This window comes from Balaenoptera borealis (assembly GCF_965194805.1).
Source record: "Balaenoptera borealis genome assembly, chromosome: 18".
NCBI lineage: Eukaryota > Metazoa > Chordata > Mammalia > Artiodactyla > Balaenopteridae > Balaenoptera > Balaenoptera borealis.
Genome location: NC_138877.1, coordinates 37,345,189 through 37,921,904, shown reverse-complemented (window position 1 = coordinate 37,921,904; position 576,716 = coordinate 37,345,189). Strand labels below are relative to the sequence as shown.

The 576,716-nt window shown below is 35.1% G+C and overlaps 1 long non-coding RNA gene and 3 pseudogenes across 5 annotated transcripts; 2 read left to right on the top strand and 2 right to left on the bottom strand.

Moving 5' to 3' along the window:
* Positions 1-146,048: 146,048 nt before the first annotated feature.
* On the top strand, positions 146,049-424,242 carry LOC309615959. 2 transcript variants are annotated; one of them, XR_014237177.1, is made up of 3 exons: positions 146,049-146,794; positions 385,437-385,868; positions 423,800-424,242. It is a non-coding gene; the product is annotated as an uncharacterized lncRNA (long non-coding RNA). The 2 variants fall into 2 exon arrangements; XR_014237178.1 differs by lacking the exon at positions 423,800-424,242 and having other exon boundaries at positions 385,437-389,239.
* Positions 301,838-303,389, bottom strand: LOC309615790 (nucleoporin p54 pseudogene; annotated as a pseudogene). The gene has a single exon. The product of its transcript is annotated as a nucleoporin p54 pseudogene (transcript).
* Positions 351,308-362,339, bottom strand: LOC309615789 (serine/threonine-protein phosphatase 2A 56 kDa regulatory subunit epsilon isoform pseudogene; annotated as a pseudogene). The gene is made up of 2 exons: positions 362,277-362,339; positions 351,308-362,182 (listed from the first exon to the last, which is right to left on the bottom strand). The product of its transcript is annotated as a serine/threonine-protein phosphatase 2A 56 kDa regulatory subunit epsilon isoform pseudogene (transcript).
* A 45,567-nt stretch (positions 424,243-469,809) lies between the features above and the next one.
* LOC309615788 (WD repeat domain phosphoinositide-interacting protein 3 pseudogene) lies at positions 469,810-473,236 on the top strand (annotated as a pseudogene). The gene is made up of 2 exons: positions 469,810-469,836; positions 472,170-473,236. The product of its transcript is annotated as a WD repeat domain phosphoinositide-interacting protein 3 pseudogene (transcript).
* The last annotated feature ends 103,480 nt before the right edge of the window (positions 473,237-576,716 follow it).

The window sequence follows — 576,716 nt, the reverse complement described above, 5'->3', positions numbered from 1 at the left end:
TGTTGCAATATTTTGTTTTAGTCTAAAGTAGCAGAAGCGAAGGAGATCTTCGGAGTGCACCTGAATATTGATTTTCACTTAAAAGGTAAATATAACCAACTTCTCTAAGTAGATGGTAAGCACATTGAAAACACAAAGTATGATTTTTCTATGGGGCTGAAGGGAGGCTGTAGAAGTGGTCTTTAGGAAAAAAAAATACATGTAAGACTATAAGGAACTATTGTTTTTTTCTGGGGAGGGGGGTGCATGCCACATGTTATTCAGGATCTTAGTTCCTCGACCAGGGAATGGGGATCAAACCCGTATCCCCTGCAGTGGAAGCATGGGGTCATAACCACCGGACTGCCCAATAATTCCCTAAAAGGAACTATTCTATAAAGAGTAGTGGACTCCTGAACTTTTAGTGGGAATTTCTATGGAAAATTTTTAAATTTTATGGAGTATACCAATGTTATGTTTTGGGGTACAACAAGACAAGATCCACTACAGATTGTTGTCAGCGTCTGGTTTAATATCTATGTCTTCTAACTGTCTAATCTTTGTTAAGTTGATCACACTAACTCAAAGAATTGGTGTATGTTTTTCTAATATATTCTAGTTTATATTTGCAGTCTACCATCTTGTTCAGTCATTAACTAGGTGACCACGAGTTGTACATAAGAAGAAACTGGTCTCTTAGATATCAAAGAATCCTGAATCATCTTTGTTCTTCATCAGGAAATTTCACTGGATAGAAGAGAAGTTGGGGAGAAATGTGATTGCTTCCCACTTCATATCCAAAACCTAGAATTCATTTAAATACACCACACATTTATTGTGTCCCTCCTTTTATACAAAAACATTGCATTTCTACAAGATGCAGGGAATACTAAGATGAAAAAAGATAAGGTCCATGCCCTTTAGCTGGATCGCTTAGAAAGCAGGATTAGAAGAAAGAACTTTCCAATAGTGGGGATTTCTCTTGTAAGAAAAGGTGGCAATAACAGCAGGAGAGAATACCAAAAAGCTGTTGAAGGATGAGGTGAAATAAGGAAGCCACAGGTATTTGAGCAGAAGGTGATCCTAGTACAACACAAAACAATTTCACATAGTCAAGGCTGTTTGGAAAGTAAAAGCAGCAGACAGACCACCCTGTGTGTGATCATCTGAGATGCACTGGCTTAATTTCAGCAAAACTGTCATGCAGCCTCAAGGACAGATCCACAAAAGAGAAAGCTGAAATTGGGCAATAGCTTATAGTTTCGTATACCTGTTTGGGGAGAGAAGAGGCTTGGAAAAAGGCCATACATCAGCATGCATGAAAGGGCAACCAATATGTTTCCATCAAATTCCTAATAAAAAGGATAATGTCAACACCTGCTAAGAAAAGCAAAGACTAAATCTGTTCTCTACGTGAAAAGTGTCAGGCATTGGCTTTCAGCTTCCTCAAAGTTTGTCAGCAGATCGTGCTACTGAATATACCCTGGTTTTTGAATGTTGAGGAAGTGTTCTGAATCCATAGTGGGATTTCTTATTTCAGTATTTGACATCTGAGAAAGAAAACGGCCACAACTTGAAATTATGTGTTTCACAGAATATATGTGTGTGTATATATATATATATGCACACACACATGCACATAGATATAAGTGATTATAAATTTCCACATAAATAAAAGAAACTAACTTTAAAACTAAAAGCATGAGCCTCATGAGATAAAACATTTCTGTATTTGGAGTCTTTTGTTTCCAAATAATATAAATTCTATTAAATTTTATTTAAAAAAAAGACATTGAACAGAAGGAAGAAGAGGAGTAGGAGGGAGGAAAGGAAGGAAGGGAGAGAGAAAGGAGGAAAAGTGAAATGTATTATTAAAATATAGAAATAAATTACAGTTCACTGAGATTAGTTCAAATTCCTGAGACTACACTAGAAACTGGAAAGCTACTGAATCCCAAGGCAGATGTAATGCAGTCCTCTTTCTAGTCCTGAGTGGCAGCCTGTTGTAGCTCCTCTCTAGGCATATGCTCTGTTCTTCTCTTTTACTTCTCCAATTTTCCCTGTGCAGGGCTGACTACGGGAGTCCCACAAATCAAGCATTAGGAGAGAACCACGAATATTTCACAATCCCAAGTACAAATTCAGAAGACAATGATTCTCACTGGCCCAGTTTGGATCAGGTGCCTCACCCTCCTCCTTTCAGGTATGGCTAAGGATAGAGTCATGGTTGTCAGGGGTCACATCTCAAGGTGGGAAATGTTCTCAGAGAAATGGAAGTGGATTTTGCTCTACAAAAACAATTTAAGCATAATTTTAATAATTCCATTCTCATATATGAAATTAGTGAGATCTCACATGTATATATGAATAGTGTATTATAATGAGAAATATTCTTTGAGAGCATTCCTCCAAACTTAACAACATAGCCTCAATTAAGCCACTAACATTATTAAAACCTTTATTGAGGAATATTTGATATGTGATTAAATTATGCTTAGAGTAAAAAGATTCATAAATTTTCATATTAGATTTTCACATGAAAGCACATCAAAACTAAGACAATGAATATATATATATACATTATGTATATATATATATATATATAATATATATTTATTTGCCAAAACTTTCCTCATGCCTCTTTATAATTTTCCAAATTGCCCCTTCCCAAACACTCCCTCCATCCTAGGCAACCACTGACATACTTTCTGTCGTTAAGAAACAGATTTTTATTTTTTAGAAATGTATATGAATGGAATGATAAAGAATCTATTCTTTTGTGTCTTCTTTCTCTCAACATACTTTTTAAGATAATTTATATTGTTGCATATATTCAGTATTTCATTTCTTTAATTGCTGAGTAGTATCCTCTAGTATTGATAGTCCAAAATTTGTTTCTTCATTCTCCTATTGATGGACTTTTGGGTTATTTCTAGTTTTGGGATTTTACACACAAACAGGTTATGAACATTTTTGTACATGTCTTTGTGTGGGCATATATTTTTATTTATCTGAGGTAAATACCTAGACACAAAATTCCACTATATGTTTTCTAAAGCAATAGTTTTAATTTGTATTCCGTCAGCAGTGCACGAGAATTCTAATATTCCTTAGCTTGTCTGCGTTTGGTATGATCAATCATTTTAAATTTAGTCATTCAAGTATATGTGTAGTATAAACTAATTGTGGTTTTAATTTACAATTATCTTTTGACTAGTGATGTTGTCATAGCCATTTGTGATTATTTTCAAAAATATATTTTTCTTGGTAATTCAAATCTTTTTCCCATTTTAAAAATTTGGTTGTTTGTTTTCTGATTATTGAGTTATAAGAATTTCTTATATATTCTACATACAAACTTTTTGTTAAAAATATATATTTTGGGGCTTCCCTGGTGGCGCAGTGGTTGAGAATCTGCCTGCCAATGCAGGAGACACGGGTTCGAGCCCTGGTCTGGGAGGATCCCACATGCCGTGGAGCAACTGGGCCCGTGAGCCACAACTACTGAGCCTGCGCATCTGGAGCCTGTGCTCCCCAACAAGAGAGGACGCAACAGTGAGAGGCCCGCACACCACGATGAAGAGTGGCCCCCGCTCGCTGCAACTGGAGAAAGCCCTCACACAGAAATGAAGATCCTACACAGCCAAATAAATAAATAAAATAAATTTAAAAAAAATATATATATATATATTTTGCAAACTGGACACAGTTTGCCTCTTACTTTTTATGATATCCAATTTATTGACGTTTTCTGTTATCATTCATATGTTTTAAATCATATTTTAAAATTATTTGTGAAAGCCAAGGTTATCACAATTTTCTACTAAATCTTTGCCTAGATATTTAAAATTTTCCTTCTTACATTTATAGTATGATACATTTATAGTTAATTTTTGAATATAATATAAGGTAAGTACTAAAGTCTTTTTAAATATTGCATATGGCTATCCAGTTGTTCCAACATCATTTGTTGAAAAACTTATTTTGAAATTGAATTTCCCTGGCATGTTTGTCAAAAATTAATTTGCCATATACATATATGCAGGACTATTGTGTTCCACTGATTTATGTGTCCATTTTTAGTACAATATCACATTGACTGTATCACAGTAGCTATATTAAGAAGGGTTGAGGTCAGATATTGTAAGTTCTAAAACTTTATTGTTCTCTTCAACATTCTTTAAACTATTCTAGGTACATCACATCAAGTCTAATTTCTCTCAGCAATGTTTTGTAGTAGTCAATGGAAAAGCTTTACATGTCAAATATATACCTACTTATTTGTTAAATATTCCCAAGTTTTTTTGTTTTGTTTTGTTTTGTTTTTTTATTTAGACTCCAGAGTTTTATTTATTTGTTTAATTGTTGTGTTTTTTTTAAATCAGTCATCACTTTTATACACATCACTTTATACACGTCAATCCCAATCGCCCAATTCAGCACACCACCATCTCCACCCCACCGCAGTTTTCCCCCCTTGGTGTCCATACGTTTGTTCTCTACATCTGTGTCTCAACTTCTGCCCTGCAACCCGGTTAATCTGTGCTCTTTTTCTAGGTTCCACATACATACGTTAATATACAATATTTGTTTTTCTCTTTCTAACTTACTTCACTCTGTATGACAGTCTCTAGATCCATCCACGTCTCAACAAATGACTCAATTTTGTTCCTTTTTATGGCTGAGTAATATTCCACTGTATATATGTACCACATCTTCTTTATCCATTCGTCTGTTGATGGGCATTTAGGTTGCTTCCATGACCTGGCTATTGTAAATAGTGCTGCAATGAACATTTGAGTGCATGTGTCTTTTTGAATTATGGTTTTCTCTGCGTATGTGCCCAGTAGTGAGAATGTTGGGTCATATGGTAGTTCTATTTTTAGTTTTTTAAGGAACCTCCATATTGTTCTCTATAGTGGCTGTATCAATTTACATTCCCACCAACAGTGCAAGAGGGTTCCCTTTTCTCCACACCCTCCCCAGCATTTGTTGTTTGTAGATTTTCTGATGATGCCCATTCTAACTGGTGTGAGGTGATACCTCATTGTAGTTTTGATTTGCATTTCTCTAATAATTAGTGACATTGAGCATCTTTTCATATGCTTCATGGACGTCTGTATGTCTTCTTTGGAGAAATGTCTATTTAGCTCTTCTGCCCATTTTTGGATTGGGGTGTTTGTTTCTTTAATATTGAGCTGAATGAGCTGTTTATATATTTTGGAGATTAATCCTTTGTCCGTTGATTCCTTTGCAAATATTTTCTCCCATTCTGAGGGTTGTCTTTTCGTCTTGTTTATGGTTTCCTTTGCTGGACAAAAGCTTTGAAGTTTCATTAGGTCCCATTTGTTTATTTTTGTTTTTATTTCCATTACTCTAGGAGGTGGATCAAAAAAGATCTTGCTGTGATTGATGTCAAAGAGTGTTCTTCCTATGTTTTCCTCTAAGAGTTTTATAGTGTCCAGTCTTACGTTTAGGTCTCAAATCCATTTTGAGTTTATTTTTGTGTATGGTGTTAGGGAGTATTCTAATTTCATTCTTTTACATGTAACTGTCCAGTTTTCCCAGCACCACTTATTGAAGAGACTGTATTTTCTCCATCGTATCTTTGTCTCCTTTGTCATAGATTAGTTGACCATAGGTGCGTGGGTTTATCTCTGGGCTTTCTATCTTGTTCCATTGATCTATGTTTCTGTTTTTGTGCCAGTACCATATTGTCTTGATTACTGTAGCTTTGTAGTATAGTCTGAAGTCAGGGAGTCTGATTCCTCCAGCTCCGTTTTTTTCCCTCAAGACTGCTTGGGCTATTCGGGGTCTTTTGTGACTCCACACAAATTTTAAGATGATTTCTTCTAGCTGTGTAAAAAATGCCATTGGTAATTTGATAGGGATTGCATTGAATCTGTAGATTGCTTTGGGTAGTATAGTCATTTTCACAATGTTGATTCTTCCAATCCAAGAACATGGTATATCTCTCCATCTGTTGGTATCATCTTTAATTTCTTTCATCAGTGTCTTATAGTTTTCTGCATACAGGTCTTTTGTCTCCCTAGGTAGATATATTCCTAGGTATTTTATTCTTTTTGTTGCAATGATAAATGGGAGTGTTTCCATAATTTCTCTTTCAGATTTTTCATCATTAGTGTATAAGAATGCAAGAGATTTCTGTGCATTAATTTTGTATCCTGCAACTTTACCAAATTCATTAATTAGCTCTAGCAGTTTTCTGGTGGCGGTTTTAGGATTCTCTATGTATAGTATCATGTCATCCACAAACAGTGACAGTTTTACTTCTTCTTTTCCAATTTGTATTCCTTTTATTTCTTTTTCTTCTCTGATTGCCTTGCCTAAGACTTCCAGAACTATGTTGAATAGTAGAGGTGAGAGTGGACATCCTTGTCTCGTTCCTGATCTTAGAGGAAATGCTTTCAGTTTTTCACCATTGAGAATGATGTTTGCTGTGGGTTTGTCATATATGGCCTTTGTTATGTTGAGGTAGTTTCCCTCTATGCCCACTTTCTGGAGAGTTTTTATCATAAATTGGTGTTGAATTTTGTCAAAAGCTTTTTCTGCATCTATTTAGATGATCATATGGTTTTTATTCTTCAATTTGTTAATATGGTGTATCACATTGATTGATTTGCATATATTGAAGAATCCTTGCATCCCTGGCATAAATCCCACTTGATCGTGGTGTATGATCCTTTTAATGTGTTGTTGGATTCTGTTTGCTAGTATTTTGTTCAGGATTTTTGCATCTATATTCATCAGTGATATTGGTCTGTAATTTTGTTTTTTTGTAGTGTCTTTGTCTGGTTTTGGTATCAGGGTGATGGTGGTCTCATAGAATGAGTTTAGGAGTGTTCCTTCCTCTGCAATTTTTTGGAAGAGTTTGAGAAGGATAGGTGTTAGCTCTTCTCTAAATATTTGTTAGAATTCGCCTGTGAATCCATCTGGTCCTGGACTTTTGTTTGTTGGAAGATTTTTAATCACAGTTTCAATTTCATTACTTGTGATTGGTCTGTTCATATTTTCTGTTTCTTCCTGGTTCAGTCTTGGAAGGTTATACCTTTCTAAGAATTTGTCCGTTTCTTCCAGGTTGTCCATTTTATTGGCATAGAGTTGCTTATAGTAGTCTCTTAGGATGCTTTGTATTTCTGCCGTGTTTGTTGTAACTTCTCCTTTTTCATTTCTGATTTTATTGATTTGACTCCTCTCCCTCTTTTTCTTGATGAGTCTGGCTAATGGCTTATCAATTTTGTTTATCTTCTCAAAGAACCAGCTTTTAGTTTTATTGATCTTTGCTATTGTTTTCTTTTTTTCTATTTCATTTATTTCCGCTCTGATCTTTATGATTTCTTTCCTTCTGCTAACTTTGGGTTTTGTTTGTTCTTCTTTCTCTAGTCTCTTAAGGTGTAAGGTTAGATTGTTTACTTGAGATTTTTCTTGTTTCTTTAGGTAGGTTTGTATAGCTATAAACTTCCCTCTTAGAACTGCTTTTGCTGCATCCCATAGGTTTTGGGTCGTTGTGTTTTCATCGTCATTTGTCTCTAGGTATTTTTTGATTTCCTCTTTGATTTCTTCAGTGATCTCTTGGTTATTTAGTAATGTATTGTTTAGCCTCCATGTGTTTGTGTTTTTTACGTTTTTTTCCCTGTAATTCATTTCTAATCTCATAGCATTGTGGTAAGAAAAGATGCTTGATATGATTTCAATTTTCTTATATTTACTGAGGCTTGATTTGTGACGCAAGATGTGATCTATCCTGGAGAATGTTCCGTGCGCACTTGAGAAGAAAGTGTAATCTGCTGCTTTTGGATGGAGCGTCCTAGAAATATCAATTAAATCTGTCTGGTCTATTGTGTCATTTAAAGCTTCTGTTTCCTTATTTATTTTCATTTTGGATGATCTGTCCATTGGTGTAAGTGAGGTGTTAAAGTCCCCCACTATTATTGTTTTACTGTCGATTTCCTCTTTTATAGCTGTTAGCAGTTGCCTTATGTATTGAGGTGCTTCTATGTTGGGTGCATATACATTTATAATTGTTATATCTTCTCTTGGATTGATCCCTGGATCATTATGTAGTGTCCTTCCTTGTCTCTTGTAACATTCTTTATTTTAACGTCTATTTTATATTATATGAGTATAGCTACTCCAACTTTCTTTTGATTTCCATTTGCATGGAATATCTTTTTTCATCCCCTCACTTTCAGTCTGTATGTGTCCCTAGGTCTGTAGTGGGTCTCTTGTAGACAGCATGTATATGGGTCTTGTTTTTGTATCCATTCAGCAAGCCTGTGTCTTTCGGTTGGAGCATTTAATCCATTCACGTGTAAGGTAATTATTGATATGTATGTTCCTATGACCATTTTCTTAATTGTTTTGGGTTTGTTTTTTAGGTCCTTTTCTTCTCTTGTGTTTCCCATTTAGAAAAGTGCCTTTAGCATTTGTTGTAGAACTGGTTTGGTGGTGCTGAATTCTCTTAGCTTTTGCTTGTCTGTAAAGCTTTTGATTTCTCCATCAAATCTGAATGAAATCCTTGCCGGGAAGAGTAATCTTGTTTGTACGTTCTTCCTTTCATCACTTTAAGTATATCATGCCACTCTGTTCTGGCTTGTAGAGTTTCTGCTGAGAAATCAGCTGTTAACCTTATGGGAGTTCCCTTGTATGTTATTTGTCATTTTTCCCTTGCTGCTTTCAATAATTTTTCTTTGTCTTTAATTTTTGGCAGTTTGGTTACTATGTTTCCCGGCGTGTTTCTCCTTGGGTTTATCCTGTATGGGACTTGCTGTTCTCCCTGGAATTGGGTGACTATTTCCTTTCCCATGTTAGGGAAATTTTTGACTATAATCTCTTCAAATATTTTCTCTGGTCCTTTCTCTCTCTCTTCTCCTTCTGGGACCCCTATAATGCAAATGCTGTTTCATTTAATGTTGTCCCAGAGGTCTCTTAGGCTGTCTTCATTTCTTTTCATTCTTTTTTCTTTAGTCTGTTCTGCAGCAGTGAATTCCACCATTCTGTCTTCCAGGTCACTTATCCGTTCTTCTGCCTCAGTTATTCTGCTATTGATTCCTTCTAGTGTAGTTTTCATTTCAGTTATTGTATTGTTCATCTCTGTTTGCTCTTTAATTCTTCTAGGTCTTTTTTAATAATTTCTTGCATCTTCTCCATCTTTGCCTCCATTTTTATTCCGAGGTCCTGGATCATCTTCACTATCATTATTCTGAAATATTTTTCTGGAAGGTTGCCTATGTCCACTTCATTTAGTTGTTTTTCTGGGTTTTTTTCTTGTTCCTTCATCTGGTGTATAGCCCTCTGCCTTTTCATATTGTCTATCTTTCTGTAAATGTGGTTTTTGTTCCACTGGCTGCAGGATTGTAGTTTTTCTTGCTTCTGCTGTCTGCGCTCTGGTGGTTGAGGCTATCTAAGAGGCTTGATGGGAGGGACTGGTAGTGGGTAGAGCTGACTGTTGCTGTGGTGGTCAGAGCTCAGTAAAACTTTAATCCACTTGACTGTTGATGGGTGGGGCTGGGTTCCCTCCCTGTTGGTTGTTTGGCCTGAGGCAACCCAACACTGGAACTTACCTGGGCTCTTTGTTGGGGCTAATGACAGACTGTGGGAGGGCTCATGCCAAGGAGTACTTCCCAGAACTTCTGCTGCCAATGTCCTTATCCCTATGGTGAAACAGAGCCACCCCCCGCCTCTGCAGGAGACCCTCCAACACTAGCAGGTAGGTCTGGTTCGGTCTCCCCCAGGGTCACTGCTCCTTCCCCTGGGTCCCGATGCACACACTATTCCATGTGCGCCCTCCAAGAGTGGGGTCTCTGTTTCCCCCAGTCCTGTCAAAGTCCTGCGATCAATTCCCACTAGGCTTCAAAGTCTGTTTCTCTATGAATTCCTCCTCCCATTGCCGGACCCCCAGGTTGGGAAGCCTGACATGGGGCTCAGAACCTTCACTCCAGTGGGTGGACTTCTGTGGTATAAGTGTTCACAAGTCTGTGAGTCACCCACCCAGGAGTTATAGGATTTGATTTTACTCTGATTGCGCCCCTCCTACCATCTCACTGTGGCTTCTCCTCTGTCCTTGGATGTGGGGTATCCTCCTTGGTGAAGTCCAGTGTCTTCCTGTCGATGATTGTCCAGCAGCCAGTTGTGATTCTGGTGTTCTCGCAAGAGGGAGTGAGAGCACGTCCTTCTACTCCGCCATCTTGGTTAATCTCCTCTATTCCCAAGTTTTATTGAATCTCACTATCTCTGTCTTTTAGTTGGGGATTTGAGACCATTTATGTTTGATTTAATTATCCATATAGTTAGATTTAAATCTAACATCTTTTTATTTACCCCATCTCTTTTTTCCCCCTTTTCCCTCTTTACTAATTTCTTTTGGAGTAATTAGATATTTTTTTCATGATGCCATATTCCTCCTTTGTTCACCATTTAGCTAAAACTGTTTTGCTTTTCTAGTGATTCCTTAAGTTTTATAGTATACATCTTTAAATTAATACATTCTAACTTCAATAAATATTATATCACTTCACAAATAGTATTAAACACCTGTAACAATACTTTCATCCGCTGTTGGCTTTTGTGCCATTTGTTCTCAGATGTTTTACCGCCATTTTTTTTATTAATCTCACATATATTTTTTAATGTAAGCAGTCAATTATATTTTAAAGAGATATTTTAAAATAATATTTTGTATGTATCCACAGAATTCCACTTCTGATGTTCTTAATTCCTTTCTATAGACAAAGATTTCCATCTGGTTTAATTTGTCCTTTATCTGTAAGAATTTAACACTCTTTTAGTTCAGGTATGCTGATAATAAATTATTTCAGCATTTGTATTTCTCAAAATATATTAATTTATCTTTGTTTTTGAAAGATATTTTTTGGGATATAGAATTTTCAGTTCAAAGTTTTTACTTTTTAAAGCATTAAACATTTTGTTCCACTATCTTCTGTGCTGTGATTTTTCCAACAGGACGTTTGTTGTAATTTTTACATTAGTCAATGTTTTCTCTCCTTGCTGCTTTTAATATTTTCTCTTTATCACTGGTTTTAACAGTTGTATTATACTGTACTTTAACATAGTTTTACTCAAAATTTTTTGATTGTGTTTCATTGAGCTTCTTGAATACATAGATTTTTAGTTTTCATCAACATTTTCAAAGGCAATTATAAATTTAAATGTTTTAAATTACTTTTTATTGGAGTATAGTTGCCTTACAATGTTGTGTTAGTTTCTACTGTACAACAAAGTGAATCAGCTATACATAAATGTATATCTCTTCTTTGTTTGGATTTCCTTCCCATTTAGGTCACCACAGAGCATTAAAGAGTTCCCTGAGCCATACAGTAGGTTCTCATTAGTTATTTATTTTATACATAGTGTCAATAGTGTATACGTCAATCCAAATCTCCGAATTCATCCCACCCCCACTTTCCCCCTTGGTGTCCATATGTTTGTTCTCTATATGTGTGTCTCTATTTCTGCTTTGCAAATAAGATCACTCATACCATTTTTCTAGAGTCTATATATATGCATTAATATACGCTATTTGTTTTTCTGTTTCAACTTACTTCACTCTGTATGACAGTCTCTAAGTCCATCCATGTCTCTACAAATGACCCAATTTTGTTCGTTTTTATGGCTGAGTAATAATCCATTGTATATATGTACCACACCTTCTTTATCCATTCTTTTGTTGATGGACATTTAGGTGGCTTCCATGTCCTGGCTATTGTAAATAGTTCTGCAATGAACATTGGGGTGCATGTGTCTTTTTGAATTATGGTTTTCTATGGGTATATGTCCAATAGTGGGATTGCTGGGTCCTACAGTAGTTTTAGTTTTAGTTTTCTAAGGAACCTCCATGCTGTTCTCCATAATGGCTGTATCAATTTACATTCCCACCATTTTTTCTGTTTCTTTTTTTTTTTTCCTCATCTCTTTATTCTCCTTTGGGAGCACTAGACAAATGTACAGTAGGCTTTACATTTTCCCCAAAGTCACAGATGTAATTCTTTAATTTTTTTTTTTTTTACTCTGCAAGTTTCATTTTGGATACCATTGATATGCATTGAAATTCACAAATCCTTTTCCTGCAATGTCTAATCCAAAATTAACTCTCCCAGTTTTCGTGTGTCTTAGACATTGAATTTTTTATTTTGAAAATTCTGATTTTCTTCTAAACATACATATTATTTTTTCCTCCACCTCAGTGGCCATATAGAATGAGTTATAAATGCTATTTTCATGTCCTTAACTATTAATTCTACTTTTTATATCATTTCTGATTTTGTTTCTAGTAATTAACTTTTCTCCTTATTTGGACTGATATATTCCTGCTTTATAGCATACTTGTTAATTTTGCCATACATTTTTAGTTTTACCTTGCTGGGTGCCGGATGCTTTATGAATTATGAGTTTTCTTACTCAGGCTTAAATTAATATAAACTATTTTTGATCCCTTGTGAGCTGTAAACATTTGTCTCTGCTCCTTTTGTGCTGTTCTTTTCTTGGTGTTGGGTAATTTCTTTGCATGCATGAGCAGCTCAAGACTTAGTTGTAGATTGAAGGTGGTCCATCACAGTAGTTTGGAGTTCTTATTCGTTTTGTAACTCATTTCCAGTTGGTACTCTGCCCTCTTCCCTCTGGCCATCTTGGCCTCTATGAACTCCTATTTTCATCTCCTTAATGCAAGAATACTGCCAGGCTCTACCAGTGTTCCTCTTCTTTGTGTCCTCAGCCTGGAAACTCTCTTAGTAAGATGGCAAATTACAGGGTTCATCTTACTGAGTTCTTCTTTCTAAAGAATCAGTGTCCCATAATGCCCAATATTCAATGTCTGAAAAACATTTATTCATATATTTAGTCCACAATTTAGTCATTTCATGTAAGAAGGTAAATCTGTTCCCTCTTACACCATCTTGTTCAGAGATACATATAAATTCGAATCTCTACAATTGATTTTATGCTTTCTACTTTAGAATTATGTTGTCTATCCAAAGGTAAAGATTGTTTATTATTCAGATAAATAATAAGCAAAAGTAAAGATTAAAATACTTCAGGTTTAACCATTCTTGATTCTTCAACCTAAATATCATAGTATTTATGGATTCTGGATAGTACATATTTAAGCTAAAGAATCAATCAGAGGTTGGAAACAAGATGGCAGAGTAGAAGGACTTGAGCTCACCACCTCTCATGAAAGCAACAAAATCACAACTAACTTCTGAACAATCATCAACAAAAAGACTGGAACCTACAAAAATGATATCCTACATCCAAAGACAAAGAAGAAGCCACAACAAGAGCGAAGGAGGGGTACATTCCTGATACAATCAAATCCGATGTCCACTGGATGGGCAACCGTCAAACTGGAAACTAATTATATTACAGAGTTTTTCCCAGAGGAGTAGGAATTCTGAGCCCCACATCAGGCTCCCCAGTCTGGGGTCTGGCATCAGTCAGGAGGAGGAGCCCACAGAGCATTTGTCTTTGAAGGCCAGCAGGGCTTTATCAGAGGAACTCTGCAGGACTGGCTGAAACAAGATACACTCTTGGAAGGTGTACACAAGGTCTCTTGCACACTGAGACCCAGAAAAAACAAAGTGACTCACTCCATCCCCCATAAGAATGGTGTCCACAGGATAGACGTCAAGTTCAACAGGAGCCACGTGTTTGGAAATCCCTTCAAAGAGCGAGTTGGAGAACCCAGACAAGCCAGGAACCCTGCCCTGGTGTCCCCCTATGGCTCAGGGTTCGAGGGGGGCACCACAAGTAACACACTGCCTCTGCCTCTTGTCTCTGGGAAAGTGGATGATGGCTGTGGCTCTCTCTGGGGATGAGCACACTAGTGGTGGAGGTACCAGGGGACACTCATTGCTGTGAGCTCTCCTGGAGGCCACCATTTTGACACCAAGAGATGGCCTCACCCAACAGCCTGTAGGCTCCAGTCCTGGGACTCCTGAGGCCCAACAACCAACAGGAGAGGAACACAGCCCCACCAATCAACTAATTGAAGTCTTTCTGAGCCCACAGCTGCCTCTAAACACACCACTTGACATGGCTCTGCCCACAAGAGGAACAAGACCAAGTTCCACCCACCAGGGGGCAGGCATCAGCCCCTCCCATCAGGAAGCATGCACAAGCTTCAACACTTAAACCATCATCACTCACTAGGGGGCAGATATCAGAAGCAAATGTAGAAACAGTCCTGTAGCCTGTGAAACTGAGAATACAAACACAGAAATTTAGACAAAATGAGATGACAGAGAAATATGTTCCAGACGAAGGAACAAGATAAAACATGAGAACAATTAAATGAAGTGGAGAAAGGCAATCTACCTGAAAATGAATTCACAGTAATGATAGTAAATATGATCCCAGATATCAGAAAAAAAAAAATGGAGACACAAACCAAGAAGATACAAGACATATTTAACAAAGAGTTTGAAGATATAAAGATATAAAAAAACAACAGAGTTGCACAATAAGATAACTGAAATTAAAAATATACTAGAAGGAATCAATGACAGAATAAATGAGGCAGAAGAATAGATAAGTGGCCTGGAAGTGAGAATATTGGAAATCACTGCCTCAGAAAAGAATAAAGAACACAGAATAAAAAGAAATGAGGACAGTTTATGAGACATCAGAGACAGCACTAAGTGCACAAAAATTTGCATTATAGGGGTCCCAGAAGGAGAAGAGAGAGAGAAAGAGCCTGAGAAATTATTGGAAGAGACAATAGCTGAAAACTTCATTAATATGGAAAAGGAAAGTGTCACCCAAGGTCAGGAAATTCAGAGAGTTCCATACAGGAAAAACCCAAAGAGAAACATGCCAAGACACGTATTAATCAAATTGACAAAAATTATAGACAAAGAGAAAATATTAAAAGCAACAGGGGAAAAGCAACAAATAACATACAAGAGAATCCCCATTATGTTATCAGCTGATTTTTCAGCAGAAACTTTGCAGGCCAGAAGAGAGTGGCACAATATATTTAAAGTGATGAAAGGGAAAAACCCACAACCAAGAATATTCTTCCCAGCATGGCTCTTTTTCAGATTTGACGGGGAAATCAAAAACTTTACAGACAAGCAAAAGCTAAAAGAATTCAGCACCACCAAACCAGCTTTAGAAAAAATGATAAAAAGAACTTCTTTAGGCAGAAAAGAAAAGCCCACAAATAGAAGCAAGAAAATTACAAATGGGAAAACTCAGCAGTAAAGGCAAACATAAAATAAAGGTAAAAAATCATCCACGCACAAATATGGTATCAAAACCAGCAATGCAGGATATTGGAAGTGCATTTGAAAATAAGAGACCAGCAACTTAAAACAATCTTGTATTTATAAAGAGTGCTTTATCAAAACCTCATGGTAATTGAAAAACAAAAATCTATGCTAGTTATATGTACAAAAAAGAAAAAGGAATTCAAACACAACACTAAAGATAGTCATCAAATCACAACAGAAGAGGACAAAAGACGAAGGGAAGAAAAAAGAAAAACCTACAAAAGCAAATCCAAAACAAGTAACAAAATGGCAAAAAAAAAAAACCATACATAGCAGTAATTACCTTAAACATAAAGGGATTAAATGCTCCAACCAAAAGACATAGACTGGCTGAATTAACACAAAAACAAGACTCATATATATGCCCTTTACAAGAGACCCACTTCAGATCTAGGGACACAAACAGACTGAAACTGAGGGGGTGAAAAAAGAGATTCCAAGCAAATAGAAGTCAAAAGAAAGCTGGAGTAGCAATGCTCATATCAGAAAAAAATAGACTTTAAGTTAAAGACTGTTACAAAAGACAAGGAAGGACACTACATAATGATCAAGGGATCAAATAAAGAAGAAGATATACTAATAAGAACCTCCTGTATAAAAAAATAAATTAATTCAATTAAATTAAAAGAAAAAGAAGATATAATAATTGTAAACATATATGCACCCAACATAGGAGCACCTCAATAAATACAGGACATGTTAACAGCCATGAAAAGAGAAATTGACAGAAACATAATAATAGTGGGGGAATTTAACACTCCACTTACTCCAATGGACAGATCATCCAGACAGAAAATCAATAAGGACACACAGGCCTTAAATGACACATTAGATCAGATGGAATTTATTGATGTTTATACAGCATTGCATATGAAAGCAGCAGTATGCACATTTTTCTCAAGTGCACATGGAGCATGCTCCAGGATAGATCACATGCTGGGCCATAAAGCAAGCCTCACTAAACTTAAGAAAATTGAAATCATACCAAGCATCTTTTCCAACCACAAAACTATGAGATTAGAAATCAACTACAAGAAAAAAATTGTAAAAAAACACAAACACACTGAGACTAAATAATATGCTAATAAAAAACAAGGGATCACTGAAGAAATCAAAGAGGAAATAATATGTAGAAAAAAATGAAAATGAAAGCACAATGATCCAAAACCTATGGGATGTAGCAAAAGCAGTGCTAAGAGGGAAGTTCATAGCAATACAACCTTACTTCAGGAGACAAGAAAAGTCTCAAATAAACAACCTCAACTTACACCTAAAGCATCTAGAGAAAGAAGAATAAGCAAAACCCAAAGTTAGTAGGAGGAAAGAAATCATAACAATCAGTGCAGACATAAATGATATAGAAACTAACAATAGAAAAGATCAATGAAACTTACAGCTGGTTTTTTTGAAAAGATAAACAAAATTGATAAATCTTTAACCAGACTCATCAAGAAAAAAGGGAGAGGACTCAAATCAATAAAATTAGAAATGAAAAAGGAGAAGTTACAACAGACACTGCAGAAATATGAAGGATCATAAGAGATTACTACAAACAACTGTACGCCAATAAAATGGACAACCTGGAAGAAATGGACAAATTCTTAGCAAGGTACTATCTCCCAAGACGGAACCAGGAAGAAATAGAAAATATGAACAGAACAATCACAAGTACTAAAATTTTAAATGTGAATAAAAACTCCCAAAAAGCAAAAGTTTAGAATCAGATGGCTTCAGAGACAAATTCTATCAAACGTTTAGAGAAGAGTTAATACCTATCCTTCTGAAACCCTTCCAAAAATTTGCAGAGGAAGGAACACTCCCAAACTCATTATATGAGGCCACCATCACCCTGATACCAAAACCAAACAAGATACACAGGAAAAGAAAATTACAGGCCAGTATCTCTGATGAACATAGACACAAATATCCTCAACAAAATACTAGCAATCTGAATCCACCAATACATTAAAAGGATCATACACCATGATCAAGTGAGATTTATCCCAGGGATTCAAGGATTTTTCAATATCCGTAGATCAATCAGTGTGATATACCACAGTAACAAAGGGAAGATTAAAAACCACATGATCATCTCAATAGATGCAGAAAGAGCTTTTGACAAAACTCAACTCCCATTTATTTAAAAAACTGTCCAGAAAGTGGGCATAAAGGGAACCTGCCTCAACATAATAAAGGCCATATATGACAAATCCACAGCAAATATCATTCTCAATGCTGAAAAACTGAAAGCATTTCCTCCAAAATCAGGAGCAAGACAAGGATGTCCATTCTCGCCACTACTATTAAACAGTTTTAGAAGTTCAAAACATGGCAATCAGAGAAGAAAAAGAAAAAAAAGTAATACAAATTTGAAAAAGAAGTTAAATTGTCACTGTTTGAAGATGACCTGATACTGTACATAGAAAATCCTAAAGAGGCTACGAGAAAACTACTAGAGCTCATTAATGAATTTGGCAATGGTGCATGATACAAAATTAATACACAGAAATGTCTTGCATTTCTATACACTAACAATAAAAGGTAAGAATGAGAAATTCAGAAAACAATAACATTTACAATCACATCAAAAAGAATAAAATACTTATGAATAAGCCTACCTCAGTTGGCAAAAGACCTTGACTCGAAACTATAAGATGTTGATGAATGAAATCAAAGATGACACAAACAGATGGAAAGATATACCATGTTCTTGGACTGGAAGAATCAATATTGTCAAAATAACTATATCACCCAAGGCAATCTACAGATTCACTGCAACCTATCAAATTACCAGTGGCATTTTTTTCCAGATCTGGAACAAAAAAACTTAAAATTTGTATGAAAACACAAATACCCTGAATAACCAAAGCTACCTTGAGAAAGAATAATGGAGCTGGAGGTTCAGGCTGCCTGAGTTAAGACTATACTATAAAACTATAGGAATAAAAGCAGCATGTAACAGGCACAAAATCTTATAGATCAATGGAACAGGATAAAAAGCCCAGAAATAAACCCACACATCTGTGGTCAATTAATCTATGACAAAGGAGACAAGAATATAAAATGGAGAAAAGACAGCCTTTTCAAGAAGTGGTGCTGGGAAAACTGGACAGCCACATGTAAAAGAAGTTAGAACATTCTCTAACATCATACACAAAAATAAACTCAAAATAGATTAAGCACCTAAATGTAAGGCTGGATACTATAAAACTCTCAGAGGAAAACATAGGCAGAACACTCTGACATCAGTCTCAGCAATATCTTTGTGAATCCACCTCCTCAAATAATGAAAAACAAATGTATATATATATATATAAACAAATGGGACCTAATTAAACTTAAAAGCTTTTGTATGACAAAGGAAACTGTATTTGTTGTAAAGCTTCTTTGGTGGTCCTCAATTCTCCTAGCTCTTGCTTGTCTGTAAAGCTTTTGATTTCTCCATTGAATCTGAATGGTATCCTTGGTGGGTAGAGTATTCCTGGTTGTAGGTTTTTCCCTTTCATCACGTTAAATATATACTGCCATCCCTTCTGGCCTGCAGAATTTCTGGTGAAAAATCAGCTGATAATGTTCTGTGGATTCCCATGCATGTTATTTGTTGCTTTTCCCTTGCTGTTTTCAATATTTTTTAAGTTTAATTTTCGTTAGTTTGATTAATTTGTGTCCTAGTGTGTTTCTCCTCGTGTTTATGTTGTATGGAACTCTCTGTACTTCCTGGTCTTGGGTGGATATTTCCTTTTCCATGTTAGGGAATTTTTCCAGTATAATCTCTTCAAATATTTTTTAAGACCCTTTCTTTTTCTCTTCTTCTTGTGCAGACCCTATAATTCAAATGTTGGTGCATTTAATGTTGTCCCAGAGGTCTCTGAAACTGTCCTCAATTCTTTTCATTCTTCTTTCTTTATTCTGCTCCTTGGCAGTTATTTCCATCATTCTATCTTCCAGCTCACTTATTCACTATTCTGCCTTGGTTATTCTACTATTGATTCCTTCTAGTGTATTTTTCATTTCAGTTATTGTGTTGTTCATCACTGTTTGTTTGTTCTTTAGTTCTTCTGGTCTTTGTTAAAGATTTCTTCTACTTTCTCGATCTGTCCCTTCTTTCTATTTCCGAGATTTTAGATCATCATTACTCTGAATTCTTTTTCAGATAGATTGCTTATTTCATTTTCAGTTATTTGTCTTGTAGGTTTTTACCTTGCTCCCTCATCTGTAACATATATATATATTTTTTTGGTTCAGAATTTCTTTTTTTTTTTTAACATCTTTATTGGAGTATAATAACTTTTCAATGGAGTGTTACTTTCTGCTTTATAACAAAGTGAATCAGTTATACATATACATATGTTTCCACATCTCTTCCCTCTTGTGTGACCCTCCCTCCCACCCTCCTTATCAGACCCCTCTAGGTGGTCACAATGCACCAAGCTGATCTCCCTGTGCTATGTGGCTGCTTCCCACTAGCTATCTATTTTACGTTTGGTAGTGTATATATGTCCATGCCACTCTCTCACTTTCTCCCAGCTTACCCTTCCCCTTCCCCGTATCATCAACTCCATTCTTTAGTACATCTGCGTCTTCACTCCTGTCTTGCCCCTAGGTTCTTAATGACCTTTTTTTTTTTTTTAGATTCCACATATATGTGTTAGCATACAGTATTTGTTTTTCTCTTTCTGACTTACTTCACTCTGTATGACAGACTCTAAGTCCATCCACCTCACTACACAAAACTCAATTTCATTTATTTTTATGGCTGAGTAATATTCCATTCTATATATGTGCCACATCTTCTTTATCCATTCATCCGAGGATGGACACTTAGGTTGCTTCCATGTCCTGGCTATTGTAAATAGAGCTACAATGAACATTTTGGTACATGACTCTTTTTGGATTATGGTTTCCTCAGGGTATATGCCCAGTAGTGGGATTGCTGGGTCGTATGGTACTTCTATTTTTAGTTTTGTAAGGAACTTCCATACTGTTCTCCATAGTGGCTGTATCAATTTACATTCCCACCAACAGTGCAAGAGTGTTCCCTTTTCTCCACACCCTCTCCAGCATTTATTGTTTCTAGATTTTTTGATGATGGCCATTCTGACCGCAGTGAGATGATATCTCATTGTAGTTTTGATTTGCATTTCTCTAATGATTAATGATGTTGAGCATTCTTTCATGTGTTTGTTGGCAATCTGTATATCTTCTTTGGAGAAATGTCTATTTAGATCTACTGCCCATTTTTGGATTGGTTTGTTTGTTTTTTTTGATATTGAGCTGCATGAGCTGCTTGTAAATTTTGGAGATCAATCCTTTGTCAGTTGCTTCATTTGCAAATATTTTCTCCCATTCTGAGGGTTCTCTTTTCGTCTTGTTTATGGTTTCCTTTGTTGTGCAAAAGTTTCTAAGTTTCATTAGGTCCCATTTGTACATTTCTGTTTTTATTTCCATTCCTCTAGGATGTGGGTCAAAAAGGATCTTGCTGTGATTTATGTCATAGAGTGTTCTGCCGATATTTTCCTCTAAGAGTTTGACAGTGTCTGGCCTTATATTTAGGTCTTTAATCCATTTTGAGTTTACTTTTGTGTATGGTGTTAGGGAGTGTTCTAATTTCACTCTTTTACATGTAGCTGTCCAGTTTTCCCAACACCACTTATTTAAGAAGCTGTCTTTTCTCCACTGTATATTCTTGCCTCATTTATCAAAGATAAGGTGATCATATGTGCATGGGTTTATCTCTGGGCTTTCTATCCTGTTCCATTGATCTATATTTCTGTTTTGGTGCCAGTACCATACTGTCTTGATTACTGTATCTTTGTAGCATATTCTGAAGTCAGGGAGCCTGATTCCTCCAGCTCCGTTTTTCTTTCTCAAGATTGCTTTGGCTCTTCGGGGTCTTTTGTGTTTCCATACAAATTGTGAAATATTTTGTTCTAGTTCTGTGAAAAATGCCAGTGGTAGTTTCATACGGATTGCATTGACTCTGTAGATTGCTTTGCGTGTAAAGTCATTTTCACAATGTTGATTCTTCCAGTCCAAGAACATGGTATATCTCTCCATCTATTTGTATCATCTTTAATTTATTTCATCAGTGTCTTATAGTTTTCTGCATACAGGTTTTTTATCTCCTTAGGTAGGTTTATTCCTAGATATTTTATTCTTTTTGTTGCAATAGTAAATGGGAGTGTTTCTTAATTTCTATTTCAGATTTTTCATCATTAGTGTGTAGGAATGCAAGAGATTTCTGTGCATTAATTTTGTATCCTGTTACTTTACCAAATTCATTGATTAGCTCTAGTAGTTTTCTGGTAGCATCTTTAAGATTCTCCATGTATAGTATCATGTCATCTGCATACAGTGACAGCTTTACTTCTTCTTTTCCAATTTGGATTTCTTTTATTTCTTTTTCTTCTCTGATTGCTGTGGCTAAAACTTCGAAAACTATGTTGAATAATAGTGGTGAGAGTGGGCAACATTTTCTTCTTCCTGATCTTATTGGAAATAGTTTCAGTGTTTCACCATTGAGGATGATGTTGGCTGTGGGTTTGTCATATATGGCCGTTATTATGTTGAAGAAAGTTCCCTCTTTGCCTACTTTCTGGAGGGTTTTTATCATAAATCAGTGTTGAATTTTGTTGAAAGCTTTCTCTGCATCTGTTGAGATAATATATGGTTTTTCTCCTTCAGTTTGTTAATATGGTGTATCATGTTGATTGATTTGCATATATTGAAGAATCCTTGCATTCCTGGAATAAACCCCACTTGATCATGGTGTATGATCCTTTTAATGTGCTGTTGGATTCTGTTTGCTAGTATTTTGTTGAGGATTTTTGCATCTATGTTCATCAGTGATATTGGCCTGTAGTTTTCTTTCTTTGTGACATCTTTGTCTGGTTTTGGTATCAGGGTGATGGTGGCCTCGTAGAATGAGTGGGGAGTGTTCCTCCCTCTGCAATATTTTGGAAGAGTTTGAGAAGGATAGGTGTTAGCTCTTCTCTAAATGTTTGATAGAAGTTGACTGTGAAGCCATCTGGTCCTGGGCTTTTGTTTGTTGGAAGATTTTGAATCACAGTTTCAATTTCAGTGCTTGTGATTGGTCTGTTCTTATTTTCTATTACTTCCAGGTTCAGTCTTGGCAGGTTGTGCATTTCTAAGAATTTGTCCATTTCTTCCAAGTTGTCCATTTTATTGGCATAGAGTTGCTTGTAGTAATCTCCCATGATCCTTTGTATTTCTGCAGTGTCAGTTGTTATTTCTCCTTTTTCATTTCTAATTCTATTGATTTGAGTCTTCTCCCTTTTTTTCTTGATGAGTCTGGCTAATGGTTTATCAATTTTGTTTATCTTCTCAAAGAACCAACTTTTAGTTTTATTGATTTTTGCTCTCGTTTCCTTCATATCTTTTTCATTTATTTCTGATCCGATCTTTATGATTTCTTTCCTTCTGCTAACTTTGAGGTTTCTTTGTTCTTTTTCCCCTAAATGCTTTAGGTGTAAAGTTGGGTTGCTTATTTGAGATGTTTCTTGTTTCTTAAGGTAGGATTTTATTGCTATAATGTTCCCTCTTAGAACTGCTTTTGCTGCATCCCATAGGTCTTGGGTCATCATGTTTTCATTGTCATTTGTTTCTAGTTATTTTTTTATTTCTTCAGTGATCTCTTGGTTATTAAGTAGTATATTCTTTAGCCTCCATGTATTTTTATTTTTTACCAATTTTTTTCCTGTAATTGATATCTAGTCTCATAGCATTGTGCTCTGAAAAGATACTTGATAAGATTTCAATTTTCTTTAATTTACCAAGGCTTCATTTCTGACCCAAGATGTGATCTATCCTAGCGAATGATCCATGAGCACTTGAGAAGAATATTTATTCTGTTGTTTTTGGATGGAATGTCCTATTAATATCAATTAAGGCCATCTTGTTTAATGTATCATTTAAAGCTTGTGTTTCCTTATTTATTTTCATTTTGGATGATCTGTCCATTGGTGAAAGTGGGGTGTTAAAGTCCCCTACTATGATTGTGTTACTGTCGATTTCCCCTTTTATGGCTGTTAGTATTTGCCTTATGTATTGAGGTGCTTCTATGTTGGGTGCATAAATATTTACAATTGCTATATCTTCTTCTTGGATTGATCCCGTGATCATTATGCAGTGTCCTTCTTTGTCCCTTGTAATAGTCTTTGTTTTAAAGCCTATTTTTTCTGTTATAAGAATTGCTACTCCAGCTTTCTTTTGATTTCCATTTTCATGGAATATCTTTTTCCATCCCCTCACTTTCAGTCTGTATGTGTCCTAGGTCTGAAGTGTGTCTCTTGTAGACAGCATATATATGGGTCTTGGTTTTGTATCCATTCAGCCAGTCCATGTCTTTTGGTTGGAACATGTAATCCATTTACATTTAAGGAAGTTATCGATATGCATGTTCCTATTACCATTTTCTTAATTGTTTTGGGTTTGATATTGTAGGTCTTTTCCCTGTCTTGTGTTTCCTGCCTAGAGAAGTTCTTTTAGCATTTGTTGTAAAGCTGGTTTGGTGGTGCTGAATTCTCTTAGCTTTTGCTTCTCTGTAAAGGTTTTAATTTCTCTGTGAAATCTGAATGAGATCCTAGCTGGGTAGAGTCATCTTGGCTGTAGGTTTTTCTCCTTCAGCACTTTAAATATGTCCTGCCACTCCCTTCTGGCCTGCAGAGTTTCTGCTGAAAGATCAGCTGTTAACCTTATGGGGATTCCCTTGTGTGTTATTTGTTGTTTTTCCCTTGCTGCTTTTAATATTTTTTCTTTGTATTTAATTTTTGATAGTTTGATTAATATGTGTCTTCGCGTGTTTCTCCTTGTATTTACCCTGTATAGGACTCTCTGTGCTTCCTGGACTTGATTAAGTATTTCTTTTCCCATATTAAGGAAGTTTTCAACTATAATCTCTTCAAATATTTTCTCAGTCCCTTTCTTTTTCTCTTCTTCTTCTGGGACCCCTTTAATTCGAATGTTGGTGCTGTTAATGTTGTCCCAGAGGTCTCTGAGACTGTCCTCAGTTGTTTTCATTCTTTTTTCTTTATTCTGCTCTGTAGTAGTTATTTCCACTATTTTATTTTCCAGGTCACTTATCCGTTCTTCTGCTCAGTTATTCTGCTATTGATCCCTTCTAGAGTATTTTTAATTTCATTTATTGTGTTGTTCATCTGTGTTTGTTTGCTCTTTAGTTCTTCTAGGTCCTTGTTAAACGTTTCTTGTATTTTCTCCATTCTAGTTCCAAGATTTTGGATCATCTTTACTATCATTATTCTGAATTCTTATTCAGGTAGACTGCGTATTTATTCTTCATTTGTTAGTTCTGGTGGGTTTTTGCCTTGCTCCCTCATCTGCTGTGTGTTTTTCTGTCTTCTCATTTTTCTTAACTTACTGTGTTTGGGGTCTCCTTTTCTCAGGCTGAAGCTTTGTCGTTCCCATTGTTTTTGGTGTCTGTCCCCAGTGGCTAAGTTTGGTTCAGTGGGTTGTGTAGGCTCCTGGTGGAGGGGACTAGTGCCTGTGTACTGGTGGATGAGGCTGGATCTTGTATTTCTGGTGGGCAGGGCGGCATCCAGTGGTGTTTTTTGGGGTGTCTGTGGCCTTATTATGATTTTAGGTAGAGTCTCTGCTAATGGATGGGGTTGTGTTCCTGTCTTGCTTGTTGTTTGGCATAGGGTGTCCAGCACTGTACCTTGCTGGTCATTGCATGGAGCTGGGTCTTGGCATTGAGATGGAGATCTCTGGGAGATTTTCACTGTTTGATATTACATGGAGCTGAGAGGTCTTTTTTGGACCAGTGTCCTGAACTTGGCTCTCCCACCTCATAGGCACAGCCGTGATGCCTGGCTGGAGCACCAAGAGACTGTCATCCACACGGCTCAGAATAAAAGGGAGAAAAAAAAGGAAAGAAAGAAAGAAAATTAACTAAAATAAAATAGTTATTAAAATAAAAAATACTTATTTACAAAAATTTTTTAAAAATTAAAAAAAGAAAGACAATGGACAGACAGTACCCTGAGACAAATGGTAAAAGCAAAGCTATACAGACAAAATCACAGACAGAAGCATACACATACACACTCACAAAAAGAGAAAAAGGGAAAAAAATATATATATCGTTGCTCCCAAAGTCCACCTCCTCAATTTGGGATGATTTGTTTTCTATTCAGGTATTCCACAGATGCAGGGTACATCAAGTTGATTGTGGAGATTTAATCCACTGCTCCTGAGGCTGCTGGGAGAGATTTCCCTTTCTCTTCCTTGTTCGCACAGCTCCTGGGGTTCAGCTTTGGATTTGGCCCTGCCTCTGCGTGTAAGTTGCCTGAGGGCGTCTGTTCTTTGCTCAGACAGGACGGGGATAAAGGCGTAGCTGATTCGGGGGCTCTGGCTCACTCAGGCTGGGGGGAGGGAAGGGTACCAAGTGTGGGACAAGCCTGCAGCAGCAGAGGCCAGCATGAAGTTGCACCAGCCTGAGACACGCCATGTTTTCCTGAGGAATTTGTCCCTGGATGACGGGACTCTGGCAGTGGCAGGCTGCACAGGTTCCTGGGAGGGGAGGTGTAGATAGTGACCTGTGCTTGCACGCAGGCTTCTTGGTGTCTGCAGCAGCAGCCTTAGCGTCTCATGTCTGTTTCTGGGGTCCGTGCTGATAGCCGTGGCTCATACACATCTCTGGAACTCCTTTAAGAGGTGCTCTTAACCCCCTCTCCTCGTGCACCAGGAAACAAAGAGGAAACAAAAAGTCTCTTGCCTCTTCGGCAGCTCCAGACTTTTTCCCAGACTCCCTCCCGACTAGCTATAGTGCACTAGCCCCTTCAGGCTGTGTTCACACAGCCAACCCCAGTCCTCTCCCTGGTATCTGACCTCCGAAGCCAGAGCCTCAGGTCCCAGCCCCCACCCGCCCCAGTGGGTGAGCAGACAAGTCCCTCAGGCTGGTGAGTGCTGGTCGGCACTGAACCTCTGTGCAGGAATCTCTCCACTTTGCTCTCTGCACCCATGTTGCTGCGCTGTCCTCTGTGGCTCCGAAGCTTCCCCCCTCCGCCACCCGCAGTCTCTGCCCATGAAGGGCCTTCCTAGTGTGTGGAAACCTTTCCTCCTTCACAGCTCCCTCCCCACTGGTGCATGTCCCATCCTTATTCTTTTGTCTCTGTTTTTTTCTTTTTTCTTTTGCCTTACCCAGGTTCGTGGGGAGTTTCTTGCCTTTGAGGAGGTCTGAGTTCTTTTGTCATCATTCAGTAGGTGTTCTGTAGGAGTTGTTCCACATGTAGATGTATTTCTGATGTATTTGTGGGGAGGAAGGTGATCTCCACGTCTTACTCTTCCGCCATCTTGAAGCTCCTCTTGTAACATATTTTTTATCATCTCATTTTTTTGAATGGTGGGTCTGTGTTCTTGTCTTATTGGTTGTTGGGCCTGAGGCGTACAGCACTTGAGTTTGCAGGCAGTTGGGTAGAGCTGGGTCTTGGTGCCAGATGAGAACCTCTGTGAGACCTCACTCCAATCAATATTCCCTGGGGTCTGAGGTTCTCTCTTAGTCCAGCCGTTTGGACTTGGTACTCCCACCACATGAGGTCAGGCCTGATCCCTGACCTGGGAACGAAGATCCTGCAAGCTGCACAGCATGGCAAAAGAAAAGAGAAGAAAAAAAAAAGGAGTAGAAAAATAAGAAAGAATAAAAAATAAAATTAGAAAAATAAAAAAAAATTAGGAAAAATAAAAATATATATTAGGAAAAATAAAAATATAAGTGAAACAACTACAACAAGTTAAAACAGAACCACAACAGAAAAGAGGGGAAAAAAGTAAAAGGAACAAGCCAAAAGGAGCAGAGCAATAACAAAGTATAAAGAATAAAATAAAATTAGAAAAATTAAAAATTTATTAGAAAAATAAAAATATAAATATATCAACAACAAGGTAAAACAGAACCACAGCCTGAAAAAAAAAGGCCGGAAAAGAGTTTGGCTCTGGGGGGGCGGAGCCTAGGTGGGGGATAGAACTCAGGTAGAGGTGGGGATTAGTGTGGGGTAGGAGCCTAGGTGGGAGGATGTTTAAGCATGGCGCATGACCTAGGCTCAGGACCTGTGTGGCAGGTAAGGCAACATGTCCTGAGGGGGGCCTTGGAGTGAGGAGTTCAGGAGTTTGTAGGTAAGGCCCTAGGTAGGGGTGTGGAGGTGGAGCTTAGGCTCAGCCTGGCTGGATGGAGCCTCCAAGAGTGGAGGATTAGACCTGGCACTCCAGCAGGCTCTTTGGGGCCCAAGTGGGCAAGGGAAATGCTGGACACACTCCCTCCCATTCCTGTACTCTTCTGAGGGTCTCCCCCATCTCCTTTGATCCCCTAACTGTGGGTGAGCCACACTGGGTGTGGGAACCCTCCACTCCCCCCAGCCACCCCCCAGGGACACTGGGCCCTTCTGTCTGGCCTTTACTTTTCCTCCCCACCCTCTTTCCCTCAGGATTCACATGTCTGGAGGGTGCCTCAGTGGGCAGAGGTTCAGGCCCAGGACCGCAGCAGGCTCCCTAGATCCCAAGTGGGCAGGGGAAATGCTGGCCACTTTTCCTTCTAATGTTCTGCCCTCCTGATGGTCTCTCCCATTCCCCCTCTGGTGTGGGAACCCTTCCCCTCCCCAAGCAGCCCCTCAGGGGTGCCAGTCTCATCCTTCCTCCACTTCTCTTCCCCCCTCACTTTCCCACATGTCCTACCCTATCACTGGCGGGTTCCTCCCATCCCCTTAGGTGTCTGTGGTCCCCCACCAGTGCCTGGTAGTTGCCTTAGTTGTGTGGAGATATGAGCTCTGTGTCTTCCTAGTTCACCATCTTGACTCTGCCCCCAGTCTGTATACTTTAAAGTGTTGATTTTAAAATAGAATCAAGGAATTGTACCTTTGGTAAGTATGGACTAACTTGTGATAGGTAAAGTTAACATTTCCCCAGAAAGGCTGGATAAAATATCCAAACAAGAAAAATCTGCTTGAAGGGATCAGAGTGCTGCCAAGGCAGTTGGACCTAGAGGAGCCAAGATTACAGGCAGAAAGAGAGTTCATCATGTGAGCCCATCATTCACACAGTTATTTGCTTCTCTGCACCTCTGCTTACTTTTGGCATTTGGTTAGGCTCCAGGGACAACTGAGAAGCCAGACAAAGGGTGGCAGAAAGGAAAGGTGAAGGCTGCAAAGCTTTTGGCAATATCACATAGCTAAAGAGGTGAAAATTGAAGTTGCAGGTTGCAAGGGCAGCCAGAATTTGAGAGATCATGGTCCCTGAGAAAAGACAGGTAGAGAGGATGACATTGCATTTCTTACCTTCAAATGGGTTGGTGAATTTGTACACTGCTCAGTGCAAGAGGCTAAGAAGATAAGCAGAGTCAAGTTAAAAACAGAGTGGAGTTCAAGGAGGAGTGACAGTACTTACCATTTAGAGTGGCAATGAAAGCTTTCAATTCCATTTTGGGTGAAGGAAAGGGAAATGTTGGAAATGTGTTGTGATTAAGTATTTAATCTTAGAAAATCATCAGAGTTTACTTTCCTAAACATTATTTTAGATACGTATTGTTACTTTATTTTTATTTTTTATTTTTACTTTTTTCTGTGGCACATCTGTGTACATATATATACACACACATATATGTATATATTTACTATTAATCTATATTAATATTTTCTTCTCAATTAACACATTCTTATAAATAAGTTAGATATATAATTACCTATTTATCTAGCAGATATATAAGCAGATTTTTTTCAATATTTTAGTTAGGTATTTTGTACATGGAAATCACAAGGTTAGCTAAAGTTTCTATTGTTGAAATTGACTATTAAAAATAGATGACAATTAAAAAAATAGATGACAAAAGTATTTTGTCATTACACATCACTTGGAGACTGCTATATTGACAATAATCAAGGAATGCAGAATTATTATTCGGAAATAAAATAAAACAATTTAAAACATATTTAAGACATATATACACACATTTTGTTTCTTATGTCACAAAGTAGAAATACCATGGCCTGAGTAGTAACAACTACATTTGTTCATAGAAAAGCAATCTTAATTTTATAAGTTGTAGATTACTGTAAGGAATAATTACTTAATAAAAAATTGAAAACTTTAATCAAAGCTCAAGAAACACTGACCAAATCTTTCTATAATTCTTTTGTTTTTTGTTCAAATAAAGCTTATCTTTCTATTTTTTTCCCATTTACTTGAACTTGCAGATGAATCTAGAATAATGCACATAATTTGGATCATTTAAATGTTATAATAGTCATACTTAAAGATAGATTTAAAATGATATTATTTTTAGGATACAAATTAAAATGGAACCTTAATATATCAAGTGTATAAAATTGATCAAATTAATAAACACTATATGTAATTAACCACATGTTATCATAACCCTAGTAGCTGAAATATTAATTTTGAGAAAGAAAATTTCATATTTATGATTATATTGCTAGATTTGTTATATATGTCTAATTTAAACTACTCTTATCAAAACAATGCCATAGAAGAACCCAAGGACTTGGGTCAAGAGACTTCAATTTTATACCAATCTTTGTCATCATAAGCTTTTTGGTTTTGGAGAATTAAATTTCACCTTTCTGGACATAAGTTAACTGGTCTGGAAAAGGAGAGTTTGACAACCTTTAAGATTTTATACTACTCAAACAGTTCATACTTGCATCTTCTGAGGTCACCATGTTCAGTTGATCGTGTTGGTGTTTGCTCAACTTTGAAAGCTGATGCTCAAAACTTAGATTAAATTTAACATAAATAAATCTCGCAATGATTAAGAAAAAAATTAGAGGGATTTACAAAAGGAATTTGAGCATCTCAAGTTGAACACAAAAGCTATCCATTATTTGAAGTTTATTTTATTTTGTATTCAACCACTATGAGTGCATTATCCCTCTAAATTTTTTTTAAAACATGGTGTATGTCCAGCAGATTTTAAATCAAACATAATTACTGATATGTGCTTTGTGAGAAAGTGGAGGAAAAATTACAGAATACCATATTCAGTTTCAGTTTTTATTGGTTGAGTATATATTCAGACACCTACAGATACACAAACATATGCATGCATAATATTGTGTGCATTGTATTACAGGTAAACATGCATACATATAATATAATCACTATTGTACCACTTCATTATAAAAAGTTGTGGAAAAATATTACTTTATAAAATATTTTATTATTTAAAATGCTTTTAAAATTAGAATTAAAACTCAATTTTCTCAAGGAATTGGAAACTTTAAACTCTTTGTAAAAAAGTTTGTGTGTGCCATTTGAAGCATATATTGATGAGGCAGATATCTATTATTCCATTTTTCATTCCTCTTTTCCTTACAGGCTCTATTCTTACATGAGATGAATCAGTGTTTCAAACAAAGTGTTGGAATAATTAAGTTATGGATGTTTTTGTTTGTATAATGTAATCACCTAATATATTAGGGATTTTGTTATTTACATGTTGTTTATAATTCCCTAGAACTATCTTTTCTGATAAGATCACAACTTCAACCTTGCAAAGCATCTATCAGTTACTTTATTTATTGCTTAAAAAGAAACTGACCTGTGATATTTTTGTTGTGAAAAAACAAAATTATGATTTAATGATGTCACAATATCACATCAAGTACTTTTTCCTTAATTTTGTGTGTTGAATGAGAGTGTTATCAAAAGGATATGATCATTAGCAGTCAGCAAATACCTTAATGATCTTATTCGAAACCATTGAAAAACACTCTAGAGTAATCAGAGTCTACTGAGTGATAGTCATAAGAAGTTTCTGTTTTTCAAATATTGGGGGTGGGAGAAAATACTATGCAGCAAATATATTTTACATCTTAAACTTATAATAAATATTTATAGTTTATTCGAAAAAAGATTAGATCACTCACCTGTGCATGTAAGAAATATATCATACAAAAAGCAATTATTTGTGCCACATTTTGAAGAATAGCATTTGAGAGGCAAAGAAAAAGAAGAGCATCTCATGTCATGACTCTGGAATGATAAATGGTAAAGCATGTGCAGTATACACTGATTTATATTTTTATCTAAGTATCTTGATTTGGATCAGTCTCCTTGGAGTAAACAGCTTTTGTAAGGAAATAATCGGTGATAAACCTGGAAAGCAGGACTGGAACTAGATTGTAAACACTTTGAAAATCATGTTTCTCTCATTCTATTGAAAATACCTTCACTGAGATCACTTATCAATAAATTGTATGCTCCTTTTCTGTCCTTTACTTAGCTTCATGGAGTCACTTTAGGTGGTTGATTGGTCTACATTCCTTTTTCCTTCTGTCTTAATATGCTTGGGCTGCTATAACAAAATACCATAGACTGGATGGTTTATAAACAACAGAAATTTCTCACAGTTCTGGAGGCTAGGAAGTCCAAGATCAAGGTGCCAGCTGATTGGGTGTCTAGAAAGGGTCTGCTTCCTGATTTGCAGATGGCCATATTCTCTTTATATCCTCACATGGCAAAGAGCAGGGAGAGCACTTTGGGGTCTCTTTTATAAGGCACTAATCCCATTCATGAGGACTTCACCCTCATGACCTAATTATCTACCAAATGCCCTATCTCCTACTACCGTCACATTGAGAGTCAGGATGGCAACATATGAATAATATGGGAACACAAACATTTAGTCTACAGCAGATTCCATAATGCTCCATCTCCAGTCATTTTTTGTTTGTTTTCTTCCTAAATTTGCATCTCATTCTTCCTAGTTTCCTTTGCATCTTATTTTTCTTTCTGTGCCCTAAATGTTGATGTAATGTATATTTTCCTACACCATTTTTTCTCATTCTGCACATATTCCCTAGACAATATCACTCTTTCCCATAATTTTAATTTTTAGATGTGATTCAGTAAAATGGTTTGTTGATGTTATTTTATTTCTATATCTGAACTCTTCTAGAGCTTCAACACTTTACAGAAAATTACAATATGTAGATAATCTGAATAAATTTATTATTTGAGATGGCTATACATATGCATATCAAAGCTTATGTCATTCAGTTCCAACCCAGTGACTGCCTCATCACCAGTCTGATTACTTAAGCGAGAAACACAAGAAATCATTGGTATCTACCTCATACCTCACAGTCATATCTAATGCATCACTATTGTAGAATAAGATTTATACATTCTTTTAAACTATTCATTCTTTGATTGTCTATTCCTTATTGACTTTGTTTTCATCATGTTTTTTTTTAAATAAATTTATTTTTTATTCATTTATTTTTGGATGCATTGGGTCTTCGTTGCTGTGTGTGGGCTTTCTCTAGTTGCCGCGAGCAGAAGCTACTCTTCATTGTGGTGTGCAGGCTTCTCACTGCGGTGGCTTCTCTTGTTGTGGAGCACGGGCTCTAGGTGTACAGGCTTCAGTAGTTGTGGTTTGTGGGCTCTAGAGCACAGGCCCAATAGTTGTGGGACACGGGATTAGCTGCTCTGCACCATGTGGGATATTCCCGGACCAGGGCTTGAACCCGTGTCCCCTGCTCTAGCAGGCGGGTTCTTAACCACTGCGCCACCATGGAAACCCTTCATCATGTTTTGACAGGATAAATTCAGTACTTGTTTGTTTTTTAGAGATGAGCCTTCAAGCTTGTCTACATCTTATTTTTACTCAACTTTTTCAAACCCAGTTTCGTTTTCTAGAATATTTTTCCCCTGTGTTTACAATCTTTTTAGAGTCTTGGAAATGGAGACAGTATACATGGATATTTTAATCTATATGGGATTCATCATTTGTGGAGAAAATATTTACTAAGCTTTTCCAATAAACTCTGGAGATTCATTTACAAACCAAGACTCTTCCAAAGGTCTCCGGTGAAACTTCTTGGTTGGAATATACATACTAGAAGATTGTTGTATAAGCAATAAGCAGAATGCCTTGAAAGCTATCATAACTTGTAAACTTTAGTTCCTGGATTGTAATAGCATATTCAGAGTAGTAAAAATTTTTGGAATTTGTAACTATGTTAAACAAAATTGGTCATATGTTTGAGAGAACTGTCACTGTCTCACAGGGCTTCCTTTGTATATCACAAAGGAGGTGTACAATATATTATGAAGGGGAAAAATAGTTTACATACACCAGAAAAACTGCTTTCCCCACCCAGGCTTTGTAATTCAACCTCCATATAATTGGCAATTTTCCTTTGATCATTTCTTTGACTGCTTGGAGGTTTCTGTAATACCACACTAATAAGATTTTTAACTTAACGTCTTACAATTAACTCTGAACATGTAAGTCAGCTTGCCCTTGAATTCTTGAGACCAGGCATTTCTTGTCCATGAGATAAACTCACAGAATGAAGAGTGCTACTAAAATAAATCTCTCTCATCTATATAGAAAACATTTATTGATACAGCCTTATTCATCAATAAGGTTTTATAAATAAGACAATTACATACAATTGCTTTAATGTCAACTATGTTGCCACTTTGTTGTGATGGAGCATGAAACAATTCTTGAATCTGTTGAACCATGTAAAGCTTGCTTTTAATATCACCTTCTTTCCTGACTCATAACTCTTCTTCACAACCTCCGTCATCAGCTTCTCAAGAAAATTCACCACCTTTAGCTAGATCAATAAGTAAAGAAAGATGTTACTATCACTCTCATTCTTTATCTAATTTACTAGCTATTTCACAAATTTTTCTATCAATATTTTTTCTGTATTATGCATTCTACTATCAAATACTATAAACATAACTTCCTATTTACTCTTTATTAGGAGTTCATTGTTCTTACCCATATTATGCACTGTGGTAATTGGCATATTCAGCACACAATGTTAGAGTTTTGCAACATGTTCCTTTATCAAAAGACTATCATATTATCATTTTCATTTATTCAATGCATCTTCTCAATGTTTATGAGTTCAAATATGATCCAAGAAAGGTAAAAACAAGGTGAATAATAAAGCATTCAACAAACACATTCAGAAAAATGCAAAATGCCAGCCAATAACACTCAGGGCGACTCTGAGTTTCCTCTCTTAGTGGTAGCAACATCTCAGATGTCATCTTGTTGACACCCTGCATGATTTTCAAAGGATACATAGTTCTGGAGTTTTAACATTTTATTTTCAACAGAACTCATGGATATGTCCATATATTGCCTTTTTTTGTTGTTGTTCAGGGAGGGTATACTTTTTTTTTAAATCCCCTAATACTGAGATAAAATTACTCAGTTAAAGGAGCATATAGTAAAATGTATATATTCTATAGGGCATTAAGAAGTGAGCTTTCTAACATTTTGAAGAAAATGGCTGGGTTGTCAGGGCTTGCTGATAGTTAAAGACTGTACCTTCTCACCTGGACATAACCAAAGGACAAGAACCAAAAATTATTTTTAAATTGAATTTGTTAATCTTATTGTTAATGATGATATTGAATGATTAATATGTATATTATGTATAATTAAGTGTATACATGAATATATATGAATACATAAATTTATATATATATACAAATTCATGTATATATACATGAATTTTTGTATCCATATTGAAAATCAGCTACAACCAAAAAAACCCTCATTGGTCATAACTGATGTTGCTTAGCATCAACTAATTATTCTGAAATTGTGAAATAAAAGTAAAAAAAGACTTTTATAAAGGAAAAATGAGGTGCATCTCCCTCTCACTGTCCCTATCCCACCCCTCTAGGTGGTCACAAAGCACTGAGTTGATCTCCCTGTGCTACGTGGCTGCTTCCCACTACCTATCTATTTTACATTTGGTAATGTATAAATGTCCATGCCACTCTCTCACTTCCTCCCAGCTTACCCTCCCCCCGCCGTGTCCTCAAGTCCATTCTCTACGTCTGCATCTTTATTCCTGTTCTGCCCCTAGGTTCTTCAAAACCATTTTTTTCCCTTTTTTTTTAAGATTCCATATATATGTGTTAGCATACAGTAATTGTTTTTCTCTTTCTGACTTATTTCACTCTGTGTGACTGACTCTAGGTCCATCCACCTCACTACAAATTACTCAATTTCGTTTCCTTTTATGGCTGAGTAATATTCCATTGTGTATATGTGCCACATCTTCTTTATCCATTCAACTGTCGATGGACACTTAGCTAGCTTCCATGTCCTGGCTATTGTAAATAGAGCTGCAATGAACATTGAGGTACATGACTCTTTTTGAATAATGGTTTCCTCAGGGTATATGCCCAGTAGTGGGTTTGCTGGGTCGTATGGTAGTTCTATTTTTAGTGTTTTAAGGAACTTCCATACTGTTCTCCATAGTGGCTGTATCAATTTACATTCCCACCAACAGTGCAAGAGGGTTCCTTTTTCTCCATACCCTCTCCAGCTCTGATTGCAGATTTTTTGATGATGGCCATTTTGACTGGTGTGAGGTGATACCTCATTCTAGTTTTGATTTACATTTCTCTAATGATTAGTGATGTTCTGCATCCTTTCATGTGTTTGTTGAAAATCTGTATATCTTCTTTGGGGAAATGTCTGTTTATGTCTTCCACCCATTTTTGGATTGGGTTATTTGTTTTTTGATATTGAGCTGCACGAGCTACTTATATATTTTGGAGATTAATCCTTTGTCAGTGGCTTCATTTGCAAATATTTTCTTTCATTGTGAGGGTTGTCTTTTCATCTTGTTTATTGTTTCCTTTGCTTTACAAAAGCTTTTAAGTTTCATTAGGTCCCATTTGTTTATTTTTGTTTTTATTTCCATAACTCTAGGAGGAGGTTGAAAAAGGATCTTTCTGTGATTTATGTCATAGAGTGTTCTGCCTATGTTTTCCTCTAAGAGTTCTAAGTGTCTGGCCTTACATCTAGGTCTTTAATCTATTTTGAGTTTATTTTTGCGTATGGTGTTAGGAGTGTTCTATTTTCATTCTTTTACATGTAGCTATCCAGTTTTCCCAGCAGCACTTATTGAAGAGACTATCTTTTTTCCATTGTATATTCTTGCCTACTTTATCAAATATAAGGTGACCATATGTGCATGGGTTAATCTCTGGGTTTTCTATCATTTTCCATTGATCCATATTTCTGTTTTTGTGCAAGTACCATACTGTTTCGATTACTGTAGCTTTGTAATATATACTGAAGTCAGGGAGCCTGATTCCTTCAGCTCCATTTTTCTTTCTCAAGACTGCTTTGGCTCTTCAGGGTCTTTCATGTTTCCATACAACTTGTGAAATATTTTGTTCTACTTCTGTGAAAAATGCCATTGGTAATTTGATAGGGATTGCATTGAATCTGTAGATTCCTTTTGGTAGTATAGTCATTTTCACAATATTGATTCTTCCAATCCAAGAACATGGTATATATCTCCATTTGTTTGTATCATCTTTAATTTCTTTCATCAGTGTCTTACGGTTTTCTGCATACAGGTCTTGTTTCTCCTTAGGTAGCTTTATTCGTAGGTATTTTATTCTATTTGTTGCAATGGTAAATGGGAGTGTTTCCTTAATTTCTCTTTCAGATTTTTCATCATTATTGAATAGGTATGCATGAGATTTCTGTGCATTAATTTTTTTATCCTGCTACTTTACCAGATTCATTTATTAGCACTAGTAGTTTTCTGATAGCATCTTTAGGATTCCCTATCTATAGTATCATGTCATGTGCAAACAGTGATAGCTTTATTCTTCTTATCTGATTTGGATTCATTTTATTTCTTTTTCTTCTCTGATTGCTAAAACTTCCAAAACTATGTTGAATGATAGCAGTAAGAGTGGACAGCTTGTCTTGTTCCTGAATTTAGAGGAAATGGTTTCAGTGTTTCACCATTGAGAACGATGCTGGCTGTGGTTTTGTCATATATGGCCTTTATTATGTTGAGGTAGGTTTCCTCTATGCCCACTTTCTGGAGAGTATTTATCATAAATGGGTGTTGAATTTTGTCAAAAGTTTTTCTGCATCTATTGAGACGATCATGTGGTTTTTTTCTTCTTCAGTTTGTTAATATGGTGTATCACATTGATTGGTTTGCGTATATTGAAGAATCCTTGCATTCTTGGGATAAACCCCACTTGTTCAATGTGTATGATCCTTTTAATGTGCTGTTGGATTCTGTTTGCTAGTATTTTGTGGAGAATTTTTGCATCTATATTCATCCGTGTTATTGGCCTGTAGATTTCTTTTCTTGTAACATCTTCGTCTGGTTTTGGTATCAGGGTTTTAGTGGGCTCGTAGAATGAGCTTGGGAGTGTTCCTTACTCTGCTATATTTTGGAAGAGTTTGAGAAATATAGGTGTTAGCTCTTCTCTAAATGTTTGATAGAACTCAACTCTGAAGTCATGTGGTCCTGGGCTTTTGTTTGTTAGAAGATTTTTAATCATAGTTTCAATTTCAATGCTTGTGATTGTTCTGTTCATATTTTCTATTTCTTCTTGTTCAGTCTTGGAAGGTTGTACTTTTCTAAGAATTTGTCCATTTCTTCTAGGTGGTCCATTTTATTGGCATAGAGTTACATGTAGTAGTCTCTCACGATCCTTTGTATTTCTGCAGGATCAGTTGTTACTTCTCTATTTTCTTTTCTAATTCTGTTGATTTGAGTCTTCTCCTTTATTTTCTTGATGAGTCTGTCCAATGGTTTACCAATTTTGCTTATCTTCTAAAAGAACCAGCTTTTAGTTTTATTTATCCTTGTCATTCTTTCCTTCATTTCTTTTTCATTTATTTCTAATCTGATCTTTATGATTTCTTTCCTTCGCTAACTTTGGGGAGGTTTAGTTGCTGTTCTTCTTTTTCCTCTAATTGCTTTAGGTGTAAGGTTAGGTTGTTTATTTGAGATTTTTCTTGTTTCTTGAGGTAGGAATGTATTGCTATAAACTTCCCTCTTAGAACTACTTTTGCTGCATCTCATAGGTTTTGGGTCATTGTGTTTTCATTGTCATTTGTTTCTAGGTACTTTTGATTTCCTCTTTGATTTCTTTAAAGATCTCTTTGTTGTTTAGTAGCATATTGTTTAGCCTCCACGTGTTTGTATTTTTGAGAGTTTTTTTCCCCTGTAATTGATATCTAGTCTCATAGTGTTGCTGTTGGAAAACAACTTGATGCCATTTCAATTTTCTTATATTTACCGAGGCTTGATTTGTGACCCAAGATATTATCTATCCTGGAGAATATTCAATGTGCACTTGAGAAAAAAGTGTATTCTGTTGTTTTTGTTTGGAATGTCCTATAAATATCAATTAAGTCCATCTGGTCTAATGTGTCATTTAAACCTTGTGTTTCCATATTTATTTTCGTTTTGGATGATCTGTCCATTGGTGAAAGTGGAGTGTTAAATTTCCTTACGTGTTATTTCATCTCTGTAAATATATCCTGCCACTCCCTTCTGGCTTGCAGAGTTTCTGCTGAAAGATAATCTGTTAACCTTATGGGAATTCCCATGTATGTTACTTGTTGCTTTTCCTTTTCCCTTGCTGATATTAATATTTTTCTTTGTATTTTTGACAGTTTGTTTAATATGTGTCTTGTCATATTTCTCCTTGGGTTTATCCTGTATGGGACTCTCTGCACTTCCTGGACTTGATTGACTATTTCCTTTCCCATGTTAGGGAAATTTTCAACTCTAATTTCTTCAAATATTTTCTCAGACACTTTCTTTTTCTCTCCTTCTTCTGGGACCCCTATAATTCTAATGTTGGTGCATTTTATGTTGTCCCAGAAGTCTCTGAGACTGTCCTCAATTCTTTCCATTCTTTTATCTTTATTCTGCTTTTTGGCAGTTATTTTCACTATTCTATCTTCTAAGTCATTTATCTCTTCTTCTGTCTCAGTTATTCTGCTATTGATTCCTTCTATAATATTTTTAATTTCATTGATTGTGTTGTTCATCATTGTTTGTTTGCTCTTTAGTTCTTCCAGTTCCTTGTTAAATGTTTCTTGTATTTTCTCCAGTCTATTTCCGAGATTTTGGTTCATCTTTACTATTATCACTCTGAATTCTTTTTCAGGTAGACTGCCTATTTCCTCTTCTTTTGTTTGTTCTGGTGGTTTTTTACCTTGTTCCTTCATCTGCTGCATATTTCTCTGTCTTCTTATTTTGTTTAACTTACTGTGTTTGGGGTCTCTTTTCATAAGCTGCAGGTTTGTAGTTCCTCTTATTTCTGGTGTCTGCCCCCAGTGGGTGAGGTTGGTTCAGTGGCTTGTGTAGGCTTCCTGGTTGGGGGTACTGATGCCTGTATTCTGGTGGTTGAGGCTGGATATTGTCCTTCTGGTGGGCAAGGCCGTGTCCTTTGGTGTGTTTTGTGGTGTCTGTAAACTTAGTATGACTTTAGGCAGCCTCTCTGCTAATGGGTGGTGTTGTGTTCCTGTCTTGCTGGTTGTTTGGTATGGGGCATCCAACATTAGAGCTTGATGACCATTGGGAGGAGCTGGGTCTTAATGTTGAGATGGAGATCTCTGAGAGAGCTCTCATTGATTAATATTACATTGAGCCAGGAAGTCTCTGGTGGTCCAACATCCTGGGCTCCGCTCTCCCAGCTTAGAGGCTTAGGACTGACACCTGGCTGGAGCACCAAGACCCTGCCAGCTGCATGGCTTGAAAGAAAAGGAAGAAGAAGAAAAAAACAAACAGACAGAACCCCAAGACAAATGGTAAAACAAAATTAAACAGACAAAATCACACAAACAAGCATACACACACACACTCACAAAAAGAGAAAAAAAAAAAAAAAAGGAAGAGAACAACCAAACCAATAAACAAACCCACAAATGAAAACAATAACTAAAAACTAAAGTAAGATAAACATAAAACCAAAAACCAAAAAAAAGGAGAAAGCAAACCCCAAGTCCACCATTGCCCCAAAGTCCACTGCTCCAATTTTGGTAATATTCATTGTCTATTCAGGTGTTCCACATATGTAAGGTTTACCAAGCCGATTGTGGGAATTTAATCCACTGCTTCTGAGGCTGCATGAGAAATTTCCCTTTCTCTTCTTTGTTCACACAGCTCCTGGGGTTCAGCTTTGGTTTTGGCCCCGCCTCTGCATGTAGGCCACCCTCAGGCATCTGTCTCTGCCCAGACAGAAGGGGGTTAAAACAGCGGCTGATTAGGTTTCTCTTGCTCACTCAGGCCAGGGAGTGAGAGGGGTACAGTAGTCACTATTGGAATGTGGGGCTTGCTTGCAGAGGCAGAGGCTGACGTTACGTTGCTACAGCTTGAGGCATGCCGTGTGTTCTCCCGGGGAAGTTGGTCATGGGACACTGGCAGTGACATGCCTCACAGGCTCCCAGGAGGGTGTAGGTAGTGACCTGCGCTTGCACAGAGGATCATTGGTGGCAGCGGCAGCAGTGGTATTGGTCCACAGTGCCCAACTCTGTGGTCTGAGATGATAGCCATGGCTCACACCTATCTTTGGAGCTCACTTAGGCCATGCTCTGTCATCTGTGGGCACATGGAGCAGGAAACCCCTCTCCTTGCACACCCCAAGAAAATGGTCTCTTGCTTCTCTGGCAGGTCCAGTCTTTTTCCCATCTCTCCCAGCTAGCTGTGGTGCACTAGTGCCCTTCAGGCTGTCTTCACATAGCCAACCTCAGTCTTCTCCCTGTGGTCTGACCTCTGAAGCCCAAGCCTCAGCTCCCAGCCCCCACCTGCCCCGGTGGTTTAGCAGACAAGTATCTCAGGCTGGTGAGTTCTGGTCAGCACCAATACTCTGTGTGGGAATCTCCCTGCTTTGCCCTCTGCACCCCTGTTGCTGTGCTCTCCTCTGTGGCTCCAAAGCTCCCCCCCCATCCCCACCAGTGAGGCAGCTTCTTAATGTGTGGAAACTTTTCTTCCTTCACAGCTCCTCCCAGAGGTGCAGATCCAGTCCCTGTTCTTTTGTTCTGTTTTTTTCTTTTTTCTTTTGCTCTACCCAGGTATGTAGGGATTTTCTTGCCTTTTGAGAAGTCTGAGTTCTTCTGCCAGCGTTCAGTAGGTGTTCTGTAGGAGTTGTTCAACGTGTAGATGTATTTTTGATGTATTTGTGGGGAGGAAGTTGATCTTCACATCTTACTCCTCTGCCATCTTGAAGGTCTCCCCACATTGTACATTTTAAATATCTTACAATTTTATTTGTCTGTAAAATAAAGCTGAAAAAAGAAAGTTATGAAAGTGATAATTAACTTGATTGTGATAATTATTTCACAATGTATAAGTATATCAAATCTGTTGAATGCAATAAATACAATTTTATTTTTAGTTGTACTTCAATAAATCTGGGAAAAAATCATAAATTGGAAAAAAAGAGAGAAAGAGAGGCCAAGGTCATGATTGTGGAACATTATACAGCAGCAGGACAACCTGAATTCCCTGGAGAAAATGTCCCTATAGAGATAATTTGAATACAAGTTGGTTAAAACAGGATAGAGCACATTAAAAAGGGCAGTAGGTGCCATGTCCTTATTAATTCCTGTTAGTAGTCAAAGCATATTCGAAGGGAAAAGGAAGTATCATAATTTAGGTGAGTAAAAGATGAATAACAAAGGACACTATTGTGACTTAACGTGAATTTGTTTTATCCATCCAGGTATTCTTAGATCGTAAGCTCTTGGGGAAGTTGAGGAATATCTCTAAACAGATGATGCTTAAAACATTCTCTTGCACCACCCAGAATAAATACACAAACGTTATCTATTATACATTTCCATATTCATTAAGCCTTTTCATGATACTGTGGATATATCCCTAGCTCAGGTAACAGTCATGACTAAAATAACTAAAGGAGTTAAAATTTCATTTATTTATAACAAAATACTGAATTGTTGCTTCAGATGGTAGGCTCAAAAATACTAATAGGTATAAGAAGGATGATGTGAGAATGTAGATGTAGAGCTGGAAAATCAACATACTGTGAAAGGTGAGTCAATAATTCATCTTAAATTTGAAGAACTGCACATCATTTTATTTTATTTTATTTTATTTTTAATATAATTTTTTTATTGGGGTATAGTTGTTTTACAGTGTTGTGTTAGTTTCTACTGTACAGTGAAGTGTAGTAGAGTTAGTTCCCTGTGCTATACAGCAGGTTCTTATTAGTCATCTATTTTATACTTATTAGTGTATATATGTCAATCCCAATCCCAGTCATTTTTGACATGCTCACTTGACATATTTGCTTCAAACCACAAGACCCGTGATCTTTACAAGAAGACTGACCACTTGTACCTTCACTTTGAGAGCTGAATTGAGCCATTACAATGAAGGTCTGTCATCTAATGGACTCCAATGAACATAATGACTCCAGTTCATTGGGTTAATGATCTATGAATAGAAAATTGTCTGAGTAAAATTTGAGAAGATAGATTCAGTGAATCATTTCCTTTTAAAAGTATATTTTTCTTTAGAAGATAAAAAGCTGAAAAACGCTTTTAAAATTCTTGCTCACACTATAATTAATGGATAAGCAGTATGAAACAAATAATTACTCACTTTACTAAAAGTCACTAGGTAATAGTAGTCTGATGTTAAAAATTAATTTTGAGGTGTTGCAGTATACCAAATTATTAATTTCTTAGGAAGAGATAAGAATATAACATGCTTGCCTACAAGTAAATAAAAGGACCTTGTTAGCACTGGTGTACTGCACCAGCCTGGGGCTCCTGCACTGAGAAGACAGACTCCCAGAAAATCTCACTTTGAAAATCAGCAAGAGCCTTAAAGGGAATGCGCAAAATCTCTCTACATCTCAGCTTAGAGGTAGTAGTTTGAAAGAAGTCTGGGTCAGACCACGTGCTCATCATGGAGAGCCTAGTGGAGAGGCAGGTGGCAAAAAGGACTTGTCTGTGGATTGAGATGCTAGCATAAACTACTTTTTGGAGATTGTTTTGACACAATAACGCCAGTGCTAACAAGTGCCATTTCTGTATACTCCTTCTAGTCTATTAGCACTGGGACACTCTCTGTCCATCAGTGGGCCCCCAGCAGCTAAGAGCCTCCAGGCAACACAGCCACCCATAAGGGGCATGTCCCTGCCCATCAGTGGGCCACAAGTAGCTACGCAGGAAGTGGTGCGCAATGCCAGTGGGTCCACATCTATCAAAACGAGGCAATGGGGCTGGGTGCCAGCTCTGTCTACCAGTGCACACAGAGTTGTTGGCCCTGCCACAACAGAAAGGTGCGTGCAGCCCACATAGGGGTCAGTCATAGAGTATATAGTTTTGGTGACCAGAGGAGAGCATCCTCCAGGGCCTAATAGGACATCTCCAATGTAAGCTTACTTCTCCAAGATAAGAAGATATAATCAACCTATATAATATATAGAAATAAACACAGAAAATTAGGAAAGTTGATGAGACAGAGGAATATGTTTGAAATGAAGGAATAAGACAAAATTTCAGAAAAAGTCTAAAAAAAGCAGAGATAAAAAAATTGATCTGGTAAACAGTCCAAGGTAATAGTTATAAAGATGCTCACTGAAATTGAGAGAAGAATGCATGAGCATAGTGAGACATTCAATAAGGTGTAAGATATTTAAAAAGAATTGAACAGAGCTAAAGGATATAAAATCTGAAATAAAAATACACTGAAAGGAATCATCAGTAGATCAGGTGATATAGAGGACTAAATCAGAAATCTGGAAGACAGAGTAGTGGAAATCACCTAAGCAAAACAGAAAGAAAAGAATAATATTTAAAAATAAGGATAGTTTAAGAGATCTGTGGGAAAACATCAAGTATACTGACATTCACATTAAAGGTGTCCCAGAAGCTGAAGAGAGAGAGAAAGGGGTGAGAACTTCTTTGAAGAAATAATACCTGAACATTTCCCTAAACTCAGGAAGGAAACTGATATCCTGTCCAGGAAGGACAGAGTCCTAACCAAGATGAATCCAGAGAGACATGCACCAAGATACATTATAATTCAAAAGGCAAAAATTAAAGATGAGTAAATATTAAAAACAGCAAGTGAAAATTAACCAGTTATGTAAAAGGGAACTTGCATAAGACTATCAGCTGACATTTCAGCAGAAATTTTGCAGGCCAGAAGGGAGTGGCATGATATATTTAAAGTGCAGAAAAAACATAACCTACAAATAAGAATACTCTACCTGGCAGGTTATCATTTAGATTTAAAAAAGATTTTATAGGCAAGAGTTTTACAGACAAGCAAAAGCTAAAATAGCTCAGCACCACTAAAATGGCTTTACAAGAAATGTTAAAGAGACTTCTCTAAGCAAAAAGAGGCCACAACTAGAAATATGAAAGTTAAAAAAGGAAAAATCTTACTGGTAATGGGAAAGATATAGTAAAGTTAGTGGAACAACCACGTATAAAACTAGTATAAAAATTAAAAACACAAAAGTAGTATAATCAAATAAAATTATAATAGGTTGTTAAGGGATGCACAAAATAAAAGATGTAAAATATTATGTCAAAATATAAAACATGGGTGGGAGTAAAAATGTAGAGTTGTTAAAATGTGTTTGAACTTAAGAGATTATCCACTTAAAATAATAACATGAATATATATATATAGGTTGTCATATACCTGACATACCTGTAACCTACATACTACATGCCTGTAGTAACCACAAAGCAAAAACATATAATAGAAAAATGCACACAAAAAGAGAGAGAAATCCAAACACAGCACTAAAGACAGTCCTCAAGTAAAAAAGAAGAGAGCAAAAGAAGATGAGAGGAACAGAAGGAATGACAAAAACAATCAGAATAATTACATATCCATCACCAATTACTTTAAATATAAAAGGACTAAATGCTCCAATAAAAGACATACAGGAGCCAAATGGATAAAAATATAAGAACCGTATATACGCTACCCTTAAGAGAGACAATTCAGATCTAAGGGCACAGACAAAGTGAGAGGATAGAAAAAGTTATTCCATGCAAATGGAAATGGAAAAAAAAAAAAAAGCTGGAGGAGCAAAAGTTAGAGAAGACAAAATGGACAATTTAAACAAAGACTGTCATTTTCACAACATTGATTCTTCCAATCCAAGAACATGGTATAACTCTCCAACTGTTTGTATCATCTTTAATTTCTTTCATCAGTGTCTTATAGTTTTCTGCATACAGGTCTTTTGTCTCCTTAGGTAGGTTTATTCCTAGGTATTTTATTCTTTTTGTTGCAATGGTAAATGGGAGTGTTTCCTTAATTTCTCTTCTAACTTAAATACTAATAAAGTGCTAAGGTTTATGTAATTCTAGACTAATTAAGGACAGTTCCAATGCAGCCAAAAGTAAATAAGTAAATAATAATAATAAATATAATCATTTTGCAGTACAGCGACTATGATTCTTAGAATTACAACATAGAAACTGTTTTGTGTAAAACTCAATAAATTTTCTTTTACAACACTATTGCAATCTTGGAGAATAATTTGACAATATTTACCAAAAAACCCACTGTTAAGATTTGACCCTAAATAAGGCAAAGTATTTTCCATTTGCAAATTTAACTGCAAGAATATATATATGATTGTTTTAAGTTGTTGTTCTCTTAATTTCAAATGCATTTCAAATATCCTGCATTTTTACTCTCCTCTTCTCATGATTACAGATTTACACAACACATTTGTGTGTGAATGATTTCCTACCTTTACTGTATGTTTGCCTTTACTATTGAGCTTTTCCATTAATAATTTTCTTTTTCCTAGATGTGGCCTTTTCTTTTCCACCTAGAGAAGATCCTTTAGCATTTATGTGAAGTGGGTTTGGTGGTGCTGAAATCTTTTAGCTTTTTCTTGACTGCAAATCTTTTGATTTCCTCATCAAATCTGAATAAGAATATTGTTGGGTAGAGTATTGTTGGTTGTAGGTTTTTCCTTTTATCACTTTAAATATATTGTGCCACTCCCTTATGACCTGCAGACTTTCTGCTGAAAAAACAGCTGATAACCTTATAGGGATTCTCTTGTATGTTATTTGTTGCTTTTTCCTTGTTGCTTTTAATATTTTCTTTCTCTTTAATTGTTTTTCAATTTGATTACTGTGTGTCTTGGCCTGTTCCTCTTTGGTGAATCCTGTGTGGGACTCTCTGCCCTTCCTGGACTTGGGTGACTATGTCCTTTCCCATGTTAGGGAAGTTTTCAGACATTATCTCTTCCGATGTTTTCTCAGGCCCTTTCTCTCTCTCTTCTGGGGCCCGTATAATGCAAGTGGCACATTTGAAATTGTCCCAGAAGTCTCTTAAGCTGTCCTCATTTCTTTTCATCCCTTTTTCTTTTTTCTGTTCTGTGGCAGTGACTTCCACCACTCTGTCTTCCACACACTTATCTGTTTTTCGGCCTCATTTATTCTGCTATTGATTCCTCCCAGTATATTTTTATTTCAGTTATTGTATTCTTTCACTCTGTTTGATTGTTCTTTATATTTTCTAACTCTTGTTTAAAAACTTCTTGTAACTTCCTGCTCTGTCATCCAATCTTTTCCGAGTTCTTGGATCATCTTTATGATCATTACTCTGAACTCTTTCTTAGATAGATTGCCTATCTCCACATCACTTATTTGTTCTTCTCAGGTTTTATCTTGTTGCTTTTTCTGGAACATGTTCCCCTGCCATCTCACTTTTTCTAAATTTTTATTTGTATTTTTATGTATGTGGAATGTTAACTAAGTTTCTTGACCTTGGAGAATCAGCTCTCTCTAGGGGATGTCCTATGTGTTCCAGCAGTGCACTCCCCTATCTTCACCCAAGGGCCAGGGACCAGCTGGTCCCATGGTAGATTCTGACCTGTTTGTGGACTTTGGTCCCCTGGGTGCCAGATCACTGATTTCTTGCTTCTGGTGTCTTCCCCCTGGTGGGTGAGGCTGCTCTAGAGGTTTGTGAATGTTTCCTGGTGGGAGGTACAGTGCCATCCCACTAGTGCTTGGAGCTGGGTCTTGGCCCTCTGGTAGGCAGGGCCATGTCAAGTGTCACATATAGAGTGGTTATGGGCTCAGGACCACTTTAGGGAGACTGTCTGTTGACAGGTGTGTCTGTTCCAATCCTGTTAGTTGTTTTGCCTTAGGCTTCCCAGCACTGGAACTTACAGGCTGTTGGGTGGGGCCAGATCTTGGTGCTAATTACCCATGCAAGATGTCTGCCTCCAGCAAGAGTTCAAGTAGAGGAACACACCCTGATATTTCCACCACCAGTTTTTCTGACCACCAGAGAGAGCACAGCTGCCCCATATCTCCACAGGAAACCCTCCAAGACCAGCAGGTATGTCTAGTCCAGGCTTCTATGAGGTCACTGCTTTTGCCCTGGGTCCCAGTGCACACAAGACCTTGTGTTCACCCTCAAAGAGTGGAATCTCTGTTTCCCCCAGTCCTGTGGATCTCCTGCACTCAAGCTCCACTGGCCTTTGAAGACAAATGCTCTGGGGTCTCCACCCAATGCCAGACCCCTAGGCTGGGGAGCCTGATGTGAGGCTCAGAACTCTCACTCCTGTGGGAGAACTTCTGCTATATAATTCTTCTCCAGTTTGTGGGTCACCCAGCTGGGTGGTATGAGATTTGATTATATTGTGAGTGTGCCCCTCTTACCATCCTGTAGGGTTTCTTCTTTTTGCTTTTGGATATAGAATATATTTTTGGTAGTTTCCAGTCTTTTTATCAATTGTTCAGCAGTTAATTGTGATTTTAGTGTGCTTATGAGAGGAGGTAAGATCAAGGTCTGTCAAGTGTGCCATCTTGTCTCCAATTCTCCTCTTTTTTAAATTTTTTAACCTTTCTGGTTTTCTTTTGTTAAGGCTTCCTTTTGTTCTTAAACTAAATGCATAGGTTACAAAATATTTAACCTATAAATATCTTCAGTATTTTAAGGTACACCTTGTAAGGTTGTTTTTATTTAAAGGAATATTCAGTCTTCCATGCTTTGGGGATTTATCCTTTGAAATTTCCATCATGAATACTACTCATTGTTAAAGTTCTATCTTCAGGTTCACTCTCCCCAATTTTTTATAAAGCTATATAACTTTTAGTTTCCAGATATTATCACTATACAATTTGATGATTTTTTATTTGGCATTTCTTTCAGTCTAGTCTGTGTTAAATGTTTTACTCACTCCATATAAATAAAAATGTTCCCATGAAGAATTCAATACAGGAAAAGATTGTAATACTTTATTGTCATCTTTTATGATAAAAAATGATTCAGAGTTTTAATTTTGATGAAACCCACACTTTTTAAAAAACAGAAATATTTTAATAGTAGCATTGTTTTAAAACTTGAATTTTACATGAAAGCCTAGTGAAAATTAATTGTGTCCTCATTAAGCATACAAAAAGTATGATAACTCATTAATTAGAAAGAAGAAAAAAGTTTGAAGACCTAAGTATGTATTATATAATTTTCCCTCTATTTTCCATTTAACCACTTTAACATTGAACAGTCTTCAATGTTAAAGTTGATTATCATATGAATATTATATATGTAATATATTTCTTAGTGAGAAAGCAAATATTATTTGTGCAATTTTAGATAATTATTAATCTTAAGTAACAGGTCACCAGTTTATATATATATGACTTATTAGGTTTCCCATAAGAATTATCAATATAATTCTGACTTATTTGAATTTCTATAGGCTGACATAAACTTGATGTAATAATTTACAATGAAAGGAGTAAAGATTGCAAAAGATCACTGGGGATGCGTCCAGTGATAGACAACAAATCTCACAAATAATAATCTCTGTTAACACTGTGCTCTGCTCCAAAAATTAATGTCAATATTTTTGGAATGTATACTCAACACCCTTGAATTTTCAGGATGTTATGTTGTATAAAATTATTAAGAATTGAATCCTGTTAATTGAATTTAGATGCCAAAGATTTGATGTGGTGATGATGCAGTTTAGAAACAGCAAATTTTATGGTTTTTTCCTAAGAAAATATACTTGAGAAATAACCAAAATGGTCTACCATAAACAGGAAGAAAATATGAATTGTAACCAATATAATAACAAGCAAACCCTTACTATGTTGTTAAAATATTTTAGTGAGAAATTATTATATGCCAAGCACCATTCTAAGTAATAATTTAATTCTCTGTAAAGTTGTATTCTTAGCCCAATTATTCAGAAGAGAAAACTGAATCACAAAGAAATTAACTTAAGCAATGAACATCCTTTGAGTTACAACTTCTAAATTACAGAACATTACTTAGCATCCAGGTAATCTTCAAACAGAAGCTGTTTTCTTAATTTAATCAGTATTTTAGACTTCATTTTAAAGAAAACATGGCCAGCATAAAATTTAATTAGTAACTCTTTAATAATGTTAGTAAAATTACAGTAGAATATCACTCAGTTGTACGTGATTTCAATTCTATATTTCTTTTTCATGTACTGTGTCATTTAGCAATTTCATTAAGTGGGTGCTCATATTGTCTTTGTTTCCCAGCTAAGCAAACTGAGGCACAGATTAAATCAATTGCCAAATATCACACAGTTAGGCGTGGACTGTATAATTTTTTTTTCTCTTAGTCGAATATTGAGACTCAGTGTGTCAGTTTAGCAAATTCTGGTTATCCTATAAATGGTAGTTATAGTAGATATCTTTCACGTGGATTGTGTATGATGCCCTCCTTTCATCTGAGAAAGAATCGTAGAACTCTTTCACCTGAGAAATATTCCTTCCCTGATTCCAATTATGTGATGATAATTGGGAAATTCAAGTTCTTATCATCTCTTGTTGTCTAGTCAGATTAGTCTAGTGGTTGACATTAGTTTCTAAATAATGCAGTTAATGCAGTCCTGTCTCCTAGACCTAGTTGATTGCTCCAGTAATAGGCATGTGGCCTGAATGAAAATAATTGGATTTCTTCAATGTTTTTCTCCCTAAATTGGAACTGTAACAAAAAAGACAATATTTTAGATGTGAAAACTGAGAATGTTGACTAACATATTATCTTCCACGTATTGAAGGATGATCTGAAATAGGGGATACTGGAAGAGATACGCAGAATGAAGCAGAACCAAAAAAACCCTGATGTTATTTTCATATTTGTTTCCAATCATTTCTGTAGCTCAAACATATTATGGATATTTCCATAGATATTTGAGACTTCCAAAAGTTTTTTTTTTTCCATTGATTCAGTTACTTAGGAGTCTTTTCATTACAAATAAAGGATTATAATAAAAGCAATAATTATTTTCAGAGAGTACCTGAATGACAGGAGTGGTATAGGTTAGCCCTAGGTTTTAGTCACATGTAATCTACATCAGCTTACCAGGCTTACCCAACTAACAAAGAATTTATACTATTGTTTAATATGGAAAATTAATTTTTATTATCATCTGTAGTGTGCACAAAAACAGCTTTAGAAAAACAATTTTCTACAATTTTAATTAATCTGCAACTGTCAATGTAAGTAGTGCTTGTAATTAAAATTCTACTTTAAGACATATCCTTAAGATTCCAAACTGTCATACATACTATAGCTTGAATTCCCTCATACATAGAATTTCTAAGTCTTCCTTTGTCAAAGAATGTTAACCAGAAATGGGAATCTGAAAAACAAGTAGAGATGATTACCTGAGTTCTCTCTGGTGTGAGTGTTCACAGGACAAAATATTTGTCTACTATCTCTTTTTGGCAAAAAAGAAATTGAAGATTTACTCATACTGAAAACTCAGTAGATAACTTACAAAAGAACTTTCAATTTTAAGAAAAAAAAAAAAAAAAAAAAGACTGGTATTTTATTTCTGGTGATGTTAAAGGGTCCCAGATAAAGATGTCATCTACCACTGAGGCAACATATTTAAAGAGGGAAATTAACATGATCTTGAAAAGAAACTGACTTTAAAAATCTGCTTTCTTTTTTTATTGAAATATAATTAGCATATTATATTAGTTTCAGTTGTACACATAATAATTATATGTTTGTATATATTGTAACATAATTACCAGAATAACTTTTGTTAGCATCGATCACCACACATAATTACAAGTTTTGTGTGTGTGGTGAGAACTAAGATCAACTTTCTCATGTATAAACAGTATTATTAACTATAATCACTATGGTGTACATGACATCTCCACAACTTATTTTATAACTGGAAGTTTGTACCTTTTGACGACTTTCACCCATTTAACCTACCCCCCAATCCCCACTTCTGACAACCACCAATCTGTTCTCTAACTCTAAGAACTCATTTAAAAATTAATTTTAGATTCCTCATATAATTGAGATCATATGTATTTGCCAAAAAGGATCTGCTTTTTAAAGGGGAAACAATTTTTTTAAACTTAGAATTTCAGAGGAAAAATGGTACAAATATTCAGAGGAGTTGGTGAGTGCAGAGTCTATATGGATGACTTGAAGGTAAGAGTTTCTTCTTCAAGCAATAATAAAGCAGAATCCATTGTTTATGAGACTGTTGTAGACCAATAATAGGGCAGTATTTTTTTTTTGTTTGTTTGTTTTTTGTTTAATGGAGAGAAATGGGTAGCAAGCCTACATGAACAGAAGGGCAATCATTCTGGGTTAGATAGATTCCTGAGGAAAACTTGCAGGCAAAAGTTGTTCTTTTGTTGACTAGTCAGTGAAATTGGTCTATATATACAAAGCTTACAGTTTGTTTATATCTTACCTCATTACAGAAAATAATTTGAGATAAATGCTTGAAGCTGATAGCGTTGCTCAGGAACTAGTCTTTGAATATTCCAATTAGGATTTCTCAGCTCTATAATAAACCCTCATATCATCTAATATGGATCAATAAAATGTGTAGCTCTCTTTCCTATATTCCTTATTGAAAATAGCAGTATGTATAGACAAAATTGTTGTTCAAATTAGTAATGGGGTAAAAATATAAGAGATGGCCTATAGGAGTAACAGGAAATGCTCACTTTCAAAATATATCTCCCAGTGGTTTGGTAAATACAAAATTTTTAAGAAATGTTAGAAATTCACCCCCTTGATTTGTATTAATTTAGCATTCAGATTTTCCTTGTATATAAAAATGGATAAAGTTGGAAATTTTACCATATTAAGCTTTATTCATCAGGCATTAATAGTACATATTCTTGTCCAACAATAGGGTTCTGAAATATTGAGGCAGGTGCAAACTTAAAGAACAGTTGTGGGAAGTGGAGAAGGATGTGCAGTATTGGAATAGAGAGAAAAGAAAACTGTTTCTTTGGAAATATTTTTTTCTCTAGGCTTCTCTGACACTATATTATTTTCTTTATCCCCCTTTCTTCCTACATTCTCTTTGCCTATTTCTTGGTTTCAAATATTATCCAGTAAGAAGGGCTCGCAGAACTTATCTTTATTCTTGACCTCTCTGCTGAATAGTAGCCTTTCACAACTGCTTTCTAGATAAATATACTCATTAACATAGCATTTTTTTTCTTTCTGAGTATATCACTTTCCTCGCAAACCTATGCATTCTGTGACAAAATTTTACTTCTGTGAGACATAATAACTGAAATATTTATTCTTCCACCTTCTTGCCACACAAATATTACCAAATATTACTAGGAATGCCACCTGCTAACTCTCTCTTTTTTAACCTCTGCTTTCTAAAAGAGACAGCTAGCACTGTGCTCCACTATGAGTGATGTGACCTGAATCTGAATGTCATGGATGCCATGGGTAAGTCACGTGAGCTTGTAATATTCCTTAGTGGCTAATACTACACCATACATTAAATGCCAAATGGATATTTATTGACTCAAAAAATAAACAATTTAACTTCTCTCTTCCGTATTATTTGTTTGTATAATATTCTTTGCCTACATAACTTGTTATTGGCAATAAACAAAATATAAAGCACTAGGCAATACCATTTCACATTCATCAAACTGATAATACTTTTAAAATAACAATATTAGGGTAGCAGGGACAGGTGAGATTGGGGAACATTATGGACTTTGATATTCTCTCGATTAGAGTGTAAATGTGTATAATTATTTTGGAAAAGAGTTTACAATATCTAGTAAGTTTACAACACAGTGATTTAACCTTAGTGAAACTCTCAAATCACATAAGTTTATTCTATTAGTCAGGGTTCTCCAGAAACAGAGCCATCAGATGAGACACAGAGAGAGAGAGAGTTTTTTTTTTTTAAGGAATTGGCTTATGCGATGGTTAGGGATGGCAAGTCTGAAACCCACAGGACAAGGCAGCAGGCTGGAAATTCAGTTAAGAGTTGAGGCTTATCTTCACAGTCTGCAGGACAAGCTAGCATGCTAAAACCTCAGGCAGGTTTCCCTGCTGATGTCTTGAGACAGAATTTCTTCTTCAAGAAATCTCATTCTTTCTTCTCAAGACCTTCAACTGACTGGATAAGGCTCACACATTGTAGGTGCTTTACTGAAAGTCAACTGTAAACAAACTTTCATAGCAACCTCTAGTCTAGTGTTTGACCAAACAACTAGGCACCATAGCATAACTAAATTGACACATAAACATTAAATATCACAAGTCATATTTTAAAAAGTTAAATATTTCATCCAAAAATTAATTTATTGAATTACTACATTTGGGGGCTTTAATAGTTTGCCAAGACATCAGACATTGCATATAATAAGCCTAACAGAATGCCCCTCTTAATAAAAGTTAATTATACTATTATTTCTGAGGCTAAATAAAATATGCAGCTTAAAAGATTAAGGAATTAAGGTAGTTTCCAGTATAGCATAATTTATAAACTACATGTGTTTTATGCCTTTGGGGAATTTGTTTGGAGGTCGTTTAAATATATTTATTTTGTTCTAAAGATAAAGGTCTACTGTTTGCACCTTCTTAAATGTTGTGCCATTATTTTAGCTACAATTTACCTTTCATCATCATCAATTGGTTTCTTGTTACATAGCTTGAAAACACCAAAGACAGTCCTATAGTTGTAGATGATACTCTTGATGAGAACTGACAAATACTTACTGCGATGTGATAATGTTCTGGTCAAATTTGCAAAGGCTAATTCTTTGAACCTACCAAATAATTCAAACTAAATGTTAATTTTTTTTTCTTCTAAATTTATCTTGCATGTCTCATCCTTGAATGGAAGTCTATTTCAAATGTAAGGTCAAGATAACCCCAGTGCTAATATTGATCTAAAATGTGTTGATATTTAATTAACAAAAGTTATCTGGGTGAGGGGGATAACCACTATTGAGAACAAAAAGGAATATGCATATATGGATAGATCTATTTTAGATTAATTTTAATGAAATAACTGATTTATATCCACGCTTTGGGCCTATGGACAATTTTTATTTTTTGCCTCAGCACCAATTCACTATTTATAATTCTATTTCATTTGTTAGAAAACAAAGCTAATACTATTGCATTACAGTGAATTACTGCCTTTCTATTTTGTTTTCATATACAAGTAGCTAACACAAAGAATAAAAATATTTTAAAAAATAAGAATAATTTAGATACTCTGAATAATTTACAACCTTTTATAACACTCATTCCATGTAAGAGTAAACCCTGATATAAAAGAATTTGGTGGCATATTGGTGGAGACAGGTTTTACAATTGTCATGACTCACTGTTTTCTAGTAAATGCGGAAATAGCTCTGAGGTTAATCTTCCATATCAAAATAAAATGAGCAGCCACCTGCTCTAATGACTTCTCATTGTTCTGAAGTGGCTGTTGAGCCAGACAGTAGCTGGAGAAGGAAATGCGTTATGATGCCAGTGGTTTGTTTACCTAATTCTACTTTAACTCATTTTACTTGATTTTTCAAATGGTATTTATGGTTTTCTTCTGATTATAAAAGTAATGTATTTCCATTGAGAATACACAGAAAATTTACCTCCATTTTAAACACTTAGAAATTTAGTAATTAATTTTCTTAATATTTTCAGTGCATATGTAATTTTAAATTAAAAAGGAAAGATATCATATGTACAATTTTCTACCCACCATATTTCATTTAATAAACTATTGTGACTGTTTTATAATATTAAAATATTTTAAAAACATACTTTACTGATGTTGTAATATTTTTGCCTTTATCAATATGGTAATTTATCTAACCAGCCTACCACTGTTCAAAATTTAAGTTGTTTCAATTTCTGGATAATATAAATGAATAGAACTTTAAATAGGACTTTAACCTATAGGTTAAGTTTTTTTACATAAAGACTTTTGAAAAATTCAAAGGTTTGCAATGAACATTGCCAGCTTGCTTTCTAGAAATTTTAATCAACTTACATGACCAGCAACACTGAATGAAACAGGCCATTCAGATGTATCATTGTTACTTATAAATTAACTACTAAATTCTACCTTTTCCAAGTTAATACATAGAAAATCATATCGCTTTGTTATGGTTTGCCAGTCTTTGACATTTATGTGTGGTTGTCACATAATTTTTTTTAAATTTGTATTTCATAATTTGGGAATTGCCTATCCTTTTTTTCTGACATTTTTTAAAAAGGAGTACCTCATATTACTAAAATCAAACCAAAACAAAACAAAATTAAAAATTTTATATGTATTAAGAATGTCTACACTTTTCTGTCATGTATGTTCTAAATCTAAGTTCTAAGGTTATAATAAATTTTCAATACCACATATATTATTTTTGGTGTCAAATTACTTTATTATAATTTAAACCATTAATTTTCTCTCCATGGTCTTTTCATTTATTATATTTATAAATAGCACTAGAAAATATATGCATAGTACTGTTTAATATTTTAATATCACAATACATGTATGTTTCAGATTTTTAAAATTAAGATCTCGACATATATATATATATGCATATACATAAGATCATAGCAAATATATATAAATTATCTATCCAACTAATTTCATTTAATAAAATAAAGTGTTACAATTTTATGATAGTAAATATTTTGGAAATTAATTCTTATGTTCTCTCTCTTTGTCTCGTACTATTTCTTCCATAACTCACTTCTCTTTTCCTTGATTTTTGTCTTTGTTTTTGAGTTTAGTTTTTTTTCTGGTACATCAAAAAGTTTTTAAGGATATGCTTTATTATTATTTTATCTGAGACATATAAATTTTTTCTCAAATATTAAATGTGCATTTCACATTGTGAATGGATGTTCCCAAAATATGTTCTCAAATATTGTATTTATTTTAGTGATTTTTTCTTTATTTTTAAAATAGTGATTTTTCTTTCTTAGGACACCTATGATTCTTTAAGTTGAGTTCAACATTATCTGTCTTCCTTTTCACTCTATGATTCTTTACCCTTCATTTTAAGGGGTATATTCAAGTCTTTCAATCACATTGACATCAGTTATTCTCACCAAAGCATTTCTCCTCTAATTTTTTTTCTATTTTTCTATTAATTTTTAGTTTCCTTGTAATATTTCTGTATTTCATACATCTAACTTTCACTTCATCTTTTTTCTTTTATCTTCATATATGGCTTTATTTTTTGTTTCAATTGCTATTCTGTAGAAGCTAAACATTCTTTCATATTATTGGTGTTAATAATCTTTACAAATCTTTCTTCCATTATGTTTTATATATAGTTTTCCTATTTGATTTTCTTCTGAGAATCAATAAGAAGCTTTCCTTTCCTTTTTCTATATGAATTTTTATATGTAAATTGTATTCTCTTTTAAATCATTCTTGGTAAAATGAGATTTACCCAGATTCTCTACTTGTTGGTAGCTCCAATGAGTCTCTGCATGACATTTCAACTTTCTTTGGAAATGCCATATAGTTTAGGAAAGATGCAATATCTGGTGCCATCTTGCTTATACAGGCAGCTCACCAGACATTAGCCATTTATTAACTCTCTGACACTTGATATAGTGTTAAACTCTGATCCTCAGTAGTCTGGAGAATCAAGCTATGAATATTTTGTGAGGACTATACACAATATAGATGTAAAATATCTGACATATTATCTGGTTCAAATTAGGCAAATAAATAACTGGAGTTATTACAATTCTATGGTGTTCAGCCATGTTCTGGGTTACAGTCTTGATTTTTTCTGTGCTGTTCAGTTTCTAGGTAGTTTTAAAATTCTTGATGGGTGTGACTCTTCTAGTAACATGATCAGTTAAATTTCATGAATTTACTCATTAAAATTTTTCTTTCATGACAGAAGAGGTGCTGAACCTAAATAGCAAGTCTATTTGATAACCAAAAGTGGTTGTAGTGATTTAAGTGCAAAGGAGTCATAAGAAGGCTTTATGGAAGAATATGGAGGGAGGAATAAATATTTTGATGAATTAAATTCTTATAACCATGCATGTGGACATAGTTTGTATTACATAATCCTCAATTTTCTAAAAGTGTGTTTAAAAAGTTTTTGAAAAGTCAGAGGTTATGAGAATTAGAATGTACTTTACATTTAGAAAAATTTTGAATATTTGTACTGCTTTTATTATATGATAATATAATAATGCTAACATATTAATAAATATTTATAAAGTGTATATTAGATAATAAAATGGCAATATAATATTTTATTTTAATTATTAGCATTTTAAAAGCTTCTTTGGAGCATAGGTAAAACATTCTCTGACATGAATCGTACCAATGTTTTCTTAGGTCTCCCAAGGCAATAGAAATAAAAACAAAAATAAACAAATGGGACCTAATCAAACTTAACAAGCTTTTGCACAACAAAGGAAACCAAACAACAACAACAACAGCAACAAAAACCCCAAAAGACAACCTACGGAATGGGAGAAAATATTTGCAAATGATGTGACAGACAAGGGCTTAATCTCCAAAATATACAAACAACTCAACAACAACAACAGCAAAACAAATAACCCAATCAAAATATGGGCAGAAGAACTTAATAGACATTTCTCCAAAGAAGACATACAGATGGCCAGTAAGCTCATGAAAAGATGCTCAACATCACTAATTATTAGAGAAATACAAGTCAAAACTACAATGAGGTACCACCTCACACTGGTCAGGATGGCCATCATTAAAATGGGTACAAATAACAAATCCTGGAGAGGATTTGGATAAAAAGGAACCCTACTACACCACTGGTGGGAATGTAAGTTGGTACAGCCACTATGGAAAACAGTATGGAGGTTTCTCAGAAAACTAAAAATAGAATTACAATATGATCCAGCAATCCCACTCTTGGGAATATATCCAGACAAAGCTATAATTCAAAAAGATACAGGCACTCCTATGTTCATAGCAGCACTGTTCACAGTAGCCAAAAAACATGGACACAACTTAAATGTCTGTCAACAGATGAATGGATAAAGACATGTGGTACATATATACAATGGAATACTACTCAGTCATTAAAAAAGAACAAAATAATGCTATTTAAAGCAACATGGATGCAACTAGAGATTATCATACTAAGTGAAATAAGTCCGAAAGATAAAAACAAATATCATATGCTATCACTTATATGTGGAATCTAAACTACGGTGCAAATGAACCTATCTACAAAACAGAAACAGACTCATAGACATAGAGAACAGACTTGTGATTGCCAAGGGGGAGGGGGGGAGGGAGAGGAATGGACTGGGAGTTTGGGGTTGATAGATGCAAACTATTACATTTAGAATGGATAAACAAGGTCTCAATGTATAGCACAGGGAACTATTGAATATCCTGTGATAAACCATAATGGAAAAGAATATAAAAACAGAATGTATATATGTGTATAACTGAGTCACTTTGCTGTACAGCAGAGATTGCCACAACATTGTAACTCAACTATATTTCAATTAAAAAATTTAAAAAGTTAATGAATAAATAAAAGCTTCATTGGTATGGGAATTATATTTATTAAAATTGTTGGTCTAAGTTTTTTTTTCTCTTATTCCATAAATCAAGATATTGATCAAATGCCCTTTCTCCAATGCTGAAAATTCATTGAAACTAAAATAATTCTTAGGACTATCCTATCTTCAAATTTTTAAAATTTTATTTACCAGTTTTCTGCTTTGAACTGTTATCTATGACTTTGAAAGCATGCAGACACTGTCATAGATTAGATAGAACTTCAAGCTATAGGTACAGATAAAATTTGTCTGTACATATTGAAATAAATTTCTAGACACAAGACAGAGCCACTCCTGCCCAGAATACCACATCAGCAAACCAAGCTTTCTTGTTTCTGTAAATTATGTGTTTGACCATAAATGAAGTATATGCAGTCGCCAATCACCAAATACCAAGTCATCTCTGGACTATATACTTGTTTCATTGTTCCTTGATCTTTCTAAATAAGGTCAGATTTGTAACCCCGGGCAATTTTGCCCTGTTTTTATGTGCTGCTTCTAACACTCTGTAAAACTCACTCACGCCCAAAATCGTTCAGAAAGAGTGCTCTGTTGCTTGTAAAGCACTGTACTTCCTCAGTCCGTGGATTGTTTTCCCTTGAACGGAGGCCTTCACGTTCTTTATTAAATTGTTTTACTTTTGATGTTTGACTGTTTTGGTGACAAGAGGGAACCTGAAGACAACTGCTGAGCATTCCAAGACAGCTCCCAAACACAGGCAAAGGTACCCACAGAGCCCTTTGGCCTGCTGCCTCTTCAGCCACTCTCTGAGATCTCCAGTAAGGTTCTCTTGGATTGAATTCCACTTATTTTGCATTCTGAGCTCTTCAAGTTTGTTTCTGTTAATGCCCCTGCGTGGAAAATTGCAGTGTGATAGACTCCAGACTTTTTACAGTGAGACCTAGTGGACCTCAACATTTGGGTTTGTGGCCAACTTCATCTACCAGGTAAATGCCTTCAAGAGGTCCTAAATAGGTCTCAGTAGCTGCATACAGGCAGTCAGAAACATTACATCTGTTTGAATTGGGTAGGATTTCTTCAAAAAGGGAAAGTAATGGGTACCTCTCAATCTAAAGAAAGCAAGATGACAGCCACTGGAGGACTCAGAAAAGCTTTGAGGTAAATCCACAGCATAAACTGGTAGAGGACTGAGGGAAATAAATTAAGACAAGCGATTTGGACCATTTTGACCAATGGAGCATCAAAATATAAGTAGGCACAAGTTAGACTATTAAAAGCCTTTAGCGCATCTGCCACTATAAAGAAATCTTCTCATTAAAGGCATAATATATCTGTTGTCAATGGGAATCTCAGAAGCCAAAGCCACAAAATTGGTGGACACACATCAAGCACTTGAGAATTATTAGAACCCTCACCACCTAAATCTAAGACTCCTTTCCTAGGATAAGTTGGTCACAGAATGGGTTAGGTTGACACTAGGTCACTTGCCAACATCAAGAAAGTTTTCATTCAATAAGAAACACTGTAAAATACCACAAAATTCCTAATCCAGCAGCACATCCATTAATTTGGCTCTGAGGGACCCAAGGTTTAGCTATAGAAATGGGATCCTCAAGTTTAAAGAATTGAGTGTGTCCCATTCCAGCATACCTGCTTATTTTATGTCTAAAAACTGTGCTCCTGGAAGATGTAGATATCTACAAAAATGGCAAAATCTTACAAAGATAACCTAGAATTAAAATGGTCATTATGGGAAATGTTCCAATTAGACAAGGTCAGTCATTTAAGAAGTGCACTTGAAAGCAGAGTCTCCCAAATCAAACAAACAGAATGGGATATCTTTTATAATTGGCATGCAGAAGCCTTCAAAAGCCTTTTTTTAAATTAATTTTTATTGGAGTATATTTGCTTTACAACGTTGTGTTAGTTTCTGCTGTACAACAAAGTGAATCAGCTATATGTATACATATACCCCCTATTTTTTGGATTCCCTTCCCATTTACGTCACCACAGAGATTTGAGTAGAGTTCTCTGAACTATACAGTAGGTTCTCACTGGTTATCTATGTATATTTTACACATAGTACTGTATACGTGTCAATCCCAATCTCCCAATCCATTCCACCCCTTCGTTCCCCCCTTGGTATCGATATGTCCGTTCTATACGTCTGTGTCTCTATTTCTTCTTTGCAAATAAGTTCATCTGTATCATTTTTCTAGATTCCACATATAAGCAATATTACACAATATTTGTTTTTCTCTTTCTGACTTACTGCACTCTGTATGACAGACTCTGGGTCCATCCACCTCACTATAAATAACTCAATTTCATTTCTTTTGATGGCTGAGTAATATTCCACTGTATCTATGTGCCACATCTTCTTTATTCATTCATCTGTTGAGGGACATTTAGATTGCTTCCATGTCCTGGCTACTGTAAATAGTGCTGCAATGAACATTGGGGTACTTGTATCTTTTTGAATTATAGTTTTCTCTAGGTATATGCCCAGGAGTGGGATTTCTGGGTCATATGGTAGTTCTATTTTTAGTTTTTGAGGGAACCACCATACTGTTCTCCATAGTGGCTGTATCAATTTACATTCCCACCAACAGGGTAAGAAGGTTCCCTTTTCTCCACATCCTCTCCAGAATTGATTGTTTGTAGATATTTTGCTGATGAACGTTCTGACCAGTGAGAGGCGATATGTCATTGTAGTTTTGATATGCATTTCTCTAATACTTAGTGATGTTGAGCAGCTTTTCATATGTTTGTGGGCCATCTGTATGTTTTCTTTGGTGAAATGTCTATTTAGGTCTTCAGCCCATTTTTTGATTGTATTGTTTGTTTTTTTGATATTGAGCTGCATGTTCTGCTTGTAAATTTTGGAGATTAATCCTTTGTCAGTTGCTTCATTTGCAAATATTTTCTCCCATTCTGAGGGTTGTCTTTTGGTTTTGTTTATGGTTTCCTGTGCTGTGCACAAGCTTTTAAGTTTCATTAGGTCCCATTTGTTTATTTTTGTTTTTTTTCCATTTCTCTAGGAGGTGGGTCAAAAAGGATCCTGCTGTGATTTATGTCATACAGTGTTCTGCCTATGGTTTCCTCTAAGAGTTTGATAGTGTCTGGCCTTACATTTAGGACTTTAATCATTTTGAGTTTATTTTTGGGTATGGTGTTAGGGAGTGTTCTAATTCCATACTTTTACATGTACCTGTCCAGTTTTCCCAGCACCACTTATTGAAGAGGCTGTCTTTTCCCCACTGTATATTCTTGCCTCATTTATCAAAGATAAGGTGACCATATGTGTGTGGGTTTATCTCTGGGCATTCTATCCTGTTCCATTGATCTATGTTTCTGTTTTCATGACGGAACCATACTGTCTTGATTACTGTAGCTTTGTAGTATAGTCTGAAGTCAGGGAGCCTGATTCTTCCAGCTCCATTTTTTGTTCTCAAGATTGCTTTGGCTATTTCGGGTCTTTTGTAATTCCATACAAATTGTGAAATTTTTTGATCTAGTTCTGTGAAATATGCCAGTAGTAGTTTGGTAGGGATTACATTGACTCTGTAGATTGCTTTGGGTAGTAGTCAATTTCACAATGTTGATTCTTCCAATCCAAGAACATGGTATATCTCTCCATCTATTTGTATCATCTTTAATTTCTTTCATCAGTGTCCTATAATTTTCTGCATACAGGTCTTTTGCCTCCTTAGGTAGGTTTATTGCTAGATATTTTATTCTTTTTCTTGCAAAGTTAAATGGGAGTGTTTTCTTAATTTCACTTTCAGATTTTTCATCATTAGTGTATAGGAATGCAAGAGATTTCTGTGCATTAATTTTGTATCCTGCTACTTTACCAAATTCATTGATTAGCTCTAGTAGTTTTCTGGTAGCATTTTTAGGATTCTCCATGTACAGTATCATGTCGTCTGCAAACAGTGACAGCTTTACTTCTTCTTTTCCGATTTGGATTCCTTTTATTTCTTTTTCTTCTCTGATTGCTGTGGCTACCACTTCCAAAACTATGTTGAATAATAGTGGTGAGAGTGGGCAACCTTGTCTTGTTCCTGATCTTAGTGGAAATGGTTTCCGTTTTTCACCATTGAGGACAATGTTGGCTGTGGGTTTGTCATATATAGCTTTTCTTATGCTGATGAAAGTTCCCTCTATGCCTACTTTCTGCAGGGCTTTTATCATAAATGGGTGTTGAATTTTGTCAAAAGCTTTCTCTGCATCTATTGAGATGATCATATGGTATTTCTCCTTCAGTTTGTTAATATGGTGTATCACGTTGATTGATTTGCATATATTGAAGAATCCTTGCATACCTGGAATAAACCCCACTTGATCATGGTGTATGATCCTTTTAATGTGCTGTTGGATTCTGTTTGCTAGTATTTTGTTGAGGATTTTTGCATCTATGTTCATCAGTGATATTGGCCTGTAGTTTTCTTTTTTGTGACATCTTTGTCTGGTTTTGGTATCAGGGTGATGGTGGCCTCTTAGAATGAGTTTGGGAGTGTTCCTCCCTCTGCAATATTTTGGAAGAGTTTGAGAAGGATAGATATTAGCTCTTCTCTAAATGTTTGATAGAATTCTCCTGTGAAGCCATCTGGTCCTGGGCTTTTGTTTGTTGGAAGATTTTAAATCACAGTTTGAATTTCAGTGCTTGTGATTGGTCTGTTCATATTTTCTATTTCTTCCAGGTTCAGTCTTGGCAGGTTGTGCATTTCTAAGAATTTGTCCATTTCTTCCATGTTGTCCATTTTATTGGCATAGAGTTGCTTGTAGTAATCTCTCATGATCCTTTGTATTTCTGCAGTGTCAGTGGTTACTTCTCCTTTTTCATTTCTAATTCTATTGATTTGAGTCTTCTCCCTTTTTTTCTTGATGAATCTGGCTAATGGTTTATCAATTTTGTTTATTTTCTCAAAGAACCAGCTTTTAGTTTTATTGATCTTTGCTATTGTTTCCTTCATTTCTTTTTCATTTATTTCTGATCTGATCTTTATGATTTCTTTCCTTCTGCTAGCTTTGGGGTTTTTTTGTTCTTCTTTCTCTAATTGCTTTTGGTGTAAGGTTAGGTTGTTTATTGAGATGTTTCCTGTTTCTTGAGGTAGGCTTGTATTGCTATAAACTTCCCTCTTAGAACTGCTTTTGCTGCATCCCATAGATTTTGGGTCGTTGTGTCTCCATTGTCATTTGTTTCTAGGTATTTTTTGATTTCCTCTTTGATTTCTTCAGTGATCACTTCGTTATTAAGTAGTGTATTGTGTAGCCTCCATGTGTTTGTATTTTTTACAGATCTTTTCCTGCAATTGATATCTAGTCTCATAGAGTTGTGGTCGGAAAAGATACTTGATACGATTTCAACTTTCTTAAATTTACCAAGGCTTGATTTGTGACCCAAGATATGATCTATCCTGGAGAATGTTCCATGAACACTTGAGAAAAATGTGTATTCTGTTGTTTTTGGGTGGAATGTCCTATAAATATCAATTAAGTCCATCTTGTTTAGTGTATCATTTAAAGCTTGTGTTTCTTTATTTATTTTCATTTTGGATGATCTGTCCATTGGTGAAAGTGGGGTGTTAAAGTCCCCTAGTATGATTGTGTTATGGTCGATTTCCCCTTTTATGTCTGTTAGTATTTGCCTTATGTATTGAGGTGCTTCTATGTTGGGTGCATAAATATTTACAATTGTTATATCTTCTTCTTGAATTGATCCCTTGATCATTATACAGTGTCCTTCTTTGTCTCTTGTAATAGTCTTTATTTTAAAGTCTATTTTATCTGACGTGAGAATTGCTCCTCCAGCTTTCTTTTGATTTCCATTTGCATGGAATATCTTTTTCCATCCCCTCACTTTCAGTCTGTATGTGTCCCTAGGTCTGAAGTGGGTCTCTTGTAGACAGCATATATATGGGTCTTGTTTTTGTATCCATTCAGCCAGTCTGTGTCTTTTGGTGGGAACATTTAATTCATTTACATTTAAGGTAGTTATCAGTATGTATGTTCTTATTCCCATTTTCTTAAATGTTTTGGGTTTGTTATTGTAGGCGTGTTCCTTCTCTTGTGTTTCTTGCCTAGAGAAGTTCTTTGAGCTTTTGTTGTAAAGCTGGTTTGGTGGTGCTGAACTCTCTCAGCTTTTGCTTGTCTGTAAAGGTTTTAATTTCTCCATCAAATCTGAAAGTGATCCTTGTTGGGTAGAGTAATCTTGGTTGTAGATTTTTCTCCTTCATCACTTTAAATATGTTCTGCCACTCCCTTCTGGCTTGCAGAGTTTCTGCTGAAAGATCAGCTGTTAACCTTATGGGGATTCCCTTGTGTGTTATTTGTTGTTTTTCCCTTGCTGCTTTTAATATGTTTTCTTTATATTTAATTTTTGCTAGTTTGATTAATATGTGTCTTGGCTTGTTTCTCCTTTGATCTATCCTGTATTGGATTCTCTGTGCTTCCTGGACTTGATTAACTATTTCCTTTCCTATATTAGGGAAGTTTTCAACTAAAATCTCTTCAAATATTCTCTCAGTCCCTTTCTTTTTCTCTTCTTCTTCTGGGACCCCTATAATTGGAATGTTGGTGTGTTTTATGTTGTCCCAGCGGTCTCTGAGACTGTCCTGCATTCTTTTAATTCTTTTTTCTTTATTCTGCTCTGCAGTAGTTATTTCCACTATTTTATCTTCCAGGTCACTTATCCGTTCTTCTGCCTCAGTTATTCTGCTTTTGATCCCATCTAGAATATTTTTAATTTCATTTATTGTGTTTTTCATCGTTGCTTGTTTCCTCCTTAGTTCTTCTAGGTTCTTGTTAAATGTTTTTTGCATTTTGTCTATTCTATTTCCAAGATTTTGGATCATCTTTACTATCATTATTCTGAACTCTTTTCCAGGTAGACTGCTTATTTCCTCTTCATTTGTTAGGTCTGCTGTGTTTTTACCTTGCTCCTTCATCTGCTGTGTGTTTTTTTGTCTTCTCATTTTGCTTATCTTACTGTGTTTGGGGTCTCCTTTTCACAGGCTGCAGGTTCGTAGTTCCCGTTGGTTTTGGTGTCTGTCCCCAGTGGCTAAGGTTGGTTCAGTGGGTTGTGTAGGCTTCCTAGTGGAGGGGACTAGTGCCTGTGTTCTGGTGGATGAGGCTGGATCTTGTCTTTCTGGTGGGCACGTCCACATCTGGTGGTGTGTTTTTGGGGTGTCTGTGGCCGTGTTATGATTTTAGGCAGACTCTTTGCTAATGGATGGGGCTATGTTCCTGTCTTGCTCGTTGTTTGGTATATGGTGTGCAGCACAATAGCTTGCTGGTCGTTGAGTGAAGCTGGGTCTTTGTGTTGAGATGGAGATCTCTGGGAGATTTTTGTCGTTTGATATTACGTGGAGCTTGGAGGTCTTTTGTGGACCAGTGTCCTGAAGTTGCCTCTCCCACCTCAGAGGCACAGCCCTGATGCCTGGCTGGAGCACCAAGAGCCTTTTGTCCACACGGCTCAGAATAAAGGGGAGAAAAAATAGAAAGAAAAAAAAAGAAAGAGGATAAAATAAAATAAGATAAAATAAAGTTATTAAAATTAAAAAAATAATTATTAAGAAAAAAAGAAAAAATATATTTTTTAAAGTTAAAAAAAAGGACACACAGAACCCTAGGACAAATGGTGAAAGCAAAGCTATACAGACAAAATCTCACACAGAAGCATACACATACACACTCACACAAAGAGGAAAAGGGGAAAAAATAATATATCTTGCTCCCAAAGTCTACCTCCTCAATTTGGGATGATTCGTTGTCTATTCAGGTATTCCACAGATGCAGGTACATCAAGTTGTTTGTGGCACTTTAATCTGCTGCTTCTGAGGCTGCTGGGAGAAATTTCCCTTTCTCTTCTTTGTTCGCACAGCTCCTGGGTTTCAGCTTTGGTTTGGACCTGCCTCTGCATGTAGGTTGCCTGAGGGCGTCTGTTCTTCGCTCAGACAGGAAGGGGTTAAAGGAACAGCTGATTCGGGGCTCTGGCTCTCTCTGGCCTGGGGAGGGAGGGGTACGGATGCGGGGCGAGCCTGCGGCAGCAGAGGCTGGCATGACGTTGCACCAGCCTGCGGCGCACCGTGCTTTCTCCAGGGGAAGTTGTCCCTGGGTCACGGCACCCTGGCAGTGGCAGGCTGCACAGGCTCCCGGGAGGGGCGGTGTGGATAGTGACCTCTGCTTGCACACAGGCTTCTTGTGGGAGCAGCAGCAGCCTTAGCGTTTCATGCCCGTCTCTGGGGTCAGCGCTGATAGTCGCGGCTCGCGCCTGTCTCTGGAACTCGTTTAGGCGGCGCTCTGAATCCCCTCTCCTCACGCACCAGGAAACAAAGAGGCAAGAAAAAGTCTCTTGTCTCTTCGGCAGCTCCAGACCTTTTCCCGGACTCCCTCCCGGCTAGCTGTGGTGCGCTAACCCCTTCAGGCTGTGTTCACGCCGCCAACCCCAGTACTCTCCCTGCAATCCGACCGAAGCCTTTGCCTCAGCTCCCAGCCCCCGCCCACCCCGGCAGGTGAGCAGACAAGCCTCTCAGGCTGGTGAGTGCTGGTCGGCACTGCTCCTCTGTGCGGGAATCTCTCTGCTTTGCCCTCCACACCCCTGTCACTGCGCTCTCCTCCGTGGCTCTGAAGCTTCCCCTCTCTGCCACTCACAGTCTCCACCTGCGAAGGGGCTTCCTAGTGTTTGGAAACCTTTCCTCCTTCACAGCTCCCTCCCACTGGTGCAGGTCCCATCCCTATTCTTTTGGCTCTGTTGTTTCTTTTTTCTTTTACCCTACCCAGGTACGTGGGGAGTTTCTTGCCTTTTGGGTGGTCTGACATCTTCTGTCAGCGTTCAGTGGGTGTTCTATAGGAGCAGTTCCACGTGTAGATGTATTTCTGATGTATCTGTGGTGAGAAAGGTGATCTCTGCGTCTTACTCTTCTGCCAACTTCTCCTAGCTCCTCTCCTCAGATGTGTCTCATCTTTTATCCTGGGAACTTTGCTTTCCTTTCTGCCTGTCCGAGGCACATGGATTGTTGGTTCTCGCTTATACAGGCAGCTCACCTCTCAGGTTGGTGTCCCCAAAATAAGGCCAACAGAAATGTGGGTTGCACTCCATTTGTAGCTAGGGGGTCTACTAACTGTTGCCAACTCTCAAAGGAATCCTCTAAGTCTTTCTTTTGGCTATCTTTGGAAGTGGCTGTTGATCTTGAGAGAGTAATATCTTTTGTATCCTCTTTGGGGATGCCTCTTGCATCCCTGGTGTTGTTCAATACTGCCTGGAATATTTACTGTTTGTTCCAGCTGAAATTTGACAAGATATTTAAAATGAATGTTTTTTAAGTAGCTCTATGGTCAGAAGTTGGCCAAATTGGAATCTGACATTCAGAACATGGTAATAATTTTTTTAAAGGCCTTCTTCCCTAAGCCAAAATGATACTATGTACCCAGAGGTGGGAAAATATTCGAAGAACAACACCTCTAAATCTAGAACACTGGAATCTTCTTTTTCTATTTTTTTTTTTTTTTGCATTATCATATCCATCTTGTGGCTAAAATTTTAAAACAGAAGCTATGAGATCTCTGTTTGCATCCATGTGTATCTTTATGTATATCTATAAATGTATGTTATAGATGTGTGATTTGTCTACCTTAAATTGTATTGCCAAAATTAATTTGTAAATTTATTTAATTTACTTAAAGAAAATCAGACATTTACATAAATCAAGTATACTCTCAGACATATGCAAGGTAACCCAAATGTATTTCAAGTTCACGTGGTCTAAGATAAACTTCAGTAAATCTAGTTTAAGTTGTTGGTTTAATTAAAACAGGCATGTCTTTAGATTTATCAGCATTATATACATCTTTTATTCTACCTAGGTTTACTAAAAATCAAATGAGCTCATGTTATCTCTGTCACAGAATTTGTCGGCAAGAAAGATAACTTAAGATGGAAGATGGTGGCTTGCTCTTCAATGTCTCATTTGTGAAGAGCAAAATTTTTGAAATTTTCATGAGAACTCTAAACATTATCGTTAAGAACAAGTAAATTAAATAGATGTAAGATAAAAATTTTCAACAATAATTTTGCTTTTGGTACATCTACTTAATAGTTTCCAAAATATTTTTGGTATCTTGAAACATTCAAGTTATACTGAGGTAAGTTAAATGATGGATATTCATTGAATATCAAGATCATTTCCAAATAAGATAATACATTAATTACTGATCCTTGGTTTATCCACTTTTGGCTTCCCTATATAGAGGAACTAAATATATTTGAGCCTATTAGTACACATGTTTTGTGAACATTGAAGATTTTACTGTGAGGGAGAATATACTTGTAGAAATTATAAAATGTATTTCTAAATTTTCCAGTCCACAGAATGCTACTGTGACAGTCCACAGTTGCTTCCTTCTTAACTTTCACTGGGAATAAAGGATTATATGGGTTAAGCTTTATAGTCAATATATGTAATTAAAATTACTTTAAATAATAAGGGTGAAAGGAAATAATCTGTATGAAAGCCAAATAACTAGTTGCCCTAGAATGGGGAAAAAATAATAAAGCAGGACAAAACTTGAATGAATATACAATGTTGTAGAAGGTTTGTAGAAAGAGAATCTTGGGAAAGGAATTTTATGTGTGATTAAGCTATGGTCAAACTTTCTCTTTCCAAATCGCTTGGGAAGAATGCTCTACTGCTTGTGTGGCACTGCCCTCTCCCAATCCATGGATTGTTTTCCCTTGAATAAAGGACATCAAACATATCATGATTGTTTTAATTGTGTCACTTGATATACTACATGTGTTATTTCAATAATTTAAGCTTTTTCAGTAATTTAAGCTTTTAATACTTAGAGCCAGTCAATATATTATAAAAATCTTGACATAAAAACTGAATGATTAGTATTTAAAAAGTGACCATAGAAACTATTTCAACTATAATATTTTCAAATAGTTTACATTCTGATTTTAATAATAATCTTTGTGTAGCACAATAAGAATTTGCACACATCTACATTATACTGATATATACCTGTCAGATGTATATGTTTACATTAGTTATGTTCTAAGCACATTTATTGAAATTTATGATACGGTGATGATACATGCCATCTAGAAATAAATATCTAGAGTATAAAACTACTATGTTAAAAGTACGTATAAGGTTTTTCAGGGAAAGAAGATAGCAATTAATTGTCACAAAGGATATCATCATTTCACAAAGTTTGGATCTTGACAGAAAAATGGCATTCTCCTAGAGTTAGATGTGGTGATGAGCATGAAGAGCATTTCAGGGAGGAGGGTAAAAATAAAGAGGCTAAAAGTAAAGTGGCAATGAATGTGGATGTGTTTTGGAAATGGTTTATAATTTACTGTGCCCAGAACATAGGGAGAGAATCAGAGGAGGGGCAGGAATGGAAATTTAATCTAGGAAGGTAAATTGGAGCATATTATGAAGAGGTTTAAATACCAAACTAAAAACTTCAAATGCTGTTCTCCAAACCAAAGGAAACTCTTAATTATAGTGATTCTGTGATTGGGTTTGACAAAGAAAATTCTGACTGAAATACAAAAGACACACTTAAAGGCAAATAAAAGAAGTAGCCAGTGAAGAGATTTAGAAAATTATTACATTATTTTATACAAAAAATAAAGCAAGGGCCTTTAAAATGAAATCTATATGATTACCATTGGTGTAGATGGAATTCTGTGAAAAACATTTCATAAGCTTTATCAGTGAGAATTGTGGAAAAAGTGTAGTTAAGGTGTATATATAATTATTTTGCTCTCATGCATACACATTTTCATAATTGTCAAGAGTATTTAAATAGTACGCTTGGTACACTAGTTGTTCTATGGAATTTCAGACATCACCCAAATGTTGAGAAGAAAATCTGAGCAGATAGGAAGATTGAATTCTCCTCATTATTCCATCTGTGTTTCCCTTAGTGCTATATATACACATATAATACATACACAGATTCAAACACATATTTACATATTCATATATTGACATCATATGCTTATAGTATGCATTTTATTAAATAATCTTAATGTAGCCCATTGGGAAATGCCTTTTCTTTAAATCTCTGCTGCTTATTGAATTGCAACACTTCTCATAGAGATTAACCATTCTATTATTCATTTTTAATTTTGTGTGTGTTTTATTTTTCCACAAGTACATATAACCTTCTATATGTCACTTTGTTGAAAATTGCTATTGTAGTTAGTGAGAGAAATAGAATACTCTCAATGATGAGAGAAATGCAGAATTAAGTGGCAGAGTTTCTCAAATGGTAGAGTTTCACCAAATCTTAGGGAATGGGATAAATTTAAAAAGCCAGAGAGCACAAAAATATTTCTGGTTCAGAGAATAGTAACTATACTAATTTTAAATGTATATTTCACTGTGGATATTTACAAATTATAACTCAAGTATATCAGAATCATATATTAATATTGTGTTTATTATAAATGCAAATAGTAACATTAATAGAATTTGTGGAGATAAAACTGAAAAGAAATAATACACCAATCCTAAGACTCATACACAACTATAGCTGCTAACTCTATTGTTCTTTTCATAGTTATGATTTTACAAAATGAACCAAGTTACGTTCAGCTTTTTAACATCACATTATAAAAAAACATAAAAATGGCACAATGTATTTCCAGATTCCCTTTACAGTAATTTTCTTCAAGATTCATATTCATGTACCAATAACTTGGATTTGGGGGCATTTTAAATTGTTTTCCTTCATAACTTTGATATGTACCTGTTATTGCCTTGAATTATTTTACAGACTTGTTGAAATCCTACTCATCTTCAAAGTCCTCACTCACATTATATGCTCTAAACATAGCTTTCTGAAATACCAACCAATAGGAAACAATCTTTTCTTATTCTAAGTAGATTATTATGCTTTCCAAATGTACTGACTCTAATTTCTAACCCGCTCAGGCACAGGGTCATGGTCTGATTCTGAAAAAATATTTTATACTTTGGATATTCTCAATATGTCCTTTTGTCATTCCCTTAATATAATGCAATTGACAGGTGCAAGATACACACTTTAAATATTCCATATATAAATTTACATACACACAGGAACACATTTACATACCACAATACCTGAAATACAATATCTAAAACAAATTATCACAGTTTATAAACTACTTGATAAAACTAAAATCCTCATCTTAAATATTTACATTGAAAAGAATAAATATAAGTTTAGAATTGGTTTCCTACTGGGTGGAAATGGCACTACTGGTTGTGTGGCAAACCAGAGCATCATTATTAATACTATTAGTCTTACCCAGTTAATTTATTAGGTTGGATAATCCTAGTATCAGAGTTAAAGTAACATTTGGGGATTTTTTAAATTGTTGTTGTTGTTGTTTTATGCTTTTGAGAAGGAGTCTTACAAAACTGGAGGCTTTGTGGAATTTTACCTTGTATTCTTTTATTCATCCTACATGAGCTTTGTCAACCTTTTACTTGCAAAAAGTATTTTACCCTCCAAAATGATTTTGTTACCTTAAAATACTACATAATAGAACATCAATAAATGTATAATAATATTGCATTTTTTGGTCAAAATATATCAACATTGTTTTAATATTTTCTGAATATATTGTCTTGCCTTAATTTGAAACAAGTGTAGGATATTTGTGATTGTCTCATTGTTCTGAATTACCTGGATGGAGAGATGTTATAAGTAGAAAGTAAGAGATAACAAGTGTATGTTTTGAGTAAATATACCACTTAATGTAATCTACGTTGACAGCAAAACAAGGTACAATGATTACATAAGACATTCTTAAAATACCTATACTCTTATTTCTTGGGTAATGGTTTAAGACTTTTATAGTAAAAAGAAAGGAAAGGTGAATAAACAAAAATTGCTATATTCTAGCAATATAAAATATTGCTATGCTTCATAGGCACCGAGTGAGTAAATATTGTCAGTTTTTCACTTTTTCACATTAAAAGGAATAAATCTGGATGGAGGCTAAAAATGAAAATATAAAAAACTCTCCAGAAAAAAATATAGATGTTGTCATGATTTTATTGCTATAGGTGCAACATAAATCTTGAAGAATCCATTTTGGTCCCAAACACTTATGGCAAGACACCATTATTAGTGCATGTCATAAAATAAAACTGGACTAGAGCAAAGCACTTTGAAATGACTTTGGAAGAGAAATTATCCTAATATGAATTGAAGTCAACATTCTAATATAGCAGGGTTTTTAAAACTATTATTCCTTGTATTTTTCACAATACATTTTACATTAATTACCACAAAATATAGTTTTAATTAATTGCTATTATATTATTCAAGTGTAATATTATATTATTCAAGATGTAACTAATAAAATGCAAAGATCATAAGAAAAAAATGTGAGTAAACTAAAAGCACATTCACCATGTGTTATTTATGCCTGTCACATAGTAAATGATCAATAATTGTTTGAAAACTGATTAAGTTAAGCTTTTAAGAATCTTAGAAACAGCTGCATGCTTTAATTATTTTTTGTTATTTTTGTTATTTTTACAGTTGTTAATTTTAGATATATATTTTTCATTATACATGTGTGCATATAAATTGTATATAAATATTAAAATATAAATGAGATGAGGTATATATTTCTATATATACATTTAAAACATGTCTAAGTAATCCCAGATGTGCAAATTTTACCATTTAACAACATATTATTTTTTAAAAATGTACCCTGTTTACTAATATTATTCTTCAACATCTTTTTTTTTTATTTTAACTTTTTATTTGTAGATTGTTTTAAATTTTTAGGTTTTTTTAGAATTTTTATATTATTTGGAGCATAGTTGATTAACAATGTTGTGCTAGCTTCAGGTGTACAGCAAAGTGATTCAATTATACATATACATATATCTATTCTTTTTCAAATTCTTTTCACATTTAGGTTATTACAAAATATTGAGTGGCATTCCCTGGACTATACAGTAGGTCCTTGTTGGTTATCTATTTTAAATCAAGCAGTGTACATGTCAATCCCAATCTCCCACTCAATTATTCCCCACCACCCTCCTTCCCGGTAACCATAAGTTTGTTCTCTAACTCTGTGAGTCGGTTTCTGTTTTTTAAGTTAATTTGTATTATTTTTTTTAGATTCCACATATAAGCAATATGATATGATATTTGTCTTTCTCTGTCTGACTTCCTTCATTTAGTATGATAATTTCCAGGTCCATCCATGTTTCTGTAAATGACATTATTTCATTATTTTTTATGGCTGAGTAATATACCATTGTGTATATGTACTACATCTTCTTTACCCATTCATCTGTCGATGGACATTTAGGTTGCATTCATGTCTTCGCTATTGTAAATACTTCTGCAGTGAACACTGGGATGCATGTAGCCTTTTGAACCATGATTTTCTCCAGGTATGGGCCCAGGAGCGGAATGGATGGATCATATAGTAGCTGAATTTTTTGTTTCTTAATGAACCTCCATAACTGTTCTCTATAGTGGATGTAACAAGTTACATTCCTATGAAAAGTTCAGAAAGGTTCCCTTTTCTCCATGCTCTATTCAGCATTTATTGTTTGTAGATTTTTTCATGATGTCCATTCTGACTGGTGTGAGGTAATATCTCATTGTAGTTTTGATTTATATTTCTCTAATAATTACTCATGTTGAACATCTTTTAATGTTCCTCTTGGCCATCTGGATGTCTTCTTGGGAGAAATATCTATTTAGGTCTTCTGTCCATTTTTTGATTGGGTAGTTTGTTTGTTTGTTTTGACATTGAGCCACATGGGCTGTTTGTAAACTTTAGAGCTTAATCCCTTGTCGGTTACATCATTTGAAAGTATTTTCTCTCATTCTGTGGATTGTGTTTTCGTTTTGTTTATGGTTTCCTTTGCTGTGCATAAGCGTTTGAGTTTCATTAGGTCTCATTTGTTTATTTTTCTTTTAATTTCAACTACCTGATGATTCAGAAAAGATCTTGGTGCAATTTATGTCAGAGTGTTCTGTCTATGTCTTCCTCTAAGAGTTTTGTAGTATACGATCTTACATTGGGTCTTTAATCCATTTTGAGTTTATTTTTATGTATGGCATTAGAGAATGTTCTAATTTCATTCTTTCACATATGGCTGTCCAATTTTGCCAGCAGCACTTATTGGAGGGACTGTCTTTCCTCCACTGTATGATCTTGCCTCTTTTGTTGCAGATTAATTGTACATAGGTGCATGGGTTTATTTCTGTGTTTTCTATCCTGTTCCATTGATCTATATTTCTGTTTTTTGTGCCAGTACCATACTATTTTGATGACTAGTTTTGTAGTATAGTTTGAAGTTAGGGAGCCTGATTCCTCCAGCTCCGTTTTTCTTCTCAAGATTGCTTTGTGTATTCGAGGTCTTTGTGTCTCCATACAAATATTAAGATTCTTTTGTTCTAGTTCTGTGCAAGATGCCATTGGTAATTTGGCAGGGCTTGCATTGAATCTGTAGATTGCCTTGGGTAACATAATCATGTTGACAATATTGATTCTTCCAATCCAAGAACATGGTATATCCCTCTATCTGTGTCGTCTTCAATTTCTTTCCTAGCATATTATAATTTTCAGACTTCAGGTCTTTTGTCTCCTTAGGTAAGTTTATTTCTAGGTGTTTTATTCTTTTGAATGCAATGGTAAATGAGATTGTTTCTTTAATTTCTCTTTCTGATCCTTCATTTTTATTTATAGAAATGCAACAGATTTCTGTGTATTAATTTTGTATCTTGCAAATTTACCAAATTTATTGATGAGCTCTATGTATAGTATCATGTCATCTGTAACAGTGAGAGTTTTACTTCTTTTTGAATTTGGATTCCTTTTATTTATTTTTCTTCTATGATTGCTGTGGCTAGGACTGCAAACTATGTTGAATAAATGACAGGAGTGGACATCCTTGTCTCGTTCCTGTTCTTAGAGGAAATGCTGTCAGTTTTTCATCATTGAGTATGATAGCTGTAGGTTTGTCATATATGGCCCTTATTATGTTGAGGTATATTTTCTCTATGCCCACTTTCTGGAGAGATTTTCATAAATGGGTTTTGAATTTTGTCAAAAGCTTTTTCTGCATCTATTGAGATGATTGTATGGTTTTAATTATTCAATTTTTTGATGTGGTGAATCACAATGATTGATTTGGGATGTTGAAAAATACTTTCATCGGTAGGATAAACCCCACTTGATCATGGTATTTGATGCTTTTAATCTATTGTTGCATTTGAATTGCTAGTATTGTGTTGAGAAATTTTGTATCTATGTTTATTATTGATATTAGCCTATAATTTTCTTTTTTGTGGTATCATTGTCTGGTTTTGGCATCAGGGTGATGGTGGCCTTATAGAATGAGTTTGGGAGTATTCCTTCCTCTGCAATTTTTGGAGTAGTTTCAGAAGTATAGGTGTTAACTCTTCTCTAAATGTTTGATAGAATTTACATGTGAAGTCATCTGGTCCTGGACTTTTGTTTTTTGGAAGTTTTTTAAATGACAGTTTCAATTTCAGTACTTGTGATTGATCTGTTCTTATTTTCTATTTATTCTTGGTTCAGTCTTGGGAGACTACACCTTTCTAAGAATTTGTCCATTTCTTCCAGGTTGTCCATTTTATTGGCATATAGTTGCTTGCAGTACTCTCTTAAGATCGTTTGCATTTCTGTGGTGTTTGTTGTAAATTCTCCTTTTTCATTTCTAATCTTATTGATTTGAACCCTCTTATTTTTTCTTGATGAGTCTGGCTAAAGGTTCATCAATTTTGTTTATCTTTTCAAAGAATTAGCTTTTAGTTTCATTGATCATTTCTATTGTTTTTTTTGTTTCTATTTCATTTATTTCTGCCCTGGTCTTTATGATTTCTTTCTGTCTACTAATTTTGGGTTTTGTTTGTTCTTTTTTCTCTAGTTGCTTTCATTGTAAGGTTAAGTTGTATATTTGTGATTTTTTTTGTTTCCTGAGGTAAGATTATATTACTATAAACTTCCCCCTTAGAACTGCTTCTCCTGCATCCCATAGGTTTTTTATTGTCATGCTTTCATTTTCATTTGTCTCTAGGTATTTTTTGATTTCCTCTTGATTTTTTCAGTGATCAATTTGTTGTTTAGAAGCATAATGTTTAGCCTCCATGTGTTTTTGCCTTTTCCAGTTATTTTCTTGTAAATGATATCTGATCTTATAGCATTGTGGTTGGAAAAGATGCCAGGCATGATTTTAATTGTCTTAAATGTACCGAGCCTTGCTTTGTGGCCCAACATGTAATCAATCCTGGAGAATTCTCCATGTGTTCTTGAGAAGAATGTGTAATCTGCTGCATTTGGATAAAATGCTCTATAAGTATCAATTAAGTCTAATTGATCTAATATTTCATTTAAGCCCTCTGTTTCCTTATTGATTTTCTGTCTGGATGATCTGTCCATTGATGTAAGTCAAGTACTATAGTTCCCCACTATTATTGTGTTACTGTCAATTTCTCCTTTTATGGCTGTTAGCATTTGCCATATTTACTGAGGTGCTACTATGTTGGGTGCATATATATTTACAATTGCTATATCTTCTTCTCGGTTTGATCCTTTGATCATTATGTAGTGTTCTTCTTTGTCTCTTACTATAGTCTTTAATTTAAAGTCTATTTTTTTCTGATACGAGTGTTGCTATTCCAGCTTTCTTTTGATTTCCATTTGCATGGAATAGCTTTTCCATCCCCTCACTTTCAGTGTGTATGTGTCCCTAGATCTGAAGTGGGTTTCTTGTAGACAGCATATTTATGGGATTTTTTTGTGTGTATCCATCCAACCATCTCTGTCTTTTGGTTGGAGGATTTAATCCATTTTATGTTTAAAGCAATTATTCATATGTGTGTTCCTGTTGCCATTTTCTTAATTTTTTTTTTTTTTTGTAGCTCTTTTTTCTTCCCTTCCTCTTTTGTTCTCTTCTGTTGTGGTTTGATGACTAGCTTTAATGTTATGTTTGGAGTCCTTTTTCTTTTTTGTGTGTGTACCTATTGTAGATTTTCCATTTGCGGTTCCCATGAGGTTTTGAAATAGCAGTCTATATATAAACAAGATTGTTTTAAGTTGCTGGTATTTTAATTTCAAATACATTTCCAATATCCTTCATTTTGTGCTCCTCTTCTCACAACTTCTGGTTTTGATATCATATTTGTGTGAAGATAATTTCCTATCTTTACTTTATGTTTGCCTTTACTTGGGAGCTTTTCCATTCATAATTTTCTTGTATCTAGTAGGGTCTTTTCTTTTCCACCTACAGAATTTCCTTTAGCATTTCTTATAAAGCTGATCTGGTGATGCTGAATTCTCTTAGTTTTTCTTGTCTGTAAAACTTTTGATTTCTCCATTGAATCTGAATGAGAGCTTTGCTGGGTAGAGTATTCTTGGTTTTAGGTTCTTCCCTACATCACCTCAGACTTTCTGCTGAAAAATCAGCTGATAACCTTATGGGGAGTCACTTGTAGATTGTTACTTTTCCCTTCTTGCTTTTATATTTTTTCTTTGTCTTTATTTTTTGTTGGTTTGATTACTAGCGTCCCAGTGTGTTCCTCCTTGTGTTTATCCTTCCTGAAACTCTCTGTGCTTCCTGGCCTTTGGTGACTGTTTCCTTTCTCAGGTTAAGAAAGTTTTCAGCTATTATCTATTCAAATATTTTCTCAGATTCTTTCTCTCTCTCTTCTCCTTCTTGGTCCCCTATAATGCTCTTTTGGTGCATTTAATTTGTCCCAGAGGTTTCATAGACTGTCTTCATTTCTTTTCATTATTTTTTTCTTTATTCTGTTCTGTGGCACTGATTTCTACCATTCTGTCTTCAGGCTCTCTTATTCGGTCTTCTGTCTCAGTTACTCTGCTATTGATTCCTTCTAGTATATTTTTTATTTCAGTTACTATAGTGTTCATTTCTCTTTGTTCTTTAGTTCTTCTAGTTCTTTATTAAACATTTCTTGCATCTTCTCAATATGTGCCTTCATTATTTTTCTGAGATCTTGGATCATCTTCACTATCATTACTCTGAATCTGGTAGATTTTCTCTCTCCACTTCACTTAGCTGTTCTTTTTGTGTCTTATCTTGTTCCTTCATCTGGGACATATTCCTCTGCCATCTCGTTTTGTCTAACTTTCTGTGATTGTGGTTTCTGTTCCACATGCTGCAGGTTTGTAGTTCTTCTTGCTTCTGCAGTCTACCTTCTGGAAGATTAGGCTGTCTAAGAAGCTTGGATAGGCTTCCTGGTGAGAGGGTCTTGTTCATGCCCACTTGTGTGTGGAGCTGGGTCTTGTTCCATGGGGGTCCATGCTCAGGAAGACTTTAATCAGCTTTTCTGCTGATGGGTGGGGCTGTGTTCCCACCCTGTTGGTTGTTTGGCCTGAGGAATCCCAGCACTGAAACCTACAGTCTGTTAGGTCAAGCTAGCTCTTGGTGAGGAAATGGTGGTCTCCAGGAGGGCTCATGCAAATGAGTACTCACCAGAACTGTCACTACCAGTGTCTTTGTCCCCACAGTGAGCCAAAGCTGCCTCGCATCTCCACAACAGATCCTCCAATAATAGCAGGTAGTCCTGGCCCTGTCTCTTATGAGGTCACTGCTTTACTCCCTGGGACCTGGTTCACACGGATAATGTGTGCACCCTCCAAGAGTGGAGTTTCTGTTTTCCTCAGTCCTCTGGAATTCCTGTGATTAAACCCCACTGACTTTCAAAACCAGATTCTCTGGGGGCTCCTCTTCCCATTGCCAGACAACCAAGCTGGGAAGCCTGACATGGGGCTCAGGACCTTCAATCCTGTGGGAGAACTTCTGTGGTATAATTAGTTTCCAGTTTGTGGGTCACCCACCTGGCAGGTGTGGGATTTGATTTTGTCATGATTGTGCCCCTTCTACCTTTCTGTATAGAAAGGGATGTCTACTCAACACTCTGTAATAACGCCTCTGTTGTGGCTTCTTCTCTGTCTTTGGATGTAGGGTATCTTTTTTGGTAGGTTCCAGTGGGGTTTTTTGATGGTCGTTCAGCAGTTAGTTGTGATTTTTTAGTGTTTTTGTAATATGGGGTGAGCTTACATCCTTTTACTCCAGCATCTTTCCAGCCAATTGCTTTAATTATTTTTTAATATCAAACAGCAATCTTACTATTAATATCTCCAAAGAATAACTCTTGTTTCTCACACTACCACTTGTCCCTCATTTCAGTAAATGGCATGATCATCTTCTCATCCACAAACTTAAGTCAAAAACCAAAACAAACAAAGCTAAAGTCACTCTTTCTTACTTTCTTTGTCTTATATCTCTCAGCCAATTCTCTCAGTTTTATCTAAAAATATGCTCAAAAGCCTACAGCTCTCTCTACATTCAGTACCACCACCTTTGACAAAGCACCATAATTTTTTTATGCTGGACCACATTTATAAACTCCAACACTGACCATTTTTTTGGACTCTACTCTCTAGTTTGCAAACAATGACTTAATACTGATTAAATAATAAATAAATTAAGCTATTGACTCCCTTACTTAAAACTATTTGTGGCTTTACATGTCCTTCAGAAACTGCGTGACTAATTAACACTTGTTATTTTGTTCTTACTGCAGAAGTGTCTCTTGTGATGCCTTCTCTAACTATATACTCTAAGGTAGGCCACAGATACTCTCTATCATAGTTCTCAAATTTATTTTATGTATAAGATATAACAATCAGATATTTGTTTTTGTTTATTTATTACCCAATACCCCACTACATACAAACTCCACAAAACAGATAATAACTCTTGTTTTATAATTTTGTAGACTGTCTGAAACACAGAAAGGAGTTAGAAAGTGAATATTTAATGAACAAGTGAGTTTTAAATTCCCATGGTAAGATAGAAGATGGACAGTAATTATTAAAAGTCAGACCATTACACCTTTGAAAGCTGGTGCAATATTCTGAATTTTTTTTAATGTTTGATTGTTGATAAATCTCAAGTGCCAGTTCTTCCTTTCTTGTCCCACATCTGGGGAAGCTAATAAGAAAGCCTGTCCCCACCCCCCTACCCAGTGCTACAAGACGTTCTAGTAACACAAGCCCTGCATACTTTAGAACCTTCACCCCACTCCCACCCAGAATAAAGACCAGAGCCATTCACCTCTTTATTCTCTCAAGTCACTCCAGCCAATTTTGTACCACCTTAAGCACTACTCTGTTCTTTTCAGAAAGTCCCATAATGTAAAAAATTTTCTTACCTTCTCAGTGTGTGTTTAAGTTATGAGTGTGGGCATCTGGCCTATTTATTGGGAGGAGATCTATACAATCACCTTATGGTGACTACAGAGCTGTTCTTCTCTTATAGAGAATCCTAACATCAAAATCATATTGTACCATACATATTTTGCTTTATTCCCACAGGGTAATGTGGATATATTAAAATTATTTCTATGCATAATTTGAGCAATGTTGAAAAATTTTTTTATGTTTAGTTTTTTCAATTAAGTTATGCAGCTCACATTCAAATCAAATCAGAGTTAATATTGTATTTGTAACATTAATGTGAAGTTATCAAGATATATTTTCATATTATGGCTCTCTATAGTGTATGTACTTATTGTTAAAATTAACAGTTTAGGTGAAATGAAGTTGTACCCATTATTAAACTGTGTAGTCTAAACATTTGGTAAGAAATTACCAAATAAGTATTTTTTACAAACTAAAGTGTGCTTAAGAAGATGTCATGTGAACATAGTAATATTCAGGGATTTACTGTGAGAATAAGAAAACGTTGCCAAGATGGGGTTTGAAATTTCAATGTAATCACATTTTAAAAATTATACCTGATGATTGCAAACTTTCTTACAATAATTTCAGCTCAATAATACAACCATAAAGTCAAGAAAAAGTCACTCATCTTTATCTATGGCCACTAAAATATTTCAGGGTTCCTATACAAGGAAATCACTCAAGGTTAACTTTTAAAAGACTGGCTTTAGTTCAAATTGTGTTGATTAAAAGTGATTACTGAGGTTGATAAAACAGATTTTACTTTATACATATGTTGCATCAAAAAAATGAAAATTTTGCTGCAGGGTCCCAGTTTCCATTTCTCTAGGAAGGAATGAGTTTTTTAGTAGGAAGAGAAGTGTACCTAAAGAATCTGTCTGTGCATTACTGAAAAGTTGTAGGAAGTGTGACTCTTTTCAGTGTTGAATGTGTTTAGCTTCTGTTAAATTAATGGATAATTTAACTAGGATTAAGGCAAATATTGTTTAGTCTGTGTCCTGTAAATGTGGTCTAGACTTAATATACTTTATATATTATATTATGTATTGCAATTATGTACTAAAATATTTTTATTCTGATTCAGTGTTGTCCCATTCAGGCATAATATTTTTTTTAATTTATCAGGCATTCATTTAACAGACATTTATTGAGAGCCAACTATGTGTTAGGCACTGTGTAATGTTATTGCTGCCATGATTAAACATTTCTATGCTTCCAACTTTTGATAGGTAAATATTTTATTTTAGTGATTATCTGAGTGAAATTTTTACATAAACTTTTGAAGTGCTTCAGTTGCTTTTACTCTTCTTTAGATTAATGTTTCCTTGACTTTGGTCTGGGTATTTTGGCTGAGCTGTTGACTGAAAAATCAACTTGGAATCCTGTTTAAAAATCAGAGTACAATCTCCACACCCCAGAAATTCAATAGTTTTATAGAGACTGTCAGGAGTCAATATTTTCCTGCCAACTTGGCTAGATATTTTTTAGGATACAATATTTGAGAATTGGAAGGTCATCTTTAATTACACAATAATCAAGGATTTTAAAACTAAACAGAATATATCCCCATAATTTCTAAAATGCCTCCATGCCAATCTGCTAGCTAAACAAAGGGATTCTTTGTTTACTAATCTCTAATATTTAATTTTAATTGATAACTATATGGAATATTTTAATTTATTTTCTCTAAGTTTTATTTTATATTGGAGTGTAGTTCATTTACAATGCTGTGTTAGTTTCAGGTGATTCAGTCATACATATACATATATCCTTTCTTTTTCAGATTTGTTTCCCATATAGGTTATTAAAAAATATTGAATAGAGTTCCCTGTGCTATACAGCAGGTTCTTGTTGATTATCTATTATATGGATAGTAGTGTGTATCTGTTAATCCTAAACTCCTAACTTACCTCTCCCCAAACTTTCCCCATTGGTAACCATAAGGTTGCTTTCAAAGTCTGTAAGTCTGTTTCTGTTTTGGAACTAAGTTCATTTGTATCATTTTTTTTTTTTTTTAGATTCCACATATAAGTGATATCATATGATATTTGTCTTTGTCTGACTTCCTTCACTTAGTATAATAATCTCTAGGTCCATCCATGTCACTGCAAATGGCATTATTTCATTCTTTTTATGGCTGAGTAATATTTCATTGTACATATGTACCACATCTTCTTTATCCATTCATCTGTCAATGGACATTTACGTTGCTTCCATGTCTTGGTGATTAGAAATAGTGCTTCAGGGCTTCCCTGGTGGCGCAGTGGTTGAGAATCTGCCTGCCAACGCAGGGGACACGGGTTCGAGCCCTGGTCCGGGAAGATCCCACATGCCGCGGAGCAACTGGGCCCGTGAGCCACAACTACTGAGCCTGCGCGTCTGGAGCCTGTGCTCTGCAACAAGAGAGGCCACGATAGTGAGAGGCCCGCGCACCGCGATGAAGAGTGGCCCCCACTTGCCGCAACTAGAGAAAGCCTTCGCACAGAAACGAAGACCCAACACAGACAAAAATAAAAAAAAAAAAAAAAAAAAAAAAGAAATAGTGCTTCAGTGAACATTGGGGTGCATGTATCTTTTCCAATTATTGTTTCGTCTGGCTATATGACCACAAGTGGGATTGATGGATCATTTGGTAGTTATATTTTTAATTTTTTAAGGAACCTTCATACTGTTCTCCATAGTGGTTGTACCAATTTACATTCCCACCAAAAGTATAAGAGGGTTCTCTTTTCACCACACCCTCTCTAGAATTTACTTTTTGTAGACTTTTTTTTATGATAGCCATTCTAAACAGTGTGAGGTGATATCTCATTGTAGTTTCGATTTTCAATTCTCTTATAATTATTGATGTTGGGCATTTTTTCATGTGCCTCTTGGCCTTCTGGATACCTTCTTTGGAGAAATGTCTATTTAGGTCTTCTGCCAATATTTTTATTGTGTTTTGTTTGCTATTGAGTTGCAAGAGCTATTTGTAAATTTTAGAGATCAATCCCTTGTCAGCTACATCATTTGAAAATATTTTCTCCCATTTCGGGTGCTGTATTTTCATTTTGCTTATGGTTTCCTTTGCTGTGCAAAAGCTTTTGAGTTTAATTAGGTCCAATTTGTTTGTTTTTGTTTTAATTTCCATTACTCTAGAAGAAGACTCAGAAAAGATCTTGCTCTGATTTATCTGAGAGAATGTTCTGCCTATGTTTCCCTCCAAAAGTTTTATAATGTCACTCCTACATTTAGGTTTTTAAACCATTTTGAGTTTTTTTTTTTTTTTTTATGGCATTAGAGAATGGTATAATTTCATTCTTTTACATGTGGCTGTCCAGTTTTCCCAGCAACACTTATTGAAGAGGTTGTCTTTCTTCCATTGTATATTCTTGTCTCCTTTGTCATAGATTAATTGACCATAGGTGTGTGGGTTTATTTCTGGGTTGTCTATCCTCTTACATTGATCCGTATGTCTGTCTTTATTTTGAATACTATAGCTTTGTAATATACTGTTTTGATTACTCTAGCCTCATAAAATGAGTTTGGGAGTGTTCCTTCCTCTGCAGTTTTTTGGCATAATCTTAGGCAGATAGTTTTGGTTTGTTCATATTTTGTATTTCTTTCTTGTTCAGTCTTGGAAGAGTGTACTCTTCTGAGAATGTGTCCATTTCTTCTAGGTTGTTCATTTTATTGGCATTTAGTTGCTTGTAGCATCCTTATGACCCATTTTATTTCTGTGGTTTCAGTTTTAACTTCTTTTTCATTTCTAATTTTATCGATCTGGGCCCTCTCCCTTTTTTTTTTTTTTTTTTTTTGATGAGTCTGGTTAAAGTTTTATCAATTTTGTTTATCTTTTCAAAGAACCAGCTTTTCGTTTCATTGATCTTTTCTATTGTTTTCTTTGTTTCTATTTCATTTGTTTCTGCTCTGATATTTAGGATTTCTCTTCTACTAACTTTGGGTTTTGTTTGTTCTTCTTTATCTAGTTGCTTTAATTGTAAGGTTAGGTTGTTTATTTATGATTTTTTATTTGTTTGTTTCCTCAGGTAAGAGTCACTGCTATAAACTTCCCTCTTAGAACTGCTTTTGCTGTGTCCCATAGGTTTTGGATTGTTGTGATTTCATTTTCATTTGTCTCTAGGTATTTTTTGATTTCCTCTTTGGTTTCTTCAGTGATCCATTGGTTGTTTAGAAGCATATTGTTTAGCTTCCACGTGTTTGTATCTTTTCTAGTTTTTTTCCTTGTAGCTGATTTCTAATCTCATAGTGTTGTGGTTGGAAAAGATAGTTGATATGATTTCAATTTTCTTAAGTTTACTGAGGCTTTCTTTGTGGCCCAGTGTGTTATCTATCCTGGAGACTGTTCCATGTGCACTTGAGATGAATGTGTATCCTGCTGCTTTTAGATGGAATGCTCTATAAACATCAATTAATTTCATCTGGACTAATGTGTCATTTTAGGCCTGTGTTTCTGTAATGATTTTCTTTCTGGGTGATCTGTCTATTAATGAAAGTGGGGTGTTAAAGTCCCCCACTATTATTGTGTTACTGTCAATTTCTTCTTTGTTGGCTGTTAGCATTTGCCTTATATATAGGGGTGCTCCTATGTTGGGTACATATATATTTACAATTGTTATCTCTTCTTCTTGGATTGATCCCTTGATCATTATGTAGTGTCCTTCTTTGTCTCTTGCCAGTCTTTAAAGTCTATTTGTCTGATATGTGTATTGCTACTCCAGCTTTCTTTTGATTTCCATCTGCATGGAATAGCTTTTTCCATTCCCTCACTTTCAGTTTGTATGTGTCCCTATATCTGAAGTGAGTCTCTTGTAGACAGCATATATATGAGTCTTTTTTTTTTTTCTTTTTTTTTTCTATTCAGCTAGTCTATGCCTTTTGGTTGGGACATTTAACCCATTTACCTTTAAGGTAAGTATCAATATGTATGTTCTTATTGCCATTTTCTTAATTGTTTTGGATTTGTTTTTGTAAGTCATTTTTCTTCTCTATCTCTTTGATGTCATGATTTGATGACAAATCAAATAATTTAATGTCTCTCATGATTTGATGTCTATCTTTAGTGTTGTGTTTGGATTGCTTTTTTTATTTTTAATGTATGTATCTATTGTGGATTTTTGCTTTGTGGTTACCATGTGTTTTTCATATACCCTACTTTCATATGTATATATGTATATATGTGCGTGTATGTGTGTATGTGTGTGTGTGTGTGTGTGTTATTGTTTTAAGTTGCTGGTCTCTTTTTTTCAAATACATTTCCAATATCCTGCATTTATACTCTACACCTCTCATGATGATTGGTTTTGATATCATATTTTTGTGTGGATGATTTCCTACTTTAACTATATGTTTGCCTTTACTGATGAGTTTTCCCATTCACAATTTTCTTGTTTCTTGGTGAGGGCTTTACTTTTCTACCTAAAGAAGTTCCTTTAGAATTTATTGTAATGCTGGTTTGTTAGTGCTGATTCTCTTACCTTTTGTTTGTCTGTAAAGCTTTTGATTTCTCTGTTTAATCTGAACAAGAGCCATGCTGGGTGGATTATTCTTTGTTGTAGGTTCTTCCCTACATGACTTCAAATATATTGTGTTACTCCTTCTTTCTTGCAGTGTTTCTGCAGACAGATCAGCTGGAAACCATATGGGGATTCCCTTGTATGTTATTTCTTGATTCTCTTGTTGCTTTTAATATTCTCTCTTTGTCTTTAATTTTTGTCAATTTGATTACTGTGTGTCTCGGTGTGTTCCTCCTTGGATTTATCCTGTATGGGACTCTGTGCCTCCTGGACTTGAGTTAGTGTTTCCTTTCTTATGTAAGGGAAGTTTTCAGCTATTATTTCTTTAAATATTTTCTCAAGCCCTTTCTATCTATTTTCTCCTTCTGAGACCCCACATAATGCAAATGTTGGTGCATTTAATGTCCCAGAAGTCACTTGGACGTTTCTCATTTTTTTAAAATTCTTTTTTTCATTATCTGTTCTGTGGCAGTGATTTCTACCACTTTGTCTTCCAGCTCACTTATTTGTTCTTCTGCCTCATTTATTTTGCTATTGATTCCTTCTAATGTGTTTTTCATTTCATTCATTGTATTGTTCATCTCTGTTTGTTCTTTAAATCTTCTAACTCTTTTTTAAACATTGCTTGCATCTTTTTGGTCTGGGCCTCCATTCTTTTTCTGAGAACTTGCACATCTTTACTATCATTATTCTGAGTTACTTTTCTGGTAGATTGCCTATGTCCACTTCACTTAGTTGTTCTTCTGGGGTTTTATCTTGTTCCTTCATCTGGAGCATATTTTTTGCCCTCTAATTTTGTCTAACTTTCTGTGTTGTCAGTCTCCGTTCCACAGGCTGCAGGATTCTAGTTCTTACTTCTGGTGTCTGCATCTTGGTAGCAGAGGTTTGTCCAGGGGTTTTAGCAGGCTTCCTGGTGAGAGGTACTGGTGTCTGTCCACTGGTGTGTGAAGTTTGATTTTGTTACTCTGGTGGGCAATGTCCTGTCAAGGGGCACATCTGTATGAGGCTGTGGGCTCAGGGTAACGTTAAGCAGCTTGTCTGTTTATGGTTGTGTCTGTGTTCCCATCCTGTTGGTTTTTTGGCCTGAGTTGTCCCAGCACTGGAGTCTGCAGGCTGTTGGTTGAGGCCAGGTCTTTCTGCCAAAATGGCAATTTCCAGGAGAGCTCACACTGAAGAATATTCACTAGGGGTCTCTGCCACCAGTGTCCTTGCTACTGCATTGGGCCACAGTTGACCTCTGCCTCCCCAGGACACCCTGCAATACCTGCAGGTAGGTCTTCCTCAGGTTCCTATGGAGTCACTCTTTTGCCCTGCATGCCAGTGCATGTGAAACATTTTGTGCACTCTCCAAGAGTGGAGTCTCTGTTTGCCCCAGTCATGTGGAGCTCCTGCACTCAAGCCCCTCTGGCCTTTAAAGCCAAATGCTCTTGGGGATCCTCCTCCCAGTGCCAGACTCCCAGGCTGGGGAGCCTGACATGAGGCTCAGAACTCTTATTCCTGTGGGAGAATCTTTGAGATATAATTATTTTCCAGCTTGTGGGTCACCCACTCAGAAAGTATGGGATTTGATTATTTTGTGAAATCACCCCTCTTCCCATCTTGCTGTGGTTTTTCCTTTGTCTTTGGATGTAGAATATCTTTTTGGTAAGTTCCAGTCATTTTTGTTGATGGATGTTTACACAGGTTGGAAAATATCTGCATATGTATCACTCAGCTAGCTACTTTTTATTGCCAGTTGTTTAGTTTGACAAAGTGAATAAAGGCTTTTCTAGCATACTCTATCAATTTTTGCCAAATGAAGAAAAACACTGATTAAGTATTTCACACAAGCCCAGAGCATCATATATGTTTTAAAGATATTAGAAATTATATAACCACAGGATTGTTTTCTTTCCTTCCTGATATTTTTATATGGTGTATTTAACGAGAGCATAATATTTATCAAAGTTTCTAGTAAACATTATGAAAAGGAATAGCCCATAGGAAAACATACCAAGCATCATGTGACAAATAGGGTGACATATTAGTTCTTTATGACACAGCAAGTGCATAACATTACCTAAAAATACTGTTACAAACCTTCATAGCCAATACTTATTCTATTCCATAAAGGAAATTGTCCTCCAGGGGTATATACTGAAAGCATGTACAAAAGAAATGAAGTTAGTTTTTTTAATTTACTTTCTTCACAACTGAATAGCCATAGCTTTATTCTTTCATTCCCCTTGGCACTACTTTGTTTCTTTCTTTAATAATAGTAAATGTGAAAAATCAGGATTTGTTTAATTCAGTTTTATTTCACTGGGAGTGCTGTGGGGAGATAAGGTTTGAAACTGTTCACCATAATGTAGAGGACATCTGGATTCACATTACTAATGATGCAGCATCACTGTAAATAACTCACTTTGGGATGTGTGGCTTTATTAGAGAATTAAATCTTGAACTCCTGACTGTCCTTGAACGACATCAGTAATTGCTTAGGAAAAAAAGTGCTGAGATCTGTAAGTGGTATTCCTTTTTTCAATGGTCTGTTGTCAGTGCAAACAATGTTGTTAGCAAACACAGTTATAGATAAGAAAAGTTAAACATTTGGAAAAACATGTCTATCATTTGTAAATATAAGCTTTCCTTCAGAAAATCTAGTTCACATGATAACAGGAATCCCTACATGGAACCTTTCAATCTGGAGCACCCCACTTCTTCAAAAAGAATAAAGTGATGAAGAAATGTCAAGATATTTATTGACATGCCACTTACAGTGTAACAATAAACAAAAATGTGATACATATATATGTGTATGTATAAAAATTAATGTTCATATACATTTTATATTGTTGTGAATTGTTCCTTTTGCTTGTACTATGAAAAAATGTATAAGTTTGCTTACAAAATGTATTTAGATACTTAAAATAATGTATTTATAAAATAAACATAATCTCTTTGAAAATATTAGCATATTACAGATAAGATTAAAGTCTTCTTTGACCACTCCTCCAATCTAGGTATCTGCTTCTTTTTCAGATATTATCCACTTAACCATTTTACCAGGTGTATTTTATACATAAATATTCACAAACATGTGCTTTAAAGTACAGAAAATGTGCAGTAATATTTTAGATTTAAAATATATATTTATCTTACAGTAAACTTTTTTCTAGCAAAGTGATTTTGTTATCATATCAGATCTTCACAATGTTAAATACATAATGTTATTTAGTTAAAACACATTAGGCATACCAAGAAAACAGGAGCATGAAATTGAAAATAAGAAGGGGAAAAAAGGCAATAGAAAAGGATTCACAATGACCCAGATATTTAAGTGAGCTGATAAAGATTTTATTATAACATGTGGTTAATATGTTACAGAACACAGATAAAAAAGTAAATACAATAGATGAAAAAATCCACAATTTTACAATAGAATTAGAATATATTAACCAATTTTGATTCTAGAATACAGAATATAAAATCTAAATTGAAAACTCATGGGAATTAAGGGTAGGTAATACACACTTAAAGGCAGGATTATAAAGCTGGAAAATAGTCAATAAAAAATTTTTAAAACAAATTACTGAAAGGGATAATAAGAATTTAAATACAGAAAAGTGCAATAGAGACACATGGATATTAGCAAAATGTTTAATATTTATATAATTGCATCCCAGAAGGAGAGGAGACAAATGAAGTAAAGAATATTTTAAAAGATGTTAGCTATTAAAACAAAGACTATTCAAAAACAATATTTAAAGTGATATGGTCATTTTATTTTTCCAAAACTGATGAAACACATCAACTTAGATACAAAAACCTTGGTGAAATACAAACAGAATATGGTAGGATTGCTGAAAAGTAGATTTTTAGAGAAAACTTGAAAGCAAAAAAGAAAATAAATAATTTCAAGAAACGGTATTAAAAACAGCCAACTGCTCAACAAAAGACTGGTATTTGAAAGAAAACTGAGTGATTTATCTAAAGTGTCAAATATTAATCTACCTGGAATTCAACAACTAGCAAAAATATCTCTCAGAAATGAAGTGAAGAAAATAAGTTTTCAACCAAGTAAAAATAAAATGAATTTGTCATTAGAAAATTTTATCTAAAAGAAAAACTAAGGAAAATATTCTCAGAATGAAATATAGTTGTAGGATGGCATAGGGGAAATGGAAAATGCAAATATGTGCATAATTAAAGAACACTTTTTGAATCTTGACTTTTTAAAACAATAATAATAAAAATTGGTAGGATTTAAAATACATGTAAAAATTGAAATTCATTGAAAATATAACAGAACAAGGCAAATGGTATTGCCATGCCTTTTAGTTCTAGCATTATCAGAGAAGTGGTGGAATGTGTAATATTTGTTAAATTGTATGAGGTTAAAAGTGATAGCAAATAATTGTGAAAGCAAATTTAAGTAGCAATGCAGTACACTACAGACCCACAAGAGTGACTAATTGAAAACGATTGAAAATATCAAGTGTTAAAGACTTTCTTTACAACTCTGGTTGTATTGCCAGTTTAGAAAACTCTTTGGCATGTTATAGCATATGAATACTCTATGAAACAGAATTTCTATTCCTAGGAATACAGCCATAAGCATGCATACATTTTTATCATAATTAGTCATAAAAACCAAACATTGGGATAATAAAGCAGATAGATTTATAAAATGGGACACTAAACAATAATGGACATTAATGAACTACAATTGTTCCCAACAAGGATAATGCTTACAAATCTACATTTGATCAAAATAAGCCAGAAACAAATTTTACATATTTTATGACACTGTTCATGTAAAGTTTCAAAATGAACAATACCAATTCATGATTTTGGAAGTCAACATACTGGATACATTTTTTTTTTTTTTTAGAGTATTTAGCTACTGGAGGTAGCTTTCTGGGATTCTAAGCTTTCTGGGTTTCTGATAACATGGTTATGCGTTTTTTTAAAATTTATTGATGTTTTCCACTTGTATGCTGTAATTTCATATATACAATTCCGTTTTTTTATTGGAGTATAATTGCTTTACAATGTTGTGTTAGTTTTCGCTGTACAACAAAGTGAATCAGCTATATGTATACATATATCCCCTCCTTTTTGGACCTTCCTCCCAGCCCCCCATCCCACCCATCTAGGTCATCAGAGAGGACTAAGCTGAGCTCCCCGTGCTATATAGCAGGTTCACACTAGCTATCTATTTTACACATGGTACTGTATATATGTCAATCCTAATCTCCCAGTTTGTTCCACCCTCCATTTTTCATTGTGTCCACATGTCTGTTCTCTATGTCTAGGTCTCCATTCGTGCTCTGGAAATAGGTTCATCTGTACCATTTTTCTAGATTGCACATATATGCATTAATATACAATATATGTTTTTCCCTTTCTGACTTACTTCACTCTGTATGACAGACTCTAGGTCCATCCACATCTCTACAAATGACCCAATTTCATTCTTTGTTATAGCTGAGTAATAGTCCATTGTATATATGTACCACATCTTCTTTATCCATTCATCTGTTGTTGAACATTTAGGTTGTTTCCATGTCCTGGCTATTGTAAATAGTGCTGCAATGGACATTGGAGTACGTGTGTCATTTTGAATTATGGTTTTCTCAGGGTATATGCCCAGTAGTGGGATTGCTGGGTCATATGGTAGTTACATTTTTAGTTTTTTAAGGAACCTCCATACTGTCCTCCATAGTGGCTGTATCAATTTACATTCCCACCAACAGTGCAAGAGGGTTCCCTTTTCTCCACACCCTCTCCAGCATTTATTGTTTGTAGATATTTTGATGATGGCCATTCTGACCGGTGTGAGGTGATAACTCACTGTAGTGTTGATTTGCATTTCTCTAATAATTAGTGATGTTGAGCATCTTTTCATGTGCCTCTTGGCCATCTGCATGTCTCCTTCAGAGAAATGTTTATTTAGGTATTCCACCCATTTTTTTGACTGGGTTTTTTTTTTTTTTTTTGATATTGAGTTCCATGGGTATTCCACCCATTTTTTTAACTGGGTTTTTTTTGTTTTTTGTTTTTTTGATATTGAGTTCCGTGAGCTGTTTGTATACTTTGGAGATTAATCCTTTTTCTGTTGCTTCATTTACAAAAAGACCCTGAATAGCCAAAACAATCTTGATAGAGAAAAACAGAGCTGGAGGAATCAGGTTCCCCAACTTCAGACTATACTACAAAGCTACAATAACCAAGTCAGTGTGGTACTGGCACAAAAACAGAAATATAGATCAATGGAACAGGATAGACAGCCCAGAGATAAACGTTCACCTTTATGGTCACCTAATCTATGACAAAGCAGACAAGAATATACAATGGTGAAAGATATCCTCTTCAATAAGTGGTGCTGGGAAAATTGGACAGCTACATGTAAAAGAATTAAATTAGAACACTTCTTAACACCATGCACAAAAATAAACTCAAAATGGATTAAAGACATAAATGAAAGACTGGACACTATAAAACTCTTAGAGGAAAACATAGGAAGAATATTCTTTGACATAAATCACAGCAAGATCTTTTTTACCCACCTCCTAGAGTAATGAAAATAAAAAAAAAATAAACAAATGCGACCTAATGAAACTTAAAAGCTTTTGCACAGTAAAGGAAACCATAAAGAAGACGAAAAGTCAGCCCCCTGAATAGGAGAAAATATTTGCAAACAAAGTAACAGACAAAGGATTAATTTCATATATACAATTTTAAAGAAATAATTGTACACAAATGTTCCATGTCCTTCTCAATAAGAAATGTTCACATCTGTTTCAGGTTAGAGTTGTTCATTTTGTTTGTTGTAAGTGACAAATATTGGTTAAATTATAGCAAAGTTTTTTACTCACTATTGAAATTATATTAATTTTCTTGTTTAATTTAATTTCTCCACTATATTTTTCATAATATAGTGAAAAAAATAATAATATTTTTTGCTAAAAAGCCCTCTATTTTTATAAATTACTATATTTGACTTGCTTATATTTAATATTTTTATGTGCCTGTTCTAGTCCTTTGGTAACCAAATTTACACTAGACACCTAATGTATATATATAATACGTCTTTAAATCATTTTTTTTTTTGTCACCAGAATGTATTGAGTAAAATTACAAATCATCACTTCTTTGAAGTCTGGTAGAATTTGTATTGTAAAGTCACTCATTCTGTTGTCTTTTGGTGAGAGGGATTTTGTCTACGCTTTCAAAATTTTCTATTCTAAATGGTTAGTAAATTTTTCATTCTTCTTAGATAAACAGTTGTTTCTAAATATTATGTAAATTTAATTTAATTTCTTAAGCATATGATTTTAAAAGTTTGTGGCTTTCTGAATGTTTGGATAATCTTGAATACTAACTTTATATTATTGAGACCAAATTTATTAAATATGTGTTATGAGATTATGTTGTTAACTTTCTAAACTTTTTCTAGAGTTTTTTCCCCATTGTTACTTTTCATGCTCCATATTTATTTAAAAAGCATGTGTATTCTCTTTTTTGGGTGACATTTATATATTTTTTTTTACTAAAGGTCTCTTGTGATTAACCTAAAACTACTTTTTACAATTTTCTTGAATTATAGTTTAGCTGAATGCAAAATATTGGTTTGAGGATTATTTTCTCTCACAGAATTTCCCACTATATTCTGTCTTCTATATTTTTAAATAAACAGTCTACTGAGATCAAATTTTTTTCTTATGAAAATAATGTATCTTTAAATTCTGGCTTTTTAAAGTATTTGTGTGTATTTGATGCTCTGAAGTTTTATTAAAGTATATGTAGTCGATATCTTTTTGTATAGCTTTCTCATCATTTATAGTGTTTTCCAAATATGCACATTGAAATCTGTTGACAATCCTGAAAAATCTAAGCCATTATATTTTCAAATATTGCCTTTCTTCTATTCTTTATATTTTCTCATCTTAGGACTTCTATTCCCATTACATACATTATGTCTTCTTATTCTGCTCTCCATGTCTGTTAAATTTTCTCATAATTATTTAATTGTCTCTCCAACTTACTTCTGAGAAACTTTTTCAGATTATCATCTAGTTGACTGACTATTTCTTCTTCTATCTATTTTATGTATCCAGTCAGTTTTGTTTCAATAATTCAATTTTCATGTCTAAAAAATATGTTTTCCCCTTCAAATATTCTTGGTTTTTTGATAATTTCTTATATTTATTTATAATACTTTGTGGGTTTTTTTTTTTTTTCATTTTTATTTTATTTTCTGGTTTTGAGACAGAAAATTATAGTATGCAAAATCTTCAGGCTTCTATTATTGCTGTTTTTTTTTTTTTTCTGATTTAACTCATGTTGCGTCTATTCTTTATCTCTGTATTTATTTTTTTTATTGTTGATTTGTATTTGGCTTAACTTCTTAAGTGGGAATCCTTAGGGCTCTTTGCCTTATCTATAGTTTATTAGCTTGAGTTTTCTGGATCACAAAAGAGAATTTTATAGTTTTCTGGATCACAGAGGAGGAGTTTTCTGGATCACAAAGGAGGATTTCACACATTTTTTTTTCATGAGAATGAGATTGGCAATTCTTTTTGTTTTTTAAATATTTTTAAATCATTTTTGCACTTGTCATAATAATTAATTAATCAATTAATGATTGACTTACCTTTTTTAGTCTAAGCCATTGTTTTCAGGTTTCTCATTTATTCAATAAATATGATGCTTAATAAGTGCTAAGGAACACATTACATTATTAAATATTTACTGCATTTCTAATATGAAAAAAACCTATCAATGTTTTTGGTCCTGGGAATATGGTAATGAACAATACAGTAATGGTCTCAGATCTAATACTGTTGGTGACTGGGATACATGCTAAACAAATAACTGATGATTTTTATTGATAATAACCATAATACTTAGTACAAAAGTGAAGTACAAGGATGCAGTAGTAGAGCAACTGGATCTAGGAGAGGGAAGAGTCTGATCAGAAATTATTTTCTTAGTGCAAAGAAAATGAAGGTCAAATTTAGGGAGTAAAAGAAACATTCAAAACTGAAGCTAAAGCATTTCTAAAAACTTTTAGTGTAATATGTTTGAAGATAAGAAAGACGGCCATTGTGGATGCAATGCTAGGAATGAATAGCTACAGAATGAATGAGGTAGGGACTGGTTCAAGATGAAACACTGGAGGCAGCCTTTTGGACTATACTAAGACTACACGTTATTGTTACTCTTAAATACACAAGTCAAAGTGTTTATATATAGAACTAATACAGTCATATATGTGTTTTAAAATATCCCTTATTTTACTATGAAAAATTATATATTTTTGTATATGTAATTTTATGTATTATTTATTATATATGCATACATATATTTTTGAATGTGATAAGTACAATATTACTTCTAATTTCAAGAAGCTCCCTATGTGTAGTGGATGAAATATTCAGTGGCTGTTTCTGCAAATTCAAGTGTCAAGATGAAATTTTAAAAGTATAACTGTGAGAATTTGTATTCATATGTGTGTGTGTGTGTGCATGTGTGTGTGTGTGTGTGTGTGTCTGTGAACGCATTTTGGGTGGGTCAAGAACAAGTTGAGAAAAGGCTGAATACACAAATTAGCTGACTTAGTTTTAACATGTTAGTCTTTGTTGATAACACAAAATGATATTAAGTAAACTTCGATTTCAATAATACAAAGCTCAAATGAATCAACATTAACTTCTGTCTTTGTGTTGGTTGATAGCTGAGAAATCCAATCAATTTTGTAACTATATTTTGGAATATCCAGATATTGACTATAGTGCATGAATTGTTTGGATGTTTTCACAGCTATTTCTATTTTTACTTTTTATTTTTCCTTTGGTGATTATAATCTAAAGCCTGTTTTAAGGGTTGTGCATTTCTCTGGTATTTTGACATATAGACGTAGATTCACTTTTTTCTATGAAAATGAATATTCAAAATATTATCTCAACTCTGGCATTCATTCATTTCTTCCAAGCTTAACTTTCCCTTATGTTCTTCTTTCATGCATTGAAATTTAAATCATACAGACCCTGATTTCATTAAATTTCTCTTAATTAATATCTATGTAACATAGGGCATGTTATATATCCAATCAACAATTTAGTTATTTTTATCTATGAGTTAGTATTATCAACTTCCTCAGAGTGATGTTTCAAGCAATAATACCTTCTCTTTTTTCTTCTGTTTCTTTCAAGTCAGCATTTATCAAAGCTACCATACTACTTTCTGAAAGGTAGCAAATATTTATAAGCATTTTCATACATTTGCACATGATAAGCAAATGCTTAAAAGTACAACATTTTTCAGTTGAATACATCTTAAGCAGTTTTAAGAGTATAGGAAACCTAAATAAAAACAGAGATTAAAAAGTACAGTTGGTAAATTTTTGAAAACTGATTAAATTCTAGCCATTTTCAGCAATGGAGAAATAAAAGAGAGAGCAGAATGTAGCCAAATCCAAGCTCAATTGTTGTATTTGTGCTAATTTTTATTCCCATATGTAGTAATATAAAAATAATATAAATTATATTTTTAAATTATCTTACAATGATCACTCTCTAATTTAGTTTATAATGACTATTCTCTTAAATTTCATGATGTGGTTAAATGATATTAAATATATTCCAATGTCTTGTGCCTTAATATTATGTTTTAATGTCAAATAAACCAACCACAACTTATTTTTCAGATTATCAACATCTCTCAAAATTAACATTTACCTGAAATCAGGATTGGTCAATCATTAAATTATAATAATAATAAACAAGCTGCAGAGATCTAACTTCAAATGTCCTTATAAAGAATTCAGAGTACAGTTACTCAAGTAAACTTTAACATTTATGGATATGAGCAAGAAAGCACTAACATATTTTTATCTCTGCCCATGATGTTAGGTAAGCAAATTAATGATTTTGCTTTATGAGAAAATTGAAAAACTATTTTCTCAATAAATTACTTTCAGTGAAACTAAAATCTAGAAAAATCTGCTTCATAAAGAAAATTTCAAGACATTTTACTTTGATTTTAGGACCTCATGTGCCAATATTTCTTACTTAAGATAATTTTTGTCACACAGGAAATATACAGGTATTGTCTTTCCAACAATCTATATAGTTCTATAGAATTCGTTCTTTATTTTCTTATAGAATCCTCAGCAGATATACCTCAGACCCATTTAACTAGACAAGGAACTAAAAAATCCCACAAGGTATAAGTTGAAGTATGATAATTACTTTTGCTTCTTATACTTTGTAAAAGAAAGCTCACTGTAGTTTAAAATTACATAGATAATACTTATCAATGATTTCCAAGAATGTAACTTTTCTTTATAAAAACAGGCTCCTTGAATAGTAAAAAATTGCCTTGTTTGTCAGTCATAATTGTAAATGAAGTATATTAATATAGGAATACAGATTTTTGATTCTGACCTCTTTATTGTTACCAAGGGTCTAAGACGGGACCAGTTTCAATACGCTGCCACTGGGTAATGGAAATTACCACCAGACCACCATGTAGTAGCATTTCAGTATCCATAATTTCCTGCCAGGAGTCAGAATCACTTCTATTGTTATGGTTATTTCTCAAAAAGGATACCACATTGTGCATGGTTGCCAAATATGAAGATGAACCACATATATCAAGGGCCACTTCCTATATCAGAATGAGTCTATAAAGTACTGCTCTTCAGCAAGTACTACTTTCAGACTAACCTTATCCACTTAGAACAACCAGAAAACCTAGATAAAATATTTACAAAGCACTTTAAGTCCCTTTGAAAACTACCAAGGAAGATAAGGAGGATTTATGGGGCTAAGCTCTTATCTGGTAGAGAAACTATGTTCAGAGAGGTGAGTCAACATTTGGAATGTGTTTCTCTTGAAACACAAGTAATACCTAAGATGAAGTGACATGAGCATAGATTTATGCAGACTCACTGAGCTGGTAAAACAAAAATTGAACTTTAGAGTCTTTATAGACTTTTAGTCTATACTTCAAAATTCTACACCTTAGATGTAATGATGAATGGGAAATAAACCATGTCTCACAGAGACTGAAACTCATCTTCAAATCTTATCAATTTCCTATGGACTAAATTTTATCTAGAATTGCTCATGCCACTAGATTGATCACTAGAAACAAAACTAAATTTCTTCTGGAGTAAGATAAAATTGTTCAGTCTCAAATTATCTCTAAGTTTCCCCAAATGTAATGACTTGTACTCAATCAAAAATAACCAAGCAATTATAAGAAAACTAGATGAGTGAAAACAGAGAAAAAGGAAAAAAATACCCTAAAACTATAGGTACATACACAACACTTCCAAATAATGGAATTATCCTATGTGAACTTTGTAATATTTTTCATTAATAAATTCAAGGAATTAAAAACAAGGTAGAAAATTTCAGCAGAAATGGAACGTATAAATGGAACTTATGCAAAAGGAAATTCTAGTGCCTAAAATACAAAAACATAAATTTAAGTACTAAATGCCTGAGTACAATAGCAAATTAGAAATACATGCAAAGAGAATAATTAAATATAAAACTAGATCAGAGTTAAATATTTATACTAAAGGTAAAATAATTCTAAGTAGAGAAAATGATGTAAGGGATATTACAGACATAGTGAAAGTTATAATAAGCATGTAATTGAAGTCCCAGAATTACAATAGAGAAAATAGAGAAAATAAATCTGAACCAATGAAGAAAGTAAATAAATGGCTAAGAACATCCCAAACTCATGATAGACTCTAAGATACAAACACAAAAACACTAAGAACTCCAATCTGGACAAAAACAGAAAATACCACAGCTAAGCACGTTGTAGTTTCTGTTATACGTCACAACTAGATCCCAGTATCCAGGCCAATACAAAGATTTACACACTACTGTGAGTAGTAGTTGCCATTTGCTGAAAACTACCCATTTCAGATAATTGCTCTTAGATAAAAGGGAGCCACCTCACTCAGGAGATTGACCTGCCCCCAAGTACAGACTTTCATGCAATTACTGACTAACAAAGGTCAAAAGGATAGGAAAGGCTGGACTTCAAATTCTTTCCTTGGGTAGGTCCAACTCAGTAGGGTAATTCATACTGCAGAGCTTCCTGGAACATCAGGTCAAAGCTAAATTTCAGCTGATATCACATTTCAATTAGCTTTTTATCATATCCCCCACCTTGCTTTGCTCACTATCCTTTTCTTGAGAACACTTCCACAGTAAGTTCCACAAGAATCACTCTCTCAAGTTTTGCTTCAAGAGAATACATCCTAAGACACACACCATCTCATGTATTTTGAAAACTAAACACAAGGAGAAAAAATTTTTAAAGAACTGAAGAAAAAACACATATCCTTCAAAGGAGCATTGAGAAAAATAACAGTGATTCCTCAATAGAAACACTGAAAACTAGATTTCAAGAAGGTAAGCTCTTTCAAGTCCTGGAAGAAAATATGAAGTTGAACAACATGCAGTTTTAGAATGATAACAATTCTCAGAAACAAAATTTTCAATATTAAAAGTCAAGATTACTCTGAAGAGAGAGGTGGTTTATGTTAATTTTTTTTTTTTTTAATGTGGAAGAACTGTACCACATTCATGCTGAACTCTGACTTTAAAAAAATAAATAAAGTTTCATGTTCACTAATGTTTTGTAAATAGAAAAGTTTAGTTAGGGTTTTCTAGGTCTGTAGTCACATACCAAACACGATCAATGGTGTGGCATTTGGCTTCTATTACAAGACGGGACCTGTGTGTACTCACTTCCCCATAAATATCGGTATTTGGAACAAGGATCCCTTTGTTAAAATCTGAAACTACGTGGATGAAAAAAAATTTCTGTAGGTTTTGCTTTAGGCCAGGTGTTACTATTTTAATACCTTAAGTGAAGAAAGATGAATTAATTCTTAAGGAAAATAACACTGAACTTGCACCAAATTCAACTATTTTGATTCATCCAGCCATGACAGTTATAAACAAGAACATCATTTAAAAAGGTATCTATGCTTCTGAGAAAGGAATATCACAGCATGCCATCAGATAGAATCTAGTAGTTGTACAATCCCTAAGACAAGAAAATACTGAATCATAAACCCTAACAATGACTTATATTTATTAGAGCAAAAAATTGAGGTACATAAATATATTTTCAGACAAACATAAACTGATATAATTTGTCTCTAGTAGACAAAGTATAATATTAATAGGTATTTTATAGGAAGAAATTAAGTGATACTAGATGGAAGCTCAGAAGTTTAGGAAAGAAGAGCAAGAGAAAGTATAAATTTATGGCTAAATTTAATGTGTATTGACTGTGTAAGAGAATACAATAATCTCATATTTTGTTAGGTCCTCTGAGAAACCAAAACCAAGACAGGATTAAATATGCAAGTTATTCATTAGAACTATTAGGGAAAATAACAAGGGTGTTGAAGAGCCTGGGAAGGATTGTCAGATTTCAATGCAGGTCTGACCTCAAGTGAAGGAGAGAAGAAAGGAAGATTAGGTGAAAGTGTTAGGCTGCCCCATATATCCAAGGAAAATTTGGCAAGACAGAGGTCCTCAAGCCAAATTCTACTCTTAAAGGATTTCTGTACCCCTTGGGAATGGGCTTGTGTCAGTAACATTTTAATGATCAATTATTAGCTGGAAGTAACTCATGGAAACCCTGACCTTGTGTGAAAACAGTGATCAGTTTCAGAGTTAAGCAGCTGGTCTGCTCAATAAAATAAACTCCCTGTACTTGAAGATGTGATAATCACATTATCATGGTATATACCTAGGAGTGGAAATGCTAGGCTATATAGAAGTTATATGTTAACATTTAAAAATCTGCTAAACTCTTTCTCAAAGTGACTGCAATATTTTACACTCCCATCAAAAGTCTATCAGAGTTCTAGTTTATTCATCTCCCTGCCAACACATTGTATGGCCATCGTTTTTAAATATTAATCCATCTAATAAATGTATAATGGTATCTCATTACATTTTAAAATTAATATTTATGCTAAGCGTCTTTTTATATGCTTATTTGCCATTTTATATATTTTTGATGAATTGTCCAAACTTTTGTGCATTTTTTTTTTAATTCAAGTATAGTTGTCTTACAATATAATGTTAATTTCAGGTATATAACATAGTGATTTGATAGTTTATAGGTATACTCCATATTAATTTAATATAAAATATTAGTTATATTCCCTGTGCTGTATATTACATTCTTGTAACATTTATTTCATATCTAGTAGTTTGTACTACCTAATCCCTACACTTATTTTGTCCTCCCAACCTTCAGCCCTCTGTTTTGTTATATTTATTTGTTTTAATTTTTAGATTCCACATATAAGTAGACGCATTTGTCTTTTTCTGTCTGAGTTATTTCAGTGAGCATAATAACTTCCAGGTCATCCATGTTGTCACAAAAGATAAAATTTCATTCTTTTTTATTGCTGAGTTTGTGCAGCTTGAAATTGGATTGTTTGCCTTATTAAGTGTTAGAGTTGTTTTATACATATTCTTGGATACAACTCTTTCATCATATATATTATTGCCAAGAATTTACCAGTCTGAGATATACCTATTAATTTCCTTAATAATGTATTTTGAAAAGCAAACTTTTCTATTAAATTTTGAGGGAGTCCAATTAATCACTTTTTATCCTTTTATGGGTCATGCTTTTGTTGTTGTATCTAATCTTTGTACAACCTAAAGTTGCAAAGAGATTCTACTTTGTTTCTTCCAGAAATTTTATAGACATAGCTTTAATTTATGTCTCAGATCTATTTTGAGTTATATTTTTGTATGAGTGAAATAAGGATCTAAGTTCATTTATTTTTATATAGATATTCACAACCAGCATTGTGTTACAAAAAAATATGCTTTTTCATGAATAACCCTGACACCGTTGTTGAAAACTTAATTGATCATATATGCATGGATCTATTTTTAGATCATATGTCAATTTAAATTATTTGTGAGTTATGACATCAATACCACACTATCTCAATTATTGTAGCTTTATATTAAGTACTGGAATCAAGTACTGTAAGACTGACAAATTTGATTTATATCAAACCTGTTTATAACAAGAAGAAATCCTCTATATTCATTATAAGAGAAATCTGTTTAACCTTACCTTCTGAAAAGCTTCCACTCCAATCACCTAAAATACACTTAGCCTCAACAATATGTAGAAAAATAAATGACTAAGTGTATCAAACTTGGGTATGATTTCCTTTCACTGAAAGAAGACTGCCAAGAAAAATTCTTGTGATGGCTGTATAAAAAGGTTTTTTGGTTACTGTGTGAAATTCTCCATTTTATGCGGGTTGAAAATGTCTTCACCTTTATTTTCAGTTAGAAGCCTGCATGGAGAAAATGCTCAAATAAGCCTATAGAAATACTAGCGTTACATGTTTTTTTAAATAATACTCTATCAGCTTCAGCCAGTTGGGGTAAGTTCCTTATACTGAAAGAGGACTGTGCATCAAATTTCTTTCATCTAGATGGTAAAAAAACACATATATCTAGTATACAGGAAGATGTGCTTGCATGCCTTCTGAACAATATTCACGGATGTTTGCCTTGAAAGCACAGACTTTAGTGCAGCTTTAAAGTAAACCTTAGAAAGTGTAGGTGTGCAGGTCTCAAGTATTTCAGTTCATGCTCAAACTTTTGGGTGCAATTTCCATATACTGAAAGAACACTGCATAAGTTTTCTTTCATTTGGATAGTGAAACACACACACATTTAAACTCTGGGAAACAAGTCTTTCTAGACAGTCTGAAAGGCTCTCAATTCTATTTGTCTTTGGAACATAGACCTAAGCGTACCTTAAACTACCTCTACAAAGAGCACTATTAACTTTCTCTTAAATTGTACACTACATACATCACACTTCTAATATTTCTTCCACTCATTGCAAGAATATAGTGCTTAGTTCACTTTGTAAGAAGCATGTTCCTCTATGTTCCTTATTTGATAATCCTGTTTAACTATGCCTTCTGAAAGGCTTTTCTTCCTTAAGCACACTTAGTTAACTTCAACATCACTCAGGAATATAGAAAAGCTAGGCTTACAAGTATCAAAAATAAATATTAAATATATCAAAACTAACTATAATTCCTATTACTGAAAGGACATTGCCAAGAAAACATCTTGGAGGTAGCTTTGTAAAAATGTCCTCTGAATACTGTTGGAACTTCTTTGTTCTATGTGGGTAGAAAAGGCACTGGATTCTATTACCAAGTAACTGTGTTGAGGAAAAACTCAAAGAGCTTAGACTTTTATTTGTTAAATAGTCACTACTTGCTTCAGCCAGTTTGGGTAAGTTTTCTATACTGAAGAAAACAGTACATAATTTCTTTCATCTAGCTTGTAAAAAAATATATATTTGGGAAACAAGTCCTTCCATGTCTTCTGAATGGTTTTCACTGATATACATCTTGAGAGCGCAGAACTTAGTGTGGCTTTAAAGTAAATCTTAGGAAGTATAGCTATGCAGGTTTCTCAAGTCTTTCAGTACATGCTTATGCTTTTGGGTTTTGGGTACAAGTTATATGTACTGAGAGAACACTCTGCATAAAATTTCTTTCAACTAGCTTGTGAAAAATACATATATTTCCACTATGGGAAATAAGCTTAACCAGAGAGTTTGAAGGGTTCTCACTATTATTCACATTTGGAACATAAACCTAAGTGCAGTTTAAATTACCTCTAGAAAGAGCTACATTAAAGTTCTCTAAAAGTACACACTACATACATCACACTTCTAGTATATCTTTCATGAAATGAAAGAACATAGTGCATAGTACTTAGTTCACACAGAAAGAAGCAGTCTGCTACATTCCTTAAAAGATAATCTTGTTTAACTATGCCTTCTGAAAGGCTTTTCTTCGATTGTACTTAAGCACACTCAGTTAACTTCAGCATCACATAGGAATACAGCAATGTTAGGCTTACAGGTATCAGAAAAAAATCGCTAAATATATCAAACATGGGTAATTTTTCCTATTATTGAAACAACACTGGCAGAAAATCTACTTGGGATTAGCTTTGTATAAGATCCTCTGAATACTGAGGGAAATTTTACCTACTATGTGGGTTGAAAAGGCCTTTGATTCTATTTTCATTAGGTAACTGCATTGAGGAAAGTCTCAAAGAGACTATAGAAACCATAGAATTACATTTATTTTATATAACATATGACCTGTTTCATGAAACTGGGTTAAGTTCACAATACTGAAAGAACACTGTGCATCAAATTTCTTTCTTCAAGATTTAAAAATTACATATATTTGGTATATGAGAAACAGGTCCCTCCATGACTTTAGGACAGTTTTCACTGATATTGCCTTGAGAGCACAGAGCTTAAATGAAGTTTTCAAGAAAGCTTAGAATTTGCATTTAGGTCTTTAATCCATTTTGAGCTTATTTTTGTGTATGGTGTTAGAGAATGTTCTAATTTCATTTTTTACAGGTAGCTGTCCAGTTTTCCCAGCACCACTTAGTGAAGAGACTGTCTTTTCTCCATTGTATATCCTTGCCTCCTTTGTCATAGATTAGTTAACCATAGATATGTGGGTTTATCTCTGGGCTTTCTGAGTTTTTGTGCCAGTACCATATTGTCTTGATTACTGTAGCTTTGTAGTATAGGCTGAAGTCAGGGAGTATGATTTCTTCACCTCCGTTTTTTCCCTCAAGATTGCTTTGGTTATTTGGGGTCTTTTGCTTTGGCTATTTGGGGTCTTTTGCATCTCCATATAAATTTTAAGATTTTTGTTCTAGTTCTGTAAAAAATGCCATTGGTAATTTGATAGGGATTGCACTGAATCTGTAGATTGTTTTGGGTAGAATAGTCATTTTCACAATATTGATTCTTCCAATCCAAGAACATGGTATATCTCTCCAACTGTTTGTGTCATCTTTGATTTCTTTCATCAGTGTTTTATAGTTTTCTGAGTACAGGTCTTTTACGTCTGTAGGTAGGTTTATTCCTAGGTATTTTATTCTTTTTGTTGCAATGGTGAATAGGACTGTTTCCTTAATTTCTCTTTCTGATCATTCATTGTTAGTGTATAGGAATGCAAGAGATTTCTGTGCATTAATTTTGTATCCTGCAAATTTACCAAATTCATTGATGAGTTCTAGTAGTTTTCTGGTGGCATCTTTAGGATTTTCTATGTATAGTATCATGTCATCTGCAAGCAGTGACAGTTTTACTTCTTTTCCAATCTGTATTCCTTTTATTTCTTTTTCTTCTCTGATGGCTGAGACTAGGACGTCCAAAACTCTGTAGAATAATAGTGGTGAGAGTGGACATCCTTGTCTTGTTCCTGATCTTAGAGGAAATGCTTTCAGTTTCTCACCATTGAGAATAATGTTTGCTGTGGGTTTCTGGACACTATAAAACTCTTAGAGGAAAACATAGGAAGAGCATTCTTTGACATAAACCACAACAAGATCTTTTTTGACCCACCTTCTAGAGTAGTGGAAATAAAAACAAAAACAAAAATAAACAAATGGGGCCTAATGAACCTTAAAAGCTTTTGCACAACAAAGGAAACTATAAACAAGACAAAAAGACAACCCTCAGAATGGGAAAAATATTTGCAAACGAATCAATGGACAAAGGATTACTCTCCAAATATATAAACAGCTCAATATTGAAAAAGCAAACAGCTCAATCAAAAAATGGGCAGAAGACCTAAATAGACATTTCTCCAAAGAAGACATACAGATGGCCAAGAGGCACATGAAATCTGCTCAATATCGCTAATTATTAGAGAAATGTAAAGCAAAACTACAATGAGGTATCACTCATACCGGTTAGAATGGGCATCATCAGAAAATCTACAAACAAAAATGCTGAAGATGGTGTGGAGAAAAGGGAACCCTCTTGCACTCCTGGTGGGAATGTAGATTGGTACAGCCACTATGAAAAACAGTATGGAGGTTCCTTAAAACACTAAAAATAGAATTACCATATGACCCAGCAATCCCACTACTGGGCATATACCATGAGAAAACCATAATTCAAAAAGAGTCATGCACCACAATGTTCATTGCAGCACTACTTACAATAGCCAGGTCATGGTAGCAATCTAAATGCCCATTGACAGATGAATGGATAAAGAAGATGTGGTACATATATAGAATAGAATATTATTCAACCATATAAAGGAACAAAACTGGGTCATTTATACAGACATGTATGTACCTAAAGACTGTCATACAGAGTGAAGTAAGTCAGAAAGAGAAAAACAAATATCGTATATTAATGCATATATGTGGAATCTAGAAAAATGGTACAGATGAACCAGTTTACAAGGCAGAAATAGAGACACAGATGTAGAGAACGTATGGACACCAAGGATGGAAAGTGGGGGATGAGGGTGGTGGGATGAATCAGGATATTGGGATTTATACATATACACTAATATGCATAAAATGGATAACTAATAAGAACCTGCTGTATAAAAAATTAAATTAAATGAAAAAATAAACGTTAGCATTTGTAGGTGTGCAAGACTCTCAACTCTTTGAGTATAGGCTGACACTTTTAGGTACATGTTTCTTATACTGAGAGAACACGCTGCAAAAAAGATTTGTACTGCTAGCTTGTGAAAAATATTATACATTACACTATGGGGATCAAGCCCTTCCAGGCAGTTTGAAAGTTGTATGTTCCTATTCACCTTTGGAACATACTCCTAAGAGTAGCTTCAGATACTTCCACAAAGTGTAGTATTAAGGTTCTCTTAAACTATACACTCCATACATCACACTTCCTGTTCCTCTTCCACTCAATGAAAGAACACAGTGACCAGTACTGAGTTTGCATCGCAAGAAGCAGACCACTACATTCCTTATACAAGAATCCTGTTTAACTATGCTTTCTGAATGGCTTTTCTTCCATTGGCCTTAGGCCCACTCAGTTAACTGTAACTCTCACAACGCTAGGCTTACAAGTATCAGATAATAATCAGTCACTGTATCAAACCTGGGTAAAATTTCTTATTGCTGCAAGAACACTGCCAGGAAAACTTCTCTCAGGTGTAGCTTCGTCAAGTGGTCAAGTACCTCCAGGTACTTCTTTGTTCTATGAGGGGTGAAAAGCCCTTTGATTCTATTCTTGTTTAAGTAAATGCATTGAGGCAAGGCTTAAAGAATCCAGTACAAACAACAGGGGTACAGGTCTTTTGAATAATACACTACCTGCTTCAGCCAGTTGGGTAAGTTGTCTATGCTGAAAGAATACTGGGCATCAAATTTCTTTTATCTAAGAGTCTCATGCAAAAAAACCCCTATGTGTTAATATAAGGGATTCAAGTCCTTCCATGTCTTCTGAATAGTTTTCACAGATGTTCACCTTGAGAGCACAGACTTTAGTGCAGCATTAAAGAAATCCTGTGAAAATGTAAGCATGCGGGTATCTCAAGTCTTTCAATCTTTTCATAACTTTTTGGGGAACAAGTTCCCTATACTGATAGAACACTACATAAAGTCTCTTTCATCCAGTATGTAAAAAACACATACATTTACACAATGCAAAACAAGCCTTTCCAGACAGTCTGAAAGACCCTCACATTTATTCTCCTTTGGTATATAGACCAAGCAATTCTTCAATTACCTCTGGAAAGTGCAGGACTAAAGTTCTCTTAAACTATACACAACATACCTCACATTTCTAGTATCTCTTTCTACCAAAGGAAAGAACACATTGGGTAGTAATTAGATTACATAGCAAGAAGAAACCACTACATTCCTAATATGAGTATCCTGTTTAACTATGCGTTTTGAAAGACTTTTCTTCCATTGACCTTAAGCACACTTAACTAACCTCAACAGCACATAGAAATATAACAATGCTAGGCTTACAAGTATCAGATAATAATCACTAACTCTATCCAAACCAGGCATCATTTCCTATTACCAAAGCAATACTGCCAGGAAAATACCTAGGGGGTAGCTTTCTAAATGGGTCCTCTGAATACCTTGGGAACTTATTCCTTCTTTGTGGATTGAAATAGCCTTTGATTCTATTCTCAGGTATGTTACTGCATTGAGGAAGGCTCATAGAAGCCTATAGAAACATTAGTGTTCCACGTCTTTTAAATAATACACCAACGGATTTTGAACAGAAGGTGGCAGAATAGGAGGATGTGGAATTTGTTGCTCCTCACAAATATATCAAGAATTCATCTACAAATAAAACAATTCCCACAGAGCACCTGCTGAACATTAGTGGAAGACTTTGGACATCTAAAAGAATGAAAGAAGACAAAAATAAAATAAAAGAGGAGTCAAAAAAGGGTTACCCTGGCAGGAAGCTGAAGGTAAAAGGAGGTCCCCACACCCAGATAAACTCCCTCATAGTGGAGAAATCAGCTGGGACAGAAAAGGACCTTTGGGGGATCAAAGGAGAATGCAGCAGATGGTCTGTGGAAGGCAGGACAAAGTAAGAACTGCTCGCATGTTCTACACCGCAGCTCTGCACATTCCAGCCTGAATCATGAGTCACCTGTTGTGAAAGGGGTTTGGGTGCTCGAAAGTGGGGTTTGGAGTGTGGACCCAGAGAGGAGACAGCTGTTGGCTGTGAAAAGAGAGTCAGAAGGAACAGGAGTAAGGAGCTCCACAGCTGGGAAAATCTGCAGAAAAAACCTGAGATACCATAAAAGCAAGGCATCGTTGAGTGGCATGCAAGGGGCAGAGCCATCATTATAACCCATTTCCCCAACTAGTAGCTTCTTCAATCTCTGTGGGCATGGGGAGGAGCCCTCATCTGAGCTGCCCCACTCCTCCCTTGGGCTGAAGTCTCCTCCACCCATGAGGGCTCTGCGAGCCTGAGTGCCACACATCCCAAAACTTCCTTGGGAATCAGCCATGGGCACCCCTGCCTGGAATGGGAGCTCACTTATGCTGGTGGGGGCTGAGTGCTGAAACATGGGGTTGGGAAAATGGATCAGGGAGAAAGCTGTTGGCTGCGTGGATATAGCAGAGGGGATGGGAGTGAGGGAATGCACATCCAGGAATGCCCCTAGAGAAAGCATGGTCTGCCTGAAAATTGAGGCACTATTGTTGAGAGACACTCAGGGGACAGGGCTACCACCTTGCCCATATGCTAGTTCTGGCCTCCATGGACACTGGGAGGGAGGCCCACAAGAGCGAGTGTGCCACCATCTGTTCCAACTGCCTGCCAGTCCCCCTGCCACAGGCAATTTGCAGACACTCCAATTGTGGCTGCTGTGCCACTGCCCTGACATGAGTGAGTGAGTGTGCTTCAAGCAGCCGCTGCTTTTGCTCCCTCTCACCTGGGCAAGGAACAGATGCCTGAGGGCACTGCACACTCACAGGTGGGGTTAAAACCAAAGCTGAGCCTCAGGGGTGGTGTGACTAAGGAAGACGAACAGAAATCTTTCTGTGAATCTGAACAAGCTGTCGATTAAATCCCTGAGATTGGCTGGGTAAATACTGTGTCCATGGAATACCTGAATAGACAAGTGTTTCAACAACTGAGAGCAGTCTAGCCTTCCCCACACTGGACTCAGGGAACAAGTACACGTGGGAATTGGGCCAGGTCAAAGTCTGAACTGGCTCCACAGCACCCACAGCAGATACAAGATCTATCTAGAGGTGATTGGCTCTGGCTCACTATGAGAGCAAAGACATGGACACAGTATGCCCCGGGAAAATATTCATATTACAATTATTCTTGTTTTGTTTGTTTCATTTTACTCAGTTGTTGGTGTTGTTGCTTTTATCATTTTTTTTATCTTTTTAAATATATATAATTTTAATTTTTCTATTTTTACTTTACTTTTTTGTTGCTTTGTGTTTTTTCTTGTTTCTGTTCCTTGTTTGTTTATTTCTTTTCTTTCATTGTTTTTATGTGTAGATTTTATGTTTTCTTCACCTTTTTATTGTTTGTTTGTTTTTTGTTTTTGTTTTATATTTCAATTTTTTTTTTTTTTTAGTTTAGTCCTTATTGACTGATCTCATATTAGAATTCTTTTGTTTGTTTGTTTGTTTTTGGTTCTTTTGTTTGCTTTTTTTGTGTTTGTGTGTGTGTGTGTGTGTTGTTTTCTCTGTGTGTGGGTGTGTTGTGTGTGTTGTGTTGTTCTTGCTGCTGATTGCTTGCTGTTGTTTTCGCTATTTGTCTTGGGTTTTGTTTGTCTGTTTCTTTTCTTTTCTTTTCTTTTCTTTTGTCTCAGGCCAAACTGTGTGGCTTGTGCCCTTTTTGTTCCTGGCCAGGGGTCAGGCCTGGGCCTCTGGAGTGAGAGCATAGAGACCAGGACACTGGCCCAGCAGAGAATTCCCAGGTCCAGGGGATATTAATTGACATGTGCACTCCTGGAAGTATCCATATCAACACCAAGGCCCAGCCGCTCACAACTGCCTGCAGGCTCCTGTGCTAGGTACCTCATGCCAAACAACAAGCAAGACAGGAACACAGCTCCACCCATCAGTAGACAGGCTGCTTAAAGTTGTACTAAGGTCACAAACACTCTAAAACACACCACCAGGTGAGGTCCTGCCATACAGAGGGAAAAGACTCAACTACACCCACCAGAGTGTAGGCATCAGGCCCTCCCACCAGGAAGCCTACACAAGCCCCTGGACCTACTGCACTCACCAGGGGCCAGAAAACAGAAGCAAGAGGAGCTACTACCCTGCAGCCTGTGGAAAGAAGACAATAAATACAGTACTTTATACAAAATGAGATGACAGAGAAATATGTTGCAGATGAAGGAGCAAGGTAAAATCCCTAAAGAACAAATAAATGAAGAGAAAATAGGCAATCGACCCAAAAAAGAATTCAGGGTAATGGTAGTAAAGATGATCCAAAATCTCAGAAATAAAATTGAGGTACAGATCGAGAAGATTCAAGAAATGTTTAACAAGGACCTAGAAAAATAAAGAACAAACAATAAGTGATGAACAACACAATAACTGAAATGAAAAATACACTAGAAAGAATCAATAACAGAATAACTGAAGCAAAAGAATGGATAAGTGGGCTGGAAGATAGAATAGTGGAAAAAAATGCCAAGGAGCAGAATAAAGGAAAAAGAATAAAAAGAATTGAGGACTGTCACAGAGACCTCTGAGACAACATTAAACACACCAACATTCAAATAGTAGGGGTCACAGAAGAAGAGAAAAGGAAAGGTTCTGAGAAGATATTTGAAGAGATTATAGTTGAAAACTTCCCTAACATGGGAAAGAAAATAGTCAATCAATTCCAGGAAGCATAGAGTGCCATACAGGGTAAACCCAAGGAGAAAAACACTAAGACACATATTAATCAAACTAACAAAAATTAAATACAAATAAAAATATTAAAAGCAGAAAGGGAAAAGCAACACATTACTTACAAAAGAATCCCCATAAGTTATCAGCTGATTTGTCAGGAGAAACTCTGCAGGCCAGAAGGGAACGGCAGAATATATTTACAGTGATGAAAGGATCTCATTCAGATTTGATGGAGAAATCAAAAGCTTTACAGATCAGCAAAAGCTAAGAGAATTCTGCACAACCAAACAAACCTTACAACAAATGTTAAAGAAATTTCTCTAAGTGGGAAACACAAGAAAAGAAAAAGAAAGACCTACAAAAACAAACCCAAAACAATTAAGAAAATGGTAACAAGAACATACATATCTATAATTACCTTAAATGTAAGTGAAATAAATGCTCCAAACAAAACACACAGACTAGCTGAATGGATATACAAACAAGACATGTATATATGCTGCCTACAAGAGAACCACTTCAGAACTAGGGACACATACACACTGAAAGTGAGGGGATGGAAAAAATTATTCCATGCAAATGGGAAATAAAAGAAAGCTGGAGTAGCAATACTCATATCAGACAAGATAGACGTTAAAATAAAGACTATTACAAGAGACAAGGAAGGACACTACATGATGGTCAAGGGGTCAATCCAAGAAGAAGATAAAACAATTGTGAATATATATGTACCAACATAGGAGCACCTCAGTACATTAGACAAATGCTAACATCCATAAAAGGAGAAATAAACAGTAACACAATAATAGTGGGGATTGTAACACCTGACTTACACAAATGGAGAGATCATCCAGACAGAAAATTAATAAGAAAACACAAGCTTTAAATGACATAATAGACCAAATAGACTTAACTGATATTTATAGGACATTCCGCCTGAAAGCAGCAGAATAAGCTTTCTCCTCAAGTGCTTGAGGAATATTCTCCAGGATAGGTCACATCTTGCATCACAAATCAAGCATCTATAAATTTAAGAAAATTGAAATCGTATCAAGCATCTTTTCTGACCACAATGCTATGTGATTGGAAATCAGTTATAGAAAAAAATTGTAAAAAATGCAAACGTATGGAGGCTAAACAATACGCTACTAAATAGAGATCACTGAAGAAATCAAAGAAGAAGTAAAAATATACCTAGAAACAATTGAAAATGAAAACACGACGACCCAAAACCTATGGGATGCAACGAAAGCAGTTCTAAGAGGGAAGTTTATAGCAATACAATCCTACCTCAGGAAACAAGAAAAATCTCAAACAACCTAACATTACACCTAAAGCAACTAGAGAAAGAACAAACAAAACCCAAAGTTAGTAGAAGGAAAGAAATCATAAATATCAGAGCAGAAATAAATAAAACAGTAATGAAGAAAGTAATAGAAAAGATCAATAAAACTAAAAGCTGGTTCCTTGAGAAGCTCAACAAAATGATAAACCTTTAGACAGACTCATCAGGAAGAAAAGGTAGAGCACTCTTCTCAATAAAATTAGAAATGAAAAAGGAGAAGTTACAATGGACACCACAGAAATACAAAAAAATAAAAATAAAAAAGAGAGAGAGAGACTACTACAAGCAACTATATGCCAATAAAAGGACAACATAGAAGAAATGGACAAATTCTTAGAAAAGCACAACCTTCCAAGACTGAACCAAGAAGAAATAGAAAATGTGATCAGACCCATCACAAGTAATGAAAATGAAACTATGACCAAAAATCTTCCAGCAAACCAAAGTCCAGGACCAGAAGGCTTCACAGGTGAATTCTGTCAAACATTTACAGAAAAGCTAAAACCTATGCATCTCAAACTCTCCCAAATAATTGCAGAGGATGGAGCACTCCCAAATTCATTCTAAGAGCCCACCATCACCCTTTTACCAAAACCAGACAAAGATATCACAAAAAGAGAAAATTACTGACCAAAATCACTGGTGAATATAGATGCAAAAATCCTCAACAAAATACTAGCAAACAGATTCCAACAACACATTAAAAGGATCATATACCATGATCAAGTAGGATTTATCCCAGGGATACAAGGATTCTTCTTCAATATACACAAAACAATCAATATGATACACCATATTAACAAATTGAAGAATAAAAAGCACATGATTATCTCAATAGATACAGAAAAAGCTTTTGACAAAATTCAGCACCCATTAATGATAAAAAAATCTCCAGAAAGTGGTCATAGAGAGAACCTACCTCAACATACTAAAGGCCATGTATAACAAACCCACAGCAAGCATTATTCTCAATGGTGAAAAACTAAAAATATTTCCTCCAAGATCAGGAACAAGGCAAGGGTGCTCACTCTCACCATTATTATTCAACAAAGATTTAGAAGTCCTAGCCACAACAATCAGAGAAGAAAAAGCAATAAAAGGAATGCAAATTGGAAAAGAAGGAAAACTGTCACTGTTTGCAAATGACATGACTCTATAAATAGAAAATCGTAAAGATGCCACCAGAAAACTACTAGAGCTAGTCAATGTATTTAGTAAATTTGCAGGATACAAAATTAATACACAGCAATATCTTGTATTCCTATACACTAAAAACAAAATAGCAGAAAAAGAAATTAAGGAAACAATCCCATTTATCATATGAACAGAAAGAATAAAATACCTAGGAATAAAACTACCTAAGGAGGAAAAGACCTGTACACAGAAAACTATATGATTCTGATGAAAGAAATCAAAGATGATACCAACAGATGGAGAGATAGACCATGTTCTTGGATTGGAAGAATCAACATTGGCAAAATGACTATACTACACAAAGCAATTTACAGATTCAATGCAATCCCTATCAAATTACCCAGGGCATTTTTCACAGAACTAGAACAAAAAATTGTACACATTGTACAGAAACACAAAAGACCCCGAATAGCAAAAGCAATCTTGAGAAAGAAGAACGGAGCTGGTGGAATCAGGTTCCCTGATTTCAGACTATACTACAAAGCTACAGTAACCAAGAAAGTATGGTACTGGCACAAAAACAGGAATATAGATCAATGAAACAGGAATGAAAGCCCAGAGATAAATCCATGCACCCATGGCACTTAAGCTATCACAAAGGAGACCAGAATATACAATCAAGCAAAGACAGCCTTTTCAATAAATGGTGCTGGGAAAACTGGACAACTACATGTAAAGGAAAGAAATTAGAATACTCGCTAATACCATACACATAAATAAACCCAAAATTGATTAAAAATCTAGATGTAAGGCCAGACACTATAAAACTCTTAGAAGAAAACATAAAACAATCTTTGACATAGATCACAGCAAGATCTTTTTTGACCCACCTCTTAGAGTAATGAAAATAAAAAGAAAAATAAACAAATGGGGCCTAATTAAAGTTAAAATCTTTTGCACAGCAAAGGAAACCATAAGCAAGATGAAAAGACAACCCTCAGAATGGGAGAAAATATTTGCAAACAATGCAAATGACAAAGATTCATCTGCAAACTCTACAAGCAGCTTATGCAGCTCAATATCAAAAAAACAAACCACCCAGGCAAAAAAATGGGTGGAAGACCTAAATAGACATTTCTCCTGAGAAGACATCCAGATGGCAACAAACACATGAAAAGCTGCTCAATATCACTAATTATTAGAGAAATGCAAATCAAAACTGCAATGAGGTATCACCTCACAGTGGTTAGAATGGCCATCATCAAAAAATCTACAAACAATAAATGCTGAAGAGAGTGTGGAGAAAAGGCAACCCTCTTGCACTGTTGGTGGGAATGTAAATTGATACAGCCACTGTGGAGAACAGTATGGAGGTTCCTTAAAAAACTAAAAAAAGAATTACCATATGACCCAGTGATCCCACTGTTAGGTATATACCCAGAAAAAAACATAATTCAAAAAGACACATGCACCCCCAATGTTCATAGCATCACTATTTACAACAGCCAGAACATGGAAACAACCTAAATGTCCATCCACAGAGGAATGGATAAAGAAGATGTGGTACAACATCTCGAATAAACAACCTAACCTTGCACCTAAAGCAATTAGAGAAAGAAGAACAAAAAAACCCCAAAGCTAGCAGAAGGAAAGAAATTATAAAGATCAGGTCAGAAATAAATGAAAAAGAAATGAAGGAAACAATAGCAAAAATCAATGAAACTAAAAGCTGGTTCTTTGAGAAGATAAACAAAATTGATAAACCATTAGCCAGACTCATCAAGAGAAAAAGGGAGAAGACTCACATCAATAGAATTAGAAATGAAAAAGGAGAAGTAACCACTGACACTGCAGAAATACAAAAGATAATGAGAGATTACTACAAGCAACTCTATGCCAATAAAATGGACAACCTGGAAGAAATGGACAGATTCTTGGAAATGCACAAACTGCCGAGATTGAACCAGGAAGAAATAGAAAATATGAACAGACCAATCACAAGCACTGAAATTGAAACTGTGATTAAAAACCTTCCAACAAACAAAAGCCCAGGACCAGATGGCTTCACAGGTGAATTCTATCAAACATTTAGAGAAGAGCTAACGCCTATCCTTCTCAAACTCTTCCAAAATATTGCAGAGGGAGGAACACTCCCAAACTCATTCTACGAGGCCACCATCACCCTGATACCAAAACCAGACAAAGATGTCACAAAGAAAGAAAACTATAGGCCAATATCACTAATGAACATAGATGCAAAAATCCTCAACAAAATACTAGCAAACAGAATCCAACAGCACATTAAAAGGATCATACACCATGATCAAGTGGGGTTTATCCCAGGAATGCAAGGATTCTTCAATATATGCAAATCAATCAATGTGATACACCATATTAACAAATTGAAGGAGAAAAACCATATGATCATCTCAATAGATGCAGAGAAAGCTTTCGACAAAATTCAACACCCATTTATGATAAAAGCCCTGCAGAAAGTAGGCATAGAGGGAATTTTCCTTAACATAATAAAGGCCATATATGACAAATCCACAGCCAACATTGTCCTCAATGGTGAAAAACTGAAACCATTTCCACTAAGATCAGGAACAAGACAAGGTTGCCCACTCTCACCACTATTATTCAACATAGTTTTGGAAGTGTTAGCCACAGCAATCAGAGAAGACAAAGAAATAAAAGGAATCCAAATCGGAAAAGAAGTAAAGCTGTCACTATTTGCAGATGACATGATACTATACATAGAGAATCCTAAAGATGCTACCAGAAAACTCCTAGAGCTAATCAATGAATTTGGTAAAGTAGCAGGATACAAAATTAATGCACAGAAATCTCTTGCATTTATATACACTAATGACGAAAAATCTGAAAGTGAAATTAAGAAAACACTCCCGTTTACCATTGCAACAAAAAGAATAAAATATCTAGGAATAAACCTACCTAAGGAGACAAAAGACCTGTATGCAGAAAATTATAAGACACTGATGAAAGAAATTAAAGATGATACAAATAGATGGACAGATATACCATGTTCCTGGATTGGAAGAATCAACATTGTGAAAATGACTCTACTACCCAAAGCAATCTACAGATTCAATGCAATCCCTATCAAACTACCACTGGCATTTTTCACAGAACTAGAACAAAAAATTTCACAATTTGTATGGAAACACAAAAGACCCCGAATAGCCAACGCAATCTTGAGAACGAAAAATGGAGCTGGGGGAATCAGGCTCCCTGACTTCAGACTATATTACAAAGCTTCAGTAATCAAGACAGTTTGGTACTGGCACAAAAACAGAAATATAGATCAATGGAACAGGATAGAAAGCCCAGAGATAAACCCACACACATATGGTCACCTTATCTTTGATAAAGGAGGCAAGCATATACAGTGGAGAAAAGACAGCCTCTTCAATAAGTGGTGCTGGGAAAATTGGACAGGTACATGTAAAAGTATGAAATTAGAACACTCCCTGACACCATGCACAAAAATAAACTCAAAATGGATTAAAGACCTAAGTGTAAGGCCAGACACTATCAAACTCTTAGAGGAAAACATAGGCAGAACACTCTATGACATACATCACAGCAAGATTCTTTTTGACCCAGCTCCCAGAGAAATGGAAATAAGAACACAAATAAACAAATGGGACCTAATGAAACTTAAAAGCTTTTGCACAGCAAAGGAAACCATAAACAAGACCAAAAGACAACCATCAGAATGGGAGAAAATATTTGCAAATGAAGCAACTGACAAAGGATTAATCTCCAAGATTTACAAGCAGCTCATGCAGCTCAATAACAAAAAAACGAACAACCCAATCCAAAAATGGGCAGAAGACCTAAATAGACATTTCTCCAAAGAAGATATACAGATGGCCTACAGACACATGAAAGAATGCTCAACATCATTAATCATTAGAGAAATGCAAATCAAAACTACAATGAGATATCATCTCACACCGGTCAGAATGGCCATCATCAAAAATTCTAGAAACAATAAATCCTGGAGAGGGTGTGGAGGAAAGGGAACACTCTTGCACTGTTGGTGGGAATGTAAATTGATACAGCCACTATGGAGAACAGTATGGAGGTTCCTTAAAAAACTACAAATAGAACTACCATACGACCCAGCAATCCCACTACTGGGCATATACCCTGAGAAAACCATAGGTCAAAAAGTGTCATGTACCACAATGTTCATTGCAGCTCTATTTACAATAGCCAGGACATGGAAGCAACCTAAATGTCCATCGACAGATGAATGGATAAAGAAGATGTGGCACATATATACAATGGAATATTACTCAGCCATAAAAAGAAATGAAATGGAGGTATTTGTAATGAGGTGGATGGAGTTAGAGTCTGTCATACAGAGTGAAGTAAGTCAGAAAGAGAAAAACAAATACAGTATGCTAACACATATATACGGAATCTAAGGAAAAAAAAAAAAAGGCCATGAAGAACCTAGTGGCAAGACGGGAATAAAGACACAGACCTACTAGAGAATGGACTTGAGGATATGGGGAGGGGGTGGGGTGAGATGTGACAGGGTAAGAGAGTGTCATGGACATATATACACTACCAAATGTAAAATAGCTAGTGGGAAGCAGCCGCATAGCACAGGAAGATCAGCTCGGTGCTTTGTGACCACCTAGAGGGGTGGGATGGGGAGGGTGGAAGGGAGGGAGATGCAAGAGGGAAGAGAAATGGGAACATATTGTATATGTATAACTGATTCACTTTGTTATAAAGCAGAAGCTAACAAAAAAAAAAAAAAAAAGATGTGGTACATATATACAATGGAATATTACTCAGCCATAAAAAGGAACAAAATTGGCTCATTTGTAGAGAGGTAGATGGACTTAGAGAGTGTTATACAGAGTGAAGTTAGTCAGAAACAGAAAACAAATATTGTATATTAATGCATATATTTGGAATTTAGAAAAATGTTATAGTTGATCTTACTTGCAAAGAAGAATTAGAGACACAGACATAGAGAACAAATGTATGGATACCAAGGGCAAAAGGAGTGGGGTGGCAGGAATTGGGAGATTGGGCTCGACACATATATACTATTGATACTATGTATAAAATAGACAACTGAGGGGAACATAATGTATAGAACAGGGAACTCTACTTAATGCACTGTGGTGTCCTAAATGGGAGGGAAATTCTAAAGGGAGGGGATATATTTACATGTATGGCTTATTCATTTTTGTGTGCAGTAGAAGCTAACACAACATTGTAAAGCAGCTCTACTCCAATAAAAATTAATTAAGAAAATAAAAAATGAAAAAAATATAAATAATACACCACCTTCTGCAGCCATTTGGAGTAAGCTCCAAAGAATGGTTTTCACTGATTTTCTCCTTGAGAGTACAGAGCTTACTGTAGCTTCAAAGCAAACCTTAGAAAGTGTAGGCATGCAACCTGTCATGTATTTCAGTACATGCTGACAATTTTTGGTAAGAGTTTCTTATGCTGAAAGAACACTCTGTATCATATTCCTTTCATTTATCTTGTGAAAAATGCATACATTTACATTATGGGAAACAAGTCTTACCAAATAATCCGAAATGTTCTTTTCTATTTGCCTTTAGTACATAGACCTAAGTGCAGCTTAAATTACGTCTAGAAAGAATAGTATTATAAGTCTTTTAAATTATAAACTACATACATCACACTTCTAGTATCTCTTTCACTCAATGAAAGAACACCATGCAGAGTACTTCCTTCCCATAGCAAGAAGCTATTCTCTACATTCTTATATGATAAAGATGCTTAACTAAGCCTTCTGAAAATCTTCCCCTCCATTAGCCTTATAACCTTGGTTAACCAAACATCACTTAGGAATATAGAACACTAGACTTACAAAGTTCAAAAAGAAATCACTAACTGTATGAAACCTGGATATAATTTCCTTTCTATGAAAGAATATTCTCAGGAAAACTTGAGGGTAGCTTTGTGAAAAGATTTTCTGGGTACTATGGGAAATTATTTATTCTACCCTGTTTAAAAACTCCTTTGCTTCTTTTCTGTTAGGTACCTGTATTGATAAAAGTCTCAGAGTAACCTATAGAAACACTAGTGTTACATGTCTGTTAATAAAACACTACATGCTTCAGTAACTTGGTAAGGCGGGGTTTGGCTACTCTAGGTTCTTTAAACTTTCATTTAAATTTTAAGATCACCTATCATTTTCTTAAAAAAAAGAAAAACCTGCTGGAAGGAGCAGAATCTTTGAGAGGAATTATATTGAAGTGATTGGTAATTTGGTTGATATTTAACATATAAATATATTGAGCCTTCCCATCCATGAACATGATATAATCATCCTCCATATATGTAGTGCATTTGTTCCAGGACCCTGTTGATACCAAATGTGCCTCATATAAAATGATGCATTTGTACAAAACCTACACACATCCTCCTGTGTACTTTAAATCATGTATAGATTACATATAATACCTAATACAATGTAAATACTATATCAGTAATTGCCAGTGCAAGGCAAAGTCAATTTTTGCTTTCTGGAACTTTCTAAATTTTTTTAAGAAAATATTTTAATGGATACTAAAGACCAACTCTATTTTTAAAATTTATCTGCACATTCTTTAATTTTTCCTAGAAATGTTTTGTACTTTTCATTTTAAAGGCTTACACTCCTTTAGTTAAATGTATTGTTTTGAAGTTTTTTTTGTTGTTACTGTATATAAAATTGTTTTCTTAATTTTATTGCTGGAATGTTTTCCTCTAGTTTTTTTGTATAAATGCATTAAAGATCCCTGTATATTGGCCCTTATGTTATTCATTACATATTTACAGCAGGCCAATACTGCTAGCTCAAAAACTCTGTCATCAACCTCAAATTTTCATGCAACCAGCTGTTTTAAATATGGCCAAAATAAATATACTTTTAGCCATTTAGAGCCTGCCTGCCTGCCATGCATACCCTTTAAAACTGCACCCCACAAATGCTAGCTATTTTAGGATAAACCCTGAGGCAATAAAAAATCTCTAGTTCCTGCTGCCCTTTGGAGCTCTCTTTTCCAGAGATGCTCTGGTATGCTGGTAAGCAAAATGACATCACTTAAACACATAAGCCCCCTCTCTGATTTTTATTTCCCTAGGAGTTTTGTGGCCTCCTACCTTTCTAAGTAATGGTCCCATACAACCTTCCTGGAAGGTCTTCCACTGTGAAGGAACTCCCCTCCTATGCAACATGTGAAAGTACTATTATAAATAATGTGTGCAGTTGTCACATTTTGATCATGACATTTTCATTCATCAGTTCTGAAAATCTTGAACTCACAAAGTATTGAAATACAATTGATTTTTTTGTATTGATTTTATATCCTGTGACTTTACTTCGCTTATTTTTAAAATCAGATTTTACAAATTTTATTGAATGTGAATTTACCAAAACAAAATCTGCTTTCACCTGTTAGTAGGAACTATTTCTTGGAAAGAATTTGGTAAGATGTGGTGCAAAACCACATTATGTCTTATAAGCTAAGTAATTTCTTAAATTCTTCAAGTACTATATGTGTGTGTGTGTGTGTGTGTGTGTGCCTGTGTGTGTGTAAGTGTGTAAAGTATGTGTACATTCTTTGTGATTTTCTATATGAAGGAAAATATTATCTGCTATTAAGGATAGTTTTACTTCTTATTTTCTAATCTGTATGATTTTAATTTATTTTTCTTGCCAAATTTAACTGGCTACAACCTCCAATAAAATTTAAATAATTGAGGTTTTCCTCTTTTTCATTTTGTCTTGTTGGACCCTACCTTATATGGTCAAAGGCACAAACCAGGCACAAAGCACTAGTACAAGTGTGTGATGTGTGTTATTTTGATTATTTGCTCTTAGAGATTAGTTATGCCCTTTTGTTTCAATTGGTATGGGATAGTTAAAAATTTTACCACACAGGGTGACATAAAGCAAGCTCCATCTTGGAATTAAACAGAACAGTGATAGCAAAATATAATTAGAAAATCCTCATAGATATTGAAATTCAATGATGTACTTTTAAATTAGTCACAGATCAACAATGAAATAGCATTGCAAATTACAAGTCAACAAAGGAAAGCTAAAAACCTATTCACAATAATTTGCAGGAGGTATGAGCAGGTCCTGGATAAAAGATATCTTAATAACCAAAGGAAATCCTGGTCTTTCCAACTCAGGAGGAAAAAATTTAATGAAAATGTTAGATAATATTTTGTATATATATTATTACATTTTCAGGTGGTATTAATGCAGTCTATAATATTGGCATTATTACAGACCTTACACTACTATTTCAGCATTATACACATTTCAAGGTTTTCTCTGTGTAGTTAACATTGTAATAGTATCATGGGATTGATAACTTTCTTTGTTCTTTTCATTTTTCCCAAACCAAGTGAGACCTCTAAGATTGATTTTTTAAAACGTAGAACTATGAACACATCATACCTCTCCTTTTTACTGGTTTTATGACTAAAATATGAGTATTCAAATAAAGTGCTATAGTAAACTTGGGTTTGTGTTTAAAGACACATATGAAGATTCTCCTTATTTGCAAAATTGTAGGGTAGTGTCAGGTTGTGAGAAGGAACAAAATCAACCACGATGATGGGGATTGCCAGTGAATTTAAATCCTGCTTGTTCTTAAAAATTCATATTCATGGGTGGAGTCAAGATGGCAGAATAGGAGGGCATGGAGTTTACCTCCTCACAAGTACATCAAGAATACATCTGCAAATGGAACAAATCTCACGGAGCACCTGCTGAACACTAGCAGAGGACTTTGGACAACTAAAAGGATAAGAAAAATCCCCACTCAACTGGGTAAGATGAAAGAAAGAAAAAAAGAAAAGAGGAAATAGGAAGGGACCAACACCCCTGGGGGGGGAGCTGAAGGAGAGGAGAGGTTCCCACACTCAGAGAAGCCCCGTCACAGCAAGAAGTCAGCTGGGACAGAGAGGGAGACCCAGGGGATTAGAGGGGAACACAGCAACCAGTCTGTGGAAGGCAGGAGAAAGTGAGATCTGCACGTATGGTCTCTGCCACAGCCCTGCACACCCCAGCCTGAGTTGTATGTCTCCTGGTGCTGAGTGGGAAGGGTGCTGGAAAGTGGGGTTTGGAGAGTGGATCTAGAGAGGGGACAAGTTTCAGCTGTAAAGAGACAGCCCAAAGGGTTGGGAGTAAGGAATTCCACAACCACGAATGTTTGTGGAAAAAGCCTAGGCAACCATAGAAATAAGGTGCTGTTGTTGAGTGGCATGCAAGGGGCGGGGCCGCCATTGCAGCCCCCTTCCGCACCTACTGGCCCCTGCTTCCACAGCCACTGGGTGGGGCATCCATCTGAGCAGGCTCACCCACTCCCCAATCCAAGGCCTCCTCCTCCCATGCAGGCTCTGGAGGCCCACACAATGGCCCTGCCAGAGCCTCCCTGGGAGTCAGCGTTGGATACCACAGCCTGAGACTGGTGTCTGACAAAGCTGGTGGGGGCTGGGTGTTAAAGCATGGGGTTAGGAGAGTGGACACAGGGAGACGACTGCTGTTGGCTGCTTGGAGATGGCCTGAAGGGAGAGGAGTGAGGAGCTCTACAGCCGGGAATGCTCCTGGAGGAAGTGGAGTCTGCCTTGGAAAACAAGACACCATCGCTGAGTGATGTGCAAGGGGTGGGGTCACCATTGTGGACTTTCTCCCCACATACCAGTCCCTGCCTCCATGGCACTAGGAAGAACTCCCACCAGAGTGAGTGTGCTACAGTTTATCGTAGCTTCCTGCCAGCCCTTGCCTCCGTGGGCATTAGAGGGGGATCCCATTGGAGCAAGCACACACACCCCAATTGTGACCACCTTATTCCTCTCCTGTCTGAGCAAACAAATGTATCTCACTCCGTCGCTGCCATCACCCCCTCTTGCTTGGGTGGGGAACAGACTACTGAGGGTGGCCCACACACAGAGGTGGGGCCAAAACCAAATGAACCTCAGGGGCTGTGAGAAAAAGGAAGAGGAACTGAAAGTTCACTGTGCAACTCCACAAGTCATGGATTAAACCTCTGTGATCGTCTTGGTAAATCTTGCATCTGTGGAATACCTGAATGGACAATGAGTGTCCCCACAACTGAGACCATTCTAGCTTTAGCATCTGTTAACTTTTGGGGGCAATTACATGTAGGAGTTGGGCAAGGTCAGAGTCTGAGCTGCCCCCACCATGCCTACAGTGGGTCCAGAGACGTACCTAGAGGTCTTTGAGGGCCTCCTGCGGAGGTGGGGGTTGGCTGTGTCTCACAGTGAGGGAAACAACACTGATATTAGAGGCCCCAGATAAGAAAGAAATTTTTGTTTGTTGTTTATTTTTCAATTTTTTATTTCCTTTTTAAAAATTTTAAATATATTTTTATTTATCATTTTTATTTTACTTTTCTGTTTTTTTTTTGGTTTTCTTCTGTCTTTGGGTTTCTTTGTTGTTATTTTTAAAAATTTTTTCTTTTTGTTTTTCTAATTTTGTCATTTTTCTTTGTTTGTTTTCTTTGCTTTTGCACCTTTTATAGGTGCACCTCAATATAAAAGGCAAATACTAACACCCATAAAAAAGAAATCAACAATAACGCAATAATAGTGAGGGACTTTAACACCTCACTTACACAAATGAATAGATCATCCAGACAGAAAATTAATAAGGAAACACAAGGCTTAAGACACATTATACCAGATACACTTAACTGATATTTATAGAACATTCCATCTGAAAACAGCAGAAGACAATTTCTGCTCAAGTTCACACAGAACATTCTCCAGCATAGATCACATATTGTGTCACAAATGAAGCCTTGGTAAGTTTAAGAAAATTGAAATCATTTCAAACATCTTTTCCGACCACAATGCTATGAGATTAGAAATCAATTACAGGAAAAAAACTGTAAAAAACACAAGCACATGGTAGCTAAACAATATGTTACTAAATAATCAACGAATCACTGAAGAAATCAAAGAGGAAATCAAAAAATACCCAGAGACAAATGATAACACAAACAGGATGACCCAGAACCTATGGGACACAGCAAAAACACTTTTAAGAGAGAAGTTTATAACAATACAATCCTACCTTAAGAAACAAGAAAAATCTCAAATAAACAATCTATCCTTATACCTAAAGCAATTAGAGAAATAAGAACAAACAAAACCCAAAGTTAGTAAAAGGAAAGAAATAATAAAGGTCAGAGCAAAAATAAATGAAATAGAGATAAAGAAAACAATAGCAGAACTCAATGAAATTAAAAGCTGGTTCTTTGAGAAGATAAATAAAATCGATAAACCTTTAGCCAGACTCATCAAGAAAAAAAGGGAGATGATTCAAATCAATAAAATTAGAAATGAAAATGTAGAAGTTAAAATGGACACCACAGAAATAAAAAAGGATCATAAGAGACTACTATGAGTAACTATATGCCAATAAAATGGACAACCTAGAAGAAATGGATAAATTCTTAGACAGATGCAACCTTCCAAGACTGAACCAGAAAGAAATAGAAAACATGAACAGATCAATCACAAGTACTGAAATTGAAACTGTGATTAAAAATCTTCCAAGAAAGAAAAGTCCAGGGCCAGATGGCTTCACAGGCCAATTCTATCAAACATCTAGAGAAGAGTTAACATCTACACTTTTTGAAAATCTTCCAAAAAAATTGCAGAGGAAGGAACACTCCCAAGCTTATTCTGTGAGGCCCCCATCACCCTGATACCAAAACCAGACAAAAATATCACACAAAAAAAGGAAATTACAGGCCAATTTCACTGATGAACATAGCCACAAATATTCTCAACAAAATACTAGCAAACTGAATCCAACAACACATTGAAAAGATCATACACCCTGATTAAGTGGGATTTATACCAGGGATGCAAGGAGTCTTCAATATACACAAATCAGTCAATGTGATATATCATTAACAAACTGAATAATAAAAACCATATGACCATCTTAACAGATGCAGAATAAGCTTTTGACAAAGTTCAACACACATTTATGATAAATACTGTCTAGGAAGTTGGCATAGAGGGAACCTACTTCAGCATATACAATATACCATATAAGATAAACCTAAACCTAACATCATACTCAGTGGTGAAAAGCTGAAAACCCTTCCTCTAAAATGAGGAGCATGACTGGATGTCCACTCTTCCCACATTTATTCAACATAATTTTGGAAGTCCTAGCCACGACTATCAGAGAAGAAAAGAAATAAAAGGAATCCAAATTAGAGAAGAAGAAGTAAAACTCTCACTGTTGGCAGATGACATGATACTATACTATAGAAAATCCTGAAGAGGCTAATAGAAAACTACTAGAGTTAATCAATGAATTTAATAAAGTTGCAGGATAAAAATTGATATGCAGAAACCTCTTGTATTCCTATACACTGACAAAGAAAGATAAGAAAGAAAGATTAAGGAAACAATCTCATTTACTATCACATCACAAAGAATAAAATACCTAGAAATAAGTGTAACTAAGAGGCAAAAACCTCTACTCAGAAAACTATATGATACTGATGAAATAAATCAAAGATGGTACAAACAGATGGAGATATAGACCATGTTCTTGGATTGGAAAAATCAACATTGTCAAAATGACTATACTACCCAAAGCAAATTACAGATTCAATGCGATCCCTATCAAATTACCAAGGGCATTTTTCACAGAACTAGAACAAAAAATTTTACACTTTGTATGGAAACACAAAAGACCCCGAATAGCAAAAGCAATCTTGAGAAAGAAGAACAGAGCTGGAGGAATCAGGCTCCCTGACTTCAGACTATACTACAAAGCTACAGTAATCAAGAAAGTATGGTACTGGCACAAAAAGAGGAATATAGATCAATGGAACAGGATAGAAAGCCCAGAGATAAATCCACACACCTGTAGTCACCTAATCTACCACAAAGGAGACCAGAATATACAATGGAGCAAAGACAGCCTCTTCAATAAGTGGTGCTGGGAAAACTGGACAGCTACATGTAAAAGAATGAAATTAGAACACTCCCTAACACCATACAAAAAAAAAATAAACTCAAAATGGATTAAAGACTTAAATGTAAGGCTGGATACTATAAAACTATTAGAGGAAAATATAGGCAGAACACGCTTTGACATAAATCACAGCAAGATCTGTTATGACCCACTGCTTACAGTAATGAAAATTAAAACAAAATAAACAAATGGGACTTAATTAAACTTAAAAACTTTTGCACAGCAATGAAAACCATAAACAAGAGGAAAAGACCCTCAGAATGGGAAAAAATATTTGCAAACAAAGCGACTAACAAAGGATTAATCTCCAAAATATAAAAACAGCTCATGGAGCTCAATTAAAAAACAAAAAACAAACAAAAAAGACCCAATGAAAAAATGGGTGGAAGACCTAAATAGACATTTCTCCAAAGAAGACATACAGATGGCCAAAAAACACATGAAAAGTTGCTCAAAAACACTAATTATTAGAGAAATGCAAATCAAAACTACAGTGAAGCATCACCTCACACCAGTCAGAATGGCCATCATTTAAAAAATCTACAAACAATAAATGCTGGAGAGGGTGTGGTGAAAAGGGAACACTTATACAGTGTTGGTGGGAATGTAAATTGATGCAGTCACTATGGAAAACAGTATGGAGGTTCCTTAAAAAACTAAAAATAGAACTACCATATGACCCAGCAATCCCACTACTGGGCATATACCAAGAGAAAACCGTAATTCAAAAAGATCCACGGACCCTAGTATTCACTGCAGCACTATTTACAATAGCAAGGATGTGGAAGCAACCTTATTTACAACAGCCAGGATGTGGAAGAAACCTAAATGTCCATCCACAGAGGAATGGATAAAGAAGATGTGGTATATATGTACAATGAAATATTACTCAGACATAAAAAGGAAAAAAATATAGTGCCATTTGCAGAGATGTGGATAGATCTAGAGACTGTCATACTGAGTGAAGTAAGTCAGAAAGAAAAAAACAAATATTGTATAATATCGCTTATATGAGGAATCTAGGTAAACGTTACAGATAAACTTATTTGCAAAGCAGAAATAGAGACTCAGATGTAGAGAATAAACTTATGGATACTAAAGGTGAAAGGGGGTGGGTTGAATTGGGAGACTGGGATTGACATATATACACTACTATGTATAAAATAAAAAACAAATGAGAACCTACTATATAGCACAGGGAACTCTACTCAATGCTCTGTGGTGACCTAAATGGGAAGGAAATCTACAAAAGAGGGGATATATATATTTATATATATATATATATATATATATATATATATATATATATATATATATATATAAACTGATTCACTTTGCTGTACAGCAGAAACTAACATAACATTGTAAAGCAACCATGCTCCAATAAAAATTTTTTTAAAAAAGTGGTGAGATTGGGCATCCTTGTCATTCCAACTTTTAGTGGGAAGGCTTTCAGCTTTTCACCACTGAGTATTATATTGGCTGTGGTTTTGTCATAAATAGCTTTTATTATATTGAGATATGTTTTCTCTTTACCCACTTTGGTAAGAGTTTTTATCATAAATGATGCTGAATTTTGTCAGTTGCGTTTTCTGCATCTATTGAGATGATCATGTGTTTTTTGTCTTTCCTTTTGTTCATGTGGTGTATCAAATTGTTTGATTTGTGTATGTTGAATCATCCTTGTGAACTGGGGATGAATCCCCCTTGGTCATGTTGTATGATCTTTTTTATGTGTTGTTCGATTAGGTTTGCTGGTACTTGGTGAGAATTTTTGCATCTATATTCATCAAAGATATTGGATTGTAATTTTCTTTCTTGCTGGATCTTTGTCTGGTTTTGGTATTAGGGTGATGGTGGTTTCATAGAATGATTTTAGGATTGTTCCCTCCTCTTCAATCTTTTGGAAGAGTTTGAGAAGTATTGGTAAAAGTTCTTCTTTGTATGTTTGGTAGAATTTGCCTGGACTTTTGTTTGCAGAGACTTTAAAATTACAGATTCTATTTCACTTCTAGTGAGCAGTCTATTCAGATTAGCTATTTATTCTTGATTCAATTTTGGTGGGCTGTATGTTTCTAGAAAGATGTCCATTTCTTCTAGGTTGTTGAATTTGTTGGCCTATAATTGTTCATAGTATTCTCTTATTTTTCTTGTATTTTTGCAGTATTGGTTGATATTTTTCCTTTTTCATTTCTTATTTTGTTTATTTGGGTTCTCTCTCTTTTCTTCTTGGTGAGTCTGGCCAGAGGTTTGTCAATTTTGTTCACCCTTTTCAAATAACCAACTCTTGCTTTTGTTGATTTTTTCTATTTTTTTAATCTCAATTTAATTTATTTCCCTTCTGATCTTTATTATTTCCTCCTTCTGCTGACTTTATATTTTGTTTGTTCTTCATTCTAACTCTTTTAGTTGGTAGGTTATGTTGTTTATTTTTCTTGTTTTTTGAGGAAGGCCTGTATTGTTATGAACTTCCCTCTAAGAACTGCTTTTGTTGCATCTCATAGATTTTGTATGATTGTGTTTTCACTGTCATTTGTTCTAAGGTATTTCTGATTTCCTCATTGACCCATTGGTTTTTTAGTAACATGTTGTTTAACCTCCATGTAATCATTTTATTCTTACTTCTTTTCCTGTGGTTGATTTCTAGTTTCATGCTGTTGTGGTCAGAGAAGTTGTTTGAAATAATTTCCATATGCTTAAATTTCTTGAGGTTTGTTTTGTGCCCTAATATGTGGTGAATCCTAGAGAATATTCCATATGGATTTGAAATGAATGTGTATTCTGGGTTCTTTTTTAATGTATTATCCTGAAAGTATCAATTAAGTTGAACTGTTCTATTGTACCAGACCCAAAATATCTCTAGTTCTCACATTCTTATTTTGATATTTCTGCCATGCTCTTTTCCCTTCACCCTGAATAAAGCCAAGTGCATATGAACCCACAACTTGATCTACATTTTTTTCTCATTTCCATAATCTCTGCTGAAAAAAGGGAGTAAAATTCCAATTTTCCTTCTCCTTTTAAGAGGTGATTAACACTACTTTATATTTTCTTTCTTTAAGAGGCAATAAACTTCATAATCCTTGTTTAATACAAGAAAGAATATCCTCTTTACCTTATTAGAACATCTCTGTGATCTGTGTCTCTCAAGCATGGTACTTAATATGAAAGTTATAGGAATACTGATAAGTAGGAATTACCAAGACAGAAGTTATTAATTATCATTCAAAAACATTAACTGAATATCATTCAAAAAGGGAATTATCAGAATACTATTTTAATTCCTTAGATATTTAGAATCAAGACAAATTTTCTTTTCATTCTACTTTGATTTTCTTCCTCAAATCTGATTAATGAACATTTTTTTTGCCCTATAATCAATCCATAATATTGTATGCCACATCCTGCAGTGAAGTTCCTGATCTTTAATTTTTACAGCCTAGTATTATTTTAAGCATGCTTATGAAGGCAAATGTAACACACAAGAAAATGGACACTTTTTAAACTATCTGGAATTTATTAATATTTGACCTGTATGTCCATACAGAAAATGATCACCAAATTAAGGTAGTCTTATCCATAACCGCAAAGGTTTCCTTGTACCCCTTATAATTCCTCACCTGACCCTCAAGATAACTCTCCCTCTTATTGTTCCCTCCCTAGACAACCACTGACTTTCTGCTGTTACACATTCACCTGCAATTTTCTAGAGTTTTATAAAAGTAGAATTGTAAAATTATTTACTCTGCAATCTTTCATGTTTGGCTTCTTTCATTCTCTGTACTTTTTCAAAATTCAACCATGGTTTTACATGTATCAATAGTTGATTCCTTTTTTTTTTTGTAGGGTAGTATTCCATTGTATGGATTCACTATGACTTGTTGATATGTTTACCTGTTAATTGATATTTGGCTTATTCCCTCATTCTATTCTATTCTATTCTATTCTATTCTATTCTATTCTTATAAATAAAGATGCAGTGGACATCCATTATGTTGTAGGTGTGTAATATAGATTTTTAAATGGATGAATGGAGAAATCTGGGGGTCATGTCTTTTTTCCAAATCCCTGAAGATTCTAACCTAGACTGCCTCAATTTTTGACAGAATTGTGAATTTTTATATTCTCATAATAGGTGGTAAAATTATCAGAGCTTAATATTTTTACTGGAAAATTTTCATGTTTGAAGTGTGATGTTTGATTTATAACACCTCTTACAATAAACATATGATGCTTAATTTATTTGGAAACTAAACATAGCATGGTGGGTGAAGTAATACACAAAAATGAAATTTCTTACTGACATTTTTGCTGTGTAAATAAGTATCTGAAAAATTATCAGAGATTTAAAGAAAGAGGAATAACTGCTCAAAATATTTAAATATTAAATAATGTTAGTTTACCATTAAAATAATAGTAATATTACATTTGCATTGTGGTTCATAATTTACTGGCTGTTTTTATGTGTATTATTTCATATAATCCTAATTAAAATCTATGATTAAATATAGGACATTGCCTTTGTACCCTTCCAGGGTTTAGAGTAAGAATACATAGGCAGGTACCTAGGACTTTAATGCTCCTCCAGTGGAAAGATTAGGATTGGTGAATGTTCTCTAGGGCTTCTTATAATTACCTTACAGATATATTATTCAACAGAGGTCTGTGGTAGACCACAGTGTGATAAAATTTATATCTTGCCCTTAGTAATACATCCAGAGAGACTTCTCATTGAAAGATAAATACATGTTACTTCCTAGAATACAAGATACCTAGGTCTTTGCTAAGTTATGTTATTTAAAATGAGGATATGAAAGGATATCAACAAAATGGCAAAATAAAAATCTCCAACTCTCATTTTGCAACAGAAACAACAATTTGGCACCTATTCACAGACAATAGTGCCATTGTGGGAGCTTTGGAATACAGGAGGGATGTTGTAAAGCCCTTGTGGAGCCTCAGATAAAGGAGGGCCTCTTTGAGAAAACAGGCTCATGTCCCAGTGACAGGAATGCCAACTGTGGTCCCGGCTGTAGACCTAGAAGTAGTTCAATAGAGGATTCAGCTCTGATCTTGCCTGTCCACAGTACAACAACCAGCCCTTTCTGCCAAAAAATCTGTGAGATGTACTCCAGTCTTTGCCCTAGTAACAGTCCTGCTGATGGCAGACCCAACAGCAGATACAGAAGTAGCACTGTGACCTCGCTTTAGGTCCAGCCTACTGTGGCTTGGAAGCATTCCTGCCTGCTCAGGGACATGATGGAAGGCACAATCTTTCCTGCCTCCAGTTAGAAGCCCTCCAACCAGACCTGAAAGTAGTCTTCAACATGGTTCCAGTCCTAACTGACCACAACACTGGAGGCAGTCCTACTCACACAAGTGTCTGCTCAGGGACCTGGTAGGAGCCATCAGGGAACTGGCTGGTACTGTATCTGTCCATTTCCCTTGTAACTGGTCTGTCATCTGCAGACCTGGCTGTGAACCAAGAAGTGGTCTCATGACCCAGTTCCACCCCTGCTTGACTATGGTCCCAGAGACAGTCTCGTTCACTCAGGAATATGATCAGCATCCAGGCAGGAGCCCTTTCAGGAACTAGGCAGGAGGTACATCTATTCATGCCTGTACTAACAGGCTCACACTCTATGGACACAACTGTGGACCCAGAAGTGGTACCATGATCCAGCTCAAATCCTGTTCAAACATAATCTTAAAGGTAGTCCCATTGGACAAGAACCTGCCTAGATATCTTTATCTGCCTAAACTAGGTACATGGCTACAGAAATCAATAAGAATCAAGCAAATGACACAACCAAAGGAAGTTAACAAAGTTCCAATAACTGACCTTAAAGAAACAAATATCCTATTACTATTTGATAAAAATTTTAAAATAATTATCTTAAAGATGTTCAGTGAGCTGCAAGAGAACACAAACATTAAATGAAATCAAGAAGACAATACATTAACAAAATGAGAAATTTAACACAGAAATAGAAGAGTTTCAATGTCAAACTTGATCAGGCAGAAGATAGAATCAGCAAGTCATTTGACACTATCTAGTTAGAGTGAAGAAAGCATATGTGTCCTATGGAACATCATTGAAAGAAATAAAATATATGTTATGGGAGTCTCAGAAGAAGAGAGAGAAAGCAATAGAAAATTCATTTAAACAAATAATGCTGAGAACTTCCCAAATCTAGAGTGGGAAACAGATATCTCAATTCATAAACTCCAAAAGACTCCAAATAGGTAGAACCCAAAGAGATCAACATCAAGACACGTAACTGAATTATCAAAAGTCAATGACAAAGAGAGAATGTTAAAGGCAACAAGAGAAAGATGACATCACAAAAAAGGGAACCCTCATAAGATTATCAGATTTCTCAGCAGAAATTTTGTAGGCCCGGAGAGAGTTGGACAATATGTTTAAAGTACTGAAAGAAAAAAAACCTGCTAACCAAGAATACTTTAGCTGATAAAACTGTCCTTTAAAGATGGAGAGAGCTAAAGACTTTCCAAGACATACAAAACTGAAGAGGTTTGTCTCCACTAGAATTGCCTTACAAGAAATGCTAAATAAAATTCTTCAAGTTGAAATGAACAGATGTTAAACAGCAACATGGAAGTGTATAGAGGATAAATATTATTGATGAAGGTGATTATAAAGACAAACACAGAATACTGTAATAATGTAATTGTGACACATATAGGACAAAAAGCAGTAAGAATAACTATAACCACAGGGAGTCAAGATGGAGGAGGAGTAGGAGGACTTCTAGTTCAACTTTCCCCACAAATGCATCAAGAATACATCTACAAATGGAACAAGTCTCACAGAGCAACTGCTGAACACTAACAGAGGACCCCAGACACCTAAAAGGACAAGAAAGATCCCTGTGTAAATGGATAGGCTGAAAGAAAGAAAAAGGAGAAAGAAAGGAGAGGAAGCAGGATGGAACCTGTCCCCCTTGTGGGGAGCTGAAGGAGAGGAGAGGTTCTTGCATCCAGAGAAACCCCCTCACCAGTGGAGAGATCAGCTGGGACAGAAGGGGAGCAATGGAAGCTTGGAGAAGAGTGCAACAACCAGTCTGTGGCAGGCAGGACAGAGTGAGACCTACACAGAGGGTCCTAGCCACAGCCCTGCATGTCCTGTCCTAAGATATGTTTTAGCTGGTGTGGACAGAGGCTGGGTGCTGGAATGTGGGGTTTGGAGAGCAGACTCAGGGTGAGGAGAGCTGTTGGCTATGAGGAGACAGCCTGAAGGGATGGGAGAGAGGAGCTCCACAACTGAGAATGCTACTAGAGGAAGCCCAGACCATTATAGAAGTGAAGCACTATTGTTGAGTGATGTGCAAAGGGTGGGATGGCCCTTGCAACCTCTCTCCCAACACGCTGGCCCTTGTCTTCTGGGGCACTAGGAAAGGCTCCCTCCAGGACTGGCTCTCTCACACCCACAGACGTCAGCTCACCAACACAACCTGCCTCCACCAGGGCAGGGTTGTGTGCTCCAGTGCAGCCTTAGGAGCAGATGCCTGTGGGTGGACCACACGCAGAGGTGGATCTGAAACCACAGCTGAGTCCCAGGGGCCATGAAACTAAAGAAGAAGAGCTGACATCTCTCTTCGTTGCTGCACAAACCATGGAATTACACCCCAATGACTGGATTTATAAACTCAGCACCTTTGGAACATCTGAATGGTCAATAAATGCTCCTGCAGCCAAGATGGGTCTAGTTAACAGCTGTGGACTTTGTAGGCATGTACACATGGGGGATGGGCCAGGCCAGAGTCTGAGCTGCTCCCATAGTGCTCATATTGGCTCCAGATCCATAATTACTGCAATCACGGGACCTGACTTCAGTGGATCTATGCTGATGGCCTGCTGAAAAAAAATGCCTAATGGACACCAGGGCCAATTGCTGGCATACTCACCATTAAGGTGGGGCTGAGAGGAGTGCCAAAAACAGTGTAATCTGAAAGCTCATACAATGGGTGAAAGGTGACACAACAGAACAGTCATAGGTGAACATCTCCAGAGGAGGAATACTTGATGGCTTCTTTCCCAGTAGGAGTGTTCCAATTCCACCTACCTCATACTGAGATCAGAAACACAGCTAAGAAACAGGTCTGGATACCTCTACACCAACTAATAGGGAGCAGACCCCACCCCTGACAGGGCAGTGACAACCACAGAGAAAACGGAAGGCCCTGATCAATATCCAGGGCAGGCTGTGGTCAAACACCAGGCAACACAGTTGTCAAGGGGAGAATGGCCAGTGTACACTGAAGAAAGAGATGGCAGACATCTATACTGTAAACAGTCCTAGCACAAATACGTGTGTTTATATATATATATATTAGACCCATAGACCCATGCAGGTTACTCAGGGAGGTTCACACATAAAAATAACCCTCCAAGACAGAGGGTCTGGCATTGAGAGGAAGAACTCCCAGAGGACTTAGCTTTGAAAGCCAGGGGAGCTTGAGAGCAGGAGATCCACAGTTTGGGGGAAACAAAGACTCCACTCTTGGAAAGTGTACACAAGGTCTCACATGCACTAGGACCCACAAAACAGTACCTACAAAGGAACTTGGGGTAGACCTACCAATGGGTCTTGGAGGATCTCCTGGGGAGCTGGGAGTTGCCTGTAGCTCACTGTGAAGGCAAGGACACTGAGAGTGGAGGCCCCAGGGAATATTATTTGGCTTGAGCTCTCCTGGAGGTCCCCACTTTGGCATCAAGACGTGACCCCACTCAACAGCCTGCAGGCTCCACTGTTGGAATGTCTCAGGCCAAACAACCAGCAAAACAGGAACATAGCCCCATCCATCAGCAGACAGGCTGCCTCAGGTCATACTAATTTCACAGACACCCCAGAAAACACCCCTTGACATGGGCCTGCCTGCCAGAGGGACAAGACCCAACCCCACTCACCAGAAGGTATGCTCCTGTCCCCCCCACCAGAAAGCCTGCATAAGTCTTTGGACCAACCTCACCCACCAGGTGGCAGACACCAGAAGCAAGAGAAAATATGATTCTGCAACCTGCAGAAAGGAGTCCACAAACACAGTAAGTTAGATAAAATGAGAAGACAGAGAATTATGTTGCAAAAGAAGGAGCAAGATAAAAACCTACAAGAACAACTAAATGAAGAGCAGATAGGCAATCTACCTGAAAAATAATTCAGAGTAATGACAGTGAAGATGACCCAATATCTCAGAAAAAGAATGATGGCACAGATTGAAAAGATACAAGAAATGTATAACAAAGGGATAGAAAATTTAAAGAACAAACAGAGATGAGCAACACAATAAATGAAACGAAAAATACACCAGAGGAAATCAATAGCAGAATAACTGAGGCACAAGAACGAATAAGTGATCTGGAAGACAGAGTAGTGGAAATCACTGTCATGTAACAGAATAAAGAAAAAAGAATGAAAATAAATGAGGACAGTCTCTGAGACTTCTAGGACAATATTAAATGCACCAAGATTCGCATTTAGGGGTTCCAGAAGAAGAAGAGAAAAAAAAAGGGCCTGAAAAAATATTTAAAGAGATTATAGTCAAAAACTTCCCTAATATAGGAAAAGAAATAGTAACCCAACTGCAGGAAAAACAGAGAATCCCATACAATACAAACTCAAGGAGAAACATGCCAAGACACATATTAATCAAACTAACAAAAATTAAATACAAAGAATAAATATTAAAAGCAACAAGGGAAAAGAAACAAATAACATACAGGGTAATCTCCATAAGTTTATCAACTGATTTTTCAGCAGAAACTCTGCAGACCAGGAGTGGCACAATATATTTAAAGTGATGAAAGAGAACAATCTACAATCAAGAATATTCTACCCAGCAAGGCTCTCATTCAGATTTGAAGGAGAAATCAAAAGCATTACAGACAAGCAAAAGCAAAGAAAATTCAGCACAAGCAAACCAGCTTTACAACAAACGCTAAAAGAACTTCTCTAGGGAGAAAAGAAAAGCCCACAACTAGAAATAAGAAAATCACAAATGGGAAAGCTCACTGGTAAAGGCAAACATATTGTAAAATCAGTAAATCATCCACACACAAATATGATATCAAAACAAGCAACCATGAGAAGAAGAGAGTACAAATGCAGGAAATGGGAATTGCATTTGAAATTAAGAGACCAACAACTTAAAACAACTTTGTATATATATAGGCTGCTATATCCAAACCTCATGGGAAATGCAAACCAAAAACCTACAATAGATACACACACACAAAAGAAAAAGCTATCCAAAGACAACATTAAAGATGGTCATCAAGCCACAAGAGAAGAGAACAAAGGAGGAAGTGAAGTAAAAAGACCTACAAAAACAAACCCAAACAATTTTTAAAAATGGCAATAAGAACACACATATTGATAATTACCTTAAACATAAATGGATTACATGCTCCAACCAAAAGACACAGACTGGCTGAATGGATACAAAAAGAAGATCTGTATATATGCTGTCTACAAGAGACTCATTTCAGACCTGGAGACACATACAGATTGAAAGTGTTGGGATGGAAAAAGATATTCCATGCAAATGCAAATCAAAAGAAAGCTGGAGTAGCAGTACTCATATCAGACAAAATAGATCTTAAAATAAAACTCTTACAAGAGACAAGGAAGGATACTACATGATAATCAAGGGATCAATCCAAGGAGAAGATATGACAATTGTAAATATATATGCAACTAACATGGGAGCACATCAATACATAAGGCAAATGTTAAGAGCCATAAAGGGGAAAAGGACAGTAACATAATAATAGTGGAGGACTTTAACATCCCACTTACACCAATGGACATATCATCCAGGGAGAAAATTAATAAGGAAACGCAGGCCTTAAATGACACATTAGACCAGATAGACCTAATTGATATTTATAGAACATTTCATCTGAAAGCAGAAGAATACAGTTTCTTCTAAACTGCACTTGGAACATTCTCCAGGATAGATCACATCTTCAGTCACAAATCAAGCCTTGGTAAGTTTAAGAAAACTGAAATCATATCAAGCATCTTTTGTGACCACAATGCTATCAGAGTAGAAATCAATTACAGGACAAAAACTGTAAAAATCACAAACATAAAGAGGCTAAACAATATGTTACTAAACAAGAAACATTTCTTTGAAAAATTCAAAGAGGAAACTAAAAAATATCTAGAGACAAATGAAAATGAAAGCATGGTGATCCAAACCTATGTGACACAGCAAAACTGTTCTAAGAGGGAAGTTTATAGCAATACAGTGTTACCACAAGAAACAAGAAAAATCTCAAATAAACTACCTAAACATACGACAAAAGCTACAAGAGAAAGAAGAATAAGCAAAACTCAAAGTTAGTAGAAGGAAAGAAATCATAATGGTCAGAGCAGAAATAAATGAAATAGAGACAAATAAAACAATAGCAAAAATCAATAAAACTAAAAGATGGTTCTTTGAGAAGATAAAATTGATAAACCATTAGGCATACTCACAAAGAAAAAGAAAAGGAGAGAACTCAAATCAATAAAATTAGACATGAAAAAGGAAAAGTTACAACAAACATCACAGAAATACAAAGGACCATAAGAGGTTACTACAAGCAACTATATGCCAATAAAATGGGCAACCTGGAAGAAATGGACTAATTCCTAGAAAGGTACAACCTTCCAAAAATGAATCAGGAAAAAATGGAAAATATGAACAGACCAGCCATAAGTATTGAAATTGAAAATGTGAATAAAAACTCCCAACAAACAAAAGTCCAGGACCAGATGACTCCACAGGCAAATTCTATGAAATATTTAGACTTAAAAACCTATCCTTCTGAAACTCTCCCAAAAATATTGCAGAAGATTGAACACTCCTATGCTCATTCTATGAGGCCACCATCACCCTGATACCAAACCAGAGAAAGATACCACAAAAAAGTAAAGTACAGGCCAATATCACTGATGAACATAGATGTAAAAATCCTCAAGCAAACTGAATCTAACAACACATTGAAAGGATCATACACCCTAATAAAGTGGGATTTATCCCAGGGATGCAAGGATTCTTCAGTATATGCAAAGCAATCAATATGATACACCACATTAACAAACTGAAGAATAAAATCCATATAATCATCTCAGTAGATGACCCATTTATGATAAAAACTCTCCAGAGAGTGTTCATAGAGGAAGCCAACCTCAACATAATAAAGGCCATATACAAAAAAGCCACAGCAAACATCATTCTCAATGGTGAAAAACTGAAAACATTTCCTCTAAGATCAGGGACAAGACAAGGGTGTCCACTCTTGCCACTTTTATTCAACATAATTTCACAAGTTTTAACCACATGATCAGGGAAGAAAAAGAAGTAAAAGTAATGGAAAAGAATTAAAACTATCACTTTTTTCCAGTTGACATGATACTATACATAGAAAATCCTAAAGAGGCTAACAGAAAACTACTAGTGCTCATCAATGAATTTGGTAATGTAGCAAGTTACAAAATTAATACACAGAAATTTCTTGCATGACTATACACTAACAATGAAAGATCAAAAAGAGAAATTAAGGAAACAGTTCCATTTACCATTGCTTAGGAATAAACCTACCTAAAGAGGCAAAAGAACTGTAGGCAGAAAACTATAAGATACTGATGAAAGAAATCAAAGATGATACAAACAGATGGAGAGATATACCATGTCCTTTGATTGGAAGAATCAATATTGTCAAATGACTATACTACCCAAAGCAGTCTACAGATTCAATGCAATCCCTATCAAATTACCAATGGTATTTTTCATAGAATTAGAACAAAAAAATTTTAATTTTTATGGAAACACAAAAGACCTCAAATAGGCAAAGCAATCTTGAGAAAGAGAAATGGAACTGGAAGAATCAGACTCCCTGACTTCAGAGTATACTACAAAGCTACAGTAATCAAAACAATATGGTACTGGCACAAAAACATGAATATAGGTCAATGGAACAGGACAGAAAGTCATATAAACCCAAACAAAGTCAAATAAACCTAAGCACATACAGTTAACTAATGTATGACAAAGGAGCAAGATTATACAATGGAGAGAAGACAGTCTCTTCAATAAGTGGTCTTGGGAAAACTGGACAGCTACATGTAAAATAATTAAATTAGAACATCTTCTAATGTCATGCACAAAACTAAACTCAAAATTGATTAAAGACCTAAATGTAAGGCAGATTACTAAAAATCTCTAGAGTAAAACACAGGCAGAACACTCTCTGACATAATTCGCAGCAAGATCTTTTGATCCATCTTTTAGAGTACTGAAAATAAAAACAAAAATAAACAAATGGGATCTAATGAAACTTAAAATCTTTTGCACAGCAAAGGAAACCATAAACAAAATGAAAAGACAACCCAAAGAATGGGAGAAAATATTTGCAAATGAAGCAACCAACAAGGGATTAATCTCCAAAATATACAAACAGCTCATGCAGCTCAATATCAAAAACAGAAGCAACCCAATCAAAAAATGGGTGGGAGATCTAAACCAACATTTCTCCAAAGAAGACATATAGATGGCCAAAGAGTGCATGAAAAATTGCTCCACATCACTAATTATTACAGAAATGAAAATCAAAACTACAATGAGGTATTACCTCACACTGTTCAGAATGGCCATCATCAAAATATCTACAAATTATAAGTGCTGGAGAGGGTATGGAAGAAATCTATCCCTCTTACACTCTTGGTGTGAATGTAAATTGATACAGCCACTACAGTATGGAGGTTCCTTAAAAAACTAAAAATAGAGCTACCATATGATCCTTCAATCCCACTCCCAGGCATATATCCAGAGAAAACCATAATGCAAAATGATACATGCACCTCAATGTTCACCGCAGCACTATCCATAAGAGCCAGGACATGGAAGCAACTTAAATGTCCATCAACAGTGCAATGGATAAAGATGTGGTATGTATATACAAAGGAATATTACTCAACCATAAAAAGAAACACAATAATGTCATTTGCAGCAACATGGATGGACCTAGAGATTGTCATACTGAGTGAAGAAAGTCAGACAGAGAAAGACAAATGTCATATAATATCATTTACATGTGGAATCTAAAAATATATATATAAATGAACTTATTTTCAAAACTGAAATCGAGTCATAGATGTATAAAACAAATTTATGGTTACCAGGGGGGATTGGAGTAGGGATAAATTTGGAGACTGTGATTGACATACACACATTACTATATATAAAATAGATAACTAATGAGGACTTACTGTATAGCACAGGAAACACTTCTCAATACTCTGTAATGATCTATATTGGAAAATATTCTTTAAAAAGTGGATATATGTATATGTATAACTGATTCACTTTGCAGCAGAAACTAACACAACATTTAAAATCAACTATACTCCAATAAATATTATAAAAAAGAATAACTATAGCAACAGAAATTTGTCAGTATTTCATAATATAGAAAGAAGTATAATCTAACTTCAATTAGATAAACTTGTGTGTGTGACTGTGTGAGTTGTCAATATTTGTGTGCAATTCAAGTTAAGTTGTTATCAGCTTTAAAGAGATTTCTATAACTGTAAAACACTTGATGTGAGCCCCATGTTAACCATACAAAAAAAGAACGTATGCAGTAGACACAGAAAATTAAAAAAAAAAAAGAATGAAAGCATACCACTATAAAATAAATAATCAAACCACAGAGAAAATAACAGAAGAAGAGAGAAACAAGAGAACTACAAAACAGATGGAAAATAATTAACCAAATGTCAATGGTAGGTCCTTACCTATCAAGTTGGTCTAAACTTCCCAATTGACTCTTCGAGTGGCTGAATGGATAAAGAAATAAAATAAAAAAAGATACAGCTATATGTGGTCTATAAGAGATTCTCCTTTAGATTTAAGGACATACAGAGGCTGGAAAAGAAGTGGAAAAGATATTCCATGCAAATAATAACTAATAGAGAATAGAGGTGGCTATTCTTAAAGTCAAAGAAAATAGACTGTAAGTTAAAAACTCTCACAAGAGACAAAGAAGGTTGTTTGGAAATGATAAAATTGTCGATAGGGAGGTATAACAAATATATACAGGGAGGTATTGTAAATACATACACACTTAAAATCAGAGCATATAAATTTATAAAGAAAACATTGAGAGAGAAATATATAGCAATACAATTATTCAATAGACTTCAATACCTCACTTTATAATAAATCATCCAGAGAGAAAATTAATAAGAAAACAGCAGAACTGAACAACACTATAGAGCAAATACAAATACAGTCATATACAGAGTTTTCTACTCAATAGCAGAAGAATACACATCCATCTCAAGTGCACACAGAATATTTTCCAAGATAGATCACATGTTAGGAAGCAAAACAAGTATTAACAAATTAATATGATTGAAATAAATCCTAAGTATGTTTTCTGATGAAAGTGGAATGAAAATAGAAATCAATAACAGTAAGAAAACACAGAAAACACACAAATACATGGAAACTAAAAAATACACCCTTAAACAAGCATTGGATTAAAAAAAAATTAAAAGGGAATTAAAAAAATATCTTGATACAAATGAAAACAAAAACATAACATTCAAAATTTATGGGATACAGCAAAAGCAGTATTAAAAGTTTTTATAGCATTAAATGCTTATTTCTAAAAAGAAGAGGGAGAGAGGAGAAGATGGTGGAAGAGTAAAACGCAGAGATCACCTTCCTCCCCACAGATACATCAGAAATACATCTACACGTGGAACTGCTCCTATAGAACACCCACTGAACGCTGGCAGAAGATGTCAGACCTCCCAAAAGGCAAGAAACTCCCCATGTACCTGGGTAGGGTAAAAGAAAAAAGAAACAACAGAGACAAAAGAATAGGGACGGGACCTGCACAAGCGGGAGGGAGCTGTGAAGGAGGAAAGGTTTCCAAACACTAGGAAGCCCCTTTGCGGGTGGAGACTGTGAGTGGCAGAGGAGGGAAGCTTCGGAGCCACGGAGGGGAGCGCAGCGACAGGGGTGTGGAGGGCAAAGTGGAGAGATTCCCGCACAGAGGATCGGTGCCGACCAGCACTCACCAGCCCGAGAAGCTTGTCTGCTCACCCGCTGGGACGAGGTGGGGGCTGGGAGCTGAGGCTCGGGCTTCTGTCAGATCCCAGGGAGAGGACTGGGGTTGGCTGTGTGAACACAGCCTGAAGGGGGCTTGTGCGCCACAGCTATCCGGGAGGGAGTCTGGGAAAAAGTTTGGAGCTGCTGAAGAGACAAGAGACTTTTTCTTGTCTCTTTGTTTCCTGGTGCGTGAGGAGAGGGGATTCAGAGCGCTGCCTAAACGAGTTCCAGAGACAGGCGCGAGCCGCGGCTATCAGGGCAGACTCCAGAGACAGGCAGGAAATGTTAAGGCTGCTGCTGCCACCACCAAGAAGCCTGTGTGCGAGCACAGGTCACTATCCACAACGCCCCTCCTGGGAGCCTGTGCAGCCTGCCACTGCCAGGGTCCCGTGATCCAGGGACAACTTCCCCGGGAGAACGCATGGCGCGCCTCAGGCTGTTGCAGTGTCACGCAGGCCTCTGCTGCCGCAGGCTTGCCCGGCATTCCATACCCCTCCCTCCCCCCGGCCTGAGCGAGCAAGAGTCCCCAAATCAGCTGCTCCTTTAACCCTGTCCTGTCTGAGCGACCTCCACGCAGAGGCAGATACAAATCCAAAGCTGAAACCCGGGAGCTGTGCGAACAAAGAAGAGAAAGGGAAATTTCTCCCAGCAGCCTCAGAAGCAGCAGATTAAAGCTCCACAAACAACTTGATGTACCTGCATCTGTGGAATACCTGAATAGACAGTGAATCATCCCAAATTGAGGAGGTGGACTTTGGGAGCAAGATATATTATTTTTTCCCCTTTTCCTCTCTTTGTGAGTGTGTATGTATATGCTTCTGTGTGAGATTTTTTTCTGTATAGCTTTGCTTTCACCATTTATCCTAGGGTTCTGTCTGTCCATTTTTTTTTTTTTTTTTACTTAAACTTTTTTTTTCTTTTTTTCTTAATAATTATTTTTTATTTTATATTGTAATAAATTTATTTTATTTTACGTTACTTTATTATATTTTATCCCCTTTCTTTTTTTTTCTTTCTATTTTTTCTCCCTTTTATTCTGAGCCGTGTGGATGAAAGGCTCTTGGTGTTCCAGCCAGGCATGAGGTCTGTGAATCTGAAGTGGGAGAGAAAACTTCAGGACACTGGTCCACAAGAGACCTCCCAGCTCCATGTAATACCAAATGATGAAAATCTCCCAGAGATCTCCATCTCAACATCAAGACCCAGCTTCACTCAACGACCAGCAAGCTATAGTGCTGGACACACTATGCCAAACAACTAGCAAGACAGGAACACAACCCCATCCATTAGTAGAGAGGCTGCCTAAAATCATAGTAAGGCCACAGACACCCCAAAACACACCACCAGATGTGGACCTGCCCACCAGAAAGACAAGATCCAGCCTCATTCACCAGAACACAGGCACTAGTCCCCTCCACCAGGAAGCCTTCACAACCCATTGAACCAACCTTAGCCACTGGGGACAGACACCAAAACCAATGGGAACTACGAACCTGCAGCCTGTGAAAAGGAGACCCCAAACACAGTAAGATAAGCAAAATGAGAAGACAGAAAAACACACAGCAGATGAAAGAGCAAGGTAAAAACCTAACAGACCTAACAAATGAAGACGACATAAGCAGTCTACCTGAAAAAGAATTCAGAATAATAATAGTAAGATGATCCAAAATCTTGGAAATAGAATAGACAAAATGCAAGAAACATTTAACAAGGACCTAGAAGAACTAAAGAGGAACCAAGCAATGAAGAAAAACACAATAAATGAAATTAAAAATACTTTAGACAGGATCAATAGCAGAATAACTGAGGCAGAAGAACGGATAAGTGACCTGGAAGATAAAATAGTGGAAATAACTACTGCAGAGCAGAATAAAGAAAAAAGAATGAAAAGAACGAGGACAGTCTCAGCGGCCTCTGGGACAACATAAAATGCACCAACATTTGAATTATAGGGGTCCCAGAAGAAGAAGAGAAAAAGAAAAGGACTGAGAAAATATTTGAAGAGATTATAGTTGAAAACTTCCCTAATATGGGAAAGGAAATAGCTAATCAAGTCCTGGAAGCACAGAGAGTCCCACACAGGATAAATCCAAGGAGAAACACGCCAAGACACATATTAATCAAACTATCAGAAATTAAATATAAAGAAAACATATTAAAAGCAGCAAGGGGAAAACAACAAATAACACACAAGGGAATCCCCATAAGGTTAACAGCTGACTTTTCAGCAGAAACTCTGCAAGCCAGAAGGGAGTGACATGACATATTTAAAGTGATGAAGGAGAAAAACCTACAACCAAGATTACTCTACCCAGCAAGTATCTCATTCAGATTTGATGGAGAAATTAGAACCTTTACAGGCAAGCAAAAGCTGAGAGAGTTCAGCACCACAAAACCAGCTTTACAGCAAATGCTAAAGGAACTTCTCTAGGCAAGAAACACAAGAGAAGGAAAACACTGACAATAACAAACACAAAACATTTAAGAAAATAGGGAATAGGAACATACATATCGATAATTACCTTAAATATAAATGGATTAAATGTTCCTACCAAAAGACACAGACTGGCTGAATGGATACAAAAACAAAACCCATATATATGCTGTCTACAAGAGATACACTTCAGACTTAGGGACACATACAGACTGAAAGTTAGGGGATGGAAAAAGATATTCCATGCAAATGGAAATCAAAAGAAAGCTGGAGTAGCAATTCTCATATCAGACAAAATAGATTTAAAATAAATACTATTAGAAGAGCCAAAAAAGGACACTATATAATGATCAAGGGATCGATCCAAGAAGAAGATATAACAATTGTAAATACTTATGCACCCAACATAGGAGCACCTCAATACATAAGGCAAATACTAACAGCCATGAAAGGGGAAATCAACAATGACACAATCATAGTAGGGGACTTTAACACCCCACTTTCACCAATGGACAGATCCTCAAAAATGAAAATAAATAGGGAAACACAAGCTTTAAATGATACATTAAACAAGATGGACTTAATTGGTATTTGTAAGACATTCCACCCAAAAACAACAGAACACACATTTTTCTCAAGTCCTCATGGAACATTCTCTAAGATAGATCATATCCTGGGTCACAAATCAAGCCTTGGTAAATTTAAGAAAATTGAAATCGTATCAAGTATATTTTCCAACCACAGCGCTATGAGACTAGATATCAATTACAGGAAAGATCTGTAAAAAATACAAACACATGGAGGCTACACAATACACTACCTAATAACAAAGTGATCACTGAAGAAATCAAAGGAGAAAACAAAAAACACCTAGAAACAAATGACAGTGGAGACACGACGACCCAAAACCTATGGGATGCAGCAAAAGTAGTTCTCAGAGGGAAATTTATAGCAATACAACCCTACCTCAAGAAACAGGAAATATCTCGAATAAACAACCTAACCTTGCACCTAAAGCAATTAGAGAAAGAAGAACAAAAAAAACCCCAAAGTTAGCAGAAGGAAAGAAATCATAAAGAGCAGGTCAGAAATAAAAGAAAAAGAAATGAAGGAAACAGTAGCAACGATCAACAAAACTAAAAGCTGGTTCTTTGAGAAGATAAACAAAATTGATAAACCATTAGCCAGACTCATCAAGAGAAAAAGGGAGAAGACTCAAATCAATAGAATTAGAAATGAAAAAGGAGAAGTAACCACTGACACTGCAGAAATACAAAAGATCATGAGAGATTACTACAAGCAACTCTATGCCAATAAAATGGACAACCTGGAAGAAATGGACAGATTGTTAGAAATGCACAACCTGCCGAGACTGAACCTGGAAGAAACAGAAACTATGAACAGACCAATCACAAGCACTGAAATTGAAACTGTGATTAAAATCTTCCAACAAACAAAAGCCCAGGACCAGATCGCTTCACAGGTGAATTCTATCAAACATTTAGAGAAGAGCTAACACCTATCCTTCTCAAACTCTTCCAAAATATTGCAGAGAGAGGAACACTCCCCAACTCATTCTACGAGACCACCATCACCCTGATACCAAAACCAGACAAAGATGTCACAAAGAAAGAAAACTACAAGCCAATATCACTGATGAACATAGATGCAAAAATCCTCAACAAAATACTAGCAAACAGAATCCAACAGGACATTAAAAGGATCATACACCATTATCAAGTGGGGTTTAATCCAGGAATGCAAGGATTCTTCAATATACACAAAGCAATCCATGTGATACACCATGTTCACAAATTGAAGGAGAAAAACCATATGATCATCTCAATAGATGCAGAGAAAGCTTTCGACAAAATTCAACACCGATTTATGATAAAAGCCCTGCAGAAAGTAGGCATAGAGGGAACTTTCCTCAACATAATAAAGGCTATATATGACAAACCCACAGCCATAATCGTGCTCAATGGTGAAAAACGGAAACCATTTCCACTAAGATCAGGAACAAGACAAGGTTGCCCACTCTCACCACTATTATTCAACATAGTTTTGGAAGTGTTAGCCACAGCAGTCAGAGAAGAAAAAGAAATAAAAGGAATCCAAATCGGAAAAGAAGAAATAAAGCTGTCACTGTTTGCAGATGACATGATAGTATACATAAAGAATCCTAAAGATGCTACCAGAAAATTACTAGATCTATGAATCTATGAATCATAGTCATCAGTGATGAATCTATAATCTATGAATTTGGTAAAGTAGCAGGATACAAAATTAATGCACAGAAATCTCTTGCATTCCTATACACTAATGATGAAAAATCTGAAAGTAAAATTAAGAAAACACTCCCATTTACCACTGCAACAAAGAGAATAAAATATCTAGGAATAAACCTACCTAAGGAGACAAAAGACCTGTATGCAGAAAATTATAAGACACTGATGAAAGACATTAAAGATTATGCAAATGGATGGAGAGATATGCCATGTTCTTGGATTGGAAGAATCAACATTGTGAAAATGACTCTGTTCCCCAAAGCAATCTACAGATTCAATGCAATCCCTATCAAACTACCACTTGTATTTTTCACAGAACTAGAACAAAAAATTTCACAATTTGTATGGAAACAAAAAAGACACCGAATAGCCAAAGGAATCTTGAGAACGAAAAATGCAGCTGGAAGAAACAGGCTCCCTGACTTCAGACTATACTACAAAGCTACAGTATCAAGACAGTATGGTACTGGCACAAAAAAAGAAACATAGATCAATTGAAGAGGATAGAAAGCCCAGAGATAAACCCACGGACATATGGTCACCTTAATTTTCATAAAGGAGGCAAGCATATACAGTGGAGAAAAGACAGCCTCTTCAATATGTTGTGCTGGGAAAACTGGACAGGTACATGTAAAAGTATGATATTAGAACACTCCCTAACACCATACACAAAAATAAACTCCAAATGGATTAAAGACCTAAATGTAAGGCCAGACACTATCAAACCCTTAGAGGAAAACATAGACAGAAAACTGTATGACATAAATCACAGCAAGATCCTTTTTGACCCACCTCCTAGAGAAATGGAAATAAAAACAAAAATAAACAAATGGTTCCCAATGAAACTTAAAAGCTTTTGCACAGCAAAGGAAACCATAAACAAGACCAAAAGGCAACCCTCAGAATGGAGGAAATATTTGCAAATCGAGCAACTTACAAAGGATTAATCTCCAAGATGTACAAGCAGCTCATGCAGCTCAATAGCAATAAAAAAACAAACAACCCAATCCAAAAATGGGCAGAAGACCTAAATAGACATTTCTCCAAAGAAGATATATAGATTGCCAACAAACACATGAAAGAATGCTCAACATCATTAATCATTACAGAAATGCAAATCAAAACTACAATGAGATATCATCTCACACCGGTTAGAATGGGCATCATCAAAAAATCTAGAAACCAGAAATGCTGGAAAGGGTGTGGAGAAAAGGAAACACTCTTGCACTGTTGGTGGGAATATATGTTGATACAGCCACTATGGAGAACAGTATGGAGGTTCCTTACAAAACTAAAAATAGAACTACCATACGACCCAGCAATCCCACTACTGGGCATATACCCTGAGAAAACCATCATTCAAAAAGAGTCATGTACCAAAATGTTCATTGCAGCTCTATTTACAATAGCCAGGACATGGAAGCAACCTAAATGTCCATCATCAGATGAATAGATAAAGAAGATGTGGCACATATATACAATGGAATATTACTCAGCCATAAAAAGAAACGAAATGGAGTTATTTTTAGTGAGGTGGATGGAGTTAGAGTCTGTCACACAAAGTGAAGTAAGCCAGAAAGAGAAAAACAAATACAGTATGCTAACACATATATATGGAATCTAAGGGATAAAATAAAATGTCATGAAGAACCTATTGGCAAGACAGGAATAAAGACACAGACCTACTAGAGAATGGACTTGAGGATATGGGGAGGGGCAAGGGTTAGGTGTGACAAAGTGAGAGAGTGGCATGGACATATATACACTACCAAACGTAAAATAGCTAGTGGGAAGCAACTGCATAGCACAGGGAGATCAGCTCTGTGCTTTGTGACCACCTAGAGGGGTGAGATAGGGAGGGTGGGAGGGAGAGAGATGCAAGAGGGAAGAGATATGGGAACATATGTATATGTATAACTGATTCACTTTGTTATAAAGCAGAAACTAACACACCAGTGTATAGCAATTATACTCCAATAAAAAGGTTATTAAAAAAAAAAGAAGAAATCTCAAGCATACATAATAACTCTATATCTTAAGGAACTATAAAAAGAACAAACTAAACTCAATGTTAGCAGGAAGGAGTTAATAAAATGAGAACAGAAATAAAATAAAAACAGTAGAAAATCAGCAAAACACAGAGTTGTATGTTTTTTAAACATAAAAAAGTTGGAAATCCTGCCTCTTGTGACAATATGGATGGAGTTTGAGGGCATTATGAAATAAGTGAGATAGAGAATGATAAGTATTGTATGTTCTCACATATATGTGGAATCTAAAATAGTTGAACTCATAGAAGCAAAAACTAGAACAGTGGTTGCAGGGCCTGCAGGGTGAGGGAAATAGAAAGATGCTGGTCAAAGGATACAAAGTTTCATTTCTGCAAGGCGAATAAGTTCTGGAGATCTAATGTATAGTGTGGTAACTATAGTTAATGATACTGAATTTATTATTGAAATTTGCTAGAAGTATAGGTCTTGATTATTCTTATCACACACACACACACACATACACACAAACGGTAATTATTGAAGGGATGGATATTGTTTATTAGCTTGATTGTAGTAATCATTTCACAATGGATACATATATCAAAACATCATTATGTACTCCTTAAACATATACAATATTTGTTAATTATACCTCAATGAAGAAAAATAAAGTTTTGAAACTTTTTAATGGAACCTATGTCAATAATTCCAATGATTTCCTGCTGATAGTTTATAATGTCTAGTAGCTTATCCTTGTGTTATTTTCAGGACTGGCAAATATTAGATCTCAATTAATAGAAGCTAATAAATTAGTAAAAACTAATTAGTAAGACAAGCTAATGATAGCTATTGAATTACAGATATTATTTTTATTTTATTTCCAGGTACTATTGGTGCCATTTAGAAATTAATTAAAAGTAACCGAGACAGCATAAGGGAAGTTGCTATAGGTCACACAGCTGATAAGAGGCAAATCAGTTATTAAACTCAGTCAGGCTGCATAAGAACATACATTCAAAAACACTATTCTATGCTTCCCTAGAAAGGTAACTTACCACACTGAGCTATGTAGAGTTCTGTGAATCACCTGGACATACTGTCTGAGCAGCTTTGAATCTGCTGGGCTTTTAACAGTTTTTACAATATGAAAAAGTGGCCAAGTTAATAAATGTGAACTGGACTTTCTAGTCACTTTAACATGTATGATGTCACCCGAGATTTAACTGGCAGTATAGTTAAAGCTCTAGAACCAAACTACCTGAGTTTGAACCTCAGATTCTTCATTTTTTAGCTATTTCATTTTGATCAATTTGCTTAAACTCTCTGTGACCAGTTGTCTCAGCTTTATTGGAGACAATAAGAGTAGCAAACTCAGATCTCATAGAATTATACTAAGCATTTAATTTATAGTCAATACAGTTAAAACAGTGCTGGCAACCTAGTAAGCATCAATTTATGAAGGCTATTTACAGTTTATACTCTAGACATAAAAATCATCCTAAAATCTTAGTCTCTAAAGCAAGTATTATTCAGTCTTTGCAGAACGTCTTTAGAAACTAGTCCATCTCATCTTAGATTGCATGTTTTTCTGCACAATTTTTAACCTATGAGAAGATTCACAGTGATTTTGGAGGTCCTTTCCATTAATAGCTTTGATCGTATAGTTATAGTTATTCCCTGCCTTCCTCTCACCATGATCAAGTCCACTCTCATATATATACATATATATGCATCCAAGCCTAATCCTAATTCTTTAGTACTCTCTACATCAGTGTAACCTTTGTCTCATAACACCCTAACCCCCTTCATCACTTACTTTTTCTCTATGTTGTTTATCAGTTTCTTATATAATCTATATTTATGTTGCTTTTTACTTGACTCACTCCACTGGAATATAAGCCACATGAGGTAAAAACAAAATGTAATGGAGCAAAGAATAGGGAGAAGATAAATTTCTTATAGTAGAATTCACTGTTTACTTATTATTTCTCATACGTTTCTCCGTTATTACTTGAAATAATTCCTTAGTTTTTATTGTATGGATCACACTTTTTCAGAATTTCTACACTTTCTCATAGCAACAGACCAGAAAAGAATGAGAACTAATTAATATTATAATCTGAGATTCTATATTTGTGTGTGTTCTGTATAGCATTTCAAAAGGTGAATCCATTTTAAAACTACATGCAGGTTTTTAAATACTTAATCAGCAGCACAAAATATTACTATAGAGACTTTGTCATATATGCTGTGGAATCATGCAGCACTTGAGAGTAAGCATACAATAGTCACTGAACTTGGTCCTGTAAATCTATCATCCTCAGCAATGCCCCTCTATGTACTATGATTTTCTTTTTAAATGGCCTAGGGGATATTAATATTACCATTGTAAGTTAGAAATGAAGGGACTGAGACTTATTAAAGTTGAATAACATTTATATTTGGATGATAAAAAACAGAAGTTGTAAAGTGTCTAAATTTTTTTCTTTTTCTTGTGGAAAGCTGTTCACTGAACTTTACTGTAGGTACATACCATTGTGATGACTACAGAAGAATTATTAAGCTATCTTTTTGAACTTAAAAAATTAGTTGTGCTGATGAAGCATCCAGGAATGTTATGGCAAAAACAAACAAACAAACAAAAAACAACTCAATAGTATAAAGTAAGTATTAAGTGGTTTTAACAATGCCATAGGAATTTTAAAAAAATATTCAAGTACCAATGGGAGCTACGGACAGGCATCATATGTAAGGGAAAGTAATATTTGAAGAATTTTGGTTTGTTTTTTATTATTTTTAAGGGTTGTATGGTCAGGCCACCTTAGATGGCTGTTCTCTTATTCTCTGTGCCTCCCCTGCTTGACCAGTGCCTACTTCACCTACACCCTACTCACATGACTGACCTTGTCACATACTTGCCCCCAGCCCCAGCTAGTGATTGTTCTAATTTTTAGATCAGAACACCTCCACCATGATAGCTTATCAAAGGGGTAGTGAGGGGCATGTCTCTCTGCTGGTTTCCGTGGTAACTGATAAACCAACCTGATGTCAATTCCCCTTATAACCGGAAACCTCCCCCTCCCCCAGGAGCAAAGACGGCTGCTATGTCCTGCCCACCATCTGCCGCACATGGTGCGGTATCACTCCAGGACCTTTCTTCAGACATGTAAGATCCCTCTATCCAGTATATCACTGATGTCTTTTTTGCTGACTTTGGGCTCTTTCTTTGGTCTTGAAGCTGGGTAAGTACAGGGCTTGTAGGCCTAGAGTGTACAGCCCAATATAGGTGGAAAACAAAAACTACTCCAAGTATTTAAATGGAAAAAAAAATAACACAGGTATTGACACAAAAAGCGATAGAATATGAGGAAACCACAGAAGGTACTGTTGGACAACCCGGAGATTAAAAACAGCATGAACTGCTAATCACCCCAAAGTCGGAATTAATGAAATCAGCTGTATTGTTAAAGTTCAAGGCCTGCAGTTACTTTGTAGAATGTGGGTGCACTGGAGGGAGCTGGAGACACAGAGGAAATGCAGTAGCATCTACCTATGGCAGAGAAAAAAATAGAACATGCATGCCTTCTTCTTTCTGTTGTCAGTGACTCCCATTGTCTAAACCCAGTTGATGTAACTTGATACAGGAGCCTGGGAAACAGATACTGTAGAAATCAGGCTCTGTGATATAGAGCTGGCAAAGTCAAAGAGGTAAATAGGGGTAAAGACTTAGTAGTACATATAAATACTGGAGATCAACATAGGCATCTGAAGGTTGAAGCTGAGCTTTCCTGTTGCATGGGAAGTTGGAATTCATCTCCTAGGCAACATGAAGCAAAAAGGGAAAGAAATAAAGAAAAAAATAAGAAGGAAGAAAGAAAGGAAAAAGAAAAGGGAATGGAGGAAGGGAACTGATGGGCAGTGGTGGAAGGACCAGTTAATAATCTCTTGTTAAATTATGAGGGTTGAGAATCACATTGGTGGCAGCAGTGAGAATAATATGGGAGATGTAAAACATATTTTATAGACATAGAGTGTATGGTTACTAATTGTGTATAGGGAATAAATTACAAGATAATTAGGCAATTTCAAGCCTGAGAGATAAATACCTTGTTTCCGTAATAGATAAATAAATTGGGTGGAGCATCTCCTTTGTTCCAATGTGTTCAAATATGGTTATCATATAATATTAAAGATCATGAATTCCAGAGACACAGTTCCTATGCCACTTACTAGATTTGTGACTTTGGCTAAGTTGCTTAATCATTCTAAGCTTTAATTTCTTAATCTGTAAAATTAAAATAATAATATTATCACCTAATGTGATTTTTATGAGAATTAAATGAGTTCATACTTATAAAGCCTCCCTAACACCTAAATGTTGTTAAATTGAGGTAGCATCTCTGTGGAGATATTCTATAGGCAATTAAAAATTGTGCTTTGAAGAAAGATTACACAGTGAGATATATATTTGGAAGTCAGAAGAAAGGTGTTGGAAAAATCTGTAAGAAAGACTTGATCTTAAAGAGAAAAATTCTGGAGAACCTTTACTAACAGTGTGGCAATACTACTTACTGAGTAAAAATATAAGGAAATAAAGAAAGGGGGGCAATTTGAAAGATTGAAGGAAAAATTAGGAAAATAAACACAAAAGTCACAAAAGTATAACATTTGAAGAATGATGGAGTCATGCAAATAGTCAAGTATTACAAGAAATGAGAACTGACACAAGGTGATAGCTTTTGCTAAAAGAGGATTTTTTTTAAAAATAATAATTTAGAGTCCCAGTTCAGTACAGGGATAGAGAATGACTGAAGACCACCTGAAGCAGGGAATAAACATCCTTTATCAGTAATGCATGATAAGATTAGTAGGATAAGAAGTAAGAAATAAGTTATCCACTTGAATATAAATGCATCTTAAAGTGATAAGCAAATCACTTTAGATGAATGTTGATTCTAACATGCAAATTTAAAATTAAAATGTGATTGGAACAAGTTTTCTACTTCCTCCAGCAGATTTAAGTACTTTCTTATTCTTGGCCCTCTGTCATTTAAGTTATGTGGATACACATACATGATTTGAAGTTTAGCTGTCATCTAGTCTAATTTAGAGTTCTTCCCAAATTACTATGTCCACATTTACATATTTGTGGTCAATATAAAATTCAATTCCTAATCAAGAGACACTGCAAAGAGTTTAACAGAATTTTTGGAATAGTACTAAAATTAAAAAAGTAAAATTAGAGAATTTTAGACTTAGGATTTGAAGTTGGTTTAAAAGTTATGGAATGAAATACTCCATAAAACAAGGTGTCCAGCCTTGGCTGAAATAATTCTAAGTACTGCATTCTCATAGAAATATACTTTTCTTTTTTCTTCTTTTATCAGCTGTAATGTTCATCATTTGTAATTGCACATATTTTTAAAATAAAATTTTAAAGACATAAGTGCAAGATTAAAAACAATATCCTCTTTTCTTCAAGCTCCCTTCTCAAAATAAATAATTTTCAACTTTCTAGTTATTTCATCTAGAATTCATCTCCCTAAACCTGCATGATAAAAACTGCTATATTTTAATTATAAATAATAAAGATCATTAAATATATGTTATATTAGGTAAAGACTGTAGCACTCTTAAATCACTTTCCTCCACCTCTTCATTCTTCAAATATAGCTATCCCACATTTTTGTTTAAATCTCTTATTCTGCTTATGAAAATATTGTTCCCTACCAAGATAAGCAATATATTTTAATTACATTTTCATTTTTGTAAAACTTTCTCTTTGACTCAAATACCTGATTGAATTTGTCATTTGCATAACTTTTTTTGAATTTACACTAAAATATTTCCAACCTTCTGAAAGCTCTGTAATATAGTTATAAATTTTCACATGTTTAATCCCATTAGATAATTGAAAAGTTCATTTTCCTTATTGGACATAAAAAAGGAAAATGAACAGTTGTTCTTTCTCCTACACTGCTGTAACTCTAGGGTTTCCCTGTATGGTCATTATAGGAATTCCCTCAATGACCCCAAGCTCCATGCCACACAGACATATTTCTTCTTGTGTTAGGTCCATTGCCTCCATCACAAGTCTCTTTCCTGTTTTCTACCTCGAAATATCCTGAGAAAGGACACATATCAGGAAAATTTGTTGAGACTGCTCTTCTGAGAATATATTTTTACATGCTTTATCCTTGATGAATAATTTGTCTGAGTATCAATTTCTAAATTGAAACTTATTTTACTTCATAAAATTAAGGAATTACATCATTGAATTTTAGCCTCCAGTACTAGTGTTCAGAAACTTAATACAATTTATATTTTAAATCCTGCTTCAGTGTGACCTGATTTTGGTTTGTCACTTCTTACAAGGAGCTTTTAGTATGTATTATTTTTCCCTGATTTTCTAAAATTTTACACTACATGCCCTCATATGGACCTATAACTTAGTTGGGCAATAGATTATCCCTTTCATCTGGATACTTATGACACTCAATTATAAATGTTTTTTATTATTTCTTTGAACATTTTCTTGCTACTCCCATCCCAATCCAGTCACCGCCCTCTCAACAAAAAATTTGTTTTAGCTGGATATTGAACTCTCATGACTGTTCCTCTAATTTCCTTATCATTTTCATCTATTAACTTTGTCTTTCTGTTCTAAATTTTAAGATATTTATATAACTTTAACTTACACATTTTTATTTGTCTGTTTCTATTAATTTTATGTATCACACGTTTAACATCTAATATTTATAATATTCTCTGACTTTTCTTATTTTTAGCATAGATACAATATATTTCCTTACCTCTGAGGATAAGATTCTGAGTTTCATTTTAGGTTGGTGGTGTTCCTTAATCATATTGCCAACATGCTTATTTAAAAGTGAGACATTAATGTGCTGATTGGAACATCTGTGTACATTGTGGACATCTCTGTATCTCATCATCAGTCATACCAGGTAGCTAGAGAGTTTTTTTTTTTTCCCCCCTCAAAGTATCAGTGCATGCAAGTAATTCAGCTGCTTCAGAGAAAGATTCCGTAATCCCTTGTTAAGGACGTTAAACTGTCTGTCTAAACTCTGGAGCTGTGATGGAATGTTAAAAGAGTTTGGAAGTTGTGCTATGAGCATTAAGTGCAGCTTAATGGGCTAATGGGTCTAATGGGCTAATGGGCTAAGCTATGTTACTGAAATAAGAAGTGTACCTGGTGGCTTCCCTGGTGGCGCAGTGGTTGAGAATCTGCCTGCCAATTCAGGGGACATGGGTTCGAGCCCTGGTCTGGGAAGATTCCACATGCCGCGGAGCAACTAGGCCCATGAGCCACAACTACTGGGCCTGCGCGTCTGGAGCTTGTGCTCCGCAACAGCAGAGGCCACGATAGTGAGAGGCCTGCGCACCGCGATGAAGAGTGGCCCCCACTTGCCACAACTAGAGAAAGCCCTTGCACAGAAACGAAGACCCAACACAGCCAAAAATAAATGAATAAATAAATAAATAATAAAAATAAAGGAATTCCTTAAAAAAAAAAAAAAAAAGAAGTGTACCTGGGTGTCTCTGATCCCTGGTCAAAACATAAAACATACTGATTTAGAGTGTAACTTTTTAACCATGCTTGTGAAGCAAGTTTCTGGACTATTGATACCAGTGATAACAGTGTTGATCTCAACACTGTTTATTGATAACTGTAATATTGGTAATTTGTAGTTGGTTTTGCTAAGATTGGAAGAAGGCTATGCCATTAGGGCTGGTTATATGTTGAGAGTATGCCTATATGAACATCAGAGTGTAAGAAACCACAGCTGAGACTCTCGAGCTTCCTCATGCTGAGGTGTTTTGTGCATGTGTTGGTGGTTTCTGATTTGAAATAGAAAGCATATCCTGTATGACCCCTACAGAGACATAACAATTGTAACTAACAACTATGATGCAGGTCCTTACACTAATTTTGTCACTATATTGTATCACTTTTTAGTAACGATGTTAGATTTGTATGCATTGCTATTTTGAGTCCTGTAAGCTTTTTTTCCCCACAGTTGGGCTTCTCTAACTACCACTGTTACTGTTTAAGCCCTCTTTTAGGTTATTCATATTCCGTAAATCTCCAGTTTAGTCTGATTCCTCATCTAGAATTTTTGCTATTACTTGTGTTCCTGTGACTTCAGTCTCTGGTTAAATATATTCATAGAGTACACCTTCTAGTTTCTGTGGGAATGGTTTAGTTTTGGGATATAGTAATCTGTTAGGCTTACATACTGACTTTCAATCAGGTCCTTGTTTTTAAACACTGGCTGCTTTAATTTAACTTTTTCCCTTACATGCTTCTAATTCCTGACTCTCATGGATTTGATGGGGAAAGCAGCTTACTCTTCCTGGTTTTTCTGATAAGTCACTTTTGATTTTTAGTCTACTCTCTAATTTTATTTATCTTAGTAATTTTGTTTAAAATGGAGTCTGTGCTTTTTGTTCTTCTTGTTTTTTCTTCTGAATATGTGTGGGGCGTGGCAATTTCTGTAGCTACCTCCAAACTAGAAGACTCAAAGATAGAGTTTTCATGACTGGAGCTAATCAATCTAGATTTGAGCTAATCACAGAGGTAGATATACCCCCTGGGGAAAATGCCAAAAGAAAGTTAAGAAATTTTTTTAAAGCCAGGCTTTTGTTTCAAACCCAAAGGCAAAATTCCCCATTGGAAATTCTGAGTGTGTGTGTGTGTGTATGTGTGTGTGTGTGTTGAGGTGGGGAAGTGTGTGGCTGTTCGCGTTTTCCTTAGTAATCCACACCCAAACATTTGTACATTAGGAAAAGAGAAGAAAAAAGCATAAGAATTTTAAGCATGTCAGTAAAAAGACAGGGAGATGATGGCCATGCTTTCTTCCATGTGACAAAATGCTTTGGCCCATTTTAATAGTTTTATGTATGTGTTAAAAAGAAACAAAAGAAAAAATATTTCATATACTAAATTATTCAGTTCAACTAATTATTGTGACCTACAAATCAATGTGACTCAGTCAGTGATCTGAAAAATAACAATATTCTTGAGTATATGTTCCAACTCACTAGGAGTGAGCAGTCAGATTGGAAAGAATGGCAAAGAGCTTTCTTTACTTCATTTTTTCATTGGCAGCCAAGTTAATCTTCATGGGCTTGCAATTTTGCCAAAATATGCCTTCTTGGAAATTTTATCCATTCATTCTATGACCTTTGCTCTCTTCAACCTAAATTTAAACTCTCTTCCCTAATAAAACAGAGATATTACCTAATCTCTACTGTAGACGTAATGCACCATGTGTTAGGTATTCTTATTTTGCGACAGTTGGTTATTCCCTTATTTTCTTAATCACTTTCCTGGAACTTGCTCAAAATTCTTGATGCCTTTTAAAATTCTGAAAACTAGGATATCATATTGGTTTTTATGTATCAAATGTAGTCAAGATAAAGCCTTCTGTAATAGGCATTTGGGAAGGAAAGAATTAAGAGAAGATCTGTAACTAATCTTCTTCCTCCTATATTGGCTTGTATCAGACCTTCTTGTGAACACTTTTTGGAATTTACTAATAAGAAGATGACTGAGGAAATTCTTATGCTAGATTGGTTTTAGCAAAATACCTGGTCTGCCTAGACTGCTTATCAAAAATAAATCTGAAATATGTAAAGTAATGAAGCTCAACTAGCTGGAAATGGAAATAAGTCACTTAGATTTTCTTCCTGCATAAAACAAATGGAGAATAAAAACGAAGACATTCCAGCCTCCTCAGCGCTATGTGGTATCACATCCAGAGTTTGTAACAGTTCTCATACTCAGAAACAAAAATGGGTTCCAATACTGATTGAAGACTTAGCAGAGAGCAGAATCTGATTGTTTAGGCCATTCCGGAGATGTTGCTGTGTTAAAGCCTGTTTGTTCTTTATTGTATTTATTTTTTTATTGTATATATAAGTAATCATTAGTCACTATTATCCAGTAGTGCTGGAAAAGATTCGTGATATTTAGTACTTATCCCCCTGCATATTGTATGATGTAGAACTGATTATTGAATCATTATTAACACTAAATTTAGACAAGAATATTAGTGTTCTACTGCAGGTCCTTAACTTTAATTTTATTTATCTAACATTATTTGAAGGGATTTCCAACAGATAAAGGAAGTGTATTTAAATTTGGAAAGAAATCCATTTGCAGGTATGGGTTTAAAAGACTATGCAGAGAATTTTGCAAGTGCTATAACTAGTGTTTGCACAGGTAAGTTAAACTGAGTTTCAGAAATAAAAAATATATTTAAAAAAATTTTCAGGGTAAAAACCCAGATTTGTAGTGTTTCCATGGTGAACACACCTCACCATGGCTGCATAAAGCTGTGTTTTAATAAATGACTTTAAAATTCCTGAGTATTTAAAGATCTACTTTCAGGACCCAATAGAGTCAACACACCACTTGCTCAAGTTTGAGCAGGAAATTGTGAGATAAGCTTTGATGGTGTTTTTTTAAAAAATGTCTGAAATTTTGATTCTAGAAATGTATACGGAACTATACATTTGTCACTAACTTTCATTATTGTGATTTTGGCAGGGATGTGCAGAGGAAGTGTGGTTATTTTTTCTCATTACATAAAATAGCTCACTTTCTTATTTTAAAGAATTAATTTTTTCTTTTAAATTTTTACCTGTGAGCACAGTGTTGACTCATTTAAACTGTTGAATGTCCAGTTTAGGCATACTTTTGATCATTTGATCACTTCCTACATGTTAATATTAACTAATTTTGTCTAAACTGTACTTTTACAATTATCAAAATTATTACCCATTCTATACTTATTTTTATAAAAACACATCTAAGCAAACTAAAAATAAATATAATAAATCTATATACATCTAAAGTCAATAAAATAACTATATAATAAATGTAAGTAATAAATAATATATATACCATACTTATTATTTAAATGTATAAAAATTAAACTATATAATATAATAAATATCAAGTTATGTGTGAGATATTTATCTGTCATAAATGCTCTAATTATGTTTTGCATTTGTTTTATATAAGTTATACCATACTATGGATATCATTCTGTTAATTCTTTTTTAAAGTTCAATAGTTTTGTTGCTGGGGGATTTATTCAAGTGGCTACATATAATTCTAGTTTACTCAACTTGTAGACATGTATATTGTTTCCAATGTTTTGCTCTCACAAGCAAGTCTCGATAACTACTTCTGCTCCTGGACAGTCTTTCTTTCAAGGAGTGAAATTGAATTAGTGGAATAATTAAGATTTAGGGCTTACATGTTTTTCACTTTCTTGGGTTTTTTCCAAATTTTTCTCCAAATGTCAAGCATCAACTTATACTCTACCACCAGTGTATAAGAATGTTCTTTGCTTCACATCCTTGCTAATGTTTAGAATTGTAAGACTTAAATTGTTATTCTCATGTGAAAAACCCATGTGAAATGAATTTTTACTATCTGTTTTACTTCAGTCTTCAAGATTTATGTTTTGTGATAACCATTATTGCTTTTGACAGTTATTTTCCATTTTCTTCTTTCCAGGCACATGGTAAATCTGTATTTCCTGGCTTATTTATTGTTATCTGTTTCCTTGTACTGGAAAATAAGTGCTTATAGCAGAAGTGAATGTGTGTCAGTTCTGGTCTAGATCATTTACTTGTCTATGCAATTCTCCATTTCTATATGGTAAAGCAAACAGAAGCATTTGGTATGGCAACTGCTCCATCAGGTTGGGTTCTGTGTGACTATGCTCAACAGATGTCCTTGCAAAAAGATATGATTGTAAAATAAGTGTTTGTTGTTTTAAGTCATTGAGATTTTTACAATTGTTTGTTACCACAAGAAAATCCAGACTTTCTTTACTCTCTTTCAAAATACAAGGATTTTAATCAAAACATCCATACTATATAGCCTACAAAAATCTTTGGCATACATTGTCTTATAGTCCCCTAATAATAGCTCAGTAAATCAGATACTATTATGATTTTACATGTATGAACATTGAGACATAATGAAGTTATCATTGCCTCAAAGTAACAGTGCATTTAGCAACTACAATTCAAAAATCAACATTTTGCATCCAAGTCCTATTCCATCTTGTATTATAGCATGATTCTTTCTCCCCAGAATTGCTACTTAGTTATCCTAAAACCCAAAGCCTTGTAAAAGGCTTTTAAAATAGTTATGATTTTCATACATTTCTTTTTAAGTTTTACATAAAATAATTTAACGATGCTTTTTAATTATCAGTAGGATTTTAATTTCTAGTATAGATGTATTTCTTCAGGAATATTTGGAAAAGGTGTTTCACTTTACTTTATAGTACAGTTAGATTTAAGACCATCTAGAACACTATTAAAAGCAAAAAAAAAAAAAAAAAAAAAACTTCTGTTTGGGACTAGGGTATTAATCAGTATTTGCCAGTGTTACAGTATCTCCCTGAGTATTTCAATCAATTTGACAAATTCAAGTGCTGAGTTCCTATTATGAGCAATGATGAATTTAGCAGAAATCAACTGCTAAATGTTTCTCTCAGGTTGTGCCTGCCGCATAAAGTGATAAAAATAATTATAAACTAAGTAAACTTGACGTGCTGCTCAAGTCATTGAGAGGATAAATATAGCGGCCCACAATGTCATTTTATATTTTACACTATAACCACATATTGAGGGAAAAAAACCCACAAAGTTTTGCTCCATAGCAGCCTCCAAGGACTCATGGCTTAATTAATATTTTTCGAGATGGGTAATATCTGAAAGACTTTGTAATTAAGGATAAAAATTATTTTGTAACATTTGTGAGAGCATGAAAATAGAACAAAAATTGTCGCTTGATATTTGGGTTTTGTAATCCTTTTTAGTGAGAGAATGATTTTGTACCAAATAATATTTATTTGTCTTTCATCCATGCGTTTTCTCATTAAAAATGGGAAATATACAAGGCTAACTTTTTTAGTTCTGTTTTTTCCATGAATGAAGCTTTCTATCACTTTCACATACTGCCGTTGAAACTATTGTGACAGGATTTCATCTCCTAACTTAACTCATAGTTTACTTCCATCCTTCTGAATCATGAGTGCTACCTTCTAACTCTTTGAGTCTGGAATACTAGAGTAACCTCGTCTGCCTTTTTATAAGGAAAAAGAAATGTATTACATTAGCTAGAAAAAAATATTGTGGTATCATTTTAGCCACAACTACTATTCATTTTGAACACTTTATTCCATGTAATTATATACATTTTCTGTTGATTAAGAGATTTTTAGAGTAGAGTTCACAGCAAGATTGAGGACAAAGTACAGAGATTTCCCATATACTCCCTGATGGCACATTAGCCATGTGTCCTACATAATTGTAACAATTGATGAACTTTCACTGACACATCACTATCACCCAAAGACCATAGTTTATAGTATGGTTCACTCTTGCTGTTGTACATTCTATGGGTTTGGAAAAATGTATAATGACATGTATCAATCACTATAGTATCATATAGAGAAGTTTCACTGCCCTAAAAGTCTGTGTCTTATTTATCCCTCCCCTCCTCTACCCCTGGCAATCACTGATCTTTTCACTGATTCCATAGTTTTGCCTTTTCCAGAACGTCATATAGTTGGAATCAGATGACATGTAGGCTTGTCAGATTACTTTCTTTCACTTAGTAATTTGCATTTAAGTTTTCTTCATGAAAAAAGAAAGACATGGCATGACAGCACATTTCTTTTTAGTGCTGAATATTCCATTGTCTTGATGTACCATAGTTTATCCATTCACATACTAAAGGACATCTTCGTTACTTCCAAGTTTTGGCAGTTATAAATAAAGCATTCATGTGCAAGTTTTGAGGTGAACATAAATTGGGTGAATATTAAAGGAGCATAATTGAATCTATGGTTAAGATCATGCTTAGTTTTGTAAGAAACAAAAAAACTTTCAAAGTGACTGTACCATCTTGTATTCCCATTAGCAACGAATAAGGGTTTCTGCTGCCCAAAATCCTCACCAGCATTTGGTGCTGTCAGTGTTATAGATTTTGCCCATTCTAATAGGTATGTAGTGGAGTTAACACTTTTGTTTTTAAATTGCTTTGCCCTGATGAAATATGATGTGGAGAGCATCTTTTCAAACACTTATTTGTCATTTGTATATCTTCTTTGATAAGGTGTCTGTTAAGGTCTTTGACATTTTTAATTGGGTTGTTTGCTTTCTTATTGTTGAGGTTTAAGAGTTCTTTGCATATTTTGTTAGCAGTTCTTTATCAGATGTCTTTTGCAAATATTTTCTCTGTCTGTTGCTTGTCTTCTCATTCTCTTGAAATTGTCTTTCACAGAGCAGAAGTTTTTAATTTTAATGAAACCCAGTATCAATTACAGTTTATTTCATGAATCATGCCTTTGGTGATATATCTAAAATATCATCACCAGACCCAAAGTATTCTAGGTTTTCTTCTATGTTACCTCCTAGAAATATTACAGTTTTATGTTTTACATTTAGGTCTATGATCCATTTTGAATTATTTTTTTGTGATGGATATCTGTGTACAGATTCTTTTTTTTTTCTCAAAATGAATGTCCAGTAGATGTCCAGTTGTTCCAGCACCATTTGTTGAAGAGAGCTTGCTTGCTCCATTGTTTTGCCTTTGCTCATTAGTGAAAAGTTAACTATATGTGGGTCTATTTCTGGGTTCCCTATTCTGTTCCATTGATCTACTTGTCTGTTCTTTCACCAATACCACACAGTCTTGGTGCTGTACCTTTATACTAAGTCTTGACATCAGATACCACCGTGTCAGTTCTCCAACTTGTTTTTGTTCAATATTGAAATAACTATTCTGAGTCTTTTGCCTGCTGCTTCCTTTTTGATTATTTTTGAAGGTAGTGAGATAGTCTAAAACTAGTTATTAGTATGTTATTTGTATAAATCTAGTGAATTTGATAAAATATTAGAAGTTTTACATATGCTCTTAGTTTATATAAAATATCAGGAAATTTGAGGTGCAAAGGGAAATTGAGAATGAAAGTTATCATGGATGTGAATCAAAATAAGCTTAATTTTCCAGAAAAATATAGGGGCAAGAAGATTAATTTTGATATTGCAAAATAATTTTATGGAAGCAAATTAAGAAAATACATATAAAATCAGAGGAATACACAATTTTAATAGAAAATAATTTATAATATAATTAATTTAGATATAACACTTCCAAAACAATTATGTAAAAAGATTAAGACAATTTCAATGTCATTGTGTCCCTGTGCTCTCTTGCTGTAAAATGTTAGGAACAATTATTATATCAACATCTGTATTTGATACCAAAATTGAATTATAACTGCCTTGAAACACGTAAAATTTGAATTAATATTACCCTGGAATCTTAATTAGAGTATTAAGCAAAAATTTTTTTAGGTCACATATAAAATCCATTATTGTAGGAAACTGCCTACATAATTTAACACTAAATAACCAACCAGTTTTGCCAGTATAGTTAAGCTTCATAAGAATTGATTAAAGCATATTTGATTAAATTAGTTGATTATTAAGTTGAAAAATCATTTTATTCAAAGTATTTGATAAGTTTATATAGACATAGTCTATAGTCAGCTTATTTTCTAATGTGCAAAAATAAGAGAAGTCAGAGAAGAGATGAACTGCATCAGTCTAAAGTATTATATTTTAGTAAACATATATTAGCTTGGCACCTTTTACTGCAACTCTTTAGTTACTAATCAAAGCTCTTTTATGACTAGCTATTCCACTATTCACTTTTTCATTTATGAGTAACTTATACAAATAATGGCTTTTTAAAAACAGCAAATCCATGAATTAGGTCAATGCCGTCTTTAAGTTACCTTGATATTATTTTTATTAGTGACATGAAGAAGGGATTGGTAGTTCTTTCCTAGAGGCTCTGACATTTATCAAAGAGCATAATGATAATTTTATATAATATTAAAGTTCAAATTCTTAACTTTAGTAATTTTTTAAAAAGTTGGCTACACTGACTACTGCACATCCATAGTAAATATTAGTTAAACATCTTAAAATTAATATTCACAAGTTTATTATGTCTTTTATCTCAGTGATAGCTAAAAAATATACTCTAAAATACCCTTGTCTTTCTTATGGAATATATGTAGAATTTCTATGAAACATTTCAGTTTACAGATTTTATCTCATTGATTTACTATAACAAGATGGGTAAAATATTTTAACTCTTATCAACAGAATTTATCAGAGAAAATGTGGTTTTGTTGGGAAATTCTTTCATAAATGTTTGGGATTAGAACATAAGCCTTACAGGGCCTGAGATTCATTGTTACCAAGGTATCCAAGGAAGGGTAGAATTGCTCTTAATATAATGGAAATTATATATGCACTCTGTATGATTTATGTGTGTGGGTGAAATAACATTGGGAGTGTAACAAGCAAAGATGAGCAAGATAGTAAAAAGCCATGCCCTTTACCATGACTCTAACCCAAACATTTAAAATTAGGAGAACTTTGAAAATCTTCAACGTTTTGGAATTATTATATTTTGTGCATATATGTGTGAGTGGATACATACAGATAAAAGGTCTAAGTTTCACATCTAAGGATGTCATGCATAGGAGTTTTGAACACACATTACTACTTCCTGATGGAGCAAATATAAATCAAGTTTATTTGGGAAAAATATGTACAAGTAAAGGAGTTTCAGGGAACATAGTCTTTTTCAACTTATATCATTCCACAGCACAAGCCAGGCATGTGTTCTATTTGGGCCATGGTCAATGTTCCAAGAGAGAACAAAACCTACTCCATACTATGGCACATGTTTATAGAATTATAGGGTATGATAAAATGGGTTGGAAACACCTAGGTTCTCAAATTAACAGGAAATTTATCAAGGAATTCTTGGGCTCAGGAATTACTCTAGAGGCTGTGTCTACTGAGGGAGAAGATACACAAATTAGGGCCCTGGGAAAAGCCTTGCTACCAGGAATGAAGACACCATAGTAAGGTCTTGTCTTTCTGCCAGCAGACACAGTTCAGTTGACTACAGATAACAAGAAAATGCATGTGATTTGACATGATGAGTGTTACTATCAGGCTGAAGCATTTCACTAGTTGTCAACCTGTGGACAATTCAGGAGAATGGGCTCTTCAAACAGAATGGCTAATTGGGAAGAAGCATTGTTTGTGCATAACTAAGGTGAGTATATTCCTCCTGGTCACCTGAGTTGGGTATATAGCATGAATGAGAAATAAGCCAATGCTATTTTAAACCACTGAAATCAGGGCATCATTAGCCAATTTAGCATAAAAGTTTTAAATTAAATAATAAAGACACTTAAATATATATTATAATATATCAAGTCAACATTAAAGCTCCATGACTTAATCCATCCTCCAGTTTTAATTGACTTACAATATTATATTAGTTTCAGGTGTACAATATAGTGATTCAATATTTTTATAGATTATACACCAGCAATGTTATATTATTGACTATATCCCCTGTGCTGTACATTACATCCCTGTGACATTTTATAGCTGATAGTATGTACCTTAATCTCATTCACCTATTTTGCCCATCCTCCTACTCCCTTACCCTCTGACAACCACTAGTTTGTTCTCTGTGAGTTTGTTTCAGTTTTGGTATATTCATTCATTTGTTTTGTTTTTAGATTCCACATATAAATGAAATCATACAATATTTGTCTGATTTATTTCACTAAGCATAATACCCTCCGGGTCTATCCAAGTTGTAAGAAATGAAAAGACTTTATTCTGTTGATGGCTGAGTGATGTTCCATATATGCCACACTTCTTTATCCATTCATCTCTCAATTGACACACTTAGGTTGCTTCCATATCTTAGCTATTGTAAACAATACTGCAATAAACAATACGGAAATTCCTCCAAAAATTAAAAATAGAACTACCACATGGTCCAGCAATTCCACCCCTGGATATTTAGTCAAAGAAAATGAAAACCCTAATTTAAAAAAAATATGCCCCTCAATATCTTGCATTCAAATGATTGTCAGTATTTTACCCAATTGGAAATGTGAGTATGGATACCTTGGAAAGTACTGTATCTGAGGCAACACTGATTAATAATAAGATCTTATATGAGGCAAAGCAGGATTACTGGATCCAGTCCTTTCTTCACTGAGTAGAAGAAATAGAGGAGGAGGCACTTAGTAACAAATAATTTCACTTTAACATACAAATTTACTTATCTGTGCATAAGACTAAATATTTATTGCACAAACATTTTGCTAATAATCAGTCATTTTTTGCAATAGCCCTTCTAAAAGCAATATAAAGCTGGTTGCTGATTGTACTATAAACTGTTTCATGTATTCAAGTAATTAATTAAGACAGGTAATTGATGTTGCTGAAAAACTTCTTAAGTAAGTAGATGACACTTGTGCTTAAAATCTACTGGTCCCAGATTCCAGGAATCATCTTTTTTTTTTTCAACAGATCATGAGCTAAGCAAGTTTTAAAAGACTGCTTTTTTAATGTTTGTTTCTGATCTGCCTTGCACAGAGTCATATAATTCTGAGTGAATTTGTAATACATACCTATTTTTTCTGAAGATTAAATAGATTATACTCCACATATTCTACTATGTAGGAATCTGATTATTCTGCAGTATCATTGTTTTAGTGTTTGGCATAATGGTAAAAGTGAGAAAAATTATTCAGTCAAAGAAAGAAGAATATAAAACAAACGTGGAAAAAAAACAAGAAGAATCTCTTAGGAAAGAACTGTTGAAAGCATATTACATTTATGTATTAAATATGTTACTCAGGTTTCTTAAACATGCTGATGAATTTTGACAGGAAGCACCTCAGTTCTATATTTCACCTTGCTTTCACAAAGTCACAACGATTGTTAATGGTGTGAAGTTTTAAAAATCAGAGACTAAATCGTCCATTATTTTTTCACAACTATAAGACATATTTAAGGAGAAGAGAGATTTTCAGGAACTTCTACTTTTCTTTTTTTATCAGAACTTTATTGGAGCATATCCATGGGAAATGTAATCAATTCAACAACTAAGAGAATCAACTCTAAGATAAAATATATTTAAATGTGCTGTGCAAAAGTAAGAAAGACACAAAATAAAGAATTATCTGATGTTAGGATGATGAGTCTAGGGCGGCCTCAAAAACATAATGTTAAATATTTTGCTGACAGAAAATACTTTGCCATATGAAGCTATGATTTTATTACATTTAGATCCATATCTATGAATTTATTTAGACATCTCCATAAAAGCATACAGATTAGACAGACATGGGTTTGAAAAATTTGGAAGAGGAATTAACTTTTATATTTTTATATTTATGTAAACCTTTAGATTAATTGATTGTATTTATAGTTAAAATAAATTTATATCTAGAACCTCACTTTGAATTTATAGTCATTCACTAATTTATCCAAATAATAAACAATTATGCATATATTATATGCCAGTCACTTTTTTAGGAAATGGAATCCCAAAGCAAATAATGCTCATTGTTATGAGACAGGCTAGGACCTGGGACCCTTTCCTGGCATGCTTGCACCTGACAAACATCTCAAGCAACAGAATACAAAACAACTATAAGGGACTAACAATAACTGCATGCATGCACAGTTGGGGCAAAGTATGAACAATAAGATGCAAAAAAGCCAAAACCCAACTGCCACTTCTGAGGTGCTGGCAGCAAAACAGGGTACCACACATGATCCTTGCACACAGCACCACCAAGGGGCTGGGCAGACCACCTAAGCCACTCCTTCATCCCGACCCACTGATCCACCCCTACTCTCACCCTGTTTAAGGAACCAGCTCGCTTCCCCTTAGGGAGTGAGCAAGGCCATCTGTTACTTGTTCTCACTCCCTTGTGCTGCACTGCAAGTCCCCCAAAGCCTTGCCTGAATTTCTCATGTGACTTCTTATCAATTTCTGTTTATTAAAGAGTCCAAGAAGCTGGGTGGGTAACAATTATGGAGAGAATTTTTTTCCCTAAAAGAATATATGTTGTAGTTCTAATCCCAATCCCTCAGAATATAGGGTTTTTCAGATTTAGCCAAGTTAAGATGAGGTCATTATGGTGGATCCTAACCCAACATAACTGGTTTCCTTATTAAAAGGGAAAATTTGGGCACAGACACACAGAGGGAAGATGATGTTAAAAGACAGAAGGAGAATGTCATGTGAAGATGGAAAATTGGTTTGGTGCACCTACAAACTAAGAAACACCAAAGATTGCTAATATGAATGAAAAATGTTGCCTGCTATGTCAGTAAACAAAGGATGTTGCAGCCATCAAGCCATCATATTACAGCCGCCTCTGTGGTGGGCCCTGATGGAAATTAGGATGGTAACAGGATGCCTGCCATCAAGCCATCAGCCACTGAAGCCCCAACAGTGCATCCTGAGGAGACTCAGGATGGGAAAACACAGGATACTAGCCCCAGATAGCTGAAGTACATATCAAAGGAATGATTTCAATGAGCCCAGACTTTTACATCTTCCCATACATATTGTAGAAAAGCACTAAATTCATTAACTTTAGAAGTCTGGTTTTCTTTAATTAACAGTTATCTTTTGATATTCTGATTACCTGTTTTTTGTTACAAAACTTCTATATATCCTGGCTCCTCCCTTACTTCTTTGACGAACCAGTCTCTTAGAGCAAAGACGCTGTCTCCTGGGCTTGAAATCCTCAGAAAGTCCTCCAAATAAAACATAATTCTCATATTTTAGGTTGTACATTTTTTTCAACTGACACTAGCAAACCACCAGAAGCTAGGAAAAGGCAAAGAAAGACCTCTACAGTTTCCAGAGAGCTCTGCCAACACCTTGATTTTAGACTTCTGAGCCCCAGAACTGTGAGTCAATAAATTTCTGGGTTTTTTTTTTTTTTCTTTTTTTAAGCTACTGAATGTGTGGTACTCTGTTATGGCAGCCCTAGTATACTAATACACTCAAGGTCTGCATTCAGATCTAATAGGAGAACAAACCTATAGAAACACTTGCTATGAATTTTTATAAATTTCATGATAGATATTGAAGTAACAATGTGCTATACTATTAAATTTTTTATGATATTTACAGTAACGATCTTACATTTTGTCCTTAGCAAGGACCTAGTTATGCAATAAATATGTGTTAAATTATTAATTATCTGAACACAGTGGTTAATTCTACCTGAAGGTAGGGAGAGCCAACATTTAAATTGTACTTATCAGGAGACATTTTCAAGATTGGCAATGGAGAAATGCCTTATATCACTTCATTGGTGAAAAAGAACCCCAGTTCCATTCAAGATATCTCAAGAGAGAATCTGACCCCATATATAAAAACAAAGCATTAAAAAGGAAACAGTGAAGTTAAAATGTGGAAAAACCAAGGAAAGCTGGATTAAAATGTTTAATTAGTCCAAAAATTAGGGAGAGAGTGAGATTAGAAGATAAGCCATAAAAATGGACTATGCTAATAAATTATATCCTTTTGTCTATGTTAACAGCAAAGAAAAGCAAACCCACTTTATACATTGTTCAAATTTACTGGAAAAAGTGCTGAACCATCTATTTACTTTATTCACATAGAAGAAAGTAATTTGTAGTGCATGTGTCCAGAATAAATTCATTACAACAGAATTGATTGATGAATTATTGAGTAAAAAGGAACTATTTAAGCCAGCTATGTCAGTTTTTCTTTGAGCAGAAAATAGTAATCATATTTAAGTAGAATAGCAAGAACATTGTAATTTGTAGTGTTCATTTCCACAATCAGAATGATGAACATATTCATCACCCACAAGTTTTCTCATAGCATTATCTATGTTTCCTCTTCCATTCTCCCATCATCCCAAGGCAACTACTGATATGCTTTCTGTCTCAATAGATTAGTTCACTTGTTTAGAATTTTATATAAAGTGAACCATGGAATGTAGGCTCTTGTACTCTGGTTTCTTTTTCTCAAAATAATTGTTTTGAGTTTCATTCATTTTGAGTGATCTTTACTAAGCTTTTCTCTTTTGTATTCTTTTAGAAGCTTGTACCTTTACTTCTTATATACAAATCTGTGAACAATCTCAAGTTAACTTTTGTATATGCTGTCACATCAAGGGTTGAATTTCACTTCTTTTTTATTTAGATACTCAACTGTTCCTACAGCTTTGTTGAAAGAATAAATTGATGCTTCAAATTGCCTTGGGAAAAGTTTCCACAGTCTATTGTACATATTATATAGCTCCATGTATTCTGTTCCATTTTTGGAAAAAGAGATGAGATAGATAGATGATAGATAGATAGATAGATGATAGATAGATGACATATAGATAGAAAGCTAATGCCATTCTCTTCTGATTACTATGGTTTTATAAATAAGATGAAAATATGTGCTGTGAGAACTGTAATTTTGTTCATCCTTTTAAAGTTTGTTTTGGCTGTGACTTTCCTGGTGTCACAGTGGTTAAGAATCCGCCTGCCAATGCAGGGGACACAGGTTCAAGCCCTGGTCTGGGAATATCTCACATGCTTCAGATCAACTAAGCCTGTGTGCCACAACCACTGAGCCTGCCATCTAGAGCCCCCGGGCCACAACTACTGAGCCTGTGTGCCACAACTACTGAAGCCCATGCACCTAGAGCCCATGCTCTGCAACAAGAGAACCCACCACAATGAGAAACCTGCGCACTGCAACAAAGAGTAGCCCCTGCTCTCCGCAACTAGAGAAAGCCCACACACAGCAATGAAGACCCAACACAGCCAAAAAAAACAATCAAGTTTGTTTGGGCTATTCTAGGTTCAGTCATGTTTCCATATACATTATTGAGACACTTTATCAGTTTCTACAAAAAACATAATGGGATTTTTACTGTTATTGGATTATACCTGTAGATCAATTTCAGGAAAATTGACATCTTAACAATATTGACTTTTTCTATCCATAGACATTGCATATTTTTCCATTTAATTATGTTTTCTTTTGTTAGTGTTTTATAGTTTTTAGAGTTCAGGTTTTACAAATATTTTGTAAATTTATTCTTAAGTGTTTCCTATATTTGTTATTATTGTAAATGTTTTAATTTTAATTTCTGATTGTTTGTTACTAGAATTTAGAAACACATTTGATTTCTTGGCTATTGACCTCATATCTTGCAATCTTGCTAACTTAGCTGATGAGTGCTCATAATTACTTCTGCTTATTCATTAAAATTTTATACATAGTTATGTCATCTGTGATTAAAAAGTTTTATTTCTTTCTAACTGCTATGTTTTTTATCTTTTTATCTTTTATTTCATTGTTTAAAATATAGACATAGAATGTTTTATTGAACTTCTGTTTGTTGCATTTCACAGATATTGCATATTTAACAAATTGAAGGTTTGTGACAGAACTGTGTACAGCAAGTCAATTAGTGTCATTTTTCAAATAGCATTTGCTCACTGAGTGTCTCTGTGTCACATTTTGGTAATTCTTGCAATATTTCAAGCCCTCCACTAGCAAAAAGATTACTACTCACTGAAGGCTCGGATGATGATTAACATTCTTCAGCAATACAGTATTTTAAAAATTAAGATGTGTACATTGTTTTTTAGACATAATGCTATTGACATTTAAAAGACCACAGTCTAGTATAAACATAACTTTTATATGCACTAGGAAACCAAAAAAAAAAAAAAAATCCTGGATCTCATTTATTGTGATATTTGCTTTATTGCAATGGTCTAGAATTGAACCCAAGGTATGCCTGTATCTAGTAAAATGTTAACTAGGAGTGATAGGCAAGAACATTATTGCCTTGTCCCAATCTTAGATAAAAAGAACTTTCACTGTTAAGAAGGCTGTTAATTGTACACTTTTCATAAAAGACTTTTATCAGTTTGAAGAAGTTTGCTGAGAATTTTTTTTCTCAAAAATGTCAAGTAGTTTTCTGTATCTCTTGAGATTATCATATTGTTTTCTCTTGATAGTCTGTTAATGTGTTGAATTACATGGATCAATTAGAATGTTAAATTAACTGCTCCTGGGATAAACCCTGATTACTCATGATGTACCGTTATTTTTGTATGTTGTTGGATTCAAGTTGTTAACTTTTAAATAAGATTATTTTAATATTTTTCTTCATGAGGAATATGTCTATTTTTTTCTTGTAATGCCTTTTATTTACTTTTTAATTGGGATAATACTGGCTTCATAGAATTAGTTGGTTTGTGTTCCTGCAAACTTATTATCCCTCTTCAATTTTCGGGAGGAATAGGTATCTGAGAGAATATGTATAGAATTAAATCTGGCACTGAGGTCTTATTTGTGGTAATGTTTCTAAGCATACATTCAATTTCTTTAATACATATAGATTATTAAATGTTATATATTCCTTCTTATGTAAGTTTGATAGTTTATTTCTTTCAAAAAATTTGTATATTTCAATTATTTTAAGACTGGCTAAAAGTTATTCATAACAGTCTCTTGTTATCTTTTTAATGTCTCTAGTGTGTGTAGTGATATTGCTAATTTCATTTTTAATACTGCTAATTTGTGCCTTCATCTTTTTGCTTTTTAAAATTTTTTTTAGTATTTATTTATTTGGCTGTGCCGGGTCTTATTTGCTGCATGCAGGATCTTTTTAGTTGCGGCACGCAGGATCTTTTAGTTGTGGCATGCAGGATTTTTTTAGTTGCAGCATGCGGGATCTAGTTCCCTGATTAAGGATCGAACTGGGGCCCCCTGCATTGGGAGCAAGTAGTCTTAACCACTACACCACCAGGGAAGTCCCAGCCTTCACCTTTTTGTATCCTAATCAGTCTGGCTGGAAGTTCACTAGGTTTATCGATTTTTTCAAGGAAAGAGCTGTGTCATTAATTTTCTTTGTTGTTTTTCTCTTTCCAGAAGCCAATTGTATTGGTTTCTGAAATTATTTTTATTATTCTTTTATTTTCTGCTTGTTTTTTATTTCACTTGTACTTTATTTTCCTAACTACTTAAATTAGAAGCCGAGTTCAGTGATGTAAGACATTTCTTTTTTTCTTTTTTCTTTTTTTTTGGTTTATAAAATTATTTGTTTCATGTGTACAACTATATTTCTACTTCTGTATACAGTACAGTGTGCTTACCACCAAAAGTTTAGTTTCCATTCATCACCATACAGTTGATTCCCATTACTCATTCTGCCCCCTCCCCAGCTCCCTTCTCCTCTGGTAACCAATAATCTGTTATCTATATCTATGTGTTTGGTATTTTTGTTATATATTTTCTGCAACATATGAGTGAAATTATACAGTGTTTGTCTTTCTCCATCTTATATATTTCACTTGGCATAATACCCTCAAGGTCCATCCATGTTGTCACAAATGGCAAGATTTCATCTTTTTAAATAGCTGAGTAGTTTTCCATAGTATACATATACCACATCTTTATTCATTTACCTGTCAATGGACACTTAGGTTTTTCCATATCTTGTCTGTTGTAAATAATGTTGAGATGAACATAGGGGTCCATATATCTATTCAAATTAGTGTTTTTGTATTCTTTGGATAAATACCCAGAAGTAAAATAGTTGGAATATGTGGTTGTTCTATTCTTAATTTTTTCAGGACTCTTCATACTCCTTCCATAGTGATTACACCAATTTATATCCCCGCCAACAGGATATGAGGGTTCCCTTTCTCCACATCTTCTCCAACACTAGTTATTTCTTGCCTTTTTGATAATAACCATTCTATTGGGTGAGATGATATTTCATTTTGGTTTTGATTTGCATTTCCCTTATAATTGGTGGCAATGAACATATTTTCATGTGCATGTTGGCCATCTGTATGTCTTCTTTGGAAAAATGTTATTCAGCTCCTCTGCTCATTTTCTAAATTGGGTTATCTTTTGGTTGTTGAGTTGAATAAATTCTTCATATATTTTGAATATTAACCTCTCATTGCCTATATGATTTGCAAATATCTTTTCCCATTTGGTAGGTTGTCTTTTTTGTTGATGATTTCCTTTGCCATGCAGAAGATTTTTAGTTTGATGTAGTCCTATTTGTTTATTTTTTCTTTTGTTTCCCTTGCCAGAAGAGACATAACCAGAAATAAGACCAATGTCAAAAAACATACTGTCTGTGTTTTCTTCTAGGTGTTTTATGGTTTCAGGTCTTGCCTTCAAGTCTTTAATTCATTTTGCATTAATTTTTGTGTAAGATAAATGATCTAGTTTTATTCTTTTGCAAGTGGCTGTCCAGTTTTCCCAACATCCCAACACAATTTATTGAAGAGACTATATCTTTGTATGTTCTTTGCTCCTTTATCATAAATTAATTGTCCATATACTTGTGGCTTTATTTCTGAACTCTCAATTCTGTCCCATTGATCTGTGTGTCTGTTTTTCTGTCAGTACTATGCTGCTTTGATTACTGTGGTTTTGTAGTATAATTTGAAGTCAGGGAGTGTAAAATCTCCAGTTTTGTGCTTTTTTTCTCAAGTTTGCTTTGACTTTCCAAGGTCTTTCGTGGTTCAAAAAAAATTTAGGATTTTTTTGTTCAATTTCTTCCAAAAATATCCTTGAGATTTTGATAGGAATTGCACTGAATCTGCAGATTGCTTTATGTAAAATGGACATTTTAACAATGTTAGTTCTTTCAATACATGTGCATGAGATATCTTTCCATATTTTTTGTGTCTTCTTCAATTTCTTTCAACAATGTCTTATAGTTTTCAGTGTACAGGTTTTTCTTCTCCTTGTTTAAATTTGCTCCTAGGAATTCTATGCTTTGCATTGCATTTGTAAATGGGATTGTTTTCTTAATTTCTCATTCTGCTAGTTCATTGTTAGATATAGAAATGCAACCTATTTTTGAAATTGATTTGGTACCCAGTACTTTATTGTATTTGTTTATGATTTCTAACAGTTTTTTTGTGAAATATTTAAAGTTTTCTATATATAAAATTATCTCACATGCAAATAGTGACAGTTTTACTTCTTCCTTTCCAATTTGTCTTTTATTTCTGTGTCTTGCCTAATTGCTCTAGATAGGCCTTCCAAAACTATGATGAGTAAGAGTGATGAGAGGGGGTGTCTTTGTCTTGTTCCTGATCATAGAAGGATAGGTTTCAGTTTTTCATTATTGAGTATAATTTCTGTTGTGGGTTTGTCATATACAGTCTTTATTATGTGGAGGTACTTTCCTTCTATACTAATTTTATGGATAGTTTTTAAATCATAAATGGGTGTTAAGTCTTTTCAAATGCTTTTTGTATATTTATTGAAATAATCGTATGATTTTTTTCCTTCATTTGTTAATGTGGTGTATAATGTTGGTCAACTTATTGATGTTGAACCATCCTTGCATCCCTGGAATGAATTCCACTTTATCATGGTGTATGATTCTTTTAATGTATTGTTACATTGATTTTGTTAATATTTTCCTGAGAATGCATCTATATTTATCAGAGATATTAGCCTGTAATTTTATTTTTTGTGTGTGTTATCCTTGTCCTTTAGTATCCGGGTAATGTTGGCCTCATAACATAACTTAGGAAGCATGCCCTTTTCTATTTTTTGGAAGAGTTTGAGAAGGATAGGTATTAAATCTTCCTTAAATGTTTGGTAGACTTCACCTGTGAAGCCATCTGATCCTGGACTTTTGTTTTTTTGGGGAGGTTTTTGATTACTGTTTCAATCTCCTTACTAGTGGTCAGTCTGTTCAGATTTTCTGTTTCTTTATGATCAGTCTTGGAAAGTTGTATGATTCTAAAAACCTATTCATTTATTCTAGGTTTTCTAATTTGTTGGCATACAGTTGTTCATAATATTCTCTTAAAAACCTTTGCATTTCTGTGGTATATTTTTGTAACATCTCCTCTTTCATTTTTGATTTTATTTATTTGAGCCTTCTCCTTTTTCCTTAGGTTTGTCAATGTTGTTTATCTTTTAAAGGAACTAGTTCTTTAGTTTCATTGAACTGCTTTATTTTCAGCCTCTATTTTACTTATTTTTCTCTGATATTTATTATTTTCTTCCTTCTACTGACTTTGGGCCTTGCTTGTTCTTCTTTTTCTAGTTCCTTTAGAAGTAAGTTCAGATTGTTTATTTGAGAATTTTCTTATTTCTTGTGCCTGTATTGCTATAAACTTCACTCTTATTGCTGCTTTTGCTCCATCCCACAGATTTGGGTATGTCACATTTTCATTTTCATTTGTTTTCAGGTATTTTTAAATTTCTCCCTTGATTTCTTCATTGATCCAATAGTTGTTCAGTACTGTGTTGTTTACTCTCCAAATATTTGTGTTTCGTCCAGCTTTCTTCTTGTAGTTGTTTTCTAGTAACATTGTGATCAGAAAAGATGCTTGATATGATTTCAATCTTATATTTATAGAGACGTTATGCATCTCAACATAAGAGAATGTTCCATGTGCATTTGAGAAAAACATGTATTCTGCTGCATTTGGGTGAAATGTTCTATATTAGTCTATTAAGTCCGTTGCATCTAATATTCTTTTTAATGCCACGGTTTCCTTTTTAGCTTTCTGTCAGGGTAATCAATCTATTGATGGAAGTGGGTTGTTAAAGTCCCCTACTATTATTATAATGCTGTCAATTTCTCTCTTTAGGTCTACTCATAATAGTTTTATATATTTTGGTGCTCTTATGTTAGGTGAATATATTATATATTAATAACTGTTATGTCTTCTTGATGGATTACCACCTTTGTCATTAAAAAATATTCATCTTTGTCTCTTGTTACCATTTTTGGTTTAAAGTCTATTTTGTCTGTTATGAATATGGCTATGTTCACTTTTTTGGGGGGGCTGCCATTTGCTTGGAGTATCATTTTCCATCCATTCACTTCAGCCCACGTTTGTCTTTAGAGCTGAAATGGGTCTCCTGGGGCAATATATATTTAGGTCTTGCTTTTTAATCCATCCAGCCACTCTATGTATTTTGATTGGTGAATCCAATCCATTTATACTTAAGGTGATTATTGATAAATGAGGATTCAGTACTGCTGTTTTATCTTTTTGTTTTCTGGCTGCTTTATATTGCCATTGTTTCTTTTTCTTTTTGCTTCTGTCTGCCATTTTAGTGTTGTGGCTTTTCTGTTTTTCTCAGTTTCCTCTTTTTATGTTTTGTGTCCTTGTTTTAAATTTATGTTTTTGTGATTCATGAGTTTTGTATAAAACATCCTAAAGAGAAAATAGTCCTTTTTCTGCTGATAGCATCTTAAATTTATTTGCCCATATGGGTTCTGTTCTTTTCCCTATTCTCTTTTATGTTTTTGTTGTCTTAAATTATACCTTTTTAAATTGTGAGTTCATTACTAATTTGGGTCACTATAGTTATTTTTACTGCTTTCCCTCCTTTTACCTTAATGCTACACTTAAGTGTTTCACAACACATATAGAGTTGAAATTTACTTATTCTGTCTGTCTATTTATCATCTTACTCAGAGTTTTGTGTACTTTTACCTTTTTGTTTCAAGCAGAACTCCTTTAACATTTCTTATAAGGCAGGTCTATTGTGATGAACTCCCCCAGTTTTTGTCTGTCTGGAAATTCTTTATTTCTCCATCATATCTGAATGATAACTTTGCTGTATAGCATATCTTTCAGTATTTTGACTCTGTCAGTCCACTCTCTCTCAGACTGTAGAGGATCTGCTGAGAAATCTGCTCATAGCCTAATAGGGGGGGGTGGGTGGTGTCTGCTGTAGGTTACCATTTTTTCCCCTACTGGCTGCCTTTAATTCTCTTTGCCATTGACTTTTGACAATTTTAATATAATTAGTCTTTGAGAAGGTCTTTTTGCATTGAGATAATTAGGTGTTCTCTTAGCTTCATGGGCCTGTATATTCAGTTCCTTCCCCAGGTTTAGAAAGTTCTCAGCTATTATTTCTTTAAATAAACTCTCTGGTTCCCTTCTACCTCTCTTCTTCTGGGATACCCATTATCCTACGTTGTCATCTCTAATGGAGTCAGATATTTCTCATAGAATTAGTTCATTTTTTTAAAGATCTTAGTTCTGTCTCCTCTTCTACTTGTACCATTTCTAGATTTCTATCTTTGACCTTGCTAATTCTCTCTTCCATTGGTCTTCTCTATTGCCAGTGCTTTCTAATGGGTTCTTATCTCATTTTGAGTTCTTAAGCTCCAGAATTTGTTTGATTCCTTTTGAGAGTTTCACTCTCTTCGGTGAAGTATTCCCCCAGTTAATTAATTTTATTCCTGAGCTCATTGAACTGCCTTTTTGAGTTTTCTTGTAGCTCTTTGAGTTTCTTCATAATAGCTATTTTGAATTCTTTATTAGTTAGATTGCAATATTCCATAACTTTAAGTTTCTGGATAATTGTCTTGTAGGTCTGTGTGTGAGATACTGTGTTACCATGGTTTTGCATGAGTTATTCCTCTGCCAGGGCATTTGAAGTAGCTAACAACTTTCTTCCTTAGGTAAAGTTTTGTTTTTGTTTTTTTTTTTTCCTTGATTCTATCAATTCAAAAGGTTGGTAATTAAGGTTTTTCGGTTTGTTTTTTTTTCAGTAGGTGACACTTATCTCTAATGTTTAGTTTCTCCCACTTGAAATGTCTCTGGCTATATTAAAAAATTGGCAATTTCCACCCTCTACCACCTCTGCCAGAGATGTCACCTAGAGCCCTTGTTGTCTCTGCTTGTGCTTCCTGGTTCACTGGTGCCTTGATGCTGCTGGTGTCACTACCTGGGTTGTTGGCATCAACTGCCACTGCAGGAGGAGGGGACAAGTGGTTGGGAGCATTGTTAGGCAGGGAGTCAGAGCCACAGGCAACTTTATGGCTGGGAGAATCAGGGTCACAGGCCTGGTTGTCACTCTTGCTCTGTTCCCTGTGGCCACAGGTACCACTAGAGTTGGGAGGCCAGAGCTACACAGCTACACAACATAATTGTCCCTGCTGCTTATAGTCTCTCTGGTGCTGTGGGCTCAGCCTCCACAGCCAGGGTACTGGGATTGTAGTCACCACCTCCATTGTTTCCCTGGTTCCACTTCTTCTGCATGTTCCAGTCCACCCACCTTTAGATGCAACAGATGTGTGGAACTTTCCAGCATCTTGGTGTGTTAGGCTGAGGAAGCTTTTTTAAGTTATGCATGTTTTACTGGTTGTAGATTGAAGGGGAGAGAACAGGGAGTGTCTGTCATCACTATGATGCCAATACCAGTCTCTTCTTTACTAATATAGAAATTTTTTTATGCTTTTGTTGTATCTTATGTGTTTGCTGTATTGTATTTTCATTTTTTCATTAAGCCCAAAATATTATCTTATATTTTACTTTAATTTTATTTCCTTCAAACCATGATTCATTTAGGAATTTTTTTATTTAGTTCAAATATTGGGGGATTTTTATAATTATCTTTCTGGTGTTGCTTACAAATTTAATTCCATAGTGGTATATTATGACCTAAAACATGTTGGTAATGTTTTTGCTTTAAAAAGACAATTATCTTTTATAAAGATTTAAATTAAAAATAATATTTTATGTTTGCCCACCTTTTTACTACATCTGATTTTTTTCATTCCTTGTTGTAGATCTATATTTCCATATGCTATTGCTTTCCTTCTGTCTGAGAATTTCATTTCACATTTCTGTTGTGTGAGTTTCCTGTTGATGGATCCTTTCAGTTTTTTTATGTACAAATATGCCCTTTTCCCTCTTAATTATATGAGATATGTTGGCTGAATATAAAATTTTACGTTCACGTACTTTTTGTTTCAGTACTTGTAGATGTTTCTCCACTGTCTTCTTGCTTGCATTTTTTAGACAGTAGTCAGCTGTCATCCTGATCTTGTTTTCTGTGTATACAATATGCCTTTTTAAAGTTCATTAACATTTTATTCTACAGTGCTCAGTATGCTGTTAATCTCTCACTGTTTATTTATCTCTAGAAGTTTTATTTCAGTCTTTTAATATATTTCTATGTCTCTTTTAAACAAGTTTAGTCTTTCTTCTGCCTTCTTTGATGAAACAGAATTCTAATATCCTTGTTCACTGTTTCTATCATTGTATGATTTCTGCATTCATTTCAATAAGTTATTTATTTTTCTCTTTCTTTGCATATCTGACAAGTTTTGGTTGTATAAGAGACATTGAGAGTTTATGTTGTCTCTTAATAGATATTTTTACTCCTATAAATACTCTTGATTTTTCTGAGGATGCAGTTATCTGGAAAACGGTTGAACTTTTGAATCTTTCTTTTAAGTTTTGTAATGTGGAACTAGAGATTCTGGGATAATTTTTTTTTTTTTTTTCTGTATTGAAAAAATACCCTTCTGAGTCCTCTACCTAATGCAATGTGACTTTTTTTTTCACTATGGCTAATGAAAATATAAGCAATGTCTGTGTGATACTGAGGGTTTTTCCACTGTTTTGCTTTTGGGAAATGAGGTTCTTTCTCCAGCCTTGGACATTTTCTTCATCCACATTATATGATTAGAATTAAACTAAGATCTCTAGAGGCCCCCTGTAGATTTATGAAACTATCCTTTTAGTTCTTCATTCTCCTTTCCTCTCATTGTAAACTTAGCTGCCTTGGTACCCCCTGACTTCCACTTATATTTCCTCAACTCAAGGTGATAAGTGGACTCTATTTGGGTTTTTCCACTTGCTCTGGAAACTCTCTACAAATAATAATCTGGGAACAAACATAGGCTTAAATATATTTGCTTCCTCTTTCTCAGGGATCAGTCTTTGAGATTGCCTGATGTCCATTATTTGAAAACAGTTGTTTTATATATTTTATCATTTTAAACTTGTTTCAGGAAAGAAAGTAAATCCAATCCCTCTTACTGAACATTAGTTGAAGACACAAGTGTAAGAGATGATAGAGTTTGAAGGACAGATAAAATTTTCTCACTAGTACCAAATTCTCTCATTAGGTCATGTAAGATATATATATAAAGTTTATATTGTATTTTCTAAGGAGGTCAGTGGTGAGATCAGTTTTGAGCTTTATGAAAAATTTCCATTCTGAAAGATTGATTTTGACAATAAATTTTTGTTTGAAAGTAATACATATTTTTTCATTTTTTCCCACATTTTCTACTTTGGTAGAAATTACAAAACAGTAACCTTTAAATGACCTCAGCATTTCCCTTCCCAAATAACTGAGTTATAAAACAAAAATAGTTTTAAGTCATTTTAAATTTTAAATATGTGGTTGAAATAAAGATCTTCAATTAAGAATATTTATTTTATCTATTGCATAATTCCTGTGTCCTGTGTAGGGGAATGAAGATGATAGAAAAACATAGCACACAATTCTTTGACCTTAATAAACTCATGTTTTAGTCTGTATATATACTGTATGCAAAAATACTGGCATATAGTATGGCAATTGCTATAAATGAATGTGTGAGTAAAATACTCTTTGAATACATATATCTTAAAGATGGTACTTAGTGCCCTGATTATTTTATTTACATTTTCATTTTTTTTTTTTAAACTCACACAGCTAAAATATATAAGCATATTTTGGACAACTGTTACCTTGAAAGAAGGTATAAGATTTCAAGTTTCCTTTGCTTTGTCAAAAAAGAAGTTACTTTATAAGACAATTATAGTAAATTATGTCCAAAAGTATTCTTTACTACAACACCTTGCTGTCTGGGAGGATTATAGAAAGCACTCTGCTTCCAAAACAATTACTCATAAACAGATATAGTGCTATGGTTCTTTACCTGATTTTATACAATGGTGTCAACACTGAGACAATTTTCCCTTTCCTCAGCAATATCCTTCTTATGCCTCATAGTCTGCATGCTTACTTCAAAGACAATAGTTTAAAATTCCAGGAAGAAATGTAGTGGGTAAAAGAAAAATGAAAAAAAAAAATTAATATGTCTCTCAAATAACCAATGATTAGTGTTTTTTTATCTTTTAAGATAATGCATATGAATAGTTATAGTACTGTAACACTTATATGTTATAGGAGATGCTACTTATAAAAGTTGACAAATATATGGAATAATTTTGATGGTAAAATTATAAAGAGAGTAAAAAATTTTTAATTTGGAAAATCTTTCCTCCAATAATGTGGTTCTTCCTATGGAAAACTACATGAGTTATATGTGATGAGATTGGCATTTATTTGTGAATGGGTTTGCATTTAATAACAGATATGAATAAAATGAATAACAATGTACACAAACAAAATGGGTAACTGATATATAAAGGATTTTATGCTAATTTTTAAATTAGAAATAATAATAATGACAAAAATAATTTTTTACTATAACATATTGGACAAATTAAAACAATATAATTCATATTTGGCTTAGGTTAAAAATACTTTTAATTTTTTTAATCAAAATAAACTAAAAATTTTTCTTTATTAAAATATCAATTTATTTTAGCTCTAAATTTGATAGTTTTACATAAATATAAATTATATTAAAAGCATATACTATTGAAATGTCCTCTAGATGTTTTAATAATATGTTGTTTTTTTTAAATTAAGGCAAATCATAAACATTACATTGTATCATTTCCTTTTTATAAATTAATAAAATGGTAACTAACAAAAAAGTATAAATCTATTCTAATGGTAAATCAGGATCAATTGTCTATACACAAGAAGAAAGCAATAGTGTCAGAATTAATGTCAATGACTCAAAAATGACCAAGCTGAGATGTTATTCTTTTTGTTTTTTGTTTGTTTGTTTGTTTGTTTTGGTTCAATGCAATCCCTATCAAATACCAATGACATTTTTCACAGAATTAGAACAAAAAATTATACAATTTGTATGGAAACAGAAAAGACCCTGAATAGCCAAAGCAATCTTGAGAAAGAAAAATGGAGCTGGAGGAATCAGGCTTCCCAACTTCAGACTACATTACAAAGCTACAGTAATCAAGACAGTATGGTACTGGCACAAAAACAGAAATATAAATCAATGGTACAGGATAGAAAGCCCAGAGATAAACCCACGCACCTATGATCACCTAACCTATGACAAAAGAGGCAAGAATATACAATGGAGACAAGATAGCCTCTTCAATAAATGGAGCTGAGAAAACTGGACAACTACATGAGATGTTATTCTTGATGTTCATTCATATAACAGATTTCTAGTATGTAGTATATGCATGGGATATAATGCTGAATATGAACACAAATATTCCATGACTTCATGGGTTTACAAACTAGTGTGAAAGACAGACATTAATAAAATTGTGATTGTGAAAAAGTTTTTCAAATGAGAAGTTAATGAATCTCATAGATGCATTTATAGAAAGGGGAGTTTGAGCTGGATTGAATGACCAAAAGTAATCTGTATTAAAAAGAGGAGGGAAGCAGAAGAAACAACATGTACAAAGGCCCTACAGTAAGAAACAACATGAAGTATATACAGGACTGAAATATTGGAGAGAATGTTGTAGAGAATAGGGAACAGAAACTGGATAATAACTTAGAGTGTCATACAAGATAAACTATGAAGAACCTTGTGTCTTAAGAAATTTGCCTTTATATTTTGACCAATAAAAAGATACTGGTTTTCTTTTAGTGATGAGTAAAACAGTCATTTTTACAGTTCATCATGACAAGCTTGTATTAAGTGTATAGAGCTGCTAGGAAAGATTATTAAAGGAATAAATAATTCTGGTATAACTTCAATAATCCAGCTGAGAGATGATGACAGCTTAGTCTACATAATAGCAGTGGTCACATGGATAAGTGAAAAGATTTGAAAAAGAGTTAGAAAGTAAAATTTATACAATATGGATACCTATGATAGAAATGAGAAAATTCAGCACAATTTAAAGAAACAGCAGACACTGAATTATACACTCAAGTATTTGAAGTTGATGAACTCAGGGACAGAAAACCAACCAGCATTCAAAATTGAAATGAACTTTAGGGAAGAAATCAAGGGAATATCCAGGTTTATTCTCTGACAGTAATGTTGCATTTTAAATTGTGAGATAGTTCGGGGAAGTTTAAAATCATTGGTTTATTTTAACAGAAATGAATATGTGGTGTTAGAATATGTACTAGAAACATAATGCAAGTTTTGAGTAAGAGTTCAGGGGTCATAATTAGAGCCACAATTTACAGTAAAAACTTAATTTTTTTATAGAGTAAATGTGTAAACAAATAAACTGTGTGAGAGGAGGTTAAAAACAGTAATTGGAATCATCATAGGTAGTCAAGTGTTTTAGGATGAGAAAACGTCCTGAGAAAACATTGATATAGCTATAAGAAAGTGATGATAGTCTCTGAAGGAGTAATTTCAGGGAAATTATATTGTCAGAACAAAAAATACAACAGTAATAAAATGAAACATAGTATGACTATTACCATGTAAATCAAAAGCAAAAATAAGTATTGTCTGGTAAAATTCATTAAATTTAGTAAAAATCGCTCTCTCCACTAGTGAGAGTCAGCAGTCTAGATGCTCACATTAATAGAGATGCTTCTATATTATGTTCCTTGAATATTGTTTCATCACTTTCAAGGCTTGCCTAGCTTTTTAATTTTATACTGTCAAATAATTTTATATTATAATTGAATATAATGATAACCTTTCCTTTTATTACTTTATGAGCACAATATTATTTCAGGAGAATGAGTGACTTTTCTAAAGCTACACAGCTTATCTGTGGCTGAATTATGGTGGAATCTGAGCTTTTGTTTTAATCCTGTTTCCATATATTTGTTATTATTTAAAGACATCTATATGATCTTGTCTATATTTATCATTTATTAGGTTAGGTTAAAACATTTGCTATTAGGTAAGAAAAAAATATTGGCTGAATTATATGCCCAAAGTATCTTACTTGATATTATGCTACTGTAGCACTATTAGAAATTTTTTTCTCAGGTAAAGGATAGGTGTAATCAATCTTATCCATTTTCTGCTAGGTTTATGTATTCCTGTGTATGTCTGTGTGTGTGTGTGTGTGTATGTATGCAAGTGTGTGTGTAGAACAAGGGAATGAATTGGGAGATTGGGATTGACATATATACACCATTATTTATAAAATAGATAACTAATGAGAATCTGCTGTATAGCACAGGTAACTCTACTTAATGCTCTGTGGTGACCTAAATGGGAAGGAAATCCAAAAAAGAGGGGATATATGTATACATATAGCTGATTCACTTTGCTGTACATCAGAAATTAACACAACATTGTAAAGCAACTATACCCCAATTAAAAAAAGAAAAAAAGACACACACAAAAAATAATTGTCCATGAATAATTGTCCATGATCTACATATGTCTTTGTAAGAAGGTAGGTCAGAAAACAAAATAGAATGCATTAGCTGTTTAGGAAATCATTTCACTTCAAATATTCAGCTTATTTGTTGACTCTTCTTATATCACAAAGACTTTACTTTGTATGCATTATTTGTCTAATAAGTGTACTTTAAAGAAGTTCCAGTAAAGCTTTGATGTTAACTGATATAAACATTGGCTTTGATGTGGAAATACTTTGTTCTGATTAAACTTAAAAAGCGCATATCTGAAGGTTGAAGAGCTAAGAAGAACATGGAAGCTGCTTTGTGGTTTATTTGCTTCAACCTGTCATGTTTGCTGCTTTGAAATATTTATGTCCTTCATTGTTCTGTCAAGTATGACATCCTTGTTAACATTTAGACATAATTTAAGACATTTCATAAACGAACTTAAATATTTATGCCTAGTGCTCATTACTTACAAAACACTTCACGTATGCATCCATGTTTCAATTATTAATGAAGAGTTTGGACAGACCTTGTTTTTACTGCTCTGTTCTTCTGAAAGTTAACTTTTTCGTATCTTTCTATATTAGTATCCTGATTTATTTATTGCTTGGTTTAAAGAAATTGTCTTTTCTTTTGATGTTAAATTTTCTTGTGTTTAAGTTTTTAGAAAAGTAGATTTAAGAAGTACAGGAAAATGATAAAATAAAATTGAATCCATTGCATCAGCATATACAAACCCATGTGCACATGTGCGGATTGTGTAAGTTTAACAAAGATATCAATTTATTTTTGAAGGGGATATGTAATTCACTATTAAACAAGGACATTTATGAGACATTTTAGCCTTTTCAGTCATATATGGTTAACAGCAATACCATTCATAAGTATAATGGGAAACAATATTCTTCACTTGTCTGGTTAGTACAGTGTAGACAGCTCTTACACACAATTACATAAGGAGAACCATCTCAATAGTTTTTTATTACTGGACATAGGAATCATTTAAATTTTGAAGTTTCTTACAACTGCATAAATTACTGCACATATTTTAATTTAATACCATTTACATTGTTGATATTTTAAAACAAATGAAAGCCTTAGAATTAACCTATCCTTTACAACCTCTTATTTGGCATTGCAGTTAATTTTATATCTGGTGCATCTGTGAATTTATGTGTCTCCTATCTCTGATTGCTTAAATAAACATGACACAAATGGAAGAAAGATTAAGGGGATTTAGCTAGGCCTTTCACCCAACATATTTTCCAGTTCTTAAATTTGAAATATCTCCTTTATAAACAAAGAGAACTTTTCTTAAAAACCATGTATCTGAGGCAAATTTATTTTAGGTTAAATTTTTAATAGAATTCAACTACTTTCTAAAACGTAACAGCTGTTTAGAAGAAACCATTGCACTGTTTAAAAGACTAGAAAGTGTGGTGTAACAATACTAAGAGGAGTAACAAATGACCAATTATACAGACAATAAGAATTCAGATGAGCAACTGTAACGTAAGTCACTGCCCTATCTGAGGTAAGATTTTTAAGGCTGCCTTGCATAAAACTCAATGAGTATTTTATTACTTTTACTGAACTGTAATCAAGACAATTGAAAATGTTCTCATTTTAAAGTTATCATTTTCTTCCTAAAGACTTATGTTGCAAAAATGTATGGAGAACATAGACATTAGCATTATGAAATAATAGAGAAGGAAACAATAGTAGAGATACTTTGATTACTTGAAAATAAAAGGATATTTAGTTCCTTCAGTCTTTCAAAATGTATTTTTGGAGCTTCAATTAGTAGGGGAAAATAAACAAATATATTTCAGGTAGTAATCATTGTTACGAATAAGAGGCCAGAAAAGAATGAGGGTGAGAATGTTGTGATACAAAGAATGTCTAAAGAAGATTCCTCCATAAAGGGAAACTTGAGCACCGTTGACAAAAAAAAAAAAAAAAAGCACAACCTAAAAGTTGAGAGTTATGTTTTATTTGGTAGACAAAACTGAGGTTTTAAGCCTGGGACACAGCATCTCAGATAACTCTAAGGGACTGCTCCAAAGAGGCAAGGGAGGGAGCCAGGATATGTAGGAGTTTTTGCAACAAAGACCAGGGAGTCAGAACATAAGATAACTGTTAATTAAGGAAAACCAGGCATCTCAAGTTAAGGAATTTAGCACTTTTCTATGTATGGGGAGATGCAAAATCTGGGCTTCTTGAAATCATTCCTTTCATATGTACCTCAACTGGGGCCAGTATCCTGTGCATCTCATCCTGAGTCTCCTCAGGGTGTACCATTGTGGGTGGCTACAGTGGCTGACTGCTAGATGGGGGGCATCCTGCCTCCATCCTGAGTTCCTCCAGGACTCACCATCGTGGTGGCTGTAATGTGATGGCTTGAAGGCTGCAACATCCTTTGTTTACTGATATGACAGGTTGCATTTTTAATTCACAGCACAAACTGAAGAAAACGAAGGATCAAACAATGTAAATATTTAAGGGAAGAGTTTCCTAGTCAGAGACAGTAGTGCTGGCAAAAGTCCTATGAACAATTTGATTGCATTCTAAGGATGCCAAGGAGACTTGTAACTTTAAACAAGTGAGCTAGGGAAAATTGTTAGAATATGATATTATGGAAGGAACAAGAATGGGTGGAGGTAGGAAATGTTGGAGACTTCTGCAAAAGGTCATCAAGAGATGGAGAGAGGAATTGGAATGGAAGTGAAGAAAAATCTGGTAATTAGATTGTCTATAAAGTTATGGGCTTGGATAAGATCATCTGGATTTAATAAACACAGAAATCTAAATAAAGCAATGAAACATTCCTCAAAACATTTTCTTGAAATTTCAGTGTTTGAGAGCAGAAGACTAAAAAGAAGTGACTACTAAAAAAGGAGGAAAGGTAAGAGAACATTATATCTGGGGCAGAGGTGGGTATTTTAAGAAAGAGGAAGTGGGTTTTGGAAAAGTAAGGTTTTTGTGGCATTGAAAAAGTGAGAGTGAAATCTAATTATAATGGGTTGGAAAGATAATATGAAAAAATAAAATAGGAACACAGAGAATACATAACTCTCTCAGCCTTCCTCCCCCTCTCCCATAAATTTTGGCAAAAAATTGGTACAGTATTAGGAGTGGAATATTGGGTTGTAGGAGAAATTTCTTTTGATTGTAAAGAAATTGATACACATTTTTGTATACTGAGAGGACCATTATGTGGAAGGGAGAAAAACCATAAAACCAACAACTAATGATGCAGGAGAGAAAGAGGAAAATTGTTGGAGAAAATTCCTGGATTAACAATAGAGAAGGGGATCTGAAGCATATATGAAGCAGTTAGTTTAGATAAGGTGTTGAACATTTCTATCTTAAGAGCTGAGAAGACAGATTCTGTGTATATAGATATTTTCCCATGGTAAAACAAAGCTATGCATAAGCTGATGTGGGCAACTGTCTTGAAGAGGGTGAAAGTGAAAAAGTACAGACATGTTGTAGGATTACTGGGCAAATTTAAGGGCATCCCTGATTCGAGCGATTATGAATTTAAATTAGAACCAGATGTGGGCAGTGAGAAATTTTTATGGTAGCTCTAGGAATATAGACATTGAAAGGATGGAAGTGGGGTTAGATGGAGAAATGATAGAAAATTATAAAGGAAGAATCAATGAATTGGAGTGCTTGGTGAGTTAAAATAGTTGTAACCAAGATTTATATAACAAATAGAGTTTGCTATTTGATTGTAGATTATGAGGTAATAACATTATGAGGTAAGTGAAGCTATTGGTAATGACAACTCCTAGGATATGGCCATGAAACTTTGTGACTCAGGTGAAGGGTAGAACAAAATTAAGGAAAGATAAGACTAATTAATTGAATACTGAAGCCAGTAAAAATTTGGTCAGAAGGAATGAGAGAGAAAGAGAGACTGAGCCATTTACTAGCACTTCAAGGATTGAGAAAGAGTGCCCAAAGTCTACCAAGAATTGTTAAAGATGCATAAACTAATGTTATAAGCATCAGTAAAGATACTGAGATTTTTTTTCCTCTGGCTTCTTTCAAGATTTTTCTTCACTTTTCTGCAGGTTGATTATTATATGACTTGGTCTATATTTTATGGTATTTTCTTGCTTGATGTTCTCTGAGCTTCATGAATCCGTGATCTTTTTAGAGAGTTTCAATCTCTCTATTGAAATTATTCACCTGTTCTTGAATGTTATCCACTTTTCCATTAGAGTCCTTAGCACTTTAATCATTGCTGTTTTAAATTCCCAGTTTAATAATTCCAACATGTCTGCCATGTCTGAGTGTGTTTCTGATGTTTGATATGTCTCTAAAACAGTGTTTTTTGTCTTTTAGTATGATTTGTAATTAAAAACAAAAAGCTGGATATGATGCACTGGGTAAAAGGAATTAGGTAAATAAGCCTTTAGTGTGAAGTTTTGTATTTATCTGGCTAGTGGTTAGGCTGTGTTTACTGTTTGTTGCAGTTGTAAATGTTAAAGGCTAAAATTTTCTCTGGTGTCCTTGTTTTTGTCTCCCTTGTTGTCTTTGGGTTTCTCTAGAGACTTCTTTTTAACATGTGAGATACACAGCTTATTGTTTAGAGATTATAGTTGTATTCCTGAGTTATTGCACAGGAGCCTTACTGACATGGTAGTGAATTGTGGGTGGAGGGTTGGTGTTCTATACGCCTATGATCAGATCTCAGTCTTTTAGTGAGCGTGTGCTCCTGTGCTGTGACCTACACAAGTGCTGTTCAGTTTTGCTTTGTTTGCTCCCCTTTAGGTGAAACAGGATGGCTAGTGAGGGCTGGAATTTGGTATTTACCTTCCCCCAGGTCAAATGGGGAGAATACTTCAGTTGGGCAGGCTCACTGAAATACTCTTGAAGTGAGGCTGAGTTAAGAAGAATAGAATGCTCTGGGTGAATTACAAAATGTTTATTTTCCACTATCCCTGTTGGAGCAGGGAATTTTTTTCTGATCTTCACCATGAGAAGCTAGTAGGGCTGCTGGATAGAAAATTCATGAAAGGCCCTTCTATGACAGCAACCCCCATCCCGATCTTATCTCTCAAATTTGTCCACACGGAGCCTTCAGAAATTTAAAAGTTTAGGTTTTCTTACCCTGGTACTCCTTCCAATGCAGTTTTCTGCTTCTGCACTTATGTTCCAGTAAGCTGTGATGCTCTGTATCCACCTGTCTGTATCTTCAATTTGGGGGGCAGTAGTTTGCACTGTGACCTTAGTTCTCTGATAGATCAATATTTTTCTGTTTATTCAGTCTTTTTCTTTTCTCTGATGTTAAAAGAAGTGACAACTTCCAAGTTCCTCATAGGCCAGACTGGAAATCAGAAGTTCTATTCAGGATTTTAGGAAGAGCCAAATAATCAGGTTATAGAATCTGCAGTTAAAATTAAGCATTACTTCAATTTAATGTTATACAAAGTATGATAGGGAACTCTATATTTCAACTCAGCCAATATAATGCTTCCTTCTAATGAACTATACAATAGCAGAAAAAATATTAGAAGAAAGAATTAAATACAGTAGGACACATGAAGTTTTATTTAATTAAAGGAGCTTTGAGCAGAACATGTGCATATTACAAATAATTAATTTAATTATATATTTCTGTCTTGGACATATAAATTGCTGTTAACAGTATAATTGAACTCTAAAGCACAGTGTCTCAGCAAGCCTAGCAGGTTTCCTTCACAGATCACTAATCCTATCCAGCGATTCCAACAATTATACTATAAATATCAGAGGCATTCACCATCCATCAAGGGCACATTTATATTGAGAGGGCTCCTGGATCATGATATGGAATCCACATCAACATCTATGGAGAAGAATGCCAAGTACATATTTTTGGAATATTATAAACAGCATTGGGAAAATACAGGTATGTTGTAAAGGGGATAGAATCTTGAAAAACACTGTAATAAGAAGAAAAAAACTGTAAATGTAGCAAAAACACATGATGTTTTAGCAAAGCACAAATATACTGTTTAGCTCAGCTGGAATCTTCTGTGACTGCCTTAGGTAGCTACAGCACAAAAATTAAAAAATATTTTTGTAGGGATGTAGAAATGGGCAGAGTGAGAAGAAGATAGAAGTTAAGGAATAAAGATTCTGAGAGAGGGGATCATAAAAGATAACCAGACCAATTCTACAGTTTTAGCAAAGCAGACAACATGGAGATATGCAGGCATTATATGCACCATCTAGCTAGGATCTTTGAAAGGTTCGACAATCACTGTGATATAGTCAAGAGAATTCTCATTCTTCACCATTATGATCACAATTTGTTTTGCCATTCCTGTGGAAATACGTTTTTGTAAGCATGCTTCTGAGGGATACAGGTCAATAGTTTCTTTGATATACCTTTTATCTATTGAATATACAGTACAATGTGCCCTGTGTTTTTCGTATAGCTGTGTGAGTAACTTTAATTAACAAATAGACACACAAGTTGCCATAACACTGTATGCTCTGGTCATTCTTCATTTTGTTGTTCTCATTACCTATGAGTGTATTGGTTCTAATAACCATATATTTCCTTGAAAAACTAAGTCATTATTCAGTTACAGAACTAAGGTAAGCCACCTTTTTAACTTGAAACCACAAGCCTGTAATGAGAAATGAAATACCTCCTACACTAGTTCCTAAATTCCAAGACCTGGCTAGAGTCCCTGGAAGCAATAAAGGGAAAAAATTGTTGTTTTTGTAAAACAGTGACACTTGGGGGCACACAGATTATACAAATGAAAGAAAATAGTGTCAAGGAAATGGTAACATTTTGGAAGCGAGAATTTTGTTTCAGCATATGAACACTGGATTGAGGAAATTTCAGTTCACAAACGTAAATGCAAAACATTTATATACAGAATTCACAGCTGTGATTAAAATGAGCATTCAATCTCCTTTTATTGGAAACTGCGATATAGTAGGACTTAAAACTTATTACAAATTTAAGCAGACTTAGGAGAAACAAATTAGGAGGCAAAGTTGAAAGAATGTAGACTTCAAGAGAAGAAAGGACTAAATCGTTTCTATGGAATAGGCCTCAAAATTCAACACTGGGTAAATATTATAGGCAAAAGGAAATTAGGTGCCTTAAATCTCCTTAGTACTTTGGTAAGCAGAAAACAAAGTTTTACTTGAGTAATATGGATCTAGTCTATTCAACTTAAGGAGTGATAGAGTTTTCTTTTTAAAACTAACAAAACTTAATGAAAATCTAAGTCTCTTGTTCAGGCAATCTTGTAAATCCATTTTGAATATTATTCAAGAGTAAGAGGAAATCTCTTTAAAATATAGGATAACTGAATTACAATAGTATATTTGTCAATTTTGTAATCACATTCCAAGAGTAATTTCACTGATGGACTCATTACCATATTTTTGACACTATAATCCAGATGCGGACACATTTTTATCATTTAGTTTAGAAATAAAACATATCACCTACTCATTTGTTTATTCATTGACCCATTCTGATTTGTACAACTGTAATTTTTTTCAAGCTAAACTACATAAAGAATATAAAATTTTTTTCTATCAAAAGATAACATTAATTTTATTTTAGCTGTTCTTCATATTTCAGTAGACAGTAAAGACAATGAAAATAACCAAGAGGTTCTCAGAGTACAGCTGGCTTAAGAAATGTTAATAAAATAAATAGGATGAATGTAAAATCTATACTTATGTTCCTAATTCCCAGCAATTATTTAACAAATATCTATAATTAATTTATGTTTATATGATACCAAAAGATGAGTGCACTCTTTAGCTGAGAGCTGATCATTTTCAAAATTACTTAAATGGAGGCAGTTTTGTTTTTTTTTTCTAAATTGTTTTTTGGAAGTGAGGACTTTAAATCCAACCCCAAAGAAAAGACTTAATGATTTCAAAGAATCTCACAATAAATTTGCAAAGAAGGTATGCAACATCATGGTGTTGAGAAAAATATGCTCAGAAGGATTAAATTATTTGTCATGTTCATACTAGACATGGATACAGGTTTATCAGAAATCAAATACATATTATTTACATTAAGCTCCCTACAAGCACTCATAACTAATACACCTTACCAATTATGTATCTCATTGTCTCTTTCACTTGATAGATAGATGAAATAGACGATAGATAGATGGATAGATAGATATAAATATAGATCTGTTGCTATAGTTTACATAAAAGTTCTTTGTAACTTTGAAGTGTTTAAAAATTAGCAGTTATTATCTGTATCATACTTATTTTTGCAATTGTATTACAAGTCCTTGTGACAATGTAGTGACTTCCTTTCTGACTTCTGCCCTACTTCACTATTCCCATTATTTTACTGGTTCCTCTCCCACTTTGATGCAAAATGACAAACGTCCAGTATGGATTACAGCCCAGCTCCCAGATCTTTAGGCCCACTATTTCATTTTCTCCATGTCTGCCTTTTCTGGGCATCAGTGATCAACCCATGCCCTAGTCAATTTTTTCCACTCCCTGGGAGACATCAAAATTTAATTTCTCCCCATTTCATTTCTTGGATAACAGCTAAGATGGAATTCAATTTCGTGATTCTGTATGAATCAAATTCAGTTAAAAACAAACAAAAAACAGCAATCACCTCTTTATTTTTATAAATTTATTTATTTATTTTTGGCTGCCTCGAGTCTTTGTTGCTGTGTGCAGTCTTTCTCTAGTTGCAGTGAGTGTGGGCTACTCTTCGTTGTGGTGCACAGGTTTCTCATTGTGGTGGCCTCTCTTGTTTCTTTGGGTTTTTTGGGTTTTTTTAATTAAATTTAATTTATTTTTTATATAGCATGTTCTTATTAGTTATCTATTTTATACATATTAGTGTATATATGTCAACAATCTCCCAATGCAGTGGCCTCTCTTGTTGTGGAGCATGGGTTCTAGGTGCGAGGGCTTCAGTAGTTGTGGCTCGCAGGCTCTAGAGTGCAGGCTCAGTAGTTGTGGTGCATGGTCTTTGTTGTCCCGTGGCATGTGAGATTTTCCTGGACCAGGGCTTGAATCTGTGTCCCCTGCATGGGTGGGCAGATTCTTAACCACTGAGCAACCAGGGAAGTACCAGCAACCATCCTTTATGAAGAGTAGAATAGATCCACATTACCCAAACAAAAACTTTTGTTTTTCTTCCTACTCAGTCCTCATTAATGGCATGTGCTATTTGGGTCAAGCCTTAGAAGACTTTGAAATCTTATGAGTGATTTCCAGGGTGCAGCTACTGTGGAGACCAAAATACCTGGAATATTTAAAAAATGATATGTTTTAGATATAAAGCTATTACTCAATATATCACCACCTTTTCTTGTTCCCCCTGCTATCCCCAGCCTCAAATCATTTTGAGCATTTGGGCAACTTTTTCTTTTAAGAGTTTTTATAATGTTGATCTTTATAACTATTGCTGATTATTTTTTGGTCAGTGCCTTGTTATGACTCAATATAACTCTTTCATTGGAATTGTATTCAACATAAAATACTTAGCAAAAGGTTGTATGTAGCAATATAATGCTACGTTTTAGTTAAATAGAATAAATATCATTAATTATTTATATTTATTTAAGATCATGATTGTAGACAAAATATTACATATGAACTAATTTTATCTTTCTCTTTTTTAATTTTAAAATATTAACATCATAATGTAAGTAGTATTGTGCCTGCAGGAGACATAAACCTGTAAACACATTAAAAATCACTGCCCTGTCAGATGACAGGAATCAATTCAAGGAGCTTCATCTAAATAATATTGTAAGTATTCTGCAAAATAAATTTAAAGTCACACCCAGTGACAAAAGATTTTACTAAGGTGGATTGAAATAACATTACTTCAGAGTACAGGTATTTTGCCTCCTTAGGTAAGTTTATTCCTAGATATTTTATTCTTTTGGATGTGTTGGTAATCGGGATTGTTTCCTTAATTTCTCTTTCTGATATTTCATTGTTATTGTGTAGGAATGCAAGACGTTTCTGTGTATTAATTTTGTTTCCTTCAACTTTACCAAATTCATTGATGAGCTCTAGTAATTTTCTGGTAGCATGTTTAGGATTGTCTATGTATAGTATCATATCATCCACAAACAGTGACAGTTTTACTTCTTCTTTTACAGTTGGAATTCCTTTTATTTCTTTTTTCTTCTCTGATTACCATAGCTAGCACTACCAAAACTATATTGAATAAAAGTGGCAAGAGTGGGCATCCTTATCTTTTTCCTTATCTTAGAGGAAATTCTTTCAGTTCTTCACTGTTGAGTATGATATTAGCTGTGGGTTTGTCATATATGGCCTTTATTATGTTGAAGTAGGTTCCCTCTATGCCCACTTTCTGGAGTGTTTTTGTCATAAATCGGTGTTAAATTTTGTCAGAAGCATTTTCTGCATCTATTGAGATGATCATAAGGTTTTAATTCTTCAGTTGTTTCATGTGGTGTATCACAATGATTGATTTGCACCTGTTAAAGAATCTTTGCATGCCTGGGATAAATCCCACTTGATCACGGTGTATGATCCTTTTAATGTGTTATTAGATTCAATTTGTAGTATTTTGTTGAAGACTTTTGCATCTATGTTTACCAGTGATATTGGCCTATACTTTTCTTTTTTGTGGTATCTTTGTCTGGTTTTAATATCAGGATGATATCAGGGTAGACTGAGATTGGGAGTGTTCCTCCCTCTGCAGTTTTTTGGAAGAATTTCAGAAGGGTAGGTGTTATTTCTTCTGTATATGTTTGTTTGAGAGAATTTGCCTGTGAAGCCATCTGGTCCTGAACTTTTGTTTGATGGAAGTTTTTTAATCAGTTTCAATTTCAGTACTTGTGATTGGTTTGTCCATATTTTCTATTTTTTCGTGGTTCAGTCTTCAAAGGCTGTACCTTTCTAACAATTTTTCCATTTCTTCTAGGTTGTCCATTTTATTGGAGTATAGTTGCTTGTAGTATAAAATGCTGATGAAAGAAATCAAAGATGATACAAATAGATAAGGCGATATACCATGATCTTGGATTGGAAGAATCAGTATTGTCAAGATGACCATACTAGCCAAAGCAATCTACAGACTCAGTGCAATCTCTATCAAATTACCAATGGCATTTTTCACAGAATTAGAACAAAAAATTTTAAATATGTATGAAAACACAAATGTCTCTGAGTTGCCAAAGCAATCTTGAGAAAGAAAAATGGAGCTGGAGGAATCAGACTCCTTGACTTCAGACTATACTACAAAGCAACAGTAATCAAAACACTATGGTACTGGCACCAAAACAGAAATGTAGATCAATGGAAGAGGATACAAAGTCCAGAGATAAACCCATGCACCTATGGTCAACTAATCTAAGGCAAAGGGGGCAAAAATATACAATGGAGAAAAGACAGTCTCTTCAATAAGTGGTACTGGGATAACTAGACAGATACATGTAAAAGAAATGAAATTAGAACACTCTCTACACCATACACAAAAATAAACTCTAAATGAATTAAAGACCTAAATGTAAGGCTAGATACTGTAAAACTCTTACATGAAAACATTGACAGACACTCTCTTACATAGATTGCAGCAAGATCTTTCTGATCCAGCTACTAGAGTAATGAAAATAAAAACAAAAATAAATGGATGGGGTCTAGTTAAACTTAAAAGCTTAGCACAACAAAGGAAACCATAAACAAAACAAAAAGACAACCCACAGAATGGGAGAAAATATTTACAGACAAAGTGACTGATAAGGGATTAATCTCCAAAATATGCAAAGAGCTCATGTAGCTCAATATCAAATAAACAAACAAAAAACAAACAACCTAATCAAAAAATGGGTGGAAGATCTAAATAGACATTTCTCCAAAGAAAACATACAGATGGCCAAGAGGCACATGAAAAGATGCTCAATATCGCTAATTATTAGAGAAATGCAAATCAAAACTACAATGAGGTATCACCTCACACTAGTAAGAAAGGCCATCATCAAAAAATCTACAAATAATAAATGCTGGAGTGGGTGTGGAGAAAAGGAAACCTTCCCACCCTGTTTGTGGGAATCTAAATTGGTACAACCCTTATGGAGAAGAGTATGGAGATTCCTTAAAAAAACAAATATTGAGCAAACATATTATCCAACAATCCCACTTCTGGGCATTTATCTGGAGAAAACCATAATTCAAAAATGTACATGCACCCCAATGTTCATTGCAGCAGTATCTACAAGAGCCAAGACAAGAAAGCAACCAACTGCCCATCAACAGAGGAGTGATAATGAAGAAGTTGTAATATATAAAATGGAATATTACTCAGTCATAAAAAAAGAATGAAATAATGTCATTTGCAGCAACATGGATGGACCTAGAGATTGTCATGCTAAGTGAAGCAAGTCAGAGAAAGACAAATATCATGTAAAATCACTTATATGTGGAACCTAAAAAAAAAAAAAGGTACAAATGAACTTATTTCCAAAGAGAAATAGAGTCACAGATGTAGAAACAAACTTATGGTTACTGTGGGAAAATAGCAGGAGGAATAAATTGAGAGATTGGGATTGACATATATACCTTACTATACATAAAATAGAAACTCTACTCAATACTCTGTAATGACATATATGGAAAAAGAATCTAAAAAAGAGTGGATATGTGTATGTGTGTAACTGATTCACTTTGCTGTACACCTGAACCTAACACAACATTTTAAATCAACTATTCTCTAATAAAATATAAAATGAAACAACATTATTCCAAAACAAGAAAATGATCATTGTGAATGAGTAATGACTGTTTGTGTGATTTTCTACATGAATTCAAACATAAAACAATCATGTTTTCTTTTTCTTTGTTAGAACACAAAGGGTGCATAATAAGATGATCATATCTGTGCCTATAGGTCATTGAAGGAAATATTATCTTCAGAATAAGCAACCTTCCTTAAAGCACAGCTTTTTACTGTTAAACTTTATACACTTCCAGTCATAGGGAAAATTAAGCTAAACCACACATAAACACAGAATAAAAATTTAAAACAAAATACAATTGATTAAATTGAAACACACACACACACAAATAATTCCACTGATTCTCTTTTGAATGAAAAGTTCTAGAGGCAAAGTTTGATCAATTACAATTATCTTTAACTTCATTGTGTAAAATCTTTTTAAAACATAATAGCAATATCCACAAAGGAATTTTTTGCACCTCCTTTTTATTGACTCATTTGTTTTCAGGGTTTGTTATTGAATTGAGTGTGATTTAGCTGAAAATGGGCTAAACATTATTTTACAAATTTGTATATTATCCCCAGCCTGCTATCCCAAAATAACCTAGCTCTAGATCTAATTTAGGAAGCATAAAATTGAATTCTGAAAGGGTAGTCAATGATCTTGTGCCTCTGTGAATGTCCAATTTATAGACTGTTCACTGAGTAAATGAGATATAGAATTTTTTTTCTAATATTTGCAATCTTGAAACAAATTCTCTGGGCCATTTTATATCAATTAGTACTGATGCTAGTAAAACAGCAAATCTAGAAACTGTGACACTGATTTTCATTCATATTCTCAGATTTATTTTTTGAGAAAATTAATGTTTATTTCTCATAACTTTAATGGCTCAGATGGTATATTTAAAATAAAGAGTAGTAAATTTTTCTTTCCACAAATATAAGAAAAAATGGGTCAATATTTCCAATGATAGAAAAAATATTGATGCTTATAGACTATGTTTTTTACAATATTAACCAAAGTTACCATGCATCTCTTTTGACCCTCTGGAGCAATTAATTCTTTCCTGAGATTATTGAGGAAATCATCAATAAATTGAATATTTTATACAGAATTCTTAATATTGAACTTTAGAGCAAAATAAGTCATTGTGACTAAAATATCACATGCATTTTTTTCATAAATCTTCAATTGTCTATGAAGTTCAATTAAGACACAAGAATTAAATATAATTTTAACCACTATTTCATCAGAGGAACAAATAAATATGTGTCTTATTAAGATAATCTGCATATTAATTGGCAGATATATTGTGATGATGTCTTAAGCCTTTAACCCCTTTATATTTACTGCTCAGTATATTCTCTTGTAACTGTTACTAATTGTTCCTCTTTCTAATTGCATGATTGAAGGTTTATACAAAATTTTAATTTCACACTTTGATTTATTATTCCTTTTCTCTTTTGTCTCTTGTTACTGTACTTTAAAAAATCCCATTATCTTTCTGTACCTTCTTCTTTCTCCTCTTTCTCTTCCTCTGTATCTGTCTCTATTTTTGTCCTGTTTTGAATCCTTGTCTGTCAGTGTATCCCCAAAGCACTACACTCAGCCTCCTGTATTTCTGTCTTGAGAAGCACCATGGTTTGTCAATTGTTGAGAATGCATCTCCTAACCAGACCTCCTCTGTTCTAATTCCAGTGCTACCACTTATTAGTTCTATGGTCTGGATATTTCCAACACACTTTCTGTGCTTCAAATTTCTTGTCTGAAAAATAACTCAGTAACAGTGCCTATTTTAGAGTGTTGTTGAAAATGATGCATTATCATACATAAAGCACCAAGAAAAATGCCTCACAGAGGCCACAAGGGATCTTACTATACCCACCATCAGGCTAGCACCTGCTGGGGACCCACAGGACCTGCTGCCAGATGCAACAGGAACTGGCCCCACCCACCAGCAGGTCAGCAGCCTCTGTAACAAGGAGGGCCAGGCAACCAGACAGGCCATGGGGCTAGCCATGACTATCAGTTTACCCACAGTACTCAGAACCACCCCCACATAAGGACCCATACATGGGGAACACTTAGAACATAGAGCTGTGGTAACCAGAAGGAAGTGTGCCACCAGAACAGATAAGAAGTCTTCTACATAAGGCTAGTTTTCCAAGATGAGGAAAGGTAACAAACCTAAATAATACATAGAATCAAACCCAATGATTAGGCACAAGAATCAACAAATGAATATGTTCCAAATGAAGGAACAAGATAAAACCACAGGAGAAGAAATAAACGAAGTGCAGATAAGCAATCTACTTGATAAAGAGTTCAAGGTAATGATCATAAAGATGCACAACAAACTCGAAAGAAGAATGGATGAACACAGTGAGAAGATTAAGAAAGGGTTAGAACACAAAAGGAAGAAAAAAAGCAGAGCTGAAGAATACAGTAACATAGATAAACTTACACTAGATGGAATCAACAGTAGATTAGATAATACAAAGGAATGAATCAGCAAACTGGAAGACATAGTAATGGAAATTACCCAAGCTGAACAGAAAAAAATAAAAAAATAATTTTAAAAATGAAGACAGTTTAATAGATCTCTAGGGCAACCTCAAGCATACTAATATTCCTATTATAGGGGTTCCAGAAGAAGAGAGAGAGAAAGGGGCAGAAACTTATTTGAATAAATAATAGCTGAAAACTTCCTTAACCTGGGAAGAGAAACAGACATCCAGGTCCAGGAATCACAGAGAGTCCCAAATAAGATGAATCGTAAGAGAACCATACCAAGACACACTGTAGTTAAAAATGGCAAAAATTAAATTTAAAGAGAGAATCTTAAAAGAAGCAAGGGAAATGCAGCTGCTTATATATAAGGGAATTCCCATGGGACTCTCAGCTGACTTTACAGGAGCCTGAAGGGAGAGTCATAATATATTCAAAGTGATTAAAGAATAAAATCTACAAACAAAAATACTCTATAATTTTGTTATAGAGTAAGGCTATAATTCAAATTTGAAGGAGAGATCAAGAGGCTTACAAAAAAGCCAAGAGAGTTCAGCACCACTAAACCAGCTGTACAAGAAATGTTAAAGGGACTTCTCTAAGCAAAAAATATATCACAACTAGAAATATGAACATTAAAAGAAAGTCTCACTGGTAAAGGCAAACATATGGTAAAAGTAGTAGACCATTCACTATTAGGATGGTTAAAAGACAAAGTAGTAAAATTATCTATATCCACAATAAGTAGTTAAGTGATACACAAAAGAAAAAGATGCAAAATATAATGTCAAAAATATTAAATGTAGTGGGGGAAGTAGAAATTCAGGGTTGTTAGAATATGATCAATCTTAAGAGATAACCAATGTAGAATAATCATTTATAATAAAGACACACACACAAAGAAAAAAGAATCCAAGCATAACACTAAAGATAGTTTCAAATCACAAAGGAAGAGAGCAAAAGAAAAAGGAGTTAACAAAAAGAACTACAGAAAAAAATGAGAAAACAGTTAACAAAATGGCAATATGCACATAACTAGCAACAATTACCTTAAATGTAAATGAACTAAACTCTCCAAGAAAATACATATGGTTGATGAATGAATGAAAAATAAGAGCCATATATGTTGCTTACAAAAGACTTGTTTAAGACCGAGACACACACAGACTGAAAGTGAGGGGATGGAAAAATATATTCTAAGTAAATGGAAATGAAAAGAATGCTGGGGTGGAAATACTTATATCAGACAAAATAGACTATAAGCAAAGACTATAACAAAAGACAAAAGGCATTATATAATGATAAAGGGGTCAATCCAAGAAGAGGATATAACATTCATAAAACTACATGAACCTAACATAGGAGCACCTAAATATATAAAGCAATTATTTAGAGTCATAAAAAGAGATATTGAGAGTAATATAATCACATTAGGGAACTTTAACACCCCACTTACCTCAAAGGAAATATTATTCAGACAGAAAATCAATAAAAAACCATTAGCCTTAAATGGCACATTGGAACAAGTGCAGTATATATATATATATATATATATATATATATATATATATATATATATATATATATAACTTTCTATCCAAAATGAGCAGAATACACATTCTTTTCAAGTGCACATGGAACATTCTCCAGGATAGATCACATACTAGGCCACAAAACAAGTCTCAGTAAATGTGAGAAGATTGAAATCACATCAAGCATCTTTTCCAACGACAATGGTATGAGACTAGAAATCAAATACAAGGAAAAAACTGCAAAAATCACAAATACATGGAAGCTAAATAATATGCTACCAAACAACCAATGAGTTACTGAAGAAGTCAATGAGGAAATTGAAGAAATAAAAGAAAAAAATACCTGGAGACAAGTGAAAATGGAAACACAACTGGGAAACAGCAAAAAGCATTTCTAAGAGGGAAGTTTATATCAATATAAGCCTACCTCAGGAAATAAGAAAAATCACAAATAAACAACCTAACCTAACACCTATGGTAAATAGAAAAAGAAGAAAAAACCCAAAGTTAGTAGAAGAACAAAAATCTGAGCAGAAATAAATGAAATAGAAACTAAGAAAAAAATGGAAAAGATCAATGAAACTAAAATCTGGTGATTTGAAAGATAAACAAAATTGATGAACCTTTAGACAGACTAATCAAGAGAAAATACAGAGGGCCCAAATCAATAAAATCAGAAATGAAAGAGAAGTTACAACTGACACCAGAGTAGTACAAAATATTAAATGAGATTACTATGAACAATTACATGCTAATAAAATGGACAAACCAGAAAAAAATGGATAAATTCCTAGAAATGAACAATTTACTAAGACTAATCAGGAAGAAATAGAAAGCATGAGCCAACCAATTCACAGTAATGAAATTTAATCAATAATTAAAAAAAAAAAAACTCTCAACAAACACAAGTCCAGGAACAGACAGCTTCACAGGTGAATTTTACTAAACATTTGAAGAAGTTAACACCTATCTTTCTTAAATAATTACAGAAAATTCAAGGGGAAGAAATACATCCAAATTCATCTACAAGGCCAGCATCATCCTGATACTAAAACCAGACAAAGACACCACAAAAAAGAAAATTACAGGCAAATATCACTGATGAAGATAGATGCAAAAATTCTCAACAAAATATTAGCAAACCAACTTCAATAATACATTAAAAGAATCCTACACCATGATCAAGTGGGATTTATCTTAGGGATGCAAATGTGGTTCAATGTCCAGAAATCAGTCAACCAATGTGATACACCATATTAACAAACCTAAGAATAAAAATCATATGAGTATCTCAATAGAGGAAGGAAAATATTTTGAAAACATTCAACATCAATTTATGATAAAAAAAAAAAAAACTTTCAACAAAGTGGGTATAGAGGGAACATTCCTCAACATAATAAAGGCCATATATGACAAACCCACAGCTAACATCATACTTAACAGTGAAAAGTTGGAAGTAATTCCTCTAAGATCAGGAACAAGACAAGAATGCCCATGCTCACAAATTTTATTCAATATAATATTGGTAGTCCCAGTCACAATGATCAGAAAAGAAAAAGAAATAAGAGGAATTTCAACTGGAAAGGTAGAAGTAAAACTGTCACTGTTTGCAAATGATATAATACCATGTATAGAAAATTATAAAAATGCCACCAAAAAACTATTATAACTAATAAAAAAATTCAATAAATTTGTAGGATACAAAATCAATACTCAGGAATTTGTTGCATTTCCATACACTAACAATTAACTCTCAGAAAGAGAAATTAAGAAAACAATATGATTTACAATTGCATCAAAAAGAATAAAATACCTAGGAATAAATCTAATTGAGGAGAGAAAAGACCTGTACTCAAAATAATATAGAGTATTGATGAAATAAATTGAAAAGGACACAAACAAATGGAAAGATACACTATGCTCATGGACTGGAAGAATCAATATTGTTAAAAATGACCATACTACTCAAGATAATCTACAGATTCTATGTAATCCCTATCAAAATACCAATAACATTTTTCACATAGCTAGAACAAATAATTCTAAAATTTGTATGGCAACATGAAAGACCCTGAGTAGACAAAACAATCTTGAGAAAGAAGAATGGAGCTGGAAGAATCATGCTCCCTGATTTCAAACTATACTATAAACTACAATAATCAAAACTCTATAGTGCTGGCACAGAAACAGACAGATACATCAACAGAACAGAATAGAGGGCCCAAAAATAAACCCACAAGTATAAGGTCAATTAATCTATGACAAAGGAGGCAAGAATATGCAATGGGGAAAAGACAGATTCTTCAATATATGGTGTTGGGAAAACTAGACAGCTACATGGAAAAGAATCAAACTGTACTACTTTCTCACACCAAACACAAGAATAAACTCAAAATGGTTTAAAGACTTAAATATAAGACCTGAATCCATAAAACTCCTTAGAAGAAATCATAGGCAGTACACTCTTTGATTTCAATCGTAGCTTTTGCACAGCCAATGAAACTGTCAACAAACAAAAAGGTTGCCTACTACATGGGGTAAGATATTTGCAAACAATATATCTGATAAGGGGTTAATATCCAAAATATATAAAAAACCCACACAACTCAACATTAGAAAAACATACAACCGGATTAAAAAATGAGCAGAGGAACCGAATGGACATTTTTCTATAGAAGATGTACGGATGGCCAACACACACATGAAAAGATGCTCAAAATCACTAATCATCAGGGAAATGCAAATCAAAACCACACTGAGGTATCACCTCACACCTGCTGTCAGGATAGCTATTACTGAAAAGACCACAAATAACAAGTCTTGTCAAGGATGCTGAGATAAGGGAAAACTCATGTACACTTAGTGAGAATGTAAATTGCTATACCCACTATGGAAAACAGTATGGAAAAGGTGGTGTATATATATATATACACACACACACACTCACACACACACACACACACACACACACACACACACACATATATATATATATATATATATATATATATACACACACACACACAATGGGATATTATTCAGCCCTAAAATAATGAAATCTTTCTATTAGCAACAATGCATGGACCTAGAGGGTTATGCTATAAGTCAGACAGAAAAAGACCTTATCCTATGTTTTCACTTATATTTGGAATATTTTTAAAAAATGAACAAACATAACAAAACAGAAACAGACTCATAGATAAAGAGAACAAACAAGTGGTTGCCAGAGGGGAGAGGGGTGGGGGATGAGTGAAATAGGTGCAGGAAATTATGAGGTACAGACTTCCAGTTACAAAATATATGAGTCATGGGAATAAAATGTACAACATGGGGAATATAGTCAATAATATTGTAAGAACTTCTATGGTGATAGAATCTGTCTGGATTTATCATGGTGACCATTTTGTAATGTATAGAAGTATCATATCACTATGTTTTGCACCTGAAACTAACATAGTGTTGTAGGTCAATTATACTTCAATTAAAAAAAAAGTCTGCACATATTAAGTGCTATATAGTTTTTCAATTATATTATTGTATTATTATTATTATATTATATATATGCTCTTATATCTATTATATTAGATATTACTATTATTTCTACTTTTCTTCAGTTCAGGTTATTTTAATCTTCTTTTTTGAATTCAAATCACAGGGGAATATTTGCTATTGTTGTTTCTCGGAACTTGTTACTCTTTGATTTGAAAAATACATGATTTCTAGAGTGTCCTCCATTCATAAAGAAAGGGAGTTCCATCCATTTTAGAATGACTGGTTCTGGAATATGAATAGGTTTCCTGAAGCTAAACATTTCCCTACCACTGTTGTGATAAACTAAATATTATCAGGTAGAATGTAGCATGTAGCCCAAATATTGTCCACTTCAAACAAATCAGTACTATAAGATAATTAAAATACCTAAACTTCATGGATTCTGTTTTCTCCATGTACTATGATCCACTATCTTCAAACTAGTTGTGGTGTTTTATTGTCATCTCTATGTTCTATACGTGCCCCCAAGCATTTCTTTAGTGATTATCTATGTGAGGAATTTTTAACCGGGGATTATTTTGTTCCCTCAGAGACATCTGGCAATGTTTGTAGACATTTTGGTTGTTGACTTTGGGAAGTGAGAAGGGTGCTACACTCATCTAACAGATGCTGGCCAGAAATTCTGCTCACCATTTTACAATGCACAGGATAGTCTCCCACAGCAAAGGATTTTCCATTTTAAAATATCAATAGTGCTTCGGGTGACAAACCATTATGTACATTATTCTTTACCCTCCTGTCTGCCGTCTTCAAATCCACTCCTACAGAGGCCTTCTGTGAGAATGCTATCCTGACCATGCTGCTCTTCTCCACTGCTTCCCAGACTGTACAACCTTCAAGGTAAAACAAATGGCATTACATTCCCACAGTTCTCTTCTTTACCAGAGTTCCACCACATTTAAATTTGAAATGAGGTGATTACCTCTCTATCTGAAAGGTCTTAGACATTGCCCTTAAGAACAAACACCATGATCACCTATCACCTTCATGAAAACTTACAACTTCTACAACCCTGAAAACTGCATTCCCTTCTTGAGTATATAGAAATCAACACATATTGGCCATGTACAAATCAACTCATGTACAATGATGCAAGGGGACTGCCAAATCATTAAACTTCTGACTCAACAATGTTTTGACAAAGTTGAGACAGTGTCCAGTATACATCACTAAATTACTTTTCAGCAGTTCACATGCCTTTTGTTTGAGGTAAAATCGTGATGCAGATGTCAAGTAAAATCTTATTCAAATTCTTGCACTATACCTATCAATTTAATAATGTTGAGAGAAACTTACTTGACATCACCAATATCCACTCAGTGTCCTCATTCACAACATATGATAATAATAGTTAACTTTAACTATTTGGGATGTTACAATGATTAAACCTCTTGTGATGATTAAATTAAATAACACACTAAAGCAGTTAGCACTGTATTTACACATAAAAAATTTGAATAGTACTTATTTTCATATTAAAAATATTTCTAGTTAAGAAAATAGACTCTGCTATTGGTGTTTTCTCTGTTACGCATAGCTGCTTACAGCATATAAATATGTTACCTCCCTCCCTCAAATCACTGCTCATTTATATATTTCAATATCCTAATGAACTGCTCAAGTCTACTTGTGGCCACCATCATCTCCAGCTTATTGAATACTGCTCTGATTATTAAAATTAGCTTTTAGTTCACATTTCTATCCAACTCAATGCCTTCTCCTCATTGTCCCTTGAGTATTCATGCAGGTGATCCATCTAAAACCCTGACATTTCACTTTCCTGGCTTCCTCATTACCAATGACCTTTTTCTTTACTCCCTCATAGCCATCTATTTCTATGACCATAATGAAACTTATTTTCACCAAAATTTTGCCATCTCTGGAATCTCTAACATTTTCCTTTCTTACCAAAACTTACTGCTCTGAAACTGCATCTGTTCAAGGAACTGTGTGCAACAATTATTTAACTGTATCATGTGTATCCATTGAGTCTACAAGTTTCTAACCACTTTCAGCCTCTTCCTACTTTCTATTCTTTCTCGACAATCTAATAACCTATTATTCATTATTGCAATTACTTTGTTAAAATATATAAATAACTCTCTTCTTCTAACATATTCACCTGGCTACACTATACCCCTGGTTTAACTTAACTGTTTGGTGCCTGGACACATACAATTGAACATTGTTGAAAAACGCTCTCAATGTCACAACTGGCTGTACTTGTAATAGATTCAAACCTCAAATATCCCTTCAGTCCTGCTCAGGAAACATAACCCTTTTCTCTATAATGCTTACTTTCCCACTTGACAAAATGACAGCTTCAACCTTTTCCTCTCTTTTCAAAATTGCCATTTCTTCCTTTTATAAAGTTTAGTAGATTAACTGTTGCTCATGCCTTTTTAATAGAATAGAAACTATCAGGTATGTACTCTCTTAAATTGTGATTGCCAAATCTCCAAACATACCTGCAACTGCATATATCTTATCCTCTACCCTCCTGTAACATCCTCCTGTGAATTCCCTGTCTTCTTACTAAAAAGCAGTTCCTCAGGTAAAACCTGGACCTCAAAGATTTTACTCCTTCAGTTACCACCTCTCTTTGATACTCTACCTATGTAATTTATTGATCCTGTAACATCTTTAATCCTTAAAAATAACCCTACTGACCTCTCATTCTCTTCCGGCTTTTAACTAATTTCTCTGATAATATTTGTAGTCACAGTTTTGAAAAGACGTCTGTGAGCATATCCAGTTCCTCATTTCTAATTTATTGTTTGAGTGGTAATAGTGTACTTTCTACTCCACACTGCTACAGTAATTCTTATTTATTTGAGCACCAATCATTCCCATATTGTCAAGTTCAATGCAACTTTCATGCACTTACCTTCTTTAACCTCTGATATAACTGTTGAAGTGGTGCCATTCATTTTTCTGAAGATACCCTCTATTCTTGACTTCAGTTACACCACACTTTGGCTTTTCCACCTACATTTCAAAGCTCTCCTTCTCAAAGTCCTTCACTTATTCTTCCTCCTTTATCAAAACTTATCCTTGTTCTCTCTCTTTCCCTTCTATTTATCAGGTATCATTTCCATGTCATTCAAATATTTTAAATTAAATACAATATGCTGATGACCCACAACCCTCTCCTCTAAGTACCTAACTTTTTAACTTTTTAATGATATCTTTATCAGAGACAATCCAAACCCAGTAAATTCCAAATAGAATGCTCTTCCTAAATATTTTTTTTCTGGAAACACTGAATGGAATCTCCATGCTGCCTCTTGCTTAGGAAATAACCCTCATTATTAACTGTGATCTCTCCCTTATCTTCAATTCTACATCCATTATTTCTTAAAAGGGGATGGCTATTTCTTCATTTTCCTTCTCCTTTCTCATCACATGAGTTCTTTTATTATCTTCTGTTTACCTTGCATCTTCAGCTTACTGTATTAGCTCTGCTTAGTCAGTTTTCACAAAATAGAAGGAATCATTTTATTAAATAAACTAAACAATATTATTCTTAGGTATCTGACTCTTCAAAAATGTCCAGTAAATAACAAATAAAATGCAAACTATTTTACTGTATACAAAAAGTTCTACACAGTAAAGCCTGACTATTTCCTTTGCCTTTTCTTTCTCTTCTCCTACCTACTAAGATTTGGTCCGTTAAACTCCACTTAATTTTCCTATGTGGCATGCTCTTTTCTACCTCTAGTTCTTTATACATACTGTTTTATCTACTTGAGATAACTTTTCCCTCACATCTCACATCATTCGTTTATTTTGTCTTCTAACCTTTGGTTTCAATTTCTTCTCTACAGAAAACCTTTTTCTGACCACCGCATCCAAATAATCCCCTCCTAGCTACATTTTCCAATCTCTGCACTGTTTCCTTCTCAGCATCAGGGTATGGTATCATTTACACATTTATTCCTGTGCTTACTTATTTACTTTTGTATATATTTCTTGCATTAGATTATAAATTCCATGACTTATTAATCAGGTATATTTTGGTTATCCAAATCTTAGTAATGTGTCTGATATACTACCTATAGTAAAAATAAATTGTTTAGCTAGGCGTTTTCTCAGGGTAACTTGAGATGCTGTCTCCTGGGCTTGAAGGCCTCAGTATGTCTGCTGAATAAAACATGTCTCAACTTTTAGGTTGTGTATATATATTTTTAGTCTACAGTTATGACTACCAATGAGGGAGCTGGAGCAGACTTTTCTCCTTTGCCTGAACTCTACAAGGATCCAGAGGCTTGGTACCAGCAGAGGCCTCTTGTGCCCATCTACCTCCTCGCAGATTCCAAATGAATTATGGGTGAATTCTGGTTCTCCAACCTTCCATTATTGATTGATGATTCTAAGTTTTATTCGGTGGTGTTAAACCTCACTCTGGAGGAGTGGGTTATCCTTGAAATTTGGTTTCAAGAAGAATTACCTAGGTTATCCTCAGTGTAACAGACACTGGGAAGATTTTGCTCAGTTTAGACACTGAGTGTTTTAGCTTCAGTTTAAAGACTGGGAAGACTTTGCTCAGTTAAACACTGAGTAAGGTTGGACTGAGTAATTAGGGGGAAGACTGGCCTGTCATTTTCCCTTGAATTGGCTACCTTAATAGAGTTTGTTGAAATAAAACTGAAATCTTATGAGAGCTTCTGAACTCTGAAGAAGGGACTCTCTCCTCACAAGCTGGCAATGGTTTTCTCAGTTGACTGAGAAACTTGCAGGAGTGGTGGAGCAAGACCTCAGGCCATGCAGCTGTCCATATAGTGAAACCTACTCATTTTAATTAACAATCTGCTCAACTGGGGAAGCAAATAAGAACTGGCCATTCTGAGATCTGAGCACCCGTGACAGTCTTATACTTCACTGGGAGAACCAAAGACATGTAAAAGGGGCCTGAAACAATTATGGGGCAAAAAACCTAGAGAAGATAAGCTCTCAAGCAGCACATTGCTCACCACATGATCGATCATCACTAGCAATTTTTATTTTGACAAACCAACCTCAGAATGGAAAATAAAGCTTTCAAAACAAAAAAGAAAAATGATGGATTGCCAGCCTCCAACTAATACCCCAGCCAGGTTTATGTATATGCAAAATTACACTTACAAGCACTTACTTAAATGGGAATTAAAGAAAATCTCGCCCTAAAAATAAGGGGGCTCTTTTATTGTGTAAACAATTAAGTTAAATCAAGTTTAAAAACTGGCCTGATAAAAATATTTTTTCAGAATTCTGACTTTAAACAAAGGCCTTCTAGGGGAAACATGCATTTCTCTTTCTATGTGTTTGAGATGTAAATGTTCTACCTGATCTTCTTAGGGCCTTCTTGTGTGTGTGTGTGTGTGTGTGTGTGTGTGTGTGTATGTGTTTTAAAAAAACTTGACCTCTGCTATACTATTTTTGAGAGTAAACTCTCTGGATCTTATTTACATGACATCCTCCCCCATTGTCTTGTTGAAAAGCTCTTGTATCTTATTGGTTTGAATCACCATTAACAAATATCATTAATGGCCAAATGATGGATTCTTTAAATTGGAAAAACTAAATTGGTAAATTTCTAGAGTGTTCTCTTTATAAACAGCTGTTTTATTTTTTTGTTTTTATAAGTAAAAAACAAAAAATCAAATTAAAAATGGAAAAAATAAATATATCTCATGGCTAACCTACTAACTTCTTTAGTTTAAAAAAAAAAAAGAAAAACCGGTTTGAGAAGATTTATTTGTGGTCTTTGCTTCCCTTCAATGGGTCTTACAGATACTAATAAAAACATTAGAATAATTAATGTTAACAGAAAAAAAAACTGTAAAGAAAGTCTAGATATTTTTTCCAATGAGGTAGAAATTTTAAAAAGGACTCATCTCAAATAAATAAAGAAATCTTTAGATGGTTATTTAAAATGGGATAAAAAAAATGAACATTTATGTGCTTAAAACACAAGGTTTTGATATCACACTATGTAAAGTTAAATAGGCCAAAAGGGACCCCCTATTGGCCCTCATTATTAAAAGCCAAATGAGTCCAATCTGTTTATCCCAGTTTAATATATATATACACATATATATGTATATATATATGTATATATATATATATGTATATATATATGTATATATATATATAAACTTTAAAAATTGACTTAAAAATGCACAACGTGAGAGTTTTCAGTTAAGTTTTATTTGGGGCAAATAAGGACTATAGCCAGGGAGACAGCATCTCAGATAACTCTGAGAAACTGTTCCAAAGGGGTGGGGGGAAAATTCAGTATATATGTGATTTTGGTGAAGGAGTACATGCAATCAACCACATATTTTTTTGCAAAATGTTTCTGCTAGTCTTGTGAAGTTTACTGCTAGTCAGGAGGAGCCTACATCACTATGAAGAATTTTAGTGCTTTTATAGATATGAGGAGATACAAGAGTGGGCTCATAAAATCATCTCCTGGAAATATATAACCATCTGATCTGTTCTACAAGTTTTCCCCAGAGCACAGAGTGCTTCATTTCTACTCTTCACCCTGAACTTCTTTCAGGGCGTGTGGACAGTCAGTGGCTGCAGCAGCACATGATTTAATCCTTGTAGATGGCAGTGCCAATGGCAAGTGCCAATTTGTAGTTGACAGGGCCCCCACGTGGCCATAAATTCAACCATGATTTGGGAGGCATTTCATCCCATGGTGTTAAGAAGCCTCATTCCTTGGTCTGATGAAGATTTTGCTAATAAGCCATTCAATGTGCTATCACTGGACTAGGTCTTATTAACAATAGTCAAAGTTCTGTGGAGTACTTGTCTTACTAGTCTGTTCTGGTCCAGGAAAAAAAATTTCCCCTTATTGCATCTTCCCATATCTAGTTACACTTTTTATCACGTACAGAACTATATATTTGATTAACTGCTTCAAGGCACCTGGTCATCATTATTTTTGTTGGAGGCTCAGTCACACATTTGGTAATACAAGGAATCTTGTAAAACAGACCAAATACAAATAATATAGCTAATAACATTAATGGAATTATAAGTAAATACTTAAGCCAAAAGCTCCCCATGCCAAAGCAGTTTTTGAAGAGGTCGTCAAGACTAGGGAGTGGGTCAATTAAGGCAGAAATCTGATGGTTCATATGGTTCATTAAACGTGTTATACTGGAGGATTTATCAGGTATGAAAACACAGCATTCAGTTTGAATTATGGCACAAGTGACTCCCTGAGATGCTGTAAGTATGTCAAGGGCCATGTGGTTTTGTAGTACTGCTTTTCCCATCATAGAGACCTCAAAATTCAGTAAGCTAATAGCCTGGTGTTAACCACATAAACCCACCCCATAAATGTGGGATGTTTCCTTCTAATAAATGGGAAGTTACAGTTTTTGATTGAGACTTAGCTTGTTGTTCTGATTGAGATTGAATGACGGCAAAAGAAAATTCTTATCTATGGCCAGGGTCAAAGCAGGTATTATTAATTGGCTAGGTGAGAGGATCCCACTTAGTAATATCAAGAGTAGCCTGAACACGACTGAATTTTCTTTCTTCTAAAATAAATTTCCTAAGGGCTATCCAATCAGAGCCTTGGAGGTGAGAAATCCACCAAGGTAACCCAGAAGTACTAGACACAGGTAATTGGCCACAAACTCAACAATTGGATTGATTTTTTAAATTAGCATAGGCTAATGTTCATGATAGGAAAACATTTGATTCACATGCAAAGGTCCAAGAAGTCAGCGAAACACTGTAAATGATCATACGAGTCAGGTCCAGGATCTTAGGCTAGCTGTCTACTTCTGATGTTGTCTTTTTCTCTTCCTAGTGTGTGTAGTTTCTCCTCTGTTTGAGCATTGTTTTAAGGTGATTTTGAGGTCAGTCATCCACTCTATAGGCCAGTCCAGTGTAGGGGTCCTTTTTAAGTGGGAAATATGAATCCACGAGTCAGTTCCCTTTTGTTTTGCTGCACATGAACTAGTTAAGAGTACCTGGTGAGGGCCTTTCCATCTGGGTTGTAGTGAGTCTTTTAAATTATGTCTTTTCCAGTATGCATAATCCCCTAGTTGCAGGTCATGGTGCGCCTGATCTTCATCCAACGATAGATTACTGAGATAAGCTTCAGAAACAAACTTAGAGTGTTTTTTTAATGATTCAATTAAACTTTACATTAATATGACGTAACTGCAAGGAACTATCCAGGAAGTGAGTCTTAGTAAATACAGACCTCCATTAGCAAAACTGGGATCTAACATTCACTGAAACATAATCTTTTTCTCTCTAAAATTATACTCGTTTCTACCAAATATAACCAAATTAAGAATAATTTGTTTGCAAAATAAGTCTGGTCTCAATAAACTTGGCCTGATGATTTATATAATTATAGTTGATCATGTAGACTTTTTGCTTTGCAGAAACTTTTGTAAGGAGTCTCAGACTGAACTTTTAAAAGACCTCTCAGGGCTAGGAAAGTCACACCAGGGGCTTATCACAGGTTTTGCCTAACAGATGTAGGTGAATTCCTCCCTTTTCAAGGTTCCCAAAATACTTTGAGATTTCTGTACCTGTTAGTGAGGTAGACTTCCTAATTTGTCTGATAAAGCTGTTCAGAACCTAAGAGTTTCCAATCTCTGGAGAGAGCAAATAGAAAAGATAAATGTTTCAATTCTGCTTACAAAGGTATAATTTGCCAAATTACAGTAAGTCATCATACAGTATGGTTTCTTTATACCTGGAAAACACAGACTTAAACCAGTAATTTTTCAGATAGAAACCATAAAAATTGTAACCATATTCACCAGTTCACTCAGTCCTATGTAGCTAATCCTTTTTCTTAGCAGTTTTATGAAGCCATCAGGTTTCCCATTAGAATTCTTTAATTTCTTACCCAGTTCAGCATTATGGCCTGAAAGTCAGAAACTTGTATTTAACCAAAAGTCCTTTCTATAAATCTTCTTGAAGAGGAAGCGTTTTTGCAAAGACATCAGAATAAAACCGTAACTGTCTATAATGACAAAAGACTTAAGAAGTCATGTTTAAAATCTGATAACAATGCAATTGACAAGAAAGTTGGTTACTGCTGTATCATACAACACGTTAAGATAATGGCTAGAATTATGACAAATAACATTTTACCAGGATATGTCAGAATTTTAGGAACTCCATATAATTTATAGAATATCTATATTAGTAAAATTTACCATACAATATAACCTAAGAAGATTGATTACTCATTTGACAAAAGTTCCCATGTGATTTAACATAACACACAAACATAATTAGTTTAATATCTCTTTTTAGAGGTTTCAGGGGTCCTTTGAAGCATCCCAAAGTTAGCCAGATGTCAAAAGGACTTCATGAGATTTTGATTTAGGAATTTTTGTCAAAAATATCAAAAGGGTTTAGAACATTCAGTCAGATAGGATCATAGGTCACTGTGAAACAATAGTTATTCACTTAGCCAAAGTAACAATAAAAGATCTCAAAGGCAAATACAGATCAGATCACTTAAAAGGTAAAGAAACTTAAAATCTGTTATCAAAGGCAGTTCTGCATCTTAAGAAAACTTGTCCTCTTAACAGAGAGAAAAGCCAAATTCAAGTTTTGCACCAGCTTACTTTTAAAATTCATTTACTCAATTAAATTTATTTTAAACTTAGTCAATCCTAACCAAGCACAAAACTCTTTTCTCAGGGTCCACTTTCTACAAACCTTTCATCACTTTCTGTATCCATCACTTTATTTTTGTATCCAGAAACAGCCAGCTCTAAGTCAGACCTACTTCCTTTTCCCTTAAAAAATGCAATTCCATTCCTCATACCTTCTTTACTGAAAACACACATGTTACTTTCCTTAAGCAACAATGCACTGTTCTTCATATCAGCACTCTGTAGATTAGTAAGCATAAGTCCAAATAACAATTTCTTGAAAAATGTGCTTTCTTACTGAAAATATCTCAGTGTGGCACCAAACATATTTATTAATAGTTCTAAACCATTTTTTTCTCTGTAAAAGGAAGCCATGTTCAGTAATTAATGTTTCAGTATCTTGTTTTATTTGGAAATGACCTAGTTATTCAATAATCTTGCATCACTTAATTTACCACAACCACAATTTCAAGTTACCAAATCTGAAGAGACTATTTTAGACAGACATTCCTTAAACATAATTATTCTGAATAGAGTTTATCTAAAAGCTCTTATCGCATTTACTTTTTCTTTCCTTAAAAGTTTCTTCACTTCAAGTTACTTTCCTTGCTGACGCATTTGGTACAGATATAACACGATTTTATTTAACTTATATTAAACCTATATGAAATAAAAGTATTATACTTAAAGTTGATGACTCTAAAGATGTCTATATTAATTAGAACAACAAACATTAATACAAGGTATTAATTTAATATTTAATATTTCCCAGTTCACATAAACCTGAAATTAATTCTGGCCAGTTACCTTCTGTAATTTTTTTGAGAATTTATGTAAGTGCTTAATTTCCTTTAGTCCAACTAAGTAGAGCTCACTTATACATTAATTTTGATAATACCCTCCAAAGGTAAGAATGAAGAAAATGTACACATAAACACATAAACATATAGACAGAAACAATGAGAGATCTCATAGCTTCATTTTCTAAACTTAGTCATGAATCATATATCACAATATAAAACTCACTAGTTGTAGATATCAGTTGGAATAAGTTAAATTTAAAAAGAATTTTTTCTGTCCTTTTTTTTTTCCCCCATCAGTCTCAGGAATTAGTGATGATCTAGATAACATAAGTGATCCTGAGAGCTCTGATCTCAAGGCACAGGGAGAGAAAATCAGTTTCTCTCAGTAGGACTTGTTCCCTCAGGGTCAGAATTCTGAAGAGATTTTTTTTTTTTTTTTCTTTTCCCTTCAAGCTAGCTTTCTCTACCAGTTGGGAATTAAATGGGGGTTGGTTAACCTTCAACTGGCCTTGTGTACTTAATTGGTGCAATTGAAGGTTCATAATTTTTGTAGATATCCCCTTTTCTTTTTTTTTTTATGGTTTTGAAAATTTGGTCAGCCTGTGTAACAAGGGTGTTTGTACGTAACGCAGATCAACCTAGATTGTGTCTTTTGACTAGAGTAGTCAAATCCTCATCTAAGCCTTCTAAAAAGGTGGAATTAAGCAAAGGATCATTTTGGTGGTTAGAGAATGATTCAGGTATCAAGCCAGAATACTGCTTAAAAGTTTTTTCAAACCTTCATAATAGTCCAGAATTGATTCATCTGAATCTTTGCTTGCACTGTTGACCTCTGTCCAGTCTACGGTTTTTTGGAAAAAGTTCTGGGATAAGTTTGAGTAATTTCTGAGCTAATTCCTTGCATTCAGAGTGAGCCTGTGGTTCAAAATCCATTAAGGGATGTTACTATCCTGCTTTCTTTATCCATTCCCTTGCTTTACTTTCAGAAACTAACGGCTTTATTAATTGATATAGATCTGAAAACCTAGGCTCACAGGTCAGGATGGTTAACTCAACTTCCTTAGCAAATCCCAATGGGTTCTGACTTGGACTGGGAAATTCCTTAGCCAAGGCTCTAAGTTCTGCTCGGGTCCAGAGTGTGTACATAAGCACTGAGGACAGTTCATCTCTCCCTGTAATAGCTTTCTCCTTAAAGGGAGCTATAATCACTTCTGATTTTTTTTTTTTTTTCCTTTACTGGAGAAGAGGGAGCAGCAGGAGGTGGAAGAGTTGTAAGGGAAAAAAAATATAGCATCTGGGCCAAGCAATTCAGATAGAAGAGGATATGTGGGAGGAGCAGAGGGAGAAACAGAGTCAGTGCTAGCAGCCTTTTTTAGTTCTGATATAGTTTCAAGGAATTTCTTATTAGTTTTGCAGAGTTTATCTTTCCCCTTTTAGAAGCTTCTAGATACCAAAGTAAGCATTCTATTCAGTCTGATCTTATGCCTGGCTTTTTCTAATAATGCATGCAAAAATAACAATTTTGGAATATCAAAAGAACCCCAGTTTTGGTCATTTTAGGTGAGATCTCCTTTAATATAATTCCCCCAATTAAATAGGTACTTGCAAGTATGAGTTTTGTATGTACATAAACCTGGCTGAGGTGTTAGTCAGAGGCTGGCTTTCTGATACTCCTAGTTTCTGTGCTTGAGAGGCTCTATTTCCCATTTTAAAGTTGAATTTGTCAGGGATAAAATTTACTAGTGAGATTGTGTCGTGGGCCAGTGTGCTGCTTGTGAACTTAACTCCTCTAGGCATCACACTAGAGTCATTTCAGCCCTCTAACGTGTCTCGGTTTCTCCCTTTGGTGGTCGAAGGCCACCACGGGTGCTCGGTTCACTGAATTACCAATTCTTATTCTCAACCCCTGGACAAGCAAGTGTTTTAATTAATGAGTGGGTTTCCCCATGGGACTACGGCACAGTATGAGGACTCTGCCTCTACCACTCCCGTAAATTTCTCAGTCCCCTGAGGAAGCCATAACTGACCAGGTGGAGTCTTTTCTGTTTTCTTCAGAACAAAGCTCTCAGGTAATATCTTCACTTTTATCCTGACAAGTTCTATTAAGGTAGCTGAAATGAGGAAAAGAATCAGATCAGCCTCTTAACTAACCACTCAGTGCAGACCACTCAGTCTCCTACAACTGAACAAACGCTGGAATCTTTCAACCAGCACCTCCCGCCAGTATCTTTCACCTGGGTGGGTATTCCCAGTATCTTTCAGCTGAGCACCCTCCTAGTGTCTTTCAACTGGGTGGGTATTCCTTGGTATCTTTCAACTGGTGGGGCAGGTACCTGCTACATACTGCCAAATAAAACTCAGGATCATCAACCAACACTGGAGATACAAGAACCAGGAGAGACTTATCCCTATTTGTCTGGACTCTCCAAGGAGGTGGACGGGCAAAAGGGGCCTCTGCTGGTATCACGGCTACAGTTCCTCATATAGTCCAGGCGAAGGAGAGAAGTCCACTCTGGGTCCCTTATTTGCAGTCGCCATAACTGTCGACTTTAAAAAAATGCACAATGTGAGAGTTGTGAGTTAAGTTTTATTTGGGGCAAAATGAGGAATATAGCCCAGGAGACAGCATCTCAGATAGCTCTGAGAAACTGCTTTAAAGAGGTGGGGAGTAGACAATGTCAGTATATATGTGATTTTGGTGAAAGGGGAGTTTATGCAATCAAGCACATACTTTTTGCAGAAGGTTTCTGCTAGTCTTGTGAAGGTTACTGCTAGTCATGAGGAGCATACATCACTATGGCGAATTTTAGTGCTTTTATAGATATGAGGAGATACAAGGATTGGGCTCATAAAATCAGCTCCTGAAAATATCTAACTATCTGAAGACCTGTTATGCCAGTTTTTCCCAGAGCACAGAGTGCTTCATTTCTGCTCTCCACCCTGAATTCCTTTCAGGGTGTGTTGAAAGTCAGCGGCTGCAGCAGCACATGATTTAATCCTTGTAGAAGTAGATGGCAAGTGCCAATGACAAGTGCCAATTTGTAGTTGACTATATATATATATATATATATATATATATATATACATATATATACATATATATGTATTTGAAATAATTTTTTTATACTGAGATAATAGACCAGCAATTATTTAGCTAGGCCAACAGCAACAGTTAGGCCAAAGGGCTTGAGTTCCTTGGTTCAACCCCACTCTGGAGATCCCAGAGTCTTTTTTTATAAAAATAGGTAAAATAGACAGGGAATAAAAAAAATTTAAAAAAAAAAGACAAAAACTTCTAGAACTCTTCCTGTAAGATCAAAACTTGTTGACTGGATCCTAATAAAGCTAAAGTTAGAGATATAAAAGTTGACGGAATTGAGATGAAAGTGTATAAAATTGATACATTTAAATGGGCTTTATATAAGATGTTTACATCTCTTTTGTTTAATTACATTGTGGGATAGGCATGTTTCACTGGGAAATGCTTTCCCTGCAAGGTATAAGACACAGCATATAGATCTGCCCCTGAGGAAATATTAAAAATACTAAAGGAAACCAGTAGGGGTACCTGAGCCATTCAGAAAAGTAAAAACTGGGAACTAACATTCAAGGGCTAATAAAAATAAAAGTAGTGATTTTTCTCTGGGTTTAACTTATAAACTCAGAAAAAATGTCTTTGCTGAATGCCTTATACAAGCTTTAGAAGGCACGATAAACTAAACTCTAAAGTTCTAGAATATAGAGCTCGTAAATTTCAGTTTAGTTAGCAATCTCACTGATATAGTATATAGTTGGGCCAATCAATCTTTAGTATCCTTTAGGTGACAGACCCTTCTTTGGGGAACTAAGAGCAACTTTCTCTTACAAACCTCTGCAAACCAGAAATGTAAATACAGCCCCCAATGACTGCATCTAATTAGCTCAATCAGGCAGAACCTGAAACCAAGGAAACAAAACCAACAAAGTGGCAGTTTAAAAATTCAAACTGCTGGGAATGCTCCCTCAGCCAAACTTTACAAATAGTAAGGCCTTATTCATCTGAACAAGCAACTTTAATGTATTCCAATTGTTCTTTGTAAACTAGTAAGTTTATATTGTAATACCTGATTCATAGCTAAGCTTTTTTTTTTAAGTGAAACCGTGAGATCTCTAGTTTTGCCTGATTATATGTCTGTGTACACGTTATGTATATATGAGATAGCTCTACCTCTGGAAAGTATTATCAAAATTGAATTTATAAAGAGCTCAATTTAATTTAAAAGTAAGTGCTTACAAATTAAATATAAAAGAAACTGGCCAAAATGACTTTCAGGTTCACATGAACTGGAAAATATTCAATATTACATAGATACCTTGTATTAAAGTTAGTTTGTTTATCTAATTAATATAGACATGTCTTTAGAATCATCAACATTATGTATAATACTGTATTGTACCTAGGTTTAATAGAAGTCAAACAAGACCTTACTATATCTGTTGCAAGGAAAACATGAGACTTAAAGTATATGTAAATGAGATAAGAGCTTTTGGGTAAACTCTTTAAAAATAATTATATTTTAGAAGTGTCTACTTAAAATGATCTCTCCAGATATTTGGTAACAAAATTCTAGAGTTGTGCTAACTTAAGTGATGGAAGTTTGTTGAATAGCTGGATCATTCCCATTAAGATAAGATACTGAGACATCAGTTACTAAACAGAGAAACTAAAGGTATTTAGGAATATTAATGAATATGTTCGGTGCCACCCTGAGATGTTCTCTATAAGAAAACAAAATTTTTTTGAAATTATCACTGTTTTTTATGTTCACCACTCTATAGAATGCTAATGCAAAAGACAGTTCGTAATTGCTTACTTCTTAGCTTTCACTAGAAATTAAGGTTTTTAAGAATTGAGGACTCTAATTTAAACGTGTAATTAAAGCTAATAGGAATAAAAAGAAAGCATTTCAGTATACAGTAGGAAAGTTAAATGTGTGTTTTCAGTAAAAACAGGTATCAGGAATGGAATTACATTTTACTGAGGGAAAAGAAAAAAACTATGTCTTAGAGCTGGTTGTTTTTCGATGGAAAAATAAGGGATGAACTAAAATGGATATAGAAAATGATGAAAGATGTGGAAAGGAATCCTGACGGCAGGGGCAGGAGAGAAAAAAGAAAAGTTTTATGTATGATCAGGATTAACTAAATTTACATTGAAGTTAATTTAAAAAATGAATTTTCTTGTTAAGCAAGCTAGTAAAGGACTGGAATTTGAACAAAGTTTCTTAGAGTGCTCCTTTTTGATAATAGATTGTGTGAGTTTCTGTGCTCTTAAAGGATCTGTATTTAAAAAAAAAAAATTATTTTTGTCTTTGGTTAAATGAATAAGTATTGTTTCATAGAGACCTATAATCCTGTTGTATTTTAAAACATTTTGATCTCAAACATCAAAATTTAGCTAAAGTTCACTTAACCTCCAGCTGACTCTGGGAAGATTCTAAGGAACCCTGAGACATCTCAGAGAGGAATATTAAACTATTTAATTTATTTGTTATGTTAAATTACTTGAAAAACATTTTCAAGTGATTGGAGATGAACCTCAGTTTGTAATGCATGGATAAATGTCATTAATATATATATGCCAAAATTTATATGGAATTCTTAACATCTGATATGGCCTGATATAATTTATCTAGTTATTATTCTAAAATGTCCTGTCACAGAAATATCCAAGTTTCTTGTTAATTACATGGTACTGAAATCTTTAGTCATGCTCTTTTAAGTTTTCTCCTTTATAGACAATCATTATTTTACACTGATGCTTTTACAAAATGAAGATGTTCAAGAAGACTCATGAAAGGCCTTTTTTTTTTTTTTTTTTTTTTTAACAAATATAGGTTCCTGATAGCCTTTAGATAATACCACTGAACTGGGTAACAAATGACAAAACTCTAGTGGAAAACCTGATGGCTTCATCCAGATCAACAGGAATTACATGGGACTGAATAAACTGATAAATATGGTTTATAACTTTATGGCTTTTGGGGAAATATGCTAGTTTAACCTTTGTTTTCCAGAAAAACCTTTCTTATTATGCTATGACCTACAACAAGTTGATAAAGTATACATTTGTAAACAAAGATGAAACATTTATCTTTCTCTCTCTACCTAATCCTGCTAGAGTTGGCTTCTCCAGCTGCTCTCCTATGGACTTGGTGGTTTATTGCAACCGGATTACAAGTACTTATCTTAATCATTGTTTTGATTTGTTCTTTGTTTACAAATTGTTTATAATTTGTGTCTCCCTGCTACATTATGACATTGTCAATGTCACTAGCTGCATTACTTATATCCTGTTTATTTTATAAGATTGTTGTCTCTTTCGGCACCCAATGTGTAACCAGAACTCTAACAAAATTGATGATGGCTAAACATCATGTGGAACTAGATCACATTTATGACTTTTATAGAATAATTGTAATAGTGTGATTATAGGTATGGAAAGAAGCAAAAGGGAAAAACATTTCCTGGATCATAATAGATTAGTAAGACAGAAGATCCAGAGAAGCTTTAATTATAAACAGGGCCTAATCCAGAAATTAGCACCTGGAGTGGCATATCAATAAGAATTTTCACCTGATCTGGGATGAGCCTCCCAGCACTGTGGGGCAAAAATTAGTCCTGAGGGAGCCCTGAGGGAACTTCAGGACATGAAAACATAGGATACTGGCCCCAGATACCTGAGGTGCATATCAAAGGAATGATTTCAGTGAGCCCAGATACTTGCATCTTCCCATATACAGAAAAGGTCTAACTTCCTTAACTTGAGGTATCTAGTTTTCATTTATTAACAGTAATCTTTTATTCCTACTACCTGTCCTTTGTTGCTAAACTCCTATATATCTTAGCTCCCCCTTCACCTCCTTGGAGCAGTTTTCTCAGAGTTACTTGAGATGCTGCCTCTCAAGCTTGAAGTCCTCAGTATGTCCACTGAATAAAACATAACTTAAAAAAAAAGTTATATTTTAATACAGAAATTAACTATTTTCCAATGTTTTACAGATTGAAGTATCTACTCGTCTTCTTAAATATCCTCTTATGAAATATTAGATACACCTAGTAAAAGCTCATGAAAAAATCAGCAAGAAACAATACCAAATTAAGTATTGTTGCACTTTAAAACTCATTTTTATTACCTGACCACCTCAGAAGATAACACTTTGAAAACTTGTTACACTGTCACTCTTATCATTATTTTACATCAGGCAAATAGGAATATTTTCCCATCACTCTTTTGCTTTTATTCATTGCCTTTTGCATATCATCTCTTTCTGGAGATTTCTGCATATTAATACACACCCTTGATTCTTCAGAAATACAGAGAAATCTAGTTAGCTCTCATATGAAAAATTTTCAAAAATGTCAGTATATAACAATCTCACAACTAATAATATTACATTTTATAGATTTAAAAACTATAACAAGAGATTAACTGATTTAATCCAGATAGTCAGATTGGTAATTGTTTATGTAGCATAAATGTGTCTGGACTATTTTAGCTATTTTTTAAAAAGTATTTGATAGTTTGGTTTTAGGATTTAGAAGTGTTAATTTACTCCAGATCATGACATACATTAATCTGAACACATATTCAATCAGAATATAAACAAGTCAGAGATTGTCTTTGAAAAACCATATTACCACACTAAAGAATTCATAGTATAGTTGCTCACTTTTATACCTGGTGAAAACTCTCTAGCTATGGAATACTATAGAGAACCCTTGGCATGTAAGAAAATATTTTCACTGGTTTGCAGATTTTGTTGAGTTTAACATAAAGGTATTGATGGATGGACAATTTGGATTTCAAGGAAACTACCATCAATTAAGAGTCAGTTACTTCAACTGCTTTTCATTAGATCAAATCCCTTTCTTCTCTTAAACTCTATATATACTATAAAAGGAATAAAAGTAAAATTCAGACAAATTATTGAGACCTGATATTTTGTTTTCTTATATCATTTGTGTCTCTACACGTCTCTTCTTCCCTAGAGCCACTGGCACAGCACGAGACACCATCTTTTCTCAGAACGCTAAATAATAGTAGGCAAAAATGAATAAGGGCACTGCCTGCCAGATTTCCAGGTAATTTCATTCCCTATACTTACCTGTGACTTTTAGTGTAACCATCTATAAAGTATGAATAATACTGGCAACTAATTATTTGGGGTATTTACAGACTTAAATGAAAACTACTTAGAAGAATCCCTATAACAAAGTAGACACTCCTGTATTATTGTTATTAATAATTTTTCTAACTGGTCTTTTAGTTTCCAGTCTTGTTCATTTCCAATGCATTCTTCTCATTTTATACTCTTTTCAATTCTAATCAAGATTCTTTCACATATATGTAAACATCTTGCTTCCAGGATGTATTTTTTTCCTCTCAGAATGTGATATACACAATTTTGATGAGACCAATTAAGAAGCTAGAGATGCAGAAATATCTTATTCTCTCTGATTATAGGTCAGCATCATGGCCTGGTAAATGAGTACTGAGACTGTATCCCTATGGCGTGGCTGATGTTGGGCACACTGATCTTGGTCTTTGTTTCTGAAAGCTGCTCAAGATGATAGGTATTTTTTTTTCTCAAAATGCTCCATTTATTGCTCTATTCAATAACCACAAGCAAATTATAAACAGACACCAAATGTGTCTGTCTGTCATGCAATTAATAATTAAAGGCAGCATTAAAAAACATGGCCACAATCACCCTGATACCAAAACCAGAAAAAGATACCACAAAACAAGAAAATTACAGGCCAATATCACTGATGAACATAACCCTCACAAAAATCCTCAAGAAAATACTAGTCAACCAAATCAAAAAATATTTTAAAACAATCAAACACCATGATCAAGTGGGATATATTCCAGGGATGCAAGGATTTTTCAATATCCATGAATCAGTCAACATGATACACCACATCAACAAACTGAAGAATAAAAGTCATATGATCATCTCAATAGATGCAGAAAAGGTTTTGACAAAATTCAACACTCATTTATGATTAAAAAAAAAAAAAAAGCTCTCCAGAAAGTGGGCCTAGAGAGAACATACCTCAACATAATATAGGCCATATATAACATACCTACAGCTATCATCATACTTACTGAGGAAAAGCTGAAATCATTTCCTCTAAGATCAGGGACAAGACAAAGAGGTCCACAATTTTCATTTTTATTCAGCATAGTTTTGGAAGTCCTAGCCACTGCAATCAGAGAAGAAAAAATGAAAGGAATCCAAATTGGAAAAGAAGAAGTAAAACTGTCACTGTTTGCAGGTGACATGATACTATATACATAGACAATCCTAAACATGCTACCAGAAAACTACTAGAGCTCATCAATGAATTTGGTAAAGTAGCAGGATATAAAATTAATATGCAGAAATCTCTTGCGTTCCTATACATTAAAACAAAAGATCAAAAAGAAAAATTAAAGAAAAAACTCAGTACCATTGCATCAAAAAGAATAAAATACATATGAATAAACTTACATAAGGAGGCAAAATACCTGTACACTGAAAAGTATAAGATAATGATGAAAGAAATGGAAAATGAAACATACAGTTGGAAAGATACCATAGTCTTGGATAGGAAGAATCAATATTGTCAAAATGACTATACAACACAAGGCAATCTACAGATTCAATGCAATCTCTATTGAATTACCAATGCGTTTTCACAGAAATAGAACCAAAAAAATTTAAGTTTGTATGAAGACACAAAAGACCCCAAATAGCCAAAGTAATCTTGACAAAGATAAACAGACTGCAGGAATCAGGCTCTCTGACTTCAGATTATACTACAAAGCTACAGTCATCAAAACAGTGTGGTACTTGTACAAAAACAGAAATATAGATCAATGGAACTGGATAGAAAGCCCAGAAATAAACCCATGCACCTATGATTGATTAATCTATGACAAAGGAGGCAAGACTATACAATGGAGAAAAGACAGTCTCTTCAATTAGTAGTGCTGGGAAAACTGGACAGTTACATATAAAAAATGAATTTAGAACATTATTTAATACCATACACAAAAATAAACTCAAAATGGATTAAAGACCTAAATGTAAGTTTGGATACTATAAAACTCTAAAGGAAAACTTAGGCAGAACACTCTTTGACATAATTTACAGCACTATCTTTTTGATCCATCTCCTAGAGTAATGGAAATAAAATCAAAAATAAACAAATAGGACGTAATTAAACTCAAAAGCTTTTGCACAGCAAAGGAAACCATAAACAAAATGAAAAGACAACCCACAGAATGGGAGCAAATATTTGCAAATGGTGTAACTGACATGGGATTAATCTCCAAAATTTACAAACAGCACATGTAACTCAACATCAAAAACAAACAAACAAACAACTGAATCAAAAATAGACAGAAGACCTAAATAGACATTTCTCCAAAGGTATACAGATGACAAAAAGGCTCATAAAAAGATGCTCAACATCACTAATTATTAGAGAAATACAAATCAAAACTACAATGAGATAGCACCTCACACCAGTCAGAATGACCAACATCAAAAATACACAAAGAGTAAATGCTGGAGAGGATGTGGAGAAAAATGGAACCCTCCTACACTGTTGGTGGGAATGTAAATTGGTACAGCCACTATTGAAAACAGTGTGGAAGTTCCTTAATAAACTAAAAATAGAGCTACCATATGATCCAGCAATCCCACTCTTGGGCATATATCCTGAGAAAACCATGGTTAGAAATGTTCATTGCAGCACTGTTTACAATAGCCAAGACATGGAAGCAACATAAATGTCCATCGACAGATGAATGGATAAAGAAGATGTGGTACCTATATACAGTGGAATATTACTCAGCCATTAAAAAGAATGAAATAATGCCATTTACAGCAACATGGATGGACCTGGAGATTATCATACTAAGTGAAGTAAGTCAGACAGAGAAACATAAATATCATATGATATCACTTATATGTGGAATCTAAGAAAAGGGTACAAATGATCTTATCTACAAAACAGAAATATTTACAGATGTAAAAAACAAACTTATGGTTACCAGGGAGTAAGTGGGGAAGGGATAAATTAGGAGATTGAGATTGACATACCCACTACTATACATGAAATAAATAGATAACTATAAAGACCTACTGTATAGCACAGGGAACTCAGTACTCTGTAATGGCCTATATGGGAAAAGAATCTTAAAAAGAGTGGATGTATATATATGCATAACTGATTCACTTTGCTGTATACCTGAAACTAATATAATGTTGTAAATCAACCATATTCCAATAAAAATTTAAAAAAAAACTGTTCATTGTTCACAGGTGGGGTGATTTTGGAGCACTTCTCTCTGTCTTCCATGAATTACTGAAAATGCTCACAGTTTGTATCTACCAGGATCTTGGAGGAAGTGATCTAATACAAACATTGATGATCACAACTTTTAAAAATAAATTAATAAATAAATATTAAAAAGCAAAAAAAAAAATTAAAAATAAAAATTAAAAAAAAAACAAAAAAAAGCTGATTCCATATTTTATTTATTTGTTACAGCAGCATGCCACTTCCAGATACTAAAAGCTGTATTAGTTTTCTGTTGACACTCAATAACATTACCACGATCCTGAAAAAACAAAACAAAACACATAGTTCCAAGATAACACATTTTGCTAAAGAGATGCATGCATGTTGACAGGCCTTCAACATGAGCATAGACACAAGAACACACACAAAGCTACGTTCAGCAAGCTCTAAGGCTGAAGGATCTTTGCCTTAGCCCTGGGTGCTATAAGCTTCCTTTCCTTAACATGTGATATGGAAAAACAATGAATATAGTGGGGAGAAAAGGAAGATGTGTGAATTTTAAGGTTTTTAAAAATCCATTTTTCTGGAGTAAAGATAGATATTGAGTCAGATGAAAATATTAGAGACTGAACTTTTACCCGTTTTCTCATCATTCAGATAGCCACTGAAATCCATATAAAATACAACTTATAATTGTGCTATAGGTGTGTTGCTGTTTTTAAATTGAGAATTAGAACTCAGTCAGAAAACATGGTAACTCTCACTCTCTGGTTAGTAGTTAGCCTCATATGAGAGATTACTACAACTGAATCTTAAAGTAACAGTTAAATTATAATCTACTTATTCTTTACTAATCATAAACTCTTTTATTCTTTACACTAAGGAACTCTTTTCATGTGTGTAATTGGTCCATGACATCAATCTATTATTGTGTTTTTATTATAAATTATGTATGTAACATTACATTGTATTTACTATGTTTATTTTTATGATTATCCCCTTGTCACTTATATTAGTATCTATGTACAATTAACAATTGTGACATAAAGTTTTATTTTAAGGTAAACATTTAAGTTAAAGAAATCAAAATTAAAGGAAATATTTTGAAAATGATAGAGTATATAAATTTAGATGTAGCAATAGTCATGAAATTGTACTGGAATGATTGGTGCTTGGGAATCTACCTGTATATAAGGCACCGTGTTTGAATGTGTTGTGAGGGAGACATTTATACAAATAGCATACTGAAAAGTCATGGTGAGGAACTCTAGTGTTGGATGAGCACATAGCAGTTATTTAAACCTGGCCTTGGATAGCATAAGGGAGGCAGCTTGGTAAGCTGTCATGCAATATTTTCCAAGATAATTTGGACCAAAATTGCTCCAAGAATTATTAGTAGGTGATAATTAAGTGAAAAGAGGAAGAGAGACAAGTGTAGAGAGAGTGTTGACAGCTTGCTTTCAGGTCACAAAATTAGAGGTGCACCCTTTCAACTCAGGCTCCTTGTACAAGTTATTCCCCAAGCTTGAGATACATGTTCCTCTAAAATTCTTTGCTGTACACTTGAAACTATTATAATACTATAAGTAAACTATACTTCAATAAAAATAAATTAATGTTTATCTATAATTAACTTCCTAAATCTTATAATTTCAGCTCAAGTGTCCCTGTATCAGAGAAAACTTACTTGACTCACCAGAGTAGATAAAGCTTTCCTATGTTTTCCTTATCTCCCTGTACTTTTCCTTCAGAGCATTTATTGTATCACAGTTTGTAATTATAGATTGCTCTGGTTGTTTAATATGTGTCATTGGCTACAGATGGTAAACTGCATGACAGCAGATACATAATTCTTATTTCTTTATTTCTTTTTTTGGCTAACAATTTATCCCCAGAAGTCCTGAAGATATATATATATAGAGAGAGTGCTGAATAAATATCAACTGAATGAATGAATGAATAAAGGAATGAGTTAAATATTCTAGGCAGAGAAAACAGTGTAACATTGGAGAAGTGCATGTGTTTCATGATGGTTTTGTACTATCTCTGGGGATTTGCAAACCCACTGTATTGTAATTCTCTGTTTGTCCTCTCCCTTTGTTATTGTGAACCTGTGAATAGGAACTTTGTCTCATTCTTTATACCTTCAATACTCAGTATCTATATTAGTTAGAGTCAGACAAGAAACAGAAATCTAACCAATTATTTCAACAGGGAGAAGTTAATATAAAAACCATTAACTGGGCATTAGAGAATTGAAAAGGCTTCTATGATGAGAAGGAGGTTTCATGGAGTTAATAATTGCATAATAATAACCTTTATGTCTGAGGAAACAAAGGGAAGTCTATGGTATCTTAAAACTGAGAAGAGGCCCAAGGGAGCTGGAACTCAGACCTCAGTGGATGGGGAGGCAGCCAACTATCCCGGGGAGGTGCAGTAAGGCTGGTTCTGACGTGTGCAACCTGAAAACTGAAATTAACTGCTCTTACTTGATTCAACTATCATTGCCAAGATAAGAACAAATTATAGGAGTGACTGATAGGAATAGAAAATAATAAGTTCATTCTTTTTCATTCATCCTTCCTTTCTACACTAAAATCCCATATTGGCAGAGTCTAAGAGAGATCTAGCTGACAAAATAGAAAAGTGGTTTGTAGAGTCCCATCACTAGCAAATCTGGAACATAAAAGGGTTGACTGAAGGTGAGTGCAAATAGGTAATTATCTAGCACAACATCCATAATTATTTTAACAAAAAAACAACCTATGATTTTTCTTAACAAGAGATAATTTTCTTTTTGTACAAACAAAATTATTCTTCCACTCTTCCTAAAATTATGCAAGTCCCCGCTGTCAGTATCCATAACTGGGAGACAGTCACAATATGCATCTGTAAGCTTTGCTAATTTCTTCTCACATTCATTCACAGTCTCATCTGAACACTTTGTACCTATGGAAAAAAAAATGTAAAATAATCACTAACAAAGACCTTTATATAAAATAATTAGGGAAAGACAAAAAGAAAAAATAAAAATATAGTTTAGGTAAAAATATTGAGGTAGATATAGACACGGATATAACAACCAAAGGAAAATATGCTACACATGGCTGGTATAGTTCTCACTCCTGTAACTGGTCATGAATCCGTAGCTGATTTGCCACTACATTTTTCATGTTTCCTTTGCTCTTAGATAAGAACTCAGTAGGTCTAATTCTTTACCTGTGGAATGACAAAAATCTTCCCTCCTGAAGAGACTTAATCCTTAATGATTCTTCCTTTGTTTGTTTGCTGTAACTTTGTATTAACTTTTACTATTGGACATTAAAGTACTAAGAGGCACCCTGTAGAGATTCCAGAAGTAATCCTCTCAGACCCTCTTCTGAGGAACAACAGTTCTATTTTCCCTTGAAATCTTAATCACTCTGCCAATAGAGTAACACTCTTCTTTGTCTGCTGGTTCAAGATCATAAAACAACAACAAACAAAAACAAAAATCTAAAAGCTGAGTGTCAGATTCAACTCCCAATTTATTGGAACAATATTGTTTCCTCTCTAAAAATATTCTTCTTGGGAACCAAAATCTTCATATCAGTAGATCTCAAACCTGTGGGAATTAAATGGAGGGGAAAATGAGGTGAGATAATAAGGGTAATCATGAGAGAAACCACTCTCATTTTTCCTACTGTATTCTCAGACCACTATATCCTGCACCATATCTTGGTCGCTGATGCATGAAATATACTGCGTTCTGTAGGATAGAACCCCGTCCTTCCTGGATGTTAACTCTCAACTGGCATACATTGGCTGATTCTGCCAAAGGCACATACTTATTCCACCAGGCCAGTTACTTATAGCTAATGAGGTCTGTGGTAAGACCAATGAATTCTACGTGCATGAACCCACTGTTCTACTTCTTATGCTATGAAATCTGTTCCTTTTTCAAAAGTAATTGTGTACAGAATATCAGTTGATAAGTTTATAGATGGTAGTCCTAGAAGTGTTATGGGCCAAAAATGCAATTCTATATTCCCAACATATTTCTGTTCCTTTGAGAACAAATGACTTTCTTTATGATATACAATGTAATCAATGTACCACCAGGAAATAGTTCCACATAAAAAACAAAGTTTTTCTCTGCTATTAATAGGTTAGATATAGCCCGGTAAAGGGAAGTTCTGTACTTACATTACTAACATTATGATATTTTTTATTGAGTCTGTTGTGTAAGTACAGGATGGCTAAAGAAAGAAACTGAATTTTATCCACAGTATATGTCATCTTGTCCACTTGATTACTGAAAACCTCCTCTGCAGATAATGACCTTTGGGGAGTATACACATGGAACACAAGTATCTTCACAACCTCTAGTTGTTCTTAAAGCCCCATCCTGATATTTCTTCCTCAGACCTCCTTGCTACCAATCTTCAAATTTTGTTCTTTTCAGGTTCTTTATCATTCATCCAGACTGTGAACAGCTGCTCAAATCTATGTCATTCTTTACTTATAGCAATTTCTCGTCTGGATTAAGGAGAAAAGCAAATATACGGGTTGAATTTCTACCCACTCAAAAGATTTATCTCTCCTACTGTCCTGCAGGACCACTTCTGTATTGGGATTTATCTCTTCACCTATTCAGTCACAGTTGGAAGCAGTATAGCATGTAGACTATCTATAAATTTGAACATGCTTTTACTTCCTCAGTCAACTGGCCATTATACACTATTCATAAGACCATAAGTCTGAATTAGGAAAAATAGACAACGTCACAAGAATTGATATTGATGTAGTATGAGCCACCAGCTCTTGCAACCTCTATCCATCTTTCTTAAATTTCCTGAGCTTAATTTCTTATCTACTATTTTCACTATAGTTTTTAGGGTGCATCAAGGAAGAGCTTAGAAAGCCTGGGGTGGAGCTAAGTATAAATAGATAATAGCTGACAAAAAGAGATATTATTTGTTTGTTAGAATCTATAAATCTGACTGAAACAGATAAATTATTGAAGTTTCAATATACCCAGATTTCAGAGAAAGTAAGAAAACTTTTACAAAAAAATCAGCAAAGCTCACCAGTTAGACATTTGGAATGTCATCATAAATAGCAGAAAATCAATGAGAAATAGTGCCCTTCATTTGAGCTTTTAGTTTCATAGCATTTTTTTAAAATCCTGCTCTTTACTATTTTTATTTTACTTCCAATCAATGTTTACATTGATTGTATTTTGCTTTACAAAATCTCTTTCCTTTCAACTCCTGTAAGTATAAAATATAAAGTAACTTTTTATATGTTCAATGAGATATTTCATTGGATAAAGACAAAAACATTAACTACAACAATTAAAATACAGGACAAATAGAAATGAGCTGAATTAAATTGTAAGGGTATTAATCAACCATAGGTATGATTTAATAAGTAAATATATAGAAAATTGCAGAATTAAAACAAAGATTTTAAATATTTCCTAAATTACACATTCATCATTTTCTTCATGTTTATCCATTTATCTTTCACATGTGCTTTATTTTCCTGCAGGGGTCTATAATTTTGTACCATAATTTGTATTTCCCGTTAATCATTTATTCCTTTATTGATTAAGCAGCATTAAGAAGTCATAAACCATTCATTGATCTTTGCAATATGACTATTCCAAGTGATAGAAATCCAACTTGGACTAACCTAAGCAAAAATAGAGGATGTATTTGTTTGTGTGACTAAGTTTTGAGAATGACAGAATTGATACTGGTCTCAGACGGAACCGGAACTAGGTACAAAAGTCACAACAGTTCTCTCTTCTCTGCTTTTCCTGTGCATGAAGACTTCTTTCTGTCCTATTAGAGGTAGAATTTTCTCCTTCTTGCTGAGAATATGACCTCTGGTAAGTTGACTCTCAGCTTCAGTACCCTACAGAAAATAGCCTCTTCCTCAATCTCCTGATCTAAGAATCTCAGGAAGAATTCTGCTTGATCTAGCCAATTGTCCAGAAATCACACAGGCCAGAGATAGTAAGTATTATGACTGCCCACCCTTAGACCAATTACTTTGCCTAAGGGGTAAGGGCATATAAACTAAATTAACTTAAATTTGGACCACAATGAAGAGGAGGTAGTGAGAAGAATGTAGGGAGATGAGTAAGCATCCAAATGAATAAGAAGAATGGAGTAACCCCAGCCTTGTCTTTTAGTGAGATAAGTCATAGTTAAATGGAATGGACTCAAAGTTATGTGCTTCATCTATCTGCTAAAATTAGTTTATTGACAATAATAGCTTAAAAGATATGGAAAATTTAACTTATGGGTATCCCTAGAAGGTAATTGTTTATGATTTTTAACATGCCTTCCAGGGACCTTTATATATATGATGTGTTCCTGCATCCTGCTTTTTCTCTTTTTCTCACCTGTATAAATGTTAATATTTAGAACTGAGGAGAAGTAATGAGAGTGAGCTGATTTTCCAAACTCATCTGAATAACAAAGCAGAGATTATTAATAAAATGTGGGTGTCAATTCTACCCCATTCTCAATTTATTCTTTACTTTTAAACATTCAGAGATAAGCTAAGGAATGACAAATTCCTCTGAAGCTTGAATAACATTAGGTTTTATGACATAAAGATTGCAAAATAAGAGAAAACATATAGCTGAATCTAAATAGTTTTTTTCTTTTATTCTCATTCTTTTTTACTGATATATACATCCTTCTCATTGTTACTGCTGTTACAATATTATTTAAAGAATAGAACCCAAATGTCTGTTGTTTGAATAGTTTCTACTGTATAATAACAGGACTACAGGTCTTCTTTAAATTCTTCATTATTTTCTTGTCCCCAAAGCAATGCTTTTCATGTGTTCAAGAGTTATTTCTTCAGTTGCATTCACCAAGGCTATTACTTTTTCCTCGTTCTTATCTGTTCACACCAGAGTGACTTGGGAAAATTTTGTTTTCATTATTACCTTTCAAGATAATGCTGATGTTCAAGCAAATAATGCTTACCAGACATTTCTAAAGGTGCTAAATCACCATATATCTGAGCAGCACTTTGGTCCCATTGAGATATGAGGAGAGAACTTCTTCTCCAGGGCTATGACACTTTGTCATATTTCTTCTCTAAGCTTGTGCCAGAGTATACCATGTATCTCTTAAATAGTTGGATCAACTTGTTGCACTCATCACTGAAACTATAAGGATGTAAGCCATATCATTACTTTAACTCTGCCTTCTCTTCACAGCTACTTTATAATATAAAGCTTTTACACTAATGTTTCCTGTACTCAAAGAGAACCTGGGGATAGTAGGGGATGTTGCTTATACAAGAAAAATATGGGCCATAGTTCAATAGCTAAAAAACATCTTGTAACAGGAAAGTAATTCTCATTTAACTGCACCACAGGAAACCCAAATATAATTTCTCAGCCTTCTACATTTGTATTCAATTACTTTTACATTCACCATAAATTTTTTTTTGGAATGCCTGTGTTACTTCCATTTCTAAAAATATTCATTTATTCATTTATGATTATGTGCAATTCACAACTTCAAAAAACAAGAACAAAGGGAAGAGTTTACAATACCGGGCAACAACAACAAAAAACAGAGTAATCACACAGCAATCAACTAAAAACCAGTAACACTATTGTACTGCTCTATTTCCTACATAAATACTATATAAATCAGGGTTGTGTAGATTTAATACACTGCAACTAGAATAAGCTTCATTATGGTAGTGATCAGGAAGGGGTACCGTTTGTATGTTCCCTCTACTTCAGGAAACAGCCATGTTATGACAATTTTCTGTTGAGACCAACTCAATCCAGATGTTGTTAACCACACTTCCGATTCAACACTTGGTGAAATAGTGGAATGTAGAGGATATAAATGAAGAAAAACAATGGAATTATAGCCTACTTGACAAAAGGTGTTGCCAAATTGAAGACTAGGTCAACCCTGCTAACTTTATAGAGCCAACCTCAATGAATTTTAAATGCAATTAAATTTTGTTTTATTTTATAGTCCCTATGTCCTAACCAAACTTAGTGTATAAAGTATACCGTGTTACCCTTTTTTCTTTTTCTTTTACATACATAACCTGTTGCAACATTTTTTTTTTTTCAGAGCTAATTTTATGCCATATATTTTTTCATTGGACTGGTCAATATTTTACTAACCTCAAAGAAGTATTAATTTTAGTGTAAAACTACTCAAGAAAAGAGCTTTTGCAATAACAACAAAAATAAATTTATCTATTTATCATCTATTGACTTAATTTGTATATTTATATAGGGAGGCTTACTTTCTTCATTAGTTCTGTAAAATTTTGAAGCCTATGTAAGTTTATTCTACTGTTTTCTGTCTCCTTTGGTTGTTAGTGTTCCTCTGCTATATATTGGTGAATGTATAGGTGTGGCTGGAAGAGGAATTAATCTTTAAATCGCTCTAGTTAGAAGCAGAGAAGAACATTTTAAATATGTCACTTCACAGCTTTTTTGATTTTCTCAAGGACATTTCTATGTATTTATTCATTTATTTATTTTAATAAATATATTTATTTTATTTTATTTATTTTTGGTTGTGTTGGGTCTTTGTTGTTGCACACAGGCTTTCTCTAGTTGCAGCAAGTGGGGGCTACTCTTCATTGTGGTGTGCATGCTTCTCATTGTGGTGGCTTCTCTTGTTGCGGAGCATGGGCTCTAGGCAAGCGGGCTTCAGTAGTTGTGGCACGTGGACTCAGTAGTTGTGGCTCGCAGGCTTTAGAGCACAGGCTCAGTAGTTGTGGTGCACGGGCTTAGTTGCTCCACAGAATGTGGGATCATCCAGGACCAGGGATCAAACCTGTGTCTCCTGCATTGGCAGGTGGATTCTTAACCACTGCACCACAAGGGAAGTCCCATCAGGGACATTTCTATTTAAACAAGACATTTAATTGGTAATACAACTTTACTGAAGTTTTAAAGTAACAGAGATATTTTGACTTTATAGTAACAAAAATCCGTAAATATATAATACTTGATATCCATGTTTCTAAAAGTCTTTTTAGCCTCCTGCCTCTTAGACCTTATCACATGGGCTATATATTTGGATCTCTGATAATTCTTCTATGTTGCTTTATTTTCCAAACCCACCCTTCTCAGACTGTTTTGGGGAAACAATACCGTTCTTTAAGGCAATTTCATTCTTCATTTTGTACTAGGCTTAGGACCCACTTTTGCAAACCAAAGGATTCATTAACATGTAAACTAAACAAAGCCTTCTATTCTGATTCATTACAGGCTAAGAATTTTAATAAGCTCTGGTGATTCAGTATTTTGTTGTTGTATCCCTAGCAATATTTGTAAGTGGAAGTAAGCATTATAGAAATTTAGTTCCTATTAATAACGATTACACTGATACCATTGTAACCTTCATCCTAAAAGACTGTGTCCTCTAAAATCATTTAAAACATTTAATTAATAGTATCTGCTTCCTGCATTACTACATGATAACCATGAAAGAATTGTTTCCAAAAACTGTATAAGGTGTTGAATTGCTATTACTACTCCAATAACCATTTATTGTTAATACTTTTTTCTAAGGAATTTCTTATATAAAATCACTTCTTTGGCAAAATTAAAACTGTTCAGAATCATTTATTATCAAATTCGTAATGTTATATTTTGATAATTTCAGTAAGATTTTTTCCTGAGAGAAACATAAATCTTAAGGGAAAAATCTTTATTTCTCCATATTATTTTTAAATTCAAATATTGGATTTAAAAAGTTATTTCTAATAGAGAATGCAATTTAAAAATGCGTATGCTATAACAGAAAGAAGTAGATTAAGGGTAGAGTGAATCAAGACATTTTGATAGTTTTCAAATGAGAACAATCTGTTTGATTTGATATACTCTCAAAGAAATCTATTTTATTACTAATCTATGAAATACTATTCCATGAAAATAGAAAGCTTTGTTGTATTATATCTTGTATAGTGAACTTACTCCAAAGTTCCTTTGTTTTATATACTAGAGGCATATTCTAAGTAAATTTAAAAAGTGGGAATATTTTGTTTTGATTTATTGAAGAAGTCACTGAGGTCATATGAGTAGAAAAAGAATAATTGGGACCATGCCACTGCATAATGTGTGAAAAGTATTAAGAGTATGTTCTCCCTATGATTTCATGTTACACAATGAAGATGGCAGTTAGTGCTGTAGCAGCAATAGAATAATATAATATATGTTTCCCTGGTGTTCTGAGTTTATGAGCTTCACTGATCAGGCAAAAGTGACTTGGTTTGGGGAAGAATAAGATTCAAGAGTTTAAATATTATTTCAACTTATGAAAAATCACATGTTTGGGAATTTACGTTTTACTTTTCTGCATGACAGGATTAAAATAAATGGATTATTAAAATAAATGAAACAGTAAAGATTATAATATATATATTCAAACATTTGCAATCCCTTTCAAATGAAAAAGGAGATAATGGACTTACTATTCTAAAATTTAGTGCATTGGTAAGAAATATACTATTCTATATTTTATATTTTAAATTAGTTCTTTTGTTTGCTTCTTACTTCAAGTCTCCGGTAATAATATATTCAAATTGAGCTGGTGACATGCTTTTCAAAGTCTTTGATTTGATCATTTCATATTACTATAAAATAATAATAATATTGATAATTATGGTTAATAGCTAATACTAACATTGTATTTACCATATACCAAGCAGTATTCTAGGAATGCTATATGTATTAATTTATGGAATCCTCATAGAAACCTAGGAGATAGAATTATTCAACCCCATTTAACTAAAGTTGAAGCTGAGATACCAAGAATTAAAATAACTTTCCCAAGTTCCCATGCCTAGTTGGTGGTAGGATCAGGCTTGAACCTAGGTCGCTTAGTGTTCAGAATCTGAGTAATTAACTACTCTCTATATGTCTTCCCATTAAATAATTTTTTTTTTCGGAGTAAAATTGCTTACAATGTTGTGTTAGTTTCTGCTGGACAAGGAAGTGAACCAGCTCTATGTATACCTATATCCCCTCCCTCTTGAGCCTCCCTCCCACCCTCCCCAACCCACACTTCTAGGTCGTCACAAAGCACCGAGCTGATCTTCTTGTGCTATACAGCAGCTTCTCACTAGCTATCTATTTTAATGCATAATTTTGGATTTAGTGTTATATACCTAATAGCTATTACAGGATTGACCAGCTAGTTGGTTATAAAATATGTCATGTACATTTATAGCTTGAGTTATTTCAAATTAAAAATGAGTAATATGTACAAACTATTCAGAAAATGTATATGATGTTTTATGTTTTATTCAATGAAGAACTAAAATAATTTTCAAAATAGCAATTTTGCATTTTAAAAATGAAAGAAATTAAACTGAAACTCTACACACTCTTCTCCTAAATGACTGCCTTTAATTAAATCTTTCTGACTTTCATATTAAAATAATGAAAAACCTTAATGTTGTTAACTAAATACAGTTTTTAAGGGGGTATTCCCATTGCCCACAGGGGGAAATTACATCTTCAGACAAGAATTTGCTGTCTGTGAGATATCATCACATAAGCACTAAATACCCATTACAAAATTTCTATGTTATATTGGTTATATGGGCCCTTCACATTTGAGAACTCTAATAGTTTTACATTTATAAATATATTTCATAATACAACAGAAAAGGAAATTTAATTATATACATGTTTCTTTTGTGATTCATTATATTTAATGAATTTTAAAATGTGTGTTTCTCAAAGCAAAAAAAAATAGTTAATGGGAAAGTAAAAATGTTGATGGAGGTAAAATAAGGTAGCTTATGTTTAAAGAGAAATAATAGCTTAGTAAATAAATATACAACATTTTTAAATTTATGAAACTGGTTTTATCCCACAAAGTTAAAACTTAGTATCTTCGGCAACATGCACATTTACTCTACAAATTCTTCAGTTCAAAAGCCTTGCTGTCAGGGTAATACAAATACACGAAAAGGATAGATCAAATGGAGCTGTTTAGTTGAACAAGAATATCAGTCTCTTCTCCACCTGATCATGTAAAAAAGTGTAAATTATTGGCTTCTTAATTTGTTATGTGAATTTATTTCCTGTCTCTTCCAAGCCCATGCCTTGGTAGAAGTGCTAAAGAGAATGAAATGACTAGAAGGAGAACAATAAGGAAGAGAAAAAATATGGTTCATGGTTACAAATTAAACTGTGCCTCTTTCTGCTGCCTTCCACTTTATCAGGTGAAAGTGATCTTAAGCTTAATCACAATCTTCTAATGATAAATACACTAAACATTTCCTTTCTTGGAGATTACTACAGACTATTTATTGGATTTAGTTAATGTGCAAAACTTTTCAATGAAATTTCTTTTGATTAAAAGTCATTACCTCCATTTTGTCCCCCAAATCTTGCAGCCTTTAAAGTTATAATGTGTTTGACAGGTTTTTAAAAGCCCGTAAAATATCAAGCACTGTTTTTAAGATAATTATCAAATGCAATAATATTAACATGCTAACCAAAAGACAGAAGCTTCCTTGACTTCATGGGGAAAAAAACACAATGCTAAAAATATCTTTAAAAAGAACTAAGTTTTAAAAAATTAAATTTTCTCCCAAAATGAACACAGAAAATAAAGAAAACTAATTCTATTTTTTTAAATAGTTGTATGCAGAATATTAGTAGTTTCAAGTTAAAGTTGTAACTGTAAAATAGATCTCTTTGTATTTGTGTGTGTGTGTGTGTGTGTGTGTGTGTGTCTGTATGTCTGTCCACACATGCACTCAGTATTTAGTGCCTTGACACACTTTTGCCCTCTGACTCTTTCTCCAGTGCCATACCTTGTTACTATTCTTCAAGGAATTCTCAAGGGTCAAAACTTTAAAGAGTCATTTTTACTCTCCATTTTGTATGTTTAAAAAATATTTTATCCTGGAAATACTAAAGGGTTATGGCATAAAGTTGATTTGATATGTAAACTACTTCTCCCATTTAGATTTCAAAATGAGTTTTACAAAGTTCAAGCTAACCAAAAATAAGATTAAATATCATAGGATTTAACATTGTGTTGGTGAATGGATTATGCTCTCAAGGCTCTTATCCAGTGTTGTTGTCTTTCATGCAGATGTCAATATTTATTCAAGGGAAACCAACTTGTTTATTTCCACAAATCTTAAAAGAATTTGAGTCTGGAGCAATCATATAACTAAGAATTTGCAAATGAACATAATAGAGAAGTTTACCTTTAAAAAGCTACAACCATATTAAACAAATTGTATATTACTATAATTGGTAGGATGAAGAGAAAAGGAGGGCTGTTCTACTTATTAAAACAAAGTATTTAAAGTGTAGAGCAACTAACAACAAAAATCATATAACAATGTCAATACCTATTTTTCTTTTACTATCAATCTTTTTTTATTACAGTCAGAATATAAGTATAATTTCCAAACTATCTACTAAAATGAACAATTTTGAAATGCTTCAGAGAAGAGGAATATGTCTATTTGTATAATACTAGAAAACTTTTCATTTAAAGGAACTTTATATTTCAAAGGTGATATTCTTATGAAGTTATAGTAATTGATCCCCATTTAATGACACAAAGGCATCAATTTGTAGCTTTAAAATTTTATTTTAGAAAAATCAGTTTTAATAAATTTTATTTATCAAAAACATTGTAAATATACTTAAGAAAATGCATTCTTCTGTGTTTGTTGCCATTTGCTATAATAAATTATATGGACAAAAGCACTTTAGCCATAATGACCAAAACTTTTAAGATAGGTGTAAAACAGAATTTCAAGACCTTAGATTACATAAGATTTTGCAAAAAGGAAATTTCTTCTTTTATAATTCTAAATAAATATCCACTCATTTTCACACATAAGAAGATAAATATATAAGTAACAAAACAGCTATGAAATTAAAATTTCCAACTTCAAATTGTTTCTTCTCTCTTTTTCCCTCAACCACATTACAGAATGTGAAGGAGTTGTATTCTGTCCTGTTTCCCTCTCCTGCTAGGGAACCTTTGGTAGCACTTGTGCTTCTTGAATATAACCTGAACTCTTTGGCCTCACCCAAGGCTCTCCATGCCCTAATCCCAGCCTTTATAGTACTAAAAGTGTTTTTAAACAATTCAGTATCTACTGTATGCCAGGATTTTCAATATGTATTTTGTATATTTGATTATGCCCATGCATCAAACTAAACTGGATTGTTGCATAATAAAGAAAACAGTGGAAAATTACATCGAATTTCCTCGAATAATATAGGTGTTTTTATCTTAAACTTACTAATGGAGAACTTTCTTTTTCTTTCTTAGTTTTCCTGTAAAGTAATACTAGAAATAACTAAAATATTGGTATGCATCCTCATCACTAATTTATGTTTACCAGAAATAATATATAACACTAATATTAGCTGGGTACACTACATATAACCACTGAAATTTGGGAACAACTACAGTTTGCACAGCTCATCCATTTGATCTTCAGCAGTCCTTTTCTAGGGATAGCTTCGCTTCTATTTTGAAATTCTTTGAGAATCACTATTTGATGAGCTAATTTCTGTCTATTTCCAGACCAAATTTGCACAGGATCACTGAGTTATCAATTCAGATGCTTAAAAGTAATTATAAAATGTGCTTCATAAATACTGTTTCATTTAACGTTTCACAACAAAGAATGAGCTCAGGGATTTGCTCCCAGGATCTTATTTAACCCTCAAAGCAACCATGAGGTGGCCGGTATTTTATCCTCTTTTTATAAATGAGGAAACTGAGGTAAAGTGACACACAGAATTACAACTCCAATAATAGCTGAGTAGGAACTTTAAGTCACTTTTATTGTTAGAGTCAATGCTTACCCACTAAATAGTATTTTCACTAAAATCTCAGAGCCAGTTCTAGAAGAATAATCTATAATCAAGCCCTGATTCCTATGCGTTCACAGTTGACTGCAATAGGAACTTTCAAATTCACCCTTCAGATACTCAAGGTATTATTTTTACATTACATTTATGTTGAGTAATACTGTGTCACAATGTTTTCTCTGCTTTGGCAGAAACTTCTTGACAAAGCACATCTGTGCATTACATTTCTTCATTTTAAGCTCAATATCTCACTTGCTTCCTTTCAAAGCTGTAGGTATATACTATAGAATTTGGTCCTTTGCAATCCAAGGTTAGAACTCAGACATTTTTCTACAGGGTACCCTACCTTTGACCTTACGAAAACCAAGTAAATGTGGTCTTTAGTGGCATCTCTGTGGGTGGTAATCTCATTTTCCTTAGTATTTAACTAGTCAAATTTCCATGTTATGATCAGACTTATTGCAAAATATTGACTTCAAAATTACCATTATGTCTTTAACTATGAGAAGTGTCCTATAAAACTTCTTAGCACATTTCAATCTCAGTTTCTAGTTGCTATTTCTGCCATAGTACCCTCTTTGGTCTCAATTTACTAAAACCTGAAAGCACGGTTTATCGTTACTTCATAGTTTAGTGGCTGGTATGAAGTGGGTGTGGAGATGTTTTTTAGGAAAAGCACTATTCAAAAGATTATTTAAAAAAAAAATAAAGAAAAAAAGATTCTCTCTTTATGGTCTTCTATTTTCCATGTGACAGCTTTCCTCTTTGTTATTTCTATCCAGAATTGATCAAAGAAATGATTACTTTTTTCATTTCTGGAGTAGAACTCCAAGAAATTCGAAATTGGTTTAAATTCACTTAAATATCCTATTATATTATTGATTTTTTTGTGTCAGTTTTTGTTTATATAAACATTGTTTCTTTAATTTCCAAATTATCTGTTGTTTTCACAATTGTGAAACATTGTGAAACATGGGCTTGGCTGTTATATCTTTTTAATTTCCCCCGGTCTAGAAATCTCCCTCTACCTCTCTGTGATTTACAATATTGAATATATTGAAGACTTTTGGCTCACTGTCTTACAGCGTGCCTTGCTTTCTGCTTGTTTTCACTTTCTTCATGATTAATTTGATGTCAAACTACTCTGGCCAACAATACATAGGTATGGTGAATTGCATCAAGAGACACACATTGTCTCAACAGGGCTATTGGCAATACAATATTTGGGCATTTATGTAAGCTGGTGATTTCTAGATCTCTCCTTAGTAAAGGAAATATTTTTGGTAATTAATAACCAAACTGTGAGATTATAATTTGTTATTATCTGACTCACTCAGGCACAAAAATTTTTCAACTCACAGTTTAGCATCAGTTTGGGATCCTTGTCTGAATCAGTGATTATATGATGGTTACAAGATGGCAGTTTTCTAATTCTACAAGTTTTCTACATATATAAGCTGTATAGCTGACATTCTTTTAAAAGAATTATTCATTTTCACTTTTATCTCTCATTTTTTTAAACTGTCACTAGGGACTTACAGATTTTTATTCAATATTTTAAAAGCCATTATCCTCATTATCTCATTACTCTTTGTGGTGCTCAAATTATTGTGGATTTGGCATATAGGAGCCCATTGATTCCAGTTTACATATATTTTTTGACAAAATTCAATTTCTTTTAGAGAAACCCTTAGATATGAACAGTCAAGGACAAAAGCAAGGGAAAAATTCTAACAAAGGATGAGAAAAAATAATCAATGTTTCTGAATTTCTATTCTGTCAAAAGGTTCTTGTGCACTTGACTGGAGATTGGCACAAGATTAAGCTGGAAACTAGGGTGGATACAGATAGTGCAGAATTTGTAAATCAGTGCAAGACGTTTGAATGTTATTCCTGGTGCTTGGGGAGGATTTTTTGAGAGGAAGGCCCTGACAGCATTTGTATTTTTGAAAGTGACTCAATCTTTCCAGGTGGAGGCAGAACTGATTTAGAGGTGCCGGTAGCTATGAAGATGGAGAGAAATAGTTTCGAGATATGTTTTGAAGTGGAACTGAAAGGCTAGCTGATGGATTGGGTGTGGGGGAAGAAGGAATCAGGAATGATATCTAAGTGTTTGTTTTTTTTTTTTTTGAGCAATGAAATTTGCTGAGATTGAAGAGGCTAAAAAGAAAAGAAAAACAGATTGTGAGGGAATGAGTGGAAGGAAATCAAGATTCTAAAGCATGCATTTAAAATTACCATATGCTTATCAAATATCAAAAGTAGAGCTGTAAGTTTCTGAAGATTTCCACTCTAGAAATGTAAATTTGAGATTTATCAGAATAGGAATAACATTAAAATCATGTAATTAAATGAATGACCTAGAGTGAGGCACGCATTGAGAGAAGTGCCTTGGGGCACTCTATCATTTAGAAATGTAGTAAAAAAGGAGAAGCCAGTAAAGAAGTTAAAGAAGAAACCTCCAGGAAAATGAGACATGAACCTACAATCTTGGGTTCTCTAAAGTAATTGGCTAGACATTAAAAAGAGAAAAAAAACCTAAATTTTATATTGGCTCAAAACAACACATGTAATTTCTTAAGGCTAAAATTTTTTCCCAGTGAAAATATTTCACCTTTATATTTTAAGTATCATCTAAAACTTGGCCTTTCAACAAGTATTTGTTATGTATTAAAATGCAAGCTATTATTATTTATCAACATTTTTGTTTTTAAAAAAAAATTATTGGAGTATAGTTGATTTACAATGTCGTGTTCGTTTCAGGTGTACAGCAAAGTTATTCAGTTATACATATACATATATTCATTCTTTTTCAGATTCTTTTCTCATATAGGTTATCAGAGAATATTGAGTGGAGTTCCCTGTGCTATAAGTAGGTCCTTGTTTGTTATCTATCTTATATAAGTAGTGCGTGTATGTTAATACCAAGCTCTTGGGATTTCCCTGGTGGTCCAGTGGTTAAGACTCCACGCTTCCAATGCAGGGGGTGCGGGTTTGATCCCTGGATGGGGAACGAAGATCCCACATGCTGTGCGGTGAGGCCAATAATAATAATAATAATAATTTTTTAAAAAAGAAACATTTGTCTAAAAAAAATACTAAGCTCTTAATTCATCCTTCACCCCCCTCACATTACCCCTTTGGTAACCACAAGTTTGTATGTATATCTGTAAGGCTGTTTCTGTTTTGTAAATAAGTTCATTTGTGTCATTTTTAAAATAAATTATATGTAATCTTGATGTGCAAAACAGTATTACGTACATTGTTACTACCGTTAAAAACTTCCTATTCTATCTCTTATGAACTAATTGATTTTTATGACGAGAAGAAGAAACTGGCAAAGAACAATTCTCAACAGGATTGGAATCATCTGAGAACAGTAAGCTTTTGTTTAAACCACACTATTACAATATTTAAGACATGGTTTTAAAGCTTAAAGTGAAAATTACTCTTGGGCTGAAAGCTTATATGCCAAGTGGAATTTCACTAAAGTAGAAGTTTATAAGTTCTGACAAGTCCTTAAATATAGCGATGCTAAAAACACTACTATTATATCGATAAGAACAGTACAAAAGCTATTAGAGATCTCAAATTCCCTCTTTAGTGTTCCCTTCTAAGGGAAAGCACAACTAAGCAGCAAGAGAATGGAAGAGGAGTTCTTTGTCAGAAGAAAAGACTATTGAAATTTTTAAAGTCACTTTGGGATATTACAGGAATTCATCATAAAACAGAAGAGTTTCTTCTGTACCAATGGTGGGGGGGCGGGGGAGGAGCAGGGGCATAACAGAAAAACTACCATGACACAGAGCTTTCTAGGACTCTGTAGGACTTCATAAACATTATATTGTTTTATTAAAAGTGAACAGCAAGCAACTTAATGTTCCTCCATACTGGGATATAGTACAAATGCAAGGGCTCTGATTACCGTTATGATGCTAATTTAGTAATTGCAAACACAGCATATATAGGAAATGCTAAGAAAACTAAATAATTGATTGTCACGTTACTTTCTGTGATCCAGTAATCATATTTTCATCTCATTTATATTCATTTCAAAAGAGCATTCTTAGCTTTTTTATTAACAATGTAAGTTTAATAACAAGTGTGTCATCCTCAAGTTATGAAAGATGTCCTTCTCTTGTCATTTATTCAGAAATTCCAAATTGGAGCTCAGCATTTTCTTCCTTATGAGCTAGGCTGAATTGAGTGTCTCTCTCTAAAACCAGTAGACACCTATCCTACCTTATTTCAGTTCTGAAATTCAGGAAAAGATTTATTTTAGGCTTAGTATGTTCCTTTGGCTTGTTGTGCCTTTATTCTCATCAGCAAACTCATGCACCTTTTGAAAATGTTCCATCTTATCCACGCAAATCAAATAACACAAACAGAAATAAACAACAAAGAAACCAAACTTTCTTTGCCTCTTCATGTTTAGGGCTTTATTTCATTTGTATTATAGTTAGATAATATTCTAAACCCTTGAATTTTTGCATGAACCTTCAGACTTCCCCAAGTAACACAGGTTTTATTTTAGCAAAAATGTGATGGAAATAATTTCTTGGCATAAAAATCCCCAAACTTGGTGAGACTTTCAGACAAGATAATAGGGCAATGGGGGATAGATTTTTTCAGGTAGGTAAAGTTTTTTGATGCTCTTTAAATTACCATAGAGAAAACCCTTAGCATCAGCTTTTCCATCAGCTCTTTCATTTGAGAATATAAACATATCTATTCCCTTTAGTTCTTCCCATGTTAACAAATAAACAAAAAATTGTTCCCACATATTTTCCTTTAATTCCCTTACTCTGAACTTCTAATCAAGTTTCTGAGTTTCTGGTTATTCTTAATATTTTTATTCCTAGTTATCTCCAAGTTCCACAAGTCAACAGTGCCTATGGATTCTACCTATATTTCACTTCAGTTATTCTTCTGTTTTCTTTGGATCTGTATCTTTGTCTTCCTCTCTAGATCTTAAAACTCATCTGTGGGCTCAGTTCCACATTCTTTCACTGTAAACCTCCAGTGTCTAAAACAGTACCTTGATCATATATGACACTCAATAAATATGGGTTAAATTAATGAAGTTGCAAATCCAAGTCCATTTTTATGCTTATAAGTGATATTTTAAAAAAGCTTGATACACCCTATCTTCACAACCATCCTTCAAAGTAAGTGTTCTATTCTCTATTAATTTTAGAAAACAAAACTCATAGAGATCTAAGTAATTTAGTCAAGGATAGAGATAAGCTGAATCTAGATTTAAATTCACTAATCCTTACATTTTCTTTTAAATATCATGCTGATAAAAAAGAATAATGTTCAAAGAAAAAAAAATCAATGTTCTTATTTTCAAGTACCTTAACCACTAAACTCAATTGTTTCCTATTCATATTTTACACCTATTTAATGTTAATGAATCTTTGGATATGAATTATTTCTCTCTGAATCCCTAGTCCTAAAGTAAATTAGCTGTTTCCAGAGTGTTGCACATGCCTTGAAGTCTAGTGGTTATTGGATTTGAATTTTCCTTTAACTAGATGGACTCTGGACCATAGTCACTTTCATTCCTCTCTGTGTTCTGAGTAATGAACTTTATTCATGCAAGGATGTAATTTGTAAACAGGTTTTTATTTTAGTTAATGACATTGCTACCCTTTATATTGCTGGATGGACATTTTAGTATTGCTAAATGGCATGATATTATATTTAAAAGCTATCAACAATTAGATGTCTATTGTTGACATCTAAATGCCAGTTCAAAAATTGCTTCACTCCGGGAATTCCCTGGCAATCTAGTGGTTAGGACTCTGCACTTCCACTGCAGGGGGCATGGGTTCAGTCACTGCTTGGGGAACTAACATCCCACATGCCACATGGCGCGGCCAAAAAAATGTTTTTTTTCATTCAGAATCAGCAATTATTTGCAATTCTGGATCAGAAAAAATGGCAAGTCATGTACAAGTCCCCTGCACAGCAAGAGGAGGAACATGCTTTATAGAAAGGAAAAGGAAGTTGGAAGGGATATAATAAACAAAGAATCCATGGCTTTTCATTGATTAAGTCCTTGCCAGGAAAGAAGATGAATCTTTTCTCTTTCTATTGTGCTCAGCTATTATGGCAGGCCATGAGATCTCCCTCGATTGGTCTCCCGATTTTATTTAATTGAGGTTTGTATTTATTACTTTTTAACATTTCCCCCTTTTGATCAAGATCTTTTTCTGAAAGCATCACTGATCAAGAGTCAGTTTTTCCCAGTTCAGTGGCTCTTTGTTCTTCAATGTGAGGAAGGAACTTTTGTGGGTGTAGGGTCTAAGAGGGACACTGCACAGATCAGAGGGAAAGTGCACAGATTTGAAGCCTATTGAGGTCACATTTGAGTAACAAAAAGTAGTAGGAAAGACAATTCTTGAGTACTTTTAATCTAAACTGCATATGTTATCATATTCATAAACACTGAAGATCCTCTGAAGCATTATGTCATCACAAAAGGATCAGAAACAAACTTCCAACAAGCCTGGTTTGGATATCTTGGGAAAGCTGTCAGATCTCATCTGCTTCAATTTCAAGAAATCTTTTCTTTCAGTTCACAAGACGATGTGCAGCCAGGGTTCAGCACTTTCTTTAGGTATGTCCCATGAATCCAAGAGTCTATTCCTTGGAGTCTGGCAGCACAAGGTTTGGTTAGCAGTATCTGATAGGAGCCTTTGCAGGGGGTTGAAGAAAGTTTTTATAGAGGTGTCTTTTCCAATAGACAAAATCTCCAGGTTGCAAGGTGCAATGCTTAAGGTCTTTGTCTCCCAAGAGCACACTGTGAAAAGATTACTATATCAAAACATGGTTATTTTTAAAAATAAGTATTTAGGTCTTTGCAATATCAGGGTATCTCTCCTTTTATCAGTTGTAGGTCAAATGAAGGTGAAGCCAAGTGTGTTGGGCATCCTGTGACTGTATCAAAAGATGAGTTTGTGAGTTCCTAAAGGGGTAGATCTAGTTTAGAAGGACCAATGGTAATGCTTTGGTCAAGTTATTTGGAGGGCCTCTATAATTTTTGCCTATAGAGTCTTAATAATACCAATAGTGTGTTCAGGTAAACCAGAGGATTGAGGGTGGTAAGCACTGTGCAAGTACTATAAAACTGGCCAAACAGTGCAGACCTGTAGAAATATATGACCAGTAAAAGAGTTTCCTTGATTACTATGAAGTTCCAGAAGAGCTCCCCAGGAAGGGATAATCTTTTCTGAAAGGACCTTAGCCACAGAAGAGGCAGTAGCCTGTCTTTAAGGGAAGGCTTTAATCCAGTGTGAAAATATGCAGACCATGACTTAAAAAACTTATACCCAAGAGGAAGTTGTATAAAATCCATTTTTCATACCTCAAATGGTCCATTAGGCACTTTAAATTCTCTGGGAGCAGTATAAGCAGGCTCCTTTAAGTTGTATTTCAGATAAGTAGGAAAGTGAGGTAGGCACTTTTGGGGGTCTTGTAAATGTTTCCCCACTAATATTGAATTATGAATGCTATCATTTTGTCATTTTTATCAAATGGTTTAATGCATGTAGTGGTGAGTAGTGAGAATTTTAGAGTCTCTAGTAAGACTGGGTTTTCATTTGGTCCAAACGAGAGCTCTTTTTTTTTTTTTTTTTTATCAAGCCAACAAAATTTGAATTTCCAATATAAATATATATATATATATATATACACATATATATATGTATATATATATATATATACATATATATATATATACATATATATATGTGTATATATATATATTTTCCTATTCAGAGGCCAATTTTTGCAGCTCTAGCAAGTTTTTCTAAATTATCCTTTGGGGAAATATTTCTTTGGACTGACAGAGATTTGGCTGTTGTTGTTTACTTTAAGGGCAGCATTCCTTACAGGAATGTCAGCAAGGTGTTTTCCCTTAGCTTCCAGAGAATCAAGTTTAGAATGTTCCAGAATCTTAGTAATAGCTAAAGCTGCAGGTAAAAGTATTGCATCCAATAATTCCTGAAAGTAAGGGCCATTTTAAATCTTATTCCCACTGGAAGTAAGGAAGCCATGTTGCTTCCACAATATTCCAAAATCATGAGCTACTCCAAAAGCATATCTATTATCAGTATAAACATTGGCATTTTTGTCTATGGCTAAGGTACAAGCATGTATAAGTTCACATAATTCAACCTGATAGGCCTAAGTATCCATAAGTAAAGATACAGCTTCAACAAAACAAAGACGTTTCAATAGCATATCCAGTATAATATTTACCATTGTCACTTTTTATAAAAGAACCATCAGTGAATGATGAGAAGTCACCATTACCCAAAGAATTTTCCTGCAGATCATCATCAGGAGTAAGGAGGTTACCCATGAGTGTTAAACAGTCAAGAGGGACTTCATCAGTGATGGAGGGGAGAAGAGTAGCAGGTTAAGGTAATTACAACATAAAATAATTATGTGAAAAGCAATTAGCAAAAGGACTACATGGGAGGTGAAGCAGCTGATTGAGAAATGTTGAGTGTGAGCAGGAGAGCTTCTACTGCATGAGGTACAAAAATGGTACAAAATTTTTTTCAGTGGTCTTGACCAAAAGGGTAGTGGCCAAAATGTCTCTAAGGCAAAGTTGGTATCCCTGTGCTACAGCGTCCAGTTGCTAGTTATAATACTCCATGTGTTGATGGTGCTCATCCCCATGTTTTTAGGTGAGTACCCCAAGGACATTTCCTTCCTTTTCATATAGAAAAAGGAAAAAGGGAATCTGATAATTGGGTTGCCCAAGAGGAAGGGTTTATCAACTCCACTTTAAAGTCTTGAAACCTATGTTGTCCAGTTCTCCTGACAAAATTGGATTGGGCTTCTTATTGCTTAGTAAAACAGATGGAGATTTGGCCATAAGAGAGATATTTGGAATCCAGTTTCAATAATAACAAACTAGCCTGAGAAAACCGTACAGTTGGTGCTTAATTTGGGTTATGGGGAAATTAGGATAATATGAATTCTACTTGGATCCAGGTGTAGCCCTTCTTATGCTATCGGATGCCCTAAATATTAAACCTGGGTTTGGGTAAACTGCAATTTTTCTTTGGTGACCTTATGTCACTTTAGGCCAAAAGATTTAGCAAGTGGATGCTTGTTAGAAGGCTGAATGTAACTAAAGTGCTTAAATTTGTAGCAAACTCTTCTCCAATGCCCTGGCTTTTTGCATAGAAGTAACTAGGGGGGCTTTGTTTCATTTAAGAGGCTTTATTTGCTGAAGTTGAATATTAAGAATTTTGGCAGTCTTCCTTTTAGGTGACTCATCTAGAGTGCAAGTGAGTTGGTTTGGAGATTAACTAAATCTAGAGTGGACATAATTTCCCATTCCATCCTGGTATTTTTTACTGGAAGGGAAAAGTCCCATTTCTGCCCACCAATAACCTGAGTGGTATCAACATCTGAATAAAGACAAAAGTTTTTTTTTGTTGTTTGTTTGTTTTTAAGAATCTGAAGTCTATTGTGATATTCATAAACAGGTTCATCTGATTTTTTGTGGGCAAGTCTGAATTTTGTTTTAATCATCAGTCTTTGGCAAAGCCCCAGGAATTGCCCAATGAATTCACCTAGTGATTGCCCAAGTTTCATCACATATTGTTAGTGGGCTGGTCTCCTGGTTATAATTCTATATACCTTTAAGATTTTCCCAATTAGTGGTTTTGATCCAATGCTGGCCATGGCCTTCACTGACATGCCTATGAACTACATGATGTAGAACAGGGAAACCAGGTTGGTGAGTTTGAATAACTGTATTAAATTTTTCAGTAAATCTGCAAGGGATCTTTGGTTACTTTGGGAAAATTTTTGGCAACGTCTCAACAGTTCAGCTTTAGGCTAAGGTGTATAAGAAATTAAGGGTTTAGCCTCTGAATCCTCAAAAGACTTAATTTTAAAGGAACAGTTTCTGATAAGTTCAGAAGGAAAGTGAGGTTTGGCAAGAGAATTAGTATGGGGGAACTGAACTTACATAAAATGTATAGTTTGCATAGAAGGGAAGAAGAAAGATAGTGCTGGAAGCAAGGCCTAAGCATGAGGACCTAAGAGGGAGAAAAATACAAGTTGGTGTCAGAGTAAAAGCCTGAGACAAAGAAGCCAAGGAAGGGGAGCATGAGGCTCCCCATAATGGCCACCAATATTTTAAATTTCCTTTGGTTAGGTTGATCTATTTAGTTAGAAATGCATATGAAAAAGGACCAGGGTGTTTAAACATAAAATTAGCCAATGTCCCTGGGGCAGGGTTGTACTTTAAAATATTTGGACACCTGAGATCCCATTTCTCAGAGGTGTTTCTCTAGAGTAAAAGAAGAATTTTCAAATGGCTCAAACAGCTTACGGCTCAGTTTCAACAGCTCAAATAGCTCAAACAGCTTGCAACTCAAACTGCCTGCAGGCTTAATACCAGCCAGTTCTAAGGGAACAGCTTGGTCCTGGAGAAGCCAAGTCAAAGGCTTCTCAGCGTAGTTCCCATAGAACAGCCCCTATTCCAAAGGAATGGGCCAAAAGCTGAACCAGTACAGTTTTTTAATTAAACAGATCCTGTTCCCAAAGAAATAAGCTGAACTAGCCAGTTCCTGTGAAACAGTCTGATTTCAAAATCAGACCAAATTGTGAAAAGAATACTCCCATACAGAACAAGGCCTTAACCTGAAAGGATGAAACCTTCAAATAGGTCCCAAATAAAGCCTGTAGAGCTTCAAATGAAAAAACAAAAAACAAAACAAAAACAAACAAACAAAAAAGAAAGGCAGAAGCTCAGATTCAGGAGAAAAATGTACCTTCAAACTCCAGGGTTGGTGAGAAAAGCACCTGTCTACTCACCAGCCTCAGACTCACTAGGATTCTTCAGTTATTTCTTCAGAGAAATGGGTTTATTTGGTATTAGAAAATACCAATACTGCAATCATGGAGAACCACATACAAGTCCCCCATCCAGCAAGGGAAGGGTAACTCCTTTATAGAGGGGAAAAGGAAATTGGAAGGGCTATAGTAAACAGAGTCCATTGCTTTTTGTGGGCTGAGCTGTTGCTAGGAATGAAGTCTTTCTCCTTTCTGTCAGGTTCTGCTATCATTGTGAGTGTGAGATCTCCCCCTTCTGGTCACCCAACTCTATTTAATTGAGATTCCTGTATCAATTTTTTTTACTACCTATATCTTTTTCAACATTATGTTTGAGACCAACAGATTAAATTCTGAGAGGGAAGGATAGAGTATTATAAAACTTTAACATATGATCATGTAAAGTGAAGCTTTTAAATTCATATGAAGATGGGATTTGTTTTGTCTAGACAATAGATATATTATAATTACTGAAGAGAGGTCACTGTGGTACCAGTAGAGAAAGTAGTTACTTTGTATATTTGTTAAGTAACATCTGGTTTATTCTGTATAAGTTATGATGAAAATCATTCAAGCAGAATGTGTTATATTTATAACAATCATTAGAGCCTACAAGTAAAGATTATATGATGATATTTTGCATCTTGAATATATTAGAAGACATATAAGCCAGAGAACTGACACTTTAGCAAAGGACATGCTAACTGAAGGGAATTTTACTAAGCAGATGAAGTGTAAGAGAATGAAACAATTCCAGTCAGAAAGGACAGCACCTGCTAAGACATATAACATTGTAAGCAACATCTACAGAGGCTTAAAATGTCTACAGTATCCCTGTAATGTCAGAGGAGAGGGATGAGGAGAGTGACATGAAGAGACAGGGATGGTGTACTTCAGGTTAGAGAAATAAACAGAGGTCAGAGGATGAAGGACGTATAAAATATGCAGAAGAGCCTGTACTTTATAATGCAAAAATCAATGCACAAACACAATCCTTATGCGACCAAGGAGATAGCATAAATAGAAGAATCTAGAACATAAGAGAAACAGGACTGGTGGCGTCTGACACTGGAAAAGCCAAAGGACATTAAAATTCTAAAACAACAAGAAAGATCCCTACCAAGAAAATGCATGCCTTGACACAGTTTGTCTTGTCAGAGACCAGTTAACGTCTGTAGTACATACAAGGGAGAGATATTTAGATGTTTCAAATAGGGTAGTGAGAGGATGAGTGTTATAGGTTCCTTAGAAAGTTAACTGAGGCAGTAATATGAAAGTTCAGAAAACAGAAATGTAATACAAGATATCATGGGACAGTTATACTACAAGCTTTATAATCAAAGATGATTAAGACTTGGCCTAGAATAACGACAGGAAGAATATAGTGGAAAGAATATATTGGAGGAAAAGTAAAGTGAGAATAAAAGAAAAATATAATCCATTGGATGAGGGGGGATAAGGCAAGATTGAAAGATCTAGATTTTATCATGGACATCTGTATGGATAATGATATGGCAAATATGTGAGAATGTGGGTCATGTTGCAGGGGGGAGAAAACAGGTTGTTCAGTTTGAAAATGCTGTTTGAAGTCCTATAGGACAACTCAGTGAGATATCCAGGAAGCTATTTTTAACAAGGGTGTGGTGATCACATGGGTTGTCTGGGTAGTGCATAGATTTGAGAATTGTTAACTTATATGATATAATTAAAGCAAAGGCAATAGAATAAATCACAAGCAGAGATTGAGGAGAAAACTCTAGAGTCCTTATTTATAAACCTACTAACAGATGTTTATCATTGTTGCTTTATGCTTGAAACTATTTAAAATTCTAGACCTTGGCAATTTGATCTTTCCCCTTTTTAAGTTAGAAGAGTGGATATATTTCTTGTTTTATGATTTGTTGCATTTTCTTTTGGCTCCATTTAAAATCTCTAGTGTTAATATATCAGAGTGTTCTTTGTAACAAAATTTAATAAATGACCAAATTGTGAATGTTCCACTGAGTTTTAGAAAACATTATCTATATTAGTGTGTAGTGTCTGATTCAAGAGAACTGTGTTTTCATAATGTAGTTTGGATTTTTTAGTTCCTACTTTTTTTCTCCACTATTCCTACCTCATATTAATGTGTTTAATTCTATTTATTCTTTCATCTCTTGCATTTTTACCTATGTTATTTTGTGTGAAGTTATTCATAAATGCTGTATATCCATTGGGGCATGAGCTATTATGAGTTGATATTAAATCATTTCTTTTAATATTCAGCTAAACCTATTATTATAATAATTATCATAATGATTATTATGTTGGTCTCAATTCGGTCATATCTTATGTTTTTTATTGAAGTATAGTTGATTTAAAACATAATATTAGTTTCAAGTGTACAGCATAGTGATTCAGTATCCTTATGGATTATATTCCATTGAGTTATTACAAGATAATGGCTATAATTCCCCATGCTATACAAGATATACTTGTTGCTTACCTATTTTATATATAGTAGTTTGTATCTCTTAATACCATACCTCTAACATACTCCTCCCTGCTTCCTTCTCCCCACTAGAGACCACTAGTTTGTTTTCTGTATCTGTGAGTCTGTTCTGTCTTGCTATATACATTCATTTGTATTATTATTTAGATTCCACATACTAGTGATATCATACAGTATTTGTCTTTCTCTGTCTTACTTATTTCACTAAACATAATATTCTTCAGGCCCAATCACATTGCTGCAAATGGCAGAATTTCATTCTTTTTAATGCCTGAGTAATATTCCATATATATATATCATATCAACTTTATCCATTCTTGGGTTGCTTTCATATCTTGGCTATTGTAAATAGTGCTGCTATGAACATGGGAGTACATGCATCTTTCAAATTAGTGTTTTCATTCTTTCCAGTTATATACCTAGGAGTAGAATTGCTAGATCATATGGTAGTTCTATTTTCAGGTTTTTTAAGGAATCTCCATACCATTTTCCATAGTGACTGCACTAATTTACATTCCTATTCTGTTTAGTAGATCAAAGTTTCTGTTTTTGTGCAATACCATGCTGTATTGATTACTGTAGCTTTGTACTATAGTCGGAAATCTGAGAAAATGATACCTCCACTTTGTTCTATTTCTCAAGACTGCTTTGGAAATTTGGGATCTTTTGAGGTTCCATATGAATTTTAGAATTATTATTTTAGTTCTATGAAATATGTCATGGGTATTTTGATAGGGATTTCATTAAATGCATAGATTGTTTGGGGTAATATGGCCATTTTAACAATACTAATTCTTCCAATGCAAGACCACAGGATAACATTCCATTTCTTTGTATCACCTTCAATTTTCTTCATTAATGTCTTATAATTTTCAGAGTATAGGTCTTTCACCTTTTTTGTTAAGTTTATTCTTAGGTATTTTATTTTTGACATAATTTGAATTTTTTTTTAACTTTCTCTTTCTGATAATTCATTATGAGTATATAGAAAAGCAACAGATTTTTTGCATATTAATCTTGTATCCCACAATTGTTTTGAGGTTGTTTATTAGTTTTAACAGTTTTGGGGTACAATGTTTAGGGTATTCTATATACAGTATCATGTCATCTGCAAATAGTGACAGTTTTAGCTCTTACCTTCCAGTTTGGATGAATTTAATTTCTTTTTTTTTTTTTTTTTGTATGAATGCTATGGCTTCCAATACTATATTTACTAGGGGTGGTGAGAGTGAGCATCCTTGTCTTATTCCTGATTTTAGAGGAAAAGCTTTCAAATTTTCACTATTGAGTATGATGTTAGTTGTGGGTTAGTCATAAATGTCTTTTATTATGTTGAGATATGTTTCCTCTATACCCACTTTGATGAGAGTTTTTAACAAAAATATATGTTGAATTCTGTCAAATGCTTTTTCTGTATCTATTTAGACAGCAGTCCCCAACCTTTTTGGCACCAGGGACTGGTTTCTTGGAAGACAATTTTTCCACAGACCGGGTTGGGGGGAATGGGAGGATGGTTCAGGTGGTAATGTGAGTGATGATTCAGGCAGTAATGCAAGCAATGGGGAGCTATGGGAAGCGGCAGATGAAGCTTTGCTCACTTGTCCTCCCCTCACCTCCTGCTGTGTGGCCCAGTTCCTAACAGGCCATGGACTGCTGCCCATCTGTAGCCCAGGGGTTGGGGATTCCTGTAGATCATGTCATTTTTATCCTTTCTTTTATTCATGTGGTATCACATTAATTGATTTGTGAATACTGAACCATTCTTGAGTCCTTGGAATAAATCCAACTTGATCATGGTGTATTTTTATTTTATATATTGTTGGATTTTGATTGCTAATATTTTGCTGAGGATTTTTGCATCTATTTTCATCAAAGATACTGGCCTGAAATTTTCTTTTTTTTAGTTTCTTTGTCTGGTTTGGGCATCAAGGTAATGGTGGCCTTGTGGAATAAATTTATTTGTTTTCTATCCTTCTCAATTTTTTGGAATAGTTTTGGAAGCATAAGTATTAGTCCTTCTTTATATTTTTGGTAGAATTCCCCAGTGAAACCATTTGATCCTGGACATTGGTTTGCTGGAACATTTATTATTACAGATTCAATTTCACTAGTAGTGATCATTCTGCTCAAATTGTCTGTTTCTTCTTGATTCAGTTTTGCAGGTTTTATATTTCTAGAAATGCATCCTTTTCTTTTAGGTCCTCCCATTTATTGGCATATAACTGTTTGTACTATTCTTTCATGGTTTTTTGTATCTCTTTGGTATTGGTTGTTATTTCTCCCCTTTCATTTCTTATTTTGTTTATGTGGGTCCTCTCTCTTCTTTTGGTGAACCTTGCTAAAATTTTATCAATTTTGTTTATCCTTTTAGAAAACAATCTCTTTGTTTCATTGATCTATCCTATTTTTTTAAATCTCTATTTTATTTATTTCCTCTCTGATCTTTATTATTTTCTTCCTTCACTGACTTTAGGATTCATTCTACTCTTTCTAATTCCTTTAGGTGGTAGGTTACATTGTTTATTTGAGATTGTGCTTGTTTCTTGAGGAATGCCTGTATCACTATAAGCTTCCCTCTTAGAACTGCTTTTGATGCATCCCAAAGACTTTGAGTGTTGCTTCCATTTTCATTATTCTTGAGGTATTTTCTGTTTTCCCCTTTTATTTCTTCATTGATTTTAAAAAAAAAATTCATAGCATGTTTTTGGATCTCCACATGTTTATACTTTTCTTATTTTTCTTTCTGTAATTGATTTCTAGTTTCATACCATTTTGGTGTGTAAAAAATACTTGATATAATTTCTACTCAGACTCGTTTTGTGGCCTGGCATGCATGTGATCTCTCCTAGAGAATATTCCAAGCACATTTGAAAAAAAAATGTATTTTGCTATTTTGGGATATAATATCCTGAAGATATCTATTAAGTTCAACAGTTCTATTGTGTCATTTAACACCACAGTTGCCTTATTGATTTTCTGCCTGGATGATCTGTCCATTGATGTTAATGGGGTGTTAAAAGTCCCCCACTATTATTGTATTATCATCAATTTCTCCTTTTATGTCTGTTAATATTTGCTTTGTATATTTCACTGCTCCTGAATTGAGTGAATATCTATTAACGAGTGTAATATCTTCTTCTTGTATTAATTCCTTTTTCTTTATATAATGTTCTTCTTTGACATTTGTTTTAAGGTCTATTTTGTCTGATATGAGTATTGCTACTCCCGCTTTCTTGTCATTTCCGTTTGCATGAAATATCTTTTTCCATCTCCTTACTTTCAGTCTGTGTGTTACTTTAGTTCTGAAGTGAGTCTCTCTAGGCAGCATAAAAACGGCTCTTTCTCTTTTTTTTTTTTAATGCAATCAACCACCCCATATCTTTTGATTGTAGCATTTATTTCATTGACATTTAAAGTTATGTACTTATTGCCATTTTATTATTTGTCTTCTGGTTGTTTTTGTAGTTCTTCTCTTTCCATTTTTATTTTTTGTTTCTTTCCCTTTGGTTTGATGATTTTCCTTAGTAGTATGCTTGTGTCCCTTTATTTTTAGTTTTTGTACATCTATTGTAGGTTTTTGATTTGTGGTTACCGTGAAGTTCATATACGTTGAACTATAACTATATCTATTTTTTTAAACTGGTAGTCATTTAAATTCACCCACATTCAAAAAATGTACATTTTTAAATCCCATCCCATATATTTTGTATTTTTGATATCATGTTTAACATTGTCATACTTATCCCTTAACTGTTTATTTCAGTTACAGTTGCTTTTACAATTTTTGTCTTTTAATCTATGTACTGGCTTATTTCATTAATTCTCAATTTTTACTATATATTACTTTTTCTAGTTGAATTTTTCCTTTCTATGGATCCTTACTTCTTTTGAACATTTCTTTTAGGATGAATTTTGTATTGATTAATTTTTTTAGTTTTTGTTTTTCTGAAAAGTTCTTTATCTCTCCTTCAATTCTAAATAATAATCTTGCTAGGTCAGGTATCCTAGGTTGCAGGGTTTTTTCATCTTTGCACTTTGAGTATACTATGAGACTCCCTTCTGGCCAGCAAAGTTTCTGCAGAGAAATCAACTGATAGGCTTATGGGGATCCCTTTTTATGTATGACTCTGTTTTTTCTGTTGTTGCCTTTAGAATTCTCTTTTTATCTTTAACTTTTGCCATTTTAATTATGTCTTGCTGTGAGTCTGTTTGGATTCATATTGTTTGGGACCTTCTGTGTTTCTTGTACCTGGATATCTGTTTCTTCAGAATTGGGAAGTTTTCAGCCACAATTTACTCAAATACATTTTCAGTCCCTTTCTCTCTTTCTTCTCCTTCTGGAATCCCTACAATGTAAATGTTTGTATGCTTAATGTTATCCCAGAGATCTCTTGAAGTGTTTTTATTTTTAAATGTGTTTTTCTTTCTGTTGTTCTGATTGTATGATTTCCATTATTTTATCTTCCAGATTGCTTATGCATTCTTCTGTGTCACTTAATCTGCTGTACATTCCTTCTAGTGAGTTTTTATTTCAGGTATTGAATTATTCATTTCAGGTTGAGTCTTTTTTTATATTTTCTACTCCCTTGTTAAAAAGTGTTCACTGTGTACATCAATTATTTTCCTTAATTCAGTTAACAATTTTATTACCAATGCTTTGAATTCTTTAGCTTGTAAATTATTTATTTCTGTTTTACTATTTATTTTTTCAGGGGTTTTCTTTTGTTCTTTAAAATGACAGTAGTTTCTCTACTCTTACATTTTGCTTAACTTTCTCTGCTTTTATGAATTTAGGTGAACAGTTACATATTGTGATCTTGAAGACCATTCTTATGTGGGATAATCCCCATAAAGATTTATGCCCAACGCCTTTCATGAGAGATCTAGATTTGATATTGTTACAAATCACATCTTTCCTCAGAGTGTGCTGATATCACATTGGTATGGAGTGGGGCTGGATATGGAAGGGCTAGAGCTGACACTGGGTGTGGGTGAGACTTTCCCTCTGCTCAGTCGCCATCAGGACCCTTTCTGGGGAATTGTCTGATCCCAAGTTGTTGGAGCAGAAACCCTGAGGGTCAGGCCTGTGTTGGTTCTTTTTCCCTTTAAGTGGTTTTTTCCTCTCCCTTCACTGGGATCCTTGCCCCAGAGGGGGGAGTGCTGAAGAAAGGGGGACTTATGCTGGCTTTTAACTCATATCACACATAGATAGAGGTCTGATGCCCTGCCTGTGCAGGTGTCTGCAGCTCTGCTCAGATTACAGCCTCAGGTGCAAGTCCCCTTTGTCCCTCATAGCTGATCATTGCCCTTAGCTTCATTGCCCTGTTATGGAATAGCTCTGTTGACTCTCAGCACATAACAAGGGATGAGCTGTGGTAGAGTGGCTGTTGTCAAAGATCTGGGTACCTTCTAAAGCATTGCTTCAGTAAGCACCAACAATGGCCACCGATGCCCAACCCAGCCTTCACCCTAGGATTGGGTCACCTCTGAATCCCATGGTTGTCTTTCCATGGTTGTGGCAGGTCCAGAGCATTTACTTGGCTTAGTCTAGTGTGCATGGCAAGGCAATTGCAGGAAACCCAACAGCCGCTAGATCAGACCTCTCTCTGCCCTGTCTCTGGGGAAAGCCAGTGTGTGTATGCTCCTTACCAGTAAAGTCCAGACATCCCACTGCCCTTCTCTTAGTCTCAGCAATCTTCCAACCAGCCAATTGGGCTTGTCTCTCTTGTGACAGACCCCAGGACTGGAGTGTTCAATCTGTGGCTCCAACCACTCACTTCCCATGGCCAATGTCCACCCAAGTAATCTTTTTCTTCTTAGTCCCCTACCAGGGCACAGGTTTCAGTCCAGTCCCTTTTATTTCCTTTCTACCTGATTACATTTGTATCTTTCTTATAACCTTGGTTGCACCATAATCCTTCTGCCAATTTCCAGTTACTTTTCAATGAGAATTTTTCCATGTGTAGATTTTTCTTTTTTTATGTGTTCATGGGGGAAGGTAAGCTCCACATCCTCTCACTTCACCATCTTTCTCCCTCCTGTCATATCTTATGTTTTATTTACTGTATTTAATATGTTACATTTTTATATATAATTATAATCTTTCTTTATTCATGTTTTCTGAACTTTATTCCTTTCAAAAAAATATTTTGGCATTTAAAAAGATCTGCATTTTATTCTAGTAATTACCATTTTATAAACATTTTACAGTGCCCATAAACTAATTTTTATTATTTAATCTTATACTACCTGTGAGTTTTAAATGGTGTACTTTTTCTCCCACTTATTACCTATAAAACTGGCAATAATTGTACTCTACTTTCATTTCCCCATTTTTAGTTGATTATTTCCTATTTTTCAGAACATAATATATTTACATATTAGGCTTCAACACAATATCCTGTGATCCACTCTTGTTTTAATATTAACTCTACAGTTGAATATATAAAATGCTTAAGTGAGATATTTTGTAAATTTTTCCAGGTATTTTTGATTGGATAAAGCTGATCTTCTTGTAAAGAGCTATCAAACAAAACTTTAAACAATGTTGGAAATATTCTGTGTCTATATTTTCTTATATGTTAACCACTAGCCACACATGAGTATTGAGCATTTAAAATGCATCTCAGACAGAGGAATGAAAATTAGTTAATTGAATTATAATTAATTTAATTTGAATTTAAATTTAAATAGGCACATGTGGCTAGTGGCTGTTGTATGAGACTGTGCAGCTCTAAGAGATTCTTCAGGGATGGCACATATTTATAATATTTATTAGATTCTGGCTCATTCAAAATTGTTTTCCTATAGTCTTAAAACTTGAAGAACAACGAATATTATTGGTTTACTGTTTCTTTTTTCCTCTTAAGTGTTTTCGAAAATGCTGATCCATTTCCGCCTGGTCTCTCTTGTTTTTCACAAGCCTGATATCAGTACAATTACCTTGTCTTATGTAAGTCATAAACGTCACCAAGTTTAAGTGAACAATTTGATAATTTTTTAGTAAATTACAGAGTTGTGCACAAATCACCAGAATCTAGTTTTACAACATGTGCAGCCTGGTAGTGTTTTGATTGGCATTGCATTACTCCACAAATATGTTTAAAGATAACGACCATCTTAACAAAAGTGAAATTTTTATTCACTAAATATGGTCTATATTCAATAAACTTAATTTAATTTTGGTTAGTTCAGCTCTATCCTCACCTCCCAGGTATGTTGGGTGGTGGAAATGGGGTGCTCAGTTATTGACAGTGTTAACAGAGAGGAAGCAGAAGTCTATTTGATCCTTTGAATTCTTCAGCTGTCCATAGACTTTGATTTCATCTCAATATATTTTAGGTGATCATTATTTTGGTACTCATTTTAGCCTTCTCACTTATATTTATCTCTCCACTACTTCCAGACTCAACAAAGGCTGAAATTCCTGGCACTTTTGGGTTAGGTTTGGAGTTTTACTTAGTCCTAGTGAATGAAAATGAATGGAAGAAAAGTGGATTAATTTGTGGTCCAATTATTTAATTGTTTGTTTAAAACCTTACAGGATTCTCTTTTTCCTGCTAAGATGATGATTGTGGAAGCATATTTCCAAATGGAGCCTGTTTAAGCCTAGGATACTGAGGAATGATGATGAGTAGAATTCTATGCCAGACTGCACTGGGAAAGCAGTGTGAATAAAAAGTAATTTCATTTTTGTATTTAGTCACTCAATTTTTGTTTGCTTGTGAAGGGGTGTCTATGCTGCATTATAACCTAGCCCACAAAACTCATACAATCCTCTACCTATGCTACGTTAGCAATGAAGATATAATCCTTGTCTTGGATTCAAGTTTATTTGGTCCACGTCTAACACATGTCTTGGGGGAAGGGAAAGTTTTAGGTGCTTTCACATGCACAATTCTCTGATGTCTTGGCAAATGAGGGGCTTCTCTCAGACCCATCTACATGAACAACCTAGTCAAACATTACTCCTCTACAACTTCTTTGCCAACTTAGATATAGGACTACCTTCTGGATAGCAAGGACTTGACCTCTCTGCTTTCAAATAATTCCAAAATTTACCCAGGTTTTCCTCATGATTCCACATACGATGTGAATATGGTAGAGTGAGGCATTTCTATTCAGAGAAATTACATCTAATTTTATATTACCACAACTTATCACAACTCTTTTTTAAAGTTAAGTTGGATTTAAATTATTTATTAGTTTTACTATCTATGATAAGGAATATATCACCTCTTGGGTCACTGGTGAGCAAACAGTGGCTCACAGGCCAAACTGGCCTGCCACCATTGGTTTTTTTGTTGTTGTTTTTACTTTTTATTTTAAAAATAATTTCAAACTCACTGGAAGCTACAAAAATGCTACATACTATGTATCCTCCACAGATTACCACAAAGGTAACATCTTATATAACCATGGTACAATATTATAACCAGGACATTGATTTTGTAAAATATTATTAACTGATATATAGATTTTATTCAGATTTGTCCAGTTTTTGCATGTCCTCATTTGTGTGTATATGCTTCTGTGTGTGTTGTTCTATGAACTTTTTGTGTAGATTTGTGTAATCACCACTACAAATAAGCAAGACATAGGGTGTTCAAATCTTCCTCATGCCACCTATTAATAGTGGTAACCCATTTCTCACCAACCTTAACTATTGGAAATCACTAATCTGTTTTCCATCTCTCTAATTTTGTTAATTTTAAGAATGTTATAAAAATGGGATCATACTTATGAAATCTTTTAAGATGGCTGTTTTTCGTTCAGCTTAATATCCTTGAAATTCATCCAACTTGTGTGTATCAGTCAATCTTTTTTTTCTTTTTTATTGATAAGTAAATTTTAATGGCCTGGCTATACCACATTTATTTAACCATTTACTTGTTGAAGGATAATTATTATTATTTTTTTAATTTTTGTTATTACAAATATAACTATCATGAAGATTTGTGAGAACATAAATTCTAATTTTTCTAGGATAAATGTCCAGGAATTTTTTCATTGGGTCATAGGTTAGGTGTATATTTAATTTTATTTGAAATTATTTTTCAGAGGGCCTAAACCATTTTATATTTCCACCAGCAATGTATGAGATATCCAATTTACCCACATTTTCTCCATCATATGTTAATGTCAGTATTTTTTTTTTCAGTCCTTCTAATGGATGTGTAGCTTTTTCCAACTCTTATTCACCAGCTGGTCAACATCAGAGGGGAACTGGCACTTATATACTCACATATTTTTTTCCAATTCCATTTTTTTATGCTATCAACTTCATTTTCTGAGATCTGCTCTGTGGCTTACAATGTTTTAAGCTTTGCATTTAATATATTTTTTCTTTTGCTCAGAAAAAAATTAGCTACTGCAATTCAAGAAAACTTTGTTCCCCAGTATATTTAATTGTGATAACTAAACTGGTTTCTTTGACATCTCTGGATTCCTTTGATGACCTTCCTTGTTCCCCCATCAAGGGAAGAAAAATGCTTTCTGTAGCAGTAATGTTTTTTAATTCAATGATTATAGGGTCTGGGATACAAAAATGCAGAGATGAGAAAATAATAATTATTATACATAATTTTATACTTCTACATTATTGTTAATATATATCATGAATGTCCAAGTAGGAGGCACATTAAGCAAAATTGGCAACACTTTTTTGATCACAGAATGCTTCAGTATAGAACAGCTAATTAAGCAACTCATAGCAGTATCTTAGGAAAAATTTCTGTAGGAATAATAATATAAGACATTCTACTAATATTTATAGTCAGTTATCATGACATGAGACAATTGTTCTGAAACATTTGTGTGTTAGAATCATCTGGGACACGTGATTAAAAATACATATTCCTGGCATTCAATTCTAGATATTCTAAGTCAATAAGACTTGGGTGTATATTTACATACATACGTATGTACTTACATAGGCTTGGACACACATATATAAATAATCTCACATATATAAATATATGCATGTGCGCATATATACATATATGTATATATATATGTGCACATGCAAATGTATGTAGATATGTGTACGTGTGCATAAATAATATGCATATATGTGTAAGTCTCCTCTCTAAGCAACAACGTAGTAAGTACATCAAACATTTCTTTTTAAATGTGTATTTTCTTACAAATGCTTAGAAATTTAAGAAAAAATACTTACTGTATTCATTTCCTAGAACTATTGTACCAAAGTATCACAAATTGGGTAGCTTAAAACAACAAACATTTATTGTCTGAAATTAAGGTGTCAACAGGGCCATGTTCCCTCTGAGACGCTTGAGTTGAAAGAATTCTTCCTTACCTTTTCCTAGTTTGTGGTGTTGGCCCTAAATCCTTGGCATTCCTTGGCTTGCAGCTGCATAACTCCAATATCTGCCTTCATCTTCACATGGAGTTTATCCATGTATCTTCAGATAATCTTCTAACCAAGACAGTCATATTGGATTAAATGTCCACCTAACTGCACTATGACTTTGTTTTAAATAATTATATCTGCAACAACCCTATTTCCATATAGGGTCACATCTTGAGGTACTATGCATTAGAACTTCAACATATCTTTTGGGGGGGCACAGTTCAACTCATAATGCACACTTCTGCAAGGAAGTTTGTGTTACGATAAAGAAATAATTTTAAAAATATATTACCACAAATCCACATCTTCCTAAACCCATGATATTAAGAACTCACACTAAGTGCAATGCTGCTTTTTGTTGAGAACATATCTCAGGTTTTTCCTAATATGTTATCTGTTCTAGATTCTTACTCACTAAATGGTCACTGCATTAAAGACTTAGGTGTAACATAAATATGCTTAATAATTTAGGCCCAGCTGTTTATTTTAATGTAAGTTAAAAGAACACAAGCAACAATAAAGAGCTATAATAAGAGTCATATAAAAAAAAAGCCAGACAAAAACCTAGCCATCCTTAAAAGTGCATTTTTACCATTAAAATTGTTTCATTAGATATATAAAGTGTGATATATATAATTTCTTAAATGTGGCTTTTATTCTATTTAAAATATGTTATATGTGTTAAAACATTTCTCTGCTATACAGGACAATACACAATATTGACTTAGGTAGTTTTAAAGCTTTATGCTGGGGACCCTCTCTGACGCCTTCCTGAGGGTGCGGGTTGGTGGCTAGTGCGAGGCCGCAACATAGCTATAACTGCTTTCGCACACTGAAGAGGGGTGTCACTTTCTCCCCCGGGCGTCGTCGCGCCTGTCCGGAAGCCCAAAGCGTGGGCGCGCAGGCAAAGCTACAGCCTAGAAGTTTTGTCGAGGAGCTGGAGTCGCCTGGCACGGAGAGCACGCACGGAGCTCACCCAGGGATTGTTTGGCAAAAGGAATCTACGTTCTGACTGCGCCATTCCCCAGTGGTTTTAGCCAAGGCTGCTTTTGTAGAATTTTCTTTCAGATTTTGTACTAAAGGGGAAAACACTTCTTTCCCACATCAGATGTTTCTTAAAGTATGGAGGGGGTGCCACTAACACAACACTCGATACCTCATTCCAGCGCTTCTAACAAGTTTCCTGTTGTGGCATTCTGGGAACAAAACCTACCCTTTACCAGTGGCCCCACGAGATTCCACAAAGGAGGTGAAATCAGTATTGAAGTGGCCTTATGAAGATGGGAGCAGGACTACCCTAACTGACTGCTGACTTCTTACCCAAGGGGGATAACCATGTCCTAAGGTGATCTCAGTGGATACATGAGAAATACATCTACACGTGGAACTGCTCCTACAGAACACCCACTGAACGCTGGCAGAAGACGTCAGACCTTCCAAAAAGCAAGAAACTCCCCACGTACTTGGGTAGGGCGAAAGAAAAAAGAAATAACAAAGACAAAAGAATAGGGACGGGACCTGGACCAGTGGGAGGGAGCTGTGAAGGAGGAAAGGTTTCCACACACTAGAAAGCCCCTTTGTGGACGGAGACTGCGGGTGGCAGAGGGGGGAAGCTTCGGAGCCACGGGGGAGAGCACAGCCTCAGGGGTGCAAAGGGCAAAGTGGAGAGATTCCCGCACAGAGGCTCAGCGCCGAGCAGCACTCACCCGAGAGACTTGTCTGCTCACCCGCCGGGGCGGGCGGGGGCTGGGAGCTGAGGCTCAGGCTTCGGTCGGAGCACAGGGAGAGGACTGGGGTTGGCGGCGTGAACACAGCCTGAAAGGATTAGCGCACCACAGCTAGCCGGAAGGGAGTCCCGGCAAAAGTCTGCAGCTGCAGAAGAGGCAAGGGACTTTTTCTTGTCTCTTTGTTTCCCGGTGCACGAGGAGAGGGGATTCAGAGCACCGCCTAAACTAGCTCCAGAGATGGGAGCAAGCCGCGGCTATCAGCGCGGACCCCAGAGGCGGGCACGAGCTGCGGCTATCAGCACGGACCCCAGAGACGGACATAAGACGCTAAGGCTGCTGCTGTCATCACCAAGAAACCTGTGTGCGAGCACAGGTCACTATCCACACCACCCCTCCCTGGAGCCTGTGCAGCACACCACTGCCAGGCTCCTGTGATCCAGGGACAACTTCCCTGGGAGAACGCACGGTGCGCCTCAGGCTGGTGAAACGTCATGACGGCCTCTGCCGCCGCAGGCTCGCCCTGCCTCCGTACCCTTCCCTCCCCCCCGCCTGAGTGAGCCAGAGCCCCCGAAGCAGCTGCTCCTTTAACCCCATTCTGTGTGAGGGAAGAACAGACGCCCTCAGGGGACCTACACGCAGAGGTGGGTCCAAATCCAAAACTGAACCCTAGGAGCTGTGCGGACAAAGAAGAGAAAGGGAAATTTCTCCCAGCAGCCTCAGAAGCAGCGGATTAAAGTGCCACAAACAACTTGATGTACCTGCATCTGTGGAATAACTGAATAGACAATGAATCAACCCAAATTCAGGAGGTGGACTTTGGGAGCAGGATATATTAATTTTTCCCCTTTTCCTTTTTTTGTGAGTGTATATGTGTATGCTTTTGGGTGAGATTTTGTCTGTATAGCTTTGCTTTCACCATTTGTCCAAGGGTTCTGTCCGTCCGTTTTTTTTGTTTGTTTTTGTTTTTCTTTGGACTTAAAAATTTTTTTTCTTAATAAATGTTTCCTTCATAATTTTTTTCTTATTTTCTATTTTTAAAAATTAAAAAAAAATTTTTCTTATTAAATTTGTTACAAAATAATTTTTTATTATAAAAAATTAATAGCAGGCACGTTCTCCATGAGGCACCAGGCCAGCCGCACCTGAGGGAGTGCTTGGTGGCCGCTTGGCTTGCTTATTAACCGTGGGCTGTAGCAAAGAGATGGATGCTGCTCAGTGCTAATACGTCACCTAAGACGCCATCTTGCTAGCAGACTGCTCTAGAAAATCTTGGGGGGCTTAAAGAAGCGGTGGCCGGGTGGGGAAAGACGGTGTGGCCAGGAGCTGTGGGCTGCCTTCGGGAAAGGCTGGTGGCCTCCAGGAGCTGAGGGCTCACTAGGCGCCAATGGTACCTCTGGTCAGTAGCCAGCAAGAAGCTGGGGCCAGCCATCTCCGTGAGTCTGGGAGTCAATTCTTCTAACCTGGAGCCATGCCGGGAGGGCACCTCGATTGCAGCTTCGTGAGACACCAAGCGGAAGACACAGAATCATCCGGGGGAGGAGAGAAGATGGCAGAAGAGTAAGACGCGGAGATCACCTTCCTTCCCACAGATACAGTAGAAATACATCTACACGTGGAACTGCTCCTACAGAACACCCACTGAACGCTGGCAGAAAACGTCAGACCTCCCAAAGGCAAGAAACTCCCCACGTACTTGGGTAGGGCAAAAGAAAGAAGAAATAACAGAGAAAAAAGAATAGGGATGGGACCTGCACCAGTGGGAGAAAGCCGTGAAGGAGGAAAGATTTCCATGCATTAGGAAGCCCCTTCGCGGGCAGAGACTGCAGGTGGCAGAGGGGGAAAGCTTCAGAGCCACAGAGGAGAGTGCAGCCACAGGGGTGCAGAGGGCAAAGCGGAGAGATTCCCGCACACAGGATCGGTGCCAACCAGCACTCACCAGCCCGAGAGGCTTGTCTGCTCACCCACCGGGGCGGGCAGGGCTGGGAGCTGAGGCTCGGGCTTCGGTCGGATCGCAGGGAGAGGACTGGGGTTGGCGGCGTGAACACAGCCTGAAGGGGTTAGTGCACCACAGCTGGCTGGGAGGGAGACCGGGAAAAAGTCTGCAGCTGCTGAAGAGGCAAGAGACTTTTTCTTGCTTCTTTATTTCGCGGCGCGCAAGGAGAGGGGATTCAGAGCGCCGCCTAAACGAACTCCAGAGACAGGTGTGAGCCGCAGCGATCAGTGCAGGCCCCAGAGACGGGCATGAGATGCTAAGGCTGCTGCTGCCAACAACAAAAAGCCTGTGTGCGAGCACAGGTCACTCTCCACACCGCCCCTCCCGGGAGCCGGTGCAGCCCACCACTGCCAGGGTCCCGTGATCCGGGGACAACTTTCCCGGGAGAATGCACTGCACGCCTCAGGCTGGTGCAACGTCACACTGGCCTCTGCCACCGCAGGCTCGCCCTGCCTCCCCTGTACCCCTATCTCCCCCCAGACTGAGTGAGCTAGAGCCCCCAAAGCAGCTGCTCCTTTAACCCCGTTCTGTCTGGGCGGGGAAAAGACGCCCTCAGGGGACCTACACGCAGAGGTGGGTCCAAATCCAAAGCTGAACACCGGGAGCTGTGTGAACAAAGAAGAGAAAGGGAAATCTCTTCCAGCAGCCTCAGAAGCAGCAGATTAAAACACCACAAACAACTTGATGTGCCTGCATCTGTTGAATACCTGAATAGACAACGAATCATCCCAAATTCAGGAGGTGGACTTTGGGAGCAGGATATATTAATTTTTCCCCTTTTCCTTTTTTTGTGACTGTATATGTATATGCTTCTGGGTGAGATTTTGTCTGTATAGCTTTGCTTTATAATAGCTTTATTTTACTTCACATATTATAGCTTCTTTCTTTATTTCTTTCTATTTTTTCTCCCTTTTACTCTGAGCCGTGTGGATGAAAGGCTCTTGGTGCTCCAGCCAGGCATCAGGGCTGTGCCACTAAGGTGGGAGAGCCAACTTCAGGACACTGGTCCACAAGAGACCTCCCAGCTCCACATAATACCAAATGGCAAAAATCTCTCAGAGATATCCATCTCAACATCAAGACCCAGCTTCACTCAACGACCAGCAAGCTACAGTGCTGGACATCCTATGCCAAACAACTAGCAAGACAGGAACACAGCCCCATCCATTAGCAGAGAGGCTGACTAAAATCATAATAAGGCCACAGACAGCCCAAAATACACCACCAGACGTGGACCTGCCCACCAGAATGACAAGATCCAGCCTCATCCACCAAAACTCAGGCACTAGTTCCCTCCACCAGGAAGCCTACACAACCCACTGAACCAACCTTAGCCACTGGGGACAGATACGAAAAACAACGGGAACTACAAACCTGCAGCCTGTGAAAAGGAGACCCCAAACACAGTAAGATAAGCAAAATGAGATGACAGAAAAACACACAGCAGATGAAGGAGCAGGGTCAAAACACACCAGACCTAACAAATGAAGAGGAAATAGGTAGTCTACCTGAAAAAGAATTCAGAATAATGATAGTAAGGATGATTAAAAATTTTGGAAATAGAATAGACAAAATGCAGGAAACATTTAACAAGGATGTAGAAGAACTAAAGAGGAACCAAGCAACGATGAAAAACACAATAAATGAAATTAAAAATACTCTAGATGGGATCAATAACAGAATAACTGAGGCAGAAGAAAGGATAAGTGACTTGGAAGATAAAATGGTGGAAATAACTACTGCAGAGCAGGATAAAGAAAAAAGAATGAAGAGAACTGAGGACAGTCTCAGAGACCTCTGGGACAACATTAAACACACCAACATTCGAATTATAGGGGTCCCAGAAGAAGAAGAGAAAAAGAAAGGGACTGAGAAAATATTTGAACAGATTATAGTTGAAAACTTCCCTAATATGGGAAAGGAAATAGTTAATCAAGTCCTGGAAGCACAGAGAGTCCCATACAGGGTAAACCCAAGGAGAAACACGCCAAGACACATATTAATCAAACTGTCAAAAATTAAATATAAAAAAAACATATTAAAAGCAGCAAGGGAAAAACAACAAATAACACATAAGGGAATCCCCTTAAGGTTAACATCTGATCTTTCAGCAGAAACTCTGCAAGCCAGAAGGGAGTGGCAGGATATACTTAAAGTGATGAAGGAGAAAAACCTAAAACCAAGATTACTCTACCCAGCAAGGATCTCATTCAGATGTGATGGAGAAATTAAACCTTTAGAGACAAGCAAAAGCTGAGAGAGTTCAGCACCACCAAACCAGCTTTACAACAAATGCTAAAGGAACTTCTCTAGGCAAGAAACACAAGAGAAGGAAAACACCTGCAATAACAAACATAAACTGTTTAAGAAAATGGGAATAGGAACATACATATCAATAATTACCTTAAATGTAAATGGATTAAATGCTCCCACCAAAAGACACAGACTAGCTGAATGGATACAAAAACAAGACTCTTATATATGCTGTCTAAAAGAGACCCACTTCAGACTTAGAGACACATACAGACTGAAAGTGAGGGGATGGAAAAAGATATTCCATGCAAATGGAAATCAAAAGAAAGCTGGAGTAGCAATTCTCATATCAGACAAAATAGACTTTAAAATAAAGAATATTACAAGAGACAAAGAAGGACACTATATAATGATCAAGGGATCGATCCAAGAGGAAAGTATAACAATTGTAACTATTTATGCACTCAACATAGGAGCACCTCAATACATGAGGCAAATACTAACAGCCATAAAAGGGGAAATTGACATTAACACAATCATAGTAGGGGACTTTAATACCCCACTTTCACCAATGGACAAATCATCCAAAATGAAAATAAATAAGGAAACACAAGCTTTAAATGATACATTAAACAAGATGGACTTAATTGATATTTATAGGACATTCTACCCAAAAACAACAGAATACACATTTTTCTCAAGTGCTCATGGAACATTCTCCAGGATAGATCATATCTTGGGTCACAAATCAAGCCTTGGTAAATTTAAGAAAATTGAAATCATATCAAGTATCTTTTCCGACCACAATGCTATGAGACTAGATATCAATTACAGGAAAAGATGTGTAAAAAATACAAACACATGGAGGCTACACAATACACTACTTAATAACGAAGTGATCACTGAAGAAATCAAAGGGGAAATCAAAAAATACTTAGAAACAAATGACAATGGAGGTACAACGACCCAAAACCTATGGGACGCAGCAAAGGCAGTGCTAAGAGGGAAGTTTATAGCAATACAAGCCTACATCAAGAAACAGGAAACATCTCGAATAAACAACCTAACCTTGCACCTAAAGCAATTAGAGAAAGAAGAACAAAAAAAACCCCAAAGCTAGCAGAAGGAAAGAAATCATAAAGATCAGGTCAGAAATAAATGAAAAAGAAATGAAGGAAATAATAGCAAAAATCAATGAAACTAAAAGCTGGTTCTTTGAGAAGATAAACAAAATTGATAAACCATTAACCAGACTCATCAAGAGAAAAAGGGAGAAGACTCAAATCAATAGAATTAGAAATGAAAAAGGAGAAGTAACCACTGACACTGCAGAAATACAAACGATCATGAGAGATTACTACAAGCAACTCTATGCCAATAAAATGGACAACCTGGAAGAAATGGACGGATTCTTAGAAATGCACAAACTGCCAAGACTGAACCAGGAAGAAATAGAAAATATGAACAGACCAATCACAAGCACTGAAATAGAAACTGTGATTAAAAACCTTCCAACAAACAAAAGCCCAGGACCAGATGGCTTCACAGGTGAATTCCATCAAACATTTAGAGAAGAGCTAACACTTATCCTTCTCAAACTCTTCCAAAATATTGCAGAGGGAGGAACACTCCCAAACTCATTCTACGAGGCCACCATCACCCTGATACCAAAACCAGACAAAGATGTCACAAAGAAAGAAAACTACAGGTCAATATCACTGATGAACATAGATGCAAAAATCCTCAACAAAATACTAGCAAACAGAATCCAACAGCACATTAAAAGGATCATACACCATGATCAATTGGGGTTTATCCCAGGAATGGAAGGATTCTTCAATATATGCAAATCAATCAGTGTGATACACCATATTAAAAAATTGAAGGAGAAAAACCATATGATCATCTCAATAGATGCAGATAAAGCTTTCGACAAAATTCAATACCCATTTATGATAAAAGCCCTGCAGAAAGTAGGCATAGAGGGAACTTTCCTCAACACAATAAAGGCCATATATGACAAACCCACAGCCAACATTGTTCTCAATGGTGAAAAACTGAAACCATTTCCCCTAAGATCAGGAAAAAGACAAGGTTGCCCACTCTCACTATTATTCAACATAGTTTTGGAAGTGTTAGCCATAGCAATCAGAGAAGACAAAGAAATAAAAGGAATCCAAATCGGAAAAGAAGAAGTAAAGCTGTCACTGTTTGCAGATGACATGATACTATACATAGAGAATACTAAAGATGCAACCAGAAAACTCCTAGAGCTAATCAATGAATCTGGTAAAGTAGCAGGATACAAAATTAATGCACAGAAATCTCTTGCATTTCTATACACTAATGATGAAAAATCTGAAAGTGAAATTAAGAAAACACTCCCGTTTACCATTGCAACAAAAAGAATAAAATATCTAGGAATAAACCTACCTAAGGAGACAAAAGACCTGTATGCAGAAAATTATAAGATACTGATGAAAGAAATTAAAGATGATACAAATAGATGGAGAGATATACCATGTTCTTGGATTGGAAGAATCAACATTGTGAAAATGACTCTACTATCCAAAGCAATCTACAGATTCAATGCAATCCCTATCAAACTACCACTGGCATTTTTCACAGAACTGGAAAAAAAATTTCACAATTTGTATGGAAACACAAAAGACCCCGAATAGCCAACGCAATCTTGAGAACGAAAAATGGAGCTGGGGGAATCAGGCTCCCTGACTTCAGACTGTATTACAAAGCTACAGTAATCAAGACAGTTTGGTACTGGCACAAAAACAGAAATACAGATCAATGGAACAGGATAGAAAGCCCAGAGATGAACCCATGCACATATGGTCACCTTATCTTTGATAAAGGAGGCAAGCATATACATTGGAGAAAAGACAGCCTCTTCAATAAGTGGTGCTGGGAAAATTGGACAGGTACAAGTGAAAGTATGAAATTAGAACACTCCCTGACACCATACACAAAAATAAACTCAAAATGGATTAAAGACCTAAGTGTAAGGCCAGACACTATCAAACTCTTAGAGGAAAACATAGGCAGAACACTCTATGACATACATCACAGCAAGATTCTTTTTGACTCAACTCCCAGAGAAATTGAAATAAGAACACAAATAAATAAATGGGACCTAATGAAACTTCAAACTTTTGCACAGCAAAGGAAACCATAAACAAGACCAAAAGACAACCATCAGAATGGGAGAAAATATTTGCAAATGAAGCAACTGACAAAAGATTAATCTCCAAGATTTACAAGCAGCTCATGCAGCTCAATAACAAAAAAACGAACAACCCAATCCAAAAATGGGCAGAAGACCTAAATAGACATTTCTCCAAAGAAGATATACAGATGGCCTACAGACACATGAAAGAATGCTCAACATCATTAATCATTAGAGAAATGAAAATCAAAACTACAATGATATATCATCTCACACCAGTCAGAATGGCCATCATCAAAAAATCTAGAAACAATAAATGCTGGAGAAGGTGTGGAGGAAAGGGAACACTCTTGCACCGTTGGTGGGAATGTAAATTGATACAGCCACTATGGAGAACAATATGGAGGTTCCTTAAAAAACTACAAATAGTACTACCATACGACCCAGCAATCCCACTACTGGACATATACCCTGAGAAAACCATAGTTCAAAAAGAGTCATGTACCAAAATGTTCATTGCAGCTCTATTTACAATAGCCAGGACATGGAAGCAACCTAAATGTCCATCGACAGATGAATGGATAAAGAAGATGTGGCAGATATATACAATGGAATATTACTCAGCCATAAAAAGAAATGAAATGGAGGTATTTGTAATGAGGTTCATGGAGTTAGAGTTTGTCATACAGAGTGAAGTAAGTCAGAAAGAGAAAAACAAATACAGTATGCTAACACATATATACGGAATCTAAGAAAAAAAAAAAAAAAGGCCATGAAGAACCTAGTGGCAAGACGGGAATAAAGACACAGACCTACTAGAGAATGGACTTGAGGATATGGGAAGGGGGTGGGGTGAGATGTGACAGGGTGAGAGAGTGTCATGGACATATATACACTACCAAATGTAAAATAGATAGCTAGTGGGAAGCAGCCACATAGCACAGGGAGATCAGCTCGGTGACTTATGACCACCTAGAGGGGTGGGATGGGGAGGGTGGGAGGGAGGCAGATGCAAGAGGGAAGAGATATAGGAACATATTGTATATGTATAACTGATTCACTTTGTTATAAAGCAGAAGCTAACACACCATTGTAAGGCAATTATACTTCAATAAAGATGTTAAAAAAAAGAATCATACAAAAAAAAATTAATAAATTTATTTTAAAAAATTAAAAATAATTTTTTTCTTAACAATTTTTTTCTTATTTCTTATTATAGTAGCTTTATTTTATTTTATTTTATCCTCTTTCTTTCTTTCTTTCTATTTTTTCTCCCTTTTATTCTGAGCTGTGTGGATGAAAGGCTCTTGGTGCTCCAGCCAGGCATCAGGGCTGTGCATCTTAGGTGGTAGAGCCAACTTCAGGACACTGGTCCACAAGAGACCTCCCAGCTCCATGTAATACCAACAGGCGAAAATCTCTCAGAGATCTGCATCTCAACATCAAGACCCAGCTTCACTCAACGACCAGGAAGATACAGTGCAGGACACCCTATGCCAAACAACTAGCAAGACAGGAACACAGCCCCATCCATTAGCAGAGAGGCTGCCTAAAATCATAATAAGGCCACAGACACCCCAAACATACCACCAGACGTGGACGTGCCCACCAGAAAGACAAGATCCAGCCTCATCCATCAGAACAGAGGCACTAGTCCCCTCCAGCAGGAAGCCTACACAACCCACTGAACCAACCTTAGCCACTGGGGAGAGATACCAAAAACAACGGGAACTATGAACCTGCAGTCTGTGAAAAGGAGACCCCAAACACAGTAAGATAAGCAAAATGAGAAGACAGGAAAACACACAGCAGATGAAGGAGCAGGGTCAAAACACACCAGACCTAACAAAAGAAGACGAAATAGGCAGTCTACCTGAAAAAGAATTCAGAATAATGATAGTAAAGATGATCCAAGATCTTGGAAATAGAATAGACAAAATGTAAGAAACATTTAACAAGGACATACAAGAACTAAAGAGGAACCAAGCAATGATGAAAAACACAATAAATGAAATTAAAAATACTCTAGACGGGATCAATAGCAGAATAACTGAGGCAGAAGAACGGATAAGTGACATGGAAGATAAAATAGTGGAAATAACTATTGCAGAGCAGAATAAAGAAAAAAAGAATGAAAAGAATTGAGGACAGTCTCAGAGACCTCTGGGACAACATTAAATGCACCAACATTCGAATTATAGGGGTCCCAGAAGAAGAAGGGAAAAAGAAGGGGACTGAGAAAATATTTGAAGAGATTATAGTTGACAACTTCCCTAATATGGGAAAGTAAATAGTTATCAATTCCTGGAAGCACAGAGAGTCCCATACAGGATAAATCCAAGGAGAAACATGCCAAGACACATATAAATCAAACTATCAGAATTTAAATATAAAGAAAACATATTAAAAGCATCAAGGAAAAAACAACAAATAAGACACAGGGGATCCCCATAAGGTTAACATCTGATCTTTCAGCAGAAACTCTGCAAGCCAGAAGGGAGTGGCAGGATATACTTAAAGTGATGAAGGAGAAAAACCTAAAACCAAGATTACTCTACCCAGCAAGGATCTCATTCAGATTTGATGGAGAAATTAAAACCTTTAGAGACAAGCAAAAGCTGAGAGAGTTCAGCACCACCAAACCAGCTTTACAACAAATGCTAAAGGAACTTCTCTAAGCAAGAAACACAAGAGAAGGAAAACACTTACAATAACAAACCCAAAATATTTAAGAAAATGGGACTAGAAACATACATATTGATAATTACCTTAAATGTAAATGGATTAAATGTTCCCACCAAAAGACACAGACTGGCTGAATGGATATTAAAACAGGACCCATATATATGCTGTGTACAAGAGACCCACTTCAGACCTAGAGACACATACAGACTGAAAGTGAGGGAATGGAAAAAGATATTCCATGCAAACTGGAGTAGCATTTCTCATATCAGACAAAATAGACTTTAAAATAAAGACTATTACAAGAGACAAAGAAGGACACTACATAATGATCAAGGGATCAATCCAAGAAGAAGGTATAACAATTGTAAATATTTATGCACCCAACATAGGAGCACCTCAATACATAACGCAAATACTAACAGCCATAAAAGGGGAAATCGACAGTGACACAATCATAGTAGGGGACTTTAGCACCCCACTTTCACCAATGGACACATCATCCAAAATGAAAATGAATACGGAAACACAAGCTTTAAATGATACATTAAACAAGATGGACTTAATTGATATTTATAGGACGTTCCACCCAAAAACAACAGAATACACATTTTTCTCAAGTGCTCATGGAACATTCTCCAGGATAGATCATATCTTGGGTCACAAATCAAGCCTTGGTAAATTGAAGAAAACTGAAATCATATCAAGTGTTTTTTCCGACCACAACGTTATGAGATTAGATATCAATTACAGGAAAAGATCTGTAAAAAATAAAAACACATGGAGGCTATGCAATACACTATTTAATAACGAAGAGATCACTGAAAAAATCAAAGGGGAAATAAAAAAATACCTAAAAACAAATAACAATGGAGACACGATGACCCAAAACCTATGGGATGCAGCAAAAGCAGTTCTAAGAGGGAAGTTTATAGCAATACAAGCCTACATCAAGAAACAGGAAACATCTCGAATAAACAACCTAACCTTGCACCTAAAGCAATTAGAGAAAGAAGAACAAAAAAAACCCCAAAGCGAGCAGAAGGAAAGAAATCATAAAGATCAGATCAGAAATAAATGAAAAAGAAATGAAGGAAACAATAGCAAAGTCAACAGAACTAAAAGCTGATTCTTTGAGAAGATAAACAAAATTGATAAACCATTAACCAGACTCATCAAGAAAAAAATGGAGAAGACTGAAATGAATAGAATTAGAAATGAAAAAGGAGAAGTAACCACTGACACTGCAGAAATACAAATGATCACAAGAGATTACTACAAGCAACTCTATGCCAATAAAATGGACAACATGGAAGAAATGGACAAATTCTTAGAAATGCACAACCTGCCGAGACTGAACCAGGAAGAAATAGAAAATATGAACAGACCAATCACAAGCACTGAAATTGAAACTGTGATTAAAAATCTTCCAACAAACAAGAGCCCAGGACCAGATGGCTTCACAGGCGAATTCTATCAAACATTTAGAGAAGAGCTAACACCTATCCTTCTCAAATTCTTCCAAAATATTGCAGAGGGAGGAACACTCCCCAACTCATTGTACGAGGCCACCATCACCCTGATACCAAAACCAGACAGAGAGGTCACAAAGAAAGAAAACTACAGGCCAATATCACTGATGAACATAGATGCAAAAATCCTGAACAAAGTACTAGCAAACAGAATCCAACAGCACATTAAAAGGATCATACACCATGATCAAGTGGGGTTTATTCCAGGAATGCAAAGATTCTTCAATATACACAAATCAATCAACGTGATACACCATATTAACAAATTGAAGAAGAAAAACCATATGAACATCTCAATAGATGCAGAGAAAGCTTTCGACAAAATTCAACACCTACTTATGATAAAAGCCCTGCAGAAAGTAGGCATAGAGCGAACTTTCCTCCACATAATAAAGGCCATATTTGACAAACCCACAGCCAACTTTGTCCTCAATGGTGAAAAACTGAATCCATTTCCACTAAGATCAGGAACAAGACAAGGTTGCCCACTCTCACCACTATTATTCAACATAGTTTTGGAAGTGTTAGCCACAGCAATCAGAGAAGAAAAAGAAATAAAAGGAATCCAAATCGGAAAAGAAGAAGTAAAGCTGTCACTGTTTGCAGATGACATGATACTATACATAGAGAATCCTAAAGATGCAACCAGAAAACTACTAGAGTTAATCAATGAATTTGGTAAAGTAGCAGGATACAAAATTAATGCCCAGAAATCTCTTGTACTCCTATACACTAATGATGAAAAATCTGAAAGTGAAATTAATAAAACACTCCCTTTTACCATTGCAACAAAAAGAATAAAATATCTAGGCATAAACCTACCTAAGGAGACAAAAGACCTGTATGCAGAAAATTATAAGACACTGATGAAAGAAATTAAAGATGATACAAATAGATGGAGAGATATACCATGTTCTTGGATTGGAAGAATCAACATTGTGAAAATGACTCTACTACTCAAAGCAATCTACAGATTCAATGCAATCCCTATCAAACTACCACTGGCATTTTTCACAGAACTAGAACAAAAAAATTCACAATTTGTATGGAAACACAAAAAACCCTGAATAGCCAAAGCAATCTTGGGAATGAAAAATGGAGCTGGAGGAATCAGGCTCCTTGACTTCAGACTATATTACAAAACTACAGTAATCAAGACAGTTTGGTACTGGCACAAAAACAGAAACATAGATCAATGAAACAGGATAGAAAGCCCAGAGATGAACCCACACACATATGGTCACCTTACCTTTGATAAAGGAGGCAAGCATATACAATGGAGAAAAGACAGACTCTTCAATAAGTGGTGCTGGGAAAACTAGACAGGTATATGTAAAAGTATGAAATTAGAACACTCCCTGACACCATACACAAAAATAAACTCAAAATGGATTAAAGACCTAAGTGTAAGGCCAGACACTATCAAACTCTTAGGGGAAAACATAGGCAGAACACTCTATGACATAAATCACAACAAGATCCTTTATGACCCAGCTCCTAGAGAAGTGGAAATAAAAACAAAAATAAACAAATGTGACCTAATGAAACTTAAAAGCTTTTGCACAGCAAAGGAATCCATAAACAAGACGAAAAGACAACCCTCAGAATGGGAGAGAATATTTGCAAATGAAGCAACTGACAAAGGATTAATCTCCAAGATTTACAAGCAGCTCATGCAGCTCAATAACAAAAAAAACAAACAACCCAATCCAAAAATGGGCAGAAGACCTAAATAGACATTTCTCCAAAGAGGATATACAGATTGCCAACAGACACATGAAAGAATGCTCAACATCATTAATCATTAGAGAAATGAAAATCAAAACTACAATGAGATATCATCTCACACCGGTCAGAATGGCCATCATCAAAAAATGTAGAAACAATAAATGCTGGAGAGGATGTGGAGAATAGGGAACCCTCGTGCACTGTTGGTGGGAATGTAAATTGATACAGCCACTATGGAGAAGAGTATGGAGGTTCCTTAAAAAACTAAAAATAGAACTACCATACGACCCAGCAATCCCAGTGCTGGACATATACCCTGAGAAAACCATAATTCAAAAAGAGTCATGAAAAAAATAAATAAATAAAAAGAGTCATGTATCAAAATGTTCATTTCATCTCTATTTACAATAGCCAGGACATGGAAGCAACCTAAGTGTCCATCATCAGATGAATGGATAAAGAAGATGTGGCACATATATACAATGGAATATTACTCAGCCATAAAAAGGAATGAAATGGAGGTATTTGTAGTGAGGTGGATGGAGATAGAGTCTGTCATACAGAGTGAAGGAAGCCAGAAAGAGAAAAACAAATACAGTATGCTAACACATATATATGGAATAAGGAAAACATAAATAAAAAATAAAGGTCATGAAGAACCTAGTGGCAAGACGGGAATAAAGACACAGACCTACTAGAGAATGGACTTGAGGATATGGGGAGGGGGAGGGGTAAGATGTGACAGGGTGAGAGAGTGTCATGGACATATATACACTACCAAATGTAAAATAGATAGCTAGTGGGAAGCAGCTGCATAGCACAGGGAGATCAGCTCGGTGCTTTGTGACCACCTAGAGGGGTGGGATAGGGAGGGTGGGAGGGAGGAAGATGCAAGAGGAAAGAGATATGGGAACATATGTATATGTATAACTGATTCACTCTGTTATAAAGCAGAAACTAACACACCATTGTAAAGCAATTATACTCCAATAAAGATATTTAAAAAATAAAAAAAATAAAAACAATAAAAATGCATTTGTATATCTTTGCTCTGAAAAAAAAAAAAAAAAGCTTTATGCTAGCTTTATGATTTCTTAGTATTTCTTTTTGATGAGGCCCTAACCTGAAGATATAACTTAAAACATGGGTTTATATTAATTATAATTTTTATCAATTTTGAATCATAATCAACTTTATGAATGAATTTCTTTTATTAACATATTCAGCCTACTTGTTAAGTGCTATAAATTATAGTGAAAATGTTGGATATTACTAGTATGCAATATAAGTTATCAAATCATTGTTACCCTTTATATAAATAAAATCTCTATTAGCTATGTATTTTGATAAAAAAAATATTTTTTTTTCAAATCTAGTTCATGGTGCTACACAAAGTTCAGGAAGAAGTCAGTTATAATAGGAACTTTTGCAGATGTTGCACAAAAATAATATTTTCCAAACCTCATATCAGGGGGTTTACAAAAGCTTAGCAGCAAACAATAAAATACCTTAGATGATCTACAACTTTGATAGGGTCCTGCTTTTTTTTTTTTTTTAACAAAACACAGTGGTGTAAGTTAAAAATATTTTTAAAGTATTTATCTATTATTTATCTATGTAAATTAAGTAAATTATAATATATATGATATTGCAAACCTAAAGTTCCCTGTTTCCTGTATTAAAGATTATTTGTTACAAATGTTCCAGAGCCCTTCCTATCTCTGCTTTGACATGAATTTCTTCTATAAACTCTAAAGTGATTGATTAGTGTGAGGCAATCGTTAGTTGTTCCTCAACAAAACAGTCATGTTTGACCAGATTTTCAGAAAATTGATGGTTTGTTATTTGAAGATAACTGTTGTTTTTGAAATGCAATTCATGTTTTAATGTTATTTTAACTTATTTTTAAAGATAGCACATATAACACATATGATCGTGGGTTTAACAATATAAATAATCATTTCCAACTCAGATCTAAATTACTTTTTTTTTTTTTTTTTTACCACATCTAAAGCAAAAAGGTAAAACTTTCCCCCATTGCTTCAGATCAGAAAGGACAAAATGGGCCTATCATAAATGAAATTTTCTCCCAAGAATAGACTGTGGAATTTGTGAAATAGAGTTGAAACAATCAATAGCATAGCTATTATTCCTCTGTTGATTAGTAAAGTCAGCAAGTTGCAGTGTGTATTCAGGGGAAAATAATAACTCCTTAGTAATGTTTTTAAGGATTATGAATTTAAAGGGAATCTCCAAGATATGCAAATAAGATTTTAATTCTGTGTGTCAATTTTACACACAGTACAAAATAGAGTATAGTTAGATATGAACATGTACAGATATAGTAAGAGATTCCCAGAAGGGCTATTAAGTGAGTGGTTGGAGGATTAGAGAGATTTCACAAAAAAAAGGGCATAGGCATTGGAGCTTGAAAAGTATGCAAATTTAACAAGCCAAGATCAACAGTGTGACAATAAATGGAAATAAAGTGTTGAGAATAAGAAATGTTTTTCACATGCAGTTAACTTTTCCTAAATTCTACCTCATTAGATGGAATGGGGACAAAACTGTGCAGGTTCCTGGATCTTTACCTCTATTTTTAAAATTAATTTTTATTGGAGTATTGTTGATTTACAATGTGTTAGTTTCTGCTGTACAGCAAAGAATCGGTTATATGTATACACATGTCCACACTTTTTTAGATTCTATTCCCATAAAGGTCATTACAGAATATTGAGTAGAGTTCCCTGTGCTATACAGTAGGTTCTTGTTCGTTATCTATTTTATATATATAGTGGTGTGTATATGTCAATACCAATCTCCCAATTTATCACTCCCTCACCTTTCCCCTTGGTAACCATAAATTTGTTTTCTACATCTGTGTCTCTATTTACCTCTATTAATAAAAAAAAAAAATTTTGAGATATAATTGAAAAAAAATTGCTTTTATTGAATATATATAATTTTATCAAATAATGTATTTTGGTTATTTATTAACAGTTCTTTTTGCCTTTAGCATTGAAGACTCCACTTATTACCAAAGTTACTTGGTCACCAATCCCCTAGCCCCTCAGTGAGGTAGTTTAATCCATTTGTACTAAAGTTAGATTGTTTTGTCCACGTTCTTCATTGCATACTGGGATATTAGCTTACTCATGTATTTTTAATTTGCACACATTAAAATTTACTCATTTTGCTGGAAAATTCTTTGAGATTTGACAAATATGTGGTTTCATGTAGCCACCATTAAAGAATGTACTAGAATAATTTCACTACTAAAAAATGCCCTGTACATCACTTCTTCAACATTCTTCAACCTCTAAGTGCCTGGCAGACACTGATTTTTTTTTTTTTTTTTTTTTTTACCATTCTTATCATTATGACTTTTCTAAAATATCACATAATGATAATGATAATGACATGGTATAATGATAATATAATGATTAAGCCTTTCAGACTGGTTTCTTTCACTTAGCAATAAGTGCATGACTGCCAATGAAACATCTATAATTCTCATCCTTGTGCTTCTGCATGTAAGGTTATTTTTGTTTTGTTTTCTAACTAATTTCAAAGACTATTTTTTTTTTTTTTTGGTTTTTGTCAGTTTGTTATATTTCTAGGTATAGTTTTGTTTTGCTATTTACCCTGCTTGATAGTTTCTGAGATTTCTGAAACTGTGATTAGGTATAAGTCACTAATTTTGGAAATTTTTTGATTATTATTACTTTCGATATTTGTTTTACTTCTTTACTTTTCTTCTTTTGGTATTACAAGTATATGTATGTTACAGCTTTTGAACTTGCCCCATAGTTGTTGGATATTCTGCTGTGTTTTTTTTTTTTTTCTTTCTTTCTTTTTCTCTTTGTATTTTAATTTGGAGAGTTTCTATTACCTTTCCTCAAGTTCACTTATTCTTTACTCAGCCATATGTAGTCTACTGTTGAGACCATTAAAGGCATTCTTTATTTCTGTTTCAGTATTTTTGAGTTCTAACATTTCCCTTTCACCATTTTTAGAATGTTCACCTCTGCTTAAATTATTCATCTCTTCTTTTATGCTGTCTATTTTTTCTATTAGATCACTTAACATATTAATCATATTTTATTTTTTATTTTTACTTTTTTTACATCTTTTTTGAAGTATAATTGCTTAACAATAGTGTGTTAATTTCTGCTTTATAACAAAGTGAATCAGCTATACACATACATATATCCCCACATCTCCTCCCTCTTGAGTCTCCCTCCCACCCTCCCCATGCCACCCTTCTAGGTGGTCACAAAGCAGTGAACTGATCTCCCTGTGCTATGTGGCTGCTTCCCACTAGCTATCTATTTTACATTTGGTAGTGTATATATGTTCATGCCACTCTCTCATTTCGTCCCAGCTTACTTTTCCTCCTCTCTGTGTCCTCAAGCCCATTCTCTACATCTGCATCTTTATTCCTGTCATGCCCCTAGGTTCTTCATGGGCATTTTTTTTTTTTTTTTTTAGATTCCATATATATGTGTTAGCATATGGTATTTGTTTTTCTCTTTCTGACTTACTTCACTCTGTATGACAGATTCTATGTCCATCCACCACACTACAAATAATTCAATTTCATTTCTTTTTATGGCTGAGTAATATTCCATTTTATATATCTGCCACATCTTTTTATCCATTCATCTGTCAGTGGACACTTAAGTTGCTTCCATGTTCTGGCTCTTGTAAATAGAGATGCAATGAACATTGTGGTACATGACTCTTTTTGAATTATGGTTTTCTCAGGGTGTATGCCCAGTAGTGGGATTGCTGTGTCATATGGTAGTTCTATTTTTAGTTTTTTTAAGGAACCTCCATACTGTTCTCCATAGTGGCCATATCAATTTATATTCCCACCAACAGTGCAAGAGGGTTCCCTTTTCTCCACACCCTCTCCAACATTTATTGTTTGTAGAGTTTTTGATGATGGCCATTCTGACTGGTGTGATGTGATACCTCATTGTAGTTTTGATTTGCATTGCTCTAATGATTAGTGACGTTGAGCATCCTTTCATGTGCTTGTTGGCAATCTGTATATCTTCTTTGAAGAAATGTCTATTTAGGTCTTATGCTTATTTTTGGATTGGATTGTTTGCTTTTTTGATATTGACCTGCATGAGCTGCTGGTAAATTTTAGAGATTAACCCTTTGTCAGTTACTTCATTTGCAAATATTTTCTCCAATTCTGAGAGCTGTTCTTTTGTCTTGTTTATGGTTTCCTTTGCTGTGCAAAAGCTTTTAAGTTTCATTAGGTCCCATTTGTTTACTTTTGTTTTTATTTCCATTTTTCTAGGAGGTGGGTCAAAAAGGATCTTGCTGTGATTTATGTCATAGAGTGTTCTGCCTAGGTTTTTCTGCTAAGAGTTTTATAGTGTCTGGCCTTACATTTAGGTCTTTAATCCATTTTGAGTTTATTTTTGTGTATGGTGTTAGGGGGTGTTCTGCTTTCATTCTTTTACATGTAGCTGTCTGGTTTTACCAGCACCACTTATTGAAGGGGCTGTCTTTTCTCCATTGTATATTCAACATTGTGAAAATGACTATACTACCCAAAGCAATCTACAGATTCAATGCAATCCCTATCAAACTACCAATGGCAGTTTTCACAGAACTAGAACAAAAAATTTCACAATTTGTATGGAAACACAAAAGACCCCAAATACACAAAGCAATCTTGAGAAAAAAAAACGGAGCCTGGAGGAATCAGGCTCCCAGACTTCAGACTATACTACAAAGCTACAGTAATCACGACAGTAGGGTACTGGCACAAAAACAGAAATATAGATCAATGTAACAGGATAGAAAGCCCAGATATAAACCCATGCACATAAGGTCACCTTATTTTTGATAAAAACATCATAGTTATTTTAAATACTGAATTTTAAATTCCCTGTCTCCTGACATCTGTGTCAAATGTGAGTTGGCTTCAGATGCTTACTTTTTTGTTTCAGATGGTTTTGTGTTTTGCCTTTTAACATGTTTTGTAATTATTTATAGGAAGTCAAACATGATGTATTGGGTGACAAAAACCGAGGAAAATAGTCATTTAGTGGTAGTTTTTTTTTTTTCTTTTTATCTGACTAGAAGTTTTGTTGTGTCTAATGTTTGTAACATCTGTAGGTGCCAGAGTCTTAACTTTTCTCTAGTTCCCTAGTTTTCAACTCTCCTGTAAATTCTGGGTTTCCCTAAGTACTCCTCTGAGAGTTGTAGCCTTTTTAAGTGTACTCTACTATTATTATCCTGGAGCCCTCTTCCCATGCTATTTAGGTGTTTGTAGGGGGGATTTTTCTATAATCTTCTAATTAAATCTCAATCTTTTAGTAGGCCTATGTGCCTGGCATGTAACAATCACAAGGGATTTTCAACATTTTTATTCTACTACATGAAACAGAAAAGCTCCTGGGGACAGAAATTGGAAAAATGCTCTTCTCTCAAGGGGGATGAAACTCTGGTAAAATCTTTCTTCTGGAAAATAGAATTTTGCTATAGAGAACACTCTCATATATTTCATGATTATTCTTCCCCTCCCCCTGGCTTAGCCAAGAACTTGTCTATCTCAGATAGTCATCATATGACCTTGGAGTGTTTCCAGTGGTAAAATCCAGAAAAGTGTGGGACCCCCCCCCCACAAGTGTTTCTCACTTCCATGCTAATTCACACTCAGCTTCCAGCAATCAATCATAATTATCATTTAGTTGCTTCTATTAGTTTCTAGTTCCAACTGTTTCTGCTTCAGCTAAGCAGATTTTGGCTGTGACTCTCTGGATTCTCCTATCCGTATGGATTTTGACATAGCACTGTGACCTCAGATTTCTAATGGGGCTCAGAGAAGGCACTGATTTCAGTTTTTCAGGTTTTTTTTTCATAAGAATGGGAGTGATACTTCCAAATTTTTTTGCATGTCAGAGCTGAAGTTAGAAGTCTAATAACTCTTAAAATATCCTTTTCTGCTAGTTCTATAATTTCTATCATTTCTAGTTCAGTTTCAATTAATTTATTTTCCTCTACATTATGAGCCCAGTTTTCCTTCTGCTTTACATGCCTGATGGGATTTTTGCCAATTCAAAGCTTGCTTTGTTATGTAGGTGAAGAGTTTAGTTTAGTGTAGGTCTAATTAGCTCCACTCCTGAGGAGCTTTGGATTACTCTATGATACCCTGTGAATTATGAGGTATTCCACTCTGGAGAATTAGAACATGAGCTAATTCTGGTGTTGTGCAAGATCAGGGAATTCATGATTCTGCTCTCTTGAATGGTTCTTTACTACACTTTAGGTACTTTCCTCATACAAATGTGCTGATCAGTACACAGATAAAAATCCTATGGGATTCTCATAGATTATTGGAGATCTCCTTCATTGAAGCTCTCTCTTCTCCAGTACTATATCAAACTCTAATGTCCTGGAATCTTCCAGCTCTCTATTGATAACTTGGAGAAATTATCAAGTGATACTTAGATTCTCTTGAAGTTTGGAATCTCTCTGGGCCGTAAAATATGGTGATATTGAGGCTTGGATTAGTTTCCTAGGGCTGCTGAAAGAAATTACAAAACACTTGGATGCTTCAAAATAATAGAAATTTATTGTCAAACAGTTCTGGAGGCTACAAGTCTGAAATCAAGATGTAGGCAAAGTCATGCTCTCTTTAAGACTCTGGTAGCATGTTTCCTCTTCCTAGATTTTGGTAATTGTTGGCAATATCTGGCTTTCCTTGCCTTGTGGTAGCATAACTCCAATCTCAGTGTTCTTTGTCACATGGTGTGCTTCCCTGTTTATCTCTGCATCCAAATTTCCCTCTTGTTATAGTGACACTAGCCATTGAATGAGGGCCCATTCTATATAACCCAGGATGACCTCACCTTAATTATATCTGCAAGGACCCTATTTCCAAATAAGTTCACATTCACAGAGTCCAGGTCGACATGGATTTGTGGAGAAAATATTCTGTCCAATACAGCATTCAATCTATTTGTTTCCCATCTCTTCTAGAATCACTGTCTGAACACTTTTGCTTCGAATTTTTTTCCAGCTTTTAGTTTCAGGTGGAGGAGGAGTATTTTGGTTCCTGTTACTCTATCTTGGCCAGAAGCAGAAATTCTCCCCTTCTTCTCTGTTTACCCAGCATATTGCTAATGTTTTAATTGGTGTTCAGTGCACAATTTTCTTTGATAAAAATTTCCACTGCCTAAAACCTGACTTGAATGCATTAAAAAGGTAAAATATATCAAAATATTAGAAAAATTGTGGTGGGCAGATGTTGAAAATGCATTAACTGTGTGTAAGTTGATTTTTGATAAAATTGAGATTTCAAAGTTATTGAGAAGTAAAATGCATGATTTGAATTTTGCTTAGAGAAGGTAAATGTGATACATAAAATGTAGTGTGGGCAAAAAAAAAGTAAGAATTTCAGGGAGGAAATTCTATAGAAATAGAAATCTAAGGGTCTGAACCAATATGGGTCAGTGTGATTGTTAGAAAGGATAAGGTCAAGTTACTGCTAAGGTTGAATTGTCATAACTTGTCGGTGTACTAGAGAAAATAAAGCTGTTCCAAGGTTGTAACAACACAGTGACCTCAGCTAAGTCCTCAACAATTATTGGTATAAAGATTACTGTATTAAGGAATGTTTCCTGGAGATCCATTCATAAGTCCTTATTATTCTGTAAAATGAGGCAAATTATAGGCCATAATGAATTAGTGATATGACTGTAACTAACATATATTATTACTCTCAATTATAAGTTCTGTGATGTCTTTTACTAGACAACTATCTCTTCTTTTTTATTCTATCATGTCAGAATGTTATGACATTAAGATTCTCTGACTAAGTCATTTTATGAGTACCAGAATGAATACAAAATATTGCCAGTGAGTAGCACATTCTTTTAGATAAACAATAAATTTTCAGATTCTAGAGTTTAGGACATGGTTTATGTATTTACTCACACATTTTCTTAAGCAATATGGAAAATCTGACAGTGTATGAAATACAGAAGTTGTCATTCCATCACTGGAGAAACATGACTGTGTTTAAAAATGAATTCAGAAATTTGAATCATGTAACACTTCATAGAATGATTTTTGATATCAGAGAATAACTGGAAAAGTTATTTTAATATAAAAAGTAAATAAACCTTACCTAGATTTTGCAGTGTTTTAAGAGTTGAATATATCAACATCTGCTCATTATAGGAAACTATAAATCCCTCCATCTAGCAAGGTTTCCTAAACAGTCATTTTAACTGTAATTGCTTAGAATTTTTATGTTAATTTTCAATATGATTTCTAATTAGTTATTCATTGGTATTTTACTGATACATTAAAATTAAAATATATTAAGTACCTACTCTGTCCAAAAATTATGTTAGAGATCATAAAATACACTAATTTAACAAAATAAGTATATACTGGGTATTCTGTTCAAAGACTTTTAATTATTAAATGAGGCATACTAATTAAAGGTGGACAAAAAGTCCTTTCCAAGTACATTTACATGACTTTACATGAATTTGTAAACAATTGCATTTACAACACAGCATGACAAAGACAATATTACTTGTTTGCAAACTGCTGATTTCATAAAGGATGAATTGTTAATTCTGCCTAGTCCAGAAGGTATATTCTTTACATCTTTTAATTTGTGCCATGAGAAAAAAGTTTCTATTCTCCTAGCAGAAATATGGGAAATGTGCATTCAAGGATGAGAGAACAGAATGTTATAAAAGCATGGAAGCATGAAGTAGCACATGTTCAGGGAATGGCAGAAACACAGACTATAGAGTATAGAGGAAAGATAGCATATGATAAGGATAAAAATAGGCTGGAATGGATTGTGAAGAACTTTGCATGATATGATCAAGAGTCTAAGGGTGAATTCTATGCACAATGGAGTCCCATGTGTGGGTTATGCCTGAACATGACAGGATTATTTTCTTCTATTTGAAAGTTATTTTTTTGGCTTTTGTGGATTTAAGGGTCCAGAAGAATGAAATAATTAAGGATTTATCCAAGTTTTCCAACTAAGATGACTAAGACATGATTATATTAACACAGGGTTCCCCAACCCCCAGACTGGAGACTGGTACCAGTCGGTGGTCTGTTGGGAACTGGGTAGCACAGCAGGAGGTGAGAGGCAGGCAGGTTAGCAAAGCTTCATCTGCTGTTCCCCATCGCTCGCATTACTGCCTGAACCATTGCTCACATTACTGCCTGAACCATCTCCCCATGCCCCCAGCTGTGGAAAAATTGTCTTCCACAAAACTGGCTCCTGGTGCCAAAAGGGTGGGGGCCACTGTATTAACACATATTTTTAATAAGAGTGTTAATAAATAATTATTGATTCTAATTTGTTCCCTATACTTAAAGTGAGATCAAGTGAGGTAAGTAAATAGATACCTAAAAGATTAACTTTAAAAAGTCATATTAAAAATAGATATAAAGGTGGTGATAGTTCAATGATCTTTAATTCTTTTTAATCTATATTATTCATAAAAATATGTGAAACTATAAATCTTCTCCTTAATTATATATTCAGGATATAGAAACCTACCTTATTCAGGGTAGTAGAGAGAAAATTAAAAACCAAATTTGGAAAGTCACGTTCATATGATTTGCCAAATTTTACACTGTTTACTGTGTAACTATTCTTTACCCTGTGTAGATTTATTTATAATTTTAATTATTGAATTTGGCATAATATTTAAGTGCAGAGGCTTTGGAGTCAAATAAACATGAGTAGAATTCCCAGTTCCATTCATCACTTGCTATGTAAAGTAGATAAAGTCCTCTGCATCTAGGTTCCACATTCCACATTCTATTTCATTTCTAATACAATATGACTAGCAGTACCCATATAATATTATTAGAGAGTGTTTAAATGAAGTTGGGCATGTGAAATATTTATTTCAGTGTTTGTTTGGCATATGATAGCAGTTTAAGATATCATGGAGGAGGCAGAGTCAAGATGGCAGAGTAGGAGGATGTGGAGTTCACATCTCCTCACAACTAGGGCAGCTTCCAGATGCTGGTGTGGGACCTCAGAGACCTAAGGGGTAGGGAGAATCCCCTGAGTGACTGGGTAGGATGTGGGGGGAAGTGAGGAGGGGAGGAGAAGTGGAGGTGGGATGGGACTGGTGCCCCTGAGGGGATACTGGGGAGGGGAGGGGTTCCCATGCTTGGGAGGGGCTCAAAATGGTGAGGGGATCAGCAGGGAGGGGGAGAGACCCTTGGAGGATTGGAGAATCAGAAAGGAATGCAGCCAGCATTTCCACCACTCACTTGGGCTCCAGTAAGCCTGCTGGGGTCCCAGGCCTAAACATCACCACCTCCAGCTGTGCCGAGCCTAAGTCCTGCCCCTCAATAGCCAGGGATTTCCCTGGGCCTAGGCCCTGCCCCTGCCTAAACCCCAACCCTGCCTAAGATGCCCCCAAAGCCAAGGCCTTTTCTGGCAATTTTTTTTTTTTTTTGCTATTTTGATCCTGCTTTACTGTGTTGTTGTTGTTTCATTTACATTTTTATATTTTCTAATATATTTTTTATTTTTCTAATTTTATTTTATTTTTTATTCTTTGTTATTTTTCTGCTCTTTTGTTTTTCTGCAGCATGTGGCTGGAGGGATCTTGGTTCACAGACCAGAGGTCAGGCCTGATCTCCTGTGGTGGGAGTGCCAAGTCCAAACCACTGGTTTAACAGAGAACCACAGACACCAGGGGAAATTAATAGGAGTGAGGTCTTCCGGAGGTCCTAATTTCAGCACCAAGACCCGGCTCTACCCAACTGCCTGCAAACTCCAGTGCTGGGCACCTCAGGCCAAACAAACACCAAGACAGGAACATAGTCCCACCCATCAAAAAAATGAGACAACAAAAAAATATGTTACAGATGAAAGGGTAAGGTAAAAACTTATAAGACCGAATAAATGAAGAGGAAAAAGGCAACCTACCTGAAGAAGAATTAATAGTAATGATAGTAAAGATGATCCAAAATCTTAGAAATAGAATGGAGGCACAGATCAAGAAAATACAAGAAATATTTCACAAAGACATAGAAGAACTAAAAGAAACAACAAACGGTGATGAACAACACAATAACTGAAATGAATAATAAACTAGAAGGATTCAATAGCAGAATAACTGTGGCAGACAAACGAATAAGTGAGCTGGAAGATAGGTGGTGGAAAAAACTGCCAAGGAGCAGAATAAAGAATAAAGAATGAAAAGAATTGAGGAAGTTTCAGAGACCTCTGGGACAACATTAAATGAAAAAACATTCAAATTATAGGGGTCCCAGAAGAAGAAGAGAAAGAGAGAAAGAGTCTGAGAAAATATTTGAAGAGATTATAGTCAAAAACTTTCCTAACATGGGAAAGGAAATAACCATCCAAGTGTAGGAAGCACAGAGAGTCCTATACAGCATAAAACCTAGGAGAAAGACACCAAGACATATATAAATCAAACTAACAAAATTTAAATTCAAAGAAAAAATATTAAAAGCAGCAGGGAAAAGCAAAAAAGTAATATACAAGGGAATCCCCATAACATTATCAGCTGATCTTTCAGCAGAAACTCTGCAGACCAGAAGGGAGTGGTAGGATATATTTAAAGAGATGAAAGGAAAAAAACCTACAATCAATATTACTCTACCCAGAAAGGATCTCATTCATATTTGAGGGAGAAATCAAAAGCTTTACAGACAAGCAAAAATTAAGAGAATTCAGCACCACCAAACTAGGTCTACCACAAATGCTAAAGGAACTCCTAAAAGGGGGAAACACAAGAGAAGAAAAAGACCTACTAAAACAACCCCAAAACAATTAAGAAAATGGTAATAGGAACATACACATCAATAATTACCTTAAATGTGAATAGATTAAATACGCAACCAAAAGACACAGACTGGCTGAATGCATACAGAAACAAGATACATATATATGTTGTCTACAAGAGACCCACTTCAGACCTAGGGACACACACCAGATTGAAAGTGAGGGGATGGAAGAAGATTTTCCATGCAAATGGAAATCAAAAGAAAGCTGGAGTAGTAATACTCATATCAGATAAAATAGGCTTTAAAATAAAGACTGTTACAAGAGACAAGGAAGTACACTACATAATGATCAAGGGATCAATCCAAGAATAAGATATAACAATTATAAATATGTATGCACCCAACATAGGAGCACCTAAATACATAAGGCAAATGCTAGCAGCCAAAAAGGGGAAATGGACAGTAACACAATATTAGTGGAAGACTTTAAGACCCCACATATACCAATGGACAGATCATCTAGACAGAAAATAAATAAAGAAACACAAGCTTAAAATGACACAATAGACCAGATAGACTTAATTGATATCTATCGGACATTCCATCTGAAATTAGCAGAATACACTTTCTTCTCAAGTGCACATGAAATATTCTCCAGGATAGATCAAATCAGGATAGGGCCACAAACCAAGCCTTGGTAATTTTAAGAAAATTGAAATCATACCAAGCATCTTTTCCAACCACAATGTATGAGATTAGTAATCAGCTACAGCAAAAAAAAAAAAAAAAAAAAACTATAAAAAACACAAACACATAGAGGCTAAACAGTGTGCTGCTAAATAACCAAGTGATCACTGACAAAATCAAAGAGGAAATTAAAAAATACATAGAAACAAATGACAACAAAAATGACCAAATGACCCAAAAGCTATGGGGTGCAGCAAAAGCAGTTCTAAGAGGGAAGTTTATAGCAATTCAATCTCACAACAAGAAAAGAAGAAAAATCTCAAACAAAAAATCTACCTGTACATCTAAAGCAACTAGAGAAAGAAGAATAAAGAAAACTCAAAGTTAGTAGAAGGAAAGAAATCATAAAAATCAAAGCTGAAATAAATGAAATAGAAATGAAGAAAACAATAGAAAAGAGCAATAAAATTAAAAATTGGTTCTCTGAGAAGATAAACAAAATTGATAAACCTTTAGCAAGACTCATCAGGAAAAAAAGGGAGATGATTCAAATCAATAAAATTAGAAATGAAAAAAGAGAAATTACAACTGACAAGGCAGAAATACAAAGGACCATAAGAGACTACTACAAGCAACTATATGACAATAAAATGGACAACTTGGAAGAAATGGACAAATTCTTGGAAAGGTACAACTTGCCAAGACTGAACCAGGAAGAATTAGAAAATATGAATAGAGAAATCAAGTAATGAATTTGAAACTGTAATTAAAAATCTTCCAACAAACAAAAGTCCAGGACCAGATGGCTTCACAGGCTAATCCTACCAAACATTTAGAGAAGAGCTAACACCTGTCCTTCTTCTTTTTTTTTTTTTTTTATAAATTTATTTATTTATTTTTGGCTGTGTTGGGTCTTCGTTTCTGTGCGAGGGCTTTCTCCAGTTGTGGCAAGCGGGGGCCACTCTTCATCGCGGTGCGCGGGCCTCTCACTGTCACGGCCTCTCCCGTTGCGGAGCACAGGCTCCAGATGCTCAGGCTCAGTAGTTGTGGCCCACAGGCCTAGCTGCTGCGTGGCATGTGGGATCTTCCCGGCCCGGGGCACGAACCCGTGTCCCCTGCATTGGCAGGCGGATTCCTAACCACTGTGCCACCAGGGAAGCCCCACACCTGTCCTTCTTAAACTCTTACAAAAAATTGCAGAGGGAGAACATTCCCAAACTTGTTCTACGATGCCACCATCATCCTGATACCAAAACCAGACAAAGATATCACAAAAAATTTACAGACCAATATCACTGATGAGCATAGATGCAAATATCCTCAACAAAATACTAGCAAACAGAATCCAACAGCACATTAAAAGGATCATACACCATGGTCAAGTGGGATTTATCCCAAGAATGCAAGGATTATTCAATATACACAAATCAATCAATGTGATACACCATATTAACAAATTAAACAATAAAAAGCATATGATCATCTAAACCAATGCAGAGAAAGTGTTTGACAAAATTCAACACCTGTTAAATGGGTTTTTATGATAAAAACTCTCAGAAAGTGGGCATAGAGTGAACCTACCTCAACATAATGAAGGCAATATTTGACAAAACCCACAGTAAACATCATTCTCAATTTTGAAAAACTGAAAACATTTCCTGTAATATCAGGAACAAGACAAGTGTCCTGCCACTGTTATTCAACATAATTTTGGAAGTCTGACACACAGCAATCAGAGGATTAAAGGAAATAAAAGAAACAAAAATTGGAAAAGAAGTGAAACTGTCACTGTTTGCACGTGACATGATGCTATACATAGAAAATTCTAAAGATGCTACCAGAAAACTACTAGAGCTAATCAATGAATTTGGTAAACTTGCAGGATACAAAATTAATGAATGGAAATCTCTTGCATTCCTATACTCTAACAATGAAAAATCAGAAAGAGAAATTAAGGAAACAATCCTATTTACCATCATAAAATACATAGGAATACACCTACCTGAGGATGCAAAGGACCTGTACTCAGAAAACTATAGAACACTGATGAAAGAAATCAAAGCTGACACAAACAGATGGAGAAATATACAATGTTCCTGGATTGGAAGAATCAATATTGTGAAAATGACTATACAATGCAAAGCAATCTACAGATTCAATGCAATCCCTATCAAATTACCAGTGGCATTCTTCACAGAATTAGAACAAAAAATTTTATAATTTTTATAGAAGCACAAAAGACACTGAATAGCCAAAACAATCTTGAGAAAAAAACAGAGCAAAATGGAGATGGCGAATTCAGGCTTCCTGACTTCAGACTATACTACAAAGCTACAGTCATCAAGACAGTATGGTACTGGCACAAAAACAGAAATATAGATTAATGGAACAGGATAGAATGCTCAGAGATAAACTCACGGACCTCTGGTCACCTAATCTTTGACAAACGAGGCAAGGATACACAATGGAGAAAATGGAGTCTCTTCAATAATTGGTTCAGGGAAAACTGATCAGCTACATGCAAAAGAAGAAAATTAGAACACTATCTAACACCATACACAAAAATAAAGTCAAAATAGATTAAAAACATAAATGTAAGACCAGACACTATAAAACTCTGAGAGGAAAACATAGGGAAAACACTATTTGCCATGGTTTACCACAGTGAGATCTTTTTGGAACCACCTCCTAGAGTACTGAAAATAAAAACGAAAATAAACAAATGAGACCTAATTAAATATAAAGCTTTTGCACAGCAAAGGAAAACATAAAAAAGATGAAAAGAGAACCCTCGGAATGGGAGAAAATATTTGCAAATGAAGAAATGGATGGATTAATCTCCGAAATATACAGACAGCTCATGGAACTCAATATCAAAAATCCAACAACCCAATCAAAAAATAGGCAGAAGACCTAAATAGACATTTCTCCAATAAGGCATATATATGGCCAAGAGGCACATGAAAAGATGCTCTACATCACTAATTATTAGAGAAATGCAAATCAAAACTACAATGAGGTATCACCTCACACCAGTCAGAATGGGCATCATCAAAAAATCTACAAACAATAAGTGCAGGAGACAGTGTGGAGAAAATGGAAACTTCTGTTGGTGAGAATGTAAATTGATAGAGTCACTGTGGACAACAGTATGCAGGTACATTAAAAAACTAAAAATAGAACTACCATATGACCCAGCAATCCCACGACGGGACATCTATCCAGAGAAAACCATAATTCAAAAAGACACATGTACCCCAATGTTCACTACAACAGTATTTACAATAGCCAGGCCATGGGAACAACCATGGATATGGTTGATAAAGAATGGAATGGATAAAGAAGATGTGGTACATATATACAATTAAATATTACTCAGCGATAAAAAGAAATGGAATTGGGTCATTTGTAGAGAGGTGGATGGACCTAGAGTCTGTCATACAGAGTGAAGTAAGTCAGAAAGAGAAAAACAAATATCTTATATGAATGCATATATGTGGAATCTAGAAAAATGGTACAGATGAACCTATTTGCAGGGCAGGAATAGAGACTTAGATGTAGAGAATGGACATGTGGACATGGTGGGGGGAAAGGGGAGGGCAGGATGAATTGAGAGATCAGGATTGACATATATACACTATCATGTGTAAAATAGATAGCTAGTGGGAACTTGCTGTATATCACAGGGAGCTCAGTTCGTTGCTCTGTGATGACATATATGGGTGGGATGGGGAGGGGTGGGAGGGAGGTCCAAGGAGGAGATATAGGTATACATATAGCTGATTCACTTCATTGTACAGCAGAAACTAACACAAAACTGTAAAGCAATTATATTCCAATAAAATAATGAATAAGTAATTAGAATCAGAAACCTAATATTGTGGGGCTCTGATTTGGGCAAAGGCTTGGGCTAGGTGGGAGATAAAACAGAAGATGTATAAACATTGCTTCTGATCTGAAAAGGAATCTGATCTGGCTAGGACCCAGGATTCAAAACTGTTAACCATATCAGCACCATTTAATGACTAAAGGATTTTGGATGGAATATTAAAAAAAAGAAAAATAAGAACAATCATGGAACTTAATTATTCCTTTGAGAGTTAGAAACTTCTGCAAATGAGTCTTGGCTTATATAAGCAGTGTATTTAGGTAGAAATAACTTTGAAACTGGATATGTTTTAATTCAACAACTAACTTTTATTTTTATATAAAAAGTATTTACAATCAAGAATTTATTTCTTTTTTTTTTTTTTTTTTTTGCCCTTGAGGCTTGCAGGATCTTAGTTCCCTGACCAGGGATTAAACCCGCACACTCAACAGTGAAAGCACAGAGTCCAAACCACTGCCAAGGAATTCCCATCATCTTTTTTAGAAATAAAACGTTTCAAAAAACAAAAAAGTTAAAAAAATGTAATTTTGTTATATCCTAATTGCTTAGGTGTGTTCTTTAAATTCCAAATAAGTAAAATAATATGAAAATATATTTTCAAATCTTTATAGAATGAAAAGAAACCATATTAATCATTAAATACTCCTGGATTTTCTTTACTCCTCCTATAGATGAATTCACAACGGTAAAAACTGATGCACATTTACATTCTGAAGTACAAATTCCCAGCAGCCAAGTAATTATTCAGTTTATTTTGTTATGTGCAAAGTAGGCATTCATATTTACTTGCTATTTAAAGCAGAGTACAGGCTCAATGAAGAATAATCATTAAACACTGATTATTTTTAAGAACAATGCTGTTGTAAAAATGTACAATAGTACATATTTTTGGTAATTATGTACTTCTTTTTTAAAGTAATTACAGCTTTTATAATAGATGTAAATCTTTGGAAGGCTATCTCTGAAGAGCAGTGAAATGACTGCTATTTCAGATTTGATGAATGATAATTTGTCAGTAACCTTCTCAAAAACCAAGTCAGGGGGAGGTTTGTTTGTTTTTTTTTTCTCCTCCATGTGGTCAGTTTCATTCTTAAGGATGGTCTGATATAACAAGATGTATTTCACAAACCTTTAACACAAGTTTGTGAAATGTCAACTGAAGGCACCACCTCTGATGTGGATGGTTTCATTCAATCCATGTTCTACCAACTTACCTTCTAGGTCATCTTTTATGATGTTAATCAAGTGGCTACGGTATTCCTGTTGTTGTTTCAAATGCTGCTTGATTTTTTGTAACAGGTCTGCATCTATGTAATATGTTTCTTCAGATTTGACTGCTCCAAAATGATTCTGCATCATGATTTGGGACATCAGTTCATTTACTCAGTCCTTAAACTGAGTAGGGTATTTAGTTCACAATGAAATGTATCTAGCTGAATTTCATCAGCTTGGATGGCATATACACTTTTCCTCTGAATTTCCTGTTTGATTAGGGCCTGAAGATTCTATGGGAAAGTCCATGAGTTTCCTCTTATATTGTGCAATTTTGGCCATAGTAGTAGTTGTGGATTAATTCTTCTGTAATTCACCAATATCTTCAGATATGATATCTAATCTGGTCTGATGCTGCTTAGTCATCTGATCTTGAAACTTCAGTCTTCAAAAGAGTTCTTTGAAACCCACCATTGGTACAGGAATTAAGTTTTCAGAATCAGGGTTATCCACTTTGACTTGCTCCCAGATAATAGGATCAACATCAGCAGGAGGATTCTGTAAAAGCTGTTCGATCTGTGCAGGAGAATGTTCTATTCAAGTCATAGAAAGCATTACACAAAGTTGCTGCAACTGTGTTTTTATATTGGTTTGTTCAAAATGGGCATATATTATTGTAGCTGGGACTCTTCTTGAAGTACCATTTGGAGAACGCTCAACAACATAAATGACAACTTCTGTCTGATTATCTGACAATGCTTTAATACCCTCTACATTTACAGTAAGGTTCTGGTTTCCTCCCAAAATTTTATGCAATGATTCTACCAATTGCTGTTGCTGGCTTTGAATATCTGTTTCTTTTTTGTTGAAAACTAAAACCACTAGCCCATCTTCATGTTTATTATTGGGCAAACAACTATAACCTACTGCCTTAAACCAGCAAAAGGGATTTTCTTGTTTGAATTCCGTTGGTGGAATGTTACTGTTAAAATTTCCTTTTTCTGTTCCCCAAAAGGCCTGTAGTTAATTCCATTTTGCCAAAATAGCATCTCTCTCATCTCCCAGTAGTATTGGAACAGAAAGAGCACTTGCAGTGTTTATCAGTTGTTTGAACTGGGCAGGAGCTTTTGTAGGCTGAATGAAGAGACCACCTAATGTAGTTTGTTTCTGCCACTGCTGCTATTTATTAAATCCTCCAAATCCAAGTCTAGTTACCAAGTCATTACCTAAACCATACTAGCTCCAGTTGTTGTGCCAAAACGAGTACCAAATCCAAAACTTTCCTCTGAGTACCACCAGAGAGTCCAGTAATGCTTGTATTAGCTGGAGCAGAAAAACTGAATGCAGAACCTGCTGTTGTAGATGTTGTCCCAAAAGCTCCAAATGCACCCGTGGGGGCCTCGGTGGCTGCAGCAGTACCCGAGGTGCCTGAGGGAGTCCCAGATTTGAAGGCTGTGTTGCAGGGAGCAGGGGAATAAGGTGCTGCTCCCATGACACTCAGTGCACTCCCCAACAGCTAGCTTTTAAAATGATTATTTCAGTATCCTTTTTTTGTAAAAAAAAAAGAATAAATTACAAATCTATCCCATAAAATGTTGACATTTTTGAGATATGCATAGATATAACCTGGTCATTATCAGAAGCTTAACATATTTTAGTTATATTCCTTTTAGGATTTGTGATCTGATTTTTCACCATTAAGTGCACTTTTATTAGGTACCTGTTGTGTGATAGAAAGTATTTTATTTTTAGGAATTCAAATAAAAAATTACCTAGTGTTTACACTCCAGAGACTTAAAGCCCAGAAGACAAATATATACATGAAAACCACAATGTAATATAGGACCTTAAAATTTTAAAGTGCTGTTGAAGTTTAGCAATGTGATAGAGAATATAAAATTAAGAAGCATAATGTAAATCAAGCATATAGTGCTCTTAAACATACGGAAAATAAGATGTGGAATAGTAAAGTGTAAATAAGTAGAGCATTTAATATTGAAAGAGGTTAAAGTCAACATACAAAAATAATTTGCATTTCTTTACACCAACAATGACCTATCAGAAAACACTCTAATTTAGAATAGCATCAAAAGAGTAAAATATTTAGGAACAAATTTAACCAAGGAATTCAATGATCTACACACTGAAAACTATAAAACATTGTTGAGAGAAATTGAAGAAGATACAAGTAAATGGAAGGATATCCCTTGTTCATGGATTGGAATAATTAATATTGTGAAGGTGTGCATACAACCCAAAGCCATCTATAGATTCAAGATAATCCCTATCAAAAATCTAATGGCTCTTTTTTCACAGAAAAAAAATCCTAAAATTCATATGGAACCACAAAAGACCCTGAATAATCAAAACACTCTTTAGAAAGAAGAACAAATCTGGAGGCATTACATTTCCAGCTTTCAAACCATATTACAAAACTATAGTAATCAAAACAGTATGGCACTGACATAACAACAAACATATTGACCATTGGAACCAAAATAAAGAACCCAGAAGTAAACCAACACATATATGGTCAACTAATATTTGACAATGGTGTCAAGAATATACAATGGGGGAAGGATAGTCTCTTTAGTAAGTAGTGTTAGGAAAACTGGATAGCCACATGTAAAAGAATAAAATCATACCCTTATATTATACTATACACAAAAATCAACTCAAAATGGATTAAAGACTTAAATGTAAGACATGAAACCATAGAACCCCTAGAAGAAGGGAAAAGCTCCTTGACATTGGCCTTTGTAATAATTTTTTGAATATCATAAAGTACAGGAAACAAAAGAAAAAATAAACACATGAGACCACATGAAATTAACAGCTTTTACACAGCAAAGGAAAAAAAAAAAATCAACACAATTAAAAGTCAACCTACTGAATGGGAGAAAATATTTGCAAACTATATATCTGATGAGGGGTTAATATCCAAAATATATAAAAACTCATAAAACTCAATGGCAGAAAACCAACAACACCCTGATTAAAAAATGGGCAAAGAACCTGAATAGACATTTTTCCAAAGAAGACATACAAATGCCCAACAGGTATATGAAAAGGTCCTCAACATCACTAGTCATCAGAGAAATGCAAATCAAAATCACAATGAAATATGACTTCCCATCTGTTAGATGGCTACTATCAAAACTATGGCAAGTGTTGACAAGGATGTAGTGAAAAGGAAACCCCTTGTATGTTGTTGATGGGAATGTAAACTGTTATAGCCATTATGGAAAACAGTATTGAGTTTCTGCAAAAATGTGAAAATAGAATTACCATATGATCCAGTAATTTCTCTTCTGGGTATAAACCCCAAAGAAATGAAATCAGTAACTCTAAGAGATATTTGTGCTTCCATGTTTATTACAGCATTAGTCACAATAACTAAGGTGTGGAAACAACCTAAATGTCCATTGACAGATGAATGAATATAGAAAACGTGGTTTACACACAGACACACCACACACATACACACACACACACACACACACATACACACACACACACACACACACACACACACACCCCTCACACACATTGGAATATTTTTCAGCCATAGAAGAAAAACCTGGATGAACCTGGAAGACATTATGCTTAGTGAAATAAGCCAGACACAGAAAGACAATTATCACACGATTTCATTTATCTGTGGAATCTAAAAAATTTGAATATGCAGAAGCAGGGAGTAGAATGCTGGTTACCAGGGGCAGGAAGGTAGAGGAAATGGGTAAATGTTGGTCAAAGGATATGAAGTTGCATTTTTACCGGATGAAGGAGTCTAGAGATCTAATGTATAACGTACATATGATTCTATAACATATAGTGAATATCCCACAACAAACATGTAAAAATAGCTTCAAAATAAAAGATTGGAGTTACAGTCTATAGAAGACGGAAATAACTATTCCAGGGAAAGGTCTTTGGGTTTCTCAGCAAACAAACTAGCCAGGGTTTTATTTTAGGATGACCAAGACACAGAATATATATTAATATAATAGAGAGAAGATATTTACAGTATTTGGCCAAAGTTCTGTATTCTTTCTCACTTATGTAAATATTGTTAATATTATTAACCTTTCCCATTATCTTTACAGTAACAACAATCATGTCAATGTCATGTCAATGTTTTACATTTTCTTACACCCTTTGTCAAGTAACTTTCTGTCTTCTCAAGGTTCTCATTAATTATATAATCAACTATTGTCTTACACTTCAAATTATTTTTTAAGGATAGAGTCAAGTATGTGGGTAATATATATGTTTAAATATATATATTTAAAATTTTAAATGTTACATTTTATATATTTAAACAATTTTCCATATACATATTTCAAACCCAGGTCACCTCATTCTTCTCTCACTAACTTAGCATTGTCTTCTTGCCTCAAAATTTATACTCTTCCCGAAACCATTGTTTTGCCTTCAAAAATACTTTTTAAATATAATTTTAATACATTATTTTGTTACCTAAAAGATGTATTTTTCTTAGATCCTTTAACTTATATTCATAGAACTACATCCAATATATAGCCTAATCTTACCTTACTTATTTCTCTAGCTTTACTGTTTTCCTTTCATTCCTCAGATTCTACATTTCATTCATTGTGAAATCCCTGTATTTTCCCACAAGTATGTTGCTCTAGTAGATTTTGCATGTTTTACTTTTGCTCCAAACATCTCTATTCTTTAGCTTAGCTTTTCTAAGAAATCTTTGGTTCCCATTTTCCTCAGTTTAGATTACCAGCAATTACCAAATTTTATTGTATAATAATTTTGTACACAAATATTGTAAATTGTTAATGGCAGATCTTTTTTCAGCCTTTCTGAGTAAAAATAATTTACCTAAGCTAATCCAAAATGCCCATTACTTAAGTGAAAATTTCTGACAAAAAGTAAATACTGATTTTATATAACAGTATTATATAATATACAAAATCTTTGCAAAATATGTTTTTGTCAGATTATTTTTCAAATTTGTATATCTGAATTCTGTATAACATAGGGTTAGATCAGAGATTTTCCTGCTATTATAGAGAATATATCCCTTTTATTTATAAAAATTTGGCACACTTTATGATAATAGGAGATGTCATAGAGGAAATTAAAATAATCTGCCTCATTTCCAACCCCATAGGAACTGTGATATAGAGAAAGATTAACGGGTGTATATATAGAATGGAATTGTGATATAGAGAAAGATTAACAGGTGTATGTATAGATGGGAATTAATGGGTGTATGCATAAGATGGAAGAAAAAATGCTTGATCTACTAGAGATTGGACCTCTGAAAAACACTGAGGAGTCTAAGGTAGCTTAATTCCAGATTAAAACAAGCCATCTAGAAGGCACTACTTCTCCATGAGTAAGTCAGGAAGACTAAATATAATGGTATTAGTTGTCAAAATTAGCTAGGAACTCCAGCAGGGTAAGCCATATCTCATGGGAAAGTGAATTTTCCCCAAAGGCATGTGACAGAAGACAGTGAATCTCCAAATTCTATCATAGAATCAGTTTGTGCCTTCCCTCTGTTTCACATGGATGCATAAGCATGGCCTCAACACTAAATAAATAAATAAATAACCTATTTTATAGAAAGGAATGGGGGAAGAAATGTAGATTTTTTGTTGTTGTTTCTAAGTGAGAGTACTATCTCCAGGGAGCGCTTACATTATCCTATATTTTTGATCTGGCGTAATATTTAGTTAACTGTCTTTATCTCCCTCGTAATTTTTTGATAAAGAATTAAGGGAGAAATTAGTATTCAAGTAAACTAAAATCAAATATGTTTATTTTATCTATGAATTTGAGTTACAGTGTGAGTTAATTTGCAAAACCTTCATATAATTATCTATTTTCTTATCAGTTTTTCTATCCAAAATATAAATTCCTTAATTCATGAGCCATGCATTTTCCATCTATATATTGTCTACCTCAGGACCAGCCCATGCTGAGTATACAATAGTTGCTCAACTTAAATATTTGAATAAAGACATGTTAAATTAAAGTGAAATGGTGGTTACAAGATTAAAGAACATATAGTACAGTTTAGGAATTATTTATAAATCTACAGTAATGGAAAAAGCTAAAAATGAATAGGTTTTCAGTAGGTTTCCCATATTTTTTTCTACATTTGCTTCTTTTTGTTCCCCTTCTCTACTTTTCAAAGATGGTGTTTAAAAAAAAATTAATGCACATTTAATTTAGGGACAGAATTACACAATGTAGTCACATGATAATATTTACATTCTAGTAAGTTTTCTCAGACAGCAGTCTAGGAAATTTATTCAAAAGGAGGAGTCCTGAAAAAAGAATAAAATTAAAAGACTGTTACAGGGGTCATGGAGATATAAATTTTAAAAGTTATTATAGTTTTCTAAATCAGATTTTATTCAAATATGTAAGGTTCATTTCACCCTTCTTATTTTATGCATAAGGATATTTATTGTTATTTATGGATAAGAAATCTTTCCTTTTTTTCTCTGAAATATATTTACATGTAATCTTTCTCCTCTGAAAAGAATGTTTATGCACTATTACAGAAAAATGTATCATCACTTAGGAGATAATGAAAATATTACTAAAAAACTACTTTCATATTCCAAATAATGTTTTTTAAGTCATATCTTAATGCAGCTTTCCAAAATATGTCAAAAAATAAAATATTACTTTCAGGAAGTGTGTGAATGTAAGTTAAATGATTTAGACATTCCCTTCCTTCCTTCAATTTTGCCTTCATCTCTTCCATCCTCCTTTCTCTTCCCTACTCTTCTCTCCCTTTTCTCTAGTTTCATTTCTTGTCTCTTCTGGGGGGAAAAAAACAAAAAACTTTTGAAATGGGATATCACTAGTAATACTTGTGGTAAATACTTAATAACCAGCAGGAGGTGAATAGCAATGAAGCCCTGATTTGTGGATTTGTTAATTATCATGGTGTAAATATTCTGTCATGCTCCATTTCAAGCTACCAACCTGTCATCAAATGCTAGCAAAATTCCTGAAAATTTAGCATTCAGTGCCAAGAGGCAGTTCAAGCTCACTGCAGCATACCACTGTTTACTTTAGACAGCCTAGAGAATACAAGTTTGTACACCATAAGGACCTTCAGATTTGAAAGGGCTATTTATGTAGAGGTGTACTTGTTATCTGACCCTAGAAGTATGAACTGGTACAAGTAATAGATGTTTGTAGTCCCATGGGGAGTGGATTCCTTAAAAAAAAAAATGGAGTCGTTGGAGTAGATCAACAATGAAACCATTTATGTACTTAACATGAGAATTTCTTCTCCTGTAATAGTGTTTGCTGATTTGAAGGTTCTATATGGATTGTAATGTTATCAATAGTTTTAAAATACCATGAAATAGAAATTATCATTTGAAACAAGGTACTAACCCAGAATAGCAATTCAATATGTCAAATTTTAACATAAATAAAGAATTTCAGGTTTTCTGCACTAAGTCCTCTAATTATTTTGACTTTTTATAAGAACAGTATAATTTTTCCTTTGCTAGTACAGGGAATGTTTTCATTCAATTCTCATGATATCTCACAAATGAACAAAGAAAATGTTCTAAAACTTGATAACCAAGGGCTATGCTATGTTAATTTAGCACTTTATGCTTTTCAAAGGATTCAAAGGATTTTGACAGTGATGTTGGCATATGTTTACACATGATACTCTTTCTGGGCACTAATGAATTAGTTACATGTGTACATTTGCTTCTAAAATATATTCCTATGTTCTTTCTCTGTTCTAGTTTTAAAACATTTATTTGTATGATTAGTAAGTCAGGAATATTTTTGTCTAAAATTCTGCATAAACTAGGGCATTACTGGGTGTGTTATGATGGAAGATGTTTATGATACTTAGCTTTGATATTTATTTTTACACTGGTTTGGAAAGAAGGTAGGAAGAAGGAAAGAAAGGAATAAATCTTACATGCACAAGTATGTCATATAATGAGGACAAATGAGCATTTTCTTTTTTTCTAAGTTTAGTTGTTAACTTCATTAGTGATACCATCAATAGCTTGACTAACAACAGAGCTTTCATCTTCTGCAAGGAGCTGATGTAGCTTTCTGACTTTGTTCTTTGATTGTGCCACCTTATTTGTTGTTACAAATCAATGCTTGTGCAGATATTGAGCAGGTCAGAACTTGACGTTTTACCTGGGGATTGAGAAATGTGGAATAAAACCCAAGAGAGAGGGAAACACACCCTGATCAATAGTGTGCATTTTTCTTCTTCCCACATTATTTGTAATATATTTTGGTGAAATAAAATGTAGCACAATTGCTAACCTCTATTGCATATATCACTCATATATGTTTCCTTATCTGATCTAGGTTTTAGAGTGTCAACTGTCTATAGCATTAAGATATTTATCTTAGTTAAAAAAATAAAGATATGACTCAAATTAGTAGTTTATGGTAATTGATTATTTCAATTGAAAGGTGATGCATATATATCTTTTTCAACAGTATTTTTTAAAATTTATTTATTTCAACAGTATTTTTTAAAATTTATTTATTTTATTTTTTATTTATTTTTGGCTGGTTGGGTCTTTGTTGTTGTGCATGAGCTTTCTCTAGTTGCAGCGAGCAGGGGCTACTCTTCATTTTAGTGTGTGGGCTTATTGTGGTGGCTTCTCTTGTTGTGGAGCACGGGTTCTATGTGCATAGTCTTCAGTACTTGTAGCACTCAGGCTCAGTAGTTGTGGCTTGCAAACTCTAGAGTGCAGGCTCAGTAGTTGTGGTGCATGGGCTTAGGTGCTCTGCAGCATGTGGGATCTTCCTGGACCAGGGATCGAATCTGTGTTCCCTGCATTGGCAGGCGGATTCTTAGTCACTATGCCACCAGGGAAGTCCCTGTATATATCTTTGAAAATTAACAAATACATAAATAACATATTGACTGTTGTTCCTACAATTAGTCATTCAAAATATTTTTTACTTTTCAAATCTCCTTATAGAGGCGTCTTTTATACACAATAAAATGCACCCACTTTAAACATACAGTTGAATGAGTTTCCAAAAATGTGTATGTCCAGTTAATCATCATCTCAATGAAGACTTATATTCCACCAGAAAGTTCTATTTTGTCTTTTTACAGCCAATACCCCTACTCAAACCCGACCCAAAGCTACAGCTCATTTGCTTTCTGTCACTTTAGTTTTGACTGTTATAGATGTTCATATTAATACAATGACAGCTTCACATAAAAAAACAGTGTTCGTTTCGTAGCATGCAGGTACAACTTTTATAAACATCATTACTACAAGTACATATGAACACTTCTCTAAATGCAGCACAAAGAAATATCACATCCATTTTTTGACAGAATGCTCTTGTCAAAAATAAAAATAGGGAGAGGGGTCAAGATGGAAGCATAGAAGGACATGGAGTTCATCTCTTTCTACCGGAGCATCAAGAATAAATCTGAAAATGGAACAATTCTCACAGAGAATCTACTGAACACTAGCAGAGGACATTGGACACCTAAAAGGACAAGAGAATATTCCCTCATAACCAGGTAGTGTGAAAGAGAGAAAAGGAAAAAAAGAAAAGGGCAAGTGGGACTGTACCGATGCCCCTGGGTGGGGGGAGCTAAAGGAGAGGAGAGGTTCTCCCAGCCAGGGAATCCTCCTCACCAGTGGGGAGATCAGCTGAAACAGAAGGGGAGCTTTGGGGGCCCAGAGGAGAGCACTGTAATTGGTCTATGACAGGCAAGACAGAGTAAGACCTACACAGATGGTCCATGCACAGCCCTGCATGTCTGAGCCTGAGATGTGTGTCTGCCAGAGCAGACGGGAGCTGGGGGCCGGAACGTGGGTTTGGAGAGCAAGCCTGGGGAGGGGACTGCTGTTGGCTGCTCAGAGACAGCCTGAGGTGATGAGACTGAGGAGCTCCGCAACCGGGAATGCTCCTGGAAGAAGACAAGAGCTCCTTAGAACTGAAGCACCATTGTAGAGTGACATGCAAAGGGCAGGCTGCCAATGCAGCCTCTCTGCCCATGTGCCTGCCCCCACCTCTGCAGGCACTAGGAGGGCCTCCCAGTAGAGCAGGTTCATGTGCATCTGTTGGTTGCTGCCTCCATTCCCTCCTGCCTGGGCAGGGAGCAGATGCCTGTGAGTGACCCACACACAGAGGTGGGGCTGAAACCAAAGCTGAGTCCCAGGCACTATGCAACTAAGGAAAAAGGGCTGAAATCTCTCCTTGCAGCTTCATGAGCCTCAGATTAAACCCCCATGACTGGCTTGGTAAAGTCAGCACTTGCGGAACATCTGAACAGACAAGTGCTCATGCGACTGAGACAGGTCTAGCTTTAGCAGCTGTGGACTTTGTGAGCATGTACACATGGGAGTTGGGCCAGGTCAGAGTCTGAGCTGCCCTCATGGCACCCACAGTGTGTCCAGATCCATGATTACTGCAATCCTGGGACCTGACTTCAGTGGATCTATGCTGGTGACCTAGTGAAAACAGCACTTGAGAGACACCAGGGTCAGTTGCTGGCATACCTGTGGTTAAGGTGTGGCCAAGAGCAATGCCAACAACAGGGTAACTTGTGAACTTACACAATGGGTGAAAGGTGGCACAACAGACCATGCTCACAGGTAAACAGCTCCAGAGAAGGAATACTCAGTGGCTTCTCTCCCAGTGGGAATGTTCCAATTCTGCCTAACTTATACCCCTTACACTGCAAATCAGAAACACAGCTAAGAAACAGAACTGGAGCCCTCTACTGGAACAACTAAGGAGCAGACCCTGTCCATAACAGGGCAATGATAACCACAGAGCAGAGCAAAGGGGAGGCCCTGCTCAATATCCAGGGCAGGCTCTGTTCACTACAACACCAATCAAAACCCCTATCAAGGGGATAACGGCCAGCATACACTGAGGAAAGAGATGACAGACATCCATTCTAAAAACAGCCCTCACACCAATAATAATGATGATGAAAATAATAATAATAGTAAAATATTAAACACACACAGCCTACACAGGGAGTTTCCCACATAAAAATAGTCACCCCCCCCACAAGACAGTCTGAGGATCTGGCATCAGGAGGAAGAACCCCCAGAACATCTCGCCTTGAAGGTCAGCAGAGAGTGAGTGTAGGAGTTCCCCAGGGCTGGGGAAAACAATGACTCCACTCTTGAAGGGTGCACACCATGTCTCACATGCACTGGGACCCAGAACAAAGCAGTACCTCCATAAGAACCTAGGCTAGACCTACCAGGTCTCCTGGGGAGGCAGGGGTTCATTGTAACTCACTGTGGGGGAAGAACAGAGGCAGGAGAGACCCCAAGGAATATTAACTGATGTTAGCTCTTCCAGAGGTCCCTGTTTCTGCACCAAGACCCATCCCTGCCCAACAGCCTGCAGGCTCCAGTGCTGGAATGCCTCAGGCTGAACAACCAGCAAGAGAGGAACACAGCCGCACTCATCAGCAGACAGGCTGCCTAAAGTTATACTAAGTTCACAGCCACCCCCAAACACACACAGTGACATGACTGAGCCCATCAGAAGGTAAAAACCCAACTCCACGCACCAGAGGGCAGGCACCAGTCCCTCCCACCAGGAAGCCTGCCTCTGGACCAACCTAACCCACCAGGGGGCATACACTAGAAGCAAAAGGAACTATGATCATGTTGCCTGTGAAAAGGAGACCACAAACACAGTAAGCTAGACAAAAATGAGATGACAGTGAAATATGATGCAAATAAAGAAGCAAGATAAAAAACCTAGAAGAACAATGAAATGAAGCATAGATAGGCAATCTACTTGAAAAAGAATACAAAATAATAATAGGGAGAGGACAGGGGTTGGCTGCGTGAACACAGCCTGAAGGGGGCTAGTGCACCACAGCTAGCCGAGAGGGAGTCCAGGAAAAGGTCTGGAGTTGCCAAACAGGCAAGAGACTTTTTCTTGCCTCTTTGTTTCCTGGTGCACGAAGAGATGGGATTCAGAGCACCGCCTAAATGAGCTCCAGAGACGGGCGTGAGCCGCGGCTATCAGCGCAGACCACAGAGACGGGCATGAGATGCTAAGGCTGCTGCTGCCACCACCAAGAAGCCTGTGTGCAAGCCCAGGTCACTCTCTACACCTCCTCTACCAGGAGCCTGTGCAGCCCGCCACTGCCAGGGTCCCGTGATCCAGGGACAACTTCCCTGGGAGAACGCACGGTGTGCCACAGGCTGGTGCAACGTCATGCTGGCCTCTGCTGCTGCAGGCTTGCCCTGCATCCGTACCCCTCCCTCCCACTGGCCTGAGTGAGCCAGAGCCCCCAAAGCAGCTGTTCCTTTAACCCCGTCCTGTCTGAGGGAAGAATAGACGCCCTCAGGTGACCTACATGCAGAGGTGGGTCCAAATCCAAAGCTGAACCCCGGGAGCTGTACGAACAAAGAAGAAAAAGGGAAATTTCTTCCAGCAGCCTCAGAAGCAGTGGATTAAAGCTTCACAAACAACTTGATGTACCTGCATCTGTTGAATACTTGAATAGACAACGAATCATCCCAAATTGAGGAGGTGGACTTTGGCAACAGGATATATTATTTTTTCCCCTTTTCCTCTTTCTGTGAGTGTATATGTGTATGCTTCTGTGTGAGAGTTTGTCTGTACAACTTTGCTTTCACCATTTGTCCAAGGGTTCAGTCTGTCTGTTTTTTTTTGTTTGTTTGTTTGTTTTCTACTTAAAATTTTTTTCTTTTTAAATTTTTTCTTAAAAAAATTTTTTTAAATTTTTATTTTAAAATTTTTTAAAAAAATTTTTTTCTTAATAAATTTTTCTTAATAATTTTATTCTTACTTTTTATTTTAAAAAAATTAAAAAATTTTTCTTAATAAAAGTTTTCTTAATAATTTTTTCTTACTTTTATTTTTAAAAAAATTTAAAAAATCTTTTCTTAATAAGTTTATTCTTAATATTTTTTTCTTATTTTTAATTTAAAAAATTAAAATAATTATTTTAAAAAATTAAAATTTTTTTGTTCTTAATAAATTTTTTCTTAATAATGTTTATTCTTACTTTTTATTTTAATAGCTTTATTTTATTTTATCTTACTTTATTTTGTTTTATTTTATCCTCTTTCTTTCGTTCTTTCTATTTTTTCCCCCTTTTATTATGAGCCGTGTGGATGAAAGGCTCTTGGTGATCCAGCCAGGCATCAGGGCAGTGCTCCTGAGGTGGGAGAGCCAACTTCAGGACACTGGTCCACAAGAGACCTCCCAGCTCCACATAACACCAAATGGTGAAAATATCTCAGAGACCTCCATCTCAACACCAAGACCCAGCTTCATTCGACGACCAGCAAGCTACAGTGCTGGACACCCTATGATGAACAACTAACAAGAGAGGAACACAGCCCCATCCATTAGCAGAGAGGCTGCCTAAAATCATAATAAGGCCACAGACACCCCAAATCACACCACCAGACATGGACGTGCCCACCAGAAAGACAAGATCCAGCCTCATCTGCCAGAACACAGGCACTATTCCCTCCACCAGGAAGCATACACAACCCACTGAACAAACCGTAGCCACTGGGGACAGATACCAAAAACAACAGGAAGTACGAACCTGCAGCCTGTGAAAAGGTGACCCCAAACACAGTAAGATAAGCAAAATGAGAAGACAGAAAAACACACAGCAGATGAAGGAGCAAGATAAAAACACACCAGACATAACAAATGAAGAGGAAATAGGCAGTCTACCTGAAAAAGAATTCAGAATAATGATAGTAAAGATGATCCAAAATCTTGGAAATAGAATAGACAAAATACAAGAAACATTTAACAAGGACGTAGAAGAACTAAAGAGGAACCAAGCAATGATGAAAAACACAATAAATGAAAATAAAAATACTCTAAAAAAAATACTCTAGAAGGGATCAATAGCAGAATAATTGAGGCAGAAGAACGGATAAGTGACCTGGAAGATAAAATAGTGGAAATAACTACTGCAGAGCAGAAAAAAGAAAAAAGAATGAAAAGAACTGAGGACAGTCTCAGAGACCTCTTGGACAACATTAAACACACCAATGTTCGAATTATAGGGGTCCCAGAAGAAGAAGAGAAAAAGAAAGGGACTGAGTAAAGATTTGAAGAGATTATACTTGAAAACTTCACCAATATGGGAAAGGAAATAGTTAATCAAGTCCTGGAAGCACAGAGAGTCCCATACAGGATAAACCCAAGGAGAAACACGCCGAGACACATATTAATCAAACTATCAAAAATTAAATATAAAGAAAACATATTAAAAGCAGCAAAGGAAAAACAACAAATAACACACAAGGGAATCCCCATAAGGTTAACAGCTGATCTCTCAGCAGAAACTCTGCAAGCCAGAAGGGAGTGGCAGGACATATTTAAAGTAATGAAGGAGAAAAACCTACAACCAAGATTACTCTATCCAGCAAAGATCTCATTCAGATTTGATTGAGAAATTAAAACCTTTACAGACAAGCAAAAGCTGAGAGAGTTCAGCACCACCAAACTAGCCTTACAACAAATGCTAAAGGAACTTCTCTAGGCAAGAAACACAAGAGAAAGAAAACACCTACAATAACAAACACAAAACATTTAAGAAAATGGGAATAGGAACATACATATTGAAAATTACCTTAAATGTAAATGGATTAAATGCTCCCACCAAAAGACACAGACTGACGGAATGGATACAAAAAGAAGACCCGTATATATGCTATCTACAAGAGACCCACTTCAGACCTAAGGACACATATAGACTGAAAATGAGGGGATGGAAAAAGATATTCCATGCAAATGGAAATCAAAAGAAAGCTGGAGTAGCAATTCTCATATCAGACAAAATAGACTTTAAAATAAAGACTATTACAAGAGACAAAGAAGGACATTATGAAATGATCAAGGGATCAATCCAAGAGGAAGGTATAACAATTGTAAATATTTATGCACCCAACATAGGAAAACCTCAATACATAAGGCAAATACTAACAGCCATAAAAGGGGAAATCAAAAGTAACACAATCATAGTAGGGGACTTTAACACCCCACTTCCACCAATGGACTGATCCTCCAAAATGAAAATAAATAAGGAAACACAAGCTTTAAATGATACCTTAAACAAGATGGACTTAATTGATATTTATAGGACATTCCACCCAAAAACAACAGAATTTACATTTTTCTCAAGTGTTCATGGAACATTCCCCAGGATAGATCATATCTTGGGTCACAAATCAAGCCTTGGTAAATTTAAGAAAACTGAAATTGTATCAAGTATTTTTTCCGACCACAACGCTATGAGACTAGATATCAATTACAAGAAAAGATATGTAAAAAATACAAACACATGGAGGCTACACACTACACTACTTAATAACGAAGTGATCACTGAAGAAATCAAAGAGGAAATCAAAAGATACCTACAAACAAACGACAATGGAGACATGATGACCCAAAACTTATGGGATGCAGCAAAAGCAGTTCTAAGAGGGAAGTTTATAGCAATACAAGCCTACATCAAGAAACAGGAAGCATCTTGAATAAACAACCTAACCTTGCACCTAAAGCAATTAGAGAAAGAAGAACAAAAAAACCACAAAGTTAGCAGAAGGAAAGAAATCATAAAGATCAGATCAGAAAAAAATGAAAAAGAAATGAAGGAAACAATAGCAAAGATCAACAAAACTAAAAGCTGGTTCTTTGAGAAGATAAAAAAAAATTGATAAACCATTAGCTAGACTCATCAAGAAAAAGAGGGAGAAGAGTCAAATGAATAGAATTAGAAATGAAAAAAGAGAAGTAACTGAAACTGCAGAAATACAAATGATCATGAGAGATTACTACACGCAACTCTATGTCAATAAAATGGACAACCTGGAAGAAATGGACAAATTCTTAGAAATGCACAACCTGCCGAGACTGAACCAGGAAGAAATAGAAAATATGAACAGACCAATCACAAGCACTGAAATTGAAACTGTGATTAAAAATCTTCCAACAAACAAAAGCCTAGGACCAGATGGCTTCACAGGCGAATTCTATCAAACATTTAGAGAAGAGCTAACACCTATCCTTCTCAAACTCTTCCAAAATATTGCAGAGGGAGGAACACTCCCCAACTCATTGTACGAGGCCACCATCACCCTGATACCAAAACCAGACAAAGAGGTCACAAAGAAAGAAAACTACAGGCCAATATCACTGATGAACATAGATGCAAAAATCCTCAACAAAATACTAGCAAACAGAATCCAACAGCACATTAAAAGGATCATACACCATGATCAAGTGGGGTTTATTCCAGGAATGCAAGGATTCTTCAATATATGCAAATCAATCAACGTGATACACCATATTAACAAATTGAAGGAGAAAAACCATATGATCATCTCAATAGATGCAGAGAAAGCTTTTGACAAAATTCAAAACCTACTTATGATAAAAGCCCTGCAGAAAGAAGGCATAGAGGGAACTTTCCTCAACATAATAAAGGCCATATTTGACAAACCCACAGCCAACATTGTCCAAAATGGTGAAAAACTGAATCCATTTCCACTAAGATCAGGAGCAAGTCCAGGTTGCCCACTCTCACCACTATTATTCAACATGGTTTTGGAAGTGTTAGCCACAACAATCAGAGAAGACAAAGAAATAAAAGGAATCCAAATCAGAAAAGAAGAAGTAAAGCTGTCACTGTTTGCAGATTACATGATACTATACATAGAGAATCCTAAAGATGCTACCAGAAAACTACTAGAGCTAATCAATGAATTCGGTAAAGTAGCAGGATACAAAACTAATGCACAGAAATCTCTTGCATTCCTATACACTAATGATGAAAAATCTGAAAGTGAAATTAAGAAAACCCTCCCATTTGCTACCGCAACAAAAAGAATAAAATACCGAGGAATAAACCTACCTAAGGAGACAAAAGACCTGTATACAGAAAATTATAGGACACTGATGAAAGAAATTAAAGATGATACAAATAGATGGAGAGATATACCATGTTCTTGGATTGGAAGAATCAACATTGTGAAAATGACTCTACTACCGAAAGCAATCTACAGATTCAATGCAATCCCTATCAAACTACCACTGGCATTTTTCACAGAACTAGAACAAAAAATTTCACAATTTGTATGGAAATACAAAAGAACCCGAATAGCCAAAGCAATCTTGAGAACGAAAAATGGAGCTGGAGGAATCAGGCTCCCTGACTTCAGACCATACCAGAAAGCTACAGTAATCATGACAGTTTGGTACTGGCACAAAAACAGAAACATAGATCAATGGAACAGGATAGAAAGCCCAGAGATAAACCCATGCACATATGGTCACCTTATCTTTGATAAAGGAGGCAAGCATATACAGTGGAGAAAAGACAGCCTCTTCAATAAGTGGTGCTGGGAAAACTGGACAGCTACATGTAAAAGTATGAAATTAGAACACTCCCTAACGCCATATACAAAAACAAACTCAAAATGAATTAAAGACCTAAATGTAAGGCCAGACACTCTCAAACTCTTAGAGGAACACATAGGCAGAACACTCTATGACATAAATCACAGCAAGATCCTTTTTGACCCAGCTCCTAGAGAAATGGAAATAAAAACAAAAATAAACAAATGGGACCTGATGAAATTTAAAAACTTTTGCACAGCAAAGGAAACCATAAACAAGACCAAAAGACAACCATCAGAATGGGAGAAAATATTTGCAAATGAAGCAACTGACAAAGGATTAATCTCCAAGATTTACAAGCAGCTCATGCAGCTCAATAACAAAAAAACGAACAACTTAATCCAAAAATGGGTAGAAGACCTAAATAGACATTTCTCCAAAGAAGATATACAGATTGTCAACAAACACATGAAAGAATGCTCAACATCATTAATCATTAGAGAAATGAAAATCAAAACTACAATGAGATATCATCTCACACTGGTCAGAATGGCCATCATCAAAAAATCTAGAAACAATAAATGCTGGAGAGGGTGTGGAGAAAGGGGAACACTTTTGCACTGTTGGTGGGAATGTAAATTGATACAGCCACTATGGAGAACAGTATGGAGTTTCCTTAAAAAACTAAAAATAGAATTACCATATGACCCAGCAATCCCACTACTGGGCATATACCCTGAGAAAACCATAATTCCAAAAGAGTCATGTACCAAAATGTTCATTGCAGCTCTATTTACAATAGCCAGGACATGGAAACAAGCTAAGTGTCTATCATCGGATGAATGGATAAAGAAGATGTGGCACATATATACAATGGAATATTACTCAGCCATAAAAAAACCGAAATGGAGTTATTTGTAGTGTGATGGATGGAGTTAGAGTCTGCCATACAGAGTGAAGTAAGTCAGAAGAGAAAAACAAATACCGTATGCTAACACATATATATGGAATATGAGGGGGAAAAAAAATGGTCATGTAGAACCTCATGGCAAGACGGGAATAAAGACACAGACCTACTAGAGAATGGACTTGAGGATATGGGAAGGGGGAAGGGTAAGATGTGACAAAGAGAGAGAGTGGCATGGACATATATACACTACAAAACGTAAAATAGATAGCTAGTGGGAAACAACCGCATAGCACAGGGAGATCATCTCTGTGCTTTGTGACCACCTAGCGGTGTGGGATAGGGAAAGCGGGTGGGAGGGAGATGCAAGAGGGAAGAGATATGGGAACATATGTATTTGTATAACTGATTCACTTTGTTATAAAAAGAAAGTAACACACCATTGTAAAGCAACTATACTCCAATAAAGAAAAATAATAATAATAGTAAAGTTGATCCAAAATCTCAGAAAAAGAATGGATGCACAGATTGAGAAGATACAAGAAATGTTTAACAAAAACATAGAAGATTTAAAGAACAAACAGAGATGAGTATCACAATAACTGAAATGAAAAATACACTAGAAAAAAAATGAAAAATTCACTAGAAGGAATTGATAGCAGAATAACTGAGGCAGAAGAACAAATAAGTGAGCTCGAAGACAGAGTGGTGGAAATCACTGCCACAGAACAGAATAAAGAAAAAAGAATGAAAAGAAATGAGGACAGTCTCAGAGACCTCTGGTACAACATTAAATGCACCATTTGCATTATAGCGGTCTCAGAAAAAGAAGAGAAAGAAAAGGCCTGAGAAAATGTCTGAAGAAATTATAGTGGAAAACATCCCTAACATGGGAAAGGAAATAGTCACCCAAGTGCAAGAAGCACAGAAACTCCCATACAGGATACCCCAAGGAGGAACATGCTGAGATGAATATTATTCAAACTAACAAAAATTAAAGACAAATAAAACCTTTAAAAGGAAGAAGGAAAAGGAAGAAATAACATACAAGGGAATCCCAATGAGGTTATCAACTAATTTTTCAGTAGAAACTCTGCAGGCCAGAGGGCGTAGCAACTATGTATTTAAAGTGATGAAAGGGCAAAACCTACAACTAAGAATACTCTATCCAGAAAGGCTCTCATTCAGATCCAATGGAGAAATCAAAATCTTTACAGACAAGCAAAAGCTAAGAGAATTCAGTACGACCAAACCAAATGCTAAAGGAAATTCTCTAGGCAGGGGGGAAAAAAGAGTCCACAACTAGAAACAAGAAAATCACAAATGGGAAAGCTCACTGGTAAAGACAAACATAAAGTAATAGAAGGAAGTCATCCACACACAGATTTATCAAAAGTGGCAACTGTGAGGGGAGTACAAATGCAGGAGATGGGAATTGCATTTGAAATTAAGAGACCAGCAATTTAAGACAACCTTGTATATATACAGACTCCTATATCAAAACCTCATGGGAAATGCAAAAAAAAAAAAAAAAGGACAATAGATACACACACACATACACACAAAAACAACCCAAATGCAATAAAACTACCTTATGATCCAACAATCCCACTCCTGTGCATATATTTAGAGAAAATCATATTTCAAAATGATACATTCACCCCAATATTCTTTGCAGCACTATTTACAATGGACAGGACATGGAAGAAATTTAATGTCCATCAACAGAGGAATGTATAAACAAGATGTGGTACATATATACAGTGGAATATTACTCAGCCATAAAATGAATGAAATAGTGTCATTTGCAGCGACATAGATGAACCTAGAGATTGTTATACTGAGTGAAATAAGTCAGAGAGAGAAAGACAAATATCATATGATATTGCTTACATGTGGAATCTTAAAAAAAGGTAGAAATGAGCTTATTTACAAAACAGAAATAGAGTCACAGATGTAGAAAGCAAACTTATGATTACCAGGGGGAAAGCAGGGAGCAGGTGGAGGGATAAATTGGGAGATTTGGATTGACATATACAAACTACTATATATAAAATAGATAACTAATAAGAACCTGCTGTATAGCACAGTGAACTCTTCTTAATACTCTGTAATGACCTACATGGAAAAATAATCTAAAAAAGAATGTATATATGTGTCTGACTCACTTTGCTGTACAGCAGAAACTAAGACAACATTGTAAATCAACTATACTCCAATAAAAAAATTAAAAGAAAAAATAATAAAACATAAAAATAAATCAGAATGGCCATCATCAAAAAGTCTACAAATAATAAATGCTGTAGACAGTGTTATAAAAAGGGAACCCTCCTACACTGTTGGTGGGAATGTTAATTGGTACAGCCACTATGGAGAACAGTATGGAGGTTCCTCAAAAAACTAAAAATAGAACTACCATACGACCCAGCAATCCCACTCCTGGACATATATCTGGAGAAAAACATGGTTCAGAAGGGTACATGCACCCCAATATTCATTGCAGTGCTGTTTACAATAGCCAGGACATGGAAGCAACCTAAACGTCCATCAAGAGAGGAATAGAGAAAAAAAAAAGAGAGGAATAGAGAAAGAAGATGTGGTACATATATACAATGAAATATTACTCAACCATAAAAAAAGAATGAAATAATGCTATTTGCTGCAACATAGATGGACCTAGAGATTGTCATACTGAGTGAAGGAAGTCAGACAGAGAAAGACAAATATCATATGATATCTCTTACATGTGGAATCTAAAAAAGGGGTGCAAATGAACTTATTTACAAAACAGAAATAGAGTTACAGATGTAGAAAACCAACTTATGGTTACCAGAGGGTAATGGCGGGGAAGGATAAATTGGGAGATTTGGATTGACATATACACTCTGCTATATATAAAATAGATAATTAATAAGGACCTACTGTATAGCCCTGGGAATTCTACTCAATACTCTGTAGTGACCTGTATGGGAAAAGAATCTAAAAGAGTGGATATATGTGTATGTATAACTGATTCACTTTGCTGTACACCTGAAATTGACACAACATTGTAAATCAACTATACTCCAATAAAACTTAAAAGTAAATAAATAAAGAAGTAAAATGCCAGCACTTTATTAGAGTACAAGTTTGTCCACATTCTTGACAATACATGATAACATTTCACCAATGACAGGTGATTTTGAGTAATGTTTGTGCTAATTGTTCATTTGTATATCTTCTTTTTGAAGTTTACTCAAAAATAAACTTTTTATTAGATTATTAGTCTTATTTGTGAACTCATAGATTTTTGCATATACTGAAAATAAATTGTCAATATATATTATGTGTATATGTATATAATATATATATTACATGTATATACAATATTTACATTTAATTTATAATTGAAAAGATACATAACTAATTTTAATAAAGCCCAATTAATCTTTTTTTAATGTTTAGGACTTTCTATGTCTTGTATAAGAAGTACTCACCTATAAAAATATTTTTTAATCTTTTATGGTTTGCTATATTATTTATCTTGACACAATATTGTGTTTGGTGTGAGATAAACCCTATGTTATTTTTTCTTATGAATGTCTATTTGTTTCAGCACCACTTATTGCAAAGACTCTTTTTTCTATATTGAGTTGCACCAGTGCTTTTGTTAAAAAAAAAAAAAAAAAGACCCTATAGACATATATTTATTTCTGAATTATTTCTGTTCCATTAATCTATGTATCTGTGAGCCCATACTGTGTTCTCTTGAAAAATGTAGCTTTATATTCTCTCTCAAATTTAGGAAGTTACTTCCTTGAATAATTTTTTCTCCCTTTCAAAATTATTTGGCACATTTTTGTTTAGAATCAGCCTGTCAACTCCTACTAAAAAATGGTGTGTATATGGAATCTAAGGGAAAAAAAAAAAAAAAAGGCCATGAAGAACCTAGTGGCAAGACGGGAATAAAGACACAGACCTACTAGAGAATGGACTTGAGGATATGGGGAGGAGGAGGGGAGAGATGTGACAGGATGAGAGAGTGTCATGGACATATATACACTACCAAATGTAAAATAGATAGCTAGTGGGAAGCAGCCGCATAGCACAGGGAGATCATCTCTGTGCTTTGTGACCACCTAGAGGGGTGGGAGGGAGGGAGATGCAAGAGGGAAGAGATATGGGAACATATGTATATGTATAACTGATTCACTTTGTTATAAAGCAGAAACTAACACACCATTGTAAAGCAATTATACTTCAATAAAGATGTTTAAAAAAAATGGTGTGAAAGTTTTGATTTATTATGAATTTGAAGCTGAGCAGGACCTTGTGGGGCCTTTCTGGGTACAAAAGCCTATCTGTGTCCCCTGTTTCTTGTTTGTAGATAAAAGGCATCAGCCTTCTAGACCTTCCCTGAGTTCCAAAGGGTGGATTCAAACAGTTACTAATTAGGGCAGAGAGTGAATGCAGAAACTAAGGAAGGGTAATCAAGGAACAATAGTGCAGTGATGGGACAGGGTCCTGGTTCCTCCTCGGGGCTGTGCATAGCAATCTGATACATATCTCTCAGTTCTTCTACAGAAGGTGGGATTCCCCACCCAGGTTGAGGATGGTAACTTCAGACAGAGCACAAGCACATAGATACCAGACTGGTTGGAACCAGAAGGTTGATGATTAAGATTCCTAGAACACCACCCTGTTACCTCACCAGCAACCAATCAGAAGAAAGTCACACACGCTGCAGCCCTCTTCCCAAATTTTGCCTATAAACACTCTTCCCCAAAAACTATCGGGGAATTTGGGCTTTTTGAGCATGAGCTGCCAATTCTCCTTCTGTGGTCCTTGTGAACTCTGTTCCAAACTCTGACATTTTAGCTTGTTGGCCTCACTGTGCATTGGGCACATGAACTCAGGTTTGACAATTAAATTTACTGTTCAAATTGGATAATAATGCTCAGATATTCATACTGTGTAAGTTCTGTGAATTGTTTAGATTACAGTAGGTTTTTGTAGTTTTTTTTTATTTTCCAAAGTGATCTATGACGATCTCCTTCTCTGGTACTCTGCCCCATGAACTCCAGACTCAAGACTACCAAAATCCAATTGCTGTCTCCACATCTCAGTGAATCTTCTTTGTTCTGTTTGGCATTGATCTCCATACCATGAACAGAAAACTGCATCCAGGCAAATTGCATAGGTGACTGTGGTATTCACTATTCTTATTTTTCTTCTCTCGTTGGTCATTATCCTGCATTACCTATTATCCAATATCTAAAAAAATAGTTGTTTCATATATTTCCCCCAATTTTCTGGTTATTTATGGAAAGTAGATATGTATGTTAATCAGACATTCCATTTATTAATAGTACGAAAAAGAAGTCACATTGTCATATACTTTTATTATGAAGTTTTTGGTGTGCTTACCCAATCAGTTTTATCACACACACATTTTTCAATATTAGCTTATTAAATACTTAACACAATTCTATTAAATAGGTATCCATATGCCCCCTTTCCAGATGAGAAAATTGAGAATATTGAGGCATGATATATTTAAATAACCTGCCCAAGATCAAATATCAAGTAAATAATGGAGGAAGTATTTGAAACCAAGAAATCTGCCTTCAGGAGCAGGATAACTCACAGGTTTATTCTAATAATTGTATACATTAATAGCTCTCAAAACACTTAATACCTGACATAGCACACAATAAGTGTTTAGCATATCCTTTTTTCTAATTTAATTGGCACTGTAGTGGGTTGAATAGTGTCCTATACAAAAGATATGCCCAAAAACCTAACCACCAGAAGATGCAAATATAACCTAAGTTGGATAGAATATCTTTCCAGATATAATTAATTTAAGGGTTTCCAGGTGAACTCATTCTGGATTTAGAGTGGACCCTAAATCCAATGAAAGTTGAGGTGTCCTTATAAGATAAAACCAGAGCAAAATTTGAGACACAGAGAAACACAGTGAAGGCAATGTCAAAAATGGAGGTGAATTTGGAGTTATGCAGCAGTAAGCCAAGGAACACCAATCATTTTTGGCAGCCACCAGAAACTAAAAGAAGGCATAAAATGGATTCTCCTTCATCTTTTCCAATGGGAATTGACCTTCTCAAAAACTTGATTTCAGACATCTGGCTTCCAGAATGTGAAAGAGTAACTTTCTGTCATTTTAAACCTCTCAATTTGTGGTAATTTATTATGACAACCATTGGAAATGAATATGTACATTATTATTGTTTATATTATTGTATTTGCCTTTTTACCTCATTTTAATTTAATATATTAATGGCTTCATAAAATCCCAGCTCCTTGTACACCATATAATAATGTAAACCGTTAAATTGATATTTTAAATTTTATCATATTCCAATTAATCTCTTCCTGAATAAATATTTTTATGGATTTCTATTTCTTTAGGAAGCATTTATAACTATTTACTAATGCCTAATGAATCCAGACAAATAAAAGCCAAAGTAAATTGCTGATGAAATATCAGAGTGTTGTATATCAATTATAATTTATCATCTTAGTTGTATTTCCACTGTCAATTTTGTGTCATGGAGTAATAGAGTGCAAATAAAAAGTTTGCAGTGTTGTTTTTTTTTTAATTAAATGTACATATAGGTAGAAATTTTAGATGCTTTATTTCATTTCTCTGTTTAAGTTTAAAGAAGTTTCTAAAATATTACTTTTTAAACACTTTAGTCATTATGGAAAACATCAAAATGTAGGACTCTTAAAATTTAAGGTAGTAAGAAGAGTTGAATTTAATTAGATTTAAAATCTTATTGGCTGCAGAAATAATGAACTTAAAATTTTATTATTTTAGTGATTGGGGAGTTATAAATGCATATTAACAGTCAAAAACTAAGTTTAAACATATTGCTGATTTTTTTCTATGTATGAATAAACCAAGAATTATGATCTGAGGGAAAAAAAACCATAATTTTCTATACAATTGGATATCTTTATTTCATTATTATTGATTTGACAGAATAATTTACACTTCCTCATTCTTGTTCATCACTAATGCTTTTCAAATCATCAAATATAACTTTAAAAATAAAATTTGATATTATTGATATTATTCATCAAAGACAACTATTATTCTGTTTAGTGAGATATAGTGTTAGGGGTGTCTGTGGAAAAGATGATTAAGGAGTTTCCAATCTAGTTCAGAGCTATAATGTATGTGGACTCAGAATAGGAAGATAATCAATCTAATTGAACAACCCACAAGTATTTTGTTTTAATTTCCCATTTTACAGCCCACATTTTTGGTTCTTTTCAATAACTTTTACATTCTGGCATTTTATTAAGTTCTGTCTTCAAACTTTTCATTTTTCTCTCATTTATTTCCATGTATTCATATATCTTCTTTTCATATGGCTCCAAAATCCATGTTCTAAAATAATATCTCCCATGTGATTTAGTATGCAATCTTGAATAGCTAATAATTCTACTAGAATGTAATGTCAATCCCTCAAATTCAACGTATTTACAACCAATCTAATTATTTCCTAATACCAAATTAGTTTTTTAAAATTATTATTCTTATTGTTTTATTAAAGGCTCCATGCTGAAAACCCTCTAGTCCTATATGACAACATCCTCTCTTTCACCATACTGCCTCCACCTGAGGGTCACACCTACTTCAACAAATTTCTCATCTTCTTACTTTCCTTTCTGTGTCTCTTTGCAATTTGTGAAGGCTCTTTTACTTATCAAGGAATATTTGAAACTTAATTGGCCCTCATGTCTTTACATTTTCTCCCCATATACACTCTGGTTATTATCATTATCGTCATTTCATGGCACTACTTCACCATGTTACTCCCTACCCAAAAATACTTGGCTATCTTTTTTGTCTATATTAAAGTGGATATTATAGAAGAGTGATTTGGGTCATATAAAAAATTACAGTGCTTATATTCTAGTAAGTGTGTAAAATAGTTAAGGTAAAAACTGAATTACATACAATGTCTCCTTAAAATCCAACACAGTATTTTTTCCTTATAGATTATATAGACTGAGAATTATTATGTCTTCAAAAAGGCAAGAAAATATATTTCCATATATTTTAAAATTTTATTTGAGGGAGATAAGGCTTTCAAAATAATTTTATTTAGTCCCCAAATATCAACCAGAATTTGAATTGTGTGTTTATTTATTTATTTGTATGTAAATATATATAAATATTATATGTGAATATTTATTTATTTATATGTAAACTAAAATACAGGAGATAAACATGTCTTAAATATTTCACTTAAAAATTTAAATTTTCTAGACCATGAAATTTACTTCTATCAAACATTTAAGAAGTAATACAATGTTTCTAGTTTAAATATATAAGTTGTATCACAGCTTAAAGAGAAAAGAGAAACACACTAAAAATTCCATGGTGGGATTCAGATCTTTTTAAATAGGCATATATAATAAATATATGAACTACTTTTATAAGACAATAAATATTTAAATGGTATTAGTTGATGAAAAAACAAGTTCTAGTAATCTCTTTTCCGTCTAGTTTTGTCACATAGGTAGATTGTGAAGTATGTACAAGTTGGCTTTTAAACTTTTCAAAATAAAAAAAAGATTACCCAAATCTTGAATAATTTTAAAGTTTATCAATAATCTTGCCAATCCATTGTAAACACACATAGGAAATAGCGACAATGAAGTGATCCCTACTACACTCATTCGTCATCATTAACCCAATTGTCCTGCATTTCTTTAAGTATAATAATAATAAAAATAAATTTCTAGATGGCTACGTATATGTGCATTATTTCAATATAGAGTATTAAAACAGACTTAATTGCTAGAGTTATCTTGTCTACAAATTATCTGTGTGATTTTTGTAACTTACCCTAATTTTATTTTATGTATCTGTAAAATAAGAAATTTGTTCTCTATAGAGAGTTATAAAATTTTTCTAAGTCTAAAATTCGGATTTAATATCATGTACATGTATATTTCCATTTTTGGAGGTAAAGTGATGAAAAAGTTTATTAATAATACTATTTATGTTATCTTAAATGGAATAACAACAAATAATATGATACATTTATTGTAAGTATCCAATGAACTTTCCCTACATAAATCATTCAAGATAAATTGTCTTTTATGCAAAACCAACAAACAAACAAACAAAAAAACAGAAAACATGCAAACAGACAAGCAAAGGAACCAAGTTAATATATGGACACTTTGTCCTTTCTAGTTTTGAGTTTTGTTTAAGTATAGCATACCCTAAAGTGTAATTTTGCCTCTGAGATTTTGTTCACTTACTGAGCAGTAACAATGATATAGCTTCTAATAATGGGTTTGAATATGGTAGAAGTGTAGCAAAGCAGTTAGTTCTGCCAATTAGCTAAACGTTGTGGAAAGTGAATCTCCTACCACCTTGTGGTAGTTTAAAATCATTGCATATTAGCATACTTCATTTAACTCACTCTGCTTAATTGATGCTTTTCTAATGAATGTGCATATCAAGTGATATTTGTGATATATAAACAAAGCACATAACAGAACCAAATGTCCTCACCCATTCCTTTTTTGGGGGGGAAAGAAAAAAAACCCTGCTAAATACACAGACATATTTTTAGGTTCAGAACCAGCAGTAGCACTGTCTGGCTTATCATTAATAGTTTAATCAATAGACCATAGATGCCTTAAATTATACTTTATCATTTTTGAGATCTCTCAAACAAGGTTATCACCCTAAGCCCGATTCATTTCTGCACTGAATTATTTAAGAGAGAATATATCTTTTGGAGTTCCCCTGAATTCCACTTATCCTCTATTAATTGATTCATTTCTGAATCAAGGTAAGTTGCATTCTTTTTTCAAAGAAAATTATGATAAATACTGAACAGTATCAGGAATTACTGACTGATTTAGGAGAATTGTGGTATTTATGTTTTTATTTATTTATGTATTTATTATAATTTATGTTCTTATTACTTTTGTTTAAACACTTAACTGATGGCATATAGACAATAAGGTACTACATATTTAATTTATATTTGTAAATTATTGTTGGACATTTACCGTAATCAAGTTATCATACTTACTTGTTGTAATATAAATAACATTCACCAGTTAGTTTATTTATTTGAGAGATCACAAACTCAAATGATATCAGGACCCAGACAGGTAAATTGAGTAAAGCAGGAATGGTGAAGAGTGAAGAGGACTCAAGGTGTTTAAAGCATTCACATTTTGTGTAAAATAATTATAACATTGCTTAATTTCACTTTTTGATATACATATGAGACCTGGGAGCTAAGTATGTTTTTTAATGTTTTCTGTCTTTTTCTCTGTCTTGTTCACATGCTTTTACTTTTCTCACCACTCTCTTGCTGCATTCCCAACTACAGCTCCAAAGTAAGACATGACATCACATAACAAGATAATTTAGGTATATAGAATTACCTTTTTCTTAAATTATGCATAAAACCTAAAAGTACAATTTTAAAAATACAGCAGAATACAAAATAGACATAATCTATGTTATATCTGAGTACATAAAATGGGCAGCCTACCTGTGACTTTGGCAAAAGATTTCTGTCTCAAGGCACAAGTACGTTTTTCGCTACTGATATATTTGTTGTCAGAAATGGATGAAATTACAAGCTGTCTTTTTTTCAGTTACATACTAAACATGCCTATTTGTTTTATTTTAAGTGTTGTTTCTATAACAACTATTAGTTCTTTCTCAGAAGGAATTGATCAGCTAATAGCATGCCAACATAATCCAGAAATTATAAGATATCCTCATTTCTTCATCTCCTTGTATTATTTTAATAAAGAGCAAAACAAAGTAAAAATATATATACGATTTCACAACTCATAGCTTAATTATTGATGCCATAAGGGTGCTTGGAAATCCACCTCCTTCTCCATTTTCTGAATCTCCTGTGGGTCATATGAGCTCAAGCCTGCTCCTAGTAATTTGAAAACACCAGCTTTATGTTCATCTGGAGTATTTGGTCTAATCCCAACTTAATAATGTTGCTGGTTTCTAGGATACCTTTGGGTTTAAGTAGAATCATATTTAAAGTGGGCTTCTGAAGCCAAATAGTTATTTTTCCTTCCCTTACCCTGGTTACATATTCAAAATCATCAAACTAAACTAAGAAAAAAAAATCACTCTTTAAAAAATCACCAATAATAGTATGCACTGCTCAATTGGAATTTAGTTCAGAAGTGTATTGCCAGACTAGGTTCAGATTAAATTGTTTTCTTAGCAGCAAAAGCCAGGAATTAATACTGCAATTTGTAATAAAATTATTGTTTTCTTTTTTTGTCCTTTTTATCATGTTTATTCCTTTAGTTATTATTAGATATATTTTATTAAGAAGAACATTCCCTATATTATACTTTAACAGAGTAAATGTATAATAAAAACTTCAAACTCTGAAAATGTTGTTAATGAAGAAACATTCTTCTTATGTTGCTATTAACTATATATATCTTGCTGTGTATTAGTCCTCTATACTAATTCCTTCTACATAACTGCAACTTTGTACCATTATGTTAAATAAAATAAGCCTGACATGGAAAGAATGATTTTTAAAAATACATGATCTCACTTATATGTGGAATCTAAAAAAGTTGAATACATAGAAACAGATTAGAATGGTGGTTACCAGGGGCAGGAAGGTGGGGAAAATAGGGAGATGTTGGTCAAAGGTATAAAATAGCCCTCTTCTTATTTTTTTTTTTTTTCATTCTAGTTGTTTATGTCTAGTGTCTAGATGTGCAGTTGACTTTTATATTTGACTTACATGCAACCACCTTCTAAGCTCATCTAGTAGTTCTGTAAAATCACCAATACATTCTTTGCAAACTTTACATCTTCTGCAAGTAAGAATGTTTGCTATTTTTAAACTTTATGAATTTAATTTTTCTTTTCTTATTGCACAGATCATGATTTTCAAAGCAATGTTTACTGAAAACAGTGGTAGTGAGCAACCTTATAGCCTCTTTGATTTAAAAAAATATATATTTCTGATGAGTGTCCACTTATTATGATATTTTTCTGTAGGCTTTTATGATGTTCTTCATCAGGTTAAGAAAGTTTCTCTAAGATAAGATAGTTTTAAATGAATGCATATTAAATATTATAAAATGTTTTTTTCTACACCTAGTGAAATGTTCAAATGCTTCTTCTTTTATCAATATGGTTAGATGAATTTATAGGTTTTCTAACATTAATCTAGTCTTTTATTTTTGAAATAAATACATTAGCCTTTCAGCATTCTCTCTTTTTCGTTTCAGATTTTAAATTTCTCTCTATTTCTGCTATCATATAATATTTATTTTTACTTTGGGGCACAGTATAATATTCAGACTCTCAAAATAGTATTTCTTTACTTTATAAAAATAAACTTTGATTCAAAAATTATGCATAACTTCTTTTTTTGTCCTAATCACATTGAATGTTTTGTGTGTGTGTGTGTGCTTTATTCTGCTTAAATACGTAAAGTATATTCTTCTGATTTCTAGTTTCTAAATGTTTTGTTATTGGTCTATTTTCTATTTTTTAACTTTTTTTTCATGTCTATTATAAGTACAGCCAATTCACTTTACATAAAATCATGTGTCTTGTTATATTTTCTTTGAATCTGGTTTGTTTTATGTTTCTTTACTTCATAGAGTCCATGAGGAAAAGTTTATTGTATATATTAATTTCAATTGTTTTATTATTTTGTCATGTTCTTCTGTGACTGTTTACATATTTCAGAATCATTTCAATATGGTGTTTTCTGATTACTATTAATTTTTATTGAAATAAATTCAAAATTAGTTTGAAGCTGCAAGTTTTGTTTGTTTGCAAAATTTTGAGGACAAGAGCCTCGTAGATATGGCATTGAAAATCAACAATTTAGGTATGTTTGTTGAAAATACTTATAAAGCCTCTTATATATTTGTGTATACTTTAATTCTGGACTGACAATGAGAAGAGCTGGTTGACCTAGGAGGCCTACAGGTTATACTCCTGTGGTGACTTAGCATTTATTTTCCTTCAAAAGACAAAGTCAACAGTAGTGGATCAGGTTGAAACTAACACTTTTCCTACTTTTTGGCCATCAATCTCTTTAAAAACACAGCTACAATCCTCCAGTATCTGAGGGGGATTGGTTCTAGGAACTCTGTGTATACCAAAGTCCCAGGAACGCTCAAGTTCCTTATATAATATGGCATAGTATTTTCATTTAATCTGTATGCATCCTCCTGTATACTTTAAGTCATCTCTAGATAACTTATAGCACCTAATACAATGTAAATGCTGCATAAATAGTGGCCAGTGTGCAGCAAATTCAAGTTTTGCGTTTTGGAACTTCCTGTAATTTATTTTTTTCCAAATATTTTTGATCCAGTTGATTGAACCCATGGATGCAGAAGTTGTGGATACTGAGTGCTGACTGTGCCAGTTTTGGCCCGTGTCTTCCCTGACAAGTTTTGGCAAACTATTTTAGAATGTCCTGAAAACAGTGGAAAAAAAGAGTATTGGTTTCATGTTTCAGAAAAGGAGACTTAGTGTTCTCCAAGGTCTTTACATATGACAGCTGTACAACATGTAATTTATATCTTGTGTCACTATTCCTTCATAGAAAAGATTCAAGTTAGTAGGTATTTTCTATTATTGCTGAAAAAAATGTTTCCTCTTGCTCCTCCTTTATTTCTATTAGTTTCAAGAATATTGATGAAGGACTTATTTAATCAGTATATTTTCTCCACTAACTTATTATGACTGAAGAAATAAAATTAGGGAAATGGTATGCTAATTTTATTTGGTTAGAGTTGCTGTGATCAGCTTTATTTAGAGGTTAGTCAAGAAGATTTATTGACTTCACACTTTTATGAAGCATCATGCTAAGTGTATAGAAAGTGTCACTGAAGTTATTAAAATCTACTGAAAGAAGCCAGAAACTTTTTTTTTTTTTCTTGTTTTGGGCTCCTAGGAAGTTTAACTGACCTTCTAAAGACTGAATTTCTTCACTTATAATAAAAAAAATAATAACTTACTGTGCTGCTCTTAAGTGCTTATGCTGTAATAAAGCAAAACACAAAACACTGACATTGCTGTATCAAAGATAATATATTTTTCTCAATTTATATGAAATAAATAAACGGAAAAAGGAGATACGTGAAATGTAGACTTTTTAGCAATGTTTTAGAAGATATGAAAATATGAGATAATTGAAATTGTTGAGTAAGTGTACATATGGTGCATAACACCTGAAAACTTTGATCAGGCAATTGCTCATAGTTATATTGTGTCTCACTTTTCTATATACTCAATGACTCATTTCTTATCACAAAATTTGTGACAATATTATTGAATCAAACTCAACGTTAGTTTAGTCTATAACCTAGAACTTGTAGATAACTGATACTAACACCAGTAATTTATAATAAGATTAGATCAATAGTTTTCAATACTTATCAGTAAAATACATTTATATTTCTTAAAGAAATATTATGAGAAACATTAAAACGAAAAGCTGAGATATGTGGCAGTTTGTATTAAGAACATGTGGTTGGGTTGTTGTCTCACTGGGAGATAGGCTTGCCACTTTCCCCATTCCCCCCCCCCTAAAATAAAACTCCTTCAAAGGAGGGCTCACACACTAGATATTAAAGATAACTGAACCTATCAATTCTATTCTATGAATATTCCATGTTACAAAAATTGTTCCAGGTTTATCATATGTTTTTAAATTTTAATTTTCAAAAAATACTTTGAGGTGGACAAAGGAAGTGATAGCAAAATACAGATGAAAATAAATCTCTGAAAAGTCACACAGTTTTTATTCCATGCGTAGTGATATTTAAGACAGTCACCAATTCAGTAGAAAAATAGCACCATTGAAAACCTGGACATTTTGTGGGAGCAAAGATTCTGTGGTGCTTTTTGGGTCCATTAAATAGTCAAAAGTACTTAAGAATAAATTGATAAGCATTATTACTACCTTTCTCAATTAGAAATATGGGCAGTTTTATTAATAACACACAGAACAGTGACTTGGACATACTAGCATTGTAGGTCTTTATTAAAAGTTTGTTTAATACATGATAAAACAAATCCGATAAAACAATCTTTGATTGTTAAGAGGAAATAACAGCACTGCAATAGGATTAAGAAACATTAATTCAAACAGTAGCTTCAAGGTGGTGTACTAGAAAGAACTGAAGCTCACTTTCCCCCTACAAACACATCAAAACTGCAATTATATATCAAGCAACTCTGTCTGAGAATGACCTGAAAACTAGTAGAATGGCTATTCTACCACCAAGATTATAAAATAAATGAACCACAAGGAGTCAGATGGGGAGAAGAAGCAATCTAGTTGGGATCCACAAACCTGGTGGGTAATCCCGGAGAGGATGGGTTTATTGTAGGCTAGAAGAACCTGACTAAGGAGCAAGGGGTTCAAGACTCATATTGGGGACCCCAGTCCCGGTGTCTGGCACCATGAAGACAAGCCGCCTTGGCTAGCTTGAAAACCAATGGGGTTTACTGAAGGGCTGTAGGAACTGAGATTCTGCTTTTGAAGAGTGTACACACAGTCTTGTCTTCTCCCAGTCCCAGTGCAGAGGCAGCAGATTGAAAACTGTCTTGCATTCTGGCCAGCCAGCCAGGACAACTCTACCATTCCCACCAGCCCTCACTAGGCTCCTGCTCCAGCCCTTCCTGCTTTGAAACTGTTTCCAACCAAGGTGGAAACCACTATCTTTCTAGAAAAAAGCCAAGCTAGCTGATACTTACAGCTCAAACAAGCTGGGACCTTTTCCTGCCACCATACAAGGCAGAGAGTACCATACTGTGGAGAAGCCCAGCTCCTGCTCCAGTCCCTTAGACACAGACCCTGCCCCTCCATAAGGCCAGCAACTGCCATTGAGCCTTGAGAAGCGCTGGCTCACACCTGGGCTCTAAACCCACACTCAACTCCAGCCCTATGCTCCACCAAGGTGGTGGCTGCCAATGCACCCTGAGACAAGATGTGGCCAGTTATTACTTCAGATTCAGCTGTCCCACAAAAACAACTGGGCACACCCAGACTGCATAGGAATACTCACACATAAGGACATACCTTCAAGACTAGGTAGGCAACTGTTTTGCCTAATATCATAGAGACAAAAAGAGAAAGTTGAGCAAAATGGGAAGACAGAGAAATATGTTCCAAATGAAAGAACAACATAAAACCCCAGAAAAATAAAATAAAATAAAATGGAGATAAGTAATTTACCTAAGAGTTCAAAGCAATAGTAATAAAATTTCTCACTGAACTCAGGAAAAGAATAGAAGAGGACAGTGAGAATTTCAAATAAGAACTAGAAAATATAAAAGGAAACAATCTGAGCTGAGGAATAAAAATAAGTGAAATAAAAAATACACTAGGAGGAATTAGATGAAACAGAAGAACGCATAACTGAGTTGGAAGACCAAATAGTGAAAATCATCCAGTCAGAACAACAAAAAGAAAAAAGAAGTTAATGAGGATAAATTAATGAACCTCTGGGACAACATCAAGTGTGCTAACATTCATATTATAGGGTCCCAGAAGGAGAAGAGAGAGAGAGAAAGTGGCAGAAAATATATTTGATGAAACAATGGCTAAAAACTTTCCTACCTTGAAAAAGAAATCAGATATCCAGGTCCAAGAAATGCAAAGACTCCTCACCAAGATGAACACAAAGAGACCCACACTAAGACATATCATAATTAAAATGGCAAAATTTAAAGATATGGAGAGAGCATTTGAAAGGCAGCAAGAGAAAAACAAAGAGTCACATATAAGATAACCCCAACAGACTATTAGCTGTTTTTTCAGCAGATACTTAGCAGGCTGGAAGGGAGTAACATGATATATTTAAAATGCTGAAGGTAAAAAACCCACAAGCAAAAATACTCTACCCAGCAAGTTATCATACAGAATTGAAGGAGAGATAAGAGTTTCCCAGACAATCAAAAACTAAAAGAGTTCATCACCACTAAACCAGCCTTATGAGAAATGTTAAATGGTGTTAAGTGAAAACATAAAAGCTATAAGAAGAAGTAAGAAAATATTAGAAGAAAAAAATCTCACTGGTAAAGGTAAATACTTAGTAAAGACATTAAATCAACCATTTAAAAAAGCTAGTACAAAGGTTACAAGACAAAAATGTAAACTATAACTACAACAAAAATTAGGAGATAAACATAATGATGTAAAACATGATGTTAAAACATAAAATGTAGGGGGATGAATAAAAAGGTAGAGCGTTTAGCAAACGTTTGAACTTAAACAACTATCAGTCTAAAACAAGTAGATATATTTATAGGTGGATATATATGAACCTCATGGTAACCACAAATCAAAAAACTACAACAGATACAAAAAAAAAAAACAGAGAGGAATCCAAACATAATGCTTAAAAAATCATCAAACCCTAATGGAAGAGAATAAAAGAAGAAGAAGAAAAGAACAGAGAAGTATAAAAACAACCACAAAAAAAAGTAAAAATGGCAATAAGTTCATACCAATCAGTAATCAATGTAAATGTAAATAGAACAAATGCTCCAATCAAAAGGCATAGGGTAGCTGATTGGATAAAAAAGAAAAAAGACACATTTATATGTTGCCTGTAAAAGACTCACCCTATATCTAAAGACACACACAGACTGAAAGTGAAGGGATGGAAAAGATATTCTTTGCATAAGAAACAAAAAAATAGTAGGGGTAGCAATACTCATATCAGCAAAAAATAGCCTTTAAAACAAAATCTATAACAAAATACAAAAAAGGGCATTATATAATGATAAAGTGTTCAATCTAAGACAAAGATATAACAGTTGTAAATGTATATGCACCTAATACAGGAACACCTAAATATAAGTAGCAAATATTAATAGACATAAAGGGAGAAATTGATAATACACATTAATAGTAGGGGAATTTAATATCCCATTGGATAGGTCATCCAGACAGAAAATGAAACAGAAGCCTTAAATGACACATTAGACCACATGGAGTGAACAGATATCTACAGAAAAATTCCATTCAAAACAGCAGGATTCACATTCTTTTCAAGTGCACATACAACTTTCTCCAGGATATATCACAAGCTTAGCCACAAAATCAATCTCAATAAATTTAAGAAGATGGAAATGTCAAGCATCTTTTCTAAACACAACAGTATGAAACTAGAAATCAATTACAGGAATAAAGTTGGAAGAAACCCAAATGTGTGGAGACTAAAAAGAACCTGCTACTAAAAACAGCAATGGGTCAATGAAGAAATCAAAGAGGAAGTTTTTAAAATACACTGAGACAAATGAAAATGGAAACACAGCTGTACAAAATCTATGGGACACAGGAAAAGCATTTCTAAAAGGGACATTAATAGTGATACAAGCTTACCCCAGGAAACAAGAAAAATTTCAAATAAACAACCTAACTTTCTGTCTAAATGAATTAGAAAAAGAACAAACAAAGTCCAGAGTAAGCAGAAGGAAGGAAATAATAGCAGAGTGGAAATAAATAAGATAGAGAAAATATAGAAAAGATCATTGAAACCAAGAGCTCATGTTTTAAAAAGTTAAAGAAAATTGAAAAACCCTTTGGCAGATTCATCAAGAAAAAAAGAGAGAGGCCCCAAATATACAAAATTTGAAATGAAAAGGAGAAGGTAGATTCTATATCACAGAAATACAATCATAAGAGAATACTACAAACAGTTATACACCAACAAATTGGACAATCTAAGCAAATAGATAAATTCCTACAAAAAATATCCCAAGACTGAATAAGGAAGAAATAGAAAATTTGAACAAAAAGATTGCTAGTATTGAAATTTAATCAGTGATCAAAAAACACTCAATGAACAAAAGTCTGGGAACAGAGAGCTTCAAAGTGTAATTCTACCAAATATTTACATAAGAGTTCACACCTATCCTTCTCAAAATATTCCAAAAAATTTAAGTGGGAACACTTTCAAACTCATTCTACAAGGACAGTATTACACTGATACCCAAAACAAACAAAGACACTACAAAAAAAATAAATAAAGAAAGAAATTTATAGGCTAATATTTCTGAAGAACATAGATATAAAAATCTCAATAAAATATAGGAAAATAAATTCAGCAATCCACTAAAAGAATCATACATCAAGATCAAGGGGATTTATAACACGGATGCAAGAATGGTTCAATATCCATGAATCAATCAACATGCTACACCATGTTAATAAAATGAAGGATAAAAATCTCATGATCAACTCAATAGATGCAAAAAAAATCATTTGACAAAATTCAACATCCATTTATCATGAAAACTCTCAACAAATTTTGCATGGAGGAACATACTCCAACATAATAAAAGCCATGTGTGAGACAAACTCACAGCCAACATCATATGCAATGGTGAAAAGCTGAAAGCTTTTTTTCTGAGATCAGGAACAAGACAAGGATGCTTACTCTCACCACTTTTACTTAACATAGTATATAAAGTCCTAGTCACAGCAATCAGACAAGAAAAAGAAATAAAAGTATTCCAAATTAGAAGGGAATAAGTTAACTCTCACTGCTTGCACATGACATGATACTATGTATAAAAAATGCTGAAGTCTTCACCAAAAAATGTTAGAACAAATAAATCAATTCAGTAAAGTTGCAGGAGGCAAAACTGATATACAGAAATATGTTGGATTTCTATACACTAACAATGAACCCAGTAAGAGAAAACAGGAGAACAAGTTTATTTATAATCAAATCAAAAGAATAAAAAGCTAGGGATAAATTTAACCAAAGAGGTAAAAAGACCTGTACTCTGAAAACTGTAAGTCACTGATGAGGGAAATTGAAGATGTTAAAATAAATGGAAAGATAGTTTGTGTTTATAGATTAGAAGAATTAATACTGTTAAAATATCCATAATAACCAAAGAAATTTACAGAGTCAATGCAACCCCTATCATGGCATTTTTCAAAAGACTAGAAAAAAATAACCCCCAAATTTGTTTTGAACCACAAAAGACCCAGAATAGCCAAAGCAATCTTGGAGGAAAAAAAGAACAAACCTGGAGATATCACAATCCTTGACTCAAACTATTCTACAAAGCTCTAGAAATCAAAACATTATGGTACTGGCACAAAGACAGAAACATAGATCAATAGAACAGAATATAGAGCCCCAAAATAAGCCCAAGCACATATGGTCAATTTATATATGAAAAAGGAGGCAAGAATATACAATGGGGGAAAGATTGTCTCTTTGATAAATGGTGTTAGGAAAACTAGACAGCTACATGTAAGAGAATGAAACAAGAATATTTTCTTACATCATAATCAAACAAAAAAATTAAAATGGATAAAAAACTGAATGTAAGACCCGAAGACCTGAAAACTCCTAAAAGAAAGCATAGGCAGGATGCTGTCTGACAATGATATTAGCCATATATATATATGTCTCCTCAGATAAGGGATTCAAAAGCAAAATAAACAAATAGGACCAAATCACATTTAAACTTTTGCATATCAAAGGAAACTATCAACAAAACTAAAAGACTACCTCATGAATGGGAGAAGATGTTTGCAAATGATATGACCTACAAGAGGTTAATATCCAAAATATATAAAGGACTCATACAATTCAATATCATAAAAGAAAACACATAATCTGATTAAAAAATGGGCAGAGGACCTGAATAAGCATTTTTCTAAAGAAGACATACATATGACCAACAGAAACATGAAAAGCTGCTCAATGTCACTAATCATCTGGGAAATGCAAGTTAAAATCCTAATGATATCACTTTACACCTGTCAGAAAGGCTATCATCAAAACGATGAGAAATAACAGGCGTTGGTGAGGATATGGATAAAAGGGAATCCTCATGCACTGCTAGTGGGAATGGAAAACAGTATGAAGTTTCCTCAAAAAATTAAAACTAAAACTACCATATTATCCAGCAACTCCATTCCTAGGTATTTATCCAAAGAAAATGAAAACATTTATTCAAATATATATGTACACTGCAATAATCATACAGCATTATTTACAATAGCCAAGATATGGAAACACCCTAAGTGACCATCAACAGATGAATGGATAAAAAGAAAACGTATATACATGATTTTTCAGCCATAAAAATATGAAATTTTGAGATGTGAAAAAAAAATAAATGGACCTGGATGGTATATGCAAAGTGAAAGAAGTGTGAGAGAGAAAGACAAATACTATATATTTTTAGTTATATGTAGAATCTAAAAATTAAAACTAATGAAAAAACATAGCAAAACAGAAACAAACTCACAGATACAGAGAACAAACTTTTGGTTACCATAGGGGAGATGGGTGGTGGAAAGAAAAAATAGGTGACGTGTATTAAGAGATATAAACTACTAGGTAAAATAAATAAATAAATAATTTACAAGGATGTAATGTATAGCACAGGGAATAAATATTTTGTAATAACTTAATATGGAGTGTATTCTATACAAATATTGAATTACAATGATGTACATCTGAAACTAATACAATATTGTAACTCAACCATATTACAATTAAAAAAAGAAATATTACTCCCTTTTGTAGGCTACATTAAGCAAATCAGAGATACATGAAAACAGTGAGATTCTAGTAACCACACTGCCCAATGTAGTGTTCACAAATATTAGAGCACCTAAGAGCAAAGGTCAAGAGCTGTGTGGAATTTTCAATTAGCATTTAATTTAGTATAGAATTTAACATATAAAAATCAGTGACTGAACAAATTTCTGTATCCTACATCAACTTCTGAACAGTTTTCCTCAAACTCAGTCAGTAGAGTACCTCTAACACTGAGGTTCTGGAATGTAGTTATGCTTCCAGCATTGAAGGGGCACTGATTACAGCATAATTTTGCCAGGTCACTGCATTTAGAAACATAAAGTACCAAGTAATTTTTGAATGATAAGCTGAAAGGATATTTAAAATAGATGATGGATTAAGTTATTTTAGTATGCCATTAAGCATAACATAAAATAATCTGAAACACTAGATAAAGATATAAACAGTTATTGCTGTTAATAATAGCTTGAGTTCAGAGGTAATTTCCACTTAGCAGACTCAAGTAAAAGCAAAGCAATAATTTCTTTCAGACTTTTTTTGCTGTATTTTTGTTGTATAATCAGCCACAGGTTTTTACAGTCTCTTTAAAATTAGAATTGTCCTCACAATAATTTCTTCCAAAAAAATAATACTAGGGATTGGAATAAGGAGGAGTTCAATATTAATTGAGCATCTACTATAAGAAGAGATTGTGCTATTTTCTTCTCAGAATTCATTAGCTTATTTAACCCTTACAATTAGCTCTGGAAAAAATGGAACTGTATCATGCACAATTTCCAGAAGAAGGTTCAGAAATTTTAGCAAACTTGCTAAGGACACAGAGCTAGTCACTGACAAGAATCTGAACTCAATTGTATTTATTTATTTATTTATTTATTTATTTATTTATTTATTTATTTATTTATTTATTTATTTAATATTGATCCTGGTGTATGATCCTTTTAATATATTATTGGATTCAGGTAGCTAACATTTTGTTGAGGATTTTTGCATCTAAATTCATCAGTAATATTGGCTGGTAAACCTCTTTTTTTGTGGTATCTTTGTCTGGTTTTGGTATCAGGATGATGGTGATCTCATCGAATGAGTTCAGGAGTGTTACTCCCTCTGAAATTTTTTGGAAGAGTTTCAGAAGGATAGGTGTTAACTCTTCTCTAAATGTTTGTTAGTATTTGCCTGTGAAGCCATCTGGTCCTGGACTTTCATTTGTTGGGAATTTTTTAATTACAATTAAAATTTTAGTGCTTGTGATTAGTCTGTTCATATTTTCCATTTCTTCCTGGTCCAGTCTTGGGTGATTCTATCTTTCTAAGAATTTGTCCATTTCTTCTAAGTTCTCCATTAAATTGACATGTAGTTTCTTGTAGTAGTCTCTTATGATACTTTGTATTTCTGTCAGTTGTAACTGTGTCAGTTGTAACTTCTTTTTTATTTTAATTTTATTGATTTGAGCCCCCTCCCTTTTTTTCTTGATGAGTCTGGCTAAAGTTTTATCTGTATTGTTTATCTTTTCAAAAACCAGCTTTTAGTTTCATTGATCTTTTGTATTGTTTTCTTCATCTCCATTTCATTTATTTCTGCTCTGATCTTTATGATTTCTTTTCTTCTACTAATTTTAGGATTTGTTTGCTCATCATTCTCTAGTTGCTTTAAGTGTAAAGTTAGGTCGTTTATTTGGGATTTTTTTGTTTCCTGAGATAAGCTTGTATTGCTATAAACTTCCCTCTTAGAACAGCTTTTGCTGTGTCCCATAGTTTTTAGATTGTTCTGATTTTGCTTCTATTTGTCTCTAGGTATTTTTTGATATCCTTTTTGATTTCTTCAGTGATCCATTGGTTGTTTAGTAGCATATGGTTCAGCCTCTATGTGTTTGTGTTTTTTACTTTTTTTTTTTTTTTTTGTAGCTTATTTTTAATCTCATAGCATTGTGGTTAAAAAAAGATGCTTGATATCATTTCAATTTTCTTAAATTTACTGAGGCTCACTTTGTGGCCCAGCATGTAATCAATCCTGGAGAATGTTTCATGCTCAATTGAAAAGAATGTGTATTCTGCTGCTTTCACATGGAATTCTCTATAAACATCAGTTAAGTCCATCTGGTAATATGTCATTTAAGGGCTTCATTGATTTTCTCTCTGGATGATCTGTCAATTGATGAAATTGGGGTGTTACAGTTCCCCATTATTATTGTGTTACTGTCAATTTCTCCTTTTATGGCTGTTAGTATTTGCCTTATATATCAAGGTGCTACTTTGTTGGGTGCATATATATTTACAATTGTTATTTCTTCATGGATTGATCCTTTGATCATTATGTAGTGTCCTTCTTTGTCTCTTGTAACAGTCTTTATTTTACCATCTCTATTGTCTAAGTATGTGTATTGCCACTCCAGCTTTCTTCTGATTTCTATTTGCATGGAATACCTTTTTCCATCTCCTCACTTTCAGTCTGTGTGTGTTCCTAGATCTGAAGTGGATCTCTTTTACACAGCATATATACAGGTCTTGTTTTCTTTCTTTCTTTTTTTTAAAGCTATTCAGATAGTCCAAGTCTTTTGGTTGGAGCATTTAATCTGTTTACCTTTAAGGTAATTATCAGTATGTATGTTCCTATTGCCATTTTGTTAATTTTTTGGATTTGTTTTTGTAGGTTTTTTTTCTTCCTTTCCTCTTTTGTCATCCTCTCTTGTGATTTGATGACTAACTTTACTTTGGTGTTTGGACCCCTTATTCTTTTCTGTGTGGGTATCTATTGTAGGTTTTTGGTTTGTGGTTGCTATGAGGTTTTGATAAAACAGTCCATATCTAAAAAAGATTATTTAATTAAATTAATTAATTTATTTAATAAATTTATTTACTTGTTTGTTTATTTTTTATTTATTTGTTTTTGGCTGCATTGGGTCTTTGTTACTATGTGCAGTCTCTTTCTAGTTGTGGCAAGTGGGGCTACTCTTTGCTGTGGTGTGCAGGCTTCTCATTGCAGTGGCTTCTCTTGTTGTGTATCATGGGCTCTAGGCATGCAGGCTTCAGTAGCTGTGGCTCACAAGCTATAGAGCACAGGCTCAGTAGTTGTGGCGCATGAGATTTGTTGTTCTGTGGCATGTGGTATCTTCCTGGACCAAGGCTCAAACCCATGTCCCCTGCATTGGCAGGTGGATTCTTAACCACTGCACCACCAAGGAAGTCCTAAACAGGATTATTTTAAATTGCTTGTCTTTTAATTTCAAATGCATTTCCAGTATCCTGCATGTGTACTCTCCTCTTCTCATGATTGCTGGTTTTGATATCGTATTTGTGTATGGATGATTTCCTACCTTTACAGTATATTTGCCTTTACTGGTGAACTTTTCCACTCATAATTTTATGGCTTCTAGTTGTGGCCTTTTCTTTTCCACCTAGAGAATTCCTTTAGCATTTGTTGCAAAGCTGGTCTGGTTTTGCTGAATTCTGTTAGCTTTTGCTTATCTGTAAATCTTTTGATTTCCCCCTTGAATATGAACCAGAGACTTGCTTGGTAGCTTATTCTTTGTTGTAGGTTTTTCCCTTTCATCAATTTTAATATACTGTGCCACTCCCTTAGCTGATCACCTTATGGGAATTACCTTGTATGTTATTTGTTTTATTCCCCTGGTTGTTTTTAGTATTTTCTCTTTGTCTTTAATTTTTGTCAATTTGATTGCTATGTGTCTCAGTGTGTTCCTCCTTGGGTTTATCTTGCCTGAGACTCTCTGTACTTCCTGGACTTGGTTGACTGCATCCTTTTCCATGTTAGGGAAGTTTCCATCTACTATCTTTTCAAACATTTTCTCAGGTCCTATCTCTCTCTCTTCTCCTTCTGGGAGAAGGTAATGCAAATGTTGGTACATTTAATGTTGTACCAGAAGTCTCTTAGACTGTCCTCATTTCTTTTCATTTTTTTTCTTTATTCTGTTCTGAAGCATTGATTTCCACTATTTTGTCTTCCAGCTCACTTATCCATTCTTCTGCCTCATTTATTCAAATATTGATGACACATGCTAATAGAGAATATAATGCATACTGTCATACCATTAGGATTTAATTGAAGTCATTCTACTGATCAATATTTCATTTTTTTTTTTTTTTGGTTATTTGATGTACATTCCATATTTTGTTGATTGTTAGACCTTTGATCATCAGATGCACCATTAAGCTATATACCAATCAGTAAGAAAAAAAAAAATGTTATCAATTAAATGATGACACAATGTCTCAATCTCAAGGCACAGTCCACAAAGAGGTAAGGCCACTTTTTGATTGTTTTGAAATGTCTTTCACTATGTGGGTTTTGGCAATTTCTCATGCATTCAGTTGTATCATTTGGTGGGTAACAGGCCTCATTTTGTAACCATCTCAAGAGTAAAATATTCACACATTTATCTATGATGTATTTTTTTCCCCTTAAGTTCATAAAGCACTTGGTTATTACTGTGCAAGAAAGTATAAAATTACAATCATTCCTCCAAACATAAAAATTTACTTCTCTGCTTTCTTTCCTGATTTTCTACCATCCAAATACATAGTGTTTTTGCTGAATTGTAATGTTTTGAACACATTGTAATTAGCAGTGGTGAATATGTGAATAAGTCTAGCCAAACTTGCATGTGCATAATGATAACTAAGTCATGAGGACTGTTGCATAACTACAATTTTAGGAAACATTAATGACAGACATCCTATTATCAAATCTTATCAAATCTATTAAATCTTATCTTAAAATATGAAATAAAACAATACATGTTATAGAATTGATAAAATGTGGTAGTATACCTGTGGACATTTTGTACAAATACACTAGTAAAATAATAGTGGTTGTTAAAATATTCAAATAATCCAACTTTGGTTGCTATATAGTCCTTTTTTCTTAGTTTCTCATGTGCTCCCACTATTTTGTTCACCTGGTCTGTCCACTAGGACCTGGAATACTGGTTTTAAGCGTAAAATAAGATTCAGCAAAAGTAAAATATGATTCAGCAAAAGTCTGTTTCACTATGGCTGGTATCTAGTTAGATTTATAAGGGTCTCTTTCGCCAGTTGGCAAATACGTTGAGTATCACACTTGTATTATACTGTTAATTTGTACTTTAACTTCTAAATTAATGGTAAATCTTTAATCTCTGTCATCCATATATAGATTTAGCACAGATAATTTCAAATTTTATGTATCTTTTTAAGGTTCAACATTACTAATTATTTTGCTTACATCAAATAATTAAAATTTAATGTAAATAAACATGTGGTCTCAATGCATTAACATTTACATTAGACTAACCTACAGAATAATTTACTGAAAAAAAGCATAGATATTTGCATCATCCCTACAGAGTATAGAACAAAATTCTGCTAATTACAGCAGAAAAAAATTAACAATCAAAAATAATGCATCCTGATTTAAAAAAAGAGTATAATAATGTATATATCAGAATGTGAAATGATTTCAAAATAACTTAAACATTTTTTTTTAACATCTTTATTGGAGTATAATTGCTTTACAATGGTGTGTTAGTTTCTGCTTTATAACAAAGTGAATCAGTTATACATATACATATATCCCCATATCTCTTCCCTCTTGCATCTCCCTCCCTCCCACTCTCCCTATCTTACCCCTCTAGGTGGTCACAAAGCACTGAGATGATCTCCCTGTGCTATGCAGCTGCTTACCACTAGCTATCTATTTTATATATGGTAGTGTATATATGTCCATGCCACTCTCTCACTTTGTCCCAGTTTACACTTCCCCCTCCCCATATCTTCAAGTCCATTCTCTAGTAGGTCTGTGTCTTTATTCCCGTCTTGCCCCTAGGTTCTTCATGCCCATTTTTTTTGTTGTTTTGTTTTTTAGATTCCATATATATGTGTTAGCATACGGTATTTGTTTTTCCCTTTCTGACTTACTTCACTCTGTATGACAGACTCTAGGTCCATCCACCTCACTACAAATAACTCAATTTCATGTTTCTTTTTATGGCTGAGTAGTATTCCATTGTACATATGTGCCACATCTTCTTTATCCATTCATCTGATGATGGACACTTAGGTTGCTTCCATGTCCTGGCTATTGTAAATAGAGTTGCAATGAACATTGTGGTACATGACTCTTTTTTAATTATGGTTTCCTCAGGGTATATGCCCAGTAGTGGGATGATTTCAACCTACCTAAAAATCTTTAATTTTCAACTTTTTTGTATGTTTTGTTTATATAAGATTCATATATTCAAACAGCTTATTAAACCCTCTGAATTTTATATTCTTCATCTGTAACAATTACATTTAATTTTCAGGGTTGTTTTAAGCAGTTATGGAAATAGAGTATGTTAACATATCATATGATTGGGGGATCAAATATTATTTTACTATTCTCTTTTGTATGTATTGCATGGACAGTTAAAGTAATTGCTATGCTTTATAGATAGATACGTTTACCACAAGTTTCTTGGAATTTCTAGGAAAGTGTGAGCTTTGAAGTGGGCTCTTTCTTTGAAATAAAAAAAAGAGATTGATAGAAAACAAAAAAGGAAAGAAAAGGGAGAAATAAAACTTATATGTAGTTAATGACTATATATTGAAACTTTTAGATTTCAGATGTTAAGGTTAAAACAATATATTTATTTTATTTATTCTGTAAAGTAATGATGCCAAAGTTATTGAATGAGGAAAGGAATTCCTTTCAACACATGGCTCTGTAAAAACTAGTTTGGATACACATAGGGAGAATAATAATTCTTGGGCTCTAACTCAAACAATAAACAAAAATTAACTTTAGATAGATAATACATTTAAACAGAAAAGCTGCTTTATAAATCTTCAAACATAGGAAACTATTTTTGTGAGAGGTAGAAACATATTTCTCAGAAAGAACACAGAAAGCTCTAATAATAAAATTTAAAATACTATGGTCTACATTAAATTTATAAAATTTCTGCTCATTAAAATATGTCAAGAAAATAAATTGGAAAGACATAAACTTGAAAAAAGTGTTTCTAAAATGTATAAATGACAAAGACCTTACATTCACAATGTACAAAGAATACCTAAACCAATAATAAAATTACAATTAACCCAATAAAATATGAGTAAAAAGACTTAGATTTTTCATGACTGAAGATTTTCAGATAGCCAATAAGTGCATGAAAAAGTACTCAGCAAATTAATCATTGTGGACATGCAACTTAAAACACAATAAGTTATCACTACACAAACACACTAGAAATTCTAAACATGAAAATATCAAAATATTAAATATTGATAAGTATTTAGAGCATTGGTGTAACCACTTTATCAAATTTGACAAACTTGTGTAAAAGTATATATTCATTCACCACATAATCAGTTCTAAGGTATTTGTGCAGAAGAAATGAAAATATACATCCATCCAAACACTTGTACACAAATCTTTCCAGCGGCTTTATTCATAGTAGCCAAACCCTAGAAACAAGTCAAATATTCATGAACCAGTTGAATGAATAAACACTTAATGGCATGTATTTTATAATTGAATATTACTCAGCACTGAGGCAAACACCAGATAAGCTAAAAGCATGGGTATATCTCCAAAGTTTGCTAAGAAAAACAGAGCTGGGCACAATAGAAACCATGTGTATTTTATTTATATGATTCTGGAAAAAGGAAAATTTATATGATTGTATGGTTCTAATTTAATATATGCTACTATATGATCTATGTTGAGTGGGGAGTGGGTAAGGATTGACTTGGGATGGGCACGAGGGAACTTTCATAGGTAATTATAATATCTATACCCTGGTATGTGTATGGATTACATAGTTTATGCATTTGTCAGAACATATTCACCTGAAACACTTAAGATCTATACAGTATCTGAATTCTGTCTCTATTAAAAATTAAAAGGCAAACAAAATAAATAAAATCTTGTATGCTCTGATGGCAAATACTAAAGAATTGATTAACATGATCTATGTGGCCGTTTTTGTTGTTTTTCATTACTGCCATATAGCACATACTTAACACATATGCATGACTGATATATACAATTATTTATTAGTTTGTTAGTAATGTCATAAATCTGGAACCTTTACAGCATTATAGAGAATGGTAAGTACTTTGGGAACATATCATTAATATTAATAACCATATGATTTAAAATTCTGTAAAATAGATAATCCTGTAGTGTCTTTACATTTCATCATTTTTATTTGCTTATGATTTCTGAAAATAAAGCATAACAACATGGATTGTATACTTACATATGGTAGAAATTTGATTAGAATGTTTTTCTCTATCAAAAAGGTAATATTGTTAGAAAAGCTGACAGTTTCTGACATTTTAACAAATAGAGTTCAAAAGATGATTACTTCGAACAACTTTTTACAACTCACTTTTTATCTAATTTATTTACACTCAACTCATTTTCGTTTTCAAAAAGTAATAAATTTTACTTTTAAATGAAAATATTATTTTATATGCTAAATGGTGAATTTAAACTCTTAAGAACGAGAATCTAGAAAATTATTTAAATGGCCTCAGTCTCTGAGACTGTCCATGACCAATCAATTATTCTGTTTTACAGAAACCAGAGTAACCAGAAGACAATTGAGAGGATTCAGATAATGAGAGGAGCAGGTTAATGTGATTTTGCCTAATACTTTTGTGGTTAAACAGATAGAAACAGGGATTATTAATAACTTCATAATATCTGAATACTTTTGGAATAATCTTCTAGTTCTTTTTTTGATGAACCTTTTCCAATAAATCCAACCTGAGTTTGAGTAACACTGTGTGTGCATTGGTGTAGTGATGCATATACTAATAAATGCCAAAGTTTTGTTGGTGTTACAGAAAATATGACATTGGAAACTTGGACTATGAAAGAGATAGAAATATCGTCCTCATTTTGGCTGTTTCATCTTCCTGTGTTTACTCCAATCTTAATTTGGGTAGCACTCTTTATACAATGGATTGTGCTGTGTGATTTGATATAGGATTGTTTTAGCAGTTTCCCAAATGTTGGAGATCTCACCTTACTCTTGAATTTCATAAGTCTTCTTGAAAGGATTACATAGACTGCACATTTTGTTAAAGTATATCTAGTTCAGTATAATTAAATTCTTTTCAAAGATTTTGATGTTTCTTGAAATAATTTAAAATATATTAGTATTTTGATAGATTTTGATCAGGAGAGCTAAAAAATCACAGGATGGCAAACAAAGATTATAAAACCTGATGATGTTTCTTCATTATAAATTTTATTTTTCCTTTATTGGAGATACCACAATTGAATGCTGTGTTTTTCTACACCTGGTATAACACTAACCACCTCAAGTCATTAACAACAACAACAACAACAAGCATAAAAATACTATGAATTTTGAGCAACTCATCAGTAAAAACTGAAAAAAGTCTAAGAAACTTGAGCATTCATGGAACATTAGGCTTTTACTGGAGAAATACAGGAAGCTCTTTCCTGGCCAGTGAGTAATGGTACTTTTTTTTTTTTTTTTTTTTAACACACCATATAGAGTCCTATAAATTCATTCTGTCCTATCTGGAGTACAAGCTTTCCATTCTCAAGTAGCATAACCAGCATGAACTCTCCTGCATTTCTAGAACATATTCACCTTCTATCCTGCATTTTCTCCTTTCCTGAATCAGAGAACTAATCTTTATTGTTGTTTTTGTTGCTGTATTTTTTGTGTTCTCTTTCCTGAAAGGCATATTGACTCAGTGTGACCACATACTTATCCCCACCTCCAGTATTCTTTGCTTTATTCTTCCACAACATTCTTCTCTAACCCTCTCTTGAGAGTTACACTGCTATTATTTCCACTTCTAATTATTTACATCTGTTAACCAAAATTTCAGAAATGGAGACTTGATGGAAATTAAGAAGCATTTATTTGGGTGTTGTTAGGCCTGCAGCCAGGAAGACAAAGATTCAAGAAGCACTTGATTTGTGTTCCACTAAACTACAAACTGGAGGAAGCTAATAAAGGTAAAAATTGCAAGACCACAGCTTGTTATGTAATTGTTTGTAAGAATTATGATTGGAGCTGGCAAGAAGAAAGGGTGCTTGTTAAACAAGGATCGGTTGAGTTATGAAATAGTTGCATAGTTACAAGGGGGCAGCTTGAGACCACAAGGTTGCAGCTGGCAGATATTGTTCTGAATAGGCTGGTGGTGTTATTGTGTTTGGTACAGTTCGAAGAAAGTTCAACTTCTCTGTGGTGCAGGTATGTGCCTGAGAACAGAATCTCAATGGCTGATCAACTCCATTTTTGTATGCCTGAATTATGGTTACTTCATTATAATTTCAGTGTCATCATTTCCTCCTTTTGATCACAATTTTCCTCTGGAAAGCCTTTAGGTTCAACCTTATTATCAGTTAGATGTTTTTGTCCCATGGACCTGGGATGGACCTGACCCAGGAAGGTTGTGTTACAGGGGAGTGAGAGGAGTCAATTTCAGAGTTTCAGACTTGGGGCACATTTGAGTAACGTGGGGCCTCAGGGATATGGTCTCAGGCAGGTCACATCTTGATTAAAATTGGAGCTAGTTGTTCCCTTAAGGGATATAACAATAGGTCACAAGGAGAAGATTCCATGAATAGTAGCCAATCTCTGGTTCACCACCATCCTAATAGATCCAGTGTTTAAACATTTTGAAAAAAAAGCACAATTAGTTTAACATTATCAAGACAAAGCAGATAACAATAATTAATAGAAAGATGATTTACAGTCCTGACCACAGGAGTTCTCCAATGCCCAAGTGTGGCAGCTGAAAATATCAGAAAATTTAAAGTTAAGCCATTTGAGTGCAACACTGGAGTCCCTTTTAAGGGTTTTGGCAAGTTTGAAAAGTTTACTGATTTCAAGTTCTACTTGAAAGGAGATATTGACCCAAGTGCAACAAGAAGTATTAACAGAAGAGACACCTCCTTGGGCTGTAAGGAGATAGTATAAAGCCATATGGTTATCAAGCACTATGTGAGCCAGAATCTAAAGCTCTTTATTGAGCCTTAATAGCTCTTGCAGAGGCTCTAGCAATTTTGACAATTTGGGTAAGATTTCTCTTTATCACTTCTACATCAGTGTTACCAACTCCTAGCCAAGAGCTCCAAATCCTGAGGAAACAGTTATTGGTTCCCCTGAATATCCTGCAGGAAGGCCACACTCCTGAGTGTGACCACAACTATTATCTTCATATTCAAAGGGGTCCTCATCAGGGTAGTCTTCAACAATTGAGAGGACTCTTTTTTATTTATTTATTTTTTTCAGCTATGATCATTAGGGTTAGGGAGTGCTCAAATGTCCCAGCAGAAATGTTCCTCCTATTTTCCAACTATCTAAACATTCATATGACCAAGGCTAGTTATTGTAACTGCAAACAAATATAAATCCTTTAGGGGCACATAGTACTGTAGGTATCGAGTTATTTTTTGAAAGGTATGCAACCACATTTTCTAACCTTGGGCTAGTGCATGGGAATTTCCAAACAGTCAAATTGAGCTTGCATGTAAGGAGAGGAGTGGGTCCCCCATTAGCCCAAGTAGATAGGATTCTAAACTTCATACATAAAGGAGAATTTTATTTGATTTTAGTCTTATTGTAACAGGTGATCAGTAAGTATAGTATAGAGGATAGGGAAGAGAAGTAAGTGGCATTGTCTTTGCAAATAGTGTATGTTCTTTTGTAAAGACATTTTGAGTAATGCCATTGTCATAAACACTAGATTGGTTATATCTAGGTCCCCTAAGTTCCCTTGGGATTTTTTCCAGTGAGGTCAGGAAGAAATGAAGGACAGGTGCGGAGTGAGGGAACCTCTGTGTGTTCTCTTTTATAAGCCACAGTAAATTTAAGTTCATTGATAAATTTGGTTATGGGTACATCTACGGCATCGTTATTTTTTACAAAGGACCCAATAGGAGAATGGTGACATATCCAGCACTTGGATAGATTTCCAGAGGAGGCAAGGCACTGACACAAATGTCAAAAGACAATAGTATTGTCTTTCCAAGAATAAGAGTGAACTATAAAGATGGGAGCAACAAAGAAAGTGGGAGAATGTTTAGGATTAAAGAAAATATGAGGAAGGGGTAAAAAGGTTTATCAACCATTACTGTAATGGGGTCAAGAGTATAGGTACATTAGTTAACAAGAAGAAAAACAATCTGAAAGCAGATTACAGGTCTGGTCCTGACTTATGGAAAGTATTGTCTACCCAGATGTTGTCTGCTTCTGATTCAGGGAAGTTTTTCTTATATGACCCATCTCAGCTGGAAGTTACCAATGGGTTGAGAAATACATTCGGGATTGGATAGCTTTTTAAAATGAAAAACATAAATCCGTGAGTCAATAGCAGCAAGTTTTGCCACACATGAATTAGTTAATAATACCTGGTATGGCCTCTTTCATCCAGGTTGTAAAGCATTTTTAAGGAGGTGTGTTTTCCTGTAAACATAGTCACCTTTTGGTAGATTGTGTTATTTTACGTCCTCCTCTCCCAGGAGCTCACTGTTAAAAGATTCTCGTACTAGTGAAGAATTAACCTTTAATGTTTTGACTAATATTGGCAATACATGAAAATGTTTCCTTTAACCAAATTGAGTTTATGTAGTCCAGTATAAATGTTCATTGACCTTCCTGTAATTATTTCAGAAGGAGAAAGTTAGTGCTTACCAAAAGTATTAGACCCTATGTTGAGCAATACCAGGAACAGGACTTTTGGTCAGGGGAGATTAAAAGATTCAACTAGTTTAGCCAGTTGAGTCTTCGTGATTCTTGTGTACTAACCCACAGGATGGTGGATGATAGGGGCAGTGGAAATGTTGAAAAATAGACCAAATTTTACAAATTGACTGAATAACTCACCCAGTAAAAATGAGTCCCTCCATCACTGTGAAGCTCAGAGGGAAAACCCTATGTAGGAGTTATTTTTACCAAAAGAATTTTGCCTACTGAAAGTTCTTTAGGCCTCTGACATAGAAGTACTTTAATACAGTGAAAAAAATATACATATTGGTACAAGTACATATCTATATCCCTGAGATGGTGGCAATTAGATAAAACCCATTTACCATTCCTAGAAGTATGCTAAAGATAAAGGAAAAAAAATAGTGGAAGGTTAACCTGGATTATATTTGGGGCAGAGGTGACATTTCAAAAATATGTTAGTGGCTATTTTGTAGGGTAGTTTCCAATAATATCATTTTTTCCATATCACTTTATCTGCAAAATGGGTGAGTCTGTTTATGCTGCCAAATATATGTTCCTGGAGGCTGTAGGGTAAAACTGGAATGTCATAAAACCTGTACCATAAATTATGATCATCCCCAAATTTACTTTCCTGGTATAGCCATTTGTCTGGTTCCTCCTGGGAAAAAATCATTTGGGTTTCTCCTAGTAAATCTCATAAGCTAATAGAAGTTTTGGTAATTGTAATTGAAGGTTCTACTGAAATGGGGATAACTATCGTATCAGCTAAATTATCTCCTTTACTTTCTTCTGAACCTAGCTTCGACTTGCCTGGCATTTTTATAGTTTTTATAATGGGTGAAGTTTTCATTTGTGAATGTCTTTCTGGAGGTCCAAGACATACTGGTTATATTTAATTGGTTGTCCTGTTAAAAAGCCCTTTGCTTCCACAACATACAGAAATCATGGAAAATGCTGAAATCTTACTGGCAATTTGACTGTTTGCTATAATGCAGGCTTGAGTTAGGATTATTAGTTCAGCTTGTTGGGCTGAGGTAGCAAAATTTCTTCCATGACCTTATGAAGGGAGATCACAGCACACCAGTTCAACATTTTCCTTGGTTGCACTTTAAATAAGAATCATCAGTGAATATCACTAGGTTGGGATTATCCAGAAAAATTTCCTGTAAATCCACTCTAAGGGTTAGTAACTGAGCAGTGAAATCAAGTTATTCATGGGGGATTTCATCCAAGAGCAAAGGAAGGAGTGTGGCAGGTTTGAGAGTATGCCATCTAGATATAGCGACATTTGAGGAAGATAGAAGAGGTATTTTATAACAAGTTTATCTACTAGCAGAGATGTGTTGGGTATGATGAGAATTTAGAAGAACCTCAACAGAATGGGATGCATAGACAGGAGAGATCAAATGACTATTTCTTTTATTTCTTTAAGTAAGGCTGCAGCAATTGCTCCCATGCAAAGGGGCAAACCCTTAGAGACAGAGTCTAATTGTTAACTGTAATAACCACCTTATCTAACCACCTTACCTATTTTGATCAACATGTTTTTGAGTTAGTACTTCTAATGCAATTCCTCATTATTCATGTATGTATAGTGAGAAAGGCAGTTTATAATTGGAATGTACAAGGATGGAAACTTGGTAAGTTTTTCCTTTAATTGGTTAAAAACTGGATGACCTTCTTCAGTACATTGAAGAAGATTTGTTTGGTCTAATTTCAGAAATTAGTAAAATAACTGAGCCACTAGAGAAAAATTTGGAATCCAGCTCTCTTTGATTCTTGGATTTGGGATCTAATTAATGCAAAAAATCCTTTTTTTCTTTTTCGGTCTTAGGATGTAAGAAGACCAAGATTCCTTCAATTGTTTCCCTCAGAGTTCACTGTCAAGGGCAGCTGTAGTAGCTTGATGGCTACAACACTCTTTGTTTACTGATATAGAAGGCAACATTTTTCATTCACAATAGAATAACTTTGGGATAAATAAAAATTAAAACTGTACCATCACATTTCAATAAATAAAATGTTTTAAGGTTATTATATTTCACTACTCTTGAGTTTCTATTTCATTCCTTTTACACCTATGTTGATTCCTATATCTGTCATGCATAACATTTGCTTACATCTGAAATGATCACATATGCCAAATCCCAATTCCATTTTCTATCTAGTTTTGTGCAATATTTGCATGATGATACTCTTGACATAATAAGAAAATAAACAGTACTTGGAAAATAAAGAGGATATTTTCCAGGCATTGTTTTTCTCACTTTATACTTTATTTTGTTGCAGAAAAATGGTAATGAGTGGCTGCTCATGTCTCAGATCTCGGACAAGTCTCTGGGACAGTCTGCAAGTCAGGGTCCTTGGCTTCACACAAGAAAGAATTCGAGAGTGAGCCATAGTAAAGTGAAAGCAGGTTTATTTAGAGAGATACGCACTCAATAGACAGAGTGTGGGTCAACTCAGAAGGTGAAAGGTGGCCCCAAGATGTGGGGTAATTAGTTTTTATGGGCTGGGTAATTTTATAGACTAACAAGTAGAAGGACTATTCCAACTGTTTTGGGGAAGGGCTGGATATTTACAGGAACTGGGCCACTGCCCACTTTTTGGCCTTTTATGGTTAGCCTTGGAACTGTCATGATGCCTGTGGGTGTGTCATTTAGCATGCTAAAGTATTATAATAAGCGTATAAAAAGGCTCAAGTTCTACTGGAAGTCAAATCTTCCACCATCTTGGGCCTAGTTAGTCCTAACCAGTTTATTTCATATACTGTAATTAATGGTTGTGTCATTTTTTAATGGATGTGCCTGCCCCCTTCTTTCCTTCATTACCCCCTCAGAGATTTTATTTCCATAATCTTATGGGAAGCAAGAGGTGATTGTTTGTCTTCTGTAGCTGCTTCAGAGCTGAGTAGGGGCATTGACCCTGCCTGTTAGGGAGTAAAAATCTCTGGATGCCTGATCTAGAGACCCCAGAGGCAGGACGGCTTCTTGTTTTGAATCAGAGGGTGGTAAGTGATGGAATTCTGGAATCCTTGCATAGCCAATCATCTTGATGTGGAACTGTTGTAACTGCTCCCATAAACTTCCTATGAATCTTCTTGAAGGTGAAGCACTGGCAACAGCATCGGAATGCAACAATAGCTGTCTATAAATGACAAGATTTAAAATGTTATGGTTAAACACTTGATTACAATGTAACTGGCAAACTTGATTACTGCTGTGACACAAAACAATTTTAGATAATAACTAGAATAATGACTGGTAACCTTATATACCAGGACATATCCAAATTTTAGAAATTTCATATAATTTCTAAAATGTCTATATTAATAACGTTTACCCACAATGTAATCTGACAAGGCTTATCACTTATTTGACAAGGTTTCCCATGTAATTTAACATATCAAATAATCCTAATTATTTTAATATCGCTCTGAGATGCCTCAGAGTTCCTTTTCCACAAACCTTCTACAACTTTCTGTGTCCATATTATTTTGTCCCATATTTTCTTTTTCATTATGAAAAAATCAGCTCCAGGACAAATTACTCTCTTTTCCTTTTAACAAATACATTCCATTCCTCATACCTTCTTTTACTGAAAACATATCTTACTTCCCTGGCATACTGAAATACTTCTTATTTTTAGTAGCTTTAATTACCCATGTTATACTTTTAATCCTTAAAAACCTTGATCTCTAGCAAGCAGCAAATAACTGTAAACTGTTTGTCATAACAACATTTCCTGACTGGAAAACTTATTTTTTAGTTTTCCTCTCCTAAGAAGACAAAGGTAGACAAACTTAGACCCACCCAGTAATTAATATTCCAACATTTTGTCCTATTTGAAATGACCCAGATAGTCGATGATTTACCACCATTTAACTTAGTTTAAAGTTACCAAAATCTGGAGAGACTATTTTAGATAGACATTCCAAAAATATAATTATTCTTATAGAGTTTACCTAAAAGCTCTTATATCATTTACATTTACAGTAAGTCCCCAACATACGAACCTTCAAGTTGTGAACTTTTAAAGATGCGAACGTGCGTTCCATTAACGTCAGGCGTGAGTGAAATTGCAACTTGCCGTCCATCTCCTATTGCTAATGATCCTTCAGCTCTACCATCTCCTACATCTTCTCCTTTCTCCAGTCAGTAACTCTTCTTGCCTGTTCACTCCATCCCAGCCCCTGTATGCCAGCTGTTGTACCGTACTACTGTACTTTTCAAGGTACTGTACTATAAGATTAAAAATGGTTTATTTTTGTGTTTGTTTTTTGTGTGAAAAGTGTTATAAACCTATTACAGTACAGTACTATATAGCTGATTGTGTTAGTTGGGTATCTAGGTTAACTTTGTTGGACTTACAAAAAAATTGGACTTACAAACGTGCTCTGGAAACAGAACTCATTCATATGTAGGGGGCTTACTATACTTCCCATGTTGACAAAATATGTCAACAGATATAAGGTCTTATTTGACCTTCAGTAAGCCTAGGTACAAAAGAAGTATTATAAGATACATAGAAATACATAAACAAAGAGCTCATATTTCCCGTTCCAAAATTTCAGCCATGAGTCAGGTACAACAATGTAAAACCCATCCCTTACAAAAGAGGTTGGATTCAATTGGATTTCTGGCAGATGAAACAAATCAAGGCACCTGTCTAGATGGTGAAATCATTTTTACTAGTATTTATGGGAAAGATACTTAAGATTTCTGTTTGTTCTTGACAAGTGAAGTTCTAAATTACCTACCCATTTTTCTGAAATTTGCATTATAAAAAGACGTGGGACATGATTGTTCCTAGAGAGGACCAGTTATAATATTTGCATTTTAAAGGCATAGGAAGAGAGAGGCAAATTTTTCCTAGGAGGATGACTTTGTTCCCTTAAGGTCAGAAAAAAAAATTTTTGTTTTGTTTTGTTTTGTTTTTTCTCAATACTTACAAGCCTCTTAAGATAAGTTGGGGAGGTTTGAGAAATGGTAAAAAAAAAAAAAAAAAAAATTGGTGAGCTATGGATTATTCCTGGAGCTACACCTCTGGTCCTGAAAAGACTAGATTTGTAAAACAAGGACAGTTTCTGCCCTCCCCCCCACCCCACAAAGAATTGAGTGGCCAGCTCAATGATATCAAAGGACTGAAACACCCATTCACCTATGTTGGAATGCTTTACTTTCTCTTATTCAGCTTAGGAGAGAAGGCATCCCCACCCAATTCCTAACAAGTTCTGAATATCAGCTATGGTTAATTTAGTCAGACCAGTGGCCTCCCATTTTGGAAATTCATTAACAAACACTTTTGAGTATTCTCCCTGGGTTTAAAAAGTTCTTTTTTTTTTTTTTTTAAATAAAAGCATTTTTAAACCTTATTATTAATACTCAGGACATTAGGAATTTCCAGATTTTTTCAGTAGCATTTGTAGAACCACTTTTGGTAACAAATACAGTAGTTAGGAATACGCATTCAATTCAGAATGCATAATAATGTTTATCCTGAATCCTTTCTGGCTAAAAACAGGGCTGGCGCTGTGATGGGATATAGAATGAGAATCTACAAAAAACACTGTAATACGTTTGTTTTTTTTCCCAGAGTCTTCATCTTCTTTTGCTGGAATACTTTATAAATACATATTAAAAAGTAAGGCAACAACTCCAAACAGTCCAAGCTGTTTGCTCAATTCTATTCCCAATTAGATTCGCAATCTTGGTGATCAATTTCATGGTTGTACTGTTTAGTGTTTGTCTTCCTTATTTCTAAATGGTCTAAAAGTATGTCTTCTGACATTTCTATAACATCTCTGGTTTGTGTGTTCAATGACGTACATAACTAGTACTGGTCAGGTACTGAACCCTATGATGTCCCAGTGCCTGTTTTCAAAGGATTCAAGACATTGATTTGGAGTCACCATAAACTGATGCGTGAATCCAAAATTCCCTTCCCTACTATGTTCATCACCTGCTCTCTTTTACTCCTAATTTTAAAACTAAAGGAGTACCAGGACTACCTGATTACTGGAAAGATGTTCACTCCAGTGAACAAAACTTTTATCAGGGACCTTTATAATTCACGGCCCCATTCCACGTGGACATTCAACTCATGAAGATGTGCAAAAGGAAAAGATGTCAAATTACAGTCAAGTTACCCAGAGGAGGATGTTATACAAACTTATAAGGAAATGACAGTCTTTTTTTTCCCTTCCTTTACTATAAATACACTTAACAACTTAGCAGAAAGACAAGCTAAATTTAAGATAGTTCACATTTGAAAATTGTTTCATACTCTCTGCTAATGATAAATAAGGAAATCCCAAAAATGGAATTTTAATATACAAATTTCATTGACAGATCTTTGAAGACTGCTTTTTTTTTTTTAAAGGGGGTTAGAACAATGATTATGTTTACCAAGTTCTGAGAAGTCCATCTACTGTCCAAACTTTGGACTGAAGTCCTTATTTTTTTTTCCTTTACTTAGAGACAGGTATATACAGTGCTGTTGTAATAATGAAACAAATGTGAAATCTACTGTAAAGTTGCACAATACAGAAAACTGCTGTTCCATCTTCTACTACATAAATGTGTGACTCCACAGGTTAGTAAGGTTGTTGTCATTATTTTTGTTAAGTTGGAATTATCCCATCACGTCTAAGACCTCTCTTTAACTCCAGATCCTCCAGTTTTTTCCACAATTATTCACTCTCCTTTTCTTTCTTTTTCTCATGCTGACGATCTGACTTGAATGTGGCTGTCAGCTCATCAAACATGGTGCTGTTCATTTCCATAAACGCCTTCAACACATTGTACACTAATGCCACGATAGCCGGATTCCAATGTTCTTTTGAAATCCTATAAAGACTGGAAAACATGATGGGAAGGATGACATTAGAGTTTTCGTCTATCAAACTCATGATGTATTCATTATTCCAATAATAGAGTGCCCTTTCCGCCACCTGAAAATGGGGGCTAGAGACACACTTGGCAATTTGTTTAAACAAAGGTTCTTGGATTTTAACAAATTGTGAAGGTTCAATCACATCCAATATTTCTTCCAGCTCCCTAAGGAACATGACCTCTTTTTGACTACATGTTTGGGGCCAAAATTTCATTAATCCCCTAATAACTGGTTCTGTGAGTGAAGGATCTTTCTCCAGAAACTGTACTATGCAATATGCCAGCTGGGCATGGAAGAGTGATAAGCTCCTGACAGTGTGTAAAGGTATCAACACTTTCACCAGAAACTGTTTGTGTTCTTCCTTAAGAGGTAAAGCAAAGCCATTGATAATACTTCCCAATATTTCCAGCAGTTCAGCTACACCATTGAAGTGTTCTGTTTCATAAACAAACCTTAGAAAAATATTGTTAATCTGTTTTCGGATAAATGCTCTAAGACCAAGAAACTTGCCATAAATTCTGTGTAAGACTGTTTTTAAGTAGTCCCGTTCCCGAGGGTCTTCGCTGTCAAACAGCTCCAAAAGCTGTAATACAAATTTCTGATCTATGTATTTTTTGGCAATGCTGGGTTGGGATTCTTGGCTTTCCAAAAATCGTATGAAAAACTCATATACAAGCTGTAAGTGTGGCCACGATGCCTCAAGGGTAGGTTCATCTTCTTCTGGATCAAATTCATTGCTGTCACTAGGAGGGAGAGTTCTGAATATATTGCAAGACACCTTTTAGCAGCGGCAGAGGTGTTAACTCAATAGGCTTGCCTTGAGACCTAAACTGTGAGGAACTTTGCAACCTCTTCTGTCTGGCTTTTCTGACGGACTTCCAAGAAAATCCGTCTACTTTATCCACTGATGGAGGAGTAGTTGGTGCTGAGGACATATCCCTACTTGAAGCTTCTGGAGAAGAATCCGAAGATGATCTGTGGTTTCGGAGGGGCGGGAGACAGGAGAGAGGGCCGCAGCGGGGGGCAGGGGGCGGGACCGGGGCGTGCGGGGGGAGGTCCGGACAGCAGCAGGGAGCCCGGGGCGACGGCTGTCCGGCGCGGCGTCCCTCCGGTTCCGCGGCAGCGGCGCCTCTAGGCCTCACGGCCGGACCTGAACCTCAGCGCTCCGGCGGCGGCGGCGGCGGCGGCGGCGGCGGCGGCGGCCTCACGATCCTCCCCCGCGGGCCCGTCCCATCAAATCGGCACCGACCCCGCTGCGGCTCCGCCGGTGGCTCCTCGCTCACATTCCCGGCGGGCGGCGCCTCTGCTCGTTGCCCCGGACCCGGCGGCTGCAGCGACGACGAGGGGAGGGGGAAAGGGAGAGAAGAAGACTGGATCCGCAGCGGCAACAGGAGGAGAAGGAAGGAGAAGAGGGAGCCGCTGGGGCTGGAGCTGCCGCTGCCAGAGCCGCCGTTCGGTGCCCGCGGTGGGTCCCCGTCAATGCCCCTTTCTCTCTCCTATTATCAATATCACCGGGCAGCTCAGCTGAGTCCATGGCACACGCGCAACCGAACCTTCTGGCCTAAAAAGTTCTTTAATTATGGCCCTCACCTTGGCCTTTGATCTCAGGAGGCTTGCCTTCAGCCTCATGTGTTCCCACTCTTAAAGGTAGCCTTGCCAGAGATACTAGCTCTGTCAGGGACCTCAGTGTTCCAGAGAGCAGGGTTCACTTGAGGAACATTATGGAGTGGAAACCACCTCTGATTAGGGACTGAGGTAGGTTCCCACAGTCAAGAGCAATTATTTTTCTTGGTGGATGCTCTCTCTGTGAGGGTCTCCAAATTGGACTATTATCTGGAAATTAGTAAGCAAGTAGTCCCTTCCCAATAGGGGATGGGGCACTCAGATATGAGCAGAAAATGATGTGCAAAGGTCAAATTTCCTAGCAAGCAGCTGAGGTGGGGAATTGCTTGGTTTGGGGCCTTCCATTGATTCCCATTATCATATAGAACTGGGAACAAGGGTCCAGGGAAATCAGTTAGCACAGTGTAGGCTGCATCTAACTTTCCTACCTACCGCATCAAGGGTTCCCTTAGCCTTCTCAGGAGAAATGACCAGGTGTCCTTTGGGAGCCAAGGAGTGTCCTGGGCCTTGTCAGTCTTTGGTCTTCTTAGCTATTATTGCCTTGGAAACCCTGTGTCCCCTTCGAGACTGGGGCAGTCCCACTTCCAGTGGCCCTCTTGTTTGTATATTGGGTAGGGTCAGTAGACTTTGCCCATACAGGTGGCATTCATCCTTCCAGTGGTCCTCCTGGTCACATTTAAATTAGATCTCTTTTTGGCAGGACAGTGGCTCTGATCCAGGCTTCCTTTATCCTATCCCTGCCATGAGTCCCCAGAAGGGAGAGTAACCATGAGGTGGTGCAGGAGTTAGTACTGCCCCCAATATTTGTGCCTTTCACTGTTGTTCCTGAATCATTTTTGCCTCTTCATCCCTATTTTTATTGCTGAATACTCCAAAGGCTAAGTCCATGAGCTGATTCACGGATTTCTGGGGTCTTCATTTGCCCAGATGGGGCCTTAGGGGTAGCTGGTCCATGAGACTGTCTCCCTCAGAATTTGTTGGGGTAGACATTCTCAGCTTCATTGTGGGCTTTGGGGAGGTGGACTCATTTAAATCCTTGGGCTCCTGTGAAGGAATGTACTTTGTAAGGACATGAGACAGGCACACCCTACAGGAGTTCTTTAGACCTGGATCTTGGAATAAGGTCATGAACATTTGGATGTATGGAACTTCCCCCTCCACTTTTGGTTATGATGTCATGACAAAACAAGGGTCTGAGGGATCCTGACCAGATGATAGTTATTCATCCTTGTACTCTCACAGTGTCAACAGTGGGATCCCTCTAGGCACTCAAAATCTGCCTGTTCAGTGAGTCTGAGGAGACCCCTTGGATTAGTCAAGGAGAGGAACAAGAGTAAAAAGGAGAAAAAGCGACCAGAGTTCCAGGGCCTAAATCCTTCAGAGAGGGAGGAGACCTACTCCCTGAGTCAACTAAATGGATTACCTTTATCGTTGCAAAAGAAAAAGAGAAACAAATAGAGCTGAAGGGTAGGTCTGGATCACCAAAAGGTAGTGATAATAATACAAGGTAAAAGCTCCCCTCAGGATATGGTTCTTGTGATGTTGAGGAGGTCTACTTCTTCACAGAAGTAAAAGAGGCAACATGGCAACCTGTTGGCAAAGCTGGCAGTGAGGCTCAAAGATCAGTAGACAGTTTAAGAAGTCAGAAGAGAAGAAGGTGAAGGAGGCTATAAAAGAAATCAAGAGCAAAGAAAGAAGGTGTATAGCCATGGCGCTTCCTAGGCCAGAGATTCATAAACCCACTGAAAGAGATGCTAGACCACTACCTAGACTCAGGGGTTCATAAAGTCTGCAGCCCCTGTGAGGGAAGTTCCTGCCCACAACTTTCACTCAGGGGTGCAATATCCATGGTGAAGATCCCTGGGGATAAAAATGGTAGGAAGGTGTATAGTCATGATGCTTCCTAGGAGAGATCCATAAGCCCACTGAGAAAGGTGTTTGACCACTACCTCTGATCAGATGTTAATAAAGTCTGAGACCTCCATGAGATGTGACCCTTAACAGGGAGCATGACATCCATTTTGGTGCCATAGTCAACAGCAGATTGAAATAAAGAGGAAGACTGATTGGGACTAGGAAGGTGCACTGCCTCAGTGCTTGCTAGGGGGGGAAGGGACTGTGACCCTATTGAGGGAGGTGCTCGCCCACAACTTCCGCTCAGGGGTGCAATGAGGCCATAAGCCTCAAGAGCACTTGGGGAGTACTGCACCGCAAATCTAGAGGAGGACTCATGGAGTCCCCGTGTTTGTGCCCCCTGATGCTGTTTTGGCATCCCAGAACCAGACCGAGACTAAAAACATGTGGGCAGAGGATATTGGGCTTGCGGAGACCTGAAGGGGAAACTCACCTGATCAAGTTGTCAATTATTTGCTGCAGTCTTAATTTGGATGTCCGTGTTGTCATCTCAGTGGATCTTCTCAAGTCCAAAGAGGCAGAGCAATAGGGGAGAATGAGATAGATTGAGGGGAGAAAAGCCTTGGGCTCGCTGAGCTCGTTCATGCCCAGAGCACTGGTCTGCCTGCCAGATCCCACAGGCAATGTCAACAACTACCTAAGGGGCTACTAGAATATACAAGGCATGAGAGAAGTCCAGACCATCCTCCATAGAGGGAAGCCATAGCCCGATAAGCCAATTTAGATTATGCCCTTTGAGGTCCTTTCTATATTCACTGGGACTGTCCCTTTGTGGTCACCAGAAAAGATGTTTCAGCAAATAGGGCATGAGAGGATGGTCCTGTCCCAGGTCTTGGGTGAGTCCCTGGGACAGGCTGCCAAGTAAGGGTCCTTGGCTTCCCACAGGAAAGAATTTAAGAGTAAGCCTAGGCTAATGAGTGAGAGGATTATTCCAAATATTTTGGGAAAGGGGCAAATATTTCAAGGAATTGAACTACCATCCACTTTTTGGTCTTTTTATGGTTAGCCTCAGAACTGTCATGACACCTCTGGCTGTGTCATTTAGCATGCTAATATGTTACAGTGAGGGTATAATGAGGCTCAAGGTCTACTGGAAGTCGAATCTTACATCATCTTGGCCCTAGTTGGTTCTAACCAGTTTATGTTGTATCTTGTTCTTAATGATTTTGTCATTCTTTTAATGGTTGTGTCCTGCCCTCTTCCTTCCTGTCTAACTTTGAGTCTGGAACCAAGAAACAGTGCTTTAATGTGATTCTTGCTTTCTGGTGCTAAATCCTACATTTTGACTAACTTATATATGTTTTGTCTTATCCATTCTTGCCAGCCTCCATTCTCACTACTAACTTATTAAATAATCTAATAATCAATATGCTAAATAAGTAATGTTCTGAAACTCTTGGAAACATGTTTTGAGATACAATTTTTCTGTTAATTATGGCCATGGGAACTTTTTGATAACAGTATCTATTATTTTTATCTTTTTTTTATTCTCAAGCTATAATGGAAGGTCTAACATACAAGCAGTGTACAATAACTATTTGTGGAGAAATGATTTAAAGTAAATAAATACCTTTAAAAGGCCTCTGATGAATGTTAATTTGAATCTATCAATATTAAAGTAGAAAATTATATAAAGCCTACTCAAATTTGGTTTACATTCCTTAAATATGGCATAGTAGTATCCTTTATTTATATGTATATTTGATTGCTGAAAGTTGTTTCATTTTTAAATTTTCCTTTTGATGAAGTATGAAAACAGAAAGTACATTCTTGTTCTTTAAAACACCCTTTCAGAATTGTTTTTCCTCATCTCCTTAGTATCAAAATTCTGTCCCAAATTTCTTAAATAAGAAACAAAAAACTGATATAAACATTCAGCTGGTAGGTATGCAACTCTTTCACATCCTTGTTGCCTAGGAATATTTAAAGAGAATTGGTAATGAGATTTACCAATTTTAAATCTCAGACGTCTGTCTGATGATCTTTTAGGTGTGGATACTTAAACCCTGCTTCATGTAGTAGCTACATGAACTACTTCACACTTAGGACCCACAAATCAAAGTTTGCCTTCTGACAAAGATGAATTTTAACTATATATATATATATATATATATATATATATATATATATTTTTTTTTTTTTAAGTAGAAAATTTAATAATGAGAGAAAAGCGAAGAAAAAGAAGAGGGCAATTGGAATTGGAATGCAAAATATCATGTGTACTTATATATAATAGAACAATAAATTAGTAAGATGATCGCTCAGGAAAGAAGAGAGAAAAGATTAAAATAAAAGTAAAGTACAATAAATACAGCAAAGACAATGGCATATTGTTTTCATTTTGAACAAGGAACATAAACATAGATATCAAGTAACAACTCAGAAAATGATTAAATAAAAGTGAGTAATACAGGCAAGAGATAGATCAAACCGCACATTTAGTCACATTCAAAAATGTGTGTTCCAAATTGATCCATCAGCAGATACTTATCTATAGAGGATTGAATTCCAATGGCCAATAAAAGCATTTTCACGATCCTTAAACTTTTAGAGCAGCTTTTCACGTTAAAGTCCTAAATAAAGCAAGAGGATATTAATCATTGTAGGTGGTGGTAAACTGGAAAGGTTGAAAAAAAAGCATTTCATTTATTGATCTGAGAGAAAACTATGCACTTCAAGGAAAACATTTTATGAATAATAACAGATTTATTCTGGAGAATGGGGTTATATCTATGTACAAAAACCACTTGCATTAAAATAAGGAAAATTTTCATGGTAGTATTTTCCATTGGTGTATAATTTGGAGGTTACTTTTCTACTTTCACTTAGTTCTTCAACCATCACTGGGAAAATGGCATAGTGAGAACAATAGCTTATACTTTACTTATAACTTGGCTTTTAATATAAACATAAATATAAATATATATATATATATGTGTGTGTGTGTAAAATCAGAAAGAAAGGTCATTCTTTCCTGCTTCTCACATTTCCCAGTACTCCTGAGCTCAAAATTGTATTTCTATATGAAAAAAAGGAAGGATAAAAGAGGCACGGGGACCAGAGATGTAGTTTTAACAAATTTCTAATTTGTACTTGAAGAAATAAGTACTTCTGGATCCATGCACTGAGAACATGCTAGCTGTATAGATTGTGAACTTGTTTTTTAGCTTGAGATGTAGAACTTTGGTTAATGAACAATAATAATCTTATAGTATAGTTCTCCAAGTTTTTTTGTTTGTGGTAAAGTCCTAACAATTGGCATGAATTAGTTGAATTCCAGGAGATGTATTCTCCTTCTCAGTTTTCTGACTTTATTCCTCATTTTTGGCAACTCTAATCTTCAGGTAAAATGTATGGGCTTTAAAAGAAATCTAAGTCAATAGTGTAATATTTTGGGAAAGGATAATATTTTATATAAAAATTGTAAGCAAATGTCTTATTTAGTTATGTGATATCTCAAGCAGAGTAAAAGATTAAAAATGAGAGAGAAGTCATAGTCAAACATATGTTGGTACTTTAAAATTTTGTAAGACAAGGATATTTTTTTCTTATGGCTTTGAATTATCTAGAGGGAAAGGGTACTGACTTAATATAATGATTATTTATTTAAAAAAATTTTAATGTTAAAAGTTAATTTTAAACTTTTGCCTTTGTGGGGGAGTGACCAAGATGGTGGAGTATGAAAATCCTGAGCTCACCCTCTTTCATGTGCACACCAAAATTACAACTATTTACAGAGCAACTATTGATGGGAATGACCTGAAGACTAGCAGAAAATATCTTCTACAACTAAAGAAATAAAGAACCAAAATGAGCTGGGCAGAATGGACAGAGATGTAGTATAGTCTAGCCTCTCACCCCCAGGTGGGGTACCCACAAAAGGGCAGATAATCAAATTTGCAGAGGTTATCCCCAAGGAGAAAGTGGTCCAAGCCCCACATTGACCTCCCAAGCCAGGGGTTCTGCATCAGGAAGTTCAGCTCCGAGAACATATGGCCTTGAAGGTCAGCAGGATTTTCGTTTGGGAGAGCCATAGGACTATAAGAAGCAGAGACTCCACTCTTTAAAAGCACACACAAAATCTCACGTGTTCCAAGACCTAGGGTAGAAGAAGTAATTTGAAAGCAGCCCAAGTCAGACCCACTTGGTGGTCTTGGAGAGACTTTCAGAGAGATAAGAGGCAACTGGGATACACCCTGGGGACAGAAACATAGGCAGCAATCTTTTGGGGGATCTCACTCTACCAGAAAAACTCTGGTACTGGCAATTGCCATTTTAGAGTCCTTACTAGTTCCTGAACTTACCCTGCCCACTAACCAGTCAGTGTCAGTCCTGGGACTCAAGTAGCAAGCCTGACACAGCTCCACCCACCAGCAAGCCAGCACCAGCCTTGGCACACCGCTCCTCACCCCCATCCAGGCAAACTCACCAGCAGGCCAAAATCTTCCAATCTAGGACTGGTGCTGACCACTAAGAGCTGGCAACCTTTATCTAGGCAGACCTTGTCAATCAACTGGGCTGGAGGGCCAGCCATGCCTACCAGTGTGTTCACAGTAGTTGGCCCTAACACAACAGAAACATTACATAATGATAAAGGGATAAATACAAAAAGAAAATATAACAATTGTAAATATATATATACGTAACAGAGAACCTAAATACATAAAGCAAATATTAACATACATAAAGGGAGAAATTGATAGTAACACAATAATATTATGGAACTTTAACATGCCAATTGCATCATGGACAAATCAGGCAGACAGAAAATCAAAAAGGAAACACTTATTTCACCTTAAATGAAACAGAAGAATTTAATGAGCAAAAGAATTTAATGTTTTATATAAATAAAACAGTTCATCCCAAAGCAGTAGAATACATTCTTTTCAAGTTTACATGGAACTTTCTCCAGGATTGATCTCATGCCAGGACGCAAAACAAACCCCAGTAAATTTTAAAAGACTGAAAACATCTCAGGCATCTTTTCCAACCACAAGGCTATGAGACTAGAAATCAACTACTGGAAAAAAAAACCTGCAAAAATATAGAAATGAAAAGTCTAGACAATATGCTACTAAACAACAATGGGTCATTGAAGAAATTAAATTAGAAATCAGAAAATACCTAAAGAAATTGAAAATAGAAACACAATGATCAAAACTCTAGCAGCTACAGCAAAAGCATTTAAAAGAGAAGTTTATCTCAATACAAGCTTAACTTAGGAAACAAACAAACAAAAAACCTCAAATAAACAATCTAAACTTCCACCTAAAGGAGCCAGAAAAAGAGGAACAAACAAAATTCAAAGTTATTAAAAGCAAAGTAATCCTAAATATCAGAGCAGAAATAAATTAAATAGAGGCTAAAAAACAATAGAAAGGGTAAATGAAACTGAGTTAGTTTTTTCAAAAAATAAACAAAAATAATAAACGTTTAGTCAGATTCATCAAGAAAAAGAGACAGCTCAAATAAATAAAATTAGAAATGAAATGGTAGAACCCTAGAAATAAAAATAAAAAGATCATGAGAGATTTCTACAAATAATTATATGGCAATAAAATGAATAACCTAGAAAAAATGAATACATTTCCTGAAATGTACAATTACCCAAGGCTGAGTCAGAAAGAAGTAGAAAACATGAACAGGCTGATTACCATTAATGAAAATGAATCAATAAAAACAAAGAAACAAAGAAACAAACTCCCCTCAAAATATTTCAGGACCAGATGGCTTCATATGTGAATTCTACCAAATATTTAAAGAAGAGTTAACACCTAATCTCCTCCAACAATTCAAAACATTTAGAGAAAAGAATGCTTCTAAACTCATTCTATGAGGCTATCATCACCTTGACATCAAGACCAGACAAAGACACCCCCAAAGAATTACAGGTCAATATAGCTAATGAACATGAGATTTGCATAGATGTAAAAATTCTCAATGAAATATAAGCAAACTGAATTCAACAATACACTAAAAGTATCATGCATCATGATTAAGTGTGATTTATCTTGGGGAGGTAAGATGCTTTAAAACCTGTGAATCAATCAATGTGATACACCATATTAAGAAATGAAAGAATAAAAATTATATTGTCATCTCAAAGGATGTTGAAAAAGCTTTTTTGACAAAATTCAACATTCATTTATGACTAAAATTTCTAAAATAAGTGGGTATAGAGGGAACATACCTCAACATAAAAAAGGTCATTCATGACAAACCCACAGTCTGTATTATACTCAATAGTGAAACTCTGATAGCATTTTCTCTAAGATCAGGAAGAAGATAAGTATACCCACTCTCACAATTTTTATTTAATATAATACTAGAAGTCCTACTCACAGCAAGCAGAAAACAAAAAGTAAAGGAGGAATCCAAATTGAAAATGAAGAGGTTAAACTATCACTGTTTGCAGATGATATGTTCCTATATATAGAAAATCCTAAAGACTCCATCAAAAAATAATAGAACTCATCAAAAAATTCAGTAAAGTGCACAGTACAAAATTAATATACACAAATCTGTTGCATTTCTATAACCTAACCATTAACAATCAGAAGTTAAGAAAATAATCCTATTTATAAATGTACCCAGAAAAATAAACTACCTAGGAATAAATCTAATTAAGGAGGTAAAAGACCTGCTCTTGGAAAACTATGACACTAATAAAATAAATTGAGAACGACACAAATAAATGGAAAAATAAACCATGTTCATGGATTGGAAGAATTAATACTGTTAAAATGACCATAGTGCCCAAAGCAATCTACAGATTCAATGCAATCCCTATCAAAATATCAATGGCATTTTTCACAGAACGTGAACAAATAATTCTAAAATTTGTATGGAAACACAAAAGACCCTGAATCGCCAAAGCAATCTTGAGAAGGAACAAACCTGGAGTTATCCTGCTACCTATTTTCAAACTATACTACAAAGCTACAGTCTTCAAAACAGTATACTACTGGAACAAAAATAAATACATAAATCAATGGACCATAATAAAGAGCCCCCATATTTACTCACAGTTATATGGTCAATTAATCTGCAACAAAAGACACAAGAAAATACAAATGAGGAAAAGACAATCTCTTCAATAAATGGTTTTGGGGAAATTGGATGCCTAATTGCAAAAGAATCAAAATGGATTACTTTCTTACACAATATATATATAATATTTTTATATATTTATATATAAACTCAATATAGATTGAACACTTATTTAAGACCTGAAACCATAAAACCTCTAGAAGAAAACATAGACAGTATGCTCTTTGACATTGATCTTAGGGATTTTTTTGTTTGTTTGGTTTTTGCCCTTCAGGCAAGGGAAACAAAAGCAAAAAATAAACAAATGGAATTATATCAAGCTAAGAAGTTTTTGCAAAGCAAAGGAAACTATCAACAAAACAAAAAGTCCTCCTACTGAGAGGGAGAAGATATTTGCTAATAATATATCCAAAAAAGGGGCTAATATCCATATACAAAGAATTCATATAACTCAACATCTAGAAAACAAACCAAGTTAAAACATGCTCAGAGTACCTGAATAGATATTTTTCCAAAGAAGACATACAGATGTTCAACAGACATATAAAAAGATGCTCAACATCACTAATAATCAGAGAAATGAAAATCAAAACCACAATGAGATATCACCTCACACCTGTGAGAATGGCTATTTTCAAAAAGATAGCAAATAGCAAATGTTGGTGAGGATGTGGAGAAATGGGGACCCTCATACACTTTTGGTGGGAATGTAAATTTGTGCAGCCACTATAAAAACAATATGGAGATTCCTCAAAAAATTAAAAATAGAACTACCATATGATACAGCAATTCCATTACTGGGTATTTGTCTGAAGAAAACAAAAGCACTAATTTGAAAAAAATATTTGCACTCCTATGCTTATTGCAGAATTATTTACAATGGCTAAGATATGGAAGCAACCAAAGTGTCCAACAATAGATGAACTGATACAAAATAAAATACACACACACATAAACACACACACAATGGAATATTACTCAACTTGAAAAAAGAATGAAATCTTGCCATTTGTGACAACATGGATGGACCTAAGGGTTATTATGCTAAGTGAAATAAGTCAGAGAGAGAAAGATAAATAACATGTGCTTTCACTTATATGTGTAATATGAAAAACAAAGCAAACGAACAAACATAAACCAGAAACAGAGTCACAGTTTCGGAGAACAAATAGGTGGTTGCCAGACAGGAGGGGACATGAGGGGGATGAGTGAAACAGGGGAGGGAGATTAAGAGGTACAAACTTCAAGCTGTAAAATCAGTGAGTCATGGGTATGAAATGTACAGTATAGGGAATATAGTCAAAATAGTGCAATATCTTTGTATGGTGACAGATGGTATCCAGACTCATTGTGGTGATCATTTTGGCATGTATAGAAGTATTGATTCATTATGCTGTAAATCTGGAACTAACATAAGGTTGTAGGTAAATTGTACTTCAATATCAAACAAGCAAACTCATAGAAAAAGAGATCAGATTTATGGTTACCAGAGGCAAGGGGTGGGGGTAGGGGAATTGAATGAAAGTGGTCAAAAGGTACAAACTTCCAGTTACAAGATAAATAAGCACAAGAGATGTAACGTACAACATGATAAATATAATTAGTACTACTCTATGTTAAATGAAAGTTGTTAAGAAAGTAAATCCTAAGAGTTCTCAACACAAACAAAAGAATATCTTTTTTTCTATTTCTTTAATTTTTTATCTATAGGAGATGTTGGATATTTACTAAACTTATTGTGGTAATTATTTCATGATGTTTGTAATCACTTCAAATCATTTCAAATGAACGAATCATTTCAAAACATTTCATGATGTTTGTAATCATTTCAAATCTTTAAGCTGTACACCTTAAACTTATATAGTGCTGTGTGTCAGTTGTATCTCAATAAAACTGGAAGAAAAAAGTAAATAAATTAAATAAAATTTGCCTTTTTTTGTAAACATAATGCAATAGAGACAGATGAATAACTTTCAATTGTAGTATATAGGGCAGAGCTGGTTAAAAATTAAAATAGTGTAAAAGCTTGATACTTGATCTTTCCAGTAGAAAAGGGGGTTGTATTAATGGAAATATAAACCAAGTACAAACATAATTAGCTAAATGATACTGTGCATGTAAAAAAATAAATAAAGTTAGAGTGCAGTGCAACTAAAATTACATATCAAATATTTTACAATGAAAAATTATTCTTAAATTATTATGGTAGGTTTTTCTTGATGAATAAAATATAAATGCTATTAATATTATGTTTTAATAAATGCTATTAATATTATGTCTTTTCAACCTTTGTGGAAGAGGTTCTCTCTTCTTTTCTGAGTTGAAAGAACTATATGTGTACACATACACACACACCAAGTTCTTATGTACCGAAGAGACACTAAAGCTATTAAACACATCTTTTATGAAAGTGATACTGTACTGTACTTTAGAGCTTTAAAATATAATCCATAGCTTTATATATTGATGTAACAGTTTTCTGCATAAACAAAAGAGCAGACTATGTATTAGAAAAGCAAGAAATTTAATTGAATAAACATTTGTTGAACACCATGTATATGTGAAGTAGAGTGATAACTTCTTGTAGAAGGCTTAAAAATGAGTAACCCTTTGTGCAAGAAGCTCATAATTTAGTAGATATGATAATGCAGTTTAAGAATATTTACTCCATACTGCAAAATAGATAAGTGCCTGAAACAAAGCAAAAAAAAAAAAAAAAAAAAATGAGGAAAGGAACTTAAACTATTTCTCATGTGATAATAGTGTTCTATCAGATGGGAAGTATAAATATATATAAATTCCTTGTTTGTGGTAGTTCTGACTCTACTCCATAATCTATATTTCTCTCAAATAGTATATTGATTGACAAGGAAGTGATTCACTAGGTCTTGTGTCCATTTCAAAATAGTAAAAATTTACCTTGTTTATTGGCATGCTGAGGGATATCAAAAGCATTGCTTTAAATCTACTCACCAACTTTCTTTAAAATGTTTTAAATAGTGTATGACCAGAATCAATCTATTGTTAAAGTCTTTATGTTGCTTAGTTGTTACAGTTCTTCCAAAAGTTTGTGAAATATCATTCTTTATAAGTATGATCATGCTACTTCCTTTACTTCGGTTATTCTTTCCCTCCCTTCATGTTAGCACCTCTGATGATTATGTATCTAGCTTTAGTTACCTCTCCCATAAAGCTTTTTGGCCACTTGTCCTTTAAGCCACTTGCTCTTGCCTTTGTATTGTGTCCATGTGTTTAGTGTGGTAATGTCACACAGAATGATAATGAACCCTCCGTTAGAGAAGCCGAAGTCTGGGTCTTTTCATCCTTGGCGTTTGTTTTTAAACCAGTGTCTGACACGTAACTGACATTCAATAAACAAATGCATGTGGAATAAGAATATTAGTTATTATTAGGCTCAGGATGCTAGTAACAGAGGTAAGGGCAGCAAGAATAGAGTTCTCACCCTCCCCTGCTGGGTCCTACTAAGGAAAAGACTGTATATTTATCATCAATTATGTGAAGTCCAGGACTGAAGTACCCAGCATATAAGTACTCTTCTCAAAGTGACTTTTCACATTTGGGGGCCAAATCTTAGCTCAAATTTGAATGTTTATATGTCCATTTGAGACTACTGTTGTTAAAATTAATTATTTGAATTGAGTGAAGAGGAATGAATGGCACTTTCTTTAAGCACTTTAAATGTAGACATAGATTAATAGTTATCATTTTGTGGGAGACTACTGGAAAAATACTCGTCCATAACAAGAAATTCAAATAAGGCACCTGTATAACTCTTTACAAATGAAAAAAATGTTCTATTCATTTTAGTTATTTTCAAATAAAGCATATTAAGGTTCCATTTACTATACATATTCAAGGATTTGTAGGTCTATTTTCCAAGTGGTCATTTACAAATTTGCCATTGGATTAATTATTTCACTAGGAATAATCGTCATTCTCTAACAATTACTTATGACAGTGAACACAGGGGTGTAGCTCATTTCAGAGTCTTTGCCCTTGCAAGTCTATTTTATCAGATAAAATAGTGACAATGTTACAGTGGTTAAATAAATTAATTTATAATAATTAAATTAGAATTTTATAAACAATTTAATTATAAATTAAATTATAAAAATGTAGTATCTTGTAAAACATTAAAAAGTAAGCAATTCTATATAATTATAACTACTAGAAAGCAATAGAATTGCACATGGGAAATATCTAAAACAAAATATTTTTTCTTCAAAGGAGTTAAATTTTTGTAAATGGTATGATTCAAAGATGTTAGATAGTTTCTAGCTTCTAATAGATGACAGTTAATACTGGAGTGCTCTATTTTATTAACATTTGTAACATTTAGAAGGTCATAGACCCATAATAAGTAATTTGATTAAATTTTTTAAAATAATAAATAGATTGCTTATATTACAAGAAGTTGCTGACAGGGGATCATTGGTACAATGATGCCCTCAAGGACACATGGTTTTTCTATCCTTTATCTCTACCACTTTAGTGCCCTCACTTATTTCAAGGTGATCTTTTCTTCCAGTAACTTCACCTTTATCACCTTAAGAGTAAGGAAACATTTTCTACGTCTCTGCCACCACAGCTGACTTTATATCTGCATAGCCAAAACTAGTCACTAAACCAATCACTGATGATAAGAATGCAAACACGTAACTGGCTTAGGTGATTCAGGAATTGTTCCTGACATGGCAACTGAGTAATTCTCTTTGCTTCTGAATACTGACTAGATACAAAGGGTGACTGGATACAATGAGTTCCTTTTAGCCAAATTGAAAGGTAAAGTGGATATCGAATGGGAAAGGACAAATTTGCTAAGGCATTTATTTGTTAGTAGAAACAGAACAGGATCACACAGTAAAAGCAACCTAAGAAATACTATACCTCAAAATAAACCCAGAAAGAAACAAAGTTTCCCAATTCACCAGAGACATTTCCAGAATCTATGAAATCAAATAACTGAAAAGAAAATCATGCCTTGGCCTTTCTAGAAATACTAATCAACTGATGAAATCCTAGTCTGAAAGTGTGAAATAGAAATGAAACACTAATTTTTTTTAATTTTTTTTTTTTAGTATATCCTTTTCCTGATATTAGGAAAAAGGGCATGAAATTTTGAAGTAAACTGTAATACCATGTATATTAACATAAACTACAATTTTTTCTTCATGGCTGTTTGAGTTATGCATGACCTTGCAGAACTCTGATTGGATTTTATTACTTAATATATACAGCATGCATAATGGATAATCCAAAGCCTCTGGCTTGACCATGTAAAATTTGAAATGAATATCTAATCTTGTGAACTCATCTTCCTGTATGTCCTATCTTTCAATGATTATAGCAATAGCTACTGCATTTTCTTAATTGTTTCAAGGATTATTTCTGTACAATCTTTTGTCAGAAGCTAGTTTCAGTAAAATCTTTTCACACAATAGTATAATGTTATCCTTTTTTTACAATACAAACAACCTGGATTTCTGCTATATTCAAATTTAATAACATGTTTCACTGAATATAATGTGTTCACTTGTTTTCTGTTTTATTTAATCTTCAAAAGGTACAGATCACCTAAAATTTAATGCAATTATGTCAGAATATCTAGCATGTAATATATTAGTATTACAGTAAGAAAGTGGATAAGTATTTATTTTAAAACTTGCATGGTCTATAACAACTTTGAAGGATATTTTGTTCTTAGGTATTTATTGTGCATGTGGTAACAATGCCTGATATAATTTTGTTATCATATAAGTTTTACTGTCACTGGGTGTCTATTTTTTTCATTCATACATGCAAACTTAATTTGAAAAAGCTTTAGAGGAGGGCTATGAATACTACATGTTTATATTACAAGTAAAAAATGTAGTTGCTGGTATACATTATTGGAGACTATTTTAGTAAGAGGTTGCACACTGAATAATTTTTTCTTTTCAAATTCTCCTCATTTTCATGTTAATGTCTTTGGAAATGTCACTTCAGTACTTTTGAACTTTTCAACAATTATTCATAAATAATGCATCGGTAACAATATTGTTCTAATAACTTATTTAGGCCATAATTAATTCACTGTTCTAGACATATTTAAATAATGGTCTTCTTTTAAGTTTGTAGCTTTCAGTGCTGCTCGTGTAGGTAATCTGAAAAAAACAAAATTCAAAACCAAATTAGTACAATTCCTGTGATTATAGTTTGGAAATGGCAATCTACATCAAACATACGCTACTAAATAAATTACCTGAAATATCTGAATCCATGTAGGATTTTTCTTCACTCTCCCTTTAAGTTGCTCTGGAGTTATAATTGCCATCTATGGATTCTCCTGCCTGCTTCCTAATTCCCACTTTTTTTGCAAATGAGTTAATGGGGTTATAATCTCATAATGAAAGGAGAAAATTTTAATTTCTCTGATGACTCTTTACTATGATAATCTAGTTAAGATTACGGTGTTTCATTTGTCACTACATGTGAACAGTTAGCTTTGTGGAGGCAGCCTTGCTACTGAGTCATTAAATAATTAAAAAAGCAGAACACTCTATCCAGCAAAGTCTCATCACTAATGTAAGAACAAAGTTAGATTTAACTCTCTGTAAATTTATTAAATAAACCAGATTAGATACATCACATATGTAATATGTCATCAAATAAAAGGTAAAGCTTTTATTTCAAATTTAATACATTTCATATTTAATGAAGAATTATCTTTTCTATATTGGACTTCTTTATATCATTTGGCACAGCAACAAACATAAAAGGTCTACTCAATAACTAATTTATGAAACACAACAATGACTTTGGAAAGTTCAAAAGATATCTCAAGTCATGAGAAATAGCCCACACATGAAATGCACTACAACTTTGAATTTACGTTATTTCTTAAGAGGCTGTGCTTGTGAAAGAATCAGCTTCTTTGGTAGTGCTGGAGTCCACACTGGTCTTTGAACATGACTACCCTTACTTTGGGTGATAACAGTCAGAGACAACAATGCAATATGAGGTAGCAGTATGGCTTCCTAAATTACATGTTGTAAGAGAATTTACATATTCTAAAATATGTCTTGTCAGTTTAACATCTTTTTGTTTAAAGCATTTTTCAAAGTAAACATCTGGCTGATTTTTATAAATTCAGTCTTTATGTTTATGGAAGAACAAGGTATAGAAAACTCAAGCGTGTCAAACCCAGCAGCTGCATCTTTTTTTATTTCAGAAAATTTTGAATGGATCAATATTTAATATAAGAAAGGAAATTAAATTTCTTCTATTTTTAAAAAAATAGCACTCTGAATCCAATATAAGTAAGTTGGTGAGTTTTTTAGAATAAAATCAAATAATATGGGGTTCTTTGGGACCATTTTAGAGTTATATGTGAGTAATACAAACCAGGGTCCCCCTGAAGATGGGTTTAAATGTCCACATTGGTGTTTCCTGTCTTACAAAATTGTCCAATGTCTGTTCTCCCTTACTGGTCTACTTGGAAACTTCGGCATCAGTCTTCAAATATGTTTTCATCAAGAATTTGGTGGAAAATAAAAATTATTCCATGTTTACTAAGAACTTTTCAGAAAAATGTGTATTTCCAGAATATGCTGAATTTAGGGTAAATCTGACTTTTTATTTAAAAATATTGTAGCAAAAATATAGAAAAGTTATAAATGTACATTGAAATTGTTTGTAGCCAACACAAATATATCATTGATACTATATGTATCAATTTTAACATTTCATGCCAGTGACTAAAGCATTAACAAATTAACTTTTTTAATAATAATGCATCCACATATTATAAGCATATGTATGAAAGTTTGATAAGCTATGAACTACATCTTCATAAACAAAACAATTCAGCAAAGCAGAATTATTTATTAAATATGTATTATGCATAATACTTCGGAGGATATAAAGAAATCTAACATATATTCTAGCATTCAAGAAAAGGTGTCTAAATTCATGACAGACTTTCAATAAACTACATAACATATGTAGATTATACAACGTGATCAAGAATTATGTATTAATTATTTATTAACAATCATTAGTCAATATATCAAGATAAACTTCTAAGCATCTATCATCATTTTCAATAACACTTGAAGTTTGTTAACTAAATTCTTTGTGTAGTAAATTAGGGATATAAGACATTATAGCCCAAAACCCTTGTCCTAAAGGTCTAAAAATCTGGTTGATATAGCAGCATTCCTATATTAAAAATATATATGACTTTAGTAATTCATGCATCTAGATATCATATAGCTTCAAGAACTCAAAAAGTTGATTATTATGAATTAGATGAAACTAATCTACATGAAGCTCTTCCTAGGATTTGGGCACAGTTTAGGCAAAGTGCAAGAATATTCTTTGATGGCTTTTTCCTTAGATATTTGGGGACTAACACTTAGCCATTCTTTATAAACACCCGATTATGTTTCCACACATCAGCTCAAACACTGTGGGATAATTTGGGATGGGGGCTACACTGAGAGCTTAAATTGGCCCCTTATATTATAGCATCTTAAGGGTCAGGAAAATGACTCTACTGCATGAAATTTAAGAATACAATATGGCTGACTGAACTGATGAGGCTGTTAAAGAGTATTCAGCTCTATGTGCACTCACAGATTTTGTCAGAGCAAAGTATAGGTATACATTTTTGTGGTCAAGAGGAGACTCAGGAAGGCAAAGGAAATAAAGACAACAAGGTTTACTTTGGGTTCTGTCCAAGTGAAATGTGAAGCTATCTAAAAAAGTGTACTTGTACACTTGGAGGCTGATGATGAAGTTGCAAGAGATCTTCAAGAATAGAAATGCACACTGTAAAGACTAGGTAGTCAAAAGAACTGCAGAGGAGACAGGTCTTTAGGGAAGTTCCATACAGTCCATGGAAGGACCTCACCAGAGAAAAAGTAGCTTGATTATTTACAAGGCAAATGAAGTAAAAAGTCAGTTCATGTCAAATGGTTAATGCCTTTTTTCTATTCTTTTCCCCCACAAACAAGCCCTGGAGTTCTGAAGCCTTAGTAACCTAGCTCAGGAATGAAAGATAAGGAGAAGGAGAGGAACAGAGAAAGAAGTCTAAAATATGACCCCTTTCTATGTGCTGGATTTCAATTTGAAACTGACCAACCTTTAGCTGGACTCACCATATGTCAACCATATATATGTGGGTTAATTTCTGGGCTCTCTATTCTGTGTCATTGATCTATGTGTCTCTTTTTATGCCAATACCATACTATTTTAATTACATAGCTTTATAATATAGTTTTAAATCAGAGAGTTTGCTACTTCTATCTGTGTTCTCTTTTTTCAAGATTGCTTTGGCTATTCGAGCTCTTCTGTAGTTCCATACAAATTTTTTATGATTATTCCATTTCTGTGAAAAATACCAGTGGAATTTTGATAGAGATTATATTGAATGTGTAGATTGCTTTTGGTAATACAGAGATTTTAAAAATATTTAACAATATTGATTCTTCTAATTCATGAGCATAACATATCTTTCCACTTATTTGTGTCTTCTTCAATTTCTTTCATTAATGTAGATTTCAATATACAGGTCTTTTCCCTTCTTGGTTAGATTTATTCCTAGATATTTCATTCCTTTTGACATAATTATGATGGCATGGTTTTCTTAATTTCTTTCTCTAATAGTTTGTTATTAGTGTATAGAAACACAACAGATGTTTGTGTACTGATTTTGCATCTTTACTGAATTTGTTTATTAGTTCTAACACTTTTTTGATGGAGTCTTCAGGGCTTTCTATATATAATATCATATCATCTGCAAATAGTGACAGTTTTACTTCTTCCTTTCCAATCTAGATGCCTTTTATTTCTTTTCCTTGCTTTATTGCTGTGGCTAGGACTTCCAATATTATGTTTAATAAAAGCAGTTATACTGGACATCTTTCTTTGTTCTTGATCTTAGAAGAAATATTTCAGCTTTCACTGTTGAGTATGATGTTAGCTGTAGGATTGTCATATATGACCTTTATTATGTTGAGGTATAGTCTCTGCATACATACTTAGTAGAGAGTTTTTGTCATGAATTCATATTGAAATTTGTCAAATCTTTCTCTGAATCTATTGAGACATCATGTGATTTTTATCTTTTAGCTTGTTAATGTGGTGTATCATGTTGACTGATTTGTAGATGTTGAACCATCCTGGCATCCCTGAAATAAATCCCACTTGGTCATGGTATATGATTTTTTTAATTCATTTTTATATTTCTTTGCTTTTTCCTGAAAAATGCTTGTTAATTAATTAGCATATTTCCATATTAAACAATGCAAATTAATTCACAAATATTAGTGTTATCTTACCATATGGCAAGGCCTATGCTAGTTGCTCGAGAAAAATCAGTGAATTTATTATAGAGAAAATCATTTGCTGTCACTGAGCTTAAATACAATGAAGTAACAAAAAAGAACAGAGAAATAAGATGTTAAACAAGAAACTCAGTCTCATTTAATGTTTAAAAAATGGTATTAACAATATCAGCTATTCTACCTCTTCTACATTGTCCCCCATCATACCCATTAAGATATTACTATTTGTAAGTAAACGTGTGGGAGAAAATGCTGATTATAAACTTCCATTACTCATTAATCTATAAGACATCTGTAAAATGGGAATAATGAAAGATAAATTATTGGTAAATTTTATCACACATATAGCCTTAGGTATAACTGTAAAATTTGCAAGGTAATATTTGTAACATACACCATTTCTTCTCCAGGGTAAAACATACACACAAGCTGGATATCAAGGATATAGAGTGATAGTGTGATTTACTCCATGAGACAGTAGTCCTAAGACTCCCTCAACCTTTCTAAAGTCTAGTAAACTTTGACAGAACTTCAATAATTACTAGAAATTCTCTGTTCTTTATGATAGCTCTAAATGATATATTTCAGCATTACTATACTATAAGGCTCACCAATCAACAAACCCTGCCCATACAAATGGATTTCTAGTAACCTATCTTAACTATGGAAGAACATATTACAGATTTTAGAAGAAAAGTTTTAACATAAAACACATATAACAGTATAAAGAGAAAATCAGTGACTTATAGCAATGAAAGAAAAAGAGATAATAGTGGAAAGAGGCAACTTAACAGTTATGTTTGGTTGACTGGGGCCTCGTCTCCTCAGGACCTGCCAGGAGGTGGTACGGCTGCAGGAAAAGGTAATCCACAGGACCCAAGACATGGTAGTTACTAATATACTCTTTCCATGGTGCCTCTTAATACCATGTGTATTCCTACAAGGAAAATAAGTATCACAACTTTGGTTGAACTTGGTCTGGCTGTGTGGCTGACAGGGTCTTGGTGCTACGGCCCAGTGTCAGGCCTGTGCCTCTGAGGTGGAAGAGCCGAGTTCAGGACATTGGTCCACCAGAGACCTCCTGGCTCCATGTAATATCAAATGACAAAAGCTCTCCCAGCGATGTCCATCTCAATGTTAAGGCCCAGCTCCACTCAACTACCAGCAAGATACAGTGCTGGACATCACATGCCAAACAACTAGCAAGAGAGGAACACAACTCCACCCATTAGCAGAAACACTGCCTAAAATCATAATAAGGTCACAGGCACCCCAAAACACACCATTGGACACGGTCCTGCCCACCAGAAAGACAAGATACAGCCTCATCCACAGGAACACAGGCAGCAGTCCTCTCCACCAGAAAGTCTACACAACCCACTGAACCAACCTTAGCCACTGGGGGCAGACACCAAAACAATGGAACTATGAACCTGCAGCTTGTGAAAAGGAGACCCCAAAAACAGTAAGTTAAGCAAAATGAGAACACAGAGAAATATGCAGATGATGAAGGAGCAAGATAAAAACCCACCAGAAAAAACAAATGAAGGGGAAATAGGCAGTCTACTTGAAAAAGAATTCAGAGTAATTATAGGAAAGATGACCCAAATTCATGGAAATAAAATGGAGAAAATACAAGAAATGTTTAACAAGGACCTAGACGAAGTAAAGAGCAAACAAACAATGATGAAAAACACAATCAATGAAATTAAAAATTCTCTAGAAGGAATCGACACCAGAATAACTGAGGCAGAAGAACAGATAAGTGACCTGGAAGGTAAAATACTGGAAATAACTACCACAGAGCAGAATAAAGAAAAAAAAAAAAAATGAAAAGAACTAAGGACAGTCTCAGAGACCTCTGGGAAAACATTAAAAAAACAACATGTGAATTATAGGGGTCCCAGAAGAAGAAAAGAAAAACAAAGGGTCTGAGAAAATATTTGAAGAGATTATAGTTGAAAACTTCCCCAATATGGGAAAGGAAATAGTCAATAAAGTCCTGGAAGTGCAGAGAGTCCCATACAAAGTAAATCCAAGGAGAAACAAGCCAAGACACATATTAATCAAACTATCAAAAAATAATACAAAGAAAAAATATTAAAATCAGCAAGGGAAAAACAACAAATAACATACAAGGGAATCCCCATAAGGTTAAGAGCTGATCTTTCGGCAGAAATTTTGCAAGCCAGAAGGGAGTGGCAGGACATATTTAAAGTGATGAAAGGGAAAAACCTACAACCAAGATTCCGCTACCCAGCAAGGAGCACATTCAGATTTGATGGAGAAATTAAAACCTTTACAGACAAGCAAAAGCTAAGAGAATTCAGCACCACCAAACCAGCTTTACAACAAATGCTAAAGGAACTTCTCTAGGCAGGAAACACAAGAGAAGGAAAAGACCTACAATAACAAACCCAAAACAATTAAGAAAATGGGAATAGAAACATACATATCAATAATTAGTTAAATGTAAATGGATAAAATGCTCTAATCAAAACACATAGACTGGCTGAATGGATACAAAACAAGGCCCATATATGTGTTGTCTACAAGAGACCCACTTCAGAAACACATACAGATTGAAAGTGAGGGGATGGAAAAAGATATTCCATGCAAATGGAAATCAAAAGAAAGCTGGAATAACAATTCTCATATCAGACAAAATAGACTTTAAAATAAAGACTATTACAAGAGACAAAGAAGGACACTACATAATGATCAAGGGACCAATCCAAGAAGAAGATATAACAATTGTAAATATTTATGCACCCAACATAGGAGCACCTCAATACATAAGGCAAATACTAACAGCCATAAAAGGGGAAATCGACAGTAACACAATCATAGTAGGGGACTTTAAAACCACACTTCCACCAATGGACAGATTATCCAAAATGAAAATAAAGAGGGACACACAAGCTTTAAATGGCACAGTAAACAAGATAAACTTAATTGATATTTATATGATATTCCATCCAAAACAACAGAATACACTTTCTTCTCAAGTGCTCATGGAACATTCTCCAGGATAGATCATATCTTGGGTCACATATCAAGCCTTGGTTAATTTAAGAAAATTGAAATCATATCAAGTGTCTTTTCCGACCGCAACGTTATGAGACTAGATATCAATTACAGGAAAAAAAACTGTAAAAAATACAAACACATGGAGGCTAAACAATATGCTACTAAATAACCAAGAGACACTGAAGAAATCAAACAGGAAATCAAAAAATACGTAGAAACAAATGGCAATGAAATCACGATGACCCAAAACATATGGGATGCTGCAAAAGCAGTTCTAAGAGGGGAGTTTATAACAATACAATCCTACCTTGAGAAACAAGAAACATCTCAAATAAACAACCTAATCTTACACCTGAAGCAATTAGAGAAAGAAGAACAAAAACCCCCAAATTCAGCACAAGGAAAGAAATCATAAATATCTGATCACAAATAAATGAAAAAGAAATGAAGGAAACAATAGCAAAGATCAATAAAACTAAAAGGTTGTTCTTTGAGAAGGTAAACAAAATTGATAAACCATTAGCCAAACTCATCAAGAATAAAAGGGTGAAGACTCAAATCAATAGAATTAGAAATGAAAAAGAAGTAACAACTGACACTGCAGAAACACAAAGGATCATGAGAGATTACTACAAGCAACTATATGCCAATAAAATGGACAACCTGGAAAAAATGGGTAAATTCTTAGAAAAGCACAACCTTCCGAGACTGAACCAGGAAGAAATAGAAAATATAAACTGACCAGTCACAAGCACTGAAATTGAGACTGTGATTAAAAATCTTCCAACAAACAAAACCCAGGACCAGATGGCTTCACAGGCGAATTCTACCAATAATTTAGAGAAGAGCTAACACCTATCCTTCTCAAACTCATTCTACGAGGCCACCATCACCCTGATACCAAAACCAGACAAAGATGTCAGAAAGAAAGGAAACTACAGGCTAATATCACTGATGAATATAGATGCAAAAATCTTCAACAAAATACTAACAAATAGAACCCAAAAGAACATTAAAAGAATCACACACCATGATTAAGCGGGGTTCAGTCCAGGAATGCAAGGATTCTTCAATATTTGCAAGTCAATCAATGTGATACACATATTAACAAATAGAAGCATAAAAACCATACGATCATCTCCATAGATGCAGAAAAAACTTTTGACAAAATTCAACACCCATTTATGATAAAAACCCTCCAGAAAGCAGGCATAGAGGGAACTTACCTCAACATAATAAAGGCCATGTATGACAAACCCACAGCCAACATCATTCTCAATGGTGAAAAACTGAAACTATTTCCTGTAAGATCAGGAACAAGACAAGGTTGTCCACTCTCACCACTATTATTCAACATAGTTTTGGAAGTTTTAGCTACAGCAATCAGAGAAGAAAAATAAATAAAGGAAATCCAAATCGGAAAACAAGAAGTATAGCTGTCACTGTTTGCAGATGACATGATACTCTACATAGAGAATACTGAAGATGCTATCAGAAACCTACTAGACCTAATCAATGAAATTTGTAAAGTAACAGGATACAAAATTAATGTAGAGAAATCACTGGCATTCCTATACACTAATGATGAAAAATCTGAAAGAGAAATTAAGGGCACACTCCCATTTACCATTGCAACAAAAAGAATAAAATACCTAGGAATAAACCGACCTAAGAGACTGTATGCAGAAAACTATAAGACACTGATGAAAGAAATTAAAGAGAATACAAACAGATGGAGAGATATATGATGTTCTTGGATTGGAAGAATCAACATTGTGAAAATGACTATACTACCCAAAGCAATCTACAGATTCAATGCAATCCTTAGCAAACTATCAGTGGCATTTGTCACAGAACTAGAACAAAAAATTTCACAATTTGCATGGAAACACAAAAGACTCTGAAAATCCAAAGCAATCATGAGAAAGAAAAACAGAGCTGGAGGAATCAGGCTCCATGACGTCACAATATACTACAAAGCTACAGTAAGCAAGACAGTATGGTACTGGCACAAAAACAGAAATATAGATCAATGGAACAGGATAGAAAGCCCAGAGATAAACCCAGGCACCAATGGTCACCTTGTCTTTGATAAAGGAGGCAAGAATATATACTGGAGAAAAGACAGCCTCTTCAATAAGTTATGCTGAGAAAACTGGACAGCTACATGTAAAAGAATGAAATTAGAACACTCCCTAACACCATACACAAAAACAAACTCAAAATGGATTAAAGACGTAAATGTTAGGTCAGACACTACAAAACTCTTAGAGGAAAACATAGGCAGAACACTCTATGACATAAATCACAGCAAGATACTTTTTGACCCACCTCTTAGAGAAATGGAAATAAAAACAAAAATAAACAAATGGGACCTAATGAAACTTGAAAGCTTTTGTACAGCAAAGGAAAACATAAACAAGATGAAAAGACAACCCTCAGAATGGGAAAAAAAAATATTTGCAAATTTTGCAACTGAAAAAGGATTAATCTCCATAATTTACAAGCAACTCATGCAGCACAGTATCAAAGACAATAAACAACCCAATCCAAAAATGGGCAGGAAACTTAAATAGACATTTCTCCAAAAAAGATATACAGATTGACAAACACATGAAAGTGTGCTCAACATCATTAATCATTAGAGAAGTGTAAATCAATACTACAATGAGGTATCACCTCACACCAGTCAAAATGGCCATCATCAAAAACTCTACAAACAATAAATGCTGGAGAGGGTGTGGAGAAAAGGGAACTCTCTTGCACTGTTGGTGGGAATGTAAATTGATACAGCCACTATGGACAACAGTATAGACGTTCCTTTAAAAACTAAAAATAGAACTACCATACAACCCAGCAATGCCACTACTGGGCATATACCCTGAGAAAACCATAATTCAAAAAGAGTCATGTACCACAATGTTCATTGCAGCTCTATTTACAATAACTGGGACATAGAAACAATCTAAGTGTCCATCAACAGATGAATAGATAAAGAAGATGTGGCACATATATACAATGGAATATTACTCAGGTATAAAAATAAACTAAATTGAGTTATTTGTAGTGAGATGGATGGACCTAGAGTTTGCCATACCGAGTGAAGTAAGTCAGAAAGAGAAAAACAAATACCATCTTCTAATACATATATATGGAATCTAAAAAAAAAAAAAAAAGTTCTGAAGAACTTATGGGCAGGACAGGAATAAAGACGCAGACGTAGAAAACGGACTTGAGGACACGAGGAGAGGGAAGGGTAAGCTAGGACGAAGTGAGAGAGTGACATGGACATATATACACTACCAAATGTAAAATAGCTGGCTAGTGGGAAGCAGCCACATAGCATAGGAAGATCAGCTCGGTGCTTTGTGACCACCTAGAGGGGTGGGATTGGTACGGTGGGAGGGAGATGCAAGAGGGAGTAGATATGGGATATATGTATATGTATAGCTGATTCACTTTGTTATAAAGCAGAAACTAACACACCACTGTAAAGCAATTATACTTCAATAAAGTTGTTAAATAAACAAGAAAAGAGTTACGGTTAATGTCAATAGAGAAGATACACCATTCATGAAATAAATCAAAATGCTGTGCAAACAACTTCAAAAAAATTAAAAACTTAATACACTAACTCTGGGTTAAGTTCCTGTATGAAAAGAGCTTAGAAGTAATCACTACCATTCTCACAAAAGAGAAAAGGCTGACTGAACTGAAAATCAAAAATTTTTCTCAGGCCCATCACAGAAATGAGGACACAGGGCAAACCACCATGCAGAAACTGGAGAGTCAGGATAATATAGGAATTCACAGCTGAAAGCAGCATGCCTGGATCAGAGGCTGTGTGAGACAGTAATTGGTAAGAACAATTCAATGATGAGGGATAGCAGGAGGCTGAATGTAGACTATATTGAGATCTAAAAACCACTGTGGAACTAGTCTTAAGGAGATCTTCACAGTTTCATGGCTAACTGTTGGAGTTCCATTAGGCTATTATGGTAGAGAACAGAGAAGAATCCCCTTGGGAATTAAGTATCTATCAATACCAGAAAGATATCTGGAAAATTCCCAAACATTTGGAGATTAATCAACATATTTTTAACTAACACATGGGTCATAGAAAAAGTCTCAAGAGAAATTAGAAAATGTATTTTGAGCTAAATGAAAATGAAAATGTAATTATGACAATATGTAAGGTGTAGCAAAAATGCTTGGAAGAAATTGATAACATTGAGTCCATTTATTAAGAAGTAGGAAGATCTGATCCAAGAGGCAGGAGCAAGATGGCAGAGTAGGAAGACACTGAGCTCACTTCTTTCCATGGACACACAAAAATTACAACTACCTCAGAAAAATTCTCTCAGAACAACCTGAAGACTAGCATTACAGCTCTTCTACAACTAAGAATACAAAGAAAGAACAAATCAAGATGGGTAGGAGAAGAAGAGATGCAATCTAGTTAGGACCCACACCCCCAGCATGCAACCCAGAAGAAAGGAAAATCACAAGCTTGGAGATTCTCCCTAAAGATTGAGGGTTTGAGCCACATTTTGGGCACCCTAGCCCTGGGGCTGGCACCAAGAAGATGAGACCCATTAACAGATTTTGAAAACCAGTGAGGCTTACAATTGGGAGAACTGGAGAACTATAGGAATCCAAGACTTCACTCTTAAAGGGTGAGCACACAAACTTATTCCCAGTCCTAGTATAGAGGCAGCAGATTAAAAAGTGCCTGATGCTTTAACTGACCTGACAAGACCATTCCAGTATGCCCCACAGCCCACAGTAGGCATTGGCTCTAAAAATGCTCTGCCCTCACTAAGGTGGCTGCCAGTGTGCCCTGAGAGAAGCCAAGGCTCACACTGGGATCCAGCCCTAGTCCCTCTGCTCTAGCCCACACCTGCCTAGGTGGCAGCCACCAGAATATTGTGGGAGAAGCTCTAACTCAGATTGGGTTCTAGCTCTAGCAAACCTACCAAGGCAATGATGTTGGTGCAACCCAGAAAAAGCCCTGGCCCATGTTTGCTTCACATCCAGCTCTCCCACCAAAGCCACTAGGTACACACAGACTGCTTAGGGACACTCCCACACAAGGAAAAACATTTAAGACTGAGATGGGTAACTGTCCTAATTTCATAGAGACAAACAGAAAGTCAAATAAAATGAAAAGACAAAGAAATGTGTTCCAAGTGAAAGAACAACATAAAACAACAGAATAACACCCTATAAAATGGACATAAATAATTTACCTGATAAAAAGAAGAAAAAAGAGAGGGCTCAAATCAATAAAATTAGAAATTAAAAAAGGAAATTATCCTCAAAAATTACTAGCAAACCAAATCCAACAATACATTAAAAGGATCATACACCATAATCAAGTGAGATTTATCCCAGGGATATAAGGATTACTCAATATCTGCAAATCAATCAGTGTGATACACCACATCAACAAGATAAGGAATAAAAAACATATGATCATCTCAATAGATGCAGAAAAAACTTTTGACTAAATTCAACACATATGTATGATAAAAACTCTCCAGAAAGTGAGCATAGAGGGAACCAACCTCAACATAATAAAGGCCATATATGACAAACATACTGCTAACATCATACTCAATGGTGAAAAGCTGAAAGCATTTCCTCTAAGATCAGGAACAGGACAAGGATGTCCACTATTGCCAATTTTATTCAACATAGTTTGGAATCAGAGAAGAAAAAGAAATAAAAAAGAATCTAAATTGGAAAAGAAGAAGTAAAACTGTCACTGTTTGAAGATGATGTGATACTATACATAGAAAATCCTAAAGATGCTACCAGAGAACTACTAGAGCTAATCAATGAATTTGGAAAGTTGCAGGATACAAAATTAATACACAGAAATCTCTTGCCTTCTTATACACTAACAATGAAAGGTCAGAAAGAGAAATTAAAGAAACAACTCCATTAACCATCGCATCAAAAAGATTAAAATACTTAGGAATAAACCGACCTAAGGAAGCAAAAGATCTGTACTTCAAACACTATGAGGTGCTGATGAAAGAAATCAAAGATGACACAAACAGATGGAAAGATATACCATGATTTTGTATTAGAAGAATCAATATTGACAAAATGACTATACTACGCAAGGCTATCTACAGATTCAATGCAATCCCTATCAAATTACCAATGGCATTTTTAACGTAACTAGAGCAGAAAACTTTAAAATTTATGGAGACACAAAAGACCCCAAATAGCAAAAACAATCTTGAGAAAGAATACAGAGCTGGTGCAAAGGCTGTTTTTAGTATGGATGTCTGCCACCTCTTTCTTAGTGTATGCTGGCCATTATCCAGTTGATAGAAAGTGTGACTGATGTTGTGGTGACTGGAGCCTGCACTGGATATTGAGCAGGGGCCCCTGTTCTGTGGGTGTCACTGCCCTGTCAGGGGTGGGGTCTGTTCCCTTATATTGGAGTAGAGGCCCCCAGATTTGTCTCTTAGCTGTATTTCTGATCTGCAGTGCAAGGTAGGTTGGATTGGAACCCTCCTACTGGGAGAGAAGCTGCTCAGTATTCCTCCTCTGGAGCTGTTCACCTGTAGGTGTGTTCTGTTGTGTCACATTTCACCCATTGTGCAAGCTCTCAGATTGCACTCTTATTTCCACTGCTCTTGGCCCCACCTTAACCATGGGTATGCTACCTATTGGCCCTGCTGTATCTCAGGCATTGTTTTCACCAGGTCACCATCGTAGATCCATTGAAGCCAGGTCCGGGGATTGCAGTACTCGTGGATCTGGACCTGCTGTGGGTGCTATGGGGGCAGCTCAGACTCTGGCTTGGCCCTACCCCCATGTGTATGTGTGCACAAAGTCTACAGCTGCTGAAGTAGAATGTCTTGGCTGCGGGATCACTCGTTGTCCATTCAGATGTTCTGCAGGTGCTGAGTTTACAAAGCCGGTCATGGGGGTGTCAATCCCCTGTTTGCACAGCTGCAAGGAGAGATTTCAGCTTTTTCCCTTAGTTTCAAGGCCCCTGGGGCCCAGCTGTAGTGTCAGTCCCACCTCTGCTTGCGGGCCACCCACAGGGGTCTGCTCCTGAGTCTGCCCCAGAGCACAGGAGTTCACCCTTGCAAGGGGCGGGTATGGAGGAGGCGGCAACCTGGGGCATGAGAAAGCCTGCCCCAGTGGGGACATGGTGTGGAGGAAGAGGGGTCGGCTGCCAGGGTTGCAAGAGTTGCAAGAGTGCCCAAGCAAGAGCCCTTTCTATTGCTCAGGGAGGCAGGGGCTGGTGCGTGGGGAGAGATGCTGTATAGGTGGCCCTGCCCTTTGCGCATCACTTAACAATGGCACTTTGCTTCTATGGCAATCCACGTTTCCTCACGAGCATTCCCGGTTGCGGATTTCCTCACTCCTGTCCCCTCACACTGTCTCTTCACAGCCAACAGCACTCTTCTCCCCGGGGCTGCTCTCCAAACCCACATTCCAGTATCCAGCTCCCATCCACACCAGCAGACACACCTCTCAGGTTGGGGCATGCAGGGCTGTGGTAAAGACCATCTGTGTAGTTCTCACTCTGTCCTGCCTGCCACAGACTAGTTGCTGCACTCTCCTCTGATAGCCCTCGAAACTCCCCTTCTGTCCCAACTGATCTCCCTGCTGGTGAGGTGGCTTCCCCAGATGTGGGAACCTCTCCTCTCCTTTAGCTCCCCCCCAGGGGCACAGGTCTCACCCCACTTCCTTTTCCCTCCTTCTTTCTTTCCTCCTACCCAGATATGCGGGGATTATCTTGATCTTTTAGGTGTCCAAGGTCCTCTGCTAGTGTTCAGCAGGTGCTCTGTGAGAATTCTTCCATTCCTAGATGTATTCTTGAGGCATTTGTGGGGAGAGAGGAACTCCACATCCTACTCCTCCACCATCTTGACTCATCTCATCTTAGTTTTAAATTTCTTGGATGATACAGGCAGATTTATGCTACTTAATTTTTATTACACTTTAATTTCCATATCAGTTTTGTGGTTAGAACTTGTCTCTTCTAATTATTGCCATTGATTCAGGATCATGTATAACCCTTGAGTTCTGATATACAAAACAACAAATTTTCACAGCCTGAACATTTTGCAGAAAATAAAAGTCACCACAATTTATATAAGAAAAAAAAAGTAATATACTACAGTTGGATAAGCATGTATAAGTTAATTTATGTGACATTTTAATCCTTCTATTTTTGTCCCCTTTTGATATATCTCAAGAATGAATAGAAGATAAAATATAGAATAGAGCTTTATAAATCCCAGTTATAGTTAAAGCACAGATGGAGACTGGAAATTTTTCAACATAATTTTTGAGACTAAATATTGAATTAAATTTCACATAATTTAGACTTTCTTGGTAAATTGTCACAATGCTGCAGAATTATTAATCCCAAAGACCTTACAGTGATTCCTCAAAGCGCTTACTCTAAATATTTTGCTCCTTCTCAGAATTCTGCTGACTACAATCATTTCATTGTGTTTATCATATGTATATCATTGTTTCTTTCATGTACTATGACATTTTAAGATTTGGGAAATCTGATTTCAAATCCCAAAGACTCCTGTAATTCTTCAAAAACAAATTTAAAAGATTGGTTTAAGGCTTGAACTTTTGCTTTTAACTATTTTTTTAAAAAATTAGGATAGTGATTACTCAAGTTCCCCTTTAACAGTATTAACCCACTGATAATGAAGTTAAGGGAGAAGTGGTGATTCAATTAAAATAGCTGTTAAAGAGTGTAAGCATAATAAAAAGAAACATCATTTTCTTTTAATTATTTGTATTAACCTAACTATCACTTGGAAGTAATTCTATTTCTTTTGTTTTATGTGCATGAAATTCAAATTAACTATCAAAATAGCTAATATATAAAGTGAGCTAAATTTTAAGATTATAGGCTTTACTTAGTATGGTTGAATACTGTTTTTATCTCTTAGAGCTATTTTTAATAGTATAATGAGTAGGAAATTTATAACATTTCAATGAATAATCACAAAATATTTTTGTTGTAGTTACTATTCAAGTCCATTACTGTTTATTTCATTCTTTAATTCAGTCTTTTAAGTAATTTAGAATATTTTGGAATATTAAAGACATGTTGAGTCTTTAAAAAATGATTATACATGCTTTTCTTCTCAAGTGCTTGCAATATTTTTTTTAAGATTTTTTTTTTTTTTTTGATGTGGACCATTTTTCAAAGTCTTTATTGAAGTTGTTATAATATTGCTTCTGTTTTATGTTTTGTTTTTTTGTGCACGAAACATGTGTGATCTTAGCTCCCTGACCAGGGATCAAACCTGCACCCCCTGCATTGGAAGGTGAAATCTTAACCACTGGACCACCAGGGAAATCCCATGGCACTTGAAATATTTATAAAGGGAAATTATAGCAGTAACTTTCTGGTGTTTCTCTAATTCACATATTCTAATGCTTTTTATCAATGTAGAGGAAATTTGCATCATATAATTTTAACGTTTGAAAGTAATTGAAGACATTTTAATATGACTCATTTTTTCACAAATTAGGAAATTCAGACACATGGAAAGTGATATGCAAGTTTACACAGTAAGTTAAAGAAAAATTAAAACTCAAACAGAAGTGTGAAAACTTAATTTGACTTGGGAATTAAAGGATTTAAATAATAAATATTTAAATAAATACATTCTATTTTTGGAATATGTCTCATGCATTTCATGTCATTATCATTTTCATTTATGAACTAGATGACTCAACCGCAGGGAGATTTAGATACATTTCCAAGTACACATTTCAGATCGAGGCTTTGAAATCAGTTTTGTTTGATTTCACAGCCTAAACTCTTAAACATGACTATAAAAAGTCAAGATTTCTGTATCTATAATTTTTACAACTATAGTAAATAATGTTATTCTACACTTTTGTTTTCTCTCTATAATCTCTGCCACACCTCTAATTCAACACTTATGTTCTTCAGCCTGTGCTCTTTATTTCCTTCTTATTTCCATTATTTCTAAAACTTCCCTTTCTATCCTAGTCATGGCTATTCCTAGATCTTTAAATCTTGGAATTGGATAGGACCTTGGGGGGATCTACTCTCTTTCACGTTACTTATGAGGAAATTGAACCCGAGATGCTTAAAATTACTTGCCTTATGCCCTTCAGCTAGTAGATGGTAGAACTAAAAATAAAAGCATATTTTCTAAAATTCTATTCTCCTAACGATACACTTCTTTCTCTTCATATAATATTTATTCTACAATGGTGGAGGCATGACAGTCTACAATTTTTAGGAAGGATGTCTTAAAACTTGAAGGAACATTTTTAAAAATTTCCTTTCAGCAAGTGACTCACTAACAAACTTGAAATTACAAGCAGTAAGAGTAAGCATTGACCTTTTAAAATATTGGAGAATTGTATCTATCTTGTCAGTATCTACCTCAGACTAAGTTCTATTGTAGTCTATCTCAAAATGAAATAATACTCTGGTAGTTGACTATTATTATTAATATTAATTAAGACTATGATTTTTATTTATCAAAAGGAGCAAAGCAAAATGGATGAAATCATGTAATCTGAAAAAATGAATTTTATAAATCCTAAGAGTAGAGCTTTTCCTGACATATATTAGTCTTTGGTACATGCAAGTACATACAGTTTTTTAGCTATAAAAATCCAAACGACTTCATCCAAGCAGATCAGAATTGGTCATTCATATTTCATACCCATATATAATATCTGTGTTGTACCCTTGATATATTTTACTAAATAGGGCTCTACCTAGAATTTGGGATGAGAAGGAACATATATCTCTTTTACCTATTCCTGAATGCATACTCAATCCCTGTGTGTATTCCAACATTCGTTCATAAAACTTAACTGTGGCCTGGCTATGTGTTTGCCTCCAGAAGAATTCACCAAATAAAAGTAGACATCATTTCCTATCTCTAAACATTCTCCTAATTAAAGCAAACATTTAACAAGTATCAGATTTTTATCAACAAACTTTTGCTATATAGAAATGATAAATATATTTTGTACTTCATTTATATACTTCATTTGATCAATTCTTGTGATCTATAACTTATAGTTGTAAATTATCAAATTCATGGAAAATAATACAATATTACAAATCTACTAGAAGTTTACCTAGCATATATGCATATTTTTCCATAGAAAATTACTGTTACTTATAAGACTGAACCCCTAGAACTCACATTTCATTATACAACCTTATCCTATGACTATAGTTGACTTGGTAATGGTAGAAAGTTGACACGATTTAGGCCAATTGGAATTTATCTCCTGGAAATGCAAGGCGATTCATGGACTTACATTCGGTTTTATGTTTTTATTTTGTTTTGTTTATTTGGAACTTTATAACTCTAACATATAAACTATGAAAATTTGAGCTATCCTTATTCTGCTTGTTACCTAGAAAATGTGTCAACATAAAGGAAAATGAAGCTGAAGTACAGAGGGAACCACAAAATACATAAAGATCTCTGGTTGTTGCTTTGTCCAATGATTTAGTTTAGTTGCTGTCTAAAATTAAGACCTATAATATTCCCCTGTGGAATATATAGATAGATAGATATAGATATAGTCAAGCATGTTTCTTTACTTAAAATCAAAAAGAGATTCAACTATAACAAATTCCACTTCAAAACATCTCTCAGATACAGGCAAGTTTAGTACACTGATAACAAGCCCATTTCAAGGTAACATGCATTTTATATTTTGCTTTGATCAACAATTACAAGAAAAAATTAGACCGTATAAGTAGAACAGCATAAACAGGAACAATCTTAGTCTAACTTGCTATGACAATGTCAATTGAAACTCTAAAAAGTGAAATACATTTAAAATTTTCAAGCAATGAGAGTTCAAACATCAATAGCATTGAAGTGATCTGTTTAAAAACATAAAAAAATCACAATCTATTTCCTAAATGATTTCCACATGTTTACTGGACTGGGTTTTTACTGAGAATTGTGCTTTTATACAAGAAGGAATGTAGTGCCTAGAAGCCTAGAAGAATTGACCTGTAGAATTCATTAGTGGAAAACCTATTTTAGCTCATCCTGAATAAACCATAGTACTAATAAAGAAGTCTGGTCTCAAGGTGCAGGAATGTAATTTTCTCTTTGTTATGAGGTATAATGGTGAATGTATTAATAGTTGTGACTCTCAAAAAAGTGTACTATCATTTGTTATTAGCTTTACACATGTATGTAACAGTGACAGACTCTTCACGCATTAACAGGTTATGACATTTGAGTGTCGTGGTTTGTAGGAAAGAAATAGAGTTTTGTTCTTAGAAATGCAAATGTTCCCCTAGCTAACAGGATTATAGCCAAAAGTCCTTCTCAAGGACAAAATTACAGCCGCCCATTCATTTATCAGTCAAATGATTTCCTGTAAAGTGTACCTCTACATTATAGGTAGCACACAGTACAATTAATTAATTCCCAAATTTAAAATAAACAACTTTATTCAGGAGATTAATAAATGCCAGGGAAGAAAAGCCACTATCATTTTTGAATGATATAATATATTTTTATAATTACAAAATGATTAACAAAAAAGTAATACATGTAAAGAAAATAAAATAATGATTTTTGCCAAATTAATTGTTCTTTAGACATGCACAAACTTTTCTCCTTCCCATTTTTTTAAAATAAAGAAAGCCATATTTCTTCTATTATCCATTTCATTTCATTTAAACATTTCACTTACTGTCACTTATAACTTGCTCCTATCAACAATAAAAAAAGATCTGTAGGTTGAATAATGGTTTAAATGGTCTAGATCAGTGGTCCCCAACTTTTTTGGCACCAGGGACCAGTTTCGTGGAAGACAATTTTTCCAAGATGGGGGTGGGGGTTGAGGGGGCTTGTTCAGGCGGTAATGCAAGAGATGGGGAGCCATGGGGAGCAGCAGATGAAGCTTAGCTCACCTACCCGCCACTCACCTCCTGCTGTGCAGCCCAGTTCCTCACAGGAACCCAGTACCGGTCCATGGCCCTGGAATGGGGACACCTGGTCTAGATGATTTATGATGGATTCATTTAATAAAGTCAATAAAGTCCTGGTATTTTTAGCTTTGTCCTTCTTGCTCCACCTCCCCCCATATCAGGTCTTTCCTTTGTAAATCATAGATAATTTGTCCCATTTCAAAGCAAAGGATTTGGTTTTTTAAGAACTATCATGGAAATTATGGGAAGATGCAGTTTCCAATTTTTTTATTTTCTAAATTGAAGCCTCTCATTGTTGATAATAAGCCCAATTTAAACAAAACTCTACACCCCAGGGATTAACCTGTAAAGTTGCCTTGAAAATGTTAAATTGTGATTGCATCTCTTCCATTCATTACTTTGAGGGTTATGCTCTTCAAGTTAATCATGTATAAGTGAAACAATATTTAATTCTGGTGTTTATCATCAGTGAATCCAGAAATACCCACAGGCCTCTGGTTTGCCAGTTCTAAATTGAGAAATCCCACCAAAGGTGGTATTAAAAGAATAAGATTAAGCAATATCCCTTGAAAGAAGGATTTACTTATCTAGGAAAGCAGAGATTATGTTTTACTACCTTGGAAACACCAAGCCTTAGATGAAACATGAGAATAAAATTCTAAATACAGAAAGTAATAGAAGTTTTGTGTGCATGAACATATGTGCCTTTTTCCACAATCGACTTCTTACTCATGTGCCATAACTAACCAGAAACTGGAAAGCTTATGGAATTCTGTGTTAAAGAGCCAACTTGAGCCATAGAATGTTCATCCTCATGAATTCTACAGGTGCAGTTCTCTGGATGAGATGAATTTATTCTTGTGGTATTTATCTTGTTATTTTTAAGCTGTAAGGAAAATATATTTGCAATATATCATGTAGTAAAATTGAGTGACTCATTTTATGTTGATAATGGAATGAAAATTTCTAGTAATTGCATATATATGTGGAAACATACTGCTGAGTGTTTGTACTAGGAAAAAAACAAAACAAAAAAAACCACTTTCCTTAGGAAAAAGCACCAACCTGTAGCCCAAAGCCTTCTATTATTATCTTAGCTAAGCCATTATATTGTTCTAAAACATAAGCTCTTTTGAGGGCATCAGCTGCCCCCTCTGATAAATGAAGAAAGTGATCTGTGATCTCCCATGATTCCTATTATACTTAAGCGAAGTTCCATGATTCCTAATATGCTTAAGTATTATTATCAATATTATTATAAAATTCCATTAAAGTTCTGTGTATTCACAGATTAACAATAACAACAAAAAATCTCCAAACCTTGTTACCAGAAAATAGACATCCTCTTATGTCTATCATCAGAGGTCATCATTTCCATTTCCTTTAAATTATTTCTGCATTTGTTCTATATATCTAAATAACATACTTGTATTGCACCATTTGATTTATTAAGAAGCATAATTCACTCTTCAAAAGATAGTTGACTCTCCACTTTGAAAAAAGTGATATCAGTTATATTTCTCTTATCTTCTTACAATCAGTTGACATGTAGACATGTGCTATATTATGACTCTCTTTCTCTGAGAATCATTTTTTTCTGGATACAATACTCATCTTTTTGTTCCATTTATTTGATTTTCTATGTATTTATCATTAACTTATTATCAAACACTCCCAAATATGTATGTTTGTGTATGTGAGTGAGTTTGTGTTTCTCTGTCACTATTAAGAAAAAGTCTCTCCCAAAAGCCTTCTAACTTATCAAACTGCCTTGGTTTGTCACAAGGCCAGCTACAAATTTGTGTTCCAGAGATCCACCACTGCCTTAATTTCAATGATTCCATTCACATATCTTTTGTCTCCTTTTTCCTGAATCTCAACTCTCCTACTTTCTTACTTGATTCTCCAATTTGGAGAATCTCCAAAAATTACTACTCCAGTAATTTTCTGGTAAAGGATGCATGGAGTTAAATTATTTAACTGACAATATCCTTACTTTACACTTAAGTGATAATTTGATGGTATGTAAAAGTCATGGCGTGTAGTAATTTTTCTTACTTTTTGAGACATTACTACCTTGTCTGCTAACTTCTATGATCACCAGATATTTTGATATTTTATATGAAAAACCTCTCTCCTTCTCCCTGTATCCTCAAGTCCATTTACTAGTAGGTCGCATGTTTATTCCTGTATTGTGCCTAGGTTCTTCTGACCTATTTTTTTTTTTTTTTTTAGATTCCATATATATGTGTTAGCATACAGTATTTGTTTTTCTCTTTCTGACTTACTTCACTCTGTATGACAGTCTCTAAGTCCATACACCTCACTAAAAATAACTCAGTTTCATTCCTTTTTATGGCTGAGTAATATTCCATTGTATATATGTGCCACAACTTCTTTATCCATTCATCCGATGATGGACACTTAGGTTGCTTCCATGTCCTGGCTATTGTAAATAGAGCTGCAAAGAACATTTTGGTACATGCCTCTTTTTGAATTATGGTTTTCTCAGGGTATATGCCCAGCAGTGGGATTGCTGGGTCGTATGGTAGTTTTATTTTTAGTTTTTTAAGGAACCTCCATACTGTTCTCCATAGTGGCTGTATCAATTTACATTCCCACCAACAGTGCAAGAGTGTCCCCTTTTCTCCACACCCTCTCCAGCATTTATTGTTTCTAGATATTTTGATGATGGCCATTCTGACTGCTGTGAGATGATATCTCATTGTAGTTTTGATTTGCATTTCTCTAATGATTAATGAGGTTGAGCATTCTTTCATGTATTTGTTGGCGATCTGTATATCTTCTTTGGAGAAATGCCTATTTAAGTCTTCTGCCCATTTTTGGATTGGGTTGTTTGTTTTTTTGATATTGAACTGCATGTGTTGCTTGTATGTTTTGGAGATTAATCCTTTGTCAGTTGCTTCATTTGCAAATATTTTCTCCCATTCTGAGGGTTGTCTTTTCATCTTGTTTATGGTTTCCTTTGCTGTGCAAAAGCTTTTAAGTTTCATTAGGTCCCATTTGTTTATTTTTGGTTTTATTTCAATTTCTCTAAGAGGTGGGTCAAAAAGGATCTTGCTGTGATTTATGTCATAGAGTGTTCTGCCTATATTTTCCTCTAAGAGTTTGATGGTGTCTGGCCTTACATTTAGGTCTTTAATCCATTTCGAGTTTGTTTTTGTGTATAGTGTTAGGGAGTGTTCTAATTTCATTCTTTTACATGTAGCTGTCCAGTTTTCCCAGCAGCATTTAATGAAGAGGCTCTCTTTTCTCCACTGTATATTCTTGCCTCCTTTATCAAAGATAAGGTGACCGTAGGTGCGTGGGTTTATCTCTGATCTTTCTATCCTGTTGTATTGATGTATATTTCTGTTTTAGTGACAGTACCATACTGTCTTGATTACCATAGCTTTGTAGTATAATCTGAAGTCAGGGAACCTGATTCCTCCAGCTCCGTTTTTCTTTCTCAAGATTGCTTGGACTATTCGGGGTCTTTTGTGTTTCCATACAAATTGTGAAATTTTTTGATCTAGTTCTGTGAAAAATGCCAGTGGTAATTTGATAGGGATTGCATTGAATCTGTAGATTGCTTTGGGTAGTAGAGTCATTTTCACAGTGTTGCTTCTTCCAATCCAAGAACATGGTATATCTCTCCATCTATTTGTATCATCTTTAATTTCATTCATCAGTGTCTTATAATTTTTTGCATACAGGTCTTTTGTCTCCTTAGGTAGGTTTATTCCTAGATATTTTATTCTTTTTGTTGCAATGGTACATGAGAGTGTTTTCTTGATTTCGCTTTCAGATTTCTCATCATTACTGTATAGGAATGCAAAAGATTTCTGTGCATTAATTTTGTATCCTGCCAGTTTACCAAATTCATTGTTTAGCTCTAGTAGTTTCCTGGTAGCATCTTTAAGATTCTCTATGTATAGTATCATGTCATCTGCAAACAGTGACAGCTTTACTTCTTCTTTTCCAATTTGGAATCCTTTTATTTCTTTTTCTTCTCTGATTGCTGTGGCTAACACTTCCAAAACTATGTTGAATAATAGTGGTGAGAGTGGGCAACTTTGTCTTGTTCCTGATTTTAGAGGAAATGGTTTCAGTTTTTCACCATTGAGGACTATGTTTGCTGTGGGTTTGTCATATATGGCCTTTATTATGTGGAGGAAAGTTCCCTCTATGCCTACTTTCTGAAGGGTATTTATCATAAATGGGTGTTGAATTTTGTCAAAAGCTTTCTCTGCATCTATTGAGATGATCATATGTTTTTTTCCTTCAGTTTGTTAATATGGTGTATCACGTTGATTGATTTGCGTATATTGAAGAATCCTTACATTCCTGGAATAAACCTCACTTGCTCATGGTGTATGATCCTTTTAATGTGCTATTGGATTCTGTTTGCTAGTATTTTGTTGAGGATTTTTGCATCTATGTTCATCAGTGATATTGGCCTGGAGTTTTCTTTCTTTGTGACATCTTTGTCTTGTTTTGGTATCAGGGTGATGGTAGCCTCATAAAATGAGTTTGGGAGTCTTCTTCCCTCTCCAAAATTTGGAAGAGTTTGAGAAGGATAGGTGTTAGCTCTTCTCTAAATGTTTGATAGAATTCGCCTGTGAAGCCATCTGGTCCTGGGCTTTTGTTTGTTGGAAGATTTTTAATCACAGTTTCAATTGCTGTGCTTGTGATTGGTCTGTTCATACTTTCTATTTCTTCCTGGTTCAGTCTTGGAAGGTTGTGCATTTCTAAGAATTTGTCCATTTCTTCCAGTTTGTCCATTTTATTGGCATATAGTTGCTTGTAGTAATCTCTCATGATCGTTTGTATTTCTGCAGTGTCAGTTGCTACTTCTCCTTTTTCATTTCTAATTCTATTGATTTGAGTCTTCTCCCTTTTTTTCTTGATAAGTCTGGCTAATGGTTTATCAATTTCGTTTATCTTCTCAAAGAACAACCTTTTAGTTTTGTTGATCCTTGCTATCGTTTCCTTCATTTCTTTTTCATTTATTTCTGATCTGATCTTTATGATTTCTTTCCTTCTGGTAACTTTGGGTTTTTTTTTGTTGTTGTTGTTCTTTTTTCTCTAATTCCTTTAGGTGTAAGGTTAGGTTGTTTATTTGAGATGTTTCTTGTTTCTTAAGATAGGCTTGTATAGCTATAAACTTCCCTCTTAGAACTGCTTTTGCTGCATCCCATAGGTTTTGGGTCATTTTGTTTTTATTGTCATTTGTTTCTAGGTATTTTTTGATTTCCCCCTTGATTTCTTCAGTGATCGCTTGGTCATTAAGTAGTGTGTTGTTTAGCCTCCATGTGTTTGTATTTCTTACAGATTTTTTCCTGTAATTGATATCTAATCTCATAACTTTATGTTTGGAAAAGATACTTGATACAATTTCAATTTTCTTAATTTAACCAAGCCTTGATTTGTTACCCAAGATATGATCTATCCTAGAGAATGTTCCATGAGCACTTGAGAAGAATGTGTATTCTGTTGTTTTTGGATGGAATGTCCTATCAATTAAGTCCATCTTGTTTAATGTATCATTTAAAGCTTGTGTTTCCTTCTTTATTTTCATTTTGGATGATCTGTCCATTGGTGAAAGTGGGGTGTTAAAGTCCCCCATTATGATTGTTTTACTGCAATTTCCCTTTTATGGCTGTTAGTATTTGCCTCATATATTGAGGTTCTCCTATGTTGGTTGCATAAATAGTTACAATTGTTATGTCTTCTTCTTGGATTGATCCCTTGATCATTATGTAGTATCCTTCTTTGTCTCTTGTAATAGTCTTTGTTTTAAAGTCTATTTTGTCTGATATGAGAATTGCTACTCCAGCTTTCTTTTGATTTCCATTTGCATGGAATATCTTTTTTCATCCCCTCACTTTCAGTCTGTATGTGTCCCTAGTTCTGTAGTGGGTCTCTTGTAAACAGCATATATATGGGTCTTGTTTTTGTATCCATTCAGCCAGTCTATGTCTTTTGGTTGGAGTATTTAATCCATTTACATTTAAGGTAATTATCGATATGTATGTTCCTATTCCCATTTTCTTAATTGTTTTGGGTTTATTATTGTAGGTCTTTCCTTCTCTTGTGTTTCCTGCCTAGAGAAGTTCCTTTAGCATTTGTTGTAAAGCTGGTTTGTTGTTACTGAATTCTCTTAGCTGTTGCTTGTCTGTAAAGCTTTTAATTTCTCCATGAAATCTGAATGAGTTCCTTGCTGGGTAGAGTAATCTTGATTGTAGGTTTTTCTCTTTCATCACTTTAAATATGTCCTGCCACTCCCTTGTGGCTTGCCGAGTTTCTGCTGAAAGATCAGCTGTTAACATTATGTGGATTCCCTTATGTGTTACTTGTTTTTATTTTTTATCCCTTGCTGCTTTTAATATTTGTTCTTTGTATTTAATTTTTGATAGTTTGATTAATATGTTTCTTGGCATGTTTCTCCTTGGATTTATCCTGTATGGGGCTCTCTGTGTTTCCTGGACTTGATTATCTATTTCCTTTACCATATTGGGGAAGTTTTCAACTATAATCTCTTCAAATACTTTCTCAGTCCCTTTCTTTTTCTCTTCTTCTTCTGGAACCCCTATAATTCGAATGTTGATGTGTTTAATGTTGTCCCAGAGGTATCTGAGACTGTCCTCAGTTCTTTTCATTCTTTCTTCTTTATTCTGCTCTGCAGTAGTTATTTCCACTATTTTATCATCCAGGTCACTTATCCATTCTTCCGCCTCAGTTATTCTGCTATTGATCCCTTCTAGAGAATTTTTAATTTCATTTATTGTGTTGTTCATCTCTTTTTGTTTGTTCTTTAGTTCTACTAGGTCCTTGTTAAACGTTTCTTGTATTTTCTCCAGTCTATTTCCAAGATTTTGGATCATCTTTACTATCATTATTCTGAATTCTTTTTCAGGTAGACTGCTTATTTCCTCTTCATTTTTTAGGTCTGGTGGGTTTTTGCCTTGCTCCTTTCTCTGCTGTGTGTTTCTCTGTCTTCTCATTTTGCTTATCTTACTGTATTTGGGGTCTCTTTTTCACAGGCTGCAGGTTCGTAGTTTCTATTGTTTTTGGTTTCTGTCCCCAGTGGGTAAGGTTGATTCAGTGGGTTGTGTAGGCTTCCTGGTGGAGGGGACTAGTGCCTGTGTTCTGGTGGATGAGGCTGGATCTTGTCTTTCTGGTGGGCAGGTCCACGTCTTGTGGTGTGTTTTGGAGTGTCTGTGGCCTTATTATGATTTTAGGCAGCCTCTGTGCTAATGGGTGTGCTTTTGTTCCTGTCTTGCTAGTTGTTTGGCATAGTGTGTCCTGCCCTGTAGCTTGCTGATCGTTGAGTGGAGCTGGGTCTTGGCATTGAGATGGAGATCTCTGGGAGATTTTTGCTGTTTGATATTACATGGAGCTAGGAGGTCTCTTGTGGACCAGTGTCCTGAACTTGGCTCTCCCACCTCAGTGGCACAGCCCTGATGCCAGGCTGGAACACCAAGAGCCTGTCCTCCACATGGCTCAGAATAAAAGGGAGAAAAACAAAGAAGGAAAGAAAGAAGAACATAAGGTAAAATATAATAAAGTAAAATAAAATAAAATAATATTATTAAAGTAAAAAAATAAATAATAATTATTAAGAAAAAAAATTTTAAGTAAAAAAAATGGACAGACAGAACCCTAGGACAAATGGTAAAAACAAAGCCATACAGACAAAATCACACACAGAAGCATACACATACACACTCACAAAAAGAGAAAAAGGGGGAAAAAAATATATATCTTTGTTCCCAAAGCCCATCTCTTCAATTTGTGATGATTTGTGGTCTATTCACGTATTCCACAGATGCAGGGTACATCACGTTGATTGTGGAGATTTAATCCACTGTTCCTGAGGCTGCTGGGAGAAATTTCCCTTCCTCTTCTTTGTTCGCACAGCTCCAGGGGTTCAGCTTTGGATTTGGACTTGCCTCTGTGTGTAGGTCACCTGAGGGTGTCTGTTCTTCACTCAGACAGGACGGGGTTAAAGGAGCAGCTGATTCGGAGGTTCTGGCTCACTCAGGCCGGAGGGAGAGATGGGTACGGATGTGGGGCGAGCCTGTGGCGGCAGAGGCCGACATGACTTTTCACCAGCCTGAGGCATGTCGTGCGTTCCCCCGGGGAAGTTGTCCCTGGATCACGGGACCGTGGCAATGGCGGGCTGCACAGGCTCCAGGAGGGGAGGCGTAGACAGTGACCTGTGCTTGCACAGAGGCTTCTTGGTGGCTGCAGCAGCATCCTTAGTGTCCCATGCCCGTCTCTGGGGTCCGCGCTGATAGCCGCGGCTCATACTCATCTCTGGAGCTCCTTTAAGCAGCGCTCTTAATCCCCTCTCCTCGCGCACCAGGAAACAAAGAGGCAAGGAAAAGTCTCTTGTCTCTTCCGCAGCTCCAGACTTTTTCCCGGACTCCCTCCCGGCTATCTGTGGTGCACTATCCCCCTTCAGGCTGTGTTCACGCAGCCAACCCCAGTCCTCTCCCTGGGATCAAACCGAAGCCCGGGCCTCAGCTCCCAGCCCCCACTCACCTCAGCGGGTAAGCAGACAAGCCTCTCGTGCTGGTGAGTGTTGGTCAGCACCAATCCTCTGTGAGGGAATCTCTCCCCTTTGCCCTCTGCACCCCTGTGGCTGCACTCTCCTCCATGCCTCCGAAGATACCCGCCTCCACCACCAGCAGTCTCCACCCTTGAAGGGGCTTCCTAGTGCATGGAAATCTTTCCTCCTTCACAGGTCCCTCCCACTGGTGCAGGTCCCATCCCTATTCTTTGTCTCTGTTTTATCTTTTTTCTTTTACCCTACCCAGGTACATGGGGAATTTCTTGCCTTTTGGGAGGTCTGAGGTCTTCTGCCAGCGTTCAGTAGGTGTTCTGTAGGAGTTGTTCCACATGTAGATGTATTTCTGATGTATTTGTGGGGAGGAAGGTTATCTCTGCACCTTACTCTTCTGCCATCTTGAAGCTTCTTCCTTCTATTTGTATTTTGCTTGCCTTTTTGGGAAATATCTTCACCTTGATCTTCAAACCTCACCCAGAGTTTTTCATTACTGGTTGCATTTTTGTGTTCACTGAGTGATCTTATTTTGTGTAGATCTTGTTTTCTTTGTTGTATGATTATAATAGCTTTACTTATATTTCTGAGTATATTAATAATATGCGTCTTGTAGATTTTTCTTACATGGCTTCTGTTTCAAAGGTTTTTTTTCTGCTTTTCATTTGTTTTATTTTTTCATATTATAGAATTTTTTTTCAAATATTTTGAACACCTTGTTTGTTTATACATATTAAAGATAATGAAGCTAAATCTTTTGGAAGTTCCAAATATGTAGAAGGTTGACTGTGGGCTTCACACAAGTGTAGTCTGGTTGGCTGCTCCTAGAAAAATCCCAAGTCAATACCTGTAGATAAATGTACAAAAATTTGTAAGTATACAGTTTGTTGAATGTCCAGGCCAAGAAGTAGAATATTATCAGCATTTAAGACACCATATACCACCACCAAGCCCCCTCCCAGTTACCATTTCTTATTCATCCACAAGGATTTCTAACACTAAAAAAGTTTCCATTGCAATTTTAAACATATTTTATAGCATAATTTATATCATTATGTGCATAAAGAATTGAATTTGTAATGACATTACTAGTTATGTCACATCATAGCACTGGTAATTTGTTAAAACATGACAGTTAATGGAAATAAGTAATATGTGAGAATATTTTTAAACTGTAATACTGGGACTTCCCTGGTGGCACAGTAGTTAACAGTCTGCCTGCCAATGCAGGGGACACAGGTTCGAGCCCTGATCTGGGAAGATCCCGCATGCCGTGGAGCAACTAAGCCCCTGTGTCAGGACTAATGAGCCTGTGCTCATTAGTGGAAATTAGCCCCCAAGTCATAACTACTGAAGCCCACGCCCCTAGAGCCAGTGCTCCACAACAAGAGAAGCCACTGCAATGAGAAGGCCGTGCACCTCAACAAAGAGTAGCCCCCACTCACCACAGCTAGAGAAAACCCACACTTAGCAATGAAGATGCAATGCAGCAAAAATAAATAAATAAATAAATAGATAAAATTTTAAAATAAATAAATAAAAGTTCAAAACAAGGAATAAAAAACTGTAATATTATGTACATTTTAAATGATTTCATATTAGATATGAACGACAATACAGACAATCCCATATACTCTTCTTCCTAGAAATAGATGTATAGCATTTTGGAAGTAGTTGTCTATACCCTTTATTTTAGAAATTGTCTGGAAAATTCCCTAGACTTATAAAACATAGTCTTTATTTAGGACTATAGTTATTCTCAACTTTAAACAGTATATAAGGTTACATTATCAGAATTGTGTTCAATTTCATGTAATATTTAAAACTTATATTAGTTGTTATTTAAAATAAACCTTAAAAATACAGATAATCTCTGTGAAAATGTAAGCCTGTTGAGCTTAAACTCAAAACTTGATGAAGTCAGAAAAGTGTGGCATACATCTAGTAATCATTGTGTATTTTATATAAGGTAGGCACTGTTCAACTTACTTTTAAGGCATTAAATTATTTGAGTCAGCTCCAAATATTCATTTTGATCTCATTTGAAAAGCAAATTGTTTTCTTTTTATAGTATAAATCAATATTACAATTGGGATATATATCTTGGAGATTATAATAATGTATATGTATATGTATATTTCAAGATATTTTTAACCAAATATTATATGTTGTAACACATGGGTTTTAGTTACAGTTACATGAAGTGAAAATTTTGTAATTGCTTGATTTCTTACAAATATTTTATCTTCTTGCAAAGCACTATAGCAAAAACAAAATAAAATCCCTAAACTCCTGCTATTAATTTAAACTATTCCTTCTCACTACTATGGCAACAATAGTTATGAAGTGAACTCATTTGCCACACATTTATTTAGAGCTTATTTTATGTGAAGTACCCCAGTCAATGAGACACAACCCCTTTGATGAAGAGTTTATGTTGATGATAGTCTCTCAGAGTCTTTAAGGACTGCAATATTTATATGGATAATATAAACAGACACAGACAGGTTATAATAATTTTATTGTTGTCATTTCCTTATTCATATAGATTCTTCTTCATGAAATTTACTTTTTGAAATACATTCCACCGCTCACTTGCCTATTTAGAAACAACCAGCAGATGATATTATGCTCTCTTTTCTTGATAAAATAGTGAAATATAAATAAAATACAGGGCTTAGACCTAGACACTAAGTCTCTTTAAATTGAGTTCAGATTATCTAATAAATTACAACTCCTTAAAGATAATTTTCAAAATTGTATAAATATTTTCTTCCACATAGTAGAAGAGAAGGTTGGTGGTGTTAGCAGCAGTTATGATATTTGTACTTCAAAGAAAAACTAACCATTTATTTCTCCCATTTAGCAACCTATTCTGTATATACTCTTTTCTTAATATATCCTACCTCCTCTATATAAAATTGCAACTAAAATTTCTTTGTTTCTCTTTACCCTTATTACTCCAACCTAATGTTCTGATTTCTTCTTCTCAGTTGATAAAGCTTCAAATTCTACTAACAAATTTCATTCATACTTCATTTTAAAACATTTGGTTAGTATATAGCACTGTAAAATTAACCTTAACTGACCACGTAACACACTGTATAAAGAGTGCTCCCAAAAAATTATTTTATTTTACTTTTTTAAGAAAACTCCAATCAATTAAAAACAAATAGTAACAAACCCCAACCATCCCTAAAGGCTTGTGCATTTATTGGGGAAGGTTAAAGAGTTCCTGAAAAATACATTAAGGGTTAAATAGAACTGTGTGGAAAATGAAATAGCCTGAAGGAAACTAGGATGAGGAGGTCAGTTGATTTAACCTTGTGTGGAGTTTTGGGAGAAGGGAAAAAACCCTCCAGTAAAAACCTGTACACACGTTCATATATATTGAACTTGCAATTTACATCATCTCATTCTATGATTTCTACTGCATTGTAATCTCCAAGAGATTAATCTCATTAAAACAATAATTTTTTTCTTTATATAATATTGTTTGCCTCATTTGCTGCTGTAGGATTTTATGTTTTCAAATATAAAGAATATTCTAATGGTAAAATAATGTTAAGGAGTTATGGTAATTTGAAAAGTGCTGAATATAAATATTAAGATGTTTAAAGCAGAAATGTACTCCCAAATCCCCATAAAAATCATAGTCACTCCTAAGTAACAAATTAGTTATTTTTTAATAGTTGATAATATAGTTATTTTCAATGTACAGGCAATTTCCCAATAAAACAATATTTTAAAAATGGTTATTTTAAGATGTTAAAAATATTAAATGTTAAAACTCTAGATTTTTAGGTCAATAATATTAGTATACTTGAATCTTAATTTAGCCATAATTCATTAAAAATTGATGATATTAGATATATTTGTGAAACTGTCAAACAAGAACAACAAAGTAAATATAATATTTTCTTATTAATGTATTTCCATTTCTTGATGAAAGCATTTTAGAAGGAGGAGGATTGAGACTGTTTAAAAAATTGGAAAAATATCTGGCATCCTTTCAGATACTTTAGACACTGATGCCATTGCAGGCTTACTTTTGTTCAAAACTTACTTTCTTTTCCTTCTCTTTGCTATGGGTATAGTTTTTAACCATTGTCAAAAACTGACTCACATTCAGAAATAAAAGAGAAGATTGTCCCATTGTCCCAGATTTAGAGACGTTAAAATTAGTCAGTGGATTCAGTTGTTGTCAACCTAATCTACCATTATCACTCCCATGAGTTACATACATTTTGCTTTAAACCTCATTTCCTCTGCATTTATTAACAGAATTTTAAAAAATAAAGTATAACTTCCCCATATCAATTACATTTGGTATTTCTAAAATATGGTTCATGTAAGAAAAGGCAAAAAAAGACATAGAAATTTTCCTTGTAAACCTAAGAAAGACTTAAAAGACAAGAAAGGAAGACATAAAATGTGATTTAGAAAAATTTAAGATAGATTATTAATAAAGACATTACTAAATTATATATGATCTGATGATCCTGCATTATAAAGTAACTTTTTTCATAAATAGTTATATTCAGAGTCTCCTATTTGAAACCCAAAACCTATTTCATGGTTTCAACTTTATGTTTTCTTCTATATTTCACAATATGCTTTCTGTTTGTAATGGAAAACAGATTTGATAGCTAGATCTTCATTAACCACATATACAGTTACTTCAGTAGATTTTTAACCTCTTTGGCCCTAAAACAGCTTTTCATTATTTTCAATTTGTAGAAAACACCTTTTTATCCCTCTGGATTTCTCTTGTTGTATTTTTGTAGTTGTTAAATAAAAGGAGGAATTATTTATAGGCACCTTATTCCTAAATTGTCATCTTTTCTACAACTCCTATCTTGGTTAATTTGATTATAATGCCTATAGACAGTGACTTGAAACTTTAATTAAAATTTCAGTCTTTTGCAGATTTTATGGGAAGAAAATGCACACCAATGGAAGTGCCTCTAAAATGACATTTCATTTTCATGAAATATAAACGTGTGGTTTTTGTTCATAAATACAGTATAACTAATATAACTGAGGAATTCAGAAACTCATGGGAGATCTTGTTATAAATAATCATAATTCAAAATTATTTATAACATTTATGATTGACCTTTATACACCCTGCCACACAAAATAATATCCAGAACAGGGTGAGGCTAAGTATGTAATTGAGTGGTCAAACATTATCATAGACAGACTTAGATCTTTCTGTAAAGTAAATTTTGTTTCCACGTAGGTTGGTATGGTGAATAGGAAGACTATGCATTGAGATTTATTTCACCATAAACTTGCATGTCCTCTATGCAGAAGACAAATGAATGAGAGAGAAATGATAGTCATATGTCACGACATGCATGGTACAGTATCTTCCACAAGGTAACACTCGTTAACAATAGAATAAATGTGAAAATTAAGCCACAGTGTATATATATTCACTTGGCCTTGTAAAGATCAAAAGAAGTTTCTACATCTAAGTTGGGGCTAGAGAATCTTTGGGAAGTTTAACTTCAAATGTCTAATTCAATTAATGATAATTCAAGACTATCCAGTTGTATGGCTGTAATGGCAATATTTAATATTTTGTCTGATCTGGTCCTTGGTATTGTTCAGTAAAATTTACTTCCATAATGCCAAAACTAGGTACAGTTTCTTAGGTCTCATCCTACTAAACCTATATTTGAATCAGTCTTCACTTGTCTTATCAGTCAGAATTCTTTCATGATTCTCTTGCCTCACCAGGCAATGCTTCAGAACTGCTGAGGTCTTTGATTGCCTTACCTAAATCTAGATAGAAATAGATATGAGTCTTTGAAATCTTTTTAAAATTAGAAACTACTTATCTAGCTACATGGTTTTATATATCATATATATGCTGACCATTCCCTAATTCATATTGCTTGTCCTAACTTTTCCGCTGAACTCCAGACTACTGAACATTTCTACTTTGCTGACTAATGCTTCATTTCTGACATTCTACCTGAGTTATATATCTTCAAATAACTGCTTGGAATCCATTATTCATATTTTTCCACTATGCTTTCTACCATAGCAGGATTAATCCATTTGAACTAGATCAAGAAACCCTTGCTCTCTTATTTCCAGTTGGATTTGCATAATGAGAGATATCAGAATGAAGGCTAGAGAGCAAGAGGAGAGTAATATTGGGGTATTTATTTCACTAAGATCGCCATATGTTATCTGTAACACTTTACTGAAGAACACAGTTTTCTTCAGGCAACTTTGTGCATGGAAATCTACATGGTTTGTGGCAATTGCTCTTTCCATTTAGATGTGGGGATTATAATGGCGACCACTTTCTTATCACAGTTTTTAACCCCCGGAGTACTGTACAAACCCCCCTTGATTTTCCCAGACCCAACTTTTGTAATTACTTTCTTCCCTTTATTAAACTCTCTTCAAACTGCCAGTTTCTGTATGCCATCTGTTTTCTGCTGAAGGCCAACTAAAACATCACTCAAAGTCGTCATCTCACAGACTTTTCAGGAATTAGCAAATGCATTTAATAATAGTTAAAGCCCAAACTTTAAAAAATATTCTTCTTTTCTCTCTTTTTCTTATCTCCATCTAAACCCACTCTTAAATTCTGTTGGCTTCATTTGAAAATATATTCAGATTTTGACTCCTTTGCATCCATTCCCCGCTTCTAACACCCCAAATCTTTACTTATCTATGTTCTATTCTCATTGCAGTGAGAATGATCCTTTTAAAATAAAATACATATTATGATACCTCACTATTCAAATTTTCTTTCCTCTCTTTTTGCCTTCAATGAAGAGAGTAAAACTGATATTTAATACCTGAGTAGTCTCCAAGTAACATTAAATTGAAAGCTTTTTAAAACTAACTGCATTAATGTTTTGGCTATAGATAGTGGGCTTGCAGCAAAATTAGACAATTTTTGACAATTAGATTTTGACAGAGCTGATTGGCTTGTAAAACATCCAATGGAGGAAGGGAGGTCTACAATGTTTAGAAGTTGTAAGAATATTGAGAACAATTTTGAGTAATGTTTAACTCAAAAAATTACTCAAGTAATTTTCAAGAATATATACTTGTTTACTCATTACCCTTCTCATGGAAGTTTGTTATCACTATGCTTTATGGTTTTCACTTGAAGGACTGCTTCAAAGATGTGGTGCAAGCTCTGAAACAGCACATAATATGTTTCTGGATACTACAGAGAACTGTGAAGGCATGTATGAGTATGAAGATAATTTCTTTTTTTATTGAAGAATAGTTGTACAATATTATATGTTATAGGTGAACAAAATAGAGATTCACAATTTTTAAAGGTTATACTCCATTTATAGTTATTATAAAATATTAGCTATATTCCTTGTGTTGTACAATATATCCTTGTAGTTTATTTATTTCATACATAATACTTGGTACCTCTTAATTCCTTACCCCTATCTTGCCCCTCCCCGTTTCCCTCTCCTCACTGGTAACCACTAGTTTGTTATATATATAATGGATATTATATATATCACATCTCCTTTATTCTTTCATCTGTTGAAGGACATGCCCATATCTTGGCAATTATAAATAATGCTGCTATGAACACTGAGGTGTATGTACCTTTTCGAATTTGTGTTTTCAGTTTTTTTGGCTATACACCCAGGAGTGAAGTTGTTGGGTCATATGGTAGTTCCATTTTTAGTTTTTTGAGAAACCTGCATACTGTTTTCCACAGTGACTGCACCAATTTACATTCCCACCAACAGTGTACGGGGGTTCCCTTTTCTTCACATCCTTGCCAACATTTGTTATTTGTGTTCTTTTTGATGATTGCCATTCTGACAGGTATGTGTGTGTAGTGATATCTCATTGTGGTTTTACTTTGCATTTCTCTGATGATTAATGATTTTGAGCATCTTTTCATGTGGCTGTTGGCAATCATGGGCCTGAACATCCTTATGAGGGTAATTTCTAATGGTTAAAACCAATGACTTGTTAAAAAAAAAGTTTCTCTCCTGCTCCTGGAGCTCTGGACTCTGCTGAGTTTGTGGATTAACGTTAAAGACACAAAGAACTGCTTCACCAGGGTCAAAACAATGGTTCTACAGTAAGCTGCCAAAAAGTCATCTTGAAGGTAATTGCCAATTTTGAAATTGTCGTGGATGAATTCCAGAATTAATAGACAAAAAATAGGTTCAGATTATTGGGTTGGGTTGTTGATCCTGGTTATCATCAAGAAATACAGTTTTGTTATATACTGGAGACAGGATGGTTGGAGACGGGAATCAGCAATCTCATGTATTCTTCCTCACATTCCCATTCAATCCTATCAATCTGAGAATCTGCTCAAAGGCAAAAATGAGTAGTGCAGGAGGACTTAAATTCTGATATATACACTTGAATAATTGCTGAAGGAAAAATATAGGAGTTCATCTCAGTAATAGTTATTCTTTATATCCAGCATTATTTATATGGTATGTTTATCATATACAACTTCACCATTGACTCTGTAAGTTGCATATCAGCACACTATGATGATAAATGGAATAAAAAAATTGAATCTTCAAATGAACATATAAAAAGATACTCGATATCATATATCATTGGCGAATTGCAAATTAAAGCAATAATGGGATATCAATACTTCTATTCGAATTGGTAAAAACCAAAACACTGATAATATTAAATGCTGGTACAGATGAAGAGCTATAGGAATACTTATTTATTGCTGGTGGGAATGAAAAATCATAAAGCCACTTTGAAAGACACTTTGGAATTTCTTACAAAGCTAAACATGGTCTTATCATATGATCATGGTCCTTGATATTTACCCAAATTATTTCAAAAGTTATATACAGGGGGATTCGGAAGATGGCGGAAGAGTAAGATGTGGAGATCACCTTTCTCCCCACAGATACATCAGAAATACATCTACACGTGGAACTGCTCCTATAGAACACCCACTGAATGCTGGCAGAAGACCTCAGACTGCCCAAAAGGCAAGAAACTCCCCACGTACTTGGGTAGGGCAAAAGAAAAAAGAAAAAACAGAGACAAAAGAATAGGGACGGGACCTGTGCCAGTGAGAGGGAGCTGTGAAGGAGGAAAGATTTCCACACACTAGGAAGCCCCTTCACGGGCGGAGACTACGGGTGGCTGAGGGGGGAAGCTTCGGAGCTGCGGAGGAGAGTGCAGCAACAGGGGTGAGGAGGGCAAAGCGGAGAGATTCCCTCACAGAGGATCAGTGCCAACCAGCACTCACCAGCCTGAGAGGCTTGTCTGCTCACATGCTGGGGTGGGCAGGGGCTGGGAGCAGAGGCTCGGGATTCGGTCGGATTGAAGGGAGAGGACTGGGGTTGGCGGCATGAACACAGACTGAAGGAGTTAGTGTACCAGAGCTAGCCGGGAAGGAGTCCGGGAAAAAGTATGGAACTGCCGAAGAGACAAGAGACTTTTTCTTGCCTCTTTGTTTCCTGGTGCACTAGGAGAGGGGATTAAGAGCGCTGCTTAAAGGAGCTCCAGAGATGGACACAAGCCGCGGCTATCAGCGCAGACCCCAGAGACGGGCATGAGATGCTAAGGCTGCTGCTGCCGCCACCAAGAAGCCCGTGTATAAGCACAGGTCACTATCCACACCACCCCTCCCGGGAGCCTGTGCAGCCCGTCATTGCAAGGGTCCCGTGATCCAGGGACAATTTCCCCGGGAGAACACACGGCATGCCTCAGGCTGCTGCAATGTCACGTTGGCGTCTGCCACTGCAAGCTCGCCCCGCATCCATACCCTTACCCCGGCCTGAGTGAGCCAGAGCCCCCGAATCAGCTGCTCCTTTAACGCCATCCAGTGTGAGCAAAGAAGAGACGCCCTCAGGTGACCTACACGCAGAGGAGGGTCCAAATCCAAAGCTCAACCCCAGGAGCTGTGTGAACAAAGAAGAGAAAAGGAAATTTCTCTCAGGAGCCTCAGAAGCAGCGGAGTAAAGCTCCACAGTCAACTTGATGTAACTTGCATCTGTGGAATAACTGAATAGACAACGAATCATCCCAAATTGAGGAGGTGGACTTTGGGAACAAGATATATTATTTTTTCCCCTTTTCCTCTTTTTGTGAGTGTGTACGTGTATGCTTCTGTGTGAGATTTTGTCTGTATAGCTTTGCTTTCACCATTTGTCCTATGGTTCTGTCCTTCCGTTTTTTTTTTGTTTTTTTTTTTTACTTAAAATGTTTTTTTCTTAATGATTATTTTTTATTTTAATAGCTTTATTTGATTTTATCTTACTTTATTTTATTTTATCCTCTTTCTTTCTTTCTTTCTATTTTTTCTCCCTTTTATACTGAGCTGTGTGGATGAAAGGCTCTTGGTGCTCCAGCCAGGCATCAGGGCTGTGCCTCTGAGGTGGTAGAGGCAACTTGAGGACACTGGTCCATAAAAGACCTCCCAGCTCCACATAATACCAAATGGTGAAAATCTCCCAGAGATCTCCATCTTAACACCAAGATCCCACATCACTCAATGACCAGCAAGCTACAATGCTGGACACCCTATGCCAAACAACTAGCAAGACAGGAACACAGCCTGGTCCATTGGCAGAGATGCTGCTTAAAATCATAATAAGGCCAAAGACACCCCAAAACACACCACCAAATATGGACGTGCCCACCAGAAAGAAAAGATCCAGCCTCATCCACCAGAACACAGGCACTGGTCTCCTCTACCAGGAAGCCTACACAATCCACTGAACCAAACTTTGCCACTAGGGACAGACACCAAAAACAATAGGAACTACGAACCTGCAGCCTGTGAAAGGGAGACCCCAAACACAGTAAGATAAGCAAAATGAGAAGACAGAAAAACACACAGCAGATGAAGGAGCAAGGTAAAAACACACCAGACCTAACAAAAGAAAAGGAAAAAGGCAGTCTACCTGAAAAAGAATTCAGAATAATGATAGTAAAGATGATCCAAAATCTTGGAAATAGACTGGAGAAAAGAGAGGAAACGTTTAACAAGGATGTAGAAGAACTAAAGAGGAAACAAGCAATGATGAACAACACAATAAATGAAATTAAAAATACTCTAGAAGGGATCAATAGCAGAATAACTGAGGCGGAAGAATGGATAAGTGACCTGGAAGATAAAATAGTGGAAATAAATACTGCAGAGCAGAATAAAGAAAAAAGAATGAAAAGAACTGAGGACAGTCTCAGAGACCTCTGGGACAACATTAAACGCACCAATATTCGAATTGTATGGGTCCCAGAAGAAGAGAAAAACAAAGGGACTGAGAAAATATTTGAAGAGATTATAGTTGAAAACTTCCCTAATATGGGAAAGGAAATAGTTAATCAAGTCCTGGAAACACAGAGAGTCCCATACAGGATAAATCCAAGGAGAAACACGACAAGACACATATTAATCAAACTATCAAAAATTAAATATAAAGAAAACATAATAAAAGCAGCAAGGGAAAAACAACAAATAACACACAAGGGAATCCCCATAAGGTTAACAGCTGATCTTTCAGCAGAAACTCTGCAAGCCAGAAGGGAGTGGTAAGAAATATTTAAAGTGATGAAGGAGAAAAACCTACAAGCAAGATTACTCTACCCAGCAAGGATCTCATTCAGATTTGATGGAGAAATTAAAACCTTTACAGACAAGCAAAAGCTGAGAGAGTTCAGCACCACCAAACCAGCTCTACAACAAATGCTAAAGGAACTTCTCTAGGCAGGAAACACAAGAGAAGGAAAAGACCTACAATAACAAACCCAAAACAATTAAGAAAATGGGAATAGGAACATACATATCAATAATTACCTAAATGTAAATGGATAAAATGCTCTAATCAAAAGACATAGACTGGCTGAATGGATACAAAACAAGACCCATATATGTGCTGACTACAAGAGACCCACTTCAGAAACACATACAGATTGAAAGTGAGGGGATGGAAAAAAATATTCCATGCAAATGGAAATCAAAAGAAAGCTGGAATAGCAATTCTCATATCAGACAAATTAGACTTTAAAATAAAGACTATTACAAGAGACAAAGAAGGACACTACATAATGATCAAGGGATCAATCCAAGAAGAAGATATAACAATTGTAAATATTTATGCACCCAACATAAGAGCACCTCAATACATAAGGCAAATACTAACAGACATAAAAGGGGAAATCGACAGTAACACAATCATAGTACGGGACGTTAACACCCCACTTTCACCAATGGACAGATCATCCAAAGTGAAAATAAATAAGGAAACACAAGCTTTAAATGATACATTAAACAAGAGGGACTTAACTGATATTTATAGGACATTCCACCCAAAAGCAACAGAATACACATTTTCTCAAGTGCTCATGGAACATTTTCCAGGATAGATCATATCTTGGGTCACAAGTCAAGCCTTGGTAAATTTAAGAAAATTGAAATCATATAAAGTATCTTTTCTGACCAGAATGCTATGAGACTAGATATCAATTACAGGAAAAGATCTGTAAAAACTACAAACACGTGGAGCCTAAACAATACACTACTTAATAATGAAGTGATCACTGAAGAAATCAAAGGGGAAAAGAAAAAATACCTAGAAACGAATGACAATGGAGACACGACGACCCAAAACCTATGGGATGCAGCAAAAGCAGTTCTAAGAGGGAAGTTTATAGCAATACAATCCTATCTTAAGAAACAGGGGAGGAAGGGGCAAGATGGCAGAAGAGTAAGACGCGGAGATCACCTTCCTTCCCACAGATACATTAGAAATACATCTACACGTGGAACTGCTCCTACAGAACACCCACTGAATGCTGGCAGAAGACGTCAGACCTCCCAAAAGGCAAGAAAATCCCCACGTACTTGGGTAGGGTAAAAGAAAAAAGAAATAACAGAGACAAAAGAATAGAGACGGGACCTGCACCAGTGGGAGGGAGCCGTGAAGGAGGAAAGGTGTCCACACACTAGGAGCCCGTTCGTGGGCAGAGACTGCGGGTGGCAGAGGGGAGAGCTTCGGAGCCACGGAGGAGAGCGCAGCCACAGGGGTGCAGAGGGCAAAGCGGAGAGATTCCCGCATGGAGGATCGGTGCTGAGTAGCAATCACCAGCCCGAGAGGCTTGTCTGCTCAGCCACTGGGGCGGGCGGGGGGTGTGAGCTGAGGCTCGGGCTTTGGTGCTAACCGGGAGGGAGTCCGGGAAAATGTCTGCAGCTGCCGAAGAGGCAAGAGACTTTTTCTTGCCTCTTTGTTTCGCGGCACGCAAGGAGAGGGGATTCAGAGCGCCACCTAAACGAATTCCAGAGATGGGAACGAGCCGCGGCTATCAGCACGGATCCCACAGCAACAGGGGCACAGAGGGAAAAATGGAGAGATTCCCGCACAGAGGCTCGGCGCCGAGCAGCACTCACCAGCCCAAGAGGCTTGTCTGCTCACCCCCCGGGGTGGGCGGGGCTGGGAGCCTAGGATCGGGCTTCGGTCGGATCGCAGGAAGAGGACTGGGGCTGGCAGTGTGAACACAGCCTGAAGGGGTAGGCTCACCACAGCTAGCCAGGAGGGAGCCTGAGAAAAAGTCTGCAGCCGCCGAAGAGGCAAGAGACTTTTTCTTGCCTCTTTGTTTCGCGGCGCGCAAGGAGAGGGGACTCAGAGCACCATCGAAACAAACTCCAGAGAAGGGCGCGAGCCGCGGCTATCAGCGCGGACCCCAGAGGTGGGCGCGAAACGCGGCTAACAGAGCGGACCCCAGAGACAGGCACAAGCCACGGTTATCAGCGTGGACACCAGAGACAGGCAGGAGACGCTAAGGCTGCTGCTGCCACCACCAAGAAGCCTGTGTGCGGGAGCACAGGTCACTCTCCACACCGCCCCTCCCGGGAGCCTGTGCAGCTCACCACTGCCAGGCTCCCGTGATCCGGGGACAACTTCCCCGGGAGAATGCACAGCATGCCTCAGGCTGCTGCAATGTCACGCTGGACTCTGCCACCGCAGGCTCGCCCCACCTCCTCCTAACTGCTCCCTCCCGGCGGGCTGAGTGAGCCAGAGCCCCCGAAGCAGCTGCTCCTTTAACCCCATTCTGTCTGGGCGGGGAACGGACGTCCTCAGGCGACTACATGCAGAGGCGGGTCCAAATCCAAAGCTGATCCCTGGGAGCTGTATGAACAAAGAAAAGAAAGGGAAGTCTCTCCCAGCAGCCTCAGAAGCAGCGGATTAAAGCTCCACAAACAACTTGATGTGCCTGCATCTGTTGAATACCTGAATAGACAACGAATCATCCCAAATTCAAGAGGTGGACTTTGGGAGCAGGATATATTAATTTTTCCCCTTTTCCTTCTTTTGTGAGTGTATATGTGTATGCTTCTGGGTGAGACTTTGTGTGTATAGCTTTGCTTTCACCATTGGTCCTAGGATTAGGTCCATCCGTTTTTGTTTTTTTTTTTAATACTTAAAAAAATTTTTTTTCCTATTATATGTTTTCTTAATAATTTTTTCCTTATTTTCTATTTTTACAAATTAAAAAAATTTTAATAAGTTTTTTCATATTTTTTATTTTAAAAAATTAAAAAAAATTTTCTTAATAAATTTTTTTCTTAAAAATTTTTTTCTTATTTTTTATTATAAAAAATTAATAAATCTATTTCTAAAAATTAAAAAAAAAATTTCTGAATACATTTACTCTTAATAATTTTTCTTATTTTTTATTATAATAGCTTTATTTTATTATATTTTATCCTCTTTCTTTCTTTCTATGTTTTTCTCCCTTATTTTCTGAGCTGTGTGGATGACAGGCTCTTGGTGCTCCAGCCAGGCATCAGGGCTGTGCCTCTGAGGTGGGAGAGCCAACTTCAGGACACTGGTCCACAAGAGACCTCCCAGCTCCATGTAATACCAAACGGTGAAAATCTCTCAGAGATCTCCATCTCAACATCAAGACCCAGCTTCACTCAATGACCAGCAAGATACAGTGCTGGACAGACTATGCCAAACAACTAGCAAGACAGGAACACAGCCCGGTCCATTGGCAGAGATGCTGCTTAAAATCATAATAAGGCCACAGACACCCCAAAACACACCACCAGATGTGGACCTGCCCACCAGAAAGACAAGATCCAACCTCATCCACCAGAACACAGGCACTAGTCCCCTCCACCAGGAATCCTACACAACCCACTGAACCAACCTTAGCCACTGGGGACAGATACCAAAAACAACGGGAACTACGAACCTGCAGCCTGTGAAAAGGAGACCCCAAACACAGGAAGATAAGCAAAATGAGAAGACAAAAAAAGACACAGCAGGTGAAGGACCAGGGTCAAAACACATCAGACCTAACAAATAAAGAGGAAATAGGCAGTCTACCTGAAAAAGAATTCGGAATAATGATAGTAAAGATGATCCAAAATATTGGAAATAGAATAGACAAAATGCAAGAAACATTTAACAAGGATGTAGAAGAACTAAAGAGGAACCAAGCAATGATGAAAAACACAATAAATGAAATTAAAAATACTCTGAAAGGGATCACCTTGTTATAAAGCAGAAACTAACACACCATTGTGAAGCAATTATACTTCAACAAAGATGTTTAAAAAAAACAAAAAGAAAACATATTAAAAGCAGCAAGGGAAAAACAACAAATAACACATAAGGGAATTCCCATAAAGTTAACAGCTGATCTTTCAGCAGAAACTCTGCAAGCAGAAGGGAGTGGCAGGATATACTTAAAGTCAAGAAGGAGAAAAACCTACAACCAAGGTTACTCTACCCAGCAAGGATCTCATTCAGATTTGATGGAGAAATTAAAACCTTTACAGACAAGCAAAAGCTGAGAGAGTTCAGCACCACCAAACCAGCTTTACAACAAATGCTAAAGGAACTTCTCTAGGCAAGAAACACAAGAGAAGGAAAACACCTACAATAACAAACCCAAAACGTTTAAGAAAATGGTACTAGAAACATACATATTGATAATTACCTTAAATGTAAATGGATTAAATGCTCCCACCAAAAGAAACAGACTGGCTGAATGGATACAAAAACAAGACCCATATATGTGCTGACTACAAGAGACCCACTTCAGAAACACATACAGATTGAAAGTGAGGGGATGGAAAAAGATATTCCATGCAAATGGAAATCAAAAGAAAGCTGGAGTAGCAATTCTCATATCAGACAAAATAGACTTTAAAATCAAGACTATTACAAGAGACAAAGAAGGACACTATATAATGATCAAGGGATCGATCCAAGAGGAAGGTATAAAAATTGTAAATATTTATGCACCCAAACATAGGAGCACCTCAATACATAAGGCAAATACTATCAGCCATAAAAGGGGAAATCGACAGTAACACAATCATAGTAGGGGACTTTAACACCCCACTTTCACCAATGGACAGATAATCCAAAATGAAAATAAATAAGGAAACACGAGCTTTAAATGATACATTAAACAAGATGGATTTAATTGATAATTTATAGGACATTCCACCCCAAAACAACAGAATACACATTTTTCTCAAGTGCTCATGGAACATTCTCCAGGATAGATCATATCTTGGGTCACAAATCAAACCTTGGTAAATTTAAGAAAATTGAAATCGTATCAAGTATCTTTTCTGACCACAACGTTATGAGACTAGATATCAATTACAGGAAAAGATCTGTAAAAATACAAACACATGGAAGTTACACAATACACTACTTAATAACGAAGTGATCACTGAAGAAATCAAAGGGGAAATCAAAAAATACCTAGAAACAAATGACAATGGAGACACGATGACCCAAAACCTATGGGATGCAGCAAAAGCAGTTCTAAGAGGGAAGTTTATAGCAATACAAGCTTACATCAAGAAACAGGAAACATCTCGAATAAACAACCTAACCTTGCACCTGAAGCAATTAGAGAAAGAAGAGCAAAAAAACCGCAAAGCTAGCAGAAGGAAAGAAATCATAAAGATCAGATCTGAAATAAATGAAAAAGAAATGAAGGAAACAAGAGCAAAAATCAATGAAAGTAAAAGCTGGTTCTTCGAGAAGATAAAAAAAAATGATAAACCATTAGCCAGACTCATCAAGAGAAAAAGGGAGAAGACTCAAATCAATAGAATTAGAAATGAAAAAGGAGAAGTAACCACTAACACTGCAGAAATACAAACGATCATGAGAGATTACTACAAGCAACTCTATGCCAATAAAATGGACAACTTGGAAGAAATGGACAAATTCTTAGAAATGCATAACCTACCGAGACTGAACCAGGAAGAAATAGAAAATATGAACAGACCAATCACAAGCACTGAAATTGAAACTGTGATTAAAAATCTTCCAACAAACCAAAGCCCAGGACCAGATGGCTTCACTGGCGAATTCTATCAGACATTTAGAGAAGAGCTAACACCTATCCTTCTCAAACTCTTCCAAATTTTGGAGAGGGAAGAAGACTCCCAAACTCATTTTATGAGGCTACCATCACCCTGATACCAAAACAAGACAAAGATGTCACAAAGAAAGAAAACTCCAGGCCAATATCACTGAGGAACATAGATGCAAAAATACTCAACAAAATACTAGCAAACAGAACAGCACATTAAAAGGATCATACACCATGAGCAAGTGGGGTTTATTCCAGGAATGCAAGGATTCTTCAATATATGCAAATCAATCAACGTGATACACCATATTAACAAATTGAAGGAGAAAATCATATGATCATCTCAATAGATGCAAAGAAAGCTTTCGACAAAATTCAACACCCATTTATGATAAAAGGCCTGCAGAAAGTAGGCATAGAGGGAAATTTCCTCAACACAATAAAGGCCATATATGGCAAACCCACAGCCAACATCATCCTCAATGGTGAAAAACTGAAAGCATTTCCACTAAGATCAGGAACAAGACAAGGTTGCCCACTCTCACCACTATTCTTCAACATAGTTTTGGAAGTGGTAGCCACAGCAATCAGAGAAGAAAAAGAAATAAAAGGAATCCAAATTGGAAAAGAAGTAAAGCTGTCACTGTTTGCAGATGACATGATACTATACATAGAGAATCTTAAAGATGCTGCCAGAAAACTACTAGAGCTAATCAATGAATTTGGTAAAGTAGCAGGATACAAAATTAATGCACAGAAATCTCTTGCATTCCTATACACTAATGATGAAAAATCTGAAAGTGAAATTAAGAAAACACTCCCGTTTACCATTGCAACAAAAAGAATAAAGTATCTAGGAATAAAACTACCTAAGGAGACAAAAGACCTGTATGCAGAAAATTATAAGACACTGATGAAAGAAATTAAAGAGGATACAAATAGATGGAGAGATATACCATGTTCTTGGATTGGAAGAATCAACATTGTGAAAATGACTCTACTACCCAAAGCAATCTACAGATTCAATGCAATCCCTATCAAACTACCACTGGCAATTTTCACAGAACTAGAACAAAAAATTTCACAATTTGTATGGAAACACAGAAGATCCCGAATAGCCAAAGCAATCTTGTGAATGAAAAATGGAGCTGGAGCAATCAGGCTCCCTGACTTCAGACTATACTACAAAGCTACAGTAATCATGACAGTTTGGTACTGGCACAAAAACAGAAACATAGATCAATGGAACAGGATAGAAAGCCCAGAGATAAACCCATGCACATATGGTCACCTTATCTTTGATAAAGGAGGCAAGCATATACAGTGGAGAAAATACAGCCTCTTCATTAAATGCTGCTAGGAAAACTGGACAGCTACATGTAAAAGTATGAAATTAGAACACTCCCTAACATCATACACTAACATAAACTCAAAATGGATTAAATACCTAAATGTAAGGCCAGACACTATCAAACTCTTAGAGGAAAACATAAGCAGAACACTCTATGACATAAATCACAGCAAGATCCAATTTGACCCAGCTCCTAGAGAAATGGAAATAAAGAAAACAATAAACAAATGGGACCTAATGAAACTTCAAAGCTTTCACACAGCAAAGGAAACCATAGAGAAGACCAAAAGACAACCCTCAGAATGGGAGAAAATATTTGCAAATGAAGCAAATGACAAAGGATTAATCTCCAAAATTTACAAGCAGTTCATGCAGCTCAATATTAAAAAAACAAACAACCCAATCCAAAAATGGGCAGAAGACCTAAATAGACATTTCTCCAAAGAAGACATATAGATTGCCAACAAACACATGAAAGAATGCTTAACATCATTAATCATTAGAGAAATGCAAATCAAAACTACAATGAGATATCATCTCACACCGGTCAGAATGACCATCATCAAAAAATCTAGAAACAATAAATACTGGAGAGGGTGTGGAGAAAATGGAACCCTCTAGCACTGTTGGTGGGAATGTAAATTGATACAGCCACTATGGAGAACAGTATGGAGGTTCCTTAAAATACTACAAATAGAACTACCATACGACCCAGCAATCCCACTACTGGGCATGTACCCTGAGAAAACCATAATTCAAAAAGAGTCATGTACCAAAATGTTCATTGCCGCTCTATTTACAGTAGCCAGGACATGAAGGCAACCTAAGTGTCCATCATCGGATGAATGGATAAAGAAGATGTGGCACATATATACAGTGGAATATTACCAAGCCATAAAAAGAAATGAAATTGAGTTATTTGTAGTGAGGCGGATGGACTTAGAGTCTGTCATACAGAGTGAAGTATGTCAGAAAGAGAAAAACAAATACAGTATGATAACACATATATATGGGATCTAAGGGGAAAAAAAAGAAAAGGTCATGAAGAACTTAGTGGCAATACGGGAATAAAGACACAGACGTACTAGAGAATGAACTTGAGGTTATAGGAAGGGGGAAGGGAAAGCTGTGACAAAGTGAGAGAGTGGCATGGACATATATACACTACCAAACGTAAAATAGATAGCTAGTTGGAAGCAACCGCATAGCACAGGGAGATCAGCTCGGTGCTTTGTGACCACCTAGAGGGGTGGGATAGGGAGGGTGGGAGGGAGGGAGATGCAAGAGGGAAGAGATATGGGAACATATGTATATGTATAACTGATTCACTTTGTTATAAAGCAGAAACTGACACACCATAGTATAGCAATTATACTCCAATAAAGATGTTAAAAAAAAATTATGTCCGTACACAAACGTGTACATAAATGTCTACAACAGGTAAATTCACTATTGCTAAAACTTGAAAGCAACTAATGGAGTGTGTGAATGGTTAATCTGTGATGCATTCAGTCATTTGAATATTATTCATCAATAAAAAGAAATGAGATATTAAGTCACAAAAATACATGGAGAAATCTTAAATGCATATTTCTCAGTAAAAGAAACCCATCCAAAAATGCTCTGTACTGTATAATTCTAACTATATGACATTCTGGAAAGTGCAAAACTATAGGAAAAGTAAAATGATCAATGTTTTTCACAGAGTCTTGGGGAAGAAGTGTATGATTAAGTGGAGCACAGGGGATATTTAAGGCAGCCAAACTATTCTACAAGATATTACAGGGATATTTAGGGCAGCCAAACTATTCTACAAGATATTACAGTGATAGATACATGTCATTATATATTTCTCAAAACCAGTAGAACCTATAATACAAAGAGTTGTAACAATAATATTTTATAATATATAATATTAATATATTATTATACATAATATTATAATAAAATATAATATTATTAACTATTAATAAAAATCAATACTGTCTCATTAATTATCAAAAATATACCATGCTAATGCAAGATGTTAATAATAGGAGAAACTGGGCATAGGGAGTATATATGGGAAATCTCTGTACAGTTCACTTAATTTTCCATAAACCTAAAACTGATTGCAAAATAAAGCTTATTAAGTTTTTGTTTAAACAGTAAATCTTAAGGATGTTATCCAAAGATCTTTTACATAGAGCTAGATCAGGAACTGACAATATTTGTCATTTTCTCCCTTTATGTAAGAGTCGAATACCTCTTAAATGACAGGTGCTTTATGATTTCACTTATAAATACAAATATAAAAATAAGAATAGAGTTTTGGCTTTGGAAAAAACAAAATGGTGAAATATAATGGCCACCTGTCATTTTTGCAACAGCTTCCAATAACCCCTTTCTCTTCCTCAATGGGCCAGCCGCACATCGTGAGAGGCAATAACTTTGCTCCTGAATCAGAACCCTACTATGGTATGCTCATCCAATCAGAATCTTAGTGCGAATCTAGAGATTTTCATGCCAAATAAAGGAAAATTTTAAGTTGTCTATGCTGGCAGTGGAACACTATTCAGTACTGACAGAAGACCTAGCAATTTGCTAGCCAGATGTTCCTGCTGCCACGTACTCCTAGAGTCTCATTTTTTGCACATTTCTCTAGCCTACATTTTCCAACCTGCAATCAGTATACAGTCTGCCCTCCATATCTGTGGGTTCTGCATCTGGGGATTCAACCAACTATGAATCAAAAATATTTTTTAAAAAACTTTCAGATATTTCTAAAAAATGAAACAAATCTGCCATGTGCTGGCAGCAAGTTATACATAATTTACTTGTATTAACTATTATAAGTAATCTAGAGATGATTTAAAGTATATGGAGGATGTGCTTAGGTTATATACAAATACTACACCATTTTATATACACATTTGAGCATCCATGGATTTTGGTATCTGTAGGGTTCCTGGAGACAATAACCTGCGGATATCAAGGGATGACTATGGTGATTTCCACTGTGCATATCAATTTCATTAACTTTCACTAAAAACAGCCAGAATCAGTTTCTGTTGCTTTCAACCAAAAATAGAAAATGTCATTGCTATTATTTTCTTATTATGATTATTTATATTATTTTTCAGTCTTTATATAGGGAAGGCAATAAGTACAATATAATAGGAAAAAAAACAATTATGAACTACTTGTATATCTAACAAGCAGTAAGTTAGCCAATCAGAAATAAATATTTTTGAATTGTAGTCCATATTCCCACAGCTTAAAAATCATTTCAATTAACAAAAGAAATAAATGTGTACTTTCATTTGTGAGGCTAATATGTATCAACAGTCAACATATTCTTCAGAAAAGAAAATCAAAATTTTCTCATCAATAAAGTTTCAAGTCAGCTAAACAGTGCTCTGTGGGTAATACTACTCACTAACCTTTTCATAATATATACAGCCCTGAAAGTCCTGCCATTTTACTAATAACATATTTTCATCATAAATCTCTCAATGTCTCTGGAAATAGGACTTCTTTGGATCTTTGGTGAAAAAGTGCTGTGATCACAGGACAGAAAATGTGAAACACAGGGCATCTTTATCAGGCTAAGATGTGAATACCTTCACATAAATATAATCTTCATTTAAACTAAATTAAGTTGTAAAAATAAACAGCTTATGCCAGGTTGAAATAAAAGAACTCACTGAATGCACAGAACTGTGAGGCTACCACATATTTCTAAATAATAGTGAGTAGACAGAACATATTATTATACTGGGAAATTTATGTTATAATGACATGCATTAAAAGCTCTCAAAAATTTCTACTTTTATTAAACAAATGCTTTATATGTTTATATGAAAATGTGTGCTATAAAATCCTAAAACACAAATTATTGATATTTAAGATTACACAGGGAAAGATTCTAAATTCCTGTGAAAGTAAATGAACTCAAATCTTTATTCTTATTTTATGTTTTCCAGATAATAATACTGTCATTTGAGAGGTATACATGTGAGAACATTTTAACAAAGAGTAATATGTAAATACCAGTAGGAATCTTGCCAATTAAATTGTTATCTAATTGTAGAATTACTATAATATTTTGGGGGTCCCCTTTTTGCTGAAATAATTAGCATTAGGTTATTTTTTTTAATGTAAAGTGCTTCTTTGATGTTGTAATATTCATGGATGCTATTTTATTTTTTTGGTGGTGTTTTATTTTCCCAGTGTTTTTGAGATATAATTAATATACTGCATTGTATAGGTTTAAGTTGTACAGTGTGAAGATTTGACTTGCATACCTCATGAAATGATTGCAAAATTAGCTTAATGAAAATCCATCTTCTAATATAGATACAAAATTAAAGAAATAGAAAAAAATACATTTTTTCCTTGTGATGAGAATCCTTACGATTTAATCTCTTATAATGTTCCTATATAAAAGGCAAGTGTTGATTATATTTATTATGTTGTACATTACATTCCTAGTACTTACTTATCTTATAACTGGAAGTTTGTAAATTTTGCTATCTTCATCCAATTTCCCATCCCCCACCCCTCACCACTTGTAACCATAAATCTGATTTATTTTATTTTTTTAATTAATTTTTATTTGAGTAAGTTTGATTTACAATATTGTGTTAGTTTCTGTTATACAGCAAAGTGAATCAGTTACACATATACATATATCATTCTTGTTTAGATTCTATTCCCATATATGTCATTACAGAGTATTGAGTAGAATTCCCTGTGCTATACATTAGGTCTTATTAGTTATCTATTTTATATATAGTAGTTTATATATGTCAGTCCCAATCTCCCAATTTATCCCCACCCCCTGTTCCCTTATGGTAACCATAAATTTGTTTCCTACATCTGAGACTCTATTTCTGTTTTGGAAATATGTTTATTTGCACCATTTTTTAAAATATATATTCCAAATACAAACATTATCATATGATATTTGTCTTTCTCTGTCTTACTTACTTCACTATGACAATCTCTAGGTCAATCCATGTCACTGCAAATGGCATTATTTTGTTCTTTTTATGGCTGAGTAATATCCCATTGTATATATGTACCACATCTTCTTTATCCATTTCTATGTTGATGGACAGTTAAGTTGATTCCATGTCCTGGCTATTGTAAATAGTGTTGTAATGAGCATTGGGGTGCATGTACGTTTTCAAATTATGGTTTTCTCTTATATATGCCCAGGAATGGGATTGCTGGATCATATGATAGCTTTATTTTTAGTTTTTTAAGGAACCTCCATACAGTTCTCCATAGTGGTTGTAGCAATTTATATTCTCACTAACAGTAGGGGAGGTTTCCCTTTTTACCACACTCTCTCCAGCATTTAATGTTTGTAGATTTTTTGATGATGGCCATTCTGACTGGTGTGAGGTGATACCTCATTGTAGTTTTGAGTTGCGTTTTTCTAATAATTAGTGATGTTGAGCATCTTTTCGTGTGCCTCTTGGCTATCCATATGTCTTCTTCAGAGAAATGTCTATTTAGATGTTCTGCCGATTTTTTCATGGGGTTGTTTTATTTGTTTGTTTTTGATGTTGAGCTGCATGATCTGTTTGTATATTTTGGAGATTAATCCCTTGTTGGTTGCTTCCTTTGCAAATATTTTCTCCCATTCTGTGGGTTGTCTTTTAATTTTGTATATGGCTTCCTTTGCTTTGCAAAAGCTTTAAGGTTTAATTAAGTCCCATTTTTTTATTTTTGTTTTTATTTTCATTACTCTAGGAGGTGGATCAAAACAGATCTTGCCACAATGTATGCCACAGAGTGTTGCACCTAAGTTTTCCTCTGAGTTTTATAGTGACCAGCCTTACATTTAGATCTTTGATCTATTTTGAATTTTTTTTTCTTTTATGGTGTTAGAGAGTGTTCTAATTTCATTCTTTTGCATGTAGCTGTCCAGTATTCCCAACACCACTTATTGAACAGACTGTCTTGCATATTCTTCCCTCCTTTATCATAGATTAGGTGACCATAGGTGCGTGGGTTTATCTCTGGACTTTCTATCCAGTTCCACTGATTTATATTCTGTTTTTGTGCCAGAACCACAGTGTCTTGATTACTGTAGATTTGTGGTATAGTCTGAAGTCAGGGAGACAATTCCTCCAGCTTTATTTTGCTTTCTCAAGATTGCTTTGGCTATTTGGGGTCTTTTGTGTTCCCATACAAATTGTAAAATTTTTTGTTCTAATTCTGTGAAAAATTCTATTGGTAATTTGATAGGGATTGCATTAAATCTGTAGGTTACTGTGGGTAGTACAGTCATTTTGACAATATTGATTCTTCCAATCCAAGCACATGGTATATCTCTCCATCTGTTTGTTTCAACTTTGATGTCTTTCATCAGTATCTTATAGTTTTCTGAGTACCGGTCTTTTGCCTCCTTAGGTAGGTTTATTCCTAGGTATTTTATTCTTTTGGATGCAATGGTAAATGGGATTGTTTCCTTAATTTCTCTTTCTGAACTTTCACTGTGAGTGTTTAAGAATGCAAGAGATTTCTGTGCATTAATTTTCTATCCTGCAACTTTACCATACTCATTGATGAGCTCTAGTAATTTTCTGGTAGCATCTTTAGGATTTTCTATGTATAGTATCATGCCACTGAAAACACTGATAGTTTTACTTATTTTCCAGTTTGGATTCCTTTTATTACTTTTACTTCTCTGATTGCCATGGCAAGAACTTCCAAAACTATGTTGAATAATTGTGGAGAGAGTGGACATCTTTGCCTTGTTCCTGATCTTAGAGGAAGTGCTTTCTGTTTTTCACAGTTGAAAATGATGTTTGCTGTCTGTTTGTCATATACAGCATATATTATGCTGAGATATGTTCCCTCTATACCCACTTTCTGGAGATTTTTTTTTTTAAATCATAAATGGGTGTTGAATTTTGTCAAAAGCTTTTTCTGCATCTATTGAGAGGATCATATTTATTCTTCAATTTGTTAATGTGTATCACACTGACTGATTTGCCAATATTGAAAAATCCTTGTATTCCTGGGATAAATTTCACTTGATCAAGAGGTATGATTCTTTTAATGTGTTGTTGGATTCTGTTTGCCTGTATTTTGTTGAGGATTTCTGCATCTATATTCATCACTGTTACCAGCCTGTAATTTTATTTTTTGTGGTAAGTTTGTCTTGATTTTGTATCAGGCTGATGGTGGTCTCATAGAATTAGTTGGGGAATGTTCCTTCTGCAATTTTTTGGAAGAGTTTGAGAAGGATATGTGTTAACTCTCTTCTAATGTTTGATAGAATTCACCTGTGAAGCCATCTGGTCCAAGACTTTTGTTTGTTGGACGGTTTTTAATCACAGTTTCAATTTCTGTACTTGTGGTTGGTATGATCAGGTTTTCTATTTCTTCATTGTTCAGTCTTAGAATGTTGTAAATTTCTAAGAATTTTTCCATTTCTTCTAAGTTGTCCATTTTATTGGTGTATAGTTTCTTGTAGTAGTCTCTTATGCTCCTTTGTATTTCTGTGGTGTCCATTGTAACTTTTCCTTTTTCATTTCTAATTTTATTGGTTTGCATCCACTCCCTTTTTTTCTTGATGAGTCTGGCTAACGGTTCATCAATTTTGTTTATCTTCACATAAGACCAGCTTTTAGTTTCATTTATTTTTGCTATTGTTTGCTTTGTCTCTATTTCATTTATTTCTGGTCCAATGTTTATTATTTCTTTCCTTCTACTAACTTTGGGTTTTCTTTCTTCCTCTTTCTCTAGTCACTTCAGGTGTAAGGTTAGGTTGTTTATTGGAGACTTTTCTTGTTTCCTGAGGTAAGATTATATTGCTATGAACTTCCCTCTTAAAACTTCTTTTGCTGCATCACAAGGGTTTTGGACCATCGTGTTTTCACACTCATTTGTCTTTAGGTATTTTTTGGTTTCCTCTTTGATTTCTTCAGTGATCCAATGGTTGTTTAGTAACATATTATTTAGTCTCCACCTGTTTGTGTTTTTTACAGTTTGTGTGTGTGTGTGTGTGTGTGTGTGTGCGCATGTGTGTGTAATTGATTTCTAATCTCATAGCATAATGGTTGGAGAATAAGTTTTGTATGATTTCAATTTTCTTAAATTTACAGAGGCTTGATTTGTGGCCCAATATGTGATCTATCCTGGAGAATGTTTTTCAAGGCTTGTGTTTTCTTACTAATTTTCTGTCTAGATGATCTGTCCATTGGTGTAATTGTGGTGTTAATGTCTCCCACTATTATTGTTTTACTGTCAATTTTCCCTTTTATAGCTGTTAGCATTTGCCTTATATATTGAGGTGCTCCTATGTTGGGTACATAACTATTTATGATTGTTATATCTTCTTCCTCTATTGATCTTTTGATCATTATGTAGTGTTCTTCATCTCTTGTAACAGTCTTTATTTTAAAGTCTATTTTATCTGTTATGAATATTTCTACTCCAGCTTTCTTTTGATTTCCATTTGCATGGAATTTCTTTTTCCGTACCCTCACTTTCAGTCTCTATGTGTCCCTAGGTCTGAAGTAGGTCTCTTATGGACAGCATATATATTCTTCTTTTTTTTAAAATCCATTTATCCAGTCTTTGTCTTTTGGTTGGAGTGTGTAATCCATTTATATTTAAGGTAATTATCAATATGTATGTTCCTATTGCCATTTTCTTAATTGCTTTTGGTTTGTTTTTGTAGGTCTTTTTTCCTCCCTTCCTCTTTTGTTCTCTTCTCTTATGGCTTAATAACCATCTTTAGTATTGTTTTGAGGTTGCTTTTTCTTTTTTGTGTGTGTATCTATTGTAGTTTCTGAGTTTGCTCTTCCCATGTGGTTTTGATATAGCAGTCTATATATGTACAAAATTGTTTTAAGTTTCTGGTCTCTTTTCTTCCTAGAAAAGGTCCTTTAGCTTTTGTAGTAAATCTGGTTTTGTGGTTCTAAATTCTCTTAGCTTTTGCTTGTCTATAGAGCTTTTGATTTCTCCATTGGATATGAAGGAGAACCTTGCTGGGTAGAGTACTCTTGGTTGTAGTTCTTTTTCCTTTCATCACTTTAAATATGTTATGACATTCCCTTCTGGCCTGCAGAGTTTCTGCTTAAAAATCAGCTGATAACCTTATGGAAATTTTTGTATATTATTTATTGCTTTTCCCCTGTTGCTTTAATATTTTTTGTCTTTAATTTTTGTCAGTTAGATTAATATGTGTCTCGGTGTGTTCCTCCTTGGGTTTATCCTCTATGGAATTCTCTGTGCTTCCTGGACTTGATTTAATGTGTCCTTTCTCATGTTAGGGAAGTTTTTGGCTATAATATCTTCAGTTATTTTCTCAGGGCTTTTCTCTTTCTCTTCTCCTTCTGGATCCCTATAATACTACAAATGTTTGTGCATTTAATTTTGTCCCAGAGGCCTCTGAGGCTGTCCTCATTTCTTTTCATTCTTTTTTCTTTATTCCGTTCTGTGGCAGTGATTTCCACCACTCTGTCATCCAGCTCACTTATTTGTTCTTCTACCTCAGTTATTCTGCTATTGATTTCTTCTAGTGTGTTTTTTTATTTCAGTTATTGTATTGTTCATCTTTCTTTCTTTGTTCTTTAGTTCTTCTACCTCCTTGTTAAACATTTCTTGTATCTTCTTGATCTGTGCCTCCATTCTTTTTCTGAGATTTTGGATCATCTTTATTATCATTACTCTGAATTCTTTTTCAGGTAGATTGCCTATCTCTTCTTCATTTAGTTGTTCTTGTCGGCTTTATTTGGTTCCTTCATGGGCAACATATTTGTCTGTCATTTAATTTTTCTAATTTTCTGTTTTTGTGGTCTCCTTTCCAGAGGCTGAAGGTCTCACTCTGTCCTGCCTGCCACAGACCAGTTTCTGTGCTCTCTTCCGAAAGCCCACAAAGCTCCCCTTCTGTCCCAACTGATCTCAATATCAGTGAGGGAACTTCCCCAGATATGGGAACATCTCCTTTCCTTGAGCTCCCCCTCCAGGGATGAAGGTCCCATCCTGCTTCCTCTCCTCTTTCTTTTCCCTTCTTTCTTTCCTCCTACCTAGTTATGCAGGGATCTTTCTTGTTCTTTTAGGTGTCCGAGGTCCTCTGCTAGTGTTCAGCCTGTGCTCTGTGAGAATTGTTCCATTTGTAGATGTACTCTTGATGCATTTGTGGGGAGAGAAGAACTCTACATCCTCCTACTCCTCTGTCATGTTGACTCCCAGCTGATTTATTTTTCTATGAGTTTGCTTGTTTTTAAAATATAATTGACCTAAACACTGTGTTAGTTCCTGGCACACAAGATACTGATTCAATATTTCTACACATTAAAAATGATCACCATTATAAGTCTAGATACCATCTGTCACCAAAGAAAATAATTATTAAATAATCATTGACCATATAACCCACACCGTACATTACATACTCGTGATTCATTTATTTTGTAACTGAAAAATTTTACCTCTTAATTCCCCTCACTGATTCTTTTCCTCCCCCAACCCCTCTCCCTCTGGCAACCACCTGTTCATTATCTGTATTTATGACCTTGTTTCTGTTTGTTATATTTGTTTAGCTTTTTAGATTCCACATATATGTGAAATCATACAGTATTTGTCTTTCTTTGTATGACTTATTTCACTCAGCATAATACCCTCCAAATGCTGTTGCAAATGGCAAGGTCCAAATGTTGTTGCAAATGGCAAGATTTCATTCATTTTATGGCTGAGTAATATTCCACTGTGTGTGTGTGTATATATGTAGATAGATAGATAGATAGATAGATAGATATAGATATATAGATATAGATAGATAGATAGATGATAGATAGATAGATAGATAGATAGATAGATAGATAGATAGATAGATAAATAGATAGATACCACATCTTCACTATCCATTCATCTATTGATGGGCACTTAGGTTGCTTCTATATCTTGGCCATAGTAAATTGGTGCATATGTTCTTTAAAATTAGTGTTTTGTTTTCTTTTACTCAGAAGTAGATTTGCTGGATATTTGACAATGCTGTTTTTAATTTCTGTGGACTATCCATACTCTTTCATAGTGCCTGCATCAAGTTATATTCCCACCAAAAATTCACAAGGCTTCTCTTTTCTCCACATCCTCCACAATACATGTTTTTTGTTGTCTTTTTGACAAGTGTAATATGATATCTCATTGTGGTATGGATTTGCATTTTCCTGATGATTAGTGATGTTAAACATCTTTTCATGTGCCTGTTGGCCATCTGTATATCTTCCTTAAAAAAAATTTCTATTTATATCCTCTGACCAGTTTTTAAATTAGTTTTTTTTTTTTCAGGTGTTGAGATGTATGATTTTTTGGTATATTTTGGATATTAATCCCTTGTCTGTTATATTATTTACAAATATATTCTCCCACTAATTAGGTGGCCTTTACAGTTTGTTAATACTTTCCTTCACTGTGCAAAACCTTTTGAATTTGATTAGGTTCCATTTGTTTACTTATCATTTTTTCCCTTGCTTGAGGAGATATATCCAAAAAAAGCTAAAACCAATGTCTAAGAGAATACAGCCTCAGTTTCTTTGAGAATTTTTATGGCTTCAAGTCTTACTATTAAGTCTTTAATTTATTTTGAGTTTATTTTTGTATGTAGTGTGAGAAAGTAGTCCATTTTGATTCATTTGTATGTATCTGTTTTCCCAGCACCATTTATTAACCTGGTTGTTTTTCCCCATTGTACATTTATGCCACTTTTCTTATAGATTATTGCATAATAGTGTGGGTCTATTTCTGGATCTTTATTCAGAACCATTGATATATGTGTCTGTTATTGTGTCAGTACCATAGTGACTTGATTACTGCAGCTTTGTAGTATAGTTTGAAGTCAGGGAGGGTGATATGTCAAGCTTTTTTCGACTTTCTTAAGACTGTTTTGGTAATTCAAAGTTTTTTGCTTTTCCTCAAAAATTTATAAAATTATTTGTTTTAGTTCTGTAAAAGAAAATGTCATAATTATAATTGTAGGGGTTGCATTGAATCTATAGATTGTCTTAGGAATTAATGCCATTTAACCATATTAATTCTTCCAATCCATGAGCACAGTGTATCTCTCCATCTTGTTGTGCCACCATACATTTCTTTCATCAGAATCTTATATTTTCCTGAATACAGGTTTGTAACCTCCTTGGTTAGATTTATTCCCAGGAATTTGATTCTTTTTATGTGATTTCAGATGGGGTTTTTCCTTAATTTCTGTTTCTTATAGTTCATTTATAGTGCATAGAAATGCAACAGATTTCTTTATAGTAATTTTGTATACCACTACATTACCAAATTCACTGATGAATTCTACTGCATTTTGATGGTGTCTTTTGGATTTTCTATGTATAGTATCATGTCATCTACAGTTAGAGTTTTCCTTCTTTCTTTCCAGTTTTTTTTGGTATGATACTAGGGTTAATATTTCCAATACAATATTGAATAAAAGGGGTGAGTGTGGACAAACTTGTCTTTTTCCAATCTTAGAACAGAGCTTTAATCTTTTCACCATTGAATATGATGTTAACTGTGGGCTTGTCATATAGGGTCTTTATTATGTAGAGGTATGTTCCCTCAATACTAACTTCAATGAGACTTTTTATTATAAATGGATGCTAGAGTTTATCAGAAGTATTTTCTGCATCTAATGATGATCATATGATTTTTATTCTTCAATATATTTAAGTGGTGTGTCACACTGATTTATTTGCAGAAATTGAACAACTCTTGCATCCTTGGAGTCAAACTCACTTATACATGGTGTATTGTTAAATTTGGTTTGGTAATATTTTGTGGAGGATTTTTGCACCTATGTTCATCAGGTATATTGGCCTGTAATTTTTTTGGTAATGTCTTTGCCTGTTTTTGGTATCAGGGACTTATAGATAGAATTTGGAAGCATGTCTTCTACAGTTTTGTGGAATAGTTTGAGAAGGGTAGGTGATAACTCTTCTCTAAGAGTTTGGAAGAACTCATTTCTGAAGCTGTCTGGTCCTGTGCTTTACTTTGTTGGGAGTTTTTAAATTACTAATTAAATTTCATTACTCTTAATTGACTTTTTTTATTTTCTATTTCTTTCAGATTCAGTTTGGGGAGATATTACTTCCTAGGAATTTGTTCATTTCTTCTAGATTGTCCATTTTATTGGCACATAATTGTTTGTAGTAATCTCTTATGATCCTTTGTATTTCTGTGGTGTCTGTTGTAACTTCTTTTTCATTTCTCATTTTATTAATTTGCACCTTCTCTCTTTTTGTCTTGATTAGTCTTGCTAAACGTTTATCAATTTTATCTTTTCATAGAAACAGCTCTTAGTTTCATTTATCTTTTCTATTGTTTTTTTAGTCTTTATTTCATTAATTTCTGCTCTGATCTTTGTGCTTTCTACTAACTTTGGGTTTTCTTTCTTCCTCTTTCTCTAGTCACTTTAAGTGTAAGGTTAAGTTGTTTATTTGAGTATTTTCTTGTTTTCTGAGGTAAGACTGTGTTTCTATGGAATTCCTTCTTAGAACTGTTTTTGCTGCATCCTCAGGGTTTGGGACCATCATGTTTTCATTGTCATTGGTCTCTACGTATTTTTTTTTATTTCCTCTTTGATTTCACTAGAATACATTTGTTATTTAGTAACATATTGTTTAGCCTCCACGTGTTTGTGTTTTTTACAGTTTTTTTTTTCATGTAATTGATTTCTAATCCCATAGTGTTGTGGTTGGAAAAGATGCCTGGTATGATTTCCATTTTCATAAATTTACCAAATGCTTGATTTGTGGCCCAAGATGTGATCTATCCTGGAGAATATTCCATGTGTACTACAGAATAAAGTGTATTCTGCTGCTTTTGGATGGATTTTTCTATAAATATCAATTAAGTCCGTCTGGTCTAATATGCTATTTAAGGCCTGTGTTTCCTTATTGATTTTCTGCCTGGATGATTTGTCCATTGATGAGAGTTGAGTATTAAATTCCCCCACTATTATTGTGTTACTGTCAATTTCCCCTTTTATGGCTGATAGCATTTGTCTTATATTGAGGTTCTCCTATTTGGGTGCATATATATTTACAGTTGTTATTTCTTCTTCTTAGATTGGTCCCTTGATCATTATATATTGTCCTTCTTTGTCTCTTGTAACATTCTTTATTTTAAAGTCTATTTTGTCTGATATGAGTAATTCCACTCCAACTTTCCTTTGATTTCCATTTGCGTAGAATAACATTTTCCATCCCCTTAGTTTCAGTCTGTATGTGTCCCTAAGTCTGAAGTGGGTCTCTTGTAGACAGTATATATATGGGTCTTGTTTGTATATCTATTCAGCCGGTCTATATCTTTTGGTTGGAGCATTTAATCCATTTACATTTAAGGTAATTATCAATATGAATGTTCTTATTGCCATTTTGCTAATTGTTTTAGATGTTTTCTTGAAACTCCTTTTTCTTCCTTTCCTCTTTTTTTTTTTTTTTTTTTTCTTCTCTCTTGTGATATGATGTCTGTCTTTAGTGACGTGTTTGGATTGCTTTTTGTTTTTTGTGTATGTATCTGTTGTAGATCTTTGGTGTGTGGTTCCCATGCGTTTTTTTTTTTTTCGTTTTTTTTTTTTTGCATGGTTGTTAGAAATTTTATTATTTTTTAATACATCTTTACTGGAGTATAATTGCTTCACAAAGCTGTGTTAGTTTCTGTTGTACAAAACAAAGTGAATCAAACATATGTATACATATATCCTCATATGCCCTCCCTCTTGGGCCTCCCTCCTACAGTCCCTATCCCACCCCTCTAGGTCATCGCAAAGCACCAAGTTGATCTCCCTGTATTATGCTGCTGCTTCCCACTGGCTATCTGTTTTACATTTGGTAGCATATATATGTCAATGCTACTGTCAGTTCACCCCAGCTTCCCCTCCCCCTCCCCATGTCCTCAAGTCCATTCCCTATGTCTGCATCTTTATTCCTGATCTATAAAGCGACTATGGAGAACAGTATGCAGGTTTCTTAAAAAATTAAAAATAGAACTACCATATGACCCAGCAATCCCACTACTGGGTATATACCTTGAGAAAACCATAATTCAAAAAGAGACAAGGTTGTTTTAAGTTTCTAGTCTCTTAGTTTCACATGTTTTTCCAGTATCCTGAATTTGTACTCTCTTCTCATGATTGCAGGTTTTGATATCATATTTGTGTGTGGATGACTTCCTACCTTTACTTTATGTTTGCCTTTACTGTTAAGCTTCCCCATTTGTAATTTTCTTGATTCTATCTGTGGCTTTTTCTTTTTTGCCTAGAGAATTTCCTTTAGTATTTGTTGTAACATTGGTTTGGTGGTGCTGAATTCTCTTAGCTTTTGCTTATCTGTAAAAGATTTGATTTTTCCTTTGAATCTTAATGAGAGACTTGCTGGGTAGAATTTTTTTTGTAGGTTTTTCTCCTTCATCACTTTAAATATATCATGACACTCCCTTCTGCCCTGCAGAGTTTCTGCTAAAAAAATCAGGTGATAACCGTATGGGGCGGGGGGGGGGGGAGCGGTTCCCTTGTATGTTATTTGTTGCTTTTCCCTTGTTGCTTTTAATATTTTTTCTTTGTCTTTAATTTTTGTTAGTTTGATTAATATGTGTCTCACCATGTTCCTCCTTGGATTTATCTTATATGGGATGCTCTGAACTTCCTGGACTTGAGTGAGTATTTCCTTTCTCATGTTAGGGAATTTTGGGGGTATAACATCTTCAAATATTTTCTCAGGCCCTTTCTCTCTATCTTCTCCTTCTGGGACCTGTATATTGTGAAGTTGGTATGTTTAATGTTGTCCCAGAGGTCTCTAAGATTGTCTTCATTTCTTTGCATTCTTTTATTTTCTTTCTTCTGTTCTGCAGCATTGTTTCCCACCACTCTGTCTTCCAGCTCACTTCTTCATTCTTCTGCCTCAGTTATGCTGCTATTGATTCCTTCTAGTTTATTTTTAATTCCAGTTATTGTATCATTATTCTCTGTTTGTTTGTTCTTTAAATATTCTATCTCTTTGTTAAATATCTCTTGTAACTTCTCGATCTGTTCCTCCATTCTTTTTCTGAGATCTTGTATCATCTTTACTATCATTACTCTAAATTCCTTTTCAGGTAGGTTGCCTATCTCCTCTTAATTTAGTTGTTCTTGTGGGTTTTTATCTTGTTCCTAAAAGTCTGAAACTTATTTCTCTGCCATCTCATTTTGTCTAACTTTCTGTGTTTGTGGTTTCCTTTCTGCTGGCTGAAGGGTCATTGTTCCTCCCACTTCTGGTGTTTGCCCTCTGGTGGGTAGGTTTGCTTCTGAGGCTTTGGCAATCTTTCTGGTGAGAGGGACTAGTGCCTGCCCAGTGGTGTGTGGATAAGGGTCTTTTCCCTCTGGTGGGCAGGGCTGTGTCAAGGGGGCTTGTTTATAGATGACTGTGAGCTCAGTATGGCGTCAGGAGCCCTGTCTGCTGATGGGTGTGTCTGTGTTCCTATCTTTCTTGTTGTTTGGCCTAGAGTGTTCCAGCACTGTAGCCTGGAGGTTATTTTATAGGGCTGGGTCTTGATGCCAAAATTGCCACCTCCTGCGTAGTTCATGATGTTCACTATTCTTTGGGGCCTCTGTAACCAGGGTCCTTGCCCCCTCAGTGAGAGACAGCTGGCCCCTGCCTCCCAAGGAGATCCTCTAAGACAAGCAGGTAAGTCCAGACCCAGTTTCTATGGAGTTATTGGTTTTTGCTGGGTCCTTCTGTACATGAAAACTTGTGTGCACCTTCCAAGACTGGAGTCTCTGTTTTCCCCAGTCTTGTGGAGCTCTTGCACTCAAGCCTTACTGGCCTTCAAAGCCAAATGCTTTGGGGATTCCTTCTCCTGCTGCTAGACCTTGAGGCTGGGGAGTCTGATGTGTGGCTCAGGACCCTCACTCTTGTGGGAGAACGTTTGTGGTATGTTTGTTTTCCCCTTTGGGGGTCACCCACCCAGTAGGCATAGGATTTGATTGTTGTAAAGCTCCCCTCCTGCCATCTTGTTGTGGGTTCTTCTTTGTCTTTGAATATCAAATGTCTTTTTGATAGGTTCCAGTCTTTTTTATTGGTGGTTATTCAGCAGTTAGTTGTGATTTTGGTGTTTTTGTGAGAGGAGATGAGCTCAGGTCCTTCTATTGCACACTCTTTGCTGGAATCAAGGGGCTGCTTTTATTTTGGATGCTTGCTGCCTCTTTCCTCAGTGTGTGCTGGCCATTATCCTCTTGATATTAGGTGTGAATGCATATTAACAACCCTGCATTTTTACTCCCCCCACCCCCACCATATTCACTGATTTTGACATCATATTTTACATCTTTTTGTTTGTCCCTTAACCACTTATTGTGGCTGTAGATGATTTTACTAATTTTGTCTTTTAAACTTTTTCTAGCTCTCCAAGTGGTTTATCTTTTATCTTTACTGTATATTTGCCTTTACCAATGAGATTTTTTCCTTTCTTCACTTTCATATTTCTAGTTGTGGCCTTTTCTATTTCACCTAGAAAAATCCCTTTAACATCCCCTGTAAATCTTTTCTTCAGGGTGTTGAACTCTTAGCTTTTTCTTGTCTATAACACATTTGCCCTTTTCTTTAAATCTAAGTAATAGCCTTTCCAGATAAAATATTCTTGTACTTTATTTTTCTTTTCATCTCTTTAAACATATCATGCTACTTCCCTTTTGGACTGCAGAGTTTTGCTGAATGTTCAGCTGATAGTCATATGGGAGATCCCTTGTATATACCTTGTTACTTTCCCCTAGCTGCCTTTAATATTCTCTCTTCATCTTTAATTTTTAACATTTTAATTACAGTGTGTCTTGGTGTGGTTCACTTTGGTTTGATTGTGTGTGGGCCTCAGTGTGCTTCCTGGACTTGGATATCTATTTTCCTCTCCCAGATTAGGAAAGATTTTAACTATTATGTCTTCAAATATATATTCTTCCCCTTTCTCTTTTCCTTCTCCTCTGGGAGCCCTATAATTCAAATGTTAGTACATTTGATGTTTTCTCAGAGGTCACTTTAACTCTCCTCATTTCTTTACATTCTTTTTTCCCCTGTATCTTCTATTGTACTTTTGATTCCTTTTAGGGTATTTTTAATTTCAATTATTGTGTTCTTCATCTCTGTTTTGTTTTTTTTATATTTTCCAATTTTTTGTTAGAAACTTCTATTTTCTTACTGCTTTCATCCATTCTTCTCCCATGTTCTTTGAGCATCTTTATGGCCATTACCCAGAACACTTTATTGGAAGATTGCTTATCTCCAGTAGTCTTAATTCTTCTTCTGTAGTTTTATCTTTTCCCTTCATTTAGAACATGTTCTTCTGTCATCTCATTTTGCCTAATTCACTGTTTTTATTTCTAGGTATTTGGTAGTTTGGTTATGTTTCCCAATCTTGGGAGAGTGGCCTTATACAGAAAGTGTCCTATGGAGCCCAGCAATCACTTCCCTCTAGCTACCAGAGCTATATGCTCTGAAGTTGCTCGTCTGTTGTGTTGGACTAACCACTGTGGGTGGGCTTGTAGTCATGGCTGTCCCCTGATCTGGTGAGTTGCCAGAACCTATCTATGTGAAGGCTGCTGGCTACTGGTCCTGGCACAGCTGCCTGCATGGCCAGAGGAGTCTCAGTCTTGATGCCAACCTGCTGGTTGGCTGAGCCAGGTCCCTGGGGGACTGGCTGTTGAGCTGGATGTTAATGTTGGTCTAATGTTGGGTTGAGATATGGCTTAGGGGGATCCCTCGGGCTTTTGTCACCTTGATAGTGGTTCAAACATGTTTCTGACATAACTGATTGTGATGTCTAGCATGTCCCAGGGCTGGTGTTGGCATGCTGGTAGGCAGGGCCTGGACCCAGCTTAACCCAGAGTGGTGCCAGCCTGCTGGTGGGTAGGTTCAGACTTGACACAACTAGTTGTGGGGCTTCATTGCACTAGGGGCTGACATTGGCTCACTGGTGGGCAGGTCTGGGGTCCAGAGCTCTTGAAGCTGCTATTTTCTCTTAAAGAGTAGAGAAAATCATAAAAAATATTATCTCATAAGCAAAAATGTGAAAATTGTAAACAGTACAAAACTCCCTATATTAAAAAAACGATATACAAGGCTTAAAGATAGTGGACAATTTGCTCTTGTTTTTCTTTTTCTTTATTAAATTACATATACTAAAGAAACATGATCTCATTGCATTCTGAATTATAACAAAATTCTTTGTGAACACTTACTTTTGTGAGGTGTAAATACATTTTACTTGGATTCTTTAATGGAAATCCTAAAACAATTTATATTAACTTGTTAAAATTCCTTTAAGACTTTCTGTATTAACATTAAAAACTCAACTGTGGTGATTCTTTAGCATTTTTCAAAATGGCCAATGAAAGTTAAAATGGATAAGCAAATGGACATATGCCATACTTTATTTAATGAATATTTTAAATTGTTAAGCTCTTTCCAATTATATATATATATATATATATATATAATTTTGTTATGGCTGAAATATTTATTATAATATTCATTTTTAATTTTTGTAATCTGCTTTTTATTATTTTATCATTGTCTCACCTTGTAATACTTTAAGTTTTTAAATTTTTAATTTAAAATCCTAATGCCTTTTACTTATTTGCCTTGTTTTATTGCAATTTCTGGGACTTCCAGTAAAATATTGACAAAAAGGAATGAGATCAGACACCCTTTGTTCAGATCTTAGAGAGAAAACTTCAAATGTCACTACTAAGTACAATATCAGCCATAGATTTTTCATCAGTAAACTTTTAATGTGATTTTTTCACATTGAGATGTTTTCCATCTCATGAGATGCAAGAAAGTTTATGGGTATTTAATTATGTAATTTTATTTACATAAGTTATTCAGTAGCTATAATCCAGTAAATAATTTTCTGATTTTCATAAAATATTCTAAAACTTTGGAAATTTTATTCATATTTCTGGCAAATGATTCTTCTTAACTAATAAATATGTTAAGCCAAAAAAATTAACATGTATTTGAGGTAATTAGTAAAATTACTATAATAATTATATGTCTGCATAAAGATTTTACAATTATGTGTATTGCTTGATCAGATATTTGGAACTAGTACCAGTACCAGTCATCATATATCACTTTAAGATATTTTGTCTTTAATGACATAGCAGTTTAATTTTCCAATAGAATAATCAGAATTTTAAATCTACTATTGTGATTCTATTTATCACCCTATGTCTTTCTCCCTGCTATTATCCTCATTAACTTTCAAGTTTGACAGCAAACTTTATAAAGCTTTAACAATTTTAAAGTGGTTTATAGAAATTTACATATGTAAATTTTGTTAACAAAAATGAGTTAATAAAGATATATCTCTAAATGTAAAATTTTGATGAATACAATTTTGGTCTTCTTTGTATCTTCATAAAGTTGTCAGTGGTACACTTCACTGACAAAAAATTATTTCAAGTAAGAGAAGAAAATTTTCATTACACTTTTCATTTTTAAGGATAAGTAATTAAAATGTAAAGTTTTATCTTTTTTGTATCAACACTTATCATCTAAAGCAGTTTTTAAAACTTCATCCAGAACATTTTGTTCTACAAACTTAAATATTCAATTGCATATATTTGGAGGTTTTACCTCCCACTGCTTTTTATGAAAGTTAATAAGGTCACCATGAATATTAAAGAGTGACTGAGCTATACAAAATAAATTCTTATGTATTAGATAGGTTAATAGGAATGTTAACATAGTTTGAGATACGATACTGTTTTTTTAACAATGAAAAAAATGCACAATAAAGTTGCATGTACTCTATATAATACTGGCATATTTAATATTTACTGTTACTTTATAGTTTCTGGTTTTCCTTTTGAACATAAGGCCATGCATTATTTCTATTCTTTAAGATTTATTCTGCTTTAGGAATATTATGACCTCCATCAGGTAATCCAAATTCTAGTGATCATTAGATTAGCATGGAGAGCTCAGATGCACCTCCAGGAATACTGACTCAGAAGTTTGGGGGTGAATCTCATGAATTTGCACTCCAACAATTTCCCAGGTGATGCTAATGACTGCTGTTTCTCAGAGCTTTGAGGAGCATTGGGCTAATAGTGTGTGGTTCTTTATCAGTATACATCACAATTGCTCATGTTCTTCTGAATGATTGTAAAAAGTGTTGTATTAATATTACTAAAAATAAATACTAATATGTTCTCTATAAAAAATCTGAAAAAAAAACATTTGGTCTGAAGTGAAATTTTTAAAGGAATACACGCATAGATACTAGTTGGTAACTTGTTTGAAAACAAGAGGATTTGCTTCTTTAGTTGTCTTATTTTAAGCTACCATTAATTCACATCCACTTTACTGTAAAGAATTGCCTAACTGGCCTCCTTGCTTATAACTTATCTGCCTGTTGTATCTGCCTGTTGTTGCCTGATTTTTCTAAAGACAAATCTGACCAAAGTTAAAAAAAAATTCCTTCAGGATAAAGTTAAAATTTGGCTTAAAATAACCCTTCTAATCATCTTTCATCAAGCACTGAGACCCTTCTCTGATCTCAACTTTAGAGACCAGTTACAATTCCATCTTTCCATACCAGCCAGGATTTTGCATAGACCTTTCCTCAGCCTGGAATTAATTCCTATTTTCTAATACTTGTCCCTCCTAAACTTGTCTGAGAATGCCTACTCATCTTCCAGATATCTCTCTCTGGAAAGCAAACAAATCTCTATTTGGAATGCAAACAAATTTATTGGGAGATGGGGGATGATTATTATCCTGGAATGTCTCTGGGGAGGGAGATGTTGCCTATCTATCATTCTTAAATTGTTTCTAAGTGCCTTTGCTCAGAACATCCAAAGTCTGCAGGAACATGAGAGATTTAGGGGAAATTGTCACCTAATATTTTCCTCCTCCATATACTGATACATCCTTATAGAAGGCATAACTCTACCATATTATCTTGGCCCCCCTTATATGTAGTATCTGGGGCTGGTTTAAATGAAGATACGGGTAGTTCTGATCATCTAATTTTGATTTTGTTTTGAATATGTTATAGAATATAGCATGTAGCTAATATATCTATGAATTTTTTTCACCATAAGTGGTGATTAAGACTTTTAGTAAACAATCCAAAATAACGTTGTAGAATACGTCTCTGGAATTTTCTTCTCAGATACAGTGGGTTATGTTATACATTCTTCCTTCATCATCATGTATTGTCTGTGAAGTGCTTACCCTGACTCTAGAGTGGAAGAATCAAAGGTTTTCCAAACATTGATATCATATACTGAGACAAATGTGTATATGCCTCGAGAACTATGTCTTAGCATAATAAATATACAGTCAAGGGAAGCACTTTCAAAGTAGTTACAAAATTTAATCAGAATTAATCCTATGGATAAGAATATGAGGAGCAGATTGCAACTGGGATTAATAATAGTTAATAAAGAAATGCAAGCGGCACTAGAAAATATACAGGAGACTAAGATTAAAAGTCACAAGGTCAGTACTTAGGTATAGTGGAATCTCTTTTGAAAGTCTGTCTTGCTTCCATAAATGTACTCTATATTGGATTTGGAAACATATGTTCAAAGCCTGGTATCTGACTTGTTATTTCTCAAATATCCAGATCGGATAAAACTCTTACACTATTTGATGATTAATGTACTACTGGTTTTGCTTTGTGTTAAAATAAGATTTAGTTAGTTCTCTGACTTTTTTTTTTTTTTTTTTGCAGCTTTGTATGTTAGGTGTTGCTGCACTTGAAAATAAACTTATAAACTCCCTCATTTGATTTTCAGGAATATGGACATACTATACTTTAAGTTTTACAATAGTGACTTGTCCACCTTCAGCAAGTCATATACATTAAAAGGAATGTGGAATCTATTAGGGACACTCTAGAGGAAGATTACAATAAATTTTAGATGATACAGCTGACCAGGTTTCACTTTTCTCAAGATACCATTCCATTTTCAACTGATACCATCTTCCTCTCTATTAAGAAAATGATGCCTCATATATTCTCTTCCCAGATACAAATAAGACTTTGAATAAGTTGTTTTGTTTGTTTGTTTGTTTCTGAAAGTGTCATTGCTTTCATATTTATTTTGCTCAGTTCTATGGCAGGAATTGAATTTCTCCATGGAACAAATTTTACACAAGTTTCAACACACTAAAGGGAGATAGTGGCATCATGATGTTAATCAAATGCCAAAATTCTACTAAAAGAAAATTGATGGCAGCACAGCTATTTGAAGTATCTTCTCCAGAACCATGTTTGCTTTTTTTCCATTATAAACAAACTGTTAGAGGGAGATGTGTTTTCATTTCCTACTTGCCTTTTGAAGAATGAGCATTTCTTATTTCAAATTATATCTGTATAATAAAGGCATAGTTGTACAATTAGATACTTCTTTGTTAAAGTAGGTCCAAATTAATTTAAAAAAAAAACAATACTGCCATATGAATTCAAATAGAGAACAGAGCTATAAAAATAAGATATGGGGTATTTATTTGATACTTCTGGGTTATTTATTTTAATTTTTTTAATTCAATTCTTATTATTATAATTTTATAAACTTACACAACATTGTAAATCAACTATATTTAATCAGAATTAATACTATATATATATTCTTTTTTTAAAATTTTATTTTATTGAGGTATAGTTGATTTACAATGTTTCAGGTGTACAGCATAATACAGGTGTACAAAGTATGCTTTTTCAGATTCTTTTCCGTTATAGGTTATTACAAGATGTTGTGTATAGTTCCCTGTGTTATACAGTAGGTGCTTGCTGTTTATTTTATATATAGTAGTGTGTATCTACTAATCACAAATTCCTCATTTATCTCTCCCCTCTTCTTCCCCCTTTTGTAACCATAAATTTGTGTTCTAGGTTTGTAAATCTGTTTCTGTTCTGTAAATAAGTTAACTTGTATCTTTTATTTAGATTCCACACATAAGTGATATCATATATTCTTTCTTACATTTTCTTCCATTATAGGTTATTACAAGATAGTAGTCTGTATATTTTAATGCCAAACTCCTAATTTACCCCTCTCTCTCTCTCCCCTTTGGTAACCATAAGTTTGTTTCTATGTCTGCAAGTCTACTTCTGTTTTGTAAATAAGTTCATTTGTATCCTTTTTTAAGATTCCACATATACATGATATCATATGATATTTGTCTTTCTCTGTTTGGCTTACTTCACTTAGTAAGATAATCTCCAGGTCCAGCCATGTTGCTGCAAATGGCATTATCTTATATATATATATAGGAATCCCCATAAGGTTATCAGTTGATCTTTCAGTATAAACTCTGTAGGCCAGAAGGGAGTGGCAGGATATATTTAAAGTGATGAAAGGGAAAAACCTACAACCAAGATTACTTTACCCAGCAAAGATCTTATTCAGATTTGATAGAGAAATCAAAAGATTTACAGACAAGCAAAAAATAAGAGAATTCAGCATCACCAAAACAGCTCTACAACAAATGTTAAAGGAACTTCTCTAAGCAGGTAACACAAGAGAAGAAAAGGACCAACAAAAACAAACACAAAACAATTTAGAAAATGATAATAGGAACATATGTATCAATAATTACCCTAAAAGTGAATGGATTAAATGCTCCAACCAAAAGACACAGACTGGCTGAATGGATACAAAAACAAGGCCCATATATATGTTATCTACAAAAGAATACTTCAGACCTAGGGACATATGGACTGAAAGTGAGTGGATGGAAAAAGATGTTCCATGCAAATGGAAATCAAAAGAAAGCTGGAGTAGCAATACTCATATCAGATAAACTAGACTTTAAAAGAAAGACAGTTACAAGAGAAAAGTAAGGACACTACATAATGATCAAGGGATCAAACCAAGAAAAAAGCATAACAATTATAAATATTTATGCACTTGACATAGGAGCACCTCAATGCATAAGGTAAATGCTAACAGCCATAAAAGGCAAAATTGACAGTAACACAATAATAGTGGGGGACTTTAATACCCCATTTGCACCAATGGACAGATCATCCAGACAGAAAATAAATAAGGAAACACAATGTTTAATTGACACAAAAGACAAGATAGACTTAATTGATATATTATAGGACATTTCACACAAAAGTAGAAGAATACACTTTTTTCTCAAGTGCACATGGAACATTCTCCAAGATAGATCACATCTTGCATCACTAATCAAGCCTTGGTAAAGTTAAGAAGTTTGAAATCGTATCAAACACCTTTTCTGACCACATGTCATGAGATGAGAAATCAATAACAGGAAAATAAAAAAAAACTGTAAAAAACACAAATACATGGAGGTTAACCAATGTGCTACTAAATAACCAAGAGATCACTGAAGAAGTCAAAAAGGAAATAAAAAAATATCTAGAGACAAATGGCAGTGAAAACACAATGACCCAAAATCTATGGGATGAATCAAAAGCAGTTCTAAGAGGGAATTTTATAGCAATACAATCCTATCTCAATAAACAAGACAAATCTCTAATAAACAGTCTAACCTTACACATAAAGGAACTAGAGAAAGAAGAACAAAAAACTGCAAACTTAGTAGAAGGAAAGAAATCATAGTGATCAGAACAGAAATAAATGAAATAGAAGAAAACAATAGCAAAGATCAATAAAACTAAAATCTGTTTCTTTGAGAAGGTAAAGAAAATTGATAAACCTTTAGCTAGACTCTTCAGGAAAAACAGGGAGAGGACTCACATCACTAAAATTAGGATTGAAAAAGGGTAAATTACAATGGACACCACAGAAATACAAAGGATCATAAGAGACAACTACAAGCAACTATATGCCAATAAAAGGACAACCTGGAAGTAATGGACAAATTACTAGAAGGGTATTACCTTCCAAGACAGAACCAGGAAGAAATAGAAAATATAAAAAGATCAATCAAAAGTAATGAAATTGAAACTTTTATTTAAAATCTTCCAACAAGCAAAAGTTCAGGACAAGATGGCTTCACAGGTGAATTCTATCAAACATTTAGAGAAGAGCTAACACCCATCTTTCTCAAACTCTTCGAAAGAATTGCAGAGGGAGGAACACTCCCAAACTCATTCAATGAGGCCACCATCACCATGATACCAAAACCAGACAAAGATATCATCAAAAAAGAAAATTACAGACCAATATCATTGATGAACATATATGCAAAAATCCTCAACAAAATACTAGCAAAGAGAATCCAACACCACATTAAAAGGATCATAGACCATGATCAAGTGGGATTTATCCCAGGAATGCAAAAATTCTTCAATATATGCAAATCAATCAATGTGATACACGATATTAACAAATTAAGGAATAAAAAACATATGATCATCTCAATAGATGCAGAAAAGGCTTTTGACAAAATTCAACACGAATTTATGATAAAAATTCTCCAGAAAATGCACATAGTGGGAGCCTACCTCAACATAATAAAGGCCATATATGACAAACACACAGCAAACATCATATTAAATGGTGAAAAACTGAAAGCATTTCCACTAAGTTCAAGAACAAGACAAGGATGTCCACTCTTGCCCCTCTTATTCGACATAGTTTTGGAAGGCCTAGCCACAGCAACCAGAGAAGAAAAACAAATAAAATGAATACATATTGGAAAAGAAGAAGTAAACTTATCACTGTTTGCAGATGACATGATAATATACATACAAAATCCTAAAGTTGCCAACAGAAAACTAATAGAGCAAATCAATTAATTTGGTAAAGTTGCAGCATACAAAATTAATGCACAGAAATCCCTTACACTACTATACACTAACAATGAAAGATCAGAAAGAGATATTGAGGAAACAATCACATTCACCAATGCAACAACAAAAAAAGAAAATACCTACGAATAATCCTACCTAAGGAGGTAAAAGACCTGTACCCACAAAACTATAGAACACTGATGAAAGTAATCAAAGATGACATAAACAGATGGAGAGATATATGGTGTTCTAGGATTGGAAGAATCAGTATTGTGAAAATAACTGTACTCCCCAAAGCAATCTACAGATTCAATGAAATCCCTATCAAATTACCAATGACATTTTTCACAGAATTAGAACAAAACATTTTACAATTTGTATGGAAACACAAAAGATCTGAATAGCCTAAGCAATCTTGAAACAGAAAAACGGAGCTGAAGGAATCAGGTTCCCTGACTTGAGACTATACTACAAAGCTACAGTCATCAAGACAGTATGATACTGACACAAAAACAGAAATATACATCAATGGAACAGGATAGAAAGCCTAGAGATAAACCCACACACCTATGATCAACTAATCTATGACAAAAGAGGCAAGGATATACAATGGAGAAAAGACAGTCTCTTCAATAAGTGGAGCTGGGAATACTGGACAGCTACATGTAAAAGAATGAAATGAGAACACTCCCTAACACCATACACAAAAATAAACTCAAAATGGATTAAAGACCTAAATGTAAGACCAGACAGTATCAAACTCTTAGAGGAAAGTATAGGAAGATCATTCTTTGACATAAATCACAGCAAGATATTTTTTGACCCACTTTCTAGAGTAATGGAAATAAAAACAAAAATAAGCAAATAAGATCTAATGAAACTTCAAAGCTTCTGCACTGCAAAGGAAACCATAAACAAGATGAAAAGACAACCCTCAGAATGGGAGAAAATAATTGCAAATAAATCAGTGGACAAAGGGTTAAACTCCAAAATATACAAACACCTCATGCAGCTCAATTCAATGTCAAAAAAACTAACAACTCAATCAAGAAATGGGCAGAAGACCTAAATAGACATTTCTCCAAAGAAGACATACAGATGGCAAAGAGGCACATGAAAAGATGCTCAAGATCACTAGTTATTAGAGAAATGAAAATCAAAACTACAATGAGGTATCACCTCACACTGGTCAGAAAGGCCATCATCAAAAAGTCTACAAATAATAAATGTTGGAGAGGTTTGTGGAGAAAAGGGAACCCTCTTACACTGTTGGTGGGAATGAAAATTGATACAGCCACTGTGGAGAACAGTTTGTAGGTTCCTTAAAAACAAAAAATAAAACTACCATATGACCCAGCAATCACACTACTGGGCATATACTCAGAGAAAACCATAACTGAAAAATACACAAGCACCCCAATGTTCATTACAGCGCTATTTACAATAGCCAGGTCATTGAAGCAACCTAAATGCCCATTGACAGATGAATGGATAAAGAAGATGTGATACATGTATACAATGGCATATTCCTCAGCCATAAAAAGAATGAAATTGGGTCATTTGTAGAGACGTGGATGGACATAGAGACTGTCATACAGAGTGAAGTAAGTTAGAAAGAGAAAAACAAATATCGTATATTAATGCATATATGTGGAATCTAGAAAAATGGTACAGATGTACCTGTTTCAAGGAAGAAATAGAGACACAGACATAGAGAACAAACCTATGGATATAATGAATTGGGAGATTGGACTGACATATATACACTAAATAATATGTATAAAATAGATAACGAATGACAACCTGTTGTATAGCACAGAGAACTCCACTTCACTGTACAGTAGAAACTAACACAACATCGTAAAACAAGTATACTCCAATAAAATAATAAAAGATATTGAAGTAAAAAAAAAATGACTGAAATCATTATACATACATTTGTCCAAGCTCATAGAATATTCAGCACCAAGATTGAGACCTAAGTTTAACTATGAACTTTGTGTGATTATGATGTGTCAACATTGGTCCATCTTTAGTTAAAAAAAAACAGCACATTTTCGGTGAATGATGTTATTAATGGTGGAGGCTATACATGGGTAGTGGCAGAAGGTATATGGGAAATTATTGTAACTTTCTCTTAATTTGCTTTAAAACCAAAACTGCTCTAAAAATAGTCTTCCATAAATGACTGGCAATCTTACAGGCTAAAATCTATTTCAGTGGTTCTATAAAACATTTCCTGATACATAAACTTTTCAGTACTACTGTTTCCATAAATGTTAAGAAAATGTTAATTAAAATGTTTATCCACACGGATCTCTTTATATCTTTTGATCCTGAAGCAAATCACGACAGAAAAAGAGACAAAGATGTCTAAGAATGACCTGTGCTGAGGAAATATAATTAAAAACAATATCTTCTTCCAACCAAGAAAACCTCTCTGTAAAGGTAGTAAGCAAAGAAAATTTTATTGACAAAAGCATTAAACCACCATGTGATGCACATGACAGGCAAGTCGCTAAGAGACTGCAAAATTAGAAAGAAATCTCACCTTTTATAGAATCAAGAAGACATGTTCTCAAGATAAATAATAACTAGTCTTCAACTAAGAGGGCTTGACAGCATCGTTCTTCACACATAGATTCATCCTAGATTCACGTGGTAGAAGGGATTACCCTCTGTGTTAGCTAAGTGGCTTGCCCAGAGGAATAATACATTTTGTATAACATTAGGGCAGGAGATAGCGAAACTGGGAGGTAGGCGTTCCATCTTCCTTGATGTTTACATTTCAGTGAGATGGTTCCTGAGTCCTTGAAAAAGCCATCACTGGGTCATAAAGATGACAAAGGTCTATCTCGTTTTCAAAAAGATTTACATATGTTTTAAAGAAAGAAGAAAGTACTTGCAATTGTAAATTTTCTAACCTCTTTCCTTATTTTCAACAGGGAAAATTAAGCCTCCTACTTTTAATTTTTATTTGTTCCTACGTCACAAATATAACATTGAATGAGATTACCTAAATGTGAGGGTTTTCCTCTGCTCTGGTTGCGATTCTGTTCAAAAACAAGAATAAATCTCACTAAATTACTGAAAAAAATGTATTATGTATTTTTGATTTCTACATAAATGAATACTTATAATAAGTATGTTTTGAACATTCCTCAGATTGTATCTTATATGTTTACTTACCTTTCCCACACATTTCTTTTAGTAAATAGAAACTATATTCTAAGATAAAAAGAAATGTTTCCTACTAAAATAGATTCATAGGGATTGTGACATACAAGCTTAAAAGACAGATGGAACAAAAACAAAGGAAACAAGTTACTGCCATGACAATATCTCTACCAAAGATTATTTTCAGAGAAATTAACAATTGTCCTGGTTAAATGATGATGTTTTTAGATATTCTGAATTTATCCCCTACAATAGTATAAGTGGGGGTTAGGTGAAAATGGTTTTCAATGTAAAAAATTTTTGTTGAAAAAAATTACTTTATTGAAAAAAATTTTATAAAGCAAATCATAAGAAATGACTCTAAGAGCTTTAATCATTCTGCAGTATGTCTGTCAAATATATCTGTGTCCACAGAAGTGTTTTGCTCTGTCAAAGCAAACTACAATTTCTAGTCAGGGATTTTCATCATGGTCAAAATCTTTTCTCTTCATCCTTTAAGTATGAGATATGTTCAAATTAAAAACCATCTAACAAGTTCTTTCTCCTCTATTTCAGTTCCCAGAGCTGCTCAGTATTTGTAAGTTGTTATTCATCTAAAGAAATATTAAATAATTAATAGAAAAAATTCTAATATGTATGACCCATCACATTAATACAGTTTTTACAGTCTGAGGTACTTGGAACATATGCAGTTCTCTCTACTTTTTTTTTTTTTTTTAAACTTAGTGCTGTAGAATGCATGGGTAATTTGAGAATGAAGTGCTGCATGTTCACCTCATCAGAAGCAATAAAAGAAAGCCAAGGGAAAGATTAACAAAGAATATGTTGTACTTTTACAGTTACAGAATGATTCTCTCTGACAAAAGACATTCACAGAGATTTTGACTACTTGAATGATTTGTGTGAATGAACTCATAATCCCCTTTAGGCCTCTCTGTGGTTGGTATAAGTAAAGTAAAAAGTAGAGATGTAATGAGCCCTTCAAGGTAGCTGAGCAGTCCATTCTGACTACCAAGCAAGGAAGAAATTCTGTGTTTGAATGAACAGTAACTATGATAGTTACTAACATTTAAAAATATAATAGAGGAAAAATAAATTTTAAAAGTTATTAAATGATTTAATAGCACCAACTTTAAAAATCTACTCTAATAAAAATTAAATTCTTTTAAAATGAGTTCAGTTAATTGTCACCATTAGAGCCCACAGTGACTCATTAAACTTTTATTATTCTCCCCTCTCTCTTCTTCCTTTTAGAGGGTGAATCACTTTTTAGGACAAAATCTATTTTTCTATAGGTGTATTAGAGGGATGCAAGGGGACATTTTTCTTCTCTATTTTACTTCCAAACTTGTGGTTTTAGTTGCCTGTGATTGAGTTTGTAGTGGTTTTCACATTACTAATGGTTATAATGGTACTGCAATCCAAGTCCCAGATTCTCCACACACTGAAGCCCGTATAAGTTTACCTCAAGGTATACTTCAGAAATAATCACTCATGTTTTTTCTGGGCTCTTAACTTGATTTTCTACTTTTCTATGTTTGTTACTTTCAATATCAATGGTTTTCCTAATCCACACCTTTATCAATATTCATTTGAATGATAACAATCCCCTTAGCTATTTATATATCATGTGAGTAGTGTTAAATTTATTTAACAAGGCCATTAGACTAAGGTGGCTCTAATGCAGTGGCAGTCTACATAAGCAAACCAAAATCTAAACCAGTAAATGCCTCAAGGTTACCAAATCAAAACCTAAGGACAACCAATCACAAACAGCCAATTAGATTTTAAGCTATAGCCACTCAGTAATTTCCTTGCTTTTCTTCTGCCTTTTCTCTATAGAAGTCTCTTCCTGAGCTACTGTTTGGGGAGTGTTTCTAACCACTTCTTGTTTTGTGCTGCCCTATTCAAATAAATTTTTGCTCAGATAAACTCTTAAATTTTTTAATGTGCCTCAGTTTATTTTTAACAGTACATATGAAGACTGACAAATAGATCTGATCAATATAACACGTGGTAGGTTCTAATGTTAATAAAAATCATTTGAAAAAATATAGAAAGAAATTAGAGAGAGGGAGATTGATTTTAATTTTAATAGATGTTATATAATTTATTTTAGGTAGTATTATCTTTTAAGCAGAAGTTTGGTTTTTTTCCCCCGAATTTATAATAGCTTATCTCATACCTCATTTACAATAACAGCTATGCAAAGTGAATCGCACTGGTGTAAACTCTGCTCATAACTTGCAATAAGCTTTTTCTCTTTCAAGTTCTTCTCCACTAACTCATGAATGTACTGTTGTTCTGGGTACAACATAAGTTTTTCATTTTTCCTTTATTTTGGTTATTTACGTAGAGTTTGCTTGATCCCAGAATGTGTGGTAGTCTTCAGCCATTCTGTATTAAATATGACTTCTGCCCATTCTCCATTTTTTTCAGTAATCCTATGTGCACCTTCAGTTCCGCACTCTGAAAAGGTAAGAGTTTTTTTCCATCTTTTGCTTAATGTTGTCTATCTCTTCTGCTAGAATGAAGAGTCTGCAGTCAACAGAAATTTCTGTGTTGTTATTGTATTATTATTATTATTATTATTATCCTACTGCCCATCAGAATGCCTGGAGTACCATAGAAACACAGTAAATATTTGTCAAGTCAATGAACTTGTACCTGCAGTTTCTACAGATATTTTGGTGTGTGGGGAAGAAGAGTTTTTATTTTATACATATTTATTATAACTTAATGCTCATATTATCGGAGGAATTTGGAGGTGTTTCAAGAAAATAATCTAAAGAACATTAGCAACAGTGTTGTGCCAGATAGCATGCCTACTTTTGAACAACTTGTCCATTGATGTGAGCCCATCTCAAGTGCCTTGCCATGTCACTCCTCAAAGAGAATTTCCACTTTATGAAGTTCTTTAAACATGATGCAAATTGAGAGCATGACTTGTTATCCCTTGAAATGTATATCTATCCTATTTTACTCTCCATCAGATGTGTATTCACTTCCTTGGTCTGGTAAGAACCCTATAGTATCTCCTTAGAGAGACATTTCTTCCCTCTTTCTGAATTCATGTAATTTATTCAGGCAGGAATCTACCAGCAGGAAACAGGAGCAAGCAGAAATCTTAGTCAAGGTATCCTATTGCTCCTGCCACATTGAATCATTCAGAGATTGCTTTTGACTCAAGCCTGTCTAGGGAGACCCAAACCAATGACTCTTATTAGAATAACACATTAGGAAACCAATAGCTTGTCTTAGGACACAGAGACAAAAGGGAGCATTACATATTTGAGAGGAAGTAAGCTTCAAAATGCATTTTTCCAATAAAAAGAAAGAGACTAACAATGAGATCCACACAGACTAAGACAAAACCAAGACAAACTATGCCCTGATGATAAAATTTGAGTACATGGACCAGCTCACCTCAAGTCAGAGTTGTCCTTCTATTACATGAGCCAGTTTGAGATGAGTTTTTGTCACTTCCAACTGAAAGTGCAAGTATGTAATATACTATTCTAAATCTGCTTAAATCCTTGGTATAAATACACTGAATTATGACTCAGGGATTAAATGCTTTATACTCCATCTCTATGATTATTTCTAATTTTTTATAAAAGGTATTCAAAACAATTCCAAATATTGCTTCATCAGTTTGATTTTTTTCTCTGTTTTTTTAATATTGGTTGAAGGGCAGCATGATATGAAATTATATTTTTGTGTAGCTGTATTAAGAGTTTCACAGTGATATCAATTTAAAATTATATTAGGTATATTGAAATTTGTTTATTAAATATATCCATAAAATTGTGATAAGTTGAGATTCATGTCATATACAAATGGCCTATACAGGAGAAATTTAATTCATTCATTAATTCAACACATATTCAACACACAAAACAACACATTAACATCAATACAACAAAACTTCTTTTGTTTACTTTTATTTTTTACTTTTTTTATAGAGCAGGTTCTTAATAGTTATCTATTTTATGCATATTAGTGTATATATATCAACCTCAATCTCCCAATTCATCCCACCACCCACTCCCATGCTTTCCTCCCTTGGTGTCCATATGTTTGTTCTCTACATCTGTGTCTCTATTTCTGCCTTGCAAACTGGTTCATCTGTACCATTTTTCTAGATTCCACATATATGTGTTAATATATGATATTTGTTTATCTCTTTCTGGCTTACTTCACTCTGTATGACAGTCTCTAGATATATCCACATCTCTACAAATAACCCAATTTCTTTCCTTTTTATGGCTAATATTCCATTGTATATATGTACCTCATCTTCTTCATCCATTCGTCTGTCAATAGGCATTTAGGTTGTTTCCATGACCTGGCTATTGTAAATAGTGCTGCAATGGACATTAGGGTGCATGTGTCTTTTTGAATTATGGTTTTCTCTGGATAGATGTCCCGTCGTGGGATTGCTGGGTCATATGGTAATTCTATTTTTAGTTTTTTAAGGAACCTCTATACTGTTCTCCATACTGGCTGTATCAATTTACATTCCCACCAACAGTGCAAGTGGGTTGCCTTTTCTCCACACCTTTTCCAGCATTTGTTGTTTGTAGATTTTCTGATGATGCCCATTCTAACCGGTGTAAGGTGACACCTCACTGTAGTTTTGATTTGCATTTCTCTAACAATTAGTGATGTTGAGCATCTTTTCATGTGTTTGTTGGCCATCTGTATGTCTTCTTTGGAGAAATGTCTATTTAGGTCTTCTGTCCATTTTTGGATTGGGTTGTTTGTTTGTTTTTTTAATATTGAGCTGCATGAGCTCTTTATGTATTTTAGAGATTAATCCTTTTTCTGTTGATTTGTTTGCCAGTATTTTCTCCCATTCTGAGGGTGGTCTTTTCGTCTTTTTATGTTTTTTCTTTTCTGTGCAAAAGCTTTTACGTTTAATTAGGTCCTATTTTTTTATTTTTCTTTTTATTTTCATTACTCTAGGAGATGGGTCAAAAAAGATCTTGCTGTGGTTTATGTCAAAGATTGTTTTTCCTATGTTCTCCTCTAAGAGTTTTATAGTGTCTAGACTTACATTTAGGTCTTTAATCCATTTTTAGTTTATTTTTGTGTATGGTGTTAGGGAGTGCTCTAATTTCATTCTTTTACATGTAGCTGTCCAGTTTTCCCAGCACCACTTATTGAAGAGACTGTCTTTTCTCCATTGTATATCCTTGCATCCTTTGTCATAGGTTAGTTGACAATAGGTGTGTGGGTTTATCTCTGGGTTTTCTATCCTGTTCCATTGATGTATATTTCTATTTTTGTGCTAGTACCATATTTTCTTGGTTATTGTACCTTTCTAGTGCAGTCTGAAGTCAGGGAGTCTGATTCCTCCAGCTCTGTTTTTTCCCCTCAAGGTTGCTTTGGGTATCCGGGGTCTTTTGTGCCCCCATACATATTTTAAGATTTTTTGTTCTAGTTTTGTAAGAAATGCCATTGGTGATTTGATAGGGATTGCACTGAATCAGTAGATTGCTTTGGGTAGTTTAGTCATTTTCACAATATTGATTTTTCCAATCCAAGAACATGGTATATATCTCCATCTGTTTGTGTCATCCTTGATTGCTTTCATCAGTGCCTTATAGTTTTCTGAGTACAGGTCTCTTACCTCCTTAGATAGGTTTATTCATAGGTATTTTATTCTCTTTGTTGCAATGGTGAATGGGATTGTTTCCTTAATTTCTCTTTCTGATTTTTTGTTGTTAGTGTATAGGAATGCAAAAGATTTCTGTGCATTAATTTTGTATCCTGCAACTTTACCAAATTAATTGATTAGCTCTAGTAGTTTTCTGGTGGCATCTTTAGGATTATCTATGTATAGTGTCATGTCATCTGCAAACAGTGACAGTTTTACTTCTTCTTTTCTAATTTGCATTCTTTTATTTCTTTTTCTTCTCTGGTTACTGTGGCTAGGACTTCCAAAACTATGTTGAATAAGAGTGGTGAGAGTGGATATCCTTGTCTTGTTTCTGATCTTACAGGAAATGTTTTCAGTTTTTCACCATTGAGAATGATGTTTGCTGTGGGTTTGTCATATATGGCCTTCATTATGTTGAGGTAGTTTACCTCTATGCTCACATTCTGGAGAGTAAAAACTCATAAATGGGTGTTGAGTTTTGTCAAAAGCTTTTTCTGTATCTATTGAGGTGATCATATGGTTTTTATTCTTCAATTTGTTTATATGGTGTATCACATTGATTGATTTGCATATATTGAAGAATCCTTGCATCCCTATGATAAATTCCACTTGGTCATGGTGTACGATACTTTTAATGTGTTGTTGGATTCTGTTTGCTGGTATTTTTTTGAGGATTTTGCATCTATATTCATCATTGATATTGTTCTATAATTTTCTTTTTTTTTAGTATCCTTGTCTGGTTTTGGTAACAGGGTGATGGTGGCCTCATAGCATGGGTTTGGGAGTGATCCTCCCTCTGCAATTTTTTGGAAGAGTTTGAGAAGTATAGGTGTTAGCTCTTTTCTAAATGTTTGATAGCATTCACCTGTGAAGCCATGTGGTCCTGGACTTTTGTTTGTTGGAAGATTTTTAATCACAGTTTCAATTTCATTACTTGCGATTGGTCTGTTCATACTTTCTATTTCTTCCTGGTTCAATTTGGAAGGTTATACCTTTCTAAGAATTTGTCCATTTCTTCCAGGTTCTTGATTTTATTGGCATATACTTGCTTGTAGTAGTCTCTTATGATGCTTTGTATTTCTGTGGTGTCTGTTGTAACTTCTTTTTTTTCATTTCTAATTTTATTGATCTGTGTCCTCTCCTCTTTCTTGATGAGTCTGGCTAAAGGTTTATCAATTTTGTTTATCTGCTCAAAGAACCAGCTTTTAGTTTTATTGATCTTTACTATTGTTTTCCTTGTTTCTATTTCATTTATTTCTGCTCTGATCTTTATGATTTCTTTCCTTCTACTAACTTTGGGTTTTATTTGTTCTTCTTTCTCTAGTTCCTTTAGGTGTAAGGTTAGATTGTTTATTTGAGCTTTTTCCTGTTTCTTGTGGTAAGATTGTAGAGCCATAAATTTTCCTCCTAGAACTGCTTTTGCTGCATCCCATAGGTTTTGTATCACTGTTTTCATTGTCTTTTATTTCTAGGTATTTTTTGATTCTCTCTTCGATTTCTTCAGTGATCTCTTGGTTATTTTGTAATGTGTTGTTTAGTCTCTATGTGTTTTTTTTTACAGTTTTTTTCCTGTAATTTATGTCTAATCTCAGAGCGTTGTGATCAGAAAAGATGTTTGATATGATTTCAATTTTCTTAAATTTACTGAGGCTTGATTTGTGACCCAAGATGTGATCTATCGTGGAAAATGTTCTGTTTGCACTTGGAAAGAAAATGTAATCTGCTGTTTTCAGATGGAATGTCCTATAAATATCATTTAAATCTATCTGGTCTACTGTGTCTTTTAAAGCTTGTGTTTCCTTATTAATTTTTTGTGTGGATCATCTGTCCATTGGTGTAAGTGAGGTGTTAATTTTCCCCACTATTATTGTGTTACTGTTGATTTCCTCTTTTATAGATGCTAGCATTTGCCTTATGTATTGAGGTGCTCCTATGTTGGGTGCATATATATTTATAATTATTATATATTCTTCCTGGATTGATCCCTTAATCATTATGTAGTGCCCTTCGTTGTCTCTCATAAGAGTCTTTCTTTTAAAGTCTAGTTTATCTGATATGAATATTGCTACTCCGGCTTTTGCATGGAATATACTTTTCCATCCCATCACTTTCAGTCTGTATGTGTCCCTAGGACTGAAGTGGGTCTCTTGTAGACAGCATATATATGGGTCTTGTTTTTGTATCCATTTCAGCAAGCCTGTGTCTTTTGTTTGGAATATTTAATCCATTCACATTTAAGGTAATTATTGATATGTATTTTCCTATTAACATTTTCTTAATTGTTTTTGGTTTGCTTTTGTAGGTACTTTTCTTCTCTGTGTTTCCCACTTAGAGATGTTCCTTTAGCATTTGGTGTAGAGCTGGTTTGGTGGTGCTTAATTCTCTTATCTTTTGCTTGTCTGTAAAGCTTTTGATCTCCCTGTCAAATCTGAATGAGATTCTTGCCAGGTAGAGTAATTTTGGGTGTAGGTTCTTCTGTTTCATCACTTTAAATTTATCTTGCCACTCCCTTCTGGCTTGTAGAATTTCTGCTGAGAAATCATTGCTTATCCTTTTGGGGATTCCCTTGTATGTTATTTGTCATTTTTCCCTTGTTGCTTTTAATAAGTTTTCTCTGTCTTTAATTTTTGTCAATTTGATTACTATGTGTCTCAGTGTGCTTCTCCTTGGGTTTATCCTGCCTGGGACTCTCTGCACTTCCTGGACTTGGGTGGCTATTTCTTTTTCCATGTTAGGGAAGTTTTTGACTATAATCCCTTCAAATATTTTCTCAGGTCCTTTCTCTCTCTCTTCTACTTCTGTGACCCCTATAATGTGAATGTTGGTGTGTTTAATATTGTCCCAGAGGTCTCTTAGGCTGTCTTCATTTATTTTCATTCTTTTTTCTTTATTTTGTTCCATGGCAGTGATTTCCACCATTCTGTCTTCCAGGTCACTTATCCGTTTTTCTGCCTCAGTTATTCTGCTATCGATTGCTTCTAGTATATTTTTCTTTTCTTTTATTGTTTTGTTCATCTCTGTTTGTTTGTTCTTTAATTCTTCTAGGTCTTTGTTAAACATTTCTTGCATCTTCTTGATCTTTGCCTCCATTCTTTTTCTGCAGTCCTGGATCATCCTCACTACCATTATTCTGAATATTTTTCTGGAAGGTTGCCTATCCCCACTTCATTTAGTTGTTTTTCTGGGGTTTTAATCTTGTTCCTTCATCTGGTACATAGTCCTCTGCCTTCTCATCTTATCTATCTTTCTGTGAATGTGGTTTTTGTTCCACAGGCTGCAGGATTGTAGTTCTTTTTGCTTCTTTATTTTTTCCTTTTTATTTAGCTTGACCAGTGAGTGAGCAGGAGTGTCAGTTCTGGATGGAGGCTTTAAGGTCCAACACATTCTTCACCATGTTCTCCTTTCCATCTGCCACAACTACTGACAATCTTCCAGACAGTGCCTGTTCTGACACCTTGTGTCCCAGAGATAAGATGATATGGAATAGAACCAGGGTCAACCTGCTAGTGTTGGAGAGTCTCTTGCAGAGGTGGGGTGATGGCTGTGGCTCACCATGGGGACAAGGACACTGGCAGCAGCAGTTCTGGGAACTACTCATCGTGTGAGCCTTCCTGGAGGCCGCCATTATCCCCACCATACCAATACAACACAACTTGTATGTGCCAAGTGATTTTCTGGGATTTTGGAATACATTCTCAAATAAAACTGACGAATGTTCCCTGACTTGTTTAGATCACATTGAAATCAGAGTTTTAAAGACTTCCTTTGCTCTATAGATCATTCTTGACACCCAGAAGTATCATGTCAATATTTCTAAACTTAAGAATATTTCTTTGTGTGACTTTGTAGATATAGCCCATGTTTATAGTTAAATAGTTACATTTAAATTGAGATTCTGGTATTAGGTTTAGGTTATTATTGTATTAAGGAATATACAGTATGACCACAGAGCAACTAAGCCTGTGCACCACAACTACTGAGCCTGTGCTCTAGAGACCACGTGCCACAACAACTGAAGCAAATGTGCCTAGAGCCCATGCTCCTCAACAAGAGAAGCCACCTAATGAGAAGCCTGCACATCACAATGAAGAGTAGCCCCCACTCGCCACAACTAGAGAAAGCCCGCACACAGCAACAAAGACCCAATGTAACTAAAAATAAATAAATAAATTAATTAATTAAAAACAAAAGAATATATAGTATGTAATAAAGACAACATGGTGCACTAAATCGCATTTATGTCCAACTGATATGTTGAAAGCAAGAAGTGTCTTATTTATAACATATATTTTTAATCCATTTAATAGTTATTTGCTGAACATGTATTATGTGTTAGTTTTGTGTTGGTGGATATAATAGTCATTTGTCTAAGATCACATACAGTCTAGTAAGGAAGACAGGTTATAAAAACTAATCATTTCCAGATGTGTAAAGTTCTATAAAATTAAATTTCATGTAGCTAAAATAGAAAATAATAAGAAAAAATAAGGTTGGTGTGGATGGCTATATTGGTATAATTTTCAAATAATTGCTCAATTTACTTTCCAGCTGTCATTTTTGATTCTCAAGAACTGTTGTATTCCATATGTTACACAGGATTTTATCTTTGGTCACCTGATAGGATAATCACTATGGTCAAATATAACCTTAAGCAATTACAAAGATAGAGAATCCTCAAATATTTTAATTATATTAACATCTATTTTTAACAACTTGAAGAAAAATGAAAAATAATTAGATAAAGTTTAAAATAAAAGAGACACCAGAACTATGTGTGTGTGTGTGTGTGTGTGTGTGTGTGTGTATTTTTTCTAAGTAGTTATATTCTGCTAAGCCCTATGGGCTAAACAAACTACACGTGCTATTGCAGTTAACCCTAAGTTTAACACTTTGACTTGGACGCCAATGAATAAACTAACATTCAAAAAGTTTAGGCAAAGGTTGCAAGTTCTTTTAGACAGAAAAAAGGAAGATTCCAAATCATGAATCCCAACTATATCTAAAAGTGAATTAAAAAAAAAAAAAAATCCAAGTACATATATCTTTACAAATAATTCATGTCCAATATTTTCCTTTAGTATACCTTTGCTTTTCTTATTTTTTTTTTAACCAATTGGTTATTTAGTGAATTTTGGATAAAAGAACTGCTACTCATTTTTATTCATTTGTTTCCCAAAGTGAAAGTGAAGTTACTGGTCAAATTTTAAATTCAGGACCTTACAGATTTTTTCAAGAAATATAAAGAAATCACAGTCACGACTGTTGAACTTTGCCAAAAGGCAAAACATTATGTGCTTAGAGAAGAAAATTATAAAATTATATGAGGTAAAAATATATATAAATTATCTTCCTACACAGGCCAGAGACTTACATTATATTTGGGGGATATTTGAGAAAATGTAGATCTCTTTTAAGCATTTCATGAGCCCCAGCATTCCCAGTTATTAAGTCATTTATTTCCTTAATTATAGAAAATTCATAGTAAGAATTTCCACTCACATCTAAGCTGTTAACTAGTAGAATCTGTTGCATTATTGTTTTCCAGGGTCTTTAAATCCTTGTAAGATCTGCTCACATCCTACCCCATTCTCCAACTTCTTCTTTTACCACTATTCCTCCATTTAAGCCTGCTGAAATATTTCCTCAAGGATCTTTAAAGGCCTGGCAGCTTCTAAGATTTGGAGTTCTATTCAAATAGCACCTACTTGGGCTACCTTACCTGACTACTTCACCTAGAATAAATGTTCTAGGATTTATTCTGTCACCTCATTTATTATTTTTTTCATAACACCATTTACTTTTTTATGTTGTGCTTCCAAAAAAATTGTTGGTTTCAAGACAGCAAAGACCTTGTCTATCTTATTTGTTGCAAGATCAATTTCTGACACATTGAAAGTGCTCAATATATAGTTGTTGACTGATGGCATGAGAGACTTCTATGCCAATCCTTTTTGGGTGCAAATAGACTTGTATAAGGGAAGCATCAAACACAATTTTCCAAATAATTATAATTAATTTGAGGAATGTATACTTATTTTTTCCCAACTTGACATCATGAGTCTATGATATAATCCCAATTAGATGTGGAAAGGAAACACTCTACTTTCTCCTTTTAAAAGACTTGCCTCAGGAAAGCATGTCAATTACACTACTGAAGTTAGGCACCTACCTTCACCCAGAAATTGGAATATAAGGTGGTCACATTCCTTGATGGTCACATTTCAAAGTGTTGTCTCCTACGTCCTTAAGAAAGATATTCCTGGGTTGTAAAACTGGCTTTTAAAAAATTTATGGGACTTCCCTGGTGGTCCAGTAGTAAAGAATCCACCTTACAATGCAGGGGACATGGGTTCAATCCTTGGTCAGGTAACTAAGATCCCACATGCCACAGGGCAACTAAGCCAGCATACCACAACTACTGAGCTCATGCACCTCAACCAGAGAAACTGTGTGCCACAAACTACAGATCCCACATGCTCTGGAACCCATGCACCACAACTACAGAGCCCACGTGCCATGGAACCTTTGCACCACAACTAGAGAAGAGAAAACCCACACGCCACAACTAGAGAGAACTCTGCAAGCCACAACGAAGAGCCCAAGCGGTGCAATGAAAGAGCCTTCATGCCTCAACGAAGATCCTGTGTGCCACAACTAAGACCCAACACAGTCAAAAATAAATAATAAAATAAATAAATAAATAATAAAATAAAATCTTTAAAAAAATAAAATTAAAAATTAAAACTTTACACCTCAAAGTGGCAGAGAAAGAACTTAAGAATTTTCTAAAGTAAATGCTCTATGAAAAGGGAGGTTAGGGGCTTAGAGTACAGAAGGAGACTCTTTAAAGTTTAGTCAAGCTGAGGAAAATGTTAAGGTCATATTGGTTAATAGACATCAACCACTTATGACAACTTAACTAGAGTCCATGAAATTCATACAAGTTTGTATACAAATTTTAAAAAATTCCAAAAGGATATTTAAATTCTCAGTTCTACCTTGTTCTTATCAAGTACATTTTATTTTCTTTCAAACTCAGAGAATTTGAAATGATACCTTTTAATACAATATAAATGTTTTATCACTAATATGGATTTGACTGTATTTCACATTATGAAAAATTTAAATCAAAAAGGAGAAAGTATGATGTTTAATGTTGAAATTTATTCTATGGATGATTGAAATTAATAAAAAAAATTTGTCTAATGAATTGTGAATAATGAGTTTTATTTAAATGTCTAATTTGTTTAGGCACATGCATTGCCTAGTTATCCTATTATTATGCAAAATTACAAATGAAAAAAGTTGAATTGGTCAAGTTAAGAAGGTCATTGAAGTAATTAAGACTGGTGAAGAATATTATACTAAACTGAGGATAGTAATAATGTAAAATGTACCTGTTCCCTTATATTCAGATTTATGTTCCCATTGAAAGTTAATTGTTTAAGACCTCAGAAAATAGTTTAAACACACACACACACACACACACACACACACACATGTTTATATATGGGCAAAGTGGGTCATTACTAAGATGACCTAAGACATTTTAATAAGTAATGAAATAATTTGGGGTTTAACCCTTTTTATGAAGATCAATGGCTTATTATTAAGCAGAATTTAAAACAAAATGAAAATGTGAATGTGTGATAACTATTAGTATAAAACAGATACTTAGTGTAAAGCATCATCAAAAATAATTCATTCAAAAATATTGACATTAATCATCCTAATGTTTCTTTTTAGCTTAACTAATGTAACCATACATTATATTAGTTTATAGGGAAAAACCTATAAAGAATGTGCTAAGATAGGGTGTAGAGAGGAAATGGCTGAAGAGTAGGAGATAAGAGAAATGAAGAGAATATATGATTACTGATCATTAAATTTACTTCATTTTGCATCTTAGGGATTTGAGTAAACATTTCCAGAGTATAAGTACAAATTACTTAATATCTCATAAAAATGTTGATATGAATTTCTCAGTTACTGCATGCTTTGAATTATATTTCTAGTTCAATTGAAATTGACCTTCAAATATTTACAAACTGATCATAGACAATTTTTCTTCCACTACAAATACAGGTACATGTGAACCCAGAGTAGATTATTGATATTGATGGAGTAGTGTCAGAGAAATCACTTTTTCTTATTTCCCCAAGGTATACTCTCAAATAACCCAACGTTCTTTAGAAGTCTTTTCCATGCTTTGAAAACAGTGAAAGTGATTTTGTCTGTTAAGCACAACCACACATCTGAGAAACTAAACCCACCAACCAAATTTTCTTGTTACATAAACTTGAAGTTGAATTTTTAATAAAAAATTAAGTTGTCAGTTTGGCTGTCTACCTATATTGGGTAACATGAGCATTTTCTACCTTCTAGGTGTATCAGGTAGGTAAATGTATCAAAGTTTTTCTTCTTTTTTCTTTCCTAAAGGAATTTTATCTGTCTTTCTCTCATATTTTTTTCCAGTTTTACACTCAATTCCATCATGTCAATGATATGATTTGTTCAACATATCTTTATTGATTCTGTTATATACAACAGAGTATCACTAAAGAAATAAACATGCATAAAACAAGATCCTTCTCATTGAAATCTTTCAGACTAGAATGGCAGATAACTATGAGACAGTGTGAGGAGTACATCCAGGTTGGAAGCTTATTTAATTTTGTGGGGGGGGGGAGCTTTTTAAGAAAAATATTACAGTGTACAAGTAAAAAACCATGTACAGACACTTCAAAGGGACCAATGCAAGTGAAGGGACTCTGAGTCTTAAGTTCCATTTAGGTTATGGTAAATCCACTGCTGATACAGAGCATTATAATGGTGATATACTCAAACTGCTATCAGAATACTATTGATCAGATTACTTTCTCGTGTACAATTACCATGTCATTAAATATTAGAGAAAGAAGTTTATTACTTCTGCCACCTCTGAAAGTCAATTGAGGGTTCATGGAAGTAAAATCTAGTTAAGATTGGCAAATGAGAAGTAGATCATCAGATAGAATAGGTGGGAAGGAAAACCTTTCAGACACAGAGAGATGTGCAAAGGACAAAAAGAAATGAGTGTGCACCTTTTAAAGAAAATGCAACTATGTACAGCATAGCAGTGTCATAAATGAATAAGGAAAAATGTATGGGAATTCCCTGGCTGTCCTGTGGTTAGGACTCAGCACTTTCACTGCAGAGGGCCCAGATTCGATCCCTGGTTGGGGAGTTAAGATTGCACAAGCCACACGGTAAAAAAAGAAATAAAGAAAAAATATATAGGCTGGATATTAGATTGTTGTCAGAGAAGGTCTTGGTTCTTGTTTGCCATGCTAAGTACAGCTGCTTTAAATTTTAAACCAGTGAAATGTTTGTTTAACAAGGAAGCCATAGCTCCTTTTGTTTTTTAAACAGGTTTAATTAAAATTATGTCACTCATCATAGTTTTTGAGTAAAAAATTATATTTCATGCTAGTACAGATACAAATCATTTATTGTTCATATATTGTTAATATTTATGATAGAATATAAGAAAAATAAAAACTACCATTTAACATTCACATTTATATATTCAATATAAAACATATAGAGAATATTATTTGTTAAGTGACTAGATATCATTAAATCACTACGAAAATAATTATCAGGCCCTGGCAGACAAATATGCTTTCACATGCTATATAAAATTAAGCATCAAAACAAGATAAAAATAACTTTAAGGGTCTGATAAAATAGGCTAAAGCAAGGACATTGAAAGTTAATGCTTTCCTTTCTACCTAAACTTGCCTTATTCAATTTCACAGATTTTATAAAATGTAATAATTCTTAAAAACCTATAGAGGGCAAAGAGAGACAAGATCTTCTAAATGGCCTAAATATGATTGTGAATCACCTAGATGACTCCAAATATTATTTAGGATGTTTTTGTTGAAGGTAACCAAAACCCAACACAAAGTGGTTTAAATTATAAGTAGAGTTGTGACAAATCATGGCTTTTACTCTATTGGTGATTCTGATTGTCAGTGATCATTTGTTAATATGTAAATGTAGTGGTTTCAACAGTTGTTGTTCTCACACATGCCTCCAGAAAAAGCCCATCAGTTCCAGCATTTCCAACAAGAATGAGCAAATAATTTTTGTATGTTCAGTACTTAATCAATGCCTGTCCAGTGGGATACAAAGCACTGGTTCATTTCAGTGTACCCTGCCATCTCTCCCGCACTAGGGATGTGGTCAGTGTTCTCCAGTGTACACAGGATATGTGGGAAATGGGGATTCCTGAACCAAAATTTGAACTCTGTTAGGACAATGGCAAAGGGAAATGAATTATTGCAACTGCATAAAATGGAATGTCATTGTTTTATCTCAAGTACTCACAATTTATCTCCTGAAATTTTGTGATGACTCCTAATTGTACATCTTTTTAATGTATTTTGTCAACAATCTCCAAACCATATCTATAATGTGATCTTTATAGCACAAGTCTGACTTATATTAAGGTTTTAAAAAATACCCTAGAACCACAGCAAAAATTATAGGTTCCATGAAACGGGCATCTCAAGTTTTTCATATTTCTCATGACTTACACATGTGCCCCCTGTTCTCTTACACTACACCTCAGAATTAACATTCCAGAATTACTAACTGTATGCATTTTTACATTTCTGTTCAGTGTATTTGCATGCCTTTGCTATAATGTCTGTGATCATTATTTCACCTAGACCTGAACTTTTAATTCTCCCCTAATAATCACAACTAGCTCAGATGAGTCCTTGTTCTGGAACACTTCCCAAATGCCAAAGGTCAGAGTGCCATTAGACTTCTTACACCTATAGTACTCATGCAACTCAGAACATTATTCTAAAAGTGTTATTTTTGTGTTTTCACATGAGGAGCTTTATGGAAGAACCAGTTCATTGCTGTGAGTGCAGCTCCTGCATAGCTGCATCTAATAAATACTTGCAAAATGAAACCATGGAGCTTCTGTGCAGGCTATAAGGAAACACTGGGCAGCAGGCAGCACTGAAGCTCGGCGGACCCCCCGCCACTGCCCCCTGAACTTCCTGAGGTCTAACCCGCAGGGATACTGGTTGCTCTATGCCGGCTTCAACCAGGACCATGGACTCTTTGCATGTGGGATCAAAAATGGATTCCAATTCTATAACGCCAATTCACCAAAAGAAAAAGAACAAGAATTTCTAGAAGGAAGAGTTGGCTATGTTGAAGTATTATTTTGCTGCCACTACTTAGCTTTAGTTGATGGTGGGGGAAAAAACCCTCCCAACAAAGTGATGATCTGAGATGACCTGGAAAAGAAAACTGTTATTGTCATAGGATTTTCTACAGAAGTCAAAGCTGAGTTAGAATTGTGCTTGTTTTGTACTCTGATTAAGGTGTTTACATTTACATGCAATTCCCATCAATTGCAGGTCTTTGAAACTTTCTATAACCCTAAAGATCTCCTGTGTCTGTCCAATAGTAATAACTACCCCCTTTGCCTTCCCAGGCAGGCACACAGGCCACAGGCTTACTCACGGACCTGGCCAGCACCAAGAAGTCGTCATTGGGCATTCCGGCCCACAAGGGCGTCCTGAGCTGCATTGCTCTCAACCACCAGGGAACAAGAATTTGAACGCATATGCAAAGAGGACCCTTCTAAGAATACTTGATATTTCAGGGCATTTAATCCAGGAACTACGAAGAGGATTTCAAGCAGCTAATATTTGTTGCATTAACTTCAATCAAGATGCTTTCCTCATCTGTGAGCCTGAAAACCATGGCACATTGCATACTTTGCTGCCAAAGTTTTAAAGAAGGAATAAACAGTCTAGTTTGGCGTCAGTGAATTTCCTTCCGAAATACTTCAGTTCCAAGTGCAGTTTTTAATAGTATCAGGTTCCCTCAGACTCTTCATACATTTGTGCCTTTGGAACAGAGCCAAATGCTGTCATTGTGATTTGTGCAGAGACAGCTACTACAAATTCCTGTTTAACCCAAGGGGGAGTGCAAGCGGGACGTCTATGCACAGTTTTTAGAAATGACCTACGACAGGCTGTGACTATTCACTGGGCATAAAATCAATACCCACGGCAGATTGCCACTGAGAGCGCTGAATGGGCCTCTCAAATTCCTGGGGCTGGTGCCTGCGCTCTGGGGCCTCTTAAGTAAGGTGTTGGAGGGATTGCCCGGGAACTCTGGTCTCAAAGCCTATGTGGCTGTCTGTTTTTCCTAAGCTAGGCTTTCCATCTCCAGTATTAAGGAAACAATCCTCATCAGGGCACTGTGGACACTCCAGGGGCTCCAAGCATCTCGTGCCTGACTGCTGGCTTGTTACCTTTAGATCAGCTGTGACGTTCATTTCAGTGGTACCACCAGATCCTAGCACTTGCATTTGGGGCTCCGTACAACCTTAGGGGTCTCTTGAGAAAAGGAGAGACAAATTGAATTTTGTCTTTGGTGACAGATTCTATCATTTTTACTGAGTTTTTGATGGGGAAATAAACAAAGAGTAAATGTTAGATCTGGTAACATCTGGTAAACATTATTACCAGATTTAAGTGGGAAATCCTCCCATCTGAACATGAAGGAAAAAGACACTGCCAAGTTTGAGATGCCAGGCATTTTCCCGGAGAGTCCCTCGTCTCTCCTCCGTGCCTGCTGTAATCCATAGTGTAGTTGTGTCTCGATTTTGGGAGTTCCCGTCTTTGTGTTGGAGCTGTTAGAATTAAGGCAAACGCCAGGCCAACCCTGTGAGCAACGCTTGTGTATCTCCTGTGATCTCCTGATGAAACTGCGGGGGGCAGAAGGGGGTGTTAAAAGAGAGTTTCTGTTACCCGTAGAGAACAGAGGAATGCATAGAATGAGTCATAGAAGAAAGTGTCACTCAATTTAGAGGTTATGAAGAGAAACTTTGGACATCTTAACAAAGCAGTGCCCAATTTCTGTTGTCATGGAGCAGGATGCCTTAACCTGCCATTTACACCGCCCTTTCTCACCATTTTCTTATCTCCCCAACGTTTATAAGAATAGCTGCACATTAACATTCTGGGAATGAGAGGAACATAATATTTTTTTTTAACATTTGGTAACTAAAATAGGTTACGGGCTCTATATCCTTAGTATTACTTGAGGTATATACTTAATTTTCTTAAATTCCTTTTAAACTTAATTTTATGGTTTTGGTTTCAGGTTGCAAATATTTAAACTCTACAGCAACAAGTTCTCAGTTTTGCCAGTTCCTTTACTCTCGTGTAATCAACTAACTTTGTATGTGGCTTTCCATGTAAAGTATGCATGTTACTTTTATGTGTATTTAATCATTAACATTAATTCTGCACTTATTTGTTATGTTTCTTTTTTTAAAAAAAATTAAAAATTGGAGTATAGTTGATTTACAATGTTGTGTTAGTTTCAGGTGTACAGCAAATTGAATCAGTTATACATATACATATATCCACTATTTTGTTTTTTAGATTCATTTCCCATAGAGGCCATTACAGAGTATAGAGTTCCCTATGCTATACAACAGGTTCTTATTAGTTATCTATTTTACATATAGTAGTGTGTATATGTCAATCTCAATCTCCCAATTTATCCCTCCCAAACCCCTTATTCCCTGGTAACCATAAGTTTGTTTTCAACATCCATGACTCTACTTCTGTTTTGTTAATAAGTTCTTTTTACCCCTTTTTAAAGATTTCACATATAAGCAATATTGTATATTTGCCTTTCTGTGTCTGACTTACTTCACTCAGGATGACAATCTCTAGGTCCATCCATGTTGCTGCAAATGGCATTATTCTGTTCCTTTTTATGGCTGAGTAATATTCCATTGTATATATGTACCACATCTTCTTTATCCATTCCTCTGTTGATAGACATTCAGGTTGCTTCCATGCCCTGGCTATTGTATTTAAATAGTGTTTCAATGAACAATGGGGTGCATGTATCTTTTTGAATTATGATTTTCTACAGGTATATGCCCAGGAGTGGGGTTGCTGGGCCATATGGGAGTTTTATTTTTTGTTTTTCAAGGAAACTCCATACTGTTCTCCATAGTGGCTGAATCAATTTACATTCCCACCAACAGTGTAGGGGGTTCTCTTTTCTCCGTACCCTCTCCAACACTGATTGTTTGCAAATTTTTTGATGATGGCCATTCTGACCAGTGTGGGGTGATACCACGTTGTAGTTTTGATTTGCATTTCTCTAATAATTAGTGATGTTGAGCTTCTTTTCATATGCTTGTTGACCATCTGTATATCTTCTTTTGAAAAATCCCTATTTAGATCTTCTGCCCATTTTTTGATGAGGTTGTTTGCTTTTTTGATATTGAGCTGCATAAGCTGTTGGAGATTAATCTCTTGTGGGTTGCTTCATTGGCAAATATTTTCTTCTGTTCTGAGGTTGTCTTTTTGTTTTGTTTATGCTTTCCTTTGATGTGCAAAAGGTTTTTAGTTTAATTAGATCCCATTTGTTTATTTCTGGTTTTATTTTCATTACTCTAAGAGGTGGATCAAAAAAGATCTTGCTGCAATTTATGTCAAAGGGTATACGTCCTACGTTTTCTTTTAAGAGTTTTATGTTGTCCAAACTTACATTTAGGTCTTTAATCCATTTTGAGGTTATTTTTGTTTATGGAGTTAGGGAGTGATCTAATTTCATTCTTTTACATGTAGCTGTCCAGTTTTCCCAGCACCACTTATTGAAGAGACAGTCTTTTCTCCATTGTTTATTCTTGCCTCCTTTGTCATAGATTAGGTGACCATAGATGCATAGATTTATCTCTAGGTTTTCTTTCCTGTTCCTTTGATGTATATTTCTGCTTTCATGACAGTACCATACTGTCTGGATGACTGTAGTTTTGTAGTATAGTCTAAAGTCAGGGAGCCTGCTTCCTCCAACTCTGTTTCTCTGTCTCAAGATTGATTTGGGTATTCATGGTCTTTTGTGTTTCCATACAAATTGTAATTTTCTTTGTCCTAATTCTGTGAAAAATGCCATTGGTAATTTGATGGGGATTGCATTGAATCTTTAGATTGCTCGGGTAGTATAGTCATTTTCAGAATACTGATTCTTCTAATCCAAGAACATGGTATATATCTCTGTTTGTGTCATTTTTGATTCTTTCATCAGTATCTTATAGTTTTCTGAGTACAGATCTTTTGCCTCCTTAGGTAGGTTTATTCCTAGGTATTTTATTCTTATTGTCATGATGGTAAATGGGATTGTTTCCTTAATTTCTCTTTCAGATTTTTCATTGTTATTTTATAGGAATGCAAGAGATTTCTGTGCATTAATTTTGTATCCTGCAACATTACCAAATTAATTGATGAGCTCTAGTATTTTTCTGGTAGCATCTTTAGGATTTTCTCTGTATAACATCATGTCATCTGCAAACAGTGACAGTTTTAGTTCTTCTTTCCCAATTTGGATTTCTTTTATTTATTTTTCTCTCAGATTGCTGTGTCTAGGACTTTCAAAAATATGTTGAATAAGAGTGGCAAGAGTGGACATCCTTGTCTTGTTCCTGATCTTAGAGGAAATACTTTCAGTTTTTCATCATTGAGAATGATGTATGCTGTGGGTTTGTCATATATAGCCTTTATTTTGTTGAGGTAGGTTCCCTCTACACCCACTTTCTGGAGAATTTTTATCATAAATGAGTGTTGAGTTTTGTCAAAAGCTTTTTCTGCATCTATTGAGATGATCATTTGGTTTTTATTCTTTAAATTGTTAATATGTAGTAACACATTGATTGATTTACATATTTTGAAGAATCTTTGCATCCCTGAGATAAATCTCACTTGACCATGGGGTATGATCCATTTAATGTGTTGTTGGATTCCGTTTGCTACTATTTTCTTGAGGATTTTTGTGTCTATGTTAATCAGTGATTTTCATATGTAATTTTCTTTTTTTGTGATATCTTTGTCTGGTTTTGGTATCAGGGTGATGGTGCCTTGTCATATTAGCTATGGAGAGATCCTCCCTCTGAAATATTTTAGAAGAGTTTGAGAAGGATAGGTGCTAGCTGTTTGCTAAATATTTGATAGAACTCACCTGTGAAATCATCTGGTCCTGGACTTTTGTTTGTTGGAAGATTTTTAACCACAGTTTCAATTTCAGTACTTGTGATTGGTCTGTTCATATTTTCTATTTCTTCCTGGTTAAGTCTTGGAAGCTTGTACCTTTCAAAGTATTTGTCCATTTCTTCCAGGTTGTCCATTTTATTGGCATATAGTTGCTTGTAGTAATCTCATGATATTTTGTATTTCTGCAGTGTCAGTTTTAATTTTTCCTATTTAATTTCTAATTTTATTGATGTGTGTCATCTCCCTTTTTTTTTTTTTTAATGTGTCTGGCTAAAGGTTTATCAATTTTGTTTACCTTCACAAAGAACCAGCTTTTAGTTTGATAGATCTTTGCTATTGTTTTAATTATCTCTATTTCACTTATTCCTGCTCTTATCTTTATGATTTCTTTCCTTCTACTAATTTTGAGTTTTACTTGTTCTTCTTTCTCTAATTGCTTTAAGTGTGAGGTTCATTGTTAATTTGAGATTTCTCTTGTTTCTTGAGGTAAGAGTATATTGCTATAAACTTCCCTCTTAGAACTGTATTGCTGCCTCCCATAAGTTTTGGGTCATAAGGTTTTCATTGTCACTTCTTCCTGGGTATTTTTAATTTCCTCTTTGATTTCTTCCTTTCGTTGTTTAGTAGCATACTGTGTAGCCTCCATGTGTTTGTGTTTTTTATATTTTTTTCTTTTCCTTTAATTGTATTCCAATCTCATGCCATTGTAGTTGAAATAGATGCTTGATATGATTTCAATTTTCTTAAATTTACCAAGGCTTGATTTGTGACCCAAGATGTCATCTATCCTGGAGAATGTTCCATGTGCACTTGAGAATAAAGTGTATTCTGCTGCTTTCAGATGGAATGTCCTATAAATATCAATTAATTCTATCTGGTTCAATGTGTCATTTAAGGCTTGGGTTTCCTTATTTATTTTCTTTCTGGATGATCTATCTGTCCATTGGTGTATTTAAAATCCTCCACTATTGGGGGGGAGAAGAAGATGGCAGAAGAGTAAGATGCAGAGATCACCTTCCTTCCCACAGATACATTAGAAATACATCTACACGTGGAACTGCTCCTACAGAACATCCACTGAACACTGGCAGAAAACGTCAGACCTCCCAAAAGGCAAGAAACTCCCCACGTACTTGGGTAGGGCAAAAGAAAAAAGAAATAACAGAGACAAAAAATAGGGACGAGACCTGCACCAGTGGGAGGGAGCCGTGAAGGAGGAAAGGTTTCCACGCACTAGGAAGGCCCTTCACGGGCGGAGACTGCGGGTGGCAGAGGGGGGAAGCTTCAGAGCCATGGAGGAGAGCACAGCCACAGGGGTGCGGAGGGCAAAGTGGAGAGACTCCCGCACAGAGGCTCGGCACTGAGCAGCACTCACCAGCCTGAGAGGCTTGTCTGCTCTGCCGCCAGGGCAGGCGGGGGCTGGGAGCTGAGGCTCGGGCTTCGGTCGGATCGCAGTGAAAGGACTGGGGTTGGCAGCGTGAACACAGACTGAAGGGGTTAGTGCACCACAGCTAGCCGGGAGGGAGTCCGGGAAAAAGTCTGCAGCTGCCAAAGAGGCAAGAGACTTTTTCTTCCCTCTTTGTTTCCTGGTGCACGAGGAGAGGGGATTCAGAGCGCCGCCTAAATGAGCTCCAGAGATGGTCACGAGCCGCAGCGATCAGCGCGGACCCCAGAGACAGACATGAGATGCTAAGGCTGCTGATGCCGCCACCAAGAAGCCTGTGTGCGAGTACAGGTCATTCTCCACACCGCCCCTCCCGGGAGCTGGTGCAGCCCGCCATTGCCAGGTTCCCTTGATCTGGAGACAACTTCCCCAGGAGAACGCATGGTGCGCCTCGGGATGGTGCAATGTCACGCCGGCCTCTGCCGCCGCAGGCTCGCCCTGCATCCGTATCCCTCCCTCACCCCTGCCTGAGTGAGCCAGAGCCCCCGAAGCAGCTGCTCCTTTAACACCGTTCTGTCTGGGTGGGGAACAGACGCCTTCAGGCGACCTACACGAAGAGGTGGGTCCAAATCCAAAGGTGAACCCTGGGAGCTGTGTGAACAAAGAAGAGAAAGGGAAATCTCTCCCAGCAGCCCCAGAAGCAACGGAGTAAAACTCCACAAACAACTTGATATGCCTGCATCTGTTGAATACCTGAATAGACAATGAATCATCTCAAATTCAGGAGGTGGACTTTGGGAGCAGGATATATTAATTTTTCCCTTTTTCCTTTTTTTGTGAGTGTATATGTATATGCTTCTAGGTGAGATGTTGTCTGTATAGCTTCGCTTTATAATAGCTTTATTTTACTTCACTATATTTTACCCTCTTTCTTTCTTTCTTTCTTTCTTTCTTTCTTTCTTTCTTTCTTTCTTTCTATTTTTTCTCCCTTTTACTCTGAGCCGTGTGGATGAAAGGCTCTTGGTGCTCCAGCCAGGCATCAGAGCTGTGCCTCTGAGGTGGGAGAGCCAACTTCAGGACACTGGCCCACAAGAGACCTCCCAGCTCCACGTAATACCAAACGGCAAAAATCTCTCAGAGATCTCCTTCTCAACATCAAGACCCAGCTTCACTCAACGACCAGCAAGCTACAGTGCTGGACACCCTATGCCAAACAGCTAGCAAGACAGGAACACAGCCCCATCCATTAGCAGAGAGGCTGCCTAAAATCATAATAGGGCCACAGACACCCCAAAATACACCATCAGACGTGGACGTGCCCACCAGAAAGACAAGATCCAGCCTCATCCAACAGAACACAGGCACTAGTTCCCTCCACCAGGAAGCCTACACAATCCACTGAACCAACCTTAGCCACTGGGGACAGAAAACAAAAACAACGGAAACTACAAACCTGCAGCCTGTGAAAAGGAGACCCCAAACCCAGTAAGATAAGCAAAATGAGATGACAGAAAAACACACAGCAGATGAAGGAGCAGGGTCAAAACACACCATACCTACCAAATGAAGAAGAAATAGGTAGTCTACCTGAAAAAGAATTCAGAATAATGATAGTAAGGATGATCCAAAATCTTGGAAATAGAATAGACAAAATGCAAGAAACATTTAACAAGGTTGTAGAAGAACTAAAGAGGAACCAAGCAATGATGAAAAACACAATAAGTGAAATTAAAAATACTCTAGATGGGATCAATAACAGAATAACTGAGGCAGAAGAAAGGATAAGTGACCTGGAAGTTAAAATAGTGGAAATAACTACTGCAGAGCAGAATAAAGAAAAAAGAATGAAAAGAACTCAAGACAGTCTCAGAGACCTCTGGGACAACATTAAAGACACCAACATTCGAATTATAGGGGTCCCCGAAGAAGAAGAGAAAAAGAAAGGGACTGAGAAAATATTTGAACAGATTATAGTTGGAAACTTTCCTAATATGGGAAAGGAAATAGTTAATCAAGACCTGGAAGCACAGAGAGTCCCATACAGGATAAATCCAAGGAGAAACACGCCAAGACACATATTAATCAAACTGTCAAAAATTAAATATAAAGAAAACATATTAAAAGCAGCAAGGGAAAAACAATAAATAACACAAGGGAATCCCCATAAGGTTAACAGCTGATCTTTCAGCAGAAAGTCCACAAGCCAGAAGGGAGTGGCAGAACATACTTAAAGTGATGAAGGAGAAAAACCTACAACCAAGCTTACTCTACCCAGCAAGTATCTCATTCAGATTTGATGGAGAAATTAAAACTTTTACAGACAAGCAAAAGCTGAGAGAGTTCAGCACCACCAAACCAGCTTTACAACAAATGCTAAAGGAACTTCTCTAGGCAAGAAACACAACAGAAGGAAAACACCTACAATAACAAACCCAAAACATTTAAGAAAATGGGACTAGGAACATACATATCGATAATTACCTTAAATGTAAATGGATTAAATGCTCCCACCAAAAGACACAGACTGGCTGAATGGATACAAAAACAAGACCCATATATATAGGCTGTCTACAAGAGACCCACTTCAGACCTAGAGACACATACAGACTAAAAGTGAGGGGATGGAAAAAGATATTCCATGCAAATGGAAATCAAAAGAAAGCTGGAGTAGCAATTCTCATATCAGACAAAATAGACTTTAAAATAAAGACTTTTACAAGAGACAAAGAAGGACACTATATAATGATCAAAGGATCGATCCAAGAAGAAGGTATAACATATGTAAATATTTATGCACCCAACATAGGAGCACCTCAATACATAAGGCAAATACTAACAGGCATAAAAGGTGAAATCGACAGCAACAAAATCACAGTAGGGGACTTTAACACCCCACTTTGACCAATGGCCAGATCATCCAAAATGAAAATAAATAAGGAAACACAAGCTTTAAATGATACCTTAAACAAGAAGGACTTAATTAATATTTATAGGACATTCCACCCAAAAACAACAGAATACACATTTTTCTCAAGTACTCATGGAACATTCTCCAGGATAGATCATATCTTGGGTCACAAATCAAGCCTTGGTAAATTTAAGAAAATTGAAATCATATCAAGTATCTTTTCCAACCACAACGCTATGAGACTAGATATCAATTACAGGAAAAGAACTGTAAAAAATACAAACACATGGAGGCTACACAATACACTACTTAATAACGAAGTGATCACTGAAGAAATCAAAGGGGAAATCAAAAAATACCTAGATACAAATGACAATGGAGACACGACGACCCAAAACCTATGGGATGAAGCAAAAGCAGTGCTAAGAGGGAAGTTTATAGCAATACAAGCCTACATCAAGAAACAGGAAACATCTCGAATAAACAACCTAACCTTGCACCTGAAGCAGTTAGAGAAAGAAGAACAAAAAACCCCAAAGCTAGCAGAAGGAAAGAAATCATAAAGATCAGATCAGAAATAAATGAAAAAAAATGAAGGAAACAATAGCAAAAATCAATAAAACTAAAAGCTGGTTCTTTGAGAAGATAAACAAAATTGATAAACCATTAGCCAGACTCATCAAGAGAAAAAGGGAGAAGACTCAAATCAATAGAATTAGAAATGAAAAAGGAGAAGTAACCACTGACACTGCAGAAATACAAACGATTATGAGAGATTACTAGAAGCAACTCTATGACAATAAAATGGACAAACTGGAAGAAATAGACAGATTCTTAGAAATGCACAACCTGCCGAGACTGAACCAGGAAGAAATAGAAAATATGAACAGACCAATCACAAGCACTGAAATTGAAACTGTGATTAAAAGTCTTCCAACAAACAAAAGCCCAGGACCAGATGGCTTCACAGGCGAATTCTATCAAACATTTAGAGAAGAGCTAACACCTATCCTTCTCAAACTCTTCCAAAATATTGCAGAGGGAGGAACACTCCCAAACTCATTCTACGAGGCCACCATCACCCTGATACCAAAACCAGACAAAGATGTCACAAAGAAAGACAACTACAGGCCAATATCAATGAGGAACATAGATGCAAAAATCCTCAACAAAATACTAGCAAAGAGAATCCAACAGCACATTAAAAGGATCATACACCATGATCAAGTGGGGTTTATCCCAGGAATGCAAGGATTCTTCAATATACGCAAATCAATCAACGTGATACACCATATTAACAAATTGAAGGAGAAAAACCATATGATCATCTCAGTAGATTCAGAGAAAGCTTTCAACAAAATTCAACACCCATTTATGATAAACACACTGCAGAAAGTAGGCATAGAGGGAACTTTCCTCAACATAAGAAAGGCCATATATGACAAACCCACAGCCAACATTGTCCTCAATGGTGAAAAACTGAAACCATTTCCAGTAAGATCAGGAACAAGACAAGGTTGCCCACTCTCACCACTATTCTTCAACATAGTTTTGGAAGTGTTAGCCACAGTAATCAGAGAAGAAAAAGAAATAAAAGGAATCCAAATCGGAAAAGAAGAAGTAAAGCTGTCACTGTTTGCAGATGACATGATACTATACATAGAGAATCCTAAAGATGCTACCAGAAAACTCCTAGAGCTAATCAATGAATTTGGTAAAGTAGCAGGATTCAAAATTAATGCACAGAAATCTCTTGCATTTCTATACACTAATGACGAAAAATCTGAAAGTGAAATTAAGAAAACACTTCCATTTACCATTGCAACAAAAAGAATAAAATATCTAGGAATAAACCTACCTAAGGAGACAAAAGACCTGTATGCAGAAAATTATAAGACACTGATGAAAGAAATTAAAGAGGATACAAATAGATGGAGAGATATACCATGTTCCTGGATTGGAAGAATCAACATTGTGAAAATGACTCTACTATCCAAAGCAATCTACAGATTCAATGCAATCCCTATCAAACTACCACTGGCATTTTTCACAGAACTAGAACAAAAAATTTCACAATTTGTATGGAGACACAAAAGACCCCGAATAGCCAAAGCAATCTTGAGAACGAAAAATGGAGCTGGAGGAATCAGGCTCCCTGACTTCAGACTATATTACAAAGCTACAGTAATCAAGACAGTTTGGTACTGGCACAAAAACAGAAATATAGATCAATGGAACAGGATAGAAAGACCAGAGATAAACCCAGACACATATGGTCACCTTATCTTTGATAAAGGAGGCAAGCATATACAGTGGAGAAAAGACAGCCTCTTCAATAAGTGGTGCTGGGAAAATTGGACAGATACATGTAAAAGTATGAAATTAGAACACTCCCTGACACCATACACAAAAATAAACTCAAAATGGATTAAAGACCTAAGTGTAAGGCCAGACACTATCAAACCCGTAGAGGAAAACATAGGCAGAACACTCTATTACATAAATCGCAGCAAAATCCTTTTTGACCCAGCTCCTAGAGAAATGGAAATAAAAACACAAATAAACAAATGGGACCTAATGAAACTTAAAAGCTTTTGCACAGCAAAGGAAACCATAATCAAGACCAAAAGACAACCCTCAGAATGGGAGAAAATATTTGCAAATGAAGCAACTGACAAAGGATTAATCTCCAAGATTTACAAGCAGCTCATGCAGCTCAATAACAAAAAAACAAACAACCCTATCCAAAAATGGGCAGAAGCCCTAAATAGACATTTCTCCAAAGAAGATATACAGATTGCCAACAGACACATGAAAGAATGCTCAACATCATTAATCATTAGAGAAATGAAAATCAAAACTACAATGAGTTATCATCTCACACGGGTCAGAATGGCCATCATCAAAAAATCTAGAAACAATAAATGCTGTAGAGGGTGTGGAGGAAAGGGAACACTCTTGCACTGTTGGTGGGAATGTAAATTGATACAGCCACTATGGAGAACAGTATGGAGGTTCCTTAAAAAACAAAAATAGAACTACCATACGACCCAGCAATCGCACTACTGGGCATATACCCTGAGAAAACCATAGTTCAAAAAGAGTCATGTACCAAAATGTTCATTGCAGCTCTATTTACAATAGCCAGGACATGGAAGCAACCTAAGTGTCCATCCTCAGATGAATGGATAAAGAAGATGTGGCACATATATACAATGGAATATTACTCAGCCATAAAATGAAATGAAATGGAGGTATTTGTAATGAGGTGGATGGAGTTCTTGTCTGTCATACAGAGTGAAGTAAGTCAGAAAGAGAGAAACAAATACAGTATGCTAACACATATATATGGAATCTAAGGAAAAAAAAAAAAAAAAGGCCATGAAGAACCTAGTGGCAAGACGGGAATAAAGACACAGACCTACCAGAGAATGGACGTTAGGATATGGGGAGGGGGAGGGGTGAGATGTGATAGGGTGAGAGAGTGTCATGGACATATATACACTACCAAATGTAAAATAGATAGCTAGTGGGAAGAAGCTGCATATCACAGGGAGATCAACTCGGTGCTTTGTGATCACCTAGAGGGGTGGGATAGGGAGGGTGGGAGGGAGAGAGATGCAAGAGGGAAGAGATATGGGAACATATGTATATGTATAACTGATTCACTTTGTTATAAAGCAGAAACTAACACACCATTGTAAAGCAATTATACTTCAATAAAGATGTTAAAAAAAACAATAACCCAAATAATTCTTAATAATAAAATACTGAAATACTGCAGCACTGTTTCCAAAAAAATAAATAAATAAGTATTTGTCCAGCCCAAAAAAAAAAAAAATCCTCCACTATTATTGTATTACTGTCAGTTTCTCTTTTTACAGCTATTAGCATTTGCCTTTTAAATTGAGATGCTCCTATGTTGAGTGCATATTTATTTTCAATTTTTATATCTTCTTCTTGGATTGATTCCTTGATCATTACGTAGTGTCCTTCCTTGTCTCTTTTAACAGTCTTTCCTTAACGTCTATTTTGTCTTATATGAGTAGTGCTACTCCAGCTTTATTTGACTTCCATTTACATGGAATATCTTTTTCCATCCCCTCACTTTTATTCTGTGTGTCCCTAGGTCTGAGGTGGGTCTCTTGTAGACAGCATATGTACAGGTCTTCTTTTTGTATCCATTCAGCCAGCCTGTGTCTTTTGGCTGGAACATTTAATTCATTTACATTTAAGGTAATTGTCCATATGTCTGTTTGTATTGCCATTTTCTTAATTGTTTTGGGTTTGCTTTTGTAGGTCTTTTTTCTTTCCTTCCTGTTTTTTTTCCTTCTCTTGTTTTTCTTGCCTACAGAAGTCCTTTTAGCATTTGCTGTAAAGCTGGTTTGGTGGTGCTCAATTCTCCTTTTGCTTTTCTTTATAGCTTTTGATTCTCCATTGAATCTGAATGAGATCTTTGCTGGGTGGAATATTCTTGGTTGTAGGTCTTTCCCTTTCATCACTTTAAATTTCCCTTGCATCCCTTCTGGCCTGCAGAGTTTCTGCTGAAAAATCACCTGATAACCTTATGGGGATTCCCTTGTATGTTATTTGTTGCTTTTCCTTTGTTGGTTTTAATATGTTTTCTTTGTATTATTTTTTGTTAGTTTGATTAGTATGTTTCTTGATGGGTTCCTCCTTGGATTTATCCTGTATGGGACTCTCTGCTTTTACTGGACTTGGGTGCCTATTTCCTTTTGCATTTTAGGGAAGTTTTTGACTATGATCACTTCAAATATTTTCTCAGGCCCTTTCTTTTTTTCTTCTTCTGTGACCCTTATAATTCGAATGTTAGTGCATTTAATGTTGTCCCAGAAGTCTCTGAGACTGTCTTCATTTCATTTCATTCTTTTATCTTTATTCTGTTCCATGGCAGAGATTTCCACCATTCTGTTTTCCAGTTCACTCATCCATTCTTCTGTTCTGCTTTAGATTCCTTTTAGTGTATTTTTCATTTCAGTTATTGTCTTGTTCAGCTCTGTTTGTTTGTGCTTTAGTTCTTCTAGGTCTTTGTTAAACTTTTTTTGTATCTTCTTGATCCATACCTCCATTCTTTTTCCAAGAACTTGGATCATCTTTACTATAACTACTCTGGATTCTTTTTCAGATAGATTGCTTATCTCCTCTTCATTTAGTTGTTCTTGTAGGTCTTTATCTTGTTCCTTCATATGCAACATATTTCTTTGTCATCTAATTTTGTCAAACTTACTGTGTTTGTGATATCCCTTCTGCAGGCTGAAGTATCATAGTTCCTCTTGCTTCTGGTGTCTGCCTCCTTGTGGGTGAAGTTGGTCCAGAGGTTTGTGCCATTTTCCCCTTGATAGTCAGTTTGATTGGTGTTGTGATGATCAGTGCCTGTCCTAGATATTGAGCTGGGACCTCCCCTTTGCTCTTGGTTGTCAATGTCCTATCACAGGTGGCACCTGCTCCCTAGTTGTTTTAGTGCAGGCCCCCAGATCTCTTCCTTAGCTGTGATTCTGATCTGCAGTGTTAGGTAGGTGGAGTTGGAGTACACCCGCTGGGAGAGGGCACTGAGTTTTCCTCCTTTGGAGTTGTTCACCGGTGAATGTGCTCTATTGTGTCCTGTTTCACTCATTGTGCAGGCTCACAAAGTATACTGTTGTTGGCACTACTCTCAGTCCTGCCTTAACTGGGGGTATGCCAGCAATTTGCCCTGGTGACTCTCAGGCATTATTTTCACCTGGCCACTGGTACAGGTCCACTGAGGTCAGCTCCCAGGACTGCAGTAGTCATGAACCCTGACCTGCTGTGGGAGCTATGGAGGCAGCTTGAACTCTGGTCTGGCCCTACCCCCATGTGTATGGGCCCACAAAGCCAACAGCTGCTAAAGCCAGACCCATCTTAGCTGCAAGAGTACTTGTCCTTTTGGATGTTTTGCAGGTGCTGAATTTAGGAGGCTGTCGGCAGTGGTGTAACTCTGCAGTTCACACAGCCATGAGGAGAGTTTTCAGCTCTTCTTCCTTAGTCACATAACCCCTGGGGCTCTGCAGTGTTTCACCTCCTCCTCTGGGGGAATTTCCTAGAGAGGGGAGCTATCTGCACCCTCCTGGGATAGCAGGATGGGTCTCAGAACCCACTGGCAGATTTCCTAGTAGTGAGAGTTATCCACACTCCCGGGACAGCAGGAGAAGTTCTGGCACCTACTGATGGATTTTCTAGTTGGGGAAGATATCCACACCTTCCTCAGACAGTGGGGTAGGTCCCAGCACCCCTTGTTGGATTTCCTAGTAGTGAGAGGTTTCCATGCCGACCTTGGACAGTGGGGGCAGGTCCTGGCACTTGCTCACGGACTTCCTAATGGGGTGAGTTATCTGTGCCCTCCTGGGACAATGAGGCAGGTCCCGGCATCTGCCAATGGACCTCCTAGTTGTGGAAGTTATCTGTGCCCTCCTTGGACAGCATGGGCATGTCCTGTGACCCGCTGGTGGAATTTCTAGTTATGGGAGCTGTCCACGCCCTTCTGGGTCAGCAGGGGTGGGACCTTGCATCTGTCCATGGGCTTGGAAGAGGTGACCAGTGCCTGCCTCTGAAACCCAAGATGACGATGGTGACTCACACCCACCCCCAGAGCTCCTGTAGGCAGTGTCCTGTTGCCTGGGAGCACTCACACGGATAGAAGTTCTTATGGTTGTCCCACCCCTAACCTTGTGCACCTCCCAGTATTGGTGTCTTGCCTCTCTGGTGGCCCCAGGCTTCTTCCTAGTGTACCCTCAGTTGCCATGGCCTGACCTCTTCAGGCTGTTTCTTCACCTAACCCTGGTCTGCTCACTGGGATTGAGCTTCTGAGTCTGAGCTTTAGCACCTGACCCTCACCCTAAATAAAATTGATATTCCTTGCCCCAACACTTCATCTCATCTCTAGATTTATTGGCGAGCAATAGGAGCTTGGACTCGGTAAAACTTCCCTAATCTTGAACTGATTATCCTCTTGGAATTCTACTTTAAATGGAATCATTATCTGCCCCATTTGATCTTTCTCGTAATATTCTTATCCCCAAACTTGTTCAAGTGTTTTCAACCTTAAAATAAACACAGAAACACCACAATCATTACTCTAAAATCAGCACTATATAAAACTTTATTTTTCCTCTCTTACAACCAAAGTCCTTGAAAAATTTTTCTCCCTTACTGTCTCAGTTTATTAATTCTTCAACTTCTGTTCTTCAACTAAATTCTCACTTCTGCTTTAACCTCTTAAAGAAAATTGCATTTTTAAATAAATCAAATGTATACTTTTCAAACTTAATTTTTGATCTCTCTATAGCATTTTACACTAATAAAGACTTTATTTTCAGTGATTTTTTGTGTGTGTTTGTTAATCACATTTTTTAAAATTTGAAAATATTTTTTTCAATGTTTAATTTTTTTCTGTATATTGCTTTATGTCTCTTCACAGGGTACTGTAATTAAGTGGGAGTGAAGGGGCTAATCATATGACTTTTATGTATTCCAGAGCAAAGGTCAGGTTGAAGGTTTTATCCTGTTAGTGATGGCGATTTACTAAAAAGTTTTTAATTGGATAGTATCTTTATCAATTCTGTGCTTTAGAAGTACTACTTTGATATAACTGAAACTGATTCATTCCAACTTTCAGAAGATAAAATGATGATGATTAGTTGAGAAACAATTGAAATATTCCAAAAGGAGTTGACACAGTTCTTAAACAATTTAATAATTATTAAATAATGAGCTGTTAGGCACTTAAAATGATGGGTAAAAAGTTTTAAAAGGACTTTTAAAAGGCTTTTATTTTTTGAGCTGAACATTTCAATGAAGTTGTTCTTAACTGGCTGTGATTTTGTCCCCACAGCCTGGTGACATTGGTAATGTCACAATGATTGTCACAATTGATTGTCATAACTGGGGGAGATGTTACTAACATCTAATTCATAGAAGTCAGATATTCTGACTTTTTGTTATGGCTAAATTTGAGATTACTAATGGATATCTAAGTAAATAATTTTGATATTGGTTGCATAAATAGTTCTTAGAACTCAGAAGAGAGTTCATGTCTGGAGATATAGATATGGAAACTGATAACATATAGATGATATTTGAAGATTTCAATGAGATTAATCAGTAATAAAATGTGACCAAACACCAACCAGTTTATCACTGAATACAAGGGTGTTAAAATGTGTTAGAAGGCTGCCAAGATATTGATCATTTCAGCCCTCATGATGGATAAGTTGGGTTTAAAGCAGTTATTAGTCCCTGAACCTGTCATCTTCAGGGTTAAGCAATTTTCTTTTAACTAAATGGCCCAAAACAAATATTTTTATTTTCTATATTTTCCACAACGTGGAAAATATTACTAAACACTAATAGCAAAGAAAAATGAAAGGTGAGAGGATTAAGGAAGACTGGAATTTAAGGGACCTATCAGAATAGAGGAAAGTGAGAGGAAATTATGAGAAGAGATCAGTTGTGGAAGCAAAGAATTAATAGTAAAAAAAAAAAAAAAGAACATATAAAGATGCTTAAGAGATGTCAATTAAGATAAGAATTTATATATAGTAACTGATTTTAACAAGAATAGAGATGTGACGGACCCTGAAGTGTGAAGTTCTAATACTGCTTATTGTTGAATGGAATGCCTTATAAATCTATGTAGGGGGAAATGCTTTCTTCCCACTGTACTGGAAAGAGATAAGTTAGAATGAAATTATCCTTTCTTTCTATTTCCCCTTTGTGGTTATTTACTGGGAGAATAAGTTACTTACTGCACTGGTAAGATTTATGTGACTTCTGGGGTTCATTGAACCACATCCAAGATTCCCAACATTTGACATTGGCCTTAAGAGTGGGAAATAGACCACATTTTCCTCTCTCTTCGTCTGCTAGTTCACAGATGAGGCAACAATAATTTATTATTGGGTATTGTTTTTATTTATTTATTTATTTATTTATTTATTTATTTATTTATTTTACAGACAATTTCTAGACTTTAATCATTTTCATAAGTGAAAATTTACTCCCATTGAATAGCAACTCTTCATTCCCCTGCCTTCAGCATTCTATTCTCTGCTTCTATGTGTATAACTATATTCTAAACCACATGAGTGAGTGGAATCATGCAGTATTTGGCCTTCTGTGACTGGCTTATTTCACTAAACATAATTTCCTCATGTTTATCCATTTTACCACTTATGGCAAGAGTTCTTTTTTTTAAGCTAAATAATATTCCATTGCTTGTATAAACCACATTTTCTTTATTCATTCATCTATCTATAGACATTTAAATTATTTCCATATCTTGGCTATTGTAAATAATGTTGTAATAAACATGAGAGTATAGATAATTCTTATCTATAAGAATCAGTACAGATGCTGATTTTATTTCCTTTGGATAAATATATCCCAAAGTGGAAATACTAGATCATAAGGTAGTTATATTTTTAATTTTTGAGGAACTCCCATGCTGTTTTCCATAGTGGCTAAACCAGTTTACATTCCCACCAAAAGTGTACAAGCTTCCCTTTCCTCTAGAACCTTGCCAATACTTGTTATCTCTTATTTTTTTGATACTAGCCATCCTAGCAGGTGTAAGGTGATACCTTTTTTTTTTTTTCGTTTCCCTGATTACTAGTAATGTTGAGAATATTTTCATGTACCTATTGGCCAACGTATGTCTTCCGTGGAGAAAGCATATTCAAATTATTTATTTGCCCATTTTTAATAGTTTTTTTTTCCCTATAAGTTGTTAAGAATTCCTTTTATATTTTGGATATTAACCTCTTCTCAGATATATGGCTTGCAAATGTTTTTTTTCCCACTCAATGGCACTTTTTTTTTTTTTTTGGCTGCATTGGGTCTTCATTGCTGTTCATGGGCTTTCTCTAGTTGTGGCAAGTGAGGGTTACTCTTCATTGTGGTGCATGGGTTTCTCATTGAGATGGCTTCTTTTGTTGCAGAGCACTGGCTCTAAGCTCATGGGCTTCAGTAGTTGCAGCACTCAGGCTCAGTAGTTGTGGCACATGGGTCCTAGAACACATGGGCTTCAGTAGTTGTGGTGTGTGGGCTCATTAATTGCATCACGTGGGCTCTAGGGCATGCGGGCTTCAGTGATTGTGAAGTGCAGGCTTGGTAGTTGTGGCTCGTGGGCTCTAGAGTGCAGGCTCAGTAGTTGTGACACACAGGCTTAGTTGCTCCACAGCATGTGGGATCTTCCCAGACCAGGGATCAAACCCATGTCCCCTGCATTGGCAGGCCAATTCTTAACCACCACACCACCAGGGAAGTCCTGGCATTTTTTTACAGAATTAGAAAATACAGTTTTAATAATATAAAACTAAAATGGACTCTGAATAGCCAAAACAATTTTTAGGAAAAAGAATAAAACTGAAGACATCACACTTACTAATTTCAAAATATATTACAAAGCTACAGTAAGTAAAACAGTATGGTACTGTCATAAAGACAGACAGAAATAAATAGAACAGAATAGAAAGCTCAGAAATAAATTCACACATGTATGGTCAATTTTGATAAAGGTGCCAAGAATACACAATGAGAAAAAGATAGTCTCTTCCACAAATGTTGCTGAGAAAACTGAATACTCAAATGCAAAAGAATAAATTTGCATACATACTTTATACCATACACAAAAATACACAAATATACAAAATGGATTAAAGACTTAAATGTAAGACCTGAAACTGTAAAACTCCAGAATAAAACATAGGGAAAACCTTCCTAACTTGGGTCTTCACAATGATTTCTTGTATATGACACCAAAAGCATATGGAACCAAAGCAAAAATAGACCAGTGGACTACATCAAAATTTTTGTTCTGATGTATTTATATCATTGTTTAGAACTTCCCTCTTTAATTCAGGCTTAGAAACTCATCCTTTATGACAAAATTCCATAGCTCCATGAATGTGTATAGGTAAATATATTTAGGAACACTTTCATAGCATTGCCTAACCCATAAGTAGATCCTAAGAGATAGGGAAAGGCAAGTGACAGGATGGTCACTTATTTTGGATTAAGGCAGTCCAGGAAAGGCCTTGATGAAGAAAATAGGAAGGAAGTGAATGAAATTCTCAGGTGGAGGGGAGATTTATTTAATATCCACTGGAATGATGTTCCATTGCAAGTATCTACAGTGAGATTGTCCTCAGTGTATTCTTATCTTGTGTTAACATGGATAGAAGTAAGAGAGAATGATCCAATAGAGTGGGAAAGAGAATTGGATCAAAAAATAAGAACTCTTAATGAGATTCTAAAACATGAATATTAAGAATTAGGAAGACAGAGAAAAAAGAAAAAGTGTACTTTCTTAGTATATTGAAAGTTATGATTTCAGAAATACAAGTAGAGAACTGCCATCACAAGTAGCCACAATATTACAAATATATATTATTCATATGTCAAAAACACTAATAATATAAAATTCATATCAAATATCTCTATTTGCTAACAAAACATTTCTGTATTAATAAACGTGTCATTTATTTCCCATGTATATGAACACTTCAGCTTCATATGTTTTATTCCATAAAAAAGGAATTAAAACTTAATTCAGTATTCCTCAAAGCATATTTCACAGAAAAGTAGATTTTATTAGATGCTTGAAACAAAGAAATAAAAAAATGTCCATACAGTTAGTCAGAATGAACTACCCAACCAGAGGGATGGATGTTGTCTAACCAAGTTCTTGTGAGAAGGCCCTGGCTTCCCTGATTGCAGTTTAGATTAAATTTGCTCTCATCTGCTGAGTTGGACAGCAAGTTTCACCACTCAACATCAGTGTTTCTGTGTTACTGCTGGGCTGTCATGTGTCACTTGATTCATCCTAATCTATGAAACGTCAATGTTAACCACTGACTGCAAAAGGTCTGGAGTGAAGGGATGAAACAAAGGCTTGCAATTTCAATTTGCAGGATGTTGCTGCAATTACAATACTGAGCCTCTTATTAAAAACTAAGTGGGCCTTGCCCTGTACAAAAGGGCAGAATTCATTCATTTGTGATTATCTAAATTCTGAAGGGAATTTTATCCCTTCAAAAGAGTTGATTAATTTTCAGGAACAGTGAGAAACAGTGGCAAGGAATATGACCTTGATCATCTCCATCACATGGCCCGGCAGAAAAATCCTCAGATGACCTGTGCTGTGTAATTACTTTCTTTCTTTCTTTCTTTCTTTCTTTCTTTCTTTCTTTCTTTCTTTCTTTCTTTCTTTCTTTCTTTCTTTCATTTATTTGGTGTGTCTCCTGCATATGAAGGACTATCATTTTCTTTTGCAGAGAAAAATTCCCTACTTTCACCGCATTTCTCTGCTATGGCATGACTTACACAGGTATTACCTTCTTTCCTTTGGAATTTCCTTTCTGCCTCTAGTTTATCCCAAACTTGCCTCCTCTTACAAAGATGATGATACTGTTTGGCATTCACATAAAGAGGCTCTTCTTCAAACATCTCTGTCCCAGTAAAGGGATTCCTTAGATAGCAGGCACAGAACCAGCTCCAAGCACCATCATGACCGTCCCTCCTGAACTGATCACATAGCCTGCCACTGGTAGAATTATGATAGACCCTTGTTAGTTGTGTTGGTTTTGGCTCCTGTCTGAACAGTCTGTGCCCCTATCAAACTTGCTGCTGGGTCATGCCTTTCCAGTGAGTGATGCCATCTTCAGTAAATGGCTGATAGAAGATGGTCTGTCCTTCAACAGTCTGTGCTACTTGCTGCCCCTAGAGAGTGATCTGCTGCTGTGTTTGTGTCTGACTGGTAGTGACAGCTGTCTGTGGCTGCTGGATGATGATCTGATGAATCTGGTCCTTGCAAAGTCTGTCCTTTCTTTTACTCCCAGATCTGGATCTATCTCAATGGAACCAACTGTATCTGCTACAAATAGTCTGTGTCCCAGATACAGGTACTAGCATGATGGTTTCATCATGTCCACCAGGGACAGTTTGGATAATGATAGGTTGGACAGAGATTAACACTAACTTGTACCACTAATGTATGCCTCTGGACCTGCTGTTGAAACCATCTTGCAATCTGCTCTTTTGAAATATTGCTCTTTGCTGCATTCTGCTCCATGGTCCAATGAAGTTAAAATTCTATTCAAAGACAGCTTTGCTCTGGAGATCCTAGAAGACTATGAAGTATATTTCAGAGTGCAGGGGAGTTGGTAACAGGCAAGATTGCTCTGGGTCTGGTGCCTGAAAATCTGGACCTAAGTGTGAGAGAGAAAGGGTTTCATCTCCATCTGGCACTAGCACTCTGCAAGGGTCAAGAACCCCAATGTACCTGCTCCAATGGTCACATCCATGCATGGGACTGGCCTCTGCAGGCCTTGGACTAGAGTGCCTGGAGGCACTCACAGGCTCTGGACCAAGGCCACCAGCTCTTTTGCTCATATAGGTAGGCTAAGCTCAATTCTAACAATCTATTTTTTATTTAATATATATTCATAAACATATGCATATGCACACTGGACTACATTACTTTCTGATAGCAATTCTGGGATATTTAGGCAAGTATTATTCATAAAACCATCTATAAGACATTAGAAAAAATGAAAACAGCACAGAAAGCTCCTATGACAAGACAAACTAAGATACAAAAGAGATATAGAAAGACAGTTCTAGGGATATTAGCAGAATAACAACTCTGTCTAAAAATCAGAGACTAGAGCACATAAAGGGTGATATTTGAACATGATCTTTAATATAGAAATATTTTGACAAGAAAAGTGGGAAATTTATGGAAAACAGGATAAACTTCTTTCAAAAAGTGGAGAACAATCCAATTTGACATTAATATAAGATACACAAAGGAGCTGTTGTCTTATATTAATGACAATATTAATAATACATATTATAAATAATAAATATAATATAAAAATAAATATTATAAATATAATAATAATAAATAATAAGTATTATAAGACAATAAAGGAGTTGCAATCTCCTATATTTTGTTACTGTGTTCTCTCAAGTTTTTTTTTTTTTCTTTCTACAGATATGCTATATTTGTCTAGTATGGGCTTCTTATTGCAACCCTGTAAGTCAGCATTTCCAGGGTTCTGGCTTTAAACTTCTTACTTTGTACACTCATCCTTAGAGCTGACATCACAGCCATGGCTTCATGAAAAATATTAATGCTGATGATTCCCATCTTAAACCAGTCTCCTAAACTGCAGACTATTTCACCAAATGCCTCCTAGTTATCTCCCAATGAATGCCCTATAATTATTCTAAAATCATTATGTCCATCATTTCCTCACAAATCTATGTTGCCTTGAGTTCCCTAACTTAATCTATAGCAATAAAATGCTTGAAAAAAACAATAAGGAGGAATCCCTAGGCAACAGTAATAATCACATGATGTCACATCTGTAGACAATTTAGAATATCCCTCAGAAATTTTCCACACAGAGGAAATAAAAGATAGTGACAGCAATCCACCTTAAAGATAGTTTTACTGGCAATGGAATTTCTCCGAAATGTGCCTCTGTGGAGAAGTAGGAAGAAAGAGCAAAAGATATTTTCAACTGAAAGGGAGGCATGCAGGACTAGCTACATAATTTACAGCGCCCAGTGAAAAATCAGAAATGGGACTCCTGTTCAAAAATTATTAAGAATTTCAAGTCAGCAGCAGTAGAACATTAAACCAAGTGTGAGACTCTACCATGTGCAAGCCCTGAGCAACTGCATAGCCCACACACCTTGAAGCCATCCTTACGTGCAAGGATCCTTACGTGCTAGCCATCCTTACGTGCTAAGCCATCCTTAGCCTGCTGAAATTGGCAAGTTAGAAAGTACTTGGGGTTCACACTAAACGGCAATAGGTATTCATAAAGAAATTTTAAAGAAAATTGAAAGAGAGACAAGAGCTCTAAATTAGGACAAATTGTGACATAGAAATTTTCAGTATCCTGTTCATCTTCCATTCAGCTCTACCTGTAATTACATCAGTGATGATATGAAATATTAAGGGACTGTGCTTTTACTTTATTAACTCATAACCATTCTACGTTCATAACTTTTCTTAGAAGTATGATTGACATTTATTAACATATTTTGTAATAAAGAAGTTCTCACTGTGTCCATCATTACTTACCTTAACCTGCATGTGTTTATTTTAAAGAAAATATTCATGTGGCTTCTATGAAGCCTTGTTTTCACTTCTGACATTTTATCTGCAACTTCCTACATGATAACCTCAGAAATAAAGCTTATATTGCTTATAAGCTTATATCTATATTGATATTGTAGGCTATTATTTAACTCTTTCCATTATGTCTTAGTGGTACAAACTCTGCTATTATTGATCATGCTATATTTCAAGACCTATTGAAAAAAATCTTTTGTGGTTTAATTCACTTTCAATGTAGCACATCTTCATATCATCAACTCTGCCTTTTCTGTCAATGGATTTTTACCCTCTTTAGATTTATTACATTGTATACTCTTTTCAGCTTATGAACTATTTTCCCAGATTTAAGAAAATTAGGCATCTGTGAAAAATATAGGAGGATACATAAAATAATTCTATATTCTATTCTGGAATACATTTGTGCATCATTGTTGACATATGCCCTCTGCTGGTCCAGTTTTGATCCCTCCTCATTGGAACCTGTCAATCATTCTAAATTGTATGTGGGTTTTATAATGTGAGAATATTTCCCAGAGGTTAAAATAACTGAAATTCTTGGGTAAATTGAAAAACAAACAAATACGTGAATTAATAGATTCAACAAAGGACATGACAGAATATGTAATTCTGTGTATTTTTATTATTTGGATTTTCAATGCCCTGCCATAGAGAAAAGATGGAAAAAAAATCTATTGTTGAAATTGTTATGGTAAAAAGGTTTTTAAGCTCATCTTGCTTTTAGAAAATAAATGAGGTAAATTAAACATCCTGAGTCGTATCAGGGAGAAAAAGCTATCTAATACCCTGTGTTTTGTATAACTGATAAGTTTTTTTATGTTTTTAATAAATGGTGCATATAAATCTTTTGATATATAATTTTAGTGGTGTATATAGCAAATGAATGTTTCTGTAATTCTAACCTCTTTTGCATTGTCATGTGTTACTTTTGCTTCCAATATTGTTATATTGTTATATCTAGTATTTCTTTTCTTTTTCATTTCATGCTTATGAATTGGGAAAAGCTTATTAGAGAACATTTGTATAAAGTTCAAAAAAAACACAAATTATAAAATATCCATATATAATTTTCATTTTTTGCAAATTAATATTTGTTAAACATCTGTTGTTCATTATCATATTGTAAATTCCATAGTGGTGGTAAAGTATTTAGTTCTAGATTAGGTGCACAGTTCCATGGTCATAGTTTCCAATATTTTATCAGTTCGCCACATGAGTTCCAAATTCATATTTATTCTGTGAGAATTTTGTAGTAACTATACGAGCACAATCCAAATTATAAAATATAGGAGTATTTGGATGGGTTTATTTTTATTGTTTTTGTTTTTGCTTGTGTTTATTTACTTTGTGAGAGTGCAATAACCTCCAAAGTTTCATTTATTTAATATTCTGTGAATCAAAACTCATTGAAAAATGACCAATGTCAGGCATGTGATGTGTCAGTCATATTTCCTGAATAATAAAATTTTTACCATAGGAGCTACTGTCCTGGCTTCTAGTTTCCCCCTCTCACATACATTTGAGCATGTGTGTGTTTATGCTGCTGTTTGAGAACAATTTATGTTAGGTATGATGCAGGCATCTCAGTGAAAAACAGCCTTAACTGGCAATCAGTTCAAGAATACAGTCTCAGAGGATAATTCATTGAAAATTGGGGAGATTCTCTCGTTTCTGTTGCTTTTCTATAATCTTTCACATGAGGATCACATCTTAACTGCCAAAATAAAACCAAAAGAAACAGATAAGGAGAGTCAAGAACAGAATGGTGATCTTACCCAGGGATGAAGGTGCATGCTTAGTATACAGGGAAAATAAACAGTAAGAAAAAGTCCCAACTGTAAGGTTTACAATACATTTATAACTACATCATAAGCATTATCAACTTTAAATAAATTCAGTATGTAAGTAGGGAATGGTAGCTTGGAGGAATACATTTCACAGGTGTAATATAAAACTATAGTTACTTGAGATTACATTAATTAAAAACAAGAGCAATGAGCTCATGAAAAATCTTCCAAGCTGAAGCAGGATATGTTACAAATAAATTTACCATTTAATTGTATCTTGAGGTCCAAGTTACTGCATACTTATGGAGATGGCTATTGAACTCAAGAGAATAAGGCTACAAGATATGCATCAAATGGGACTGGTTTGTGGGTCAGGCCTATTGCAGCAGATTATCAATTCTGGAATGAACACTAATACCAGATTCAGTACTTCTCATAAATTTGAAGAGGTAAAGAAGAATTTTAGAAAAAATATCAAAGACATAAGTGTCTATATAGTCCCCTTCACTGCTAACATCCACTAATTCTCTTGAGGTTCACCCTCTGATAATTGGTATACTTTGTTGTGAATGGAATTGTCTAGGCTTGCACAAATAATTTTGACTAATAGATGTATTTATAGAATCTTATGCATTGCAAATAGAGAGCACACTGCATATATTAAAAATAAACCATGGACTGGAGAAAAGAAAACCTCATATTCAAAAGAAACATCATAAGACTGTGGCTTCTAACCATAATACAATAAAGTTAAAAATCAGTGAGATGATGTAAAATCCTCATATCTCTATGTTAACAAACTACAAAGTGAATGTTGGGTTTAAAAGAAAATAAGGAAATTTGCAAAATACTACTTAATTCTTATGGAATTTTCTTATGCCAAAATATATAAGCCAAAACTAAACTAGCCCTTGTAAGAAAATTTGTAGTTTAAAATACAGTTCAAAAGTAAAATATGTCTACTATACAGCCACTAGAATGGCAAAAGTTAAAAAGGCAGACAATAAGACGATAACAAACATCTGTGAGGATGCGAATGAATAAATATTCATATACTGCTGATGGCAAAGTAAATGGATACAACCACTTTGGAAATTTTTATACCTTGGTGGTATCTTTTAAAGTTGAACAGTTGAATATCTTTTGACCTAACATTTACATGCTTAACAGAAATATTTGTGATATATATTAACCATATAATATACACTAGAATGTTCATGACAGTACTATTTTAATTGACCCAGAACTTTACCAGATGCCCAAAAATAAATTAAATTGTAAATATAAATAAATTAAATTATGCAAATTAAATTGTAGCATATCCATATAATGTAATTCTTTTCAAAAATAAGAATAATCTGGACTACTTGCAATATGAATAGATCTCATAAAGCATTATGGCAAGTAAAAGAAGCAAGACAAATGAATATACACTATTTGGAAGAAATGCTATAGAATACCATACAGAATGCTGCTTTCAAAGAGGATAGGAACCTAAAGGGAATACAGGACAGCTTATAAGAGGTTATGAATTTTGATCTAGGTTGCTAGTTTTACAAAGTAGTCAATTTGTTAAAATTATGTGAGCTACACTCTTATGTACACTCCTCAGTATTTATATTACCCTTCAATAAACAGTTTTAAAGGACAGATGAATAAATGTTGAAAATATGTAAACTCTCAAGTCAAAATTTTAAAAAGAATAAGAAAGCAAATCCAAAATATGAAGAATGAAGGACGTTGGTTTTGAAAAAGAGCCAGGGCAATGAGTGAGAGCAAATTACAAAGCCTGATTCATGTTTTAGGATGATGAGAGCAATGATTTGGATTCAATTAAGGTTAGTACCACCTTAATTTCTTATGTAATCATCAACAAGTAGTCCAAACTCAATTTTTGGTCACAGATACATTTTCCTTCCTTCAAATAGAAAGAACAAAACAGAGAGAAAATTTGTAGATAAAGGAATCCATGTAGATCATTCTTTTTCTGTTTTAACTGGTAATAGGAGACAGAAGTTGGGAGGGAATATAAATACAAAAACAGCAATTTTACCTTTTCACATTCTGTTTCGTATTGTATTACTGGGTCTATTTTTGTTTGTATTATGGTAGGTGTGGAGTTTTGTTAACCTGTAGAGACACTTTCTCATAAATCTGGTGAGACATCTTTTACTTCCACAGTAAAAAACACAGGACCAATTTAATTGACAGGTGATAGTACTTTCAGCAAAACTCACTGTACCAAAAACCCTAATACAAATGTTAGAAAGAATAAAAACTCTATGCAGTTGAGCTCTTTAGCCTGCTGATACTTGAACATGTTTCACCACCCATATGGTTTATGAAATTACAATTATATGTCTAGCCCTATTCAAGAGTTCAATAAGCCTTTTCTCATTAATAATTGATTAACTGATCATAACATTTCTTAAGGATCTTTAGCCAAGGAAAGAAGGTGTCACTATATCAGAATAATGATGTATGTGGTCTGTTAGCAACTGTCTCAGTCTCTGGGTCTGTATGACTGACAAACTCCATTTAACTAGACATAACTGGCCATTTGGGGACATAACTTTTGGATTTTGCAAAGACATTACTCTATCCCTTCAACAAGTTTACCATGAGTATTAAAAAAAAAAAAAAGTATTTGTGTAATAATTTCTTCCTCTCCGCCACTAGGCCATATTTCCTAACCCTAACCATATCTGCATGATCTACACTGTCTTGGCATATCAAGATAAAAGGCCATCTCAATTTCATAGTGCCAGGGCATTTAGGACTCTTATCCCTTAACTTTTTATTGAGTCTTTAACTAAAAAAAGTGACCAAATTAATATTTCTTACTTTAACTACACGTTCCAAATGCTTAGGAATATAACCATTACTCCATCGAATAGTCACCTTGATATTACCACCATGACAACTAAGTACCACACACACATACATACAAACAGGCTGCACGTACTTCCTTCTACCACATCTTATTGGCAAAGTTTGAGTACGAGAGAATATGCCTGAACCATTATAGAGTAAGGGAAATTTTGGAATTTTGTGGAATGTGTATATTGTACTGCATGTACACTATCTCTTCAGATGCATCAGTGAAACAAACTATGTGGATTCCATGAAAATTGTTCCTGGGAACAAAATACAGTATATTTATTCATGTCTCTTAAACTTTCTTGCTGAACACTTTACTGCAGTGGATGCTATTATTGAATTGGAGAGCTTTCTATTTTTATTTGTTGAAGTCTAAGTGCTCTTATGATTGTTGTTGATCAGAGATCGATGTCCTTGGGCACTCTTTGAAATGGAAAAGATGTCATTTTATTTGAGAGATTGTTGCATACAAGTACCACAATGAATTGATCATATAGACCCTCCACCTTCCATAAGGACTTTATAACTTCTACCCACTTTTCCAAATCCTCTATTACACAGCCTCATTGTAACTGTGAGGATCTATATAACAAAGACATTCTCATGTGGATATTTTAGAGCCAGTTAACTTCTACCAGTGCAATAAAAGAAATAAACTTAACAAATCAATCACTTCATTCCATTCCCCTGTTGACAGGGCAACAACTATCATTGTCAAAGTTTGTACTAATGATTACAAGAGTGACACAATGTTATTTAATCCGTTCTAGTTCCACTGTGAGGTACCATGACCAATCTACATAGAGGGAGTTGTTTAACAATAGTAATGTAAAGTAAAATAAAATAAAATAAAAAAAAATTTCCTTTACATCTTTGAATATCCACTTAACCTAGAAAGAAGCATTTAAATTTCTTAACCACTAAGACAGGCTGTTCAAATTAAGGGACTTCTGTTGTACCTTTCCCATTATTCTGGACCTTGACTTCCTTCCAAATTCATAAAATAACACTACCTTCTGAAATCTCATTTATTTAGTCCCATAATACTTTCTGCCTGATCTAACATTATGGTTTTCCTAATTTAGGAGGCATCAGAATAGCTGTTTTCTCTGCTTGCAATAACTCCACTAATATTTATATTATCCTAAATAATTCTCCGTGTCAATAGGCAGTATCTACATCCCATATTGACACTAACTTCAGCACAACTGCATGTTCCATAGACTGTAGAATGACTTAATGGGGGTGTGACCTTCATGTTTAGCTACTACCAGCCAGGTAAGCTCTGACACTGGGTTTGCTAAATATCTGGGCCCAAGGGATAAAGTGTGCCATCCTGAGAAGCAATCCAGATACACTACCTTTTTCCTTTCCTGTGACTACCATATGGTCCTACTGCATTTGAGTAGGTTGAAACCTTCTTTGCCGAATCCAGAGTTCTGCTAGTGACTAATTAAGTAGATAATAAGATGATAAAGCATTTGATAAATGACAGGCACAGAAGATCCAGGTGGAGGCATCTAAGAAACAGGGATCCCTCAGGTGTCCCCATTTATACTACAGATTAAGAGTCAGTCTCTGAACTCATACCAGTTGTAAGACATCTGTTAAAAAGAATCTGAGACTAGACACTACAGGGGGCCTTGACTCAACAGTGGATGCAAGAGTAACAAAAGATCTCACCTGGGGAATTTACCAGTAGATCCTAGGCCACCTCCAGAGTCCAATCCTCAAACCCTCACTTGGGTTAGAGATTGAAAGGTGCCCTCCTAAACATTTTTTGAATTGCATGTTGTACTCAAGAGAAGATTGTAGAGGCCTGACTGGCTTTCTGCCACAGGCCCTCTCCTAGAGGTCTCTTAGAATATTCTTTTTTGTTCCTTTTTGCTTAAACCAAAACAAAGGGAGTATGCATCTTATATTTATATCGGCCTTTCCCCTTTCTCACTTAAACCACTAGGCTATTCTGTCAGTCCTGCTGCAGCTACTCTAATGCCAGTAGAGTACATTTATAAAATATTTTTCAGGGCTTTGTGTGTGCGTGTGTATGTGTGTGCATATGCGCTTATGTACACACTCATAAGCTAGTAAAATAGGGAAAAAAGTCTGTCATTGGAAAAATTGATCAATAAACTGTGGAGGATGAAGACTGTATAATATATATAACATTTAGAAAGAGTCTTCACAAGCAATCTAGGAGAATATTAACTAACACTCTTCACCCAGGTACATTCACCTTTCCTCAAAGAGGATGGCAAAAGGAGTCTTTAATTTTATCTGGCAGCATTAAAGTAGAGCAGTGACTTTTTTGAACCTTAAGCGCCTTCTTATACAAGGAGAACTGTCATGTCTCCTGCTCTATGTATGTATTTACATGGATATATATACGTGTAATAGGTTGTTTGCTTTAGTATAATAACAGGTATTGTTGGTCTATATCTCCACCCTGGCTGTTTGACCCACTTTGATCATCCCACAATGACTAAAATAACCTTCTACTTTGTTTTCTATCTAATCTAAAGTTTGAGTGCTTCACCAAACTTAAAATTAAAAATGCAGCTGCCATGAAAAAAACTATGTCTATTCTCAGTAGCCTGGCATATGAGATATGTATCACTCGCTGGATTATGAGCTAGATAAGCGTAAGAACATACTTTGTCATATTTACCAATTTAACCCTGGTGCAGAGTACATTACTGATTTTAATTTTTAAAAAAAATAATAAATGCCTTTTAAGTTCCAGCTCCAGTTAAATATTGTAGCTCTTTCTGTGTATTATTCACACCAATTTCATAATCATGTGTGGAATCTCGTACTGTAACTTCCTCTTATTTGTTAAAATATATTCTCAAAATATAGATAAAGTAGCTTTTCAAATTTAGAATTGTGGCAGAAATTACTTCTGGTTCTTCTCTATGCTGGACTCAAAAGAATATTATACTGCCCTGTTCCCTGAGGTTAACATGTTTATATAATAGTTTGGCCAAGAAAATGTGAGTGGAAATGACATATATCATCCCTGGGTGGAAATATTTAATTGCTAGTGCTTGACTTTTCCATTCATTCTTTCTCTGTCATACAGAACTAGAAAGTTGTGTATTCCTGATTTATGTGTACAGATGGTTGAGCCTCATTCAGCCTGGCTCACTGAACTGCCTCATAAAGGATAGTTGCACGAATGACCACTTAGATTTGCAGGGGTATTTACCTCAGTTATTGAGATCAAAGAGTTGTGAGTTGTCAGAGCATAACATAGTCTGTCCTGATGGACACAGAAACTTTCTCACTTCATTACGTTTTCTTAGTCTGTCTTTTCCCCTAAGGCAATGAGTAATACCATTTTTTTTCTTCTTTCTGCATTTTATTTTTTATGTTCTCTTTTTTTATTGAGGGATAGTTGCTTTAAAATGTTGTCTTATTTTCTGCTGTACAACGAAGTGAATCAGCTGTATGTATACATATATACCCTCCCTCTTGGACCTCCCTCCCACCCCCACCCCCCAATCCCCCCACCTAGGCCACCACAGAGCACCAAGCTGACCTCCCGGTGCTATACAGCAGGTTCCCACTAGCTATCTGTTTTACACGTAATAGTATATATTTGTCAATCCCAATTCCCAATTCATCCCACACCCCTTCCCCCCATGAGACCACACATTCATTCTTTACAGCTGCCTCTCTATTCCTGCCCTACAAATAGTTTAATTTGTACTATTTTTCTAGATTCCACATATATGTGTCAACATACAATATTTTTCTCTTTCTGACTTCCTTCACGCTGCATGACAGACTAGAGGTCCATCCACATCTCTACAAATGACCCAAATTCATTCCTTTTTATGGCTGAGTAATAGTCAATTGTATATATGTACCACATCTTCTTCATCCATTCATCTGTTGATTGACATTTAGTTTCCTTCCATGTCTTGGCTATTGTAAATAGTGCTGTAATGAACATTGGGGTGCATGTTTCTTTTTGAATTGCGGTTTTATCAGGGTATATGCCCAAGAGTGGGATTGCTGGGTCATATGGTAGTTCTATTTCAGTTTTATAAGGAATCTCCATACTGTTCTCCATAGCGGCTGTATCAATTTACATTCCCACCGATAGTGCAAGAGGGTCCCCTTTTTTCCACACCCTCTCCAGAATTTATAGTTTGTAGATTTTTTGATGATGGCCATTCTGACGAGTGTGAGGTGATAACTCACTGTAGTTTTCATCTGCATTTCTTTAATAATTAGTGACATTGAGCATCTTTTTATGTGCTCCTTGGCCATCTGTATGCTTTCTTTGAAGAAATGTATATGCTTTCCACCTATTTTGTGATTGGGCTGTTTGTTTTTTTGATATTGAGTTGCATGAGCTGTTTGTGTATATTGGAGATTAATCCCTTGTCAGTTGCTTCATTTGCAAATGTTTTCTCCCATTTTGAGGGAGAATTGTCTATTCGTCTTGTTTATGGTTTCTTTTGCTGTGCAAAAGCTTTTAAGTTTAAATAGTCCCATTTATTTATTCTTGTTTTCATTTTCATTACTCTAGGATGTGGTTCAAAAAAGGTTTTGCTGTTATTTATGTCAAAGAGTGTTCTCCCTAAGTTTTTTCTCTAAGATTTCTATAGTGTTTGGTCTTACATTTAGGTCTTTAATCAATCTTGAGTTTATTTTTGTGTATGGTGTTAGGGAGTGTTCTAATTTCATTGTTTTACATGTAGCTGTCCAGTTTTCCCAGCACCACTTATGAAGAGACTGTCTTCTCTCCACTGTATATTCTTGCTTCCTTTGTCATAGATTAGATTACCATAGATGAGTGAGTTTAACTCTGGGCTTTCTATTCCATTCCATTGATGTATATTTCTATTTTGGTGCCAGTACCATACTGTCTTGTTGACTGTAACTTTGTAGTGTAGTCTGAAATCAGGAAGCCTGATTCCTCCAGCTCCGTTTTTCTGTCTCAAGATTGCTTTCGCTATTAGGGTCTTTTGTGTTTCCATACAAAATGTAAAATGGTTTGTTCTAATTCTGTGAAAAATGCCATTGATAATTTGATACAGATTACACTGGATCTGTAGATTGTTTTGGGTAGTACAGTTACTTTCACAATACTGATTCTTCCAATCCTAGAACATGGTATATCTCTCCATCTGTTTGTGGCATCTTTGATTTTTTCATCAGTGTCTTATAGTTTTCTGAGTACAGGTCTTTTACCTCCTTAGGTAGGTTTATTCCTAAGTATTTTATTCTTTATGTTGCTATGGTAAATGGGATTTTTTCCTTAATTTATCTTTCTGATATTTCATTTTTAGTGAATAGGAATGCAAGAGATTTCTGTGCATAAATTTTGTATCCTACAACTTTACCAAATTCATTGATTAGTTCTAGTAGTTTTCTGGTGGCATCTTTAGGATTTTCTATGTATAGTATCATGTCATCAGCAAACATTGATAGTTTTCCTTCTTCTTTTCCAATTTGGATTCTTTTTATTTGTTTTTCTTCTCTGCATTTTGTGGCTAGGACTTTCAAAACTATGTTGAATAATAGTTGTGAGAGTGGACATCCTTGTCTTGCTCCTGATCTTAGAGGAAATATTTTCAGTTTGCTGTGGGTTTGTCATATATGACCTTTATTATGTTGAGGTAGGTTCCCTCTATGCCCACTTTCTGGAGAGTTTTTATCATAAATGGGTATTGAATTTTGTCAAAAGCTTTTTCTGCATCTATTGAGATGATCATATGGTTTTTATTCTTCAATTTGATAATATGGTATATCACACTGATTGATTTGCATATATTGAATAATCCTTGCATAACTGGGATAAATCCCACTTGATCATGGTGTATGATCCTTTTAATGTGTTGTTGGATTCTGTTTGCTAATATCTTGCTGAGGATTTTTGCATCTATGTTCATCAGTGATATTTGTCTGTAATTTCTGTTCTGTTGATATCTTTGTATGCTTTTGGTATCAGGGTGATGGTGGCCTTGTAGAATGAGCTCGGGTGTGTTCTCTGCAATTTTTCAAAGAGTTTGGAAGGATAGGTGTTAGCTCTTCTCTAAATGTTTGATAGAATTTACCTGTGAAGCCATCTGGTCCTGGACTTTTGTTTTTGGAAGATTTTTAATTACAGTTTCAATTTCGTTACTTGGGATTGGTCTGTTTATATTTTCTATTCTTCCTGGTTCAGTCTTGGAAGGTTGTACCTTTCAAAGAATTTGTCCATTTCTTCCAGGTTGTCCACTTTATTGGCATATATTTGCTTGTAGTAGTCTGTTATGATCCTTTGTATTTCTGCAGTGACAGCTGTAATTTCTCCTTTTTTGTTTCTAATTTTATTGATTTGAATCCACTCCCTTTTTTTCTTGTTTAGTCTTGCTAAAGGTTTATCAATTTTGTTTACCTTCTCAAAGAACCAGGTTTTAGTTTCATTGATTTTTGCTACTGTTTTCTTTGTTTCTATTTCATTTATTTCTGCTCTGATTTTTATGATTTCTTTTCCTTCTATAACTTTAGGTTTTGTTTGCTCTTCTTTCTCTAGTTGCTGTAGTTGTAAATTTAGAGTGTTTATTTGAGATTTTCTTTGTTTCTTGAATTAGGATTGTATTGTTATAAACCTCCCTCTTAGAACTGCTTTTGCTGTGTCTGAAAGGTTTTGGATCATTGTGCTTTCATTGTCATTTGTCTCTAGGTATTTTGGATTTCCTCTTTGATTTCATCAGTGATCTTTTTGTTATGTAGTAGCATATTGTTTAACCTCCATATGTTTGTAATTTAGAAATCAATTACAGTTTTTTCCTGTAATTGATTTGTAATCTTATAGTGTTGTGATTGGAAAAGATGCTTGGTCTGATTTTAATTTTCTTAAATTTACCGAGACTTGATCTGGGACCTGAGATGTGATCTATCCTGGAGAATGTTCTGTGTGCACTTAAGAAGAAAGTGTATTCTGCCACTTTCGGATTGAATGTCCTATAAATATCAATTAAGTCTATCTGATCTATTGTGTCATTTAAAGCTTGTGTCTCCTTATTTATTTTCTGTCTGAATGATCTGTCCATTGTTGTAATTGAGGTGTTAATGTCCCCCACTATTATTGTGTTACTGCTGATTTCCCCTTTTATGGCTGTTTGCTTTTGCCTTATGTATTGAGGTGCTCCTATGTTGGGTGAATAAATATTTATAATTGTTAAGTCTTCTTCTTGGATTGATTTTTTTAAATTTTTATTTATTTATTTATTTATTTATTTTTGGCTGGTTGGGTCTCCGTTTCTGTGCGAGGGCTTTCTCTAGTTGCAGCAAGTGGGGGGCCCCTCTTCATCACGGTGCTCAGGCCTCTCACTTTCGCAGCCCCTCTTGTTGTGGAGCACAGGCTCCAGATGCGCAGGCTCAGCTGTGGTGCATGGGCTTGGTTGCTCCATGGCATGTGGGATCTTCCCAGACCACAGCCCAAACCTGTGTCCCCTGCATTGGCAGGCAGATTCTCAACCACTGCACCACCAGGGAAGCCCCTTGGATTGATCTTTTGATCATTATGTAGTGTCCTTCCTTTCTCTTGTAACAGACTTTATTTTAAAGTTTATTTTATCAGATATAAGTACTGCTACTCCAGCTTTCTTTTGATTTCCATTTGCATGGAATATCTTTTTCCATCCCCTAACTTTCAATCTGTATCTGTCTCTACATCTGAGGTGGGTCTCTTGTAGACAGCATATATGGGTTTTGATATTGTATCCATTCAGCCAGTCTGTTTCTTTTGGTTTGAACATTTAATCCATTTATATTTAAGGTAATTATCAATATGTATGTTCCTATACTATTTTCTTAATTGTTTTGTGTTTTTGTTTTGTAGGTTTTTTCTTCTCTTTTGTTTCCTGCCTAGAGAAGTTCCTTTAGTTTTTGTTGTAAAGCTGGTTTGGTAGTTCTGAATTCTTTTAGATTTTGCTTGTCTGTAAAGCTTTTGATTTCTCCATAGAATTTGAATGAGGTCCTCACTGGGGAAAGTAATCTTGGTTGTAGGTTTGTCCCTTTCATTACTTTATATATATCCTGCCACTCCCTTCTGGCCTGTAGAGTTTCTGCTGAAAAATCAGGTGATAACCTTACGGGGACCCCCCTGTATGTTATTTTTTGATTTTCCCTTACTGTCTTTAATATTTTTTCTTTGAACTTAACTTTTGTTAGTTTGATTAATATGTGTCTTGGTGTGTTCCTTCTTGGGTTTGTCCTGTACAGGTCTCTCTTCACTTCCTGGACTTGGGTGGCTATTTTCTTTCCCATGTTAGGGAAGATGCAGCCCAAGTGCCACCCCTGACATGGTCTCCTCTCAGTACCCAGGTCCAGGTGGGTTGAGTGTCACCCCCCTCCAAGGCCTCCTGTGGTGCAACCAGCCCCTGTGGGTCTGCATGTGGAGGCCTGTACCCCTGCTGGCCTGCAAGGGAAGGTGTGATCTGTGCCAGCTCCAGGAACAGATACTGGAGAGAGAAATACATGCAGAGGTGGGGCTGACTCAGATGGTCCAGGGATGTGCCTAGAGGTCTTGGAGGGCTGCTAGGGAGCTGGTGGCTTGTGGGGTCTTGGTTCCCAGGTCTGGAGTTGGGCCTGTGCTCCTGTGGTGGGAGCAGTGAGTCCAAGCCACTGGGCTAACAGAGAGCTTCAGTTCCAAGGAATATTAATCAGTGTGAGGTCTCCCAGAGGTTCTCCTCTTGGTGCCAAGACCCAGCTCCACCCAACTGCCTGCAAACTCCAGTGCTGGATGCCTCAGGCCAAACAACCAGCAAGACAGGAACACAGCCCCATTCATCTAAAAAAAAAAAAAAAATTAGATAACAAATAAAACAATCTACAGGGGCTTCCCTGGTGGTGCAGTGGTTGAGAGTCTGCCTGCCAATGCAGGGGACACGGGTTCGAGCCCTGGTCTGGGAAGATCCCATATGCCGTGGAGCAACTAGGCCCGTGAGCCACAATGACTGAGTCTGCACGTCTGGAGCCTGTGCTCCGCAACAAGAGAGGCCAAAATAGTGAGAGGCCCACGCACCGTGATGAGGAGTGGCCCCCACTTGACACAACTAGAGAAAGCCCTCACACAGAAACGGAGACCCAACACACCCAAAAATAAATTAAAAAAAAAAACAAAACAAAAAACATTAAAGAGGCATAGTCTCTAAATACAAAAATCTTTAAAACAAACAAACAAACAAACAAGCTACAGATGAAAGAGAAAGGTAAAAACCTACAAGACCAAATAAATGAAGAGGAAATAGGCAACCTACCTGAAAAAGAATTCAGAGTAATGATAGTGATGATTATCCAAAATCTCAGAAGTAGAATGGAGGCATGGATTGAGAAAATACAAGAAATGTTTAACAAGAACTTAGAAGAACTAAAGAAGAAACAAACTGTGATGAACAACACAATAACTGAAATGAAAAATACACTCAAAGGAATCAATAGCAGAATAACTGAGACAGAAGAACAAATAATTGAGCTGGAAGATAGAATGGTGGAAATAACTTCTGAGGAGCAGAACAAAGAAAAAAGAATGAAAAGAAATGAGAACAATCTCAGAAACCTCTGGGACAACATTAATCACACCAACATTCGAATTATAGGGGTCCCAGAAGAAGAATAAAAAGGGGAAGGGTCTGAGAAAATTTTTTGAAGAGTAATATCTTCTTTAAAACTAAAATACCTTGATGTTCATTTGCAGATATCAAAAGAAAGAGTTAACTAGTGAAATTCATTCTTGCAAAAGACCCACAAGTGAAAGAGTAGATGGAGAAAGCAGGCTGAGTCCCTGAGACTTGTGACTATGGTTCTTACTCTCTAATCTGTTCCTTCTTTTGAGTGTTCTACCTCTTCTGGCCTGCAGTAAAAAGCAGATTGGAATTCATAAGTAGTCTTCCTCAATTGCTATTACATTGCCACTCATGAAAGCCACAGCAGAGTGAGTTCCTGTTTTCCTTAGTAAAAGAATAACTTCACTTAGTGGTATAGTTAAACATGGCTGTGAACTTAATTATATTAGTAAAATATGGTTTCAATAGGCCAATAGTGACCATGCCTGTATAAGTAAGATCAGGCAGCTTTTAAAACCAAAACACATTCAAGCACAAAGTTTCATTGCAGTTCTATTTTTTTTCTAACACAAATACCCCAATGTTTGAACCTCTCTACATCTGCTTCATAGAATCTGCTCTGTTTTCCCTTTCTCTGTTATTGTGTATGAATTTCAAAACTATGCACTCTATACTTTCTTATTTCTGAATTTTCATGTCCTGCTAAACAAGTCATTCTTATGCTAAATGAGATATAACAAAATTTTGCATACATATTATGCTTATGTAAGTTAAAAATAAACTACATGCTGTTTTGTAGTAAAATATTGTCAATTAATTAACTAAAAATACATAATCAGAGTTATACTAGTGAGACAGCATAACAGATACAATTTTATATTGATTTGTGCTAATACTGACCATGTATCTGAGCAGGACCTTATCAGGCCTTTCTGAGACAGACCCTTCCCCCATATCCTCTGCTTTAGCTCCTCTCTGAAGTACCTAGTTAACAGTATCTGATGAATATTTCCTGAGTTATTTTATAGATATGAAAACCCCCCACCAAATGGAAGATGTTAACTACTTGATGACCATGAGCCTATAGCCCCAGCCTCTTGGAGCCAAAGGATTGATCATTTTAATCCTTGTGACACTGCCCTGTTACCTTACCTTTCCGTTAACCAATCAGAGAATTGTACACAAGTTGATCACATATTCTGCAACCCCCCTCTGTCACCTGCCTTTTAAAACTGCTTTACTGAAATCCTTCAGGGAGTTCGGGGCTTTTGGGTATAAGCCACCTGTCACCTTGCATGACTCTGCAATAAACATTCCTCTGCTCCAAACTCCGATGTTTAGGAAGTGTATGGCCTCATTGTGTGTCAGGCACGTGAACTTGGGTTTGGCAATAACTAATCAGTACTTGTGAACCAGTGATCCACATGGTACCTTGGTAAGTAATCACCTTTGGGCAACAAGTTTGAGAACAAGTTGGATTTATGTGAGGTTTTCATGAGTTTCCAGCTCATGTATTACTCATTAACATGTACACTGGATACTTGGAACTTATTTTTCATGTAATTTTTATTCACCACTTTTTTCTAAATATGCCACTTATAGGGCAGTCTCCCTTATATAAATTTTTTGACACTGGTGATGAAAATGTTACAAATAGTATAGCTGAGCAGAATAAGGGGAATAGAATAGGTCAGAAGAAATTGAATGTTACAATGGATCCAAATTATTTTGGTATGTGTTATAAACCACTAGATCAAAAATGCCATAAAGTTGAGGAAATGGCCTGCAAAATAAAATGAGCTTGTGATAAAGGGGAAAAAAAACTGATGAAGGATTTTAATTACCTAGTACATAAAAATAAATCTAAAAATGTGCTGTTCAGAAGTACATAATATTGTCTCATAGTCAAGATATTACTTACCTTCTTTTCACTCCACTTAAGATAAAACTTCTATATAATCCCAAACTATACAGTTTTTTTCAAATTATCTGCTCAGTTTTGTGTAAGTTTTGACTCATTTATTTGGCATAAATATTCTAAATTTTTAAAATTAACTTTAGTTATGGCATTTTTCCTAGTTAAAAAATAACACTTTGATTATGATTAAACAGTAGATATAAAACAGACCAGAAATCTGTTAATAGGTTACTAGGAAAATCAAACTGAAAATAAATTATATTAATATATGTAGTTCAAAAAAGGAACCATGATAGTTCAGCACATTTAGAGTAGAAAAAGCACTGCAAATCTACCCACATGTACTTTGGAATATCTATATTGTTGAGTCTTGGAAAGGAAAATACAAGTTAATGAAATGTCAGAAGTCCAAAGTTGAATTTAAATAAAAGAATTTCACCTAAAATTACGAAACAAGTTTGAACTGAACTTTACATCATCATAACTTTGCCCTTTACTTCAATTTATTTTTGTACCACTTTGTCTTCAGAGAAAAAGAATGAAAATGAAGAATCAAAGAAAGTGTTGCAAGCACCTGAAATGTCAAGGGTCTGGATTCTAACTGCTAATTGGTTTAAATCCTTAGATAGGCACCTCTTATAACAAAACCTCTTATTATTAAGCTCATTTTTTCCCTCAGGTCACTGGTGTCTGGACTTCTATAGGAAAAATTCTATTTAACATAGAGAAATTTTCATTAATCACTGTGCTTCAATAGTAATTTATTATGTAGTATTTAAACTAAATGCATCCTCTTTATAAAGGAATAAAGGCATCTTAGTGTGCTGGGTTATACAATAAATAATTTATAAGTGAATTAAAACACGATGACTTTCTCATCTTCTACAAGCATAACAATCCAGATTCTGGAACCTAGAGTTACTTTACTTTCCCATAAAATATTGCAAAAGGCTACAGTGTTCTTTTGTATTCATTACCGGGTACTTGAACTTCAGTGTTGCAAAAAGATAGAAAATCTTGATAACTTGCTCCAGAAAAGTCTCTGATAAAATTTAGTATAGTACATTGATTAAAACTTAAGTATTTGAAAGTTGATGCCTGAATTCATAGCCCTACATTTTAGTCATTTTTAGCTCTGACACCTTGAGCAAGTTCATTATTCTCTTGGTGTTTCAGGCTCCTCATCAGGAAAATAAGGAAAATAATAACCTACAAGGTTATATAGAGAGAGATTAAATGAGATAATAATATAAAATGCTTAGGACAGTGCCTAGCAGTTGCTGTATAAAAGTGGACTTTCATTTTCTGTAAGCTATTATTTTTGAAAATCAGAGATAAACGGTTCCATCTAAGAGTGCATAGTGTTTCAAAGATAAATTTGAAATGTCCTTAGGGCTAGATGTCAAATATTGTAATTGATTTTTTCTTGGGTCCATAGCAGAAGAGTTTGGTGTTTCTAAGTGTATAAATTCAATTCCAGGGAATTAGTAGGAAATCTTTATATCTCAGATACCAGTTAACTCTTCATTGTATTTCAGGCAGTCATTTCTGCAATCTGGCTGGCAGTGTATAGGAAAGTTTTCCCCTTGATACAAAACTGAGACAGATTTTTTTTAAATGTAACTATTACCAGTTTCTATGCTAGATTCTCAGTAATATTTTTTTTCCCTGTGTTTAACATACAGACTATTTTTTGCTTTGGGAAATTAACCTTGCTAGAGATAATGGTAATATTTTATTTCACTTTGACAAACATCATGAAATCGTGGGTGATTTTTCTAGGCAGTTTTCATCTATTAAAATCCAGATAATCACATCAAAGCCAAACTGATCCTTTATGGTATTTATAGTTAGAGTAATATCGAATTTGGCAATTTTATATTTTCTTCTTGACATTCCCTAAACCATATGAGTTTTAAAAATCCATATCAAGCTTTACTCAGAATTTGTGGATTTCAAAGCATTCCTTAAAATTCTTTAATTACAAAAGCTTCCATAGCTACCACCTATAAATCTCACCTCCCTGAAAACAAAATCCTATGATCTCCTTCAAGTCTATTTGAGAGGATGGGATTTAGAGGCAAACAAGAAATAAATTACGGCTGACTACACTGTCATATTGTTTTGGAGTGCTTCTGATCTGAACCCATCCTGTGAAATCTTGGCACTATAAAATCTTCTTTATCTACAAGCCTTGAAAAAGCTGAGTTGAGTATATACTTTGGGATCAATAACAAATTCCACAATCACTAAATATATATTTCAGATTTGTTTGGAGACTACTTGTGAATGAGACTGACAAGTCAGGAGTCCCAGGTTCCAATTTTCTAATAAAGGAAAAATATACACGTAAAGCAAACATACCTTAGGTGATGGCAATTTTTTTGTTTCAATATTTTGATCTTTTAATTAAATTGTAGCAAAACTCACATTTTTCTCAAGTTCAGATAATATGCTAGATGCCACCTTCTAATATTAATTCCCTTCTACATATATTTAAATTAATTCCTAATTAGCCATAGGTGGATAAGTTTCTGTTAACTATTACACATGCAGTTTACAAAATATCAACAATTACAGAAAGACACTTATGACCCTCAGTCATTGGTTTAATTTGGTATGTCACTGCAGACAACTAAAATAATCATAAATATGCTTCTTCTCCTTGAGTACAGATGTAATACTAAGAGTATTATTCCAACTGTCGTTTGTCATAGATCTATGTGGTTGTTAACCTGGACACCAGAAATGAAACATTTATAATTTAGAAAATAATTGCATATAGTTAAGTGTACAAACTTGCATCAGAGAATAGAGATAATTATCTAGATTCTTTACTGTAAATTCCCAAAGTAATTTTCATCTGACTTGTAAAAATATTTGTAAAAATACTTGACATTTTATTTCTGAAAAATGATGCTGTTTTTGCATTTCACTTAAACATCATTAAAATACTTGTAAACATATGACCCCAAAAATATTTTCTTTAACACTAAAATTGTATATCATATGTTTAAATATTGTCACAATAATAAAGAACAGAGGGAAACAAATAAAAATAAACTAATTGTGCTAAGAATCTATATTTTTTGGCTTAATAGAAGCATCTTCTCATGAAAGAAAATAACTGTTCCAGTGTACCAATTATTTTCTCAACAGGATAAATAATCTGCATTAAGAGTATTTAATCTCAGGTAATATAAGACAAAACCATTAGAATCATTCATACAATTTTGGGGGTTAACAATCCAATTTGCGAGTTTATTTTGAGGAAACTTCAGTTCCCACCACAAGCACTATGGTAGTTTCCTTCCCCCAGATTGGTTCATAACCTTGACTAGAGATATACAAAAAGAAAAAAAAAAAAAACAAACAAACATGTTAGACCAGAGTAAAACAATTGGGATAGGAAAAGCTATATAACTAAATATAAAAGAAAACTTTTTTTATGATTTCCATAATCTAAAACTATAATTTAGTAATATGGACATATTTCCATAAAGAATTGGTATATTCATAGTTATTTTATACCTAGAGTTATTTCCTTTTTTTAATATGAAAAAAGAATTTGCTCCTTGGCAAAACATCACATGAGGCTATTAGCTCAATATTTTAGTTAAATATGATTTTTTAAATTTAATTCATAATAACTGAGGAAAAAGGGAAAAATTAGAAAATGAATTTAAAGAGAATGAAGTCTTTATTATGCCCTATATTTATGACCTATAATTATCAATTAAGTCTATCTGGTCTAATGTGTCATTTAAACCTTGTGTTTCCTTACTAATTTTCTGTCTGAATGATCTGTCTATTGGTGTAAGTAGAGTGTCAAAGTCCCCCACTATTATTGTGTTACTGTTGATTTCATCTTTTATGGCTGTTAGCATTTGTCTTATACATTGAGCTGCTCCAATGTTGAGTGCCTATATATTTACAATTGTTATGTCTTCTTCTCGGATTAATACCTTGATCATTATGAAGTGTCCTTCCTTGTCTCTTGTAACAATCTCTCTCTTAAAGTCTATTTTGTCTGATATGAGTATTGCTACTCCAGCTTTCTTTTGATTATCATTTGCATGAAATATCTTTTTCCATCTGCTCACTTTCAGTCTGTATGTGTCTCTAGGTCTGAAGTGTGTCTCTTGTCGACAGCATATATATGGGTCTTGTTTTTGTATCCATTCAGCCAGTCTGTGTCTTTTGGTTGGAGCATTTAATCCATAATCAGTATGTATTTTCCTATTGCTATTTTATTAATTGTTTTGGGTTTGTTTTCTTAGGTCTTTTTCTTCTCTTGTGTTTCCTGGCTAGAGAAGTTTCTTGAGCATTTATTGTAAAGCTGCTTTAGTGGTGCTGAATTCTCTTAGCTTTTGCTTGTCTGTAAAGCCTTTGATTTCTCTGTGGAATTTGAATGAGATCCTTGCTGGGGAGAGTAATCTTGGTTGCAGGTTTTTCCCTTTCATTACTTTAAATATATAATGCCACTCCCTTCTGGCTTGCAGAGTTTCTACTGAAAAGTCAGCTGATAACCTTATGAAGATTCCCTTATATGTTACTTGTTGTTTTCCCCTGCTGCTTTTGATATTTTTTCCTTGTATTTAATTTTTGATAGTTTGATTAATATGTGTCTTGTCGTGTTCCTCCTTGGGTTTATCCTGTATGGGACTCTGCACTTCCTGGACCTGATTGACTATTTCCTTTCCCATGTTAGGGAAGTTTTTGACTATAATCTCTTCAAATATTTTCTCAGTCCCTTTCTTTTTCTCTTCTTCTTGGACCCCTATAATTTGAATGTTGGTGCATATAATGTTGTCCCAGAGGTCTCTGAAACTGTCCTCATTTCTTTTCATTCTTTTTTTCTTTATTCTGTTCCATGGCAGTGATTTCCACCATTCTATCTTCCAGCTCACTTCTCCATTCTTCTGCCTCAGTTATTCTGCTATTGAATCCTTCCAGTGTATTTTTCATTGCAGTTATTGTATTGTTCATCACTGTTTGTTTGTTCTTCAGTTCTTCTAGGTCCTTGTCGAATATTTCTTTTATCTTCTTGATCCGTGCCTCCATTCTTTCTCTGAGATCTTGGATCATCTTTACTATCAATATTCTGAATTATTTTTCAGGTAGATTGCTTATCTTCTTCATTTTGTTAGTCTTGTAAGTTTTTACCTTGCTCTTTCATCTGCAACATATTTCTCTGTTGCCTCATTTTCCCCATCAGTGTCTTTTCCCCCATGGCAAGCCACAGCCAACCCCCATCTCACCAGGAGGCCCTCCAAGACCTCTAGGTAGGTCTCTATACCTGCTGTGGGCATTGTGGGGGAAGATCAGACTCTGACCTGGCCCAACCCCCTCATATACATGCCCACAAAATCCACACCTGCTAAAGCTAGACCCTTCTCAGTTGTAGGAGGACTTGTCCATTCAAATGTTCTGCAGACACAGGGTTCACTAAGCCAATTGCATGGGTTTAATTTGTGGTCTGTGCAGCTGCAAAGAGAGATTTCAGTTCTTTCTTAGTCACACAGCCCCTGGGGCTGTTTTGGTTTTGACACCACCTCTGCATGTGGGCCTTCCTCGGACATCTGCCCCCCACCCAAGTGAGAGGGAGGTGAAGGCAATGACTGACTGGACCAAGCTTTCTTACTTAAGTGGGAGGGGCAAGTGATGGTGATTGACTGTGGCATGTGCTTGCTCAGGAGGAAGAGGAATAAGGTGGCAAGACGGGGACACATGCCCTCACCCCAGTGGGATTCCCCTCTACTGCCTGTGGTGGCAGGGGCCAGCAGGAGGCTGCAGCACACTGGGAGCATGCACACCCACTTAGGCCTGAGGGGGACAAGGTGGCAACAACTGGAGTACACATGGTCGCTCCAGTGGGAGCCCCCTCAGTGCCCATGGAGCCGGGGCCAGCAAGAAGTGACGAACAACTGAGGTGCATGTGCTCTATCAGGCGTGAGGGGGACAAGGTGGCAATGACTGGGGTGTGTGGGATCCCTCTGGTGGTATTCCCTCCCAGAACCTGCTGAGGCAGGGCCTGGCATGTGGGGAGAGAGGCAGTGATGGCGACCCTGCCCCTCATATGCCACTCAACAATGGCATATCACTTCCAACGCAGTCTGCGCTTTCTCCAAGAGCATTCCCTGCTTCAGAGCTCCTCATTCTGGTCCCTTCAGGCTGTCTCACACAGCAGAGCTCCTCATTTCTGTCCCTTCAGGCCATCTCCATGCAGCCAACAGCAGTCTTGCCCCAGGGTCTGCTCTCCAGAGTCCATGTTTCAACACCCAACCCCCACCAGCCCTAGCAGATAGCCATTTCAGGCTGGGGCATGCAGGGCTGTGACATGGACTATCCATGCAAGTCTTGCTCTGTCTTGCCTGCCACAGACTGGCCACTGTGTTTTCCTCCAATAGTCCCCAAATCACCCCCTCTATTTCAGCAGATCTCACTGGTGAGGGAACTTCCCCACATAAGATAACCTCTTCTCTCCTTCAGCTTCCTCCAAGGGTTGCAGGTTCCATCCCTTTTCTTCTTTTCTTTTTCTTCCTTTTCTCTCTTTCACCTTATCCGATTATGAGGGGATCTTTTCTTGTCCTTTTAGGTGTCTGAGGTCCTCTGCTAGTTGTCAGCAGGTGCTCTATATGAATTGTTCCACTTATAGATGTATTTTTTTTAACATCTTTATTGGAGTATAATTGCTTTACAATGGTGTGTTAGTTTCTGCTTTATAACAAAGTGAATCAGTTATACATATACATATGTTCCCATATCTCTTCCCTCTTGCATCTCCCTCCCTCCCACCCTCTCTATCCCACCACTCTAGGTGGTCACAAAGCACAGAGCTGATCTCCCTGTGCTATGTGGCTGCTTCCCACTAGCTATCTATTTTACATCTGGTAGTGTATATATGTCCATGCCACTGTCTCACTTTGTGACAGCTTACCCTTCCCCCTCCCTGTATCCTCAAGTCCATTCTCAGGTAGGTCTGTGTCTTTATTCCCGTCTTGCCACTAGGATCTTCATGACTTTTTTTTTTTTTTTTCCTTAGATTCCATATATATGTGTTAGCATACTGTATTTGTTTTTCTCTTTCTGACTTACTTCACTCTGTATGACAGACTCTAACTCGATCCACCTCACTAAAAATAACTCAATTTCATTTCTTTTTATGGCTGAGTAATATTCCATTGTATAAATGTGCCACATCTTCTTTATCCATTCATCTGATGATGGACATTTAGGTTGCGTGCATGTCCTGGCTATTGTAAATAGAGCTGCAATGAACATTTTGGTACATGACTCTTTTTGAATTATGGTTTTCTCAGGGTATATGCCCAGTAGTGGGTCGTATGGTAGTTCTAGTTTAAGTTTTTTAAGGAACCTCCATACTGTTCTCCATACTGGCTGTATCAATTTACATTCCCACCAACAGTGCAAGAGTGTTCCCTTTCTCCACACCCTCTCCAGCATTTATTGTTTCTAGATTTTTTTGATGATGGCCATTCTGACTGGTATGAGATGATATCTCATTGTAGTTCTGATTTGCATTTCTCTAAAGATTAATGATGTTGAGCATTCTTTCATGTGTTTGTTGGCAATCTGTATATCTTCTTTGGAGAAATGTCTATTTAGGTCTTCTGCCCATTTTTGGATTGGGTTGTTTGTTTTTTTGATATTGAGCTGCATGAGCTGCTTGTAAATCTTGGAGATTAATCCTTTGTCAGTTGCTTCATTTGCAAGTATATTCTCCCATTCTGAGGGTTGTCTTTTGGTCTTGTTTATGGTTTCCTTTGCGTGCAAAAGCTTTTAAGTTTCATTAGGTCCCATTTGTTTCTTTTTGTTTTTATTTCCATTTCTCTAGGAGCTGGGTCAAAAAGGTTCTTGCTGTGATTAATGTCATACAGTATTCTGCCTATGTTTTCCTCTAAGAGTTTGATAGTGTCTGGCCTTACATTTAGGTCTTTAATGCATTTTAAGATTATTTTTGTGTGTGGTGTTAAGGAGTGTACTAATTACATACTTTTACATGTACCTGTCCAGTTCTCCCAGCACCACTTATTGAAGAGGCTGTCTTTCTCCACTGTTTCTGCTTGCCTCCTTTATCAAAGATAAGGTGACCATAGGTGCATGGATTTATCTCTGGGCTTTCTATCCTGTTCCATTGATCTATGTTTCTGTTTTTGTGCCAGTACCATACTGTCTTGATTACTGTAGCTTTGTAGTACAGTCTGAAGTCAGGGAGCCTGATTCCTCCAGCACCATTTTCGTTCTCAAGATTGCTTTGGTTATTCGAGGTCTTTTGTGTGTCCATACAAATTGTGAAATTTTTTGTTCTAGTTCTGTGAAAAATGCCATTGGTAGTTTGATAGGGATGGCATTGAATCTGTAGATTGCTTTACGTAGTAGAGTCATTTTCACAATGTTGATTCTTCCAATCGAAGCACACTGTACATCTCTCTGTCTGTTTGCATCATCTTTAATTTCTATCATCAGTTTCTTATAATTTTCTGCATACAGGTCTTTTGTCTCCTTAGGTAGGTTTATTCCTAGATATTTTATTCTTTTTGTTGCAATGTTAAATGTGAGTGTTTTCTTAATTTCACTTTCAGATTTTTCATCATTAATATATAGAAATACAAGAGATTTCTGGGCATTAATTTTGTATCCTGCTACTTTACCAAATTCATTGATTAGCTCTAGTAGTTTTTTGGTAGTATCTTTAGGATTTTCTATGTATAGTATCATGTCATCTGCAAACAATGACAGCTTTACTTCTTCTTTTCCGATTTGGATTCATTTTATTTCTGTTTCTTCTCTGATTGCTGTGGCTAACACTTCCAAAACTATGTTGAATAATAGTGGTGAGAGTGGGCAACCTTGTCTTGTTCCTGATCTTAGTGGAAATGGTTTCAGTTTTTCACCATTGAGGACAATGTTGGTTGTGCGTTTGTCACATATGGCCTTTATTATGTTGAGGAAATTTCCCTCTATGCCTACTTTCTGCAGGGCTTTTATCATAAATGGGTGTTGAATTTTGTCAAAAGCTTTCTTTGCATCTATTGAGATGATCATATGGTTTTTCTCCTTCAATTTGTTAATATGGTGTATCACGTTGATTGATTTGCATATATTGAAGAATCCTTGCATTCCTGGGATAAACCCCACTTGATCATGGTGTATGATCCTTTTAATGTGCTGTTGGATTCTGTTTGCTAGTATTTTCTTGAGGATTTTTGCATCTATGTTCATCTTTGTCTGGTTTTGGTATCAGGGTGATGGTGGCCTCGTAGAATGAGTTTGGGAGTGTTCCTCCCTCTGCAATATTTTGGAAGAGTTTGAGAAGGATAGGTGTTAGCTCTTCTCTAAATGTTTGATAGAATTCGCCTGTGAAGCCATTTGGTCCTGGTCTTTTGTTTGTTGGAAGATTTTTAATCACAGTTCCAATTTCAGTGCTTGTGACTCGTCTGTTCATATTTTCTATTTCTTCCTGGTTCAGTCTTGGCAGGTTGTGCATTTCTAAGAATTTGTCCATTTCTTCCAGTTTGTCCATTTTATTGGCATAGAGTTGCTTGTAGTAATCTCTGATGATCCTTTGTATTTCTGCAGTGTCAGTGGTTACTTCTCCTTTTTCATTTCTAATTCTATTGATTTGAGTCTTCTCCCTTTTTCTCTTGATGAGTCTGGCTAATGGTTTATCAATTTTTTTTAGCTTCTCAAAGAACCAGCTTTTAGTTTTATTGATCTTTGTTATTGTTTCCTTCATTTCTTTTTCATTTATTTCTGATCTGATCTTTATGATTTCTTTCCTTCTGTAAACTTTGGGCTTTTTTTGTTTTTCTTTCTCTAATTGCTTTAGGTGCAAGGTTAGGTTGTTTATTCGAGATGTTTCCTGTTTCTTGAGGTAGGCTTGTATTGCTATATACTTCCCTCTTAGAACTGCTTTTCCTGCATCCCATAGGTTTTGGGTCATTATGTCTCCATTGTCATTTGTTTCTCGGTATTTTTTGATTTCCCCTTTGATATCTTCAGCAATCACTTCGTTATTAAGTAGTGTATTGTGTAGCCTCCATGTGTTTGTATTTTTTACAGATCTTTTCCTGTAATTGATATCTAGTCTCATAGCATTCTGGTCAGAAAGATACTTGATACGATTTCAATTTTCTTAAATTTACCAAGGCTTGCTTTGTGACCCAAGATATGATCTATTCTGGAGAATGTTCCATGTGCACTTGAGAAAAATGTGTATTCTGTTATTTTTGGGTGGAATGTCCTATAAATATCAATCAAGTCCATCTTGTTTAATGTATCATTTAAAGCTTGTGTTTCCTTATTTATTTTCATTTTGGATGATCTGTCCATTGGTGAAAGTGTGGTGTTAACGTCCCCTACTATGATTGTGTTACGGTCGTTTTCCCCTTTTAAGGCTGTTAGTATTTGCCTTATGTATTGAGGTACTCCTATGATTGGGTGCATAAATATTTACATATGTTATATCTTCTTCTTGGATCGATCCTTTGATCATTATATAGTGTCCTTCTTTGTCTCTTGTAATAATCTTTATTTTAAAGTCTATTTTGTCTGATATGAGAATAGCTACTCCAGCTTTCTTTTGATTTCCATTTGCATTGAATATCGTTTTCCATCCCCTCACTTTCAGTCTGTATGTGTCCCTAGGTCTGAAGTGGGTCTCTTGTAGGCAGCATATATATGGGTCTTGTTTTGTATCCATTCAGCCAGTCTATGTCTTTTGATTAGAGCATTTTATCCATTTACATTTAGGTAATTATTGATATGTATGTTCCTATTCCCATTTTCTTAATTGTTTTGGGTTTGTTATTGTAGGTCTTTTCCTTCTTTTGTGTTTCCTGCCTAGAGAAGTTCCTTTAGCATTTGCTGTAGAGCTGGTTTTGTGGTGCTGAACTCTCTCAGCTTTTGCTTGTCTGTAAAGGTTTTAATTTCTCCATCAAATCTGAATGAGATCCTTGCTGGGTAGAGTAATCTTGGTTGTAGGTTTTTCTCCTTCATCACTTTAAATATTTCTTACCACTCCCTTCTGACTTGCAGAGTTTCTGCTGAAAGATCAGCTGTTAACCTTATGGGGATTCCCTTGTGTGTTATTTGTTGTTTTTCCCTTGCTGCTTTTATTATGTTTTCTTTATATTTAATTTTTGATAGTTTGATTAATATGTGTCTTGGCGTGTTTCTTCTTGGATTTATCCTGTATGGGACTCTCTGTGCTTCCAGGACTTGATTAACTATTTCCTTTCCCATATTAGGGAAATTTTCAACTATAATCTCTTCAAATATTTTCTCAGTCCCTTTCTTTTTCTCTTCTTCTTCTGGGACCCGTATAATTCGAATGTTGGTGCCCTGAATGTTGTCCTAGACATCTCTGAGAGTGTCCTCAATTATTTTCATTCTTTTTTTCTTTATTCTGCTCTGCAGTAGTTATTTCAACTATTTTATCATCCAGATCACTTATCCATTCTTCTACCTCTGTTTTTCTGCTATTGATTCCTTCTAGAGTATTTTTAATTTCATTTATTGTGTTTTTCATCATTCCTTGGTCCCTCTTTAGTTCTAGGTCCTTGTTAAATGTTTCTTGCATTTTGTCTATTTTATTTCCAAGATTTTGGATCATCTTTACTGTTATTATTATGAATTCTTTTTCAGGTAGACTGCCTATTTCCTCTTCATTTGTTAGGTCTGGTGTGTTTTCACCTTGCTCCTTCATCTGCTGTGTGTTTTTCTGTCTTTTCATTTTGCTTATCTTACTGTGTTTGGGGTCTCCTTTTCACAGGCTGCAGGTTCGTAGTTCCTGTTGTTTTTCGTGTCTGTCCCCAGTGGCTAAGGTTGGTTCAGTGGGTTGTGTAGGCTTCCTCGTGGAGGGGACTAGTGCCTGTGTTCTGTTGGATGAGGCTGGATCTTGTCTTTCTGGTGGGCACGTCCTCGTCTGCTGGTGTGTTTTGGGGTTTCTTTGGCCTTATTATGATTTTAGGCAGCGTCTCTGCCAATGGACTGGGCTGTGTTCCTGTTTTGCTAGTTGTTTGGCATAGGGTTTCCAGCACTGTAGCTTGCTGGTCGTTGAGTGAAGCTGGGTCTTGGTGTTGAGATGGAGATCTCTGGGAGATTTTAGCCATTTGGTATTATGTGGAGCTGGGAGGTCTTTTGTGGACCAGTGTCATGAAGTTGGTTATCCCACCTCAGAGGCACAGCCCTGATGCCTGGCTGGAGCATCAAAAGCCTTTCATCCACACGGCTCAGAATAAAAGGGAGAAAAAGTAGAAAGAAAAAGAAAGAAAGAAAGAAAGAAAGAAAGAAAGAAAGAAAGAAAGAAAGAAAGAAAGAGGATAAAATAAAATAAAGTAAGATAAAATCAAATAAAGCTATTAAAATAAAAAATAATTATTAAGAAAAAAAACTTTTAAGTAAAAAAAAAAACAAAAAAACGGAAGGACAGAACCATAGGACAAATGGTGAAAGCAAAGCTATACAGACAACATCTCACACAGAAGCATATACGTGCACACTCACAAAAAGAGGAAAAGGGGAAAAAATAATATATCTTGCTCCCAAAGTTCACCTCCTCAATTTGGGATGATTCATTGTCTATTCAGGTATTCAACAGATGCAGGTACATCAAGTTGTTTGTGGAGCTTTATTCCAGTGTTTCTGAGGCTGCTGGGAGATATTTCCCTTTCTCTTCTTTGTTCACACAGCTCCTGGGGTTCAGCTTTGGATTTGGACCCGCGTTTGCGTGTAGGTTGCCTGAGGGCGTCTGTTCTTCACTCACACTGGACGGCATTAAAGGATCAGCTGATTCGGGGGCTCTGGCTCACTCAGACCGGGGGTAGGCAGCTGTATGGATGTGAGGCAAGCCTGCGGCGGCAGAGGCCGACATGACATTGCACCAGCCTGAGGCATGCCGTGCGTTTTCCCAGGGAAGCTGTCCCTGGATCATGGGACCCTGGCAATGGCGGGCTGCACAGGCTCCCACAAGGGGCGGTGTGGAGAGTGACCTGTGCTCGGACACAGGCTTCTTGGTGGCGGCAGCAGCAGCCTTAGCATCTCATGCCCGTCTCTGGGGTCTGCATTGATAGCCGCAGCTCATGCCTGTCTGGGGAGCTCGTTTAGGCGGTGCCCTGAATCCCCTCTCCTTGCGCACCAGGAAACAAAGAGGCAAGAGAAAGTCTCTTGCCTGTTCCCGGACCTTTTCCCGGGCTCCCTTCCGGCCAGCTGTGGTGCACCAACCCCTTTATGCTGTGTTCACACCACCAACCCCAGTCCTCTCCCTGCAATCCGACTGAAGCCCGAGCCTCAGCTCCCAGGCCCCACCCACCCCGGCAGGTGAGCAGACAAGCCTCTCGGGCCAGTGAATGCTGGTCAGCACCGCTCCTCTGTGCGGGAATCTCTCTGCTTTGCCCTCCGCACCCCTGTTGCTGCACTCTCCTCCATGACTCTGAAGCTTCCCCCCTCTGCCACCCGCAGTCTCCACCTGCAAAGGGGCTTCCTAGTGTGTAGAAACCTTTCCTCCTTCACAGCTCCCTCCCACTGGTGCAGGTCCCGTCCCTATTCTTTTGTCTCTGTTGTTTCTTTTTTCTTTTGCCCTTCCCAGGTACGTGGGGAGTTTCTTGCCTTTTGGGAGGTCTGATGTCTTCTGCCTGCGTTCAGTGGGTGTTCTATAGGAGCAGTTCCACGTGTAGATGTATTTCTGACGTATCTGTGGGGAGGAAGGTGATCTCCGTGTCTTACTCTTCTGCCATCTTCTCCTCTCCCTTTAGATGTATTCTTAATGTACTTGTGGGGAGAGGTGATGCCCAGGTTCTCCTATTCCGCCAGCTTGTCCTCTTCTGGGGATTTACTACATTAACTGAATATTGCCTTGCTAGGATCAACAAATTTCTTTTCTTTCTTTTTTTATTGTTTTCTTTTTAATTTTTATTGGAGTATAGTTGATTCACAATGAAGTGTTAGTTTCAGGTTTACAACAAAGTGAATAAGTTATACATATACATATATCCACTCTTTTTTAGATCATTTTCCAATATAGGACATTACAGAGTATTGAGTAGAGTTCCCTTTGCTCTACAGTAATTCCTTATTAATTATCTATTTTATATATAGTAGTGTGTATATATCAATCCCAATCTCCCAATTTATCCCTCCCTCCCCTACCCCCTGGTAGCCATTATTTTGTTTTCTACAACTGACTATTTCTGTTTTGTAGATAAATTCATTTGTACCCACTTTTAGATTCCACATATAATCGATATCACATGATATTTGTCTTATTCTGTCTGACTTACCTCATTCAGTATGATCTCTAGGTCCATCCATGTTGCTGCAAATGGCATTATTTCATTCTTTTTTATGGCTGAGTAATATTTCATTGTATCTATGTACCACACCTTCTTTATCCATTCCTCTGTTGATGGACATTTACATTGCTTCCATGTCCACGCTATTGTAAATAGTGCTGCAATGAACATTGAGGTGCTTGTACCTTTTCTCATTATGATTTTCTGTGGATATATGTCCAGGAGTGGGATTGCTGGGTCATATGGTAGTGTTATTTTTAGTTTTTTAAGGATCTTCCATACTGTTCTCCATAGTGGCTGTACCAGTTTACATTCCCACCAACAGTGTAGAAGGGTTCTCTTATCTCCACACCCACTCCAGCAGTTACTGTTTGTATATTTTTTTTGATGTTGATCATTCTGGCTGGTGTGAGGTGATACCTCATTGTTCTTTTGATTTACATTCCTTTAATAATTAGTGATGTTGAACATCTTTTCATGTGCTTTTTAGCCATCTGTATGTCTTCTTTGGAGAAATGTCTATTTAGATTTTCCACCGTTTTTTTTTATTGGGTTTTTTTTTTTTTGATATTGAGCTGCATGAGCTGTTTATATATTTTGGAGATCAATCCCTTGTTGGTTGCTTCCTTTGCAAATATTTTCTCCTATTCTGTGGGTTACCTTTTTGTTTTGTTTATGATTTCATTTGCTGTGCAAAAGCCTTTAAGTTTAATTAGATCCCATTTGTTTTCATTTTCACTGCTCTAAAAGGTGGATTGAAAAAGAGCTTGCTGTGATTTATGTCAGAGAGTGTTCTGCCTATGTTTTCCTCTAAGAGGTTTATAGTATCTGGACTTACATTTAGGTCTTTAATCCATGTTTTATTTTATTTTTGTGTATGGTGTTATGGAGTGTTCTAACTCATTTACCTGTAGCTGTCCAGTTTTCCCAGCACCACTTATTGAAGAGAATGTCTTTTCTCCATTGTATATTCTTTCCTCCTTTTTCATAGATTAGGTGACAATAGGTGCGTTGGTTTATCTCTGGACTTTCTATCCTCTTCCATTGATCAATATTTCTCTTTTTGTGCCAGTTCCATACTGTTTTGATTACTGTACCTTTGTAGTATAGTCTGAAGTCAGGTAGCCTGATTCCTCCAGTTCCTTTTTTTTTCTCATGATTGCTTTAACTATTCCTGGTCTTTTGTGTTTCCATACAAATTGTAATTTATTTTTTGTAGTTCTGTGAAAAATGCCATTGGTAATTTGATAGAGATTGCATTGAATTTGTAGATTGCTTTGGATACTATAGTCATTTTTACAATATTGATTTTTCCAATCCAAGAACGTGGTATATGTCTCCATCTGTGTCATCTTTTATTTTTTTCATCACTATCTTTTTCATCATTTTCTGAGAACAGGTCTTTTGCCTCCTTAGGTAGATTTATTCCTAGGTATTTTATTCCTTTTTTCGTGATGGTAAATGTGATTGTTTCCTTGATTTCTCTTTCTGATTTTTCATTGTTAGTGTATGGGAATGCAAGAGATTTCTGTGTATTAATTTTCTATCCTGCAATTTTACCAAGTTCATTGATGAGCTCTAGTGTTTTCTTGGTAGAATCTTTAGGATTTTCTCTGTATAGTGCCATGTCATCTGCAAACAGTGAATGTTTTACTTCTTCTTTTCCAATTTGGATTCCTTTAATTTTTTTCTTCTGATTGCCATGGCTAGGACTTCCAAAACTATGTTGAATAATAGAGGAGAGAGTGGACATCTGTTTCTTCTTCCTGATATTAGAGGAAATTCTTCAGTTTTTCACCATTGAAAATGATGTTTGCTGTGGGTTTGGTTTTTTTGGCCTTTATTATGTTGAGTTATGTTCCCTCTATGTCCACTTTCTGGAGAGTTGTTATCATAAATGGAGAGTTGTTATCATAAATGGGTGTTGAGAGTTGTTATCATAAATGGGTGTTGTTATTATAAACAACACCCATTTCTGTGTGCTGTTATCTGGAGAGTTGTTATCTTAAATGGGTGTTGAATTTTGTCAAAACTTTTTTTTATATCTTTTGAAATTATCATATTGTTTTTGTTCTTCAATTTTTTAACATGGTGTACCACCCTGATTGATTTGTTGATATTGAAAAATCCTTGCATCCCTGGGGTAAATCTCACTCGATCATGGTGTATGAGCCTTTTAATGTGTTGCTGGATTTGGTTTGCTAGTATTTTGTTGAGAATTTTTGTGTCTGTGTTTATCGGTGATATTGGCCTGTAATTTTCTTTCTTTTTTTGTGTGTGTGATATCTTTGTCTGGTTTGGTATCAGGGTGATGGTGGCCTCATAGAATGAGTTTGGGAGTGTTCCTTCCTCTGCAACTTTTTGGAAGAGTAGGTGTTAGTTCTCTCTAAATGTTTGATAGAGGTCACTTGTGAAGCCATCTGGTCCTGGACTTTTCTTTGTTGGAAGAGTTTTAATCCCTGTTTCAATTTCATTACTTGTGATTGTTTTTTTTTTTTTTTCTTTCTATTTCTTCCTGGTTCAGTCTTCAAAGTTTGTACATTTCTAAAATTTTGTCACTTTCTTCTAGGTTGTCCATTTTATTGGCATACAGTTGCTGGTAGTAATCTCTTATGATCCTTTGTATTTCTGTGGTGTCAATTGTAACTTCTCCTTTTTCCTCTCTAATTTTATTTGTCAACCAATGGATCACTGAATAAATCAAAGAGGAAATAAAAAAAAATATCTAGAGACAAAGGACAATGAAAACACAATGATCCAACCCATTTCTTTTAAATGTTGTGTAATCAATTATATGAATATAGCAAGCATAAAATAACAGATCTATTCACCAGATTATTTTCTCTTAAATATTTTGCCCTTTTCTGTGTGTATAATTCTCCAAGTTTTAAAAGCTCTCATTGTGTAGCCATCACCACAATCAGCATATAAAACAGTGATTCCAAACCTTTTCCCAAGCCAAGAGGTGATCAACTTTTTCCTCAACCTCCACCCTCTGGCAGCACTGATATTTCCTCTCCTGATAGTTTTGTTTTTTACAATATCATATCAATGGAGTTATATTAAATACACACTTTAGAGTGTGGATATTTTCAAATTGCATGATACATTTGTGATTTGTCCATGTTTTGTTTGTTTAATAATTTCATTCCCTTTAACTTATAGTCATTCTACAGTTTGGTTATGCACTCGCCAGTTGACTGACATTTGGTTTTTTACTGGTTTTAGATGATTATATAAATCCACTCTAAACATTTACTTACTGTGCGTTATATGAACATGTTTTTATTTCATTGGGTAAATACCTTGAAGTGGGATTCCTGGAATAATAAGTAAGTGTATGTGTGAGCTCATAAGAAACTGCCAAACAGTATTCTAAAATGACTGTACCATTTTTAATTTCCACCACCTATACATGAGCTCCAGAAACTGCATCTTATTCAATGCTTGATATTGTCAGGGTTTTCTTTTCATATTATTGTTGCTATTATTTGTTTTTTCCCATTTCAATAGGTATAATCAATTTATTGTAGTTTTAATCTTCATTCCTCTTTTGACTAATGAAATTGAGAATCTTTTTTATGCTTGTCTATTTTCTAATTCATACTGAATTCAGGATGGGCACTCAAAAACACTTTGAAAAAATACAATTATTACACATTTTTAGAAATTTATTCTTAGCTTACATTATCAGAAAAAAGTAGTTCAGTTCTCATCTCTTTATAAAACTAAAATTCTCTTTCACAGTTTTGTACTAAAATGAATATCAAAAAAATGCCAGTAGTCAAATGCAGTAAATGTTATAATAGTAAAACTCACCCTAAAGATTGTTCTAATGTTACTCTACTAGATATATTATTAAACAATTTCTAGCACAAAAATTAGCATTTAAGGAAGAAATCATTTATAAATGAGAGAAAATACCACAAATAATCAAGAAATGGGAATGTCTCTGAAAATAAACCTGAAACTTATCATACTTCCTCAAAATCAACAGATTATGCTTGTTGAACTAGGTTAACATTGGGCACTTCTGAAAACATGAACTCTGAATCATGTTGCTATAGGAATTTTAGTATCTAACATTAATCATTATTTTGTACCCATAGCCACATACAATAATTTCAAGTTACTTATGCTTTGGAACATAAAATAATGCCCTATAGACAGACTCATTGTATTGGAATGATAGTTAAATACTACAAGTTTTGCTAGTTCAAGTTTGACCTACATTTAGCCCAGCACAACTAGTCAGTTCTAGTCAGCAAAGAACCAGGCCAATCCTTCCAGAAATTAGACTCTTTTAATAAGTTTGAAAATGTAGTAGTACTTTTAAGTGGCTTCAGTTAAACAAATCATTTTATTAATTTTGAATCTAGTATCAGTCCCATCCTCTAGAGACCTCAACATTTTTTGTATTGGATTCAGTTTTATTCATACATTTAAGAAGCAAATACTTAAAGCTACTTTGTCTTTGCATTAGACATGCCACATATACATTCTCAACATGATAGGTTTGGAGAAAAAAAAGTATAATTGTAGAAATAAAGTATTATTTGAAAATTTTGTCTTGAAATACATACCTATTTAGCCACAATACATTGCATGCATTAATTTAATGTATTTGAATCACAGAACAGTTTTGCTTCATTTCCCCTCAATTTAGTTCAATTCTAGTAATAAAAAAAAAAGCTCTCGATGATAAATGATGAATGTTTTGAGAGCACATCAATATATTAGTATTTAACAATGTACAAAACTGATAGTTTTTTAAATAAAAGAACACCAAATTTTCACTCTCTATGTTGGTAGGAAAATACTGTATGTGTAGACACACTTAAATGCAAAGACTGGCCACATTTTTATAAGTACAAGATAATTAACTTTTCTTCCACATTTATCATGGATATAAAGATTTATATGCAGCTAAATTTCTTGTTAACTTATAAAACAACACATTCTAGATAGAGAATGGGCCCAATGCAGAAAAGAAAAATAGATGTATGGCAATCCCACAACCAGAACAACTTTTCTTAGAATTATATCACTTTATTTTGTCTACTGTTTAGTTCATCTTGCCTCTATGTCTTCTTTAGATAGGTCCTATATTACAAAATTGAGATTTAAAGTGAGGTTTTATTATACACTGCAGAGTTTGAAAATAATTTTTAGATTATTTATTGAAGTCAGCAGTAACATCTAGTGGCCCAAAAATTATTTAAATGGAGGAAAGCTGTTTAAAGCCTTTAGGCAACAGAAATAAAGTGACTACATTGTTTACCTAGTTTCTATAAACAGACATTTAATAAAGTAATCTTGTGGATGTCAATATATGACAAAATTCTTCCTGTCAGCTACATCCTTAAATCATAAATCTTCTGACACAGCTTGCCAAAAGGCTCTATTTAGTATTTGGTATGGAAATATGTCAACAAACAGTGCATCTTGGGGATCATATCACCACATTATATATGATATACAACTTCACGTCTCAGTAGACTCACATGAGTGATCATTTCTCTCACTTTGCAATTACATAAATTGTGGTTATTTACCTGCTTATATATAATACTTTGTAACAAATTAAGGAGTTGTTTCCAGGTACATCTGATTACAAAAATCTGAGACTTTCATACTACGCTACATTGTCTCTCTATAGCCTACTACTATCTTCTAACATAGTGATGGAAGAGGGAAATTTTTGTGAAACTTAAAGCATGATGTTGCACAGTAACATAGTGCCCGCATGTATTAGGTTTTTTCAGAGAAACAGCACCAATAAACAAAATGTGGTATGTTAACACAATGTAATATTACTCATTCAAAAAAAAAAAAAAAAAGGAATTTAGGACTGAACTGAGGCATATTACAACATGAATGATCCTTGAAAACATTATGCTGAGTGATAGAAACTAGTCACAAAAAAACCCATATATTATATGATTTAATTTATATGAAATATCCAGACTACGTAAATCTATAGAGAAAAAGAGTAGATTAGCTGCTCCTTAGGATGGTGGCCAGAAATAGGGTGTTAAAGGATGATAGCCAAAGGTCATGTGTCTTAATGAGATGGTAAAAATGTTTTAAAATTCACTTAATTGAGGTTGCACATATCACTAAATATGCTAAAATTGTTGCATAGTACACTTTAAATGGGTGAATTTTACAGTTCTCAATAAAGCTTTTTTAAAAATAAAACTGCTTGACTGACAGCAAGGCAAATACACATATTAGCTCTTATTATTATCTATTTTGAGATGTAGCACTTGACACAAACTATTAAATCTTATATTCAGTTTCCTTTGAATTAAACCATATTCTGAGGGTTTTTTTATCAGGGAAGTTATTTACCTGCTTGTCTCTACAAATTCTTCCACTTATATAGTATTCTTTCTAGACAGGAAACTGTGTTTAGTGAATATACAACAGTATTTGGATTTATTCATATTCTAAAAACTGTATGTGCCAGTTCACAGTCAATCTGATCACAGACAGGTTGAAACAACTTTTTTCTACTTTAGAGCAAAAGACACATCTTGAAACTATGCAACATTTTAAAAATCATTTGTTAAATTACCCCGGAGTTTTAGCCAATTTATTTGGAAACAAATTGCAGTAATTTTAGTATTTACAGGGAGATTGCTGGGTCACTGCATATCAGTGTTTCTAAACATGACTCTATTTATGTATAGATATAAGAAAAAGAATGAAAAAGAGTGTGACTAGAGAGCAAAGTAGCAATTATAACACTCAATTGTCCAACGATCACCATTCAAATGATTGCTAGAATGATTATTATTGGGCTGGCTACAATTTGTCTTCCTTTTCATTTTACTCTTTCATTTTCTGGACTATATACCCACAGTGTAGATTCTTTAAAAGATACTATTTTATTCCCTACCAATTGTTTTTGCTACATTTATTTACATTTTGAACATTTGCTCTAAATGAATGTTTCTTTGCCACTATTTCCATGTCAAGGTTTCTGTTTGCCTTTCCTGTTCCCATTGCCTTTCCTTCCCATGTTTATGTTGTGGACAGCTAGACAGAGACTTCACAGTCATTACAACCCATCTGTAATTGAAATTTATGTAAATCACCTCTGATTTTCCACTATCACCAAAATTACAAACATTTTTTCAAATATTCAAGATTACACTCTCCTGCTTCATATGTACAATTTTTCCTGACCTTTTCTGGTGATTTTGAATTTTGATGAAAGAATTCATGAAGTTGAATTGATTGAAAGGTAAATTTGACACAGTTATTGTGAATGAAAAATATTGCTTGCCATATCAGTAAAAAAAATGATGTTGCAGCCATCAAGACATCACATTACAGCTGCCCCTATGGTGAGCCCTGGGGGAACTCAGGATAGAAATATAATTCCTACTATCAAATCATCAGATACTGTAGCCACCCCCCTCCCTTGGTGATGGTGCACCCTGAGGAAACTCAGAATGAGAAAACACAGGATACTCTATCCAGATAGCTGAGGTACATATCAAAGGAATGATTTCAGTGAGCCCAGGCTCTTGCATCTTTCCATACATAGAAAAGCACTAAATTCCTTAACTTGAGATATCTGGTTTTCTTTAATTAACAGTAATCTTATGATGTTCTGACTACCTGGCCTTTGTTGCAAAAACTCCTACATATCCTGGCTCCCTCCTTGCCTCTTCAGAGCAGTCTCTCAGAGTTACCTGAGATGCTGTATCCCAGTCTTAAGTCTTCAGTTTTGTCCCCTGAACAAAACATAACTCGCAACTTTTAGGTTGTGCATTTTATTCAGTCAACAATATCATCTATTTGAATAAAAATAAAAACTTTTTTTTTTACCATATTTTGTGCATGATAGAACATCATGGCTGTTATTCTGTTCTTAACCACTACACTGATTTAAATGAATGCTATACATTTATACAGAATCTGAATAAATTACAAGTTTGGACTACCTCTGTATTTTGGAAAGCCTATATTTTCTAAAACCATACAAACAGTCTTAGTATTAAAATAATATCTTTTAAAGCTGCATACCTCAACAAAGGCATTTATTTATATTAATATCACAGTTAGGCTTAGTTATGAGAAAATTGCTAAAAGTATTTTAGAATTTTCTGTTTGGTATGAAGCATAGAACAAGACATTATAATGTAGCCCACTTTTTTCCTCTCAGTTAATGTCAAATATAATCAAATGTGTATAATCAGGTACTCTAGAAAAATTAGTGGTAGTCAGATTTTATATTAAATTGATGTTCAAGTTTGTGATTTGTGAACCTTATTCATTTATTAAACCTTATTCATATATTTATTTATAAAAATTAAAAAGTATAATTTTTGAACTTTTAAGAGGAAAAAAATCAAACAATTTTTAATGACTAAAAATAGCAATGCAATGAATAATTCTAGTGTCGAAATCTAACAAAAAGTAAGGATGTTAACAAACTTGTCAAGCACTATGGTTGTGTCAAAAGATTCAGGAGTCAAAGTGAAGTGAATCCTACTGGCCAGAAGAAGTAATTTATGCTTGAGTAAGAACTGCGATGAATTAAAACTCATCAAATATGTTTAAACTCATGAGTTTCTAATGATGCTGAGAGAAGAAAACAAAACCAGTTAGTCAAGTTCTGAGACATTAGGGAGACAATTCATTATCTAGACAACTTGTTAAATAGGAAAGAAAAAAATCAAGGTATTTCTCCTATATCAACTATACCAAAGAATAATAGAAGAGTAACTAAATAATATAAAAAGACACAGACCTACTAGAGAATGGACTTGAGGATATGGGGAGGGGGAAGGGTAAGCTGTGACAAAGTGAGAGTGGCATGGACATATATACACTACCAAACGTAAAATAGATAGCTAGTGGGAAGCAGCCGCATAGCACAGGGAGATCAGCTCGGTGGTTTGTGACCACCTAGAGGGGTGGGATGGGGAGGGTGGGAGGGAGGAGACACAAGAGGGAAGAGATATGGGGACATATGTATATGTATAACTGATTCACTTTGTTATAAAGCAGAAACTAACACACCATTGTAAAGCAATTATACTCCAATAAAGATGTTTTAAAAAATGAACAAAAAAAGACTACCTTTTTATAAATATTATAATATTTATATACGCTCAAGCTAAAAATGAAAACAGAAGATGTAGTAATGACTTAAAAGACATAAATGTGAGAATCAGTGAATGTTAATATCATAAAAAAGAAAGACAACCATTACATACTACCTGATAAAAGAACAAAACCACCAACGCTCTTGTCTAATAAATCAAATCTAAGTCTAGATCCACTTTCCTTTTTTTTTTTTTTTTTTTTTAATAAAAGATTGAAGCCAGAGGAACCTGTAGAACTTCACAATGAATTTGTAATCTGTAAATTATAGACAGTGGGATATTCTAAAAAGTAATGGACTGGGTTTGTCAAAAACTAAATTATTTCATGCAGAAGTTAATTCTCTGATAGGCTTTGCCTCATGTTACTAAAAGACATGCTGATTTTTAAAGCTTGACAATCTATTACATACTCGATTGTTCCAAAGAGATATTTCAACTCATACTTTCTTGAAGATAGCCAGGAAGTTACATCTGCATGGTTCCACCTTGGCTATTCTCTCCTCAATCTAAGGGTTTCTTTGATTCCAGAGTGCATTATTGAAATCATGTTTTTGGTAACTACAATGTGGGGGAGGGGCAGTATAACCAATTTTTTTTTTGGTGTAATATTAGTTTTCTCTACAAAATGGCAAAATAAGGATGCCATATTCAGTTACATTAGACTAAATTTCTGGAAGTTTGTTTCCTGTTTTTCATCTTGAAGAAAATGTAGCATATTCCACAGCTACAAGACAAAAAGAAAATAAATATTTTTTTTATAATTACATTGTTTACAGTTTAATAAAAGATTATTTTTCGTTGGAACCCTCCATATTAGTCAAATTACTATTCTTCCTTACTATTTCTTCTTCTAGAATGGCATAGAATTGACTAAATAGCACCCATTAGATATTTCCAATTGTATTCATGCAGCTCTGGTCTCCCAAAAGTCTATAGATGTGTTACAATCTGTGCCATGTTTATACACTGACAAACTAAAATCAGAAATCTGAAACAACTTTCCATATTGGTAAGATTGAGGTATCTGAAATTTTCTCAGCTTACTCTTTGGCTAAGATTCCTTCTGTCTTATATTTTTATAAAAGTACCTGACTCCAGACAGCTCCACCAAGGAGCTGTTGGCTGTTGCATATGACATAATACTATAGCTAAGCATGTTGGCAGCATGCTTGAGTAGTGATTTGGATGGGGACTTAGGTACCTTTACATTTTTTTTCTCAGATTTATTGATATAGAGTTGACATGTAATATTATATTTGCCCAAGGTATATGACATAATCATTTGATACACGTATATATTGTGGAATGATCACCACAGTAGGTTTAGTTAACATCCATCACCTCATGTAGTTACAGTTTATGTATGTGTGTGACAGCTTTTAAGATTTACTCTCTTAGCAACTGCTGCTTTCTTAGTTGAAATATGTGTCAGTGACCTACAACACCATGTTAGTTCACAACATAGTTATTCAATATTTTTATACATTACAAAAAAAGTCTATAAGTCTAGTTACCACTTGTCAACAAAGTTATTAAAATATTATTGATGATATCCCCCAAGGTGTCCATGTCATTCCCATGACTCATATATCTTGTAATCAGAAGTTTGTATACCTTAAACTCCCTCACCTATTTCACTCATCATCCCACCTCACTGCCCTCTGGCAACCACGTGTTTATTTTTTGTATCTGTGAGTTTGTTTCAATTTTGTTATATTTGTTCATTTCTTCTGTTTTTCAGTTGTGCCATGCAGCATGCAGGATCTTACTTCCTGACCATGGATAGAACCCGCAGCCCCTGAAGTGGAAGTGCAGAGTCTTAACCACTGGACTGCCAGGGAAGTCCCCTCTTCTGTTTTTTAGATTCCACTTGTGTGTGGAATCATATGGTTTTTATTGTTCTCTGTCTGACTTATTTCACCTCTAGATCCATTCATGTTGATCCAAATGGCAAAATGTTGTTCTTTTAGTATGGCTGAGTAATATTGCATTTATATACACACACACACACACACACACACACACACACACACATATATATATATATATGTATATATACATATATATATATATATATATATATATATATATATATATATACATACCACATATTCCTTTTACATTCATCTATCAATAGACACGTAATTACTTCCATTTCTTAGTTCTTGTAAATAATGCTGCTGTGAACATTGGGGTGCAAATATCTTTTTCAAGTAATGATTTCATTTTTTTCAGATGAATACCCAGAAGTGGAATCGCTTTCTCGTATGGGAGTTCTAGCTTTAATTCTTGAGGAAACTCCATGCTGTTTTCCATAGTACTGCAAAAATTTATAGTCACACAAACAGTGCATGAGGGTTTGCTTTACTCCACATCTTTGCCAACACTTGTTATTTGTTGACTTTTTGATCATGGTCATTCTGGTAGGTAGGTGTGAGGTGATCTCTGATTGTGGTTTTAAGTTGCATTTTCCTGATGATTAGTGATGTTGAACATCTTTGTTTTCTCATGCCTGTTGACCATCTGTCTGTTTTCTTTAAAAAAATGTCTATTCAATTTCTCTGCCCATATTTTATTGGGTTGTTTTTTTCTTTTTCTTGACATCAAGTTGTATGAGTCCTTTGTATATTTTGGATATTAACCCCTTAGAGATGTATCTTTTGCAAATATCTTCTCCCATTCAGGAGGCAGCCTTTTTTTATTTTGTTGATAGTCTCCTTCACTGTGCAAAAGTTATTTAGTTTGATGCAGTACAATTTATTTTTTATTTTGTTTCTCTTGCCTGAGGAGACATAGCCAAAACATTACTGCTAAGGCCAATGTCAAAAAACATACTGCTTATGTTTTATTATAGTATTTTTATGGTTTTACATCTAAGATTTAAGATTTTGTCTATTTCAAGTTTAATTTTTTATATGGTGTAAGAAAGTAGTCCAGTTTGATTCTTTTGCCTGGAACTGTTCAATTTTCCCAACACCATTTATTAAAGAGGCTATTGTTTTGTCATTATATATTCATGCCTTCTTTGTCATAGAATAATAGAACATCTAAGTGTGGCTCCACTATTTTGTTTCATTGAGCTATGTGTCTACTTTTGTGCCAGTTCTAAACTGTTTTGATTGCTGTAGCTTTGTAGTATAATTTGAAATCAGGAAGTGTGATAAACTATGTTCTTCTTTCTCAAGATCATTTTTTGTGACATTCAGGGTCTTTTGTGTTTCTATACAAATTTTAGAATTACTTTTTTTAGTCCTGTGAAAAATTTCACTGGTTTTTAATAGAAATTGCATTGAGTCTGTAGATTGCTAGGGTGGTATGGTCATTTTAACTGTACTGATTCTTCCAATCAATGAGCATTTTATATCTTCCTATTTGTTTGGGTTGCCTTCAGTTTCTGTCATCAATGTCATAGTTTTTTGAGTGCAGGCCATTTGCCTCCTTATTTAGATTTACTTTTAGGTATTTTATTATTTTTGATGCAATTGTATTAAGGCTTTTTTCTTAATTTCTCTTTTTGATAATTTATTGTTAGTGTATAGAATGCAACAGAATTCTGCATCTTAAATTTGTATCCTTCAACTTTGCTGAATTTATTTATTAGTCCTAATAGTTTTTCACGGTGGTGCCTTTAGGATTTTCTCTATATAGTATTATGTCATGTGCAAACAGTGACAGTTTTAATTTCATTCCAATTTGGATTTCTTTTACATCTTTTTCTTGTCTGATTGCTAAGGCTAAGACTTCCAATACTATGTTGAATAGAAGTGGTGATAGTGGGCATCCTTGTCTTGTTCCTGATCTTATAGGAAATGTTTTCAGATTTTCACCATTGAGTATGTTGTTAAGTGTGGGCTTGTCATATAAGGCCTTTATTACATTAAGGTGTGTTCCATCTATGTCCACTTTTATGATAGTTTTTATCATAAATCGATCTTGAATTTTGTCAAAAGCTGTTTCTTCATCTGTTGAGATGGTTATATGATTTTTTTCTTCAATTTGTTAATGTAATATATCACAGTGATTGATTTGCGAATATTGAAACATTCTTGCACCACTGGGATAAATCCCACTAGATCACAGTGTATGATCCTTTTAATATACTGTTGAATTTGGTTTGCTAATATTTTTTGAGGATTTTTGCATTTGTTTTCATTGGTGATATTGACCTGGAACTTTGTGTGTGTGTGTTGTATGTGTGTGTGTGCATGTCTGGTTTTGTTTTCCAGGTGATGCTGACCTTGTGGAAGGAGTTTAGAAGCTTTCCTTTTTCTTTAATTTTTTTTGAATAGATTGAAATGTATAGACGTTAACTCTTCTTTAAATAATTTGTAGAATTCACCCATGAAACTTTCTGGTTCCGGACCTTTGTTTGCTGGCAGTTTTATGAATAATGATTCAATTTCTACTGGTAATTTATCTGTTCATGTTTTCCATTTATTCTTGATTCATTCTTTTAAGATTGAATTCTAAGAATTTCTTCTAAGTTGTCCATTACATTGTTGTATTAATCTCAAAATTCTTTGTATTTCTGTGGCATCAGTTGGGACTTCCCTTTCATGTTTTATTTTATTGATTTGGGTGCTCTCTCTTTTTTTCTTGATGCATCTTGCTAAAGGTTTATAAATTTTGTTTATCTTTTCACTCAGCCAGCTCTTGGTTTCATTAATCTTTGCTAATGATTTTTAGTCTCAATTGTATTTATTAATGCTGTGATCTTTATCATTCATTCCTTCTACTAAATTTCGGTCCCTTTTTTAAATTCTTCTTTTTCTAGTTTATTTGGGTGTAAGGTTAGTTTATTTATTTGAGAGTTTTTTTTGTTTTCTGAGGTAAGCATGTATGGTTATACACTTTGCTCTTAGACTGTTTTTGCTGCGTCCCATAGGTTCTGGGTTATTGTACTCTCATTTTCATTTGCCTGCAATTATGTCTTGACTTCTTTTTTTGATATCTCCAGTGACCCATGGGCTGTCTAGCAGAATATTGTTTAGTCTCCACCTGTTTGTGTTTTTTTTCTTATACTTTATTTCTAGCCTCATAGTGTCATGGTTGGAAAAGACGCTTGATATGATTTCAATCTTTTAAAATTTATTGACTTGCTTTATGTCCCTAGCATGTGATCTATCTTGGAGAATGTTCCATTTCCAGTTGAAAAAAAGTATATTCTGCTGCTTTGGGCTGGGGTATCCTACATATATCAGTTAAGCTTATCTGATCTAATGTGTCATTTAAAGCCAATGTTTCCTTATTGAATTTTTGTGCTGGTGATCTGTCCAGGATCTGTTACATCTGATCTGTTACATCACTTGAGGTAAGTGTAGTGTTAATGTCCCTTACTATTATTGTATTACTGTCAATTTATCCCTTTATGTTTGTTAACATTTGCTTTATGTATTTAGGAGTTCCTATGTTGGGTGTATATATATTTACAATGATCATATCTTCTATTGGATTGATCTCTTTATTATGATGTAGCATCTTTCTTTGTATTTTATTACCATCTTGTCTAAGTATTGCTACTTCAGCTTTCTTTTTGTGTGTTTCCATTTGCAAATAATACTTCTTTCCATTCTTTCATATTCAGTCTGTGTCCTGAATTCTGAAGTGAGTCTCTTGTAAGCAGCATATAGATAGGTCTCGTTTTTTATCCATTGAGCCACTCTATGACTTTTGCTTGGAGCATTTAGTCCATTTTCATTTAAAGTAATTATTGACATGTATGTAGTTACTGTCATTTTGTTCATTGCTTTGTATTTGTAGTTATTATATGTCCTTTTTTTTTCTTTTTTTGCTCTCCTCCCTTGTGATTTGATGACTATCTTTAATAGGTTTGGATTTTCTCATCACTTGTGTGTATATTTATTATAGATTTTTTTGTAGATTTTTATTATTGTATTATTTTTAGTTATTTTTATTATTATTTTATTTATTTATTATATATTTTTGGTTTGTGGTTACCATGAGTTTTGTATAGCAAAACTTATATACATGTAATTATTTTGTGTCTCTTATGTTCAAACACATTTTAACAACCCTGCATTTTTAATCCTCCCCACCACATTTAATGTTTTTGACATCATATATTACATTTTTTAATTTTGTGTATCCCTTAACTACTTATTGCAGATACACGTGAATTTACTTCTTTTGTTTTTTAATCTTCCTACTAGCTTTCTAAGTAGTTGATTTACTACATTTACTTTATTTTTTCCTTTACCAGTAAGACTGTTCCTTTCATAATTTTCATATTTCTAGTTGTTATCTTTTCCATTTAAAGAAGTCCCTTTAACATTGCTTGTAAAGCCAACTTAGTAACAGTGAGATATTTAGCTTTTGATTGAGTATAAAACTCTTTATCTCTCCTTCATGTCTGAACAGTAGCTTTGACACACAGTGTATTCTTTTTTTTTTTTTCTTTTTTTGGTAGATTTATTTTCCTTTCAGTACTTTGAATACATTGTGCCAGTCCCTTCTGACCTGCAAAGGTTTTGCTGAAAAGTCAGCTGATAGACTAATGGGAGTTTCCTTGTATATAAATAGTACCTTTTATTTCTTCATCTTTATTTTTTGCTATTTTAATTAGAGTGTTTCGGTGTGGACCTCTTTGGGTTAATCTTGTTTGGAACTCTCTGTGCTTCCTGAACGTGGATGTCTGATTTTTTTCCTAGTTAGGGAAGTTTTTAGATACAGTAAGCCCCCTACATACGAATGAGTTCCATTCTGAGAGCATGTTCATGAGTCCAATTTGTTCGTTAAGTCCAATAAAGTTAGCATAGGTACCCAGCTAACACAACTGGCTATTATACTACTGAACTGTAATAGGTTTATAATACTTTTCACACAAATAATACATAAAAAACAAACACAAGAAGTAAACATTTTTTAATTTTACAGTACAATACCTTGAAAAGTACAGTAGTACAGTACAACAGCTGGCACTTCTTAGCAGTACCAGCTACATCACTGCTGCTTTTACACTTGTTTCTTGACATCCTGGGCTTGAAATAAAGATACAGTACTACTGTACTCTATATAGTACTACACAGTAAAATACACAAAAGCACAACCACTTGCAGAGGATGCACGCACATGACAATGTACGCCAGACACATGAACTAACTTATGTGATTGGACATGAGAACATTCTTTTGCATCTTTGAAAGTTCACAACTTGAAGGTTCATATGTAGGGGACTTACTGTATTATACCTTGCAATATGTTCTCTGCCCCTTTCTCTCTCTCTTTTCCTTCTGGTACCCCTTTAAAGTGAATGTTAGTATGCTTGATATTGTCTCTGAGGTCTCTTAATCTGCTCTCATTTTTTATTTTTATTTATTTATTTAATTAGTTTGGAAGATTTTCACTACTCTGTCTTTAAGTTCATTGATCCATTCTTCTATATTACTTAATGTACTATTAATTCCTTCTAGTGTATTTTTCAAATCAGTTATTGTATTCTTTAGCTCTGTTTGGTTTTTTTTTTATATTTTAAATCTTTGTTAACCTTCTCATTGTGTTCATCCATTTTCCCAAGTTTGTTGAGCATCTTTATGATCATTATCTTGAACTCTTTATCAAGTAGATTGCTTAACTACATTTTGCTTATTTCTTCTTCTGGGATTTTATCTTGTTCATTTGTTTGGAACATAGTCCTCTATTGCTTCATTTTGCCCAATTCCTTGTTTTTATTTCTATGTATTTTGTTAGTAGGTTACATTTCCCAATTATGAAGAAGAGACTTCATATAGGAGAAGTTATAAGGAGGCCAGCAGCACAATCCCCTCTGGTTATCTCAACTATATGCTCTAGGATTGCCCCCTAAATGGACTGCATGGACCCTTCTAATGTGGTGGAACTGACTACCATCAGCATTCTGGTAGGTGGGGCTGGACTTTGACCCAGTTGACTGACTTGTCCTGCCTCATGTGAAGCCTGTCAAGCAGCTTGTGGGCTGGTGTGGGCCCTGGCACTGCTAGCCAAGTAGCCCAGAGTTTCTGGGGGCTTATGTTGCCCTGGTGGTGTGCAGGGCCGTGTCCTGGACTCACTAGTGGGTGGGGTCAGATTACTGGGCAGATAACTGTGGGGCTCTGGGAGACCCACATTTGGTGCTTCACAACTGGTGGATGGGACTGTCTCTCCATGTGGCTGGCTGGCTTGTCTTTGGGGTCTTGGGACTGGTGCCAACTGGTTGGTGGTTCAATAAACCTGCAGTGCTAATAGGGTAAAGATAGGACTCAAAATGGCCTTTTTCAGCACCAGAGACCTCGTGGTATAACAACTTTCAAAAATGGCTGCCACCAGCATCCCTCTCTCTAAGGTAATCCTAGTTGCCTCTTTTCCAGGAGGCATGCACAAGTGAATCTGACCCAGCCTCAAATTACTGCCTTGAGCTGGGTCTTGGTGAATGTAAGGTTTTGTGTGTGCCCTTTAAGAGGCACACACACACACACAAAAGGACACTCTTTTTTCTATCACAATCTGGCTCTTTGTAGGCAAGTCCTGCTGGCCTTCAAAACTAGATATTCTAGGTGCTCCTCTTCCTTCCCTATGCTGTGAAGTCGGATGTGGGGCTCGGATCCCTTACCCTTTAGGAAGAACCTCTGCAATTGTGATTATTCTCCCTTTTATGGGTCATCTACCCAAGGGTGTGGGTCTTGACTATACCATGTCTCCATCCCTTCTACCTATCCCACTGTGGTTCTTTATTTATATCTTTAGTTGTGGAACAACTTTTCACAAGTTTTCAGGTTGCTTGTACTGACAGTTGCTCTGTAAGTAGTTTTATCTTGGTGTACCCATGGCAGAGGTGAGCTCAGGGTCTTCTTACTCTACCATCTTCAAAACATCTAAACCTGTTCCATTACTTTTGAGTTGACTGTTTTTTGTCATAGTATGTCTTAATAAGTTCTACTACTATTAAAAATTATAGTAACAATAACAATTAGAATAAAGTTGAACCTCCCCAAAATATTTCACACACACACAAAACAAATCTTATGAACTACTCAGGAAAGCTATAAGAAGTTTGAGGATGGCTATTCTCTACAGTTTCTTGTCCATTTTATCTAAGACTGAGCTTTGAGTAAGCATTTCACTCCATGCACAGAATTTAAAGCCAAAGAAATTCAGGATTAGAGGTATAGGATCAGAGGCTATATCTCCCTATTTTCTTTGTGTTGTTTAATAAAGTACTAATCTAGAGATATTAAATAAAATTTAACATTTTTTTTGCAGACACAGAGAGTTATTGCCAACATCTTGCTTAGACATTATGCATTTCTGTGGGGCTGTCTTGTTTTTGCCAAGAGAAATGAGGAAATGGCATGAAATTAGAATCCTTCTATTATCTAAGGTAGGCAAAGAGCACTTCATAAGCCAGAAGTATTCTTTTTAATTTCATGAGCATTTAATTCTAACACTAAGTCAGAGTCTTTCATATAATTTTTATCCAAATCAAGAAAAGCCAGTTTTATTTAGTCGAGTCCTCTGATCTCTAAACCGTAGAAAACTGTTTCAATCTTTTAAACTGCATATATTTCACCATGTTATGGTAGATATGTTCCAGTTAGATAAATCTATAGTCCACACAGTTGAAATATTCATCTCCAAAAGTTTTGAAATGGAGCGAATCATAGACACAAAAGGGCTACAGTTAGAAGCAAAGTGTTGTAAAACTCAGTTATCTTCTTTTTTATTAGGAAAAGCTGCACATACACTCACCACAAAGAAATATAGATAAGAAGTAACCTTAGTTTTTCAACTTTGGCCACTGGTCAAATGTAAATACAAAGGACAATTTGCTGTATTTCACACAAAATTCAGTAATCAGCTGCATCACTTTCAGGTTGGGATGTTTAGGTAGACCTGAATAATCTCTTAGAGATGTTCCTTGAAGCAAAAATTGATTTTCATCTTATTGATTTTTTAATTTAAGCTTTTTTTGTGATTCAAATACACACAATGTGCAAACAACACAAACATTAAGGATTTTATCCAGTAATCAGATTAAACATAATTAATGATTTAACGTGTAGTATGAGCACTCTGTTATTCTTTCATTAGATAACAATCACCTACCTTTTAAAATTATATTATTATGTCCATTGGCAGAGAGAATGGCTTCTAAAAATGAAGAGATAGCAGAATCCTAAACACACGTAAACAAAAGGGCTAAAAAGAAAGATATGACCAGTGTTGTCTGTCATTTGTAGAAGAACATATGTTCAGACAATATAATCAAAACCAGCTTCCAAATGTTGCTGTGAAGAAGGAAACAAAATAATACTCATTTAGAAAATGAAATCAGACTTGGCTGAGGAAGAAAACAAAGTCAGAAATAGTCAAGAAGAATAAATGATCTTCCCTGCCTGGTTAGATTTATTATTAAAGCCAAGAAAAGAGAATTAAGGGAAAACTCAGAAGGGAAAAGTATTTTAATTTGCAAGTTTTACAGGGGAGTTTAATCTTCTGAAGAGACTTAGATCTATGAAGGAATAAAAAGCAATGGAATGAGTAAACATGTTGTATATATTCTTTCAGTATTAATAACTATTTAAAGGATATTTGATACATGAAAAATAATGAAACGTAGAATTTATAAATTTATAGGTAAAATATATTACAGCAATTACACAGAGAATGGGTAGGTGTAAAAGGAGTTATACTGTGGTAAAATTCTTACTTAATATGTGAACTGATACTCTGTTATATGAAGGATACCCTTGAGAAGTTAAGAATCTTTACTGTAGTGTCCTTTTTGTAGAGATATTTAAATTAATCCTAAGGTAAGTAGGAAACAAAGAACTCCCTCAAAAAATAAAATAAGAGAAAAACAGAAAATGAATGGCAACATGGTAAAGAAATATTTTTAAAGATTATATCTGAAGGTAAAGCATTTTTTTTTTCTGTCGAAATATGCAGTGCCCTTAACCTTAGTGATTGCAGAAAGTTCCAATTTTGTTTTCTCAATCAGAGGAATATGTGAATCATTGAGTGTCTGCAAAATTCTCACATCAGATTTATATTTGAATTAAATATAAAATTTGGGTTCCAAAATGATTTTCTTTTAGAAATTTAAGAGGCTTAGTTATATTCTATTTTACAATCATACAAATATTTTCTAATAGACATCTAATATTTGTTATTTTACAACCAAACCACTTTTTCTCTCTGATGATTTTACAACCTTCTTTTACATTTAGAAGCCTGATATTTAAGGTACTTTGCTTTTAACTAACTTGGCAGTTCATTAGCCCTTTCAAGCAGAAGACTGATAACTATCATCTTATTAGGAACAGTTACTCCTATCATATTTAATAATGTATTTTCTTCTTTTTCTGTTCTATAACACTACACATTTTATTATGAAAATTTGGAAAAAGTGAACAGATTTTCTATGGCTCTTTTCCCTGATATTATTTTTTTGTACACTGTGCTCTACATTATAGAACATTTCCTAAACCTCCAATGCTAAATCGCTAAGTAATTTTAGCTGGGAAAGTTGATTACAATTAGAAAGACCAAGTGGACATTTGTGGAATTACACTTCACTATATAAGAAATAAACCAAAGACCTGTAGGAATAGAAGTATTTATTAACACCTTACATATTTGAAAGAAAATAAGGTAAATTTTTGCTTTACTTTCTCAACTACTCTCTTTTGATATTGTTGATAACAGTTGTATCTTGAAGGTTTATGGTGAACTACTGTAAACTAAATTAGACAATTCAAATTGCAATTTATGTTTCAAATATAGACTCTTTAATGGGACAAATCAACACAAACCTGGTATCCATTGAATGATCGATAATTTTGTACATAATTTATCTGTATGAATGTAACCTGAGAAAAGTAGAAGCCGTTTGCATTCCCATGACAAGGACAACAGAGTGCCTTAATTTAAAGTTCTAGAAACTTTGCTTAGGGGTGTATCAACACTCCAGCTCTACCTCATAATTAATATGCAAAGTTCTTTATTACATTGACACACATCATTCATGAAAATTTGACAGTATCCCCATGCTACCTGAGATGTCTGTGTTACAGTGTTAGGGACATTTTAGGATACCCCCTTAAATTAATGACAAATTGCTTTGCCTTGCTACCTGAACTAATAAGAAAGTGATAGAAGATGAGTCTCTTTGGACTTCTTTGGAGATGAGATGCAACACATTTGAGTGTGTTGCTCTTCTCCATTTATATAATAACCAGTAATACTCTCAGCACAAAGAGGTATTCTAAGCAAGAAAAGATTTTCCACCTGTTCTAGAATGTAGTGCAACGGATTTTTCATTTGGCTTAGATTCAATTGTGCCTGAAGTGCATATTGCAGGTAATTATGCTCTATGTATCCTGTGGATGACACTACAGGAGAAACATGAAGTACACCCTGATCGTTTTGGAACAAAGCAATATCATCTTAGAACATAGATATTTTCTTTCAGTGAGGTGGTGATTTCTGGTAATTCAGAAATGCTCCTAGAAGTTAAGCCTAGGAACTTCCAGCTATTCCAATCTTATTTCAATTTGTAAGTCACCTAATACGTACACAAATCCTTGTCTACTGAAATTATCAATTTCTATTATATGCTATGAAATATAAACTGATAAACCATATGTTTATGAGACAGCTCAGATTCCAACTCCTGCAAGGCACACTTGGTGTGTCTTAGCTGGAAATAATATCTCCTTTGTCAGCTCTCTTATAGCACCTGAATTTCAACTTTTAAAAAATATTGATCACATTGTCCTTTTGTGTGTTATCATTTTTATTATGATGTTGAATACTATTCCTAATGAGATATTGTCAATAGTTATAGTAATATTTTAGTTTAACATGATAATTAATATCAAAATACTTCTATTTTCATTTATTTGACTTTCAATTTGAGTCAGAAATGCTAGCATCACCAATTAGATACTAAAATTAGTTATCAAATAAACACATTTTTTAAGAAAGGGAGAAAAAGAACTTGCAATGTTCTTCCCCCAAATATCCATCTCATCAATAAAATTGGATATGGTGAGCCAATTATCCATGGTAATAATTATACATAATAATTATTTAAATTAGTAAGGATAAAGGAATGTGGCAAATATTAGATCATATGTATTTTTCTTTAAAAAAGTCAGTTTATTGATGGTGAAATATATTATCAAAGTATGATATATTTTGAATAAATTACATGGTTTGCTAAACATTTTATTTTTGTCAGTGAGATTTTTTGCAAGTAAATATTATAAATAATGGAAGTATCTTTTATTAAATAATCCTGAATTCTTGACATAGAGTGATCTGTCTGCACATTTTGCACATTCAGTCTAACTCTATTTCTCTAGTTCACACATAAAAAGCATTCATTGTATTGATGAAAGAGTGGATCTGAGGACTACAGCACCAGTGTCCTGAGTAAGGATGATAAAATGGAACAGGAAAGACAAAAAGCTTAGACATTTCACAATGTATTCCTTCATTTGCAGCTCATTCTGCTAAGGAATCTTAGAATACCTTTTAATACCTAGTGAATCTGAAGTTATTTAAGAGAAAATGTGTAGATCAAAGTCAAACCCACCTGGAGTTTTTGTCTTGTTCTTGTTCCCTCGTCTACCACTTCCTAAATTCTCTAAGCTTTGAACAAGGCCATTATTTTCTTTATGATTGGATAGTTGTGAGATTGCAGGGGTATTTTTTATTTTACTGTTCTTGTAAATAACATACAAAATCAGAAACTCTAGAATCAAATAAGTTATTTATTCATATTAACATTGATGAATAATTTTCAAAGGTCCTTAGGACACTGATGACATGCTTCTGTTGAAAGGCTTTTGTGTTTCAAAGGTTGGGGTTTTACTGTTGTCCACTTTGAGGTCCTAATTTCAAAGACACCAGTTCCACTCATTTACCTCAAGTTAAAGGGAAAATATTAATTCAAAATTCAAAACAAAATTTTTATACTGTGAAAACTCTGGAGTATACATACTGAACTAATAAATGGTAGAATTTTATACACCATTATCTAAAGAACATTATAAGAAACTTCTTATAAATTACTACTTTGATTGTTAGGATGTTGTTAAAGATGGGTTAAACTAAAATAAACATTGAAAACTTTGTGAGGATTGATGAGAGAAACATAATCCTGGATTTATTTTTTTTTTAAAATAGTATTTACCAAATAATCTTCCAATCATCATAGTGGTTTCTAGGAAGCTTAAAATCCACCTCTGAAAAGTACATAAAAATTGATTGGATTCATTCTGTGTATTAAACCCTCCTTGCTTAATTTAATATTTGCATTTATATTGCAGCTTTGAGATTATCTTTTACTTATTCATTATGGATTACTGGATTTAATACTCATTGGATGCTTCTTCAACATTTTGAGTATCATTGATTGATTGACATATTTACATAATCAAAGAATATAATTAGTGGTCACTGAATGGTATAAAGTTTGAATATATGAAATTGAGGAAAAAAGATGTATAAAATATTACATAAGTAAACTGATAGCAACTTTATTTAGATGCATCATGTAGATTTCATCTCATGCCCTGTTTTTCTGTTGCCCCCATATTAAATGCCTGCAGGAATTAAAATTTAATACATCTGTAAATTTGAAGTTGGTGAATGTTAATGTTTCATGTGATCACATGTTTTAATCCTTCATCCCCTTAAATTTCCTGCACAAATAATAATTTATTTTAAAAGTATTTGGAGACATCAGGAATGCAAGTTAAAACACTGAGAAAATCTAGGCATTAAATATGTCTATATTATATCATTGTAAAAATTGGAATAGAAGATTTTAAAGTGGGTGCTAAGTAGAGTGTGATATTCTGAAACAGGAATTGGACTATATTCAAGAACAACAGAATATGATCCAAACACAATATATGAAATATTTAGACTAAAAATAAGCAAAGAATAATTTGAGCAACAAAGAACCTTGCATATTTGTTATGAGAGTGTCAGGAAGCAAGTTTGAGTAATATAACAATCCAAGAACACTATGTCAGGCAAAAAAAGTTTTGTGAATATGGTATAATCTTTGTTAATAAGGGCACAAGTCCTTAAAAAAGGCAATTATGGAGTTTGGAAATAAAGAAAAGTGGCATAATTATTAGTTCCCCCCAGTTTCCTATCACATACAAATTCTACTCTACTCTCTTAGTTCCAATCTTTAATTACCTTTAGGAGGAAGTATCAAGAACCTTTAATCAATTGGAATTCATGTGATAGTTCTCCAGAAGTTAAAAAAAAAAATCTTTGTGACAACATCAAGCATACTAACATTCACATAATGGGGGCCTGATGGGGAAGAGAGAGAGAAAGGGGCAGAGAATATATTTGAAGACATGATAACTATAAACTTCCTTAACCTGGGAAAGGAAACAGACATCCACATCCAAGAAGCACAGAGTCCCAAATAAGATTAGCCCAAAGAAGTCCATAACAGGAAATATTGTATTTCAAATGGCAAAAATTAAAGATAAAGAAATAATTTTAAAAGAAAAGCAACTAGTTACATAAACAGGAATTCACATAAGGGTATCAGTGGACTTTTCAGAAGAAATTCTGTAGGCAAGAAAGGAGTAGCACAATGTATTTAAAATGATAAAAGAAAAAAAAAAAAAACTACAAACAAGAGTAACCTATCCAGGAAAGCTATGAATCAGATTTGAAGAAGAGATAAAGAGTTTCACAGACAAGTAAAAGCTAAAAGAGTTCAGCACCACTAAACCAGTTGTACACAGTATTAAAGGGACCTATCTAAGTGGAAAAGAAAAGACCACATTTAGAAATATAAAAAATACACAAGGAAAAATTCTCATTGGTAAAGGCAAATATACAGTAAAGATATAGATAAATCACTTATAAAACCAGTAGGAAGATTAAAAGACAAAAGTAGTAAAATCATCACAATAAGTAGTTAAGGTAGACATACACACACAAAAATGTAAAATATGATGTAAAAAAATTAAGCATTGTGGGGAGAAGTGAAAATTCAGTGTTTAAAATGCTTTCAAATGTAAGAGAACATAAACTTAAAATAATCATGTTTAAACACAGGTTGCTATATGTAAACCTCATGGTAACCACAAACAAAAACTCTATAATACATACACACACAGAGAAGAGAAAGGAATCCAAACATAACTCTAAAGATAGTCATTAAATCACAAGGGAGAGAGTAAAAGAAAAAGAAAGGAACAAAAATAATAACAAAAACAAGAAGAAAATAATTAACAAAACGGAAATAAGTATATACCTATTACAATTATTTTAAATGTAAATGGACTAAATGCTCCAACAAAAAGACATAGAATGCCTGAATAGATACAAACACCAAATCCAAATATATGCTGCCTCACAGAGACTCACATCAGATCTAAAGACACACAGTAATTGAAAGTGTGGAGATGGAAATATTTATTCCATGAAAATGGAAAGTAAAATAAAGCTGTAATAACAATACTTATATCAGATAAAATAGACTTTAAAGCAAAGGTGGTAAGAGGAAACACTGAAGGACATTACATAAGTAACAAATCCAAGAAGAAGATATAATAATTATAAATATATATAGAATCAACATAGGAGCACCCAAATACATAAAGCAAATATTAACAAACATAAAGAAAGAAATTGACAGTAACACAATAATAGTAAGGGGACTTTAAAACCCACTTACATCAATGGACAGATTATCAAGACAAAAAATCAATAAGAAACCATTAACTTTAAATGACATGTTAGATTGATGGACATAATAGATAGAGAATGTTCCATCCAAAAGCAGAATGCACATTCTTTTCAATTCACATGGAACATTCTCAGTATATATCACATGCTAGGACACAAAAGAAGTCTCAATAAATTTAAGAAGATTAAAATAATGTCAAACATTTTTTCCAACCACAATGCTATGAGACTAGAAATCAACCACAAGCAAAAAAAAAGAACTGTAAAAAAACACAAACACGTGGAGGCTATACCATATACTACTAAACAATCAATGGGTCAACAAAGAAATTAAAGAGGAAATTATAAAAAAAAATTGGAGACAAATGAAAATTAAAACACTATGATCCAAAATATGGGATGCATCAGAAATAGTTTTAGAGAGAGTTTATAGCAGTAGAAACCTATCTCAAGAAACAAAGTAAAGCTCAAATAAACAACATAATGTTAGAACCAAAGGAACTAGAAAAAGAACAACCAAAAGAAAAATGAAGTTAGTGGAAGGAGAGAAATAATATAGATCAGAGCAGAAATAAATTAAACAGAGACAAAGAAACAATTGAAAAGATCAGTGAAGCTAAGACATGTTTCTTTGAAAAGATAAACAAAATTGATAAGCCTTTAGCCAGACTATCATGAAAAAATGAAAGAACAACCAAGTTAGTAAATTCAAAAAGAAATGAAGAGAAGTTAAAAATGACACCACAGAAATACAAAGGATCATAGGAGAATACTATGAACAATTATAAGCCAATAAAATGGACAACCTAGAAAAAATAGATAAGTTCTTAGAAAGGTACAATCCCCTAAGTCTGAATCAGGAAGAAATAGAAAATATAAACAGAGCAATTAGCAGGAATGAAATTGAATCAGTAATAATAATTTTTAAAAACTCCCCCAAAATAAAAATTTAGAAGTAGAATACTTCACTTGTGATTTCTACCAAACATTTAAAAGAGCTAACATCTATCCTTACCAATCTATTCTAAAAAATTTCAGAGGAAGGGAGGCTTCCTCATTGTATGAGGCCAGCATCACCCTGATACTACAACCAGATAAAGACACCACAAAAAAAGAAAATTACTGGTCAATACCATTGATGAATATAGATTCAATAAGCTTTGACAAAAAATTATCAAACCAAATTCAACAATACACAAAAAGGATCAAACAAAATGATCATGTGGGATTTATCCCAGTGATGCAAAGATGGTTCAATATCCACAAATCAAGCAAACTGTTACACTAACTTAAAGGGGAAATATCATATGATCATTTCAGTAGATGAATAAAAGCTTTTGACAAAATTCATCATCCATTAATGATAAGGAAGAAATCCTCTCAACAAAGTAGGTATAGATAGAATGTACCTCAACATAAAAAGGCCATATATGACAAGCCCACAGTTAACATCACAGCAAACAGTGAAAGCTGAAAGTTTTTTCTCTCAGAGTAGGAACAAGAAAGGATGTTCACTCTCACCATATTTAATAAACAGTATAGGAAGTCCCAGCTGCAGCATTAAGACAATGATAAGAAATAAAATAAATTCAAATTAAAAACAAATAAGTAAAACTTTCACTGCACATGACATGATACTATATGTATAAAATCCTAAAGATGCCACCTAAAAGCTGTTAGAACTAATAAATGAATTCAGTAAAGTAGAAGGATACAAAAATAATATACAGAAATTGGTAGCTTTCCTATACACTAACAATGGAGTATCAGAAATAGAAAATAAGAAAACAATCCCATGTACAATTGCATCAAAAAGAATAAAACACCTAGGAATAAATCTAAGTAAGCAGGTAAATGGCCTGTACTTAAAAATCTATGACGCCCATGAAAGAAATTGAAGATGAAACAAACAAATGTAAAGAGATACTGTGCTCTTAGATTAGAAGAGTTAATATTAAAAATACCATACTACCCTGGAAATCTAGATCCAATGAAATCCCTATCAAAATAACAATGACATTTTTCACAGAACTAGAACAAATAATTCTAAAATTTGTATAGAAACACAAAAGACTCCAACTAGCCAAAACAATCTTGAGAAAGAGGAACAAATCTGGAGGCTTTATGCTCCCTGATTTCAAGCTATACCATAAAGCTACAGCAATCAAAACAGTAAGGTACTGACAAAACAGATACATAGATCAATGGGAAATAATAGAGAGCCCAGGAATTAACTCACAATGATATAGTCAATTAATTATGACAAAATAAATAAGAATATACAGTGCAAATATATAGCCTCTTCAGTAGATGGTGTTGGGGAAACTTGACACATATATGCAAATGGATCAAACTGGACTAATTTCTCATACCATATACAAAAATAAACTCAAAATGGATTAAAGACTTAAATGTAAGACCTGAAACCATAAAACTTCTGGAAGAAAACACAGGCAGTACAGTCTTTGACACCAGTCCTAGCAATATTTTTTTGGGTATGTCTTCTCAGGAAAGGGAAACAAAAGCAAAATTAAACAAATGGAACAACATCAAACTAAAAAGCTTTTGCATAGCCAAGGAAACTATCAACAAAACAAAAAGATTGCCTACTGAATAGCAGAAGATATTAGAAAACAATATATCTGATAAGGGGTTAATAGTCAAATATAGAAAGAACACATACAACTCAATATCAACATATACACATAAACAATGAAAAATTGAGCAGACAACCTAAATAGACATTTTTCCAAAGAAGACATACAGCCAACAAACACATGAAATTATGTTCAATATCACTAATCATCACGAAAATGTAAATCAAAGCCACAAAATATCACCTCATACCTATCAGAATGGCTGTTATCAAAAAGTCAACAAAGATCAAGTGTTAGCAAAGATGTGGAGAAAAGGAAACACTAGTGCACTGTTGGTAGGACTGTAAATTGGTGCAATCACTATGGAATGCATTATGTAGCTTCCTCAAAAAATTTAAAAAATATGACTACCATGCAATCTAGCAATTCCACTCCTGGTTATTTATCTGAAGAAATGGAAAACACTAAATCAGAAAGATATATGCCCCCATTTTTCATTTCACCATTATATTATGTATATATGTTATGTAATATATATATAGTAATACATAATGTTATATATATACATAATGGAATATTACTCAGCCATAAAAAAGTATGGACTTTTTCCATTTGCTACCACATAGCTGGACCTAGAAAATATGTTAAGTCAAGTAAGTCAGACAGAGAAAGCCAAACATCATATGATTTCTCTTATAGTTGGAATTAAAAGACAAAAGAAACAAACAAAACATAAAGAAACTCACAAATACAGTGAACAAACTTGTTGTCGCCAGATAGGATGAGGGTGTGGGGATGAGTAAAATAGGTGAAGCATATTAAGAAGTACAAACATCCAGTTATAAAATATATATCAAAGGATTAAGTACAACATGAGGAATGTAGTTTAGTACTGTAATAACTTTTTTTTAATAACAGCTTTATTGGAGTATAATTGCTTTACAGTGGTGTGTTAGTTTCTGCTTTATAACAAAGTGAATCAGTTATACATATACATATGTTCCCATATCTCTACCCTCTTGCATCTCCCTCCGTCCCAGCCTCCCTATCCCACCTCTCTAGGTGGTCACAAAGCATAGAGCTGATCTCCCTGTGCTATGCGGTTGCTTCCCACTAGCTATCTATTTTACATTTGGTAGTGTATATATGTCCATGTCACTCTCTCACCTTGTCACATCTTACCCTTCCCCCTCTCCATATCCTCAAGTCCATTCTCTAGTAGGTCTGTGTCTTTATTCCCGTCTTGCCACTAGGTTCTTCATTACCTTTTTTTTTCCCTTGGATTCCGTATATATGTGTTAGCATACTGTATTTGTTTTTCTCTTTCTGACTTACTTCACTCTGTATGACAGACTCTAACTCGATCCACCTCACTAAAAATAACTCAATTTCATTTCTTTTTATGGCTGAGTAATATTCCATTGTATATATGTGCCACATCTTCTTTATTCGTTCATCTGATGATGGACATTTAGGTTGTGTGCATGTCCTGGCTATTGTAAATAGAGTTGCAATGAACATTTTGGTACATGACTCTTTTTGAATTATGGTTTTCTCAGGGTATATACCCAGTAGTGGGATTGCTGGGTCATATAGTAGTTCTATTTTTAGTTTTTTAAGGAACCTCCATATTGTTCTCCATAGTGGCTGTATCAATTTACATTCCCAACAACAGTGCAAGAGTGTTCCCTTTCCTCCACACCCTCTCCAGCATTTATTGTTTGTAGATTTTTTGATGATGGCCATTCTGACTGATGTGAAATGATATCTCATTGTAGTTTTGATTTGCATTTCTCTAATGATTAAGGATGTTGAGCATTCTTTCATGTGTTTGTTGGCAATCTGTATATCTTCTTTGGAGAAATGTCTATTTAGGTCTTCTGCCCATTTGTGGATTGGGTTGTGTTTTTTATGTTATTGAGCTTCATGAGCTGCTTGTAAATCTTGGAGATTAATCCTTTGTCGGTTGCTTCATTTGCAAATATATTCTCCCATTCTGAGGGTTGGCTATTGGTCTTGTTTATGGTTTCCTTTGCTGTGCAAAAGCTTTTAAGTTTCATTAGGTCCCATTTGTTTATTTTTGTTTTTATTTCCATTTCTCTAGGAGATGGGTCAAAAAGGATCTTGCTGTGATTTATGTCATACAGTGTTCTGCCTATGTTTTCCGCTAAGAGTTTGATAGTGTCTGGCCGTATATTTAGGTCTTTAATCCATTTTGAGTTTATTTTTGTGTATGGTGTTAGGGAGTGTTCTAATTTCATACTTTTACATGTAGCTGTCCAGTTTTGCCAACACCACTTATTGAAGAGGCTGTCTTTTCTCCACTGTATATTCTTGCCTCCTTTATCAAAGATAAGGTGACCATATGTGCGTGGGTTTATCTCTGGGCTTTCTATCCTGTTCCATTGATCTATGTTTCTGTTTTTGTGCCAGTACCATACTGTCTTGATTACTGTAGCTTTCTAGTATAGTCTGAAGTCAGGGAGCCTGATTCCTCCAGCTACATTTTTCATTCTCAAGATTGCTTTGGCTATTCGGGGTCTTTTGTATCTCCATACAAATTGTGCAATTTTTTTGTTCTAGTTCTGTGAAAAATGCCAGTGGTAGTTTGATAGGGATTGCATTGAATCTGTAGACTGCTTTGGGTAGTAGAGTCATTTTCACAACGTTGATTCTTCCAATCCAAGAACATGGTATACCTCTCCATCTACTTGTATCATCTCTAATTTCTTTCATCAGTGTTTTATAATTTTCTGCATACAGGTCTTTTTTTCCCTTAGGTAGGTTTATTCCTATATGTTTTATTATTTTTGCTGCAATGGTAAATGGGAGTGTTTTCTTAATTTCACTTTCAGATTTTTCATCATTAGTGTATAGGAATGCAAGAGATTTCTGGGCATTAATTTTGTGTCCTGCTACTTTACCAAATTCATTGATTAGCTCTTGTAGTTTTCTGGTAACATCTTTTGGATTCTCTATGTAGAGTATCATGTCATCTGCAAACAGTGACAGCTTTACTTCTTCTTTTCCGATTTGGATTCCTTTTATTTCTTTTTCTTCTCTGATTGCTGTGGCTAACACTTCCAAAACTATGTTGAATAATAGTGGTGAGAGTGGGCAACCTTGTCTTGTTCCTGATCTTAGTGGAAATGGTTTCAGTTTTTCACCATTGAGGACGATGTTGGCTGTGTGTTTGTCATATATAGCCTTTCTTATGTTGAGGAAAGTTCCCTCTACGCCTACTTTCTGCAGGGCTTATATCATAAATGGGTATTAAATTTTTTCAAAAGCTTGCTCTGCATCTATTGAGATGATCATATGGTTTTTCTCTTTCAATTTGTTAATATGGTGTATCAGGTTGATTGATTTGCGTATATTGAAGAATCCTTGCATTCCTGGAATAAACCCCACTTGATCATGGTGTATGATCCTTTTAATGTGCTGTTGGATTCTCTTTGCTAGTATTTTGTTGAGGATTTTTGCATCTATGTTCCTCATTGATATTGGCCTGTAGTTTTCTTTCTTTGTGACATCTTTGTCTGGTTTTGGTATCAGGGTGATGGTGGCCTCGTAGAATGAGTTTGGGAGTGTTCCTCCCTCTGCAATATTTTGGAAGAGTTTGAGAAGGATAGGTGTTAGCTCTTCTCTAAATGTTTCATAGAATTCTCCTGTAAAGCCATCTGGTCCTGGGCTTTTGTTTGTTGGAAGATTTTTAATCACAGTTTCAATTTCAGTGCTTGTGATTGGTCTGTTCATAGTTTCTATATCTTCCTGGTTCAGTCTGGGCAGGTTGTGCATTTCTAAGAATTTGTCCATTTCTTCCAGGTTGTCCATTTTATTGACATAGAGTTGCGTGTAGTAATCTCTCATGATCCTTTGTATTTCTGCAGTGTCAGTGGTTACTTCTCCTTTTTCATTTCTAATTCTATTGATTTGAGTCTTCTCCCTTTTTCTCTTGATGAGTCTGGCTAATGGTTTCTCAAATTTGTTTATTTTCTCAAAGAACCAGCTTTTAATTTTATTGATCTTTGCTATCGTTTCCTTCATTTCTTTTTCATTTATTTCTGATCTGATTTTTATGATTTCTTTACTTCTGTTAGCTTTTGGTTTTATTTCTTTTTTTGTTCTTCTTTCTCTAATTTATTTAGGTGCAAGGTTAAGTTGTATATTTGAGATGTTTTCTGTTTCTTGACGTAGGGCTGTATTGCTATAAACTTCTCTCTTAGAACTGCTTTTGCCACATCCCATAGGTTTTGCGTTGCCGTGTCTCCATTGTCATTTGTTTCTATGTATTTTTTGATTTCCCCTTTGATTTCTTCAGTGATTACTTCGTTATTAAGTAGTGTATTGTGTAGCCTCCATGTGTTTGTATTTTTTACAGATCTTTTCCTGTAATTGATATCTAGTCTCATAGCATTGTGGTTGGAAAAGATAGTTGATACAATTTCAATTTTCTTAAATTTACCAAGGCTTGATTTCTGACCCAAGATATGATCTATCCTGGAGAGTGTTCCATGAGCACTTGAGAAAAATGTGTATTCTGTTTTTTTTGTGTGGAATTTCCTATAAATATCAATCAAGTCCATCTTGTTTAATGTATCATTTAAAGCTTGTGTTTCCTTATTTATTTTCACTTTGGATGATCTGTCCATTGGTGAAAGTGTGGTGTTAAAGTCCCCTACTATGATTGTGTTACTTTTGATTTCCCCTTTTATGGCTGTTAGTATTTGCCTTATGTATTGAGATGCTCCTATTTTGGGAGCATAAATATTTACAATTGTTATATCTTCTTCTTGAATCTATCCCTTGATCTTTATATAGTGTCCTTCTTTGCCTCTTGTAATAGTCTTTATTTTAAAGTCTATTTTGTCTGATATGAGAATTGCTACTCCAGCTTTCTTTTGATTTCCATTTGCATGAAATATCTTTTTCCATCCCCTCACTTTCAGTCTGTATGTGTCCCTAGGTCTGAAGTGGGTCTCTTGTAGACAGCATATATATGGGTCTTGTTTTTGTATCCATTCAGCCAGTCTGTGTCTTTTGGTGGGAGCATTTAATCCGTTTTCCCTTGCTGTTTTTAATATTTTTTCTTTGTATCTAATTTTTGAGAGTTTGATTTATATGTGTCTTAATGTGTTTCTCCTTGTATTTACCCTGTATCAGACTCTCTGTGTTTCCTGGACTTGATTAACTATTTCCTTTCCCATATTAGGGAAGTTTTCAACTATAATCTCTTCAAATATTTTCTCAGTCCCTTTCTTTTTCTCTTCTTCTTCTGGGACCCCTATAATTCAAATTTTCTTGCGTTTAATGTTGTTCCAGAAGTATCTGAGACTGTCCTTGATTCTTTTCATTCTTTTTCTTTATTCTGCTCTGCAGTAGTTATTTCCACTATTTTATTTTCCAGGTCACTTACCCATTCTTCTGCCTCAGTTATTCTGCTATTGATCCCTTCTAGAGGGTTTTTAATTTCATTTATTGTGTTTTTCATCATTGCTTCGTTCCTCTTTAGTTCTTCTACGTCCTTATTAAATGTTTCTTGCATTTTGTCTATTCTAATTCCAAGACTTTGGATCATCTTTACTATCATTATTCTGAATTCTTTTTCAGGTAGACTGCCTTTTTCCTCTCCTTTTGTTAGGTCTGGTGTGTTTTTACCTTCCTCCTTCATCTGCTGTGTGTTTTTCTGTCTTCTCATTTTGCTTATCTTACTGTGTTTGGGGTCTCCTTATCACAGGCTGCAGGTTTGTAGTTCCTGTTGTTTTTGGTATCTGTCCCCAGTGGCTAAGGTTGGTTCAGTGGGTTGTGTAAGCTTCCTGGTGGAGGGGACTAGTGCCTGTGTTCTGGTGGACGAGGCTGGATCTTGTCTTTCTGGTGGGCACGTCCACATCTGGTGGTGTGTTTTGGGGCGTCTGTGGCCTTACTATGATTTTAGGCAGCCTCTCTGCTAACGGATGGGGCTGTGTTCCTTTCTTGCTAGTTGTTTGGCATAGGGTGTCCAGCACTATAGCTTGCTGGTCGTTGAGTGAAGCTGGGTCTTGGTGTTGAGATGGAGATCTCTGGGAGATTTTCATCGTTTGGTATTATGTGGAGCTGGGAGGTCTCTTGTGGACGAGTGTCCTAAAGTTGCCTCTCCCACCTCAGAAGCACAGCCCTGATGCCTGGCTGGAGCACAAAGAGACTTTCATTGACACAGCTCAGAATAAAAGGGAGGAAAAATAGAAAGAAAAAAAAGAAAGGGGATAAAATCAAATAAACTAAGATAAAATAAAATAAAGTTATTAAAAAAATAATTAAGAAAATAAGAAAAAACATTTTTTTTAATTAAAAAAATAAAAAATAAGGACGGACAGAACCATAGGACAAATGTGAAAGCAAAACTATACAGACAAAATCTCGTGCAGAAGCATACACATGCACACTCACACAAAGAGGGAAAGGGGAAAAAGTAATATATCTTGCTCCCAAAGTCCACCTCTTCAGTTTGGGATGATTCATTGTCTATTCAGGTATTCCACAGATGCAGGTACATCAGGTTGTTTGTGGAGCTTTAATCCGCTGCTTCTGAGGCTGCTGGGAGAAATTTCACTTTCTCTTCTTTGTTCGCACAGCTCCCGGGGTTCAGCTTTGGATTTGGACCCACTTCTGCATGCAGGTCGCCTGACGGCCTCTGTTCTTCACTCAGACAAGACAGGGTTAAAGGAGCAGCTGCTTTGGGGGCTGTGGCTCACTCACGCCTGGGGGAGGGAGGGGTACGGATGCGGTGCGAGCCTGCGTCGGCAGAGGCCGGCGTGACATTGCACCAGCCTGAGGCGCGCCATGAGTTCTCCTGGGGAAGTTGTCCCTGGATCATGGGACCATGGCAGTGGCGGGCTGCACAGGCTCCCAGGAGGGGCGGTGTGGATAATGACCTGTGCTCGCACACAGGCTTCTTGGTGGCAGCAGCAGCAGCCTTAGTGTTTCCTGCCCGTCTCTGGGGTCCGTGATGATAGCTGCGGCTCACACCCATCTCTGGAGCTTGTTTAGGTGGCGCTCTGAATCCCCTCTCCTCGCATCCCAGGAAACAAAGAGGCAAGAAAAAGTCTCTTGCCTGTTCGGCAGCTCCAGACCTTTTCCCGGACTCCCTCCCAGCTAGCTGTGGTGCGTTAACCCCTTCAGGCTGTGTTCACGCCGCCAACCCCAGTCCTCTCCCTGCAATCCGACTGAAGCCCGAGCCTCAGCTCCCAGCCCCCGCCCACCCCGGCAGGTGAGCAGACAAGCCTCTTGGGCCGGTGAGTGCTGGTCATCACCGCTCCTCTGTGCGGGAATCTCTCTGCTTTGCCCTCTGCACCCCTGTTGCTGAGCTCTCCTCCGTGGCTCCGAAGCTTCCCCCCTCTGCCACTCGCAGTCTCTGCCCGCGAAGGGGCTTCCTAGTGTGTGGAAACCTCTCCTCCTTCACAGCTCCCTCCCACTGGTGCAGATCCCGTCCCTATTCTTTTGTCTCTGTTGTTTCTTTTTTCTTTTGTCCTACCCAGGTACGTGGGGAGTTTCTTACCTTTTGGGAGGTCTGACGTCTTCTGCCAGTGTTCAGTGGGTGTTCTATAGGAGCAGTTCCACGTGTATATGTATTTCTGATGTATCTGTGGGGAGGAAGGTGATCTCCGTGTCTTACTCTTCCGCCACCTTCCCAATTCATCCCTGTAATAACTTTTTATGGTGACAGATGGTATCTAGATTTATGGTGGTGCTCATTTTGAACTGTATAAAAATTTCAAATAACTATATTGTGCACCATGAACTAACATAGTTTTACACGTCAATCATACTTCAGAAACGAAGAAGCAAACAGATAGATTCTTAAAAAGAGATCAGATTTGTAGTTACCAGAGGCTTGTGGTGTTGGGAAGGAGAATTGAATGAAGGTAGCCAAAAGTTTAGAAGACGAATAACTACTAGGGATGTAAGGTACAACATGATAAGTATAATTAACACTCCTTTATGTTGTATAAGTTAATAAAAGAGTAAATACTCAGTTCTCATCACAAGGAAGAAATTTTTGTTTTATTTTGTATCTACATATGTTGGATATTAAATAACTTATTGTGATAATTATTTCATGATGCATTTAGGTCAAATCATTATGCTGTACCCAAACTTATACAATGCCATAGGTCAATTAAGTGCTAGTAAATAATTTTATATTTCTGATATTGATTACTCTAACTCAGGTATTCTGCCTGATATATTTTCCTGTGTTATACTTCTTATTACCTAGAGAAAATAAAATGTAATAAATTATTCACATATACTCCCACCACATGCAAAAATTCTGGCCCCCCAACCCAAATAAATTCCTTTTTAAAAAACCCAAAAGTAAATATCTTTTAAGGAAACGTGGAGAGACATAAAAATATCTTATTACCCATATCACCTTGATAATCTTAACTATGAATATTTGAGTTAAATAATTTAACAGTACTGGGATCCAGCACTCTAGTATTGGTAAATGGCTAACTTGCACGGTTTTTACCAAATGTATTCACAAATAGACCGTGTCACATTACCACACGTATTCTGATTTTTGCTTCACATTCATTTGGGGATTCTTTTGTTGGCCTGTTTTATAAGCAGATCAAAAACAATAAGATAACCCTGACTGTAAATGTGTTAGTGACCCTGATAGTTATAAAATATCTCTGTGCTTTTTTGTCAAGTGAAAGTCCAAGTTTTTTCCAGTTTCATATACTTCAACAAGAAATAATGCTAGAGTAATACTGCAGAAGAAAGGTATAAATTGTTACACTCCTTCCAGATATTAATGACGTATTAGCAAGAAATAGCACTTTTACTCATTGTTGATGAAAGTACCGGTCTAAGATTACCAGTGAGAAGAAAACAATGATTAAAATTTCTATTTCAAAATAAAGTATCTGGATTAGATATCATTTCAGTGACATGTAAGGCTGGTAATATATTAGTAAAATCATGGTTTTTGCTTCTTTTTTTTTCTTAGAAGTTGGGAGATTTAGTAACTTAATTCACCTTGATAAGATTGGAAATTTTAGAGGACTGTTGACTTCTCAGATAATCACAGCTTGTCATATAAATGTAATGCACGAAAATTTATAAAGATAAGAGGAGCCACTTTTATAGTCTTACTGAAAGGGGTACTTCCTAGATACTTGCTAGATGAAATGAGAGTATCTGGAAGCTTGATTCTATTTATTGACTCACAGTGGATATGAAGAATACAAATAAACTTCACTTGGAAATGAAGTAAATAAACTGAAACTAAAGATTTTTCAATAGTGTAGGAAGGGAAAATATTTTCAGATATAAAGAAAACTGTTCTACAAGAAACAAATGAAATAAAAGAATAAAAAAGTAGACGCCATATGATTTTAGGTTCTTCTCTGTCAGGAACAAAAATTAATAAATCAGTCATGCAGAACTGAAACTGTCACTTACTCATCTTTGCATGTTGCCCCTGCCAAGTATTTCTAAATCTATTTTCTAAAATTGGCATCCTCTAATTCTGCAAAATTTATCTCCATTTCAACAATTGAAGCCATGGGATACAATCTAGACATTATTATCAATCTGAACTGTTCTACTAATAAAACATAGAACTACTTACTTCTCTGAACATATTCCTTGGATATCTTTGCATATCTCTGTTTCACTATTATGAGGTATTCCAAATGGTTAGTATTCTTCTTTGACTACCAAACTTACCTTTAAAAATTTATTCTGTGGCTATTGCATTGAAAAAATAGAGATTATCTCTCATGAAACTAATCAATTATATTTAGCTCAATTATTAAATGGCTTTACATATTTATTTCACCATTATCTGACTTGTTCCTCAGGCAGACAATCTTCATTATTTTTCAAGGACAATTTTCCAGAGATATCTGCAGAACTGTAGGCTTATATATCAAACTGCCTTTTCGATATCTCCACCTGGATGTTAAGACACTTCCAAACTTTTCATGTTTAACAATGAACTTCCGATTTTCTCCACACATAAAACCTGCTCCACCCATAGGTTTCTCATTCTCATCAATGATAACGCTATATTTCCAGCTGTTTAGAGCAAAAACATTGGAGTCATTCTTGAATCCTCCTTTTTATTTATAAATTGCTTTAATTTGGCAAGAAATCTTGTTGGTTCTATCATGAAAATATATGCATATATAAATATAGTACCATGTCAAATCTAATTTCATGATTTCAATTATTGAACTCTGGTTAAAAACAACATTCTTGTTTTAGGAAAAAAATAAGAAACAAAAAGTTGAAAAATAACACATATTATTCTAAAGGAAAAAAATAGTCCATAATCAACATTTTTCTCATTCTATTCATTGCTAATCCCCTAGTCTCAGCCAACATCACCTTCACTTCAATTATCTGAATAGCTTTCTCACTAGTCTCCTTGGCTCTACCTAATGAGCCTCCATAGTTCCCAGACTTTATTATGAAAACTACCATAAGGATCTTTCAAATTTATAATTCAAAATATGTTAATCCTCTGCAATAAACTGCAATGGTTCCCCATTTCACTCAGGATAAAAGTCAAAGTCTAAACATGACTTAAAATATCTTGCATATTCTCATTCTTCATTACGTTTCTGGTCTCCTACCCTTCTATTCCTTGCCTCTCTCAGTCTATGTTAATCTCAGAGGCAGTGTAAAGGAAGTGGACCACTGGGGTGGTAAATACCTATGTACCTTTAAAAATAAAAAAATCATCTTACATATCCTAGCTCTAGAAACATCACATTTTGGTAAAAACTACCTAAAACTATTAGGTAGATGGATACTCAAGACTGATATGGTAAAAAAGAACTCCTTGAATGCCTGTATTTCCAAATCATAATATTTACAACACTTTTGTGTATTTAAAAAAGTATATTGTATCTGCTCTTAAGTTTTAAACTTTGATCTCAGGGACCTAGGCAAGTATTGTACACTACAGGATTCATAATGTTAGTTTAATTAATATCTACTGCTTTAACACAAATATTCTGTCTCCTCAACTTCTTTAATTAATGAATGCTTTGAAGGTTTTTGGATTTGGACTGTTCAGATATGTATGCCTACACACAAGTACCTATTTACTATAGCCTAAGAGCAAAAAACCTTCTCTCCTTTACCAGGAATAGTACTCTGGATGCCACAGTAAACTAAATTTACTTCTTCAGGTTAAGTGATTTAGAGATAAAGATGATATTTATTTGTTTGGGTTCCATGCACAAATATCCAACTGTATCTACATATTACACCCAAATTATAAAAGAAAAAATATTAGGATAGGATGAGGCTGATGAGATAAGAATCCTTAAGAAATGGTAAGAATTTTAGGTATTATTTTTTTGTTTATTTATTGACTTTATTTATTTACTTACTTGTATTTGACAATGTATTTCTCTTTTATCATAATTAAGGAGTCTCTTCCCTTTAAGGTCTTGATCAAATATCTGCTCTTCTATTAAATATAATTCTCCCTTTATTTCTTACATTACCAATAATATTTCCCAGACATTCCCAAAAGATTTTGCACATATTTTTCGTATAAGGCTTATCCTACTAAATTTTACTTAAAACATTAATGTATCTATCAAATCACCTCAATGCTTGCTACTTGAACAAATGTGATCATTTGAATATTTTATTTTCTAGTAAATATTTTATTTCCTTTTCTTATGAAATATGTAATACAATTATTTTTATTTATTTTTAAATTAAGAAGCAGTGTAAGCTCAACCTTACTCTATCCATAGCAAAGAAAGATGCTTTTAAATTGGTAATGGTTTTCTTTTCCAGAAAATTGATGCCAGGTCCATTGTAGGTCAGCATACTGTTTGTGAAATCGTTTTCCTGCATATGTTTTTTTCCCAAAATGCTTAGATATTTGAACAGCCTAGGGTATATCTACACAGGTGGAATAATTATTCCTAAAACCCCATTCAGAAATATATTTGCAGACCCTGAGAAACATGTAGAAAAGTGTCAATGTCAACTGTGGAAACTGGAAATTCTTTAAACGGAAATAAATTCCCTGAGCACAGGAAAAATAAAAAAATTTCCCATTTGATCTCCATAGAGTTAGGTTTCATAGGGAAAATATTAGTTGAGACATCACCAAAATGATTTAAAAATCACTAATGGGGCTTCCCTGGTGGCGCAGTGGTTAAGAATTCGCCTGCCAATGCAGGGGACACGGGTTTGAGCCTTGATCTGGGAAGATCCCACATGCTGCGGAGCGGCTGGGCCCATGCGCCAAAACTACTGAGCCTGCACTCTAGAGCCTGTGGGCCACAGCTGCTGAGGCCCGTGGGCCACAGCTGCTGAATCCCATGCACCTAGAGCCCATGCTCCACAGCCACAGAGGCCACTGCAATGAAAGGCTTGCACACCACGAGGAGCAGTCCCCGCTCTCAGCAACTAGAGAAAACCCGCGTGTAGCAGTGAAGACTCAATGCAGCCAAAAATTAAATAAATGAATTTAAAAAAGGAAAAAAAAAGAGCCATTTAAAAATAATAATAATTTTAAAAAATTAAAAAATAAAAATCACTAATGATAAATGGATTATTTTATTCAGATAAATGGAAATTATAAATAATGTGTAATATTTGTTGTTAACAAAGGTTTCAGAACTTTTAGAAAATAACAACGTCTTGTTTAGTGTGTATTACAAATAAGTTATTAACATTGTGTCTGTATTGATGAATTCACAGGCCATTATTCACCATGCATCTTTTAACATTACTTATAAATAATCTTATCAGTATTAGAAATAAGTAAACAGAAGCTAAATTAATAATTATTACTTACCCAAATTTACCTTGCTTCAATAATGCTTTTTCTTTGACATACAGTAGGTAATTGATAAGTCCATATATATATATGTCATAGTAAGTTAAACAAATAAGAATCATTGTGTACAACTTTTTCTATGCTTGCCCTTATGAAACTGTTCAAACACTGGAGTATTCAGTGGCTGCATTTAGACCATCACAAGCACCTGGGGACCTGACCCCCCAACTCAATGGGCAGCCAACTGGTTGCTGGGTTCCCTCTCCTGTAAGCTGCTAGACTAGACCTGGGCCCATCACACCTACCCATGGCAGTCAAGCAGCCACCAAGGGATTGTGATCTCAACACCAAGCTATGCTGAGTCCTTGGATCGTGGGTGTATGAGAAACTCACTCTTTCAAGTCACTAGCTGAATATGCTGTGGCATTGACATCCCAGAGCATGATGACTACAGCATGCCTCATCCCAAGATGCCACAGGATGTATGCTCCAAAACTAAACAATCTTCATGACTAAGTCCACATCCCTATTTCAGACAGACAACCAAGATAGAACATTGGGTTGCCAAAGGCAATATGACTTGGACGTCACACTGGCCACTGGCAGTGGAAGCTGAACAGGGGCGGTAAGTAGGAGGCTGGGATGGGCCATGAACACTAGGAGTAAGAAGCTACCTTCCAAGAACCCATCTCAGGGAAGTGTCAAGAGGCAGGGCCACAAGTGAGGATCAAAATCTCTGGGGCAGAGTTAAAAACAATGAACTAGATTTGCATATTGTACTTTTCATAGTTTTTTGACATAGTTAAATGAAAAAATAAAGAACAGGATGAGATTTATAATGCAATACAATATATAAAAATTAAATATTAGCAGTGAGAAAAACTCTTTCTTATGGATAACTTATAGATAAATAAACACTGAAGGTGAAAAAAAAATCCCTGGGGCATGCTCCATTGTCCTATGGATTACACTTTTAAACACAGATTCAGGATTAACATTATGAGTTTCAACATGTTGACCACAGAGAATTAAGCCCTAAGTGTAAGTCCCTCCTAAATGTGCGGCCCTGTGAAACTCCACTGGTCATTGACCTTGAAGCAGCCCCTGACAACAGTTTGGTGAAATTCTCTCACTTTCCATCTCTTTCTCATGAGCTCATTCAGTTGAGCTTTCTTTTTCTCACTCTTGGTTTCTTTCACTCATTTTCTCTCTCTCAGTTTCTTCTGATACCTCAGGGTGAAGCCTCTTGTCTTTAGATTCTCTAAGAATTGTAAGATCCTAATTCAGTACACTTACAGAGTTTTAAAATTTCACTCTATAAGGCAGGGGTCCCCAACCCTTGGGGCATGGACCAGTACCAGTCTATGGCCTGTTAAGAGCCAGGCCATACAGCAGGAGGTGAGTGGTGGGCGAGCAAGCAATGCTTCATCTGACACTCTCCATCGCACCTCATTGTTTGCATTACTGCCTGAACAATCCCCCTGTCCCCTGTCCGTGGAAAAATTGTCTTCCATGAAACCAGTCCCTGGTGCCAAAAATGTTTGGGACTGCTGCTATAAGGGATTCACTTAAACCTCTCTTAATAGGCTTGGGAAAGGAAGGAAGGAGAGGCAAGACTCACACCCCTTCCCTCCTGAGAATGGAGTGAAAGGTAGATAGAGATCTGGACTCACAACACACTGACAAATCTCTCCAAATAAAATTCTCACTTTTAATTTCCAAAATATTCTTTCAATTATAGATCACAAGTGTGTAGTCAAATGAGAATGACCGTATCTACTAAAATTCACCTTCTCTGTAAATGTTTGTTTAGTACTTAATATTGCAATAAGTTAGAGCATTTAGCCTCTATACTCATGGGGTTGCCTCATTCAAAACCAAGATATCCTTTAAATCTGTACATATATGTATTAACGTAAAAGTAAGTGTAGAGAGGTGGGATCAAGATGCTTGAGTAAGAATACCCTGAGCTCATCTTCCTCCCAATACACAACACAACTACAATTATGTATACAGCAACTCTCTCTGAGAATGACCTGAAGATTAACAGAATGGCACTTCTAAAACCAAGGTGGTAAATAACCACAGAGAGTATGGTAGATGTGGTAGAAGGGAAGAGGAAGTGACTTATCAGGACCAACACCCCTGGCAGGTGACCCATAAGAGGAGGTGAATATCACAGGCTAGGGGATCCTCTCTAAGGAGTGAAAAGTTTGAGCTCTACTTTAGGCACTCCAGCCTTGGGGTCCAGCACTGGGAAAATGAGTAGCTAACTTGAAAACCACTGGGACTTACCAGTGGACTGTAGGAAACTAAGACTCCACTCTTGAAGAGCACACACAGACTTGCTTGCTCCCAGTGTTAGTGCAGAAGCAGCAGATTGAAAACTGCCTGATGCTCTGGCTGGTCTGCCAGGACCTCCCCAGGATCCCTCTCACATTGCATGGAGCCCCTTATCCAGCCCCTCCTGCTACATCACTGCTCCCAATGAAGGCAGACACTGCAATCTGTGCAGGGGAGAAGTGGGACTAGCTCAGATTTGTGGTTCCAGCCCCTGGGGAACCAACCTCAACCCCAACAAAGTCAGAAGACACCATTGTGTCAGGAAGAAACAGAGCTAACTTAGATTTGTGCCTCCAGCCCATTGGGTTCCATCCCTACTCCTGACCAAAGTGGGAACTGCCATCACACCAAGGAGAAGCAGAGCTAACTCAGATTTTCAGCTTCAGATTCTTGTGTCCTGACTTCATTCTTGACCAAAACAAAGAATCATATCATGCTGAGGAGAAGCAAAGCTACCTCAAATTTGTGGCTCCAGACCATGGAGCCCTGTCATGGCCCTGACAAAGGTGGAGACTACCATCTGTGTAGGGGAGAAGCAGAGCTAGCTCAAAATTGTGGTTCCAACCACTTAGACTCCAGCCTCACCCTCAATCATGGTGGTGACCACCACTGCACTGAGGAGAAGCCCACCTCTCTCAGGGCTCCTTCTCAAGCCCCTTGATACCAAGCTATGCTCCCCATCAGGGAAGTGACTGCCATTGAGCCTGAGAGAAGCCCTGGCTCACACCTGATTCCAGCTCTAGCCCTTCTGACACCAGCTCTACACCCTACCAAGGTGTTGACTATCAACACACGCCAGGAAAAGTTGTGGTCAGTACACAGTTCAGACTCAGCTCTCCCACCAAACCCACTCAGCACACATAGACTATATAGGGATGCTCCTACACAAGAGTGTGCTTTCAAGACCAAGATAGAATTGTTCTGGATAATTTCAAGAGTCAAAGAGAGAAAGGTAAACAAAATGAAAGGACAGAGGAATACGTTCCAAATAAAAGAACAAGATAAAACCCTGGGGTGGGAGGGAAACTAATGAAATGGAGATAAGCAATTTACCTAACAATTAATTCAAAGCAATAGTAATAAGAATACTGATTGAATTTGGGGAAAGAATAGAGAAACACAGTGAGAACTTCAACAAAGTATTAGAAAATATAATAAAAGAAACAATCAGTGCTGAAGAATACGATAAATAAAATGAAAAATATATCAGAGGAATTAACAATAGATTAAGTAATAACAGAAGAATGCATAGTGAAACAACATACTAATATGTGCATTGTGGGGCCCAAGAACATACTAACATACTAACATGTGCATTGTGGGGACCAAGAAGAAAAGGAGAAAAAATATATTTGATTAAATTATGGCTTAAATTTGAAGAAGAAAACAAAGATCCAGGTCCAGGAAGCACAGAATCCCAAACAAGAAGAACCCAAAGAGACCCACACCAAGACATATCATGATTAAAATGACAAAATTTACAGATAAAGAGAGAATTTTAAGGCAGCAGGAACCAACAAATAATCACATACAAGGGAACCCTCATAAGGCTATCAGCTGAATTTGCAACAGAAACCTTGCAAGCCAGAAAAGAGTGGCATGATATATTTAAAGTGCTGAAAAGAAAAAAAAAAAGAAAAAACAAACTACAATCAAGGATATTCTACCCAGCAAGTTTATCATTTAGAATTGGAGAAGAGATAAAGAGTTTCCCAGACAAGCAAAGCTAAAAGAGTTCATCACTACTAAATTGGCCTTACAAGAAATGTTAAAGAGTCTTGTTTAAGTGAAAAAGAAAAGACCATAAAAAGAGATATGAAAATATTAGAAGGAAAATATCTCACTGGTAAAGGTAAATATAAAGTAAAAGCAATCAATCAACAACTATAATAAGCTAGTACAAATATTAAAAGATGAAAATTGTAAAATCAACTCTAACTACAATAAACAGTTGAGGGATATGCATAAAGATGTAAATATGACACCAAAACATAAAACAGAAGGAGGGAGCAAAAATGTAAAGCTTTATAATGTGTGAACTTAAATGGCTATAAGTCAAAGACAAGTAAATATATTTATAGATTGATATAAATGAACCTCATGGTAACCACAAATAAAAAACCTACAATTGATGCACAGAATCAAACATATAGGAGCCCAAGCATAATATTAAGGAAGATCATCAAACAACAAAGAAAGAGAATAAAAGAAAAAGAAAAGAAAAGAGAACTACAAAAACAACCAGAAAACAAGTAACAAGATGACAATAAGTATATACCTAACAATAATCAGTTTAATGTAAATGAAATAAGTACTCCATTCAAAAGGCAAATTGTGGCTGATTGGAAAAAAAAAAAAGATCCATCTATATGATGCATACAAGAGATTCACTTTAGAGCTAAAGACACAAACAGATTGAAAGTAGAGGGATGGATAAAGATATTTCATGAAAATAAAAATAAACAAAAAAGCCAGAGTAGCAATATTCATATAAGACAAAATAGACTTTAAAACAAAATCTTTAACAATAGACAAAGAGGGGCATTTTATAATGACAAAGGGTCAATCCAAGAAAAAGAGATAATAGTTGTAAACATATATGCCCCTAACATAAGAGCACCGAAATTTATAAAACAAATATGAGCAGACATAAGAGGATATATTGACAGTAATACCATAAGAGTAGGGGACTTTAATATCCCACTAACAACAATGGCTAGATCATCCAGGTGGAAAATCAGTAAGAAAACTGTCGTCTTAAATGACACTCTAGACCAGGTGAACTTAATAAATATTTACAGAATATTCCAACCAAAAAAGCACAATACACATTTTTTTCAATTGCACACATGTTCCATGATAGATCACAGGCTAGGTCACAAAATAAGTCTCAATATATTTAAGAAAGTTGAAATCATATCAAGCATCTTTTCCAACAGCAGTGGTATGAAACTAAAAATCAATTATAGGAAGAAAACTGGATAAAAACACAAATGTGGATACTAAACAACATGCTACTAAAAAATAAATGATCAATAAAAAATCAAAGAGGAAATTTAAAAAATACCTTGAGATAAATACAAGCACAATTTTTCAAAATCTATGGGATGCAGGAAAAGCAGTTCTGAGAGAAGTTTAGAACAATACAAGCCTACCTCAAGAAACAAGTAATATATCAACATAACTTTCCATCTAAAGGAATTAGAAAAAGAAGAACAAAGCCCAAATTCAGCAGAAAGAAGGAAATAATAAAGATGAAAGCAGAAATAAATAACTGAAACAGAGACCAGAAAAAAAAAATAGGAAAGATTGATGAAACCAAGAGCAGGTTTTTTGAAAAGCAAAACAAAATTGATAAACCTTTAAACAGACTCATTAAGAAAAATGAGAGCTCAAAAAAAAAAATTAAAAATGAAAGAGAAGTTACAACCAATAACACAGAAATACAAAAAATCATAAGAGAATGTTATGAACAGTTTTATGATTGGAACAAATCCATCAAATTGGACAACCTAGAAGAAACTGATACATTTCTAGAAACATATAATTTTCCAAGACTGAATCAGGAACAAACAAACAAAAAAACCAAGAAACAAAAGTCATAGGGAATTTCTACCAAATATTTAAACAGATAATACCTATGCTTCTCAAACTATTAAAAAAAATGGACATAGACACTACAGAAAAATAAAATTACAGGCCAATATCCTTGATGAACGTAGAAATAAAAAATCTTCAAAAAATATTAGCAATTCAAATTCAGCAATACATAAAAAGTATCATACATCACAGTTAAGTGGGATTCATTCCAGGGACACAAGAATGGTTCAATATCTGCAAATCAATCCATGTGATGCATCACATTAACAAAACAAAGGATAAAAAAAAGGATCACCTAAATAGATGCAAAAAGGAAGCATTTGAAAAAAATAGCATCTATTCTTTATAAAAACTTTCAATAAAGTACAGAGGGAACATACCTCAACATAATTAAGGCCATTTATCACAAACACACAGTTAACATCGCATTCAATGGTGAGGAGCTGAAAGCTTTTCCTTGAAAGTCAGAAAAAAGACAAGGATTCCCACTGTCACCATTCTATTCAACATAGTATTGGAAGTCCTAGCCACAGCAATCAGACTGGAAAATAAAATTAAAGGCATCTACATTGAAAAGGAAGAAATGAACGGTCACTACTTGTAGAGGACCTGATACTATATAGAGAAAACCCCAAATACTCCACCAAAAAGCTACTCAATCTAATAAACAAATTTATTAAAGTTGCAGAATACAAGATTAACATACAAAATCCTTTTGCATTTCTAAACACTAACAATGGACTATCAGAAAGAAAAAAATCAAGAAAGCAATCACATTTATAATCACATCAAAAAGAATAAAATACATATGTATAAATTTAACTTAGAAGGTGAAAAACTACTCTAAAAAATATGACATTGATGAGGGAAATTGAAAATGACACAAATAAATAAAAAGATATCCCATGTTCATGGATTAGAAGAATTACTAGTGTAAATATTTCCATAGTACCTAAAGCAATCTACAGATTTAATACAACCTCTATTAAAATACCCATGGCACTTTTCACAGAACTAGAAAAAATAATTCTAAAATTTGTATAGAACCACAGAAGATCCCAAATAGCCAAAGCAATTTTGAGGAGAAAAAAAATATATGGAAGTATCACACTCCCTGAATTCAGACTAAACTGCAAAACCTCAGCAATAAAAACATTATGGTACTGGCACAAGAACAGATGCATAGATCAATAGAACAGAATAGAGAGACCAGAAATAAACCCACAAACATATGGTTAATTAACCCATGACAAAGGAGGCAAAAACATACATTGGGGAAATTAGAGTCTCTTCAATAAGTGGTGTTTAGAAAAGTGGATAGGTATGTGTAAAAGACTGGAATTTGAACACTTTCTTATACTATATAAAAAAAATAAGCTCAAAGTGGATTACAGACCTAAATGTAAGACCTGAAACCATAAAACTCCTAGAATAAAGCATAGGCAGTAAGTTCTCCACTTAGTAATAATTTTTTTGGACACATCTCCTCAGGCAAGCAAAACAAAAGCAAAATTTTTAAAAAAAGGGACTACTTCAAAAACCTTTTGCACATTCAAGAAAAGTATCAAGAAAATGAAAAGGCCACCTACTGAAGGGGAAAAGATATTTGTAAACAATATACCTGATAAGGGATTAATATCCAAAATATACAAAAACTCATACAACTCAACATAAAAAAAAAAAAAAAAAAAAATTGGGCAGAGGACCTGAACAGACATTTCTCCAAAAAAGATATACAGATGGCCAACAGGTACATGAAAAATGCTCAAAATCATTAATCATGAGGGAAATGGAAATAAAAACCACAGTGAGATATCACCTCACAACTGTCAGAATGACTATCATAAAACACACAAGCAATAACAAATTCTGGAGAAGATGTGGAGAAAAGGGAACCTTTATGCACTGCTGGTAGGAATATAAATTGGTACAGCCACTATGGAAAACAATATGGAGATTAATCTAATAAATAAAAATAGAACTACTTATAATTCAGAAATTTCACCCCTGGATATTTATCCAAAGAACACTAAAACACTAATTCAAAAAACATTTTCACCTTAATGTTCATAACAGCACAATGAACAATTGCTAAGATATGGAAACAACCTAAGTGTTCATCAACAGCAAAATGGATAAACAATTTAATATTACTCAGCCATAAAAAATAATGAAATTTTGCCATTTGTGACAACATGGATGTACCCAGAGAGTATTATGCTTAATGAAATAAGTCAAAGATAAATACTGTAATGTTATTTCTTATATGTGAAATCTAAAAAAATAAAACAAATGAATAAATTTAACAAAACAGAAGCAGAC